General features: G+C 42.3%; 1 pseudogene; it reads left to right on the top strand.

The window, feature by feature from the left end:
• The first annotated feature begins 386,769 nt into the window (after positions 1-386,769).
• On the top strand, positions 386,770-390,834 carry LOC115471342 (annotated as a pseudogene).
• Positions 390,835-576,716: the final 185,882 nt, after the last annotated feature.

Genomic DNA, 576,716 nt, shown 5'->3' with positions numbered 1-576,716 from the left:
ACTCTTTCGATATGATTGAGTTATAAAGCTCCCAGACTTATACTGTATATTAATGTCCAAAAATTTAATCTCCTCACACCTATAATTGATGCAAACTGGATATTAGGGTCACATCTTTTAAGATATATGTTAAATTGCATTAATTCCTGATTTCCTCCTTTCCACACAAGGCATTATCAGGCTCATTTTAAAAGAGATAGACGTCCAAAAAGCAACATAAGTCAGCATTTGGATGTTTATCTCACAGAAACATCCAAATCAGTATTATCAAAACCTATTTTTGGATGTCTTTCTCTGAAGTCCGCCAGAAGGACCTCCAAATTTCAAGGGGGTATGCCAGGGGAGTGTTCAAGGCAGGACTTGGGCGTTCCTAAGACATGGACATCTTTCGGCAATAATGGAACAAAGACGTCCAAGACTAAAACGTAGATGTTTTGAGCTAGACCTGTTTTTATAATGAATAGCTGCAGTGGGAATTGAATCCACTTCCTGTGATCAAGGTCTGCTGTACTGACAACTAGGTTACTCCTCTACTCCACACAAGAGGTGCCCCAAATGACCAGATGACCACTGGATGGACTCGGGGATCACGTCCCCTTACTCCCCCAAATCACAAAACATTTTTCCAAACAGCATTTTCAAAAGGAAAAGATAGATTTTTTTTTTTGTAGAAAATGACCTTTCCTGTTCTGGTTTTGGATGTTTTACAAAAAAATGTCCAAATTCAGACATGGATGTCATATCCAAAAATGCTCTTGTGCATTTGACTTGCCCAAGGTCACAAAGAGCAGCAGTGGGAATTGAACCCATGTTGCCAGGATCAAAGCCCACTACAATAACCATTAAGCCACTCCTCCTCTGTTTTAGATGTCTTTTGTTTGAAAATGGACCAAAAAAGAACGTCCAAATCCCAAAACATCCAAATCACAGGACATCCATAGTATTTTCGAACACAAAAGATAGACGTCCATCGTTTTCGAAAATGACCTTCTTTCCTGTTCGGAATTTGGATGTCTTTGTAAAACATCCAAATTCTGATTTAGACATTTCTTTTGAAAATGCCCCTCCATGTCATCTATGAAACATTTCCATATTTTTATATTATCCTTAAATGCTGAATTATTTTCAAATTTCTCTTCAAATTTTGTCATGTACAGGCATGCAACTGTTGGAGCTACAGTAGCTCCCATGGCTACCCCCTTTACCTGCAAAACAAACTTTCATTGAACTTCAAAATAATTTTTAATGATAATGATCCTTGTAATTTGATTAAGAACTTGAATGTGATCTGCTGACAAAGAAAGGGGTTGCAGATGACTATCTATAAGATGTAAGGCTGCTTGCTAGGGAGCATTCATATATATACTTGTTGAATTGGGAATGCTGTGACCTGGATGTCCTAATCCCTACCTGTACATTATTTAAAATGGGGCTTGAAATCTTCTGTCTGTTGGTTTGTTCTGGCATTTTCTGCTGTGCCTCAAATATCTGCTGTGGGTCAGTGGAAATGGAAGCAATAAAATATAGCAAATCATTGTTTGTCAAGACTTAAGCAAGCTAAAACTTGTATTTCCAATCAAAACAGTTATCTCATAGTAGCCTTATGCCCTGTTGTTTGGCCATCAGGTTTGCTGTTGGCTAAACTGTTTCTCACAAACTATACTGGTCTTCACAGGGTTATTTATGGTACTATAATCAGTCTGTCAAGTGTAAAATGTGGAAGTACATATGCGCAATCACAGTGAAGAAACAACACTTGTGTTGGCGTGACTCTCAGTTGGCAATTGGTATGAGATGGGAGGAGAAGGGATAGGAGCGGGGGATTACTCAAAAAAATTCATATCTAAAAATGGGACAGCACACACTATCATATTATTTTGCTGCAGATTTCTGATTGATTCTTGTGTTGGTATTTCAGGTGTGTTTGTGAATAAAATATGACATTAAAAAATGTGGGAGAACTTATCAGCAGTTTTCTCCTGTCAGTTGTTATTCCATGGGACATTTGCAAAGCCATAGTGCAGATACAATTTTTGTGGGCAAGAATCTTGAATTCCTAATTTGTATCAGTTACAAATAGACTACAGACTGTTAATATGTGTTACAACTAGAGACCCCTCCACTGGAATAGTGGTGGGCCAGGCTCTATAGCCTAGGCTGCTAAGAAGCACTGACCAGGCCAGAAAATCTGGTGATGGCTTTGCAGCTGAGTACTTGCTGAAGCAGGGCCCAGCTGACAAGCCTTATCAGGATCTGGGGTAACATCCAGATACAGTTTTAAAGGTTAGATGAAGGATTAAATGACTTGAATAACTAAAACTTAGGTCAAGCAATTGAATTTAAAATGGAGTCCTTTTCATAAAATGGATACCTATTCCTGTATTAGTCAGAGAGTTGTTTACCAAAAAGGATGTTACAGGTATTGAGAAATTGTAAGAGGGGGGAGATTTGGGCATCCGATCTGCGGTTAAGCAAACTGTCAGAAAGTATGGTTCACATATGAAAAAAATGTGTCCCCATTGAATTGAATGGACAGCAGATGGTTTATAAGGTCTGCAAATCTAGGCGGAGTTTGGAATTTTCCCCAACTCTACCCAGAGGGCAGAACTACGGTCGGTCCACCTGAGAATCTGACTGATGAGTGTGCCAGATTGAAGTTCCAATTGGTGAGAATAAAGATTATCTCTATCACTTGCTTTCCTAGTCTGTGCCTCAATTTCTTGATTGTCTATCTGTTTTTTGGAACATTCTTACACAAATAGTGTTTACATAAGTAAGGTGTCTTCTACTCCTCAGTACATTATGTGGGAGAATAGATGGCCAAAGATACATATATATCACAAAAAACGTTCTTCCTTTAAAATATTTAATTTCTTTTATTACAATACATATATCACATAAAACCACTTATGCTGTGTAAGTTCCGGAACTTGCCCAGTCACACCTTTCACTTCACCACCCATTCACATAAACCTTGTGTGGGCACATTTCTATATATCCATAATCTGTCCTGTGCTGGACTCATGATTCCTAAGGGAAATGTTCCTCCTGAAGAAGGAGTGTTCGAAATGCGGTCTCGCATCGAGGAACAAAAGAGAGAAGGTGTGAAGAGTTAGAAGGTGCTTAAAGTCTGGAAACAGTATGTAAATTCCAGGAAGCCCTTGACACACTGCACTGATTCACTCTGCTGAACTAACACTACTCCAAGAAGAGTGCTGGAGAGACTTTGTTGTGAACACTGTGCTCCTGCTTGATGTGATTTAGAAGATTTTTATGATTTAAAAGGACTATAATTTGAACCTTTAAGGACGATATCTAAGACACAAGTGGAAGATTTGAAATTGAGGAAACAACAATTGGGGAGCATGTACACAGATTATGGATATATAGAAATGTGCCCACACAAGGTTTATGTGAATGGGTGGTGAAGTGAAGGGTGTGACTGGGCAAGTTCCGGAACTTACACAGCATAAGTGGTTTTATGTGATATATGTATTGTAATAAAAGAAATTAAATATTTTAAAGGAAGAACATTTTTTGTGATATAGTTTTGGGATCTGTTCTTCTAGTTTAAATATTTATCCCCAGTAATATATATACTGTGCAAAGATACATATAGACACCAGAACTCAGAAAGCCGAGGTCCTGGGTCTCAGATTTAAAATGAGCCTTCTGACACCCCCTCTCCACCTCCGTGTCAAAATGAGTCCTCTGAAACCCACCCTTCATCTCCGTGGGCATGGGTCCCCCGGAGGTCTAGAGAGGGGTAATTAAAACAAGACTTACCCCTCCCCCCCCCCATTTTACATAGCTGAACGGTAATGCCAACACAGCCCATTTCAAGTGAATGGGCTGTGTCGGCATTCCCACATGGCTTTCTAAAAGTGGGAGTTAGGAATGCCAAAGACCAAAGGCCCAGACATGAAGCAATCACCACACTGCCCTCTGTGTTTACATTTGACAGGGTGATTTCTGCAGTCACATGGTGCAGCATATATCTTTGTGATTCTACTATGAGGTGAAAGCTTTTTATGACTGTTTCCATTCATATTTGAGCATTTTGATACTTATTGCTTCCTATTTTTATAGACACTCCATCCATTATTGTTGATGATCTGGACATGAACTGCCATTTTTATTAACTGAACATTTCCTGTACTGGCAAGTGACTGAATAGGATTGGATTCATTGAAATGCTCACTTTTGGTTTTGGTCTGGACTGGTTTCTTCCTTCTCATAACTTATAACCCCCAGGCGGGCACAAGATAATCTAATGTAATCTAATTTAGAATGTTTATTACCAGTTTATGCCCAGGGAGGTCCAAAACGGTTTACAGCAAGAGAACCAAAACAATCGCTGGGACTTGACAACAATGAAACTACGAAATTAAAATGAACAGTTCCCTGAAATCAAACATGTTTATCAGAGTTTTCATAAAGAGGAGTAGGACGGTTCCTTTATAATCAACAAGAGGACCTCCCATGTAGTGTCCACCCAAGTCATGATCCCAAATATCAGTTTTTTGACCAAGGTTAAGACTATGGTATTGCAGAGGTGGCATTAATGATCAGACCAGAAGAATACAATTGAGAAAGCTATTGATATTATTTTTGGCCAGAAATGGCAGAAAGATAATATAAAAGCCTCTTTTTTATTTTTTAAGACTGGAAAATTGGTCTAGATGATGATAGAACTTCTGAAGCAGCTGACTATTAATAGTAGTAATGATAATGACTGTAGCAGACTTGGGGAATGGAATATAAAATACATATCTTTTCATTGACAATTGGAGGAACTTCCATTTCCACACTGAATTAAACAGTATGGCAGATGAGTCACTAAATATACACATATGAACCTACTGCAAGGTTAATAGCACTAAATCATAGATGACTGCAGATTAATATAGATTTCATCTCAAGTTTTTCCTTCTTTATTATTACCCTCCATCCCAAGTTAGGGAACAATGACTGCTCTGGCTTCTTTATACATCACAGATGCTTCACATTGGGGGTTGTACTATAAGCTGGTAACCTGTTTAAATAAATTACTCATGATCTTCAGAATAGAAATAAATCAGAAGGGCCCATTGGATAAGATATCTGATTTACTTCTATTTTGAAGATTACAAGTAACTTACCAGCCGATATTCAAAGAGAGTTAACTGGCTGGAAACAGCCACCAACTGGTTAACTCACTTGGTCGCAGCTATGCGATCATTTTCAGTGGCACAACCGGTCATCCTCACTGAAAATGACCAGTCAGCACCAAACTTAAAGCTGACTATGTTGGGTGCATTCCAGGGGCGGAGTCTGGTTAGGTCCCGATATTCAGACCTAACTGGCCAGGTTTAATGCATAATTAGGACTGCATAAATAGCTGTCCTATCTTTATACGCTAACTTATGGCCGGTTAAGTCTGAATATTAACTTAACTGGTCATGTGTTTTAAAAAATATATATTTAATGCTGAAGCCTTCAGAGGGTCCAGCCTTGACTATCTAGTTTTAGTGCCAGCGGCAGACAAAAAAATACTATCCGCCGCTGACTGAATGAGAGCTGGTTAGTTTTTTTATGTGGACAAGCGACTAGCCTTTAGCACAGCTCCCCAGCATAAGGTGCCTATGGTTAACCTCTTCTAACTCCTTTTCTTGAGACTTGGTCACCAAGAAAGTCCATTCCTGCAATCCATGGACTACCAGTAAATTTCTCAAGATCAGAACATGCAAGCTTATTCCTCAGGATCAAAGTGGTGGTATCAAGAGGAGGTTTGCATGTTCTGATGATCCTGATAGACAGGGCTTAATTTCTAGGGGAACGGTATGAAACAGGGTTCTGCCCCCTTCTTTTCGGATGCCAGAAGCAGAACTGTAGGGGTGTTCCACTCCAGCCTCTCCGTTCTGGCAGCCTGCAGGGAAAAGAAGGAAAGGATAGACTGGAACAGCCTCTGTGCATTCAAACACATCTGTCACCTCGTATTGTTCCTCTCCCTCCTGTTCATCAGGAAACAGGTGAGAAGAGAGTGATCTTGAAGCAGCAACTGTAGAAAGCACAGAATAAGCACAAGTTTGAAACTTGTGAGCAATTTCAATCTTGTATCAATTCAATCTCTTTTCCGAGTCTGTTAGGCAGAGTTTAATTTCTGGCAGAACAAACCAGAGTGACATTATTTCACCTTTTCATGGACCCTAGGAAGCTGAGTAGAACTAAAGGTGTAAATCATTTCTGACTCCGCCCGTGGGAATGCAGCAGAGCTGTTATCAGGTACAGATCATTTCTGGTTGCTAGTCCCCAGCTGAAGTAGAGCAGAGCTGGAAGTGTTGTAACTGCTTATTCTGTAGCAAAGAAAGGAATAACAGGTGCTATAAAACAAAGGAAGAAAAACAGTGACAAGGAATAAAAGATGTAGTTTATTAAAACATCAAAGTACTTCAAGACCAAGACCTGACATGGCCATATTTTGATAAAAAATGTGCATCAGGGGTCAGAAAAGCTGTAGAACAACAAATAAAAATATCATAAATAATACTTAGATATACATAACATTTCAATAAAACAATTCATTATAGTGATCCATTCCTTCAGAAGATTTTTAATCTCACATCCGTTTGCTAGAATATGCTGTCACAGATATAGATAGATATATTTTTCAACTCTCTTCAAAAAACTTTTTTCTAATGCAACTAATTTATCATTCCACATCAATAAATGTTTCTCTTTAACATCCAATATTCACATTTATATCAAGGTGTTTATGCTGAGACAGGAACAGCCATATGACCTTGATTTCTGCACTGTTGAGAAAGCCATGAGGGAGAATGGACAAGGTCAAAGAGACATTATTGAAGACTGAAAACTTGTCAGGCTCTCTCCTTCTGTCAATAGTGGCTATGTTGACTTCTTGACCCTGCTGCTTATCACCCTGGCTTCTCGTGCTTCTCCACCTCAACTTCTGTGCAGGGAGGGGGAGAGTGATTTAAGGGAATGGAGGGAGGGGACAAGACCAAGTGAATGATCTAAGGGGCTGTGGATTTTGTGGAAGAGAGGGAGGAGAGAGAGTGAGTGGGGGAATTGAAGGTTCTATGAGCTCCAACTGAGGGGATCTTAAGAACTGAGCTGTGAGTAAGAAAAGTATGGGGCAGGCTGTGAATAAGGCCATCAGAGACAGGTAAGGAATAAATAAGGGGGATAGATTGGAGGTGTTGCAATTGTGGGAGGAGGGATTGGAGGGGTTGCAATTGGGGGGTGGGGCTGGGGGAAGAAGTGAGGAGAAAACAGGATGCTACTCTCTTCCTTTCCCCCAAAGACGTAATATGCATGTTGCACTTCTGAAGAGGTTGCAATGAGTGGACAATATGACCGATCCCATCTCCCCCACACCATTTCCTAAAAGCAGAGGAAAACTACCTTTGCCTTACTGGCCAAGAACGGAGGAGAGTTTTTGGAGTGGTTAATTTTCTGTTGAGTCAGGGTGGTGCTAGAGAACCACCAGGAACTCGAAGGGGTGAAGTTTGGAGGGTGTAAGATATCTGGACGAATTATGCAATTGATCCAAAATACTTCCATTAAATTAGTCACAGGTTCAAATCAGGTTCAAAAGAATTTGATCATGTCACCCCCACTTCTTAAGGATGCATACTGGCTTCCAGTCACATACAGGATCACTTACAAAATTCTTCTATTGATATTAAAAATTAAACAGGTGCTCTCTTTTTTTTGCCATGGTTCCTGACTCCGTATGTTCCTCAATGCACCCTCCAATCATCTCAGCAACACTTACTGGTTGTACCCTCTTTTTGCAGAATCATTTTTCAGCGCACCTGTAAAAATTACCTTTTTACCCCTCCGAAGGGACACCATCTTGTAGTGGTGGAGGGGCTTCTGTGTTTCAATGTCTCAGAGGGCTATGCTGAAGGGTTACCCATATCAGACAGGCCTCTGAGGAGAAACCAGACAAAGAGTATCCCAAACTGGGAGAGTGGTAAGATGGCGACCTGAAGTTCGTATGCCCAATGGCCCAGCTGCCCTCTGAAGTTTTGTCTTCTTTATGTAAATTTCCTCTCTGCAATTGCAGTTACCTTAACTGAGAGGAAGGGGACAACTGGCGGTCAGCTGCCAATGGCCAGCGTTTTGTCCCCTGAGCAGCAAGTGCAGGACCGCTGCGCGACGAACTGCCCAAAGATGAAAGGGTTGGCGAGTCCTTTGATTAGCGCCAGCGAAGGAGCGTCAACGCTCTTGGACCTGGAAAAAACAACTCCATCGCTCCCGAATTATTCAACCACCATGTCCAAAGGAGTGGAGGAGTGAGTTAGAGGCATATGCTGAAACGGAGGACGTTTACAGCAGAACCCGAATCGGCGGAACCACTCCTAAACACCTAAGAGAAATCAACTTGGAGTTTTTGGCTCCCGTGGAGATTACATTGAATACCATCTGGAAGGCGCTTTGGGACCTAACGGTGGCAGTAAATAATTTTGTTTCAGATATAATTTTATTAGAGTTACATGGACAATTTAACTGAACCCTTTGAGAGTTAAAAATTGGTATAACAAATGATTCTACACGAGCAAAAAGTGGTTATGATTTTGAAAATGATAATAGACCAGAAACTTTGAATAATAAAATGAATATTATTATAGATTAATATCGAGATTATTGTTTTTCCCAGAGGTCCGGGTATGACCCTAAAGTTTTCCTCAGAAATATTTCCTCAATTATTATTTTAAAAGGAGTGAAGCCTGTGAAAACTGGGATTACTTTAATCAGTGGGATTTGAATTAGAGACTAAAGTATATGTATTGTTAAATAACTTCTGATTTTTAAAAGAGAAAGAATGTAATCAGATCTATTATTTCTAACTAATATTTGGCAATAAGGATGTTTTCAATGAAATGATTTGACTATACACTGTATTGGCCTTAAAGAAGCCAACCAGATGATCAATGTGGAATAATTTATTTATTTATTGTGCATTTATATCCCACATTTTCCCACTCATGCAGGCACAATGTGGCTTACAAAAATTAGGCAGATATACAAACAAGCTGAAAGACAGTGCAGGGTGGGGATCAGGAGGGGGTTATCATATTGCGGAGTAACTAGGGGAGTAGCTTTTAGTAAAGAAGTGGGTTTTCAGCAGTTTCTTGAAAAGGCCGTGGTCCACTTGTGCTTTAAGGTGCTGCGGGAGAGCGTTCCAGGATTTAGGGCCCCAGTAGCGGAAGGAAGAGGTGACAATCCTTTTGTACTTGACTCCCTTACAAGTTGGGAAGTGTAGGTGGAGATACGTCCGTGCACCAGGCGTGGCATTCCTGGGAGGAAGGTCGATCAATGGGAGCATGTACTCAGGAGCCAACCCATAGATGATTTTGTGGGTCAAGGAGCAGAGCTTAAAAGTGGAGCCTGAAGCGAAGAGGCTCGGCATGAACATAACGACGTTCTCCTAGAATCAGTCTCGCAGCAGTGTTCTGGACTGTCTGGAACTTAATGAATTAGATGAGTAATATCTGGGGATAATCAGGTTAATACCACTTTTTTTTCTGTTTAATGTTTAATTGATCTCCTTGTCTTGTTTCACTCTCCCTATTTAGTGTTCTGAGGAAGAGAATAGAATTACCTGAATGAAATAATTCCTATATATTACTTTCTCTGTATTTCCGGCAAGTTGTTTTATCATTTGTAAAAATTTAAATGGTTATAAATAAAAAAAATTTTTTAAATACCTTTTTAAAATTTTTGCCGAAAATGGACATGTGGCAAAATGAAAATTGCTGCACGTCCATTTTGGGTCTGAGACCTTACTGCCAGCCATTGACCTAGTGGTAAGGTCTCACATGGTAATGGTCCATGCACGTAAAATGCTGATTACCACCTGCCTGAAATATAAACATATTTTCTAGCGTGTGTAGCGGACACGCATCAAAAATGATTACCACAAGGGCCACGTGGTAGCTGGCAGTAAGTCAAAATTAACACATGTTGGGCTTGCATAGGCGCCTTCGCGGTTTAGTAAAAGGACCCCTAAAGCTGTGCCTGCAGCACTTGTGCAGCAAGCAGATCTTCCTCTGGACCAGACCTCCCTATCTGTCCTTTCCTCTCTTCCAAAGGAGTACCTCTCCAGGCTACCACCATTGGCTCCAAACAGATTTTCACTGTTTCTACTCCCAGACTGGGATTTGTTATTTCCCACCTGGAGCATGCCGCCTTCTGACAATTAATGCTTTACTGGCAGAAACTACCTCTGTGATCAGCTTTAGTTTCTTGAACCCATCCAGGACTCCCCCTCTCCTCCTAGGGCCCCGGCCAGGGGTACACACAACCAAAAACCCTGTGTATTCCCCATCAACAACATTTATTAACTCCCAACTCCTCCCACACTGTCACTCAACCATCAGGAACATTTCTCTCTGTAGCTTACCCAGGAACCCACCCCCGGCTGTATCCTTTACTACCCACAACTCAGAACCCTCCCCTGAGACAACTCTGGAGAGTTCTACATTCTGACTCTTAGTAATCCCCATTATAATGGGGGATTACATTCAGTATTACTGAAACTGGTCTACATTGTGAAGCTATGTTTCTATGTATCTGTGTTTAACCTTAACCTTTCATGCTTAGTTCTTTTATAGGTATCCTGGTTCCTGAACTAATAAATATTGCCATTTTACTTTGGTGTCTTCACTGACTCATAGGTAAATTAAACAAGTTAGCACAAGAATCCAACGAGGAGTTGAAGAGCAAATTGGAGGTAATTAAGCAACATATTGCCCCTAGTACTTGTGACCATCAATGGTTAGAGCATCAACAAGCCATAGATAAATATAAACAGGAGATTAGAAGTAAAAAAAAATAGCAAAGTATAAAAGGAACAAATTGGATTGTACCAAGGGATTATTTTTCCAATCATGGATAGGGGTTGGAACAGAAAAACCAAGAAAGAAACATTTATAAATTATTTGAGTGAGTTGTCAGGCGAAATAACACAAAAAAATGTAGATAGTGAAGTAAAAGGGGTAAGGAATGTTATGGCCCCAGTGGCTACTTTTGAAGTTTTTTTACCCACCAATACACAGACACCATCAACAGCACCATCCAACCTTATAGTGTCAGTCAGACCAAAACAACAGCAAGGGAAGAACTGAATGTGGTTTTCAACCTTTCTTCTAAAATCTTAACTGATGCGCAAAAATCTATTTTAGATTTAGGGCTTTCTTTTGTTCCTGTTCATTTCTATGACCCTTTCCATACTAAAGTATTTTTACAAAATTTCTTTTGTAAATTAAGTTTGAGAGCTTATTTTCGTGAGAAAGGAGTGAATGAGGAGGTTAATGGGTCAGTAACATTTTCAGAGAGAAATAATTTATTACCTACATGGTGCCCAACCGGAGTGATAGATTCTGTAATTGATGCATTCCAGAGATTAGTACTCAGAGATATGATGCAGAGAGAAAATACTTTAAAGAGTATTCATCATAACATTTCCAGAGTTCAAAGAGAGGCTTTGAAAGAAATATAGGAGGATCACACTATTGTTAAAATGAGAGCAGATAATGGGGGAGGGGTAGTAGTCCAGGACAAAAGAGATTATTGTATCAAAGCCAATAGACATTTTTACTGACAATTATCCTCTGACCCCATGGATGAATATTTAACATTAATAAAACAAATATTACAAGGGGCGGTCCAGGAGGGAATCTTCTCAATGCAGGAATATCGAGATTTACTTAAACAAACCTTGGTTATTCCAGAAATTTATTTTGAGTGAGATGATTAAATTTGCAGATGATACAAAACTATTCACGGTTATTAAAACGCATGCAGATTGTGAAATATTGCAGGAAGACTGGGCCATCAAATGGCAGATGAAATTTAATGTGGACAAATGCAAGGTGATGCACATTGCAAAGAATAATTCAAATCATAGTTACCTGATACTAGGGTTCACCTTGGGGGTCAGCATTCAAGAAAAAGATCTAGGTGTCATAAAAGATAATACGCCGAAATGTTCTACTCAGTGTGCGGCGGCGGCAAAAACAGCAAACAGGATGCTAGGAATTAATAGGAAAGGGATGCTGAATAAGACCAAAAAATGCTATCCTGCCTCTGTATTGCTTCATGATGCGACCGCATCTTGAGTATTGCGTTCACTCCTGTTCCCTGTATCTCAAAGATATAGCAGAATTAGAAAAGGTTCAAAGAAGAGCGACCAAAATGATAAAGGGGATGGAACTCCTCTCGTATGTGGAAAGGCTAAAGAGGTTAGGGCTCTTCAGCTTAGAAAAGAGATGGATGAAGGGAGATATGATTGAGGTCTACAAAGTCCTGAGTGGTGTAGAATGAATAGAAGTAGATTTTTTACTCACTCCAAAAATACAAAGACTAGGGGACTCTCAAGGAAGTTACATGGAAATACTTTTAAAACAAATAGGAGGAAACATTTTTTCACTCAATGAATAGTTAAGCTCTGGAACTCTTTGCTGGAGGATGTGGTAACAGTGGTTAGCATACCTGGGTTTAAAAAAGATTTGGACAAGTTCTTGGAAGAAAAGTCCATAGTTTGCTATTGAGACAGACATGGGGAGGCAGCTGCTTGCCCCAGGATTGGTAGCATTGAATGTTGCTTATAATTGGGTTTCTGCCAGGTACTTGTTACCTGGCTTGACCACTGTTTGGAAATGGGATACTGAGCTAGATGGACCATTGTTCTTATGTAATTGGTAATTAAATCTCCAGGCAGATGGATAGTCTCAGGGAGGGGCTCTCTTTTTGAACCACTTTCCTAATATTTGGACTATTATCTCTAACCTTTAGTAGAACGACTTCTAAAGAGATTCTTCTCATATTTTGTAGAGAGGTGTGGTAGCCGTGTTAGTCCACTCTTAAGGTTATCAATAGAAATCAAACAAAATAAAACATGGAAAATAAAATAAGATGATACCTTTTTTATTGGACATAACTTAATACATTTCTTGATTAGCTTTCGAAGGTTGCCCTTCTTCGTCAGATCGGAAATAAGCAAATGTGGTAGCAGATAGTATATATAAGTGAGACATCCAAGCATTACTTTGACAGTCTGACAGGGTGGGAGGGTGGGGGTGGGTAGGAGGTATGCATGGGGACATCATGATGCATTAGCTTTCGAAGGTTGCCCTTCTTCTTCCGATCTGAGGAAGAAGGGCAACCTTCGAAAGCTAATCAAGAAATGTATTAAGTTATGTCCAATAAAAAAGGTATCATCTTATTTTCTTTTCCATGTTTTATTTTGTTTGATTTCTATTGATGATCTCATATTTTGGAAATATTGGAACATACTACTCTCCTAAGAAATCAAAGTTAGTAACAATAGATGTGAATACTCTATATACAAATATACCACAGAGAGTAACGTTAGATATGATTCATCACAAATTGGAGACTATGTCCATTTCAGTACAACAGATAGGTTTGTTGGACAAACTGGCAGAAATGGTTATAAAACAAAATTACTTTATGTCCAGAATAAGTTTTATTTATAAATGAAGGGTGTAGCAATGGGGGGCTACTGTAGCTCCTACAGTGGCCTGCCTGTATATGGGGGAATTTGAGCATACGTATGTATATTAGTCTATTTTCCTCCCTAGAATTGCATTGTGGAAGCACTTTAGAGATGATATCATCCTGATTCAGATAGGGAATGAATCATCCTTGGCAGAATGTTTACAATATTTGAATCAGTGTGAAATTCAGGTAGGAAGTGATGAGTTTGAAACACAAAGTTATCGTAAGAGTACAGACAGAAATACTGTGTTACATGTTAAAAGTTTTCATCCTAAGAAGTTAAGGGAAAGCATACCAGTAGGGCAATTTCTTACAATTAAACGTTTATGTTCACAGAACAATATTTGTTTTTCAACAAGCCAGGGAGATGTGAGACAGATTCCTCAACAGAGGATATCCATCCCAAGTAGTTCATAAGACTTTCAAAAGTGCTAACAATGCTCATAGAGAATGGTTGATTCATGACAATAATTTATCAGGGCAATGGATCATTTGTGTACTCCCTTATTTTTCACAAGTCCACCAAGTTCAATAGATAATTTGCAACCATTGGGGAATTTTATCCCTTCATCCTCAATTCCCTAGGTTTGCCTTCACTAGAGGAAGGAATCTGGGAGAATTGATGAAAATGGATAATTCTAAAAACACCAACTGATTTACAACTGGGACACTAGGCTTGTCAGCATTGTGTTTATTGCAAATTTATTTTAGTTACAACTTCAATTATCATTCCTAATTCAGGTAGGATATTTTATTTAAAGCAGAGCACAGACTGCACCATGCAGCAGGTTATTTATAGTATTACTTGCCCATGTCATAAGTGGTATATTGGACATACTATTAAAAGTATTAAATAAAAACTAGCACAACATTTGAGCAATTTACGGTTGAATAAAAGAGAAGCCCCGTTGGTTAATCATTGGAGGGAAAAGAATCATTCTCCAGATGACTTGCGTTTTGTGTATTACAGCAGATTAAATTGACTAGAGGGGGTAATGTTACTTCAATTTTAATGAGTAAGGAACAGAGATTTATTTTTATGTGGAATACAGTGGTGCTCGGAGGTTTGAACAAGGAAGTAGAGTTGGCACAATTATGGGGAGCCTTATAAATTGATGTCAGTTCCGTTTAGTGAATCAATCGACAGGGGATCGGCCAAGGACAGTAGCACTATCCTGCTGGGGAATTCCTGAAGCCAGTGCATGCTGAATAAGAGATTTGAATATTTAACTGGGAGAGTTTGATATACCTGGTTTAAAAGGTTTTGAAAGGTTAGAAATGTAATGGGCGGTAAGGGATTTGTTTCTGATTTTATTTTACATTTTTCTAGTTTAGTCTCCTTATGATGCTGTTTGAAAGGTGAAACATACAGTCATGCAGAGACTAAGGAATGGGTGAGACTAAATAGAGGCCAGTTAGGTTTGATTGGGAGCAGCCTGTCACTCAAACCGTTTTGAGATAGAGGACTATTAGTTTGGCAACTTACTAGCCTGCAACATCAACAGTGTTCAAACATGAATAGGATAATATAATTGATCAACTTTCATGAGACAAAAAAGATTCAAGCAACAATGATTGGAGTCGACTTATAGAAGATTTAGACTAAAAACATTTAGAGCAGTAGCATTGTGTCTAGAATAGGAACTGGTGTTGTATTTTTCCACGTGATATAATATAATGTGATTACAGTTAGTTAAAGGTTAGAGGAGGCAAGCCTTTTAAAAGTTTGTTATATATGTTCTAAGAATTTTTGAATAAACATATAGAATAAGTTGAATATTGAGATCAATGATTTTAAGGTAGTTCTATGATAATATTTAATTATTGTAACGCTAGTAAGGGCCCTGTTTACTAAGCTGCACTATAGGTGCACTATTGTTTTTAGTGCACGCTAAAAATTAGCATGTACTAATGCTAGAGACAACTGGGAGGGGCATAATCGAATGGGGGCGCCCATCTCTAATGACGGCCCCGTTAAGCGGCGTACCCAACTGTATTATTGAAACAAGATGGCCGGCCATCTTTCGTTTCGATAATATGGTCGGGACGGCCAAATCTCAACATTTGGGCCACCCTTAGAGATCGCCGGCATTAGAGATGGCCGCCATTGGTTTTCGCCGATAATGGAAACTAATGGCGGCCATCTCAAACCCGGCCAAATCTGAGCCATTTGGTCATGGGAGGAGCCAGCATTTGTAGTGGACATGTCCCCCTCACATGCCAGGACACCAACCGGGCACCCTAGGGGGCACTGCAGTGGACGTCACAAATTGATCCCAGGTGCATAGCTCCCTTACCTTACCCCAACCCCCCCAAAACCCACTACCCACAACTGTACAACACTACCATAGCCCTTAAAGGGTAATTGGGCATGTGGGTACATGTAGAAAACTATCATTTTTTTTCTAAGACCAGTATTTTTTAATAGGATATAGACAGGGCGATATTCATGCACATTGTGGCCCCAAAGCTGTAACATTTAAGAGGCTTTCTTTGATTAGATAGGAAGTAAAGTTTGGTTTAATAGTTTACCACGTTAGTGAAATGTGAGGCCCTAAGCTATAGCTTGTCTAGCTTATACGTAAAATCTGGCCCTACATGTGGGTACAGTGGGTTTCGGGTGGGTTTTGGAGGGCTCCCATTTACCACCACAAGTGTAACAGGTAGGGGGGGATGGGCCTGGGTCCGCCTGCCTGAAGTGTACTGCAGTACCCACTAAAATCTGCTCCAGGGACCTACATAGTGCTCTGATGGAGCTGAGTATGACATTTGAGGCTGGCGTAGAGGCTGGCAAAAAATGTATTAAAAATTTGTTTTTGGGTGGGAGGGGGTTGGTGACCACTGGGGGAGTAAGGGGAGGTCATCTCCGATTCCCTCCGGTGGTCATCTGGTCAGTTTGGTCACCTTTTCGAGGCTTGGTCATGAACAAAAAGGGACCAAGCAAATTCGGCCAAATGCTTGTCAGGGCCGGCCTTCTTTTTTCCATTATCCGCCGACGCCGGTCATCTTTTAACCATGCCCCGTCCCACCTTCGGTACACTGCCAACATGCCCCCTTGAACTTTGGCCGGCCCTGCGACGGAAAGCAGTTGAAGCCGGCCAAAATCGGCTTTCGATTATATCGATTTGGCCGGCATTATGAGAAGGCCAGCCATCTCCCAATTTATGTCAGAAGATGGCCGCCCTTCTCCTTCGAAAATAAGCAGGCGGGTCTCTATCATTAGCACATGCTAATTTTAGCGTGCTCTAAAAAACGCTAGCACATCTTAGTAAACAGGGCCTTATGTGATGGCAGATAAAGACCTGAATGGTCCATCGAGCCTGCCCAACAGTCACATTCATTCTCGATTCTAGATTAAATCAACAATGAACGTGATATTATATACTTGTTGATATTATATACTTTGTTGTTTCTGGAACATAGACCGTAGAACTCCACCCGGCTCTGTCCTTGTGTTCCAACTACTGGAGTTGCTGTCTAATCCTATCAGAATCTGTCTTGTCATTTGCGGGATACGAACTGTAAAAGTCTGCCCAGCACATTCCAAATTACTGGAGTTTTTGTTGAAACTCTCTCCAGCTCATCCTAAACTAGATTGCTATATGCGGCACTCAGACCATACAAGCAGCCCAGCACCGGCCTTAGATAATACAGCTAGAGTTGCCATCTAAGCACCACTTGAAATGCAAACACATATGCAACCCTTAATGTTGGAGCAAAACATGGACCCATGTCATCAATGTGTCTTTGTAAGTTAAGTGATTTAAATATATAAATGCAAATAAGGCAAAAAAATGTTCTTGTGAAATACTTTTATAGTGAAACCAGTGACGATTGTGGTGAGTCATTGGGCTAAACTTCCTTATATGAAACAAGTCACCAGCTGAGGTTTCTGAAGATTAGATGCCATCTATAGATTTCCCCCCCCCCCCCCACTGCCTATTCTCCACCCAATTCCAAGTTAGCTGTTAATGTGGATATCCGTGCATGCTAATTGATAAGGTGTCCCATTAATTCTTGATATTGCACCTGTGTTAACTACTAACATGTGTTAACTGCCACCTTAATAGCTAGTAAAATTTAGTAAATAGACCCCAACATTAGAAGACTTACAGCACTGTCTACCCTGTGAATATTAATGGTAATTCTTAAAAAGACTAGAGGGCTCATTTTCAAAAGAGAAAAATGTCCAAAAAGTGTCATAAAGCACCATTTGGATGGATTTCTTCTCAAAACATCCAAATTGGAATTTTCTAAACCTATTTTGCAGACATTTATCTATGCATTTGACTGCAATGCATCACAAGGGAGTGTGTCAGGTGTGTTTTGAAGGCAGGCTTAGGGCGTGCCTAACATTTGACTGTTTTACAGCCATAATGGAATAAAACAAAAATGTCTAGGGTGAAAACTTCAACGTTTTGGTTTAGACCTTTTTTTTATAATGAACATGGCACAAAAAGGTGCCCTAAATGACCAGATGACCACTGGAAGTAATCTGGGATGACCCGCCCTTACTCTCCTAGTGATCACCCCCCAAAAACGTGAATAAAATTGTACTCACTAGCCTCTACGACAGCCCCAGATGTTACAGCCAGGTCCTTTATGGCAGCATGCAAGTCCCTGGAGTAGTGTAGTGGTGGGTACAGTGCACTGTAGACAAGTGGACTCAGGCCCATACCTCCCCCAATCTGTTACATTTCTGGTGGAAACTGTAAGCCATCCAAAACCTCACCAGAAAATCAGTGTATCCACATATAAGTGCCCCTTCATCGCTATTGTAGTAGTGCACAGTTGGGGGTAGTAGGTTTTGGGTGGGTTTTGGAGGGTTAGCAGAACAAGATAAGGGAGCAGCAGTGAGATGTGTATCTTGGAGCGTTTATATGAAGTCCACAGCAGTGGCTCCTAGGGTGTCCCATTGCTCTCCTGGGATGTCTGCGGGAACAGTCTGCTAAAAATGCTGGCTTCTCCTATACCCCAATGGCTTGATTTTTCACTGGTCAATTTTTTTTTGAAAATGGCCTGAAAAAATAAGTGCACAGTGCACAAAACCTTGTTACAAATAATAGTTTTGAAAAAAAAAGATAGATGTTTCAAAAATGGCCAAATTTCCTGTTTGGATTTGGCATGTTTAGCGCAAAATGTTCAAAGTCCAACTTAGATGTTATATTAAAAATGCTCCTCCACGTATATCAATCCTAGTATCATGGATAAATTGTGATGCCAGCTGTTCAATCTGCCCTATTAAATTTTTCTGCACTCTCCCCACACCCAGGGCCAGATTTTACGTATAAGCTAGACAAGCTATAGCTTAGGGCCTCACATTTCACTAACGTGGTAAACTATTAAACCAAACTTTACTTCCTATCTAATCAAAGAAAGCCTCTTAAATGTTACAGCTACCACAATGTGCATAAATATCGTCCTGTCTACATCCTATTAAAAAATACTGGTCTTAGAAAAAAAATGATAGTTTTCTTACATATGCATCCCTTCTTAAATTATGTAGCACTATAGAAATCCATTAACAAGGGTGGTAATATCACTTACTTAGGGGACCAGCGTAGAGTTAGGACATTATAAAAATAACCCTTCTTTTTTTTCTCTTTTTTAAAATTGCATTTCCAAAAATTACATCAAAACAAATTTGAATCAGGATAAAGAGCTTAATAACATAGAAACTACACAAAGGAAAATAAATTCAATAAACAAGTACATTAGCTCTATATAGTCCACAAAAGGAGAGGGAGAAAGAATCAGAATTCTCTGAGAAAGAGGGAAAAAAAGCAACAACAAAGAACAGGTTCTAAACAAAGCAAGTGAACAATCCAATATTATAAATAGCTTAGGGAGTCAAAGATGTCTCAGATCCCATCTGTGGCAGTGCCTTTCCCTTTAAGGAAAATTTGCAATTGGAAAGCATCATAGAAAATATAGATGCTGTTGTCAAAACAAAGTGTACATTTACATGGACATCTTAGCTGAAACTCAGCACCCAAATCCAATACTCTTTGACGAATGGTCACAAACTGCCTCCATCTGGCTTGGGTAGATGTAGCCAGGAAAAATGGAAACTTTAGCCCTATAGAAGTTACTACTACTATACTACTTAACATTTCTAAAGCGCTACTAAGTTCAAGTCTTTAGTTTTAAAGTTGTATTAAAGCTTCCTTATCCTGATTAAAGACAAAAGTCACCAACAAAGTAGATCAAGCACAACCTCTTCTTGTGATTTCTCCAGAATATCAGTCGTTCTGACTATCTGAGGAAACATCCACCATTGAGGATTCTCTGTCAGGAGTAGATTGCTTCTTAGAAATTGGTAGAAAATAAGTCCTATACAAAGGGGGAAGTACCTCAGTAAATAAACACATCTTGAAGGTATTTATAAAATACTTATTTAGGTGACATTATATTAACTAAGGAAAAGTTAATAGACGGATGTTCAGGTAGCTAGTATAGTTCTCAACATTTTCAATTTTCCTTTGAAATATCAAATGGTTTTGTAATAAAGTAGCTTGATAATTTTTAATCTGAGTAACTTGGCACATAAACTCTTCAATCTTCCCACCATATGTTTTTAAAGTTTCTTCAGCCTTCTGAACCTCACAAAATTTATTGGTCACCATTAGGAATGCCAAAGAACATACCTTATAGATGTAATCCAACTCAGCCCAGATAGTATCTCACCTCTGACGGTTTAACCAGGGGAGGAAGCACCAACTCCTCCCCTAAGGCTTCCTTGGTCTCTCCACAGCCCAGTGATAACAATCGTAACATAGTAACATAGTAGATGATGGCAGAAAAAGACTTGCACGGTCCATCCAGTCTGCCCAACAAGACAAACATATGTGTAAATCTTACCTTGATTTGTACCTACCTTATTCAGGGCACAGACCGTACAAGTCTGCGCAGCAGTACTTCCCGCCTCCCAACCACCAGTCTCGCCTCCCATCACCGGCTCTGGCACAGACCGTATAAGTCTGCCCTCCACTATCCTCGCCTCCCAACCACTAACCCCTCTTCCCCCCACCTGCTCTGCCACCCAATTTCGGCTAAGCTTCTGAGGATCCATTCCTTCTGCACAGGATTCCTTTATGCATATCCCACACATGTTTGAATTCCGTTATCATTTTCATCTCCACCACCTCCCGCGGGAGGGCATTCCAAGCATCCACCACCCTCTCTGTGAAAAAATACTTCCTGAGATCTTTCCTGAGGCTGCCCCCCTTCAACCTCATTTCATGTCCTCTCGTTCTACCGCCTTCCCATCTCCGGAAAAGATTTGTTTGCGGATTAATACCTTTCAAATATTTGAACGTCTGTATCATATCACCCCTGTTCCTCCTTTCCTCCAGGGTATACATGTTCAGGTCAGCAAGTCTCTCCCCATACGTCTTGGAACGCAAATCCCATACCATTCTCGTAGCTTTTCTTTGCACCGCTTCCATTTTTTTAACATCCTTCACAAGGTACAGCCTCCAAAACTGAACACAATACTCCAGGTGGGGCCTCACCAACGACTTGTACAGGGGCATCAACACTTCCTTTCTTCTGCTGATCACACCTCTCTCTATACAGCCTAGCAACCTTCTCGCTACAGCCACCGCCTTGTCACACTGTTTCGTCGCCTTCAGATCCTCGGATACATCCTTCTCCCCCTCAGTACCTATCAGACTCTCCCCGCCTAACACATAAGTCTCTCTTGGGTTTCTACTCCCTAAGTGCATCACTTTGCATTTCTTCGCATTGAATTTTAATTGCCAAACCTTAGATCCTTTTTCATGCTTTCCACTCCCTCCCGGGTGTCCACTCTGTTACAGATCTTAGTATCATCCGCAAATAGGCAAACTTTACCTTCTAACCCTACGGCAATGTCACTCACAAATATATTGAACAGAATCGACCCCAGCACCGATCTTTGAGGCACTTCACTACTCACCTTTCCCTCCTCCGAGCAAACTCCATTTACCACCACCCTCTGTTGTCTGTCCGTCAACCAGTTCCTAATCCAGTTCACCACTTCGGGACCTATCTTCAGCCCATCGAGTTTATTTAAGAGCCTCCTGTGGGGAACCGTGTCAAAAGCTTTGCTGAAATCTAGGTAGATTACGTCTATAACATGTCGATGATTTAATTCTCCAGTTACCCAATCAAAGAATTCAATGAGATTCGTTTGGCACGATATCTCTCTGGTAAAACCATGTTGTCTCGGATCTTGCAACTTATTGGCTTCCAGGAAATTCACTATCCTTTCCTTCAGCATGGCTTCCATTACTTTTCCAATAACCGAAGTGAGGCTTACCGGCCTATAGTTTCCAGCTTCTACCCTATCACCACTTTTGTGAAGAGGGTCCACATCCGCCGTTCTCCAATCCCTTGGAACCTCTCCCGTCTCCAAGGATTTATTAAACAAATCTTTAAGAGGACCCGCCAGAACCTCTCTGAGCTCCCTCAATATTCTGGGGTGGATCCCGTCCGGTCCCATGGCTTTGTCCACCTTTAACTTTCCAAGTTGTTGATACACACTCTCTTCTGTGAATGGTGCTCTATCCACTCCATTCTCATTTGTACTTTCACCAGTCCCTCTTGGTCCTTCTCCAGGATTTTCTTCAGTGAAAACAGAACAAAAGTATCTATTTAGCAAATTGGCTTTTTCTTCATCATTATCTACATAGCGTTTCGCTGTATCTTTTAGTCTCACAATTCCCTTTTAAGTCATTCTCCTTTCACTAATATACCTGAAGAAATTTTTGTCTCCCCTCCTTACATTTCTAGCCATTTGTTCTTCTGCTTGCGCCTTCGCCAGATGCATCTCTCTCTTGGCTTCTTTCAGTTTCACCCGGTATTCCTCCCCGTGTTCCTCTTCTTGAGATTTTCTATATTTCTGGAACGCTAACTCTTTAGCCTTTATTTTCTCAGCCACTTTCTTGGAGAACCATATTGGTTTCCTTTTTCTCTTGCTTATATTTACTCTCCTTACATAAAGGTCTGAGGCCCTATTTATTACTTCTTTCAGCCTGGACCACTGTCCTTCCACTTCTTGTACGTCCTCCCAGCCCATCAGCTCCTTCCTCAGGTATTCCCCCATTTTACTAAAGTCAGCACGCTTGAAATCCAGGACTTTGAGTTTAGAGTGGCCGCCCTCCACTTCAGCCGTCATATCAAACCAAACCGTTTGATGGTCACTGCTTCCCAGGTGTGCGCCCACTCGGACATTTGACACACTATCCCCATTTGTGAGCACCAGATCCAGTGTCGCTCCCTCCCTCGTGGGTTCCATCACCATTTGTCTGAGCAGAACTCTTTGGAAAGCATCCACAATCTCTCTACTTCTTTCCGATTTTGCAGACGGAACCTTCCAATCTTCATCCGGCAGATTGAAATCTCCCATCAACAGAACCTCTTTTTTCTTTCCTAATTTTTGAATATCTGTGATCAGATCTTTATCTAGTTCCTCTAATTGTGTCGGGGGTCTGTAGACAACACCCACGTGGACAGAGGTTCTATCCTCTCTTTTTAAGATGATCCATATCGCTTCTTCTTTTCCCCAGGTCCCTGTCATTTCAGTCGCCATGATATCATTCTTTACATACAGAGCTACTCCTCCACCTTTTCGACCCTCTCTATCCTTCCTAAATAGATTATAGCCTGGTATGTTTGCATCCCATTCATGGGAACCATTGAGCCACGTCTCCGTGATTGCAACAACGTCTAAGTCTGCCTCCAACATCAGGGCTTGAAGGTCATGTACTTTATTGCTTAGACTACTCAATATAATATAATATAATATAATGCTGAAGTAGAAGGTGAAGCCTGCTCCCATCAGAGGCTAATAGCAATGGAACCATCCCAGATGCTAACAGCATCTCAGGCATCATCATTCTTTGAAGTGCCGGAGGAACCACTGGGCCAATTGGACTGAGCAATGCTTCACTCTCTAACGCAGGGTTCTTCCTCCCACCCTGCACAACAGAAACGCCCAGAGGAATGTTCTGACAAGTGAACCTGGTTATCTCCGTCTGCTGCAGGGAGCCAACTGAGCTGGGGAGAGCTCAAGGTTTCCCTTTTTGCTTAGACATAAGGAAAAATAAATTCAAGCCAGATGAAGGAAAAACGCAGAGGTTCAGGTGGAGCTCAGTTCAACATGTCCTTGCTCAAGAACGACCCTTCTCAGCTTGAAAAAATGAGCAGCAGCATTTTGTTCAGTAGGTGATGATTATTTATGTTATAACCTGCTGCAAAGCTCAGGCTCTAGTAAGTTGCTTTTCTGGCACTGCTTTCATTCTTATTCTACTTAGAAACATCAGAATTAGAAAATTGATTTCAGCTGTCACTTGGGATTTTCCTTCTGAGCACAGCTGAAATCCCAGCACTTGCTTCTTGACAGTTTCACCCTAGCAAAAAGTCACAACATGAATTTGTGTATGAAGGATAAAGGGTCTAGATATCCAGCACATACTCCATTGAAATAGCTAATAGCTATGCCTACAACCACACAGGCATTATATAGGTGTTCATTTTCAAAGTACATAGACTTACAAAGTTACAAAGGTTACATATATATATCTTCTAAGATGAATGTCTTCAGCGTGAGTAGTTTCCAACCAGGTTAATAATATAGTTGGGAAAATTTGAATGGTAAATTGTAAAACACTGATGCTTATTGTGATTTCTTAAGCTCTAAGTTTTTATTATATTGAGCAACCTAGCATTAAAATATACCATAGGCCTTAAAAATTACAATACCTAAGGCTTCAATTTTAGTTTTAAAACAATATGTTGAACACCATCTCATTTATATATAAACTATCAAAAACAGGGCACTAGGAACTCCAGTAACAGTGGCAAGGGATGAGACATTGAGCTTCACATTTTAAGAGGCACCAAAATTTTGGTGCAAATATTTTTTTCTAGGGGGAGGGGTTGAAGGTTGTTCCATTTTAACACTGAACTATGTATCTAATTTCCCAAAAGAACATTAAAATGACCCAGGATACAACTTTCTTTGCAGTTTCATGGACAGGGCAAAGAACTGTGGAAACAAAAACAAAAACTGAAGCAAAACAAAAAATACATTCAATTTGCTTATGAGCCATCAAATTTTTCATAGGATCCCAGCAACCCTAAGGCTATCACAGACTGTAGATATTGTTGGAAATATTTGCAGTGTCTGTACACTATGGACAATCCACCAATAAACAGTAACAAAACAAAAAATCTTTCTAAATCATTTTCTGTCACAGGAGATTTGGGTGACTGTGTACAAAATAAGTTGTCTACTCAGCTGAGTGACAAAAATCAGAGTGAGATGCTTTAGGCATTTCCCTAATGTTTATTGCACTGTCACCAGGTGGCACACAGCTTTCACTAGTACTTTAGCAACTGCTCCTAAATCAGAGTTAAGTCAGGTTTTTTTTTTTTCCCCAGCTCTGGTGCCAATGTAATTTCTTTGTTTCCTGTGTTAAGGTGGCCTTGGTGAGGGGAAAGACTATTGAAAGGAAGACGAGACACAAATGGGAAGAGAGGGATAGGGAGAGAGATGCAAAAAGACAGAACGTGTCTGGGAAAGTAAAGAGTGACTGAGCCTCAGTTGGAGTGGTGGCAGAGAGTGGCTTGCAGGAGAGGAGCCCACTTTCACAATTTTTTTTTTCAGGAGACTGACGCTGTCTGGCTAGCCTGTGCTTTTTATAATTAAATGGCTCTAACATTAAAATGTAATCAGATTTTCTATTCTGTAATTCTAGTTTTGCATAGGTCATCTAGATAGGAAAAGGGGTGTCTAACCAGCTTATTTTCGAAAGAGAAAGACGCCCATATTTCGACCCAAATCGGGAGATGGGCGTCTTTCTCCCGTGTGCAACCAAATCGGTATAATTTAAAGCCAATTTTGGTCATCTTCAACTGCACTCCGTCACAGGAATGAACAAAGTTGATGGGGGTGTGTCGGAGGCATGGCAAAGGCGGGACTTGGGCATGGTTATCGGCCGAGGAGAGATGGGCGTCTTTAGCTGATAATCGAAACAAGAAGGGCTTTTTGGACGAGAATTTGGTCCACTTTATTTGGACCCTTTTTTTCAGGTCCAAGTCCCAAAAAAGTGCCCTAACTGACCAGATGACCACCAGAGGGAATCGGGGATCACCTCCCCTGACTCCCCCAGTGGTCACTAACCTCCTCCCGAGTGGTGTAGAATGAGTAGAAGTCAAAAGAACCTCACATTAACCAAAATCATGGCAGCATTCCATGCTACAAATCCCAGGACAAGCAGGATACGTGGCTAGATGGACCACTGGTCTGACCTTGTATTGGTACTCATGTTCTTATATTAACATTGCTGGCCATATTAATGTGCTGTGATGGAAAACGGGTTCTTTTGTTGTTTGTTTAGACACATTAAGCACATTTGATTTCTGAGCGTATAAAATTAGTTTATAAAAATGGTAAAATAAGGCTTAATTAATTTTGCATGAAAGTTTAGATGTAGGCATTAAATAAATAAATAAAATAAGTAAGTAAGTAAGTAACAACAATAAAATGCTCCCTAGATCATAGATGTATCGGATTATTTTTTAGGTCCACCAAGAACATGCGTGGAACACACCATCTTAAATTTGTGTGTGCTATGGAAATGCAGCTGAAAGCAGTCTCTTTTGTCAGATTGCTACTTACAGTGTAAACCAGCTTTTTTGCACATAGTAGTGTTACCTAACCCCTTTAAAATGGTCCTCTATGTATGCAAGATTTATGATAAAGTGAGAGCCCCTTCATAAATGAAAATACTGGTAGCAGATCACTTCTTTTGTCTAATTGAATCCTAAAATTTATAGGCTGATGCTCCCTGAAAAACAGGACACAGATCACTTCTTTTGTCTAATTGAATCCTAAAATTTATAAGCTGATGCTCTCTGAGAAACAGGACTAGCCATTTTGGGAGTCAGATGTGGATTTAAAATACCAGAACAATCTCTGCTCAGTTTGTCCCTCATGATCTGGCACCATCTGGTAGCCCTCCTAGAATCCAAGCATAAGGACTGAATAAGCACGGATTATCCATATCTGGCTTGATTTCCCTAATTAAACTCTCATTCCAAGCAACAGTTCAGCTGGGGCAATACATTTTTTTCAGTCAAATTCAAGTGCTCTGACTTCTGCAGAATATTTTGTCGTGTTTTCATAAAAAGAAAAAAAAAGGAAACATTACCAACTGGATCAGTGATCTGCTGGAGGGAGCTCTTGGAAGCCACCTTATTAAATTATTTTATGAAAGCAAAGAGCATCTCATTCACAGGAGCCAAGCTGGCAAGATCTCATTGAAAGTTAATTGGCAATACATCACTGCACTGGATTTTTAGATGTGGTATATTTTTACATCCAAGTTCTGTGAAGAGTGTCCAAATGTATTGTTTTCCAGTGCTGGTACAGCTGCTAGAAGTCTGGCCTATTTGGGTTAAGATCCATCTATTCTTGGCCTTTTGTCTGAGCCTGAGATCTTCTATACTGGGGGAGGGGGGAGGGGAAAAAGAGGGGAATAATTCATTGACATAGGAAACAGATAGGATACCAAAATGGTTTTGAAAATTGGGAGAATTAAACCTAGAAAAAAAATACTAAAAGTCCTCAGCATTTTCCACATCCTTCCCCATCTGCATGTGTTATAATCATTTATAGATAACTGATTGAACTTTTTTGCACATTATGAACCTACAGGGATGATGGAAATGCATAAAAGATTGGGTAGGTACAAAAAGCATTTTTTCACTTAAGCTTTCAACTATAATGAAAGATCATTTGCAAAAATAAGTGTGCCATGCTGTTTCCAGAAATGTTTACAGAGGTTTAAATTTTATTTTAAGCAAATGTATCTGCAATTTTGTGTTAGCAGAATGAATGATAAAACTTTTATTTTATTTTCACTTCATTTTTAATATTTTGGGTTTTTCTTCTCATTTTCTTTTTTCCTTCCCTTTCAATTTCATTTTTCTCATTCTAGCATGTGATAAATAGCTTTGGTGTACCATAAAACCATTTGGGAGTAATTTTATAAAGGTTGCACAATGTGTACATATGTGCTCATATAAGATGAGATGATATATGCAAAATGGCATAGAAGAGAGGCATGTTCTGGGTGGGAAATGGACTTGTACTGCGTGGAGACAAGTAAATAGACACATGCTGCATATTTTATAGTATAAATGCATACCTATGTCATTAAACATGGGTGCATGCATTTACACCTGCTATAAATCACTCCTAACATTAGAGCATCTTGTCTTTTGAGACCTGGTGCTGGAGATTTGCTTGTGAATTAGGTAAATTAAATGGCAATTCTATAAACTGGGCGCTAACATTTACATGCCCATTGTCCCCCAGATTCTATACATGGCAAGTAGAGTTCCATGCGCAAATCGGCATGCGTAGCCGATTTGTGTATGGAACTTAATTGGATAACAAGCCAGTCAGTGCTGATAGTTGGATGCTAACAAGCAATTATCGGTACTAATTGGCACTAATTAGGATTTATGCACATAGCTTGCTAAGCATATTCTATAAAGCAATGTGCATAAATCGCACCATGCAGATCTCAAAAGTGGGCGTGGCCACAGGAGGGGCATGGCGGGTCATGTGCATTCCTAAAATTTATGCGCAGTGTTATAAAATATTCCCAATCTGCACCTAAACTAGTCATGCACTTTTGCAGCAGGTTTTAGTTTGCATACATGGCTGTGGCTAAATTTAGTCACAGGAACAGGGGTTACAAGTATTCTATAAACCATGCATATCTTTAGGTGAAGTTTATAGAATAACGCTAAGCATGTTTTTTGATTTTATAGGTGTTATATATAAAATCTATTGCAGTATGTGTAAATACATAGAAATTTATTATATACACACATAAATGCACATTTACAAGCGTATATACCTGTATTCCACCAAAGCGCTCCTCTTTAAATCTGAAACTATCTTTCATTGCACATATTTACAAGAGGGCATACACATGGTTGGGACATAGATAGGGCTCCTACTTAAACGCATAACCCTGGATTCTATATAGATTGCCCAACGTTGGGTGGCAGAATTTGTGTGTGGGCAAATTAATTGTTTCAATTGGTGATAACAATTAATTATCACTGTTAACAGCGACTTAATTGAACCTATTTAGGGGCTGTGCGTGGATCTCCCCTGTGTGTGTTTCTCTAACAACCATGCCCAACCGTTCCCATGCGCATTTAAAGAGTGCGTGCTCATGGAAGGGGCATGGACGGGTAAGGGGAGTTCTAAGAAGTTAGGCACATCCATGCCTAATTCTGGGTGTGGGAATTACCCCAGCTTCTGTGAGGCATATATCCTGTGCCCAAACTTAGATGTGACTTGCATGCTGAGCCCCTATTCTATAAAAGTCGAGTACTCTTTACATAATAAGGGCTCAGCACAGATCTTTTTGGCACCTAACTTTCAGCGCTATCCCCCGGATTCTATATAGCGCGCCTAGAGTTCCACACTGTTCTGCGAATAAGTCAAGGCATATTCTATAACTATGTGCATAGATTAATTGTTTTAACAAGCTGTTAATCCTTAACAGTGCTTAACAAGCAATAACGAGCACTAATTGTCAAAAATTAGAATTTACACGCGCACATTGCTAAGAGTATTCTGTAATGTACTGCACCTAAATTCTAACACATGCAGGAAAGAAAAGGCATGCTTAGGGGTGTGGAAATGGGCTATTCATGGGCATTCCAAAATCTACGCTCATTGTTATAAAATATGGGCAAGTGTGCATAAATCTACGCACAGGGATTTACACCAGCTTCTTTTCATTGGTGTAAATGGATGCGTGTAGATTTAGTCACATGAACTATGCCTAAGTGTTTTCTAAATACCATGCATAGGTTTACGTGCGGTATTTAGAATACACTTAGGCATAATTACCTAACGTGTGTTAAATTTAGGTGCCAACCCCCAGATTGTATATATGGCACCTAGATTCTGCGCGGAGATATGTGCGTAACTCAATTGGCTTAACAAGGTAATCAGCATTTTTAACAGCACTTAACAAGCAATAATGAGCACTAATTGGCAATAATCACAATTTATGCGTGGAAATCGCTAAGCGTATTCTATAAAGAACTGCACCTAAATTGCAAAGCGCACAGTTCAGAATAAACGCATATGGCTTAAAAGGGGCATGCTTATGGGTGTATTTATGGGCATTTCATGGGCATTCCAAAAATTTACACACGTAATTACAGAATATGGGTCAGTGCGCCTAAATGTATGCGCAATATTAACACAGGGTATCTGTATTCCAATATAGCCATACTCCTTGCTACTACACACTATCCAGCTTATAATCGAAAGACAAAAACGCCTATATTGCGACCTAAATCGGGAGATAGGCGTTTATCTCCCAAAAACGATTAAATCAATATAATGGAAACCAAAGTTTCAGTGCATCCATGTCACTCCTACGTTTACTTAAAAACGCCCAAATAAGGGGCGTGTCGGGGGCGTGATAGGGGCGCTGATACGACGTGGTCGTGTACAACGTATAACGGATAGCGAAATGGCTCTGGTTGAGCGCGAAGACGGGCGTAATATGTTGGACCCGAAATAAAAGCGACCAGAGCAAGGGGGAAATTGTCTTTAGACCCATTACCGATTGTGTGTAGTTGGAGAGTGGCAAGATCGTTGGTGGAAGAGCTGAATTGGTGGTTGCAGAGAGAAAGCCGAGCGTGCTGAGTACCTGTGACGTTCGTCTGTGTGCCCTGCCTCTTTTGTGACTTACCCTTTGACCTTTCCCTACTCCTACTCCTTTGCTCCATCGCCCCCTTCCCCTCCCCCTATCCCTCCCCATTCACTGTTCCCACGTGTATACTCTATTCCCTGACCTCCGTTTGTCTCTGTGTTCTTGTACTGTTTGGCGAGTGAGTGGCCAGAGGGCGTGGTGGCTGGAAGTGAGAGATCTGTGTGTGTTGGTGTTTGACTACTAGTCCTAATTCTTGCACTGGTGGTGGAGATATGGATGCACTTAATGCACTTGTGGCATGCATGCTACACGAAGAGGCCACCCACCGCAGGAGGTATTCACGGCCCCGAGTGTTTAGGCCCCGCACCACCTTCCTACAACTCACTGACCAGCAGTGTCTAACAAGGTTCAGGTTTGATAGGGCCACCATTCTTCAGCTGTGTGAGCAGCTGAAACCTCTCCTTCAGCCCCAGACACGTAGGAATAACCCCATCCCTGCCCACCTCAAAATCACTTCCTCTCTCTTTGTCCTGGCCACTGGGAGTTTTCAATCAGTATTAGCTGCTAACACAGGGCTCACCCAGGCTTCTATTTCACATTGTCTCACCCAGTTCCTGGATGCCTTTCTAACTCACACCTCACACTACATCACTTTCCCCACCACCCCCCAGGCCCTGCACAACAACATGGCTGCCTTCTATGCTCTTGCTAGATTCCCCTCGGTCATCGGTGTGATAGACTGCACACACGTAGCCCTCAGACCCCCCCGGCCACACAAAGCCACTTACAGAAATAGGAAGGCATTTCATTCTATGAACATGCAAGTTGTATGTGATGCCCAGGGGGAGATATTAGATGTGTGTGCAAGGTACCCCGGGTCCACCCACGATGCCTACATCCTACAGCATTCGGGCATCTTTCGCAGGTTCGAGCGAGGGGAGTTTATTCGTGGATGGCTACTAGGTAAGTGCAACCTGCATGTACCCATACTATACCTCCTCCACTGGGCAACCCTCCGCCCTGGCTTCTTCCACCTCACTCCACAACCCACTATCCAAATCCCCCCTCCCCCCCCCCCCCCCCGTTCCTGCTCCAAGCAATACACACTCATCTATCTCATTCTGCTTTTCTCCAAAGGTGACCGAGGCTACCCGCAGAGGACATGGCTCATGACCCCCCTGATCCACCCACAACCAGGGGCAGAAGAAACCTACAACAGGAGACATCGCAGCACCCGGGGGATCATTGAGCGGACCTTTGGTTTGTTGAAAAAACGGTTCCGCTGTCTGGACCGGTCTGGAGGAGAGCTGCTCTACAGTCCAGAAAAGGTGGCCAAGATCTTTGTAGCGTGCTGCATGTTGCACAATTTGGCCCAGCGCAGAGGACAGCCTCTCCCAGAGGAGCCACAGCCACCACCAGAAGAGGCCCAGATGAGCAGGAAGAGGAGCCCCCTCCACCCCCAGCCCACAGAGCAGAGCTCAATGCTTACCAGCTTGGCGTAAGAGCAAGACAAAGACTCATTGAAACAAGTTTTAGGTGAAAGTAAGTGTACATTTATTGATTTATATTAATTGCATGTGTTCCTGTGCTCACCCCCACCACCACCACCCCCCTCCCACCCCCACCACCCCCCTCCCACCAACCCTCACCCTACAGCATGTGCCATCACTTTCCCCTTCCCTTCCCCCGTCCCCTCCTACCCCTCCCACGGCCTTCCTTTGCAGCTGGTGCTGCACGGGAAGTCTGTTCAGACTCTTCAGAGGTGCTGCTCCCAGTGTCCTCCTCCGTATCCCCACAGCAGCCTGTGGCTTCGGCTGCACTGTGGAAATCCGGCCACCTTGTTGGCTGTAGGCTGGCCACACGACCCAGAATGGGAGCAGGTTTGGTGGGTGCTGCAGGAGTGGGTGCGGAGGAGGATGATCGCAACGCCCACCTCTTAGCTGGTGGTTGGTGGTCAGTGGAGGAGGAAGTTAATGGCAGGCCCTGCTCCAGCAGCACGGCTGGAGTAGGTGCTGTGACCTGAGGGCGCAGGCATTCGATGTTCTGCTCCAGCCATTTGAGTTGCTGGAGCACCTTCTGGTGGGCTAGGTGTTGTGTGTGAAGCACCTCCTGGTGGCCTTCACGTTGTGCCTGGAGGAGTTCCTGGTGGGCTTGCTGCTATGCCTCCAGTGTTTGCCGCTGCAGGTCTAGTTTCTGCTGCTGGTACTCCTCCAAGCGCACGTTGTGGCATAGCAACTCTGTGGCCAGCCGCAGGAGTTGCCTCCTTTGGCTGGATGGCCTCTGGCGAGGAGCTGGCCCCCTATATGCATCCTCCTCCTCCTCACCAAAGTCATCCAGTGCTGGAGGTGCGGCCTCTGCTGGTGGTGCTGGTGGACGATGAGCCTGTACTGCAGGTTCTGCTGCTGCAGGTGGTGGAGGCAGAGGCTGGACTGGTGCAGGTGGAGGAGGCAGAGGCTGGACGGCTGGTGCAGGTGGTGGAGGCAGAGGCTGGATGGCTGGTTCTGCAGGGGGTGGAGGCAGAGGCTGGACTGCTGGTGCTGCAGGTGGTGGAGGCAGAGGCTGGACTGCTGGTGCTGCAGGGGGTGGAGGCAGAGGCTGGACTGCTGGTGTAGGGCGTTGGCCTTGCAGGCCACTAGGGCCAGCCTCCTCTGAGTCATCACCTGTATAGCACAAGAGTGAGAAACTGTGTTGGTGCAAATAACCCACTTTTGTCTTTCAGCATTCATATACATTGGCATGTCCCCCAACCTGATGACTCAGCAAAGAGATGGTGAGGAGGAATGGAATTGACACCGGTGCGAAAGAGAAAGCCCCACAGGCAGCTGGGTAGAGTTGGTGGATGATCAGCCAAGAGAAGGAAACCGCTCACAACGTTTTGGACAAGCTGTTTGTTGTATAATTGTTACCTTGAAGAACATTTCAGCATGTGTTGTGTTACTACTGATTTGCTAGACTGCATAGAACTGCTTTATGACCCCCATTACAGGCACCTTCAGTTGAATGCATGTGGCCCACACTCACTAGAGCACAGAGGTGACAGAAGGAAATAGGCACAGTTTGGTGATGGGAAAATAGGAGGGAGTAGTAGGGAAGGAAGGCCCCCAAAGTTGTGCCACAGAAGTAACCTACACACACCCATAGGAGTCAACTGAAAAGTATTATTGGGGGTGCTAAGCCCAGTGCACAAAACTCCTCCCTGCACAGCTACATGATCTTTTCCTCAGTATTGGGGGTGCTCAAACACCCACAGCACCCACCGAGTCTGCTCCTATAACACACATGAACACTACCAGTACTCAAATAGAGCTTACAATTAAATTAAGATGCGCACACAGGACAAGTAGGAGGAAAGCCAATGACAATGGTAGGGATAGGGAGTAAGGGTACAGAGCAAGTGAGTAGGGGTTAGCAGGTCACAACACCATCATAAAGGTGGCCTGTTATTGTACATAAAGACAGCCAGAGACACTCCCCCCCCCACCTCCCTTCTCCTGCCCCCCACTCCTCACCTCCCTCCCCCTGGCCCCAACTTCTATAACACAAGTGTACTGCAGCACAACAGATACCCCAACTTCATAATGAAAAACCTACCTGAGTCCTCAGGCTGGGCCGAGGTGTCGAGGGAGCCAATCCCGTGGATGCCCTCCTGGGGTAGGAGGGAGTGAACCATCAGCTCCGTGGGGGTGAGGTTGGCTGTGTCATGTCCTGGGGGATTGGTCCCCGCCTTCCTCCTGACTTCCCTCCTCAGCTTCCGCCACTTTCGCTTACAGTCCTCCATGTCTCTCCCACAATGGTACACAGCATTCAGGCTGTCTTGTACTGCCTCCCATTCCCGCTGCTTCATGGTTGCAGTCAGCCTCTGCCCTGTGGGAGCAAACAGATTCCGGTGCCGTTGTTGTATCTCCTGCACCAGGAGCTCCACTTCACCGTCGGTAAAGTTACCCTTCCGGGTTGGGGGCTGACACGGCGGCATTGTACCAATGGGGTTTTCGAAAATACGGAGTGGGCATTTATATAGTTGCCAAGAACACCCATTGACACGGGGGAATTGGCGTGTCTGATATGGGCGTTTTTTTTTCAATTATACACATAATTCCTAAGCGTGCCCAGCTCAGATAGCGATTTGGAGCACATGATTTCGATTATGGGTAGATAATTATGGGCGTCCCCACCTGCCTTCCCTTTCTTCATTGCCATCTAACCCGCCATTTCCTGCACTGGGACCTTGCCGGTTGTTCTTAAGAATCGTTTACAGGGTTTTACCCTCACTTATAATAAGGTTTGTGTTTGGCAATGTATGTTTGGGTACACCTGTGTATTTGGGGTGGGGGTGGGTGGGATTATTGCTGGCCATCAGCCACCACGCCTTCCGTTTCCACTCTTCAACATCCCGTGAGGCTCCCTTATTTTCTCCCATTCTCTCTGCCTGCTTGTAACAGGCAGTCTGTGGGGCCGACGAAATTCCTATACTCGCCCCAAATCAAGCACCTCTCGGTAAGGGACATTTCAATGAGAGAGATGTGCAGCTAATGTTCCAGATGATAAAAGGCGCACTACACAGTCTTGAAACAGACGTTCATGGTAAGCTCTCATTTGTCTGCCACCTCTTCTCTTTGTGCTCATAGTCAAGGAGTGTGCATTCACTGTATGTAATCTGGAGTCAACTCTTAGCCAGCACTCTTTTCACCAGGTTCCTGTGCACTGTACTGTGGGGTTGGCAGGTCCTCAGTGGTGTGGGCCAGCTGTTAGAGCTGCTGTATTGGTTCCCGGTTGGTTCCATCTTCCTTGTTTATGTGGTGAACCCCAGTCCCCATTTATACAGTGCCCACCCATTCTGAAGCTGCATAGGAGGGGGAGGGGGAATGATATATGCAATGGATGTGTTTAGCACATTATGGAACACCTTCCTAAATTCCTCCATAGGTAGGGAACAAGAACATTTTGTCACAATTCGTAGCCTGGAAAATATGCTCAAGGTGGCTACAGGTACTGCCACTGAGGCCTTAAGACGTGGTGGTGAGGGAGAGGGTTTTGTGTACAGGTCGCAACCCAAAGTACCTGCAGGTGGGTACAGCCTGGTGGCTGCTGTGGCCTAGTGGTTAGAGCACCAGCCTTATAATCACAAGGTTGCTAGTTTAATTCCCACCTAAGGCAAGTCACTTTACTGTTGGTTGGCTCAGGGACAAACTTTGAGACAGATCCGGAATACCTGAATGTAACATACCTTGATCTACTACTGGAGAAAGTGTGATCACAGCTGCAAATAATGAGCACCATTTTTATTTGTGGCCTTCTGTAACACAAGTATTACATTGCAACTGTGATGAAGTAACCATCCATCTAATGGGTTTCCCATTGTTTCCCCTTTTCACCTCAGCACTATATACCATAACTGATGTATTGAATGTGAAAATATGAGCCAGCTGTTTGTAGGTCCTTCTTGCCCCCCCCCCCCCCCCCACCAATGTGGCTTGTGGGTAAGGATGTCTGGCCATCAGACAGCTAACACTGTGTATGTGCTACCTGGGGTTATGTGGACATGTCTACTTGGGAGATCACACGTGCTACACAATTAATCTCTTATTGATGGCACTCTGTGTTGTGGGTCAGTATGGTGGAGGGGACGGAGGGAAAGAGGCTGGCGGGCCATTTGTGTTCATGAACACTAATATCCATCCAGCCTCCCCGGCCCACCTCCCCTGCACATATGGCCATGCAGGTTGGAATGAACAGGTGGCCTTCTGTATGGCCAACATTCTCACACATACATCAATTTTCTCATTCACACTGCACATTTCATGCTATGCATATTGCTGCCTGCTTCCTCTCAACTCAACAGCACCATTTGCTTATATGTAATGCACAAGGGAGACAAACACACAGACACCCTGATAGTTAAAGTGTAACAAAAACATTTATTTCCCCCCCACCCCCACCCCTACAAAACAACCCCGAACAATGCTTTCCTCCCCCCCACAACTCCCCACACCTCACCAATTCCCTCCCCCCCTCCACACAGAACCCCACCAATTCCCTCCGCACACACACAGAACCCCAACAATTCCCTCCCCCCCACACAGAACCCCAAAAATTCCCTCCCCCCACACACAGAACACCAACAATTCCCTCCCCCCTCCCCACACCCCCAACAATCCCCCCCCCATTTAAGTCAAGGGCGGGCACGCCCTCTGAGTAAGGCCCTCTGTAGCAGGGCAATGAGTAGCCCCAGCAGTACCCTTAGTGGGCCCTGGAGCTGCTCACTGCCCTGCCATAGGGCTCGGACCTCCTGCAGCAGCTGGTGCTGGCCATCTACCAGCTGCTGCTGGCCATCTACCAGCTGCTGCAGGAGGCGCATCATGGTACCTGCACCTAGGGCTGCTGGAGGTGGCCCAGGGGCTGGAGCTGGTCCAGGGGACGGAGCAGACCCAGGGGAAGGCGGTGGGGCAGGTGATTGAGCTCCCGCAGGGGATGAGGATGGCCGAGGGGAGGGAGAGGGCTCTGCTGGTGTTACAGGTGGGGAGGGGGCCTCCATATAGTCCTCATCTATGACGAGGACCCCCTCCTCCGAGCCCACCGACTCCTCCTCCTCCGCCTCCTGTGCTGGGGCTGCCGCCTCCTCCTCCTCCTCCTCCTCCTCCTCCATGTGGCTTCCCTGCCCTGGATTCTGCTCCTGCTCCTCCTCCTCCTCCTCCTGCAGGTGGTGGCCCTCCTCATCAGCACGCTCGGCTTGCTGCTGGTGGAGCCCTGTGTATGTAAAAGGAGTGTGATTGAGATCAGCACATACAACATGGCTTGCATAGTGCAGTAGCTGGGTGGCCTGAGATGAGGGATGGGCCACGGTGTGGTAAGGCGTGGCCTATGCCCATGGGGAATGAGCTGCATCAGATGACATGACAAAGAACCCTGGAACCTCCTCTGACACACACCACACAGGACATGTTGCCATACTACATTCATTGCTGACCAGCATGTTTGCATTGTGAGATGCGACAAGGGGTTGATGGGCAGTTGTTGTTGTTTTTATTGGTGGGGGGGACAGTGGGAAGGGTGTTGAGCACAAAACTTTTATGTGAGTTAGGCCATGACATCCACTAAAAGTAGGGCCTCAGGCAGGTCTACCAGGACACACTAATCAGCCACCCCAGAAAGGGGAATAGTAAAGTGAGGCATATCATCTCATTCATCTCAGGGGGATGGTCGGAAGTTGCAGCCACACTCATGGGAGGACCCCTGCAACCTGCATCCTTGATCTGGGACAGATATGTTATTACTAGTTGGCTATTAGCCACATGGGAATTGATATTGTACAGCACATTGGCATTATTCAAGACGTGTGTTTACAAATCTGTACAGGTGTCCTGTTTTTGAATACTTACGCCGAACCCTGAGGTGCCGTCGCACCGCCCGGATGAGCTCAGGCCTCTCACGCCGCACACGGCGGAATCGCCTCCTCAGGGACTCAAGGTCCCGGTGCACTCCGAAGCGTCTGTAAGATATAAGTTTGTAGAGCAGGGGTCAGGAGGGGATGGTCCTTTTTGTCCTCTGCACACATTGATTTGTTATTCAAATAGCAGAGGGTCAACAGTATTTGGGGGGGGGGGGGGGAACCACCTCCATTGGTACTGAATCATAGGAGCCACCTTTTTACCATTTTGCGGGGTGCAACCCCCAGTGGATATTACCCCTCCCTCCATACATACAAGGCATTTATTTTATATTGGGGGTGCTCAAGCACCCACAGCAGCCACCGAGTTGGTTCCTATGCAGATGATGCCATAGAGGTGGCCATGAGGCCAGAAAGTACCGTTTGTATGCATTATAATGTATGCTTGTAAAACTACTTTATATGTCTTATCATTACCATGTTATAAAGTATGGTATACGTTTAATTGGTAAAAACAAAAAAGGAGGTAAAAAAGGAGGTAAAAACCCTCACGAAACCGTGGGAAATGGAACAAAAAGTGAGGAGAATGGATGAGGATACCAACAATTGTATATTTATTCACTTAAAAAGGTTAAAAATATATCAGTGTACATAAAAATGACCCGACACGGCCGTGTTCCGGCGCAATGGCCTGCCTCAGGGGTCTTTGTAACCTCAGAAGATGTAACATGGAATGTGTACTCCAAAGGAAATAACGAGACACAATCCTCTCTGGTCTCCTCTCTTCAGAACAATATATATGAAATATATATCAAAAAGCAAAACAGGCTTCTAATACTCCTCTCTGAAGAGATGTCTATAATTGTGAAAATATTGGCTATCTCTTCAGAGAGGAGTATTAGAAGCCTGTTTTGCTTTTTGATATATATTTCATATATATTGTTCTGAAGAGAGGAGACCAGAGAGGATTGTGTCTCGTTATTTCCTTTGGAGTACACATTCCATGTTACATCTTCTGAGGTTACAAAGACCCCTGAGGCAGGCCATTGCGCCGAAACACGGCCGTGTCGGGTCATTTTTATGTACACTGATATATTTTTAACCTTTTTAAGTGAATAAATATACAATTGTTGGTATCCTCATCCATTCTCCTCACTTTTTGTTCCATTTCATACGTTTAATTGGTATCATGTTTCCACTATTCGGATGTGTTGTAAGCCACATAGAAGCTGCAAAGAGGGATTGGAAATGTGGCCTTCACTGGCAAGATATACATAAATAACGAAGTACATTCTTGTAGGGATGTGGGAATGGTCGTCCTTTCAATAACATACATTTTATTAGTGATTGTGCATATTCCTATATTACTCATTATCCTTGCATGTCCACTCCAGTTACTGGTGGTAACATTGATGACGGAGCTGTTATATGTGTAGGTACAGGAGGGGGGGGGGGGGTGGACCATAACCTTACCTTTCAAGCCTGTCTCTAATGCGGGACCAGGCTCGCATGGCCTGGAGCCTGGGGGGCAGGTGGTGGTGCTGGACGAAGAGCCTGTGCCGGTGCCTTAGGCACAGGCGCACCAGCAGCAGGCTCTCCTCCTGGCTGAAGTTCAGCTCTCATCGCTGCGCCATTTTTCCACGTGTTGGAAAACAAGTGCCTTATATAGACGACCTTACGTGAGGGATGTCGTTTCATGCACAGCTCCATATATGGATGACCATCCCATATATGGCCCTATCAGCACATGGACGCCGTCGTAAGCATAGACGTCTTTGACGTGCACATGCTTGGTTATGTGTGCGGAACGTGCCTTATATAGATGAGTATGATGCACCCCACCCGACCCTTTTCACATATACACAATATGCATATAGCTGCATGTTCAGTAGGTGTACAGTGCATGCAGGTCCGGACATGCAGATGGGCACATATGAGGAAAATATGGGTGCAGCAGCATGATTTTTCTGTAGTTGACGCATATACGCGTTCCTCATATTTTCCCGTACCTGGATGGCCAGAACAACATGTACTGTACTTGCGGTACACCTATGTACATTATTTTACACACTTTCTGATTTGGTCGTTTGCACCTGCAATAATCGACCGTGTTAGGGCGCCCAATTTAGTCACGCTTATGCGCTCCTCATTTGATTGTTTTCCTACAGGGATAATCGATTATCGAAAAACGCACATACTATTTTTTGATTTTACATGTCTAATTTTGGACGGTTTCTTACGAACGTCCTAATTCGTACTTGGACGTTCTTTCCATTATGCCCCTCCACATCATTCACAGCTATGAACAATTGTAAACCTTTATTTTTATCAAATATACAAAAAGTATCTTTTATTTCAATTATTGAAAACTATAAAATCTCATCTTTGCCCTCTCTCTACCCTCTCTGTATCTCCATGTGTCTACTTGGTCTTTCCTGCCTATGTATTTCTCTACCTACTGTTACTGTCTTCCTGCCTGCCTGTCCACTCTGTCAGTGTGTTTCTAGGTGTACCTGGCCCTCTCTGTGTCTGTGTGCCTCTGGGTATGACTGTGGCTGTGTTTCTGCATATGGCTATGTTGATGGTGGTGGATCTGATGTTCGTAGTGCAAAAGAGGTTCCTATGTTTTCTAGCAAGGAGGAAGGAAAAGCAGTAAAGGGGAAAGAGATACCCTCTGCAAAGGATCTGGTGGATCTGTGACCATTAGGGATGGGCAGTCAGAAACTTTTTTTGTGTTGTTTTTTTTGTCATTTACAGAAATGTTCATTTTATTCAATTTTGATTGACCATTTTGTCATCACAGAAGCAAAGTCATCGAGCGTGTACTCTTTTGGAGTATGAACTATTTCTGCATGCACAATGGTTCACGCATGTGCAATGGTTCAAATGGGAGTGCTTTTGAGAAAAGTACACACTTTCCTCCCCTATGAGGAAAGGCTAAAATAGCAGGGCTGCTCAGCTTATAAAAGAGATTGCTGAGGAGAGATATGATAAACGTGACTGGAGTGGAACGGGTAAACGTGAATCGATTGTTTACTTTTTCCAAAAGTTCAAGGACTAGGGCATATAAAATGAAATTTAAAGTAAATTGGAGAAATCATTTCTTCGCTCATCATATAATTAATTTCTGGAATTCATTGCTAAAGAATGTGGTAAAAGCCATTAGTGTAGCCGAGTTTAAAAAAAGTTTGGACAAGTTCCTGGAAGAAAACCCCATAAACTATTGTTAATGTGGATTTGGAAAAAATCCACTGGTTATAACTGGGATAAAATGCATGGAATTTATTTGTTCTTTTGAGCTCCTGCCAAGACTGAAGATCGATCATTTCCAATATTCTATTTCCAACAGTGGTCATTCTAGGTTACAGGACTTGTAACCTAGAATGACCACTGTTAGAAATAGAATATTGGGACTGATCGATCTTCAGTATGTTCCATTATGGCAATAATTATGTACTTATATACAAATTATTTGCCAATTGAAAGTCTGTGTGACGCCTACCAACTTGACTTCAGTTGTGCAGTTTGAAATGATGAGTAGAATATCGATAGGCAGCCGTAAAATTTTTATTTTGTGTTATTTACCATGTCATTTATGGGAATTTTCAATTTATTAGGGTTTTCTCTTGGTCATTTTGTTGTTACGGGAGAAATGCTATTAAAAGTGTACACTCTTTACAAAGAGGGTGTACTATTTGCAAAGAGGGTGCACTCTTTTCTGATAGCATGCACATGCATGATGGTTCCATATGTGTGATAGCAGCTTGCATATGTGTGCACTATTGAGATGCAGGGGTCCTTTTACTATGGTGCACTTAAAAATGGCTTGCATTAGTGTAGGTGTGGTTTTTGGGTGTGCACCAATCCATTTTTCAGCGTACCTGTAAAAAAAAGGCATGCATCCGATACGCACATCAAAAAATAAAAATAATTTTTTGGATGCGCATATCAGACATGCACCAAAAATGAAATTACTGCACGAGCCACATGGTAGCCGGTCAGTAACTCCATTTTTGGCATGCATTGGGTGTACGTAGATGCTTCCGCAGCTTAGGAAAAGGGCCCCACAGTGTGCACTCATTGCAAATAGTACACGTTATTTACAGAGTTTGTTTCTGCTCATTTTTGTTTGTTAATACAAACAATGACATTGGATATGGTATTTTGACAGTTCTCATGTTGTTGAAAATGATAGCCCATTCCTAAGATCAGACTGAACTTTTGTGGTTCTCTTTATCAGGTTTCTGCTATCTCCAGCCTCTTGAAGACCTCATTTGATATACAATATGGTAGCACTATTACTAACATGATAAAAGAAACAAGACCAGATTAGTCCAATAATATGAAAACTGCATTGCTTGCTTGTGTATGTAGATTCAGTATAAAACCATTTACCAAGATGTATCAAGACTGTCAAAGTCTTATGAGCTCTAATTCAGATGTCTACAGTCCTCACAAAACAGATTATTACAGCTGCCCTATTTATTGAAGTTTATCTTCTACTCAACAATCTGTTTTTAGGTATAGAGGTCCTATTTTATGGAATGTGTTGTGCTATGATTTGAGTGAAGAGACAAACTATTTGCATTTTTGTAACAAGTTGAAATGTTCCTAGGAAACTAGGTTCAACTCCCATTGCAGCTCCTTGCGACTCTGAGCAAGTCAGCCCCTCGATTGCCCAAGGTACAAATAAGTACCTGTATGTAAGTCCCATTCCCTTCCCTCACTTTTTTGTTTTTAGCAGATTTATGATCTTGATGTGTAGTTTTTCCTGTCTGGCATCATTAAAAAAAATGTCCATACAGGTGTACCTGCAAAACAGATGTGACTCTCCCAAAAAGTGTTTCTGCTATAGGCAGAAGGCGGAAGGGTTTCTGGGGGTCACTAAGACAACAGGGGTTGGGATTGCCTGCCTGGTGGGTGGACATGGGAAGGGCCAGCCTTAGTGGGCAGAGCCAGAATGTAATTTAAAAAAAAAAGTTCACTTTGTGAAAATGTGGCCTTTGGTCAGGGCTGGCATTAGGGGGTGGCAAACAGAGCAATTGCCCTGGATCCCCATAATATAGGGGGCCCCAAACCTGCCTCAAGCTAAACAAGGCATAGGCTGAAGGCCAGCTTTTGGGCCTCCTCCCTGGTTTCTGCCCTGGGCCCCTGAATGTTTAACACCAGCCCTGCCTATAGTTGTCTCTCCCCCCCCCCCCCCCCCCGAGACCATTCAGCAATGTTGCTCACAAGTATATTGAATAGACTCAGCCCCAGCACCAATCCACTTTTCTTTCCTCTGAGTGAATTCCATTCATTACCACCCTCTGATATCTGTCAGTAAACAAGTTTCTAATCTAGTTCACCACCTTGAGTCCTAACTTAAGTCCATCAAGTTTATTATTATTGTTACATTTATACCCTAAGCTTTCCCACTCATGGCAGGCTCAATGCGGCTTACATGGGGCAATGGAGGGTTAAGTGACTTGCCCAGAGTCACAAGGAGCTGCCTGTGCAGGGAATCGAACTCAGTTCCTCAGGACCAAAGTCCACCACCCTAACCACTAGGCCACTCCTCCAATGCAAGTTTATTCAAGAACCTCTTATGAGGAACCATGCCAAGGTATCTGCTGCCACCTTTAGTGCTAACACACCAGTTCTATGGCTGACTTAAGCAATCATGTCAAAATGTTAAGCGTGTGTATACCTGGTTAGGCTAGCATTCTATGAGTTCCTTTATAGAATAAATTCCTACCAGGTAGGTGCCAAATTTTAGTCATCCTGCTCTAGAATTGCCCTCCGTATTTTTGAAGCTTCTTCTTTTAGTTTTTTATACTGTTTCTGAAAAATCTTGTATGTTCTTAATGAGCAAAAATATTTAGATGCTATATGCATGCAGCCAATATGAATATACTTCAATATGTAATACAGAAGAAAGAGACTACAAATACACATTGAATAACACTGCAGAGAATGGTGAGCGCTGGAGAACCCCTAACAAAAAGGAGTTATTGGCCCCAATATTGAGACAGCGGGAGTTAGACTGGCTAACTCCTGCTGTCGCCGCCAAACCTGGAAATTCAATGTCGTGGCCATATCCAGTCACCAGCATAAAACTTCTGGGGTTTGTTTTTTGGCTTTCTTAATTCTAATAGGGGAGATATATATATATATATATATATATATATATATATATATATATATATATATATATATATATATATATATAAAATAGGAGGATTTGAAACTCTGTGTCTTTAAGGTTAGGATGTTAGCTCTTCACTGTTTGGTATTTAGCCTGCCGTTCTGTGCTGCAATTTATGAGCTGGAAGCTTAGAGGTGAGGCTGGGATTCCCTGCCTGGACGTTAGTCACGTTGGTGAGTAGCTGCTATAATGTATATCTACATGGATTGTATTCATTTGAAAAGTGATTGTTAGTTGCCTATGTTATTGTGTTTTTTCTGTTTGCTGATATGTTATAGGTGATAAGGGGTGGTTCCCCCTGAGGAAGAGCTACGAAATGAGGTCTCGCATTGGGGAACTTTGGAGTATACCAATATGTGGGTTTAATTTACCCATCCCTGGAAACCTCCCACTTACCTGAAGCATTCTTTGGCTGCCTTTAATTTAAAGGTTTGACTGTGTGTAGGAAGATCACAGAAGATTTGTGTGACTCTGCAATTCCCAGTGTTTCTCTGTGTTTTTTTTATCACAGGGATAAGAACAGTGGCTTTATATTGCAGTGGAGTTTTTTTCTTTCTTCATTTGAGAACTTGTTGGATACAAAGATTAGCAATGTTCAATATCTGTTACAATTATTAAGAACTGGGTTTTGTGTGCCCTTGTGTTTTTTTAGGGTTCACTGACTGATCTTTGTTGAGATTGTGCTCTGATGATACACAGAGACTGAAGAAACTGCAATTTAGGGGTTATGTTCAATGTTCTTTGTGGGATTTACATATGTGATCAGGATATAAGTCTGGTGTGGATGGCAGTGTGAGTGAGTTGCAGGGATACTATTTGGTAATTTTTTTAATGCACTGGTTTGTTTTCACTAATAAAGATTTTGTAATTTATATAGAAGAGGAGTACTGTTTGTTGTTAGTGTTTGTTTTTTGGCACCACAAACATAGCTAGTTAAGTCGATATTCATCAGCTGACCAGCTAGGTTCTAGCGGCCAAAGATAGACCTGCTATATACGCAGGTTTATCTGGTCAATAAACTTAACTGGTCAGCTGTTGAAAACCAGCGGTAACTGGCTATCCAGCTTATTTTCGAAAGAGAAAAACGCCTATAGTGCGACCTAAATCGGGAGATAGACATGTCTCGCAAAGGCGCCCAAATCGGTATAATCAAAAGCCGATTTTGGGCGTTTCCAACTGCACTCCGTCGCGGGAACGAATAAAGTTGACGGGGGCGTGTCGGAGGCATGGTGGAGGCAGAACTGGGGCGTGGTTATCAGCCGAGGAGAGATGGGCGTCTTTAGCTGATAATCGAAAAAAAAGGCGTTTTTACCGCGATTTTGGGTCACTTTTTTTGAACCCTTTTTTTTTCACGAACAAGTCCCCAAAAATTGCTCCAACTGTCCAGATGACCACTGGAGGGAATCGGGGATGACCTCCCTGGACTCCCCCAGTGGTCACTAACCCCCTCCCACCAAAAAAATCCCACTTTAAAAACTTTTTTCCCAGCCTGTATGCCAGCCTCAAATGCCGTACCCACCTCCATGACAGCAGAATGTGTTTGATCCTGTCACAGCCTTTCCCTGGGTCAGATGTGGCTCTCGGGTGCAGTACAGGGTCACATCAGCATTGCATTGTGGTGGGTGTAGGGTATTGGGCTCCGTGATTTCATTAGCTTGTGTTACAGTCTCATGATGTTGGTAGTTGGTAGGATCTTCTCCCATGGTGCTTTTCCCCCTGCCTACTGGGTCAGAGTGTGCCCTGTTGTGTTTCCTGTTGTAGTCCATGCGGTAGTGGCCATTTTTGTAAGCCAGTTTTAGTTCCCTTTCCTGTGTTAGCCACGTTAGAGAATTTAGTTCTTACCTTGAATGTGGCTGAAAGAGGGCATTGTACAGCATTCTGTCAGCTCTGACTTACTGCTCATCTCAGTACCAGGGAGACTCGGTGCCAGTGGGGCACAACCTCTGATCTGCAGTTAACTGTGAGTAAGGGCGGTTATTCCAATAAAGGACATTTTCGGAGAGATTAGTCTTCAGGTGTCAACTGGTGTGCCAATGTTATATAGCAGCAACCAGTCCTAGAGGCCTGCATGTATGCAGGTCCCTGGAGCACTTTTAGTGGGCACCGCAGTGCACTTCAGCCAGGTGGCCCCAGGCCCATCCCCCCCACCTGTAACACTTGTGCTGGTAAATGGGAGGCCTCCAAAACCCACTATACCTACATGTAGGTGCCCCCTTCACCCCTAAGAGCTATGGTAGTGTTGTACATTTATGGTAGTGGGTTTTGGGGGAGGGGGGTTGGGAGCTCAGCACCCGTGGTAAGGGAGCTATGCATGTGGGAGCGTTTTCTGAAGTCCACCGCACTGACCTAGGGTGCCCAGTTGGTGTCCTGGCATATCAGGGGGGCCAGTGTACTACCAATCCTGGCCCCTCCCACGACCAAATGTCTCGGATTAGGACGTTTTTGAGCTGGGCGTTTTTAGTTTCCATTATCGCTAAAAAAAACAAACACCCAGCTCAAAAACATCCATTTTTTTGAAAATTCGGTTCGGCCCGCCCCTTCACGGACCCATTCTTGGAGATAAACACCCATGGAGATAGGCATTTCCGTTCGATTATGCCCCTCCACGTCACATAACATAGCTGGTGACTGGGCTAGCCGCTGACCAGGATATTCAACTGGAGATAGCCAGTTATCTCCCGCTGAATATCTGTGGATAGCTGGCTTGAGGGTATTTAACCAGTCAGTTGTCATTCCTGGTCAGTTAAATACTTTTGACAATCAGGCGGATTGTATTTATATATCACTGTAAACTGTTGTGATGCTTGGTGATAGGTAGCATGTATAGTTTAATAAATTAAATCAATAGGTCCAGGATTCCATTCCCAGATTTGTCTTAGGAGTGATCCCCCAGATTCTATATACGACACCTGAAAATCCATGTGGAAACTGAAGCATATTCTATAACAATGCGCATACAATTGGTTAACTAGCTAATCAGTGCTGTTAATTGGATGTTAGGCAATTATCAATATATACCAATATATACCAGTAGTAACATCACGAGACATGCCACTTGCTGTTAAGACCTGGCAAGGATTCCTACGGGAATCAAATTAATGCTATCAAAAGCAAATCTACATAATGGATCCAGGTCATTCAGGGAAGGTTGAGCTAGTTCCAGTTTTATTCTCATTGCCTGCAGTAGGAAATGTTTCAGGTTGCCCCAATGACATGCAGCTGTCTGGTATGTATAGCTCATCATTTTTTATTATATTTTTTAAATTCAAGCTATAGGAGCAGCTACAGTTAAAAGCAAGCAAATTGTTAAGGGCTGCAGGGTTCCCTAGTCCAAACACAACTGATGAAATTTTTCAGAGGCACAATGTACATTTGTACCCTATCAAATAGAGACTGGAAAGTGCCACCTTAAAACAATTCCATATACCATTTTAAGGAAGTACAGTAATGTGTGCATATAGCCAAGGTGAACCAAAATAACTCTACCAGGTAATAGATTCAAAGCTGGCTTGTGCATGAGTGGAAAACAAAATGTGCTGCAAAACTGAATAAGACATCTAATAGGATGGGTAGAACATGTCTTGATGTCAGAAAAAGAGATGCCATACTCTGTACTGGCTGAAAACAAAAACCCTCATTAGGCTAAGGAATTCCCCCAGAAATTAATACGACACAGATGTGCTAGCCTTGTTCGTAGATGTTAGGGTCCAATCATCCCCAGATGGGTCTTTGAGGGTAAATCTATTGGCTACTGTTAGGAGCAGCTGGCACTCATGCCCTTTATGTAAAGCCTGAAGATACATAAAAACCATAGTTGCTACTAAACTATCCTGCTTATTTTTGAAGGAGAAGGGTGGCCATCTTCCGACACAAATCGGGAGATGGCCGGCCTTCTCCTAAAGCCGGCCAAATCGGTATAATCGAAAGCCGATTTTGGCCAGCTTCAACTGCTTTCCATCACAGGGCCGGCCAATGTTCAAGGGGGCGTGTCGGCAGTGTACTGAAGGCGGGACGGGGGCGTGGTTACGAGATGGCCAGCCTCGGCCGATAATGGAAAAAAGAAGGCCGGCCCTGACAAGCATTTGGCTGGCTTTACTTGGTCCCTTTTTGTTCACGACCCAGCTTCGAAAAGGTGCCTGAACTGACCAGATGACCACTGGTTGGTGTCCTGGCATGTGAGTGGGACCAGTCCACTACAAATGCTGGCTCCTCCCACGACCAAATGCCTTGGATTTGGCCGGTTTTGAGATGGCCGCCATTAGTTTCCATTATCAGCGAAAATCAATGGCGGCCATATCTAAGGACGGCGATCTCTAAGGGCGGCTCAAATGTTGAGATTTGGCCGGCCTCGACCGTATTATTGAAACGAAAGATGGACGGCCATCTTGTTCCAATAATACGGTCGGGTACAGATGGCTGCCCTTATAGATGGCCTGCCCCGTTCAATTATGCCCCTCCATGTTAAACTTCTTTCCCACTATGGTAGGAATTAGTTTATTTGGCTTCTTATCACCAATGCCCCTTGCACCTTAATATCAATGGAGCCCTGTCCTTTAATAAACTGAGACAATACAAGAAGATTCCTACTTCAGAAACAGTGCCTTCAGTACAGATAACACATTGCCACAGGCTTCTACAACTTCAGTGCAATCCAATACAACAATTGTACTATAGGCATTCACTTTGAGCAGCATAGATGCATCCCCTCCTCAACAAGCTACTATAGATCCTACAGACCACTGATTGATACAGTTATCTATCAAGTTTTAAGTATCATCTTACTGAGCAAGATGGTTGCTCAAAAATGGCTCACAGAGTTAACAAAATAATAGCAGGCAGAATACAAGATGCATCAATAAGCCAGCCCAACAGCCCAAACTTCAGCACTAAGACAAGTGAGAAATAAAAGAATGCTCTATAACTTATATAAAGGCCTAGAAACATTAATGATCATCAGAAACTTCATCATTAAGACAAGCGAGGAACAAATCAATGTTCTAAGATTTACATAAAAGCCTAAAAACCTCAACAATTATCTGGAAACAACAATGTTTTCAGATTCATCTGAAACGCTAATAAATTGCCTTCATTCTTCATCTCAATAGGTAATCCCTTCCATTTCTCTAGTACTATTATGCTAAACAATTTAGAGCACCAGGAACCTTTAAGCATTCTATCCATTCCAAGGATAAGTAATTTACCTTGCAGAGATCTGAGGGCACTTCTGGGAGTATAAAATATTAGTTTGTTCCTCAAATAAACTGGCCTATGGGTGTGAAGTGCTTCAAACACTAATACCAAGAGTTTAAACAGAATGAAGTATTGCACAATAAAGCAGAACAACAGCCAAGGACTCAGGTTTACCTTTTGTCTGTGTCTTTGTGTCCTATAACTCCTCAGGTGCACGAAAAAAGCAAAACCTTTGCCCTGGGAGAGCATCCACACAGGACACGCCCCCTTGAACATTGGCCGGCCCTGTGATGGAAAGCAGTTGAAGCTGGCCAAAATCGGCTTTCGATTATACCGATTTGGCCGGCTTTAGGAGAAGGCCGGCCATCTCTCGATTTGTGTCGGAAGATGGCCACCCTTCTCCTTCAAAAATAAGCAGGATAGTCTAGTAGCAACTATGGTTTTTATGTATCTTCAGGCTTTACATAAAGGGCATGAGTGCCAGCTGCTCCTAACAGTAGCCAATAGATTTACCCTCAAAGACCCATCTGGGGATGATTGGACCCTAACATCTACGAACACGGCTAGCACATCTGTGTCGTATTAATTTCTGGGGGCATTCCTTAGCCTAATGAGGGTTTTTGTTTTCAGCCAGTACAGAGTATGACATCTCTTTTTCTGACATCAAGACATGTTCTACCCATCCTATTAGATGTCTTATTCAGTTTTGCAGCACATTTTGTTTTCCACTCATGCACAAGCCAGCTTTGAATCTATTACCTGGTAGAGTTATTTTGGTTCACATTGGCTATATGCACACATTACTATACTTCCTTAAAATGGTATATGGAATTGTTTTAAGGTGGCACTTTCCAGTCTCTATTTGATAGGGTACAAATGTACATTGTGCCTCTGAAAAATTTCATCAGTTGTGTTTGGACTAGGGAACCCTGCAGCCCTTAACAATTTGCTTGCTTTTAACTGTAGCTGCTCCTATAGCTTGAATTTAAAAAAAATATAATAAAAAATGATGAGCTATACATACCAGACAGCTGCATGTCATTGGGGCAACCTGAAACATTTCCTACTGCAGGCAATGAGAATAAAACTGGAACTAGCTCAACCTTCCCTGAATGACCTGGATCCATTATGTAGATTTGCTTTTGATAGCATTAATTTGATTCCCGTAGCAATCCTTGCCAGGTCATAACAGCAAGTAGCATGTCTCGTGATGTTACTACTGGTATATATTGGTAAGAATCAATATAAAGCCTGACTCTCCATTTCTGTATCACAAACTCCATATTCCCCAAATATGGAGCTATCCCCCCTTATAACTTGCCATTCAAAAACATATTCAATTTTTGATTATCATCTCAGTCCTTCCACTGCCAGACAATTTATTTCAAGCAGATATGTTTTTATAGGAAACTTACCAAACCATGACAGCCCTAACCCACCTATGAAAATACAGTGCTATAAATATTACACTGGGACCTAGAGCACCAATATACCTGCTACTGGGAAACTGAAACAAGCTGGACTGTTACAGATTCCTACACAGACACCATATGCTAGCAGTACGTGGACAGACCCTCACCTATTGCAGAATAGGGGAGTGCAAGAAACATGCAGACAAAAAAACAGAACTCCCCAGGAAAGCCAGACTCTATAAACAATACAATACTGGTAAAAGAGATACAGAAATGCATTTTTTCATGTACTCTAAATATAAAAATAGAAAAGTTGTACATTTCCCAAAACAGACACATTCCAATCCTTAAAAAGCATTAAATAAAAATATGTTCTTTCTTTTCTACCTTTGCTGTTTGGGCACTTTTCTAAATGCATTGGTTCCAGTCTGTTCCACTTTTTGTGCCAGTCTTCTAAATTCTTTTCCAGGTTTGCCTTTCCATTTTTCTCTCTCCTCTTCTCCTTCTTCCTTCTCTATATCTGTCTAACACTAATCTTTCCTCTTTATGTTTCTTTTTCACTTTTCTCTGTACTCACCTGCTCAGCCCTTATCTACCCTCCACTGCTTCTCATCCTTTCACCAGCCCCAGCTCCAGCTTTAGATCCATCTCTGTCTCTCCTTCCTCTCTTCATCTCCAGGCCATTCTCTCTCTTAACTTTTACCACATCTCCTATTGTCTCTTTCAATATCTTTTTAATCATTTCCGCTCTCGCTCATCCTCTTCAGTGACCCATCTCTTTCCTCTCTTATACCCTTCCACAGCACCTCCATCCTTTTTCAGTGCATCTCAGGTTATTCATATCATGTCTCAGCCTCTTCCCACACTTTATCCCTTTCCTCTTACCTCCAATTCATACCCTCATCGATACTCCCAGCCCATTTATTCACCTCCATTCACACCTATCCCCCCCAAATTCCTATCAGTCTTCTATCCCTAACAACCCCTCACTACTATCCCCTCCAAATTCCAACTCAGTCTCTCCCATCCATAATTCTCTGCTCTGCCCCAACCCTCTCCCACTCAATCAAGCAAGTTCCTGTTTTTCAAAGACCCACCCATCTTCTATTCTCCTTCATCCCTTCCCTGAGTCCCATCCAGTTTTAGCTCCCCTTCTCCTTTCTCTCCTTCTCTCCACCCTTGCAGCTCAGCATTTCTTCCCTTTCTCTCTCCTTCTTCCAACCCCCAGCCTCTTTATCCCATCTTTCTTTCTCCCCTGCCCCATATTCCTGCACCTCCACCTCTCTTCCATCCATCCCTTCATCCCTCCCTTTTTCAGCATCACTCTCTCTCTATCTCTCTCCCTCCAATCCCAGGTTCCATATCTCCCCCTTTCTCTCAATCCTATTCACCTTAAAACTTGTGTTTTCCTCCACAGGTCACCAGCAGCAGTATCAAGTCACGTATACTACCCACGGCCTGCCTTGTCACCTTCTCTTTGCGGCTGCATCCCACCCTGAGGGTGGCACCCTCTCTGGTGCAAATTCCTGTTTCCACATGGAAGGGTCACAACAGCATAGGGAAGCCTCCAAGACTGGCCACAGTTAGTGGATTGACTTGCTACTACTGCCAGTGACCTGTGAGGAAAAAAGTAAGTTTTAAGATAGATGTGGGAAGGGAACGGATGCTGGATTATGGACACAGCACAGGGGAGTAGAGAGAGAAATGCTGGTCTATGGGAGGGCATGATCTGAATGCCTGTGAATAGGGGTGCTAGGCTGCAGGAGCCATTTCTGGTTGGGGGTGACAAAAGGGTGCCAAGCAAATAGATTGGATAAAATGAGAAACTGCACTGGGATTGGATAGATAGGAAGTACTGTGATTGGATAAAATGAGACACAGCACTGGGATTGAATGGATAGGGAAGAAGCATTGTGATTGGTTAAAATGAGAACCTGCATTGTGACTAGATAAAATGAGAAACTGTACTGTTGGATGGATAGGAAGGAAGTACTAGTCTGTGATTGGATAAAATGAAAAACTGCACTGGAGACATTTCTTTTCTTTTCTTTGTTATTGATTTAGGAATCAGTTACTGTTTAAATAAGCTGGAATGACTAGTATAGTAATGAGGGAATTGAATAAGAAACTGAGGTTGAAAAGTGATAAACCGGATGAGAAAAATGTTTTAGTGAACTGTAAATTCTGTGTACAGTATGAGATCAGTAGCAATTTCACTTCAAGCACCAACTTCATCAAACATCTCAAGATGAGTGTTGTAGGCTACTGATACATCGATTGTCCACTTGTTAGTGTCTCATTTTCATATAATTTTTATTCATATGAGGCTGGTTTGGAAGGTTAAAATGTAGCTGCAGCACATATTTATTTTATTTGAAACATGTATAACCCACACCATCTAATATTCTGGGTGGTTTACAAGAATGGCATTCATAATACAATCTGCATAATGACTAAATCAAACACTCTAGTAATTCATCAACTGTTGTAATTTGCTGAAATGCTGATGTGATTTATAACTATCTCACAAATGACTTAAAAATCTGTCTAATCCTGTTGCAATTCAGTTATTTTGTGAAAATTAAAGTAAAAATAAAATTAAAAATCACAATCTCTCCCTTAATAGCATTCCTTCATTTATGCATTATCCCCTGGATTCTATATAGTGCGACTTAAGTTGCACACTAATCCAGTTGTATTCTGCATTTGCACGTGCAACTTAATTAGTTAACAAGCCAATCAGCACCAATAATTGCCACTTAACAATTATTGACACTAATTGGCATTAATTAGAATTTACACGCAGAAATAAGTGTATTCTAATGTGGTGCATGTAAATTCTAAGTCTCTTAGTTGAAAACGGGGTGTGGCTATGGGCGTGGAATAGGTGGGTCTTGTGCATTTCTAAAATCTAAACACGTGGTTATAGAACACAACCAGTTTGTGTGTAATTTAGGCATCAGCATTTACACCACGTTTTACTTGGCATAACTGCTTGTGACTAAATTTAGATGCTCGGACAGGCGCTTGGCATATTCTATAAACTGCGCAGAAATTTAGGCCTATTCTATAATATGCCTAGGCATATTTAGTTTCGGCGCTGATTTTTTTAGGTGTGATATATAGAATCTAGTCCTATATTATCTTCAGTGAGACTAAAGATGTTTAGTCTAAGTTCCCTAAATTAACTTATATGCAAAACATTGCTTTAAAACAGTAACAACATTTTAGTCATCATGCAAGGTTCAAAGCCATGCAGTTAATAATGGCAACAAAGAATGGCAAGAAGTGGAGTGGAGAAGGGTGATCAATCCAAGCAACCAGAGCCACCAATGAAAAAATGTATCCAAGTTTCATTCAAGAGCTCTCTGCCCAGACAAGGAACTATTTTATAGAAACAGTTTGATCATGAAATCTTGTTGATGATTGCAGAAGACATGATGTTGCTGTAACAGTTGAGTGAAGTGATGTATGCCTCCAACTTCCAAGAAAACACGTTGTAACACAAAACTTAAACAAGAACTTGCTTATTACAAAATTACAGCGGGCGGGATATGTTTCTATAATAGCAGATCTTTAGAGCAGCCACAAGTGCAGTTTTCTTGGAATGACCATTCATTACATAAGTAAAGAGACACTACTGCATCATTCCCATGCTTTGGCTATTCCCACACTGGGGAGAAGATTACTCAAGTAATGAGTTAACCGTTTGCACATAACAACTAAGATAATCTGCTACGTTACTGCATCTTTATATACATTGTAATGAATATTTTAATTTAAACTCCATGTCCTTATTTTATCCATTTACCTCTATCTACCTGACCCTTTTAATTTTTGTATTTGTTTAATACCTGCCGTACTTGACAACCACCATGACGGTATTTTGTAAGCCACATTGAGCCTGCTAATATGTGGGAAAATACGGGATACAAATGTTACAAATAAATAAACAATGCAGTAAATATAATAAACGCCTTCAGTCTTCTGAATGATGTTTGCACTGGTGGCAGTGAAGAGAAGGGCAGTTTATGCTCAACAGAGTTCAATAGCCAGTCACTTTCTGAGTCAGAGGTGGTCGAAGTTACTGATGCAGTCGAGGATGCATCATGCCCTGATGACATTGACTCCAACTGGATTCACATGCACAAGAGATGGGCCAGTCACACACTCAATTTTGTAGCAGCTGTTATCAGCCGTGAAGCTTTGTGCTAGAAGCGAATGTTTAACAGGGCCATGGGGAAAGTACAGGTTCTTAGCAATGCAGTCAATTGAAGTACCAAACATGCAGATGTTGTTGAAGAGGTGGCTGGATTTACCTTCCTCAATCCATCCTGCACAAGGTGGATTTAGATTACTTAGGGGCTCATTTTCAAAGCACTTAGACTTACTAAGTTCCATGGGTTACACGTAACTGTAAGTCTAAGTGCTTTGAAAATACACCTCTTAGCCATCAGTTGACTAGTTACAATTGGAATGGAGAAGACAAGAGAATTTCAAAAACAACAACAACAAAAATGATTAGAATTGATGACTGATACTAAGATGGTGTTCTTGAGGAACCATGTTAGTGTCATGAAGTCATTGTCATCCGCAACCGATATTCTGCAAACTGAAAATGACTGCTATATTCTATATGTAATCTGAACGATAATAGGAATTTAGTCAAAATTTCAGGGATTGGCTGATGATTTAAACCTGGATAAGACAATGCAGCCATTAATCACAGCTCTGACAAAAGGAATTGCTTCAAGTATTTGAAGATGATGACTACCATATTACGACAATGCTTGTTCTGAAGTTCAAGTTGAGATATTTACCAGAACAAAAATGGTATGAGTAGACACAGCTGTTCATTTATGCTGTGGATGCAACAGAAACTGAAGTCAGAGCTAGTGGCATAGTGCCACTTTCACTTGTGCTGGAGTTTCAGTCATCCTCCAAGGAAAAGACTGCTACTGGAGGTGAAGACTTCTTTGATTTTCTGTCCATTGCAAAGAGCAGCCTTCTAGTAGCTGAATCTGGAACAAAGGAAGAGGTTGAGCATTAACTGGAATGTTCAGAAACTAAAGCTTTTATCAAGTTCAATGCTACACTTCCCAGCAGTGCAGCAGTAGAACAGTTATTTATTTGCCCAGGACAAATTTTTGTGCCACAGCGATGCGCTCTTAGTGACGATAACTTTGAGAAACTGTTTTTTCTGCACTATAAACTGAAGTGACATTTTGAGAATTCTGAGACTTTAAACATAAAACAGAGTAATTATAAAGTATTTAGCATTGGTTAATTAGTGATTTGCTGAGAATTTATCAACTGTTTTTAAACATGAAACACATTTCTTCCTAAGTGCAATTGATTTTAAGAAAAATTAAAATGCCATTGAAGTAGTTGTCTCATGTACTTAAACTACTACAAGAAAAATGTAGTTAACCAGGTAGTTAAAGTAACTATTGTAATATTAAACTCATTTTAAGTAGTCGGCGCCCAGCACTGCTGGCAGGGCAACGTTTTGGGGTGGCGCTTGCCACCCTATAGTGATGTCTGTGCCTCATATTAAGTATGCTTACTTTATTATTATTTTTTTTTGTCTATTAGATTGTAAGCTCTTTGAGCAGGGACTGTCTTTCTTCTATGTTTGTGCAGCGCTGCGTACGCCTTGTAGCGCTATAGAAATTCTAAATAGTAGTAGTAGTAGTAGCAGTATGGTACCTGCCTAATGTGTCTCTTTTTTTTGAATCCACGGCCTATTTCCAGTGTTAATATCTGTGACAGTTCTGTTCATCTCTAAGGGCCCTGTTTACTAAGGTGCGCTAGCATTTGCGCACGCTAAAAATGCTAGCATGCCCCTACCATGGCTCAGTAAACAGGGCCCTAAGGTTTTTCAATATATACTGCACATTGATACATTCCAAACTTTACAGTGAGGAACTGCAAAGGATTATTGAAATATTTTAAAGTTCCAATATGTGGGTATTTGTAATAATGAAATGTTCTTATCTTTCCTTCTAAACTCACTTTTCCCCTTCTCTCTTTTTCTGTCATTGTGGATGGCACTCTCATCTTTGTGTTTCTCCGGGCCTATAACCTCAAGGTTATCTTCAATGCCTCTCTTCTCTTTTCTACACATATACAAAACATTATACACAGCATATTACTACTTCCTGTTTAACATGGCTAAAATCCATCCCTTTCTTTCTAAACATACTGACAAAATGCTGATCTACTCTCTTATCACTTTAATAAATGTTGCAGGTAATTCTACAAAGAGAACCTGATAAAGATGTGCATTCATTAAATTTAGCACATGCAAAATCGATCTAACATGCATCAACCTACAAATCAATGTGCCTAAAGTTCATTTACATACATTTAAACATTCTAAGCTGCATTAATTAAAGTGAATGTGTAAAACAAAGCAAAACTTTTTGCCTTGTGCACTTCCCTAGAACTAGACTAGACTATAAACCTCATAGTAAAGATGTTTTGTAGTTTGAAAGGGTAAGATAAACCATGCTATACCTAAATAACATGTGAGCAAGCAAACAAGACTATATACAGGGAATCAGAGTGTAACCGAGGAAGAGGAAATGCCTTCTTTGCAATTCGTGCTTCACTGGCCAACAATTTTAAAGGGCCATTTGAATTATAAATATATTCTCTTTAATATTTAAACTTTGTGGTTAGCATTGCTTTTAAAATGCTGTGTCATTTAGAGTTATATCTGGATATTCTGTATCAGGTGGTATCTGGAGATACCGGGTATAGATTGCCTCTGGAAGATATCCAGGTACTGCTGGTATTCAGCATCAGTACACAGATTACTATTACTGCTGTCCTAACTTACATATATAGCTATCTGTGTACCAGAGCAGAATATTGGTAATAACCAGATAACTTCTAGGTCCACCCCTGGACTACACTGGCACCACCTGAATGGTGTTAAGGTGGTCAGAGATGATTTTTAGTGATATTATGGGAATAATTTTCAAAAGGTTGCCTACAGTTAAGTGCTAGGAAGATGCACACTAAGTACAGCTTCTATGATGTCAGTAGCATGTGTTTATAGAGGTTCTAGGTCAGTTCCCACCTGGACAGTTCCGACCCACCAATTCCCATCTGAACAATTCCCACTGAACCAATTTCCACCACACCAGGGAGGACAATTCCCACCCATAACCTAAAAAATGTAAAACACACAAGCACAATTACTACCTAACCAATTCCCACCGCTTAACGATCATGAAGCATCACAATCTGAAATTTATCTCCTTCCCTTTCCCCTTTCAGATTGGTTCCCCCCCCCCCCCCAAAAACAAAACAAAACAAAACAAAACAAAAACATTACCTTCAGTCCTGATATTCACATTGCACTAAAGAGCCCGGGAAGTCTATCCTGAGGGAAAAGAAACAGGAGCTGATTATGATGATGCCTCTAGCATTAGTAGTTGGGCTGATAGCATGTTGAATTGCCAGAGAATCATCTAATAGAAACATCTGCCAATGTTGAAGAAAGGTGATCCACTGCTGAAAATAAATTGTTATTAATTTAGTTTTGGGGAAACTCATCTACAATGGCAAAAAGCTCTTTAGCAGGACCGGTACTCTTAAGAACCCAGTAAAAAAAAATAACTTGTTTTGCAGGCTTCATCTCACTAAGGTAATGACTAAGTCTTTATTTAAATAATCACAAAGAAATTGCTGACTTATACTTCCTCCAAAGATGTTTGTCCCTTCTGGCCTGCCTTTTAAGGAGGCCCAAATCTTGATGATAGCAAGCCTGTCTGCAGGGCTCTAAAAAAGGTATATTTTCTTAATGGGGCAATTTTGTCAAGAAAGTGAGTGAGAGTAGTATCCTAACAGTTCACCTGCACAGCTACAGACCATGAGAAATAATCTGGAGGAAAATGACACTGGAAACAAAAATATCTATCTTAAAGTTTCTAAGGTTTCTTATCCAGCAGGTATAATCAAACTTGATTTGATGGACCCCAGGAAACTGAAAAAAGGCTGTCACAATATAGTGATCAGATCAAGGAAGTGTTCTAGCTGAGAGAAAAGAGAAAGTTTAAGAAAAACATGTTATTGTACAAATAAGATTGAGTGGCTCCAAAAACACATTGAACTAAATCCATGGTCATCCCTAAATAAAATAAAATTAATATCTATAGCAGAGCATAGTGTGCATTGAAATCTCCAAAAATACAAAGATTTGAGTATTGAGAAGTATCTTCAATGATCAATGACAAACAGAAAAAGATATGGGACAATATAAAAGCAAAATACAAAGAGGACTAGGAGAATTTATTTAGCACATAATATGTGGATGCAAGAAATTTTCCCTAACAGGGATTTGTGCTTTATAAAGCAATATAGAGTGGAGGAGTAGCCTAGTGGTTAGCAGCACAGGTCTTGAAATCCAGAGGTGACCAGTTCAAATCCCACCGCTGCTCCTTGTGATCTTGGGCAAGTCACTTAACCCTCCATTGCCTCTGGTACAAACTTAGATTGTGAGCTCTCCTAGGACAGAAAAATATCCAATGTACCTGAATGTAACTCGCCTTGAGCTACTACTGAAAAAGGTGCGAGCAAAATCCAAATAAATAAATGCAACACTTCCATACTCCTCCTGAGGGGGTCATTGCTTGGAAAAAAAAAGCCAAGAGAAAAGCCTTGTGCTATGTACATTAGCTCCCCACCCTTAAGCCAAGTTTCTGTGTTTTATTAATTGTGTCTATGAAATGTACATTGTTTATGAATTGCTTTTTCTTTCTATATGTATTTATGAATTGAATTTTTAATTTTCAGCACCATTTTTGATAAGTCATGAAGGTGGAAACAGAGAACTCTTGATAAAAACATGCACAGCCTGTGTCTTATTTTACACTACCATGGCAGTATTTATAAATATATTGAAAAATCAATCCTTCTCCACTCTCCACCAAGACATCTAAACTCTGCCATAAACATACAAGAGATAAATGTCGATGTCCCAAAATGACATGTGAATCATAGAATTTCAGAATTTTCACAAAGGGCACCTATGATGCAGAAAACACTGCACACAAGCAAATACTTGCATGTCCTATCCCTGGATGAGTTGTAAATGGCGCCTATGAGATCCCCTCGGCATAGAAGCTAGTGTGTAGCACCTGCATGGAAAGACGTCGAGGGGCTTCCTGTAGCAGCACAAAGCATGTAGCACTATATGTATATGTTCCTGATGTACACCACATAGGACTAGTGGATAGTGCGGTTTAGAAATGTTTCAAATCAATCAATCAATCAATAAATATTGCAGCACTGTATGTGGAGTGCTATATATATATATTGCACTATATGTATAGAGCCAGATTTTATATATGGAGCTTAAAAAAACCCGCATAGAAAACATTTCCACCTAAGCGTGTTCTATAGGCTGTGTCTAGATTTAGGCATGGTACGTAGAATACGCTTACTCGATATCCTGTTGCCTAAAACTATGTGCATCCATTTACACCAATGAAAACATGGTGTAAATCCCAGCGCATACATTTAGGCGCAGAGGGCCATATTCTCTAGCAATGTATGTAAATTATGGGATGCCCATGAAATGCCCATTTTCCCACCCATAGCCACCCTCTTTTTGCCTGTGCACATTAAAATTTAGACACAGTGAGTTAAAGAATACGTTTAGGGAGCTGTACACATAAATTCTAATTGCCAATTATTGCTCATTATTGCTTAAGTGCTGTTAATATCGCTGATTGGCTTATTAAGCCAATTAAGTTATGCATGTTGTTATAGAATATGCTTGAATTTTGGCATGAATGCTAGGCATGCTATATAGAAGTGCTATACATACTGTCCTGTTTGCAGTGGACAACATAGAGCTTCGCACACTAGGTACACCACCTCTCCCAGAAACAATATGGCTAGCCCTGTGTCTCAGGGACACTGCATCCAATATAAACAGCACCCTCTACAGAGCTCTCATGTGCATGTGGAAGATGGAAGCCAGGACTGAAAGGAATTTTTCCAGGAAGGAAAGTGAGAACAAGTACAGATTCTTCTAGATCAGAATGCAATGGTTTAAAATATCTTCACCGGAATGGGTATTTTGCAATAAACATGTGCATGACGGGAGACTGATCCACGATGGCATTGGGGTAGGACGTGGAGTTTCTGTCTCCGGAGATTTCTTTACTTAGTTCCGTTATTTTCCTTAAAATTATGCCTAAAAGGAAAGGGAACGTGCGAGGAGGTTTCTCCTTACCCCCCACAGACCTTACTCGACGGCAACCTCCGATTACAGACTTTACAGTCCCTGTTACACCTATGGGCATTCCGCAGACCAAAGTGGAGAGGAGCCTCAGTCAGCAGAGTGAGATATCACTTAGCCCACGAAGTCCGCGTTTGCCTCGTGAGGCAGGAAGCGACGCGGGAGGAAGTCCTGCCCAACAGCTTGGTATCGAAGCTGAGGAGTCGGGGAAGGAGAACTCCTCCAGCGCTGCGCTGCCCCAGGCGGGAATTTCCCGCGAAGAACTGAGCCAAACATCCACACCCAAAAGAAGCAGTAGCATGGGTAACATCCTGGTAGAAGCCGACTCGAACCAGCACTGCAACTCCTACCCTTGGAGAAGCCAGCAAAGGTGACGTTGGAGTCTTTGTGGGGGGGGGGGGGGGGGTGATGGAATCGTTGCATAAGATTTGTCTTACCTTTTTCTCTAGTTCAAATGCAAATGCTTTGAGGATAGACTCTCTTCAGACTGAAATGACTTCCCAAGCAAAGAATTTGAAACAATGTGAGGCCTCACTGTCTCAGTTAAAAGAACAAGAAAATAAGCTGCTCCAAAATGCAGACCTGGTGCATAGGAAGATTGAGAATCTGGAGAATGGGGTTAGAAATTTGAACTTGAGGTTTTTGAATTTTCGCTATGTTAAATATACCCCATTGAGAGATTTGTTTCATAAATTTCTGAAGGAAGTATTTAATTATTCTGAGGTTAACTTTCCCCCAAAACAAAAACTTTATTTGTTGCCTGTTCGCAATACCGAGGAGAAAGATAATATACCTGTGGAAAGTGCAGTGGAAACATTGAATGTATCGGCTTTACTTGAGCAATCACAAGAAGAGGTTGAATTTAGATCTACCTTGCTGATATCTTTTGTCTTCCTCATGGATAAAGAAGCTATCTTGAGACAATATTTAAGACAAATTTCCTCTGTGATATTTATGGGGGAAAGAATTCAAATATTTCCGGATGTATCTAGATCTACACAGGAGTGGAGGAAAAAATTCTTGATGATGAGACCAGAGACGATACAATTGGGGGCTAAATTTCAGCTTAGATTTCCCTGTAAATGTGTAGTTTATTTTGAAAATAAGACATATCATGTTTTCGATTCTTTACAACTTCGCTCTTTTTTAAATGCAAGGTTACCTAAGCCTCCATAGGTCTCCACGACGGACTTTAATTTATTTAAGTTGTAACAAACCCGACGTCTCTCTTGTTTCTGAAAATGTTTTCTTTTTGTTTAATATCCTTATCCTCTTGTAAGGTTTAAACCAGTCTCCCTGTACTTTGAGGACTATGATTTAATAATAGTTTCCTATGGGGGAGATCCCTTAATTAAGTTTATTACTACTGAAGTTATATTGTGTATGTTTCTTGACAAAGCTTTGCTTTGGAATGTATTAAAAATTGCATAAATAAAAAAAAAACATGTGCATGACATCAAGAAGTTGAGGAGCTTGTTGTAAAATGGCAGGCATAAAGGTTTTGGAGCCTTAAAATTTTATAGCTGCCATCTATTTCAGAAACATAGACATTGAAGTATTTCTTCACGGAGAGGGTGGTGGATGCTTGGAATGCCCTCCCGCGGGAGGTGGTGGAGATGAAAACGGTAAAGGAATTCAAACATGCGTGGGATAAACATAAAGGAATCCTGTGCAGAAGGAAGGGATCCTCAGGAGCTTAGCCTAGAATGGTTGGCAGAGCTGGTGGTTGGGAGGCGGGGCTAGTGCTGGGCAGACTTATACGGTCTGTGCCAGAGCTGGTGGTGGGAGGCAGGGATAGTTCTGGGCAGACTTATACGGTCTGTGCCAGAGCTGGTGGTGGGAGGCGGGGTTGGTGGTTGGGAGGCGGGGATAGGGCTGGACAGACTTATACGGTCTGTGCCCTGAAGAGGACAGTACAAATAAAAAAGTAGCACATATGAATTTATCTTCTTGGGCAGACTGTATGGACCGTGCAGGTCTTTTTCTGCCGTCATCTACTATATTACTATGTATTGATTATCGACACCTTCACCCTTCCCACTTTGACATCTTTCTAATGCATATAAAAACATGCAACTTTTTTACAATCTCTGACAGTTGTGGCATTGGGACTGCTTTTATGGCTCCCAAGCAGCAGCTTTTGTCCCACAAGGGAAAATTTTACCTCTGAGGAGGTGTAGATGCTGGTCTAGGAGGTGAAGAAACATCGAAATAACTGTTTGGTGTGGCTGATCAACGGCTCAGCACTTACACCAAACAAAAGGCATGAGTTGGGATCAGCTACCAGATGAACCACAGGGGCGCGGTGGACCTTAAGCATATGTGATGTGAACTCCACTCAAATGCGAAGGCAAAGGCTGGTGGCAGCTTCAAATCCAGCAATGAAGCTCTGATTACCATAGACCAAACAGGTGATCTGGACCCTGGACAAAGAGGCTTGTGGATCATAGGGAACCTGGACACATCTCGGCAGCCAGAGCTAGTGGTAAGTGTCATCTGACATACTTTGCAGCAAAGGCATCCAGCCACCTGTCCCTTCAGCTCTGATCATTATGGACTAAATTCAGTAAATGGTGCCCAAATTTGGGTGCCAAAAAAAATGTGCCCTGAGCGCTAATATATAAATGGCGCGCTGAGTTGTACACATAGCAAAAACTGGACAATGGTGTAAATCCTCATGCCTAAATTAAGCACGGATCCCCCAACTTCTATAATAGTGCACACATCTTTAGTGAATGCCCATGACCTGCCCGTACCCGTCCCATCACCATGCCCCCTTTTCAGTTGCACTTTAAGGGATTTGCATAAGCATTTTTTTAAAATAGCGCTTAGCAAGATGCATGTGAAAATCCAAATTGTTTACAATTAACACCAATAATTGTTAGCACCCAATTATGGGCACTAATAGGCTCGTTACTCAATTAAATTGCAAGTGAGAAATGGGTGCATGGTGAAATTTGCACATGCAATTTTAAGCGCCATTTATAGAATTTCCCTGTGTATACCTGTGTCTGCCCAGTGCGGGGAGTCATGAACATGGGACCTTTTTCTTGCATCCCAGAAAATATGCAGGGAGGAGATGAGGGTATGGGCTGACAGTGTTATCTAACAGATAGCGGTACTACCATCACCCTACAGAGTTTCAGCAGGTGCCCTCACATCAACAAGCAATCAGGGCCACCAAGAGATTGTGCCGGGCCCGGGACAAGGCCGCTCCTGGGCCCCCGGCCCCGCCCCCTGGGCCCCGCCCCCCACTGCCACCCCCCAGGTTGTCATCGCCCCTCCCCCGAGGGGGGCCCGGCGCCACAGTCCCACCCGCCTCCGCCACCGGGCCGGGCCCCTTCCACCCAAACCCCCACCAGCAGAAGTGCTGTCTTCTGACTCCGGCGTGTGCAGCCCACACAGACGCGCTCCTCTCAGCTGATCTTCGCTGTACTCTGCAGGGCTTCTGTGCGTCTGACATCCTGCACGTCAGACGCACAGACGCACAGAAGCCCTGCAGAGTACAGCGAAGATCAGCTGAGAGGAGCGCATCTGTGTGGGCCGTGCACGCTGGAGTCAGAACAGAAGACAGCACTTCTGCTGGCGGGGGTTCGGGTGGAAGGGGCCTGGTGGTGGTGGTGGCGGGTGGGACTGCGGCGCCGGGCCCCCTTGGAGGCCCAGGCCCTGGGAATTTTGTCCCCCCTGTCCCCCCCTCTCGGCGGCCCTGCAAGCAATGTGAAAGCCATCCGTCCACTGACAAGCTAGGGCTACTGTGATTCCATACAGAGCACAGCTTATTATTAATATGCAAGCAATGATGCCTGGACAGGGTCCTTGTTTATAGCCCAGCATCTGAGCATTTAAGATACTCATGGAGGGCAATGAGAGCGTTGGGGGCCAGGTAGAGCAGGTGCTGTGCATGACAGAAGGATGTAGTGGTTCAAGGGAACGGCCATGTGCACAATTGGGAGGCATTATTTAAGGTTCATCTGATGTCAGTAGGTGACTATGGGCCAAGGTATCCTTCATGTGCCACATGTTGCCTTTTCTGCTCTTATCTACAGCTGAAGGCCAGGAAGTAGATGCAGAGGCTAGGACGTGCTCAAAGGATCTGTGGTGACACAGAATGCTATGCTGCTAGATGAAAGCACCCAGGAATGTGTGGTGGAAGCTATTGGGAGCCTGAACACAAGGGACACACAGTGCTTGGAGCCACCTATCGCAAGGAGAAGCAGTTGGAAGACATTGATTTGCTGGTGCCATCCCCACTCAAGAATGCTGAGTCTGCAGCTGAGGATGGTGCATGCTGACAGGTCCCATCAACATCCAGCCAGACACTGGCAGGAACTCTTGATGTGTGCTCATCATCTCATGGTACAAAACCGTGCGATCATGCAGAAGAAGGAGCACACCTGGCTCTACAGGAATGTATGATCGACGTGATGGAGCGTCAGATGGCACAGGTCACAGAGCAGATGCAGCAGAACCAGGAAATGATTGGTGTTATGCAGCACTGACCTCTTAGATGGAAGCACTAAGAGGGAGGTGGTAACATATGACAACCATCCAGACCCAACACTGTGACCACCAGTCATACCCCACCACCAGCCCTAAACCATGGGTCCAGGGAAGTGTCAGGGGAATAGGAGCAAATTAAATACCTGGTGCAATTAAATCCAAATAGGCTCAATTCAATAACACCGTGCAGCAAAGTTAACAACATCATCCAACGAGGTTCCCCATTTCGACTCGTTCAGGGACCCAAAGTGATGTTTACCAGATGGTGGGCAGCTGATTTATAAGCAATGTCGAATATACAGTGGCTTGCATATCTCTCTCTTTTAATTCAAATACTCCTTCCAAGAGTATAGGGACCTTGTTTGTTTCAGGCTTTATTTGTATATTCTGTTCTTCAAGGTCAATAAAGGCCTTGATCATTGTCTCTAATTTCCTTTCTACATTAGTTTTCTGGGTTCTCAGACAGGAATTCAGAGTAACAACTCTTTCTTCTCTGACAACTGTTGGATGCTAGTAGTCTGTGTTTCTTTACTTTGCTTCAAATCACTAGGTTGCTCACTCATAGAGGGTAAGGCAGTCAAAAGAAACCAGCATGCTGATTTCAAACATTCCTTTTTCCCCGTGAGGGATAAATATTGTTCATATTTCCCCTCTACATCTCTAAATGACTCGCATCCATCTGTGAATGATTCTATGTAAGGATTCCTACCCAATGATTCAAAAATATTCTGGAAAGCACTGTGTTTTTGGCATACAGAATTCCCTTCCTGCTTCTGAGACTTACTGTGCTTTGATCTGAACCACAACATTGCTCTCTTTACCTCGTGTGTGTTTTAAGCTTCACGTTTTCTGTTTGCTGCCCTGCATCAGGTTCAAGGGACAAATCAATACTTCTGTAAATACAGCACTAAAAGGTTATATTCAGAACAGACTCTCTCAAAATTAACTCTTTTCATTGCCTGCGTTTCTCTATCACAGGATGGAGCGTACTGCAGGATGTGCTGCAAATCCCAATATACTAAAAAAAAAACCTATATTTTTCTCAAAGGGGGCGTATCTTGGGGGGGGGGCAGAGAGTGAGCTTGAAAGTGCAAGTTGCGGAAAGTTGCCCTCGGGAAGAATGGTTTCACGCGTTTAAGTTTCCACATTGAGTGGAACATTTTCTTGCTATTCTCATTTAAGACAGAGCCCACAAACCAAAATGAATGATTTGAGACTGTTTTTAGAAGATCCTTCAGGTGTTTTTATTCTATGACCAAACTATAAAACCAGTTCCTTTGTTTCAGTGCATGTATTTCATATATGTGGGCACTGAAATTTAGGTCAGTGGTGAAATGCTGCAATGTTTAACACTGTTGTAAATTTGTATAAAGTGAAAAAACAGCTCAGCAAAATTAATAGTGTGCAAAAATGGTCAAATGCTGTAACACCTCATGTAAAGCAAAAACAAGCAGAGACAGAGCTACTTGTGAAATCTCACATTCTATGCAGCTTTTCAGTCCTTTGTGAATAATATAAACTCACTCAGCTCCACCAATCAGCCAAACAGCAAGGATTCCATTCTTGCAAAGAATGTTGCCATAGGCACAGAGCAGGTGAAGCCTTTTTGAAAACTTGCTGCCTTGTGTGTTCTTAATCAATAGATCAAACTGAAACCTTACTAAGCAAAGGCTCACTGCTGAATGCATTGGGATACCTAATTCTGTTTCTCCAGCTCTTAACATTTCAAAACTGAGCCTAACATACGTTTTTTTTCCTGTTAAATTAATGTTTGCTTATGAATCTTCTAATTACTAGGAATCATTTTTGATAGTAACAATATGTAACATTGAATAGGTTACCATATGCTATATAACACCAGGTGCTGTTTTTTTTGTGGTTGAACTAAGCACAAAACATGAATAAATAATAAAAGTTCTTGCATCTTCTCAATAGCTCATGTCTCATTATATTCTCCCCAAAATGAAATGTCATTAACTTTGTCACTTATTTTGGGATCCTTTCACTAAGCTGCAGTATGCATTGCTGCACGCTTACTATAGCTTAAAAGGACTTACCATGGGATGCGTGGAGGCATCCTGTGGTAAGTTCCTAATCTGTGTGTGCTACTTGTGTGCTAAAAAATACTTTAATTTTTTTTCAGAGGGGCATGTCTGAGTGTGGAGAGTGGGCATTTTTGTGCTAATCAGTTAGTACATCTACATTACTGCGTGTTAACTGATTAGCACAAAATGGGTGGCAGTAAATGCTCATGAACTAAATTCTTTTAATGGCCATTTGCTAATGGCAACATTAGTGCATGGCTATTAATTCCAAAAATTGAAAATCGGCCATTTTATTGGTATGGTAAAAATCCACGTGGGAAAGACCCATGTAAGGGCGCGCTATGGTCACTTTTTACTGCAGCTTAGAAAAATGACCCCTTTATCATTTAAACTCTCATGAATTACCAATAAATTGAGTGTGAAATATAAAACTAGCCCACAAGATTATCTTGTCAGTGGATCAGTGTGTGTTTCCTTCTAATAACTCTTGAACCATTCTTGGTTTATGGTTTATTAAGCTTAATATATTGCTTTTCATATAAAATGGCAAAGAGGTGTACAAAATTAAAAACATTTAATAAAAGAGAGGAAAGGAGCTACAATTTCAATAGGACAGAGAAACATAATATAAAAGCAGAAGATATAATATAAAAGAAGACAAATAGGTAATAATAATAAAACAAAATTTAGACTATAAGTCAAAAGCACAAGAAAAGAGATACGTTTTCAGAGCACACTTGAATTTAGGAAAGGAGAACTCAAGATGCAAGTGTTTTGGAAATGAATTCCAGAGGGATAGTGCCTGACAGAACACGGCTGACTCAAGACGAGCTAGGGGATACGTAAATGTCGATCATCAAGAGAACGAAGGATGCATGTAGGAATATAAGGAATGATAAGACTTTGAAATACTCATTTAGAGCCCCTGTTCCTAAGGTGCACTAGGAAATTGGCTTAGCATGTTTTTTTTTTTTTTATTGAATTTTCCTTACATTTATGTAAAAAGCATAAATTGGAATTAAAGAAATATACATTCTATTTGAAATAATAACAGGCAAAATGTCAATTATATTAGTCCACATTAAATGATCCAAGAACTAGGAACTTAAAGTTAACAAGGCTGAAACAATTTTTTTTATCACAGCCTAATTACAAGAGGAAGGGCAAGAATCCAAATCGGGGCAGCCGATAAAGCGTACAATTCAAAGTTAACAACACATTACTCTTTACTAACTATAAATTCCATAAGTTTTCCTGGTTCAAAAAAAATATAATTTGTGGATTCTAAAGAAATATAACATTTACAAGGAAATTTAAGTATAAAGGTTCCACCTAATTGGAGGAGCCTTGCTTTCAATAGTAAAAATTATTTTCTTCTTTTTTGTGTCTCTCGAGAGAGATCAGGAAAGACTTGAATTTTTGAGCCAAGAAAAGGTGTAGAGATATGACGAAAAAAAAGTCTAAATATATTATTTCGGTCCAATTCTAATGCAAAAGACACTAACAACGTTGTCCTTTCCGTGATAACTTCCATAGAATTCTCCAAAAATTGTGTTAAATTTAAATCGGTCTGGGGAGGTTGTAAATTAGAAGCTCCAGCACCAGAAATGTATATTACTCTAGTCAAAGGGGGAAAAGCTTCTGGGGGAAGCCCCAGAACTTCAACAAAATATCTTTTTAACATTTCTTTAGCTGGAGTCAAAGGAGACTTAGGAAAGTTCAAAAAACGAAGGTTGTTCCTCCTCAATTGGTTCTCCATATAGTCAATTTTCTTCCTTTGAATGTTATTATCTTTAATAACAGCCAACATAGAGTTTTTAGTGGAAATTACCTCGGTTTCAAGGACATCAATCCTAGTCGTCTGTTCAGAAATCTTACCCAAAAGTTCAGAATGAGCCTGAGAAAGTTTCCTCACATCTCCTCGGAAATTTTCAGCTACTTGTAGTAACGTGCTGTTCAAGCCCTGAATCGCCTCCCAAATGGAGTCCATTGTCACAATCGCTGGTCTTTTAATCTCCCCGATACAAACGGAGGGCTCGTTCTGGTATCGCTCGGGCTGTGAGGCTTGTGGCATCAAACCCGTTTGCGGTGATGTTTCCAACGGAGACGAGGTCGCTATGGGGTCTCCACTGCTAACCGCAGGGGCTACACTTCCGGAAGCTCCCGCGAGTTGCCTCTCCATAGCCAACAGATCCCCTCCGGGTCTCGGGGGTGTTGCCGACAGAGGGGGACTTAACGTCACTCCCTCAACGCTGAGGTCCGAAGTCTCCGTCGGACCCCTCGAAGCGCCAATTTGTGTTCTCTGTACCAGCAGTCCTGATTCCTCCAGCGTCGTCTGTCTGGTGGAAAGGGCTTTAACCAAGCCTGTGGAGCCAGGTACGCTGGTTTTGCCCTTTCTCTTCCCCATAACTATAAAAGAAATTCTCACTCGCAATTTGATGTTAGAGAGTCAGGAACTGCTGTTCAGACGTCCTTCCTCTGGCTTAGCATGTTTTAACGGGGAACTGTCCCCCATGGTAAGCTCATTTGTAGCATGTACCTAAAACAGGGCTTTTTCTTTTTGCAGGTCTCATGATAATTCTTCCATCATTGCATGAGACCTACAAAAATATTAACGCAGGAGTACTTACCGCTTCCTATTTAGGAGGTGCTATGTGCTCCCATATTGAGTCAGCCATTCCCAACCCATGACACACCCCCTTCTGAAAAAATTGTAAAAAATAATGCTTTGTTGTTTTTTGCAGTAAGCCTTTCCCCCATGTCAAGCATTCATTAGTGCTTAACGTGATTTAGTGAAAAGGCCCCTAAGATTTCAAATTCTGAGTTGACTGAACCAAATATTGACAGCCTCAGTGCTGCTGAGTGAACTACCTGTACAACTACCTGTACTGCTAGGGGGTGCCATAGTACTGGGTGGTAAGGGATAATCCAATTGGGGAGGAGGGGTTAACCATAAATGCTGGTGTCTGATCATATTATTAGATTCGGATGAATTCTACTGCTAAACCATTCAGGGAATAAGGTTAGAACAGCCAAACATATTGATTTTCAACTAAACAAAGGTTTTGTGTCATGCTTTCAGTGCCTGCTGAAGTGTACAGATATTTCTCAGGGGCTGCTGGAGTGTGTGCACGAGAAGGGAGAATACAGATTCTTAAACTCAGTGGACTGAAGCATATCCTGAATACAAAGCATATCAAGCTATGTTTTTCACTGTTTAGCATGGAATAATCCACAAACAAATCAAAACTGCTCAGTTTAATAGAAAGAAATGTTAACTATGGCCCTATTTGCATTTGATATGTGCATAAACAAGCACTTAAACTTTTAACTTGCTAAATGACTAAGTTCCCATTTTACAATGCTTGGATATACATGTTTCAAACCCAAGAGTGTGCAAATTGCATAGGGGTATGGTCCGGGTGTATTTCGGGCAGGACAAGGGTGTGGCATGTTCATAGACGTTTAGTCCCCATTTCAGAAAGGAACTGAATGTCTGTGTCCTAAAAGAACAAAGTCAGGTCCTGGCTGTGTGGAGACTCATGCATTGGCACCTTCTGTATAGAGGGAGAGCGGTCCTCCCAGTGCTGATGCTTCTCGGGGCTTGGGGACCAGTGAAGTCCTCAGTGCCCTGGAGCTCCTGGCACTATGCATGGAGGTGGGTTGATGCTGATACTTCTTTCGATGCCTGGTATTGATGCTCCCTAGTGCTGAAGAGGATGAAGTCTAGTGATGTATAGACAATAGGAGATGGTGGGGAGATACAATGACCCTGAGTCAGGTCCGATCAGTCCCAGGGGGTCTGCATAGTGGTTGACCTCGAGGCAGGTGGAGACCCACTTGGTGCACGGTCACTTCCAGTGTACAAGGGTTTTGTCATGTGGACTGATGCACCCAATGCCAATGCAACACCGGATGTTAATGTCGACACTGAAAACACAGATGCTGACACCGACATCGAGGCTTCGGACCAGGCTCCAAAAATCTTGTCTCTCTGAGTGTCTCTGGCAAACTGTGTTCTTTTCTTCATATGAAGACAGAAAATTCAGTTTGCAGGGGTATGATCAGGCCCCAAACACTGCAGACACCAAAAATGGGTGTCTTTGCCAGAGATGGTCCTGTTGCACCAAGTGCAGCGCTTGAAGCCACTGGGAACCTTTGATGAAATGAAAGGAAAAACAGCCGTGGACAAATCAAATGACTCAATGGTACTAAAAATGGCAAAGCAACAAGAAAAGAAAGAGGGAAAAACCCAACTAGAGCTCAGGCCTAAATACAGCCTAGTGAGCATAGTAAAATATAGAAAACTTTAAAAAGAGGCATAAGGAAGGCACAAAAAATAATGCCGAACCAGCTGTGAGGAGTGGGAATAAATGTGTCCTTTCCTCACTGTGGAAAAAAGAGAACTGCTGGTCCCATGCTCTCATGGCGGGCAGGAAGGCACTCACACATGCATGGTGGAGCAATGCAGACCCGCATTACCTACATGTCCTCAGAGAAAAGTATGTACAGCCCCCTAATCACAAAGCTTGACCCAAACACAAGCCCCTTTTGATCACAACCCTCACCCCGAACACAAGTTCCCCTCTGAACACAAACACTTCCCGAATTACAAGGCCCCTTGAACACAAGTCCTCTCAATTATGATCCCACTCCAATCACAACCCTCTGATCACAAGCTCCACCCCAATCACAAGATCCCCCTTAAACTGAAGCTCCCTGATCACAAGACCTTCCCTGAGTACAAGCTCCACCTTGATCACAACTCCCACAATTACAAATCCCCCCCAATCAGATCACCCCCCAAAAAAAGAATGCCATCTCCCATCCCCTGGGGCCTACCAGCCTGTTCTTGGTGCTTTAGTCCTAGGCAGGAGTGATCCCCAGTTGCTCCTGCCCTTGCTGGGTTATTTTTCTAACTATAATGTGACATGTGACTACCTCTAGGGGGTAGAGGTGCCATTTTGAAGGACAAAACTGACCTGGGCAGCAGTAGAAGCTGACTACTGCCACCCAGTATCAATGAGCCACCACTGACAGACCCTCAGATGATTCCTTGGGGGGGAAGTTTCAGGGGTGGAAGGAGGGCAGGGGTGTGGCTAAAGTTTAGAGGGCAGGGTTCTTGAAGGATTCCAGAGTTACATTGTGATATGGGTGGGGGATCTGAGTCACACATTGTGATGTTGGAGAGGGGATTGTGGGAGTATCAGACATTTGGGTTGTGATGCATAGACAGTAGGAGATGGCAGGGAGGTGCACCACCATGGGATCTGGCTGTACCATTTATTTATCTAGGTCTTGTCCCATCCATTGCTTACAGTGGCTCATAGTACATGTGCCTGCATTATTTGCCACTGCATGTAACACATTGTCTGTGCAGGGGGTGTGCTAAATACAGGGCAGATGCTGGGTACACCCCCTGAATTTACCACAAGAGCTTTGTACTCCCTGTGCTAATGTTTCGGCTACTACCATGTGAAAAGTGCAAAACCTTAAGTAAAAGGGCTCTTATGTGCAAATGCAGTGGGCATTATAAAGTGCATGCTTCAAAATGAATGCCAAAATTGAAGAACTAAATACACACTAGGTTTAATACACATTTTAAATTAGAAGCTTTTTAAAAATGGTAAAAATGGTAACAAGGGAGTCACACCCTGTCCACTGAGCCAGAGACCTCAAGTGGATCAGAGTCACTCTGGTTCGGGGGTCCTGGATCACAGTCTTCTTGAACCATGGATACCTTTTGGGGAATAGAGGAGAAGCCTAATGGGGAGGGCAGTGGGTTGCAAACCAGAATAATGAGGGTCAATTATCATTGAGCTCCTTTTCACCCCAGGCGAGTCACTTAACTCTCCATTTCTCCAAGTACAAAAACTTAAATTGTGAGCCCACTCTGGACAGAGAAAGTACCTGTACATATGTAAACCACTTTGGTTGTACTAGAGAGAGGCTGTATATCAAATGTTTACCCTTACCTCAGCCAAGGTGTAGCTTGGGGAGCCCTGGTCTTATAATGGTTTTCAAAAAATTCCATTTACTTCCATTGAAGGTTGGAATTAACCATCAGTGCTAAGAACAGAAGTAAAACAGTATTTTAAGTAATTTCATATGCAGATCTTTTCTATTGATGTTCATGGTAAGTTTGCTAATCTTTAAGTGCTTTTATAGCATACATTTTTTCCAGCACTAAAATCCACATGAACAGCTAAAATGGAATGGGAACAGAATAGGCAGAGAATAGGCAAGGGTCGCTCCCTACAGTTAATGTGGATTAAGTTATTGCATGTTAATTGATAAACTTTGCAGATAATGTGGCATCTGCAATGTGTTGCCTGAAGTGCAGTTAATGAGCAGAAAAGAACTTTTCTGTGTTAATAGAAGGAGAAGATGCTGGGAACTCCTGCAAGAGTTACTATAGAGGTTTTGTAGTTACTATGCAGCAACATACTGTACTTCAGTAAATAGGACCTTAAGGAAGCAATTCTATAAACTGGTGCCTCCATTTAGGTGGACCGATGTTGAGCACCAGGTGTCAATTCAATAACAGCATCTGTGCGCCAAGATGCCCTTATAGAATACTAACTTAAGTTGGCATGGGTACACCTACGTTTAGGCGCAATCATCTATACCATGTCAATGGCAGGTGTACATGGGCGCACCTACATGCTCCAAGTGACTTGAGTAACTGATAGCAGGCTGTAAGTTACATGTAGTACAAATAGAGGAAGAGAACCCAACCCTATGAAATCTAACAGATGATAACCACAAAACGTAGGGTAGTACAATTGCCTCCTAGGAGGAGCCAACAAGATGGATCTAGTTGATGCCAGAGGAAAGTCTTTATTAAAGCACAAATCTTAATTGCAGACTTGACACGGACCCATGTTTCAGTGTAAAGCCTGCCTCAGGAATCACAAACAGCTATATACAAAATAAAAAACATATATCAATAAGCAAATGTAAAAAAACAAATCATATACAAATAAAAAGATCATTAAAACACAATCAAGAAAATAAATAAACACTAAGTTAAACAACAAATAAAATGCAAATAAACTAAGACTAGTGGTGGATACATAAAGAAGTATTTAAAAATAACATGTGTGCATAGATAAACATCTTTATATATAATGCTACACACTATCCCACTCCACTTTTACAAAGCCGCACAGCAGTGCCAACAAAGCCCATTCAGTTTGAATGGGCTGTGTCAGCATTACCGCATCAGCAGCTGCTAGCGTGGCTTTGTAAAAGGGGTGTGTGTGTGTAAAAGAATAAGTAACAACTGATGTACAGAGAAATCCATACATAAAAAAGGGAATGGCTTTACTCAAAAACACAGCTATAAGTTACGTGTGCCACTTGAAGACACCCATGGCCTTCCCATGCTCTGCCCACATATACATCCCTTGCAATTATACACTACAGCACTTAGGTGCTACCTTATAAAATAGAGCCTAGTGCATATTCGCATGTAACTACCAATTACTGGCACTTATAATTCATGTAAGTGGTGGTACCTATAGGTGGCAAATTATAGAAATACCTCTGACATGTTGCAAATTCAATACACAATACTATCACAGATTCTAGAAGTAAAAGCAATTGTTTTATATTATTTACTGAGTGGGCCTGTTACAAAGGCGTACTAGCATTTTTAGCGCACACTAAATGCTAGAGACGCCCATATATTCTTATGGGTGTCTCTAGTGATTAGCATGCGCTAATCATTAGTGCATGCTAAAAACGCTACCGTGCCCTTTGAAAAAGACCCCTCAGTGAGGTACACAATCCTGCAATCTAGAGTAAATATAATTATTTATACATGTATATTTAAGGACCCGGCTGGACAATTAAAAGCTTATCTAATCAGCTACTTTAGATACTCTGGTAGATACTGTAGGTAAAAAAAGGGAGAAAGGGTGAGACAGCTAGATTGATTAAAACTGAACTACACTCAGAAGGCTTACCCCTGAAGTTCTGCCTTATCCTTTTCCAATGGTGAGTAGAATACTTTTTATGAAACATAGCGGAGCTGATGAAAGGCAAAGGGAAGGTGAATGAATAGCCAGAGGCACTGTTTCGGTGAAAAGTACAGGGAGGTCTTCAAGCTAGAGTGGGCATAGCAATATTAATGCACTATTTTTTTCTTTTAATTTTGTGAAAGTTGGGTTTCCTGAGAAGGAAAATGCTGTTCTCATAACTGAATGCAGTTGTTTTTAGCTCTACTATAGTATTATCAAAGCTTATTGGTAGTTTTGTGGTAGCTATTAACACACTATCATAAAAACTGCTAGAAATCATTTTTATAGGAGTGATATTGGATTTGCTATTAATTTTTTTTTTTTAATTTTCTGGCATCACCTTGTCCAAAAGCTAAGTGTTATCTAACAATGAACTGCTTTCATAAAGCTTATTGCTTCTTCTTTAATGCCCATTAATAACTAGCCTCAATTATTGATTTATCAAGCTTCCCCATCATTTTAGCTGGAAATGTAGACACAGAGAATATAATGAAAGATCATTTGTTTCTGGCATGTTAGCATAGCTTTTCTCCATTGGAGGGAAGATAGTTGTTCTGATCGTTGGAATCTCCTATGAATCTGTCCATATTTTTGTATCTCATTTTATTTTTATTGTCTGGTTTTATTATATTGTTTTTCTGTATTATGTAGTTTTGTGTTTGTGTGCTTTGTAGACCAATTCAAATGGTTGTTAAGTACATAAGTATTGCTACACTGGGACACACCAAAGGCCCATCAAGCCCAGTATCTTGTTTCCAACAGTGGCCAATCCAGGCCACAAATACCTGGCAAGATCCCAAAAAAGTTCAATACATTTTATGCTGCTTATCCCAGAAATAAGCAGTGGATTTTCCCCAAGTCATTTTAATAATGGTCTATAGACCCTACAGTGCTAGCAAAAATGAAATACTAGCATAAATTAGGAAAACTAACAAAATTTGCAAGTGGATAATACATAGTAACTTGTAACATAGTAGATGACGGCAGAGAAAGACCTGTACGGTCCATCCAGTCTGCCCAACAAGATAAACTCATGTGCTACTTTATATTATTTATTTTATTTATTTGTAACATTTATACCCCACGCTTTCCCACTCATTAGCAGGTTCAATGCGGCTTATAAATCCTACAGGTTAAACAAAGTAGCATAAAATGGATGCAGCTGTAATACAGTAAGTAAAGAGGAGGTTGTTTAAATAGTAATGCAGATTAAATAAAGTAATATAAAATGCATGTAGATGTAAAATAGTAAATTGAAAAGTGATCGTAAGATGTGGATAGGTGAGATGGGCAAGGAAGGAGGATGGTAGAGATAGGGAGTGGAAGATGGGTGTGTAATGGGGTTATCATATTGTTTATAACGGGGGAGTGAAAGGGAGGGAAGAAGAGGGATGCACTAGAATGTATAGGGAGGTGTAGGAAGAGGAGTGGGGCATAATCGAATGCGAATGCCCATCTCCATGGGCGTCTATGTCCGAGAACGGGTACGTGAAGGGGCAGGACAGACCGTATTTTCAAAAAAAATGGGCACCCATCTTTTTTTTCGATAATACAGTTTGTATCAGGCAAATGCATCGGTTGTGTGCGGATTTGAGCTGGGTGGTTTCATTTTTCAGCAATAATGGAAACCGAAGGCGCCCAGTTCAAAACCATTTGGTAGTGGGAGGGGCCAGGATTCGTAGTGCACTGGTCCCCCTCACATGCCAGGACACCAACTGGGCACCCTAGGGGGCACTTGTAACAATTAAAAAAAAAAGTAAAATACCTCCCAAGTCCATATCTCCCTTCCTTTGGGAGCTGAGCCCCTCAAATCCCCCCCCAAACCCACTGCCCACAACTCTACACCATTACCATAGCCCTTATGGCTGAAGGGGGGGCACCTAGATGTGGGTACAGTGGGTTTTGGGGGCGGTTTGGAGGGCTCCCATTTACCACCACAAGTGTAACAGGTAGGGGGGATGGGCCTGGGTCCACCTGGGTGGCAAAAAAAGTTTTTAAAGTTGCTTTTTTTTTGGTGGGAGGGAGTTAGTGGCCACTGGGGGAGTCAGGGGAGGTCATCCCCGATTCCCTCCGGTGGTCATCTGGGCAGTAGGGCGCTTTTTGGGGACTTCTTCATGAGAAAAAGGGTCCAGAAAAAGTGACCCAACTTCTCGTTAAAAACGCTTTTCTTTTTTCCATTATCGGCTGAGGGTGCCCATCTCTGCTCAGCCGATAAACACGCCCCAGTCCCACCTTCACCACGCCTCTGACATGCCCCTGTCAACTTTGTTTGTTCCCGTGACAGATTGCAGTTGGAAGCGCCCAAAATTGGCTTTTGATTATACCAATTTGGGCGCCCACCGGAGAAAGGCGCCCATCTCCCGATTTGGGTCGAAATATGGGTGCCCATCACTTTCGAAAATAAGGCGGGGAGTGTACTAGAAGAATAATATGGGGACATATTCCAAATATAGTCTTCGTTGTTTGATCTAGGTAGTACAAATGGACTCGCAGATTAAGTCTTTATTGTAGGCTTGCTTGAAGAGGTAAGTTTTTAGCAGCTTCTGAAAAGGTAGATGGTCAGTGACTAAACGGATGGACCTTGGTAAGGCATTCCAGAGTTGGCTGCCCAAGACTGAGAAGTTGGATGCATAATATGCTTTGTACTTAAGTCCTTTGCAATTAGGGAGATGGAGATTGAGATAAGTTCGAGAAGATTTTGAACCATTTCTTGCTGGAAATATATGTATATCTGACCTTGATTTGTCCTTACCATTTTCAGGGCACAGACTGTAGAAGTCTAGCCCCGCCTCCCAACCACTGGTGCTGCCACCCAAACAAAGTCAGTTTTTACTGACATTCACCTATGAACTCCTGGAACACTGACATTTAAACAAGAAAGAAATATCACTTTCCCAACAGAGAGTTGCACGGGGACAGAAATTTCATCCGTCCCGGCCTGTCCCCACTGGAATCTAACCCATCCCCGCAAGTAATCTCCTCCATCCCCGCCTGTACCTGTAGAAAAATAACCCAACTTGTGGTAAAATAACCCAACTTAATAGTAGCCCATTTTGACAACTTCCCCTCTCAATGCTTATAGGGATTTCAATGCTATCAACTATATCCATTCATTTTTTTTAGTGCTATTATAATTGCTAAACTAGCTTAGAAAAAAAGGATAGGTAGGTTGGCCTGGCACTACACTTCTGCAGGAACCCTGCAGGGCCTGCAACCATCCCTGCTGAAGTCCCGTGGACCTAGAAGGGATCCCTGCTAACCCCATTCCTGTGCAGCTCTCTATTTCCCAACAACAAAGGAGAAGAGTAGTTTTAAACCTTCAAAACCAGATAGAAGAGAAGCAAGCTTCTATCACTGGGAATCTGCAACCACTTTAAACTCCACAACATTCAGGGTCTGACTTCAATTTCTTTTCTCTTGCATAATGGGGATTTCAATTACTCCAGGATTGACTGGATAAATGTCTCATGAGGACATACTAGGGAGGTAAAGTAACTAAGAGGCATTTTTTTCTTTTTTTTTTGCAGGTCATGTGCTAATGTTCCCATTAACTTGCAGCACCTGAAAAAAAACAATGCAGGAGCACTTACCCTCCTAATTAATCTACTTATTGTAGAATAAGTGCTCCCACATTAACTCAATGTTAGCCAGTTAGCACACACTAATCCTAAGATGCTAGCTGAATAACACAGGAACACTCCTCACTCAGCCAATGACCCATCCTTCAAAAATATATGTTTTTAATAATTAATGTGTGCTTAGTGTACACAAACAGGGAAGTTATCACAAAATATTTAAGCTGTTTTGTGGTAAGCCTTTTCTTGCATGCCAACTGCACATTAGGGCTTTACACCCTTTAGTAAAAGTCATAAAGGACCATTTCATGGATCAGCTGGTCCTGGAACTGAGCATAGGAAATATTATTCTAGATCTACTCTACTACAATGCAGGACCTGCTATATTATGTGTCAGGACACTTGGCAATAGTGATCTTAATACACTAAACATTAAAGCAAACAACATAGTAGTATTTAACTTTGAAAGGAAAGACTGGCACAATGAGGAAATTATATAATTTTTTCTAACTAACCCCAAAAAGAAATGGCAAATTGGATTTAACTTAATCTAACCCTCTCTCTGTTACAACATGGACAGTAAAAACACAGCACTCTCTCACTCTCATAAGTGTTTTTTTTTTAAATTTTATTTATTAATTTTTCACAATTTTTACAAGCATTACAACTTGGGTAGGAAAAACAGTTAGGAAAAATATCAAATTAAGCAAATCCAAGAAATTATTATAAACTTGTTTTAGACCACCAAAATAGGGGCTAAGAGCCGTTAACTTAGGAAGAAGTATTTTAACAAAAACAAATCACTAGATGCAATAAAGCAATAGCAGATTATTATAACCCCCCAAAATCATAATCACAATTCCCAATATCAAAATCTTGAAGCAGAGCATAACGGTTTAAGTTCAACAAGCATTGTTATATTTTTTTCTGAGAAATAAATTGTTTTAAATGTTCGGGCAAAAAGAAAACATATTTCACCCCCAGATATTTTACGTTGCATTTGCATGGATAGTTCAAGTGGAACGAGGCTCCTAAAGACAAAGTTTCTGCTCGAAGTGTTAAGAAGTCTTTCCTCCTAGTTTGGGTTAATTTAGTAACATCTGGAAATACCCAGATTTTCCCTCCATAGAATAGATTTTGTATATTCTTCAAGGCCATCTTCCTAACAAGTTCTAAATCTTGGGAAAATACAAATGAGACCAACAAAGTTTGTCGCTCAGTTACGTCAGACAATGAGGTTTCCAGCAATTCTGAAACATTTAGTTCCGGTTGATCCAGCCTTTGCCCAGCTTTCTTTGTAGGAAGATAATACATTTTATTTACTGGAGGCACGTTTTCCAGGGAAAATTTTAAGTTTTCCACCAAATACCTTTTAAAGGTTTCCAGTGGTGTAGATATTGAAGTCCGTGGAAAATTCAAAAAACGTAAATTAAGCCTCCTATTATAGTTTTCAAAGTATTCCAACTTGTTATGAATCAGCATATTATCTTGTATTAATTTAACTGAGGTTTCCTTCAATTTAGAATTTTCATTTGAAAAAATCTTAATCTTTTCAGAAACCTCTTCTTTCATAGAGGAAAATGCATTAGTTAATTCCTTTACATTACTCACTAACGGTTCAATTTTGCTCGTTGATATCATCACCGTCTGCAGAGTTTCCCAAATTGCTTCAAGTGTCACCGCAGGCGAGGAGATCTGAGGTGTTCCTAGTCTCTGTGCCTTACTCTCAGCCATCGTTGTTTTAGAGGCCTCGGTTGTGACATCGAGGTGGGGACCCAGGTGTAGCTCTTTTCTCCCGTCTTCGCGGTATAGAGCTATACCTCCATCATCGAGCACAGCCGGTTGCGGTGGTGGTGGGCGCGCCGGGGGGGATAACAAGATGTCCTGCGCCAAGAGCTCGGCTCTTCCTCGGGCTACAAGTTCAGCGGGGCTTCCTGGCGTCATTACAGGGGTTCTCGCGAGGAATCCCTCAATGGTAGGCTGTGTTGGAGTAGAAGTTAAAACCGGCTGGGCTCCGGTTTTCACAAGACCCTTCCTCTTGGTATGTGGCATCGCAGCAAACTTGGAGGTAAGAGTTTTAGTAAGAAAATACTCCAGGAGGAATGGGTTTAAACACAGCGTTACCAGAGGTTCACCCACGGTTCGATGTTGCTGCCGCCATCTTGCTCCGCCCCTCCACTCTCATAAGTGTTTAACTCAGCTGATATATAAAATGTCAATCACATAATATATTCTTTTCTTTTCTTGGCAAAGTTACCTGTACTATTTTTTTTAAATATATATGTTTAAACTCAAATAGTACAGAAAGATAACAAGTTAAGAATTTCATCATTTAATTATATTCACTGCTTGATCAGAGTTTTACAGGAATTAAACTGTAACACCTCCCTGATCTCTTTTTCAGCAGAGGTTTTTTTTTTTTTTTAATAGAGTCTCTGCCAATTTTCTTTATGTTTTAAACAGAGTACTTCTGAGACAGGCTTCACCTGTTATATCTATTCAAAATCAAATAACTCACAAAAGCTTTCATTTATAAAAGTTACCAGCAAGTTCTTCTCACACACATCCTTGAGCTCAGAAAGACCCGTGGAGCTCAAGTTTTTACACTAGCCATTCACTACACAATACCTTTACAGGTTACTAAATTGCTATATATTTTGAACTTTAAAATGTACAGTGACCATTCACTAATTCCATTCACGTCCTTTCAGTAAGCAGACATCCACCCAACTATGAATTACAACAGTTTAGAATCTCAATTTTTTTCCTCAGTGACTCCTCAAGCTGCCCTCGAGCCTCACGCAAATCCACAGCTAAAATCATAAAAATGTATCATTTTTATATTCACAGCTTTACATATTTAAATACAATATCTTCTTGGACTAAATTATTTATTTTCTTTCTCCACATTACATTTATGAAACATATTGTCACATTAGTACATGGCATGTGATTACAGCACGGCTCCATGTTGCAAGTCCAAATGACAAACTCGTGTCCATGCTGCTCCTTTCTCTCCTCCAAACTCTTTCATCAGAGTGCAAACACACGCACCCAAACCTACCTACCAACTCCAAACTGGTCCACAAAACATCCAGTGACTCTCCCACAGTTGTCCCGAACACATCTGCAGCATTTCTCGTCCACCGGAACTGGCCCAGCACTCCAAATTTGGCCAGTTCCTATGCAAGTCTCACGCCTGACCTCTAACATCTCTGAGCAAGCGTAGGCTGATGTGACCATGTCTCTCACTGATGTGATGACATCATACTGCAATGCGGTCCCGCATTCCCCACAATGTCGGCATCCCATTTCAGGCCCAAAATCTCTCAACATCCATGCATGCCCGCCAAACCGGGCATGCCCATAGCAATCCGGACCCCTCCCCCAGCAACCATGACCATGCAGCCCCACGCTGTCCACGTCAACACCCTAAAACAAGCCACTTTCAGCACTGTCACCTGGCAGCCAATGCTAGACCCACCACTGCTCCAACTTCCCTGCTGCCAGCAGAATCCACCGCTGTGCAACCTGGACTCACTGCCAACCGGCAAGTAAACTTATTTTAATTTTAACCCTTACGGTTACACTATGGAGCTTTGAGATTAGGCATTGAGGGATATGCTGCTAGTGGATACTTGGAGGAGGGGATGTTGGAGAAAGGAGATTGGGATTTGAGTCCATCACTATTTTTAATATTTCTTCTCATAGGATGCACCTTGGTATGACCACTAGGCTACTAGAGCGTTATTATACACATGGGGAAAGGAGGGGTTTACATGAAATTGGCCCCTTTAAAAGATGGCAGGCCTGACATGGGACTCATCTTCCTATGCTGCTGCAACCAGGAACACACCCCGTTTCTAGTCATGGTAATGCATGGTAAATTGCCATAGGATTTGCTAACCTGTGATTCCCACAGTAATTTCTGAGTTCTAAACTTGTGCTTTTTTTAAAAAAAACCACAGTTTAGTATAAAGGGGCCAGAGTAAACAATGGCAATTGTTTATGCATGCTAGCAGCTTTGAATATTTCCTTACCATTTGACTGACCTACATCTTTCTCATTTTCAATACAGTGTGCATGCAGTACTATTTCCATAATGATATAAAGAAGAAGTCTATCTTTATTTAATCTACTTATTGTAAAGCTATCTCCCTTCACAAATTGAGGAAAAGGTGGTTTTGTATTTCTTATTTGTGTGCAGATGGGAAAGTTGTACCTTATCTGTGATTTTATGATGCTGTTTGTAAACTCTAGGGATAGTGATGTTAATTCCACTTCATAGCACTCCTGAATAATCGCTTATGTGACTTTGTGCAATGTTGACATACATTGTTCAGAAATTAGATTTTTTTTATTAGGTGAGACTCTTGTTTGACTTATCACATAGGTTTTGATCACTTAACCTGCTCACCCAATTACCAGTTTTATATTTATTTTTACATTTCTGGTCCACCTTTCAAAAATAAATACGAGGTGATTACAACAAAAGTTCATAAAAAACATACAACAATATAACAGTTTCCTTCAATTGTGTTCTTAAATGCCCCATAATGGTCAATATTAAAATGATGAGTAGTTAATAAAAACACTGCCAAGGGGGTACGATAAACATATAACCTGACGGGATTTGTCCGACAGCCAGTAAGCATGGGCTGTAGGAGGCTGGATATTTGGGCTACCGCCATGCTAGAACTGTTCTAGCATGGCTGTAGCCCAAATATCTGTTAGCTATAGTATTTAGATAGCTGTCTATTTAATTCTGTCATCACAGCCTGTGTCTGCTTAGCAGATTACAAGTATATTAATGTAAACCCCCTAGGGGTGGAGCAGGTAATTACAATAAGTAAAGAAAAACATATGTAGAAACTAGTAAAAAAAAGCCCGTTTCTGTAGGCAAGGAAATGGGCCTTAGGCAGGCAATTTCCCCCCCTCCGTGCTACGGCCCCCTTGAACCCTCTCTTCCGCGAACCTGTCGTTTCCCCCCGTTCCGGCAAAAACTGCCCCCCCGCCGCTGCTGCTGCCGTTGTTGTGCTACCTGTTCTTACTGCCGAAGTGTTGTTCTTTCCTTCCCATTGGTTCTTCAATCATCTTGTCGGGACGTTCCTCTGCGTGCATCTGACGTCAGACGCAAGCATGCGTCTGACGTCAGACGCACGGAGTTAAACTTTCTGAGAAGATGATTGATAAACCCACCTGAAGGGCAGAACAACACTTCGGCTGTCAGCACAGGTAGTGCACAACAGCGGTGGGGGGGGGGGGGGGGGGGGGGTGCGGTTTTCGGTATTCCAGTGGGGGGGATCGACAGGTTCACGGAAGGGGGTGGGTTTCGAGGGGGCCGTAGCATGGGGGGTGACAGCTGATTCCGAGGCAGTAGGAGGAGTAGGGAAACACGCTGCGCGTGTTTCCCTACTCCTCTCCTTGCCTTGGAATCAGCTGTTTTGACGTCATTGACGTCCGTGCGTGTCTGCCTCGCAGACCACCTGCAGCCAGGGAGCCACGGTCCCAAGCATAGAACGTTGGAGGTGAGATTTATTATATAGGATGTCACAGTTTCAAATAGGGTTCCCAAATAAACTCCACGCAACCAAGGGAATTGACAAGAAAAATATCAAATATTGTATTAAATGGTAAAATAAATAGAAACATTTGGATATCTTCCTAAATGTTGGTACCAATTGTTAAAGATTGCTAGTATTAAATAAAGATAGTGCAAGGTGTTAAATACTTTGTGATAAGTTACAAAGGCAATAAGATGTTCAAAATTACAATTACAGTTACCAAGACCCCGACCCCACTTCTGCAATAACACAAACCATTCCAAACATGTTCACAACCCCAATTATTTTACTCAGATCTTATATATATATATATATATATATATATATATATATTTATTTTTTCAATTTGTGTGCACACAATAACTTTACGGGTGTATCAAATCTTCGCTAACATCGCTGTTTTCTTGCGTTGGGTACCTTAGTCTTTTCCACATCCACGTCTCCTCGGATGGTGAGGTCAGCTCACAGGCTCAAGAACTCCTGGATACCTACTTCTCTGACTCACATAACTCAGAAAAATGAAAACCCTGACTCCCTGTGCTCGGTGGGTGTGTGACCTAACATCAATCAGTATTTTCTTTGGCAAGGGACCTTGTGGGTTAACTAAATTCAAATAAAAAGATAAGCAAGGGAAATTCTTATCTAGCCCTCCCAATACATGACCCCTTTTCTTTTATTTTGTTATACACCTTCTACTCAATCTGATGGACTGCTAAACTAAACCTCCTAAAGGCAGGCCCTTAACTACAGGCACTCACAGGGCTTGAGGCTTAGGCTGGGTAGCTCCTTCCCCAGGGCAGGCTCGCTTAGGTGTGGACACTCGAACCAGCAGGCTTCTGTGCTGGATCCTCCTGAGGCAGATACTCACGCTGGCAGACAATCTAAAAAAAGTTCCTTTGGAGTCTGGGCACTCAGTGTGTGTGTGTGTGTACGTATGTGTGGGGTCTCTCTGTCTCTCTCTCTTTGTGGGGATTCTTCCCTTTCCAGATAGGCCTCTTCTTTACAGGACAGGCAGTCACACGGCCGGCTTTCTCCTCTCTGGACAGGCAAGCACACACACGGAGGGATGCACTGGGTGGACTTCTCTGGGATTCAGGGCCCTTGCCATGGTGCTCTCTATTCAGCTCTGCACTGCTCCCAACATGTCTCAGCTTCCCAGTGTGGTCCCTCTTCCTCCTTTGCTTCTCTCTCTGCCTGAAAAATGGCCTCTGTGGCTACTGCTACAGCTTCTCTTCTTGGCCCCAGCTCGCCTGTTCCCCTGCAGCTCAGCTCCTCTTTTGCCCCGGCTCGCTCTAGACCCCCTTCTCCTCCTCCTCTGTTCCTGTCTGCTTTGGTGCCCGGCCCCTTATAGGACTCATCAGTTCTCTCTCTTCATCTGGGGCTTGTCAGTGGGTCCTTCTCTTCTAGCCTGCAGCTCACTCCTGCTTGGGTTTGATCTTCTTCTCCTCCAGCCGGCAGCTGCCTCTTCTTTGCCTGGGCTTGCCTTTCTCTGCCCCTGCTTGCAGCACACTCCTGCCTAGATCAGATCTTCTCCTCTCAGAGCATGCTTGCAGCCTCCTTTCTTTGACTGAGCTTGCCTTTCTCCTACCCAGGTTGCCTCTGGGCTTGCTATTCTTTTTCTGCTGTTCCACCCTTCCTGTCCCTTGGATTGTCTTGAAATTCACACCAATCTATGGGTCAGGCTGCCTCCTGCCACCTAATTGGTCCAAATTCATGCCTTTTACCAGATCCTGGCTCCTATTGGCCACCTTCCACACTGCCCCTCAGACTTGCCTCACATGCCCCTCTTGCTCCCAGCTTTCTCTGGGGCCTCAGACAGCCAATCAGGAGCCTTATAACATACTTCACTGCACATCCCCCCACAGTTACAAACTCATAAAATTTAAACACAACTCTAGCATCTATGTTCTTAGTTTTATAACAGTGCTGGAGCATTTTAAACATTTTAACTAAAAGGTGTCAGTGCTGTTTCTGGGCTGCCCTGAGACCTTTGTACTTCCCTGTCCTCTGCAAGGTGCCCCCCTCTCAGGGAAAGGGGGGCAAGGTAAAGGCTTCTTTTTAGCTATATTTACATTAACTACAGCAGTCAATGTTATTTTTAAATGCCAGCTACTTTGGCTGAAATAAGTCTAGAAAGCACCTGTGCTGGCATCCATTTTAAGCTGTTTTCTCCTCGTTTGTGCTTATTACAAAGGGGAAGAAGACAGGACAGAAATGTACCTACCTGCGAGTGCAAGGTTCTGTTCTTGAGCTGATTTAGATCATCCTCAAGGTTGCTGGCATCACGACTCATGAATCTGCTACAATGCCTATGGAGGCCCTGACATTTAATGAGGCAGGCCTTAGTGCAGAGCGGGTGTCTTTGAACCCGGAAGATAAACTGGTTCCACTGAGATCGGGAAGCCATTTGTTGGCTTCCGTACTGTTTGCAAAGGGGCAGGAGAAGTTAGTCAGCCTCATCAAGTAAGGAGCCAGTGGGTGGAATGCCCCATTCCCCCACCCGACTTGACTGGGGGAGAGGTCATTAGGGATCAAGGTTTGACACTGCAACAACTTTTGGCACTGCTGGGTTGGTTCAGCATGGCACTGCCCTTGGTAGATTATAGAAATCAGCAGTAGTTGACTGTGATGCCATATGGGAAACCATCAAGATGCTGGACTTGTCCCTATTTGCAAATTGTGAAGGAATTTCTGGAGAAGTCTGGGGATATCCACGCCAATACCATGGGACATTCAGAGAGGAAAAGACTTCAGATACTCGATAGCCACTGCAATTTTATTAGCAGTGGGTATCACGCTGCTCAGTGTTTACTATTGAAATAACTTTTCTGATATAAACCTGCTGGCGAGCATCGTCATGAGTCACAAAAATCTCTCAAACTGTATCTTTTTATAAATATTTTTTGTTTTTTTTCTAACAATGTCTTAAATGCTTATACAAATCTCAAGACACTTATCTGCTGGCAACTTGGGCTAACGGGTGACGCCCAACAGCGAGCCCCTGTTTCGCTGATACTTATTAAGGAGCAAGACCCATAGCCACATGAAATGCCCTGCAAGCAGAAAAACAAAGAAAATCTTAGTAAACTTTATAGAGAGTTTAAGAAAGCTCGTGGAACAGCATTTAACGTTTTGTTCTCCTACCTGATTGTAGGACCAACTCCGTGTCTTTCATGAAGTTCTATGTGCTAAAATGGCGGCTGGTTTTTAAACTGACGCTAACCCTATCTCCCAATCATATGTCTGCTGTAAATTTAAAGGGCTGACATGTTTTAATCATACTCTTCTGCCCTCTAGGGGTCTCTTAACTCATCTGATCCCTTTAAACCAATTCATAAAAAGGCTTTCCATTCCACACGATTATAAAGACCGTCTGAAACTAAAGATTTAAGTTTATATATCCAGCGCTGCTCTTTTTGAACCAGTCTCCGATCTCTGTCTCCTCCACATATTGATGCAGGAATGTGATCTATTGCCATGCATTTGTAATCTTCAAACTTGTGATATTTTTCAATACTGTGGGAAACTAAGGGAGCTTCTAGACGTGAGTGTTTCAAGTTATGCTTGTGATCACTGAGTCTTTGTTTCAATGGCCGTGTGGTCTTCCCCACTTATAACTTTGAACAAGTGCATCATAATATGTATACAACATGCGTGGTGTCGCAATCTGTATCAAATCTTAATTGATATTCTCTTGCGTCCACTGGGTTTACAAAGGACTGTACTATTAGCATAAAGGAACAAAATGTACATTTTTTGCATTCCTGGTGCCTTTAGGGAATACCTCCTCTGCTAGTGGTTAAATGCAAGAGACAAGAACATACAATTCATGAGGAACCATTCAACAACACAAATAAATTTTCTAGATGTGTTAGTTATTCAAGAGCATAACTCATTCACCACTTTGGTCTATACTAAACCTACAGACCACATCACCTTGCTGCATTATAGAAGCAATCATCCCAAGAAGATGAAAGTTTATCCTTCTCCCAATTGCTTAGATACCGCAGGATCTGCAGTAGTAAAACCATCTTTAAAAATCAAGTGAACAAAATGCTACAGAAGTTTCAGGATAGAGGATACCCAGAATATGTGGTCAAAAGAGCCCTCACCCAAGCTAAATATAATCATCGCAGTCAGCTTTTACAGCCTAGCAACAATACATCAGATGAAGACGGCAATCTACAAACGTGCGTTTTACGATACACTCAGGGTATCAATAAAGTTGTACAAGTAATTAAAAAACACTGGAAAAGATCAACCAATGAGCATCAAGAGAATGGAGACTACGTGTATCTGTGTAAGGGATTATGAAAGATGACAAGTATAATGGAGAACCAGAATGAAGAACTTTATGGGTAATACATAAGATTTTAAACTGAGAGCAAAAAGTAATGGGCAACCAATGTCATTTTTAAAATAATGGAGTGATATGATCATAATGGCTTGAAAGAAAGCGAGAGAAGCTTAATTTTGGAGTGTTTGTAAATGATGTATGTAAAACTGGGGAATACCACTCTAAACAGAATTACAGTAGTCAATTGTGATTTTATGGAAATTGATATACTGCCTTTCTGTGGTATTTTACAACTACATTCAAAGTGGTTTACATATATACAGGTACTTATTTTGTATCTGGGGCATTAGAGGGTTAAGTGACTTGCCCACAGTCACAAGTAGCTACAGTGGGAATTGAACCCAGTTCTCCAGGGTCAAAGTCTGTTGCACTAACCACTAGGCTACTCCTCCACTCCATGATATAAGCATGATCAAGTTTGTGTAATGAAGAAATACCTAAGAGCTTGCAAGCAGAACGTAAACAGCGTAACAAGTAAAATCCTAATTTAAGAACCTGATGAGTGACCTGCATGTCAAAATGTAATCAAGAATCAATCATTATACTCAGATAATGAAAAGAATCAACAGCTATCATATGTAAATCAAAAGGGATTGGTGTAATGGTAGGTTTAGAATGAAAACCTGTGATCATGTAGTTGTTTTTTGCGGACTCAAAACCAATTTATGTGGTGCACCCCCGCCTCCCACCACCGGCTCTGGCACAGACCGTATAAGTCTGCCCAGCACTATCCCCGCCTCCCAACCACCAGTCCCGCCTCCCACCACCGGCTCTGGCACAGACCGTATAAGTCTGCTCAGCACTATTCCCGCCTCCCAAACACCAGCCCCGCCTCCCACCACTGGCTCTGCCACCCAATCTCGGCTAAGCTCCTGAAGATCCATTCCTTCTGAACAGGATTCCTTTATGTTTATCCCACGCATGTTTGAATTCCGTTACCATTTTCATTTCCACCACCTCCCATGGGAGGGCATTCCAAGCATCCACTACTCTCTCCATTTCATGTCCTCTCGTTCTACCGCCTTCCCATCTCCTGAAAAGGTTCGTTTGAGGATTAATACCTTTCAAATATTTGAACGTCTGTATCATATCACCCCTGTTTCTCCTTTCCTCCAGAGTATACATGTTCAGGTCAGCAAGTCTCTCATACGTCTTGTAATGCAAATCCCATACCATTCTCGTAGCTTTTCTTTGCACCACTTCAAATAATATTTGCTTTGTAAGAATAATGTTTACTTTGTAAGAAGAGCCCCCTATATTTTTTCTATAAGTTCCCTGACACTCTTCAATGAGGGCTATCCTAGTTTTTCAGAATAGTCAGATCTTTATTTCACATCCAGGATCCCAAAGAGATGTCCCCTCCTAGGTCTTGTTCTAGTCAAATTCAAGGCTTGTTAGGATGTGTATACCAATCAAATATAACTTTTAGTTGGGCCACTATAAAATATTGTCTGAAACCTGAGACTTGGAGACCTACTACTACTACTACTTGACATTTCTAAAGTGCTACTAGGGTTACACAGCGCTGTACAATTTAACATAGAAGGACAGTCCCTGCTCTAAGGAGCTTACAATCTAAAGGACAAATGTACAGTCAGTCAAATAGGGGCAGTCTAGATTTCCTGAAAGGTATAAAGGTTAGGTGCTGAAAGCAACATTGAAGAGGTGGGCTTTGAGCAAGGATTTGAAGATGCGTAGGGAGGGGGCTTGGCGTAAGGGCTCAGGAAGTTTATTCCAAGCATAGGGTGAGGCGAGGAAGAATGAGCGGAGCCTGGAGTTGGCGGTGGTGGAGAAGGGTACTGAGAGGAGGGATTTGTCCTGTGAGCGGAGGTTACGGGCGGGAACGTAAGGGGAAATGAGGGTAGAGAGGTAATGAGGGGCTGCAGACTGAGTGCATTTGTAGGTAAGAAGGAGAAGTTTGAACTGTTTGCGGTATCTGATTGGAAGCCAGTGAAGTGACCTGAGAAGACCTCCCTCCTCATTTTTTATGCACTAAATAGTTAAGAGCTAGTTGTGTTTTTCTCCTATTCCAGAAAAATTATATGGCCAATATGTCTATGGTCTTAAAGAGTTGAGTAGGCAAGTCAATGGAGAGTGTTTGAAACAAATATAGTAGTTTAGACAAACCCATCATTTAAAAGAATCTCAAATGCCCCATCCATGAGATCTGCAATTTAGTCCTCCAATCTAAATCCCTAATCACTTTACGTAAAAGGAGAACATAGCACAATATAACTCCTTCTCATTAGGTACCAATTGTATTCCCAAATGCTTTATACAACCCTTAGCCCATCTAAAAAGAAACTGCCTTTGTAGCTCTTGTGTCTCTTGTGCATGCACAGAGATGTTCAAGATTTCATACTTAGTCATTTTAGCCTTGAATCCAGAAACTTCCCTAAAGCGCTTTAATTCAAATATGACAGCCAATAGAGTATTGATGAAATTTTATCATTTTTCACAGACACATCACAGACAAAGAAATCTTGTAACTTATCTTCTGGATTTCAATACCTTTAATATTTGGACGTCCCCACACTTTCTGTGCTAGTGGTTCTAAGGGCTGACACCCTTGTCTTGTACCCCTATATAAGTTAAATTCTTTAGAATATTTTCCATAAAGCAACCCAGGGATTCCCTGTAAAGTTTCCTAATCCATTACATCCATCTAGGGCCCAACCCGAATTTCACAAGCACTTGGAGCATTTATTGCCAAAATACCCTATCAAATGCCTTTTTGGCATCCACTGATAGTATTGAGGATGGATGAGACGAAGTATGTATCTAACGTTATCTGCTGCTATCCGGCCAGGTACAAAACATGCTTGGTTCAGATGTACCAACTCCACTGTTTACAAAGCTGCATGGCATTGCTGACATAGACCATCCAAAGTGAATGGGCTGTGTCAGCAGTACCGCACCACCAGCCACTACTGTATCTTCTTTGTAAACAAGGGCCCAAGCGTGGAAAAACCTTCAAAAATCTATTTGCTAGAATCTTAGTGAACAGCTTAAAATCTACCACCAAAAATGAAATGGTTCTATATGACTCACATGCTGATGGGTCTTCCCCCTCCTTTGGCAATATAGAAAATTCCTAATAACTGAAGTGAGCAAGGTAACACTCCCTGAACTATTATGCAGTTGAATAAAGTAAGCAATGGAGTCACTAAATATTCTTGAAACAATTTATAGCCACCTACTCCCTGGACTTACCTTTTTTGAATTCTTTAATAGCCAAAAGTAGCTCCCCAGTTTGAATAGGTTCCTCTTACTGTTGCCTCTCCAGTGGGGATAACTTAGGCAGAAGAATATTACTAAGATATTCTGTGATTGCTTGAGTGGATGCCCGTGTTTTGAGTGTATATAGGTTCCTGTAAAATTCAACAAACCTTTTGATAATTTCTAAAGGTTTAGTCAGTTCCTTTGTTTATCGCATATTTTTAAGATATTATTTCTGGTCTATTAGATCTTTAATCTACAAGCCATTAAACATGATCCCTTGCTACTTGACTCAAAGAAAGTCTGTTTCAATTGATTTAAGTATTGGTGGATTAATTCTATTTGGGTGGCCTGTAACTGATTCCAAGATCTACTAAAACAGAGTAAAAACTTTTCCCCCTAGGCATTGTTGATGTTTCAATTCCAATTCCCTAATCTCCCCTCTAAAGTGCTCTTCAACTACCTGTCTTCCTTTTTTCTTATAGAATACTATAGAGATTAGTTTACCTCGTACTTCTACTACTATAAAACATTTCTAGAACACATCAGGAGTGTGTAATCTGGGGTCATTAAAGTTGAGGTATTCATTGATCCATGATTTTATTTGTTCCACCATAGCAGGGTCATCTAAGATGTTGCCATTCAATTTCCAAAATTGTCTATGCTTCCCTCCCCTCCAACACTGTACCCATACCAGCACATAAACTGCCCATGTGATATCATCAGTTTCTGTTCACGTAGAGTGAAATATCAAATCTGCATCCACAAATATAAGATCAGTCCTAGAGTAGGAGTCCTGTGGTTGAGAATAAATTGTGTAGCTTCTGCTGTGGGAGTGGGAAAAAATCGCCAAACATCTATTAAATTAAAGATTTGTGACATTCTGACTTGGATGTCCTTTCTAAAATGCCATTTCATGTTTGCTATGATTTATGCTAATTTATATTTTTCATATGTATATGTGTATGTGACTTTATTAAATGTGTAATGTTGTAAGCTGTGCAGGATTGTAGATGTTGCAGGATATAAATATTTTAAATAAATAAATTCAGACTTTTCAATTATTATTCATTCTTTTTTCACAGGCTACTTTAACACATATTTGTATCTTGATACCTGGGCAAGCTCCACCAAATGTTTTTTTCCCCATTTACAGTAGCTTCTAGAATGTTCTTGATTCTTGTTTATAAAGGATTTACTATACTGCCTTTAATGTCACCACACCAAAGCAGGTTTACAATCTAAAACTAAAAGAAAGGAACATCATAAACAAAAAAGGACAGAGAAATGGATAGGAAAGAGAATTAGAATATATAACTATCTGTCAAACAAGAAAAGAGAAAGAGGAGAGATGGGCAGTTTGAACTGAAGAAGCCAACCAAAGCCTACTCAGCTGATGGGAAGGCACAGGCAAATAAGTGAGCATGTGTGGGGGTGAGGTGAGGTGGTGTGGCAGCGTCCCATGAAAAGCGCTATTGACTGCTATGCTACCTGTGAAAGGCCTTTTCTGCTGGTAAGGCTTGAGGATACCAATAAGCTTTGGTTCTTGGGGATTATGATGGGGGAGGGGAAAGGAGAGCATGGTGGGGATGGAGGCAGAGAGCAGGGGGGCCTGGAAAACTGTATGCCCCCCCCCCCTTTGGGCTCAGGCTTCCTTCCCCCAAATTTAAGGCCTGGCTAAGTGACTGGTAGGAAGAGATTAAAGTAACTCAGTAGAGGAAAGCAGATGAAAGAGGAATAATAGGGAACTATGAAGGAGGACAGATGGGGCAGAACACCTGTATGCAGTGCTTTCCCCCAGATTCTATATTGCATGCCTAGAGATCCATGCTGAAATCCAGGTGGATTCTATAACAACACACATAACTTAATTGGCTTAACAAGCTAATTAGCATTGCTAACAGCACTTAACAAGCAATAATGAGCACTAATTGGCAATAATTAGAATTTACATACACAACTCGCTAAGTGTATTCTGTAACACACTACGTCTAACTTCTAACGTGCATAGACAAAAAGGGGTGTGGTTATAAGCAGGGATATGGGCATTTTGTGGGTGTTCCAAAATTTACGTGTGTAGTTATAGAATATGGCCCTCTGTGCCTAAATCTACACGCCGGGATTTATGCCCAGTTTTCATTGGTGTAAATGGAGGCATGTAGTTTTAGGCGCTGTGATACCAACTAAGCATATTCTATATACTGTGCCTAAATCTAGGCACCGCTTATATAATATGCTTAGGCGTAAATGTTTTCTGTATGGATTTTTAAAGCACCACTTATAGAATCCCCCCTTTAAGTATAAGGGTAAGGATCTTATTTTGAAAGTGGTGCTATATAGGAGACCTGATCACATTTGTGAACATAATAGAGAATCCTAATTGCGGTGTTCTGGACTGCCTGCATGAGTGTAATTGAAGGAAGATGGGCTGATTGTCTACAGGTTGTCCATACAGTAAGATATTGCTATTCTGGAGATCCCATTTAAGGGTCTTTGGTTAAGGAGTGCAGGCAACTGCAGGCATTAGATGGATGAGTTTGTGTTGAAGTTCTTTTTTGCAGAGCACTAAAGGAGTCAGCCTCTGAAGAGGTTCCATTGATGCCCTGTCTAGCAGTGGAGCTTGACTTGCCTGGTATGGTTCATAAAGGACATAAGAGGGGATTTTTTGAAAAGAGATATAATAGAAAAAGAAAAAAAAAAGAGAGAGAAAATCTGCCCGGTTTTTCATGCATGATTCCATACTGTAGGTGTTTGAGGAGAATTGTTCTGATACAAAGAGAATGAGTAGCTGATTTATCCAGAAGTGAGTACCCAAGTGTGAAGACTGTCTCTCTGTAATATTATGATGAACAATGACTGTACTATGTTTATGTTCTACTGCCCTTTTGTAAACTTGACTTTTCCACTCCAGTAACTGGTTCTTGGAACAAATCTGAACCATTTGTTTTCTTCACTGTTCACGTTAATATTCTTTCTTTTATCTTGGAATATCCCATACTACATATAGATCTAGATATGGGTTTAAATTGGTCAGTAGGAAACGTATGATTTTATTCTCTCCTTTTAGAAAAATCCAATGCTGAATAGAATTTTATTCACACAGATTTATCTAATATTTTCCACAGTTTTATATTTAACATCTCAAAAAAGCCAATCCATGCTCGTTCAAATTCGATGCCACATCTAGTATTTTGCAATAGTCTAAATACATTGCCCCCCTATAGGGGCAGATTCTATATATGGAGACTTAAAAATGGTGCACCTTAGCGTATTCTATGAATTTCACCTAAAGTTAGGTGCAGTTTATAGAATACACCTAGCAGCCATTCCTGAGACTAAATCTCGGCATGTCCATTTTCACCAACTAAAACCTTGTGTAAATACCAGTGCTTAATTTAGGCACGGAGTATATTCTATAACACTGTGCATAAATTTTAAGAATGCCCACATCCCACCCATGCTCCTCACATAGCCACGCTCCCTTTTCAGATCTGTGCGTTAGAATTTACACGCATCACTTTATAGAATACACTTAGCAAGTTATGCTTGTAAATTCTCATTACTGCCAATTAGTGTCAATAATTGCTTGTTAGTGTCCAATTATCAGCACTGAATGGCTCATTGCTCAATTAAGTTATGCGTGCAAATTTGGTTGCACATCCAAATTTGTGCAGGTAACTCTAGTCTCCATATAGAGAATCTGGGGGATAATTTGTTTTCATTAAATTACTATATTCTATATCTTAATATGAAAGAAGAAATATGCATCTCAAGAAAATAAAATGGGTTATGTGTGAAGAGTCATAATATTTTTATGAGTCAATCTTCAAATGCAGCGATCACTATTTAAAAAATAACTGCCGGCTATGACATTTAAATCTATGCTGTATGTTCAGCACCACTAACCAGCTTATAATCGAAAGTAATCGCCGGCTATTTCCCGACACAAATCGGGATATGGCCGGCGATTTTGCAAAAGCAGCGAAAAGCGTATAATCGAAAGCTACATTTGTGATAGCTTCGCCGCTTTCCCTTCGCCTCACTGGCGAAAGTTCAAAGGGGCGTGTTGGCGGCGAAGCGAAGGCGGGACATAGGCAGGCTTGGGCGTGGCTACCAGATGGCCGGCTTTCATGGATAATGGAAAAAAAAACCCGGCGATAAGCAGTATTTCGCCGGGTTTACTTGGTCCTTTTATTTTCACGACCAAGCCTCAAAAAGGTGCCCCAACTGACCAGATGACCACCAGAGGGAATGGGGGATGACCTCCCCTTATTCCCCCAGTGGTCGCCAACCCTCTCCCACACTAAAATTATTAAAATACAAACCTTTTTTGCCAGCCTGTATGCCAGCCTCAAATGTCATACCCAGCACCCTGACAGCAGTATGCAGGTCCCTGGAACAGTTGTTGTTGGTTGCAGTGGACTGCAGAAAGGCAGAGCCAGGCCCATCCCCCCCCCTACCTGTTCCACTTGTGGTGGGTAATGTTGAGCCCTTCCAAACCCCCCAAAACCCACTGTACCCACATGTAGGTGCCCCCCTTCAGCCCTTAGGGCTAGGGTAATGGTGCACACTTGTGGGCAGTGGGTTTTGGGGGGAATTTGGGGGACTCAGCATACAAGGGAAGGGTGCTATGCACCTGGAAGCTAATTTGGTTGTTTATAAAAGATGTTTGAAGTGACCCCTAGGGTGCCCGGTTGGTGTCCTGGCATGTGAGTGGGACCATTGCACTACAAATGCTGGCTCCTCCCATGGCCAAATGCCTTGGATTTCGCCGGGTTTGAGATTGCCGGCAGTTTTTTCCATTATCGCGGAAAAACAAAACTGGCGATCTCAAACCCGGTGAAATCCAAGGCATTTCGCTGGCCCACAGCGTATTATCGAAAAAAAGATGGCCGGCCATCTTTTTTGAAAATACGGTTCAGGCCAGCGGTTGCGCCGGCTCCAAAATAGATCGCCGGCGATGTTCGATTATTCTCCTCTAAGTGGATAGTGAGTGGCACTGAATATGTGTGGAGGGTGGTGACCACCTCCAGCTATATAGATAGCGGGAATATTCAGCTGTTGCACAGTACATATGGCTATGTGGATTAAAGTACATTAGCCTTTCTGCTGTGGTAAATTAACTCGCATAGCTATATGGATTGTGTCTAAATACTGTCAGGTATTAGTTCAGTTAGGTGTATGCTTATGATTCACCCTCTCTCCACCTTTGACCTATGCAGAGAGTACCACCAGTTGAAGCTTTTCTCTCTCTCTCTCTCTCTCTCTCTCACTCACACACACACACACATACTCACATTATAGCAGGTGTACTTTCAGGTGTGATTTTATCTTATAAGAGCCCATTTAGCATGAAAATCAGTGTTTTACATATTATGCATGCATAAAGGCATTGCAGTTGCTGGTCATATTTTTAGGGAGGTAGTTATGAAGGTGTGGTAAAAGTCAGGCGTTTGCTGCACCTTAATTTCCCATGCAAAACATTAATCTGCGCTATCTCAGTACTGCAGGTTAGTGATTCCTGTGGTACATGTATAATGCAGCTTGCTATCAACCTTGCAAGCTACGCTAGTCATACTACCCATGAGTATCAGGTGCTAAGCCTCAACCAATGCTTCCATGCTGAATCTTAAAAGGTCCGGGCATTAGCTTGCCATCTACCCCCAATACCCCTTCAGTGGCCACATCTTGCTGTGCTGAAGCCTACCATATCACATACCCTCCCTCAAAGTGCACTCATCTTCTCCCAAGCCCCCAACTCCTGTAGGCTTCCCTGGGCCTACCTTTACAAACCCGTCGGGTCTAGTGGATATGGGGCAGGGGAGAACTCAACTCACTAATACCCCTGCTGACACTGGGTTCAAAATGGTGCTGTGACCCCTAGCAGTGGTCTTGCAGTACTACTGCCACGGGTCAAGCAGCTATATGAGAACCTTATACAGCAGCTTGACCCCTGGTGGTAATACTATGAAACTACCACTAGGGGTTGCCAGCACCATTTTGAACCCAGTGCCAGCAAAAGCATAAGCATCTGTAGATTGCTTTTAGTTTGCTTTATTTTTTCAGGAATAATGCAGTTTGTGGTGTTCAATGCAAGGTGCATTATGCGATTTACATAGCAATGAGGTATTTTGCAAGCATTTGCATGATTATAGGTATCCCATGGTAAGTCAAATTAACGTGCTGTACAGTAATATAACACACATTATTGCTGTTTCATGAGTGTTAAATAGCAAATAATGTGTTTTATGATGGTAACAAATAATAATCCCCCCTCCCTTAGTTGTGCTAGATAAATGGACTGCACTACTAGATACAGAAATAAAATTAAGTGCCAAAATTCATACATAATTGTACATGTTGGCCACCACCACTGGATGTCAGACTGTTTAAAGAAGGAAAACTTATGTACCTTAGGCCTGATACTTTCCCCCAGATACCTATCATAGTCCCACATTAGACATGTGCATTCTTTAACATGCATTCAGTTCATTTAGGTGCTTGAAAAAAGTTTGTGTTTGCAAATTTCTTTAGCGTATCTATTAATTAACATGTGCACAATTGATTTGCATGTTTAAGTTGTAGCAATGAATACATTTTAAATGAACGTGAAAAGAAAATTGAGAAAATCTTGAATATACAAAAGTGAGCTGAATATTTTTTGGCTGTGCTTATCCTTAGGGCCCAGAGGATCTGGAAGGCCCAGTGCTTCTCCCCCCCCCCCCCCCCCCCCACACACACTACAGCCCTCCGAACCTCAGTGGGCTCTCCTTGGGTCTACTTTGGATGACCCTGGTGGTCTAGTAGCCTCCTCAGGGGTAGAAAGAACCCCACTCTTTCATGCCCACTGTGCTGCTCTGTCTGGTACTGATGCTGTTGAGACTGCTGAGACCTGTGAGACTGCTGCAGGAAGTCTCGACAGTAAGAAAAAGTGGCAGTGCCGGATAGAGGGATAGAGCAACAGCAGTGGGAAGGAAAGAATGAAGTTCTTGTCTGTCCACCAAAGAGGCCACTAGACCACCAGGGCCCTACACGATAAGCTCAAGGGGCTACAGTATACAGGGGGGTGCTGGAAACAAAGGTGGGGGCAGCAGTGGAGGCCTAGGTGGGGGCCCAATGACCTCTTTTGCCAGGGGGCCCGGATCACTGCCAGTCCGCCCCGTCCCACTTACTTTTAATCACATTTTTTAAAGATGAGTAGAACTAAAAATAGCTTCTTTCCTCTAAAAATCTAGGTTATCACAGACTGAAGCCTTGCCATTATTTAATTCTACCTATTCTATTTATTTATTTTTTTTAAAAATCATCTTAGTTTCATCAAATAAAAAAAGTACTTCTGATTCAGCATTGGACCCAGAATCTTGAAGACAACCAAAGCAACAACTCTGTACAATAAACCCTTCCTCTAAACTCTCCCCCTCCCGCGATGGACTCTGCATGAAACAATCAATCAAAATAAACAGTCAGGCATTGAGCAAAGGACTGTGAGCAAGCACAGTAAGAGAAGACAAAAAGGTTTCCCACAGTGAACAAAATCTCTTCCCTGCTACAGAATTCAAATAGGAGAATTTCCGCTGTTCCAAAGATGCTTGCAGTATCATCAGAAATCTCCACTGCTGAATAGTCAGCTACTCTGCCAATAGCCAGTGCAGGATCCCTTTTTTGCCCAGTAGTATTGCTTTCTTAAGAAACTCTATATAACCCTTTGGGGCTGAGCTTGAACAAGAAATTTGATCCAACAGCATAAGAGAAAAAGGGCACCAAGCCCAGTGCTACAAATTTGAAAACTGCATTTCCACTGCCTGCTAAAATCCAAGTACAACGTGGCAGGCCCAGAATATATGGCCCAGGGTCGCAGAATGCTGTGCGCACTTAAGACAAGTGGAGGGGCATAATCGAATGCAAACGCCCATCTCCATGGGCGTCTATGTCCGAGAACGGGTATGTGAAGGGGTGGGACAGACCGTATTTTCGAAAAAAATGGGCGTCCATCTTTCATTTCGAAAATACGGTTTGTACAGACCAAAATGCCATGGATTTAGTTGTTTGTGAGCTGGGCGTTTGGTTTTTTTTAGCGATAATGGTAAATAAAAACGCCCAGCTCAGAAATGTCCTAATCCAAGCCATTTGGTCATGGGAGGGGCCAGGATTCGTAGTACACTCACCCCCCTGACATGCCAGGACACCAACTGGGCACCCTAGAGGTCAATGCGGTGGACTTTAGAAAAAGCTCCCACATGCATAGCTCCCTTACCACGGGTGCTGAGCCCCCAACCCCCTCCCCCAAAACCCACTACCCACAAATGTACAACACTAACATAGCTCTTAGGGGTGAAGGGGGCACCTACATGTGGGTACAGTGGGTTTTGGAGGCCTCCCATTTACCAGCACAAGTGTTACAGGTAGGGGGGATGGGCCTGGGTCCGCTTGCCTGAAGTGCACTGCGGTACCCACTAAAAGTGCTCCAGGGACCTGCATACACGCAGGCCTCTAGGACTTCTTGCTGCTGTAGAACCTTGGCACACCAGTTGACACCTGAAGACTAATGTCTCCAAAAACGTCCTTTATTGGAATAAGCATGTTTACTCACAGTTAACTGCAGATCAGAGGTTGTGCCCCACTGGCAAAGAGTCTCCCTGGTACTGAGATTAGCAGTAGGTCTGAGCTGGCAGAATGCTGTACAATGCCCTCTTTCAGCAACATTCAAGGGAAGAACTAAGTTCTGTAACGTGGTTAACACACGAAAGGGATCTAAAACTAGCTTACAAAAATGGACACTACTTCATGGACTACCGGAAACAAAACAGGGCACACTCTGACCCAGTAAGCAGAGAGAAAAGCACCATGGGAGTAGAGCCTACCAACTACCAACATTGTGAGCATTTGCCACAAGCTAGTGGAATCACGAAGCCCAATACCCTACACCCACCACAATGCATTGCTGATGTGACTCTGCAGTGCGCATAACAGAAAAAGTGTCACACTCACCCGAGAGCCACATCAGAACCAGGGAAAGGCTGTCAGAGGATAGAACACATTCTGCTGTCATCATAGGCGGTCGGTGGCCCAACTGTTTGGGGAGGCTAAAGGGGGCGGGGCTAGGGGTGAGGCCAGGGGTGGAGCTTAAATCCATAATTGTCTGATAACACACAGAAAAAATAAATAAATAAAAATAAAAGTCACAATTAAAACCCTTTATTAAATTTAGATATTAGATATTGTAAAGAGTATGTAGAAAGGGCTAGGGAACAAAGAGGGAAAAAGAGAAGAAGGAACTACAACTCCCAACATGCCCCAAAGGAACCCTGGGATAGGCAAGAGTACCCCCGTTACCGGCAGGCTTGTCCCAAGAAAGACCTCGAAATGAGAAACTACGACTCCCAGCAGGCCCCAAGGGAACCCGCGGATAGGAGAGAGTACGTGCATCCCTGGGAGTCACCAGAAGAGGGCCACAGGGGAGGGAGTAAACCCAATTCTCCAACCTGGGTGGGGAGATGGTGGAAAAGGGGGTGGAGAAAGAAAAGACACCAGAGAATCTTAATGAAGGAAAGGGGCAGCAGCTGGAAAGGGGGCGGGGTGCAGAGAATATGGATTGGGCTCCTGAGGAGGGGGAGGAAGTAGAGGGGCCTTGCCCGATGGAGCTGACTGAACCTGAGAACGCCTTGGAAGAGCCGATGGACTGTGCAGCTCTGGCTCAACGAAGGCCAGAGGAACAGCGGGGCCAAACCGGGTCAGCGGGAGGAGGTCAGGAGAGAGAGGGCCTGACCAAGAGAGTGGGACCCTAGGCTTTGAGCCCGTGCAGAGCCATTGTGTCTAGAGAGAGAGAGAGAGAGAGAAAAGAACTGTTGTTTATTTTTTTTTTTCAAGCTAAAGAAAGACTGAACGGGGGGGACATTGATACTGGGTTTTTTTTTTGTGCACCCTCTACGGGGACTGAGAGGAGCCCAGGGGGAGTTAGTATAACTCGTGGGGGGGTCACGGGTCTGGAGCTAACCCCTGGGAGCCCGGAGCTGGCCGTGATTCTCATTGTTTTTTTGGGGGGTTTTGAACCTCAGACTTGGTGCTTTGGGGGATCCCAGGGCTACTTACATTTGAAGCTTAAAAAGATAAGAAGCTGGTTGCTGTGTTTTTTTTTACCCCTCTCCAGTTGGAAAGAGGGAGAGGGGAAGTAGCTGCTGAAGCCTGGACTGTGTAACTGACCGGCTTGAAAAGAGGGAGAGGGGAAGTAGCTGCTGAAGCCTGGACTGTGTAACTGACCGACTTCAGAAGAGGGGAAGGGCTTTATGCCATAAGAGGAATATAAAGGCTGAAAGACGGACGGATTAACCTCCTCGGCAATAAAAAGCTGTCCTGTGGATTATTTTTGTGGTTTGGGAGCTGTACCGGACGAGAGAAGGAGGAGCTAACTTACAATTGGTGGCAGTGGTGGGATCAAGTTGCTGACCTGTCGCTCGAGGAGGCCCAGACAAACCAGAAAGAAAATCCCGACGGAGGGACCAACGCGGAGAAAAGCGCAGACCCGTCTTGGGTTCTGGTAAGCAGGGCCAAGATTGGGGGAGGGGATAGAGGGAAAACCTAAGTGGTGAAATCGCACTTGGAGTTTGTCTTCTGCTTTCCTTTCCTCAGGAGTAGCTGTTCCGGCGCAAGTATGGATCCCAAGGAGATCTTCGCCTGGATGACTATGCAGTTCCAGAAGCAGCAAGAACTGGCGGCGAAGATGGTGGAGGAGTCCTTGACTGCCGCCCGAGATCAACAACAACCGGTGTTGAATCTGCTCCAGGACTTTTTTCAGAGGGGAAGCAGTACCCCTGGGGAGTTTGGAACCAGAATGGCCGGACAGGGGACCGGAGGAAACGGTTGCGGTAGGACCTATATCCATGAATGCACTTACCTGGGGGAAGTTATCTGAGCAGGATAATGTGGATGATTTCCTGACCGCATTTGAGAGGGTGGCAGCGGCCGCAGGATGGCCCCAAGAGCAGTGGGCCATGCGATTAGTGCCTTCACTATCAGGGGAGGCTCTGGCCGCCTTTAGAGACTTGCCTACTGGGGACACTGCCAACTATGGGAGGTTAAAAGAGGCCATCAAGGACCGATATGGACTAAGTACCCAGGCTTATAGGCGAAAGTTTAGGTCCACGAGATGGGAAAAGGGGGAAACACCTAAGGCGGTGGCCAATAGACTGATGGACTTAGTAAAAAAATGGTTGGAACCCGAGCACCACACCACTGCCGAGATTCTGCAAGAACTGGTAGTGGAGCAATTCCTGCATAGCCTACCCAGGGAGATTAGGGCAGGGCTGGTCCAAAGGGGCTGTAGGACGGTAGAGGGCGTGGTAGCGGGGTTGGAATGGTACCTGGAAGCCCAACATTGGGGGGGACACGACCTGGAGGGTGGAAAGGCCCGGCCTCAGGAGAGCTGGGGTCCCAAGGTTTCCTTCCGCAAGAATGATCCCCAGGGAGGGCAGGCCGGTTCAAGTGGGGGGGGGGGGGGGGGGGGGGGGTAAAAAGCCAGTAGGGCCAGAAGGCCAGGGTAAAAAGGCTACCTCTTATGAGGGAAGACTATGTTATCAGTGTGGAAAACCAGGGCACTTCAAGAGCGATTGCCTAGGTCGGGAGGGGTGGATCTCCCAGGTTGCCCAGGGGTTCAGGCCACGTTATACAGCCAAGGTGGAGGTGGAGGGTTTGCCTATTCTGGCCATGTTAGACTCGGGGGCCGACCAGTCCATGATCTCTAGGCGGTTATGGGAGCAACTAAGAAAGAGGAGGACACGGGGTAAGGATACCTATGAAGGAGCAGTGGCCATTCAGTGTATACATGGCGCCAGTACGCGGTATACCCTCCATAGAGTTAATTTGAAGGGGCCCACAGGAGAGATAGAGATAGCCATGGCTGTTCTACCCAGGTTGCCACAGGAGATGATTTTAGGAAGGGATTGGCCGCCGTTTACAGACTGTATTAGTAAAAAAAAAGTGTTGGTAACTACCCGCTCCCAGGCCCGACAGAACCCCGAGGCGGAGGAAGAGGGAATAGGAGGGATTTTCCCTTTTCAGGGAGAGGTCTTAGGGGAGCCGGGAAAAGAGAGAAAGGGTAAAGCTTTGAGGAAAAAGGAGCAGAGGGGTAGACGGGAGGCATTGGAGCAGGTACAAAGAGAAAGTTACCTGCCGGTAGCCCCGAAAGAATTGAAAGAACAGTTCCTACAGTTTCATAGGGAGCAGGCCGCTGACCCCACTTTAGAATATGCCTGGGAGAGGGCCCGCCAGGAGGGGGGCATTGAGGCTCCGGGTTTCATGGTAGAAGGGGACATATTGTATCGTAGGGTGCCAAACTGGGAGAACGCTGAAGGAGGGAGACAGTTAGTAGTTCCTCAAACTTTTCGTCCACTAGTGGTAAGGCTGGCTCATGATCATCCTTTGGGGGGGCATAAGGGTTCTCAGGCGACCCTAACTCAGATATTGGCGCGGTTTTATTGGCCAGGAGTTTATGGGGAGGTGGAGAAGTATTGCAAATCTTGCCCAAATTGTCAGAAGGTGGCAGAGCATCGCCCACCCAAGGCTCCTCTAAGGCCACTCCCTAGGGTGGAACAACCGGGGAGGAGAATAGCCATGGATATTATTGGCCCAGTAACAAAATCTCCGAGGGGCTTCCTCTATGTGTTAGTGATAATGGATATGGCCACTAGGTACCCCTGGGCCATACCTTTAAGGAGCATATCCGCGAGGGGCATTGCCCGGGAACTGATAAAAATTTTTTGTGAGGTGGGGTTCCCCCAAGAGGTTTTGACAGATAGGGGATCCAACTTCATGTCAAGCACCTTAAGGCAAGTGTGGGAGGCTTTTGGGGTACAGCATATCCGTACCGCGGCCTACCATCCGCAAACAAATGGGATGGTGGAACGTTTTAATAGAACCTTAAAGGGGATGTTAAAAAAAGCGCTAGGCGAAGATAGGACGGGTTGGGACCAGCTGTTACCCTTCGTGCTATATGCATATAGGGAGAAGGTGCAGGACTCATTAGGAGTTTCCCCTTTCGAGCTAATGTTTGGCCGGAGGCCCAGGGGAATATTAGATATCATACAGGAACATTGGGTACCTCCGGAAACGTCAGATCAGTCCGTGGTAGAATATCTACAGGATCTGAGAACCCGATTGGATAAGTTACAGGAGTATTCCCAGGAGAGGCTGGAACAGAGCCAGGCTCATCAAAAGGAATATTATGATAAAGGTACGCGGGAACGGGAGTTTGTAGCAGGAGATAGGGTCCTTATCCTGGTCTATGAAGATCCGCATAAGTTTGCCTCTAGGTGGAAGGGTCCCTGGGTGGTGAAGAAGAGACTAGGGCCGCTCACGTATGAAGTGGCGAACCAGAAGGGTCGTGTCCAAACCTTCCATGTGAACCTCATGAAACCCTGGGTAGCAAGGGTAGACTTTCAAACTCGGGTGGAAGAAAAGGAGGGAGAGGAGTTGGGGGCCGCAAATAAGAGATATTTTCAAGCCCGGAGAGCCAGGGATTAATCCCCAGTTGCCCCAGGCACAAAAAAAGTAGATCGAAAGGCTCCTAAAAGGGTTTGACGATGTGTTGACGGCGTGTCCGGGGAATACTCACCTGGTGGAGCATGACATTAGGACCGAAAGGGGTAAAGTAGTTCGGCAAAGGCCATATAGGCTGTCCCCCATGAAAAAGAGAGAGGTTATTAAACAGGTGCAGGAAATGTTAGATTTCGGGGTGATTGAGGAGTCAACTAGCCCCTGGTCAAGCCCCGTGGTATTAGTGCCAAAGCCCGAGGGGGAGTGGAGATTTTGCATAGATTTCCGCCAGCTTAATACCATTTCTCAAGCAGATGCCTATCCTATGCCCTACATTGAGGAGCTGGTGGATAGGCTAGGATCCGCACAATATCTTACTACCCTGGACTTGACAAAAGGGTACTGGCAGATTCCACTTACCCCAGGGGCTCAAGCTAAGACGGCTTTTAGTACTCCCATGGGTCTGTACCAGTTTAAAAGATTACCCTTTGGCCTTAATTCAGCGGCTGCGAGCTGTCAGAGGTTGCTGGACAGGGTTCTCCGACCTCATCAGGCATATGCCGCAGCGTATATGGATGATGTAGTAATACATAGTGGGGATTGGAATACCCATTTAAAACAGGTGGAGGCGGTTCTGCAGGCTTTTAGGGATGCAGGACTTACCTTGAACCCCAAAAAGTGTTATTTTGCTCAGTACCGGGTGAAGTATTTGGGATATAATGTGGGCCGGGGAGAGGTGCGTCCCTTATTAAATAAGGTCAGGGGCATCCAAGAGTTTCCCCGACCAAACACAAAGAAACAATTACGTAGATTCCTGGGTATGGTAGGGTATTACCGCAGGTTCATCCCGCAGTTTTCCTCAATGGCCACGGCTCTTACTGACATGTTGAGAGGGAAAAAGCCGGACCGATTGAGGTGGGGAGGGGAGGAGTTGAGGGCATTTGAACGGATGCAGAGCGCCCTGTGCCAGGAACCTGTGTTGAAGGCGGTAGATTTCGAGAAACCCTTTGTCCTTCAAACAGATGCTTCGGGGAGGGGGTTAGGGGCAGTTCTGTCCCAAGAGCATGAAGGGGAAGAACATCCGGTGCTCTATTTAAGCCGGAAGCTCCTTCCTCATGAGGAGCATTACTCCACCATAGAGAAGGAGTGTTTGGCCATACGATGGGCAGTGCAAGAGTGTAGTGTCTATTTAGAAGGGAGAAAATTTAAGCTGGTTACTGATCATGCTCCATTGAAATGGCTAAATATGATGAAGAATAATAATGGGAGATTAATGCGATGGTACTTAGCTTTGCAGCCGTTCCAATATTCTGTGGAGCAACGTCCGGGTCGATGTTTAGAAAATGTGGATGCCCTGTCCCGGGTGGAGGAGGAGAAGGAGGAAGAAGGGGGAGAGGGAAGCTTAAGGGGGGGGGGTATGTAAAGAGTATGTAGAAAGGGCTAGGGAACAAAGAGGGAAAAAGAGAGGAAGGAACTACAACTCCCAACATGCCCCAAAGGAACCCTGGGATAGGCAAGAGTACCCCCGTTACCGGCAGGCTTGTCCCAAGAAAGACCTCGAAATGAGAAACTACGACTCCCAGCAGGCCCCAAGGGAACCCGCGGATAGGAGAGAGTACGTGCATCCCTGGGAGTCACCAGAAGAGGGCCGCAGGGGAGGGAGTAAACCCAATTCTCCAACCTGGGTGGGGAGATGGTGGAAAAAGGGGGTGGAGAAAGAAAAGACACCAGAGAATCTTAATGAAGGAAAGGGGCAGCAGCTGGAAAGGGGGCGGGGTGCAGAGAATATGGATTGGGCTCCTGAGGAGGGGGAGGAAGTAGAGGGGCCTTGCCCGATGGAGCTGACTGAACCTGAGAACGCCTTGGAAGAGCCGATGGACTGTGCAGCTCTGGCTCAACGAAGGCCAGAGGAACAGCGGGGCCAAACCGGGTCAGCGGGAGGAGGTCAGGAAAGAGAGGGCCTGACCAAGAGGGTGGGACCCTAGGCTTTGAGCCCGCGCAGAGCCATTGTGTCTAGAGAGAGAGAGAGAGAGAAAAGAACTGTTGTTTATTTTTTTTTTTTCAAGCTAAAGAAAGACTGAACGGGGGGGACATTGATACTGGGTTTTTTTTTGTGCACCCTCTACGGGGACTGAGAGGAGCCCAGGGGGAGTTAGTATAACTCGTGGGGGGGTCACGGGTCTGGAACTAACCCCTGGGAGCCCGGAGCTGGCCGTGATTCTCATTGTTTTTTTGGGGGGTTTTGAACCTCAGACTTGGTGCTTTGGGGGATCCCAGGGCTACTTACATTTGAAGCTTAAAAAGATAAGAAGCTGGTTGCTGTGTTTTTTTTTTACCCCTCTCCAGTTGGAAAGAGGGAGAGGGGAAGTAGCTGCTGAAGCCTGGACTGTGTAACTGACCGGCTTGAAAAGAGGGAGAGGGGAAGTAGCTGCTGAAGCCTGGACTGTGTAACTGACCGGCTTGGAAAGAGGGAGAGGGGAAGTAGCTGCTGAAGCCTGGACTGTGTAACTGACCGACTTGAGAAGAGGGGAAGGGCTTTATGCCATAAGAGGAATATAAAGGCTGAAAGACGGACGGATTAACCTCCTCGGCAATAAAAAGCTGTCCTGTGGATTATTTTTGTGGTTTGGGAGCTGTACCGGACGAGAGAAGGAGGAGCAAACTTACAATTGGTGGCAGTGGTGGGATCAAGTTGCTGACCTGTCGCTCGAGGAGGCCCAGACAAACCAGAAAGAAAATCCCGACGGAGGGACCAACGCGGAGAAAAGCGCAGACCCGTCTTGGGTTCTGGTAAGCAGGGCCAAGATTGGGGGAGGGGATAGAGGGAAAACCTAAGTGGTGAAATCGCACTTGGAGTTTGTCTTCTGCTTTCCTTTCCTCAGGAGTAGCTGTTCCGGCGCAAGTATGGAACCCAAGGAGATCTTCGCCTGGATGACTATGCAGTTCCAGAAGCAGCAAGAACTGGCGGCGAAGATGGTGGAAGAGTCCTTGACTGCCGCCCGAGATCAACAACAACCGGTGTTGAATCTGCTCCAGGACTTTTTTCAGAGGGGAAGCAGTACCCCTGGGGAGTTTGGAACCAGAATGGCCGGACAGGGGACCGGAGGAAACGGTGCGGTAGGACCTATATCCATGAATGCACTTACCTGGGGGAAGTTATCTGAGCAGGATAATGTGGATGATTTCCTGACCGCATTTGAGAGGGTGGCAGCGGCCGCAGGATGGCCCCAAGAGCAGTGGGCCATGCGATTAGTGCCTTCACTATCAGGGGAGGCTCTGGCCGCCTTTAGAGACTTGCCTACTGGGGACACTGCCAACTATGGGAGGTTAAAAGAGGCCATCAAGGACCGATATGGACTAAGTACCCAGGCTTATAGGCGAAAGTTTAGGTCCACGAGATGGGAAAAGGGGGAAACACTTAAGGCGGTGGCCAATAGACTGATGGACTTAGTAAAAAAATGGTTGGAACCCGAGCACCACACCACTGCCGAGATTCTGCAAGAACTGGTAGTGGAGCAATTCCTGCAGGGCCTACCCAGGGAGATTAGGGCAGGGCTGGTCCAAAGGGGCTGTAGGACGGTAGAGGGCGTGGTAGCGGGGTTGGAATGGTACCTGGAAGCCCAACATTGGGGGGGACACGACCTGGAGGGTGGAAAGGCCCGGCCTCAGGAGAGCTGGGGTCCCAAGGTTTCCTTCCGCAAGAATGATCCCCAGGGAGGGCAGGCCGGTTCAAGTGGGGCGGGGGGGGGGGGGGGGGGGGTAAAAAGCCAGTAGGGCCAGAAGGCCAGGGTAAAAAGGCTACCTCTTATGAGGGAAGACTATGTTATCAGTGTGGAAAACCAGGGCACTTCAAGAGCGATTGCCTAGGTCGGGAGGGGTGGATCTCCCAGGTTGCCCAGGGGTTCAGGCCACGTTATACAGCCAAGGTGGAGGGTTTGCCTAATCTGGCCATGTTAGACTCGGGGGCCGACCAGTCCATGATCTCTAGGCGGTTATGGGAGCAACTAAGAAAGAGGAGGACACGGGGTAAGGATACCTATGAAGGAGCAGTGGCCATTCAGTGTATACATGGCGCCAGTACGCGGTATACCCTCCATAGAGTTAATTTGAAGGGGCCCACAGGAGAGATAGAGATAGCCATGGCTGTTCTACCCAGGTTGCCACAGGAGATGATTTTAGGAAGGGATTGGCCGCCGTTTACAGACTGTATTAGTAAAAAAAAAGTGTTGGTAACTACCCGCTCCCAGGCCCGACAGGACCCCGAGGCGAAGGAAGAGGGAATAGGAGGGATTTTCCCTTTTCAGGGAGAGGTCTTAGGGGAGCCGGGAAAAGAGAGAAAGGGTAAAGCTTTGAGGAAAAAGGAGCAGAGGGGTAGACGGGAGGCATTGGAGCAGGTACAAAGAGAAAGTTACCTGCCGGTAGCCCCGAAAGAATTGAAAGAACAGTTCCCACAGTTTCATAGGGAGCAGGCCGCTGACCCCACTTTAGAATATGCCTGGGAGAGGGCCCGCCAGGAGGGGGGCATTGAGGCTCCGGGTTTCATGGTAGAAGGGGACATATTGTATCGTAGGGTGCCAAACTGGGAGAACGCTGAAGGAGGGAGACAGTTAGTAGTTCCTCAAACTTTTCGTCCACTAGTGGTAAGGCTGGCTCATGATCATCCTTTGGGGGGGCATAAGGGTTCTCAGGCGACCCTAACTCAGATATTGGCGCGGTTTTATTGGCCAGGAGTTTATGGGGAGGTGGAGAAGTATTGCAAATCTTGCCCAAATTGTCAGAAGGTGGCAGAGCATCGCCCACCCAAGGCTCCTCTAAGGCCACTCCCTAGGGTGGAACAACCGGGGAGGAGAATAGCCATGGATATTATTGGCCCAGTAACAAAATCTCCGAGGGGCTTCCTCTATGTGTTAGTGATAATGGATATGGCCACTAGGTACCCCTGGGCCATACCTTTAAGGAGCATATCCGCGAGGGGCATTGCCCGGGAACTGATAAAAATTTTTTGTGAGGTGGGGTTCCCCCAAGAGGTTTTGACAGATAGGGGATCCAACTTCATGTCAAGCACCTTAAGGCAAGTGTGGGAGGCTTTTGGGGTACAGCATATCCGTACCGCGGCCTACCATCCGCAAACAAATGGGATGGTGGAACGTTTTAATAGAACCTTAAAGGGGATGTTAAAAAAGCGCTAGGCGAAGATAGGACGGGTTGGGACCAGCTGTTACCCTTCGTGCTATATGCATATAGGGAGAAGGTGCAGGACTCATTAGGAGTTTCCCCTTTCGAGCTAATGTTTGGCCGGAGGCCCAGGGGAATATTAGATATCATACAGGAACATTGGGTACCTCCGGAAACGTCAGATCAGTCCGTGGTAGAATATCTACAGGATCTGAGAACCCGATTGGATAAGTTACAGGAGTATTCCCAGGAGAGGCTGGAACAGAGCCAGGCTCATCAAAAGGAATATTATGATAAAGGTATGCGGGAACGGGAGTTTGTAGCAGGAGATAGGGTCCTTATCCTGGTCTATGAAGATCCGCATAAGTTTGCCTCTAGGTGGAAGGGTCCCTGGGTGGTGAAGAAGAGACTAGGGCCGCTCACGTATGAAGTGGCGAACCAGAAGGGTCGTGTCCAAACCTTCCATGTGAACCTCATGAAACCCTGGGTAGCAAGGGTAGACTTTCAAACTCGGGTGGAAGAAAAGGAGGGAGAGGAGTTGGGGCCGCAAATAAGAGATATTTTCAAGCCCGGAGAGCCAGGGATTAATCCCCAGTTGCCCCAGGCACAAAAAAAGTAGATCGAAAGGCTCCTAAAAGGGTTTGACGATGTGTTGACGGCGTGTCCGGGGAATACTCACCTGGTGGAGCATGACATTAGGACCGAAAGGGGTAAAGTAGTTCGGCAAAGGCCATATAGGCTGTCCCCCATGAAAAAGAGAGAGGTTATTAAACAGGTGCAGGAAATGTTAGATTTCGGGGTGATTGAGGAGTCAACTAGCCCCTGGTCAAGCCCCGTGGTATTAGTGCCAAAGCCCGAGGGGGAGTGGAGATTTTGCATAGATTTCCACCAGCTTAATACCATGCCTATCCTATGCCCTACATTGAGGAGCTGGTGGATAGGCTAGGATCCGCACAATATCTTACTACCCTGGACTTGACAAAAGGGTACTGGCAGATTCCACTTACCCCAGGGGCTCAAGCTAAGACGGCTTTTAGTACTCCCATGGGTCTGTACCAGTTTAAAAGATTACCCTTTGGCCTTAATTCAGCGGCTGCGAGCTGTCAGAGGTTGCTGGACAGGGTTCTCCGACCTCATCAGGCATATGCCGCAGCGTATATGGATGATGTAGTAATACATAGTGGGGATTGGAATACCCATTTAAAACAGGTGGAGGCGGTTCTGCAGGCTTTTAGGGATGCAGGACTTACCTTGAACCCCCAAAAGTGTTATTTTGCTCAGTACCGGGTGAAGTATTTGGGATATAATGTGGGCCGGGGAGAGGTGCGTCCCTTATTAAATAAGGTCAGGGGCATCCAAGAGTTTCCCCGACCAAACACAAAGAAACAATTACGTAGATTCCTGGGTATGGTAGGGTATTACCGCAGGTTCATCCCGCAGTTTTCCTCAATGGCCACGGCTCTTACTGACATGTTGAGAGGGAAAAAGCCGGACCGATTGAGGTGGGGAGGGGAGGAGTTGAGGGCATTTGAACGGATGCAGAGCGCCCTGTGCCAGGAACCTGTGTTGAAGGCGGTAGATTTCGAGAAACCCTTTGTCCTTCAAACAGATGCTTCGGGGAGGGGGTTAGGGGCAGTTCTGTCCCAAGAGCATGAAGGGGAAGAACATCCGGTGCTCTATTTAAGCCGGAAGCTCCTTCCTCATGAGGAGCATTACTCCACCATAGAGAAGGAGTGTTTGGCCATATGATGGGCAGTGCAAGAGTGTAGTGTCTATTTAGAAGGGAGAAAATTTAAGCTGGTTACTGATCATGCTCCATTGAAATGGCTAAATATGATGAAGAATAATAATGGGAGATTAATGCGATGGTACTTAGCTTTGCAGCCGTTCCAATATTCTGTGGAGCAACGTCCGGGTCGATGTTTAGAAAATGTGGATGCCCTGTCCCGGGTGGAGGAGGAGAAGGAGGAAGAAGGGGGAGAGGGAAGCTTAAGGGGGGGGGGGTATGTAAAGAGTATGTAGAAAGGGCTAGGGAACAAAGAGGGAAAAAGAGAGGAAGGAACTACAACTCCCAACATGCCCCAAAGGAACCCTGGGATAGGCAAGAGTACCCCCGTTACCGGCAGGCTTGTCCCAAGAAAGACCTCGAAATGAGAAACTACGACTCCCAGCAGGCCCCAAGGGAACCCGCGGATAGGAGAGAGTACATGCATCCCTGGGAGTCACCAGAAGAGGGCCGCAGGGGAGGGAGTAAACCCAATTCTCCAACCTGGGTGGGGAGATGGTGGAAAAAGGGGGTGGAGAAAGAAAAGACACCAGAGAATCTTAATGAAGGAAAGGGGCAGCAGCTGGAAAGGGGGCGGGGTGCAGAGAATATGGATTGGGCTCCTGAGGAGGGGGAGGAAGTATAGGGGCCTTGCCCGATGGAGCTGACTGAACCTGAGAACGCCTTGGAAGAGCCGATGGACTGTGCAGCTCTGGCTCAACGAAGGCCAGAGGAACAGCGGGGCCAAACCGGGTCAGCGGGAGGAGGTCAGGAGAGAGAGGGCCTGACCAAGAGGGTGGGACCCTAGGCTTTGAGCCCGCGCAGAGCCATTGTGTCTAGAGAGAGAGAGAGAGAGAAAAGAACTGTTGTTTATTTTTTTTTTTCAAGCTAAAGAAAGACTGAACGGGGGGGACATTGATACTGGGTTTTTTTTTGTGCACCCTCTACGGGGACTGAGAGGAGCCCAGGGGGAGTTAGTCACGGGTCTGGAGCTAACCCCTGGGAGCCCGGAGCTGGCCGTGATTCTCATTGTTTTTTTGGGGGGTTTTGAACCTCGGACTTGGTGCTTTGGGGGATCCCAGGGCTACTTACATTTGAAGCTTAAAAAGATAAGAAGCTGGTTGCTGTGTTTTTTTTTTACCCCTCTCCAGTTGGAAAGAGGGAGAGGGGAAGTAGCTGCTGAAGCCTGGACTGTGTAACTGACCGGCTTGAAAAGAGGGAGAGGGGAAGTAGCTGCTGAAGCCTGGACTGTGTAACTGACCGACTTGAGAAGAGGGGAAGGGCTTTATGCCATAAGAAGAATATAAAGGCTGAAAGACGGAGGGATTAACCTCCTCGGCAATAAAAAGCTGTCCTGTGGATTATTTTTGTGGTTTGGGAGCTGTACCGGACGAGAGAAGGAGGAGCAAACTTACAATATGTATCATATGTCAAAGAATAAAGTGGTTGCTCAAAGCATATTCTAAGCACAATCGCTCAACTGCAAAACACTATGCACAACTTTGTGCAAAACCACACTCAGAACCTTACTGTACCATAAATATTACACTGGGCAGAACCTAATACACCAATATATCACCCATACGGAAAATGCAGACCGTCAACAATATGAAACAAGGGATCATATCATCACAATTCTCATGTAGAGCCACAAAACACCCTAATTAATGTGGGATAAAATGCCATACATAAGTAAATAAATATAAACTTTTAATGTTGAGCACCTGATTCTCAAATGGACATATTCCAAACACTATAATGAAAATAAAATGATATTTTCTACCTTTGTTGTCTGGTGACTTTTTCTGATCATGCTGGTCCAGTATCCGATTCTGCTGCTATTTGTCCTCAGTGCAGGTCAGGAAGTCATCCTCGTTAAATATCTCCCTGGCAACCCAGGACACCTCCAGCCAACCCCCCCCCCCCCCCCTCTCTCCCAGCAGTAAGGTAAACAAACCATAAACCAATTTCTACAACTGATTCACAAGGCTAGAGAGCTTTCACTGCAGCTCCTGCTGTGAGAATGGAGGTAAATCAACAATTTAAACCCCTCAGAGCACAGCAGGGGAGGCTTAGCTTTTCCAAGCCTCTTATACCGGGCGCCTATGGCTGTCATAGAGGTGGGTATGGCATTTGAGGCTGGCATACAGGCTGGGAAAAAAGTTTGTAAAGTGGGTTTTTTTTGGTGGGAGGGGGTTAGTGACCACTCGGGGAGTCAGGGGAGGTGATCCCCGATTCCCTCCGGTGTTCTTCTGGTTAGTTGGGGCACTTATTTGGGACTTGGACCTGAAAAAAAAGGGTCCAAATAAAGCGGACCAAATTCTCGTCATAAACACCCTTCTTGTTTCGATTATCAGCTAAAGACGCCCATCTCTCCTCGGCCAATAACCACGCCCCAGTCCCGCCTTCACCATGCCGCCGACAAGCCCCGTCCACTTTGTTCATTCCTGCGACGGAGTGCAGTTGAAGACGACCAAAATCGGCTTTCGATTATACCGATTTGTTCGCCCACGGGAGAAAGACGCCCATCTCCCGATTTGGGTCGAAATATGGGCATCTTTCTCTTTCGAAAATAAGCTGGATAGTGACATAATTGCCAATAGAAGAATAACATGTTATCCTCTAAGCCATATTCCTCACATAAATCCTGAAAGGGCTTTATTAAACCTTCATCAGACACAACATGGAGTAAATACCATACCCCTTGACAGGCCCATCACTCAAACCTAACACCAGTGGCGTAGGAAGGGGGGGGGGCGGTGGGGCAGTCCACCCCGGGTGCACACCGCTGGGGGGGTGTCGTCTCCGTTGGTTCCTTGCTCCCTCTGCCCCGGAACAGGTTATTTCCTGTTACGGGGCAGAGAGAGCAAGGAACCAATGGATCCAACGCAGCTCCCAGCGATGTGGGCTCGGGGGCGGATCGGTCCTTCCGCCTGCCCCTCGCTGCCAAAGTAAGTTACAATACGCTCCGGGGGGGAGGGTGCGCGCAGTGCTGCACCCGGGGGGGGTGCGTGGTGGCGACCCGCCCCGTGTGCCAGCCGCCCCCGCTATGGCACTGCCTAACACCCATCATTCCTGGAAGAAAGGCTGCATTCCCACTTATCGACAATATTGGGATAACATGAGAGTCCTAACCCAATGCACCAATGCAATGCCAGACCACCAGTAAAGGACCGTAAAATAGACAGCAAGCATAATTAGGGGCCAGGGCCGAAGTTGTAACCAGTAGCTAAAATGCCAAGGATCTCCCAAGTGAACTTCAGCACTAGTTACCGAAAAATGAGAGGTCCCACAATACCTATCTGATATATACCACATCCCGCAAGGTAGAGAAAATAAATTAAGATTTAATAAGCCTAGGCCCCCTTTACTTTTTGGTAACATCAGGATCGATAACGGCAGGTATGCTTATTTACCCTACCATAAATATTTACTCAAAGCCCTGGATAAAAACTTGGCATGATGATAATACAAGTGAAAAGGAAGCATTTGAATAACATAAAGCCATTTTGGCACCAGCATCATATTAAAGAGAGCTATGTGCCCTATCTGTGATACAGGAAAATGCTGCTATAAGTGAACCTTCTGAGGGGTCAGGTCTAGCAATAGCTGGATAATCAGGGAATATAACTGAGAAAGGTCACATGGAATATGCAAGCCAAGATAGGTTAAAGATACAGGAGCCCAGGTCAGGGGAAAATATCCCGCCCAATGTCATTGAAAAATTGCCTGTAGAGGGAGGACCAAAGATTTCTGATTGTTAAGAGACAATCCTGAAAAATAACTGAACTCATCCACAGTAGCCATACTGAGGATGAGAAAGAGTGACAAGCATATCATCTGCATAAGCTAGGACCTTTAATGAAGCCAAACCCAAACAGAGGCCCTAAATATCCGGATCCAACTGTATCGTATGCAGGAGGGGATCTAGGTAAAAAGCAAACCACAAAAGCGTACCATGTTCAATCTCAAATGGCTCTACATGAACACCACTAACCAAAACCTGAGCCCATAATCCTGAGTATAATGTGGAAATAACCTGAAAGAACTAACCAGCAACGCCTACATAACATAAAGTATGAAATAAGTTAAGACCAATTCTCTTGATCGAAAGCCTTTTCAGCATCAAGTCCTACCAAATTAACCAACTCACTCTCTGAATGTGCTCTTGACATGGCCAGCAAAACCATACAAACGTTCACCACCGAGTGTCTGTTGGATAGAAACTGAACCTGATGGTCTCCTATTAATGAATGTCTTCCTGAACAAGGTCTTTATTCACAATGGCACAACTGACCCGACACGTGACGTGTTTCGGCCGTGAGGCCTGCGTCAGGGGTCAAGTGTGGTCTGAAGTCAAATAGCCTTGTGGATTAGATGAAAAACCAACACTGAAACTGAAGGGCCGAGGAGACACACTGCTGTAGTCACCAGGCAGATCTCAGCTCCACACGCTTCTTACATACAAAGGCTCTGCACCCGTCCCTAATCCTAACATGGCACCGACCCCATGTTAGGATGATGGAAGACACTCATTGTGAGAGGACTTTTTGTTGGATCCACTGTTTGTTTTACCCTATTGGTTTTCCTGTGGAGAGCTCACCTTCTGTGGGTGTTTGCTCCTATTAATGAAGACAGCACAAGCGCCATCCTGGTAGCAAGAATGCAAGCCAACAGTTTGATATCAACATTCAATAATGTTATTGGTCTATAAGAAGTGCGATGCATACCAGGCTTACTGGGTTTAGGTATAAGGGATATAAGATCTTCATTAGCATGCAAAGGAAAAGATCCACACTCAATACAACCCTCATAATAGGCATGCAAGGGGTCAACTAAGGAGTTAAAAACACTAAAGACACAAACTAGGAAACTTGAAAGAGCATGGCGCAAATTGAGATCCAATTGTACACTTAACTTGTGGAAATCTAGTTGATGGAAATATAAATACGCTATAAAACAAGCAAAGCGGTCATACTTTTCGGAAAAACTTGCGTCAGCTGGCAAGGATGCCAAAAAACTCTGACTCTTGAATTCATTCCTTGATACAAGCAGAATTGTGTCCTCGCAAACAGACTGTCCCTCTGCAAACAAACTTGCTACATATTTTCAGGAGAAAACCCAATTGTTACAAAAATCACTATTCAGCAGTACTGCTGTTGTCGAGGACTTTCTCATAACACTGGACTCACCCCCAGACCTATGCCCAGCAGACCACAGCTGGACCGCCTTTTGCAGTGTATCTGATATTTGCCCTGGTCATCTGTTAAAATCTGCTCCAGAATGCGTTATCGTTGATTTTACCACCTATCTAAACTTCATGCTCGAACAGGGTCTTTTCCTTTATGAGCATAGAAGCATTCTTCTCACTCCAATTCCCAAGAACCCAAAAATAAATGTTAATGTCATTTCAAATTATCGGCCAGTAGCATCCGTCCCATTACTTATTAAAGCAATGGAAAGTCTGGTCAACATTCAGCTAACTGACTACATGAAGAATTTTGACATTCTACATTGTTCACAATCGGGGTTCCGTCAGCAGTACAGTACCGAAACAGTACTGGTTACCTTTCTGTCTAATTTCAAAAGAGAAATGTGCACTGGGAATAAAATCTTATTACTCCAATTTGACATGTCCAGCGCATTCGACATGGTGGATCATGAGCTTCTAGTCTACCTGCTGGACACATTCGGTATAAGTGGGAATGTGCTAAACTGGATCAAGGGTTTCCTATCCTCCCATACCTACAAAGTCAAAGCTAATTCCATCATCTCTGCACCTTGGAAAGCCTATTGTGGGATACCTCAAGGCTCACCCCTTTCTCTGACCCTTTTCAATGTTATGCTGATTCCGTTAGCAAAAGAATTATCTATGTTTGGCCTTAACCCATTCATTTATGCGGACGATGTGACCATATACATCCCTTTCAAGTGAACACTAGCCGAAATCTCCGATAAAATAGATGCCAGTTTTTCCATCATGGATTCCTGGGCAAAGGTGTTTCTGTTTAAACTTAATCAAGACAAAACACAATGTCTTATCCTTTCGTCCCAGCACAATAAAGTAGTTCAAAGTACACTCATCAATTTGGACCACAAACATTCGATCTTCAGTAGCCTGAGAATCCTTGGAGTTGTGTTCGATAACCATTTACACCTGGACAATCAAGTGCAAATCATCACAGAAAGAATGTTCCACACAGTGTGGAGGCTGAAGCATATCAGGCATTTCTTAGCAAGGGAGCTTTTCTGTACCCTTGTTCACTGGCTGGTCCTATCTCATATAGACTACTGTAGCGGGATATATGCTGGTTGCCGGGATTATATTCTGAAAAGGCTTCAGACAGCTCAAAACACGGCTGCAAGATTAATACTGGGGAAATCGTGCTTTGTTCCCACTCAACCACTACGCTTTCAACTACACTGGCTCCCTGTAAGAGAACTTATTACATTTAAAATCTGCTCACTTACACACAATATTATTTATGGAGAAGCCCCTGAATATATGCTCAATCTAATCGATCTACCATCTAGAAATGCCCCGAGAACTGCTAGGACCTACCTCAATCTACATTATCTCACCTGCAGGAATGTAAAATACCAGACCCTTTACACTTCGTCCTTACCTTACATCAGTCCAAAATCATGGAATGTTCTGCCAAAACAACTTAAAGAGCTCATCGATCACCAGCTGTTCAAGAAGTCCCTAAAAACTTTCTTACTCGACAAGGCTTATTCCACTGGCAACTCCAATGTTTAACCTCTCTCACTTGTTGGCGATTCACCCCTGACATTTACCCCGTGCCATCCCATGTTCCTTCCCCTCCTGACTCATTCCGAATCTGTGCCATCTATGTATTGTATTGTATCCTCTTGATTTAATGTAAGCCACATTGCGCCTGCTCATGTGGGAAAATGTGGGGTAAAAATGCACCAAATAAATAAATAAACTAAAAAAGGACTAACATCTTAAAATATTCTGGCAAAAACCATCTGGTCCCAGAGCCGTGTGAGAGCAAAACTATTTAATACTCAGCTATATTTTCTTAGCTTGCAATGGTGCCAGCAAATGATCTTGATCTGAAGGGAACAAGGATAATATTCTTGAATCTTCTAAGTAGTCCCCAATCGAGAAACCAACCTGTTCCAGGGCACCTTATAAAATGCTCTAAAATAGTCATAGAATTGAGTCTCGACTCCGATGAGTGTGAGAGGATCTGACCATTAGCTGTATGCAAACTAGTAATATAGTGCAAACCTTGACACTGCTTGGTAACAACCTGGGTGATTCCTGAAATGATGTTAGCAATATTTGCGGTAAAAAAGCATTTTACGTGTGTGTTTGCGAATAAGCGCATTAAGCGTTGATTGAGTGGCTAGCAAGCGTTGATTGAGTGACTTTCCGGAAGGATGGCGTATAGTCGTCCTCTTTAATAGTGCCAGCTTTCTCTCTATCCTGGGCCAGACACCACTTTCGAGTGGCAATGTAGGCAATGATGTCACCCCATAGAACCACTTTGGTGGTTTCCCAAAACAGGAGAGGGTCACCCTGAAGCTGCTCATTATAGCTAAAAAAAATCCTGCCATTTCTCAGATAAGTAGGATTGAAAATCTCTTATCCCACAAATAGGCAGGAAATCTCCATCCACAGAGAAAGGGACCACTAACCTCAATGTCAAGTTTAAGCCAAACAAGAGAGTGATCAGACACCTTCATCGGCCCTATCTCCGCCTCCTGTACTTGTGGGAACAGAGACTGGGACAACAGGATATAATCTATTCGAGACCAGGTGTGATGCACTCTACAAAAATGTGAGTAGTCCCTCTCCGTCAAGTGAAGCAGCCGCCAGGGGTCCACCAACCCAACTGTAGAACACAAATTCCCCAGGCCTCACTCTGTTCCACAGTCGCTGGACTGCCACCAGATCTGTCCATTTGATAATCCAATGTATGATTAAGACCTCTAGCTGCAATCATAGGAATGGATAGATGACAGTCCCCAAGCTTTGACAACTCTATAAAATACTCATGGTCATAATCATTCAGAGAATATACTACTGCTGCAGTATCGATGTGTACAATGCCTTGATATCTAATGTGACATCGATTCCGCAGGACCAAGCTTTACGGGCAGTTCACAATACCCTAGAAACTAGACTGAAACCTGAGGACGTTCCGACTGACTTTCTAATGAACCTTGCGAGGACTAAAATTGACATTGCTACCTCCCGCTTAAAGGAGTTGGAATGGGGGCGGCATTTGCTCCCTCGGTTGTGAACCTCTTTATGGCACAGTTTGAAGAGCAATGGTTGAAGCATTCTCCTTACTGGGGGAGCATCTTATTCTGGAAGAGGTTTATTGATGACATTTTCAAGCTATGGACTGGGCATACGGGAAGCCTAAGTGATTTTGTGGCGTGGTTAAACCAATGTAATCTGGCTATTCAGTTCACCTGTAACCATTCCACTTTGAACATACAATTTTTGGATATGGACATCCTTTTGATGAATCATGAGTTCAAGATTCATGTCTATAAAAAAAAGCACAGACAGAAACACATTGTTACAGTATAGGAGCTGCCACCCTAGGGCACTTAAGAACAGTTTACCTTATTCTCAGTTTCTTAGATTTTGCAGGATTTGTGACAATGACAGGACCTTCATAGACCAGGCTAAGGCATTGGGCTCCTCATTGTTGGAAAGAGGTTACCCGATGGGAGTAGTGAAGAAGGCTTTTTGAAGAGCAAAATATAAAGACAGGGAACTGCTTTTATCACACGAAAGAGATAAAGATCAATAAGATGAGGATGAAGTGGACACTTTAAGTACATAAGTACATAAGTATTGCAATACTGGGAAAGACCAAAGATCCATCGAGCCCAGCATCCTGTTTCCAACAGTGGCCAATCCAGGTCACAAATACCTGGCAAGATCCCAAAAATGTACAAAACATTTTATACTGCTTATCCCAGAAATAGTGGATTTTCCCCAAGTCCATTTAATAAGTCTATGGACTTTTCCTTTAGGAAGCCGTCCAAACCTTTTTTAAACTCCGCTAAGCTAACCGCCTTTATCACATTCTCTGGCAACGAATTCCAGAGTTTAATTACACGTTGAGTGAAGAAAGATTTTCTCTGATTCGTTTTAAATTTACTACATTGTAGCTTCATCGCATGCCCCCTAGTCCTAGTATTTTTGGAAAGCGTGAGCAGATGCTTCACATCTACCCGTTCAACTCCATTCATTATTTTATAGACCTCTATCATATCTCCCCTCAGCTGCCTTTTCTCCAAGCTGAAGAGCCCTAGCCACTTTAGCATTTCCTCATAGGGAAGTTGTGCCATCCCTTTTATCATTTTTGTCGCCCTTCTCTGCACCTTTTCTAATTTCACTATCCTGCTTATAATTGAAATAGAAAAACGCCTATATTGTGACCCAAATTGGGAGATAGACGTTTATCTCACAAAAGCGAATAAAGCTGTATAATTGAAAGCCGAATTTGGACGTTTTCAACTGCACTCCGTCGCGGATGTGGACAAAGTTGATGGGGGCGTGTCGAAGGCGTGGTGAAGGCGGAACTGGGGCGTGGTTATCTGCCAATCAGAGATGGGCGGCTTTCGCCGATAATGGAAAAAAAATATGCGTTTTTAGCGAGAATGTAGGGCACTTTTCCTGGACCCTGTTTTTCCACGAATAAGGCCCCAAAAAGTGCCCTAAATGACCAGATGACCACTGGAGGGAATCAGGGATGACCTACCCTGACTCCCCCAGTGGTCACAAACCCCCTCCCACCACAAAATATGCCGTTTCACAACTGTTTATTTTCACCCTCAAATGTCATACCCACCTCCCTGGCAGCAGTATGCAGGTCACTGGAGCAGTTATTAGGGGGTGCAGTGGACTTCAGGCAGGTGGACCCAGGCCCATCCCTCCCCTACCTGTTACAATTGTGCTGCTTAATGCTTATTAGTCATCCAACCCCCCAAACCCACTGTACCCACATGTAGGTGCCCTCCTTCACCCCTTAGGGCTATAGTAATGGTGTAGACTTGTGGGCAGTGGGTTTTGAGGGGGATTTGGGGGGCTCAACACATAAGGGAAGGGTGCTATGCTCCTGGGAGCTCTTTTACCTTTTTTTTTGTTTTTGTAAAAGTGTCTCCTAGGGTGCCCGGTTGGTGTCCTGGCATGTGAGGGGGACCAGTGCACTACGAATCCTGGCCCCTCCCACGAACAAATGCCTTGGATTTATTCGTTTTTGAGCTGGGCGCTTTCATTTTCCATTATCGCTGAAAAACAAAAACGCCCAGCTCACATATTGTCGAATAAAACATGGACGTCTATTTTTTTCGAAAATACGGTTCGGTCCGCCCCTTCACGGACCCGTTCTCGGAGATAAACGCCCATGGAGATAGACGTTTTCGTTCGATTATGCCCCTCTATATCTTTTTTGAGATGCGGCGACCAGAATTGAACACAATATTCAAGGTGTGGTCACACCATGGAGCAATACAAAGGCATTATAACATCCTCATTTTTGTTTTCCATTCCTTTCCTAATAATACCTAACATTCTATTTGCTTTCTTAGCTGCAGCAGCACACTGAGCAGAAGGTTTCAACGTATCATCAACGACAACACCTAGAGGATGTTATAATGCCGTTGTATCGCTCCATGGTGCGACCGCACCTTGAGTATTGTGTTCAATTCTGGTTGCCGCATCTCAAGAAAGATATAGTGGAATTGGAAAAGGTGCAGCGAAGGGCGACTAAAATGATAGCGGGGATGGGACGACTTCCCTATGAAGAAAGACTAAGGAGGCTAGGGCTATTCAGCTTGGAGAAGAGATGGCTGAGAGGAGACATGATAGAGGTATATAAAATAATGAGTGGAGTGGAACAGGTGGATGCGAAGCGTCTGTTCACGCTTTCCAAAAATACTAGGACTAGGGGGCATGCGATTAAACTACAGTGTAGTAAATTTAAAACAAATCGGAGAAAATGTTTCTTCACCCTACGTGTAATTAAACTCTGGAATTCATTGCCGGAAAATGTGGTGAAGGCGGTTAGCTTAGCAGAGTTTAAAAAGGGGTTGGATGGTTTCCTAAAGGACAAGTCCATAAACCGCTACTAAATGGACTTGGAAAAATCCAAAATCCCAGGAATAATATGTATAGAATGTTTGTACGTTTGGGAAGCTTGCCAGGTGCCCTTGGCCTGGATTGGCTGCTGTTGTGGACAAGATGCTGGGCTCGATGGACCCTTGGTCTTTTCCCAGTATGGCATTACTTATGTACTTATGTACTAGATCCCTTTCTTGGTCCGTGAACTTTATCTTACCACAACATCACATTGTATTTGTTCACACCAGAATCAGCAAACGCCTTCCGGTACTATGTAAGCCACATTGAGCCTACAAATAGGTGGGAAAATGTGGGATAAAAATGTAATAAATAAATAAATAAACCTTGCATGACATAGCTATAATTTTGATTCCTCTTTTGTCCTCAGATATTTGAAGGGAGGGGAAGAGGTGGCAAGGATACTCAGGCGCAACTGGGACATTATACAGACCCACAAACTGTTTAGCCAGCACCAGTTATGTATAGCTTTTCCCAGAAACCGTAATTTAAAAGAACTTTTGAGCCCAGCGGATTTGTCTGTCAGGAGACACCCGAGGGACGTGACTGGTAGACATATGAAATGTGGTAGATGTAGAACGTGTGGCATTATGGATGAATGTGAGGAGTTTGTGAATCCTGTAGATCACAAGCAATATTGCTTCAAATCACACACCAATTGTCCGGCACTCTTTCAATGATCTCCGTTGTTTTGCCATACAGCAGGTTGGACCCTCTTCTCGCAGAGGTGGTCATGATCGTAGATTGACACAATGTGAGCAGCGCTGGATACAGGCCCTGCAATCCTTGGCACCACAGGGATTAAACTCCTCAGTGGAGCTGACGAATTTGGTTTATGTTGAAAGACCTTTGACTCCGTTTTTGTCTTTTTCAGTAACGTCTTGATTCCTCCCTTAAAAAAGCTGGTGGAGCAAAACGGGTCCCCATCGGGAGTCATTTGAAGAGACGTTTGACAAGTATAAGTTAAGCTAAGTCACATCACTTTTGTTATGCATATAATGTTACCATAATCGGAGTACAACAAGAGGTATTTTAGGTCTATTTATTTATTTATTGCATTTGTATCCCACATTTTCCCACCTATTTGCGGGTTCAGTGTGGCTTACAATACATTGTGAGTGGTGGAAATACAATTTGTTACAACTCGATTATGGAATACATTGTGAGGAGTTGTGCGAAAACAAAATCAGAGTATTGTTAAGGGAATAGAACAGTGGAGAAGAACAATGGAACAATGGAAAGAAACAACGGGAAACTGATAGGGCAACTAATATGATGATCAGAGGATAAAAAATACACTTTCCTCACCCATCCTTGTCACAGCTTCAAATGCTCAAGATCAGTGAGTTTTGTTTCCTGCAAGTAAGTTATGTCTTCTGCATTGTGATGCTTTAGCAAAGTTAAAATTATCGGTTATCCCCAAAACGTCCCAAGAAACAATTTTCAACCGTCTATTACTCATACATCCCCGCTATCACCGAAGTATGGCTCAGTACTGTCAGTGTCAATCCTCCAGGGTCCCAGCCTCCACCTAAAAGGACAACATAGCAAACAAAATCATAACCCATGCAATGCAAAGGTAACCCACAACCAGTATGTTACAAAAATAGCAGAAATACAAAGCCTTTGCAAACAAACCATCCCTCATACAGATTTGTACCCAACCCCACCCATTCCCACCCAACCCAACCTACTTCCCCCCTCTCCCCCAACCCCCCCCCCCCCCCCAAACAACAGAACTGTCACACCTGGAGTAGCCAGGTAAGGCAACAGGCACGTATTAGATGCATAACAGGGCCTCAACCTACAAATTATAACCATCACAGGCCACCCTCATTCTCATATCATACAAAAAACATAACAAAGTTAAGAGACTACTAAACTTAACTATACCAAGGCTCATCAAGGTCCGTCTAAGTCAATCAGTGTCTTCAGCAAGTAGGACAATAGTGTTAAGAAAATCTCGAGCACTGTCTGTATCCAGAACTTTCCACTGACCCTCATTACAGACTTTGAGGATTGCTGGATACAGAAAGAGAAAGCAGAATTTCTTCTCAGTCAGTGCAGTACAGAGTAGATAAAAGTGCTTATGTCGCTCAGATAAAGCAGGGAAATAATCCTGGAATAAGTTCACTGCTTGTCCTCCATATTGCAACACTGATCTTTTAGCCTTGTATTGTCGCAAGATTTCAACTTTATGAATATAATTTTGCTTCACAATGATCACACACGGATGTAGGTCTTGAGATGCCAGTGGACGCGTGGGACCTAGATCCTCCAACATCGGGAATTCAGCTGCCAGCCACTTCTCCAATGCTGAGATTACATGAGGCTCCCCTAGCATCTCTGGAATACCTAGTATAAGGAGGTTCCCGAGGCAAGATCTGTTTTCCAGATCCTCCAATTTGTCAGCGTGTTGATGCAGCTGCTCTTTCAATGCTGCAAGATCTATAGTGCCTACCTGGAACTAGTCCTCTAAAACCAAGACTCTCTGTTCCAGCTCAACTATGCGGGATCACATTTCTGAAAGTAAGTTCTTCACATGCAACGTCTGAGAAGATAGTGTTTCAGACCATGGACCAAGAGCCAACGCCATTGCTTTAGTGAGATCCGCCAGCACAGACTCTGAACTGTGAAACCGCAGTATGTAATGGCTCCACCATTTTATCCTCCTGGGGCTTGGTTTGGCCGTGATCTTGCCAAGAATGTTTTGATACCATATCTCCATGAGAGTACAGTAACAATTTGTCCATGCAACTCTTCTATGTAGTTACAACACAAGGGAACGACAGGTAATTCTGATTCCCAAAAATAAAGCTATTTTTAAGAGGTTGGGACCCCAGAGCTGAACTGACTCACATCTATCCGCTCACACTGCATCACATGACCCTCTCCATTCTATTTATTTATATATATGTAGTACTTCATGTCTTTCATCTGAGGCAGTGAGTCTTAACCCAGTCCTTGGGGCACACCTAGCCAGTCAGGTTTTCAAGGGTACCAACAAAGATATGCATGAGATAAATTTGCATGCACTACCTCCATTGTATGCAAATCTACCTCATGCATATTCATTGTGAGTACCCTGAAAATCTTACTGGCTGGGTGTGTCCCGAGTACTGGTTTGAGGACCCCTGATCTGAGGTGATTATGGGTGTTCTCTGTGTAGACTTTGCTAGATTTTTAAGACTGTGCTCTTACATTTACATCTGCTCTTGGGATGCACAATTTTTTCTGGATTAAAACACTTGCATACACCTGAATTTTCAAAGGTATTGACATGAATGAAAACACTATCCCCAGAAATGCTGCTGCTTGCTTCCGTTAAAAATACATGCATTCAGGCCGCATGCTCACACATATACCAGCATTATTGTGTAAATATTTATTTCTGTGGGCTAACCACATGGAAATTGTTTTCAAAATCACTTTGTTGGAGCAATGTTCTGACTGTCCACAATCTATGCCTGTTTATTGGTCTCACAATCTGTTTTATGCTGGTAGTACAAAACTGCTGTTGACAAGATTGCAGGCTGTACAAAACACATGGCGGCTAGGTTGATTTTTTTCAGCCCATCATTTTGATAGAGTTACAACTCTATTGAAATCTCTACATTGGCTTTCTATTGAGGCATATATAGAGCTTACGATCTACACCTTGCCTTATAGAATATTGTCTGGTCTAGCTCCATCTTTTATAAGCTGTATTATATTTTCTTCAGAGAAGGAAATTCACAAATCTGCCAGAAATTCTTGTACTGATTCTTTTTCCTAATCCAAAACCTTATTGTTTAAAAAAAGCTTACTATGCTACTCTATCAAGTAGTACATATTTTGATTTCTGTACGATTGCCATAAGGAAAATAGGTTCATATCTATTTTATTTACATTTGTACCCTATACTTTCCCACTCATGGCAGGCTCAATGGGGCTTATATATACAGGTACTTATTTGTACCCGGGGCAATGGAAGGTTAAGTGACTTGCCCAGAGTCTCAGGGAGCTGTGTCTGAAGTGGGAATTGAACTCAGTTCCTCGGTTCCCCAGGACCAGAGTCCACCACCTAACCACTAGGCCACTCCTCTGTTCTGCACTAGCATTTAGAAAATATTTAAAGACCTATATTTTCAGAAAATACTTAAACCCAGATGTTTAATTTTGTGCTATTTTGGAACGTTATAAGGTGCTTTGTACGTCCCGATGTTTCTTCGATGTCTTACATTGTTATCCGCATTGAACCTTGCAATATATGTGGACTATAAGATTATATTGCATTGTATTGTATTTTCCTATCATGCCCAAAACATGCCCCGGGAATGTCTCCTCAAAATGCAGAAGAGGGAGAGAAAGGGAAATATTGCAAACCACCTTGAGGTGGACTACTACTAGAAGGGGGAGAGGGTAGCTTTCCTAGAGATGTTGTTAGGGGGTACAGTTTTATTGGGGGGGGGGGGGGAGGAGAGAAAAGTATGTCAATTGTTTACAATATTTCAAGTATGTGCACTTTTCTTTGATTTTATTTTCAAGAAATAAACTAAAAGAAAAGTTTGTACATGGTAGAACAACATACAAACATTTAGCTCTATTGAGAGAGGGCATTTTTCAAACCATTAATTGCATAAAGTACTATTTACCTGCAAAAATGGCTTTGAAAATGGTCCTCTCTTTGTTGTAGTATTCAGGCTTGTTCTTCCTCTTGCTCTTATTTTTCTTGTTTAGCTCTTTAACCCTGGGTAGCTCTAGGGCTCCAGGCTGATATCTTCTGCATGGTTAGTTTTCTCTGCATCTGTGGTGGGCAGCATCACTGCAATCACATTCATCATCTTCAAGAGCTGTTCTCGATATGAAGTTTGGCAATTTTGGAGCACCAGTTCTCTTTGTGCTCAGTTTCCCACATTTCTAGACCTTAGTCACTGTTTTGTGTCATCTTCCCTCATTACTTTCTGCTTTCTCTTTCTGTTTTGCTCTCCATCACACTCTCCAATAGTGCATTAGCTAATTGGCCTTAGAAGTGTCTGAGTGCATGCCCAGCAAATCTCATTTCCCTGTCTCACATTAGGAACAGTTGAAATCAGTTTTGCCAGTGTTAGAACTAGCATTTTGAAATACAAAGTATGCTTTCCCTCATAGTTGTACTAATATTTAAAATTGCTTTACAGCCACTGGTACAGGCTGTGCCAAACAGGCATATTAAGAATTGTAAAAAAAAACAAATAGCCACTATTATAACAGAGTGGGAACCAGCTTCAGTGCAGCAGATTTATTGAATTATATAAAGCTGGAGCATGGTGACTCACACATGACTAGCATCCCTGTCTTACAAACAATTCAGAAATGGCCATATTATAAAGAGCTTCGACTGTATCCTTTGTTAAAATTGGCAGTGGTAAGCTCATATTTTTTGACAGTGTGTGTATACTTATTGGTACAGGCAGTATTATAATTTGAAACATCTAATGTAGACTTTTCAAATTGTACATACATTCAGCAGCACTATATGTTTAGGCAGTGCTGCTGAACATGGGTATAAGCAGGGGTGTGCTGGTAAATTTTAATAACGGGGTCTCTCTTCAGGCATAGCTAGCCCTGCAATTTTGGGTGGGGGGGCAGAGGTGGACTGGCGGGGGCAACACATGCCTCTCTCTCACTCCCCCTGTTGCGGGCACGCTAGGCATACCTTTGCTGGCAGGGATGCCGAGCCCCACCAGCCAATAAATAGACTGCCAACACTCCCCGCTGCTTGTTTCGGGCTCTGAGCAGCATGCTGGGACTTTTCTTGCAAGCACAAGAAGTTCCAGCTTGCTGCTCAGAGCTGGAAACAAGGAGTGGGGAGCAGCAGCACTCTATTTACTTGGCTGGCAGGGCTCAGCATCCCCACAAGCATAGTAAAAGAGAGTTCAGGAAGAGGAACAAGCCCACATTTTGGAAGCCAGTTGTAAAAGTAGCCATGTGGGGGGTCCTACTTTAACAACCAACTCCTAAAATTCTTAAAAACTTAAGAAATGGCTCTCGCAAGCCCGTGAGAGTCTGCTCCAGCACACCACTGGAGTTGATATTCAAAGCGATTTAACTAGCCAGAAATGGCTCCTGGCCAGCTAAGTTACTTGTTTAGGGCTATCTGCTGATATTCAGAAGCACTTAACTGGTTAATATTGCTGAATATCATCAGAGATGGTTAATCTCAAAGCTAGCTATTTTGTGGGCAGTCTATGCGCAGAGTTGGCACTTTTGCGGTTATGTGATGATATTTTGCACGTACCCCTAATTCTATAAAAGTTGCCAAAACTTATGCATGCAAATTTGGGCACGTGCTCAATTTACATGTGTAATTTAATTGAATAATGAACTAATTAGTGCCAATATTTGGCTTTTTAATAAACAATTATTGGAACTAATTAGATTTAATTGGTATTTATGTGTGTAAATTTAGATGCAAGATCCATGCCTAAAAATTATGTGCAATCTGAAAAAGGAGGTGTGGAAATGGAAGGGTCATGGGTGTAATTGGGGAATTCCTAAAATTAATGCATGTTATAGAATAATGGGGATATGCACCTGTAGGCACGTACATTTGCATCATGTTTCAACTGGTGAAAATGGCAGTGCCTAAAGTTAGACATGATTCCTGAAGCTTAGTAAAAGGACCCTTGAATATCTGAGAATAATGCCACCGCATGCAGTGGTATTCCTTGGTTGGCTGACACCCGGGGTGGATCGCCATTGCGCACCCCCCCTTTGGTGCATCACCTCAAGACACCCCCCAGGGGGCATTGCCTCTTATCTCCTGGGGTGCTGGGTGCAGCCGCGTGGCTGTCAGCTCTTCCTGTTCCCTGCTTCCTCAGCCCCAGAACAGGAAGTAACATCAGGGGAAGCAGGGAGCCGACAGCTGTGGGCATTTGGGGTGGACTGCCCTCACTGCCTCACCCTCAGTACGTTGCTGACTGGATGCTAAAAAAACTCATTCCACCACTGGCTGAATACTGACCCCAGAATGTCCAAAGTAGCCCTTTCATTTGATACCTGATTTTCCTATGGCATAACTGGATATGAGAAGCTTTATTTTACATAGAATGTAGAGATTGGAACTGAGATGTCCAGATTGGTATGTGTTAGTATTTCTTTTTTTTTTTTTTTTTAATAAAGATCTACTGACGTGGATCTTTTTGTAAAATACCTACAGAAGTGCACATGTATTTGCTGGCATGTGCACAGGAGGAGCCAGTTTACAAAGCTATTAGTTGGCAAATTTGTACCAGTGGCGTAGCCATGGGTGGACTCCTTGGGGATCCCTTCCAGCTCAGGTATTTATTGAATTTTGTGTCGGGGGGGGGGGGGGCGGCGGCAGGAGAAATAGTGTATACTAACTCAATTTGGGCTCAGCCTCAGACCCACCCAAACCGGCACATCTGGTTACACCACTGCTTTGCATGTATACGTGTAACTTGATAAGAAACAATTTATATGTGTAAGTGTTGGCAATTAACACATGTATGTCAGCCATCATACAAATCTATAAATGTAAATGCTGCTAATTACCTATACAGCTCACAGGCCTTCTTTATTTTCAATTTGGATGGGGAAATAAATAATGGGGAATTAAGGAGGACACCTCTCCTAATCAATCCCTGAACAAATAACAATATTTTGGCTTGTATCAAGTTACTTCAAGATATTGAATTTTGAAGCACTAACAGTTTGATTTTACTGAATTGGGAATATTTTTGTGGACTGTGACATTGCTGTTATAGACTGTGGTTAGGTCTTAAGAGATCAATTTATGAGATTATCTTTGGTGTATCAGATTCCCTCACTTCATCTTTTCAGTTTGATAGTGGATTTTAAATGTAACTGTTTATAACAGTATGAGTAAACGTTTTGCACATTCTATAAATATATTACCAGTAAACAACATTTTTGAGTTCTAAACATTTATGCACACAATTAGCATGGAAATGTTAGCACTCACTTTGTAAATTACCCATCGCCCTAATTCTATAAAAGTTGCCAAAAATTGAGAGCACAAATTTGGGCTCATGCCCAATTTGTGTTCACAATTTAATTACATATCAAGCTAATTAGCACCAATAATTGGCTATTTACCAAGCAATTATTGGTACTAATGAGATTTAATTAGATTTTACACATGTAAATTTAGGCATGGGATCTGTATCTAAATTTTACCCGTGTGTAAAAAAAGGGGATGTGGAAATAGGAGGGTCCTGGGAAAAACGGGGGGGGGGGGGGGGGGGGGGGGGGGTCCTAGCATCATCGCATGTTGTTATAGAATAAGGGGCGGATACACATCCAGTTGAGGTGCATACATTTGCACCATATTTCAGTTGATTCAAATGACATAAACGCTATTCTATAAACCATGCCTAACTTTAAGCATGGCTTATAGAACAGCACTTGTTTTGGTGCCAATTTTTTGGTGCCATATATAGCATTCACCCCTATATCTGCTTGTACACTATGATTTTGTTTATTATGTTTGTTTTACTATCATCATGCTGACCAAGATCCTGCAATACCAAATGTTTATCTATTAACATTCCTTCACTACTCATGATATATTGTAAGCCACTTTGAGCCTGCAAAAAGGTGGGGTAAGGTGGGATACAAATGCAATAAATAATAATAATAATATTTGTCCAGCTGACCCCACTCCCTTTTTACATATCTAGATGATAGATCTAGCTGACCACCACCACCTTTTTGGGTATATAGTTCTAGATGTACAATGTAATAAACAGGGCCCAATAGTCAAAGTTTTTTAGATAGAAGCACCTGCTAACTGGATAAGTGCTGCTGACCGGCACCATCTGTTGATTTTCAGTAGTTCTATCCAGACAGTGCCAGTGAAAATCATTACAGACCACCCTAGTGCTATCTGGATGTTGCTGGGGTGGCACGGTAATTGAGTATGAGTGGGGTCAAAAGTTATTCAGTTAGAAGTGATCTTCAAATCACTATGCAAATAACTGCTTGAATAAGGACAGGACAGAAAAATTGCTGCCCTAACTTTATCTAAGTATTTCTTCGGGCAGTGCTTTGTATATTGCTGCTATCTGGATAATGGTGGCACGCTGCCAGATCTGTCTGCATATTTAGTCGTGCTCCCTATACAGATAGTGGCATGGGATTTTATTTAAATGCAGAGACTGGTGTTTAAGAAACTGGCCACCTATATTGAACCACGTATGTTAAGAATTTTACATATAGTGGCCCTGAATTTAAAAAAAAAAAGAACACTTAGGGGGCATTTCTATAAAGTGCTGCCTGGAAGCAGGCACCATCAAATTGACAGGTGGCTATGAGAGCATCAGTGGGCCATGGGCCTGTCTCTCAGTTAGTTGTATAATTTATTGAATACTATAAACCATATGCAACTAAGCACATCAACTTACACCTGCCATAGACATAGCATAAGAGGGCGTGCCTACACAGGGGCATTCCAATGCCAACCTTACATTAGTATTCCATAATAGAATCTCGATGCGAAGATGCTATTATAGAATTAGCACTAAGTGTATGGCATTGGGTGCCAATTTAAAGAATTTCCTTTCTATGTATTTGACATTGGTGGTGAACGCATAAGGGCTTTTAAATATCACTCTCATTATACAGTATCCTCGGGATTCTATATAGCACGACTTAAGTTGTGCACGTAAATCATGTTGTATTCAGGATTTGTATGTAACTTAATTAGTTAACAAGCCAATCAGTGATGATAACTGCAACTTAAAAATTATTGACACTCATTGGCATTCATTAGAATTTATGCACAGAACCATGTAAGCGTATTTTATAATGTGATGCATGTAACTTCTAAGATGCACAGATGAAAAAGGAGTGTGGTCATGGGCATGGAATGGGTGGGTCATTGGTATTTCTATGTTCACTAGGAAAAAAGGCCCGTTTCTGAAACCAATGAAATGGGCGTGAGCAAGGTTTTCCTTGAAGTGTGTATGTTTGAGAGGGTGTGTGTGAGAGTGACTGTGTGTGTGTGTGAGAGAGAGAGAGAGAGTGAATGTGCGAGTGTGTGTGTGACAGAGAGAGAGTGAGAAAGGGTGCGAGTATGTCTGTGAGAGAGAGAGTGTGTGTGTGAGAATGAGAGTGTGTGCCATGGGCACCCCCTCCCTCCCTCCCTCCGAGTTCCAGGGTCATCCGTCCCCTCCCTCCCTCCGAGTTCCAGGGTTGTCCCCTCCCTTCCTTCCCTCTGAGTTCCAGGGTCAGGGCCGTGCCAACACAGTAAGCAGGGTAATCACCGCAGAGGGGTGCCGACCTCTGGAGGACACCGCCACGGTGCTTGCCCTACCTTTTTCCTGAGGTCAGCTCACTTGCAAAATGTTTTACCTGAAGCTGTGATTCTCCTCTCTCCCCTGCCCTCCCCTCTTCGACCGCAGTGCTCACTGAGGCAGGCAGGCTCTGCTGAAGTTGTTTGAAAGAATACAACCAGTGCTATATATGTTGTCACGCTCAGCCGCCAGATCCGCACCACTCTTTCTCAGTCTCTTCCTTTCTTTACCAAGCACGCCCTTCTCTTCCGAGTCGACAGTCTGCAATCAGGGTCTCCGGACAACGGGCAAATCACCAGAAGTGCTTTATTATCTCCTGAGTACATTTACTCTGCTTTAAGGCTTCACAGGCCTTTCCCTCTCCTCAGTGTAGCTCCACTTTTAAACACAGTTCATTGGAGCCCTGCTTGCAATATAGTTCAGCTTGGGCCTGCTTTCCACACAGTTCACTTTGGCCCTGCTTTCAATATGGTTTTCCCAAGCACTGCTTCTAATCCAGTACTTAGTAGCACTGCTCTTTCCCACAGTTAATGAGCACTGCTCACAATTCAGTTCAGTTAGCAATGTTTTCCTCCTCAATTCAGTTTTAGCACTGCTTTCAAACACAGTTTAGTTTAGCATTGCCTTCAAACACAGTTCATCTTAGAAATGAAATTAAACAGTTCAATTCAATGGCAATATGGTCTAAGTCACTTTCTCACTCTTAGACCTAATGACCCACCACCCTCATTTGTCAGCACAAGACCACCTGACATCCACCCACCGGGTCAATTCACCAATGCTTCATTCACTCTCTCCAGTTCAGTTCATAACTCACTTTAAGAGCCCTCCACCAGCACTTCAATTTCCTCCTCATTCTCCCCTCCTTTTTCCTCCTCCAGTTCCATTCTCTCCTCCCCTTCCTCCCGGTCCAGGGGCTCCTCCCTTCCCCCATCTGATTCCATCTCCCAATCACACCCCGGCTCCTCCCTCTCTTGCATAGATTCTTCTCCCTTCACCTGATCTGTCGGCTGGTGCTGCACTGCCTTCTGGGGCTTGTAGTTTCTTAGCTCCTGGCTTCTCTGACGTTGCCCTGCCTTCTGGGCTTTGTAGTTCCTTGGTTCTGAATCTCTCTGGTGCTGCACTGCCTTCTGGGGCTTGTAGTTTCTTTGCTCTTCACAATGTCTTTGGTGTGGGAGGAACTCCTCATTCAGGGTGAGCTTCAATAACATTCAAATTAAAGAGAACAGCCAGGTTTGGAGGGAGGTGTACAAGTGAGACTAGGGAGAAATAAAAACTAAATAGTGTAATTGTTAAAATCTGTAAGTGGTTCAAAGTTTTGGGTTTTTTTTTTCTGAGCATATACACCGAGAGGAGGGCATGACTGCAATGATGTGTGCATAATTATCAGGTAATCGGATAGCTACAGCTAAAAGCCATTTCATTGACTGGTGGTTCCAACAGTAGTTTCAAAAGAGGAAGTTTAGCTGACGTGTAATGTCGAAGAGCTGGTAAGTGAAAATCTGATTGTTTTTTTTGGTGTTTGTTTTTATATAAAACATTCTCCTTGGATTGGATAGGAAGAGTCTGTGATATGTGAAAATATATTTTGCTTTAATGAAATTGCTAAACTTTAGAGTCAGAGACTTATCAATGATAAGAAAAAGAAAGTCACCAGACAACAAAGGTAGAGAAAAATCATTTTATTTTCATTTTAGTGTTTGGAATATGTCCACTTTGAGAATTTACATCTGCTATCTTATTTTGCAATGTATAGCAATTTGTTTCTAAGAATATTGCTGACAATTCCTTTCAGTGTGGCAAGTGGTGAGCGATCATTTTCACGGTTAAAAATAATAAAATCTAGTAAAAAATGCCCGTTTCAAAAGGGAAGGAAACGGGCGCTAGCAAGGCCATCCCCCACCCTCGCTGTTCCAGACTCTGCCGTCCCTCCGTTTTCACCCCCCCTTTCCGTGACCCAGTCGACACCCCTTACGGCAAAAAACATCCCCCGCTGCCGTCCACTACCTGTGCTGACGGGGGACCCCAACCCCCATCAGCCGAAGTCCTGTGCTGGCCTTCGAGGCGTTGCTTCTTCAATGATTTTGTGTACAAGTTGCTCTGCGTGCATCTGACGTCAGATGCAAGCAGAGGAACTTAAACCGAAGATCATTGAAGAAGCAACGGCGTGAAGGCCAGCACAGGACTTCGGCTGATGGGGGTTGGGGTCCCCCGTCAGCACAGGTACTGGACGGCGGCGGAGGATGGTTTTCGCCGAGAAGGGGGGTCGACTGGGTCACGGAAGGGGGTGCAGTGGGCTGTAACACAGGGGGAGGAGTAGGGAAACACGCTCCGCCATGGAATAGTAGGAAGGAGATATGTTGCTGAAGCAGATTTAGGAGCTTCCTTCATAAGGTAACTAGGTCAAGGATCTAGTATGCATTGTGAGGTTGAATATTTTAGGAGGTAATGTTTTACTGTGTCATGGGTTGGTAGTTGGAAAGAAGACCAGATTCTGTTTGGTGGCTATACCTGTATGTGTGTTTGACTGTTTTTCGTAAATATCTTGATGGCTGACTTTTAATTTGAGAACTCCGCCTCTGATTTTAACTATTTTTGTTCAAAAAAATTAGGGAGGAAGGGGAGGGGAGGGCAGGGCAGGGCAGAGGAGAATTGATGGACATGGATGGGAGGACAGTAGAGGAGAGAATCGCGGAACATTGAGGGGAGGGAGGAAGGGAAGGGGAGGGCAGAGGAGAATTGATGGGCATGGATGGGATGGGAGGACAGTAGAGGAGAGAATCGTGGGAAAAGGATGGGATCGCAGGGAAGAGGAGAATTGCTGGACATGGAAGGGAGGGAAGAATCGTTGGACATGGAGAGGAGGGCAGGGGAGAGAGAAAAAAAAGCTTACATGACAGCCTTCCTAGGGCCCGTTTCATTGTTGAGGAAACAGGCATGGTTCCACTAGTTTTGTTATATTATTGAGTTTTTGCAATTTTGATCTATTCTTATATGTTTTAATGGCAGTTTTCCAAGTTAATTTATTTTCATTTGACTTGTCTTTAGCCCATTTTCTTTCCAGTTTTCTACATCTCCTTTTCAAAGTAAGGATAGATTGATTAAACCAAGGTGAAATTTTCTGGGTTGGTTTGGAAGTTGACTTGAGGGGAGCTATGTTATTTAAGACATTTTCACATAGGTCATCCCATTTAATCATGAAGTTGTTATTGTCTGCTGGAGGAAGAGCAGGATTGTTCAAGACGTTAGACCAGAAAGTTGTGGTATTTATTTTTCCTCTAGTTTTGTGAGGAGTGGTACTTTTATTTTTTATTGATTTTGTATTTTCCCTCCAATAGAGGGAGAACTCAAGTTTACTGTGATCTGACCAGGAAGTTTGAGTCCAAGTATGGTTACTTAGATGAAAGTTGTTGTTTGCAAATTTATAGCTAATAGGTCAAGTAAGTGACCTTTATTGTGAGAGGTATGGCTGAATGGTTTATATCCCATGTTTTCCCAAACAAACTTGGGTTCAATATACCTTATAATTGAAAATACAGTGAGATAGAATTCAGTAACATCATAGGAGCAAGTAGATGAATATGTCTGAAACTTTTAACCAGTGCTTTTTTTGTAGAAAAAAAGGTGCCAGTACTCATTATGGGCGGGGTCACCACATATGGCTCCACCCCTATGATAGCCACACCCATATTAGCCACACCTCTTATACCAGCTATGGCACATATAAACATACATCATTGAAAATATTATACTAGTATAGGAGAAAAAAATAACGTGATTTTTTTTCATTAGAAATAATTTCTGTAAGCTGTTACAGCTCCAGTATACCCATTGCAAAGTAAGACAGCAGATGTAAGTTCTCAAATTGGACATATTTTAAACACTAAAATGAAAATAAAAAGATTTTTTCTACCTTTGTTGTCTGGTGAATGTTTTTCTTTCCATATTGGTCCCAGACTCTGATTCTGTTGCTCTCTATCTGTTCCCTTAACTCCGTTTCCAGGGCTTCCTTTCCATTTATTTCTTTACTTTCCGCCTTTCTTCTTCATTTCTTGTCCTACATCCGTAAGTAAAAGCTGGGTCCTCCGCAGACTTCACCGTCCAGTGGATCCAGCTTCTGCCTATTTTCTTCATTTATGTGCAGATTTTCTCCTCTCTTCCTTTCCCCTCATCTCATCTCTCACTCTTCCCTTCCCTCCATCCATGTCCAGCATTTCTTCTCTCTCCCTTCCCTCTCCTCCATCCATGTCCTGCAACACTCCTCTCACCTGCCCCCCTCCATTCACCCATGTCCAGCAATTCCCTTGGCTCCCCTGCCCCCCCTCCAGCCATCCATACCCACCCAGTGATTCCCTTGGCTCCCCTGCCCCCCCTCCAGCCATCCATACCCACCCCGCAATTCCCTTCGCTCCCCTGCCCCCCCCCTCCAGCCATCCATACCCACCCAGCGATTCCCTTGGCTCCCCTGTCCCCCCTCCAGCCATCTATACCCACCCCGCAATTCCCTTTGCTCCCCTGTCCCCCCTCCAGCCATCCATACCCACCCCGTGATTCCCTTCACTCCTAGGCCCCCCTCCAGCCATCCATACCCATCCCGTGATTCCCTTGGCTCCCCTGCCCCCCCTCCAGCCATCTATACCCACCCAGCAATTCCCTTGGATCCCCTGCCCCCCCAGCCATCCATACCCACCCAGCAATTCACTTGGCTCCCCTGTCCCCCCCTCCAGCCATCTATACCCACCCAGCGATGCCCTTCACTCCCCTGCCCCCCCTCCAGCCATCCATACCCACCCTGTGATTCTCTTTGCTCCCCTGTCCCCCCCTCCAGCCCTCCATACCCACCCAGCGATTTCCTTGGCTCCCCTGCTCCCCCTCCAGCCATCCATACCCATCCTGTGATTCCCTTGGCTCCCCTGTCCCCTCCAGCCATCCATACCCACCCCGTGATTCCCTTGGCTCCCCTGTCCCCCTCCAGCCATCCATACTCATCCTGCGATTCCCTTCGCTCCCCTGCCCCCCAGCCATCCATCCCCACTCCGCGATTCCCTTCGCTCCCCTGCCCCCACCCAGCCATCCATCCCCACCCCGTGATTCCCTTTGCTCCCCTACCCGGCATCTATACCCACTCTGCGATTCTCCTTGATCCCATGCCTCCGTCACAGCTGCCGTAGTGAAAGGCCGTCAGCCTTCCCTTCATTTCCTGTCAGTGTCCCGCCTTCTTCTGACGTCATTGCGCGAGGGCGGGGCACGACAGGAAATGAAGGGAAGGCTGACAGCCTTTCACTATGGCAGCTGCGACGGAGGCAGGGGAGAATCGCAGAATGGGTATGGATGCCGGGCAGGGGAGCGAAGGGAATAGCGGGGTGGGGATGGATGGCTGGTGGGGGGGACAGGGGAGTGAAGGGAATCACGGGATGGCTGGACGGGGGGCAGGGGAGCGAAGGAAATCACGGGATGGGCATGGATGGCTGGAGGTGGAGCGGATGGGGGGGGGGCAAAAAAAAAGTGCCGGTACACCGTACCGTTGCATACCGGCACAAAAAAAGCACTGCTTTTAACAAAGTTGAGATTAGTATATATATATAGACAGTTATTCAAACATTATCACATGCACACACCAGAGCAGGCATCCATAAACACACTGCAAAAGTAAACAATATCTTCCAAAATTCTAGACAGCAGATGCACAGATCAGTAAAACCCAAAGCAATCCAAAATAAGTAAAGCTAGAAACAACACAGTTTATATCTAATTGTTCACCCACCCTTAGGTTTTGCCTTTGGGTTTAAAAAACAATACCATGTGCATGTAAGGTCTGGATAAACAAATTTAAACCATGAAAGTTTTAAGCAATTGCCCCATATGTAATACTTGGTAGCAATAATGAAACAGTGATGGAATATTCATATAGCAGGCAGGCAACAGATTTATTTTCCACTGAAAATAATTAACTTTGTATGATCTTGGCAGGTAATAGTGTGCTATTGATAGTTTGTATTTTGGTGGTGTATTGCTGGCCTGCATATTAAAATTGCACTTGCAAATATTTTTCTGTCACAGCTTTAAATACCAAAAGCACATGATTTCCTACTGGATCTTAAAGGCACACAGGAATCTCATTTAATATTCAGGTTTACCAGTCAGGAAGTCATAGAGCATCAGCAAACTGTCAATGCAAACTATAAACCCCTGAAATTCAGTTTTTTTGAACTGAGTCTAACATAGACTTGCCGTGACTGGACTCCTTCAAAAACATTATGTAAGACCGTACAGTTTGTAAAATGTACTTCCTATTAGCTATGTTTGCAATGGAGCCTTGGAACCTCAACATTTCAAATTTTGTGAAGTAAACACATAAAAAAGCAATTAAAGATGCAAATAAATTTAACAGGATTCATCTATATACAAACACACAGCCAGAAGACAAAAAAAAAAAAAAGCAAAGCAAAGCAAAAAAACAAAAACAAAACAAAACCCAAAAACAAACAAACATGCCATTTATATCCAAACAGACTTTCAGAAGAAATAAATATGTATAACAGAACTGGAAAATGTTGGTACTTTTAGATTGACTCTGGATAGAACTTCTGCATGAAAGTAGCTCTTCCCTCATTATTCAATACCTTTCTTTTAAATAGTAGTAGAAATAAAAAATATCAGGTTTATTTTTATAATATACCACACTGCATTCCACAAAACAAAAGGAACATACCATCTTTCTCTTTTGATTTACGCACAAGAAAAAAAGATTTTTAAATGTGCCTAGGTCTCAGCCTAATTAAAGTTAAAAAAAACCCTTTGTACTTAAAAATAAAAACTCAAGGATGAGCACCTAATACTCATACATGATGTCTGTCTTGGTAGCCTTTCACTAGGTAAAAAAATTATAATAAAATCTCAGCACCAATACAATGCCTTCTAGGGTGCTAGAATGTCCCTACAACCAGCCCCTCCAAATGGCACAATGATTACGATTTAGAACTTATTACTACTCTAACTGATAAAAGGTTATTCCGTTGTGCTAGTTCCTCTGTGTATGTTGTGATAAACACAGTGACCGCCCTACCCTGAGGAGACTGCCAGAGGGTGTTCTCCACCTGAGAACCTGGGATATGCCCATTATGGTCACTAGAGGGAGCCAAAGGGGATATACCAATGTAGTGACCTGAAGGGACAGCTAGGGGGTGCTCGTGGTATAGGACCTGTCCTTCCCTGAAGAGACCACCAGGAGGAAATCTCAGAGTAGAAGCTAGAAAGTTGAAGAGAGTTCTGGGTCTGGACTTTTCTGGAAGTAGGGGGGAGAGGCCTATAGAGGTGGGGTGGATTATTGGCCACCCTATATAAAGCACCCTCTAAGCCAAGGAGGAAGGAGATGGGGCGAGAGAAGAGCCTGGAAAGCCTGCTGGTGAAGGAGTACCAGGAAGATGGAAGAGAGAGAGAAGGAAACTCTAAAAGTCTAGGAAGGTACTAACCAGACCAGGTTATTGATGGACTTGGGAGACAGGCCATGTTGTTGAGGGACTTGTGACTTATGTAAAATGAACTAACAGCTGTGGGGTGGAGGATAGGACTGTAAGCTCAATGTGAGTGAAGAAAGTCCTATCCAGGGGTGGAGGCTGTTAGACCTGAGACCCAGGTTCCCCACAGTAGATGGGCTCAGTGGGAGAACTTGTGCTAGATGACTAACAGCTGGAAAGAAGTGGGTTCCACAAGACTGCAGTATAGTTCAACAAATTGAATTTGCATTTTGATGACTGTATCATTTGCATATATGTGAAGTCTGGAGAATCATAGTTGAAGTTCCAGGAGATGCGAGGGGTCACGGCCCGTGAATCAGACGGGTGACCGGGGCACACTGAACTGAACAGGAGAAGATTTCCAGCTGAAGGAAGGCATGCCTGAGCAGTCACCCTGAGTAAGGCAGGAGCCCTAGATATAGAGGTGGGTGCTTGCAAGTGACTGTGAGAAGACCAGACAGAGTCCAGCTCAGGAGCCTGGGGCCACTGAGGCCGGGTAGAGAGCAGGAAGGGCACGTGTCTTTACAGACTGTCTTGAAGCCAAGTGCTAGGGAGCCTTAAGAGGGCTTAGTTGAAAAATACCCTGAGGAGAAGAAGATAAAGGAAACCCCTTTTGTTTTGAACTGTTTGTTTCTGTGCTGTGCTTGCTGGAGTTACCCTGAAGGGTGGAGGGAGGGAAGATAAAGGAAACCCCCTTGTTTTGGAACTGCTTGCTGTTTTTGCTGGAGTTAACAGGAATTTACCACAAGTTGTTTTGAACTGCTTTGGTTGGAACTGCCTGTGGCTGAGCAGTTTGCCTGGCCAAGTGCAATACATAGCTTGGCTTAGGAGCCAAGGGAACTCCAAGGAGACTGGCAAGTGAGACCCCGGCCAGCAGAGGGCTGCATCGCAGAATCACCCAGTGGCCGGGAGCTTCACAATGTCCATATACTGTACAAGCTGGCATGTTTCTAAATATAACTGAGATAAAATAACAATGACAACGTAGATGCAGCAGCTGATAGTTTGTTTCAGGTATACTAATATCGCAGCTGCATGGGGGAGATGGCTTCTGTCTTGTGACTTCAGGCCATCTCCTGTTTTATTAAACCTACCAGGTACACACAGCTGCTTGCAGGGTTGCATAACACAGGTCTGGCTATATCCAAACCTCAAGGACAGCATTCTTGTAAAGCTTAGCCTACCTTAGCCAGGTTCTGGTTAAGTTACACATAAGCAGGGGAGACCTACACTAGGGCGGCTTCTTTCCTCCCAGGGCCTCTGTTCTGTCAAAGGGCTTTTACTTCCTGCTCACTGTTGAGTCCTTCCCTCCTGGCCAGTCAGCCTAAAATCCCCACGCCTACATCGGCTATGCTTCAGCCCCTGATATGACAGGTTTAACGACACCTGCCATAAGGTGGCTAAACTGCAACCTCAGTGAGGGAGTGGAGTGTTCTTAGGGGCACCTACTGCTATATCACTCACTCCCTCACAGTCACTTTTGAGTGGAAGTGACATCAGGTGAGAAGTAATGTCACTACCAGTCCATTAGACCTCCATGGATCCCCAGCTTTGCTCCAAACTTTCACAGTCACCCTTCCCCCCCCCCCCCCCCCCCCCCATCTCATGAGACATCAATTTGGAACAGATCCTCAACTTCAGTCTACAACACTGAAAAGCTATAGTGAGCATATTTTGCCTGCATATTGTGCAAAGGTTTCATAAGTTGCAAGAAAGGAAAACATATTGTGAGTAACTAGCAGGCCCCACTTAAAAATCAGTTTTTAATGATATTATACTCTATTTGTAGATAGAAGATGCATTATCATCTGTACGGATGTTATATTAACTCAGAGTTATGGGAAACTTCAATATCAATGAGGCATAGAAGACAAAAGGATACCCAAAGTCAATATCTCTATAGCTATATCATATTGATCATTCATTTGATTTAAAGTACAAGACATATAAATATATTAGCAAAAAAAGAAAGAGACATACGAGTAGTGTATTAGGTCAACTCTGGACTCAGTTATAGAGGAGAAAGGGGAAGATAATGCATATCACTTATTTCTTATGTAGAATCAGATTGCTTTGATTATATAATTTATCTTCCCAGAGGATGCATATTATTCATTTTTATCTCCTTTACACTTCTACCCTTTTTGTGCAACTGCTCTTTGACACACTGGTTTGATCACATTTCTTTAAGACTATTTCAGGATAATAAAAGCTATCTTTTTTTTCCAGATGATGCATAAGTAGCTTTATTAGAAAATAAGGGTTCAGCTATATTGAGTTTAGTTTAGTTTATGTGAGCCTTTGCTATACCACTTTTTGTTTGGGAACTTCAAAGCAGTTTACAAAATGTATAATATATAAAGGAGCAAAATAATGATAAAAAAACCATAAACAATATACATTGTAGAAACGTCCTAGTTAAGGTTAAGTTAGGAAGAACAAAGAGGGGAGAAGAGCATGCCAATCTCCCAGGCCCAATGCATCTCCACAAGACTTTGGGTCCTGTTTACTAAGCCACACTATAGGCGCACTACTGTTTTTAGTGCATGTTAAAAATTAGCATGCGCTAACATTAGAGACACCCATAGGGAATATGGGTGTCTCTAATGTTAGTGCACGCTAAAAATGCTAGCGCACCTTAGTAAACAAGGCCCTTGATGTAAGATCAGGTCTTCATATGCTGCTTAAATTTAGTGTATGATGATTCTGTTATAAAAGTTACTATTCAGTATGTAGTGCATATACCTATAGTAACTAAAATCAATGTTAACTGGCTTTGCAAACCATTAAAAGTTAAACAACAAAATTGATATAGGTTTGCTCTCTGTATGCTTAAGGTGTACAGTAAAGCTGCTTCACAAAAGTTAAGTATTTTTTTCAAAACTGGACTTTTTAAAGGAAAAGTGCAAAAAAGTGAAAGAACAAAAGGTATAACTATGATATAAAGATTAGAAAGGATGGTATAGTAGTAGCCCTGTTAAAACTGAAGTCTTTCCTGCTAATTCTATATTTAGTGCATACAGAGAGCAAACCTATATCGATTTTGGTGCATATACCTAAGCAATATGTATTGTGATCCCCCCAAGGAGGTCTCACTAGGGGGGGGGGGGAGTGGTGCAACATTCATTCCCTGTGTCTCTCAAGACCCATGGAAAGCCAGGCAGGTTTCCAGAAGGAGTGGTAATTATTTTAAATCCCCTAAAGAAAGCAGTTCTTTCCCGTACAAGGGACTAGTCCATAAGTTAGAGAATTATAAATATCCCTACCTGGAAAAAGCATGAAACCTGCTTGCTTCTAGGGGAAAATGGATACTCTCCCAATTCATTGGAGGGGGGGGGGGGGAGAATTAACAAGTGGCCATCTGTTTCCTACATGTAGTGGAAGCTCAGAGGTAGGCAAGCAATGCGTTCTGGAGAATATAGTTAGGTGGTGAGGCACCAATGAGAAACAGGTAGGGAGGAGGAGCTCAGGACTCACATGGCTCCTAGCACAACCAGGGAGAGGAGAGAGAGAAGGAGAAAGAAGAAAGGCGAAAGCAACTTTGAACTCCCTCAGAGTGGCCAGCTGGAGCAAACGGCTACCAAACCCAGGTCAATGAGGACCCCAAAGTAGGTGCTAGGCCATGAATAAGATATAGGTTTTCATTCCCAGGGCAAGGCGGTCCCTGAAAATGGAGTATGGTGAAACATGGAATAAGTTACAGAAATTGGTGAAGCCAGGAATTTTGCCAAGCCTAGTTTGAAGGCAGGACTTGGAGCACGAGAAAGTATGAGTTGGAAGCAGTGTTTGGTTAAAGCTATATGGGAAAATTCTGTTAAGCTTAAACCACAGGGCAAGCCCTGTTCTGATCAGAAGTAGTACCAGCCTGGACAATAATAGAGGCTGTTTATTATGATAAAATTGGTCTGTAAACAAGGTCTGAAACCTGAGATTCTGAAGAAAGCAAACTGTGAGAATTGCCAGGTTTTCCTTGCAGCTCTGGTTAGAGGCAGCAGAAGCTACAGCCAGGACTAGTTGACACAGCTGTGTACAAGGGGGTTGGGGAACCTACTGGAGTTTGTGGGACTTGTGCTGTACTCTAATGGAAAGCTTAGGTTTGATACCTTCAATCCTGAACAACAGAAAATCCTGGAGTGGAAGAAAGATTATTCTCTCTGGAATGATGATGTTTAGAGTTTTATTTAATTGATGGTTTTATTTTGGTAATCCTTGGGATTGTGTATTAATGCCCCGAGAGCTATGTAAGTCCTGCATGTGGAAGCCGTTGTAACCCCAGATGAAAAGCTTTTTATTTGTTGCTACTTGCTGAAAATTTAAGTTGGATGTAAATGAAGACAGATGAGAAATGTTTTAGTAAGCCTTAGGAGACAGGGACAGTTTTGCTTTTTTACTTCTGATTTCTGGTTTAGATTGTAAGCTCCTTTGAGCAGGGACTGTACTTTGTTAAATTGTACAGCGCTGTGTAACCCTGGCAGTGCTTTAGAAATGTTAAATAGTACCATGTTTTCCCGAAAATAGGACATCCTCCAAAAGTAAGACCTAGTAGAGGTCTTGCTGCAATTTGAAAATATAAGGCCTCCCCCGAAAATAAGGCCTAGCAGAATGGTGTACAATGCCCTCTTCCAGCCACATTCAAGGTAAGAACTAAGTTCTGTATCGTGGCTAACACGTGAAAGGGATCTAAAACTGTTTTACAAAAATGGCCACTACCTCATGGACTACCGGAAACAAAATAGGGCATACTCTAACCCAGTAAGCAGGGGGAAAAGCACCATGGGAGTAGAGCCTACCAACTACCAACATCGTGAGCATTTAACACAAGCTACTGGAATCACGGAGCCCAATACCCTACACCCACCACAATGCATTGCTGATGTGACTCTACAGTGCGCATAACAGAAAAGGTGTCACACTCACCCGAGAGCCACATCAGAACCAGGGAAAGGCTGTCACAGGATAGAACACATTCTGCTGTCATGGAGGTGGGTACGGCATTTGATGCTGGTATAGAGGCTGGAAAAAGAGTTATTAAAGTGGGGTTTTTTTTGGTGGGAGGGGGTTAGTGACCACTGGAGGAGTCTGGGGAGGTCATCCCCGATTCCCTCCAGTGGTCATCTGGTCAGTTGGGGCACTTTTTTGGGACTTCGTGAAAAAAAAGGGTCCACAAAAAGTGACCCAAAATCGCAGTAAAACGCCTTTTTCCCGATTATCAGCTAAAGACGCCCATCTCTCCTCGGCCGATAACCACACCCCAGTTCCACCTTCACCATGCATCCGACACGCCTCCATCAACTTTACCCATTTCCACGACGGATTGCAGTTGGAAACACCCAAAATCAGCTTTTGATTATACCGATTTGGGCGCCCATGGGAGAAAGATGCCCATCTCCCGATTTGGGTCGCAATATAGGCGTTTTTCTCTTTCGATTATAAGCAGGTCTGTCAGCCTACCCACCAGGAGGAGGTTATAGTACGTAGTGCAAAGGGCTAACTTGTTGTTGTTGGGAATATTTTAGGTAAGACATTGTTTGGATTTATATTATAGGTAAATTCAGGTACAGTAGATGTTTCCTAGATATTTCCTTGTCCTAGAATGTAAGTTGGTATCTGTGGCAATGGAAGGTAAAGTGACTTGCCAAAGCTTATTAAAAAAAAAATGTGTGAGCAAAGTGGGATTTGAACCCTGACTTCCATGGTTTATAGACTGTCACTTAAACTAGAAGGCTACTCCTTCACTTATAAAATCCAGGAAGATGGCCTATTAGATATCTTTCATTGACATCTACTGGTCAAGAAAAGAACAAGCCCAAAACATTTACTGGAGCATTATGATTTTATATGGTGTAGCAGGAATGGGCATTCTGATTTATATATGTTTTAATTGAGATTCTATCAGGCCTATCCTAGCCTTGACAAACTGTCACTGTTGTACTATAATTGCTTTAGGGGATAAAGGAAAAGGAAGAAAGAGAGAAGAATGGGTGCTGCGTCACACCTCTTGGTATGTGCCTGTATCATGGGTTTAGTTTGGGGGGGGGGGGTGAGGGACGATTGCCCCACCCCAAATGCTCATGCACTGGGCGCCACTCTCATCTCCCTTTTCACATGCCCCAGCATTAATCTCGCTCTCTCCTCTGTCTTTCAGTCCAGCACTGTGGTTCCTCTCCCTTCAAACCTGTGGCTCCTTCCCACTGTGGCAGCCCTGAGCTCTAAAAAGAGAGAGCTGCCAGTACAGAGCCTCGTGCTACAGAACTCCCAGTCAGGCTCTGCCAGAACCTCCCCCATGGCAACGGGAAGTGTATCACAGGGAAAGTTCCGGCAGAGCCTGGCTGTGAGTGCTGCAGCACGTGGCTCTGTACCAGTAGCTCTCTATTTTTCTTTTTAGAGCTCAGAACTGTTGCAGTGGGATGGAGCCTCTGGTTTGAAAGGGGGTGAGTGACCATGGGAGGTGGGGGAGCCAGAATGGACAGTGCTGGACAGGAAGGGAGGAGAGAGGGATTTATGCTGGGACAGGTAAGGAAGGGGAGGGAGAAGATAAAAACAAGCTGGACCATTTGGGGTGGGAAAAGGGAGATGCTGGACAGTAGGGAAAAGAGAATAGGGAGATCAGGGCCAATATGAGACTATCCAGTGTGGCACTGGCTCAGAGTATCCAAATTTAAGGGCACCAAAAGCCTGCCTCAATGGATTGCCCCTCAACAGCTGCAAGTCCATGTCCCCCCCCCTTCTTCTCCTTTTCCTTGGCTGCCCTATTAATGGGACACCCCAGACAAGGCAGTTCCTGATTTTTCCAAGAAACAGGAAGTGCCTAGTTTCAAACCTGCTGAGCAGCCAAGGAAGAGGACCAGGCAGAAACACAATTGGGGAAGGCTGGTAGGAGGGAGCTGAGGTGTGGAAACTGGAGACAGGTGGTGGGTCTGGGAGAAGGGGTCTGGAGACTTGTTGGTGCTAGGGACTTGGAAGAGGGGGCTGGGGGCTAATGCATGGGCTGGGCATTGGGAGAAAGGAGCTGGGGACCTGGAGGATGGGGCTGGGGGCTAAAGCTGAGATTGGGGATTGGAAAAAGGGTGCTGGTGGTTGATGCTGGAACTGGAGGCAGTGGGACTTTATATACCTCCATTCTGAGTTTACAATCAAAATGATTTACATATTATATACAGGTACTTGTTTTGTACCTGGGGCAATGGAGTGTTTAGTGACTTGCTCGGAGTCACAAGGAGATGTAGTGGGAATTGAACCCAGTTCCCCAGGCCACTACACTAACCACTAGACTACTTGCATGTGCAGGAAGAGGATGCTAAGGGAGGAAAGAAATAGGTATGATGGAAAAGACAGGGGTAATGAATACCTAGGAAATGGGCAGCAGAGACTCGGACTTGGGTATAAAATCGTCTGGGTGGAAGACCAAAATAAGACAGACTTAAGATATGGTTGAATTTTGGGCATGTAATTGGAGACTTGGGGCTTGCCTAGGATTGTGAATGGAGATTAGGGATTAGGTGGAGGGACAGTGGGAATTAGGTAATTGGGTGAGGGTATGAGACTGAGTGCATAAAAATGGGGCAGAAGGACTGTAGGGGTTGGGAGGATGCTGAAAGGGACAGAGGGCTACCAAAAGGGTGAGAATAAACAAAGGAAGGGGACTGATCTTTAAAAGAAGTGAGAGAGGATAGAAATGTAGGAAGTAAAAGGGGAGAACAGGAGTCTGGATGAGGGTAATCCATAGGAAAGGGATTAGGAGTAGAAAGGGTTTGGGTGACGGGGAAGTAATTGTGACTAGTAAGGGGGAAGGTACATAAGGTTGGGGTGGGTGGAAATGGGGAACTAGAAAGTTGGTGAAAGGTGAGGAGAGATAAGGGGCTAGGGAAGGAATGAGACAGGTGGGAAATTGGAAGACTAATTAAGTAATAATAGGAAATAGGTACAAAGTAAAAGATGGAGACTGCAGACTGGAGGGGGGACAAAGAGGACTGAAATCTAGCTATAGATCAGCGTTTTTCAACTGAGAGGAATACAGCAGAGGGAGAACCTTGGGATGGTCAGAGAAAGGCCTGTTCTAATACCTGCTGGTAAATGCACAGTTTGAAGAATTGTGACGGAGAGGGGTAGGAGGAGGAAGGTAGGAAAATATATTAGACCCACAGAAGAGGGAAAGACAGGCTGTTCATATATGGAAGGGAAGAGAAAAGGGGAGGACAGGCTGTCCATATAGGGAAAGGAAAAGGAAAGGTAAGACAAGATAGATTTGAGGAGGAAGTAGAGAAATCGAAGAAAGCTGAACATGAAAGATCAGTACCAAATAGACATAGGGTAGGAGGTGAGAAAAGAAGTTGCAATTAGAAAGGAGGAAAGCAGAACCAAAGATTGGGAACAAGATGATTGGAATAATAAAGTCATCAGACTACAAAGATAGGAAAATTTATTTTATTTTCAGTTTAGTGATTTAATTTTGTCAGTGTTGAGAATTTATTTATGGCATTTCTATCCCACATTAGCCCAAGTGGAACTCAGGTTCAATGTGGCTTACAATATAAACACACCCATCCTGTTAGACTATCAATGAAATGAAATGCTTTGATGTACCCAGGCATACATCCTACCCACCCCACCTTTCTAGACTGTCATTGAAATGTTTTGAAGCTTCACTTATATATACTATCAGCTAACACATTTGCTTATTTCCGATCTGACGAAGAAGGGCAACTTTCGAAAGCTAATCAAGAAATGTATTAAGTTATGTCCAATAAAAAAGGTATCATCTTATTTTCTTTTCCATGTTTTACTTTGTTTGATTTCTATTGATAAAATATAAACATAAAAGCAAAAAAATAAGAGTTACATTTAAATCATCATAAAAATGTTATATAAGAAGTAATGAGGGCAAATTCAGTGGGATGTGAAGAACAAGTGAAATATAAGGAACTAAACATTCAGCACGTTTTTCTAACATTGTTGAAGACTGAGCTAAAAAAGTAAGTTACCAATAAATTCTGAAATAACCCATAATCATTAGTATATCTAATTTGTTTAGGAAGAGAATTCCAGACTTTGGTGCATTGATAAGAAAAGTTAGCATTGTGGATTGTTTTGTAAGATACATTCCTGCAACTGGAGAAATATAAAATGAGATATTCTCTGGATGACACGGAAGCATTGCATGAAGGTAAATCAATGAGTTCAATAATATAGGTCAGTGATATAACAAATACAATTTGATGGACTGATGCACATAGCTTGAATGAAATTCTGCTCTTTATAGGTAACCAGTGTAAACTATGAAGGAGTAGGGTAGCTTTAGCAAAGTGCGGTGATTTACCAATTAGATAGGCAGCCTTGTGTTGAACAGTTTGTAATTTTTTTTTAAGAAGGCCACATTTAATTCTAGCATAGATGGAATTACAATAGTCAATTTTTGTTAGAACAAGAGATTGGGTTAAGGCACGGAAGATTGACCTTGTGAAAAAGGATCGCAATCTCTTTAGATTCCAAAGCGTATGGAAGAAAATAGAGAATACATTTGAGACTTGACTTTCTAAGGATAAAAACTGATCAATTGTAACCCCTAAGATTTTCATTAAGGATACAAGAGGATAGGTTATATTATCAATTGTAAAATCTTTGAGAATAGTCGGATAAAAAGGATTTATTATTAAAAATTTAGTTTTCTCAGTATTACGTTTCAATTTAAAATTAGAAGCCCAGGATTCAGTTAATGTGACAACTAATCTGATTTAGTTAATGATATAAAGAGTTTTGGAAAATGGGATGTAAATAGTGATGTCATCAGCATAAATAAAAGTAGAAAGACCGTTGCTCTCAAGTAGATTACCAAGAGGCATCTACTTGAGAGCAATGGTCTCTCAAGTAGATTACCAAGATGAATCATCATGATCTTAAATAAGATGGGAGACAGGGTAGAACCCTGTGGTACTCCACAACTAGAAAGCCAGGTTGAAGAGAGAGTACCTAATTGCTTAACTTGATCTAGATTTCAAAAATCCTGAGAACCTATCATGACTAGCACCACAAATACCATAGTGATGAAGGATATTTAAGAGAATATTGTGGTAGACCGTATCAAATGTGCTGGAGATATCAAATTAGAGAACTATAATTTTATTACTAATACGAGCTCCCATCTGAAGCTGGCAAAGAGAGTGGTAAGAACAGTTTTGCTGCTGTAGGAAGGTCTAAATCCGCATTGCAATTTGTGCAGAATGGAATGGAGTTGGAGATATTCCATTAGTTGTTGCTAGACCAGTCGTTCCATGACCTTGATAAATAATGGGATTGAGGCTATAGGTCTGCATTTGGAAACATTGCATAGACTTGTTTTGGAATTTGTAGGGCTAGGAGTTGGGGTAATATTGCCGCTACTTAGAGGAAATAGACCCTGGGTTAACATTAAAGTAAGATAGGAGTATAGATAATCTAAAAACAGTGTGGGGGTTGACCTAAGCAGATAGTTGGGACAAATGTTAAGCAGACATTGTGATTTAGCATATTTGCATAATAACTGATGATCCACTGAAAAAGAATGAAATGCAGACCAAATTCTGTCATCTTACATGTTGATTCAGGAAATGCTCAGTTGAAGAGGGGGAGCTATATAGTTCCAGTCTGATTTTAATTATTTTTTTGTTTGAAATAGTTTGCCAATTGATCTACTAAAGGTAGGGATTCATTAATTTTAGAAACAGATTCAGTGTTAACTAAGTTGGCTTTATTTTGCACTATAAAGGAGGACATGCATTTTTCTTGGGTGTTGCATGATATATAGAGTCCTGTATCTTTACTTTCAGTTTTTGTCTGCATGCTTTTTGTGGTTCCTTATTTTGTATTGGGTGAGAGTCATGTTCTGCATCTGCAGCTGAGGTAAAGGATTCTGCTGGCATGTGCTGGTATGGTATGATCTCAATTTGGAGGGTTTTGTGTTACTTCACAAAGTGTCTGTTAGGTGGGAAGAGATGCTGGGGGAGGGAAAGGGAGGGTAAGCATAGGTAGAAGAATGGGGTGGGTCACAGGGACCATGGCCCTACCATTTTTTTGTCCCATATATCATCAACACCAGGGGGAGTGCAAGGGGGCAGGGACAGAGCTTGGCTTGTTTGGACGTTCCGCTGCCCAAGATAAAGAGTTGGGTGATGGAAAAGAGAAAGGTATAGAAAAGGGAAGAGGTGAGAAGCATGCTAGGAAGAGAAAGGGAAAGAAGAGAGAGCTATGTATACTGGGGAATTGGAAGGTGAGAGATGGAAGAGATATGGGGGGGAGGATGTGAGGAGTGAGAAGGAAACAGAAAGAAGGAAGAGAAAATGGAGAAAAGAGATAGAGGAAAGGCAGGGTGAGAAGGGGGAAAGAGAGAGATGGAAGGGAAAGAAGAATTTCTGAGAAGGGTGGGAAGGAAAGATGTGAGAAGGGACAGGAGAAGAAAGAAGGAAAGTGGAAGAGGCGGTGTAAAGGAGAGAAGTAAGAAGGGAGGGTGGAGGAAGAGATGAGGAAAGGAGTTGAATGGAATGGAGAGTTGCGGAGGAAGAATGTGTGTGTTGAAAAGTGAGGAGGGAAGAGAGGTAAATGGAAGATTATAGGGGAATAAAGGGAACACAAGGAAAAGGTGAAAACAAAGAACAAGGAGAGGAGGGAGTAAGCTAATCAATGCCTAATTGAGGGGAAGGGGGAGAAAAATCTCTCTCTGCCACCAATCTGAACTCTATCCCTTGTCCCCCACCCCAAACAAAGTAGTCAAACTACACCTATGGCCTGAGTCATATAATCCCAAGCACAAAGGAGATTTCTGATGAATAAGAGAAACTAAAATGTCTGCAACTTGAGAAAAGTTATTTTATAGTCATGTTTTCAATATATTGACTAAAAAAATTAGGTTAAGAAATACTTTATTTTCAGCTGTGTTTGAAAGATTCAAGGAGATGAAATACTAGCTCAAGGTCAGAATGTAATATGAATACAAAGTCCAAGATATATCCAGAATCATAATCCTCTTCCTTCACCTTCAGTAACTGTGAGTAGTGTAGTGACAATTACAAAGTAATTCTATAAAGGCACTAACATTTAGATATGAAGAACGTGTGTAAATGACCAATTTACCAAAGATCATGCCAAACAAATCTGATTGAATTCTTTGACTGAGTGACAGAGAATTGGATCAAAGATATGTGCTAGATGTAATCTACTTGGATTTCAGCAAAGCCTTTTGACACTGTTCCTTATCGAAGACTCGTGAATAAACTTGACAGGCTGAAGTTAGGACCCAAAGTGGTGAACTGGATAAGAAACTGGTTGACACCAGCAATGGGTGGTGGTTAATGGAATTCATTTGGAGGAAGGAAAGGTAAGTAGTGGAGTACCTGATAGATTCATGCTGGGGCTCATTCTGTTCAATATATTTGTGAGCAACATTGTCGAAGGGTTAAAAGGTAAGGTTAGCCTTTTTGCGGATGATACCAAGATCTGTAATGGAGTGGAAACCATGAAAAAGGATCTGCAAAAAATAAAAGAATGGTGTAATGTTTGGCAATTAAAATTTAATGCAAAAAAGTGTAGAGTGATGCATGTGGAGAGTAGTAATTTAAGGGAGCTGCATATCCTAAGAGGTGAGAGGCTGATATGCACATACAGGGAGAGGGACCTTGGGGTGATAGTGTCAGAGGATCTGAATGTGATGAAATGGTGTGACAAGGTGGTGGCTTTGGCCAAAAGGATGCTAGGCTGCATAGAGAGGCATAACCAGCAAAAGAAAGGAAGTGTAAATGCCCTGTACAAGTCGTTGGTGAGGCTCCACCTGGAGTATTGTGTTCAGTTTTGGAGGCTGCATCTTTAAGGGTGTAAAAAGAATTGAAGCAGTCCAGAGGAAGGCAGTAAAAATAGTATGGGGCTTGCTCCAAAAGACATATGAGAAGAGACAGGAAGACCTGAATATGTATATCCTAGAGGAATGAAGGGACAGGGAGATACAATATAGGCATTTAAATACTTGAAAGGTATTAATGTACAAACAAATCTTATCCAGAGAAGGGAAAATGGCAAAACTAGAGCACATGAATTGAGGTTGCAGGGTGGTAGACTTAGGAGTAATGTCAGGAAGTTCCTTTCCATGGAGAGGGTGGTCGATGCCTGAAATGCCCTCCGAAGGGAGGTGATAGAGACAAAAATGGTGATGGAATTCAAAAAGACGTGGGATGAACACAGAGAATCTCTAATTTAGAAAATGGATGGAATAAAAAAACCAAAGCTTAAATGGCTGCATATTTGTGAATATGTTGAGTGGCACTTACATGGTGACTCTGGATGTAGAGATCTGAGGCCAGTGATGGGCAGACTTGTATGGTCTGTGACCCGTATATGACAATCTGGTTTAGGATGGGCTGGAAAGGGCTTCGTCAGCAACTTCAGTAGCTGGAACATGAGGACAGTGCCTAGTAGACTTTTATGGTCTGTGTCCTGCAAGTGACCAAGACAGATTGATAGGCTGGAGTGGGCTTCTACGATCTATGTCCCAGAAATGCCGAAGAAAGACTATGATAATGTATTTTATATCACATTTATTGCTGGTTTAATCATGAATTGATGAGTGTGACTATTGGGCAGACTAGATGAACCATTCAGGTCTTTATCTGTCATCATTTACTATGCTACTATACTGGCATATACACGTGTATATGTGCACATACACATGTGAACACCAATTAAGCACTATTTTAGAAGATGATAAATTTTTCCTGCTATGTTATATTCTATAAAGGAATGTTGGCAACTAACTAATTTTCTTTGTAGAATTGTCTCCTGGTAGATGTCTTCTTAGTGCCTAAAAATAGGTGACCCTTTTAAGAACTGCCCTCATAATGTATGTAATTGTTTTTCAGCATATCAGTTAAAATTTAACAGTTTTATTATAATCCCTTAAACTATGCTCTCTATGCTCGTAAGTTCCATCAACAGGCAAAATGCACGTGAGTACAGTTTATAAAACTAAATGAGTTTAGTCTAAACTTGAAGTGAAACCCATTTGGACACCTTACAGATCAAGCAGATTGGTTTTCCTCTTGAGTAGTTAGAACAGAGTAGCGTTCTCACAGTCATCTTCAGGAAACCCCTACATTATTTAAGAACCAGGTTGATATGGAAGGGCATTTTCAATATGACGTCTAAATCTGACTTTTGACATTTTCCACAAAATGTCCAAAAATCGAGCAGTGAACATGACCATTTTTGAATCGGCAAAATGTCTTATTTTTTTTTTAAAATAGCTATTTCCTAGACAATATTGTGCTCAGTGTGTCTTTTTGGAAAAAAAAAAAGATGTCCAAGTTAAAAACGCATAAAATTAAGCCTTTGGGATATAGCAGGAGCCAGCATTCTTAGTAGACTGGCCACACAGACATCCCAGCAGAGCAGTGGGGGCACCCTAGGGGGCACTGCAGTGGATTTCACATAAAAGCTCCCAGGTACTCATCTCACTATTATCCTCTTATTTGTATGGTGAGCCCTCTGAAATCCATCAAAAACCTACTATACTCAACTGTACACCACTAGTGTAACAGTTAGACTGGGTTCGAGGCCTGGATCTCCTTCTTTACAATGCACCGCACTGACCATTAGGCTACTCAAGGGTTCTGCTTGCTGCTCCACTAGGACTGGCCATAACATCTTAAACTGTCAGAGGCTGATTTGCACTGGTTCATTCACATCTTTAGGGAGTGGGAGGGGATCAGTGACCATTGGGAGAGTAAGGGGTCACTAGGAGAATCTTTTTGTGACTTACTCAAAACAGGTCTACACCAAAACATCTCAACTGTAGCCCTGGATTTTTTTTTTGCTTCATTGTGGCCAAAAAAACATTCAGATCTTAGGAACACCCAAATCCTGCTCCCAACACACCCTCTTGTGATTTGTATGAACTGCATAGCAAAATATTTAGAAAACAGGTTTCAAAAATAGCAATTTGAACATTTTGGGAAAGAAAATATCTATATGCTGCTTTCTGCCACTTTTTAAATGTTTTTTTTTTTCTCATTTGAAGATGAGCCTCATAGTCAGATATCGCTCATGCATATTAGAAATACCCTAAAAGCAAGATTGCCAAGGGGATCCCAAGAACTGGTTGCAGAACTACAATCTTATTCAATAGCAGAAATAACACTTGGTACTATGGTCATTTCTTTAGTAAGGAAAATGTGCCAGTGATGAGTCTGCTCTCTGCAGAGTTTACAGATCTAGCTAGAACTAAATGGAGCTAGAACTAACTGGATAGTGCCATTGAAAATGCCTGGTTAGTGTCCAAACTGAAACCAACTATTTTGGGGATGTTCCAGGGGCAGAGTCGACACTTGGCCAGTTAAGTGCTGATTTTCAGCACTTAACTGGCTAAGATAAACGCATAAGTAGGAGAACATAAAACTCAATCCTATGTTTATATAGTTTTTCATAGCTGGTTAAATGCTAAATATTGCACTTAACCAGCTATGTTTTTGCCAGCTCCGCATACCTGGAAATTCAGTGCCGGCAGTGGTCAGCAAAACACTGATCACTGCTGGCTGTATTTTGGGCCCCAAGTGTCTAGCTGAAGCCAATACAAGTGTGACTAGCAAAGTTGCCCTGTTATTGCGCTCCACAATAAGAGGGTAATTCTATAAATAGGTGCCTTGAATGTGCCTATTTGGAGACTATTCTTTATATAATACCAGAGTAATGGTTACATTTGTGCTGAGTGGTGTGGGAGTGGAGGAGTAGCCTAGTGGTTAGTGCAGTACACTTTGAGCCTGGCGAACAGGGTTCAGTTCCCACTGCAGTTCCTTGTGACTCTGGGCAAGTCACTTAACCCTCCATTGTCCCAGGTACAAATAAGTGTCTGTATAGAATATGTAAACCACTTTGAATGTCGTTGGAAAAACCACAGAAAAGCAGTATATTAAGTCCCATTCCCTTTCCCTTATATTTTAGGCATGAATACTTATACCAGCCATAGAGCTGGTATAAATACCAGTGCCTAGACTGTTAAAGAATATGTGTAGATTACAGTATTTTATGTGTGCTGAAATGTGAACCCCACCCAAACTCTTCCCATGTAAACACTCATCTGCATAGTATGTGCCATGGTGTATACTTATAGAATAGTATGTAGTTGGAAACTGTGGAGGCTGGTGTAAGTAGGGATGTGAATGGGGAGGGGGCGGGCGGGGGTTGGAGCTTGGAGCCTGACATTTTGAGGATGGGATTTACAGCTGCCCTACAGTACACACTTAGTCATGTCTCAGAGGGGGTGTAAATGCCAATATCCAGATTAACCACTGCAGAAATAGTGAATACACATATGTATTGTTGTTCTGCCCAGACCAATCCTTCTCCTCCCTCTCTGCATGCCCTTTTGCTATCTGGATGTGCTCAGCTTCCCTATGTCTGAATGGTCCCTGTTCTGAAATGGCATTTAAATGGCTTGGGCCTCTCCAGGTGTTTAAATGCTGCCATTTTGACATGGGGATGCTTCTAAAATAAGCACTGTATTGTTGGTGCTGTACAAGTTGATCATCATTTTATAGAATATGTCTGTAAATTCCTGGCTCTACTGCAATTAATCCATATTGAGTCTCCATCTCTCTGACTAGTACCTTGCTTTGGGCTACCTTGTATCTTTGCTGTCCTGATCCCAATAAATGTATTGTTTATAGTTCAGATGTACATCAATGAAAACACACTATGGTTCTCCTGCCTACTCTTGTTAGATTTTTGTTTCCCTTACCCCACCCCTTCAGGCCATCTTTGCTATAGCTTTGAACCACAAACAAATGGAATCCTGTACACTCTCTTGTGGATGGTTCTTTGTAGTCCTTTCTTATCTGCTGGATTCCCTCTCTCTCTTCCAGGTGGGGAGGCTTTCAACTCATGGATAGAGACTTCCTGTCTCTTCTGCTGTGTGAAGGCTCTGACTTAAATTTCCTGCTTCAGCTACTGGAAGGAGAGGAGCCTTCACTTTCTCTACTGTCATGGCTTCACATATAGGACTTCATTGATTGGAGGACTTTTGAAGGTTTATGAGAAATGTAGTTCTTACTTAGCTCTATATCACTGTTAGGTTTTTTTCTTGGTTACTGTGTTTATTACCTCTTATTTGAACAGGGAGTAGTTTGCTGTGCTCATGGGGGCCCTGCCTCATCACAAATAAATTGCTTTGTATAGTCACTTCTATGTCAAGTCATCCTAAGATATGAAGGATGGGAAAGGGACTGAAGCTTTAAAGCAGAAATAACCATATGATATTTGTGAAACCATTATTTGTCATTGAGGTCCAATGCTATTGATAAGACAATAAAACAAGATAAAGTATAAAGAGGATGGGACACATTTAGTTTAAAAATTATGTACACATGCATATTTCCTAACTCTTGCACAGAATTCTGTTTTTTCTCCTGTTGATAGTACTGTCAGCAAAAGCAGCTTTTGGGTACTTTTAAGTAATGCAGTCTTTTGAACTGGATACATTTAAGTAAAGCACCGTAGTGAGTGAATGTGGGTATACTTTATTTCATTTTTTTTTTTACTTCTTGCTCTTAGTAGGAATATAACTGTATTCTCCACTCAGTTCCAAATCTTGGGAGAATGACAGTATATTTGAAAATCATAATGAGACATACAAATTATTATAAAGCTGATCATGTATTTTGAAATTCAAAGCAGGATTTTTAACATGTAAAGAGATTTTCCTAAGAAATACGGGACCACTGAGTCATATTTTGAAGTGGAGGAGTAACCTAATGGATAGAGCAGTGTGGGCTGGCAGCCAGAAGGCCACAATTCAAATTCTACAGCAGCTCTTTTTGTGGCCTTGGGCAAGTCACTTAACCCTCCATGCGTCAGAAGAAGGCAATGGCAAATCACTCCTGTAACATGCCAAGAAAACCACAAGGAGGGATCCTGCGTTTTGTTGCCAGGAGTCAAGCTTGACTTAAGGGCACATCTGGAAGTCTATTTTAATACATGGGATGCAATTATTTTTATTTGAAGACACTTTCAGAAATTGTTCCACATATTTAGGCGCATTCAGATCATTTTTAGTACATTTTAGCTGAACAGTGAGTGCTTGAACGGTTTATAGGGTAAGTTTATAACAGGTTGCCTAAAGGGAATTCTATAAATAGCACTCAAATTTTGGTGCAAGAAAATATCTGCACTAAACGCTATTCTATAAAGGGCATAGACCCTTTACAGAATAGTGCTTAGAGCAGATTCTCGCTCCCAGCTCTAGATGCCGGACTTAAGCCAACTGAAACCTGCTGTAAATCCTGGTGCAAAAGTTGGATGCATATTCCCCATATTCTATAATACTGCACCAACCCTTCGTAACAACCCTGACTAGTCCATGCCCCTCCCTTGGCCACACCCCCTTCTAGGTTGCACACTATAGGCTCAGCATTATACAATAGTGCATAGTCAGATGCATGCACAAATCGTAATTGGTGCCAATTAAGGTCAATAATTGGTTGTTAGCCTCCAATTATTATTCTTTAATGGTTCATTATCCAATTAAGTTGCACATGCATCTAGGATTGATGCCCAAATTTGGGTGCCATATAAAGAGTCCAGGGGTATGAGTAGAAGACGGCACCAAATTATAGCCTATTTTCTAAGATGCATAAGTGTCTGTGTCTTTAAAATGCCAGCAGAAATTGCACCTAAATTAAAGCCAAGTGCCTTCATACTTGCATAGTAGCAGGTGTAAATCTTTCTATGTAAAGAATACACATATAGGACATCCCAAGCTCTGCCCGAAATCCACCTCTGAACATTCTTACAAGTTATGTAAAGTTATGCTCATCGCGTGTGATTTTAAGCAGACAGTAATGTAATAAGCAACATTTATGTATGTATCAATGGTGCACACATGAAGAAAAAAACATCTCATATCCACACATCTCAATATCACAAGGGCCAGCAGTTCATATCTTCAGCTTTGTTTTTTCTTTCCTTTTTTTTCTTCCTTTAATTCAGCATGGCCAAATATTTCATCGCAAAGCAAAAGACAAATCCCAGTGCAATTACAAGAAGCAATAAAATCTGTATCAGTTCTGTTTTAGTGAACTGTACTACTTAAGTTGGGTCCCAAGACATTAGTATGCTTTCCACTCCTTCAACTAAAGTGAACAGGATTGTGCACCATAGCGGAAGTCATTAGTTAATTGTATGCTGACTTGCCACTTTGACATGCTGTATTTAGGATATTCTGGAAGAAAAATAAATGGATGTTTCAGAAGTTGCCAGATTAAAGAAGCCTATACTGACCTGGAAACAATGAAAGAAAGGAGACTTTTTCAGTGCTATTTACCATTTCAATGTCAGTTGTCTGCTTCAAATTTACTTTATGCTAGTGGTGAAAAATAGTTTAAGTGATAGATGAAAAATTGCTTAAGGAATAAATAAAAAAAAACATTTGGGGGACTATTTTGAAGAGAAAGAAGTTGCTGAACAATAGGCATGCTGTTCTATCTATCACCTTGCTTTTCTTATATGGAAAGGCAAAGGTTGCTATAAAGGGGCCGTTTTACTAAACTACTGTTTATTGTACTAAAACAGGGCCTTTGTGTTCAAAATGCCACTCTAGCTGCCTAACTTAAGAGTGGGCTGGGTCTGGGTGTGATGGGTGGGAGGAGGTGTGGCCAGCTGTGACAGTTAGTGCATGGGTCTTTACCATGTACTAACTGTACGAACCACCGCCGATAGCACAGCTGAGCTTACCACCATCTTTTGCAATTCAGACGATTTTTAGCATTTTTTTAAAGCACAGTGAGCTCTGGGAGCTCATTATCAGTGATCTTTTGGCTTTGTAAGTACTTTGTGACAGGTGAGGGGTTTATGCCCCAAGATTTATGTACATTTTGCTCCTGATGCAAGCATTTTGCCGACTCATGGTGGGCATTTTATTTGAAATCTGGACGATAAATGCTCACACCTCTTAATTGAAAAAGGTTGCTCTTTTAATGAAGTACTTATTCTTGAATGGCTACTGGCTTGCTTGGCTATTCGTTCCTTAATTGAGAACCCTACTTGTGATTTACATGCACAAAACCCAATTTGTATATGGCACGTGGGTATGGTTAGGGTGAAAGTAAGGCAGAAATTAAAAACTACACAGGTATTTCCCAATTCAAAAGAGGAATGCACATGTATGAGTATAATTAAAGAGATCAAGCTGGGATTTACTGCTGATCCTGGGTATGTGTAGGTTTTGTAAAGTGCTTATTTTCGGTAGTGCTTTCCAGGAGGGATTATAGGAGGTCTCCCTCTTAATCCTCCTGTGTTTTCTCCCCTTCAAAACTGACAGTGCAGAAAGGATGTGGCTTCTGTATTTAATTAAGAGCATTTAGATATATTGTTTCCTGTGGCTTCAGCGTAACCGCACACCTCAATGTTTACGTTTTAGAGAACTTCTGAATCAGTCTCTAGCGTTGCTTGTTTTATTCCAGCATAAATTTCACACTGATCCTAGTTTTGGACTCTTGATGAAGGCATAGGCAGAAACATGGACCATGTTGAGTCCATTGCTAGGTGAAGCTTTGTTACTTCTACAATTCCAGAAATAACATGTATAGAATGTTTGTACCTGCCAGGTCCCTTGGCCTGGATTGGTCGCTGTCATGGACAGGGTGCTGGGCTCGATGGATCCTTGGTCTTTTCCCAGTGTGGCATTACTTATGTACTCTATGTGCTGTTTATATGAATAAAGGATTTGTCTTGTTAACCTGATTCATCGTATTGGTCATTCCCACCCTTCCTTTTTTACTCTGTTTCCAAAATGGCAGTCATGAAAGTCTAAGTGTTGGCACTTGAATGCCTATGTTCAGAGATACCCTTTTATACATTTAAATGCCAGCACTTAGACATAAAAGTTGTCTAGTTGCCTCTGTTGATGTTTTAGACATAATAATAATAAATATAGAGAGAGGATGAAAGAGACTGTAAATCACATGAAATCACTTCCAAAAACATAAGCTCAGCTACTTCAGACATTGAATTAAACCGCAAGAGAGCACTCTCACTGTGAGAGGAAAAAGCCTCAGGACCCCTCCTCCACATTTTCACTTTTAAAAGTGGCAGGATCTTCTGCGGTAAAACTTTCACCTCATTGCCATACATTTGCAGTCGTGTAAAAACTCCAAAGTTCTATATTTGCAGTCTTGAAAATACTCCAAAGTTCTGTAGTCCTAAAAGGATGAAAGCAACTTAGTTTTGATTCAACAGTGTACTCAATGTTCAGCTGCTGCCCCTGCCTACTGTGGCCAGAGTTTCACAACATGCTGTGTCAAGACATTCTATTTATGGCGCATAAAAATATGTGCTGAAATCGGTGACGACTAAACATATTCTATAATCGGCTTCTAGATTTAGGCGCCGATTATAGAATAAGCTTAGGTGATATCTCAGAGCCTATAACTATGTTCATCCATTTACACCAAGGAAAACATGGCATAAACCCCAGTGTGTAGATTTACACACACTGGGCCATATTCTATAACTACAAGTGCAAATTTCAGAGTGCCCACAAAATGCCCATTTCCCCACCCATAACCACACCCATTTTGCCTGTGCATGTTAGAAGTTTGGTGCACTTCATTGCAAAATATGCTTAGTGAGTTCTGTGCATAAATTCTAATTAGTGCTCATTATTACTTGAGTGCTGCTGTCAGTCTTCATTAGCTTGTTAAGTTACATGCATTTTTATAGAATCTGCACCGATTTCAGCGTGGATCTCTAGGCGCGTTCTATAGAATCTGGGGATAAGCCGTTAAGGTGCTATTAGCACACACTAACAGGCTAAAGCAGAATGCATTAAAGCAGTGGTTCCCAAACCTGATCCTGGAGGCACCCCAGCCAGTCAGGTTTTTGGGATATCCACAATGAATATTCATGAGAGAGATTTGCATGCAAGTCTGCAGTTACCCGCATAATTGCTAGTATTCTATGATTTTAACATGCAAATGATGCTTATATTTAGGTGCTAAAGTTAGAATGAGGGGGGATGTGTATAAACTGTGACTTCACCCAGGCTGTACCCCTGAACACATTTATACCTGTGCTGCATACAAGTACTTTGCTCTTGTCATCATGAATACTTTTACACCTAGAGTAATTTTATAAGAAATATTGGGGTCAATATTTAAAGCAATTGAACTGGCCAGAAATGGTTCCTGGCTGGTTAAATTGCTTGTGCGGAACTGTCTGCTGATATTCTGCAGCACTTAACTGGAAGTGATGATGCCCCTGTATTAGACTCTGGTGAGACCTCATTTAGAATATTGTGTTCAATTCTGGAGTCTGCACATTCAAAACGATATAAACAGATTGCAGTCAGTCCAAGGTGGCTACTAAAATGGTCAGTGGTTTTCATCATAACACATATGGGGACAGACTTAAAAGATCCCAATATGTATACTTTGGAAGAAAGACAGAGAGGATAGATATGACAGAGACATTTAAATATTTATGCAGCAAAAATGCACAGGAGGCGAGTCTTTAATTTGAAAGGAAGCTCTGGAACAAGGGGGCATAGGATGAAGGTGAAAGGGAATAGACTCAGAAGTAACCTGAGGAAATACTTCACGGAAAGGGTGGTGAATTTGTGGAATGGCCTCCTGATGCAGTGGTGGAGATGAAAACTGTATCTGAATTCAAGAGAGCTTGGGACAAGTATATAGGATCTCTAAAGGAGTAATAGGGAGAACAGATGATATGGATGGACAGACTGAATAGGCCTATGACCTTTATCTGCCTACATTTTTCTCTGTTTCTATACTAAATATCACCACAGACCACTAAACTGAAAGCTGGATATTTTGTGGGTGGTTTGGGGGCAGAATCGGTACATACGTGGTTAAGTGCCATTATTCAGCACTTAACCTCCTAAGTTATGTGGCTTATATGGACTGCATAAAATTCAGTATTATGCGGTACCGCTTAAGCTGTGCTGAATATGACATTTAACTATATAAGAGATAGTTGGGCTCTCAAACCCAGATATTCAATGCTGGTGCCCGGACATGGCCTGGCATTAAATATTAGGAATTACGCCAGTGGCAGCTAAAAATGAATGCTCACTGCTGGCTGAATATCTACCCCATTGTATACCTGTGTTCTTTCATATAAACATGACAAAGGCTAAGAAAATTATGGTTTAACATGTGATACCTTCATTATTGTATGTTATTTGACACAGGCCTATTGAATAAATGTACCCTGCAGCAGATAATCCACAATGACGACATTGGTGCACACTAACCTTTAATAACTGACCCCCTATGGTTTTTATCTGCACACTAAAAATAGTGTAATGTGTATCAACCTTAATATGCATGTTTGTATGACAATAGCACTGACATTATCATCTGTATACATGGTGTGGCATGATTCTGATTCCTGCTATTTTCTGGGGGTTCAGTAAAGCCAGTGGCATAGCTATGGGTGGGTGTAGCCTGTGCCTACCCATTCTTGGCTCAGGCTTACCCAGTGGTGGCACTCCACATCAACATCTCTCCTCCTCTGTGGCATCCCAGCATCTGCCTGCCTGTCGCTGAACCCATCCCTCCCTGGTATACCTTACAGGTATCCCTGGTGCCTGCAGTGATTCAATTATTGCTGCCTGCATTGGTCCTGCAGGCTCTCATCGTCTGAGTCTCGTCCTCCCTTTCATCATTTCCTGTCTAGCTGGACCTGGCTGAACCGATGGAAGCCTCTGGTGCTGACGCAGGCAGCAATAATTGAATCACTGCAGGTGCCGGGGACACCTGTATGGTACACCAGGGAGGGACAGGGTTCAGTGACTGGTGGTCAGATGCCGGGACACCGCGGCAGAGGAGAAATGTTGATGTGGGGTAGGTGAAAAAAAAATCTATAATTTTTTAATTTCTTGGGGGGGGGGGGGGGGGGGGGGGGGCATCCAAAATACTGGATCTGGCTATGCCACTGATAAAACGAAAATAAAATGAGTTTTTCTACCTTTGTTGTATTAACTTTATTTTTCTGATCATGTTGGTCCCAGTCTCTGATTCTGCTGCTCTCTATCTGTTCTCTTAACTCTATTTCCAGGGCTTCCTTTCCATTTATTTCTTTACTTTCCTCTTTTCTTTTTCATTTCTTGCCCTACATCCATAGATAAAAGCTAGGTCCTTGGGGAACTTGACTGGAGAAGGTATAGAGTGGATCCAGCTTTTGCCTATTTTCTCCATCTATGTGCAGTTTTTCTCCTCTTTTCCCTTTCCCTCATCTACATTCAGTATGCATCTCCTTCCTCTTTCTTCCCTCTCCTCTATCCATGTCCAGCATTTTTCCTCTCCCCCCTCCATCCATGTCCAGAATTTCTCCTCTCTTCCCTCCATCCATGTGCATCTCCTCCTCTGTCCTCCCACCCCTCCATCCACGTCCAGAATTTCTCCGCTCTCCCCTCCCCTCCATCCATGTGCATCTCCTTCCTGTCTTCCCTCTCCTCCATCCTTGTCTAGCATTTCTCCTGCCCTCCCCTCCATCCATCCATGTTAGCAACTCTCCTCTTTTCCCTGCCGTCTCCTCCATCCATATCCAGCAGTTCTCCTCTCTACTCTCCCCTCCCCTCCCTTCCATGTCCAGCGATTCTCCTCTGCCCTCCCCTCCCATTCATGTCCAGTGACTTGCCCCAGCCCCTACCTGCCCACCCTCTTCTCCCACAACAGCCCTCCGTTCCTTCCTACTGCCCTGTGTTTAAAGCTTTTTACGTCAGAGGAGGGCGGGCACAGAAAGAAGGAGATAGATGTTGGTGGAGGCAGAAGCGATTGACGATCCGTTGTTTCATCCCATGCAGTGCCTTCACACACAGGTGAGAGGTGCTGCACGGCCGGTAAAGCGGAGGGGGGTCCGTTGGAGGGGGGGAATGGCGGCAGCGTACTCAGGGGGCGGGGCAAGGGGCGGAGGATGGCGGGAGGCGGAGCAGTATTGGGAAAAGAAGATCGAGACAGGAAGGGAGGGGGGCCCGGCGCTGCAAAAGTTTAGATTTTTTTCAGTTTTTAATTTAGTAAAGGGCGGAAGCGGGGAACAGCGGCAATCTCGGGGGGGGGGGGGGGCAAGGCCATCCATACAGGATGCTCCTGATGAGCGCCTTTGCCCCCTTCCGATCCTTTTTTGATGTTTGGAAAGCTTTTATATTTTATGCAGGGGAAAGCGGGGAGCCAATGTTTGTGGTGTTTTTATTTTTTTTTTCTCACTTTCTGTTTAAAGATGCCAGCTTTGATTTTTATGGTGCAGGGGCAGAGGGGAGATGACAGCTCAGGCCTTTACGACTGCTCTGACCATACATTTAATATGTCGCGGTAAATAATTCGGTGTGATCGTCGGTAGTGTTAGTGCATCCCGAATCACCCACATTACAATGCTAGTTACTCTTTTGTATTCCGATTTCATTAGCTGCTTGCTTAGTTGGAAAAAGGCCTTTAATGCATGCAATGGTTAGGAATTTCCTTTGTTAAAAGGTTGTTAGAGGGTCGTTAAGGTTTAGTGCATCTGGCCCAATGTCCATGAATAAACTCTTCATGGAATTTTTGGATCATTGCTCAGGTTTCCTGCTGTCATTACTTGGTCTTGGAGACCAAGCAAGTTTTACTTCAAAGCTGTCAATGTTGCTTTCAGTTAAAGTAAAAGGGTGCACAAGTTTTATTTTTATAGAAGAAGAATGGCTGGAGATCTGAATGAAAACTGTATACTGCTTTTATGGTGTTCTTTAATTTCTATGTATAATGTTGAATCATCCCTAGGCAGTGGTTTCATAATAACTCCACCATCACATTTCTATCATGCTCTATTTATAGTCGAACAGATTAGTTAAATTAGTTTGCCTATCTATATAAAAGCTAATGGGTTCAGCATGCATGACCGACTCATAATTATTATAGTTTTTCTCAAGTAAAAATATTTTACAGTATAACTAATTGTCTGGGAGTCCTAGGGGTAATTTGTTCCACATATTAGGTAATTTCAGTATCAGTATCTGTGGACCAGACAGTGATGTCATATAAAGTACCTCCCACTGATATTTTTTTAAATTAATCTGCATTGTATTCATTACAAAATACTTGTAAGGGCAAATTCAAGTTCTCACTTTCTGGATCCGCCAGTAGATTATTTAAAAATCTTAGGGCCTAATATTCAGCGCTATTATAACCAGCAAGTAACTGTTTCTGGCTGGTTAAATAGCACTTAGCTGGCTAGGCACTAATATTCAGTGTGAGATACCTAGTTATTCCCACTGAATGTTAGCACTTAGCTCATACCCTTGGATTTTATCTAGCGCAACTAGCGATCCTTGCTAAAATCCAAGTGGATTCTATAATGGCGTGTGTAACTTTTAATTGGCTTAAGAATCTAATTAAAAGGGAATGGGAATAGATATACTGCCTTTCTGCGGTTTACATAGTATACACAGGTACTTATTTGTACCTGGGGCAATGGAGGATTAAATGACTTGCCCAGAGTCACAAGGAGCTGCAGTGGGAATTGAATTGGAGTGGAGGAGTGGCCTAGTGGTTAGGGTGGTGGACTCTGGGGAAACTGGGGAACTGAGTTTGATTCCCACTTCAGGCACGGGCAGCTCCTTGTGACTCTGGGCAAGTCACTTAATCCTCCATTGCCCCAGGTACAAATAAGTACCTGTATATGTAAGCCGCATGTTCTGTATTTGGTGAGGGTCTGTTGGTGTGACAGTAATGGCAGGTTGGGAAATTGGAGGGAAGGCAGGGAGGAGAGGGGATCAGGGAGGGGGCCCTAGCATGTCTAACACCAGTTCTGACCCTTGCTGTATAGCTGGTAGGGATCCCAAGCCTCCCCAGCTGAGGACTTCCTCCAAAGACGGCCATAACTTCCTTCTACCAAGCTCTGCAGTCAGTGACAGCATGCTTGAGTCACCGACAGCTAAGCACGCATAGGGTGCTGGCATCAGTGGCTTACGGATGTTGCTACTGCCTGTCAAGTTTGGTAAAAGGGAGTTCTGGCCACCTTCAGAGAAAGTCTTCAGCTGACAGAGTTTGAGGATCCTTATCAGCTAATGTATTTATATGTTGCGGTAGGGCAGGGCAGAGAAAATATTGTGCCCACCCACTTTGGGCTCAGGCCCATTCAAAATTGGCTGTCTGGCTACGCCACTGATTGGAAGTGCTACTGTGTTGGAGAGAGGATTGGAAGGTTTACTTTGCCAGGGGAAGGGGACTGGAAGTATAAAAGAGGGGGTTGGAGCTCTGAGGTGGGGGAAGGAGGATTGCTTCCTCATCTATGGTGCAGTTTTTTTTTCTGGGCTTGCACCATGTTATATGCAGTGCTTAATAGCATGGCACTGCATGTAATGTGGAGCCTGTGCTGTGCTACAATCCTAATTAGATTGTAAGCTCTGTCGAGCAGGGACTGTCTCTTCATGTTCAAATGTACAGTACTGCGTACGTCTAGTAGCGCTTTAGAAATGATAAGTAGTAGTAGTAGTAGTAGCTTCACTTGGCTCCTTCTGTGGTACATGCAGGGCAGGTGCAGAACACGCCCCTGCATTTATTGCACGGGATTTGTAATTACTGCATATTAATTTTTGTGTTAAACATGTGGTAAGTGCTAAATAGTAAAAGGGCCCCTAAGTTTGGTGGTTAACCTATGGTAACAGGGTTGGGCTAGTAAATGAGCCCTACCCATGGGGGGAAAAACCCTTTTCTTTAGGGTCTGTGCTTTAGAGAACAATTTTTCCACTCATCTCTGCAATAGCAGAAGTTTCACAGTTAATTACTTCCATAGTTAAATGGATCCCTTGGGCAAAGATTTGTTTAGAAGAGAAAATTCCCTTTGACTAATTTACACAATTACTCACATATTCTTGTATTGATCCTATTCCAAATCTAATCTAATTAGTCTCTTTGCAATTAGATTAAAAAGATTTTAAAGAAATGGCATCGCGGAACACCATATTTAGCATGCAATAATATTGGTAAGGATTAACAAAATGATTACTGACATAAAAAAAGTATATTCTTACTAACATAATCTCATTCAGACCCATTTCTTATTTCAGTTTGTTATTGATTTCCTTTTAATTTAGCTTATAAATAGGATGGTTATTTTTAGTACTTTTATTTAGTCTCAATCTACACTGGCTACCAGTAAAAGAACGAATTGCTTTCAAGATCTGCAGATTAACACATAAAATAATTTACGGATTAGCTCTGGATTATATGACTCCTTTAATAGATCTACCACCATGAAATGCCATAAAAACAGCTCGCTCCTATCTCCAACTACATTACCCAACTTGTAGGGGTGTCAAATACAAGCTTTTTGCCTCGTTTTTCCACTACTCCAGTCCGAAGAATTGAAATGCTTTGCCTTTGTACTTAAAATCGCAAGCTGATCACCATCTTTTCAAGAAGTTGCTGAAAACGTTCCTATTCGAAAAAACATACTCCATCAGTAACTCTGCTGTTTAGTCATTATTACTGTTGTTAGCGTTACATCCTTATTCTTCAATTGCATTCATGTATTGTACTTTTCTTCTTTTTATAATTCATGTAAGCCACATTGCGCCTGCATTTGTGGGAAAATGTGGGGTAGAAATGAACCATAAATAAATAAATACTTAGTTTATGCATATCCTATGGTAGTTCAAAGTAAATTAAATTCAGGTAAAGTAGTTACTTCCCTGTCTCTAGGGGGCTTACAATCTAAAGGGGGAAATTCTATAAATTGGTGCCTCAGTTTAGGCACCCCAATGCCATGCATTTAGCGTCAATTCTGTAATAGTATCTTGGCACCAGGATTGTTACTGAATACTAATGTAAGGTCTGCATTGGCGTGCCTATGTGTTAGTGTGCCCTCTTATGTCATGCCAAAGCATAAATTAGTGCACCTAAGCATGCCTAGTAATACATATGGTTTATAATAATCTATAAACTACATACATGCCTGGAAGATATGCCCATGGCCCACACACATGAATGCCCTCCTTGTAGTTAGGTGCTACCTTATAGAATAGTGCCTAGTGCACATAGGTGCCTACTTGACAGTTAATGGCACCTTTGACACGCCTAAGTGGTATGCACCGCTAGGTGCCACTTTATTGAACTGACTCCTTGTTTGTATCAATGGAGGGTTAAGTGACTGCCCAAAGCCACAAGAAATGTCTAGGATTTGAACCATGGTGTCTCTGGTTCAGATAAATTATATATTAACAACTAGGCTATGCCTCCAATCTCACACTAGATACAAAATATAGTGCACGTTTTCAAGAAATGTTTCCAAATTTTGGCCATTGTCAGTTTTTTTCATACACTTGCTTTAATAGGTATTTTTAAAATGCATGCTATAACATTTTAACATGAAGTAAACAATTTAATGAGTATTTTTTTTTTGTTACATTTGTACCCCACGCTTTCCCACTCCTGACAGGCTCAATGCGGCTTACATATTGTATACAGGTACTTATTTGTACCTGGGGCAATGGAGGGTTAAGTGACTTGCCCAGAGTCACAAGGAGCTGCCTGTGCCTGAAGTGGGAATCGAACTCAGTTCCTCAGTTCTCCAGAACCAAAGTCCACCACCCTAACCACTAGTTAGAATGTAAAGAAACAAACTTTATTAACTAGTCTCCATACCCTTTTCCCAATAGTTTCTAAAACTTGAACCACAGCATAAAGCATTAACAGATAGTCTCTAGAAGACACAGCATGGCCTAGTTCAGTCTTTATTCCCACTCAAAATCCCCAACTCCCACACATCTCTTCATTTATAGTCTTAACTAATAGTCAATTATTCTAATTAGGATAACTAGAGGTGAGTTTTCATTAGCGTTTTAATTGCATTTAATTACTTTCTGAGAAGGAAACACTAAAGCAAAATCACACAATATACCATATAATCTTAAGGTTCTTTATATTAATCTAATGTCCTTAGTACTGTAAGAAGTTTAAACAGCACATACTAAAGCAATGCATGTTTATCCACTCCTACCCTAGCTAAGTTAATGTTCAAGCACCTTTCTGACCTCATTTGCAACTTTCTTTAAACTAGTCCATTATTTTCTTACTCCTGTTGTTCTATCAATATGTTATCTTTGTTTACACGCTACGCTGTCTATTAAAATGTTTTATTGTGTATTGTGTTGACATTGAAGGGCATAATGTTAGCAACCCACCTATGCCTGTGAATGATGCAAATAAAACAGGAAACTGGGAAGCCAGATGCTGACAGTCGTGGCGTCTTCTCAGTTACCAGCTCACAAGCATGAGGAATTGAAACTAAATTCAGGATTTTACCCCTTTTTTGTGGACAACAAAACACAATTTCTCAATTAAAATGTAAAACAATTTAATAGGTTTATTTAAAACATGCTTCAATTGTATAGTCAACTACTGTAACATTAAAGAACTCCGAAAACCTAACCATAACTTTTATGTTGCTTGAAACAATGTAGTTTCAGTGTCCTTATGTCACCTCTCTATCTCCCTGCAGGAGCTCTTGCTTTATACAGGAAGAATATCAGATAAGTATTAAAAGTTTCTTTCCTAAATTTCTCAACCAAAATAGACAGTTTCTTTTCGCTCTTTCAAATCTTAAGTGTAAGATTTCCCCTTAAAAAAAAATTGATTCTTTACGTCTTTTTCTTTCTTTCTTTTTCAGATACCACGGATCAGGAGTCTCATCGGGTAAGTATTTGTAAGAATTGTTTTTTTTTTCACAGAATAAGCATCACTTAACTGTCGTAGAAAATTTTGTGTTGTTTCCTCTGAAAATCTGTCTTGCGTAGGGGCCCTGGATACTTCTTCCGTCGTCCAGTTCTTGCAGCTCGTCTTCACCCTAAACCTCTCTCTTAAAAACTTAAATGGGAATAAAACCCTCACTCCCTAAACTCATATGAATTTTCCCTATCCTTGATAACTTTAAATTTAGGGCAATCAAACTGTGGCCGGTTTCACTAAAATAAAATAAAATTAATTTTCCCTATTACCTTTTAACCTATGCTAATTTACTGCTTCCCTATCTATAAAGGAGGCGCACCGAAATTTTCAGGAACCTACGCATCTTCATACAAACGCAAACCTTTCTCACTTGTTTCCCCCTCTTCCTGACAGGTTAACACCCCATTCACGCTTCCTCATTTCTTTAGAACACCCCTTTCAGACACTTTTGTTAATTATTCACAAACTCCTTAATTTTATCCTTTTTCATTCACACCTTTTTCTATTTCCTCCCTTTCTCAATTTTATTATTTAAATTTTCCTTCAACTCCTTTCCTTTTTCTCACAAACTCTGCCAGCACTCCCAACACACAACCTCTTGCTTCGCTGTCTTCAGCCTCCTCTGACCACAGCCAGCGCACCGTCTCCTAGGTAACGGAACCCCAGCGTAGAATTCCGCTCCCCCTCAGCCAATCAGACCCACTGTCAGAATTCCATTTTTTTCCAGTAGCAAATGGAATTCTGAGAAGCCAACTGTATCCCCATTTTACTTTTATTTTTCCCATAGACTATAATGGGAAATTACTAAAAATTAAAATTTAACCTCAACATTTCCATCAAAATGTCCCAAATTTACACCCAACATCATGCACTACCCCTATTCCTGACCCATAAACTTACTTTTCAAATTTAACCATTTTTAATACCTGTACCACAATATTTGCCTCTAAAACCTTCCAAAAATCCCAAATTTATTTTAAACTCACCTTAAAAATTCCCTTACCTTCCCCTCTACCTGCTACATCGAATTCAAATTGTTAACCCTTTCCTAACCCTTTTTAAATCAACGTCCGCCCAAAACCCCTATTTAAAAATTAAAACTTTAAAAACTAAATTACCATAAAAATCCTAAAAAATGTCCCGAACCAAAAACCAAATTCAAATCCGACCTATCCCTGATTTTTAAAAAATAAAAACCCCGATTTTCACTATTTAAAAATTAAATAAATAAAATTTCGGGTTAGAAAACCCCTTACCATGGAAAAGATTTTCCCTTTACTCAAAGACTGCCATTGGTTCCGGTCCCGGATGTCTGGAAACAAAACCGGAATCAAAAACAAAAAAAACCTCCGAAGCCTGGCCCAAAATTTAGGCCCCGGCTTCGGCCTACTAGGGAAAATCCGCGTTGCTGGTTCGTACATGAGGCGCGCTGCCTCATGCATGCGCGTGCACGTCTTCTTTCACGCCGGCCATCTTCTTTTCATCTTCTTCCCGGATCATCGCAGCGCTGCCTCCTTGCTGCTTCTGCAGCACTGCCTCCCAACACAAGCGGCCCAACAGGGCCCGAAGATACCGGGAATGCCCGGTTCGTGGCTACATGTCCGGGGACGTCTCAATCGTCCCCGGACCTACAAAACGAAGACGCTGCTTCCTGCAGCGCGCTTTCCTGGCCCCAACTCGGGCCCGAATCCTCCTGCCGGTCTCCCATGCACTTCTTCACTCCCGGGGACCTGTTCAATTGCCCCCGGGAGCCCACACAATGAAAACGCGGCGCTTCCACAGTGCCTTTCGGACCCGACGACCAGCTTTTCCCTCCCCCGGGAGCCCGAACCTCGGAGGCCCCAGACCGGACCCCGGGTAAGTTTTTTTTTTTTTTTTTTTTTAGTTTTTTTTTCCCACCATTTAACCCTCTGTTACAATAATTGAAAGATCGTCCAAGTACAAATTAGGACGTTCTTACGAAACCATCCAAAATTAGACATGTATAATCGAAAAATAGTATGGGCGTTTTTCGATAATAGATTATCCCTGTAGCAAAACAATCAAATGAGGAGCGCATAAGCGTGACTAAATTGGGCGCCCTAACACGTTCGATTATTGCAGGTGCAAACGACCAAATCAGAAAGTGTGTAAAAATGTACATAGGTGTACCGCAAGTACAGTACATGTTGTTCTGGCCATCCAGGTACGGGAAAATATGAGGATCGCTTATACGCGTCAACTACAGAAAAATCATGCTGCTCCACCCATATATTCCTCATATGTGCCCATCTGCATGTCCGGACCTGCATGCACTGTACACCTACTGAACATGCAGCTATATGCATATTGTGTATATGTGAAAAGGGTCGGGTGCTTCATACTCATCTATATAAGGCACGTTCCGCATGCATAACAACCAGGCATGTGCACGTCAAAGACGTCTATGCTTACGACGGCGTCCATGTGCTGATAGTGCCATATATGGGATGGTTATCCATATATGGAGCTGTGCATGAAACGACGTCCCTCACGCAAGGACGTCTATATAAGGCACTTGTTTTCCAACACGTGGAAAAATGGCGCAGCGACGTGAGCCGAACTTCAGCCAGGAGGAGAGCCTGCTGCTGGTGCGCCTGTGCCTAAGGCACCGGCACAGGCTCTTCGTGCAGCATCACCACCTGCCCCCCAGGCTCCAGGCCATGCGAGCCTGGTCCCGCATTAGGGACAGGCTTGAAAGGTAAGGTTATGGTCCACCCCCCCTCCTGTACCTACACATATAACAGCTCTGTCATCAATGTTACCACCAGAAACTGGAGTGTGCATGCAAGGATAATGAGTAATATAGGAACATGCACAATCACTAATAAAATGTATGTTCTTGAAAGGACGACCATTCCCACATCCCTAAAAGAATGTATTTCGTTATTTATGTATATCTTGCCTGTGAACCCCACATTTTCCCACCCCTCTTTGCAGCCTCCATGTGGCTTACAACACATCCGAATAGTGGAAACATGATACCAATTAAACGTATACCATACTTTATAACATGGTAATGATAACACATATAAAGTAGTTTTACAAGCATAAATTATAATGCATACAAACGGTACTTTCTGGCCTCATGGCCACCTCTATGGCATCATCTGCATAGGAACCAACTCGGTGGTGCTGTGGGTGCTTGAGCACCCCCAATATAAAATAAATGCCTTGTATGTATGGAGGGAGGGGTGATCTCCACTGGGGGTTGCACCCCCCCAAAATGGTAAAAAGGTGGCTCCTATGATTCACTACCAATGGAGGTGGTCCCCCCCCCCCCCCCCAACACTGTTGACCCTCTCCCTCTGCTATTTGAATAACAAATCAATGTGTGCAGAGGACAAAAAGGACCATCCCCTGAACCCTGCTCTACAAACTTATATCTTACAGACGCTTCGGAGTGCACCGGGACCTTGAGTCCCTGAGGAGGCGGTTCCGCCGTGTGAGGCGGGAGAGGCCCGAGCTCATCTGGGCGGTGCGACGGCACCTCAGGGCTCGGCGTAAGTATTCAAAAACAGGACACCTGTACAGATTTGTACATACACTTCTTGAATAATGCCAATGTGCTGTACAATATCAATTCCCATGTGGCTAATAGCCAACTAGTAAGTAATAACATATCTGTCCCAGATCAAGGATGCAGGTTGCAGGGGTCCTCCTATGAGTGTGGCTGCAACTTCCAACTACCATCCCCCCGAGATGAATGAGATGACATGCCTCACTTTACTATTCCCCTTTCTGGGGTGGCTGAATAGTGTGTCCTGGTAGACCTGCCTGAGGCCCTACTTTTAGTGGATGTCATGGCCTAACTCACATAAAAGTTTTGTGCTTAACTCCCTTCCCACTGCCCCCCCCCCCCCACCAATAAAACCAACAACAACTGCCCATCAACCCCTCGTCGCATCTCACAATGCAAACATGCTGGTCAGCAATGAATGTGGTATGGCAACATGTCCTGTGTGGTGTGTGTCAGAGGAGGTTCCAGGGTTCTTTGTCATGTCATCTGATGCATCTCATTCCCCATGGGCATAGGCCACGCCTTACCACACCGTGGTTTTCCCCCGCCTCAGGCCACCCAGCTACTGCACTATGCAAGCCATGTTGTATGTGCTGATCTCAATCACACTCCTTTTACATACACAGGGCTCCACCAGCAGCAAGCCGAGCGCGCTGACGAGGAGGGCCACCACCTGCAGGAGGAGGAGGAGCCAGGCCAGGAAAGCCACCTGGAGGAGGAGGAGGAGGAAGAGGAGCAGGATCCAGGCCAGGAGGCCCACCTGGAGGAGGAGCAGGAGCAGGATCCAGGCCAGGAGGCCCACCTGGAGGAGGAGGAGGAGGCAGCGGCGGCAGCACAGGAGGCGGAGGAGGAGGCGGAGTTGTCGGGCTCGGAGGAGGGGGTCCTCGTAATAGATGAGGACTATATGGAGGCCCCCTCTCCACCTGTACCACCAGCAGAGCCCTCTTCCTCCCCTCGGCCAACCCCATCCCCTGCGGCAGCTCCATCACCTGCCCCACCGCCTTCCCCTGTGTCTGCTCCATCCCCTGGGCCTGCTCCAACCCCTGGGCCACCTCCAGCCCGTGGGCCACCTCCAGCAGCCCTAGGCGCAGGTGCCATGATGCGCCTCCTGCAGCAGCTGGTAGATGGCCAGCAGCAGCTGGTAGATGGCCAGCACCAGCTGCTGCAGGAGGTCCGAGCCCTACGGCAGGGCAATGAGCAGCTCCAGGGCCCACTAAGGGTACTGCTGGGGCTGCTCATTGCCCTGCTACAGAGGGCCTTACTCAGAGGGCGTGCCCGCCCTTGACTTAAATTGGGGAGGGGATTGTTGGGGGTGTGGGGAGGGGGGGAGGAAATTGTTGGGGTTCTGTGTGTGGGGGGAGGGAATTGTTGGGGTTTTGTGTGGAGGGGGGAGGGAATTGTTGGGGTTCTGTGTGGAGGGGGAGGGAATTGTTGGGGTTGTGGGGGGGAGGAGGGCATTGTTTGGGGTTGTTTTGTAGGGGTGGGGGGAAATAAATGTTTTTGTTACACTTTAACTATCAGGGTGTCTGTGTGTTTGTCTCCCTTGTGCATTACATATAAGCAAATGGTGCTGTTGAGTTGAGAGGAAGGAGGCAGCAATATGCATAGCATGAAATGTGCAGTGTGAATGAGAAAGTTGATGTATGTGTGAGAATGTTGGCCATACAGAAGGCCACCTGTTCATTCCAACCTGCATGACCATATGTGCAGGGGGAGTGGGCTGGGGAGGCTGGATGGATATTAGTGTTCATGAACACAAATGGCCCGCCAGCCTCTCTCCCTCCCTTCCCTCCACCATACTGACCCACAACACAGAGTGCCATCAATAAGAGATTAATTGTGTAGCACGTGTGATCTGCCAAGTAGACACTTCCACATAACCCCAGGTAGCACATACACAGTGTTTGTTGTCTGATGCCCAGACATCCTTACCCACAAGCCACATTGGTGGGGGGGCCCAAGAAGGACCTACAAACAGCTGGCTCATATTTTCACATTCAATACATCAGCTATGGTATATAGTGCTGAGGAGAAAAGGGGAAATAATGGGAAACCCATTAGATGGATGGTTACTTCATCACAGTTGCAATGTAATACTTGTGTTACAGAAGGGCACAAATAAAAATGGTGCTTATTATTTGCAGCTGTGATCACACTTTCTCCAGTAGTAGATCAAGGTGTGTTACATTCAGGTATTCTGGGTCTGTTTCAAAGTTTGTCCCTGAGCCAACCGACAGTAAAGTGACTTACCTTAGGTGCAAATAGAACTGGCAACCTTGTGATTATATGGCTGGTGCTCTAACCACTAGGCCACAGCAGCCACCAGGCTGTACCCACCTGCAGGTACTTTGGGTTGCGACCTGTACACAGAACCCTCTCCCTCACCACCACGTCAAGGCCTCAGTGGCAGTACCTGTAGCCACCTTGAGCATATTTTCCAGGCTACCAATTATTAAAAATGTTCTTGTTCCCTACCTATGGAGGAATTTAGGAAGGTGTTCCATAATGTGCTAAACACATCCATTGCATATATCATTCCCCCTCCCCCTCCTATGCAGCTTCAGAATGGGTGGGCACTGTATAAATGGGGACTGGGGTTCACCACATAAACAAGGAAGATGGAACCTACCGGGAACCAATACAGCAGCTCCAACAACTGGCCTACACCACTGAGGACCCGCCAACCCCACAGTACAGTGCACAGGAACCTGGTGAAAAGAGTGCTGGCTAAGAGTTGACTCCAGATTACATACAGTGAATGCACACTCCTTGACTATGAGCACAAAGAGAAGAGGTGGCAGACAAATGAGAGCTTACCATGAACGTCTGTTTCAAGACTGTGTAGTGCACCTTTTATCTTCTGGAACATTAGCTGCACATCTCCCGCATTGAAATGACCCTTATCGAGGGGTGCTTGATTTGGGACGAGTGTAGCAATTTTGTCGCCCCCACACACTGCCTGCTACAAGCAGGCAGAGAGAATGAGAGAAAGTAAGGGAGCCTCACGGGATGTGGAAGAGTGGAAACGGAAGGTGTGGTGGCTGAGGGCCAGCAATAATCCCACCCCCCCCACCCCAAATACACAGGTGTACCCAAGCATACATTGCCAAACACAAACCTTATTATAAGTGAGGGTAAAACCCTGTAAACGATTCTTAAGAACAACCGGCAAGGTTCCAGTGCAGGAAATGGCGGGTTAAATGCCAATGAAGAAAGGGAAGGCAGGTGGGGACGCCCATAATTATCTACCCATAATCGAAATCATGTGCTCCAAATCGCTATCTGAGCTGGGCATGCTTAGGAATAATGTGTATAATTGAAAAAAAAATGCCCATATCAGACACGCCTATTCCCCCGTCTCAATGGGCGTTCTTGGCGACTATATAAACGCCCACTCCGTATTTTCGAAAACCCCATTGGTACAATGCCGCCGCGTCAGCCCCCAACCCAGAAGGGCAATTTTTCCGACGGTGAAGTGGAGCTCCTGGTGCAGGAGATACAACAACGGAATCTGTTTGCTCCCACAGGGCAGAGGCTGGCTGCAACCACGAAGCAGCGGGAATGGGAGGCAATATGGGACAGCCTGAATGCTGTGTACCATTGTGGGAGAGATGTTGAGGACTGTAAGAGAAAGTGGCGGAAGCTGAGGAGGGATGTCAGGAGGAAGGCAGGGGCGAATCCCCCAGGACATGACACAGCCAACCTCACCCCCATGGAGCTGATGGTTCACTCCCTCCTACCCCAGGAGGGTATCCACGGGATTGGCTCCCTCGACACCTCGGCCCAGCCTGAGGACTCAGGTAGGTTTTTCATTATGAAGTTGGGGTATCTGTTGTGCTGCAGTACACTTGTGTTATAGAAGTTGGGGCCAGGGGGAGGGAGGTGAGGAGTGGGGGGCAGGAGGAGGGAGGTGGGGGGGAGTGTCTCTGGCTGTCTTTATGTACAATAACAGGCCACCTTTATGATGGTGTTGTGACCTGCTAACCCCTACTCACTTGCTCTGTACCCTTACTCCCTATCCCTACCGTTGTCATTGGCTTTCCTCTTACTTGTCCTGTGTGCGCATCTTAATTTAATTGTAAGCTCTATTTGAGTAGTGGTAGTGTTCATGTGTGCTATAGGAGCAGACTCGGTGGGTGCTGTGGGTGTTTGAGCACCCCCAATATTGAGGAAAGATCATGTAGCTGTCCAGGGAGAAGTTTTGTGCACTGGGCTTAGCACCCCCAATAATACTTTACAGTTGGCTCCTATGGGTGTGTGTAGGTTACTACTGTGGCACAACTTTGGGGGCCTTTCTTCCCTACTACTCCCTTCTATTTTCCCATCACCAAACTGTGCCTATTTCCTTCTGTCACCTCTGTGCTCTAGTGAGTGTGGGCCACATGCATTCAACTGAAGGAGCCTGTAATGGGGGTCATAAAGCAGTTCTACGCAGTCTAGCAAGTCAGTAGTAACACAACACATGCTGAAATGTTCTTCAATTTAACAATTATACAACAAACAGCTTGTCCACAAAGTTGTGAGTGGTGTCCATCTTTTGGCTGATCGTCCACCACCTCTACCCAGCCACAGGTGTCAATTCCATTCCTCCTCACCATCACTTTGCTGGGTCATCAGGTTGGGGGCCATGCCAATGTATATGAATGCTGAAAGACAAAAGTGGGTTATTTGCACCAACACAGTTCCTCACTCTTGTGCTATACAGGTGATGACTCAGACGAGGCTGGTCCTAGTGGCCTGCAAGGCCAACGCCCTACACCAGCAGGACTGCCTCAACCTCCACCGCCTGTAGCAGCAGTCCAGCCTCTACATCCAAAACCTGCAGCACCAGCAGTCCAGCCTCTGCCTCCACCCCCTGCAGCACCAGCAGTCCAGCCTCTGCCTCCACCACCTGCAGCAGCAGAACCTGCAGTACAGGCTCATCCTCCACCAGCACCACCAGCAGAGGCCGCACCTCCAGCACCGGATGACTTTGGTGAGGAGGAGGATGCATATAGGGGGCCAGGTCCTCGCCAGAGGCCATCCAGCCAAAGGAGGCAACTCCTGCGGTTGGCTACAGAGTTGCTACGCCACAACGTGCGCTTGGAGGAGTACCGGCAGCAGAAACTAGACCTGCAGCGGCAAGCACTGGAGGCACAGCAGCAAGCCCACCAGGAACTCCTCCAGGCACAACGCGAAGGCCACCAGGAGGTGCTCCAGGCACAACACCTAGCCCACCAGGAGGTGGTCCAGCAACTCAAAAGGCTGCAGCAGAGCATCGAACGCCTGCGCCCTCAGGTCACAGCACCTACTCCAGCCGTGCTGCTGGAGCAGGGCCTGCCATCCACTTCCTCCTCCACTGACCACCAACCACCAGCTAAGAGGTGGGCGTTGCGATCGTCCATCTCCGCACCCACTCCTGCAGCACCCACCAAACCAACTCCCATTCTGGGTCCTGTGGCCAGCCTACAGCCAACAAGGTGGCCAGATTTCCACAGCGCAGCCGAAGCCGCAGGCTGCTGTGGGGATACGGAGGAGGACACTGGGAGCAGCACCTCAGAAGAGTGTGAACAGACTTCCCGTGCAGCACCAGCTGCAAAGGAAGGCCGTGGGAGGGGTAGGAGGGGACGGGGGAAGGGAAGGGGAAAGTGATGGCACATGCTGTAGGGTGAGGGTTGGTGGGAGGGGGTGGTTGGGGTGGGGGTGAACACAGGAACACATGCAATTAATATAAATAAATGTACACTTACTTTCACCGAAAACTTGTTTCAATGAGTCTTTGTCTTGCTCTTACACCAAGCTGGTAAGCATTTAGCTCTGCTCTGTGGGCTGGGGGTGGAGGGGGCTCCTCCTCCTGCTCATCTGGGGCCTCTTCTGGTGGTGGCTGTGGCTCCTCTGGGAGAGGCTGTCCTCTGCGCTGGGCCAAATTGTGCAACATGCAGCACGCCACAAAGATCTTGGCCACCTTTTCTGGACTGTAGAGCAGCTCTCCTCCAGACCGGTCCAGACAGCGGAACCGGTTTTTCAACAAACCAAAGGTCCGCTCAATGATCCCCCGGGTGCTGCGATGTCTCCTGTTGTAGGTTTCTTCTGCTCCTGGTTGTGGGTGGATCAGGGGGGTCATGAGCCATGTCCTCTGCGGGTAGCCTCGGTCACCTTTGGAGAAAAGCAGAATGAAATAGATGAGTGTGTATTGCTTGGAGCAGGTACAGGGGGGGGGGGGGGATTTGGATAGTGGGTTGTGGAGTGAGGTGGAGGAAGCCAGGGCGGAGGGTTGCCCAGTGGAGGAGGTATAGTATGGGTACATGCATGTTGCAGTTACCTAGTACCCATCCACCAATGAACTCCCCTCGCTCAAACCTGCGGAAGATGCCCGAGTACTGTAGGATGTAGGCATCGTGGGTGGACCCGGGGTACCTGGCACAAATGTCTAATATCTCCCCCTGGGCATCACATACAACTTGCATGCTCATAGAATGAAATGCCTTCCTATTTCTGTTGAGGGCTACGTGTGTGCAGTCTATCACACCGATGACCGAGGGGAATCTAGCAAGAGCATAGAGGGCAGCCATGTTGTTGTGCAGGTCCTGGGGGGTGGTGGGGAAAGTGATGTAGTGTGAGTTAGAAAGGCATCCAGGAACTGGGTGAGACAGTGTGAAATAGAAGCCTGGGTGAGCCCTGTGTTAGCAGCTAATACTGATTGAAAACTCCCAGTGGCCAGGACAGAGAGAGAGGAAGTGATTTCGAGGTGGCCAGGGATGGGGTTATTGCAACGTGTCTGGGGCTGAAGGAGGGATTTCAGCTGCTCACATAGCTGAAGAATGGTGGCCCTATCAAACCTGAACCTTGTTAGACACTGCTGGTCAGTGAGTTGTAGGAAGGTGGTGTGGGGCCTAAACACTCGGGGCCATGAATACCTCCTGCGGTGGGTGGCCTCTTCCTGTAGCATGCATGCCACAAGTGCTTTAACTGCATCCATATCCCCACCACCAGTGCAAGTATTAGTACTAGTAGTCAAACACCAACACACACAGATCTCTCACTTCCAGCCACTACGCCCTCTGGCCACTCACTCGCCAAACAGTACAAGAACACAGAGACAATCGGAGGTCAGGGAACAGAGTATACACGTGGGAACAGTGAATGGGGAGGGATAGGGGTAGGGGAAGGGGAAGGGGCAATGGAGCAAAGGAGTAGGAGTAGGGAAAGGTCAAAGGGTAAGACACAAAAGAGGCAGGGCACACAGACGAACGTAACAGGTACTCAACACGCTCGGCTTTCTCTCTGCAACCACCAATTCAGCTCTTCCACCAACTATCTCGCCACTCTCCAACTACACACAATCGCTAATGGGTCTAAAGACGATTTCCCCCTTGCTCTGGTCGCTTTTATTTCGGATCCAACATATTACGCCTGTGTTCCTGCCCAACCAGTGCCATTTCGCTATCCGTTATACGTTGTAGACAACCACGTCATATCACCGCCCCTAACACACCCCTGACACGCCGCTTATTTGGGCGTTTTTAAGTGAACGTAGGAGTGACATGGACGCACTGAAACTTTTGTTTCCATTATATTGATTTAATCGTTTTTGGGAGATAAACGTCTATCTCCCGATTTAGGTCACAATATAGGCGTTTTTGTCTTTCGATTATAAGCTGGATTGTAATCTAGCATACTATGCCATACTTTGTATTGTTGTTTGAATATTTTTACTGCTGTAATTGTCTATTGCTTATGTTTGACTTATTCTTGCTCTAGACTGCTTTGAGTGAATTCCTGCAAAAAGGTGGTAAATAAATAAACAAATATGAAATCAATTTAGCTAACACTACATGTTTTAAGATCACTAACTAACCTAGGGGGGAAGTTATCAACATTGCCTACCGTTAAGATGAGTTATTTTACCACAAAGTCATGCTATTTCCTAGTTCCTAATATCTGGAATTAACAGTAAAATAACCTGTCTTAACAATAGCCCATGTTGACAACTTCCCCCCAGAGTATGCACTATCAAATACCTACCTCTAATCCTTTCCTATGTGTATAGTGTATTGGTAGTGTGTGCTACCCTCTTATTGATGTAAGGAGCATAATGGAATGAGGACAATAAAGAATGTCCCAAAACCATTAGATTAGAATCTGCCTTTGTGTACCTAAAACAAGATGAACATTTATTATTTTTAATGGTAGTTTCCTTAGCAATTAAGTTCATGAAACCTACCAAAACTCATTACCCCATCCCCTCTAACATCATCAAAAGGTTCCAAGAAGCCCTGGCTCCTTTCCTCTTATCTTACCTCTCTGGTGGCTATGGCCCATCAGCTTGGTAAGAAGCTATCATTAGGCCACAATTTAAGGACTTTGCCAATTTGGCAACTGACTGTAATAATTATTGTCCTCTAGCCAATCTCCCATTTGTAGCTAACTTAGTCGAGTTACAGGTCCATGCCTAACTACTTGACTTTGAGAGCACTCGTATCCTCCAACCCCATCAAAAAGGCTTCAGGCTGCTCACATCACTGTACAGAAACAACCCTTTTGGGTTTCACCACTTATATTCACAACCATTTACGTTTGGCCAAATCATTTCTACTTCTACTAATTTCTATGTAGCATTCGATATGGTTGACCACTCCCTTCTGTTGTGGTGGCTCAGGTAGGACTGAGAGATACTGCTCTCACCAGGTTCTCTTCTTATGTCTTCAACCACTCCTATACTGTCCATCTTTCTGACTCTTCCTCAATGCCATTCTCTCTGTCTTCTGGGGTTCCTCAATCCTGTCCCCTACCCCTTTTAACATATTCCTATAACTGTTGCTCACACTTCTCCAATCTCTCAATTTTACTTTGTCTATGCAGACAATATAAAGGTCTTCAGTCTTATTTACCTGTGCAAATAAGCATACTTCTCCGAGGACAAGCAGGCTGCTTGTTCTCACTGATGGGTGACGTCCACGGCAGCCCCTCCAATCCGGAATCTTCACTAGCATAGTCTTTGCTAGCCCTCGCGCGCCGATGCGCACTGCGCATGCGCGGCCGTCTTCCCGCCCGAAACCGGCTCGTGCCGGCCAGTCTTCTTTTGTCCGTGCTCGGTATGGTCGTGTTTCGCCGTTCGCGCCCCTAAAGTTGACCTCGCGCATCTCCTTTTTTGGTTTCGCTACAAAAAAAAAAAAAAAACATTTGGAAGAGGACCTTTCCGGTCTTGTTCCCTTCCCGCTACTTCCAGTTTTTGCCCCGGTAAGTTTTCTTTCGTCTTCGGGGTAGGCTTTTTTTTCAGGCCTCGGGTCGATTTTTTCTTCCCTCGTTTTTGGTGCCTACCGCAATTACGAGTTTCGATTTCGCCGGCGAGATTTTTCCGCCCATGTCATCGAAGTCTCCCAGCGGCTTCAAGAAGTGCACCCAGTGCGCCGGGGTAATCTTGCTCACTGACAGGCACGCGTCGTGTCTTCAGTGTCTGGGGGCTGGGCACCGCCCGCAGGCCTGTAGTCTCTGCGCCCTTTTACAAAAGCGGACTCAGGTAGCAAGATTGGCCCAGTGGAACGTTTTGTTCTCGGGCTCTTCATCGGCATCGGCACCGGGGGTATCGAGTGCATCGACGTCTCCAGCGTCCAGACCTTCATCCTCGGCCGCCAGTGCATCGAGGCATCGACCCTCTGCATCGGCGCTGAGACATCGGACAGCTGCGTCGACGTCAGTGGTACCGGGACCTCGTCTGCTGATGTCGTCGGACGGTGGTGCTTCGTCTGGAGTGCAGGTGAGGGCTGTCCATTCCCCTGCTGGTGGCGGTGAGCCTTCGGGTGGGTCTCCCCCTACCCTGAGGGCTCCTGCGGTACAGCCCCCCGAGACCGACCTTCTTCGGCCTCGGCCCCGAGAAGCGACGGCTGGATTCTACGTCCTCCTCGTCGGTGCCGGGAAGCGCCGGTGACGTGCTTCATCCCAAGAAGTCGAAGAAGTATCGACACCGGTCCCCTTCCCGTGTCGGCACCGAGAGCTCTGGGTCGCCGAAGGAGTCGGCACCCAGCAGGCATCGGCACCGAGAGGACCGCTCACACTCTATTCAGGAGGTGTCGATGCGCTCCACTCTGGACAGCCCGGAACAGCCTCCACGCCCGGAACAGACTCTGACATCGACACCTGCATCGGCTTCCACGTCTTTCTCCACAGCCGCTCTGCACGAGAGTCTCTGGGCCGTTCTCCCAGAGATTCTGGGAGAGCTGTTGCGCCCTTCCCCTCCGGTACTGGGGGTGCTTGCGCCACCGGTACCGTCGAGTGCGGCGCCGGCTGGCCCCTTGCCCGGGGTGAGGTCTCCGTCATCGGTGCCGCTTGCAGTACCGACTGCGGTCGCCTCCCAGGAAGGCTCCTCGACTACGTCAGAGGAGGAAGCTTCGCCGGTGCGGGCGCGGGAGTTTACGTCTCGACGCTCCCACCGTGGCCGGGGTTCCACGGAGTCGAGCCGGGCACGGCTTCAGACACAGTTTTGTGAACTTGTGTCTGATACCGATGGTGAGGCCTCGTGGGAGGAAGAGGAAGACATCAGATATTTCTCTGACGAGGAGTCTGATGGTCTTCCCTCTGATCCCACTCCCTCTCCTGAAAGGCAGCTTTCTCCTCCCGAGAGCCTGTCTTTCACTTCCTTTGTCCGGGAGATGTCTACGGCCATCCTCTTCCCGGTGGTTGTGGAGGACGAGCCCAGGGCTGAAATGTTTGAGCTCCTGGACTATCCTTCTCCACCTAAGGAAGCGTCCACAGTACCCATGCATCATGTCCTCAAAAAGACATTGCTGGAGAACTGGACCAAGCCATTAACTAACCCCCATATTCCCAAGAAGATCGAGTCCCAGTACCGAATCCATGGGGACCCAGAGCTGATGCGCACTCAGTTGCCTTACGACTCTGGAGTTGTGGATTTGGCCCTAAAGAAGGCTAAGAGTTCTAGGGAGCATGCTTCGGCGCCCCCGGGCAAGGACTCTAGAACCTTAGACTCCTTTGGGAGGAAGGCCTACCATTCCTCTATGCTCGTGGCCAAAATTCAGTCTTACCAGCTCTACACGAGCATACACATGCGGAACAATGTGCGGCAGTTGGCGGGCTTGGTGGACAAGCTCCCCCCTGAGCAAGCCAAGCCTTTTCAGGAGGTGGTCAGGCAGCTGAAGGCGTGCAGAAAATTCCTGGCCAGAGGAGTGTATGACACCTTTGATGTTGCGTCCAGGGCCGCTGCTCAAGGGGTGGTGATGCGCAGACTCTCATGGCTGCGTGCCTCCGACCTGGAGAATAGACTCCAGCAGCGGATTGCGGACTCGCCTTGCCGTGCGGATAACATTTTTGGAGAAAAAGTCGAGCAGGTGGTAGAGCAGCTCCACCAGCGGGATACCGCTTTCGACAAGTTCTCCCGCTGGCAGCCTTCAGCTTCTACCTCTACAGGTAGATGATTTTTTTGGGGAAGGAGGACTGTTCCCTACTCTTCTGGTAAGCGTAGGTACAATCCTCCTTCTTGACAGCCTGCGGCCCAGGCTAAGCCCCAGCGCACTCGCTCTCGTCAGCAGTGTGCGCCTCAGCAAGGCCCCTCGGCTCCCCAGCAAAAGCAAGGGACGAGCTTTTGACTGGCTCCAGCAGGGCATAGCCGACATCCAAATGTCAGTGCCGGGCAACCTGCCAGTCGGAGGGAGGTTGAAAGTTTTTCACCAAAGGTGGCCTCTCATAACCTCCGATCAGTGGGTTCTCCAAATAATCCGGCAAGGATAGACCCTCAATTTGGCCTCAAAACCTCCAAATTGTCCACTGGGAGCTCAGTCTTACAGCTTCCAGCACAAGCATGTACTTGCAGAGGAACTCTCCGCCCTTCTCAGCGCCAATGCGGTCGAGCCTGTGCCATCCGGGCAAGAAGGGCTGGGATTCTATTCCAGGTACTTCCTTGTGGAAAAGAAAACAGGGGGGATGCGTCCCATCCTAGACCTAAGGGCCCTGAACAAATAACTGGTCAAGGAAAAGTTCAGGATGCTTTCCTTGGGCACCCTTCTCCCCATGATTCAGGAAAACAATTGGCTATGCTCTCTGGACTTGAAGGACGCCTACACACACATCCCGATACTGCCAGCTCACAGACAGTATCTGCGATTTCAGCTGGGCACACGTCACTTCCAGTACTGTGTGCTACCCTTTGGGCTCGCCTCTGCGCCCAGAGTGTTCATGAAGTGCTTGGCTGTAGTAGCAGCGGCACTTCGCAGACTGGGGGTACACGTGTTCCCATATCTCGACGATTGGCTGGTGAAGAACACATCTGAGGCAGGAGCTCTACAGTCCATGCAGATGACTATTCGCCTCCTGGAGCTACTGGGGTTTGTGATAAATTATCCAAAGTCCCACCTACTCCCAGTGCAGAAACTCGAATTCATAGGAGCTCTGCTGGATTCCCGGACGGCTCGTGCCTATCTCCCAGAGGCGAGAGCCAACAACTTGTTGTCCCTTGTCTCGCGGGTGCGAGCGTCCCAGCAGATCACAGCTCGGCAGATGTTGAGATTGCTGGGCCACATGGCCTCCACAGTTCATGTGACTCCCATGGCCCGCCTTCACATGAGATCTGCCAAATGGACCCTAGCTTCCCAGTGTTTTCAGGCTGCTGGGAATCTAGAAGACGTGATCCACCTGTCCACGAGTTTTCTCAAATCCCTGTATTGGTGGATGATTTGTTTCAATTTGACTCTGGGACGTCCTTTCCAAATTCCTCAGCCACAAAAAGTGCTGACTACGGATGCGTCTCTCCTGGGGTGGGGAGCTCATGTCGATGGGCTTCACACCCAAGGAAGCTGGTCCCTCCAGGAACGCGATCTGCAGATCAATCTCCTGGAGTTACGAGCGGTCTGGAACGCTCTGAAGGCTTTCAGAGATCGGCTGTCCCACCAAATTATCCAAATTCAGACAGACAACCAGGTTGCCATGTATTACATCAACAAGCAGGGGGGCACCGGATCTCGCCCCCTGTGTCAGGAAGCCGTCAGCATGTGGCTCTGGGCTCGCCATCACAGCATGGTGCTCCAAGCCACATATCTGGCAGGCGTAAACAACAGTCTGGCCGACAGGTTGAGCAGGATTATGCAACCTCACGAGTGGTTGCTCAATTCCCTTGTAGTGCGACAGATCTTCCAGGTGTGGGGCACCCCCTTGGTAGATCTCTTCGCATCTCGAGACAACCACAAAGTCCCTCAGTTCTGTTCCAGGCTTCAGGCCAGCGGCAGACTGGCATCGGATGCCTTCCTCCTGGATTGGGGGGAGGGTCTGCTGTATGCTTATCCTCCCATACCTCTGGTTGGGAAGACTTTGTTGAAACTCAAGCAAGACCGAGGCACCATGATTCTGATTGCTCCCTTTTGGCCGCGTCAGATATGGTTCCCTCTTCTTCTGGAGTTGTCCTCCGAAGAACCGTGGAGATTGGAGTGCTTTCCGACCCTCATCACACAGGATGAAGGGGCACTTCTGCATCCCAACCTCCGGTCCCTGGCTCTCACGGCCTGGATGTTGAGAGCGTAGACTTTGCCTCTTTGGGTCTGTCAGAGGGTGTCTCCCGCATCTTGCTTGCTTCCAGGAAAGATTCCACTAAGAGGAGTTACTTCTTTCTATGGAGGAGGTTTGTCGTCTGGTGTGACAGCAAGGCCCTAGATCCTCGCTCTTGTCCTACACAGACCCTGCTTGAATACCTTCTGCACTTGTCTGAGTCTGGTCTCAAGACCAACTCTGTAAGGGTTCACCTTAGTGCAATCAGTGCATACCATTACCATGTGGAAGGTAAGCCGATCTCAGGACAGCCTTTAGTTGTTCGCTTCATGAGAGGTTTGCTTTTGTCAAAGCCCCCTGTCAAACCTCCAACAGTGTCACGGGATCTCAATGTCGTTCTCACCCAGCTGATGAAACCTCCTTTTGAGCCACTGAACTCCTGCCATCTGAAGTACTTGACCTGGAAGGTCATTTTCTTGGTGGCAGTTACTTCAGCTCGTAGAGTCAGTGAGCTTCAGGCCCTGGTAGCCAAGGCTCCTTACACCAAATTTCATCATAACAGATTAGTCCTCCGCACTCACTCTAAGTTCCTGCTGAAGGTTGTGTCGGAGTTCCATCTGAACCAGTCAATTGTCTTGCCAACATTCTTTCCCCGTCCTCATTCCTGCCCTGCTGAACGTCAGCTGCACACATTGGACTGCAAGAGAGCATTGACCTTCTATCTGGAGCGGACACAGCCCAACAGAGAGTCCGCCCAATTGTTTGTTTCTTTTGATCCCAACAGGAGGGGAGTGGCTGTGGGGAAACGCACCATATCCAATTGGCTAGCAGATTGCATTTCCTTCACTTACGCCCAGGCTGGGCTGGCTCTTGAGGGTCATGTCACGGCTCATAATGTTAGAGCCATGGCAGCGTCGGTAGCCCACTTGAAGTCAGCCACTATTGAAGAGATTTGCAAAGCTGCGACGTGGTCATCTGTCCACACATTCACATCTCATTACTGCCTGCAGCAGGATACCTGTCGCGACAGTCGGTTCGGGCAGTCAGTGCTTCAGAATCTGTTCGGGGTTTAGGATCCAACTCCACCCCCCTAGGCCCATGTTTTTTCTGTTCCAGGCTGCACTCTCAGTTAGTTGGATAAGATGTTAGGTCAATCTCAGTTATGTCCTCGCCGTTGCGAGGCCCAATTGACCATGGTTATTGTTTTGAGTGAGCCTGGGGGCTAGGGATACCCCATCAGTGAGAACAAGCAGCCTGCTTGTTTTCGGAGAAAGCTATTGCTACATACCTGTAGAAGGTATTCTCCGAGGACAGCAGGCTGATTGTTCTCACAAACCCGCTCGCCTCCCCTTTGGAGTTGTGTCCTCCCTTCTCTTTGTCTTGCTACATATGAGACTGGCCGGCACGAGCCGGTTTCGGGCGGGAAGACAGCCGCGCATGCGCGGTGCGCATCGGCGCGCGAGGGCTAGCAAAGACTTTGCTAGTGAAGATTCCGGATTGGAGGGGCTGCCGTGGATGTCACCCATCAGTGAGAACAATCAGCCTGCTGTCCTCGGAGAATACCTTCTACAGGTATGTAGCATTCGCTTTAGAGGCTAGCCACCATAAGGTCTTGCTTGGCAGAGTTCGTTATCAATCCTGACAAATTGTAAGTCATGCTTTTTACTGCTCGTTTTAAGACATTAGCTGCCTCTATTCTTCTGGACTCTGTTCCCATCCTGCTAGTTGATAACATGAAGGTGTTAGGCATCCTTATTGCCAGTTTCCTTATATTTGCCCCTCAAATATCCTCTGTAGTCCGATGTTCATTTTATAAACTCAGGATGCTTTGCTCCATACGCCCTCTTCATCCTCCTGCACTAACATACCCAAATACTCCCTGATCATCACGCAACTTGACTACTGTAATGTGCTCTACATGGGAATTAGAACTCAAATGTTTACAGTTTGTTCAAAACACTGCCATCAAACTGATTACTGGGTGATTTCAAGATCACCTTACACCCCTTCTGAAGGGTGCCCATTGGGTGCCACTCGCTCATTGAATCAATTTTAAACTCCTGCTCCTAGTATGCAAAATTTGCTTTTGTGGTGAACCTTACTACCTTTTTTGCTAACTGGCCACCTAATGCCCCTCCAGGACTTTGAGATCTGCTCAACAAAATCAGCTCATTGTTCCTTCTTTCCATGAGATTCCCTGTGATGCCATTTGGTGCTCCATTGTTTCAGTTCAAGCTCCTACCCTCTGGAATCACCTATTGTCCGAGCCCCAGACTCCCTCCTGTGTCCCAATTTAAATCTAATATCAAAGCTTTTCTTTTCAATGATGCTTATGGCTGATTATGGACCGCTGGGTAATGTACTAGATGACTCAGTTTCCCTCCTGTGTTTTCCATCCCCTTATTTTCTTTCATGATATTGTAGTTCCTCCCCTCTCTGCCGTTGTTGCAAGTATTTATTTATTTATTACATTTGTACCCCACGTTTTTTCCGCTCATCGCAGGCTCAGTGTGGCTTACATAGTAACAAGAGAATACAAATCTGTAGTATCAGAATCAACAAAGAAGGTATATGATGGGACAAATGAACAAGGTATGGTGTGTGTTTCCCTTTCTTTCTTCTTATTTTAGTCTATAAACCACTCAGATACTCGTTTGATGGATGGGATAGAAAATTCCTTAAATAAACTTGAAACTTAAGCTTGAAATTTGTGTTCTATAAAAGGTGCTTATGCAGGCATGTACTTTAAAGGCTTCCATCTGCCGCGTTCCACCAGACAGGAAACAGGCGATGACATCAGTGAGGTTGGGACATGGCAAATGGAAGCCTGCAGGGCCAGCACAAGTAGCAAAAATGAATTGCTGCTGTCATCAAGGATGCTTGTACTGACAATGGGGAGGGACGGGGTTCAAAGATAGGAGCGCAGATGCTGGGACACCATGGAGGAGAGGGAGAAGATGTGGGGTAGGTGAAAAAAAATCTGTGTTCTTAAAAACTATATCTGGGAAGATATTTGTTGTATGTTTTGTGTGTGTGTGTATTTGCTGGGGGGGGGGGGGGGGGGAGGAATGGCACATGGACATGGAAGGGCCCATCCACTTTAACTTTGGGCCCATCCAAAGTACCAAGTCTGGTTATGCCTCTGGTTTTGTTGTCTTCTCTATGCTTTGTTTTATTGCTGTTCATAGTTGCTGTGTACTTTTCAGGTCCTGGATTCCTCATAAGATTATCTCTACAAGATGCCTAGTCATCTTGAGATAGGTCACCCTGAAGTTCCAGAACCTTTGTCCCAGCATGATTAGGTCATGTCTGAGCCAGATACTGAACCACATGGTATAGTGATAAATAGAATCTACATTTTCTACTACTGTGAGACTTTTCAACTTGCTGTTATAGGAGAACTTCTGCAGTGCATCCAAGACTTCACTCCTTAATGGTAATGCAACAAGTAGGTTACTACTACTACTACTATTTAGCATTTCTATAGCACTACAAGGTGTACGCAGCGCTGCACAAACATAGAAGAAAGACAGTCCCTGCTCAAAGAGCTTACAATCTAATAGAGTTTCTGTCAGATTGTGGTTTCCTATGCTGGTACCTTCTTTTTGTATGTCATGCATGTAATATTTTTCATCACACTTAAATCCACCTTTCATTCCCCGGAACTGGATGGAGGTTTATATAGTAATTCCAAATAGCCAGAAGCCTTCTTTGTTTTCCTACCCTACAGTTATCATAATTTTTTGCTTCTCTCCCTGTATTTGATTGGTTACTGCTGTGCATGTGCTAGAAAGAACTTCCCCTCTCCCTTCTACAGTATATTCTGCCTCTTTTTTGAAAACATTATACCTGTGATGGTTCCATTCCATTCCTGATTTCTAATACACAAAGTCAATGATTACAACCTGTATATTCAAGTCAAAACTCTGCTTTGGTAGTCTCCAGGGCATGGTCTTGTTAGAAAGCCTTTTGAGGATTTGTACATATAACTCTCCATCTCCAATAGGCCTTGTCGTACTCTCTCTAAATTTCCTATTGTTCCCTACCTATCCAGTATTTCCTTTCATCACTGTTCATCATTTGTAGGGTCCTCAACCTTTTCAGCTCATTATAGTAAATTACCTGCATAAAGTACTTTATGTGACATCATCAGAACAAGTGGAAAAGCTGCATAAATGGAGCTTTCCCATGATACTCTTTGGTTCAAGCACGTCTTTCATTATAGCATTCTGGGAAATGCTCCATTGTCAGACAGCCCCTTGGAGAATCACACAAGGACTCTCAAGCTCAAAGGCAGGGATCAGACAGACTTGAAATATAATTCATATTAGTGATATCCACTTCTCTTAAGCATGGTATAATTCCATCAAGGTGCCTGGAGTGAGTGGATGTAAAGTCTAGAGAGTAGCAAATGCTGAGAAAATACGCTGAATTCACCCGTTAGTCAAGAAATTTGTAGCACCAGTATCAGAAGGAGAAAGCAGAGGAACTATAAGTGGATGATGACATATATTAACTTCTTTGGAACTTAATTATAGAACAAAATCCATAGATTATGTAATTGGAAACACCACATGTAATCTCTCATACATAAGTAAATTCCATAACTGAAGATCCAAGTCAGTGGAGATTTGTAGACAAATTGTCAAAAACACACGAGAGATTATTTTATCTGGAAACAAGTGATTTCTGGTTTTGTCAAAGAAATGTTTAAAAAATGTGTTTTAATTCTGTTCTCAAACCTGCGTTGATTGTAGAAAACATATAATCATATGAACAAGCTAAAGGTCTTCCTTTTAATAGGGAAAAAAATTATGTTACAGCATTGGCCACTGTAATAAATGATAAAGTTGTCTGCTGATGGATTTGTAAGACAAGAAGTTATTTATATGTATATATTACACTTTAAGGAGAATTTCTGACAGTTTAATATATATGGGCACGCTAATTCAGTGGGATTGCGATCCCTTAAGGATTTGCTAATATATGGCAATTGAAATTCTATAGAGATTAATGTAAAATAATGAATCTTGAAATAAAGGCATAAAAGGGCAAAGTACTATATCTGCTAAATGGAAAACTAATGCAAAAACTGACCAGATAAGAGGTTTGGAAATAACAGAAGAAAGGCAGACAAAAAAAATCCCATGGAACTTTTATCCAAATGGATGCATTTAGTGAAACAATTTAAAGACAGTTCTGTTTGCATGATTTAGTTAGAATTGTTTCAAATTTTCAAATAAACAGGGTTCCAAATACATTTCTACCAATCTGACCAAGTAAGAATTAAAATAATGAATGTTAAAAGAGGGTCAAGTATTAGGGATTTGCCTTTGTTTGAATAAAAATAGGAAATCAAGGACATTTTATAATATATATACAGTGGTGGAAATAAGTATTTGATCCCTTGCTGATTTTGTAAGTTTGCCCACTGACAAAGACATGAGCAGCCCATAATTGAAGGGTAGGTTATTGGTAACAGTGAGAGATAGCACATCACAAATTAAATCCGGAAAATCACATTGTGGAAAGTATATGAATTTATTTGCATTCTGCAGAGGGAAATAAGTATTTAATCCCTCTGGCAAACAAGACCTAATACTTGGTGGCAAAACCCTTGTTGGCAAGCACAGCGGTCAGACGTCTTCTGTAGTTGATGATGAGGTTTGCACACATGTCAGGAGGAATTTTGGTCCACTCCTCTTTGCAGATCATCTCTAAATCATTAAGAGTTCTGGGCTGTCGCTTGGCAACTCGCAGCTTCAGCTCCCTCCATAAGTTTTCAATGGGATTAAGGTCTGGTGACTGGCTAGGCCACTCCATGACCCTAATGTGCTTCTTCCTGAGCCACTCCTTTGTTGCCTTGGCTGTATGTTTTGGGTCATTGTCGTGCTGGAAGACCCAGCCACGACCCATTTTTAAGGCCCTGGCGGAGGGAAGGAGGTTGTCACTCAGAATTGTACGGTACATGGCCCCATCCATTCTCCCATTGATGCGGTGAAGTAGTCCTGTGCCCTTAGCAGAGAAACACCCCCAAAACATAACATTTCCACCTCCATGCTTGACAGTGGGGACGGTGTTCTTTGGGTCATAGGCAGCATTTCTCTTCCTCCAAACACGGCGAGTTGAGTTCATGCCAAAGAGCTCAATTTTTGTCTCATCTGACCACAGCACCTTCTCCCAATCACTCTCGGCATCATCCAGGTGTTCACTGGCAAACTTCAGACGGGCCGTCACATGTGCCTTCCGGAGCAGGGGGACCTTGCGGGCACTGCAGGATTGCAATCCGTTATGTCGTAATGTGTTACCAATGGTTTTCGTGGTGACAGTGGTCCCAGCTGCCTTGAGATCATTGACAAGTTCCCCCCTTGTAGTTGTAGGCTGATTTCTAACCTTCCTCATGATCAAGGATACCCCACGAGGTGAGATTTTGCGTGGAGCCCCAGATCTTTGTCGATTGACAGTCATTTTGTACTTCTTCCATTTTCTTACTATGGCACCAACAGTTGTCTCCTTCTCGCCCAGCGTCTTACTGATGGTTTTGTAGCCCATTCCAGCCTTGTGCAGGTGTATGATCTTGTCCCTGACATCCTTAGACAGCTCCTTGCTCTTGGCCATTTTGTAGAGGTTAGAGTCTGACTGATTCACTGAGTCTGTGGACAGGTGTCTTTCATACAGGTGACCATTGCCGACAGCTGTCTGTCATGCAGGTAACGAGTTGATTTGGAGCATCTACCTGGCCTGTAGGGGCCAGATCTCTTACTGGTTGGTGGGGGATCAAATACTTATTTCCCTCTGCAGAATGCAAATAAATTCATATACTTTCCACAATGTGATTTTCCGGATTTAATTTGTGATGTGCTATCTCTCACTGTTACCAATAACCTACCCTTCAATTATGGGCTGCTCATGTCTTTGTCAGTGGGCAAACTTACAAAATCAGCAAGGGATCAAATACTTATTTCCACCACTGTATCCCTTTAGTTGGAAAACAAAACAAAAATGTATTCATTCCTTGTGCTTTATTTTTGAAAAGTCAGACCCAACCTATTGCCACCACCAAATTATGCAGACAAAATTACTAAAAAGCCCCCTGAGTCCTCTCCCCAGCTTACCTGCAATTATAGGGTCCTCAGGGGGTAGAAACAATGAGAATGTTATAATGCCTTTGTGTCACTCCATGATGCAACAGCACCTCAAATATGTTCAGAGAAGGAGTGAGTTCTGTGGTAGCAGCTAGAAGCATTTTTTAAGCGGGAGAGTAAGTCTGTGATGGTAGCAGTAGCAAGTGTTAGCAGAATCTTTAATAGGCTCAGTGATGCATGTGACTTTCAAGAACAGCACAAGATATTGACATGGCAGCACCACTTTAAGGGGAAAATAATACAACAAACAATACAATTGATGCTTTATATGCTGCAGGTATCAACATATGTATCAGTGTGGCTCACAATCACTAAGGGGCCCTTTTATAAAGATGCAGTTAGGGTTACCATGGCAATGGCATGTGGCAAATCAGCCCTACTGCTGGGCTATTGCAGGACAGTTAGTTCTGGTGTGTGCCATGCACCATTTCTGGTGCTCAGAATTTTTATTTTTTTTTTGGCCTGGAGATAATTGAGTTACTGCTGGATTAGTGCAGAAGCCCTTACTGCCTCAGCGTGTGGAGAATCCACACACTGATGCCACCACAGGGCCCCTTTTTACTGCAATATGGTAATGGAACCCCTAAGTGAGGGCCATTCTCCTGAACTACAACTTAAGATATTAAGATATTTGATGTTTAGAATACTACCTAAAGCTTAGCTTTTTCAGACATTTATTGCAAAGTAATTGTAATTAGCTAAGATATTAGCTAATTACAATTATTTTGCAATAAATGTCTGGAAAAGCCAAGTTTTAGGTAGTATTCTAAACATCAAATAATTGGATTGATGGCAGATTTTTAAAGGAAGCACATTCCACCACTTAGATACTTTATAAGTAAAAGTCAGTTCCAATACAGTTTTGTAAACCACCTTATAAGGGGAAGGGAATCGGAACATCAGCTATTGTCAAGACTCAACAACATATTTTTTTTCATAAGTAATAATTAATGCAGTCAAATATTGAGGGAGGGGCATACCATAAAGAACTAAATGAGCCAAACAACACAATTTAAAAGTAGAACAGGCTTCCATTGGCAACCAATGAAGATTACATAACAATGGAGTGACACTCTCAAACTTAGATTTCCTGCAAGTCATCCTTACTGCAGTATTTTGCAATGTGTGTAGCTTTCGATGGATAGCTACACTACAGCCAGTATAAATGACATTGCAATAATCTAAGTGTTCCATCAACATTGTCTGGGTAATCAGTTGACAAGCCTTAGAATCAAAACAAAATCGTAGTCATCTTAATTTCCATAGGAAGTTAAATATTAGTCAGTGCAATTGTTTTCACAGTTCTTTTGATTACACTGATGGAAGAATACATTTATTTTATTTTATTTGTTACATTCGTATCCCACATTTTCCCACCTATTTGTAGGCTCAATGTGGCTTACATGGTACCAAAGAGGTGTTTGCAGACTCTGGTGTAAACAAATAGAAAGTGATATTGTGGTAAGATACATTTCATGTGGCACCTGCCACATTAGGGAATCGTACAACAGAAGAGTTGTGTTATGTCCATTACATACTTTAGTTTTGTTGTGTTGCAGAGATCAGGCATTTATGTTGGATTGGTAGGGTATGCCTTTTTTAAACAGGTTAGTTTTTAGTTTCTTTCTGGAAGTTTAGGTGGTCATGGGTAGTTTTCAAGGCTTTTGGTAATATGTTCGACAGTTGTGTGCTTATGTAGGAGAAACTGGATGCGTAAGTTGATTTGTATTTGAGTCCTTTGCTGCTTGGGTAGTGCAGATTTAGGTACGTTTAACATTCCTTGTTAAAATGTTCATGACAACTTTAAGAACACTTTCTGAGTCCATGACCTGCATATGTATGTGCTGCTGATACTAATGGATGGTGGCTATGAATGTGAAGAGAGGGCTGTGAGGATATGGCAGAGTTTGGGGGATTTGAGTGTGTGTGTGTGTGTGTCTTTAGAGGGACATCATAGGATATTCCATTTTACTGTGCATACTCTCTGCTCTGCTGCACCTGACAGAATGATTCCTACCTGAACTGCATGTTCTCCCTATTTCCCATGTTCTCCTACTTGATCTGCCAACTCCCTTCCTGAAACCCCTATTGCTGTTTCTCCTTAACCCACTCCTATATCCTCCCACCAATCATCCCCCAAGTCCTCATTTCTTTACTCAACCCTTTAATCTCTCTCAATTCTCTCATTCCATAAATTGCTTACTCCCATTGTCTCTCTTTCTCTCTCTTCTCCTCCTTCACCTCTATGCTCTTTCCCCTCCACTCACCCATGCTTTACTCTTCACCTCCAAATCACTCACCCAAGCTCTCTACTACCCCTCTCACCCTTACTGTTTCTCTCCTAGGACTGCCAATAATACAGCTGCTACTGCAGTCAAATTGGAGAGAGAGGCTGATGGGACCTGTCAATCCCTGCCAGTACGTCCCCTTATGGCTATGTATCTACAGCTGCTCTGTGTCTACACAGTGAATTTGTTTGAAACTCATGACTGACGCTTTCTGCCTGCTGATCTTGCATATCATGAAATTAGCAGATAGCAAGTGCTGCCCACCTGCTTTCAAAGATGCTGGCTATGCTGGCACAGATAGTCATGGCAGCATGACAGACTCCAATGGCCCCTCCTCTGCCCTTCTGCTCAGAGCTGCTAACAGGTGCATGTTGGCACTCTTCAAGAGACAGTGCTAACAACTCCACTGCCAAAGGGTATACTTATTCTTCATTTTGGAAACAAAAGCAGTTGTTATTTATCTGAAATAGGATGATACAAAACATGCATATGATATTTTTTCAAGTAATTATAAAACACACACACACACACAAATACGATTATCTATAATTTTCTCTTGCTGAAGGTCATTCATAATCCATATATCTGTTCTCATGGAACAAAACACAATGACTAAATTTAAAGAGGTAGATGCCTTTTCAGTATTTGACCAACAAGAGTGCCTAAAATGAGAAAAAGACTGATCTGTTGTAGAGCTGAGTTGCAGACGCAGTTGTTAACGTAAGTCGAAGAGGACGTGGTGAAAACAAAAAGGCCAGATGATAGGCAGCTGTGGAGAAATGAGGTTGCTGCTGATCACATAAACATGCTAGATGCAAATAGTGTTTTTTCCACAGCTCTCATCAAGGCTAACAAAAAAAAACATAGTGACATGTTCCAAATAGTAAGAAGGTTACTAGGCTCTGGCCAGATAGCTAAGCAGGATCAGTTTTCTCATACAGATGTTGATAATATAGCTAGAGTTTTTATACAGAAGGCTGAAAATCTTAAAGAAAGGACTAGATGGCAGCCCTTGAGATTGGTCTGTGTCCCTGGTTGAGGGTAATCAGGGTCAGCAAGGTGAAGGCATTAGGTTAAATGATATTCCTTTGTTAAATTATTTCTCCCTCACACTCTGGACAAGTTGAGAATTTTATTTAGGACTTTGAATAGTTTCTTCTGTGCTCTTAGATCCTCAGCGTTGATTTCTGGAGTTCAAATAGGGTCACAGGAGATTAAGGTTTCTGCATATGCGGATGATATTATGCTTTTTCTAAAGAATCCTGACTGTTCTCTTGTTCACTTCTTTAAACTAGTGGAAGTCTATTCAGCCTTTTCAGGTTATAAAATTAATATTCAGAAAACTGAGATCATACCACTTAATATGCATGCTACTCCAAGTATTGCAGTCCCTTATGGGTTGAATTGGTTATCCAAAGATATAAAGTACTTGGGTATTCAGTTAAACTCATAATTTGAAGAAACCATTGACAGTAATGCCGTCAACATCCTTGGTATAGTGCAATCTCTTCTCAAATCTTGGTCTCCACTTCATCTCTCCTGGTGGGGTCGTTTAGATACTATTAAGATGATGATTGCTCCTAAAATTAACTTTATTCTTAGCATGATCCCTGCTCTATTTACCAAACATATTTATAAACAGGTGGACAAACTTCTTAGTCAATTTTTTATGGGCAAATAAGACTCTGAAAATTGCGCTTGCCACACTCAAACATTTGAAGGGCAAAGCAGGGGTCTCTTTTCTGGATTTTTTTACATATCATAAATAGTTTATTTTACAACAAGCAACACTGAATATACTCCAGTTTGGTTACAAATTGAGTGGGATCTTTGGAAACCATTTTGTCTCAATCAACATGTACCTTCCACTATATTAGATACCTTACAAAATAATATTATAATTTCTTCTTCCTTTATCTGTCTTTTACAATTAGACAAACTAATGGACATTCCGTATGCTCACAATATTTATTCACTGGTTTGGAATAATCCAACAATTTTAATACAAATCTATTCTTTGGAAGGAATGGATGAATAAAGGAATTTGGTCCCTTGATCAGATCTTGCTTGATAATAAATTGAATTTTTTCTCAATGCTACAAACACAATTTGGTTTGTCTCAACAATATCGGTGGTTACAGTTACAACACTTTATGGTGTTTAACCGTTATCCCAGTTCATTATGTACTATCCAACCTTCCATATATCAATTTATCATCACAATTCACCAAAAAGGGCATGTGGCATCTCAACTTTATTCATTTCTAATTCCATTAACTTTAAAGGAAAAGATCGGTCTGCATTCAGTATGGGAATCTGATTTACAATGTTCATTTACTGACCATCAATGGCATACGTTTTGGGCTAAAACAAGCAAACCCATTGCTTCATCAACCTTCCTTCAATCTCTCTTTATTCTGCATCACAGAGTCTTATGGACTCCTCAAAAAATGAAGGTTGCAGGTTTGTTGAAAGATAATTTATTTATTTATTTATTGCATTTGTATCCCACATTTTCCCACCTCTTTGCGGGCTCAGTGTGGCTTACAATAAGATATGAATAGTAGAGATACATTTGTAACAACTTGGATATGGAATACATTGTGCAGAGTTGTGTGAGACATTCGATTATCATTAGGAATATAACAATGGGACATCAACATAGAAACATTGGGAGGAGACAGTGGGACAATTGGTTACAGGATGAGGGATCTGAAGTGGATGTATGTTGCATTGATGAACAGTGAGTATGGACTCTATGTGTTTTGGTTCTTTCTGTAAGTTTGTTCAAACAGGTACGTCTTCAGTAGTTTTCGGAAGGAAGCTTGTTCGTTAATCATTCTTAGGTTGCGTGGTAGTGTATTCCAGGCCTGTGTGCTCATGTGGGAAAAGGTTGACGCGTGTAGCGTCTTGTATTTCAGGCCCTTGCAAGTGGGGAAGTGGAGGTTGAGGTATGTTCGGGATGACCTTTTAGCTTTTCTGGGTGGTAGGTCTATTAAATCAGACATGTACGCTGGGGCTTCGCCGTAGATGATCTTATGGACTAGTGTGCAAACTTTGAAAGTAACGCGTTCCTTAAGTGGAAGCCAATGTAATTTCTCACGTAGTGGTTTCGCCCTTTCGTATCTTGGTTTCCGAGGATGAGCCTGGCTGCTGTGTTCTGGGCTGTTTGAAGTTGGTCATGTTGGTCATGCAAGGAACATCAAGGGACTCTTCTCCATTTACTCTTTGAATGCTATAATACTATCAAAGTATGACAAATTCTCTCCTCTCTATTTAATTTCACTGAAATTCTAACTCCTTCAAAGATAATATTTGGGTCAATAACATTGGATCACTCTTTGGATAGGTGTGACTCTGAACTTTTTGACACGTTGATAGCAATAACTCTCAAATATATATTATCCAACTGTAAGAATAACAACTTAATATGCATTTTTGATGAAATGTTTTACAAATTCATAAATATTGTACGGCCAAGGTTGGTCATTTCCAGATGTCTCATCATAAAGTTTGGTTAACATTGCAGCAATATTTGGAATCAAATTCTACTAGTTAGCCATCTGAGCACAATATTATGATTCCCATTTTCCCCCTTTCTTACCTTTCTTAATTTCCCCCTCTGTCCCTAGTCTTTCCTTTTAAGTTATCATTTCTTTTTATACAACTTCCATTTTTGTATACCTGTTGTATACTTACTTCGAATTTTTGAACTTTGACAGTAATCTAGTTATATGTTTGTTCTCATATGGTTCTTCTAATTGAATGGAAGTTTATTATATTCTGTATTGTATTTGGATGGATGTTATATTTAAAATTAATAAAAAATAATGGAACATGAATAGTTTCTTCTGTATGTTGGATCCAGTTTTAGTCACCTTAATGAACTCCTGCTGTATTAGAGTTGGGTCCTTGATTTGATTAATGGTTCCCTGTGTTAGGGGGTATACTGTCTCATTTAAAAGAGGCAGTAGTCAACTCTTGTTTGAAAAAGGATGGATTAGATCTTAGCAAAATTAATCAGGAAGTAAGTGGTATACCAAACTGGCAGTTAATTGGAAGATAATGGGCTGTTGATCCAGCACAGGTAGGGCCTGTATAGGAAGTGGTATGGAAATTCTGTTATTGGGTTTATTTGACTGAATCTATTTTCATTTGGACAAGGATGTTCTAGTGTTACTGGTATCCAAGGTAAGGGAGGTAAGCACCTGGGAGCAATTTTTGAAGTCCACTGCAGTGCCGCCTAGGATACTCGGTTGGTGTCCTGGCATGTCAGGGGGACAAGTGCACTACAAATGCTGACCCCTCCCATGACCAAATGCCTTGGATTTGGCCGGATTTGAGATGGCCGGCCTTGGTTTCCATTATCGGCGAAAACCGAGACTGGCCATCTCAAACCCGGCCATCTCTGTCATTTGGCCGGCCCGAACCATATTATCGAAACAAAAGATTGCCGGCCATCTTTTTAGATAATACGGTTCGGGACTGCTGTTTGCGGCGCCGGCCATATAGATGGCTGGCACCGTTCGATTATGTCCCTCTGTGGGACCCTTTTATTAAAGCTTAGAATACATTAACGGAACTAGCATGCACCAAATGCTAAGAAGCCTCTATTTATAAAATGGACTTCTTAGCTTTTAGTGTACACTAATTCTGTTAGCATATGGTAAGCTTTAGTAAAAGGGCCCCTTAGTTATAAAGCATAATGTTCAGGTTTGTTTGTATGTCAGTGATATACAACTGATTTTGCCTTTAGAGAATGTTAAAAATTGGGCTGTGGAAGGCTGAATTTATGCCTGAGTGAGGTGAAAGTTACTCCAGACCAAGAAGTTAGCACTGAATACCAATTCCATTTCTTTAGGAATGGGTATTATTGGACAAGGAGACCTGAGTATGTTACCAAAACAGACCATTTTATATCTTGGGTTAATCATATAAATCAGTAGGTGACACTGGGGCCTGAAGGTATAGAGTGGAAGCCTATCCTGACCATTACTAGAAGGGTATTTGCCAAACTAAAATGCATTTGAAAATTGAAGCCATTTTTGGAGTCTTCTGTATTATGTATTGTGGTTCAATCATTATAAATAAGTGCTTTTGATTATTGTAATGTTTTGTACATTGGTTTACTGTCAAAATATAATAAACTTCAGATGGTTCAGAATGCCTTGGCTTAGTTATTAGGCAACATAAATGGGAAAGTGCAAGTGCATGCCCTGTGTTACATCAATTGCTTTGGCTTCCAGTGGGGGAAAGATGTTTTGTTTTTGACTTGTAAGGTGTTACTGATGCACAAGACAACTTATTTGAAGGACAGATTGGTGTCTTCTGTCACTCATTCATCTTTGAGATCACAGCATGGAAACTTGTTTGTTTGTTCCCAAGACTAATACATTTAAAAAAGCTTCCTGGTAATCAAGCCTTTAGTGTTATATGCCTATAGTGAAAGTCTTTTATGCTTAAGTGGAAAGGTTTACCAGATTCAGTGAGAAAGGAGGATAATTTTACTGTTCTTTCATAGGAATCTGAAAATGTTGCTCTTCAGCCAATATTTTATTTGATATTTTATTTTTTGTTTTAATGCTTTTTGAAAGTTATAATTTGTTTGTTGAGGGGGATTGTGGGGAGGCTTTTCTTTTACTAAAGCTTAGCTTGAGTTATCTGCAGCAGGGCCCATTTTATTCCTAGGGGCCCTGCTGCAGATAACTCGAGCTAAACTTTAGTAAAAGACTCCCTAAATGAGTTCATGTGAAATGGTTTTCAGTAAGATGGTATACAAAACCTATATTATTATTATTATTAGCATTTGTATAGCGCTACCAGACACACGCAGTGCTGAACACCTGACACAAAGAGACAGTCCCTGCTCAAAAGAGCTTACAATCTAAATAATAAATAAAGTAACCTGTAAGTAGAGAGAGACAGAGATATCCCAGAAACCAAAGAAGATACAAAGCAGGTTAGACTGTAAATACAAAATACTTTATTAAAAAAATAATATTAAAAAGGACCAACCAGGGCCATGTTTCGGCTACTGCCTGTATCAAGGGTCTAGAAACATAATAAAATTAAATAAAACCACTGTCTATCTAGCATTCACGCAACAACACAAGAACTGCTCATTTAGGGATCCTTTTACTAAGCAGCGGCAAAAGGGGACCTGCTCAGCGTGTGCTTTTGATGCACGCAGTGGGTCAAAGGCTGGTTTTTTGGGATTTTTTTTAAAGAAAAGGCCATACGGCAAGTGAAGCACTTGCTACTTGGCCATTTTGGGGTGGACCACTTATCATTGATATAGCGGTAAGTGCTCCTGCGCTAATCTGGTGGTAACCGGGCAGTACACGGCACTGTCCGATTACCACTGGGTAAACACTGGTGCTACAAAAATAAAAATATTTTTATATCACTGGAAATGGTGCACACTGGGGATGGGAACTACTGCTTGGCTGCTGCGGTAGCCCAGTGGTACAGTGCAATCCGTTTAAGTGCAAGGGTCTGGGACCAAAGAAATACATGCAGTTAACCGGAGCGTGCACTTAACCGTTGTGACCCAAAGAAGCTTGACATCTGATAAACATACGTACAGTACTGTTTATTATACGTTCAGTATACAGTCTCAGTTAACTGACGCTAGGCTTACTTAAAGTAATCAGTCATAGTCCTCAGTACACTCTTGTGTCTGTGTGTTCCATAGACTACGTCTGCCAGACGGTAAAAACTGTCATAGCACTGACATCCAATGGCCTCCAGATAGGCCCGCATGGTGTTAACTCTCCAGCGCTCTTGACAGGAGGTTGTTTAATTTCATCAGCATGTGCCTCGCTGCTCATTTTATCATCTGTTTCATCATCAGCGTACATCTGGACATCAGTGCTGTCGTCAGCTGTTTGTAGATCGTAATCAACAGCTACGCAGTAATGAAACTCCTCTTCAGTAACAGGCTGGGATGTCAATAGCTTGTTCATCTGATGCGTTTGCAACAGCTGCATCTGTTTCATCCCTCTCCACATCCCTAACAAAGCTTACCCGCTTGTAGCAGTTCACAATGGTTGCCTGTGTAACATGATTCCAGGCTTCTTTCTGCATATGTAGGGAATCCAACAGTGATAGATAATGAGCCAGTTCGACAGCACGTTTATCCTTGGCAGTCTGGTCATCCATAACGCTCATCAGACGACATATCACAAGAGCCCGATAATGTTGTTAGAAATTGGCTATTATGCCCTGATCCATAGGTTAGATCAGAGAGGTAGTGTTTGGTGGCAGGAAGACCACCTTGATGTTAGACAGCCTGACATCATCACTGTGTGCAGCACAATTATCACAAAGCAACAAAATCTGACGCTTTTGTGCCCGCATTCTAGTGTCTAACTTCTTTAGCCACTGCTTCCAAATTTCCCCAGTCATCCATGAATTTGCATTAGCCTCGTATGACACAGGAAGTCGCTTAATAGTCTTGAAGCAACGGAGCTGTTTGCTCTTTCCAATGATGAGTGGTTCCAACTTCTCACTCCCATCCATATTGCAGCAAAGGAGGATCGTCAGTCGGTCCTTCGACGTTTTACCTTTTGCAGTTTCAGCTTGCTTGAATGCAAGTGTTCCATGAGGAATCCCTCGCCAGTGGAGGCCATTTTCATCAGCATTGAAAATGTCATGAGGTGCGAACTCGTTCAAGATGGTAGGAAGAACTGAAACCCAATTTTCAGCACCAAAGTCATCAGCGTCTTGTTTTTCACCATGCTTTTTCTTGAATTTTATGTTGTTCCTCTCCTTCCATCTTTCCAACCATCCAACAGTGGCTTTGAATTCAGTTAGTCCAAGATTTTCAGCTAGCTGATTAGCTTTCTCCATAAGCAGTGGACCACTGACAGGAAACTGTCTGATCCTCAGGTTTTCCCGCCCGTTTACGTTTCCGGTGTGGATTTGTATTGTTTTGCCAGTCTTCCAGAAGCTGATCTTTCTGCTTCAAGATATGTGAAATTTGACTGGGATTGACACCATATTCTTTACCAATAGATACTTGACTTTGTTTTCTAATTTTTAAGAACTTCTATTCGTTCAGCCAGTGTTAAAGTCTTACAGTTGCGTGATGACGACGATGACTCCAGTGTACACTCTAACAGCATTCTTTCGCTTCTTCTGCCTGTAGCAGTTAACCAACGAGATTTCATATTTATCGCCCCTTTGTCACGCGCCAATCGGCTTCCATATTCCATGCGTGCGTTTATGCGGAGTCGTTCCTGCAGAGGAGAGGTCTTAAACCATGCATATAAGCAAATCTTGCACTTATCAGTGGTGTGCTACAACAAAGTTTGTCCCCATAGAAATTGATGGCACCAAAAATGGGACCAAAGTACGGCATGCAGTTAAACAGAGCATGCGCTTATTCAATGTGCACTTAAATGGAGTGCACTGTACTTCTGGTTTAGCAAATAGTAAGCCTGCGTTGGTCTTACTGCTGCTTAGTAAAAGTCCCCTTTAGACTTCTAAAACACTCTAGAAGTGATACTTTTGTAGTATCCAACTCTAACCAAGCCATACTGAAATGTCAGTTTCGCTGCCCAAATCATCCTTGCACAAAATCCCAACTGATCAACTTTATTTTTGAATACAGTGGGATTTTGTGCTGGGTTGATTTTTGACAGTGAAATTGATGCTGTATATAGAGCAGTTAGGAGATATGTAGAGAATTTTTAATGCCCCTGAAATGCAGCACCTGGAGTAAGCTCGGGTTTACTTAACTGTACTTCCTTACTACTACTACTACTTAACATTTCTAGAGCGCTACTAGGGTTACGCAGCGCTGTACAAAATAAACAAAGAAGGACAGTCCCTGCTCAAAGGAGCTTACAATCCTTCACTGTGTCACCTTAAGGATACAGAAATAGCTTGCCTAAGTAGCAGGGTGGGGCTCAGAAAGCATGGAAGTTACAAATCCAGAGTGGTAACATAACAGGGAAGCCCCGAGAAAGGAGTAAATGATCCTCCAAGGGTGTTATAAGTTGGAGTTACAGTGTCTGAAGACAGGCCTCAGGGAAGGCAGGAGCCACTTTCTGCCTATGCCTCCACAATCTTTGTACAAGATTGCTAATGTAGGGAATTTTTCCTTTGGCCTGAGGAAATTGTAATTATTGAGGCTAGGCCAGAGCCAGGCTTGAGTTTGAGTAATTGTGAAGATAAACTAGTGCACACCGAGATTGTGGGGCCTTGTCTGGGACAAGGGCTGCAGGAAGATTGCATGAATTTAAAGAGACTAGGATTTCTTGTGAAGGGAACAGGCTTCTCTTTCCTTTTTTAATATGAATAAAGTGTTTTGTTTTAACTGAAACCTTCTGAGTGTCTGTATCTGTGAAGGCTCCATGCCTAGCTGCCAACTATACTATCACACTACCATGCTACATCCCATGAAAATCTTTGCCACCTCTTTTAAAAATTTACTATTTATCAATGTGCAAAAAAAATGAATCAACAATCTGCGGAAGTACAGACTATGGAATGCACTGGATGTGACAATAATGTTGCAAATGTCTAATACTGAAGTGGATCCTATATATTTTATCATGTTTTTGACAACATACTGCCCATCCCACACCCTCTGATCATTGCAGCAGCACCTTTTAGTTATCCCATATTTTAGACAGAAGAAATATGACACTGCCTGCCATTTTATCTTTTCTGTCACTGGCCCCACTCTATGGAATACATTGCCTCCTCATTTATGACTGTAGACCTCTCTAATAAATTCAAAGCCGATCTAAAAAACCTCTCTCTTCAAAGATGCTTATTCCTAACCCATGCACTTCTTCCAGCGATGACCTGCAGGGAATGCCTGATTAGATCCTTAACCTCTTCTTTCTTCCTCCTTCCCCTCTGTACCGTTACAGATGATAATTCTTTCTCTTCGTTCCCCTCCCTATCTGTTATCCCGTCACTCTCTGTCTTTTCCCTCTTACTCCTCTATTTTTAGAATTGTAAACTGCTCAGATAGCTTGTGTGATGTGCGGGATAGCATGCACTTTATAAACTTGGAAACTTTAGGAATTTACCTTTACCTGCTGACCATGTCTGTTTTCTCTGGATGTTTTATAGATGGAACAAGAAGCCTTTCTTGAAATGTGTTAGGACTTTTCCTGATGTAACTAAAGAACCTAAAGAGAAGGAAATGGTTTCTTTGCGTAGACCAGGAGTGTTTCAGCTGGGTACCTTTTTGTTTTTGCAAGTTTAAATTACAAGGTCAAGTAATATATTCATACAGAAAAAGCACAATGACAAGAAAAAGAAAAAATATCCAAGCCTTCATATTCTAAAGTCTAAAGTTCATAGGAGGTGAACAAGCTCACCATAGTCCAAGAAACAATTACTGTTGCTACCTTACCAAAAACAATGCAGAAATTTCTAAGTAGAGACTTGAAGACCTTTTGCTAGCAATACATTTGGTCAATTGGAAAACCTCAAAAAAAGATATGTTTGAGTGACTGATATAGATACTTGATGACACATTTATTGTGGAATTTTAAAAAGAACAGTGCCCCCAGTTGTAAAACCTCAGATCTCAAGAAAAGAAATTGCCCTCTATATTTTTGAGTATCCCTAAAAACATCTGGAGATACATTCATCTGTCTAAAAAATAACCAGCAATCATTCCCAGTCAGCAAATAAAGCAAAAGTCACTAGTATGGAAGCTGGTACACAATCTAATGAAAATAATCTCTACAGTAACACTATCAATAGAAATCAAACAAAATAAAACATGGAAAAGAAAATAAGATGATACCTTTTTTTATTGGACATAACTTAATACATTTCTTGATTAGCTTTCGAAGGTTGCCCTTCTTCGTCATATCGGCAATAAGCAAATGTGCTAGCTGACAGTGTATATAAGTGAAAACATTCAAGCATTACTATGACAGTCTGACAGGGTGGGAGGATGGGGGTGGGTCGGAGGTATGCATGGGGACATCAAAGCATATCATTGATATTCTAACAGGATGGGTGTGGATAGGTGAGGGGTGGGGTGATCAACAGAGACATACAGCTTTATGGTTTATAATGGGCTAGGAACCCCAGATCCTTGTTAAGTCCTTTCTGTTGGGTGTTAAAATATTCAATCTTTCTGACTTCAAAGGTCTTACGTTCTTGTATGGTTTTAAAGTTACCTTTCAGTATTCTCACTGTGAAATCACTGGTACAGTGTCCTGGTTCTGTGAAGTGCTGTCCCATCGGGGTGGGGCCCTACTGGCTGTATTGTTCATGTGATGTCTATGTAAATTGAATCTTGTCTTAAGCATCTGGCCTGTTTCTCCAATATAGCATCCTTCGTTACATTTTTTACACTGAGTGATATATACCACATTGGAAGATGAGCAAGTGAAAGATCCCTTTATGTTGAATATCTTTCCTTTGTGGATAACTGTGGGGTCCTGTGAAATATTTTGGCATAGTTTGCAACTGGATAAATTACAGGGACGTGTGCCCTTCTGTTCCTTTTCAGTCTGTGATGGAAGTTTACTTCTGATTAGCTTGTGTTTTAAGTTGGGTGGCTGCCTGAAGGCCAGTACTGGTGGGGATGGGAATATCTCTTTCAGTAATTCATCCTCCTGGAGTATAGGTTGTAGATCTCTTATGATTTTCCTCAGTTTTTCCAGCTCTGGATTGTATGTCACTACAAGGGGGATTCTGTCTGTGGATTTTTTCTCCTTGTACTGTAGCAGATTCTCCCTGGGTGTTTTGAGGGAGGAGGCAATATTCTTGGAGATTATTTTGGGGTTGTAGCCTTTCTGTTTGAAGGGTGCAGTCAGGCTTTTAAGGTGTCTGTCTCTGTCCCCTGGGTCAGAGCAGATACGGTGGTATCTTGTGGCTTGGCTGTAAATGATGGATCTTTTTGTATGTGAAGGATGGAAGCTGGAGTTTTGTATGTGAAGGATGTGAAGCTTCCGTCCAACATAAAGGGATCTTTCACTTGCTCATCTTCCAATGTGGTATATATCATTCAGTGTAAAAAATGTAATGAAGGATGCTATATTGGAGAAACAGGCCAGATGCTTAAGACAAGATTCAATTTACATAGACATCACATGAACAATACAGCCAGTAGGGCCCCCACCCCGGTGGGACAGCACTTCACAGAACCAGGACACTGTACCAGTGATTTCACAGTGAGAATACTGAAAGGTAACTTTAAAACCATACAAGAACGTAAGACCTTTGAAGTCAGAATGATTGAATATTTTAACACCCAACAGAAAGGACTTAACAAGGATCTGGGGTTCCTAGCCCATTATAAACCATAAAGCTGTATGTCTCTGTTGATCACCCCACCCCTCACCTATCCACACCCATCCTGTTAGAATATCAATGATATGCTTTGATGTCCCCATGCATACCTCCGACCTCCGAATCTGATCTCAGGAGTTGGTCCAATCTCAAAAGAGGACCCAGAGGAAAGGCCTGATTTCAGGGTGAGGGGGTCTAGAGGGGTGTTGGGCCATGTTGGGTGTGGGAGGGAAGAGAACTACTGGAAGCTATGTGGGTGCCAGCTGCACCTGGCTCTTCTCTACCTCCACCTCTGGAACATCTGCTCACTTTAAAACTGGCTGATTAGTGCCAATTAATTGTCACTGAATATCAGTGTCCAGCCTACAGAACACAATTTAAATGGGTAGGAACCTCTCTTGCCCACTTAAAACCCTTTACTGAGCAGTGATTTTTCTCTTTAACAGAGATTATTTTGGTTTTAATTTCCAAAAGCTCCTTTTGAATCTTCTCCAACTTAACTCTTTACTTTTCCAAGATTTATTTTAAATTTGTTATTTATAGAATTTAATTATATATTCAATAGGGCTGCACATCAATTAAACATTTTAATTGCAAGATTAATTGTGATTATAATTTTTAATCACACATTAATTGCATAGCGACCCCTCACATTTCTTCCTGTAAAGTGAAAACTATAGACAGCAGATGTCAATTCTCAAACCTATATAACAAACCCGAATTCAATGAAGATAATTTTTGACATATTTTAATATACATTATCTTTCTTAATATTGTACATTAGAGAGACAAAGCTAATAAACTATATATAAAGAAAGAGAAACTGTGTGTATATTGGGACTCTCAGTATGTAAAACACTGCATACAATCAATTAAGTGGAATCACTACAATCCGCATAGGCCTATGTTTGTCTAGCCTTAACTGCATAGGTTTTCATGCTGTTGTTGTACACCATCACAGAGCCTCCAATGTGTGTAATAGTGAAATGAAGTGCTAATCTAAATGCCATTAAAAAGTGATAGTCTCTCCAGTGCAAATTTCAATGTCGCTTAAATGAGGTTCAAAATGGGGGTCACCATTTTGAAGGGTTCAGTCCACAGATTTGTTTAGTTTTAGCAGATTGTGCCTAAGGGGTTCCTATGGAAGGGCATTGACTCTGAAATAGGACTCTGTTGGACTCAGACTGGCTACAAAGATAGGTTTTGTTCTTTCCTGTTTCTTAGTTTACCTTCTGCCATGCAGTTTTGACTGAGGGAGTATTGCTTGTGGACTTTTGAACCCCATTTAAGTGATACCTAGCTGTCAAGAAGGTACTTTGAAAATTGATTTTAGTACAGTTTTATTCATTCAGAATAGCCACCTCACCTAAACGATGACATTTGGTTCAACTATCACAATATTTTCTTCAGTGTGAGCTGATGGGACCCTGCTGCTTCCTGACTGGCAATTAGTTGAGCCAGTTTCTTGCAATTTCTTCAAAACATGTTCTACACTTACTCTCTTCTGGAAACATTTGCACCAAGAACCATAACCTTTCTCCATATACAGTTTTTCAAAAATAAGGATCAGATCTTCCTGACTGAAAACCATGGTAACAGTTATGTTTAAAGCAAAATGGTATCTGCTCATATCATGATGATAATTGCTAGGTGGTGGCAACATCATTTAGATGAGGTTGCCAGTGTAGGTTTATTACAAATTTATTCAGGATGATATGTCCCCAATTTTATTGAAAGTGGTCTAGTTTTGACAGAATTATGCAGAAAACAAGCTTTGTATAGTTTTTATTTTTATTTTGGAACACACTGTAGAATTTAAGGTCTTTTTTACTTTTTCTTTTAATGATGATTTATACAGTCTTAATTTGATTGGATTTATAGGAGACAATTCTATAACAGGTTGCCAAACTTTAGGTGCCAAATTTGCACGGGTTGTGAACCTGTTCTATAAAAATACAAGTGTAAGTATTTTTATAGAATACATGCGTAAACTGGCATTGGTGTTTTTAAAAATGGAGGCATGTATATTTATATCAGATCTATGACTAGTGTAAATGGGCACTCCTAAATATGATTGTTTATCTGAATATTTTACTGCTGTAATTTATTGCTTGTTTTGATTTATTCTTACTATACATCACCTTAAGTAAATTCCTTCAGAAAGGTGGTAAATAAATCCTAATAATTAAATAATAAATAAAATTATATTTATGGCATAATTTATATTATTCTGTAAGCTGGCCATGTAAATACTGGCCATGCCTATGACACACCCATGCCCTTCCCCTGTGAACACCCCTTGCAATTACACACTCAGCCATTTTAGCACATATTTCCATAATAGCGGTTAGGTATGCTTCTGCGATTTCTGCACATAAGTGAACATTTAAGTGCACAAATGACACTTAAGTGTAGGTAAAATACAAACATCATTTGTGGATCATGGGTCTAATATTCAGACCATGGTTGGCATTGAGCCTGTATATTCAATGCTGGGCCTCTTCCAGTGACTGACATTGAATATCTGGTTAATTTTGGGCCGGTTTAAACATGACCAGCTAAGCCGATATTCATTTCTGGCTGTTTACGTTTAAACTGGCCAATGATATACCTGATATTTTGGTGGCCTAATTTGACTGCAAAACTTAGCCAGTGATGCACTGAATATTAGTGGCTTGCCAGTTATATCACACAATATAACTGGTTATGCGCTAAATGCTAGCAGACAATGTTCAACGGGAGATAAACGGCTGTCACCTGCTGAATATTGATGGATAGCCTTTTAAGTGCCATTTAAGTGTCCAGGAGTTGTTCTTGGCTGGTTAAATGGATTTAAATATTAGGCGGCAAGACTATATCAGCAATTATCAAACTGAATAGCAATCAATTCAGTTGCCTACAGAAAAACACAAACGTGTCATAAAAACAAAAGGAAATGATGGCTCAACATAGTCACTCAACCGTCAATGGCATAAGTGTTGCTGTTTATCAGTTCATCATCGCCATCCATTCCCAAAACCCATCTTAAACTGCAATAAATGTGCACACGTATCTTATAAGGGAGCTCTTCTCTTCCTTCTCAAATGAAGATATCACTGTCTACCTTTTTTTTTTTTAGCCCTTTTACTAATGTTTAGCAGGTGCTAATGGAATTATTGTGTGCTAAATGCTAAGAAGCTCATCGGCATAAAGTGGGTTTCTTATTATTTAATGTGCACTAATTCCATTAGTACAAGCTAAGCTTTAATAAAAGGGGCCGTAAGTGATTTTAAATTCCAAATCCTAAAGTATCACAATAGATCACAGTTCACATTTCTTTACAAATAAACTTTCATACTCCACAATTCATCATGTTTCAACTTGACCACGATGAGCTTCAGGGAGCACTAAACAAAAGGAGACCCGCAAAACCATTGAATACATGGTGGCTGATATCTGAATCAGGCCCTGAGTGAGGTAGTAATTCTGCTTATTTCACTTGCCTTATAAACCAATTCAAAGAGCCAAAAATTTGAGGTTTAGAATTCAGCTCCTTAATTGACTTCTCTTGTATGTGCAATTCAACAAAGTTTGGCACTTACTCATGTCAATTGTGAAAGTTAGCACTTAAATATGTAACACCCTGAGTGAAGCTGCTCTTTTTTTGCACCTCTATTCCTGCTGTACAAGCTGGCAAAATACTTGTGTACTCCTGCACATCCTTATACATATTCTACAAAAGGCTTCATGTTTAGCAAGTTATTTGTAAGACACATGAGGAGATTCTGAATATTTCAACTTAGATCAGTGGTTGCCAAATCTGGCCCTAGAGGCACCCCAGATAGTCAGGTTTTCAGGATATCCACAATGAATATTCATAGAGAAATTTGGGTGCAGTGGAGGCAGTGCATGGAATTCTCTCTCATGAATGTTAATTGTGGATGTCCTGAAAACCTGACTGGCAGGGGTGCCTCCAGGACAAGGTTTGGCAGCCACTGACTTAGATGTCACTTTTCTGACCTAGTTCTCCCATGTAAAATGGATTTGTGGACCATCTAAATTTGAAAACTATGCTCTGAACATATCCTAAGTAGGACCCATTTTTGTCTGGCTAAATCTTTATAAATGGATATTCCATGTGCAAGTTTAGCCAAGTAATATGTGGAGGATAAGGAGAAGAGAGGAGGGACGGAGGGGGGAAGTGTTTGAGCTATATTTAGCCAATTAGATTTATTCAATGAGATGCCAGTTTAAAGCTATCAATCTCTATGGATTACACCAGAAATGCTTAACTAAAAATTGAAAATATCTTGTAAATTCAGAAGTTAGAATTATATGTGAGATATATATGTGAACATACCCAACCACGTTCTCCCCTCCCCACAAACACACATATTGAATACTTTTTTCTGTATTTTTATTACTATATTATTTTATCTGGATGTTATTTTGTGTAAATTGGAAATACAGTGTTGAGGTACCATTATGTTTTAATATTCTCTTCATCTAAAAATTTCCAAGAATTCTTTATAATCATAAGAAATAAAAATCAGTATGTTATTACAACAGGTGCTAAAGAAGGTAATAACGAGAGGAAAGGTCATGGATTAAGGCCAAAGCAAAAAGATTGTATTTCAGATATTCTTTCTAATGGGAGATGAAATCCAGAAAGGCAGAAAGAGACATAGAGGGGTGGTCCAGACTCCTGCACCAGAGGAGCTCAGTTTTCACTTGCTAACAACGGCAATCTTTGTTTCATAAAGTCCTATTAATGAACATAGGACCATATGTATTTCAGTAGCACAAACAGACATGGGTTACAATGAGCAAGATTTACAGCACGATAAACAACACAGCTACAGTAGGTCACACAATTATCTGTGCCCTCTTGTATCTGCTAAGAGAAGAGAGTGGCAAAAAAAAAAAAGCATATATAGCGAAAGAAGTGCAGGTATATAACCAGAAAATAGAGATACTATGGGGGTAATTCTATAACTTGGTACCTGAATATAGGTGTCAGAATGGTACAACTCTAGCACCAATTTTATCACGGCATCTGCGTATGCTTAAGCTGTTATAGAATACTATTGTAAAGCTAGGTTGATGACTGGCATACACTGGTGCACCGAAATACACCCTGCAAAGTATTCTGATAGAATTCTATAAGATGTGCGTGTTACTTGAAGACACACCATGGTCCACTAATGTTCCATCCATGTGTACACCTCCCTTGTAGTTATACACTATGGAAAAAATTCTATAAATAGCACAGTTTATAGAACAGTGCTTAAGCCCAGGGATTGTGCATACATTTAGGTGCAGTCATTTGTACCAATGAAAACATGGTACATATAGGCACAGAGCCCCATTATTCTATAATTATGTATGTACTAAAAGTCTCACACCGATCTGCCCTCCTATTTCCACACCCCCTTGTCCGACTCACACATAAAATTTAGGCGTGTACTTGTTAATAAAATCTACCTAGTGCCAATAATTGTTTGTTAAAAAGCCCATTATTGGTGCAAATCAGCACATTATTCAATTACAATGCACATGCAAATTTGGGCATGGGTTCATATTTGCGCATGCAGTTTTAGCGCATTTTATAGAATTAGGAGGCATAGCACTTAGGCACTACCTTATAGAATAGCATCTAGTTCACATTAAGCACAGAACTGCAAATTATTACTGCCTCTGACATTTAAGTAGTGTGTAGTCTAGGTGCTAATTTATAGAATTGCCCTGTATGCATGGAATTGTATCAATTTTGAAACAATCAGAGAATCCTTTCACACAAATTCCAAAACTTGTATTTTACAGTTTTCTGGATACCTTAGATATCTTTTCACTGTTAAAAGAAAGCATTCTGGATAGTGTCCGCTTTCTGGATACCTCTCTTGCATGCATTGGATTCCTGGCCCCCTCTTGTCGGAGGTTGCTAGTGCTGGACCATAGAAGGTGAAAATGGAAGCAATAATTACATGTGGGAGTAAAGCACAGGCCACATTAGTGTTAGAGTTTACCCAAGTAGAATTTTCAGCTAATCCAATATCTGTTAAGACATGAGCGGTCTGTGAAATATTGCAGGAAGACCTTAGGAAATTGGAAGACTGGGCATCCAAATGGCAGATGAAATTCAATGTGGCCGAATGCAAGGTGATGCACAATGGAAAGAATAATCTGAATCATAGTTACCTGATGCAAGAGTCCACATTGGGGTTCAGCACTCAAGAAAAAGATCTAGCTGTCATTGTAGATAATATGCTGAAATCTTCTGCTCAGTGTGTGGTGAAAGCCAAAAAAGCAAACAGGATGCTAGGAATTATTAGGAAAGGGATGGTGAATAATATTGAAAATACTATAATGCCTCTGTATCACTCCATAGTGGAACTGCACCTTGAGTATTGCATTCAATTCTGGTCACCGTATTTCAAAAAAGATATAGTGGAATGAAGAGCGACCAAAATGATAAAGGGTATGGAACTCCTCTCATATGAGAAAAGGCTAAAAAGGTTAGGGCTCTTCATCTTGAAAAGAGATGGATGAGGGGAGATATGATTGAGGTCTACAAAATCCTGAGTGATGCAAAAGAAGTAGAAGTAAATCAATTTTTTATGTTCCAAAAGTACAAAGACTAGGGGACACTCAAGGATGTTACAATAAAATACTTTTAAAACAAATAGGAGGATATATTTTTTTTCACTAAACAAGTAGTTAAGCTCTTAAGCTCTTTCCCGAGAATGTGGTAACAGCATTCTGTGTATCTGGGTTTAAAAAAGGTTTGGACAAGTTCCTGGAGGAAAAGTCCATAGTTTGCTATTGAGACGGACATGGGGAAGCCACTGCTTGCCCCAGGATTTGAAGCATGAATGTTGCTACTAATTGGGGTTTCTGCTAGGTACTTGTGACCTGGCTTGGCCACTGTTTGGAAACAGAATACTGGGCTAGATGGACCATTGGTCTGACACAGTATGGCTACCTCTTATGCTCTTATGTTCCCATCTCCCCCAGTCTAGTCTCTCTCTCTCTCTCTCTCTTTTTCTTCCCTCTGCTCCTCCCGGTCCAGCCACTCTAACATAGTAACACAGTAGATGACGGCAGAAAAAGACCTGCATGGTCCACCCAGTCTGCCCAACAAGATAAACTCACATGTGCCATTTTTTGTGTATACCTTACCTTGATTTGTACCTGTCTTTTTCAGGGCACAGACCGTATAAGTCTGCCCAGCACTATCCCCGACTCCCAACCACCAGCCCCGCCTCCCACCACCGGCTCTGGCACAGACCGTATAAGTCTACCCAGCACTATCCCCACCTCCCGACCACTGGCCCTGTTTTCATGACTGCATTTGTTGGCAACTCACCGTGCATTTGGAGGACCAGTGGGATGAGGTGAGCAGCTTCAGAGACAGCGAAGGAATGTAAATGTGGTGGTAGTGGGGGGGGGGGGGGTGGTTCAACTGCAGGCAACCCCTACCAATGAGTGGCATTTTTCCAGGCTTACTCAATGATAGGTATGCCCCTGAACAAATAGGAATTCGGGTACTTATGGCATTACATGGTAAGCACAAAACTTTGCAGCACTTTAATAAAAAGACACCTTAATAAAATAGACTTGAACTTTGCAATGCATAAACCTCTTTCTGATTGCTAGTATAGCCTCTTCAAGTGTTTCAGCAGTACACAGATAAACATTGATATACTGGGACAGACTGAAGGTCTATGAAGCCTGGTATCTTGTTTCCAGCAATGTCCAGTCCAGGTTCCAAGTGCCTGCAGGGTTCAAAGAGTAATAGATTCCATGATGCTTATCCCAGGAATAAGCCGTGGATTTTCAGTTTACCCTAATAACTGTTTGTGGATTTTTCTTCTAGGAACTTGTTCAAACTCTTCTTAAACCCCACTATGCCAATGGGCTTTACCATATTCTCTGGCAAAAAACATATTTTTTTCAATTATTGTTAAATGTACTACTTAGTAACTTCATTGTGTGCCCCCTAGACATTATGCTTTTGGAAAGAGTAAACAAGTGATTCATTTCTACCCAGTCCATTCCACTCATTTTATAGACCTCTATCAGCCATCTCTTCTCTAAGCTAAAGAGCCCTAACCTTTTTAGCCTTTCCTCATACAGGAGTCATTCCATCCTCTCTAACATTTTGGTTGCCTTTCTCTATACATTTTCTAACTCAGCTATATCTGGTTTTTGTGGCACTGTGACCAGAATTGTAAAAAAATGTTCGAGGCGTGGTCATACCATGGAGCAGTATAGAAGTGCTATGATCTCCTTTGTTTTATTCTCCATTACTTTCCTTTATTAAATTGTTTTAAACATTTTAACATTATATATTGCATAAGAAAACAAAGAATAACAATGGCCACATTAATGAAAATACACAATGGCCACATTAATGAGCTAATAGGCTTTAGGGCTCATTTTCGAAAGAGAAGGACGCTCATCTTTCGACATAAATCAGAAGATGGGTGTCCTCACAGGGTTGTCCAAATCGGTATAATCGAAAGCTGATTTTGGACGTCCCCAACTGCTTTCTGTTGTAGGGACGGCCAAAGTTCAAGGGGGCGTATCGGAGGTGTAGTAAAGGTGGGATATGGGCGTGCCTAACACTTGGATGTCCTCGACCCATAATCGAAAGAAACAAGGACGTCCCTGACAAACACTTGGATGACTTTACCTGGTCGTGTTTTTCTTACGACCAAGGCACAAAAAGGTGCCCATAAATGACCAGATGAGCACCGGAGAGAATTGGGGATGACCTCCCCTTACTTCTCCAGTGGTCACTAACCCCCTCCCACCCTCAAAACATATCTTTAAAAATATTTTGTGCCAGCCTCTATGCTAGCCTCAGATGTCATACTCAGGTCCATGACAGCAGTATGCAGGTCCCTGGAGCGGTTTTAGTGGGAGCAGGCCCATCCCCCCTACCTGTTACATTTGTGGAGGAAACAGCGAGCCCTCCAAAACCCACCAGAAACCCACTGTACCCACATCTAGGTGACTCCTTCACCCGTAAGGGTTATGGTAGTGATGTACAGTTGTGGGTAGTGGGTTTTTTTTTTGGGGGGGGGGGTTGGGGGGGCTCATCACACAAGGTATGGGAGCTATATACCTGGGATCAATTTATAAAGTCCACTGCAGTGCCCTCTAGGGTGCCCAGTTGGTATCCTGACATGTCAGCGGGACCAGTACACTAGAAATGCTCGCTCCTTCCATGACCAAATGGCTTGCATTTGGTCATTTCTGAGATGAACGCCCTTTGTTTCGATTATCACCGAAAATCAGAAATGACCAAATTTAAGGATTTGGACGTTCCTGACGGTATTTTTGAAATGAAATATGGACATCAATCTTGGTTCGAAAATACGGGTTTCCCCGCCCCTATATCGGGACATTTTGCGAGAACGTCCATATCAAAACATGGACATCCATTTTGAAAATGCCCCTCCACAACAACTAACAATTGCCAATTATTGGTGTTAATTGGCTCTAATTTGCGGTTAACTTCCTACAGTTAGGCATGAGCATTTACACCAGCCATTTGGCTGGCGTAAGTGCTTGCACCTATTAATTGGTGTGGAACTGTAGACTAAAGCTAGCAATCTGCAATGGCAGTTCAATGCAGAACTGCCGTTAAAGAACTTGTGTTTGGCATACATCATCCCAGTGCCTATATTTCGGCAACCTTTTGAGAATTTATCCATAGGGCTTCTAAGCTTCAGAGTACTAACTATTCCCACCTTGGTCTTCCCTTTACACTTTCCCATAATAAATACAGTAGCTTGAGAGGACAAATGAGCTCTTCTGGATCTTCCAGGGCTACCAAGGGGCCTGGTGTGCCCCTTTGGGCAGTCTCTCCAGCCACACACTACAGTACCTGTGCTGCTTTTCAAGATCTTATGGTGGCAACAGATAATGCCAGATGTCGCTATTGCCCACCTCCACACTTCTGGATCACTCTCATACAGGAAGGACTTGGCAAGGTATGTGCCGCTGTTACCAGTACCTGCGCTGCTCTTAAAGATCTTCTGGCGGTGGCAGATGATGTCAAATGCAACTGCTACATCTTCTAGATTGCTCTCAGACAGGAAGGTCCTGGCAAGATATGCTTTCCTTTTCCTCTACTCCATTCCTTTCCTTATAATTCCTAACATTTTATTTGCTATCTTGGCCACTGCTGCACACTGAGCAAAGGATTTCAACGTATTATCAATGATGACTCCTAAATCCTTTTCCTGTTTTTCTGTTACTTGACAGCATATACTGAGCTATCCCTTCAGTAATAAGGGCAAGAGGACTCCAGGTACAACAGTGGCACAAAAGACTTGCAAAATTTTCATGTGAGAACTCATTAACTGAAATGGAGTTGTCACGAATTAACTTTGGACCATATCTGAATATAACTTAATTATTTTTACTCTTCCTGCATGCATGCTAACCCCGGTTCTATAACTATCTATATTTGAAACACAGGTTTCCTATTTTAACAATTGTTTCTCCTTTTTTTGTACTATGAAAAAAAGTCTATTGAAAGTAAAGCACACAGGGTGCCTGTGTTCAAAAGAGCATTACCAAGGGCGCGATATGAGGCAAGTCTTTTTGAAAATGAAGCCTGTGGTGCTTATTAACAATCATTTTGTTCTTTCTATGTTATTTCTTGTATCCTCTGCTATTAAAAAGTAGCAATTTGTCTTATATTTTGTCTTTTTCTTTTTTTTATAAAGGTAACCAAGAATGACAGTTTGCACTTTCTTTGTTTCTTTGTGAAATGCATTATTTCTCTCCCTTATTCATAATATGTGGAGGTCAGCATGGACTGAGATGTTTGAAGCTGGATAACGAAATGTTAATCTTTGTTAGCTAATTTCACAATCCATGAAAATTGAATTCAGAACTCACACCTCTGTTTTCTTTCTATAAAAATGTCTTTATTCCCCAACACCACTAAATATTTAAACATGTACAGAGATGTATAGAAATTAGAGAGCCCTGCCTTGACCAGTAGCAGAACACGTCAGCCAATTTTCAATGCAACAAAATCTAACAACAAAAAAGCCATAGGTGCTGTGGGTGTTTGAGCACCTCCACGATTGAGAAAATGCCTTTACTTTTTCCAAGTATAAGTAATTTGTGATAGGTTCAGCAGCCCCAAACATTGAAAAGTTGATTCCTATGACAATAACATTTTATTCCTAAAGCCTGTCAGAGCAGGAGTAGAGGAGGATCGCTCCCACCCCGTCTAACTAGCCCACCTGGAATGGATTGTGGGTAAGTCCCAGGGGTTATTGGGTAGTCCTAGTGGGGGAGGGGGAGGATAGGTGGGCAAGGGTTGGCTTGAGGAACTGTGGGAGGAGCTTTGGATCAGGGAAGGAGCTTAGGGTATTATATCAGGGGGATGGGGCTATTAGATATGGTGATTGTCCCTCACGGATCTGATACCATCAATCTTGTGGAGGGGACTGAATCTTTGGGGAGGCTGAGCTTGAAGTGGATGGATTGGTAATAGCGGGGTGTTATGGAAGTGTTAGGGATCAGACAATGGGGGAGGGGGGTTAGATAGAGGTAGAGATGTCAGGGGGTACGCCACTGTGGCATTTCTATTTTTATTTTTGAGTGGGCCTGCTTTGTATTACATGCAGTGGCAGAGAGCACAGGAGCATCCGTAATATCTGCCACTACATGTAACATAGTGCCCTGCAGTAAATGGCTGCCCTGCGCGGTAAATGCAATGCATGTGGAGGTCAGCATGGATTAAGATGTTTAAAGCATTTTCTAAACAGTTTTCTTTTTTTTTTTTTTTTTTACTTACAGTGCATTAGATTTTTCATATTAGTAAAAGGGCTCCTAAGTGATAATTAGAGCTGTACCAAATAGCATATTTTACTATTTGGCTGAATATGAATACTGAATAATGAGCATTGAGCTTTAATACAGCAAATAATAAAAGAAAAAATATGAAATCAGAGATCAAGTGTTTATTTCAGGAGACTTTAGCACAGTAGAGCCCCAAGATTGTTTGTATTCAAATTTAAATCACTATTTGGCTGAATACGAATAATGTATGCAGGGCGCACTATTCAGGGCCGAATCAAATCGAATACAAATATTCAATAGAGCCCTAGTGATAATTGAGAAAAAGGCAAACTTATCTCTTATGTGCCTTAGTAACCTAATTTAGCTGCAGAGTATCTAGAAATAAACCAAGGATTGGCACCTGTCCAGAGAATTTGATTAGCCTGTTATGCCCAATGGCCTAGGTTTTGCTTTGAAGTTGTTTGGTGACATAACCAGAAGTGAAAAGTATCTTCCTCTGAAGGTTAAAACATTTCCCTTTATCTGGAGGGGATGGTTTCCTATTTTGTTAGTTGTTCTCCCTGGAGAGGTTGGGCAAGTAGGGCTAAAAATATTACTTTCAATATCCCCTCTGAAAAGAATGAATCCCTGTCTGACCCCACAGAAAAAGACTTTTTCAAAATTACCGCATGGAGTGCATGCATAAAGTTAGATTGTGACAACAAGGTGTGCACTTTTATGTAATCCATGTGTAAACGTGTTCAAGGGTGGAGTTTTGAAAAAATACATATATAAGTTATAAAATACATACTTATGTACATACTTCAGTTCTATGCATTTACACCATTTCCCATGCAGGTGTAAATGTATGTAGCTCAGTTTTAGCTGTGATTTCTGCAGGTTTTATGAGGCTATTTTGTAAAGACACGTGGAGGTGTATTTTCAAAGCACTTGGACTTACAAAGTTCTAAAGGTTACTATGGAGCTCATTTTCAAAATCTGCATTTGGACGTTTTCCTCACAAAAACGTCTAAATTGGTATTTTAAAAACCAAATTTTAGCTGTTTTTCTATAAAGTCCATCAGACGTGTGTTCAAATCACAAGGGAGCATGTCAGGGGCATGTTAAGGGCGTGATCTGGGTATTCCTAACACTTGGACGTTTTTCAGCCATTATGGGACAAAACAAAACCGTCTAAGATGTTTTCAGCTAGACCTGTTTTTATAACGAATAAGGCACAAAAGGTGCCCTAAATGACCAGATGACCACTGGATGGAATTAGGGATGACCTCTCCTTACTCCCCCAGTGGTCACTAACCCCTCCCACTCCCAAAAAAGGTGATTTAAAACATTACTTGTCAGCATCTATACCAGCCTCAAATGTTATACTCAGGTCCATTGGAACAGCATGCAGGTCCCTGGAGTAGTCTAGTGGTGGGTGCAGTGCACTGCAGACAGGTGGACCCAGGCCTATAACTCCCCCTACCTGTTACACTTGTGGAGGAAACAGCCCTCCAAAATTCACCAGAAACCAATGGTACCCACATATAGGTGCCTCCTTCACCCGTAAGTGCTATGGTAGTGGTGTACAGTTGAGGGTAGTGGGTTTTAGGGAGGCTCAGCAGACAAGGTAAAGGAGCAATGGGAGCATTTTATTAAGTCCACTGCAATGCCCCCTAGGGTGCCCTATTGCTTTCCTGGGATGTCAGGGGGACCAGTCTACTAAAAATGCTGGCTCCTCCTACATCCCAATGGCTTGATTTTGTGTGTTTTGTACTTGGATTTTTTTTTTTCAAAAATGGACCAAAAAAACCCCCAAACCTCCAAATCACAAAATCTTGTTCAAAACAGTATTTAAAAAAAAAATAGACATTTTTCTTTTTTGAAAATTACCTTCTTTCCTATTCAGATTTTGGACATTTTTTGCAAAATGTCCAAAGTCAGACTTATTGAAAATGCCTCTTCATGTAACTTTGTAAGTCTAAGTGCTTTGAAAATATGCCTCATTGGGTCCCCTTTACTAAACCATGCTAGTGACTCTTGTGTGGCAAATGCAATGAAGTCCATTTGAATTGAATGGGATGCATCACATTTGCCGTGCCAGGAATCACTAGTGCAGTGTAGTAAAAGGGGCCAATAGACACTCATTCTTTATAAAATATCATCAGAATAGGTGCCTATTTGACCTTCCAATCTAGGTGACCTGTTAAAAATTAACCTCAATATGCGTTGATATTTGAACAGGATATTTAAATTCTGTCTCGCTGTGCCTATATTTAAAAACAAGTACAACCTTTTTGTGTATCCCCTTAAATTTTTTTCAAAATGACCATAAAGTGCTCCTTTTTAGCAAAGCTACTTGTCTGATAATACTGTGGCCTACATCAAGGGATAGAACTGATGTTGCCATTTGGATGCTATTTTTTTAATAGACAAAATCTCTGCAAAATATTCTGAGTGCAATACTGTGACCTTGGCAGCAGGCATGGGCCTTCGCAAAACACAGCTAGACTGTGGATAAAAAGTGAACCTAAGTTTCTTTTATTGCACAATCATAAAGGAAACATCCAGCAACCCATTTCTCTACAGGTTGATAATTCGGTAGTTCTCCAACAAACAAAAACAAAGACCTGATTCTTATCAGGTCACAGGCATTTCACAGTGTGCATAGGAAAACAGCTTAAAATCAACAGTGACAAACAAGGCAAGGTAGTGCTCCTGCCAAGATACAAAGGTTCAGAGTTTTCCTACCTTGGGGAATCTTCTATCTTTCACAGATGTGGTAGATGCATAACTGGTAGGTAGTTCCTTATTTCCTTAGGCCTCCCTGGCTTGTCTCCCTTCTGTGGTTTTAACTGCCTTGAGTACACCACACCCTTTCTGCTGGCATTTCAGGTTCTTGCCTTTAATGTGGCTCTGTGAGGAAGTGTTGTTATGGGGAGTATTCCTATACAGTCCATCACACTGAGTAAATGGTTAGCAGTTTCAGGATCATATTTCAATTTTAGTATAACAAGATTAGAAAGGTGTACTTCATGGAGTAAACAGTTTCTAAAGATTTTCTTATATTATGTGCATGTCTGTCTATATCTGCTCTATATCCAATCTTTTCTTCCCAACCCTGCTCTAGTTCCTTCTTCCTCATTGTATCCTTCCAGCATTGGGAAATTGTGTACCCTTTCAAGTATACCTTTCTAGTCTTCTTATGCCTCACTGCCTCATTGCCCCACCGAAAGCTCCCTTGATTTCAGTCATCCCCCTTTCTTACAGCAATCCCAAATTATGTACATATATGCAACTCTTCCAGTCCATCACCCATGCCTTTGGGCTATATAATCCAAGGCTGTGCTGATAGTGTTGGCTGTCACCAGAAACTCATCCAGGATCAGTCCTTCCTGTCTATCTCCTCTTCCAGCATTGCACCTTACTGGGCTGCACTCTCTGACCTTGAACAGGCTGTTCTCTGTTCCTGCTCATGAGCTGGGCTCCCCTTGCCCACCCAGAACATTCCTCTCCAACAGTAACTGCCTTTGGCTAACAATAACTACCCGTTAATTCAGCCTTAGGTTATCTGGCCTTTCCAGGATACCCCCTCTCCTCCTAGGGAACTGGCAGGGGTGAGGGTGACCAAAGACCTTGTGCTTAAGCAAACAGGAACTATTACCTTCAAACTTCACCTCCACTGTCAATCATTTACTAGAAATATTTCCCTCTGCAACTTATTCCATACACACACCCTCTGGGCTGGATCTCAGTCCACCCACAACTCAGATGACTTCCCACTACTCCAGAGCCCTTCCCTCAGAGACACTGGAGCATTCTCTCAGATGACTCTAGTAATCTCCATTATAATGGTAGAATCAGTTGATTACAAATACCACATAACCTTGGGATATAGGTTAAAACTCAGGAATGGCCAAAAGGTCTCCCTGCTGGACATGGATAACTTGGCAGCTTTGTAGATGGACAAATGTTCAGAAACAGAGATGTACCTATGGTATTAATGATAAGGAACAGTAAAAAAAAAGTGAGGTGGTCTTCTTGCAGGAGGACTGTAGTGGTATTGCATTCATCGCTGGAAGATTGTTGCTGGGGGGATAAGATTGTAGATGATTTAAAAAAAATGTAAAAAAAGAAAAGTACAGGAGAGTGATTCTAGTAAGATACAGTGTTATTGATTTAACCTTGGAGCAAGATAAAGTTTGCAATAAAAGACAAAAAAAATTTTCTAGTGATAGGAGAATGGTTTAAAACTGCTGGGAGAATAAATACTCCCAAAGTCCCTTAAACAAGGCAAAGGCGAACAAGGATGGTCGAAGATAAAAATCACAAAGATTTGAACAAGTTATTGTGATGGGAAAAAAATAGTCTGTCCTCCCGAACAGATGTTTAATCCTTCAAGAAAGGAAAGAAGTCTTTTCTAGGGAATTAGTGCTAAGATGTTAGCTGCTTGATTGTCTTAATTTTTTCTTAGATCATTGACTTTTAGCCAGTTAGCTTCTTTGTGAAGTGGTACATACTGTCTGTATTTCTTGCTGGCATGCTGAAACTTTTTAATCTTATTTATGCTACAAACCAGCTGGAATCTCCTTCTGTGACTATATCACTTGATGCAAGGAAGGCTTTTGAGAAATAGGATAGTGTTTGCTCAGAATCTTGGAATAATACATATTTTTTTACAAGTCTATTGATTGTGTCAGCATCCTTCATACTGCTTTGCAGTGCTTGATCTGGAACAGCAATTTTCTCTACAAAATACAAAGCATAATTGTTGTCTTTTCCCCTTTATTCTAGTACATAAGTACATAAGTACATAAGTAGTGCCATGCTGGGAAAGACCAAAGGTCCATCTAGCCCAGCATCCTGTCACCGACAGTGGCCAATCCAGGTCAAGGGCACCTGGCACGCTCCCCAAACGTAAAAACATTCCAGACAAGTTATACCTAAAAATGCGGAATTTTTCCAAGTCCATTTAATAGCGGTCTATGGACTTGTCCTTTAGGAATCTATCTAACCCCTTTTTAAACTCCATCAAGCTAACCGCCCGTACCACGTTCTCCGGCAACGAATTCCAGAGTCTAATTACACGTTGGGTGAAGAAAAATTTTCTCCGATTCGTTTTAAATTTACCACACTGTAGCTTCAACTCATGCCCTCTAGTCCTAGTATTTTTGGATAGCGTGAACAGTCGCTTCACATCCACCCGATCCATTCCACTCATTATTTTATACACTTCTATCATATCTCCCCTCAGCCGTCTCTTCTCCAAGCTGAAAAGCCCTAGCCTTCTCAGCCTCTCTTCGTAGGAAAGTCGTCCCATCCCCACTATCATTTTCGTCGCCCTTCGCTGTACCTTTTCCAATTCTACTATATCTTTTTTGAGATACGGAGACCAGTACTGAACACAATACTCCAGGTGCGGTCGCACCATGGAGCGATACAACGGCATTATAACATCCGCACACCTGGACTCCATACCCTTCCTAATAACACCCAACATTCTATTCGCTTTCCTAGCCGCAGCAGCACACTGAGCAGAAGGTTTCAGCGTATCATCGACGACGACACCCAGATCCCTTTCTTGATCCGTAACTCCTAACGCGGAACCTTGCAAGATGTAGCTATAATTCGGGTTCCTCTTACCCACATGCATCACTTTGCACTTGTCAACATTGAACTTCATCTGCCACTTGCACGCCCATTCTCCCAGTCTCGCAAGGTCCTCCTGTAATCGTTCACATTCCTCCTGCGACTTGACGACCCTGAATAATTTTGTGTCATCGGCAAATTTAATTACCTCACTAGTTATTCCCATCTCTAGGTCATTTATAAATACATTAAAAAGCAACGGACCCAGCACAGACCCCTGCGGGACCCCACTAACTACCCTCCTCCACTGAGAATACTGGCCACGCAATCCTACTCTCTGCTTCCTATCTTTCAACCAGTTCTTAATCCATAATAATACCCTACCTCCGATTCCATGACTCTGCAATTTCTTCAGGAGTCTTTCGTGCGGCACTTTGTCAAACGCCTTCTGAAAATCCAGATATACAATATCAACCGGCTCCCCATTGTCCACATGTTTGCTTACCCCCTCAAAAAAATGCATTAGATTGGTGAGGCAAGACTTCCCTTCACTAAATCCGTGCTGACTTTGTCTCATCAGTCCATGTTTTTGTATATGCTCTGCAATTTTATTCTTAATAATAGCCTCCACCATCTTGCCCGGCACCGACGTCAGACTCACCGGTCTATAATTTCCCGGATCTCCTCTGGAACCCTTCTTAAAAATCGGAGTAACATTGGCTACCCTCCAGTCTTCCGGTACTACACTCGATTTTAGGGACAGATTGCATATTTCTAACAGTAGCTCCGCAAGTTCATTTTTTAGTTCTATTAATACTCTGGGATGAATACCATCAGGTCCCGGTGATTTACTACTCTTCAGCTTGCTGAACTGACCCATTACATCCTCCAAGTTTTAACTAGCTGCTTAGGCACTGAAGTCAATAGGGCTTATTTTCAAAAGAGAAGGGCGCCCATCTTTCGACACAAATCGGGAGATGGGTGTCCTTCTCCCAGGGTCGCCCAAATCGGCATAATCAAAAGCCGATGTTGGGTGCCCTCAACTGCTTTCCGTCATGGGGACGACCAAAGTTCGTGGGGGTGTGACGGAGGCGTAGTGAAGGCGGGACTGGGACGTGCTTAACACATGGGCGTCCTCGGCCGATAATGGAAAAAAGAAGGGTCTCCCTGATGAGCACTTGGCCGACTTTACTTGGTCCTTTTTTGTTTATGACCAAGCCACAAAAGTGTGCCCTAAATGACCGGATGACAACCGGAGGAAATCGGGGATGACCTCCTCTTACTCCCCCAGTGGTCACTAACCCCCTCCCACCCTAAAAAAAAAATTAAATATTTTTTACAGCCTCTTTGCCAGCCTCAAATATCATACCCAGCTCCGTCACAGCAGTATGCAGGTCCCTGGAGCAGTTTTAGTGGGTACTGCAGTGCACTTCAGGCATGCGGACCCAGGCCCATCCCCCCACCGGTTAAGCTTGTGGTGGTATATGTGAGCCCTCCAAAACCCACCAGAAACCCACTGTACTCACATGTAGGTGCCCCCCTTCATCCTCAAGGGCTATGGTAGTGGTGTACAGTTGTGGGGAGTGGGTTTTGGGGGGCTCAGCACACAAGGTAAGGGAGCTATGCACCTGGGAGCTTTTTCTGAAGTCCACTGCAGTGCCCCCTAGGGTGCCCGGTTGGTGTCTTGACATATCAGGGAGACCAGTGCACTACGAATGCTGGCTCCTCCCATGACCAAAGGGCTTGGATTTAGTCGTTTCTGAGATGGGCGTCCTCGGTTTCCATTATCGCCGAAAATCGAGGACGACCATCTCTAAGGTTGACCTAAATGTGGAGGTTTAGGCTTCCCTGACCGTATTATCGAAATGAAAGATGGCCACCCATCTTGTTTTGATAATACGGGTTTCCCCGCCCCTTCGCGGAGACGTCCTGTGAGGACGCCTTCAGGAAAACTTGGGCGCCCCATTTGAATATGCCCCTCCACGTGATTGGTTTCTAATACTACAAATTATATTTTAAGCTGCCATGTTGTATTATCCTATTACAATAAACCAAGGGCCCTGTTTACTAAGGTGTGCTAGTGTTTTTAGTGTATGCTAAAATTAGCACACACTAAACGCTAGAGATACCCATATATTCTTATGGGTGTCTCTGGCATTAGTGTGTGCTAATTTTTAGCACATGCTAAAAACGCCAGTGCCTACAGCACAGCTTAGTAAACAGGGCCCCTAATTCTGTGCCTTGAAGCTTTTGCCCCGTCCTTCACGGTAAGGTTAACTGGAAGAAACCTAGCATTCTCGGTTAATTTCTGAGATGTAAAAATATTTTCTTACAGGGTATCACATGTTTAAAGACATGGTGGCAGAAGTAGAATTTATAAAGTTAAAAGATAACTTGGCTTCTTCCAAGTCTGAAAAAAGGATGCTTAGGTCTCTCTGTGTTCCGCAATCTTTTCTAAAAGAGCATAATGCCATCAAAGAAGCATTCTTATTTGGCAACATGCACAACCAGAAAAACCATTTTATAAAAAAACACAAAGAATGCATCACTGATGGGTTTGCATATGTGAACATTGCTGAATGCACATGTAGGTGGCAATTTTACTATATATGTGTAAGTGGTGCCACTTTCAGGTAGCCTTTAGAAATTTGCATATCCGTACTGAATGGATTTAGGAGCTGTTCTCTAAAACTCAAGTTTTTTACAAATTGAGGGAGTCTTTTACTAAGGTGCACTCATGTTTTTAGCGCATGCTAAATGTTAGAGACACCAATGCATTCCTGTGGGCATCTCTAACATTTAGCGAGCACCCAATTTTAGTGAACGCTAAAAACGCGAGCGTGCCTTAGTAAAAGACCCCCTGAGATATTTTCAAATGCCACAGAAACACAATTTCCCCTCAAGCTCTCCTCCAGAGCCCAGGTTCAAAGATGAAGTATGCTTAGAGTTAGGTGTAACTTGATAGGAAAGGGATTGGGAGGGATTTGTGAAAATATACATGCAAAGAACAGGTGCAATGTAAGAAAAATTTACTGAAACATCTACAAGAGAATTATTTGCATAGTTATCCTCTCTCTCTAAGCTGAGTGGGAGTAATCCAACTGCATTGCTGCCGGGGGGGGGGGGGGGGGGGGGATGCTTCAATATTGTGCTTTCAATTGTTATTATTAATTTGGATTTTGCTTACACCTTTTTTAGTAGTAGCTCAAGGTGAGTTACATTCAGGTACACTGGGTATTTCTCTGTCCCTGGAGGGCTCACAATCTAATTTTGTACCTGAAGCAATGAAGGGTTAAGTGACTTGCCCAAGATCACAAGGAGCAGCAATGAGATTTGAACCAGATATGTCTGAATGTCATGGCTGGTGCTCTAACCACTAGGCTACTCCTCCACTTCAGGGACAGGTATATTCCAGAGCTTGCCTGTCCTTCACTATTGATACTGAAACAGCACCCGTCACTGGCACAATTGCAAATGGAGGACTCCCACTCACCTTAGAGGAAACAATGGTTATTATGTATGTATGTGACCATTCCTATGGGTAAAATCATATTTGTTTTGCATAGAAATAGGAAATTATATACATAGAATTTTGCACATGGTTCCTGTGTACACATTTCTATGCCCTGTGCAGAGGAATCTTGGGGCCAGGTATTTTACTGAATAAGGACTTGTGAACATAGTTCATAAAATACATGCTGAAGTAGGTACACTAAGCTAGGAGATTTGTGTATGCCTCAGAGCAAGAGTAACGTTTTCCAGGAGCTTGGGTTATTTTATAAAGGCAGATATATACCTAAGTTCCATTTATAAAACAGGCATAGTGTGTGCATTTCTGCTGCACAAGGTAGGCTTCCTGTTATCTAATTAGTCTATGAGGATAATTTTGTAAGATTGCCTGTATGTGAAGAGCAAGTAGGCACTTCTTTTGGGCCTATTTTCTAAAGGCACAAGGACATCTCTTTCTCTTTATAAAATACCACATATATTTATGCCAGCTTGAGAGCAGATGACATTCACACTAGCATATATTTTATAAAATAAGCACCTGTGCTAAACTCCACCCACAAGCAGGCGTACAACAAATTCCCTGTACAAGTATGCATTTATATACAGTGTAAGTTTATAAGCAGAACTTTCCCCCCTAATTCTATAAAAGTTACCAAACATTTCATGCGCATATTTGGGCACATGCTCAATTTGCATGTGTAATTTAATTGGATAATGAGCTAATTATTACCCATAATTGGTATTTAATAAGCAATTATTGGCACTAATTAGATTTAATTGACATTTATGCATGTAAATTTAGGCACGGTCTGAAAAAGGGGGTGCGGAAATGGAAGAGTCATATGCTTAACAGGGGCATTCCTAAAAGTAATGCGCATTATTATAGAATAATGGGGATATGCGCTTAATTTAGGCACCTACATTTGCATCACATTTCAGTTGGTGCAAATAGCTATTCCTAAAATTAGGTGTGATTCCTGGGTGTAAGTGCTATTCTATAAACTGTGCCTAACTTTAAGCATGGCTTATAGAATAACACTTTTTTTTTAGCCATATATAGAATCTAGCCCTTGGTGCACATATACTGGCATATATACACAAAAAGTCCTTTTGTAAAATTATTCCCATGTGCCTATGGGAAAAAACTCTACTAAATCTGGTCCCAAATGGTAGAAAACCCTTAGTATATTGCTCCATACATATCATACTTAATAAACATTTTTTCCATTGCCAAAAACAGGAGAAAGTCCCTCTTGAACAATGTCATTGGGTTTCTTATAACAAGGGATAATATGTGCTGAACTGTTTGCCAAGAAAAGTTGAATTTGGGGCCAGATTTTGAGAAGTCAATTATCTCTCTATAAGAGATTATTGGGGATGTCCGGAGTAGTAGTAGTTGGATGGTGAGGAGCTGAGGTGCTCACTGTTTTCTGCATGGCTTCTGTCCCCTTGAGAGGTAGAAAGAGAGTGAGTGAGAGAGTGAGAGAGTGAGAGAGAGAGAGAGAGAGAGAGAGAGAGAGAGAGAAAAGCTTCTCCTGTATTTTTTTTCACACTTCAATAAGCTATTGTGGGTTTATCTGATGTGAGTCGAAAAGGCAATTGGACAAAAGTTTTAAAAGGTCATTTACAATAATTCTACTATGGCTACTGCTGGTATCTTGGAATCTGTACTTTTTCTTTGGCTTGTTAAATACCAAACCAGTAACAAGCCTCAGAGGAACAAACAAATACAAATATTTGTTTCTAGCTTTTCCTACTCTGAAATATAAACATTTTAGTACTGTAATCTTTCATGTCTTTAAACTCCTGCACCTGAAAAAGCGCTGGTGATGACATTGTTATTCTGTCAAATAGCATCAACATATTTTAGGTAAGAATAGTGTCTTTCAGTCTCTGGGCCCTTTAAACTTTTGCTCAAATTGTCAAGCTAAGTTCTACTTTTTATTGCTAGCCTAAGCTGGTGGTTTCAGTTAAGAATATAAGAACATAAGCTTTGCTATACTGGGACAGACCAAAGGTCGATCAAGCCCAGAATCCTGTTTACAACAGTGACCAATCCTGGTTACAAGTACCTCACAAGATCCAAAAACAGTACAAATCATTTTATACTGCTTATCCTAGAAATAAGCAGCTGATTTTCCCCAAGGCTATCTTAATAATGGCTTATGGACTTTTCTTTTAGGAAGTTATCCAAACCTTATTAAAAACTCACTAAGATAACTGCTTTTACTACATTCTCTGGCAACAAATTCCAAAGTTTAATTACACGTTGAGTGAAAAAATATTTTCTCTGATTTGTTTTAAATGTTCAGCTTTGCACCTTGATCGCATGCCCCCTATTTCTAGTATTTTTGGAAAGAGTAAAAAAACGATTCACGTCTACCCGTTCCACTCCACTCATTATTTTATAGACCTGTATCATACAGTATCTCCCCTTAGCTGTCTTTTCTCCAGGCTGAAAAGCCCTATTCACTTTAGCCTTTGCTCATAGGGAACTTGTACCATTCCCTTTACCATTTCCGTTGCCCTTCTCTGTACCTTTTCCAATTCCACTATATCTTCTTTGAGATGCAGAGACCAGAATTGCAGAGAGTATTCAAGGTGTGGTCGCACCATGGAGCAATACAAAGGCATTATAACATTCTCATTTTTGTTTTCCATTCCTTTCCTAATAATACCTATCATCCTATTTGCTTTCTTAGCTATCACTGCACATTGAGGAGAGGGTTTCAACATATCATCAACAATGACACCTAGATCCCTTTCCTGGTTAGTGATTCTTAATGTGGAACCTTGCATCATGTAGCTACAGTTTGGGTTCCTTTTTCCCACGTGCATCACTTTGTACTTGCTCACATTAAATGTCATCTGCCATTTGGATGCCAAGTCTCGTAAGGTCCTTTTGTAATTTTTCATAATCCTCTTGCAATTTAACAACTTTGAATAGCTTTGTCATCAGCTAATTTAATTACCTCACTAGTTATGTTACAAGAAATGATTTATTTTGGGGAAAATAGCTCTAGAGCAACTCGCCACTGTTTATAATTTAAGATCAGGTGCTGTATTTATAAGTTTTAGGATATTAATTTCTCCACCAATCACTAAAGGTGATAATTGCAATAAATTAAATATATATAGCTTCAATATACTCAGAACACAAAGAGACCGTATTTTTAGCTTCAAAAAGGTTGATTTAATATACAATTGCACACGAGAGGTAGGTTTTAAGAAATCTTTACAGGTAATCTGTGCTTAAAATAGAACAAAGTAGCAGGTAGGTTAACTTACAAGTCCTTGTTACAAGTATGCTGTGGTCCAGCTGATTGATGAGCACATGTTTCAGGAGCAAGGCATCAGCAGACCCCAAAGAGAGCAGCAGGTCCCAAGAGGAGGCAGGTTCCAAGAGGAGGAGGCAGGTTTCAAGAGAGCGAGCTGGGCTGTTTCCAGGCCTTTATAATGTTAGCAGAGAAGCATGGTGTGTGCATGTCCTGGATATTTTGCAAGGCATTATGGTTAATGCAGTCTGTTCACATGACCACATTATAAGTCCTTCTTTCTGCAGATGTCCTGGCGTCCATTTGTCTGATAGATGATGGGAGGGGCAGGTATACCTTTGACAAGCAAATGTCCTGTTTATGGTTTCCCTCTCTGAGTTCTTTGTTTTCAATGGGGTATTCAGGTGCCCACCTTAGTCCATCTTTTGTTAGGTGGGAGGGCAGAGGAAGCTCTTTTGTCTTTGTTAAGTGCTTGTAATTAACTATCCCTGCTCTCAGAAGTTCCCAGAAAAAGGAATGGAGAGAGGGGCTTGAAATGAAACTATTTTCTATTTAAAAGCTGCACAAATATATTGGTGTATATATATGTATCTGATCCAACACAACATCATGCTACACATTTAATTCTGATGATTGGCTTATACCATAACAGTTATTCCTATCTCTAGATCATTTATAAATATGTTAAAAAGCAGCGGTCTCAACACAGACCCCTGGGGAACCCCACTATCTACCCTTTTCCATTGAGAATACTGACCATTTAACCCTAGACTCTGTTTTCTACTACTAGGGTTACGCAGCGCTGTACAGTTTAACAAAGAAGAACAGTCCCTGCTCAAAGGAGCTTACAATCTAAAGGACGAAATGTCAAGTTGGGGCAGTCTAGATTTCTTGAATAGTGGTATAGTGGTTAGGTGCCAAAGGCGACATTGACGAGGTGGGCTTTGAGTAAGGATTTGAAGATGGGCAGGGAGGGGGCCTGGCGAATGGGCTCAGGGAGTTTATTCTAAGCATGGGGTGAGGCGAGGCAGAAAGGGCGGTTTTAATCCACAATAGGACATTACCTCCTATCCCATGACTTTCTAATTTCCTCAGGAGTTTTTCATGAGGTAATTTGTTAAATGCCTTATGAAAATTAAGATACCGGCTCACCTTTATCCACATGTCTATTCACCCCTTCAAAGAAATGTAATAGAATGGTGAGGTAAGATTTCCCTTGACTAAATCCATGTTGGCTTTGTCTCATTAATCCATGCTTATGTATATGCTCTGTAGTTTTGTTCTTTATAATGGTGTCTACAATTTTGCCCAGCTTATCGGTCTATAATTTCCTGGATCACTTCTAGAACCCTTTTTAAAAATTGGCATTACATTGGTCACTGTCCAATCTTCCGGTACTTTGCTTGATTTTAAAGATACATTACATTTTACTAACAATTCATTGGAGAGGCAAAAATCTTGTCAAAATCTTTCCAAGAGTTCTCTGTTTCACTTGAATGCTACTTCAGGGGGGTGACATTGGATTTTCACTCACAATGGCTTTCAAAAAGCGTTTGAAGATTGTATTTAAGCAAGCGAATTGAAGGACAAGCAGTGTTCTAATGTTTGTGTGACAGAGAGGTAAGTTTTTGACTTGTTGCAATTTCAAAGATTCAAGCTTATTATGAGGATTATGGATATTTTTTTAACTGAATTGTGAGATTTTAAAGAATGGAGTTTTTTGTGATCGATGATTAACGTGAGCCTATACGCAAGCAGCTGAGACTGCACATAAGCTCTTTTTTCTGAGATCTTTTTCTGCACTTTGGTTTTTCTGTATTACCCAATCTGTTAAGTAGGTGTAACTAGGAGTGTCGGGGAGGAGGAAACTGCTCAGAGTGGCTGGTACAACTGTAAAGAAAAGCATGGGGGGAGGGGAGGAGTAACTTATACGGAACAAAAGGTACAACCCTAACCATTTTATTGGACAGATGAGGTGGCCATGTCAGCCTTAATCTGTCACTATCTACTATGTTTCAATGTTACTACATACCTGCCAATACCAAGATTATTATTCCAACGGTGAGTAAAAACGTGGACCCTAAAATGATGCTTGAAACTTGAAGCTCAGAATTCACTCTATTTATATCAGAATATGCGCCTGGAATTTGACATTTTCAAAAGTAGGTTTAGAACTTTGCCTATAAAGCTGCATCATATGATATTTGCCCAAAAAAACAATTCATTGAGAATATAAATTGCAAGCCAGCAACAGAATGGTTGAATCTTATAAAGAGCCATCATCTTTTCAATGTGTTCATGAAACAATACATCCCAGATGACTGGAAAACCTATCTGGAGCATGTAATTTGCAACCTGTGTGTGTATGGTGGTGGTGGTGGTGGTGGGGGGTGGGGGTGGGAATGAAAGAATGTAGTAAGCAATTTTTTTTGTTACAAATAAAGAGCATCCTAAAATTGTTTTTTTGTATGATTTACAGATACATGGGTGTTGTTAAAGACAGGTGTTGCAATGTAAGAGAACTCCCATGCCAGGAATTATTAAAGGATAATTCCTTGAGAGGCTCATAGACACGGGCTATAAAAGGAAATAAAAGACAATGCCTAGAGAACCTTCTGTGCTATTTGTGTATTGATTCAGTACCTGATCTTATATATTGCTTCACAAATTGTCTGAGCATACTAGTTACTACATAATGTAAATTCATTAGTGTTGTCATCAAGGTGGTGCTAAAAATCGCTTAAGACTTCAACAGTCCTGTCATATGAAGCCATGCAGTTTAAAAAAGATAACATGATCTATTACCTAATTGCTGCAGAGGAAAACGACTCATTGTTTTATTGAAAAGCAGCTTAATACAATTTGGACAAGAACAGCTAATACTACATTCTCTTTGAATAGGGCCTTTTTCTTCACCATGGTTATTCAACTACCAGTGTTTTCCAGGGGCAAGCATAGATCAAACTCACCAGGCCCTGTTCACTAAGGGGTTAATTTTCATGTAGCCCCAAAGTGCCTAAGTTTAGCTGATAATCTATGCCTGGAATTTTGTACAGGTCATCCAAAGTTGGGCGCAGATCACAGGTCTGCATACATGTGAGGGGCATAATCGAACGCGAACGCCCATCTCCATGGACGCCCATCTCCGTGGTCGGCCATACGAAAGGGCGGGACAAACCGCATTTTCGGAAAAAGATGGGTGCCCATCTTTTTTTCGATAGTACGGATTGTGCGGGGCAAATGCCTAGGAATTGGGCGTTTTTGAGCTGGGCGTTATCGGTTTTCAACGATAATGGAATCCGAAGGCGCCCATCTCAAAAACGAACAAATCCAAGGCATTGGGTCACGGGAGGGGCCAGGATCCGTAGTGCACTGGTCCCCCTCACATGCCAGGACAGCAACTGGGCACCCTAGGGGGCACTTTTACAAATTACAAAAGAACATTAAAAGAGCTCCCAGGTGCATAGCACCCTTCCCTTTTGTGCTGAGCCCCCCAAATCCCCTCCAACACCCACTGCCCACAAGTCTACACCATTACCATAGCCCTAAGGGGTGAAGGGGGGCACCTACATGTGGGTACAGTGGGTTTTGGGTTTTGTTGGAGGGCTCAGCATTAAGCACCACAAGTGTAACAGGTGGGGGGGGGGGGGATGGGCCTGGGTCCACCTGCCTGAAGTGCTCTGCACACACTAACAACTGCTCCAGGGACCTTCATACTGCTGTGATGGAGCTGGGTATGACATTTGAGGCTGGCATAAAGGCTGGAAAAAAAAGTTTTGAAAGTTCTTTTTTTTGTGGTGGGAGGGGGTTAGTGACCACTGGGGGAGTCAGGGGAGGTCATCCCCGATTCCCTCTGGTGGTCATCTGGTCATTTAGGGCACTTTTTTGGGAAAAAAAGGGTCCAAAAAAGTGCCCTAAATTCTCGCTACTGGCGCCCATTTGTTTTCGATTATCGGCCAAAGGTGCCCATCTCTCCTCGGCCGATAACCACGCCCCAGTTCCTTCTTCACCATGCCTCTGACACGCCCCTGTCAACTTTGGCCATTTCCGCAACGGAGTGCAGTTGAAGGTGCCCAAAATTGGCTTCCGATTATACCGATTTGGGCGCCTTTGCGAGATGGCTGCCCATCTCCCGATTTGGGTTGAAATATGGGCGCCCATCATTTTCGAAAATAAGCTGGATAGTAACATAGTAAATGACGGCAGACAAAGACCTGAATGGTCCATCCAGTCTGCCCAACAAGATAAACTCATGGTATGCAATACTTTATATGTATACCCGAGTTTGATTTGTCGTTGCCTTTCTCAAGGCAGAGAATGTAAATGTTTGAGCAGCACTGTTCTTATACTAAAGTTCTGAAGCTAACATTAAAGCCCCTTAAAATGTGCACTCCTGCCCATCCATATCTATTCAGTTACGATCAGGGCGTAGACCGTAGAAGTCTGACCAGCACCGGTTTTGCTTTCCAAGTACCGGTGTGGCAACCCAATCTCCACTAAGATTCCGTAGATCCATTCCTTCTAAACAGGATTCCTTTGTGTTTATCCCACGCATGTTTGAATTCCATTACTATTTTCATCTCCACCAACTCCCGTGGGAGCGCATTCCGCATTCCATGTATCTAATACCCTTTCTGTGAAAAAAATACTTCCTGAGATTACTCCTGAGTCTGCCCCCCTTCAACCTCAATTCATGTCCTCTAGTTCTACCACCTTCCCGTCTCCGAAAAAGGTTTGTTTGCAGATTAATACCTTTCAAATATTTGAACGTCTCTATCATATCACCCCTGTTTTTCCTTTCCTCCAAGGTATACATGTTCAGGTCAGGAAGTCTCTCCTCGTACGGTTTGCAACGCAAATCCCATACCATTTTTGTAGCTTTTCTTTGCACCGCTTCCAATCTTTTTTCATCTTTAGCAAGATACTGTCACGATTGTAGTTGTGACCCCTCTCAGACTCACCTTATTTCCGGCGGTCAGCTTCTGAGCTGGCTTCTGTCTGTTCTTCCTGAGTTAGTTCTGTCTCTGTCTCTGTGTGCTGGCTGCTTCCAGCATGGCTCTGATTACTCCACTATACTGCACCTGTGTTTGTAAAGCCTCTCTGTGCTTCAGTATGCTTTCTGCCTGTGTCTTAGTTTATGTTCCTCTTGCATTCTGGTGGCCAGAACCGGTGGCTGCCATAGACTTTCCAGACTTTCTTTCTGCTCCGGTCTGGTCCAGATATTCCAGCCCTCCAGACTTGGTTTGAAGTTTGGCAGCTAGCCTCACCCGTAGCTACCTCATGATTCCTGCAGCTGAGTTTCAGCTACTGATGGGTTTATTACCACCTGGAACCTTCTGAGTTTGCCTTTGCATCATCTAAGGTCCCTGGTTTGTTGGTGCTTTGTTGCACTTCTGCCTAGTCTGGTTTCTTGTTTAGTTCCTTGTCTGTTTCTAGTTATCTGTGTGTAGTTTAGCTTAGGTTTATTTGCTTACTTCCCTAGTCTTGTTTCTGGTCTATATTCCTAGTCTAGTTTCTGTTTGTCTATGTCTCTTGCTTAGTGGCTGCTCTGCAGCTTTCAGTCCTGTCTCTTGTCTGTCAGTATTTGTACCCAGTTTTAGTGGCTGCTCTGCAGCTTTCAGTCCTGTCTCTTGTCTGTCAGTATTTGTACCCTGTTTTAGTGGCTGCTCTGCAGCTTTCAGTTTTGTCGGTCTGTCAGTATTTGTACCTTGTTTTAGTGGCAGTTCCTGTCCTTTAGCTTGTCCATTTCCTGCTTTGTGTAGTATTGTCTGTCTGTGAGTCCTAGCCCAGTTTCCTGCCTTGCTGCCCATGTATATTCCTTTCCCTCTGACCCTCAGTCCCTGTTTAGCCTAGTTGGTATCCAGTGCCTGCCCTGTCCGGTAAGTTCTGCTGGCCGCCTGCACCCAGGGGCTCAACTCCTGGGGAAGGACGGTCGAGCGCAGGTGAAGTCTAGCTGTTTCTGTCAGAATTCTGCCTTGTCTCTGGTGTGGGGTGGTTTTGCCTGCCACTGCTGCTCCATGGCAGTGGCCCAAGGGCTCACAAACCTTGTTTCTCCATTGAAAGCCTGACAGATACGGCCTCCAAAACTGAACACAATGCTCCAAGTATTATGTTAAATGGCACTTTATTTTTTTTATTTATTTATTTATTTGTAGCATTTGTATCCCACATTTTCTCACCTATTTGCAGGCTCAATGTGGCTTACATTTGCCGTAATGGCGATTGCCATTCCGGACTACAAATATGCACATGGTTTTGCAATCAAGTGCGTACAAACATGGTAGAGGAATACATTGTGATCTTGTGTAGGTGTCTGCATTATGTAATTGCTCAGGTGAGGACATTAGGGTGAGAGTATTAATGTATGGCGGTGAGGTTAGTCGGCCTTTTGTGGTTGCATAGTAGACGATATTAGATTAGAAGTGGTACTATTTGTTCATTAAGGTCATTGAGTTTGCTCGGTCACATGATTGGGTCGGGTCAATCTTAATCTTCATTCTTATTGTTTGGTAATTAAGACGGTTGTTTGTTGTATGCCTTCTTGAATAAGTCAGTTTTCAGTAGTTTTCGAAAGATGGTTACCTCTTGCGTTATCTTTATGGTCTTCGGAAGCGCATTCCATAGCTGCGTGCAAATGTAGAAGCTGGTTGCGTAAGTAGACTTGTATTTTAATCCTTTGCATGTGGGGTAGTGGAGGTTGAGGAACGTGCATGCTGATCTTTTTGCGTTCCTAGCAGGCAGGTCTATAAGGTCTGTCATATAGGCCGGAGCATCCCCGTGTATAATTTTGTGGACCATGGTACATACTTTGAATGCAATTTGTTCTTTTAGAGGGAGCCAGTGTAGTTTTTTCTCTTAGGGGTTTGGCGCTTTTGTATTTTACTTTCCCGAATATGAGTCTAGCTGCTGTATTTTGGGCAGTTTGCAACTTCTTAATGATTTGTTCTTTACAACCTGCGTAAATTGCGTTACAATAGTCTAAGTTGCTCAGCACCATTGATTGTACTAGGCTGCGGAATATGTCCATTGGGAAGTAAGGTTTGATTCTTTTAAGTTTCCACATGGCGAAAAACATTTTCTTTGTTGTATTTTTCGCATGGTCTTCTAGTGTGAGATTACGGTCGATCATAACTCCCAGAATTTTCAGGCTGTCAGAGACTGGGAGAGTATAGTTTAGAGTATTTATAGTATTGTTTTTATTTGAGTTGTATTGTGAAGATAAGATGAGGCATTGTGTATTTTCTGCGTTTAGTTTCAATTGAAATGCATCCGCCCATGAATTCATTATTTGAAAGCTATGTTGGATTTCTTTTGTAATTTCTGTTAGGTCATGCTTGAATGGGATATATATCATGACATTATCTGCATAGATGTATGGGTTAAGGCCTTGGTTGGATAACGATTTAGCTAGAGGTGTCATCATTAGGTTGAATAAGGTTGGTGACAACGGTGATCCTTGTGGAACTCCACATTCTGGTGTCCATGGTATTGACATTTTTGATTTTGAGATCACTTGGTAGGTTCTAGCTTCTAGGAATCCTTAGAACCATTTTAGTATGTTTCCTCCAATCCCAAAGTAGTCTAGGATGTTCGAGAGTATTTGGTGGCTAACCATGTCAAACGCGCTGGACATGTCGAATTGAAGGAGCAGCACACTGTGTCCAGTTGCTATTAGTTGTTTGAATTTGGTTATGAGGGTAGTTATCACTGTTTCTTAACTTAACTGGCTGTCCAGCAATATTCAGCAGGATATTGCCAGTTAGTGCTTAGCAGATAACCGGTTATATCGCACCATATAACCAGTTATCTGTTAATATTCAGTGCATTGACGGCTAAGTTTGACAGCCAAATTTGGATGCTGAAATAGCAAGCCTATCTTTGTCCAGTTTCAAATGAACTGACCAATACTGAACATCGACTTGGCCGGTTAAGTTGAAACAGGCCAAAAACAAATGCACAGATATTCAATGTCGATCACTGGAAATGGCCGAGTATTGAATATCTGGGTTCAGTGCCGACCTGGGCCCCTAGTTTTCAGTAGTAAGAAGGCATGTAAATGGTGGCTTTCTAGTCATTTACACTTATAAGTGGGGTACTTATATGCATAAGACTAACTGAAAATTATGCACTATGCTTTGATGGTTTCAGGAAGCCAAAAGGCAAACAGTCCACAATGGCCAGATTGGCAAGAAAAAGTGAAAACAATTGACAACAGACTGTTGGCAGAGGAAGAGAAATATTTTTGCAAGCTCTGGTGCAAGTTTTTATGGTTCACCATCTGGTATTTTAGGCCCCTGATGCAGCCCAGAAGGGTGAAACTTAGCTACGTCTGGCACAGTTTTCACCCCTCCACTGTTCAATAAAATTGCTTCTTTGGACCGTATTTTGGACTATTTAATCTTTTTTTAGTTGTCTCACCTTTTTCTTCCATACTTTGATGGCACATACTTTGCTGGTGGGCTTGCGTATGGGCAGAGTATCGGTGGTGTGCACATGTAGTTGTGCAATTATAGAATGCTATAAATTATGCATATTCATGCATAGTCATACATAAATCTAGGCTCAGGTGATTGCACCAGCTATAGGACTGGTGTAAGTGGTAATGACTAGATGTAAGCATGTTCTTTTACTTTTGTGCTAGTATAGAAAAGTAAACACTTACTTTTCTTTATGGAATAGGCTTAAAATAGGTGCCATAACCAGTGCCTATAGAGGCTCATAGAGGGTAATTTTGCAACAGGCCAACCAGGTTGAAAGGACAAGAAAGCATCTTTATTAACATAGTAAAATAGTAAATGATGACATAAAGACCTGTACGGTCCATCCAGTCTGCCCAACAAGATAAACTCTTAGTATAAGATATGATGAGATACTACATACTTATATTCGATCTTGATTTGTCCTTGCCATTTTTGGGGCACAGACCATAGAAGTCTGGCCGGCACTGGCCTTGTTCTCCAGTTACTAGAGCTGAATCTGTTCAGCCACGATCAGAGCACAGACTGTAGAAGTCTGCCCAACACTGGCTTTTCTTCCCAATTACTAGTGTTGCCATCTAATCACCGCTAAGCTTGTTTGGTTCCATGTCTTCTATATAGGATTCCTATGTAATTCCCTATCTCTTATTGGTCTTGTTTCTCTGTCCTAATTAGATTGTAAGCTCTGTCGAGCAGGAACTATCTCTTCATGTTCAAATGTACAGCGCTGTGTACATCTAGTAGTGCTATAGAAATGATAAGTAGTAGTAGTATGTGCTTATCCTGTGCACTGTTGATTTCCATTACCATTTTCATCTCCACCATTTTCCACGGGAGAGCATTCCATGTATCTACCACTCTCCATGAAAAATTACTTCCTGATATTATTCCCCCACCCCTCGCAACCTCAATTCGTGTCCTCTAGTTCTACCACCTTCCTGTCTCTGGAAAAGGTTTGTTTGTAAATTAATACCTTTCAAATATTTGAATATCTGTATCATATCACCCCTGTCTCTCCTTTTCTCCAGGGTGTACATGTTGAGGTCCTCAAGTCTCTCCTCATATGTCTTGCAATACAAACCCCATTCAATTTTCATCAAAGATATGTAGGCATCTATGGCCCTTATTTTAGAAGCCCTATTTGTGATTTAGATGTATAAATTCCGGCATTTACACAGGTATGTCAAATAAACATTGAACACTCCATTTTAGAAAACCAAAATTTACATATGTAAGTCTTCAATATGTGTATTTGGCAAGAGAGAATACCAGGGAGGAACTAGGTCAGGGCCAAACACTACATGTGCATTCCCCACCATCATCAACACATAGGTTTTGTAAAAAATGTAGCAGCACTCTACAGGAGGGATTAGGGGATGTTGCTCCCTCAATTCCTGGGGAACTGGGTTCGATTCCCACTGCAGCTCCTTGTGACTGTGGGCAAGTCACTTAACCCTCCATTGCCCCAGGTACAAAATAAGTACCTGTATATATGTAAACCACTTTGAATGTAGTTGCAAAATACCACAGAAAGGCGGTATATCAAGTCCCAATTCCGTCCCCTTCCCTTCTCAAAGTTTATTTTCTCCCCAATTTGATTATGTCAAATGATCGCAGTGCTGTATTTAAATGGGAACATTTAGAGGCATACATAGTAACATGGGCTACGATTAAGACATGTGACTTGATTACTAACTTGTGTTATTTTAGCACAGATCCCATTTTATGCAATGAGATCTAATTACTAATAACTGGGATTAGCTGTAAAATAACACATCTTAACAGTAGCCCACGTTGATGACTTCACCCATTAGATGTGTAGTTCCAAAATGGCACACATACATATCTAAATGTTGGAACTAATATGGCTAGCTTCTGAAATATCAACTTGCATATCTAGTGGTGGGCACTGAGATATGTATGTTGCATATTTGCCTCTGTTTAAGTTTTAGACATTGACAGTTGTGAAATGGTTGCTTCTGCAGCACGTAACTGTTATTTACACATGCATTCCTGCATGTATTTTAGAAAAGGCCCTATGTTGGCAGATCCTTTTCTGAAATGCTACTGGGGCTGAGTTGTGATGAATGTGCATATTTTATGAAATACAGAAGTGCATACGTAGAGTACATGCATACATTTATATTTTTGACAAGGTGTAAATGTGGGCTTTTGGAGCTGGATCTGGAAGCTTATTTCATAAAGACAGATAACAACCTTTATAAAATAAATTTATCAATAGAAATCAAACAAAATAAAACATGGAAAAGAAAATAAGATGATACCTTTTTTATTGGACATAACTTAATACATTTCTTGATTAGCTTTCGAAGGTTGCCCTTCTTCGTCAGATTTCCGATTTTCTTTTCCATGTTTTATTTTGTTTGATTTCTATTGATAACCTTAAGAGTGGACTAACATGGCTACCACACCTCTCTATTTAAAATAAACTTAAAAACACCTTATTGGACTCCTCATAGGCATCCTGTTAAAAAGTCTGGCCTATTCCCCTAATTCTATAAAAGTCACCAAAAAATAGGTATGCAAATTTGGGTGCATGCCCAATTTGCATATGCAATTTAATTGAATAACAAGCTAATTAGCGCCAATAGTTTACTTTTTAACAAGCAAAAATGTACATGTGATCTGAAAAATGCGGTGCAGAAATGGGAGGGTCATGGGCATAACAGAACTGGACAGGCCCCACCACTCAGTTGGGACAACAAATCAATAGCATGCAATTAATTTGTCCTCAGTTGTTCTAACACCTATACAAATTCAGGTATTAAATTATGGATTGTCATTTCTTCCATCCACTTTTCATAATAAGTGCAATGCCCGAGTGGAATAAGCTAGGATATTCCAGAATTTACAAGTCAGATTGCATTTTTTCAACAGAGTGATCAGAATTCTTCTCCTTCGGGAGGTTCTGTTAACTCATTGGCATGTACAAAATCTTAGTAGGTTCCTCCTGGACTCATTGACCCATACATAGCTACTCTCAAATCTCTAGTGTTATGGGATCTGGAGCAACTGGAAAGTCAGGTGGTTCATCGTAATAGTAAAACATTTGTTAATGTTTCAAAAACAGAACGAGAGACAGTACAACAATTGGCTTCAAATACCTCTATTATTATACGTCCAACAGATAAAGGAGGTGCTATTGTAGTCCAGGACACAAATCAGTATATGGGAGAAGTATTATGCCAATTAACCAACACAGAGTATTATACCCCCTATTATATCCCCTTGGAGGCAGACCCCACCTCATCTATGGTGCAAGAAGTTACTTCTATTGTTACCACTGCTTTGTCTGATGGAGTTTTGCCAAAACCAGAAGCTAGATATTTAATGATTAAACATCCTAAGATACTGGTGTTTTATACAGTGCCTAAAGTTCACAAGGATTAAAAAAAAACCTTTGAGACATGGCATTTGAGTCCTTATCTCATTTTTTGGATCTTCAACTTCAACCGTTTGTAGTTATTAGCAAGATCATATACTAAGGATACATTTCACTTTTTGTGAGATATTGTACAAAATATTACTTCAGATATGTTGTTTGTTATATTGGATATTGAATAATCATATTCTAATGTACCTCAGGTTTCAGCTTTGGACATTGTTCATAGAGTTTTGCAAAAAAGAGCTAATGGAGCACACATTTCTACTTCATTTTTTATGCAATTAGCAGAAATGGTGAAGCTGAACAATAATTTTATGCTTGATTCTTGGTTTTATTTACAAAAATACAGGCAGTAGCTATGGGTACAGCTGTTGTCCCTAGTATAGCTAACCTGTATGTTAGCAAGTTTGAAGAGCTATATTTATATTCATCAAATTGGTTTCTGGCACTGTTTTATTGATGATATTTTCTTTATTTGGGCATCTTCCAGAGAACAGTTGGATTTGTTCTTAACAATGGTTAAATTCTTTGGACCAGTATTTAAAATTCACTATGCAATGTGTTTTGATATCTTTGTCTTTTTTGGATACTCAAATTTACAAAGAAGGTGATAGTATTGGAGTAACTGTGTTTCGAAAAATGACTGACCAGCCACCAGCCCTGGCCAGCCACCAGCTCTGGCACATGAAAAACTCTTTACCAGTGTGTCATATGCCTCTGCCAACTGTTGTACTTGGGTTGGACCATAAGAATGGTAAAAGTTTGTTTGACTGAACACAAGAGCCAGTTAAAAAATCATGTTCCAGTGGCTCCTCTGGTATCTTACTGTGACCAATTTCAACATCAGTTCCAATGGTAGAATATACATCATGCTCCCCATCCTATCAGAGGTAGTGATTTGGAAGCGATCTTGGCTAGGAAAGAACAGTTTTGGATTTTTGAGCTCAATACAGTCACACCATGGGGGTTTAATGACTTTATCGCACAAAACTCTGTTATTTAAGTACAACTGTCCATTGTGAGCTTTTATTCCAGCTGAGAAACTGTGTTTTGGTATTTGCTCATTGTTTATAGAGTGTTCATGTTTGTAAATTTTTTTGAAGATCATGTGATATTTTTGGGAGGGTTGTTGGGCTTTTTAACTTATCATTCATTCATTAGTTAATGCTTGTTCCTCTTGGGACTTTTAGTTTGAAGTATGTTAGTAGGTTCTTTACCTTCGGATGTGTCTGTATGTCAGTGACATCATTTCCTGCCAATGGAATGTTCTAAAAGTTTGTTCAAATGTCATACACAATATTGGAGATGTTGGCACACTAAATTGTTTCCGTTTTAGATTGTGGTAGAGTGAATCCATTGAGGCAGATTGAACCTGAGTCCCTGAAGTAGAGTTTATCGACACCCCCTGGTGTCAGGTGTAAGGAGGGACACTGCCGGTGGAGGTAACTGGAGCATAGGGAAGCTCTGGTGAATTGAAGCAGAAGAGCCATTTTGCAATGGCTGTTGGCTGGGGTAGATTCACTCGACTGCCCTGAGATAAGTGCTGCTTTCTTATTTTTCACGCAGATGGTGATTAGTGAAATATTAAGTAAAATGTGTGTGCATTTAGATATTATGGGGAACATGTTGCTGGAAAGACTGTAGTTTTGGAAGGTTTGGTAGCATTGAGTATATGATAGACAGGAATTATTGTATTTAGATAGGATACATTATATTTGAATTGCAATATTCATATTTAATACATTTAGATCATAGAGTCACAGGGTGTGCTTCATATTGAGAAATTAATATTTGTGGGATATGCAATGATTGAGAAACTTATCCACCCTCTAGGGTGTTAGCATATGAAAGTGGACATCCCTGCTTGAGTGAGTTATAACTCTGAGAATCCCCCTTAACAATTAAAAATTAAAATGTCAATAATTTTCACTATATTTCAATTGCATATATTAAGTATGCTTTTTAAAGAGGTTTATGCTCCTTATATGCAGTCTTGATTGTTCTGTCAAGTTTTTGCATGCTAAGGAATTTTATTTTACATACACTAATAATATATAATAATTTTGGGAGTATTACCCTGGATTTGTTTTGGTATTAGTGACTTGTGTACCAGTGGTTTATATTGGGATTTTTTGTATTATTATAGTAAGAATATTAGCAAATCAACCTACTAGATTATTTGACATACCACCTACCTCTGATTCAAATACAGTATTAGGGTACATAGAACTGTAGGGAAGATTTTTTAAGTTGTATTGTATTTAAAATAATACAACAAAAATCATAATTCAGTGGAAAATATCTAGACTTGAAGACTGATTTTGCATGTGATTTAAACAAAGGTGATATGTAGGTTTGCCAGCTGGCTCCAGATTTTTGGGTCAGGCTGATCCAGTTCTGGTTTTACCCCACTGCATGCATTAACTTCAGAGGAAATTCAATAGGGAAATCATAACTCCAAGACTCTGTAACATGTACATTATGAGTCAATTTGATATGATGTTTATTTCCTTCTCTATTTTATTCCTTGCCTTTTCTTCCAGAACTGGTTCTATGCACGAGCATCTGTTTTTTTGTACATGGACCCACTTTTCAGCCCTACTTTTCACTTCACTGGCTCCCTATCCATTTTCGCATCCTGTTCAAACTTCTTCTACTAACCTATAAATGTACTCACTCTGCTGCTCCCCAGTATCTCTCCACACTCTTCCTTTCCTACACCTCTTCCCGTGCACTCCACTCCATGGATAAATCCTTCTTATCTATTCCCTTCTCCACTACTGCCAACTCCAGACTTTGCGCCTTCTGTCTCGCTGCACCCTACGCCTGGAATAAACTTCCTGAGCCCCTACATCTTGCCCCATCCTTGGCCACCTTTAAATCTAGACTGAAAGCCCACCTCTTTAACATTGCTTTTGACTTGTAACCACTTGTAACCACTCGCCTCCACCTACCCTCCTCTCCTCTGTCCTGTACACATTAATTGATTTTATTTGCTTACTTTATTTTTTGTCTATTAGATTGTAAGCTCTTTGAGCAGGGACTGTCTTTCTTCTATGTTCGTGCAGTGCTGCATATGCCTTGTAGCGCTATAGAAATGCTAAATAGTAGTAGTAATAGTAGTAACAGTCTTATACAAACATTTATGCAAATGAGGCCTACAATGAGCAATATGACCCCAAATCTTCTGCATTCTGCTCCTACCCTAGTTAGTGCTAGATGCGATTGCAGGACTCTCGTTCTCTACCATTATTTTGTTTTTTTAGTGGAGAGAAGGAATGTGGATCTTGGCTTTGGCTGCATCTACATTTCTGGGAAGACAGTGGAAAGGTTATTATGCCTAGGGAGTCAATGATGGAGTTCTTTGTCAGGCAGAGATCATTTTTCATTTGAACATCTTACTGACAATGCCTTTGTGGGTTCTGTATATAGCATACGTCTGTCATTTGGCTTTTAATTTTGGAGAAGAAGGTAAAGAAATGAGCATGAGTTTTATTATACTCTATAGTAGTTCAATGAATGTATGACAGCGCTCAGTTTTACCATGGGTTGCCTCTGGAAACCTGCTGAAGAACTACGGTGCCAGGGATTGCTGGTATTCTGTTTATATACCACCTCAATTTGCAACCTTTATTAGAGCAGCCCTCAGAAATGTGTCCTAAATGGTCATCTGTGCAAAACATTGTATTAGTATTAGCATTTAAATATAATTTTCTTTCTGTTCTGTAAAATGCTGTAAATTGTGAGTAATAAATAATTCACTGCAAGCTCCTTGAAGAGTTCATCAATAAAAGTGTATCACATGACTATTGACTGATAGCTTTCATAATGTTAAGCCTTGAGTATGGGTATGCAGGCTCTTCTCTTGCTCCCATAGATCACAGTCACTTGTTGAGATGCTCTTCTGATGATATCTCTGCCCTGTGGATAAAGAACATTTAGTTAACTGAGAATAATGCTAGCTTTAGCATGACTCAAGCTGACAATCTTTTTGATTCAAGATCTCCTGAACCAAGAGCTTTGCTGAATCCAGGTCTCAGCTACTGTATTTGACTTTTGTCATCTCTGATAGACCTCTTTTTCTTAGATTTATTTTTGCCCACATTGTAGGTCCTCTCTCCTTATCCTTTCATGCTCATCTCTCATCAAAGAACTTATAAATAGACTGTGGTATTTTCCTTTTCATGTTCTATAAAGTGCTCTCCTCTACAACAGAAGTATCTTCAAGGGTGACTGATTTGTGTAATGAATATTAAACAAGTATACTTTTCATACATTTGAACTAAGAATAAAATAGTTTGCATATTGTAGTTAGTCTGAAAATCAGACATGGTCATAGTTCTCTAAGGTTTGCAAATTCCTAATATAGACAGCATTAATAATTTATGGTGCCCACCTGCTCCATTGAAATCTTTGCAACCTTAGTGTCACAGCTTCAAATTGCCTATATGTTGTTGGGCATTGGCAAATATGCCAGCAACCCCCTGGAGTCAAGAGACCAGAAGTTAGCTGTTTTCTAAACTATAAACAATGCTACCGTTTGTCATCTTTTTGAATGAAATGGAGCTGTAAATGTATATCTTAATGTATCAATGGATTTCTTCTGTGCTTTCGATAAAGGGAACCATTTTAGAATACAGATCACTGTTTATATAATCAATTAAATGTCAATACACTTCTAAAATAAAATGATCAATGTGACAATCATGAAACATTTAGCTATTCATTAATGACCTATGTAATAAAATAGGTTGTGAATGTTGAGTCCAATATTCCAAATATCGATGTTCTGAATTCTAAGAGTTAGGTGTCTAGATCTGGTTTGTTTAAAATTATCCTGGGTTCAGGAGGAGATTCTATATAGGGTGCCTAAAAAACCAGCGCTGAAATCAGTTCTGACTAAGCATATTCTATAATCAGTGCATAGATTTAAGTGTCGGCTATAGAATACGCTCGGTTCATATTTCAGCGCCTAAATCTACACGCACCTATTTACACCAATGAAAACTTGGTGTAAATCCCTGTGCGTAGATGTAGGTGCCAGGGGCGTAGCCAGACTTCAGCGGGAGGGGGGCCCAGAGCCCGAGGTGAAGGGGCACATTTTAGCCCCCCCGGCGCCGCTGACCCCCCCCCCCCACCATTGCTGACCCCCCACCGCCACCACCACCACCAACAACTTTGACCTCCCCTGCTGACAACCCTCTCGACCCCCCTCCTCACCATCGCCTAAGTGCAGGACGTCAAACTCAGGAACAGAACTAAGGAAGAAGAGGACCTCGGCTGACAGAGGTTGGGGTCCCCAGCCAACAAAGGTAGGCGATGGCGGGTTGGCGGCAGGAGGGGGGTCAAGAGGGTCATCAGCAGGGGGTCCAGGGCCAAATCTATGGGGGCCCAGGCCCCCATTGCCCCACATAGCTATGCCCCTGGTAGGTGTACTAGGCCATATTCTATAACTAGGTGAGCAAATTTTGGAATGCCCATAAAATGCCCATTTCCCTGCTTATAACCACACCCCTTTTTGCTTATGCGCATTAGAAGTTCAGTGCACATCAAGTTCAGTGACAAACCTTCCACAAACAAGAAGCTAGTATTTGAATAAAAATATTGTGTTCTCGCTTATTCAGCATCAGTTTATTGTTGTATTCCCAATGCACACTAAACACTATAGCTGAAATAAATGTTTAATTTGTAAACCTTTAACTTTGGACTGCAGGAAGCTAACTGCTTTATGAAGGCTCATAACACTTTCAGATAGCACATGGATGACCATAAGAATGTATTTACAGATGTGCAACTCTGATTTTTCCACTTTCAGTTTATTAATTGACCCTCTGTGAGCTGTTCCAAAACATTATTTGATCCAGGTTTTTTTTTTTTATAGATATTTGATTAAATGACCAGAGGTAGTACACCAACCCAATAAGATAAGAAAACCCACTTCGATAATCACCCTAATCACTCCCTCCCTTCTTCTTTCTTCCCTTACTTAATCTCTGCACAAAACTAAATGTATCTGTTATCCTGTAATGACAATGTTACAAAACTATGTAAGCCACATTGAGCCTGCAGATAGGTGGGGGAATGTGGGATACAAATGCAATAAATAATAATAATAAATAATACAGCTAGTACATGGGAAAATTGTTTAATATAAGCCTTTAGCCACTTTTTTAAAACTAAAATTGTCTCTTGATTACGGGAAGCCCCCCTAAAAAAACAAAGCAAAACAAATAAACAAAAAAAGCATCCCAAAGCAGGCTACTAATCCTTTAAATGCCATTTGGGGCCCTGTTTACTAAGCCACACTAAAGACATGCTAATCATTAGCATGTGCTAAATTCGGAAGTCGCTCATAGGAACATATAGGTGACTAGCGTTTAGCGCATTCTAAAAAACGCTGGCACACCTTAGTAAACAGGGCCCTTGGATTAAAATGCTAGAGTGAACGTTATTTTTGGTTAATGTAAAATCACTGTGGTGTGCCATAGAATATATCACTGCATTACACAGTGGTAATTACAAATTATCCATACTTTGGAAAAATGATTGAAATGAGCATGCAGTTCTGGATAGTGTCTACCATAAAACCAGAATCTATTATGCTATAGCTATTACAGCGGCTTATTTATAAAATTGCTGAAAATGTTTTATCTACACATTTTATCAGTTTTAACTCATGTGAAAAATCTATGACCTGTTCTACATTTCCTACAGTTAAGAGTCCCAGATTACTATATAATATTACTACTGGCTTTTTAAATATTTGTGTACTGTGAAACCTTGATGGACTATGCATGGAAGAAACTATCCATACATGCAAAAAAAAGAAACCTCCCCCAAAACAAACAACAAATAGATTAATTTTCAAAGGATCTGTTGGTTAACAAGACCTGCTATCTGGATAAGTGCTGCTGACTGGGATTTTCCATGGCTTCATCGGGATTGTGCCTCTGAATATCTTTACAGGCTGCATCAGCACTATCCCTCTAGTTCTATAAATTTAATTGCCAAATGAGTCAATTAGCATGGATAACTGGGCACTAATAATCAATTATCGGTGCTAATTAGCATTAATTTAAATTTATGCATGTATCTTTAGAGAACAGTATCTACTACTACTACTTATTTCTATAGTGCTACTAGACGTATGCACGCTGTACACTGGACATGAAGAGACAGTCCCTGCTCAACAGATCTTGCAATCTATTTAGGACAAACAGGACAAATAAGGGATAAGGGAATTACTAAGGTGAGAATGATAAATCATGGGTACTGAACAAGTGAGTAAGGGTTAAGTGTTAAAAGCAGCATCAAAAAGATGGGCTTTTAGCCTAGATTTGAAGACAGTCAGAGAATTCGCCGAGTCCGTGGGTGAGTCCGGATTGGCCGCCACGCTCCCCGGCAAGAACTGCCCGGGACCATATCGGGTGAGAGCACCGTGTGACCCGGGTGAGTCAGAGCGAGCTCACCCGCGGCCTCGTGGTGCGCACCCGACCTCGTGGCGCGTCCCGACCCAGCGATCCAAGAGGCCTCCATACCACCGCGGCACTCCCGGTCCCGGTGGCCCGACGCCCACACTGCACGTCCTCCCGCGGCCTGCCCTCATTCGCGGTGCCGAGTGCTCAGAGATAGGGCAGTTGTGGCAGAGCACCGTGTGGAAGTCTGCCCAGCTGCTCCAGCCTGCCCCAGTCCACCCTCCCCAGCTTCTCCCTGCTTGCTTGCTCCAGTCCAGCTTTCCCCCTGCTGTTTCCAGTTCATCTGCCCCAGCATGTTCCAGTTTGTTCCAGTCCTCCTATACATCTGATCCCACCTTGTTCCAGTCCGCTGATCCAGCTTTCCCCCTGCGTGTTCCAGTCTATCGACTCCAGTGTGTTCCTGTCCGCAGACCCAGCTTTCCACCTGCGTGTTCCAGTCCATCGACTCCAGTGTGTTCCTGTCTGCAGACCCAGCTTTCCCCTGCGTGTACCAGTCCATCGACTCCAGTGTGTTCCTGTCCGCAGACCCAGCTTTTTTCCTGCGTGTTCCAGTCCATCGACTCCAGTGTGTTCCAGTGTGCTCCAGTGTGTTCCAGTCCCTGTTCCAGACCATTCCAGTGTGCTCCAGTGTGTTCCAGTCCCCGTTCCAGACCGCCTGATCCAGCTTCTCCCTGCCTGCTCCAATCCATCTGCTCCAGCATCTCCCAGCTCGTTTCAGTCCTCCTAATCCCAGCCTGTTCCAGTCCGCCGATCTAGCCTACCCCCAGCTTGTTCCAGCCCGTGTGGTCCAGTGTAGTCCGCCTGATCCAGACTCTACAATCCATCTGCTCCAGCGTGCTCCAGCGTATTCCAGTCCTCCTGTTCCCGGCTTGCTCCAGTCCGCCGATCCAGCTTACCCCCTGCTTGTTCCAGTCCACCAGCTCCAGTGTGTTTCAGCCTGCTCCAGTCCGTCTATTCCAACTTGTTCCAGTTCATCTGCTCCAACCTTCCCCAGCATGTTCCAACTTGTTGTTCCAGCTTGTTCCAGCCTGCCCCAGCTTGTTCCAGTTCGTCCATCCCAGCCTACCCAGCTTGCTCCATCCGTTCCTGCATGACCCGCTTGTGCCAGTCCGTCTGTTCCAGCGTGTTCCAATCCATCCATCTCAGCGTATCCTGTTACTCTGTCGTCTTCTGGTCCTGCTCATCACAGTCCATCTGTTCCTGTCCGTCTGCTCATCCTGACACAGTCCATCTGTTCCTGCTTGTTCCAGCTTGTTCCAGCTTGCTCCTGTCCATCTACCCCAGCTTGTTCCTGACCGCCTGTTCCAGCTGCTACCCGCCTGCCTGTTAACACATCGAGTAGCCTGCCTGCTTGCGAGCCTCTCAGCCATTGACTTACCTACTCGCCAGTCCAAAACCCAGCTTTCCAGCTCTATCTATCTGCTTATCACCTCAGTCACCTCAGTCACTACATAGTCACCTGCCACACCTCAGTCAGTACTTATGGCCCCTGTCCATAGGCGGTCGGTGGCTCAACTGTTTGGGGAGGCTAAAGGGGCGGGGTTAGGGGTGGAGCCAGGGTTGGAGCTTAAATCTATAATTGGATCCAAAAAGGGGGCACAGCCATGGGTGGGGCATGGACGGATCAGGGGCATTCCTGGAATTTGAGTGCAGTGTTTCAGTTGGTGTAAATCCTCATGACCAAAATTGGGTACAGATCCCAGCACCAAGCGCTAGTCAATAAATGTCATCCAACTTTAAGCACTATTTAAAGAATAGTGATTAGTGCTAATTTTTATCAATGTCCATTTTATGGCACCATATACAGAATTTAGTCCTATGTGGATAGTGTCAGGAGAGAGAGTGGGCAGAGCTGGGGCAGTCCTGGAATTTGTATGGCTATTGGCAATATTTAATAAGTTATCCAGATTATTTATCTGGATAGCTTAGTACAGACAGAAGGCTGTCCTAAATTATCTGGATAGTAGATTGAATATTGCCGTTATCCAGGTAAGTTCTGGCCACTACCCAGATATATTTTGACTGCTGCATCTGGCATTTAAAAAAAAATCCCTTACTGTAGTGGCTGAATATTGACATGAAAAATTTGGTTCTTTAACCCTATATACTGCTTATTGAGGAATAAATGAACACGCGTCATTTGGGGATTTTAGGTACACAGGTTAGGTATTGCAGGAATCAGTGGCATAGCCACAGGTAGGCCTGGGTGGGCCAGGGCCCACCCACTTAGGGCTCAGGCCCACCTGACAGTAGCACACGTTTAGCGGTAGCTGGCGGGGATCCCAAGCTCCGCCAGCTGAAGACATCCTCATGATAGTAATTAAAACGCTGCTCTTCACGATACTGGCACTTGTGCATGCTCAGTTTTCAGCGCATGCCTACTGCAGACTGCCAAGGTGGAAAGAAGCTTTTTCCCACCAGCTCAGATATTTTTCTGGTGGCGGTTGGAAAGAACACTTGGTGCCCACCCATTTCTTGCCTATGCCCACCCAAAATCTGTTGTCTGGCTACGCCCCTGGCAGGAATAGTTACAGACTTGTATGCATTCAGTTGCTAACACTTCTATGTCCCTACCTTATCCCTTCTTCACACATTCTTCCTTCTCTGCCCTCTGATTGCACCTACCTCTCTGGGGATGGCTGCCTGCCTTTTAAATGTGCGCCACAGTCACTGCCATGCCTTTCTCTGGCCAGGCTTGGGGAAAAGCATTCTAACTTTGGGTAGGAAAAGCCTGTCCAGCAGGAGGATGTCTTGGTGCCAAACTAGGGCAACTTGATTACAGCCGCCATTTTGGAAGTGCTTTCATATCTGCAATGTCAACACAAGCATCGTGTAAATATTGGTGTGTACTTTGTAGTGCACAGGCAACAGCATGCTATGACAGTTGGTGGTTTGATGCAGGTTGGTGCACAACCTTGCACCAAGGTATGCACCTACTCTGTAAAGAGTGTTGACATTTGTGCGACCTTTATAGTATACTTGGTATGTTTTGGCAGACCTTTCCCCTCAGGGTACTAGGTACCCTATGTAGAACTGACTTCTATGTGTTTAATCACAAAGCATCTTATTTCTGTACCTACATTTGTAATGTAAATCATCATAATTATTATTTTATATGCTTTTTCTAATTAGTAAGATCTTATTGCTCTGTTGAAGGCATTTTTGGCAGACATTAGAGCTCCTTATACATGTGCACCCTGAAACGTCACTCACTGAGTAGCTGATCAATAAAGGCAAAACCGTAAAGAGTTTTCTGAAAACAAAAGAACAATTAGAATCGAGCAAAGAGCAACAAAATAGGAACTCTGTGGCTATTTGTTAGAGTTATAATGGCTTTACTCCAGACTTCTAGTCTTTCATAATTCTAATTTAATTCCTCGGCTCCATTTTTGCTTATTTTTTATTTCACTTCATTAAAATGGAATCTATCTGTTGGGAAAGATATGGCGGGAATGACTGCAATCAATCCAACAACTGAGGTCATGATGTTAATGAAATATTTCGTGAACTAGTTGGCAGCTTGAGTAAGAGAGTAGCACAAGTCCCTTTTGCATGCAAGGTGAGGTATTAGAACAGTGACATGCCTATTCCAAATGTCCTTTTCATTATTAGTTAGAGATAAGGCTAATATTTACAGGGAGTACATCAGATGTGTGAAAACATTAATGTTTGTGCACCTCTTCCATCTGTGCCTGTTAAGTCCCTGTAGTGCAGGCTTGAGATATGAGCACTATATTACAGCCAAAATATTTCAACCCTCCATAAATCTCATTACCAAAGGAATTAAATGCAGTGCAGCAAGTGATTTCTCTGTGCCTAGCACTAAAATTATAATTTTATTTTTCTCTTCCCTGGGACTCTACTGGGATCAGGCTTTAAAGCATTAATTATTATCACAGCATTGTTTCTCTTTTATAGGGGTATTATAATAATCAACTGCTCTTTCTAATAGCTCTTTGGCTCTTCTCTGAGTGCCATTGAAAAGGACTTTTGGGACATGTGGTTGTGTCAAATGATTTGGAATGAACCAGGCTAAATAACAGTATCATACAATATAGGATTGGTGGGTAACACTTAATAAAGAAACAAAGATATATGTTCTTTAATTCCTGAATAATGTTTTTTTAAATTATGTGGTCAGAAAGATTATAAGTTCACCAATTTAAATAGTTACTTAGCTGTAGGTGTTTAAATTTTAGCATTGTTTGTTTTGGCTTTGCTTGGTGCTTTATTTTTTTTTTTTATTTCTGAAATTTTAACATAACATATCAAATATAATACTTCGATAGAAATAGAGCTGAGACCAAACTTGGGGATCTTTTATCAAGTGATGGTAAAAGGGGCCATGCAGTGGCATCGGTGCACAGGTTTGGTGTGTGCCAAGACCCCCTTTTACTGCCACAGGTAAAAAGGTTTTTTAAAAAAGGAAAGAAATGGCTGTGCGGTAAGTTAAACACTTGCCGCGCAGCCATTTCCTGGGGGAGCCTTTACTGCCTCCTATTTAAGAGGCGGTAAAAGCTCCCTCAGTAACCCAGCAGTAACCAGGCAGTGTGTGGCACAGCCCGATTACTGCTGGACATGCCCCCAGCACTAGAAAATACAAAAATATTTTCTAGTGCTGGGAATTGCATGTGGTGAGGGTTGGAACTACCGCCAGGCTCCCGTGGGAGCTGATGGTATAGCCAAATTGACACATGGCAAGCCTGTGGTAGGCTTGCAAAGCTTTCGTTAAATGGCCCCTTAATCATTACTACTACTACTACTACTATAAATCATTTCTATAGCGCTACTAGTCATACGCAGCGCTTCACATCAAAAGAAATAGCTTCTAGGAAAACACATCTCAAAAACTCCTTGTAGTCCAAAATAAAAATGAGGATTCTAAGAATATTTAAAGGAGAATCTGAGGAAAATAGAATCAAAAGAAAAAAATTAGATGCAAGAAAACCTCACATACATCTCAGCAAAGCCCAATACAATAGAAATAGCCTTTTAAGTAGTGGCAACAACAGAAGTCACTCCAACTTCTCCAGCTGCTAGTCTCTTAGGGCCCTGTTTACTAAGAGCACCTTAGTAAACAGGGCCCTTAATGACCAAAAGGGCAGAGAAGGAACAAAGAAAACATATTTTTGGGAGTCAAGTCTGAACACACAATTACAGGGATATTTAAGGAAAGAAGGAACTCCAAGTTGATGAACTCCCAGTTGTAACAGCAAAATTTGTTTACGTTTTTCTGACTTTCTCTAGAAACATCCGGAAAAATCCAAATGTTTCTATTATAAAACAATTTTTATCTGTGTTTAAAGTAAATTCTTAACAACCAGTCTCTAAATGTAGACAAAGCCAAGGTCACCATTAGTGTCGAGGTCAAAGGGGTCTGTTTACTAAGCCGCGCTAATGGCACGCTAGCATTTGTAGCGCACGCTAATGCTTAGCACAAACTGGAGACTGGGACAAACTTGTCTGGTTGTTTTGGTTTTTTTTCAAATCAACAAAGGTAGAAAGGAGAACTTTATTCTTAATTCAGTAAATGGAAAATGTCAGTTTTACAGTAAATTCTTTATAGCTTGAAAAGAGCAGGGTGCTGTCTCCATTTCTTTCTTTAGTGTTGCACTGCCTGCAGAGTGTGGCTTCTTGGGGGTTTAATTTTAATTTTTGTCTACGTATCCATATTTTAAGTTTGTGGTCATTTATTTTGTACCTGGTCTGTTTGTGACTGAGGCCAGGTAGTCTGTTTGCATGGAATTTCTATTTAAGCCTCTGTAATAATTAAGCTTGTTCAGTTTGCCAATAGGCGTGTGGAGGGGCTTTTTCAATATAACATGTAAGTTGGACTTGCACTAAATGTCCCAAATCCGAATAGAAAACATGACCATTTTTGAAACTGCAAAACATCTTTTTTTTCCCCCCAAAATACTGTTTGCAACAAGATTTTGTGCTTTGTGCATTTATTTTTCCAGGCCATTAAAAACAATACAAGTAAAAAATGTAGAAAATCAAGCCATTGGGATATAGAAGGGGCAAGTGCATTTTTTTATTTTGTTTTTTTTTAGCAGACTGGTCCCCCAGAATTCCTAGGAGAGCAATGGGGCACCCTAGGGGCACTGCAGTGAACTTCATATAAATACTCCCAGGTACACATCTCCCTGATGCGCCTTTATCTTGTCTGCTGAGCCCTCTAAAACCAACCCAAAACCCACTATTCCCAACTGTATACCGCTACAATAGCCCTTATGGGTAAAGGGGGGCACGTATAAGTGGGTACATTGGGTTTCTGGTGAGTTTTGGAGGGCTCACAGTTTCTACCACAAGTGTAATGGGTAGGAGGAGGTATGGGCCTGGGTTCACCTGTATACAGTGCACTGCATCCACCACTGTACTACTCTAGGGACCTGCATGCTGCTCTAATGAACCTGGCTATAACATCCGAGGCTGTCATAGAGGCTGGTGTATACTATTTTTATTTACATTTTTTTTAGTGGTGAGAGGGGGCTCAGTGACCACTGAGGGAATAAGTGTGTGTGGGAGGGGGTGAGAGGGTCATCCCGTCATCCCTGATTCCCTCCAGTGATCATCTGGATATTTAGGGCACTTTTGTGCCTTATTCGTTATAAAAACAGGTCTAGATCAAAATATGGACGTTTTCACCCTAGATGTTTTTGTTTTATTCCATTATGGCTGTAAAACATCCAAATGTTAGGCATGCCCTAAGCCCACCCTAATCCTGCCTTTGAAATGCCCCTGACACACTCCTTTGTGATTTGGACACACTGCAGATGCATAAACATCTGCAAAACAGGTTTCAAAAATACTGAATTGGACATTTTGAGAAGAAATCCGTCCAAATGCTTTATGACACTTTTTGAATGTTTTTTTCTTTCAAAAATGAGCCCCATTGATGTTCTAGGTCCGACTGCAATATTTGTGTTGCTATATCCTAGGTAGGGTTCTTGTTGTGTTGTTTCTGTAAGTTAGTGGTGTTATGGTAAAGTAGTTTAGCTCTATAGGTCCTGAGTGATTTTTGTAGGCTTTTGGGCTAATTTTCAAAACACACAAACGTCTAAAAAGTGGCTACTACTACTACTACTATTTAGCATTTCTATAGCTCTACAAAGCATACGCAGCGCTGCACAAACATAGAAGAAAGACAGTCCCTGCTCAAAGAGCAGCATTTGGACGTTTTTCTCACAAAAACATCCAAATCAGTATTTTAGAAACCTATTTTTAGACGTTTTTCTTTTAAGTCCATTAGAAGTGTGTCCAAATCTCAAGGATGCGTATCAGCGGCGTGTTCAGGGCGGGACATGGGCGTTTCTCAGACTTAGACATTTTTCAGCCATAATGGAAGAAAACAAAAACGTCCAGGACTAAAACTAAGACGTTTTGAGCTAGAACTGTTATTATAACGTATAAGGCACAAAAAGGTGCCCTAAATAACCAGATGACCACTGGAGGGAATCAAGGATGACCTCACCATATTCCCCCAGTGGTCACTAACCCCCTCCCACACCCCCTAAAATATGATTAAAGACATAACTTGCCAGCCTCAGGTGTTATATTCAGGTCCATTAGAGCAGTATGCAGGTCCTTGGAGTAGTCTAGTGGTGGTTACAGCCCACTGTGGACAGATGGACCCAGGCTTCTACCTACCCCTACCTGTGGAGGAAAATGTGAGCCCTCCAAAACTCACCAGAAACCCACTGTACCCAAATATAGGTGCTCCCTTGACCTCTAAGGGCTATGGTAGTGGTGTACAGTTGGGGTAGTGGATTTTTGGGGGCTCAGCCAAGGTTGCCAGATGGGCGGTTTTCCACGATCCGCTGCGGGAAATTTCTGACTGCTGCGGGTTGCGGTTTTTTGGGCTGCTTATTTTTCCCGGGCGTTTTTTTTCTGCGCTGGCGCTGCAGTTTGGGGGGTGTGATTAGTGGCAGGGGCATGGTTAGTGACATTGGGGGCGTGGTTAATGACATCAGGGGCGGGGCTTGTGATGGCAGGGGTGGGGCTGCTGACGGCGGGGGTGGGGGTGGTGATGGCGGGGTGGGGTTGATGACGGCGGGGGCGGGGGGGTGAAATTTTAGGCGGGTTTTGACACTGGTTAATTGGCAACACTGGGCTCAGCAGAAAAGGTAAGGGAGCAATAGTCAGATGTGTACCTGGGAGCATTTTATGAAGTTACTACTACTACTACTACTTAACATTTCTAGAGCGCTACTAGGGTTACGCAGCGCTGTACAAATTAACAAATAAGGACAGTCCCTGCTCAGAAGAAGTTCATTGTAGTGCCCACTAGGGTGCCCTATTGCTTTCCTGGGATGTCAAGGGGGCCAGTGTACTAAAAATGCTAGCTCCTTCTACATCCCAATGGCTTGATTTTGTGCGTTTAGCACTTGGAAGATTTTTTTTCAAAAATGGACCAAAAAGTAAAACGCCCAAATCACAAAACCTTCTATTTTCAAAAACAAAAGCTAGCCATTTTTCTTTTTTGAAAATGACCTTCTTTGCTATTCAGATTTTGGACGTTTTTTTGCAAAATGTCCAAAGTCAGACTTAGACGTCATATAGAAAATGCCCCTCTTTGTATTACATGGACTTCACAGTATTTCTGTTTTTACTGAAATTACACCAAAATCAACTTTTTTATGGCAAGTTCCTGGGGAAATACCCTTTTTCTGCTTGGCATCCATTCTTAGAGGAGGCGCTATGGGAGTTTCTGTGGATGCAAAATATATGTTTAAATTAACAGGTTGATAGTCCAATGGGCAGTGTTATGGGTTGGTATTTTTTATATTAGATTTCTTAGGCTACATATTTAAACTGCTACTTCAAAAATATTTACCTGTTTTATTAATACAGCTTATTAAGGTGTTTACAGTGGTTAGAAAGCAAGGTTGAAGGATTTATGCAAGTCTGATAATTATTTTGCAGGATACTGTGATGTGTGTTGAGATGTTCACTAGACTCAAATCTACTATAATGACAAAGTTTAAGGTATGGGATAATGTAAATTTATTTTAAAACGTCGGTGTTTCCAAAGGGTTCCTTTTACAAAGCTGTGGTAGTGACTCTTGCGCGGCAAATGTGATGGAGCTCATAGGAATTGAGGGCCCCTTTGCGGTGGTAAGCCCAACATGGGCTTACCGCTCACTAAACAGAAAGTACCAACGGGCTACCGCAGCAGCCCAGCAGTACTTCCCACCCCTAGCGTGCCATCATATCTGGAGCTATAAATATATATTTTTGTAGCGCCAGAGTGTACACGGCTATTTCCTGCAGGAAAGAAAGACTTCCCTTTTACCTACTGCGGTAAAAGGGAGCCTCAGCGCACATGAAAAACATGCACCGATACCATCGTAGGCCCCCTTTTGCCGCAGCCTGGTAAAAGGGGCCCTGAATGGGCTTTGTCGTATTTGCTGACTGGGAATCACTACTGTGGCTTTATAAAAGGAGCCCCAAATTTCTATAAGTATGTATGAGGCTTATGTTTGGTGCAGGATAGACTATTTACTTAGAAATCTGTCATCAAGTTCACGCTAAGGCATTATTTAGGAGTATTCCTAGCACTATTCACACTATATGCCTAGTGCCCCCTCATGTGTGTACGCCTTGTAGCGCTATAGAAATGCTAAATAGTAGTAGTAGTTAAGTGTAGGCCCCCCAGAAATGTCAAGTTTGGCTATGACAGTGGTCAGAAGTGACTGATTGTACAACACTTTTGGTGTCTTTTTATTTTGAAGAGGACCTTGATGTTGCAATTAGATTGTTTTTCCGTAATTCTCAAAAACAGTTTTGTGGTCAGAAGGAATGAATATATCTGGATGTGACTAAGACAATTCAGGACAGATGGAAATTATTCTTGGCTCTGAGGGAAGATACCCGTGCTCTGGGTGCTTTCTTTTTGTTGGCATACTCATGTAAATGTATAGTATGATATTTGGGTTTAAAATATATTCTTTTTTGATCCACAATGTTTGAAGGCCTTCATAGATATGAAGAAAATCTCCAGGGAGTATGTATAATGTACTGTTTAGTGTTTATAGATATATAGTGATGTTTATTTCAGTTAGGGCTTCTGCTTGATTTTTTTCTTTCATAAATAGATCTCCTTGTCTTTTCAGTCCACGCCCCCCCTTCTTTAGTGGTCTAAAGAGGAGTTATGTATTTTTTATTGTTTTCTTTTGTTATCTATATATCTCTGTGTTTCTAGAGCAAGTGTGTACTTGTATCAAGTTTTCAATATTGATAAATAAATAAAAATTATGGCTGGCTTAAGTGCTCGTAGCTAAACACATACATGCGTATATACCCAGTTACACTAGTGTTCAAGTTTAATAGTTCTTGATATTCAACCCAATGGAAAGAGTAGGGTGAGATGACTTGGGTTGCTGACCTCCAAGCCTGTTGCCAAGTGGCAGCTCAGGAGCTGAATGCATCTTTGAAGAGGAAGGTCTTAAGATTGATTTTAAATCTAGTGTGTGCAGTGGTGTTCCTAGCTTGCTTACCACTCAGGGCAGGTCAGCACTGTGCCCCTCTGAGATGCATCAAACCTCCACCCTCCCAGGGGTGTTGCACCCCTACTCACTCCCCAGGCACATCACCCCCACCACCCTTCCTCCTATCAAGGGGGTGCATGGAGCAGTCACGTAGCTGTCAGCTATTCCAGTCCCCTGCACCAGAACAGGAAGTAATATCAGAGGGGGCAGGGGACCAGCAGAGCCACCAGTTACGTGGCTGATCTGTGCATCCCCTAGCTGCCTGCACCAGGGTGGACCACCCCCACTGCCTCACCTTTGGTATGCTACTGAGTGTGTGATATCTCAAGATGAAGGGCTGCGGTAATGCAATCCTGTTCTTATACTGAAAATTTGCGAGCGAATGAAGTCATAGCAAATATGATAGAGTGAAGGGACAACAAGCAAATCTCAGTTTGATGAGCAGACGGACCTGGTTGGAGTATATGGTGTTAAAAGTAGGATCCAAATGGGCTCCTTCTAGGCACCTAAATATCGGTTCCCCTTTGTAGCATTGTCCTCCATGAGTCAGCAGAGCATACTTGACCAATTTGTGTGTATTCTAAGGCAATTTTATAACAGGGTGACAACATTTAGACATCTAATTTCCGTGGGTAGTGAGCCTATTCTATAAGAATACAAATACACATAAGTGTTCTTACATAATACTAGTGTAAACTGGTATCAGTATGTGAGAATTTGGTCACGTGCTTTTAGAAGAATCCAGTGGCCTGCAGAAATGTTAGGGCACATCAATGAGGCATTTATATATGTAAATTACTGTATTCTGTAAGTTGTGCCTGTAAATTTTGGCCCTGTCTATGCCCTACCCATGCCCCTCCCCCTACAATCATCCTTCTAACAATTACAGTCTAAGCTATTTTAGCACGTAATTATAAAATAGTGCATGCTAATGCCATTTATGGCAGAGGTGTACACTTACCTGCATTGATGGCAGTATTCTATAAATTTCAGAATGAAAATGACACTTACATTATAGAATGAGGAGAAACGAGGGTAATTTTATAAAATCACATCTAAATAGTGTGCATTTTTATATGCTTATTTTATAAAGTCAATTACATGCCTATTTAATTGAATACTAGTGTAGATGTGAAAGAACTTGCATGGATGCTGAAGCCAGCATTTATACTAGCTTGAGGGATGGTGTAAAAGTTAATGTGTACTTTTTGCGAGTATTTATGCAAATTTTGAATTTTATAATCTCTTCCCCCCAATATTCAGCTGGCATCAGGCTGCGGGGTGACTGCCTGACACTGGTGGTCAGACCAAATATTCAGTGCTGAGCTGCATCTGGTGACCGGCATTGAATATTCGGCTTCATTTTTAACCATGGCAACTTAATTGGTTAAGCCGATATTCAGCTTTGCATTGTAGTTATAATATTTTTACTGCTGTAATTGTCTGTCGCTTAGGTTTGACTTATTTTTGCTGTACACCTCCTTTAGTGAATTCCTTCAAAAAGGCAGTAAATTAATCCTAATAAATAAATTAATTAAAAAAATGTTGATTGTACATATTTTAAATATTTATGATTCTAAAATGGATGTTCCTGTTGGACACAACCGGCTATAAATGTCCATTTCACCATGTATTTTGGAATGGGTTTTACGTTGGCAGATGCTGTTTTTTAAAATACTAGCGGAATTAGACATCCAGAGTTGGACCTCTCATTTCCAATTCATATGCCCTTTCTAAAATGTCACTCAATATAAACGACCCCATAATATCTGTATTTGAAGTAATATATAGATAAGGCAGTTATGCATTCTCCAACTGGCAGTGAATACAAAACATTTACATCAGACGTGGATGCTATTCAAAAATACCTGGAAACCCAGGCCCAGTGGCATTCCGACCCTAGCTGACACCCGGGTGCAGCGCGACCCCCCCCCGCCCCCGGCGAAATGACACCTCTTCCCCCCCCCCGGCGAAATGACACCCCCCCGGGTGCATGCCTCTGGGGGGGGGGGGTGCTGCGGCGTGCGCCTGTTGCCCTGTCTCCGAGAAAGTTCGCAATTCGCATGTGTTCACTGCTCCCTCTGAGTCTGCCCTGGAACAGGAAGTAACCTGTTCCGGGGCAGATTCAGAGGTAGCAGTGAACACATGCGAATTGCGAACTTTCTCGGGCTGAGACAGGGCAACAGTCGCGTGCCGCGGCACCCCCCCCAGCGGCGTGCACCCGGGGCGGACCGCCCTCTCCGCCTCCCCCCCCTTGGCACACTACTGCCCAGGCCAGTTACGTATATTCCATGTATTAAAAAAGGAGGAAGGGAGGCCAAACAACAGTTTTTAACTGGAATTTTCTAGCCAAGTTTTATGAAAATTGTAGGCAGTTATCAGCAGCACAGGCAATGAGTCACCAAGAAAAAGTTTCATGAAGAGTAGCATGAACACCTCATGGCATTACAGAGTGAAAGTGACCAAACAGGAGCAGGGGCACCTCATGGCTTACTGACAGTGGCAAAGTGGCCAAACAGTAGTGTGAACACTTCAAGAAAAACAGTAATATGAACAGTCCAATGTACCATTAGAAGGGTAGGGCACGAGGATCCATGGCATGTATGGCAAAACTGTTAGATCAGTATTGCTCCATGGTGCGACCACACCTTGAGTATTATGTGTAATTCTGGTTGCCATATCTTAAGTGATAAAGCAGAATTAGAAAAGATTCAAAGAAAGGCAACCAAAATGATTAAGGGATTGGAACTCCTCTCATATGAGGAAAGGCTTAAAAGGTTAGGACTTTTCAGCTTGCAAAAGAGATGGCTGAGGGGTATGTGTGTGTGTGTGTGGGGGAATATGATAGAGGTCTACAAAATACTTAGTAGTATAGAATGAAGAAACATAAAATTGATTTTTACTCTTTTGAAAAGTACAAAGACTAGAGAACACTCAAGGAAATTCATGGTACTACTTTTAAATTGAACAAGAGGAAATATTTTTTCACTCAACGAATAGTTAAGCTCTGGAACTCATTGCTAGAGAATGTGGTATTAGCGGTTAGTTTATCTGGGTTTAAAAAAAGGCTTGGACAAATTTATGAGGGCCACAGAAGGAAACACAGCAAATGGTGGTAGATAAAGATCATGGGGACAATTCTATAACTAGATGCCACAATTTAGGTGACAAATTTGCATGGACTGTGAGCGTATTCTATAATGGCAATTATGTGTATAAATTCTATTATAGAATACTAGTGTAAGTTGGCACTAATGTGCCTACATTTAGATATGCTAACTTACACCATATAATAGCAGGCGTAAATGTGCACAACTAAATGTAGCACTTACATATCTAACTTACAGTATTCTGTAAGTTGTGTGCTTAAGTGGGAGTCACACCCATTACTTTTCCATGCTCTCTCCTCCTACCACACAAATGTTGCCTTGGATTTATGTGCAAAGGCAACTGTGTTCTAAAGTTATAGAATACCACTGAGTACACCTAGCACTTATATGTTTAACTATGATAGCTTTGTGGATAAATGAGGACAGTCAGATTAAGGTAAATATTTATAAAGGTACTCTTATTAAATATGACTGTTGTAATAGCGACAGAACTACCAACAAATTGTGATGAGGAAAAGGCCTCGAGAAACCCCGTGACACTATCCTGCTTATAATCGAACGAAAAAAACGCCCAAGAGCCGACCTAAATCGGGAGATGGACGTTAATCTCACAAAAATGAGTAAATCCATATAATCGAAAGCAATGTTTCAGTGCGTCCGTGTCGCTCGTACGTGGACGTAAAAACGCCCAAATAAGAGGCGTGTCGGGGGCGTGTTAGGGGCGGTGATACGACGTGGACGGGTACAACGTATAACGAATAGCGAAATGGCTCTGGTTGAGCGGGAAGATGGGCGTAATATGATGGACCCGAAATAAAAGCGACCAGAGCAAGGGGGAAAGCGTCTTGAGACCCATTAGCGATTGTGTGTAGTTGGAGAGTGGCGATATTGTTGGTGGAAGAGCGGAAGTGGTGGTTGCAGAGAGAAAGCCGAGCGTGTTGAGTACCTGTGACCGTCGTCTGTGTGCCCTGCCTCTTTTTGTGTCATACCCTTTCACCGTTCCTTACTCCTACTCCTTTGCTCCATCGCCCCCTTCCCCTCCCCCTATCCCTCCCCATTCACTCTTCCCACGTGTATACTCTATTCCCTGACCTCCGTTTGTCTCTGTGTGCCTGTACTGTTTGGCGAGTGAGTGGCCAGAGGGCGTGGTGGCTGGAAGTGACAGATCTGTGTGTGTTGCTGTTTGTTTGACTACTAGTCCTAATACTTGCACTGGTGGTGGGGATATGGATGCACTTAATGCACTTGTGGCATGCATGCTACACGAAGAGGCCACCCACCGCAGGAGGTATTCACGGCCCGAGTGTTTAGGCCCCGCACCACCTTCCTACAACTCACTGACCAGCAGTGTCTAACAAGGTTCAGGTTTGATAGGGCCACCATTCGTCAGCTGTGTGAGCAGCTGACACCCCTCCTTCAGCCCCAGACACGTAGGAATAACCCCATCCCTGCCCACCTCAAAATCACTTCCGCTCTCTCTGTCCTGGCCACTGGCAGTTTTCAATCCGTATTAGCTGCTAACACAGGCCTCACCCAGGCTTCTATTTCACACTGTCTCACCCAGTTCCTGGATGCCTTCATAACTCACACCTCACACTACATCACTTTCCCCACCACCCCCCAGGCCCTGCACAACAACATGGCCGCCTTCTATGCTGTTGCTAGATTCCCCTCGGTCATCGGTGTGATAGACTGCACACACGTAGCCCTCAGACCCCCCCGGGCACACGAAGCCACCTACAGAAATAGGAAGGCATTTCATTCTATGAACATGCAAGTTGTATGTGATGCCCAGGGGGAGATATTAGACGTGTGTGCCAGGTACCCCCGGCTCCAGCCACGATGCCTACATCCTACAGCACTCGGGCATCTTCCGCAGGTTCGAGCGAGGGGAGTTCATTGGTGGATGGCTACTAGGTAAGTGCAACATGCATGTACCACCCATACTAGACCTCCTCCACTGGGCAACCCTCCGCCCTGGCTTCCTCCACCACAACCCACTATCCAAATCCCCCCGCCCCCCCTGTACCTGCTCCAAGCGATACACACTCATCTATCTCATTCTGCTTTTCTGCAAAGGTGACCGAGGCTACCCGCAGAGGACATGGCTCATGACCCCCCTGATCCACCCACAACCAGGGGCAGAAGAAACCTACAACAGGAAACATCGCAGCACCCGGGGGATCATTGAGCGCACCTTTGGTTTATTGAAAAACCGCTTCCGCTGTCTGGACCGGTCTGGAGGAGAGCTGCTCTACTGTCCAGAAAAGGTGGCCAAGATCTTTGTGGCGTGCTGTATGTTACACAATTTGGCCCAGCGCAGAGGACAGCCTCTCCCAGAGGAGCCACAGCCACCACCAGAAGAGGCCCCAGATGAGCTGGAAGAGGAGCCCCCTCCACCCCCAGCCCACAGAGCAGAGCTCAATGCCTACCAGCTTGGCGTAAGAGCAAGACAAAGACTCATTGAAACAAGTTTTAGGTGAATGTAAGTGAACATTTATTTTGTACATACAGTGCATATGTGTTTGGTCAACCCCACCACCACCACCACCACCACCACCCCCCTCCCACACCCACCCCCCTCCCACCAACCCTCACCCTACAGCATGTCCCATCATTTTCCCCTTCCCTTCCCCCGTCCCCTCCTACCCCTCCCACGCCCTTCCTTTGCAGCTGGTGCTGCATGGGAAGACTCTTCTGAGCTGCTGCTCCCAGTGTCCTCCTCCCTATCCCCACGGCAGCCTGCGGCTTCGGCTGCACCGTGGAAATCGGGCCACCTTCTTGCTTCTAGTGGTCTGGCCACAGGACCCAGAATGGGAGCAGAATTCGCGGGTGCTGCAGGAGTGGGTGCGGAGGCTGAGGAGCGCAATGCCCACCTCTTAGCTGGTGGTTGCTGGTGGTCAGTGGAGGAGGATGTTGATGGCAGGGGCTGCTCCAGCAGCACGGGGGCTGGAGTAGGCGCGGTGCCCTGAGGGCGCAGGTGTTGGATGCTCTGCTCCAGCCGTCTCAGTTGCTGGAGCACCTCCTGGTGGCCTTCACGGTGCGCCTGGAGGAGTTCCTGGTGTGCTCGCTGCTGTGCCTCCAGTGCTTGGCGCTGCAGCTCCAGTTTCTGCTGGCGGTACTCCTCCAAGCGCACGTTGTGGCGGAGTAGCTCCGTGGCCAGCCGCAGGAGTTGCCTCCTTTGGCCGGATGGCCTCTGGCGGGGAGCTGGGCCCTCCTCCTCCTCAACAAAGTCCTCCGGTGCTGGAGGTGCGGCCTCTGCTGGTGCAGGTGGTGGTGGTGGTGGCAGAGGCTGGACAGCTGGTGCAGGTGGTGGTGGTGGTGGCAGAGGCTGGACAGCTGGTGGTGGTAGAGGCTGGACAGCTGGTGCAGGTGGTGGTGGATGCGGAGGATGCACAGCTGGTGCAGGTGGTAGAGGCTGGACAGCTGGTGCAGGTGGTGGTGGATGCGGAGGATGCACAGCTGGTGCAGGTGGTGGAGGCTGGACTGCTGGTGCTGCAGGCTGTGGAGGTTCAGGCTGGACGGATGGTGTAGGGCGTTGGCCTTGCAGGCCACTAGGGCCAGCCTCCTCTGAGTCTTCACCTGTATAGCACAAGAGTGAGGAATAGTGTTGGTGCAAATAACCCACTTTTGTCTTTCAGCATTCATATACATTGGTATGTCCCCCAACCTGATGACCCAGCAAAGAGATGGTGAGGAGGAATGGAATTGACACGGGTACGAAAGAGAGAGGCCCGCAGGCAGCTGGGTAGAGGTGGTGGATGAGCAGCCAAGAGAAGGACACCACTCACAACGTTGTGCACAAGCTGTTAGTTGTATAATTGTTAAATTGAACAACATTGCAGCATGTGTTGTGTTACTACTGACTTGCTAAACTGCATAGAACTGCTTTATGACCCCCATTACAGGCTCCTTCAGTTGAATGCATGTGGCCCACACTCAGTAGAGCACAGAGGTCACAGGAGGAACTAGGCACAGTTTGGTAATGGGAAAATAGGAGGGAGTAGTAGGGAAGGACGGCCCCCAGAGTTCTGCCACAGTAGTAACCTACACACACCCATAGGAGCCAACTGGAAAGTAGTATTGGGGGTGCTAAGCCCAGTGACCAACACTCCTCCCTGCACAGCTACATGATCTTTCCTCAATATTGGGGGTGCTCACACACACACACAGCACCCACCCTGTCTGCTTGCTCCTATAACACACATGACCACTACCACTACTCAAATAGAGCTTACAATTAATTCTATAAATATGGGCACACAGGACAAGTAAGAGGAAACCCAATGACAATGGTAGGGATAGGGAGTAAGGGTAGAGAGCTAGTGAGTAGGGGTTACCAGGTCAAAACAGCATCATAAAGGTGGCCTGTTAATATACATAAAGACAGCCAGAGATACTCCCCCCCCCCACCTATCTCCCTCCCTCCTCCTGCCCTCCACTCCTCACCTCCCTCCCCCTGACCCCAACTTCTATAACACAAGTGTACTGCAGCACAACAGATACCCCAACTGCATAATGAAACACCTACCTGAGTCCTCAGCCTGGCCCGAGGTGTCCATGGAGCCAATCCCGTGGATGCCCTCCTGGGGTAGGAGGGAGTACACCATCAGCTCCATGGGTGTAAGGTTGGCAGTGTCATTGCCTGGGGGATTGGCCCCCGCCTTCCTCCGAACATCCCTCCTCAGCTTCCGCCACTTCCTCTTGCAGTCCTCCACGTCTCTCCCAGCATGGAAGACAGCATTCAGGCTGTCCCGTACTGCCTCCCATTCCCGCTGCTTTACTGTTGCTGCCAGCCTCTGCCCTGTGGGAGCAAACAGACTCCGGTGCCGCTGTACAATTTCTTGCACCAGGAGCTCCACCTCTGCCTCGAGAAAATTACCCTTCCGGGTCGGCGGCATGCGTGGTGGCATTGTACCAATGGGATTTTCGAAAATACAGAGTGGGCGTTTATATGGGCGCCAAGAACGCCCATTGAGACGGGGGAATAGGCGATTCTGATATGGGCGTTTCTTTTTCCATTATACACATAATTCCTAAGCGTGCCCAGCTCAGATAGCGATTAGGAACACATGGTTTCGATTATGAGTAGTAAAGTATGGGCGTCTCCACCTGCCTTCCCTTTCTTCATTGCCATTTTACCTGCCATTTCCTGCACTGAGACCTTGCCGGTTGTTCATAATAATCATTTAGAGGGTTTTACCCTCACTTAGCATGCTTGGGTACACCTGTGTATTTAGGGGGGGGGGGGAATTATTGTTGGCCCTCAGCCACCACGCCTTCCGTTTCCTCTCTTCCACATCGCCTGATGCTCCCTTCCTTTCTCCCATTCTCTCTGCCTGGTTGTAGCAGGCAGTGTGTGGGGGCCACGAATTTGCTACACTCACCCCAAATCATGCACCCCTCGGTAACGGTCATTTCAATCAGGGAGATGTGCAGCTAATGTTCCAGAAGATAAAAGGCGCACTACACAGTCTTGAAACAGACGTTCATGGTAAGCTCTCATTTGTCTGCCACCTCTTCTCTTTGTGCTCATAGTCAAGGAGTGTGCATTCACTGTATGTATGTAGTCTGGAGTCAGATGTTAGGTAGCTCTGTTTTCACCAGGTTCCTGTGCACTGTACTGTGGGGTTGGCAGGTCCTCAGTGGTGTGGGCCAGCTGTTGGAGGTGCTGTATTGGTTCCCGGTAGGTTCCATCTTCCTTGTTTATGTGGTGTACCCCAGTCCCCATTTATGAAGTGGCCACCCATTCTCAAGGTCCATAGGCGGGGGAGGGGAGAATGATTAATGCAATGGATGTGTATAGCACATTATGGAACACCTTCCTAAATTGCTCCATAGGTAGTAGGGTAGGGAACATGCACATTACATTGTTTTTAATCGGTAGCCTGGACAAAATGATCGAGGTGGCTACAGGTAGTGCCACTGAGGCCTATGACGTGGTGGTGAGGGAGAGGGGTGTGTGTACAGGTACCAACCCAAAGTAACTGGTGGTGGCTAAAGCCTGGTGGCTGCTGTGGCCTAGTGGTTAGAGCACCAGCCTTATAATCATAAGGTTGCTGGTTCAAATCCCACCTAAGGCAAGTCACTTCAGGGACAAAGTTTGACACAAACCCAGAATACTTGAATGTAACACACCTTGATCAACTACTGGAGAAAGTGTGATCACACCTGCAAATAATGAGCACCATTTTTATTTGTGCCCTTCCCTAACACAAGTATTACATTGCAACTGTGATGAAGTAACCATCCATCTATTGGGTTTCCCATTGTTTCCCTTTTGCTCCTCAGCATTATATACCATAGCTGATGTATTCAATGTGAAAATATGAGCCAGCTGTTTGTAGGTCCTTCTTGGGCCCCCCCCCCCCCCCCACCCCACCAATGTGGCTTGTGGGTAAGGATATGTGTCCATCAGACAGCAAACACTGTGTATGTGGTACCTGGAGTTATGTGGAAGTGTGTACCTGGCAGATCACACGTGGTACAATATTCATCTCTTATTGATGGCACTCTGTATTGTGGGTCAGTATGGTGGAGGGGAGGGAGGAAGGGAGAGAGAGATGCTGGCTGGCCATTTTTATTCATGAACACAAATATCCAGCCAGCCTCCCCGGCCCAACCCCCCTGCACATATATAGCCATGCAGGTTGGAATGAACAGGTGGCGTTCTGTCTGGCCAACATTCTCAGACATACATCACCTTCTCATTCACACAGCACATTTAATGCTATGCATATTGCTGCCTCCTTCCTCTCAACTCAACAGCACCATTTGGTGATATGTAATGCACAAGGGAGACAAACACACACACACACACACCCTGATAGTTATATTATAACAAACATTTATTTCCCCCCCCCACCCCCACCCCTACAAAATAACCCCAACAATGCCCTCCTCCCCCCCACAACTCCCCACAGACCCCAACAATTCCCTCCCCCACCCCCCACAGAACCCCCAACATTTCCCTCCCCCCACACACACAACCCCAACAATTCCCTCCCTCCCCCCACACACACAACCCCAACATTTCCCTCCCTCCCTCCCCCCACACACACAACCCCAACAGGCCCCCCCTATTTAAATTAAGGGCGGCCACGCCCTCTTAGTAAGGCCCTCTGTAGCAGGGCAATGAACAGCCCCAGCAGTACCCTTAGTGGGCCCTGGAGCTGCTCATTGCCCTGCCGTAGGGCTGTCACCTCCTGCAGCAGCTGTTGCTGGCCAACTAGAAGTTGCTGCTGGCCAACTATAAGTTGGTGCTGGCCATCTACCAGCTGCTGCAGGAGGCGCACTACCGTAGGACATGTGGGCATACCAAATTCATTGCTGACCAGCATGTTTGCATTGTGAGATGCAACGAGGGGTTGATGGGCAGTTGTTGTAGGAGTTATTGGGGGGGGGGCAGTGGGAAGGGTGTTGAGCACAATTCTTTTATGTGATTTAGGCCATAACATGCAGTAAAAGTAGGGCCTCAGGCACCTGTACCAGGACACAGTAATCAGCCACCACAATAAGGGGAATAGTAAAGTGTGGCATATCATCTCATTCATCTCGGGGGGATGGTCGGACGTTGCAAGCACGCTCATGGGAGAACCCCTGCAACCTGCATCCTTGATCTGGGACAGATATGGTATTACTAGGTGGCTATTAGGCACATGGGAAGTGATATTGTACAACACATTTGCTTTATTCATGAAATGTATGTAGTAATGTGTACAGGTGTCCTGTTTTTGAATACTTACGGCGAGCCCTGAGGTGCCTTCGCACCGCCCGGATGAGGTCGGGCCTCTCCCGCCTTACCCGGCGGAACCGCCTCCTTAGGGACTCGAGGTCCCGGTGGACTCCAAAGCGTCTGTAAGATATAAGTTTGTAGAGCAGGGGTCAGGGGTGTTGGTCCTTTTTGTCCTCTGCACACATTCATTTGCTATTCACATACCAGAGAGAGAGGGTCTACAGTGTTGGGGGGGGGGGCACCTCCATTGGTAGTAAATCATAGGAGCCACCTTTTTACCATTTTGGGGGGTGGAACCCCCAGTGGAGATGACCCCTCCCTCCATACATATTTGATATTGGGGGTGGGGTGGTGAAGCACCCACAGCAGCCACCGAATTGGTTCCTATGCAGATGATGCCAGAGAGGTGGGCATGAGGCCAGACAGTACCGTTTGTATACATTATAATGTATGCTTGTTAAACTACTTTATATGTGTTATCATGACCATGTTATAAAGTATGGTATAGGTTTCATTGGTCTCATGCTTCCACTATTCGGAGGCGTTGTAACCCACTGGCTGCAAAGAGGGGTTGGAAAATGTGGCCTTCACATAACTAACGAAATTTTCACATAACACTAATAGCATAGTCACGATACTAACCTAACGAAATACATTCTTGTAGGGATGTGGGAATGGTGGTCGTTTAAATAACATACAAATTATTAGTGATTGTGCATGTTCCTATATTACTCATGATCCTTGCATGGACACTCCAGTTACTGGTGGTAACATTGATGACGGAGCTGTTATATGTGTAGGTACAGGAGGGGAGGGGGGTTGGGCCATAACCTTACCTTTCTAATCATTCCCGGATGCGGGACCAGGCTCGCATGGCCTGCAGCCTGGGGGGCAGGTGGTGGTGCTGTATGAAGAGGATGTGGCGGTGCCTTACGCACAGCCTGACGAGGAGCAAACTCTCCTCCTCGCCAAAATTGGGCTCTCGCCTTTGTGCCATTTTTCCACGTGTTGGAAAAGAAGTGCCTTATATAGACGACCTTGCGTGAGGGACGTCGTTTCATGCACAGCTCCATATATGGATGACCATTCCATATATGGCCCCTATCAGCACGTGGACGCCCTCGTAAGCATAGACGTCTTTGACGTGCACATGCCTGCAGGAGTGTGAAACGTGCCTTATATAGATGAGTATGACGCACCCCACCCGACCCTTTTCACATATACACAATATGCATTTACTGCATGTTCAGTAGGTGTACAGTGCATGCAGATCCGGACATTCAGATGGGCACATATGATGAAAGTATGGGTGGAGCAGCATGATATGTCTGTAGTTGACACATATATGCGTTCCTCATATATTTCTGTACCCGGATGGCCTGAACAACATGTACTGTACTTGCGATACACCTTTGTACATTATTTTACACACCACGTGATTTGGTCATTTGCACCTGCAATAATCGACCATCTTAGGGCGCCCAATTTAGTCATGCTTCTGCGCTCGTCATTTGATTGTTTTCTTACAGGGATAATCGATTATCGAAAAACGCCCACACTATTTTTCCATTATACAGGTCTATTTTTGGACGTTATCGTAAGAACGCCCTAATTCGTACTTGGACGATCTTTCCATTTTGCCCCTCCATGAAAACTAAAGGTCACTCGGGGTTGGGCTTTCTCATCATTAGGTAATGAGGACAGTGCCAGACAACCTTCTATAGTCTGTGTTCCATATGTGACAAGACAGAATGGGATAGACTGGAGAGGGCTTTGAGAACACCAATAGTTGGAATGTAAGGACAATGCCAGACAGACTTCTATGTTCTATGTCCTAGAAATGGCAAAGAAAGATCAGGATCATGCATTTTATACCATATTCATTGTTGGTTTAATCATGAATTGATAATGAGTGTGGCTGTAGGGTAGACAGGATAGATCATTCAGGTCTTTATTTTGCCATCATCTACTAGGTTGCAATGGTGCTTACCCTCCAAGCATATAGATGCCCCAAAATGCAAAAATGGACATCCATATGCTTGAAACATCCAAATCCTGATTTTGCAAAGGCAGGTTTTGAACACACAACACTGTGATACGTCCAAATAGCAAGGGGGAGTATTGTGGGTGTGTTTTAGACAGGACTAGGGAGGGCCCAAAATCAGGATTTCCAACAGTTAATATCAAAGGGAAGGGAAAGTCGAAGTCTAAAAAGAAGGACATCTTTAGTTAGACCTGTTTCAATCAAGGATTCAAAAAGATGCTCTGATTGAGCAGCTGGCCACTGGAGGGATTAAGCATGACACTTCCTTAATCCTCCAGTGGTTACTGTAACCTTCCCTCTACCCTGAAAGTAAGAATGGAAAGAAATACCAGGCTCTGTGATAACTTCAAGTATTATGGGCATTCTGAAAAGAGCAGCATGCAGATCTGAGTAACTAGTGGTCAGTGAAATGAACTGTAAACCAAGGGACCTAGGTTCAAATGCCACTGTAACACTTTTAAATGTATTTTTTTTAATTTTGTGCCCTCCAGGAACAGAAAAACACCTACTGTACCTAAATATATAAGCCATCTTGCAAGCCTGAAGGCTTTTGAAGTGGTAAACATTCAGGTGCAGTATTCTCTGTTCAAAGGAGACTCACAATTACAAAACTTAAACTAGGATTTGAACCTGGGTCCCATGGTTTACAGTCCACTGCACCAACTACTAGGCTGCCCCTCTGCTCTGCATGGACATCTATGTGACCATTTTCTAAGAATGCTGCCATACAGATATCCAAGTCCCTTGTTTTTCTCTGATCATAATTTGGATGTTCCTATTTGTAAAATCATGTTCGAAAATATATGTAAGATGGATGTCCATTTGGGATGTTCTGATGTGTATGTCCCTTTTCTGACTTGGATATCCTTTTGAAAATGCTCCATGTTACTATGATAGAATTCTTCATCTTACGTGCAAAGTTGTTGCTTAATGTTAGATGATCTGTTATAGAATGAAGGGACATATGGATTATGAAGTCTGCCCATCCATGCCAATATGAAGTTCTACAATCCTTTCTTGTTCTTAAGAGAGCCTCTCTGTTTGTTCCATGCTTTCTTGAATTCAGATACAGTACTTATCTGTACTACCTCTGCTGGGTAATACATGAAGAATAAATAAATAAATATGAGGGTCTTTTACTAAAGATTAGCTTGAGCTATCTGAAGCAGGGCCCATTTTATTTCTATGGGCCTTGCTGCAGATAACTCAAGCTAATCTTTAGTAAAATACCCCTATCTCTATATAATAAAAGGCACCTCCAACGTTCTGAAGCCTCAAGCCGGAAATTGAGGCGCCAGAGATATCCGGTTTGCCCTGAGTGTCTGGCCTGCCCTCGCGTCATAACGTCATGACGTCGAGGGTGGCGCTATGACAATCGGCCAAACGCCACCTTCCTGACCCTCTGTGGATATTTCCCACCTCCGGAGGACTAACATCACCCGCACAACGTCGGAGAGAGGCAGGCGGGGACGCAAGCATCGGCGACACGCGATCTCACTCCCCTTGCCCCTCGGCAGCCATTTCCCAACTTCGCAGGACTCCCATCGCCCCGCACAAACTCGGAGACACGGAGGGAGCGACGCAGGCAGCCAGCCTGAACGTCGGACACATGTAGGGAGCCAGCCTGCCTGCCTGCCTGAACGTGCCAGGAAGGGAGACAGCTTCAGTCGGAGGGAGCACCACGACCCTGAAAGGCACTGGAAGGGGGGGCACTCAAACCTCAACCTGCGAGGAGGGAAGGGGAAGGGCAAGAAGGGGGGAGGGGGAAAAACACCGGCAGGCGGAGGGACCACCATCCTGAAAGCCCAAGGGAGGCGGGGCCAACACCCTGTAGCTGGGATTCCCTCTCACACACACACTCACATTCTCGCACAAACACGCCACACACACTCTCACTCTGTCACACTCACACATTCACTCTCTCTCACACACTCACTCTCACACACACTCTCTCAAACATACACACCACGATACAGAAAAACGCCGCCACAGGGCCCACGATCCTGCAGGCCGGGGGGGGGGGGGCATAACCCTGAGGCTGGGAGGGGGGAGGGGCATGAGAAGGATATGGGAAAAGGAAACACAGGGGGGGAGTGGGAAGGATGCCAACACACGCAGGGGGGACACCTGTGGCACACTCTCTGTCTCCAACACACACTCTCACTCAGTCTCTCTCACTCTCTCACACACACACAGTCGCAAATTCACTCTGTCTCTCACACACTCACTGTCAAACATACACACTTCCTTGAAAACCTTGCTAGCGCCCGTTTCATTCCTCTCAGAAACAGGCCTGTTTTACTAGTATAATTAATAAGCAATAAGAAGTCAATGATCAATAAATTACAGCTAAAATGAATTATAATAACATATATCAAAGATACATAAAACCATAAAATTGTACATTAAACCTCAGAACCTGACATGGCCATGTTTCATCATACTCACTACAGGAGGGGTACAAGTAATGAATGCATATATATGATATAAACAGAGAGTTGACAAGGAATTGATTCAAAATTCTTTATTGCAAGATTTTCCTCCATTTTTCCTTTTCCTCCATTTTTTCCTTTTTCCGTTTTTCTCTTTTCCAGCTGCCCTGTATTTGGGGATTTATTTGGGATGACGCAAGTCTAGATGCCTTTTTATTAATTATTAAAATGATCAAAACCCTAAAAGGTCATGAAAAGATACTTTCAACAGGCTGATCTCCATGAGGGCAGTTTTTGAAGTATCTATTTGAACCCCATGTGTCAGTGAACAGAACACTAGATTAAACCAACTCACTATTTTTCAACAGTGTATGACGATCTTTAACATTAAATAGTAATCATTTTTTTAGAGTAATTGAAAAAGGGAGATCAACTAAAGTAACAAAGGGAACCAATTGCTAGGAAGTTGTGGAAAGTGTGAAACCAGTTGCAGGAAGTTCCAGTGTTATCTGTAAAGATGCCCATTACTCTCCATGTAGCCATGTAGTACATAGTTTTTTTTACATATAAATTGATCACCAAACTGATAAGCAAATATTTCCCAGAGAAGAATAGCCATAGCAAATTTTAACTACAGTCTATTTTAGCAATTTACCTCATGAAACATATCAGAGAGATCCTTCATCATAAAATGAAACACAAATTTTTAAATACATAAAGAGAATCTCATCTGAACATAAGGGCAATCATGTTTAAAAACATTCTTCAATGTTGAAAACTATAATTATAGTTCTACATGCAGTAGAACATATTTTGCTTACAATTCAAGTGATGTGTCTAATGAATAATTAAATGTTTCCCAATAGGATAGCCTTTCTGTGTTCTCCAGTGAAGCATTTTTCTTGTGTCCTCATATTGTACCCGACAGCATCTATGTTTTAGACTTTATTGGGAACAGACAACCGACACGGCTGTGTTTCGGCTCGAAGGCCTTCCTCAGGGGTCTGTTATATCTCTGATGTTATAGCAGAGGTGCTTAACAACAAGAGTATAATCAAAGTCCTGGCGATATCCACAATTTGACAGAAGTGCTGAGTTGTAGTGGCTGTTCAGCCGGCAAAAGTTGGTGAGGCGAGTGCTCTTGATGTTAAGCACCTCTGCTATAACATCAGAGATACACCAGGCCTCTGAGGCAGACCTTCGGGCTGAAACACAGTCGTATTGGGTCGTCTTTTACCTGTTCCCAATAAAAAAAAACTATTTTATATCCTCCTTAGATCTACCTCACTGTTTTAATTACTAGCTCACGGTTACGTGAGGTTTACTCCTCCTTTTTGTTTGCTTAGCATCTATGTTTTAGAAACATATGTCTGATACATGAGGAAATCCTTTTCTTTCTAACAACACTGCAGAGCATACTGGTTACATCTTTTGTGCATAAGCCACACTGCAGAGTTCCTGTGAGCAGAGATGCTGTGAGCACATTCTACTTCCAAAAGATTAGCACTGTATAATGTAAAGGTTAAAATTTATACACTAATATTAATTATAGAACAAAATATCCTGTTAGCTAAAGGCATACCATCTCTTTGATTTACTATGCATTCTCCACTAGATTCTGTATTATATTTCCAGGGATAATATGTTCCATATTGAATTTGACCTCCGAGTCCCTTGCTTACAGTAGAAAAGTAGTAGAAAGAGGGAATGGGCCATTCTTGAATAACATGAGTGAGAAGTTGCTAGCTATCTAGGCAGACAAATTGGCCTATTGAGCTAAAAAAAAAAGTATGGGAATGTTAGCTGAAATTACATTACTTAAAATGATTTTTGCTAACCTGCTTTAATAATTCATGAGCTGCTTGCCACAATTTGAGTGCTGCACAGCTCATTTTAATAATCTTGGTGTTAGGCTACATTCATTTCATGCTCATGTTAATGCACTCTGATTCCACAGATTCAAACATTCTTTAAAAATTGTCTCTATCACACTCATATATTGAAAAGACGAGTCTGACCACAGTGCTCCATGCCATGTTAACGTCATGACTGGACTACTGCAATGCCATGTACACTGGCCAAACCAAAAAGAGCTTGCATCAGCCTCAATTAATTCAGACTGCTGCAGCCCAACTGAAGCAGCGTGACCACCTCACACCCTTCCTGTAAAAACTACACTTGCTACCAGTACCTTATAGCGCTAAATTATCCTGCCTTTATATCACTCCATAGTGTGACCACACCTCGAATACTGAGTGAAATTTTGGTCACCACATCTCAAAAAAATGTAGCAGAATTTTAAAAGGTACAGTGAAGGGTGATGAAAATGATAATGGGGATGGGACAACCTCCCTATGAGGAAAGGCTAAAATGGCTAGGGCTCTTCATCGTGGAGAAAAGACAGCTGAGGGAGATATGATAGAGGTCTATAACATACTGAGTGGAGTGGAATAGGTACACATGAATTGCTTGTTTACTCTTTCCAAAAATACTAGGATGGGGGGGGGGGGGGTATGCAATGAAACTACTAAGTAGTAAATTTAAAAGAAACTGTAGAAAATATTTCTTCACACTGTCAGGCTTATTTTTGAAAGAGAAGGGTGCTCATCTTTCGACACAAATTGGAAGATGGGCATCCTTCTCCCAGGGTCGCCCAAATCGGCATAATCGAAAGCTAATTTTGGGCATCCTCAACTGCTTTCCATCGCGGGGATGACCAAAGTTCATGGGGCGTGTCGGAAGCATAGTGAAGGCGGGACTGGGGTGTGCTTAACACATGGGCGTCCTTGACCGATAATGGAAAAAAGAAGGGTGTCCCTGATGAGCACTTGGGCGACTTTACTTGGTCAATTTTTTTTACGACCAAGCCTCAAAAAGGTGCCCGAACTGACCAGATGACCACCAGAGGGAATCGGGGATGACGTCCCCTTACTCCCCCAGAGGTCACCAATCCCCTCCCACCCTCAAAAAGGTTTTTAAAATATTTTTTGCCAGCCTCTATGCTAGCCTCATTTGTCACACCCAGCTCCATCACAGCAGTATGCAGGTTCCTGGAGCAGGTTTAGTGGGTACTACAGTGCACTTCAGGCAGGCGGACCCAGGCCCATCCCCCCCTACCTGTTACACTTGTGGTGGTAAATGTGAGCCCTTCAAAACCCACCAGAAACCCACTGTACCCACATCTATGTGCCCCCCTTCACCCCTTAGGGCTATGGTAGTGGTATACAGTTGTGGGGAGTGGGTTTTGGGGGGGGAGGTTGGGGGGCTCAGCACACAAGGTAAGGGAGCTATGTACCTGGTAGCAATTTATGAAGTCCACTGCAGTGCCCCCTAGGGTGCTCGGTTGGTGTCCTGGCATGTCAGGGGCACCAGTGCACTACGAATGCTAGCTCCTCCCATGACCAAATGGCTTGGATTTGAACGTTTCTGAGATGGACGTCCTAGGTTTCCATTATGGCCAAAAATCGTGGATGACCATCTCTAAGGACGACCAACTCTAAGGTCGACCTAAATTTCACGATTTGGGCATCCCCGACCATATTATCAAAACGAAAGATTGACGCCCATCTTGTTTTGATAATATGGGCTTTCCCGCCCCTTCGCCAGGACGTCCTGCAAGGATGTCCTCAGGAAAACTTGGGCACCCCTTTCGATTATGCCCCCCATGTGTAATTAAACTCTGGAATTCATTGCCAGAGAATGTGGTAAAAGCAATTAGCTTAGCAGGATTTAAAAAAAGAAAAGTCTATTAGCCATTATGAAGATAGGCTTGGGCAAATCCACTGCATATTTCTTGGATAAGCAGCATAAAACCTGTTTTACTGTTATGGGATCCTGTCAGTAATTGTGACCTGGATTGGCCACTTTTTGAAATAGGAATCTGGGCTTGATGGACCTTTGGTCTGTCCCAGTATGGCAACGCTTATGTTCCTATGGTTTTCAAGATTCTCAGACAAAATGGGCCAGAGCACTTAAAAATAAGTTAGCTTTTTACACACCTTTGAGACCTCTAAGGTCCTGTCAAGGAGTATCACTATCTGTACCTTCATCAAAAGAAATTGTTCGATGTGATACCTGACAGCAAGCCTTCTTATGAGTGAACCCCACACTCTGGAACTTACTCACAGAGGGGCTACGTCTAACTCTGCTTTGATTAAAGAACTTTTACTTCACTCCTTTGGCTGGTTTTGGTTTGTGGCATCCTCTGCTATTGCTTTGTGCTCTGTGACTTTATGTAGGATATCTACCTGTTTGTGTGTTTTGCTAGTTTTCTGCACATCTTGTAACTTAGACCAGATCATCATATCTTGCTTAACTGTACAAAGATTTTGCCTTGAGTTTAGCCACCCATGTATTTATCCCAATTGTACTATCCATCTATATATCTGCACTTTACCTCTCAGCAACATAGAAAAACAATTCGCATCATATCTATTCTATTTGAATGATCTAATGTGTTGCTTATTGGGTGTTTTATTGGTATTATGCTGACATTGTATTATATCTATGCTATTTGAATATTCTTCCATGCTGTCTATTATGGTATTAATTGTATTGTACAGACATCATATTTCCAAGCTTACCTCAATTATTGCATTTATGTTTATATTTGGCCATTTTACTATTGTTATATTAACAAAATTGCAAGTTTTATGATAAACTGAATCGGCTGTACACCGCCTTGGGTGAATCTATTCATAAAGGCAGTTAATAAATCCCAATAAATAAATTAAATAAATTAAACAAAAGTGCACTAATTATCATATGTATTTAACATATGTTGTTGCTATTAGCAAGTGTTAACCATAACACAGTTTAGAACACAGACATCTGAGAACAATGAATGAAATTATCCAAAAACCTTGTCAAGACAGTTCCTGTATATGTAGTATCAGAAATATATTTTCTAATGCTAGTTCATCTAGGTTATTTCTATAATTATTATTTGATGAGCAAAGACAACAAACCAGTAATCCCATCAATCAAAATAAATTTATTGAAGCTTTCTTTTTGGAAAAAAGAAAAATATTTTCCCCTTTGAGCAAAATACCTAATGGTCAAAACACCAGGAATAATTCAATCACAGTAGCACCTTAACCCATATTTTGTTCTTACACTGTCCTGAGCCCACAGATGGTGACATGCCCAGGATTATTCTTGTGTTTCTAGTCTTTGTTGATGCATTTGTTATTGAATGGTAAAATAAATCCAGAGAATCTCAAAATTCAAAATCTAGGTATTCAGTTCATGCATGGAAATCAAAAATATTAACACAGAGCTGGCAGATTCCGAGATAAAATAACAGCTTTGGACATTTTGTCTTTTTCACTGTTTAAAAGAAGTAAGCTATAAAACAAAAACAAATTCATATATTCAAATATCGCCAGTTTGGACAGCTTCAATAACATGTGGTCAATCTTTCAAACAAGATATGACTGGTTAATATAACAGTGGGTAGAGGACTGAAAGACTATTTTTCCTATCAGGTACACTAAAACAGTCAGAGGTGGTTGGTTGATTGGTTTATCCTTCTTAGCACTTAGCCATTAACCTGTCTTATAGTTGTTCATTAAACTGTACAGCACTTGATTTAAAATACTTTACACAAATGCACTAATAATGTATCACTATCAATAACAATATATAGAACATTGTATTGTTTTAGAGTTTTATTTTAAATTCAGATAAGGATTTAATATACCAATGTATGCAGATTAATCAAGTTTAACTATACAGGTCTTGAAACATGCAGACATTAAAATATACACAGCGAAACATAATCTCCATCTGTCTGAGACTGCTGTCTCCATCTGCAGCAGAAAAAGCATTTTGCCTTTCTCTTTATCATCACCTCATGCAACATTAAGCAATACAACACCTGCTATCACACTGGAGGTGATCTTAGCAGGGCTGTGCATGATTTACACGTCTAAAAAGTTAATTTAGTAAAGAAAGAAGCAAGGAATGCCACTACTCATATGTACATATCCATTATTTGCACAATTTTGATGGAGGCGTGTTTTGATTTGGGTAGCTTTTTAAAATATACATGTATGTTTTATAAATTTTTTCTGTCAGCATTTACACCTGATTGGCATTACATGCAACTTATGATTTTAAGGTTTTACATAAATAAAAGCTACTTAGCTTTATTAGCAGTTTTAGTCAAGCATAAACTGACCCAGGGGTCACGTAATGATTGGGTAGTGAACGAACACCCACAAGAGGAGCTCCTGAATGGATCCTTAGTTATTCTTTATTTAATACCCCTTTGTGGCACAAAACCCATGTAGAAACTCTGGAGCAGTCTTCAGCTTTCCTCACTTTTCATTTTACTACTTTGGTGCAAGACGATAGAGGCTAGCATGGCGGGAAAGATGCCACGGACCGTGAAAGAATGAATCGCTCATTGGAAAACAAAATGGCGCCAGACCCATCGATACCCATGGTCATGCTGCAGGAGGAAACGGTTCGGGAACTTATCCAAAGTGTTGCTGCCATCCTCGAAGACAAGCTATCAAAGCTCCAATCATCAGTAGATGATATTAAAACCTGCTTGGAATCCCAAGGAGTTTGCCTGCAACAAGTAGAAGACCATGTGGCCCATGCAGAGGACTGGCTGGCCTCAGCTGAGAATCGGTTGCGGGTACTTGAGGAGGAAAATAAGACCCTTACCAACCGTCTTGAAGATCAAGAAAACAGAGCCAGTGAAATAACATCAGATTAGTGGGCATTCCGGAGTCAGTTAAAGACAGCGAACTCCCCGCTCTAGTAGGAAAATGACTCCTGGAGCAGCTGGGGTTCTTGGCCATGGCCCTCCCTATCAAGATTAAGCAAGCATATCATCTGGGAGGTACGGTACTACCAGAGGTTCGCTCACATACGGTGATAGCCCGGGTCCTGAACTTCGCAGACAAAGCTCACATTATGGCACTCTACAGGCAAAAAGGGGATTTATGCTATCAGGGTACACACCTGTGGATTTTTCAGGATTACTCTGATTTGGTGGCAGGAAAATGAAGAGCGTTGCCCCCTTACTGCATGACCCTTTTCAAACGAGGCTCACTGCAATACCCGGCAAAAGTTAGTCTACATTATTAAAACAAACAGCTCTTTTTTGAGGAACCAAAGAAATTGCAGGGCTTTATAGAGTTGCTTCCACCTGTGAAATAAAAAGAGGTTCATGACTATGTTCGACATCTGCACGGTAACTTTTACCCTATTTGACTGTTTAATCTTTGATCATGATATCTACACAAGGCTGTTTTTCTTAATGAAGGACTAAGTGATTGGCCTAACATGCAGGTTGACTGAGTAATGTAGCCATTGTGAATGGACATGGAGTCCGAGGGCCTGGTTATTCCTACTGGCTGCTTCGTGGCCCACCTTCTGCAACTATATCTGAATGGTTCTTTTTGTTCATGATACTTGCATGAGATTGTTGTCTTTCTTCATGAGGGATTGAGACATTAGACTTTCACGCAGGTTGAGTAATACGGCAATTGCGGGTGGATGCAGAGCCCGAGGTCCTGACTTTACATGCAGGTTGCCTCATGGCTCATCCACTGCACCAAGCTAAGAGCACAATAATCCTCTTTAGACACACTGTTTGTTATCTAAATGCCTTTGTTCTGCTGTTTTTCTTAATAACTGCTTGCTGTTTGGGGGTTATACTGGTGTGTTGTTACAATAGTTCGATGGAACGAGAGGGGGCTCCTCTCTATGTAGATACTTGGGGAAATATGGTTGCTTCTATTGGGGGAGCTTTATTGTCATTAGTGCTGGTGGGTTTGTTAGTTGGGGGGGGAGTGGAGGAGAATTGTACCCTATGATCTTTGTTGAAGTGTGGATTTTGTATGGCTGATTGGGAATGTGTGAATGTGTATGAGCGATATGCGGGTGCGTACAAGGGTTGTCGCTGGACGGGCGGTTGTTGGTGGAGAGTTAATTATGGGCCTAAGTTGCAATTCTTTCTACCCCAAAATGGAGATCTAGTTCTTGTGTTGCTGGGGGGGGGGGGGGGGTCGAGGCTGGGAGGCTCCCTGGTTTTTGGCAATAGCAGGGGCTTTTATATATCTTTACTAGCCGTTAAGCCCGTTAAAACGGGCGAGATTTCCAGCAACCCTCTTCGCCGCCGCTCCCTCCCCCCTCCGTGCTGCTGCTGCCTGCAGCGCTTCCACACAGAGGTGAGAGGCACTGTCAGGTCAGTGCAGGGGGCCCGATACCGAGGGGGGCAGGAGCAGCGGCGGGGATGGGGGGAGGTTGGTGCGTGCGATGTTCGTTTCCAGATGGCAGCGTCCGACAGTCCGACTCCGTTTCCCTCTCTGTTCCGCCCTCTGACGTCATCATGTCTTGACGCGAGGGCGGGACAGAGAGGGAAGTCTCGACTGTGCATTTGCAGGTGAGTCGATCACTTGCCATTTATATGTTTGATTGTTTCTCTTTGCTAGTATGACCGACTTAAAAATCACTACGTGGAATGTGGGAGGAATTAATTCGCCCATTAAAAGAACAAAATTCTTACAATATTTACAAAGAACCAATGTAGACATTGCATTCTTGCAGAAGACACATCTTACCACAGGGGAAAACGTTAAGCTCAAGCAAGGATGGGTGGGGACCCTGGGATATTCCTCTTTCTCAGGGAAACAGCGAGGAGTGGCCACTCTACTTCACAAGCAACTTGCTTTTGACCTGCACAACATGATTACAGACCCTTTGGGATGTTACCTGCTATTATTGGGGGAGCTTCAGGGGAAAAAATCTTACTTCGCAATGTTTACGCTCCAAACATCCCTGACCCCATTTTCTTTGCTCGGCTAGTGTCTCTTGTTGCAGAACACACCAATTACACTCCACTTATAGCTGAAGATTTTAACAATGTCATCGACCCTTTGGTGGACGCTAAACCAGCATGGATTGTATCCCAGCGGTCGAGTTGTGGTCACGGAGGCCTGGGAGCTCTCCTAGAGGAACTAGACTTGATAGACATGTGGAGAATATTGCATCCATTGGAGGCTGATTTCACCTATTACTCTGGAGCCCATGGGTCGTACTCTCGGATAGATTATATATTTATACCGGTCACAAACACTTATCGCCTCTTGCGGGAAGACATTAACACCCCCACTTTCACAGATCACTCTACAGTAGACTGTCACTTGTATTGGGGGAACACGAAAATAACAAGAAGCAACATAAGGAGTGTCAAAGTAAATGCAAGGCGCAGATAAAGAAGGCCAAGAGGGATTACGAAAAAAAGATAGCATTAGAGGCAAAAAAGCATAGTAAAATTTTTTTTTCGATATATTAAAAGCAGGGAGCCGGCAAAAGAATCGGTTGGGCCGCTGGATGACCGAGGGGTAAAAGGGGCGATCAAGGAAGACAAAGACGTAGCGGAGAGATTGAATAAATTCTTTGCTTCGGTCTTCACCGAGGAAGATTTGGGTGGGATACCGGTGTCGGAAATGATATTTCAAGCGGACGAGTCGGAGAAACTTACTGACTTCACGGTAAACCTGGAGAACATAATGGGGCAGTTCAGCAAACTGAAGAGTAGCAAATCTCCTGGACCGGATGGTATTCATTCTAGAGTACTGATAGAACTGAAAAATGAGCTTGCGGAGCTACTGCTAGTGATGCAATTTATCCTTAAAATTGAGCATGGTACCGGAAGATTGGAGGGTGGCCAATGTAACACCCATTTTTAAAAAAGGTTCCAGGGGAGATCCGGGAAATTATAGACCGGTGAGGCTGATGTCGGTGCCGGGCAAAATGGTAGAGGCTATTATTAAAAACAAAATTACAGAGCACTTCCGAGGACATGGATTACTGAGACCGAGTCAGCACGGCTTTTGTGTGGGGAAATCTTGCCTGACCAATTTACTTCAATTCTTTGAAGGAGTAAACGAACATGTGGACAAAGGGGAGCCGGTTGATATTGTGTATCTGGATTTTCAAAAGGCGTTTGACAAGGTACCTCATGAAAGGCTACAGAAAAAATTGGAGGGTCATGGGATAGGAGGAAATGTCCTATTGTGGATTAAAAACTGGTTGAAGGATAGGAAACAGAGAGTGGGGTTAAATGGACAGTATTCACAATGGAGAAGGGTGGTTAGTGGGGTTCCTCAGGGGTCTGTGCTAGGACCGCTGCTTTTTAATATATTTATAAATGATTTAGAGATGGGAGTAACTAACGAGGTAATTAAATTTGATGATGACACAAAGTTATTCAAAGTCGTTAACTCGTAACAGGATTGTGACCAATTACAGAAGGACCTTACGAGACTGGGAGACTGGGCGGCTAAATGGCAGATGATGTTTAATGTGAGCAAATGCAAGGTGATGCATGTGGGAAAAAAGAACTCAAATTATAGCTACGTCATGCAAGGTTCCACGTTAGGAGTTACGGACCAAGAAAGGGATCTGGGTGTCGTCGTCGATAATACGCTGAAACCTTCTGCTCAGTGTGCTGCTGCGGCTCGGAAAGCGAATAGAATGTTGGCTATTATTAGGAAAGGTATGGAAAACAGGTGTGAGGATGTTATAATGCCGTTATATAGCTCCATGGTGCGACCGCACCTTGAGTATTGTGTTCAATTCTGGTCGCCGCATCTCAAGAAAGATATAGTGGAATTGGAAAAGGTGCAGCAAAGGGCGACTAAAATGATAGTGGGGATGAGATGACTTCCCTATGAAAAAGACTTAGGAGGCTAGGGCTTTTCAGCTTGAAGAAGAGACGGCTGAGGGGAGACATGATAGAGGTATATAAAATAATGAGTGGAGTGGAACAGGTGGATGTGAAGCGTCTGTTCACGCTTTCCAAAAATACTAGGACTAGGGGGCATGCGATGAAACTACAGTATAGTAAATTTAAAACAAATCGAAGAAATTTTTCTTCACCCAACGCGTAATTTAAGCTCTGGAATTTGTTGCCAGAGAATGTGGTAAAGGCAATTAGCTTGGCAGAGTTTAAAATGGGGTTAGACGGTTTCCTAAAGGACAAGTCCATAAACCACTACTAAATGGACTTGGGAAAAATCCAAAATTCCGGGACTAACATGTATAGAATGTTTGTACGTTTGGGAAGCTTGCCAGGTGCCCTTGGCCTGGATTGACCACTGTCGTGGACAGGATGCTGGGCTCCAGGGCCGGTCTTAAGGCGAGGCGACTGAGGTGGCCGCATAGGGCCTCGCGCTCAGGGGGGCCCCGCGCAGCGCGCCTCAGGTCGCCCCGCCCCGACCGCCTGAGCACCACTCTCCCTCCCTCCCAAGTTCAACAACGCGCGACGGCGACGTGGTGGGGGCGGTCTGCCCCAGATGTCAGCGGGTTGGGGGGGTGCTCCGAGTCCGCTTCCGGCGCTGTTCATCCTGTCCTGCCTTTAAAAACCCAATTTGAAGCGCTGGAGTAACAGGCAGCAGCGCCTTGCGTCTGCCCTTCTACTAAAAATCTCTTCGACGACGTCATTGGGCCTTCCCACATTGAGTCCCGCCCTCCTCTGAGGTAACTTCCAATTACCGCGAGGGTGGGCGGGACTCATTGTGGGAAGGCCCAATGACATTGTCGAAGAGATTTTTAGTAGCAGGGCAGATGGGAGGCGCTCCTGCCTGTTACTCCAGCGCTTCAAATTGTTTTTTTTTTTTAAAGGCAGTGAGGGTGGTGGGCCTGGGCGGCAGGAGAATGGAGCTGGTAGGTGGGGAGGGACTCAGATGGGAGAAGGGTGTGGGGCTGTCAGGTGGGAGAAGGGTGGGATGGGGAGGGGGTTCTCAAATGGGAAGGAGACTGGGAGGGGGTTCATGGATGGGAGAAGCAGAAGGGGGTGGGGAGGGGGTTCTTGGATGGGAGAGACTGGGGAGGGTGTTCTCGGATGGGAGAAGGGGATGGGTGGGGAGAGGACTGGGGTTCTTGAATGGGAGAAGGGGACTGAGGTGGGGAGGGGGTTCAAGGATGGGAGAAGGGGATGGGGAGGGGGTTCTTGGATGCTTGAAGGGGATGGGTGGGGAGGGGATTGGGGTTCTTGGATGGGAGAGACTGGGGAGGGGGTTCTCGGATGGGAGAAGGGGACGGGTGGGGAGGAGACTGGGGTTCTTGGATGGGAGAAGGGGACTGAGGTGGGGAGGGGGTTCTCGGATGGGAGAAGGGGACGGGTGGGGAGGAGACTGGGGTTCTTGGATGGGAGAAGGGGACTGAGGTGGAGAGGGGGTTCTTGGATGGTTGAAGGGGACGGGTGGGGAGGGGACTGGGGTTCTTGGATGGGAGAAGGGGACTGGGTCTGAGAAGGGGCAATGTGGGAAAATGGGGGCCATGCCTGGGGCTGGTGGGAAAATGGGGTATGCGTGGGTCAGGTGGGAGAATGGTTCTGAAAAGGGGGGCCCTAATACAAGGCATGTGGGTGAAGGGGGCTGGAACTGGGGGCTGAAAAGGAGGTTAGGTGGGATAAGAGGCTGGAGACTGAAAAGGGGCAGGGGATGAAACTGGGGACTGGGGGCTGAAAAGGGGACAGGGAGAAGTGGCTGGGGGGCTGAAGCTCGGAACTGGTGGGAGAAAAGGGCTGGGGCTGAAATGGGGGACTGGTGGGATAGTGGGGCTGGAACTGGGGGCTGAAAAAAAGGGGCGGAGAGAGGGGCAGATCCTGGATGGGGGAGCAAGAGGGAGGGCAAACCCTGGATGGATGGGAGAGGGAGGGCAAATGGTGGATTGAAGGAGCAGAGAGAAAGGGCAGACAGTGGATGGAAGGGATAGAAAGGGCAGACAGTGAATGGATGGGGGAGAGAGAGAGGGCAGACAGGGGCAGATGGTGGATGGAAGGGGCAGAGAGAGGGCAGATGTGGATGGAAGGGGCAGGAAGAGAGGGCAGACATTGGATGGAGGGAACAGCAGAGAGGGCAGACACTGGATGGCAGGGAGAGACCGAAGACAGATGCTGGATGGAAGGAAGACAGTGAAAAGAAGATGAGGAAAGCAGAAACCAGAGACAAAAAACTGTAAATAAAATATATATTTAAATTTTTTTGCTTTAGGATAAAGTAGTATTGTAGATATGTTAATAAATGTTTATAATAGAACATGCAAACAAGGTAATCTTTTTATTGGACTAATTTTAATACATTTTGGCTAACTTTCGGAGAACAAAACCCCCTTCCTCAGGTCAGGATAGGATACTGTAACAGTACTATACTGTATTGACCTGAGGAAGGATGTTTTGGCCTCTGAAAGTTAAATATATTAGTTCAATAAAATGGTATTTTATGTTCTATATTTGTTTTATTTCTATTTGTTAATTTGTAAAGTGGTGATTGGTATTTGTTAGTTTTTTTCAAATTTACATCTGCTGTCTTTATATTTTGCACAGTACTGGAGGACATTTTCTGTTTCTGTGGTGTTGCATTGTATGCAGAGTCTGGCATCTTGGGGTTTCATTTTATTTTTTGTCTAAATAGAAAGTTTATGATTACTTATTCTATAGTGGATTAGGATGTATCTGTGTTTGTGAAAAAGACATGGCTTTCAGTTGGCACTGACTGCAGGATCGACAAGCCCTGGAGCTGGGGGCCTTGGAGCTCGGAGGGAGGGGTGGCGGGCCCTAGAGCTAGGGTGGGGCAGGGCTAGGGTGGGGCCCCATCAAATTGGTCTGCATAGGGCCCCACACTTGCTAAGACCGGCCCTGCTGGGCTCGATGGACCCTTGGTCTTTTCCCAGTGTGGCATTACTTATGTACTTATGTACTTACGACATCAGATAAATGGTGGCGTATGAATCCAGCCCTGTACTGTGATAAAGAATTTTGTGATTATGTGCAACAAGCTTGGGATGCTTATGAGCTTCAGAATAACACAGTAGATGTTGATGCTGGCATTTTTTGGGAAGCTATCAAGGCAGTACTTCAGTGCCAAATCCTTGCATACACTGTCTCAACTTGAAAAGGTGCAACACAGAAATTTTAATGCTACATAAAGAGTTACAACAACAACAAAAGCAACATAGCCAGCAGCCCAATGCAGCCATCCAGGCCAAGCTTCTGGAGGTCAAGAAATCCCTTAATGATCTATTATTCCAGGGAGCCCAGGCCAATATTACCGATTTATAAATACCAGCTTCATAAATGGGGAAATAAAACGGGGAAATTACTGGCCCACCTGTTAAAACCAAAACACTCGAAATCCTACATCGCGAAAATAAAAGATCAGGGGGGCCAGGCTCACACACAGGTACCAAATATTCTAAACGCCTTCCATCATTCTATAAGGACTTATAAGCCCATGGCCCGTATGATGAACACAATAGAGATGCTTTCTTCCGTTCTCTGCCTCTCCCTCAGATATCTTTGGAACAACTGGCCTACCTTAACAAAGATATTGAAGCGGCAGAGGTACTACTGTCCATTAAAATTTTCAAACTGGCTAAAACAACGGGACCAGATGGCCTGGGAGCAGAGTATTATAAAATCCTACAGACAAAGATATGCGGACCACTGGCATGCATGGGCATGGGGGCTGTTCGAAAGAGGCAATTTGGATTACATCAAAATCATGCTTACGTAGTCGTGCTCCCTAAGCCAGGGAGGGACAGAGAACTATTGGGCTCCTACAGACCTATCTCCCTATTAAACCAAGACCAAAAATTACTCACCACTGTGCTGGCGGCTAGACTTAATCGCATTTTACCTGATCTTATTCATGAGGACCAAGTCAGTTTTGTGCCTGGTTGCTACTCCTCTACCAATTTACTTAAAGTATTAGAGACACTTAGCTTCAGAGGAGGTTGTAGTGGCCATTCTTGATGTAGAAAAAGCTTTCGATAAGATAACGTGGAACTACTTATTTTGGGTGCTCCCCCGGTATGGAATTCAGGGCACGTTTATAAATTGGATTTGCACCATCTATAGCTGTCCCACAGCGCAGGTTCTAGTAAATGGCCAAAGATCATTGCACTTTGATTTGCACCAGAGTACCAGACAGGACTGCTCCTTGTCACCGCTACTTTTTCTGTTGTCGTTAGAGCCTCTGGTGGCCAGACTCAGGACTTCTAGAGAGATTCAGGGAGTGTCAGTTGGAGGTAGAGAACTCAGAATCGGTATGTATGTAGATGACATGCTTTTCTATGTTAGCAATGCCAGGCAGAACATGCCTAAAATTATACAAATTGTTGAACAATTTGGAAGCTTTTCTGGGTTAAAAATTAATTATGATAAGTCAGAGGCTTTAGCTATGAATAATACATACCCTCCAGATTATTGGGGTGATTTTCCTCTGGGTTGGGCCCATGATATAATTAAGTATTTAGGAATACATAGGACTGGACTCGTAGCTGATGTACCACAAAAATATCACTCAGAAAGTAGAACTTATTAAGGATCTTTGTCAACGATGGAAAGACCTCCCACTATCCCTTCTTGGGAGGGTAGCGGTTGTGAAGATGGTACTTTTCCCAAAAGTTCTATATGTACACCAAACCCTGCCCATTTGGATCAAGCCCTTAGAGGAGCACCAATATAAAAGTATCATCCGCCAATTTATCTGGTGTGCTCGTGGAGCATGCATCAGCTATGCCAAATTAATTTTGCCCAGGTATGGGGGTGGCTTGCGACTGCCGGACTTCCGCATGTACAATGTTGCAGCCATATTGAGATGAGTTCATGAGGGAATGGGACTACCACCTAAATTTGCACCCCCAGATTTCATGGAGGGGTGGTGCCACCCCTTTGCTTTCATTAATATCATGCATGGGTGGACTCCGGGAGTGGGTGTGCCAGCGCTCCCACCTTTCTTTCGCATAATGCGTCGGGCCTGGAGATGGTGGCGGATCAGGACAGGGTGGGGGTGCAAGGGCATCACTATTCCTGCAGTTTGTGGGGAACCAGGGATTCCTCCCCGGGATAGATTCTGCGAGATTGCGTGAGTGGCAGTCCAAGGGATGTTTGGCGGTGGGAGACTTCTTACAGGTAAATGGGGTTGAATGCCATCCTTCGATCAGGTGAAGTCCTTATGGGTCCTGCCCAACTCTAATTTTTTACAATATATGCAGCCTAGGCACTACTGTACCTATCTCATGCAATTACAACATACATCCCTAACATGGACAGAATCAGAGCGCTTGTGGGAATTTCACACAAGACCAATACCCTGTCTAAATGGTATAGATTGCTTTGTGACCAGACAGACTCAGGTTACCTTGATCAATTAGCGAGGGACTGGACTAATGAGTTGGGGGAGAATGTTTCTCCAGAAGCCCTTTGCTCTCTTTTCTCAAAACTGTGGTCGGGGGTTCCCCAGACTGATCTCCAAGAAACCTAATTCAAGCTACTGCACAGGTCATATATTACTAAAGCAAGGGAAAAGAAACTGGGGATGTGGCAAGATGACTCCTATGGGAAATGTGGGAGGAGGGTGGGTACATGGCTTCATAGCTTCCTAGAATGTCCCACCTTAGCTGCTATCTGGAGGAGTACTATGAATGCTCTGGAGATTGTTGTGGGACCCATCACCTGGGATTATACTTTTCTCATGCTGGTGTGGGATTCGAATCTAAGGGAGCAAGGGATAAGACCTATGGGTATAACATTCTTACACTTAGCCATTTTAATGGTATTTCATGTTATTCTATGCCACTGGGTGGATGTCAACCCTCTCAGCTATGCAGAGTGGCAGCATAGAATGCATGAGCTAGGCACCTACGAGTTCAAGGATGCTTATCCAAGACATACCCCTGAATGGGAATACTATAAAACACTGTGGCTTTCATTCCATGCCCTACCCGGGATACCCTAGGGCCTTAAGGACTGGGCATCTGTGCTGCCCCAGCATTTAATCCTATGTTTGGCTTGATGTTAATACTGCTTGTGGGAGTGAATATAAGGAGATGATTGTGATTAGGTAAGAGAGTGGAAGGATGTTTGTTGCAACGGGTATGAGTGTGGGGGGGGGGGGGGTACAAATACATTTAAAAACAAGAAAACTCTGGAGGGTTCTGAGGGATGAGAATTCTGTTTTACTGAGTTCAGGGGTTGTCGAGGGAGTAGAAGTGCGGTTCTGCAATACATATGCTATTCCCTTTGCTTTCTTATACTATGTTTTTATGTAACCATACGCCTGCTATATTTGTTGGCATATAGTTTTTGTATGTCCCTCTTCCCTCAATAAAGACATTTACAAAAAAAAGCAGAAACAGACCCACACCGAGCTGAAGGTAATTGAGGACCAGAACCTGAAGCAGATTCCCGAAACATGGACCATGTTGGTGTGGGTCTGTTTATAACTAAAGCTTCTAATAAAGCTAAGTAGCTTTTATTTATATAAAAACTTAAAACCAAAAAAAGGTTTCTAAGAAATTGTTAAAGCTGGAAGACAGATGATGACAATAGTGAGCCACTGGCCAGTGTCTCAGTGTGAAACGAGTCCCTGCTGAGGTCTGTCAGGTAATGTCCGCAACTTTAATACCTTTGACACTATTTAACAGGCTAATGCTGGGATTTACATGTTTTGGACTATTTGCCCCCACTGTGTAATTTCAAACTATTCAAATTCATTTTACACCCTATACAAAAAGCTTCTCCAAGAGTAAATCCTCTCTTATATGTGGAAAAGGGACTTTTCCACATTTTTATGGTTGTAATATATGTATGCATGATGCATGCTATCAATAATGCATATATTTATATATGTTTTGCACATATGTGATCCCTTTGGGGGAGGGGGCCAAGTTGCAATGTGTCTGCATGTTTATATATAGGACATCTATTTTTACGTGTTTATCAATTTTAAAGATATAAGTTTATTTTTCAGTTAATTTTAATGCCTCAATATTAATCCATGATGCTAATTTACCTTCAGTATTGTATGCATTTCTGGTCACCTTATATTAACAAAAGATATAGAGGAATAAGAGAGAAGAGTATCCAAAATGATAAAAGAGCTGGAACAACTGTCCTATGAAGAAATATTAAACAGGTAAGGCTTTTCATCTTAAAGAGCATCTAATCTCATCTCATCTAATCTAATACAATTCTTAGGGCTATAGACCCGTTGGTGTTTTTAACTTGTGTAAATGGTTTACACGCGTTAAACACTTACGCCCATAAAAATGTATAGGCATGTTAGCGTTTAACGTGCCTTAAATTTACAGGCCCATTAAAACACTAATGCACCTTAGTAAACATACCCCTTATGTTATCAGTTCAATGGGGCTTACATGGAAAGAAACTGGGTATGCACAGGAAAATACAAATGGAGCCCTCTCATACTTATACATTAAAAAATCCTAAATAGAAAATATCAATTGACAACCTATTACAAATATCCTTCAAATAACCTGGTTTTCAGCTATTTTCAAAAGAAAAAATAATGATTTAGATATCTACAATGCATAGGCAAATCATTACACATTTTTGTTGCTGTAAAGAGAAAAGAAGGCTGATAAAACTTTTTAAATCTGACTCCTTCAAATGACAGCAAGTGCAAAATCAAAAAGTCTCTATGCTGTTATAGGTTGGAAAGATAGTCAATGACAACATATATTTAAGGAGCCAAACCATAAAAGATCTTAAAAACAGTTGCACAAACTTTAAAACAAATCTTAGCCTGAATGGGCAACCAATGAGCCTTAACCACTAAAGGGGTGACTGTCGAATTTACTAGCAGAATAGATCAGCCTAACTGTCGTATTCTCCAGTATTTGAAGTTTCCTTAAAAGTACACTTGCACGTCTGACATATAACAAATTACAATAATCCAGCTGACTTAATATCAGAGCCTGCACTATCAGTTTAAATTGGACACATTCAAAATAATGCCTAATCCTTCTTAGAGGATTGAATGGGGATATGATAGAGGTCTATCTAAGGGCTTCTTTTACAAAGCAGCACTACCGATTACCATGCGCCGAATACGAAGAAGTTCATGGCAATTGAATGGGTTTCTTTGCATTCAGTGAGCAGCTAACTGGTAGCACCACTTTGTAAAAGGAGCTCTAAGTGGGATGGAACTGGTGAATAAGGAATGTTTATTAACCTTTTCTAAAAGAACTATTACTAGGGAATACATTTATTTATTTGCAAATAGTTTTATTGATTTTGTTGTACAAGTTACCAACATTACATCCTTGCCAAGAGAAAAAAAAACTTTGAAAAGAGCAACAGTTAAATCACAAACAACCTTTAAATATAAACAAACCAGTTATATAAGATTAATTAATTTTGTTAAAATGATCAACCACATACCTAATAGACCAATTATCCCCCACTAAACACACATATCAAAATCAACGAAAACGCAATATAAAAAGAGAGGAAAGACCCCCCATCTTCCACTCCCACATTATTAAATGGTAGTGATTGAAAGCACAATCAACATAAAGCAAATGGTGGCATCAACAAAAAAAAAAGAGAGGGTGGAAAGAAATGGGTTTACCAACCCCTAAGAAGAATGAAGATATTAAATTTAAAAGAACACAAAACTTCATTATCTCCCTAACATTTAAAAAAGAAAGTAGGGACCCCATATGTCCATAAACCCCTGAATTCTATAAAAATTTCATGCACAAATTTGGGTGCACCCAAGATACGAATCAATTTAATTACATAAAACAATGCCAATAATTGGCTTTTTAACAAGCAATTAACAGTCATCACCCTCTAAGAAATGCCTCATCCTAGGTTACCAAAACTCACACAGAATAGTCTATGTCCCAAACATTTTATCTCATGTGCAGGATACCAGTTAATACCTGGGAAAAATCAGATTAGCTGCTTCTCACAACCATATGAATAGTCTTATTCTTTCGCACAGGCGAAATGGTGTGGAGCAAATCCTCATATATTTCCCCTTATTGCTTTTAGAAATCCTCTTATAAAATATTGTTCTCAAAGGCTATGCAAATATATGTAAAGCATCGTTTTTACTTTTTATAAGCATTCACTTATTTGTAAGGCAGCAATCTAACAGTAACAGGGAACCCCCACCGACATGGCCAAGTTTCGCATAGTGCTTTATCAAGGAAGAGGCTCTCTTAACATCCTACTTATAACCCTGTCTACCAGAAAATGGCCGCATGAGCATCCTAGGTTAAACATTATATATGTTATAACTGTTCATATTAAGTCACTTTGGGGTCCTTTTACTAAGCCATGGCAAAAGTAGCCTGCGGTAGTGTGGGCGTGGGTGTTTGGCGCGTGCTGGGCTACTTTTTACCGCATCTGGGAGAAAGGGATTTTTTCAATGAGACGGGAAAAGGGCCTGCGGTAAAATTGAAACCAGCGTGCACCTATGTATGACCTGAGCCCTTACCACCACCCATTGATCTAGCAGTAAGGGCTCATGTGATACATGCATGGTGACCGGTCAGCACATGCCAGCTGCTGATTATTGCTGGAAGTGCCATGCATGGTAGGAAATTAAAACAATAATTTATCCTGGCGGTATGGTCACACTCCCAATCCAAAATTACTGCCATGGGGGCACGCTAGCCTGCTGGTAGTCTCATTTTGGCGCATACTGCATGTCCGTAGAGCTTACTGCACCATTGTAAAAGGGCCCCTGTAATAGCTCTATGATGTATTTTACAATCTGTTTATGATTCTAAACATGTTACCATTTTACTTTTTTCAGTGCCAATTTTTTTGGCACCATATATAGACTGTAGCCCACAATATACTAATTTTCGTCCTCAACGCCAAGTAAAAATTTCCATGCTGACTGCATCCTAGGGGGGGGGGGGGAAGTTATCAATATGAGCTACCATTAAGATGTATTATTTTACTGTTAATTCTAGTTATTAATAACTAGGGGGTCCTTTCACAGATTGGTGGAAAGCCCAATGCGTGCACCTGGTTACCACTAGGTTAGCGTGAGAGCCTTTATCGCCACCTCATGGGTAGTGGTAAGGGCTCCCCACCACTTGGCTATGCAGTAAGAGTTATCTCACCATGTGGCCATTTTTTCAACTTTTACGGGCTGCGGAAGAAATGGCCCTGGTGCATGGGAAAAACAGCCCCCATTGCTATAGCAGGGTCCTTTTCCCCACAGCTTGGTAAAACTCTTTTACTAAAGTGTGTTGGGGTTCATTCATTGAAACATTGGATTGTCATGCGTGGCAAGTCCAAAACTAACACGCCAAGCCAAGCATTAAAGATGCTGGTAAGACGCTGGACCAATGTGCTGTTACCATAGATACACTTACACTTTCTATTTAGGAGGAGGTAGGTACCTCCGTTTTAACAATGCATCAGTCAGTGTGTGGCAGTTTCAGTTCATTAACTGCAGGTAGCACTTCATGCCATGCTTCACCCAATAATGCCTTCTAACCAAAACTCTATTAATACACAACTTAATATACTATAATGGAGTTTTTCTGCAAAGGCAGGTTAACATATCCTTGTGTTAGTTGTTACAGCACACTAAAACACACATTAATAGCTAACAAAACTTACTAAAAGGAACCTAGGTCTCATTGCATAAACGGGACCTGTCCTAAAATAGCAAGAGCTAGTGGTAAAATCACACTCCATAATCTTTTTAGCTACTCCCATTTGTTTGGTGGGCCTATTCTTTTCCTAAACTCTTCAACCATGCATTTTTCTTTAATAGAAGACCTTGAATTAAAGTATTGTTTTCTTGCAGTTAGTTTCAAATGACCACCTGGCCCTAAAAGAAATTATGAGATATTTAAAAGAATATCTTTCCTCACAACAACAGCAAGGGTACTTTACACCATTGGATGTGTGGTCAGCTCAACAATAATGATCAAAAGAGTGCAATCTTTCCAAGAGAGGTGAAATATTAGGATTCCATTTGTGTATTTGTTGTGGAGTAACTTATGTCCTCAATAGAATCTTTTAAGTAGAGTGTTGTCCTGGATGGGAAAATTGTGCTTTTAAATGTATATTTCCAAACAGTTGCATACATTTTCCATATTTTGTCATCCTACCATCCTTTTATATATTTATATATGTATGATTCTGACTTAAAACTGTTTTGGATAATGTTATACATAAAGGTAGCAGGATGAATGCCACTGCCTTAAAGGAAACAGAGGAATGTTCTAGGTCTATACTCCAGAAAAGTATAATTCAAAGGTAATTAGGGATGGGCTAATCTGGGTAGCATGAGTCCTAAACATTTGGAGGGAAGTGTAGAGAGATGCTAGAGGCCTTTCTCTTTGGGAATTTAGGTATGGAGAAAGTGTGGAGAGTGGAGTTTCTGCTTTGGAGCCAAAGAAAAAGCTTGGTCCTCTTTCCCCTGTGGCCTAAAGAAGAAGGGAAGGTTAGGGAGTGAGCCCTTTTCCCCCAAGAAAATAGGAGGTAAACCATTTCAGCCAAACACTCCAAATCACAGGGTGCCAGAGGAGTAAGGAATAGCAATCAGAAGGAGAGATCCTTTGTTATTTCTTACTCCTTCTGAAGAAGAAGGAAGAAGAGTGAGCAGAGGACTGTGTTAGTCTGGAAGGATGACTTGATTTGTGAGAGAAAGTACAACCCAATTCCTGAGTGCATCCTGTTACACACACAATTACTCTTTGCTTTGCTGTAAGCTGAAGAGTCCCTAAAGGAGAGTGAATAACATTTCCATAGAAAAGGAGAGGCAAGAATGGTCCATTGAGGTCCACAACCACTTACAGGAACCTGAGAAGAACACAGAGGCTAAGGAAAGAACAGAACCCAAGAAGCATTGCACAGGAGAGATGTCAGAGAGAGAGAGAGAGAGGGGGGGGGGGGGAACCCACAAATTGTAAGACTGAAACCCTTTGCCTTCATTTAACCCACGTCTCCTAGAGCATATGTTGCCATTATCTTGTGTGTTTCTGATAGTATGGGAAGAGCCCATTAAATTAGTATTTTTTTAAAGTCTTGTTGGTCTTTTCTTAGTGTGGATTGCTTGTTCCTGCACAGTGACTATTAAGTCACCCACCAAGGACTCCATATCAGTGTTCTGTGTGCTTGGGTAGTGGAGAAAACTACTGTTTCTATCACCTCCAGGGTTGTCCACAGCTCTACCATTGAAGGACAGGCTACATAAACATAAGACTAAGGGGCATATTTATTAAATTCAGTAAAGTTTCACACTTATGAATTAGATATGAAACAATACACAGTCCCCCAAATTTGCGACTAGTGCACAAATTTGCATATGCAAGTTATAGAATAAGGTCAGTTGCACACATAATTTAATAATGGGCTGATAATTGGTGTTAATGAGCAATAATATTCTATTATTGGCCTTAATTGGCCAATTACCAGATACACACATGTCTACATTTTGTGGCTACTTTATGAGTTGCATGCTCAAATTCCAGAACATGCAACTTCAAGGGCAGTGTGGACTTGAGAGGGGCATGGGTAGGTCAGAGGCATGTCAGGCAGTTTTGTGCACATATTATAAAATATCAGTATTTATGCACAGTTCTGAGAATATAATAAAACTAAGCCATATGACATAATTAGGGTAATTTTATGATATGCCTCCTAGATTGGGATGGGAATTAAGAATTTAGGGTCCCTTTTACTAAGCAGTGGTAAAAAGTGGCCTGCGGTAGTGTAGGCGCGTGTATTGGGCGTCTGCCAGGTCAGTTTTTACTGCATCTACAAAAAAGGGCTTTTTTTTAATGGGATGGGTAAAGGGCCTGTGGTAAAAATGAAACTAGTGAGTGCCCAAAACTGGCCTGAGCCTTTTATGCCACCCATTGATCTAGCGGTAAAGGCTCACACACTACATGCACGGTGGCTGGCTGGCGCGCGCTAAGTGCTGATTACCGCCAGAACTGGCACGCATAGGAGGAAATAAATAAATAATTCATCCACATGTTATGGGTGCATACCAAGTCTGAAATTACCACCAGGAGGGTGCGCTGGCCTGGCAGTAGTCTCATTTGGGTGTGTGCTGCATGTGCATAGAACCTACCTCGGCTTAGTAAATGGGCCCCTTATTTTTGGCCTACTTTATAAAGACAGAAGGACACTTATATATCCTTATAAGACTGTCTCATAAAAGCTACAGAACTCACAGCCTCGATGAAGTTATATATACATGTCAGTTGGAGCCCCACTGAAAATTTACCCACAATCATGCCCACACCTTTAATGCCTTTGTTTATAAAAGCCTTTATAAGATTACCCCTAAGTGGGGTGTAAATGCAGGTGCCTTGTTATAGACTTGTCTTTTTTATGTTCTTATGTTCAGACCATGTAACTACTTTTATATCTATGGGAAAAGACCTCAACGAATCAGACCCTAGGTACTCTTTATATGCTACCAGTTTCTATGTTTTAGAAGAGGAAGCTACCTTATTACAGAACGGTATGTGAAGTGATAGTTGTCATCAGTGTAAAAAGTTTATAGCAAATTACATTCCTCTTCTACACCAGACATCTTATTAAAAACCCTTTTGTTCTTTTGAGCATCTTCTAGTCAAGGCGATCTGTATTAAAAGGTGCATTAGATCAGATTTGTCAAGAATACATGCTATTTCTCATGGGGAGAAACAAAATCTACTCCCACTTTTTTATTCGGAATGCTGTTAGCAACTTGCTGAAGATTTACTATGTTATACTGGCAGGTACTGCTTCACTACTTTGTTTATATTGATGACCTCTTCCTATAATATATGAATGCAATTAAGGTCTGTTTTCATTGAGCAGTTAAATTTGATGGTCCAACAGTATCTTTCAGTCTGCCTTTTGGAGCAGAAGGATGCACTGTGTATGCAATCCTTTCCACTTTATATTTCTATTTGTATTTCAAAGGCACAGGTGTGGTTGACAAATGAAGACATTGACTGAGATCAGCAACCGACAATGTGTGACTGCAAATCTTTATCAGTCTCAGTTATAAGCTTCAAAAACTCTTTAGTCAAAATGTTTTCTCCATCATTGTATCAGACATTTAGACTATATATTTCTGGATGGATTTTCAATGCCAGTTATCTAGCAAGATCTTTTTATTCGAAAATGTAGACACTTCAAGCTGCTAAAGCTAGTTGCCTAGTGTTGGAAATGGTATGCATGCAAACAAATATTTGTGTTTTCACCTCATTTTCTTTTTATTTACCTTCAATAGTAAGCCTGCACTAGTCAGCATTGTTTTAACCACTGGACGCTTTGTGCTTTTTACACCTGAATATTCAGCACTGTGGCCAATAAGTGGATGCAATGGATGGGAAGCCATTTTGGTGTTCATGCCTCCCTTGTACACCTGCTTATCTGGGTACCAGTAATATTCAGACTAGTACCTGGATAGCTACTTGGATAAAGATAGGACTATCCAGGTAAGTGCCGTTGAAAATTTGGGTCTGATCTAGTGAGTGAGACTTGCAGTATCCAGGCAGGAGCAGCTCCTACTCAGATAAGTCCTGTTAAATATTGGCCCCATAATACATTTCATGCCATTTAAAAATATATGTTGTTTCAGCTTCTTATCTCAGTTTTTTTTCAATGTGCATGATTTGCAAATAGTACATATAAAATGATAGAAATGCCAAAAATGAAATGTACTTTTGTTCTGTTATGATTCAGAAATGGCATAAATTGACCGCTATTTTTTTTTTACATTGCCTATGTTGTTTGTTTAGTTTATTTATGTGCTCAACTGCCTTTCTGTAAAATACAGCAAATCATTATATGATAAAAACAATGGGAAGGATAGAATTAATTGTGCAGAAGAACAGAGAATTTAGGCTGGGAATAAAGATATAGAATTAAGAATTCATGCAGTAGAATTAGAGGAGGATGTAAGGAGATAACAGAAATCAGTGAGATGAAAGTCCAGAGTCCAGTAGCCAAATATTTACCCCATTAGGCTTGTTGCAAAGGCCTGAATAAAGAACTTCATTATCAGTCCTGCTTTAAATTTTAGAAAAGGTGACTCAGTTTGGAAGGGCATTCCACAGTAATGAGGCCAAGTAGGTGAAGGCAGTGTACCAGCTAGTCTCTAGTCAAATTCAGTATTATGGGAAACCATCAGGAATATTTTTTGAGAGGAATGAAGAGTTTGTGGTGGAATAAATGGGGTAAGTTACACAGGGCTTCTTTTATAAAGCCACGCTACTGATTCCAGTGCAGCAAATGAGAAGAAGCCCATAGGAATTGAATGGGCTTCCTCTCATTTGCCGCACCCAGAACTGGTAATGCGGCTTTGTAAAAGAGGTCCACAGAAAGGTAATTAGAAGCACCAAAGAATAATTCTATGTGGGTGAAGATAAGAATCTTAAATTCAATCCTATAGGATATTCAGAGCCACTTATGGATGAACAAGAAGGAACTATGTATGAACTGTGATAGGGAGAGGATAAAAATTATTCTATAAACATAGGAAGGGGAGGATGTAGAAAGAAGATAAACAAGTTATACTTTGCTGACTTGGAAATGCGAACACTTGCAGGATCAAAGGGCATATCAATTTTGAATAAAAGAGAACACAAAAGGTGTGGTTTTAGAAATAATTTGAATTTATTCAAGGGTAATTCAAAGCAAAGTTCAGAAGGAACTGAATTCCAAAGGGTCAGTGCAATGACATCAAAACATGATGTTCTAGCTGCATGGGAATGAACTTTGAGATGAAGCAGGGACAACCATAAGATCTGCTGTGAAGACCAAAGAGTATAAATAGAGGAATATGGGATAAGAGATCTGTACAGAAATAAACACAGCCCAGAATGAGAGATCTACTGAACCAGTGTCGAAGTTTTGAAAATTAATTGGTAGTAAACTGGGAGCTAGTGTTTTTATACTAACATAGGTGTTAGAATGCTGTCAAACCTCTTTGCTCCATGCCTCAATTTGACTGCTGTATTCTAATTGAGGTCATGTTAGTTGATATTGGGGAATACCATGTATAAGTGAATTGTGATAATCTAAATTGGTTATGACTAAGGAATGAATCAACAAATGGATGGAGGCAATATAAAAAAAAGATTGAGCTCAATAGATTTGTTGAAGAACAAATAGGGACTTGACTACAGATGAAATGTACTGACTCTAAGAATTTAGTTTGTTCGTTGTAAAGTCGAGAGGTGTGGTAGCCGTGTTAGTCCACTCTTAAAGGTTATCAATAGAAATCAAACAAAATAAAACATGGAAAAGAAAATAAGATGATACCTTTTTTATTGGACATAACTTAATACATTTCTTGATTAGCTTCGAAGGTTGCCCATCTTCGTCAGATCGGAAATAAGCAAATGTGTTAGTTGATAGTACCTATAAGTGAAGCTTCAAAGCATTTCAATGACAGTCTAGCAAGGTGGGGGTGGGTAGGATGTATGCATAGGTACATCAAAGCATTTCATTTCATTGATAGTCTAACAGGATGGGTGTGGGTAGTTGAGAGGAGAGTGATAAACAGAGAAATACAACTTTATGGTTTATAATGGGCTAGAAAACCCAGATCCTTGTTAAGTCCTGTCTGTTGGGTGTCAAAATATTCAATCATTCTGACTTCAAAGGTCTTACGTTCCTGTATTGTTTTAAAGTTACCTTTCAGGATTCTTACTGTGAAATCACTGGTGCAGTGTCCTGGTCCTGTAAAGTGTTGGCCCACAGGGGTGGGAATCTGACTGGTACCAGCTTTCTTCATGTTGTGTCTATGTAAATTGAATCTTGTCTTAAGCATCTGGCCTGTTTCTCCAATATAGCATCCTTCGTTACATTTTTTTACACTGAATGATATATACCACATTGGAAGATGAGCATGTGAAAGATTCCTTTATGTTGAATGTTTTTCCTTTGTGAATGACTGTGGGGTCCTGTGAAATGTTTTGGCATAGCTTGCAGCTGGATCTGTTACAGGGAAACGTGCCCTTTTCTTTTTCAGTGTGTGTTGAGAGTTTACTTCTGATTAGCTTGTGTTTTAAGTTGGGTGGCTGTCGGAAGGCCAGCACTGGTGGGGATGGGAATATCTCTTTCAGTAATTCATCCTCCTGGAGTAGGGGCTGTAGGTCTCTTATGATTTTCCTCAGTTTCTCCAGCTACTCACACCCATCCTGTTAGACTATCAATGAAATGAAATGCTTTGATGTACCCATGCATACATCCTACCCACCCCCACCTTGCTAGACTGTCATTGAAATGCTTTGAAGCTTCACTTATATATACTATCAACTAACACATTTGCTTATTTTCGATCTGACGAAGAAGGGCAACCTTCGAAAGCTAATCAAGAAATGTATTAAGTTATGTCCAATAAAAAAGGTATCATCTTATTCAAGATGGTAGGAAGAACTGAAACAACCCAATTTTCAGCACCAAAGTCATCAGCATCTTGTTTCTCACCATGCTGTTTCTTCAATTTTATGCTGTTCCTCTCTTTCCATCTTTCCAACCATCCAACAGTGGCTTTGAATTCAGTCAGTCCAAGACTTTCTGCTACCTGGTTAGCTTTCTCCATAAACAGTGGACCACTGACAGGAAACTGTCTGCTCCTGACTCGAGAAAACCACCGAAGAAGAGCATCTTCTACCTCCTCAGCTTTTTCCGCCCGTTTTTGTTTCTGTTGTGGATTTGTATTGTTTTGCCAGTCTTCCAGAAGCTGGCTTTTCTGCTTCAAGACACATGAAATTTGACTGGGATTGACACCATATTCTTTAGCAATAGATGCTTGACTTTCTTTGTTTTCTAATTTTTTAAGAACTTCTATTCGTTCAGCCAGTGTTAAAGTCTTACAGTTCCGCCGCGACGACGACGACCCCGGTGTGTGCTTTAACAACATTCTTTTGCTTATTCTGCCTGTGCCAGTTAAAGAGGCAGTAAATTTGAAATCTTGTTGGTTGTCACATGCCAATCGGCTTCCATATTCCATGTGCGCGCTTATGTGGCGTCTTTCCTGCAGAGGAGCGGTCTTGAACCATGCATATAAGTGAATCTTGCACTTATCAGTGGTGCGCTAAACCAAAGTTTGTCCCCATAGAAATTGATGGTGTCAAAAACGGGACTGAAGTACAGCATGCAGTTAAACAGAGCATGCTCTTATCGGACGTGCACTTAAATGGAGTGCACTGTATATATATATAAACAATTCACCACTGGATTTTGTACAAGCTCAGAGGCATACACATCTTTTTAAAAAGTGCTCATTTGGGTCAGGGCTTTACATTAGGGATTAATGGAGCAATTCTTTTTAATCACCTTTTCCCTTTTTTTATTTATATTTCCAAATGAAAAATAAAACAAAAAAAATTGCAGCTTTACTAGTTAATTAGAGACTCTTACATGTATAGGTTTACAAAGAGGGGGATAATTGAATGGGGACGACCATCTCTAAGGGCGCCCATCTCTAAGGACGGTGCCGTGAAGGGGCGGGGCATCCCATATTATCGAAACAAGATGGGTGGCCATCTTTTGTTTCGATATTACGGTCGGAGAAGCCCAAATCTCCACATTTAACTCGACCTAAGAGATGGTCGACCTTAGAGATGGGCGACCTCTGTTTTCGCTGATAATGGAAACCGAGGATGCCCATCTCAAAAATGACCAAGTCCAAGGCTTTTGGTCGTGGGAGGAGCCAGCATTCATAGTGCACTGGTCTCCCTCACATGCCAGGACACCAACCGGGCACCGTAGGGGGCACTGCAGTGGACTTCACAAATTGCTCCCAGGTGCATAGCTCCCTTACCTTGGGTGCTGAGCCCCACAACCCCCCCCCCCCCCACAACCCACTCCACACAACTGTACACCACTACCATAGCCCTTAGGGATGAAGGGGGGCACCTACATGTGGGCACAGTGGATTTTGGAGGGCTCACATTTACCACCACAAGTGTAACAGGTGGGGGGGGGGGGTGGGCCTGGGTCTGCCTGCCTGAAGTGCACTGCACCCACTAAAAACTGCTCCAGGGACCTGCATACTGCTGTGATGGAGCTGGGTATGACATCTGAGGCTGGCAAAAAATGTTTTTTAATTTTTTTTGAGTGGGAGGGGGTTGGTGACCACTGGGGGGGAGTAAAGGAGGTCATCCCCGATTCCCTCATGTGGTCATCTAGTCAGTTCGGGCACCTTTTTGAGGCTTGGTCGTGAAAAAAACCGGACCAAGTAAAGCCGGCCAAAAGCTCATCAGGGATGCCCTTCTTTTTTCCATTATCGGCTGAGGACGCCCATCTCTTAAGCACACCCCCATCCCGCTTTCGATACGCTGCCGACATGCCCCCAGGAACTTTGGTCGTCCCCGCGACGGAATGCAGTTGAGGGCGCCCAAAATCGGCTCTCGATTATGCCAATTTGGGTGACCCTGAGAGAAGGACGCCCATCTCCTGATTTGTGTCAAAAGATGGGCGCCCTTCTCTTTTGAAAATGCTCCTGAAAATGACCTTACTGTGGTGGTAATTCTATATGAAGCTGCTTAGATTTAAGTGGTAGGTCTGCATGTAAATGGTGGTATTCTACTCATTTACATATATAAGTGGCCTCTTGTAGAATTCTGAGAAGTGGAAAAACACACACCATGATTTGATGCTAATGGGAAGAGGATGAGCAGAGCATTCAAATACATGCGTAAAATAAAGCATTTTATACTTCATGCATTTTCTACCTAATATCTAGGTGTGAGCACACACGTGATCATACCGTAAATGTATTCGTGCTTTCTGCCACTTGTGCTAGCATTCTATAAAGAAAAGAAGGTGTCTACTTTTCTATATAGAATAGGATTGAAACAGGCTCATGCTTACCTCTCCTCCTATGTGCCATATTATAGAATTACCTTCTTGTAATAGTGTGAGCAAAGGTAAGGCATGGAGTCGCCACAGACACAGTCAAGCTGCAGTGTTAAAAGGAAAGAAAAACTCTTTTAATGGCTTGTTTAAACAGATATACACAGAAGCTTGCTTTCTTTACAGGCCTGGAAACTCATCTTAAGCTCATTTCCAACCATCCCAACCATCAAAGGAACTGGCTCCTGCTAGACTGCAAAAAGTCACAGTGTGCACAGGAGTACCAACTTGGAGTTCAATATTAAACACGAAAATGCCTGACTCTTGCCAGGCCACAAAGTCACAAATGGGGCAGTGTTGCAATGTGATTGTTTCCTACCTTGACCAACCTTCTAGTCCATCACACAAGTCATGAAGGTATATTCTGGAGGGCTGTTTCTTCCAGCTCTGGGCGTCCAGGCTTGTCTCTGCTCCGAGTTTATATCTCCCTTGGCTGAACCACAACCACTCTGTTCATCACTCTTAACTCTTAGTGTGGCTCTGTGAGGGAGTGTGTTTAAGGGGATCAGCAGTTTCTTATACACTCTATCACACTTCTATACTATAAATATACTATAAAATGCTGGTATTTCTACATGGAAGCTTCCAAATTGATGCTGCTCTGTCTGAACATGGGTATATTTACAAAATGGCTGCTCCTGTATGTCCTTATAAGTATTGTATGAAAAATATAGGGGAATTGAGCATGTCCCAATCTGGACATATCAATTCCTATCATGACCTATGTAAAATGGATCTCGTAGGAATGTGTACCTTGCACTTCCCTCCCATGCACAAGCTGAGAAAGCAGGATTGAAGGTAAGAATATCTAACTTCACAGCTATCCTCGGTGCTAAATTGCACTTATTTTAGGAGCATGATTATGTGTGGGAGTATATAAAGACAGGCTGAGAAAGCTCTCTCTGGGATATTAACTGGAAAAAAGCCAGGATGGAAAGGAGTTAAAACTATTTTTCACAGTCTGGAAACATTCTGTATCTACTGTAAGATGTACTTAACATTGTGCTTATAAGTTGCGTTCAATGATCGATGAATATTCATCCAGTGGTGCTGAGCTTATTTTTAAACATTGGCCATCACCAGCTAATTTAGACTTGGATATTCAATGCTGGACTATATCTGGGCACTGGCACTAAATATCTGGGTCTGACTGGACTGCTGCTGGCCGCTCAAACATCCCAGTGGATATTCAGCCGGGACCAGAATAAGTATCTTATGTGGATCTCAGCCGAATATTAACTGGGATCCGCATAAGTGCCTCTATTTTTTTTCTCCCAACCACCCCCCCCCCTAAGACCAGGCCATCCCTGAGACAAGATCTCTCCTGAGATAAGGTCCCTCCTTGGGGCCTACCTACATCCCTGGTGGTCCAGTGAGGGTATCCTGGACAGGATCAATCCCTACTCAATCCAGCCCTTAGTGACTCCATTGGCTAAAATGGTTGCTGCAAATTCTAGCTTCTCCTGTCTGCTTAAATCACTTTGAATATCAACCAGTATGTTTGCAAAACACTACTGCATCATTTAAATCTAAACAAAACCAGAAGTAATGGAAGTCAACATACTAAATCACAAATGAACTGCCACTAAAAAAAAAAATTGTAGCAAAATCCAACTTTAGCTAGCTAAACATTTTTGATAAAGGAGGAAGAAGCCTCAGAAATTTCTCTGACACTTCAATTCTTCTAGTGTCTTCTCATTCAATCATTGGCAAAAAAACTTCCTTATAAATATTTATGCAATATTTTGTTTCCTCTCTTAGAAAACTGTTAGAATTCTACAAAAAGGACTTAGCTGTTAATATCTATCATGAGTTCATAGTTCCTCTTAACGTTGAACAAAGTTTTGCAGGTCAATCACTACTGTCTTGGGAATTACAAATAATGGACCATTTGTCAAAACTTCAGTATTCTAGTATGTCTGAGAAATGCTACAAAAATGGCATCTTGGCATTTTATATGGCTCCCCACCTCTCAATTGAATTTCTGGGCATAATGCTGACAGTGGTCAGCAAAATGCAGAGTGCTGCAGGCTGAATATTGACCTCTAAGTCTTTTGTACCTGAGGCAATAGAGAGTTAAGTGATTTTCCCCAAATCATAAGGAGCTGCAAAGGGAATTGAACCCAGTTCACCAGCTTCTCAGCTCATTGTACTAACCATTAGTCTATTTCCTCAGAGAGAACAGTTATGCACAAAAGTGAATCTTCACAGAACGGAGTCAAATATCTTCTGAGTCAGTTGTATAATTTTATTGTACTATGGAAAGCAAATCTACTAACCAAATTCATGTTTATATTGTCATAGTTAAAAATACATCAAAAACCATCAAGAGTCTTCAAAAACGGGACACAGTTCCTTTAAATATAAAAGCCAATCTTCCAATATGGACCCGACATGGGCCATGTTTCGGTGCACAGCGACTGCCTCAGGGGTCAAATGTACTCAGATATAAAATGAGTGCTGTGTGCAGTAACCAAGCTTCTTCCTTATGAAATAAATAAGAGTTCAATCCACTTGATAAAGTGGTCACTCGACATGTTAAGAACAACAAGGTCCCTTTGTTCTTTAATAAAAGAGACAAACAACCTGTGTCCTGTTTTTGAGGGCTCTTTGTGTTTTTTGCTGTACTTTGGACTTTGTTGTACTTTGTACCCTCTTTGTGTTGTTATATTGTGATAGTATACATATCATCAAGGGGAAAAAAAGGGGCAGAAAGGGATTCAAGGGAAAAAAAACTGTCAATCATAGCCAGGCGAACGAAAGGAAAAAAAGATGACTAAGATGAGAGAGAATACAAATCCCTGAAAGCCTAGGTCTATGGGAGCATGGGAGCAAGGGAAAAGTCAGGAGTCTGGGGAAAAAGCAGCTGGGGTACAAAGTTCTCTTTCATTCCAGTGGAGCCTAAATGAATCTGAGCTGAGGATTCAGTGATCTACAAATAAAACCCGAAGTTATCGGAATTGCTAAAAGAACTCTATGAATTAAAAAGCATGGCTGTTGTCTGTTGAATGAAGCTTGTGAAGAAACATGACAGCTAAGAATATTATTGTAGAAATTCAAACAATGGTGACTGAGTGATTAGTGAGGCTTGAGAACAGAGATACCAGGCTTATAGGGCAGCTACAACTCAAGTGGAACCTCCCACAATATTCGCCCACTTACTTGGATAGGAATGTCCCAGAAAGAGGAAGACAGGCGACATTATTTGGAAAAGCTAAGAGAAGCTGATTGAGTACTCATGAAAGTAAAGATACAAATGGAATAAAAAATGGCCAATACAGTAAAATGGGGGAACAAGACATATTTTTAGATATGTTTTGCAAATAGCATATTAATGACATTGTGATGATGTCATACCCTGTCTATATATATAGGTCAGCATTTTTTGCCAGTTGGGATGAGCCTGGATGCTTTCCTGACTGGGAATTACCATTTGGCATGCAACTATGAATTAAGTAAAGACTTTTTTTGTTTTCTATTTAAAGTTATTATAAATTTTCTAATTTTTTTATAGTAAAAAATTTGTTGCTCAATCATTTAGTGAACTGCATTTATACATGTATTTTTTAGATATATTTTCTCCTGAAGAAGCATTGTTGCAAAACTTGGACTGGGTTAAGGAAATGGAATGATCTTTGGCATTTTTGAATTTTTTCTTCATTTGCACATTTGTATACAATGAAAGTACTGTGAGAGTCTTAATGGAAGTAGAACTGGGACAGCTTTGGAATGCCACTACCAGTGGTCAGCTTTCAATTGGACACTTGAAATGGACATTGTTAAGGTAAGTATATTATTATTTTTTTGAATCATTCATCACTGACATTTAAACTCTTAGTATATGTATATGTGAGATCTGGAATTGGTGGTGTGCTATGATGGTTCCTTAAGCACAGCCTCTCTGTGGGTGACTGTACTATTTGATCCAAGCATGTTAATACACATATTTTATTAGTTGAATTCTTATTATATTTTATTTATGTGTTTATTATACATTAATCTGTACCATTGAAAGGATTTGCAAAAATATTGAACAGAAAAGGCCCCAGGACACTGAGCAAATTCAATTTACCATCAACTACTTCTCAACCCTCTCCTTGTGGCATACCTAGGGTTTTAGGATTACCACAATGAATATGCATGAGAGAGATTTCCATATAGCTGGGATGAATTATATGAAGATCTCTCCCTGTCATATTCATTGTGGTGATCCTGACTGGAAAGTTGTGCCTCGAGAGGAGGGTTGAAAAGCAGTTATTTAGACACAGAAATATATACCATCTAAATGGCTTCTCCAATTCTAGTACCAGAAACATAGTCTATGTTGTGGATTTGCCCAGTAATTTGTTAGATATAGGGAAAACAAAAAGAAAGTTGTGCACTAGACTATTGGAGCGCAAAGGTTTCAGCAGAAGGGGCTTTATGGAAGCTTCCATGGTAGAATTCAAAAGAACATTATCTTTTGATATGTTCATGTCATAGACAGCAGTGTAGGCATTCTTTAAATGATTTAAAAAGCAGAGATCCTAGAGGTATACATAAGTTCTGAGTTAGATCAGTTTGTTCCACTGTCACATGGGCAAGGGAAATGGGCTCTTAGTAAGGAGGCATGCAAATTAGGGGTGGTCTTGGATTATACACTGTTATTAAAGGCCCATAATTGTAATCTGGCTGGGGCCACATTCTTTAAATTGACTGTTCTACCTAGGTTACAGATGTACTTCTCCAGGATGATTTCCGATTGGTTGTCCAGGCCTTGGTGTTCCCAAACCTCAACTACTTTAATGTAGATTTTATGGAACTCCCGAAATAATCAGGTTGTTGGTATCATGACTTTATCTCCCAAACTATAAACCCTATACTGATAATCAATAATTTATCAGGTGAAAACCTTGATTTTGTGGCTCATGATGAAGCCCATTCTTTTCTTAAGTAACTAGTGAAGGTAATATGTTCCTGTTTTATATTTATTAGGCAACAATTTCCTGGACATCTGGGCATTTCCTTAGATAAGGACCATATTCAACATGATTTAACTGGACAGAAGTGGCTCTTGGCCGGCTAAATTGCCTGTTTGGGGCTAACTGGTCATTTTAAGTGGCACTTAGCCAGTTTGTGCTGCTGAAAATAATTGGTTAGTGCCAAACTGAAAACCAGCTATTTGGGGAGCATTCTGGGGATGGAGTCAACTTTTGGCCGGTTAAGTGCTGATATTCAGAACTTAAGTGGCCATGTTAACCACATCAATAGGATCACTAAAACCAGTCTTTTCTTTATGCGGTAACCCATAGCCGGTTAAGAGCTGAATATTGCACTTAACTGGCTATGTGTTAGCCAACTCCGCAAACCTAGAAATTCAGTGCTGGTGTCTGGACATCACCTGGCATTTAGGGGCCCTTCTACAAAGGTGCGGTAGGCTCTTCATGTCTGCAGCACATGCCAAAAAAAGACTACCGCCAGGCTAGTTCACCCCCTGGCAGTAATTGTGGAGTTGGCACACGCCCATACCGCTGGGATGAATTATTATTTTATTTCCTACTGCGCACAGCATTTCTGGCATTAATCAGCAGTTGGTGTGTGCCAAACGGTCACCGTGCATGTAGCTTGCCACTAGATCAATGGGTGGCATTAAGGGCTCAGGCCATAAATAGGCACTTGCTGATTTCAATTTTACCACAGGCCCTTTTCCTGGCCCATTGAAAAAAGACCCTTTTTCCCAGACGCGGTAAAAACTGGCCCAGTGTGTGCCAAAAACACACGCCCACTTTTACCGCAGGCCACTTTTTGCCACAGCTTAGTAAAATGATCCCTGACTTTCTGGGTTTAATGCAGGCAGCAGTCAGTAAAATGCTGATCACCGTCAGCTGAATATCGACCCCCCCCCCCCACCCACACTACTATTTTCTTTAGAATTTGGTCAAGGATAGATCTTGTTACATTTAGTAGTGCCAGTATATTTAATACAGTTCAGTGGCTTATAGGGACATGCTTTTGTTAAGATTGCATTTGGTTTGTTAGCACACTTTTAAAAATGTAGTGCATGCAAAATTAATAAAATTAATTTGCAAATCACATAAATTAGATCCTATTATTCCCTTAATGATTGAACATTATTAGCTGTCAGCTGTCCAGAGAATCAAATGTAAAATATTTGTTCTGCCCATTAGGGCATTAATCACAAGCTATCTGAGATATTTAGCAGGTCTTCTCCAATTATATATTTTTCAGTTGGGGTCTGAGGTCAACCCAGCTGAATTTACTCTCTATTTTGCCATCAAAGTGAATTTGCTTGGAAATCAACCAATGTACTGAGTCTAGTTATATGGGGCCTTATTTATGGAATAGCATTCCTTTGTCACTAAGACATAACTGCACAAATACTTCCTTTAAGGCAGATCTAAAAACCTGAGTGTTGAGGCAGGCGCATGGGTTGTAGCTGAGCATAGACATGAAAGAACCAGGCACACCAGTTAAAGGGGGGCCGCCAACAACCGGGCTGAAGGCCAGCGAAGACAGAAGTGTGGGGGAGGGTACAGGGAGGGCCAGCTAGAGAGCAGAGGTAGTAGTGGGAGGGGAAACAAGATGTAGCAAGGGGAGGGGCAGGAAAGAAGGGGAGGAGCAAGGGAGGAGGAGAGAGGAATTCGAACTGCACAGGGAGTCCTTTTGAATTTGGAGGCAGGAGAAGAGCAATATAACTCTCCCTTCCCCAACACTCAAATGGTTCTTTAAATTAAATTGTAACCCCTACCCTCACCATGTTTTTTTGTATTTTTGCTTCTCCATCAATTAAAATGTAAATCACTTTGATGGTTCTCCAAAGGCAGCATTTAAAAAGAAAAATAAATCATGAATCATAAACGCTAATTTAATACATTAAGCCAATTTGCATGTGTTTAAAAGTTTTAATGCTCTTTAAAAACTTTATTAAACTAATTGAGGGAAGCATACAAAAAAATGATCTGAAAGTTGGGAAAAAGGCTAAACATAAATCATAATTGTTGCACTCTACATATCCCCATTAGCTGAAGAGGTTTATGATGTAACTCTTGGTTTTTAATTGGGGGGAGGGATGTGTGCTATGTAGGTTTGTACAATCATGTTTTGTCCCTTTTACTAAGCCACATTAAGCAGATAGCATGGGTTTTACCATGCAGTAGACTTTAGCATGGACCTGCGCTGACATCTACAAAGCATTAAAACCAGCCAGTGTGAGAAAAATCTTGCACTAGATGCATAATATGGGTTTGCGCAGTGAGTGGACATGACAGGGCTGGACAAAAGAGCCGTTGTTCCAAGTACACTCAAAGCAAACAAACCTATGAGCTGCTGCATCCACGTTGTCATTCTTTATTGTTGGTAGCATTTTTATTTAATCTCCCTTATATTTTCAAACATGCCAGCTTGTACAGCATACGGATGTACAGAGAGGAAGTATAATAAAGGAATAAGTTATCATAGGTAGAGTAGTAATTTGTTATAAATCGTAATCAGTGTTTCAATTGTAGGGGCTGGATATAGGGACTCCCTAGCCCGTGTTGTATTCCTGCAGTAATGCTTTTCTCTTGTTTTGTGGAATGCAGTGGTATATTATAAAAATTCACTTAATATTGTTTATTACTACTATTTATAAGAGAGATATTGAATAATGTATATAGATACGTCCTGGGAATAATAATGGCTAAGGGAAAGCAGCAGTAAAAGAGTTGGAGCTGAGTGACAGGAACAAATCTGGTGGAGGGGAAATGAGTCAGCATGAGTTCAGTAAAAGTTTTTATTGTGCCATGTTGGACGATGAACTGTTTTTTTTCCTGTTCTGTATGAAGCTTATCAACCAATATGTTGTGCTTTGAATAAAGATGATTAAAACAAAAAAAAAATAAGTTTTGGATGTTATTGAATTCTTTTATTCTGTCTCACTGTATTTCCAGTTTTGGCACAGTCTAAGTCATCACAAGGACAAAATATAAGAAAACCAATAGACTGCATTAGGGGCTTAGAAACCATTTAGTTATGTATAAACAAATGAGAGATCTGCATGAAAGGAAATATTTATTTTTAATATTTTGGCTTATGAAAACCACTTGTCCCTGAAACTTGCTCAAAACAGAATAATTCATTTACAAAAGAGATGAGGTGATGATGTGATTCCATGTGCCCCAATGAAAGGTGAATTTCATTTTACTTCCAATCTTTATAGCATCAGGCTTCCCAAGGCAGATTACAACAACAGTTAAAAAGGAACACATCAGTAAACCAGGATATCCTCACTGAAATTTGGGCATACATTGCTGTATTGCAGTGCAGAAAAATGAGCACATAATACAGCCTTTATTAATGCTGTTTCCACCAGCTACAATAATTTTTGAAGTTGTTTTAGTGATATTGTTTTTTATTTCTGATATTTATATCTACATATGGGAAGCTTTCAAATAAATTAAAAAGCTGTCAAGTAAACAAAAAAATATTTTGCCCTCAACAGGGGCGTAGCCAGACCTGACATTTTTGGGGGAGGGGCAGACAACATGGGGGGGGGGGGGGGTACTAGGCATATAGGCGTGAGTAGTGCTTGGTATACTCCTAAATAATGCCTTAGAGTACGCTTGATAACAGATTTGTAAGTAAACACTCTGCCCTGCATCAACATAAACCAAGTGCACACTTATGGAAACCTTGGAAACACTGACATTTTTAAATGAAATTGCATTATCCCATAACTTAAAGCTTTGTTGAAGTCCCTGGAGTTCCTGACAGTGTTCCTTCCACCCCCTTCTCCTTACAAAGGAGCAGACAAATAAAGGATTGTCTGCCAAATTAATTTGTGAAGTAACACTAAATCCTGCAAAGAAGCTTCTTAGAGCCTATGTAGCAAGCTTGACAGCATCAATTCTGAACATACAAATATCAGTAACTGTACCTTTTAAAAAGGCTCCTGTCCATGCCTATCCAGAGAATATTGTCCCAAAGACTGTGCTCCTCACTTTTACAGGTCCAAACCCTCCTGGCCTGACCTCCATCCAAGGTGACCTTTGTATTGGCTCACCCTAGTCCTGGGATGGACACTCCCTGGCTCCTATCACAAGTTCCTGGACTAGGTCTCTCCACTGCCCACCTGTATCTCTTCTCTGTCATACTGTGGTTTTGCTGAGCCACAACTTTTCTTTACAGCCAATGGTCTGCTTCTCTTAAAAATGGGATTCTCCTTTATCCCTCCAGGTCATTGGCAGGGGACCATCAGGATATCAAAGATACCTGCAGGTAACCAAAGACCTCCCTAAAGGGAAAATATTTAACTTTATCTCCTTCCAACTCCTCCAACCTTGTCATTCTTCCTTTCATTGCACTTTGCATTTTATTTCCAAACCACTCCTCTTGGGCTGGGCTTCCTCCCACCCAGGGATCTCTCAGTCACTGCCCCCAGTGACTCTCCACAGGGACTTACTCTATTTAGTAATCCCAAATTTAACAGGGGATTGCACTGGGTATGCTAGTCATCTATAATGGAATATTCAATAATGGTTATGCTGATGCTGGGTTATGCTAGTATTCTATAATGGAATTTGGGCATGCATCATCAGGATACTTAAAAAGAGGCACTCACTTATAGACCTGTCCTTAAACCCTCAGCTCTCTTAATTTCAGACTTTAGTGGAAAAGTTCATTCTACAAGGATCTGTGTGAAAGGTACATGACAAAAATCTCATAATACTGCTGACACATGAAGATCAAGAACAATCGGTGAATCAATTTCCCCAAAGTATACCTAGGTTTTCATTTATCCTTCTATCATGACTGACTGCTGAGAAATGAAAACCCTGCTGCTCTGCCCTTGACCTATTGCATAATCCAATCTCTTCACTCGCTAAAATCATTTGCCTGACATGTGGCAATCCATTATTCTGCTAAATTTGTTCCAGATCATTAAAAAGTTTAATATTTTGGAACAAAGAGAATGAATTACCAAGGATGCTGAAGACAAACAAGCTGTACCCAAATACAGTAGGAAAGTACTGTGCCTTCCTATATTTCTAAAAGTTAACTCCTGTGGGTCAAAGTGAATTCTTCTTGACTACAATACAATAACAGACCCACAATACTCAATGACAGTTAGGGGATAATTTTGTAAATATATGCATGAAAAAAAGAGTACATGCATAGTTTTCTGTATGTGGTCTCTACTGGGTTTTTAAAGCAAAAATGCATGTGTATTTCTGCTTCCATTTGTGTTTGGCCTTTGGGGTGTACAATTTTTCTGGGTTAAATTATGCCCAAACTTTTGAAAATGGAAAAGTATATGCAGAAGTCCAAAACCAAGTAATACTCCTGACTGGTATCTGGGTATGAGCATTGAATAACCAGTTTTATTTTAACCACAACACTTGGCAGTTTTCTTTACCATTGACTGCTACATTGAAGGTTCAGCCCTTCCTTTTTTCCACTTCTGTTCTAAATGGTTTTACATCCTATGAGATCTTGAGGCCCTGGTTTTGGGCCATCCAGAGCACCCAGGCTGACTAGCTGCTGCAGAAATGTCAAAGGCAGGTGGCACTTTCTGGTCCAACCTATCTCATGAATCATGACTTTTCCAAGAATAGAGTGCGCTTACTTACACACATTTAATGTCTTGTGCACCGGTGCCCCCATTCACAGGCTTCAAAAATTGATCAGTCTGTAAGATGCCAGCATTGCAGTGACACCAGATTAACCAGGCTACCCCTAGTTAAGTGTCATGTATGTTTGGCAGTGCTGCTAGATTAGAAGGCCACCACAAAAAATGCATGTCACACCATACAGCTACGGTACTGACCTCTTCAAAGGGGAAAGGGAGCATATAATGTTGCGCCAGAAACAGCCACATAAATGATGAAGTGCAGTCTTGGCTCCTCCAGTCACTGACAGCACATTGGCAGGGATCAGAAGCTATAATACAATGCCTGATCGTGGTTACATATCTGCTCTACTATAACCAATAACATTATTTCTCCAGAGAGTTTATTATATATCACTTATCTTTATTCAATACCAATATTACTTAAACATGTGCCTGTAAACCACTTAACCATTCACTCATGCTCAACTATTTATCACCCATACTCCACTTTCACTCAATGCACTGTGACCTTGCTTCCTTCACATCCTGTTCCTTAAAGAAATACATACTATCTTGTGTCTTAATTAACACATATTAAAGGACATAAAAATGTTTAAATCAGTCCAATACTCCTTCTGTAGAAGTGCAATGTAAGCAGTACAGGACTCAGGAATCGAGTTCTGCATAGGTCACGAGGAGAGGCATAATCGAAAGGGGCGCCCAAGTTTTCCTGAGGACGTCCTGGCAAAGGGGTGGGGAAACCCATATTATAGAAACAAGATGGGCGTCCATCTTTCGTTTCGATAATACGGTCGTGGACGCCCCAAATCGTGAAATTTAGGTCGACCTTAGAGATGGTCATCCCCGATTTTGGCAATAATGGAAACCGAGGACGCCCATCTCAGAAATGACCAAATCCAAGCCATTTGGTCGTGGAAGGAGCCAGCATTCATAGTGCACTGGTCCCCCTCACATGCCAACATACCAACCGGGCACCCTAGGGGCACTGCAGTGGACTTCACAAATTGCTCCCAGGTGCATAGCTCCCTTACCTTGTGTGCTGTGCCCCCCACCCCCCCCAACCCACTCCCCACAACTGTACACCACTACCATAGCCCTTACAGGTGAAGGGGGCACCTACATGTGGGTACAGTGGGTTTCTAGTGGGTTTTGAAGGGCTCAGATTTACCACCACAAGTGTAACAGGTAGGGGGGGATGGGCCTGGGTCCGTCTGCCTGAAGTGCACTGCACCCACTAAAACTGCTCCAGGGACCTGCACACTGTTGCAATGGACCTGAGTATGATATTCAGGCTGGCAAAATTATTTTAAAAAACTTTTTTGAGGGTGGGAGGGGGTTAGTGACCACTGGGGGAGTAAGGGGAGGTGATCCCCAATTCCCTTCAGTGGTCATCTGGTCATTTAGGGCACATTTTTGAGGCTTGGTTGTAAGAAAAAAAGGACCGGGTAAAGTCATCCAAGTGTTCGTCAGGGACACCCTTCTTTTTTCCATTATTGGTCAAGGATGATCATGTGTTAGGCACGCCCCAGTCCCGCCTTCGCTACTCCTCCGACATGTCCCCATGAACTTTGGTTGTCCCCGCGACGGAAAGCAGTTGAGAATGCCCAAAATCAGCTTTTTATTATGCCGATTTGGGCGACCCTGTGAGGACGCCGATCTTGCGATTTGTGTCGAAAGATGGGCGTCCTTCTCTTTTGAAAATAAGCCTGCAAGTAATTTTCATTTTCATCATTCACCACTCTAAAATCAGATTTCAAGCCACTGAATTGTTCTCCTTATTCTCCTTGTATTTCGATATCTTTATCAGGAGGAACAACATACCTCTAAATAAAGGCACATATTTAACACAATCACATTTCACCTCACTACCGCCATCAATCTTACTTATACAAAAAGTTGAACTATAGGCTTGCTTACCGGAGGGATCACGTCCAAATCCTGCCCCCTTTACTTCCGGCCAACCGACTGAACTGCCCTCATCAGATCACTTCCACCTTTTAAATAGGGAATACCGCCCCCTCATTACACTCCTACCATTGCTGCCAAATCCCACATTACCATTCAATATCAAGATTAAGCCCATTCGGGGCCATGGTTCGCCATGTAAATATAAATCTCTGCTCTTGAATCTCAATACTTCACTGATGTCACCACCGTGGCTCAAAGTGACTTGCTTTAATACGGTAAATTTAAAATCCTCAATTAGATGATTAGCATCCTTCCAATGAGCCACTAACGGGGCTTCCATATGCCCATGTCTAATACTACTGAGATGTTCTGCAATACGCTGTTTCAATTTGCGTCATGTCTGCCAAATGTAGTATAACTTGTACGGACATATGATACAGTACACCACCTGATGTGCCTCACAAGTGGTGTTGCCATATAGAAGGTATATTTTTGCTGTACCTGGGATTACAACATTATCAGTATTCAATGAATACCCACAATATACACAATGACCACAAGGGGAATGTCTCCCACCATATCTATTATTTTGAGGCCGCTTTAACAACTCCCCCATGTTAGTATTACGTTTATATGCTACCTTCGGCTGCTCTTGCAGTGCTCCATGGTAAGTTAATACATTCCAATGTTTATGAACTATTTTGGCTATATTCGTGGCCTGAAAAGAATATGGAATAACACATATAGGAGGATTATTATCTGAATCTTTTCTTGGTAAAAACAGCTACTCCGTATGGGCATACAAAGCTTATTTGTACGACCTTCTGACTACTTTAGGAGGATATCCACGTGCTATAAATCTTCTTATCATTTCTTTAGCTTGACATTTATATTCATTTACTGTGGAGCACAAGCCTCGAAGATTCATAAACTGCCCTAGTGGGACACCCTTCCTAAGGGCCCCAGGATGATGACTCGAGTAATGCAGCATAGTATTTCTATCTGTGCCTTTTCTATAAATGGTAGTCAGGAAACCCACGATCCACCGTTTTTATAACTTAATATCTAAAAACTGAATTTCCAATTCCTGTATATTGACATTAAATTTTATAGGGGGATCACATTTATTAATATAATCAATGAATGTCTGGAGCTGTTCTTTGGTACACCTCCATAACATAATAATGTCGTTGATAAAGCGTTTCCACATAATAATCCGGTCATTGTGTATAGAGGAATAAGCATACCTATTTTCAAAAATAGACATATGCAGTCAAGAGTTTGACTTGCTCATTTGCTGAGTGGAGTAAGGACTGACACAGAACACGGGAGAGCTGAACTGCTTACATTGGACTTCTACAGAAGGAGTATTGGACTGATTTAAACTTTTTTAAATATCCTTTAATATATGTTAATTAAGACACAAGAGAGTATGTATTTCTTTAAGGAACAGGATGTGAAGAAAGCAAAGTCACAGTGTATTGCGTGAAAGTGGAGTATGGGTGATGAATAGTTGAACATGAGTGAATGGTTAAGTGGTTTACAGGCACATGTTTAAGTAATATTGGTATTGAATAAAGATAATTAAGTGATATACAGTAAACTCTCTGGAGAAATAATGTTATTGGTTATAGTAGAGTATTTCTCGAGATAGGAATCGTGTCCCCCAGGTGTAGAAACTACATATCTGCTGCCACATACCTGCATCCATGAGCAAGAGAAGTTGAGAAGTCTTCATTGGCTTCCAATAGAAGCTTGTTGTCAATTTAAGCTTTGTACTTTAGTTCATAACGTATTATATGGACATTCCCCAGATTATATGATTAAACATTTGGTGGCTAGGTCTACTGATCATTCTTTGTGACTGAAAGACCACTGTGTGATATGATATCCTATGCTTAAGGGAGTGAAATTTAAATCTATTCACTCAATGGTGTTTATTTATTGAGCATCCCAATGTTGGATTTTGATCCCATCAGAACTGAGATTGATTTCATGTTACCTGACATTTTGTAAATTATTTTAAGCCTAAATATTTGATGATTTTTAACAATGTTGATACAATGTTATTGTCATTTTATGTTGTACATTTCCTAGTGATGGCCAAGTAGTTTTATTTTGTAATCTGCACTGATCCAAGAATAGTTTGTAGTGGAATATAAATTTCTTTGTAATTGTAATTGAGTATGTGCCTGTCCATAGTATCTGCACATAGAAACCATGCCCTTAAATCACCAATTGCCAGGAATCCATTAGGCCACACACGAATGCACTGAGAAAGCCACACAAAGTCCGTCTTACCATAATCACTGCAGTTGAGCCTGATGTGGACCTACTGCCACAGCAACATATGAAGTGTGCAACTAATTGGAGCTAGGTGGCCGACTTCAACCTGTCACTGTAAAGGCTCTGGAACCAAAAAAGTTGCTCCACCTTAGAGTCACTATACATATCTATCCCAAACCGCTCTCCCCCACAACAGTGGAATGCACCTATGTCCAAACATCATGTCCTATATATTGTGTCCATGCCCAGACCACACTTCTATATAGCCCTGGATACCTGTTGCTACCACATACTATAAATTCACAAAAGAATAAAATCTAATGACAAGCCTATCGTGTGCCACCCCTCTGTAGATCCCTGCCTTTCAGTTCTGTGGTAGTCAAATTGGCTAACATTTATGCTTTCATTTCTTCAGCAATGAGGGAGCAGCAGGACACCTCCATCATGGAGGAAAAGGAGGATGTAAGGTCCAGTTCACTGGAGAAGGAGAAATTAAAGTAAGTAAATTAATGAAGAGCTTACTAAGCAGCTGGTTGGTGGTGATCTGGTCACTCTCAAACGTTTAATACATTACAAAAAGTGACAGGATGTATGCATCCAGACAGGATCCAGGGAATCTGTGGAAAACAGTTGTTATTTTGTCCTGGGAGTAGCAGACCACGTGCAGTTTGAAGGAATGAAAGACCCTTCTTTTGCTGTAGGTCCCCTCTCTCTCTTCTGAGAGACTGAAGGGTATATATGTACAGTCTGTTATACCCAGGACAGATAGGAAATGGGCCATTGCTGCTTGTTCTACACATTGTGAGGGAAGGCTATATAGTCAGATATGTGAGCAAGAAAGGCCCTGAGAGATTGTGTGATGCACTTTGAGGAGGCAGACTGGCTGAGTCCTGCCATGACATCCATACACTGGAAACTGCCAGTGGCCAAAAGGCTAGGCCTGTGGTGACCTTTAAGGGATTACCCCCTCTGTGTGGTAGAGCAGAGGAGACAGAGATGGTGGATGACAGCCTTATTAAAGTGGAACCAGATGAAGCACTGGACATTTGTGAGGGCTAAGGACTGGGTCCTGGGTCTATATATATCGTGGGATAGGGATTCTTCCTTGTAGCCTTCTTCTCTTCCTTGTGTGCCTCAGCTGGTATAGCTGAACAGCAATTCAATGATGTCACTCATGACTCCTAGCTCCCACCCAGAAAAGGAGTACAGGACGGGTAATGGACACTCCACCACAGGAACTGGTTCTTGAAAGATACTTTATTCAATGCTTGTACAATAGGACCCAACACACTCTTTGTTTTGGCGTGATAAAAATGCAGGGGAAATAGGCGTTTTTATCACACCAAAACACTGACCGTGTTGGGTCCTATTGTTCAAGCATTGAATAAAGTATCTTTCAAGACCAGTTCCTGTGGTGGCATGTCCATTACTCGTCCTCTACTACTTTTTTGATTGGGACTCTCTATATGGAGGTTGTTTCCTGGTTTTCTGGGGTTCCTGGTTCTTAGCTCCCACCACCAGCACTCTAGCAGCCACAGACACAGAGACCTAAACACAGTCACTCATACACATAGGGATGTTGCAGGGGGTGTAGGCGTGGTTCATTATTGGAATAAAAGACTGTGCAAGAGAATAAAGGATAGTCAAAGACACAACTACATGGAGAGAGTTGACAATCAGGCCAATAACTCCTAATTACATTACATTTAAAGCAACAAGTCCCAAAAGACAAGTGAAACTGGTGTTTGTATGTAATATATAGCAGCTATAAATATCAACATTTATATATCCCACCCTGCATATCAGTGTGCTTTGAGAAATTGGTTCTACACATGTAGAGCTCTGCACTGTCCATACCATAACCCCAACATGCTTGTTTTCTATATGGGGATATCTATATGTAGCCTGTGTAAACATGTGCAAATTGTGGTCTTTCCAAATAGCAGTTTACACATAGAAATGCTGGCATTTCCACATGTACATTGTGAATAAGCCTTCTAAAATAATCATTTATATTTATTGGCCTTGTATAGGAATAATAAACTGCAGTACTCCTCTGCAAATAGGTTTCTATGACTTTAACACAAAGTTGTCAAATGGCATTCTGAATGCATACTAATAAATAAAATTTTAATATTGTAAGCTGAAAAACTGTTTCAATATGTAAAAACATGAATTTAATAAACAGGATAGTTGTTTTTTCTAACATACTGAAATATGTTTTCCATTAAATATTCAAAGAGGATCTTTTTTGTCTAGGAATTAAGCCTAGGTTTCTTTTCAAGTGTGTAGCTAGCAATACATGGAGGGGTATAATCGATAGGTGTGCCCAAGTTTTCCTGAGGACGTCCTCACAGGACGTCCCGGCGAAGAGGTGGGGAAACCCATATAATCAAAACAAGACGGGTGTCCATATTGCATTTTGATAATACAGTCAGGACCGCCCAAATCTTGACATTTAGGTCATCCCTAGAGATGGTCGTCCTTAGACTTGGTCATTTCTGATTTTTGGCGATAAAGGAAACTAAGGACGCCCATCTCAGAAACGACCAAATGCAAGCCCTTTGGTCATGGGAGGAGCCACCATTCATAGTGCACTGGCCCCCCTGACATGCCAGGACAACAACTGGGCACCCTAGGGGGCACTGCAGTGGACTTCAGAAAAAGCTCTCAGGTGCATAGCTCCCTTACCTTGTGTGCTGAGCCCCCCAACCCCCCCCAAAAAAATAAAACCCACTCCCCACAACTGTACACCACTACCATAGCCCTTACGGGTGAAGGGGGGCACCTACATGTGGGTACAGTGGGTTTATAGTGGGTTTTGCAGGGCTTACATTTACCACTACAAATGTAACAGGTAGGAGGGGGATGGGCCTGGGTCCGCCTGCCTCAAGTGCACTGCACCCACTAAAACTACTCCAGGGACCAGCATACTGCTGCAATGGGCCTGAGTATGACATTTGAGGCTGGCACAAAATATTTTAAACTATTTTTTTGAGGGTGGGAGGAGGTTAGTGACCACTGGGGGAGTAAGGGGAGGTCATCCCGATTCCCTCCGGTGGTCATCTGGTCAGTTCGGGCACCTTCTCGTGGCTTGGTCATAACAAAAATAGGACCAAGTAAAGTTGTCCAAGTGCTCCTCAGGGACACTCTTTTTTTTCCATTATGGGTCGAGGACGCCCAAGTCCCGCCTTCGCTACACTTCTGACATGCCCCCGTGAACTTTGGTCGTCCCCGCGATGGTAAGCAGTTGGGGATGCCCAAAATTGGCTTTTGATTATGCCAACTTTGGCGACCCTGGGAGAAGGACACCCATCTTCCGATTTTATCGAAAGATGGGCGTCCTTCTCTTTCAAAAATAAGCCTGATAATGAGATATTTTTAATTATCTAAAATGACAATTTTAAAAAGTCATTTTTTATACAGTTATGAGCAGTACTAATATCTTTGCTTTACCCCATTTGTTAAAGATATGCATAAATATGGTAATTAGGTAGCTCATTTGAATGTGTGCAAGAATATAAATATCAGTTTTTGTTTGTTGTAAGCAATTGATATATGTTACATATTTGCAGTAAATCTTTAATGCAATGTTCTTCTTACTGTGCAACTGCCTCTGCTGAAAAACGAAAAAGATCTGCTGACATGTGTACAAACATCCATTAGAAATGTTTTTGTTACTGCACTTGCTGTGTTCAAGCATTTAACAACAGTTTATTATTTGCATATTCTTGTGCGTGAGCATAGTATGTAGAGCAGTGGTCTTAAATAAGTTTTACTTTGAGGCTACTATTGGATCCAAATGAGCTGGAGGAGAGCTGCCAAACATCTTCCCATGTGAGACCGCAACACTTCTGACCAATGTGTGCCAATGATATCTACCCCACCAGCCCACCTTCAAAATTTTCCACTGAGGGTAGCCTCAAGGAGCTGGATGTTTCCAAACGCATTGAGGAATGCCTTGTAGTTCAACATGTGGCTCATCCCCCTATCCACTTCCTCCTTTCTCTTGTAAGCTTGGGTAGAAAAGCAGAACAGAAAAAAAGCAGAATGATGATGGGGGCCACCCCAGAGGTCTCTAGGGGCCACCATTGGTCCCCTGGGGCTTGCATTGAAGAGCACTGATATAGAGAGTGGTTTTCAGATTGCTTGTTTTAGGACAAACACTCTGAGTGTTTCGTAACTACCAACCTGAACCAAATCTCTAGGTACACCTACATTTTCCCCTTGAAACTTACCTGTAGAAATTTAGACCAGATTTTTATTCAGGTATATTTCATATGGAAACTAATAGGCCCAATATTCAGCCGGCAGTAGGCAGCGTGCTTGCTGTCCGCCAGGGGTGTGGCTATGTGGGGCCACGGGGTATGGGCCCCTGTAGATTTGGCACTGGCCCGCCATGCCGCCAACCCCTTTGTTGTATGTACAGGACGTCAGACTCACAGAAACAGAAGCCTGCCCTTGCAAATCAGAAACGCGGCCACGCTGGAGAAGAGGACTTCGGCTGGCGGGGGTTGGGGACCCCTGCCAGCAAAGGTACCTGACGGCGGCGGTGGGGGAGGGTTAGCGGGAGCGGGAAGAGGGGGTCAAAAGGGTTGGCGTGGGGGGAGGGGTCAAAGGTGAAGGTGGTGGGAGGGGTAAAAAATGGCAGGGGGGGGTTAATTAACGCCAGGCCCCCTCCCTACCCATCTTCAAATCATTGCTCAAAGCCCACCTCTTCAATGTCACTTTCGGCACCTAATCACAACACCTCTACTCAGGAAATCTAGACTACCCCAACTTGACATTTCATCCTTTAGATTGTAAGCTCTTCTGAGCAGGGACCGTCCTTAGTTATTAATTTGTACAGCGCTGCGTAACCCTAGTAGCGCTCTAGAAATGTTAAGTAGTAGTAGTAGTAGTAGAAGTAGTAGTAGTAGTAGTAGTAAAATGGCGGGGGGGGGGCATCGGCGCTAGGGCGGGCTAAAATGTGCCCCCTCACCTTGGGCTCTGGACCCCCCTCCCGCCAAAGTCTGGCTACGCCCCTGCTGTCCGCTGCCGGTGTTAAACCTGGATATTCAATTCCAGGCCATATCTGGGTTTATTTTGACCATTAAAAAGTTAACTGGCTATGCCGATATTCAGCGCTAATCAGTTAACATTTTAGCGGTCAAAAATAGGCCTGCTATTTAAGCAGCCTATTTTGACAGTTCAACATAGCTGGCTTAGTGCTGAATATCCATCCCTAACCAACTATGCTGCACAATATAGCCGATTAGTGGCTAGTCACAAACCGGGATATTCAGTGTTAAATAACTGGTTATCTCTTGCTGAATATCCATGGATAGGCGCCTTTACGCTATTTAACCAGCCAAGAGCCATTTCTGGACAGTTAAATAGTCTTGAATATCGGGAGGAATGTGCATAGATTTGAAAGAACAGGCTGGGGGTAATTATCTACAGATCACCTAAAGTTAGGCACCAGGATGATGCACACTAAACGTAAATTCTGTAGTCACAATTATGCATGTAATTGGCATTATAGAATACTAACGTAAGTCTGTATTTACATGCCTAACTTTATGCATGAGCACTTATGCTGGCTCGATGGCTGGTGTAAATGCTGACGCCCAACTGCTGTCTGCATAACTCATAGTATTCTCTAAATTGTGTCTATAAGTGTTAGACATGCCCCTGACCTGCCCATGCTCCTCCTAGGTCATATTCTGTTGCAGTTGTACACAATGGATTTTGTACGCTCAATTTGTAGAATACTGACTAAGGGAGCTTTGTAACTGTAACTCAAAAAATTATTTGTTACTAGTAATACATTTATAGAACATATAAACTTTTATTCATATTGCTATAAACCTTGCATTTAAAATCCACTCTCAAACTAAGGCGATGAAATGAAGGAATCTGGTGAACTAAAGATAATCCTATTAATCAATCCCTGAAACCTAACCATAGTCTGTAACATCAGATGTTACAGTCCACAAATATGTTCTTAAATCTGTAAAGATCAAGCTTTTAATGCTTCTAAAGTCAGTGTCTTAAAGCATGCCAAAATATTATCATTTGTTCAGGGATATCCAGAAGCAAACCTCCTTGATCAGTGCTATATGAAAAAGGCCTGTAAGGGAATTCACCCTCCTCTTTCACAATCTAAAGATTTCTCCAAATCTTCTTTTATCAGCAATAAAATCCACAGGTCAAAATCTGACATCTATGTAGATCCATATTTTGCCACCTGGCTTCCTCAGGAGGAACAGAGTTCACCTTGGACAGATTAGGGGCCCCAGCCTGATCAACTTTAAATGCTACCCCCCCTGCAAATTAGCTCCAATTAATACCAAATATAACCAATTATTGGTTATTAAAGCCAATTAGAAGGTAATTTAACAAGCTATATGCATAACTGGCACTACTCTATAACTTGTGCATGCAACTTTGCATGCAAACCTCCAAATTCTATAAATGGCACTCAAAATTGCATGCACAAATTTGGGCATGTGCCCAATTTGCACATACAATTTAATTGAGTAATGAGGCAATTAGCACCAATAAATGGGCACTAACAATTATTGGTGCTAGTTGACAACAATTTGAAATAACAAGTGCATCTTGCTAGGCGCTATTCTATAAAGATGCGTGTGTAAAGTTTTTTTAGTGCACAACTGAAAAACGGGTGTGGCTATGGGAGGGCATGAATGGGTCAGTGGTGTTCACTTAAAATGCATGCACGATTATAGAATACAGGAGATCTATACCTAATTTAGGCTCAAGAATTTTCAGTTGGTGTAAATCTTCATGTCCAAAATTGGGTGCGGATACCGGTGCTAAGCGCTATTCTATAAATGGTACACAACTTGGAGTACCATTTTTAGAATAGCACCAATATTTAGGCACCATTTACTGAATCCAGCTCTAAGTGTCAAATTGTGCATGCAAGTTTGGAGACTGAGGGAATCCATGTGTATTATTATTTTGCAGTCCTGCACAAAACCAACAATAGGAATGTCTCTCTTGAAAATGATTATATTAAGGGAGGGAAATTTTCAGGCAGCCAGTTTACACACATAAATCATTAGTTATCTGTATAACTTGGAGGTTGGAGGGGGCCCAGTACCCCCCTATTTAGAGGCTCTGTTACAAATATAGATAGGCATATATTCATGAATATAAAATATCATCATAAAAACATCCCACATAAGGCTTATTCTATAAAGGTTATGCTCTTAAATTATGGGCATAATCTATGCTCCTAAATTTATGCTCCTAATTTAGGGCCGATTATGCTCATAGATTTAGCATACATTTGGGAGCATAATTTACGCTCGTAAATTTATTAGCATAATTTATGCTTATAAATTCAGGAGTGTAAATTTAGGAGCATAACTTTTATAAAATAAGGCCCATAGGGAGAGATTCTATATATGGTGACTAAAAAAAATCAGCGCTAAACTCAGTGTCGACTCAGAGTATTCCACAATCGGTACCTAGATTTAGGTGCCCATTATAGAATACGCTTAGTTGATATTTCAGCACCTAAATCTACACACATCCATTTACACCAATGAAAAAGTGGCATACATCCTAGCACTTAGATGTAGGCTCACTGGGCCATATTCTGTAACAAGGCATGTAAATTTCAGAACACCCATGAAATGCTCATTTGCTTGCCGATAACCATGCCTGTGTGCGAAGTTTGGCACACATCATTACAGAATACGCTTAGTGACTTCTGCACCTAAATTCTAATCAGTGCCAATTAGTGCTTATTATTGCTTGTTAAGTGCTGTTATCAGCACTCATTAGCTTGTTAAGCTTGATAAGTTAGGAGCATTGTTAAAGAATCTGTGCCAATTTTGGTACAAATCTCTAGGTGTGCTATATAAAATCTGAGGAATAATGGCTAAAATGACCTGTTAGTGCATGGTATTTAGAATGGGCTAGCTGGGTATCACATCCATGCCCATTCTCTGCCCCTATATGCTTCCTCCAGGAAAGTAATACAAAAAAATTATTACTGTACACTTAGCATGTGCAAAACTCTTTTTTTTGCAATGACCATTTTTGCACAGGTTAAGCATGCATTAGGGCTTAACACATCTAAGTAGACATACCCCCTCTATGTTATTAAAAGATGGCATCAGGTTTTCATGAGTATGTAAAAAGCTTCTTATTGTGATAGGACATGCAGCAGTTAATAAAGAGAATTTACTTGGCTGTGAATGACTCATCTTCTGAAGATCTTGGAGAAGAATACTTCAGCCTAAAACCTTACAACATTGATTTCCAAAGCTAATCCTTGTAGTACCTTCATAAACCCAATTCTTATTTAACCAAACTATGTGTAATAACATATGCCAATAACTCTTGCACATTCATTGCAGATATCCTGAAAACATGAACACCTTGGGGGCCATGAAGACGTTATTGGATTACTAATATAAGCTATCATGTAGAGGTTATGACATGCTAAGAAAAAACCTCTCTGTCTCATTCCTTCTGATTTCTGGGTTTTAGAGGCAGGGATACATATTAGTGAAAAATGATTCCAGGCAGTGAGTGATAAAGACTTGAACAAATGTAAGACATGGTTAGTTAAGAGTTCTGTACAAATAACATTTTGAATTCTTGAATCTGTCCTTCCTCCCAATGACTGGAATATTGACCCCCATTGTATATCTCTAATAGAAACAGAGTAAATGATGGCTTTTAAAGACTAGTCTGTGCAGTTGAGATTTACCCATTTTGAGTACAGATGTATATAAATTCCCAAATTAAATAGGGGTGTATTTTTTCATTTTTGTTGTATTTTCTGATTTGTTTTCTTCTTTGCTTTTGTTTTGAATTTAAGACAAAATATGTAAGCAACAAATAAACACAAAGAAAAAAGTTGAAGTCCCACCACCCACCAGAAAAAAAAATCACTCCAAGGCTCTTTTTCTTATCTCCTTCTATCCCTCTTAACCTAATGTAAAATCTTCAGGGGATGACAGTGATGCTTGGTTGCTCCTGCCACACCATGTGTTGCAGTTATGCTATTACAGTGGATCTGGCAGACTGAGAATGGCACCATTCTGAACTTATGCCATACAAAATGGAGACATCCTCAGTTTGCTGGCACCATTTGTAATAGCAAGACTGGGGTAGGAGAGGCTGGAGGGAACTGGGGAGAAAAACCCAAGAGTGCTTTCTTTGCAATGATCTAAAAATGAATTAAAATGTATTCAATTATGTTCAGTTTCGTTTTATTGTTAAAGTGTCTCATTTCATTATAAACAAATGCACGTGTCTAATATGTAACCCGACACCAACTTCCTACTTCTCTATATTCCTACTTCTGGGGACCATTTACCAAGCTGCGGGAAAAGGGCCCTTTGTTAGTGGCAGGGGCTGTTTTTCCTGTGCGCCAGGGCTGTTTTTCCCACAGCCGGCAACAAACAAAAAAAATGGCCATGCAGAGAGATAACTCATACCGCGTGGCCAGGCGGCGGGGAGTTCTTACTGCCACCCATTGAGATGGCGATAAGGGCTTCCATGCTAACCCGGTGGTAACCAGGAAGCGTGCAGCGATGCCCGGTTACTGCCAGGTTATTACCGTGCAAGCCATTTCTCGGGGGTTTATTTCCCCCCAGAAATGGCTAACGCTTGGGGCCAGGTGGCAATGATGAAAACACCCTCTAAATGAAAGAGAGATCTATAGAAAACGTCTCAACCCTAATTCTGCATTTAAACCTCCAGGTTCCATTGTTTTAAGTCAAATATAAATCTTTGTTCTTGTAATAAAAGTTTCTCTACATCTCCCCTAATACAAGAGGGACAAATCTGTTTGATGATAAAAAACTTTAAATCTTGAACAGTATGATTAAACTTATACCAGTGGGTGACTATTGGAGCAGACCCGATTTTGCCATTGATACATTGCACGAATTACAGCTGGTAGAAAATATGAGAAAAAAAATCTTTATCAGTGACTGGATGTTGGAAAGATCTCAAGGAAATGCAATGCATATAAACAGAACATCTCCCACAAGGGAAGTGGCCTGTCAAAACTGGTAAATCATAGCTGAGATCAGGTATTGCTGAGGGAACTAAACGCTCACATACATTTTTATTTCTTGAAAATGACACAATCAAGTTTTTTTCTGAAACATTCATATGTCCCCAAAATATGCTAATTGTTCCTGATGATTTTGCGCATCTGTGAAGAAAACTGTGAGAACTTAAGTGAGCACACAAACTTTGGACAGATGTTATGTGTCTTGACACATAAGAGATCATCTTTAAGTTGTGTTCTTGCTTTGTTCATACTGTTGCTCACATAGTCTGGAGGATATCCTCTGTTGGTGAAACAACGAGACATGATCTCTGCTTGTGTGTCGTATTCTTCAAGATCTGTGCATAATCTGCATAAACGTCAAAACTGTGAATATGGAAGATTAGGCTTTAAACTACGGTTATGGAAACTGGTAAAATGTAAAAAAGTATTTCTATCAGTTGGTTTACGATAAATTGTGGTTATCAATTTATATCTTATCTTTTTGATGAGGATATCTTTGATGTGTATGCTGCTAAATTGCCTTAATTGATGTTTTAGACATTGGCATATTTAACATAGCTGCTTCCACTGCACATAGCCAGTACATACATGTGCATTCCTGCAGGCATTTTAGAAAAAGGCTCTATGTTGGCAAGTCCTTTTCTAAAATACTACCAGAATTGCACATGTCCTGACCTGGGTGTCTCAATCCTGACTTCTGAATTCTGTCTAAAATAGAACTACCTGTGTTCAGTGATCCTTTTAGAAAATACCCAGGGGTTTTTGAATACATTGACCTAATTATCTGCTTTCCAACCTAGACTCTCTAAATATATAGTATTATCCTCAATACACGTAGGTAACATGAAAGCTCCTGGAAAATATAATGGACCTTTAACATAAAATGACATAAAATTTTCCTGTTGCTACTCATCTGCTTTTCTTGATTTGTTTAAAAATGTTTTAGGCAAGGGATCTGTAAGCATGGACTTCAGTGTATATATTGTTTCTTTACTTATAGGGACAATGTTATGAAGCTTTTTTTAAGTATGTAAAGCCTGCTTTCCATGCAGATAAGGGTTTTTATAAAATGTCATGAAAACATAAATGCTTAAAATCTAGGCTCAAGAGAAGTGTGCACGTATCTTTGAGGGTATAGTTTGGGAGGCATACAAGTGTTATTTCATTGTGTGAGTGTATTTTATAAAATATGTGTACAAGCATACATTTATATCTTTTTTGGAGCAGGTATAAATTTGTGTGTCAGCATTGGCATGCTATTAGATCTGGTTCTGGAAGCGAGAAAATGGTATGGGGTTTGCAACAAAAGACATATGAGAAGATACTTGAGAACCTGAATATGTAGGGGTTCTCAACCCAATCCTCAGGATACATATAGCCAGTCTGGTTTTCTTGATATCCCCAATCAATATGCATGAGCTAGATTTGTTTGCGCAACCATCATTATCTGCAAATCTATCTCATGCATATTCATTGTAGATATCCTAAAAACCTGACTGGCTGGGTGTGTTTCAAGGACTGGGTTGAGAACCCCTGCCCCAGAGGAAAGGAGGGATAGGGGAGATATGATACAGATGTTAAAATACCTGAAAGGTATCAACATACAAATGTTTTCCTGAGACAGTAAAGTGGTAAAGGACAAAAATTGAAATTATAGTATGGTACACTTAGAAGTAATGTCATTCAATACTTTTTCATAGAGAGGGTGGTGGATGCCTGTAATGCCTTCCCAGGAGGGGTGGTAGAGATGAAATTGGTGACGGACTTCAGAAGCACATTGGAATAAACACAGAGGATTCTTAAATGGTAAAAGAAATCAAAACTAAACGTGTTGGTAGAGTAGTAAGGCAAGGACTGGGAAGACTTCTATGGTCTGTGTCCCAAATATGCAAAACAGGACAGACTTTTATGGTCTGTGATCAGATTATGGAAATCAAATTTGGATGGGCTGGAATGAACTTTGACGGCAAGTCCAGCGATTGGGAAATAGGACCAGGGATGGGCAGACTTCTGTGGTCTATGAACCAAAAATAGCTAAGAAAGATATAGAACAAGTGTGTGCTATGAGAGTATCTCATGTTTTAGTAGAACGGGTAGACGCTTTAGAGTTCATAGCGAGTAAAATGTTGTTAGTTTACATTGCTGAATCGCTGATTAAATCAATTATTGACAATAAATGTGACATGTTGCATCAAAGTTTGCTTGTTTTTTTAAACCCACTCTTTCATGATTTTGTGATTGCCCTATTGGTGATGCAGTGTTTGATCATGACAGAGTGTAACCTGAACAAAGTGGCAGGTGCAGCTCTGTCCACCTTTTTGGGCAGCATAGATGGACCAGGCAGGTCTTTATCTGCCATCATATACTATGTAACTATGTATGCATATAAGCCTATTTTATAAAGGCACTTAGGCAAAAAAAAGTATTTGCTTGTGCATGTACATTCATAACTTATAAAATACACAAGTAGGTTGCAACTGCAGTTCCATTACACCCAAACTATTATTTGCTCCTAGGAACATCTACTCATCTATGCATATTTGTGATCAAGCAATTTTATATAAGCATTTTCCTCCCCCCCCCCTTGTAAAATAGGCTATACATATTGAAACAACTTTATAAAATTACCTCCATGCCCCACAATGGACAAATTAGTACTATTAATACAAATAAAGAAAACCCATAAGATCAATTATGGGTGGATAATATTGGCATTGCTGAAGTAGCGCCTATATATATTTTGTTATGGTGAAGGGATAAAAGAAAAATGGGTGGTGGTGGGGGAGATATATATACTTGATAAGATAATTTACGTATTTTGCAATGGGAATCTTATAAAGACTTAGGAATTAAAAATTAAAATTCATGAAATTTTGATGTAATTAAATTAACCAAATTAATTAGCAAAAAGGGGTAAACAAAATAAGAAGGGATTACTGGGAAGAGATGTTGAGGTTTAGTAAGACATTCAAATTATAGCAGAAAGAATGGTGACTTCAAAGGGTATGTAATTATTTTTTTTGAAGGTTGGGGGTGGAGCAAAAGAGCACGAGAACGTCAGAAAAATTGGCGGGCTCCGGGCTGAGGAGAATTGATGGGCAGCAAGGAGAAAAGCTAGTTGAGGGAACTGATGCAAGAAATTTCATTCCACCCAATCCCTCCCAAAATGTAGAAGAATGAGGGTTGGGATTGGGATCTTGGGTAATTTTGTAGTGGGGATAGCGATGTTTAGGGTCGTTAAAAGGGGCAGCTGCAGTAATTTAAATGAGAATTTTTTTAAGTAGCCTTCATTTAAGGACAATGAACTTACTGGCTATATGGATTTTGTAATCTGCTTGTGTGCAAAACCACCAGAAGCAGAAGTTAGGCCTTGATGTCACCGCAGGACTCACTTTACAAGGTGGTTCATGGAGTATTAAAAACATTTGATGGAATAAATATGTGCAGCTAGGTCAGCACCAACTAGTTTTATAAAAGGTAATAAGAAAAGTGAAGGTTGCATTGAAATATTGATAATAACATTTTTATTTGTGTTGGTTATGAAGTTTTGATTGGTTAATAAAGTTGCGGCCAAAATTATCTTTCCAATTTATAAGGTTGTCATAGTGTTCTTTGCTCATGCGTGTGTCAGGAATGGATGCGATGCAAGTGCCAATATTATGTGCTTTAGTATGGCATATTTTCTGCTTTGGAAGATTATTTCTATAATAAACCTTTGTGCTTTATTAATTACAAGGAAACATATTTCTTTGATAATTTGTGTAGGGACTTCCATAAAATGTAATTACTAACATTTTGCAAGATTTGCATTTTATTAGGAAATTGAACCATTAAATATGATATATTTAGTAAATACTAATTATATTAGTTATTGGTCTTTAGTATTTGAAACAGACTCTCTCACCAATTACTTTTGTCACTTTAACTGGTTGTGCAAGACCCTTATCTATTATCTGGTACTAGTATCTACTCTTCTTGTTCTTTACATTGATGAAAACAGGTACAAGTTAGGGCAGAATAAAGTAATCTTGATGGCAAAACACATTCCTGTTGCCATTTCAGACCCCCATGATGTTGGTTCAACCCACTATTATTGATTTGTAGAAAATTAGCATCATCTTAAGTAGACTTTTGTAACAATGCTGCTGTTTCAGGAAAATGTTTCAAACACAGAAATATGCCATTGCTATTAAAATCTATATTGACATTTCTCATGTTTTAGAATATAAAATACAATTGTGGTTTTAGATTTGTGTTTTGAAGCTTGCTAGTGACCAGGAATGATATAATTGGCAGTTCACAAGTCTGTATTCATTTGGACAGCTTCAAATTGTTGAAGCAGAGTGCACTAATATATCTTGTTGGGTTCATGTGTGTGCTGATTTTTGTCTCTTTAACTAGCTAACAGGTCATTCCACATTACCATGAGGTCACATCTAAAGAAGGATGAAGTGATTTAGAAAGTACCTATCCTTTCCCTAACAAACTCTTGAAATATGCACTTGTCACATTTGATGATTGGGTTACTATGGTATGTTAAGATTTAATAGGACTAGAAATTATTATATCCTATGGAAATAAATGGCTACCATTTAACAATATATCCACATAATATTTGATAATGCTGGTTTGCCCAGCACTGTACAAGATTATAAGGTTCCTGCCTAAAATAATTTACAGTGTAAATCTGAATGTGGATAGGCTATGCAACTAGATTCATAGCTCTGAACTACCTAATAAACTATTGACAATTATAGTTCGAATTCTTTAATTATGACTTTTATTTTAGAAGCTCTATTTGTGTTTTGGACATTTGAAAACCGGAATTTCGACATCCATGTTATATTGAAGTCCAAATCTCACTTTTATAAAGCTGGGATTTAGACATCTAAATCTGCAGTCCATCCTTATGGCAAGAGAGCATGGTCTGAGCATGTTTTAGGTGGGATTAGGGAAAGGCCCAAATATTGATGTCCAATTCTGATTTCAGAAGGGGAAGGGACATCTATGTTCAAAAAGGTGGCTGTTTGTATTTAGACTGGTACCTAGCACATCCAGGTTCCAGAAAGATACTCTTGTTAAAAATAAAAATCCCACAAAGCTGAAGTGGGATTTGAACCAAGGTCTGATAGTTCACAGCCTACAGCTCTAACCATAGGCTACTCCTCCACCCCACATGGTGGTCTATGTGGCCATTTAATAATGTGGATATTCCTAGGCTGCCACAACGTTGTCCAAGTACCTGGAAGAAACCCAATTAGTAGCAACATTCCATGCTTCCCCCATGTCCACCTCAATGCCCTTTCTCAAATGCCATTTCATATAGCAAAATGCTGCATAGCCTAGGGAATTGTCAATCAATACAACAGACTACATCTTTGATGAAATCACATGGAACATGATTTTATGCAACCTGATGTTTGCCAGTGAGAAGAAGCACAAGAAAATTAAGTTACACTAAATCAGACCAAGGTACATTGACCATAATCTGGGTCACAAGTAGCTGTCAAATTCCAAAAAGTAGATATATTTCTCATAGCTAATTTCTAGGGATGAAGACTACCTAGCTAATAATTTTTATGAACTTTTCCTTCAGGAGCCTGTGCAAATCATTTTTGAATCTTACAATGTTAGTCGCCTTGACTACATTCTCTGGCAACAGATTCCTCAAGGTAATTGTGCACTGCATGAAAAAATACTTTCTACAATTTGCTATCAATCTGATGGTTGTTAGTTTCATAGAGTGTCCTGTTGTAGAGTGGCATGGAGTGTCCACTGTTCAACTGTTCCATCCCACTCATGATTTTGTTCTATTTCACTCATGATTGTTTAAATTTCTATCATATTCTGTTATCTCTTATATAACCTAAAAAGCCTTTTTAGCTTTTCTTAATAAGGTGGGTGCTCCTTCCCCTTTATCATTTTTTTGTTAACCTTGTATAGGCGCAATACAGGTAACGCTCTTTTCGGGTGTTATTGGGGTACCCGACACTTTAGTATAAATTTGGAAATAAATAGGTGTGAGAATTTATACAAAGTAAAATCTGGTATAAATTCTTGCACCTAAATTATGTGTGGACCTCCCTTAGTCTATAAAACTGTGTGTAAATTCTAGGAATGCCCCTGATCTACCCATCCCTTCCCATGACTGCACCCACTTTTAGATCTGCATATAAAATTACGCATGGATCCTGGTGCTTAAAGATATGTGCCAAATTGCAATTAATGCCAATTAGCACTGATAATTGATTATTAGCACCAAATTAGTGGTAATTGGCTTGTTAATTAAATTGTGGCATATAAATTGGATATGCACCATATAAAGAATTAGGGCATTTATGCTTAATGCTAGTAACATCTGTGTTTACATCAGAAAAAGATGTTTTATTTTTTTTTTACTCTTGATAAAAGTAATTTGTAAATATCACTCAGGTTCCATAGTGCTTTATGCTAATTTAGTTTATATTTCCTTTAACTGGCTTAGAATCAGTTGAGAGGCTAGTAATTTGTTTGGTCCCAACTAAGAAAGGTGATGAGTCTGAGGTAAAATGAGCCACAACTACAAAATCTGGTACCCGGTAGGACTATTACTTGTCTCAGGAAGAGGGCTAGATGACATTGTCTTGCATAATGTTAAGGTAGATCATCTGGAGAAATATGACAGCCAACTCAGATGCAATTCGGAAGTACAATGTAGCATGAAGCACTTAATATATTGTTGGAAGGCCTGAACAATTGCATATGCTGGAACAACATATAACTTGTAAGGTATCCAAGAGGGAGATGAATAATCTGATCTTGTGGCTTTGATTGAATTACTTTTCCCAGAGTTGTTGGAACTTCCATTTACACAACCTTCAAGGTGGAAAAGGGGGAAGTGATCAGGGTGGGCTACCATTAACACATGCTTATTTACCATTAACCTTAGTTATTAGTAACTAGATCTCATTGTATAAAATTGGACCTGTGGTTTAGCAGAAGGGCCCCTTAGTGTGCAGTACCTGGACAAAGTTAGGGGTCCTTTTACAAAGGCACGCTGAAACATGGCTTGCAGTAGTGTATGTGTGGGTTTTGGGTGTGCAACAGTCCATTCCTTAACGCGCCTGTAAAAAAGGTCTTTTAAAATTTTTGCTGAAAATGGACGTGCGGCAGAATGAAAATTGCTGCAAGTCTATTTTAGGTCTGAGACCATACCGCCAGCCATTGAACTAGTGGTAAAGACTCACACGGTATGCAGGCGGTAATGACCTTCGCGTGCCAAATGCCACTTGGTGCGTGTCCTTTATACGTGCCCAAAAATAAAAAAATATTTTTCAGACATGCATATCAAACGCACACCAAAAATGAAATTACCACAAGAGCCAGCAATAGTCGGGTGGTAACTCCATTTTGACGTGCGTTGGGTGTGCACAGATGCTTACACGGCTTAGTAAAAGAACCCCTTGATACAGGAGCACTTACTGCCTTCTATTTAGGATGTGCTAAGTGCTCCCACATTAACCTTAACAGTGGCCCAGATTGAGAACTATGGGGCCCTTCTGCTAAACCACATTAGGCCCTTAATGAGTGTTTAGCATAGGAAAACAGGCTACCACAAAATACATTCAAGTATTTTGTGGTATTTTCTTGTTTCCACATTGTTAATCTGTTTATGAGCCCTTGAGCCCAGGCCGAGGCCTAGGAAGAATCTTGGCCAAGGCCTAGGGTAGACCAAACAGGCGCTACGCACAACCCCAGCCACCAAGTCCCTCACACACAGGCAAGCAACTAGCACCACCAGAAAAAGGAAGATAGACCACTCAGGTGGGCCACATGGCCAAACAGGAACTGAGTCATACACTGGGAAGAGAGAAAGAACAACGAGGGTTCCTCCAAGGGACCGGAGCATAAGCAAGCTAGAGACACCAGGGAAAGGCGACAGACAGAAGTTACTATAGGAATACACAAGGCTATGCCACAAGGCAGTCAATGCTAAAGGAAACCACTCAAAGGAACACTCTAGGCTTTACCATACAGCATACAAAGGTAAGGGGAAGACACCTATAGGAATACACAAGGCTGTGCCACACAGAGCACAAGGGTAAAGGGAATCCACACACAAGAATGCACAAGGCTGTGCCACACAGAGCACAAGGATAAAGGGAATCCACACACAAGAATGCACAAGGTAGGCCCCACAGCACACAAGGGTAAAGGGAAGCTGCTTATAGGAATACACAAGGCTGTGCCACACAGCGCACAAGGGTAAAGGAAAGCAAACAAACAGAGAAAGTTGCCTTAACATACGCAGATCAGACAAGGAGCAATGCTCACCATAATCAGGAGACAGACTCTACAAACAAAGGGGGAAAAACATGCTAAAGGGAAGGCTGCTTCTGGGACACCAAACAGCAGGAAGCAGGGCAAACACAACAGACAAAGGTAAGGTAAACAAAGGAAAACTTAAGCAAATGAACAGGAGCAATTACAAAGACAGGGAGGTTGCCAACAGAGGCAGGACTACAGAAGGCAAATACTAAGTTCAGCACATAAAGGGTTACACTGAGGAAAGGGAAACTAAAACAAACAAACTGGAATGATGCAAGGGACAAGCTTACCACAGACAACACTACACCAGCAAGCAGAGAACAGACTCCGGTGCAGGGGAGTGAAACAATGAAGCTCACGCTGGGAACACCCAGTAAACACAGAAACTACAAGCTACGAGGAGAATATACAGCACAGACTGAGAGAAAGGGGAACAGGCTTCAGCTGACAGGAATCAAACGCTAAAGCGTGGCCTGTAGGGAGAGGTAAGCTTAAATAGATCAGGCTTCTGACGTCTGCTGCTTCAGATGTCAGCTCAACCCCTGACAGGCCAATCAGAAGCGAGTCCCAAACATTCCCTGGCTTGTCTAGCAGATAATAACACACGTGCTAACTGCAGGTTAATTATTTTTTCAAAACTTTGAGATGGAGTGTTATGGGTAGAGAAAGGGTGTGAAAGCATTTAACATCTAGTGTATTTGGATTACTGAATGCTAACTGGTTAATATAAGGTTAATGTGGGAGCATTTAGCACCTCGTAAAATAGAAGGCAGTAAATGTTCCTGCATTAACATTTTCAAGTACCATGCACTAATGTGAACATTAACGCATGATGACCTGAAAGTCAAAAAATAGAAAATGTTCTAAAAAATAAAGTGCTGGGTGAATATTAACAGTATATGGATGTTGAAATTCTGACATAAAAAGCATAACTGAACCCACTCAATGCCCATTTATGTGTCATATTCCATATAGTGTTATATGACCAGCTATATAGAGCCAGTGTCCACACCTCAAAGAAGATTAAAGAGCAGAAACTGCTACTAAGAATGACAACTGTTTTACCTTATGGAAGAACAACAGCTATAGTTCTTATAAATGCTTTTACTGGGTCATGGAGAGATGACAATGTCAAAATGTAAAATAGGTTCTTTACGCTACAAACATGAACATATTTTAATGGGCAAATTATTTCTATATATTACCCTAGTGTATATTATAACTATCAATGCCAGTCAGTATCTCATGGAAACAGCGATATGCTAATATAATTGCCACATATTCAGCAGGCCCTCCCTCTTTTCAGTGTAGGCTGGTAATCCTCTAGAAACTTCCTAGGCACCAAATTACATTACATCACATTATAATCTGTTCTTACTATTCCGCTAATATCCAATGAGTTCAAAACAGGTCACAAAAAAGAAAAATTAGATAAAACACCTAGGACCATGCAAACAAAACAAAACAAAGCCTCTGCACATCAGTTTAGAAGTGACATTCACAAATAAGAGTAGTTTTGATCATTTTCCTAAATAGCATAAAATTATGCTCAAGCTTTAGCTGCCTGATACAGAAAAGAGGGAATTAAAAAGTTTCTTTGATCTTATCCCTTTAGGATCTGGAAAACATAGTTGGTTCAATGATCATGAACAATGTTTGCGGAAATCAAGTAAATGAATCATATTGACAGGAGCTAGTCCTTGTCAAATCTTCAAAATCATGCAGTATAATTTAAACAACACTCTGATCTCTATAGACAATTAATGAAGGGTCACGATCAGATTTCCTACTTAAGTAAATCAGTCTTACTGCAACATTCTGCACTGTCTGCTTTTATTTCTTTTCTTTTAAACAGGGCCTTTGTAATCCTGTATACATAATGTTGCAGTAATCATGCTCTCAACCTCAGGAAAAAAGTGTCACTTTTTTATTAGAAAATCTCTTGGTTCCTTCTAATCAATTAAAAGCATTTAGACAATAAACATAACCAAATATTCCTCATGTCAGCTTCCAAGGCTGGAAAGTTAATCTTAGAATTCTCTATATTACTTAGTCTGAACAATAAAAACATAATAAACAGCAATAAACATTTTAGCTAATTGCTGTAGCATGAATGTGCTAACCAGATTTCAAGCTTTCCTCTCCATTAACCTTCCCTCTGGGTTTAAATGTTACCTTTTGTGTAGTCTGGTTTACTATGCATTTGATAATACCTTTTTAGTTTACCTAAAGGGCCTGGATATTATTGCTTAGTATAATTGAGTACTATGTCACTGTATATTTTCTAGATTTTATGTATGTATTTTTGTAAGCTGCCTTGGATAAAGGTGGGTTAAAAATAATAAATCCAAATCCACCAGAACCTTGTTTCTTATTTACAACCTCTGGAAATGAGCATGGCCACTGCTGAATTTATTTAGATTTTGCTCACACCTTTTTCAACAATAGCTCAAGGTGAGTTATATTCAGGTACACTGGCTATTTCTCTGTCCCAGGAGGGCTCACAATCTAAGTTTCTATCTGAGGCAATGAAGAATTAAGTGACTTGCCCAAGATTACAAGGAGTAGTAGTGGGATTTGAACTGGCCACCTCTGGATTGCAAGACTAGTGCTTTAACCACTAGGCCATTCCACCATGCTCAATTTATGTCCTATCCCACCCATACTCTACCTAGTTCCCCTCCCATAGCACAAAATGCACTTAACACATGAATTATTGCACTGATAAATCAGCATAGACACAGTGCACTTGTTTGGTAGCAATTAGTGCATGCTAATTTGTGCATAACACACTTTAGTAAAAAGTCTCCATAATACAAACATTGATGATAAATGGATATTGAAATTCTGGTATAAAAAGTGTAACTACACTCATACAGCCTAATTCTATATATGGTACTTAAAATGGTATGCAGAAATTTGTGCACGTGCCCAATTTTCTGGTGAAATTTAATTGAACAGACCAATTAGTGCTAATAATCAATCAGCACTAATTGGCATCAATTAAAATTTGCATGCACATTTTCAGGTACTAGGATCCATGTGTAAATTTTATGCCTGGATCCAAAAAGGGGGCATGGGTGGATCAGGAGCATTCCTGGATTTATTTGCATTGTTGTAGAATAAAGGAAATCTGTGTGCAATTTAGGCACAAGAATTTGCACCAGGCTTTCTTGGTGTACATCATTGCACCTAAAATTGGGTGCAGATCCCAGTGCCAAATGCTATTCTATAAACAGCACCCAACTCAGAGTTCCATTTATAAAATAACACTTAGCATGACATTTTATTGGTGCCATATATTGAATATTGGTGCCATATATTGAATTTTGGCCATAATGTCCACAGGACTCACTGAACCATCAGTCACTGTCATAGTCCTTAACAAGGTTTAACCCCACTCTCTAAGGACTCTGTGTAAGCTTCTGCTGGCTTTTCCCTTGCATAAGAACAGACTTTCTAAAGGCTTCCTCTGCCCTGTATCTTCTCTGCAACACTCTAGGCATTAGCGTCCTGTAAGCCCACCTTCCTCTCCATGCAAACAGAACATTTTTAAAGATACACTTAGTTCCCAACCTTCTTCAGGCTGTACCTTACTTTCTTACTGCCTTTGTCCCTGTGTACCTTTTCCAAGCCCTCCTCCCTTAGTATACGCAGAATACCTCCAAAGGGGAGATTACTTGCCAGCTTTTCCTGGCTCAAGGGAGACAGCCTGCTTCCTGGAGCCGGCTTCTCCTTAAGTCTCCCCTTCTACCTGCAGGCTGCTTTACATCTCCCAGGGCTGCTGCCTCTGTGCCGCAAGCTGTCTAATATACTACTTGCTTTGTATTCAGGGTCAGCCATGCCCTTCTCTCTCGCGCTCTCTCTCTCTCTCTCTGGAGGCCAGCTAATGACTAATTTGTCTACTTGCAAGGAAAAGTCCCTGCTACAACAAGCCAAATGATGTTTTTTATCTGCATTCCTCAAGCTGCATTTAGCTAGCTTCCTGGGTTTGATTTCCAGTCTGCCCTTCCTCCCAGAACTTCTGCTTGTTCCAGCAACATGTATTTTCTGGGACCCTGACAGCATGAATTCCTAGGTAAGGATAATTTTTCTTGTTTTCCTTTGCTATGGAATAGGGAAAATGGGTAAAAAACAAAAAAAAAATGACTTTCTGAAATCAGTTTTACACTTGTTTCTAAAATAAGGATCCTAGATGGTCTTTTACTGACAATTAGCACATATTATCTTCAGTAGGACTCATAGGAATAAAATTATCCCTGCTGCACATAATATGCACTAACCTTTAATAAAAGACCTCCATAGTACCTTTGGATTTTTCCATCATGAGACATTTCTTAGGAAATTAAAGAGTCATAGGATTAAAACAAAAGCTATGGCCTATTGTGGATTGAAAACTGGCTAAAAGACAAGAAACAGAATAAAACTAAATTATCAGTTATCCAATTGAAAAAGCATCACTAGAGGTCCATAAAGGATATGTTCTGGAAGAATTGGAATATACTGCACTGAATGAAGAATTATACATAATAGGTATCTCTGAGACCTGGTGGAAGGAGGATAACCAGTGGGGCACTGTCATACCGGGGTACAAATTATATCGTAGTGATAGGGTGGACCGGATTGGGGGAGGAGTAGCACTGTATGTTAAAGAGAGCCTTGGGTCAAATGGATTGGAAATTCTGCGGGAAATGAAAGATCTCTTGGAATAATTGTGGATCAAGATTCCAAGTGTAAAGGGGAAAAGGACGGGTTATAGGGGTGTACTACCGACCGCTCAACCAGGATGAGCAGACGGACACAGCTATGTTAAAGGAAATTAGTGAGGCTAATAAAATAGGCAACACAATAATAATGGGTGAATGGGTGCCGACGAGTGGCAGTTTAATGCGGTGAAGTATGAAGATGGAAGAAAGCTGTCTGTACTAAAGTTTTGGCCCTTGAAACAGCCTATTGGTGGTGAAACAGGGTCTCCTGTTGGGCTTCGTGACCGCTGTATGCTGTTGGAGACAGTTTGGATTGACAGCTTTAAGAACATTTAAGCTAAGTAACATTTGATTCACCGAACGTATTTAATTAGTACAAGCCTTTACCATTGAGTATTGTGGAAGGTGTATGTGCATGTATTGCATGAATAAGAAGAGTGGAGTTTTTTTTGTGAAGACTAGTGATTGAAGAACAGGAGTACTCGAAAATTGAAAGGTGTTTCCTACATAAGGAGTATTCTCCAAAGTTTTCTGAAGTCTTTTTTTCTCCACATTTCATGTACACTAGTGAATATACACCTCCAATACTCGGGTGTATCTTAGTAGAATTTCATTGTTATAAGAGTTGAATTTAATTACCCCCATATAGACTAGGTTAATGTAACATCAGGGCACGCTAGGGAGGTAAACTTCCTTGATGAAATAAAGGACAGCTTTATGGAGCAGCTGGTACAGGAGCCGATGAGAGAAGGAAAAATTCTAGACTTAGTCATTTGTGGAGCGCATGATCTGTTACGGGAGGTAACGGTCCGGGGGCCGCTTGACAACACTGATCATTACATGATCGACTTTGAAATTTCCTTTCAAAAAGGTAAACATAGGAAGTCAAATGTTAGCGTTTAACTTTAAAAAAGGAAGCTATGATAAAATGAGAATGGTAGAAAAAAACTTAGATGAGCGACTAAGAAACCTACAACAGGCGTGAATGCTATTCAAAAACACCATCCTGGAGGCCCAGGCCAAACATATTCCATGTATCAGAAAAGGAGGACGGAAAACCAAACGACAGCTGGCATGGTTAAAAAGTGAGGTAAAGGAGGCTATTGGAGCTAAAAAGAATCCTTCAAAAATGGAAGAAGGAACCGAATGAAGAAAATAAGAAGCGGCATAAGGAATGCCAAGTCAGATGCAAAGCGCTGAAAAGAAAGGCAAAGAGGGATTTTGAAAGAAAGATAGCGTTAGAGGCGAAAACTGATAGTAAAATTTTTTTTAGATACATTACAAGCAGGAAACCGGCAAAAGAATCGGTTGGCCCGCTGGATGACGGGGGTGTAAAAGGGGGTGATCAAGGAAGACAAAGAAATAGCAGAAAAACTAAATGAGTTCTTTGCTTCGGTCTTCACCAAGGAAGATTTGGGTGGGATACATATCTTTTTAATTTTAGATTTATACCCCTGTAACCATGTAAAAACTGTGGTTCCTGATGAAGCCATGTGGGTGAAACTATTTGGGCCCCGTTGAACAAATGAAAGTTAACAGTTGGATTGTGGGGTTACCAAGCTAGCCTTGAAAAAGCTGACTTTATTCATGCTAAGCTTGGAATGTTTAATTTTTCATTTTTGATTATGTTTTTCAAATCATTAGTTTTGTTGTGAATAGTTTTGTTTGAAAACAGGTGGGATATTATACCCTATGAATGAGACAAGATCACAGGCACAAAAAATCTCATGTAGATATCAGTGTCCTGGTGTTCGGACCTTGGCAAAGACCTTGGTTTCTGAGGGTATTTCCCACTAGTTAGCTATTGCTGTGCAGTCTCTTTTTATATGACCCTTTGAGATTGTGATTGGCTGTTTTTCAGTTTTTTTGTTTGATAAAGTCCCTCATGAAAGACTACAGAGGAAATTAGAGGGACATAAGATCAGAGGTAGTGCCTTACTGTGGATTAAAAACTGGTTGAAAGATAGGAAACAGAGAGTAGGATTAAAAGGTCAATATTCGCAATGGAGAAGGGTAGTTAGCGGGGTCCTTCAGGGATCTGTGCTGGGACCTCTGCTTTTTAACATATTCATAAATGACCTAGAGATGGGGGTAACTAGTGAGGTAATCAAATTTGCCGATGACACAAAGTTATTCAAAGTCGTCAAATCGCAGGAAGATTGTGAAAAACTACAAGAGGACCTTACGAGACTGGGAGACTGGGCGTCTAAATGGCAGATGACATTTAATGTGAACAAGTGCAAAGTGATGCATGTGGGAAAGAGGAACCCAAAATATAACTATGTCATGCAAGGTTCAGCGTTGGGAGTCACGGACCAAGAAAGGGATCTAGGTGTCTTCATTGATGATACGTTGAAAACTTCTGCTCAATGTGCTGCTGCGGCTAGGAAAGCAAATAGAATGTTGGGTATCATTAGGAAAGGGATTGAACACATAAATAAGGATATTATTCTGTCATTGTATCGCTCCATGGTGCGACCGCACCTCGAGTACTGTGTTCAATTCTGGTCGCCGCATCTCAAAAAAGATATAGTAGAATTGGAAAAGGTGCAGAGAAGGGCGACAAAGATGATACAGGGGATGGGACGACTTCCCTATGAGGAAAGGCTGAAGAGGCTGGGGTTCTTCAGCTTGGAGAAGAGGCAGCTGAGGGGAGATATGATAGAGGTCTATAAGATGAGTGGAATGGAACGGGTCGATGTGGAGCGTCTGTTTACACTTTCCAAAAATACTAGGACAAGGGGGCATGCAATGAAGCTGCAGTGTGGTAAATTTAAAACGAATCGGAGGAAATGTTTCTTCACTCAACGCATAGTTAAATTCTGGAATTTGCTGCCGGAAAAAGTGGTAAAGGCGGTTAACTTAGCGGACTTCAAAAAAAGGTTGGATGGCTTCCTAGAGGAAAAGGCCATAGAATGATATTGAATGGACGAGGGAATAATACACTATTTCTAGGAGGGGCAGGACAAATTGCTTGTTCTTTTGGCCACTGTTGGTGACAGGGTGCTGGGCTCGATGGACTCTTGGTCTGTCCCAGCGTGGCAATGCTTATGTACTTATGTAGTGTGCCACAGCTGCTAAAAAGCAAATAGAATATTCAAAAGGGGATGGAGAATAAAACTAAGAATACCACGGCAATAAATATATTACCAGGGGTCTCTCTCAGCCAATCACAGGCAGAGGTCTCTCTCAGCCATTCACAGACAGCTAAATGCACTGTGATTGGCTGAGAGAGACCCCTGTCTGTGATTGGCTGAGAGAGACCTGAAGCGGCAAAATCAAAAGGGTGGGACATCCAAGTAAGTGGAGCTGTGGCCAAGTGGTTAGTACTGGTCTTGTAATACAGAGGTGGCTAGTTCAAATCCCACTGGTGTTACTGAGAAAGCCAAGCAAAAATAGTTTTGATTTAGGACGTCCCTGACGAGCACTTAGATTTTTTATTTATATTTGTTTTGGGTGGGAGGGGATTGGTGACCACTGGGGGAGTAAGGGGAGGTCATCCCTGATTCCCTCGGATGGTCATTTGGTCAGTTGGGGCTCCTTTTTGAAGTTTGGTCATGAAAAAAATGGATCAAGTAAAGCCGGCGAAATGCTCCTCAAGCCTGGCTTTTTTTTCCATTATCGGGCGAAGCCGGCCATCTCGTGAGCATGCCCCCGGACCACCCCAGCCCACCTTCACTACCCTACCAACACGCCCCCTTGAAATTTCACTGGCTCCGCGACGGAAAGCAGTTGAAGGCAGCCAAAATCGCCTTTCGATTATACCAATTTGGCCGGTTTCAGGAGATCGCCGGCCATCTTCCGATTTGTGTCGTTAGATGGCCGGCGATCACTTTTGAAAATGAGCTGGTTGGTGGTCCTTATATAATTGCCTCTTTTGGAGGGCAATTCTGTGAAGAGGTGGCTATTTTTAGATACCAAGAAGGTATCTATTTGCAGCCTATTCTATAAAGGAAACTTGGCACCTACTTTTCTTTATAGAATTCTATGAAACAGGTCAAAGGCATGCCTATATTTTAGGTGTGACTACTCACACTAGTCGTAGAGCTGGTACAAATTCTCACACTTTAAATTGCTAAAACATGTATAAATTATAATGTTCTATAACTATGCATCCCACCCATGCTCCACTCAGACTCTGCTTATGTATATGTCCACTTTCAAAACTATGCGCCATTGCATAGAATAGATTATAGATGGAATAGTTGCATGTATACATGGTGAAAAATGTCCAAGGGGTGTCTGAGAGTACTCTGGTTCCTTGCATCTAAACATTCCTTCAATGCTTTAATTGAGACCAATCCAAGGCCATAAACCAAGCCAATCTAGGTTTTCTAGGTTTTCATTTTTCCTTTTCTCTGGCTCCAGAAATCAAAACAAAAGCTTCAAAATGACATACGTTTATACTCCACAAAATTCTATATGCTGAAGATAGTACTTATCATTAGTCCAAGTTGCTTCCTTACCAATAGGAGGAAATATTTTTTTCACTCGGGGTGTCTTTTACTAAAGCTTAGTACGAGTTATCTGCCACGGGGCCCATTTTACTCCTATGGGCCCTGCAGCAGCAAACTCGAGCTAAGCTTTAGTAAAAGACACCCTCAATGAATAATTTTCTGGAACTCATTGCTGGAGGATATGGTAGCAGCAGTTAGCATACCTGGGTCTAAAAAAAGGTTTGGACAGTTTCCACAGCAATGTGAACCGCCCACAGTTGCTTATCTAAATAGCACTATTAATTTCTTTCAAGAGCTTTCTATTTCCATGGCCACTTTAATTTCTTAGCTTGACTCTTCTTTCTCAATATATTTCCTGTCCCCCATTTTCCTAGGAAGATCCCACTTTTTCCTTAGGTCTCCCTCATCTGGCTTAGCAGTGTCTGTTTGAACCTGTAGAGGGAGTGGCTGCTCTCCCAGCTTCTCCTTGGTAGCATGATGTGTTTTGCCAGCCAAGCGAATTGGGCCTTCTTTTTGCCCCTCCACCTGCCTGTCATAGGATGTAGGTCTGCTCTCAGCAAAGGGGTAGGCGACACAATCCTCCCTTCCAGAGTCCATGCAAGCTTTTCCTTTAACCTGGAAATTTTAAACCTTGCTGGCCTGTTGCTAGGGGCTTTGCAGCTGGGAACCTGCTCTTTAGAGAGGGCTTCTGAGACTTCCTCATTACAATGGATTTGCAGACATACCTGCATAAATGCAAGTATTCTACTCATTTATGTGCATTTGTGGTGCTTTCTTCATAGAATTATCTCTTTAATGTTTAATGAGAAAACCACTTACTTCTAATTGTCCAAACCTTGGTCCAGATGCCAGCAGTATAAATTATGAAGCTATGGTAGGAAAAATAATAGCAATTATCTCTTTTATACTACTGATCTTAGTTTTTAATTTGATTTGAAATACACCTCATGCTACAATCCTCTTTTAATTCACTCACTAGGGGTGTGTAAAGAAAGCCATATTGATCTGTTCTCAGGTCATTTTGGCTGATTTCTAGACATATTTTTGGTTCATTTCAGAAATTAAATGATGTAATATTAGACTTTCATTTATTAAACAAATGCAATTCAACTTTATGCACATTCTTTTGTAGGTTTTATGCATGCAAGGTCAATATAGTGTACATTCTTTCTGAGCATAAATATTTCCAAACCAAAATCACAAACTGAATGTGTATTCTTACCACTCATAAATGAGTTAACATTTTGTTTTAGACAACTTTGGAGTAGTGGTCAAAGACTGCCTTTCGGCCCTCAAGTTCTTTGAACTTAATCTTTTGAGGCATAAATAATTAAACTGTACACCTTACCTTACTGATGATAATGTGACTGAAATGCAACAAGACATTTACTAAGTTTGGTTTCAAATATCTATTCTGAGTTATCATTTAGAATCAACAGTGAACAAAACAACTTGGTCTGAGTAACAAAGAATCACAGTTAAAGTATAGATACCAGAATTCAGGTTCTTCCATTTTCACTGATACTTACATGAACATCAGCAGCTTCCAGATCACATTTCTCGATATTATATACACTATTTCATCTCATGGGAACAGACAAAACAGTATTTTTCAGCTAGTTAGCCATCACAAATTTCAAAGCTATTGTTGATAGAAAATCTGGCAAATAGTCATCATCTTTATATAATTCAGGTTGAATGGTGGATTTCGATATAAATATTTCAAATGTGAGAGCATCTGTAATATTGAGAACTGTAGTAATTCTATGCCATATAGCAGACCAATTTTCACTTAAGTTGGGATAGAGGCGCATAATTGAAAGGAACGCACAAGTTTTGCTGAGGACATCCTCGCAAAACATCCTGATGGAGGGGCAAGGAAACCCGTATTATCGAAACAAGATAGATGTCCATCTTTCATTTCGATAATATGGTCGGGGACGCCCAAATCGTGAAATTTAGGTCGTCCTTAGAGATGGTCATCCCTAGACTTGGTCGTTTCTGATTTTTGGTGATAATGGAAACCAAGGACACCCATCTCAGAAACGACCAAATGCAAGCCCTTTGCTCATGGGATGTGCCAGCATTTGTAGTGCACTGGTCCCCCTGACATGCCAGGACACCAACCGGGCACCCTAGGGGACACTTCAGTAATTGCTCCCAGATACATAGCACAATTACCTTCTGTGCTGAGCCCCCCAACCCCCGCAAAACCCACTACCCACAACTGTACACCACTACTTTAGCCCTAAGGGGTGAAGGAGGGCACCTACATGTGGGTACAGTGGGTTTCGGGTGGGTTTTGGAGGGCTCACATTTACCACCACAAGTGTAACAAGTAGGGGGGGATGGGCCTGGGTCCGCCTGCCTGAAATGCACTGCACCCACTAAAACTGCTCCAGGGACCTACATACTGCTGTGATGGACCTGAGTATCAAATTTTGAGGCTGGCATAGAGGCTGGCAATCAATATTTTTAAAGATTTCATTTGAGGGTGGGAGGGGGTTAGTGACCACTAGGAGAGTAAGGACCAGGTAAAGTCATTCAAGTGCTCATCAGGAATGCCCTTTTTTTCCATTATGGGTCGAGGACATCCATGTGTTAGGCATGCCCAAGTCCTGCCTTTGCTACGCCTCCGACACGCCCCCGTGAACTTTGGTCATCACCGCAACAGAAAGCAGTTGAGGACGCCCAAATCTGCTTTCGATTATACCGATTTGGGCGACCCTGTGAGAAGGACGCCCATCTTGCGATTTGTGTCAAAAGATGGCGCCCTCCTCTTTCGAAAATAAGCCTGCATGTATGTCAGAAGCTTGTCTAATTGTATGGACTAAAGGTTCTAAAGTAATGTAAAATATTGATGGAGAGATAGGACAACCTTGTCTAGTACCTCTTGTGAAATGAACTAGTATGATAACACAGAGTTTGCCATATTTCTTGCCTTAAGGGTCCTGTATCGCATCAGCATCACATATATGTAAACTTTGATGATGCCAAACCATTTCAAAAACTTGAAATAAATAGCCCAACTCAATATTATCAGATGATTTTTCAGCATCCAAGGAGAGAGCTACCAAAAAGATATCTTGTTATTGAGCTATGTATTTAATGTCACAAAATGTTCTGGCATTGTCCCCTATGCATCTACCCTTAATGAAGCCTTGCTGATCATGTTAATAGTTGACATTACTAAGTCTGTCTTCTGAAACCTTTGCATAGGTCTTTGCTTCCACATTAATTAGTGATATAGGCTGATAATTGGCCAGAGGACAGATCTTTACCTGGTTTACTAAAGACCACTATTTTTGCTTCCTCATATGTTTGCAGTGAGGTTCTACCATTAAATATTTATCATATAAGAATTTTAAGTTGAGAGTTTTAGCTTCTGCATATCTAGTTGAATTAATTGGAACCCCACAATCTAGTAGACCATCTCAATTATACAACCGTAATTTACTACGGTTTTCCAACTCCTCTTATTGACTTACAAGTGCATTCACTCTACAGGTCCTCAATACCTCTCAAGGTAAAAAAGTGATCATGAAGCCCTTTGTCTATAGTCTAGGAGTTTTCCTAGACACCAACTTGTCAATGCAAAAATATATCGACCATGTGATTTCAACTTCCTTCTTTCAACTCCGCGTTCTGTGCAAGTTGAAAGGTATGGTCACACCATATGACTTTCGGACAATTGTACAGAGCTTGAGACTGACAAAAACTGATTACTGTAACTCTCTATTTCTGGGTATACCTCATACCAAATCTAAGATCTACAGATCATCCAAAATGCAGCTGCACGATTGATCACCGAAATATCAAAGTCCGAACACATCACTCCAACACAATCTCTCCCTACACTCCTCCCTGGGAACTCCGTTCATTGGGTAAATCTCTCTTATCTGTACCCTTCTCCTCCACTTCCAACTCCAGACTCCATTTCTTTTATCTTTTTGCCACATACGCCTGGAATAGACTTCCTGAGTCAGTACGTCAAGCTCAATCTCTGGCCATCTTTGAGTCTAGGTTAAAAGCCCACCTTTTTGAAGCTTGTTTTAATTTCTAACTCCTATTCTCTTGCTCAGTACCCATCTCTGTTTTACCATTCCTACCTTAAGTAATTCCCTTATCCCTTATTTGTCCTGTTTGTCTGTCATGATTAGATTGTAAGCTCTGTCGAGTAGGGACTGCTTCTTTCATGTTTAGTGCACAGCGCTGTGTATGTCTAGTAGTGCTATAGAAATGATTAGTAGTAGGAGGAGGAGATGGTATATATGCAAATGGAGAGAATGTGCTGCTGTTGCCATGGACATATTCTTGATATGGGGACCAGCACCACCATTGCACATTTTGCATAATGTGTTTCTGATTGGTGGAGACATTTATTTTAAAAAAATCTATGATTTTTGCAGTACATCTTTCTAAATATTTTTTTGTGTGTATTTTCGAAGTTCAGAATACACTTATTTATTTATTTCTTCCATTATGGATTTGAGTTTTTAAACATTTTCCGGTAAACGTTTATTTCGCCATTTGAATATCATATCGAAAATGCCCCTCCCAATCTTCTATTTTTGCACAGAAAGCAATTTTAAGTTTTAAATCAAAATGACCCTATTGGTCATTCTAGGTAGGGAAATATATTGGTAGTTCTAGTGTTAAATTCTTTCACATCTGCATTGTGACATTAATCTATTGTCTCCATTGAGGCAAGGGGTGATGGTGTCAAGCTTTTTGATGAGTTCCAATTCAGCAGTTTTAACACAGTTTCCTTTTTAAGTTCCTTTATAGGAGTAATGCAAACTTAGAGACCCTTTTCCTAAGCCGCGTATGCACCTAGGTGCATCCAACGCGTTCAAAAATGGACTTACAGCCCTACTATCATGTGGCTCTAGCGGTAATTTCATTTTTGGCACACGTCCGCTACTTGCGTCTGAAAAATAATTTTATTTTCGAACACGTATAGTGGATGCACGTAAAGTGGCATCTGACCCAAGTTGGTCCTTAATGCCCAAATTCTTTACCACTAGGTCTATGGCTGGCAGTAAGGTCAGAGACCCAAAATGGATGCGTGGCAATTTTGATTTTGCCGCACGTCCATTTTCGGAGAAAATGGCCTTTTTTACAGGCGCGCTGAAAAATGATTTTGCGCACAGCCAAAACCCATGCCTACACTACCTCAAGCCACGCATCCGTTTTGTAAAAGGACCCCTTATAGTCTGCTAGAGAATGTCCTGGAAGGTTGAAATGTTGCCATTTCTAATATCAGATTGGTGTGAATATGGGGACAGACATTATGGTGCAGCTGTTTTTTAAGCAACATTTTATGAATTCAAAAATGTTATTATTTATTTTTTACTTAGACAATGTGCACTGCTCTCCTGAATAGTTCTTTGTACAACCACTGAAAAAAATGACCTTGATGAAAACCTTCAGCTATAATACAGATTCCTGTTTAATAGCATTAAAGTACTATTGTATATATAATTTTTCATTCAAAATATTGTGTCAAGGCAGGAGAAGACTTCCACTAGACATTTTCTAGTTAATTTAGTCCAGTTTTCTTATGTAACTTCTTTCAATGCTATACTGTGTTTTCTGCCACTTTACGGTAAATTGCGGAAGTCTCCAGCCCACCCATGATTAACTAAAAATAAGCTATATTGGGCCTACTCTTCCCCAGCTCACTTGGGGATTTTCTCAGCTTTGAAACAGATGCCATTACACAAAATAATTTGTCTGTAAAATGGAAACTCCTTAATTAGTATGTTTATTAGTATGTTCCACATAACCTATTTCTTATTTTTTTCCTGTTTCCATGTACTCAGATTCCCTCCCTTTCTCCATAGCACAGTACTTTTATAGAAGGGCAAATAGACTATGGATTTTTCCTCCAGGAACTAGTCCAAACTTTTTAAAACCCAGATATGCTAACCGGTGTTACCACATCCTCCGGCAACAAGTTCCAGAGCTTAACTATTTGTTGAGTGAAAAAAATATTTCCTCCTATTTGTTTTAAAAGTATTTCCATATAATTTCATTGTGTCCCATGGTCTTTGTACTTTTTGAATGAGTGAAAATTGATTCACTTTTGCCCATTCTACTCCACTTATGATTTTGTAGACCTAATCATATTCCTTCTCAGCTGTCTCTTTTCCAAGCTAAAGAGGCCTAACCTCTTTAGCCTTTCCTCATATGGGATGAGTTCCATCCCCTTTATCATTTTGGTTGCTCTTCTTTGAACCTTTTCTAATTCCACTATATGTTTTTTGAGAGATACGATGACCAGAATTAAATGCAATACTCAATGTGAGCTCATTTTGCATCCCTTTCCTTATAATTCCTAGCATTCTGTTTGCTTTTTTGGCTGCCGCCACACGCTGGGCAGAAGATTTCAGCGTATTGTCTACAATGACACTAGATCTTTTTCTTGAGTCCTGACTACTAATGTGGACCCCAACATCAGGTCACAACTTTGAATAGTTTTGTATCATCTGCAAAATTAACCACCTCACTCATCGTTCCGATTTCCAGACATTTTGAAAATAGTACTTGTCTTACGTTGTATCACCATTTTTGAGGCAAATCATAACCACCAATGTTTTGCCCCTTAAAGCTACATCAGAGTTTATTCCAAAACATAGAGCAAATAATATTTAAAAACTTAAAGTGTGATATTTGAGGAAGAAAATAAATCTTTCTAGAATCACGTATCTCCTATTCTTTCACTGGCTTCTTGGACATCTTGAACATATCAAGTTGCTCCAAACATGAAATTTGTAGTTAAAAAGATGCTGACTATGGTCATACAGGTATTTTATTAACTAACCAGTCATGAATAAACCGATAGGATAACTGTAAAGAATTAATCATTATCCAAAAACAGTTACCTAAAATAAAGTTTTGCTATTAAATTGACACATTCAAACTATCAGGTTATAAAGACCTTAACTTAAAATTACACTTTTCTTCTTTACAACCTAACATTAAATCACAATCTTCTCCACATGATGATAATAGGACTGAGTCAAAAATTCAACACATTAATGAGTCAAAGGTATGTGAATGGGCTTTGTTATTTGAAGCAACTATGATGTTGTTTGAAGGCACAAATTATTTTACCCACATATAATTTATTGCAAGGACAATTGATAATATATGTACATTTTATGGTCTGCTGGTTGGTGAATTGTTTACATTCAGTGGTGATCTTGCACGTCTGTCAATGCCCATTTTATAATGCAATTAAAGGGGAACCCCATCCAAACTATAACAGATTTCCACTTTCATCTTGTGTATGCAACCTGGAACTACCACCACCCAAACACAGGTGCCGGCAGTAGTTCCACCCCCAGCGTGTGTCATTTTCAGCACTAGCAGAACATTTAAAAAATATTTCCTTGGAGGGTTATTCGCTGGTAATCAGGCAGCATTGTGTGCAGTCTGGTTACCGCTAGATTAGCAGAGGAGTCCTTACCTCTACCTCAATGGGTGGTGGTATGTGTTCCTCCCCAAATAGGTGCACGGCAAGTGCAAACTTAACACATGGCCATTTCTTTTTTCAGCCTTTTTACCCGCTATGGTAAAAGGGGCTCTGGCAAGCAGCAAAAACAGCTGCCACTACTAACGTAGGGCGTAGGGCATCTTTTACCATAGCTTATTAAAAGGGCCCCTTTATGACTTAGATCTAAAATACTCATGTAAGATAAAAACATTCCAGAGCCTCAGGATGATTTGATTGATCTTCAATGACAACTGAGAATATCTGAGGACAGAAGTTAATACTATTTTGTTTGTATTTAATATATTGGTAGTAAGTAACAAATTCCTTTGGTTAAAAGTCTCTTAAAAGGGAAATCTGCATCTTTAACATTTTACTCACATTCAAGCAGTCTATGATGAAGTGTGTTACTTTGTTTAGTAAGCTCTTCTTTTTTAAAGTAAATTCATTTTTATCTTAAAAATTTGGAATACGGTAAATGTCTTTGTGTTAAAGGTAACTGCATATTTGTAAATTTTAATAAATTATTTCTATCACTAGGGGCCCTGTTTACTAAGCTGCCCTAGCATTTTTAGCATGCACTAAACATTAGAGGTCAACTTATTTTCCATAAGACAACAATCTATCTATCATGTATGTAACAGTTTTAAAGAATATTTCCAATAAATAGACAACGTAGAGGGGCATAATCGAAAGGGGTGCCCAGGTTTTTCTGAGGACGTCTTCACAGGACGTCCCGGCGAAGGGGCAGGGAAACCCATATTATCGAAACAAGATAGGCGTCCATCTTTCATTTTGATAATATGGTTGGGGACGCCCAAATCGTGAAATTTAGGTCAACCTTAGAGATGGATGGTCGTCCTTAGAGATGGTCGTCCACGATTTTCGGCGATAATGGAAACCAAGGATGCCCATCTCAGAAACGACCAAACGACCAAATTGAAGCCATTTGGTCATGGGAGGAGCCAGCATTCGTAGTGCACTGGTCCCCCTGACATGCCAAGACACCAACCGGGCACCCTAGGGGGCACTGCAGTGGACTTCAGAAATTGCTCCCAGGTGCATAGCTCCCTTACTTTGTGTGCTGAGCCCCCAACCCCCCCAACCCACTCCCCACAACTGTACACCACTACCATAGCCCTAAGGGGTGAAGGGGGGCACCTAAATGTGGGTACAGTGGGTTTCTGGTGGGTTTTGAAGGGCTCACATTTACCACCACAAGTGTAGCAGGAAGGGGGGGATGGGCCTGGGTCTGCCTGCCTGAAGTGCACTGCACCCACTAAAACTTCTCCAGGGACCTGCATACTGCTGTCATGGAGCTGGGTGTGATATTTGAGGCTGGCATAGAGGCTGGAAAAAATATTTGTAATTTTTTTTGAGGGTGGGTGGGGGTTAGTGACCACTGGGGGAGTAAGGGGAGGTTATCCCCGATTTCCTCCGGTGGTCATCTGGTCATTTAGGGCACCTTTTTGAGGCTTGGTCGAAAGAAAAAACGGACCATGTAAAATCATCCAATTGTTCATCAGGGACACCCTTTTTTTTTCCATTATCGGTCGAGGACGCCCATGTGTTAGGCAGGCCCCAGTCCCGCCTTCGCTATGTCTCCGGCATGCCCCCGTGAACTTTGGTTGTCCCCGCGATGGAAAGCAGTTGAGGACACCCAAAATCGGCTTTTGATTATGCCGATTTGGGCGACCCTGTGAGAAGGACGCCCATCTTGCGATTTGTGTCGAAAGATGCGCGTCCTTCTCTTTCGAAAATAAGCTTGATAGTGTCCAATTCCTTTCAAATTTGGCTATAAAGATTTAGGGGCCATTATTCAAAGTGATTTAAGCGGGCAGGAGTCTCTCCTGCCCGCTTAAATCACCTGTCGCTGCCCAAACGTGGATATTCAGCAGCAGTAAAGCAGGAGGTGGTGCTGAATATCACCTATGACCGGCCCCCCAAAAAGAGGGCCGATTAGGGCTATCCAAGGGGTGGCACTGGGGAGGAGCCAGGACTTATGTGGGCACTGGCAATATTCAGTTGAGCCCTGCATAAGGTAAGCAGGTGAAGATAGGACAGCTCAAAAGCTGTCCTAAATTCACCCGCTTATCTTTAAGCGGGCCCCAGCTGAATATCGGAGCAGGACTCACATAAAATAAAGTGTATTTTCTCCCTCCTGCAGCGGCATGGCTCACAACAACATCACCCCCCCCCCCCCAGTCAGCTTCACTAGGCCCGGCACCCCTGAATATCTCTGGTCCACCCACCCTTCTAACAAAACCCCATCCCACCCCCATCTCCAGGTCAGGATAAGACTCTTCCCTGGGGTGGTCCAGTGGGGTGTCAGGGGCAGGAGAAAATTACCCTTGCTCCTGCCCCTAGTGGCAGCTTCCTGAAAATCACGGCAGCCATTTTCAGGAAACTGCTGCTAGGTGCAGGTGCAAAGGGGTTTCACTCCTGCCCCCAATGCCCCGATGGACCACCAGAGAGGTGGGGCTTTTGTTGGGGGTTGGGCTGATTGGAGCTACTCTTGGGGAGCATTATGCAGTGGAGCTTCCTGGGGAGGCAATGTCGTCGGGAGGGAGAAAATACACTGCCTTGGGAGGGAGAAAATACACTTTTTTATGCAAGTCCCGGCCTGATATTCAGTCGTGGCCCATATAACTTTCTTATGTGGGTTTTTAGCTGAATATTATCTGGGCCCACATAAGCTCTAACAGCTTGCCTGCCCCAAATTATGCCCCGATAGTTAGTTCCAGTGCCTGGACATGGCCTGGCACTGAATATTGGGGCCTAATTTAGCCGACGACTATCAGCATTTAAAAAAAACGCTGACTGCTGCTGGCTGAATATTGGGGGGTTAATTTTTAGAAAACCTTTCCTTTCTAAAAGAGTAGAGGAGTGGCCTAGTGGTTAGAACACTGGTCTTGACTTGCAGAGATGCCCAATTTGATTCCCACTGCTGCTCCTTGTGATCTTGGATAAGTCACGTGGAGGGGCATAATCGAACGAAAACGTCTATCTCCATGGGCGTTTATCTCCGAGAACGGGTCCATGAAGGGGCGGTCCGAACCGTATTTTCGCAAAAAATAGACGTCCATGTTTTATTCGACAATTTGTGAGCTGGGCGTTTTTGTTTTTCAGCGATAATGGAAAATGAAAGCGCCCAGATCAAAAATGAATAAATCCAAGGCATTTGTTCATGGGAGGGGCCAGGATTCATAGTGCACTGGTCCCCCTCACATGCCAGGACACCAACCGGGCAACCTAGGGGGCACTTTTACAAAAAAAAAAAAAAAAAGGTAAAAGAGCTCCCAGGTGCATAGCACCCTTCCCTTGTGTGTTGAGCCCCCCCAAATCCCCCTCAAAACCCACTGCCCACAAGTCTACACCATTACTATAGCCCTAAGGGGTGAAGGGGGGCACCTACATGTGGGTACAGTGGGTTTGGGGGGGTTGGATGACTAATAAGCATTAAGCAGCACAATTGTAATAGGTAGGGGGGGATGGGCCTGGGTCCACCTGCCTGAAGTCCACTGCACCCCCTAACAACTGCTCCAGGGACCTGCATACTGCTGCCAGGGAGTTGGGTATGACATTTCATGGTGAAAATAAAAAGTTGTGAAACATCGTTTTTTTGTGGTGGGAGGGGGTTAGTGACCACTGGGAGAGTCAGGGGAGGTCATCCCCGATTCCCTCTGGGGGTAATCTGGTCATTTAGGGCACTTTTGGGGGCCTTATTCGTGAAAAAACAGGGTCCAGGAAAAGCACCCTAAATTCTAGCATCAAACGCATACTTTTTTTCCATTATCGGCGAAAGGCGCCCATCTCTGTTCGGGTGATAACCATGCCCCAGTCCCGCCTTCACCACACCTCCGACACGCCCCCCCGTCAACTTTGTACGCTTCCGCGATGGAGTGCAGTTGAAAACGTTCAAGTTCGGCTTTCGATTATACCGCATTATTCGTTTTTATGAGATAAACGTCCATCTCCCGATTTAGGTCGGAACTTGGGCGTTTTTCTTGTTCGATTATAAGCAGGTTAGTGCCTCTTTTATTAAGGCACACTAGCATATTTAGTGTGCCCTAAATGTTAGCATGCACTGAAAAAGCTAGTGCGGCTTAGTAAAAGACCCCCTTAACCCTCCATTGCCTCAGGTATTGTGAGCCACCCTGCAACAGGGAAATACCCAGTGTACCTGAATATAAGTCACCTTGAGCTACTACTGAAAAAGATGTGGCCAAAATCCAAATAAATAAATAAATAATGCTCCTCACTGAGACAGGTCTATTATTTACTGTACTTCTAATTAGCCTCAGAAATAAAAGGATAATTATGTATACCTAACTAAAATATCTTGTTAGTCAAATAACATCTACACCATAAATCGTATTCAATTTCTCACATTTACACACAAACTATTTTAGTTATCTTATATTAAGCATCCTTTTGAGAGAAATGGCCATACAGACATTCTTGCAGATCAGAGGGCCAGCCTAGTTGTCAGTGCAGTGGACTTTAAATGATGGCACCCAGGTACAATTCCCACCACAATCCTTTATTGTGTATTGTGAGCTTTCCAGGGACAAAATAAAACCTACTGTATCTAACTGTACACCATTATAATCAACTTCCACCCTATATTTAGGTACAGTAGGTAATTTGGTTGGTTTGGAGGGCTCACAATTTCCATCAGAAAATGTGTTTGGTAGAGTGGGATTCAGACCTGAATACCCTTGTTCACTCTCTACTGCACTGACCACTAGGGTACTCCTGGGAGCTGCTTGCTGCTCTGTTGGATACGCTGTCATACATCCTTGTATGCCCTTTCAGTTTCACTTTTGAAGGGGGTGGGAGGAGGAAAGCAGGAGGATTAGGGGGGGGGGGTGTCATGCCTTAATCCCTGCAGTAGTCAGCTGGTCAATCAGAGCACAGTTTTGTTACATGGTCGTGATTGAAACAGGTTTAAATGAAAACATTCTTCTTTTTTGACTTGGATGTGTCTTCCTGTTCCATTATTGCTGTAAGACATCCTATTTTTGGGCCCACCCTAGTCCCACCCACAATATGTCCACAACATACCCTCTTGCTGTTTTTACAAATTCAGTGGAAAATGTCCAAATTCTGCATTTTTGAAAATTGTGATTTTGACATTTTCGGCAGATGGAGGTATTTTTGGCCATTTTGAGATGTTTATCTGCTTTGAAAATGAGTTCCACAGTGTATCTGGATTTTCAGAAAACATTTGATAACGTATCTTATAAGAGAATCTTGAGAAAATTAAAAAGTCATGGAATAGGATTCAATGTCCTATTGTGGATGGAGACCTGGTTAAAAAGTAGAAAGGATAGAGTAGGGTTAAATGATCAAGGGGCCCTTTTACTAAGCCGTGTAAGTGCCAACATGCGCCAAACATTGTCAGTTCCGAGTTACCACCCAGCTACTGCATGGCCCAGGTGGTAATTTCATTTTTTATGTGCATCAGAAAATATTTTTATTTTCTGGCTTGCGGGCGGTAATCGGCATTTGAATGCGCGTTGACCAATACAGCCCGATTAACGTGTGAGACCTTACTGCTAAGTCAAAGGCTGGTGGTAAGGTCTCAAACCCAAAATGGACGCGCAACAATTTTCATTTTGCCATACGTCCATTTTCGGCTCACCAAAAGGCATTTTTTTATAGCTGCGCTGAAAAATGATTTGGCATGCGGCCAAAGCACACACCTACACTACTGCAGGCCATTTTTCAGTGCACCTTAGTAAAAGGACCCCCAGTATTCTTAGTGGAGAAGGGTGAATAGTGGGATTCCCAAGGGATCTATGCTGATACTGCTGCTTTTTAACATAGTATTTATAAATGACGTAGAAATGGGAATAAAGAGTGAAATGATCAAATTTGCTGATGATACAATACAAAGTTATTCAAAGACAGAATTTAAGAAAACTTGGGTCAGGCATGTGCAATCTCCTAGAAAAAGGAGAAGTTAGTGGTCACTGATGATGGGCAGACTGAATGGACCATTTGGCCCTTACCTGCCGTCATATTTCTATGTTAAATCACAAGAAGATGTGGGATATTGCAAAAAGGTCTTATGTGACTGATGATGATGCTTGATCTAAGAACTGCAACCCAAACTATAACTACATGATGCAGGGGTTCCACATTAGGAGTCACCATCCAGGAAAAGGATCTAGGTATCATTATAGATGATACGTTGAAATCCGCTGCTCTGTATGCAGTGGCAGCCAAGAAAGCAAATAAAATGTTAGGAATTATTAGGAATGTAATGGAAAATAAAACAGAGAATATCATGTCTTTATATCACCTCAAATATTGTATATAGTACTGATCATTGCATCTGAAAAAAAGGTATAGCTGAATTAGAAAAGATACAAAGAAGGGCCAACAAAATGTTAAAGGAGATGGAATGACTCCTCTATGTGGAAAAAAATGGTTGAAGGGAGATATGATAAAGGTCCATAAAATAATGAGTGGAATGGAACAGGTAGACATGAATCTCTTGTTTACTCCTTCTAAAAGTACAAGGACTAGGGGGCATATAATGAAATTAACTATGGAGTGCATGTAAAACAAATAGGAGAAAATATATATTTTTTCACTCAGTGTATAATTAAGCTCTGGAATTCGTCATTACAGAATGTAGTACAAGCCATTAGCCTAGCAGTGTTTAAAACAGGTTTAGATAAGTTCCTGGAAGAAAAGTCCTTAAACCACTTTTAAGGTGGACTTGAGGAAATCCACTGCTTATTCCTGGAATAAGCAGCACGGAAGGTATTATTCTTTTGGGATCCTGTCAGGTACTTGTGACCTGAATAGGCCACTGCTGGAAACTGAATACTTGACTTGATGTTTGTTTGTTTATTTATTTATTTATTTATAGCATTTAAACCCCGCTCTTTCCCACTTGATAGGTTCAGTGCGGCTTACAACATATGGGTACAAGTATCACAGAGATATCATAATGTATGGGTACAAAGTATCATAGAGGTAATACAATATATGGGTAAAAAGTATCACAAAGATAATACAATTGTATAGAGAAGGACAAGATGATAAGAGGTGGGGAAGGGTTAAGGCATGTTTAATGTTAGTGGTGTGGATTTTGATCGTTCCGCGATGCGTATTTACTTATATAACTGGGACATCTAGGTTGGAACATTCACAGTACTTCACAAAGGCTCTGTTGAATGAGGAGTCTTGTAAATTACAAGTAGGGGTGCTGGCAAATACCTACATATTTGCCAGCGCATACATCAGGATAATCAATTTTACAAAAAAGCCAATGCAAAAAAAAAACCAAAGGTTCTGAAAAAGAGAAGCAACAATCTACTACTTATCATTTCTATAATGCTACTAGCAATACACAGTACTATACTCAAAGTCAAATAAGGACAAACAGGGACAAATAAGGCAAACAGGATAAATAAGGGATTAGGGAGTTTCATTTATTATGGGAATGATTAACACAACATGTGCACTGAACTGGTGAATAAGGGATTAAGATTACAAAGCAGCCTCAAAAAGGCATATACAGGTATTCACTGGCACTTACACTGTGCTGGATTTCAGAAGACCACACATACAAGAGGAGCCAGTTAAGAAGCAGTGTGAAATAATACCTTTTAGCAGCATTTTTCAGATAGTGTTAGACACCACTGAGGTAAGTACAGTTGCTCTCTCAATCACTAGTGGAGACCTCAGGTCCAAATAACCAGATAGCTGAGATGCATGGTTTAGGTGTAAATACTGATGGAGTTTTAAAAAATTAATTAAAAAAATAATTTAAAACAAATATATACTTAATGCTATTATAAAATGGGAAATATATGCACAGTTTTTGAACTGCCCAAACCACACTAGAACACCCCTTCTTAAAACCTATGCATCCAGTAGCTTCTAGACGTGTAAACCTTAGCATTGTAAAATCGGTGTTTACATGTGTCCATTTATATGTTTAAATGCAACTATTTACAAGTGTCCATTATTTTCTCTGCACTCATTTTATTCTTATAGATCCTGGGGCAGATAATGCATGATAACAGTTTAAATGCACACTAACTGTTAGTACATGACCTGCTGGTGGGTCCTTTTACTAAGCTGTGTTAAGCATCTAAAGCAGGTTTTACTGCACTGTAGATATTAACATAGTCCAGGGATTCTCACACAGTCCTTGGGACACACCTAGCCAGTCAGGTTTTTAGGATATCCTAATGAATATTCATGAGATAAATTAGCAAGCCCTATCTCCATTGTATGCAAATTTATCTCATGAATATTCATTGTGGGTGTCCTGAAAACTTGACTGATTAGGTGTGTCTCGAGGACTGGGTTGAGAATCCTTGCTAATGTCTACTGTGCTAGTATAGCAGCTAGCATAATTAAAAAAAACTAAGAAAACAAAACAAAACAGAAAAAAAAACTATGCTAGCTGCCTCACTCGGGAATTTGCAGGAGCTGGACATGACATGGGAAGGTCAGAAGAGTGGCTGACTGTGATAACTAGTTTATGGGTCAATACCATGTGACAGCTGTCAGAACTGTCTATAGCGTGGCTGCATTTATTGTCACCTTGGGAGAAGCATGGCCACAGCCCAAATGCCAATGTTATTTCTCCTACTCCAATCCTTTTCCTACCCCCTGATCAAAGACCACTGTGATCCCTCTACTAAGCCTCTCCCATATAGTACAAGAAACTCTCACCTGTCCCAAACCCAACTATCTTCCCACCCCCAGATTTCCACCATCCCACCTTTGGGACTTACCTAAATCAAGGTCCAGTGGCAACGAGCAAGTACAATTACCCTCTGCTTCCTTTCTGCCCAGATGCAGTGGAAGCGTTATGTATTTACCACAAATACCTTCTACTTGCTACTCATTAATTTTTGCTGATAACATGTAATAAGTGCAAAAAACTTTAGTATAAAGGTCCTTAGGTGTTTCTTTTTACATACAAACTCTATCTGATTTCTGGAATCAGCACTACATAAAGCAAATGCACCAAGAGGAAGGAGCATTACTTTTAATCTCGTTGTCAGTTGGACCAGACGTGGTGAAGTTTGTAATTTTCCAAATAGTGAAAGGGAATGGGAAAATGACCAGGCTGACCAGGAACAAACGAGAAGATGTCTAAAGATGATAGAATATTTATTGGTGAAGACTTGACACAGCACTGTGTTTCAGCGGTAAACCTGCTCTAGGAGTCTAATATTAAAAACAATAAACAATAGTAAAATTAACAATCAAAAAATGTACAATGAAAAATGTATGTGCTAGAAATAGAAATACAAAACATGTATATGTTTAAATAGTCAAGTAAAATGTATACAATAAAACAAATTATATAAAAAAATGTGGACAAAAGTAAACCAATTATATAAAAATGTACATATATACATAAAACAACAAATGATGTAACTGTACGCATATTAACAATTTTGACTGTAGACATATTTAAAAAATAATATATATAATATATAAATAGAATAAGAAACAACCATATGCAAATGAATAATATAAGAGGCTGACCTTTGTAATTTTCCACCAGCTGGTAATTTAGCACCTGACGTAGCTATTTCAAGGCGAAACATGGCCATGTCAGACACAGATGTATAAATCTCTGGGAGCCTTTGGACTTTAAATGAAGACTGTTTATCTTCTTATTATATCCGCCTTTTGCTTTTATCCTCCATGTTGGATTTGGTGGAACGTTTATCTTGTTGTTTTCTCTTTCAAGATAGTGGGACCACATAATGGATTCTGTATATGGCAGAAAAATTGGGCGCTTTAATACATGAGCACTGAGCGCTATTCTATAAATGCCATTCTGAGTTGGGCATCATTTATGAAACAGCGCACAGTGTTGGGTTCAGCACCCAACTTTTGACACGAGGATTTACATCAACTGAAACCTGTTGTAAATACTTACACATAAATTACAGAAATCTCCCGTATTCTATAACAGTGCACACATCTTTAGTGGACAACCCTGTCCCGCCCATGCTCCTCCCATGGCCATCAATTGCATGCTAAAAACTTTACGTGCACATCTTTATAGAATAGTGCATACATCCAAATTGTTGCCAATTAGCTCACATAATTGATTGACAGTGCCCAATTATTGGTGCTAATTGGTTCATTACTCAATTACATTGTACGTGCAACTTAGGTACATGTCCAAATTTATGCACACAATTTTGAGCGACATATATAGAATCTGTGGGAATATGTGACTGCCAGTTTGCAAATTTTCCTTACTCAGACACTCTGTATAAGCTTGTTTAAATGGCACCCTTGTGTTAATTCAGACAAATAGGTAAAAGTGGACTTAACACTAACTCCCATTTGTCTTAATTCTTTAATTAAAAAAAAATGGGGCAGTGATGAGATTTAGCTCATTAATCAGTTGAACTGTACAATTAAGCTTTTTAACACACGAAAATAGTGTTCTACAGTATTTTAGAGTATGTCCTGTCAGCATACTAACTGATTACCCTAATAAAATGAGACACAAGCTTCAGGCTTTCAAGTATTTCATGTAATTTACCAGTAGTATATACTCAAACCATTCAGATTTTCAGTCTGTATATTAAGCTATTTTTCTGGGATTCTGTAATTAACTACCATGTTCAAAATTATTGCATAATCAAAATAAGATAAGAATAAATATGTAAGACTAATTCAGTGGATTTGGGATGTTTTTCTAGGTCAACTTAAAGTATAATCAGAGACCTTGTTCATTGTTATGGCATTCATGAAATGGGACTCTTTTAATTAGGGCAGTGGATTAATCGCGTTAACTATTGAAATTTATGCATTCATTTGTGGCATGAATATAATTTTTTTAATCGTAAATGAACTGCACTACTCTGTCTCTTCCCTTCTGGTATCACTGCACTTGCCTAAGTTGTGGACATCATCTGCAATGCAAGCAGACTTCCTCCACCAGCTCTGAGAGCGTTCCTGCAGCTGGATCCCATCTTCTCTGATGCAACTTCCTGTTTCTGTGGCTGCAAGAAGGCTCTTAATGTTGGTGGAGGAAGCTTATATTGCAGTTGCTGCCTGTGACCTAGGCTAGTACAGTGATGACAGACCAGTTAACTCAACATTAAAAATTTTAATGGTGAGATTAATCACCCCAGCAGTTATTGCAGTGTCCTTGCACTTACTGCGCATTAAATATTGCATTTAAAGTGAAATTTTATAACTGGATACTAACAGTAATGTGCCACTTAAATGCATAAATGTGCAGAAAACTGGCACTATTACGCACAATAACAAGGGGATGTTCACATGGAAGAAGCATGTGAGGGGCATAAGTGGGGCTGTCTGCTTATTCATTGTTGAATGTCATGAGGACCAGGGTCTCAAGCATTCACCCTTGATATCCTCTTAGTCCTCTCATTCATGATCCTTAGCCTTTGATCCTTAATATCTGGTTGTTGGGCTGTCTGTTACACCACAACTTCTAGTCAACTTTTGTTATGTTTCCTATTGGTCAATATAACTAATTTTATTTCCTTGAATTGAGTTTTGCTCCTCTACTATTGTGGAGTAAATATGGTTAGAAGTAGGGAATTTATTTTCTTTAAATTGTTTTCTTTTCCTTTTATTTGGAATTGGGGTCCTCTTCCTGTTTTCTGCTATGTTTCTCTGAATTGTTCTTAAAATTGCAAGAAAGAAAGAAAGAAAGAAAGAAAGAAAGAAAGAAATTGGACAGTCTTTCAACTTGACTCCTTTGGTAAAGCTCAGAATCTAATCAAGACTGAGCAGTCTAGATGGGTCTTAAAGGCTCTTATAGACTAGAATGATACATTTAAAAAAAATTAAAAAAAAATCAGCAATCATTCGTTTGTGAAAGAAACATATTTGGAAAGACAGTGCTTATTAATTACTGAGCTTGACAGGGTCTTATTGGTGAGTTACATTTCTTTCTCATTTAAAAATCATCTTGTGTGTCATGAGCTGACTTTGAGGCCAGGGTATATTGCTTAGGCTATATTGAGTATCTGTAGCAATCTTCTTTTTCCAAGTTGATTCTAACATTTCGGTTTGATTAGAGTTCAAAGAAATGATATGATTGCCGTTTACAAATATAGTATTCAAAAGGTCAACCTGTAAATCAGTCAGACAATGCGCTCTCTGTTTTCTCATTGTATGTCAATTGTAAATGCTTTTGAAAAAGGGACTGATATGTTTGCACTGCATACCCTGGCAGAGACAAGAACGTCAATTGGAGTTAGAAAAACCACAATTTTGCTTAATTTTCAGAAAACATTACTGCACTGTTAGGGTAGAACCTTAAAGTATTTGGCAAGTCAGGTTGCACATTCAAACCCAGCTTTAGAAAAGTCCATGTTATGGAAGACATATAGAATGCATATGTGCATCGTGATGTCTTCTATAAGTGTCAAAGCAGTAACAAAAGGTGACTCCACTATATTTAATATGAGCAAAAAGATAGAAAGATATATCTTCAGTATATTTATTTAAAATATTTATGTACCATTCCATCTAAAAATTTCCTATTACTATGGCACACATATGAAATAAAAATAATATTAAAAAGAAAATAAAATAACTATTAAGCTAATAGTCTATAGTTCATTCAGAACTGTGACACTGAGTTCCCCTGAGGGTACACCAGTGGTATTAGTTTGATGTATCTTAGAGTGCAAGAAAATCCTGGGCCTAATATTCAAAGGATTTATGTTCCTATTTTGGGGAGTTATACTCAAAAATTACCCTATTTGAAAATTTACTAAGGCTGAATGCCGAAGTTGTTGCTCAAAATTTCACTAATGCCTAAATTTAGGAGCATAAAAAGTGTATGGCAACATGGACAGATTTAATTAGGTGGTCAGCACTGATTTTAAGCACTAGCGCATTCATTCTATATTCTTGTGCACACATTTTTGCACTTAGCAAGCAAAATTGCACACATAATTTATAGTATAATCCTGCTTATAATCGAAAGAGAAAAACGCCCAAGAGCCGACCTAAATCGGGAGATGGACGTTAATCTCACAAAAACGAGTAAATCCATATAATCGAAAGCAATGTTTCAGTGCGTCCGTGTCGCTCGTACGTGGACGTAAAAACGCCCAAATAAGAGGCGTGTCGGGGGCGTGTTAGGGGCGGTGATACGACGTGGACGGGTACAACGTATAACGAATAGCGAAATGGCTCTGGTTGAGCGGGAAGATGGGCGTAATATGATGGACCCGAAATAAAAGCGACCAGAGCAAGGGGGAAAGCGTCTTTAGACTCATTAGCGATTGTGTGTAGTTGGAGAGTGGCGATATTGTTGGTGGAAGAGCTGAAGTGGTGGTTGCAGAGAGAAAGCCGAGCGTGTTCAGTACCTGTGACGGTCGTCTGTGTGCCCTGCCTCTTTTTGTGTCTTACCCTTTCACCGTTCCTTACTCCTACTCCTTTGCTCTATCGCCCCTTCCCCTCCCCCTCCCCCTCCCCCTCCCCATTCACTCTTCCCACGTGTATACTGTATTCCCTGACCTCCGTTTGTCTCTGTGTGCCTGTACTGTTTGGCGAGTGAGTGGCCAGAGGGGCGTGGTGGCTGGAAGTGACAGATCTGTGTGTGTTGCTTTTTGACTACTAGTCCTAATACTTGCACTGGTGGTGGGGATATGGATGCACTTAATGCACTTGTGGCATTCATGCTACACGAAGAGGCCACCCACCGCAGGAGGTATTCACGGCCCCGAGTGTTTAGGCCCCGCACCACCTTCCTACAACTCACTGACCAGCAGTGTCTAACAAGGTTCAGGTTTGATAGGGCCACCATTCGTCAGCTGTGTGAGCAGCTGAAACCCCTCCTTCAGCCCCAGACACGTAGGAATAACCCCATCCCTGCCCACCTCAAAATCACTTCCGCTCTCTCTGTCCTGGCCACTGGCAGTTTTCAATCCGTATTAGCTGCTAACACAGGCCTCACCCAGGCTTCTATTTCACACTGTCTCACCCAGTTCCTGGATGCCTTCATAACTCACACCTCACACTACATCACTTTCCCCACCACCCCCCAGGCTCTGCACAACAACATGGCCGCCTTCTATGCTGTTGCTAGATTCCCCTCGGTCATCGGTGTGATAGACTGCACACACATAGCCCTCAGACCCCCCCGGGCACACGAAGCCACCTACAGAAATAGGAAGGCATTTCATTCTATGAACATGCAAGTTGTATGTGATGCCCAGGGGGAGATATTAGACGTGTGTGCCAGGTACCCCGGCTCCAGCCACGATGCCTACATCCTACAGCACTCGGGCATCTTCCGCAGGTTCGAGCAAGGGGAGTTCACTGGTGGATGGCTACTAGGTAAGTGCAACATGCATGTACCACCCATACTAGACCTCCTCCACTGGGCAACCCTCCGCCCTGGCTTCCTCCACCACAACCCACTATCCAAATCCCCCCCGCCCCCCCTGTACCTGCTCCAAGCGATACACACTCATCTATCTCATTCTGCTTTTCTGCAAAGGTGACCGAGGCTACCCGCAGAGGACATGGCTTATGACCCCCCTGATCCACCCACAACCAGGGCCAGAAGAAACCTACAACAGGAAACATCGCAGCACCCGGGGGATCATTGAGCGCACCTTTGGTTTATTGAAAAACCGCTTCCGCTGTCTGGACCGGTCTGGAGGAGAGCTGCTCTACAGTCCAGAAAAGGTGGCCAAGATCTTTGTGGCGTGCTGTATGTTACACAATTTGGCCCAGCGCAGAGGACAGCCTCTCCCAGAGGAGCCACAGCCACCACCAGAAGAGGCCCCAGATGAGCTGGAAGAGGAGCCCCCTCCACCCCCAGCCCACAGAGCAGAGCTCAATGCCTACCAGCTTGGTGTAAGAGCAAGACAAAGACTCATTGAAACAAGTTTTAGGTGAATGTAAGTGAGCATTTATTATTTACATACAGTGCATATGTGTTTGGTCAACCCCACCACCACCACCACCACCCCCCTCCCTCCCACACCCACCCCCCTCCCACCAACCCTCACCCTACAGCATGTCCCATCATTTTCCCCTTCCCTTCCCCCGTCCCCTCCTACCCCTCCCACGCCCTTCCTTTGCAGCTGGTGCTGCACGGGAAGTCTCTTCCCCCTCTTCGGAGCTGCTGCTCCCAGTGTCCTCCTCCCTATCCCCACGGCAGCCTGCGGCTTCGGCTGCACCGTGGAAATCGGGCCACCTTCTTGGTTGTAGTGGTCTGGCCACAGGACCCAGAATGGGAGCAGCAGGAGTGGGTGCAGAGGCTGAGGAGCGCAATGCCCACCTCTTAGCTGGTGGTGGTTGCTGGTGGTCAGTGGAGGAGGAGGTTGATGGCAGGGGCTGCTCCAGCAGCACGGGGGCTGAAGTAGGCGCGGTGCCCTGAGGGTGCAGGTGTTGGATGCTCTGCTCCAGCCGTCTCAGTTGCTGGAGCACCTCCTGGTGGCCTTCACGTTGCGCCTGGAGGAGTTCTTGGTGTGCTCGCTGCTGTGCCTCCAGTGCTTGGCGCTGCAGCTCCAGTTTCTGCTGGCGGTACTCCTCCAAGCGCACGTTGTGGCGGAGTAGTTCCGTGGCCAGCCGCAGGAGTTGCCTCCTTTGGGCGGATGGCCTCTGGCGGGGAGCTGGGCCCTCCTCCTCCTCACCAAAGTCCTCCGGTGCTGGAGGTGCGGCCTCTGCTGGTGCAGGTGGTGGTGGTGGTGGTGGCAGAGCCTGGACAGCTGGTGCAGGTGGTGGTGGTGGTGGTGGTGGCAGAGGCTGGACAGCCGGTGCAGGTGGTGGTGGTGGTGCTGGCAGAGGCTGGACAGCCGGTGCAGGTGGTGGTGGTGCTGGCAGAGGCTGGACAGCCGGTGCAGGTGGTGGTGGTGGTGCTGGCAGAGGCTGGACAGCTGGTGGTGGTAGAGGCTGGACAGCTGGTGCAGGTGGTGGTGGACGCGGAGGATGCACAGCTGGTGCAGGTGGTGGCGGCTGGACTGCTGGTGCTGCAGGCTGTGGAGGTTGAGGCTGGACAGATGGTGTAGGGCGTTGGCCTTGCAGGCCACTAGGGCCAGCCTCCTCTGAGTCTTCACCTGTATAGCACAAGAGTGAGGAATAGTGTTGGTGCAAATAACCCACTTTTGTCTTTCAGCATTCATATACATTGGTATGTCCCCCAACCTGATGACCCAGCAAAGAGATGGTGAGGAGAAATGGAATTGACACGGGTACGAAAGAGAGAGGCCCGCAGGCAGCTGGGTAGAGGTGGTGGATGAGCAGCCAAGAGAAGGACACCACTCACAACGTTGTGCACAAGCTGTTAGTTGTATAATTGTTAAATTGAACAACATTGCAGCATGTGTTGTGTTACTACTGACTTGCTAAACTGCATAGAACTGCTTTATGACCCCCATTACAGGCTCCTTCAGTTGAATGCATGTGGCCCACACTCAGTAGAGCACAGAGGTCACAGGAGGAACTAGGCACAGTTTGGTAATGGGAAAATAGGAGGGAGTAGTAGGGAAGGACGGCCCCCAGAGTTCTGCCACAGTAGTAACCTACACACACCCATAGGAGCCAACTGGAAAGTAGTATTGGGGGTGCTAAGCCCAGTGACCAACACTCCTCCCTGCACAGCTACATGATCTTTCCTCAATATTGGGGGTGCTCTCACACACACACAGCACCCACCCTGTCTGCTTGCTCCTATAACACACATGACCACTACCACTACTCAAATAGAGCTTACAATTAATTCTATAAATATGGGCACACAGGACAAGTAAGAGGAAACCCAATGACAACGGTAGGGATAGGGAGTAAGGGTAGAGAGCTAGTGAGTAGGGGTTACCAGGTCACAACAGCATCATAAAGGTGGCCTGTTAATATACAGAAAGACAGCCAGAGATACTCCCCCCCCATCCCCACCCACACCCACACCCACCTCCCTCCTCCTGCCCCCCACTCCTCACCTCCCTCCCCCTGACCCCAACTTCTATAACACAAGTGTACTGCAGCACAACAGATACCCCAACTGCATAATGAAACACCTACCTGAGTCCTCAGCCTGGCCCGAGGTGTCCATGGAGCCAATCCCGTGGATGCCCTCCTGGGGTAGGAGGGAGTACACCATCAGCTCCATTGGTGTAAGATTGGCAGTGTCATTGCCTGGGGGATTGGCCCCTGCCTTCCTGCGAACATCCCTCCTCAGCTTCCGCCACTTCCTCTTGCAGTCCTCCACGTCTCTCCCAGCATGGAAGACAGCATTCAGGCTGTCCCGTACTGCCTCCCATTCCCGCTGCTTTACTGTTGCTGCCAGCCTCTGCCCTGTGGGAGCAAACAGACTCCGGTGCCGCTGTACAATTTCTTGTACCAGGAGCTCCACCTCTGCCTCGAGAAAATTACCCTTCCGGGTCGGCGGCATGCGTGGTGGCATTGTACCAATGGTGTTTTCGAAAATACGGAGTGGGCGTTTATATAGGCGCCAAGAACGCCCATTGAGACGGGGGAATAGGCGTTTCTGATTTGGGCGCTACTTTTTCAATTATACACATAATTCCTAAGCGTGCCCAGCTCAGATAGCGATTAGGAACACATGCTTTCGATTATGAGTAGATAAGTATGGGCGTCTCCACCTGCCTTCCCTTTCTTCATTGCCATTTTACCTGCCATTTCCTGCACTGAGACCTTGCCGGTTGTTCGTAATAATCATTTACAGGGTTTTACCCTCACTTAGCATGCTTGGGTACACCTGTGTATTTAGGGGGGGGGGGGGGAATAATTGTTGGCCCTCAGCCACCACGCCTTCCGTTTCCTGTCTTCCACATCGCCTGATGCTCCCTTCCTTTCTCCCATTCTCTCTGCCTGGTTGTAGCAGGCAGTGTGTGGGGGCCACGAATTTGCTACACTCACCCCAAATCAAGCACCCCTCGGTAAGGGTCATTTCAATCAGGGAGATGTGCAGCTAATGTTCCAGAAGATAAAAGGCGCACTACACAGTCTTGAAACAGACGTTCATGGTAAGCTCTCGTTTGTCTGCCACCTCTTCTCTTTGTGCTCATAGTCAAGGAGTGTGCATTCACTGTATGTATGTAGTCTGGAGTCAGATGTTAGGTAGCTCTGTTTTCACCAGGTTCCTGTGCACTGTACTGTGGGGTTGGCAGGTCCTCAGTGGTGTGGGCCAGCTGTTGGAGGTGCTGTATTGGTTCCCGGTAGCTTCCATCTTCCTTGTTTATGTGGTGTACCCCAGTCCCCATTTATGAAGTGGCCACCCATTCTCAAGGTCCATAGGCGGGGGAGGGGAGAATGATTAATGCAATGGATGTGTATAGCACTTTATGCAACACCTTCCTAAATTGCTCCATAGGTAGTAGGGTAGGGAACATGCACATTACATTGTTTTTAATCGGTAGCCTGGACAAAATGATCGAGGTGGCTACAGGTAGTGCCACTGAGGCCTATGACGTGGTGGTGAGGGAAAGGGGTGTGTGTACAGGTACCAACCCAAAGTAACTGGTGGTGGATAAAGCCTGGTGGCTGCTGTGGCCTAGTGGTTAGAGCACCAGCCTTATAATCATAAGGTTGCTGGTTCAAATCCCACCTAAGGCAAGTCACTTCAGAGACAAAGTTGGACACAAACCCAGAATACTTGAATGTAACACACCTTGGTTCACTACTGGAGAAAGTGTGATCACACCTGCAAATAATGAGCACCATTGTTATTTGTGCCCTTCCCTAACACAAGTATTACATTGCAACTGTGATGAAGTAACCATCCATCTATTGGGTTTCCCATTGTTTCCCTTTTGCTCCTCAGCATTATATACCATAGCTGATGTATTCAATGTGAAAATATGAGCCAGCTGTTTGTAGGTCCTTCTTGGGCCCCCCCCCCCCCACCCCACCAATGTGGCTTGTGGGTAAAGATATGTGTCCATCAGACAGCAAACACTGTGTATGTGGTACCTGGAGTTATGTGGAAGTGTGTACCTGGCAGATCACACGTGGTACACTATTAATCTCTTATTGATGGCACTCTGTAATGTGGGTCAGTATGGTGGAGGGGAGGGAGGGAGGAAGGGAGAGAGAGATGCTGGCTGGCCATTTTTATTAATGAACACAAATATCCATCCAGCCTCCCCGGCCCAACCCCCCTGCACATATGGGCCATGCAGGTTGGAATGAACAGGTGGCGTTCTGTCTGGCCAACATTCTCAGACATACATCACCTTCTCATTCACACAGCACATTTAATGCTATGCATATTGCTGCCTCCTTCCTCTCAACTCAACAGCACCATTTGGTGATATGTAATGCACAAGGGAGACAAACACACACACACACACACCCTGATAGTTATATTATAACAAAAATTTATTTGCCCCCCATCCCCACCCCCACCCCTACAAAATAACCCCAACAATGCCCTCCTCCCCCCCACAACTCCCCACACACCCCAACAATTCCCTCCCCCACCCCCCACAGAACCCCCAACATTTCCCTCCCCCCACACACACAACCCCAACAATTCCCTCCCTCCCTCCCCCCACACACACAACACCAACAGGCCCCCCTATTTAAATTAAGGGCGGCCACGCCCTCTTAGTAAGGCCCTCTGTAGCAGGGCAATGAGCAGCCCCAGCAGTACCCTTAGTGGGCCCTGGAGCTGCTCATTGCCCTGCCGTAGGGCTGTCACCTCCTGCAGCAGCTGGTGCTGGCCAACTATAATCTGCTGCTGGCCATCTACCAGCTGCTGCAGGAGGCGCACTACAGTCGCTGGCCCAAAGGCTGGAGGTGGGCCAGGGGACATGGATGATGGCCCAGGGGATGGAGGTGGGCCAGGGGACACAGAAGCTGGCCCAGGGGATGGAGGTGGGCCAGGGGACACAGAAGCTGGCCCAGGGGATGGAGGTGGGCCAGGGGACACAGAAGCTGGCCCAGGGGATGGAGGTGGGCCAGGCGATGGTACTGCAGGTGGGGAGGGGTCCTCATGCAGGTCTATAATGAGGACTCCCTCCTCCGAGTCCTCCTCCTCCTCTTCTTGCTGGTGGCCCGCCTCCTGGCCTGGCTCCTGCTCCTCCTCTTCCTCCATGTGCCCCTCCTCCTGCTCTTCCTGCTCCTCCTCCTCCTCCTGCTCCTCCTCCTCCTCCTCCTCCTCCTGGAGGTGGTGGCCCTCCTCATCTTCCCGCTCGGCTTCCTGCTGGTGGAGCCCTGTGTATGTAAAAGGAGTGTGATTGAGATCAGTGCATACAACATGGCTTGCATAGTGCAGTAGCTGGGTGGCGTGAGGCAGGGGATGGGGCAGGGTGTGGTAAGGCGTAGCCTATGCCCATGGGGAATGAGCTGCATCAGATGACATGACACAGAACCCTGGACCCTCCTCTGATACACACCACGCAGGACATGTTGCCATACCAAATTCATTGCTGACCAGCATGTTTGCATTGTGAGATGCAACGAGGGGTTGATGGGCAGTTGTTGTAGGAGTTATTGGGGGGGGGGGGCAGTGGGAAGGGTGTTGAGCACAATTCTTTTATGTGAGTTAGGCCATAACATGCAGTAAAAGTAGGGCCTCAGGCAACTGTACCAGGACACACTAATCAGCCACCACAGTAAGGGGAATAGTAAAGTGTGGCATATCATCTCATTCATCTCGGGGGGGATGGTCGGACGTTGCAAGCACGCTCATGGGAGAACCCCTGCAACCTGCATCCTTGATCTGGGACAGATATGGTATTACTAGGTGGCTATTAGGCACATGGGAAGTGATATTGTACAACACATTTGCTTTATTCATGAAATGTATGTAGTAATCTGTACAGGTGTCCTGTTTTTGAATACTTACGGCGAGCCCTGAGGTGCCTTCGCACCGCCCGAATGACGTCGGGCCTCTCCCGCCTCACCCTGCGGAACCGCCTCCGCAGGGACTCGAGGTCCCGGTGGACTCCAAAGCGTCTGTAAGATATAAGTTTGGAGAGCAGGGGTCAGGGGTGTTGGTCCTTTTGTCCCCTGCACACATTCATTTGCTATTCACATACCAGAGAGAGAGGGTCTACAGTGTTGGGGGGGGGGGGGCACCTCCATTGGTAGTGAATCATAGGAGCCACCTTTTTTCCATTTTGGGGGGTGGAACCCCCAGTGGAGATGACCCCTCCCTCCATACATATTTGATATTGGGGGGTGGGGTGGTGAAGCACCCACAGCAGCCACCGAGTTGGTTCCTATGCAGATGATGCCAGAGAGGTGGCCATGAGGCCAGACAGTACCGTTTGTATACATTATAATGTATGCTTGTTAAACTACTTTATATGTGTTATCATGACCATGTTATAAAGTATGGTATAGGTTTCATTGGTCTCATGCTTCCACTATTCAGAGGCTCCAAAGAGGGGTTGGAAAATGTGGCCTTCACATAACTAACGAAATTGTCACATAACACTAATAGAATAGTCACATACCTAACCTAACGAAATACATTCTTGTAGGGATGTGGGAATGGTGGTCGTTTCAATAACATACAAATTATTGGTGATTGTGCATGTTCCTATATTACTCATGATCCTTGCATGGACACTCCAGTTACTGCTGGTAACATTGATGACGGAGCTGTTATATGTGTAGGTACAGGAGGGGAGGGGGGTTGGGCCATAACCTTACCTCTCTAATCTTTCCCGGATGCGGGACCAGGCTCGCATGGCCTGCAGCCTGGGGGGCAGGTGGTGGTGCTGGATGAAAAGGCGATGGCGGTGCCTTAGGCAGAGCCGGACAAGCAGCAGGCTCTCCTCTTCTCCAAAATTTGGCTCCCTGCGTTGTGCCATTTTTCCACGTGTTGGAAAAGAAGTGCCTTATATAGACGACCTTGCGTGAGGGACGTCGTTTCATGCACAGCTCCATATATGGATGACCATTCCATATATGGCCCCTATCAGCACGTGGACGCCCTCGTAAGCATAGACGTCTTTGACGTGCACATGCCTGCAGGAGTGTGAAACGTGCCTTCTATAGATGAGTATGACGCACCCCACCCGACCCTTTTCACATATACACAATATACATTTACTGCATGTTCAGTAGGTGTACAGTGCATGCAGATCCGCACATTTAGATGGGCACATATGATGAATGTATGGGTGGAGCAGCATGATATGTCTGTAGTTGACACATATATGCGTTCGTCATATATTTCCGTACCTGGATGGCCTGAACAACATGTACTGTACTTGCGATACACCTATGTACATTATTTTACACACCACGTGATTTGGTCGTTTGCACCTGCAATAGTCGACCGTGTTAGGGCGCCCAATTTAGTCACGCTTATGCGCTCGTCATTTGATTGTTTTCTTACAGGGATAATCGATTGTCGAAAAACGCCCACACTATTTTTCCATTATACAGGTCTATTTTTGGACGTTATCGTAAGAACGCCCTAATTCGTACTTGGACGATCTTTCCATTTTGCCCCTCAATGCCAGTTATGCATGTAAGTTAATTGGAAAATTAGGAACTAACTGGAACTAACAACAAATAATCACTGAGAATTGGAGTTAATTGTTGCTAGTTGATACTAATTTGCAGCTATGTGCATAACTGCTCTTAGGGGCCCTTTTACTAAAGTGTGCTAAAATATGGGCTTAACGTGTTTTAGCATGGGAGTTTTCAATGTACTAAGTGGGGAATTCTATGTATGGCGCCTTAAAAATCAACACTGAAAAACCACGTGGTTAATATGATTTTATAGACTATGACTAAAGTAATGGTGTGTAGTTTATAGAATATGCTCATGCACCATTCTTGCAACTAAACTTTAGGCACACCCATTTAGGCCACCTAAAACCAGGCCTAAATACCCATTTAGGCCACCTAAATACCATGACTAAATATTCTATAATAGGGTGTATAATTTTTTGAAATGCCTACAACCAATCCATTGCACGCTTATGGCCACACCCCCTTTTCAACTGTGAACATTAGAATGTATGTGACCGCGTTGTAGAATACACCTAGAAAGTTGTGCACATTAATTCTAGTTAAAACTGATTAGTGCCATTAATTGGTTAAGTACCAATTATTGGTGCTGATTGACTTGTTAATGAATTAAGTTGTGCGCTCAATTTGTCCATGCTAGAAATTCAATGCTAGAGCCTGGACATGACCTGACATTGAATTTCTGGGCATAACACCAGTGGCAGTTAGCAAAATGCTAGCGCCACCAGTTGAATATTGACCCCTAAGATTATAAAATACTGTCATTTATGCACGCAACTGCAACTATTAGTTGTGATCATTTATACAAGCCATTGACATAGTGTAAGCAGCCACGCCTAAATATTTGCATGTAAATGTCAACTTATTCTAGTATTCTATAGCGGCAAATTACATGCATAATTGCTGATATAGAAGTTGCATTTAGGGGACTGTTCTATAAAGGTTATGGACCTTATTTTATAAAGGTTATTCTCATAAATTTATGCTCCTAAAATTTATGCGCATAATTTATGCTCCTAAATTAGGAGCATAATCTATTTTGAAGCATAGAGTATGCTCGTAATTTAGGAGCATAAATTTTAGGTGTATAAATTTAGGAGCATAACCTTTATAGAATAAGGCCCTTAGGGTCCTTTTACCAAGCTGTGGGAAAAAGGGCCCTGCACTAGTGGCAGGGACTGTTATTCCTGTGTGCCAGGCCCTTTTTACTGCAGCAGGTAAAAAGACCCCAGACACACACATAGCCACGCAGTAAGAGAGCTCTTACCGCATGGCCATATGGCAAGGAGCCCTTGCCACCACCCATTGAGGTGGCGATAAGGGCTCTTGCGCTAACCTGGCAGTAACCAGGCAGCATGTGGTGATGCCTGATTTCCACCAGGTTACCACCACGCAAGCCATTTATGTTTTTTTTTTCTTTTTCCCCTAGAAATGGCACATGCTCAGGGTGGGAAAACCACTGCTGCCCGCGTTGGGCTGGCGGTAGTCCCGGAAGAGTGAGTGATAAGCTTGCATTGGGCTTACCACCGCTCTGTAAAAGGGTCCCTTTGTGTGCAATATCCTAGTGCCTAAATTTTGACGACTTTCTCAGAATTGACCTCTAGGATCGTAAATTTTGGTACACGAATAGAAAGCTTAAATTTATAAGCATAACTTTTAAGCTCCTAAATTAAGATGAATTTTCAGTTGAAAACCTGGGGGGTGGGGGTCAATATTCAAAGCGATTTAAACAGCCAGAAGAGGATCCTAGCTCTTTAATGGCTTGTGCCAGGCAATCAGGGATATTCAGTGACATTTAATCAGATAGTGCCACTGAATATCCCCGCTAACTGTCCATGCCAATACTCACCAGTTTATAGGTGGTCTGGAACAGAGTTGGAGTGGAGCATAAACAGCTGATTAGTGGTGATTTTCAATCCACAAACTGGTTAATTCACTGCACACAGTAAGAACAGAAAAAAAGCTATCCTAAATTTATGTGGCAAGTTAACTGGGCATTGGTCTGAACATCATCAGGTGCCTGATTAACTTCCAGGTCGGCGGTTATACCTGGATATTCAGTTCCAGAAGCACAAGGACATATGCTAAATGTACAAGGAGAACCTGAAAAGAGAGTAAAAAGAATGCAGAGGAAAGCAGAAACTTGAGTCTGGGACCAACATGGTTAGAAAAAAAATGACCAGACAACAAAGGTAGAAAAAAGAATTTTATTTTCAATTTATTGATCAGAATATGTCAGTTTTTGTAATGCATATATGCTAGAACTGGTGTTAGACATGGCTTGGGCCCACATAAAAAACCTTACTCATTGGCCTTCAGTCTCCAACATAGTGGTGGTAAATCTCCAACTTTGGGATGGGCCGTCCTTTGCGTCTGTCAAATCTCCTGCACCTATGCAGCTAGTGTCCCTTCATTGGCAGAACCTGGGGCCTCAGGCAGAGCTGCGTCCTCAGCTATTGTGGGGGATGGTGGCTTGGCTGCATGTGGAATAGGAGATTCCAGCTGCTAGGGGGCCTGGACCTCTTTACTGTCTGATATTAATACCACCTCCTGATCTTCATAATGTGCACTGCCATAAAGGGGACGTGGCCATGGGCGGGATGTGGGTTTTCCAAAAATCTATGTGCACAGTTATAGAATATACCTGGTCTGCGCCTAATTTAGGAGCCAGTATTTACACCAAAAGAGGTGGCCAAGGGGAGATATGATTGAGTTCTACAAAATCCTGAGTGGGGTAGAACAAGTAGAAGTGAATCGATTTTTTTTTTTACTCTTTCAAAATGTAGGAATACTAGGGGACACTCAATGAAGTTACATATAAACACTTTTAAAACAAATAGGAGGAAATATTTTTTCTCTCAAAGAATAGTTAAGATCTGGAACTCTTTGCTGGCGGATGTAGTAACAGCAGTTAGCATATCTGGGTTTAAAAAAGGATTGGACAAGTTCATGGAGGAAAAGTCCATAGTCTGCTATTGAGACAGACATGGAGAAGCCACTGCTTGCCCTGGGATTGGTAGCATAGAATGTTCTACTATTTGGGTTTCTGCCAGGTACTTGTGACCTGGATTGGCCACTGTTGGAAATAGGATATTGGGCTAGATGGCGCAAATGGATGTGCCTAGAGTTAGGCGCAGTCATGGCTGCTAGGCATATTCTATAAACCATGCCTAAATCTAGGCATGGTTTACAGAATATGCCTAGGTGGAAACATTTTCAGCACTGATTTTTAATGAGAGATATATAGAATCTAGTCCAATGTGCATAAAAATATCAGCTTTGAACTCAGTGTTAAACCACCAAGAAAAGGCCTGGTCCCTGCCAGGCTATAAATAGTCCCGATGTTGTAATAAGAACTTATCCTACCTTGGCTAGTCTTCCTAGTCTTCCGAAAATCTATGTGCATGATTATAGAATGCACCTGATCCATGCCTAACGTAAGCGTCAAATATAGAATCTAGTCTCTAATGCAGAAATTATTATTGCAGACATTGTATGGACTGAGAATGAATAGGCACTGTGACTTGCAGTTAGCGCAGAAGTCAGTATGAACTCTTATTTCAGGAGGAAATAGCGATTAATAAGAACAATATTGACATTGACATTATTGTGATTTAACTGATAATATGACAGATGATGCAATGCAGTTAGCTACACCTTCAATGATCATTCCTCTGTATGAACTACATAAAAGTCTTCTCCAAAGTCCTGGGAATGCCCCCAATGGTGAATACAGAGGTTTTGCATCCAATATGCCTTAACTTTGGTTGTTAGGTGAAAAGCTTTACCACAGGTTAATAAATAGGCCTATGCATTATAGTAGTTTAGCAGTACAACTAATTAACATGGTTTGCAAATATAGGGCTTCTTTTACTAAGCCGTACTAGCGATTTCTGCACGGTAAATGAGAGGAAACCCATAGGAATTGAATGGACTTTCTCTCATTTGCCATGCAGGGAATCACTAGCGCGCCTTAGTAAAAGAGGCCCATAGTTCTGATACTGGCAAAACACAGATATTGACTGTTTATTTAGCTAAATGATCTGGGCTGCTTGTTTAGAGTATTTTTTAATTGTTCACTTGCCATTTTACCTTTTTTTTTGTTAGAAATCTAACAAATTTCTAGCAAAACTGCAATCTCCAGCACTGCTATAAATCCCAAGGAGTAATGGATTATATTTGAACTGAATATGATAGGTACTAGACAAATAAACAGTCTACAGCACGTGACTATAACTTTCAAAACTTTACTACTCTTATTAATTTGGATTAGAATCTACTGTGTGAAATTTGTAGGTGTGTGACTGTTTATGCTCAGCAATAAGGCCAAGATGCATCAACCAAATGTAAAAGAAAGTAAAACGTAAAAGTTCTTACCAAATTTGAAAAAACGAAGAATGCACTAAAAAACACCTCAGAAATGTTCGGTGCGGTATTCAAAAGTCGGATTCATGAATACCTTCGGTAAAGTGTCGGTACGTAAAAAAAAAAGTGCCTATGGACGTCCGTTATGGACGTCCTTTAAGGACGGCCTTCGCCCCCCCCCGCCCGAGGTCGCCGCTGCTCCCCGCTCCCTCCTGCATTAAAAAAATCGTGATTTTAGGCAGCCCCGGCGCCCCTCCCTTCCATCCTTCCTTCCTTCCTCTCTCTCTTTCTAAACAGCTCCAGCCATCCTCCGCCCGTGCCCCGCCCCCGCCCCCCCTGAGGTCATTACCGCTGCTACCCCTCTCCACCGGGCCCCCCCTCTGTCTTACCGGGCCCTCGCAATGCCTCTCACCTCTGTGTGAAGGCGCTGCAACGGCAAGAACAGCTGATTCTCTTCGCTGAAGAGTCTTCGGACGTCCCTCCTTTCGTCCAGGGCCCACCCTCAACTGACGTAGGTTACTTACGTCAGACGAGGGCGGGCCCTGGATGAAAGGAGAGACATCTGAAGGATCTTCAACGAAGAGGATCAGCTGTTCTTGCTGTCGCAGCGCCTTCACACAGAGGTGAGAGGCGCTGCGAGGGCCTGGTAAGATGGAGGGGGGAGCAGCAGCGATGACCTCAGGGGGGGCGGTGGGGGCGGGGCATGGGGCAGAGGATGGCGGGAGCTATTTAGAAAGAGAGGAAGGAAGGAAGGAAGGGAGGGAGGGGGCCGGGGCTGCCTAAAATCACGATTTTTTAATGCAGGGGGGGAGCGGGGAGCAGCGGCGACCTCGGGCGGGGGGCAAGGACGCCCATAAGGACGTGTTATGACGTGTCTGTATGCCAGCTCCGGCCTTACCGACAGCTCTGACCACACGTTAAATATATAGGGGTAAATGAGTCGGTGCAATCGTTGGTATGGTTAGTGCATCCCGAATCGTCCACATTACAATGGTAGTTACTTGTTTGTATTCTATTTTCGTTACCTGCTACCGCTGTCGGAAAAAAACTGTTTAGTGCATGCCACGGTTTACTACTTGTTCGTTAATGGCTTGTTATTGGCTTGTTAAAGTTTAGTGCATCTGGCCCTAAATCCTTATAGAAAAGAAAATAATTTTCCCAAACTGTGCTGAATATCTTTTCAAAAGCATGACATCAATACCTTGAATGGAATAAATCCAGTTGTCTAGTCCTTAATATGACTCAGGAATTTTGTAGCATAAATGCTATTTTCTGATTAAAATCTACATTTTAGTAGATTTCTGTGGCTTTGTACTGTGCTTTTCAGGGAGTTCAATTTGTTAATTTCAATGCATTTAGGTTTCTTTATTCTTTTTATGTATTTTCCTTCTCAAGGAATAATCATCTAGCACTACACACCCTTATACTTTTAGATTATCTGAATCCCTGTACTTTCTGTTGTATCTGTCCTGATGCATGAAATGGTGATCACACTTTTGATGTTGACAACTGTAATTTTATTTTTTAGTTCTTTCAGCTGCTCCAACAGAGACACTCTAAGTCTTTTAACCTATCATCTTGATGCAAATTAAAGCTTCCTGAAATGTAATGTGCTGACAAAGTGCAAAAGTTGACAGCTGTGTCTCTGACTCTACAAATTCTAATACTGTATCTTAAAACAGTGGTTGGTTCATTCCCACAGAAACATGCTGGCCTGATTCTTGATTGTGTCTTATTCTGAGCAACTCATATTTTGTGTGTCTTATGTTATCATTCAAGAACAATTAACACTGGACATTGCATGTCTTTTTGGTAACATATGCAGAGAGGGGTGATGAACTCATTTTTAGAGCAAATTTTACAATGCTGCACTGCCAAAACATTTTGCAGCATTGGCATCAGTTCATGGAGTTGTTACTGTGATTGTACATAGTTCACAATGAGTTAGTCAAGTGTCTTACTCTTTATTGGCTCACCAATGAATACTACAATGATTACATTATTTCCTGTCTTGTGCTGCATAAAGGTTCCCTTTTGCTTATTGGATTTAGGTTTTGGAACTTTTCACACAAAAAACTAACCACCTATTCTGAAGGGTCTATCCATCTGTCTGTGTGTATATCAATCTGTATGCAATTGTTTATGCATTTGCAAACAGATGCACACAGTAGTGAAAAAGGAAAGGAAGAACAGCCACCAAGAAAGTGCAAGAACTGAGTAGCAGACAAAATGGCACAATGGTGAGGATCCCGAGCTCAGGCATCAGAAAAGGAGGAAATGCTGGCTCAAGCCACAAGAGAAAAAGCAAGGAACTGGGGAGCTCAAACTCTGCCACTGGAAGAATGGGGGTGTCAGCCCTGGGTGTAAAATAGGCAGCATAGTGGCAGGGAGGCCAAACTCTTCCACGAAAGAAGAGAAGATACTGGCCCAGGCCAGTATAGAAGCAGTATGGTGGTAGGGAGCTAATGACTTGGAGATGGAGAACTAGCAGGAAGATGGGAGCCCAAACCCTATCCACCAGGAGAGGGGTAGCTGCTGCCTTCAGCTTCAGAGGATAAGCCATAAAGTTTGGGAAGCAGGTAGCATGGGCTGTGAGAGGGGGTAAACATGGGTTCTGTGAGGGCTGTATGCTCACAGGGAGTGCAGCATACTATGAGAGTGGGTGGGTGCAGTAAGAGTCTCAACAGAAACAACGCACGTTCTTAGAATCTGTGGAGCTGTAGATCAGCCTGAAGAACTATGACCCTCAGAAAGACAAACATTTCTCTGGCACAGACAGGCTGAAGTCAGCCCCATGCCCAAAGTTCTTAGTCTGTGTACTGGGAGATCAGCAGCATTGTGATGAGGCAAAAGCAGTTGACATCCTCATAGGTATATATTGAGGATCTAAGGAAACTCAATAAAAACAAAAAAAAATGGTGAAAAAAATGACCAAGAAGTATGATGCCTGTTTGGCTTCATGGACGCTAATCAAGCAAATCCCTCATATCCTGGGACCTGACCTGAACAATGCTGGCAAACTCCCTTCTCTCCACAATGTGAATATGGTGGTCAATTTTGATGGGACGAAGTCTGCAATCAAATTTCAAATGAAAAAGGTGCCATGTCTGGCTGTGGCTGTTGGCCATGTGAAGATGACAGAGGATGAGCTGGTGTACAACATTCCCTTGGCCATTAACATCCTAGTGTCTCTGCTGAAGAAGAACTGGCAAAATGTGTGGGCACTGTATATTAAGAGCACCATGGGGGAACCTCAGGCCTGTATTAATCTCTCTGCAGTTGCTACAGGCCACAATAAAAATGGATCTCTCTCTCTATATATATGAAAAAAAGTGTGGGGGAAGGGGAAGGTCTGAGTTTAGTGGAATGGGCCATGAGGGTTTGACTGTTCTATGTCCACAAGAGAGTGCATGGAAGAGGTAGGGGGTTGAGTGGAAGGGACAGAAAAAAGTGGGAGAGAACATGGGAGAGGAGGAAATTCAAGAAGGGGAAGAAGAATAAACATCTTCTCTCAACACTCACTTTACCCTCACACAGTCCTTAGTTCCCTAGACAAATGCCAAACAACCTCATAAGCATCCCCACTCTTGTTACCCTAATCTCCTCTTACTACTACTACTACTACTACTATTTAGCATTTCTATAGCGCTGCAAGGCGTACGCAGCGCTGCACAAACATAGAAGAAAGACAGTCCCTGCTCAAAGAGCTTACAATCTAATAGACAAAAAAAAAAGTAATCAAATCAAATCAATTAATGTGTACAGGAAGGGGGAGAGGAGGGTAGGTGGAGGCGATTGGTTACGAGTCAAAAGCAATGTTAAATAGGTGGGCTTTCAGTCTAGATTTAAAGGTGGCCAAGGATGGGGCAAGACGTAGGGGCTCAGGAAGTTTACTCCAGGCGTAGGGTGCAGCGAGACAGAAGGCACGAAGTCTGGAGTTGGCAGTAGTGGAGAAGTGAACAGATAAGAAGGATTTATCCATGGAGCGGAGTGCACGGGAAGGGGTGTAGGGAAGGACGAGTGTGGAGAGATACTGGGGAGCAGCAGAGTGAGTACATTTCTTATACTACACATTCACACATACAAACATGTACAGACTTCCCAAAGACACAAAGGAGTTTTGTCCAGCTAAAATTAGAAGAGAATTGTCAGACTATTTAGATGCATATTGTACTTCAGTGTCAGCTGAACAATTGGTTATTTTTCTGAGAAAATCTAAGAAAAAACTACAAGATTTCTTCTTTCCTGCTTTGGATCCATCTTATCTAGCTGTCATTCAGAACTTAGAACTTGAAAATCAAGCTAGGCATAATTTCTTAGGAAGCAGATGGCAGGCTTTCAATCCATTGAAAAATATTGCCTTCAAAATGTTATTGAACAGGATAAATATGTGAGCATTAGACCTTATTTCCTCTAAGTTCCTTACACATTTTCTTCATCCACTTTATCATTGTATCTTAGCAATGATTAACAATAGTCTTAATTTGAGGCTTTTTCCTAGTCAATGGAAAACAGCAGTAGTAAGACCTATTTTGGAAAAATATTTTCTAGATTTAGTTTTCCCAGAACTTATAAACCACTTTCTAATTTAATGTTTGTTTCTAGAGTTGTAGAAAGATCTGTATTTACACAATTGCCACTACTAACCATTTCTATAGCACTACTAGATGTATGCAGTGCTGTACACATTATATGCAGGTACTTTCTCTGTCCCTAGAGGGCCTACAATCTATGTTTTTGTACCTGGGGCAATGGAGGGGTAAGTGACTTGCTCAAGGTCACAAGTACCTGTGGTGGGAATTAAACCCAGGTCATCAGGATCAAAGCCTGCTGCACTAACCATTAGGCCACTCCTCCACACGATTAAATATTTCATAGATAAGTGATTTTTTTTTTACCCAGAACAATTTGGATTTAGAAAATTGCATAGTACAGAGATAGGGAAGGGTGGCCCTCATAGTCTCTTTAGTCTTGTCTGCTGCCTTTGAGTACGTAGATCATAATTTGTTAATTAAAAAACATTGGTATTCATGGACAGGTATACAACTGGTTTAAGTAATTCCCTACAGATTGTCCATTCTATGTTTTACACAGCGTTCAGTGCTATCTCCACTTGTATATCTTAGAAACATAGAAATATGTAATCAGATAAAGACTATATGGCCAATCCAGTCTGCCCATCCATGCCAACTACTCTCCCTATAACTCCCTTAGTATATATAGTGAGATCTTTAATTCTGTCCTCACATGCTTTATGATGAAGACTGTTGACCATTCTAATAGCCACCATCTGGACCATCTCCATCCTCCATCTTTTTCAAGGTGCGGTCTCCAGAACTGTACACAATATTCTAAATGAGGTCTCAGCAGAGTCTTCTACAGGGGCATCATCACCTCTTTTTTCCTACAAGCCATTCCTCTCCCTATACACTCAATCATCTTTCTAGCTTTCAAGCTTTTCTACCTATTTGGCCACCTTAAGATCATCACATATGATCACACCCAAGTTCTGCTTCTCTTTCATGCACAAATGTTCTTCACCCATAAACTGTACCGTTCCCTCAGGTTTTTGTAGGCCAAATGCATGACCTTGCATTTTTTAGCATGAAATCTAAGCTGCCAAATTCAAGACCATTCCTCTAGCTTCGCTAAGTCCTTCCTTATGCTATCCACACCATCAGGAATGTCTACTCTATTGCAGATTTTGGTATCATCCACAAAGAGGCAAACCTTACCAGACAGCCCTTCAGCAATATCGCTTACAAAAATGTTAAAAAGAAGCGGCTCAAGAACTGAACCTTGCAGTACACCACTGTAACATCCTTTTTCTCAGAATGAGGTCCAAATACCACTACCCTCTGTCACCTTTCACTCAAACAGTTCCTAACCCAGTCTGTCACGTTAGGGCCCTAAAATCAAAATACACAACATCTAGTGCTCTCCCTTGATCCAACTCTCTGATCATCTAGTCAAAGAAATTAATCAGATTTGTCTGAGAAGACCTGTCTCTTTTGAAACTATATTGCCTCCGGTCCTGTAATCCATTGGATTCCAAAACTTTACCATTCTCTGTTTTATAAGTGTTTTCATAAAATTACTTACATCAGAAGTCAGATTTACCGGCCTGTAGTTCCCAATCTCTTCTTTACTTCCGCTTTTGTGAAGAGGGACCACAACTGCTCTTCTTCAGTTCTCTGGGACCACTCCCGACTCAGAAGCATTAAAGAGGTCAGCCTGCAGAGCCACTAGAACTTCTGCTGGAACTTCCTCTGGCACTTTTAACACAAGACTTGGACATTATAGCCCATTTCTTTGTGACTGACATAAAACTTATCACATATGTAGACTCTGAACAACCAGATATTTTTGCTTTCAATGATGGACTTGATAAGATTGCATGTTCCCTATTGTCCTCATCTTCTTTGTCTTATTACTAGTCATTGTTAACTGTTGTTCTGGTTGTCATTTTATTTTCTGCTCACCAGATCTTTTGTTGTCCCTTTTTCAAAATGTCTTTTCTCTCTTTCAAGTGTGCTTTCCTGTCATAGTATGGTGTTCCTTTATTTGGTTTTTAAATTTGATTTTAACCACTATACACCACTCTGTTATTTCCTAAACCATGCACCATCTTGGTTAACTAAGCATTGACTAAAATTCAAGCCTACAAAATTCTATTACTTTTGATAATAAGTTGTCATTTAAGTCATATATTCCTTCAGTTATTTATTTATTTATTAGGATTTATTTACCGCCTTTTTGTAGGAATTCACTCAAGGCGGTGTATAATAAGAATAAATCATACATGAGCAATAGACAATTCAGCAGTAAAAATATTCAAATAACAATACAAAGTATGGCATAGTACACTACTTACAATGTTAATTGACAGTGAAGGGTATAATGTCAACACAATATGCAATTGATTGTTTTAATTGACAGTGTAGGGTAAAAGCAAAGATGGAACATATAGATAGGTAAGAGAGTAAGAGGATTTAGAAAGTAAGGTGACTAATTTAAAGAAAGTTGCACATGAGTTCAGAGAGATGGTTAAATATTATCTCAGCTAGGGTAGGAGTGGATAAACATGTCCTGTTGCAGTATGTGCAGCCCAGGTCACTCATTGTGTGTGTGAGTGAGACTAACAAGTTAGTTACTTCTTCCATTAAAGGCCTGGTCGAAGAGCCAAGCTTTCACCTGCTTCCTGACGTAGAGATAGCTTTGTGTTAAGTGGAGCCTTTCAGGGAGTGTATTCCAGAGTGTGAAGGCTACTCTGAGAAGGCTCACTTGCGGGTATTTTGGTTTTCTTCATCTTATTTTGGCTTTCTTCATCTTATCTGGTCAGTGTACCCTTTTGTTGATCAACCATCACTTTATGAACTAGTCCATGCTTAGTAAACTTGACTATGGATGTTTTATACACTATCAATATATTGTATAAAACATAAGGTACTGAATTTGGCTCACAGAGCTTTCTTTACAGGATTGCCTCATTATTTATCTCAGTTATTGATTCCATATTGTCGTAGTAGGACATTGTGATCACAATCACAGAATCAACTAGTAATTCCTCTTATAGCCTGTACTAGAGTGGATTCTATAAGAAATTTGGCTTTTTTTGGCCCCCACATTATAAAAATATCATGCCACATGAACTTTGAACTGAGGCACAACTGGGAACATTTTAAACATTTCAAATGATCATTTGTGGATTCTTTTGAGGTTCAAACAATCTAGATTGCTATTAACCTCCAGATTCTATAAGGTGTGATTTGAGTTGCACATACAAATCAGGTCGAATTCTGATTAGAACGTGCAACCTAATTATTTTATTTATTTATTTGTATTTATTAACCGCCTTTATGAAGAGATTCACCTAAGGCGGTAACATGCATATCAGTGCTGATAATTGCCACTTAACAAGCAATTATTGACATTGGCATTAATTAGAATTTACACAAACAACTTTCTAAGCATATTCTGTAAAGTGATGCGTAGAAATTCTAAGATGTGATTGGAAAAAAGGGGTGTGATCATGGGTGTGGAATAGGCGTGTATTGGGCATTTCTAAAAACTATGTGTCCATTTAGAGAATACACCCACTCCGCGCCTAACTTAGTTGTAGGCCTCCTTTGAGTAATGCACTAGTAGAGTTCGGCACCAGGCCTTATAAAATAGTGCACAGGCAGATGCAATTGTTAATTTTAATGAATGCCAATTAACTTCAATAATTGGTTGTTAGCACCAAATTATTGTTAGTTAAGGGCTCATTACTCAAATTAAATTGCGTGTGCATCTTAGGCGTGCATATGAATTTGGGCACGCATTGAATCCAGGGGTATGCCTGCTCAGGAGCAGATATGATTGTTAGTATGTTAATTGCTGAAGTTTGTGCTTAAATTTAGATATTTTATAATCTCCACCTAGACCATGCATTTGGCAGCGTCTACATTAAAAAGTACATGTGTGCAAGCTAATGTGCATGCTTACACTCTTGCACTATTTTAAATGAGTCATTTTATGTGTGCATATTGCCACATACACATAAACATAATTGATCAAATTATACCCATAGTTGTCAAATCAGTTGGAAGTTATTAAAATTATAGTGTGTGAGGAGAATTTACAAAACAAGTATGTCCAGTACTAGAAAGAAATTCCTCTGGATGTGTGGTGGAATTTCTTGCTTCGTGTTTTTACCAATAAGAAGGTGAAAAGAATAACCAGTAACTATTTCGAAAGTCCTATGAAAATATATCATTTAGAACAGTGAACACAGTAGGGATAGGGGGAAATAGTTGCAGATTTCAAAACATTATGCAGTGTGAACTATTAATAAAACATAGACTCTGGCAGCTGATCTACTGATTCACGTCAGGTGGTAGTGGAAACCCCTATGTGCTACTCCACTGAATTCAATGGAATTGCAATGTGTTTCATATTAAAATGACAGATGCACAAAAATCTACATAACTATAATGATCTCTGAAATGGGTGCTGAGGCGAGATTTAGAGCTTCAGCAATATAGTTAGAAATGCTTGAAAGCACAAATTAATGTCTTAGAGATTGATAGGCTGGACATCAAAAAAAGACCCAGAATTTGTGTGTGTGTGTGTGTGTGTGTGGGGGGGGGGGGGGGGGTTCTGGCAATAGCAGCTTTAAATATGCTATATCAAATATATACAAATAAATAAATAAATAGGGGCACTATTGCACAAATGGGTGCAATATTGAATAGTGCAAGCTGTTTGCACATTAGGGTGCATTATTTGTGCAATATTGTGCACTATTGATGATATTGTCCCTGAAGAAAAGAAAAAAATAAAGCAACAAAAACCAGACAATATGAAAAACTCTGTAAATGACATTGGAAACTAAACAAAACAAAAATTTTGGTCCTGCACATCCCTAGTAGTCATATGCTGCTGTAAGTGAAATATGTATAAAAGCATCATGCTGCTGTCTAAACAGTTCTGTAGTACAGCACAGTCAATAGGTATTAGCCATAATCCCCCAGATTCTATATAGTGTGCCTATAGATCCATGCCAAAATCAGCATGGATTCTATAACAATGCACATAACGTAACAAGCTAATGAGCACTGATAACAGCACCTAACAGCAATAATGAGCATTAATTGTCACTGAATAGAATTTAGGTGCACAACTCACTAAGCATATTCTGTAACATGTGCAAGCAAAAAGGGGCGTGATTATGAGCATGGAAATGAGCATTTTGTTGGCATTCCAAAATTTAGGCACCTAGTTATAGAATATGGCCTGTTGCACCTAAATCTATGTGCAGGGATTTACACCACATTTTCACTGGTGTAAATGGATGTGCATGGATTTATGCACTGAAATATGAACTAAGCATATTTTTTTGTTACATTTGTACCCTGTGCTTTCCCACTCATGGCAGGCTCAATGTGGCTTACATGGGGCAATGGATGGTTGAGTGACTTGCCCAGAGTCACAAGGAACTGCCTGTGCCTAAAGTGGGAATTGAACGCAGTTACTTAGTTCCCCAGGACCAAAGTCCATCACCCTAACCACTAGGCCACTCCTCCACTCCATTCTATAGTCAATGCCTAAATCTAGGCACCGATTATAGAATACACTTAGTCAGAACTGATTTCAGCACCAGTTTTTAGGCTAGAAAGGGCAACAAGAATGCCGTATAGACTAGAGTCAAAACTCATAATGTGATACCAAAATGTACAAAGACTCTAGAGGACAAAACTTCAAAAGAAGTGCTTTTAAGTGGAGAAAAACCCTCAAAAACCTAAGGCAAACTGCCACAGGTTTAGAGCGGGGTTACTGACAACAGAAGTAACACTCGCCCGGTTCTATCACTGGTTATAAAAAAACTCCACGTAATAAAGCAGCTGGGTAATTTTTTACACTTCAGCTGAACACATTTAACTACCTTTTAAATGAACATAATGATTTTGCTCTTACAAAAACATACTGTCAAGTCCGATTCTTAAATGCTGAAATATCAACTGATAAGTCTACAGCATCAAAAAAATGAAAGCTTGATAACATGAATAAATCACTCCTGTCTTAGCGTTCAACGGGGGCCACCACCGTTTCACCCCGGCATCAAGGCTTCATCAGGAACAAAGCACTATAACATGATGCTGAAAATCTAAAAGAACATTTAAGTTAGAAATTAAACTGAGCAGGAAAGAATCAAAAATAAATAAAAAGAAGCACAAATACAGTCATGCATGAATCCGCTTACTGCTAAACGGAGCACCAAAAGATTCAAAATGGCGTCTCATCGTCATCAATAGACCACCTGGTATAAGTGGAGGGGCATAATCGAACAAAAATGTCTATCTCCATGGGCGTTTATCTCCGAGAACGGGTCCGTGAAGGGGCGGACCGAACCATATTTTTGAAAAAAATAGACGTCCATGTTTTATTCGACAATTTGTGAGCTGGGTGTTTTTGCTTTTCAGCGATAATGGAAAATGAAAGCGCCCAGCTCAAAAATGAATAAATCCAAGGCATTTGTTCGTGGGAGGGGCCAGGATTCGTAGTGCACTGGTCCCCCTCACATGCCAGGACACCAACCGGGCACCCTAGGGGGCACTTTTACAAAAACAAAAAAAAAAGGTAAAAGCTCCCAGGTGCATAGCACCCTTCCCTTGTGTGTTGAGCCCCCCAAACCCCCCTCAAAACCCACTGCCCACAAGTCTACACCATTACTATAGCCCAAAGGGGTGAAGGGGGGCACCTACATGTGGGTACCGTGGTTTTGGGGGGTTGGACGACTAAGCATTAAGCAGCACAATTGTAACAGGTAGGGGGGGATGGGCCTGGGTCCACCTGCCTGAAGTCTACTGCACCCCCTAACAACTGCTCCAGGGACCTGCATACTGCTGCCAGGGAGGTGGGTATGACATTTGAGGGTGAAAATAAAAAGTTGTGAAACATCATTTTTTGTGGTGGGAGGGAGTTAGTGACCACTGGGGGAGTCAGGGGAGGTCATCCCCGATTCCCTCTGGTGGTAATCTGGTCATTTAGGGCACTTTTGGGGGCCTTATTCGTGAAAAAACAGGGTCCAGGAAAAGTGCCCTAAATTCTAGCTACAAACGCATACTTTTTTTCCATTATCGGCGAAAGGCGCCCATCTCTGTTTGGGTGATAGCCACGCCCCAGACCCGCCTTCACCACGCCTCCGACATGCCCCCGTCAACTTTGTACGCTTCCGCGATGAAGTGCAGTTGAAAACGTCCAAGTTCGGCTTTCGATTATACCGTGTTATTCGTTTTTATGAGATAAACATCCATCTCCCGATTTAGGTCGGAACTTGGGTGTTTTTCTCGTTCGATTATAAGCAGGATAAGGTCCTCAATTTAACTTGCTATCAAAGTCTGCTGATTGGCTAATAAAAAATGTGCCAATCAATGGATTTGTTAAGACCATTAGGTTCCAATGAATTTAAGTCAAAGATCCACTGAGCCTCTCTTCTCTGTAGTCTTAACTTGCGGTTACCACCTCTGCTAGAGGGATCGATTCTGTCAATAGCATAGCACTGTAGATCTTCAAACTTGTGATTTTTCACAATGCAATGCTCCACCAATGGCTCTTTTACAGCTTGTCTACGGGTGTTTGATCTATGTTCCAAAATTCTAACTTTTAATGCTCTGGTGGTCATTCTCTTGTAAGATTTCAAACAGGGACAGCTGATTATGTAAACAACTTAATCTGACATGCAGTTCGTAAAATGACGTAAAACATGAAATTTATTTGTCTTCGGATTGAAAATCTGTTTGACTTGCTTAGTGATAGAACAAATCTGACAGATGCCACATTTAAGGTGGCCATGAACTTGTTTAACATTTTGTTTTCTCACAATTCTGAGGTCTGCTGGACTGATCAATTCATTCATATTGTTGCACCTTGAGTACGCAATCCATAAGTCAACGTTCTTAAAAGCAGGAATATATTGTATGATTTCCCCTCTATTTCTAATTAATCTGGCTAAATGGGGACTGGTCTCATTGTATCTCATGACCATGGTGAACATTTTCTCATCAGTTTTATCTTTGGTAGTGGTAGACAGAAGTAACTCTCTATTATTAAATTTGGCTCTGCGATAAGCCTTTTTAAGTACCTTTCTGGAATAGCCTCTTTCTGCCAAATCACTCATTAAATTCCTAGCTTGTTGTTTAAAGGTGGAAAAATCTGTACAAACACGTCTCAATCTTAACATTTGGGAGAAAGGAAGGCTGTTCCTCAATTGCACTGGATGACAACTGGAGTTATGCAAAAATGTATTTCTGTCTGTACTTTTCTTATACACCTTAGTGACAAAATGATCTTGAACAATTTTCACTTCTACATCTAAATAGTGAATACATTCAAAAGAGTGTTGTTCTGTAAATTGAATGTCACTATTACAACTGTTAAGCCACGTCATGAAATTATTCAACTCTAACATTGAACCGTCCCAAAGCATAAAAATGTCATTGATGTATCCCCCACCATGTAATGATGACATCCGAAAATGGGGACTGCTCAATCCACTCCTTTTCAAATTCAGACATATAGAGGTTTACGATGGAAGGAGCAAATGTTGCCCCCATCGCTACCCCACTGATCTGGAAATAGAATTTGTTGTTAAACGTGAAATAGTTCTCTTTCATGGCAATTCTTGCAAGAGTTAATAGAAACTCAGTCGGTATCTAATGTGATCTCTCTCTATTATCTAATATATTTTGTACAGTTTGCAAAGCATCTTCCTAAATCCATCTGGAAACCCTCTACTCCATTAGCTCCAGCTTTAGTTACTTTTAAAACCATGATTCTACAAGATTTGGAAACTTTAAAAATACAGAACAAACGATTGTTCTATAGACAATTCAATTTATCGAAACAAGAAATGACTTTATGGATTTCCTTTTGTTTATTGCTTATTGTGATTCGTCTCAGGTTCTTGGCCTCTCCTTCCTAGTTAGCTTGGATTGCATACTTGGAGGCTGAAAATGGTTGCATTTCGGGTTTGCAATTACCATGAATCTACTCTAATGGTATATCTCACATTGGTCTCACAGTACAAACACCAAACACCTAATTATGGGCCATGTAATTGCCAGCTGATTGCATATTCCTCTGGTTTCATGTGACCACATTCAAACATTTTGCTATGTCTTTGTGCAAAGCAACACCACATTTATCCTTGTTTGACTAATCTCCAGACTCGTTCTCTGTTTGAATTTAAGCTACTGAAAACATCCATCAATTTCCCTATATAATGAACCTCATTTTAAGTATGCTGGCATAGACACAGAATGGGAGAACAACACCTTTTGAAAATCAAGCCTCCTATATTCAGTTTAATCACTTTTCTAGTCTATCTTCTTATAATGTGCAGATGGAATAGAAAGCATATACATTAGCCTCTCTTATGTTCAGTATAAAGTCATAAATACCAGCATGTGTTAAATTATATAAAGCATTTTTTGATCAACTCTGAGTGGCATTAAAGCCATGGAATGAAAATGTTTGATTGTTTATATTACTATAGCTATGTGATACAAGGTTCCACATTAGGAGTCATCGCCCAATAAAAGGATCTAGTTGAAATCCTCTGCTCAGTGTGCAGTGGTGGCTAAGAAAGCAAATGTTAGGAATTTTTGAGAAAGGAATGGAAATTAAAAATGAAGAATGTTATAATGCCTTTGTATCACTCCATGGTACGACCCCACCTTGAATACTGTGTATAGTTACAGCGGAATTAGAAAAGGGGATGGGACAACTTTTCAGCTTGGAGAAGAGATGTCTGAGGGGAAATATGATAGAGATCTATAAAATACTGAGTGGAGTGGAACGGGTAGATGTGAATTACATGTTTACTCTTTCCAAAAATACTAGGACTAGGAGGCATGCAATGAAACTACTAAATAGTAAATTTAAAACAAACTATAGAAAATATTTCTTCACTCAAAGAGTAATTAAACTCTGGAATTTGTTGCCAGAGAATGTGGTAAAAGGAGTTAGCTGAGCAGGATTTTAAAAATGTTTGGATAATTTCCTAAAAGAAAAATCAATAAGCCATTATTAAGATGGACTTAGGAAAATCCACTGCCTATTTCTAGTATAAGTAGCATAAAATCAGTTTTCCTCTTGGGATCTTGCCAGGCACTTGTGACCTGGATTGGCCAAATGTTGGAAACAGGCAGGGGTGTGCTGGTAAAGTTTTAACAACGGGCTCTCTCTCTGGACATAGCCGGCCCTGAAATTTGGGGGGAGGGGGGAATACATGCCTCTCTCTCCCCTCCCTTGTGCGGGCACGCTAGGCATACCTTTGCCGAGCCCCACCAGCCAATAAATGGACTGCCACCATTCTCTACTGCTTGTTTCTGGCTCTGAGCAGCATGATGGAACCCTCTTGCGCTTGCATGAAAAGTCCCAGCCTGATGCTCAGAGTCAGAAACAAGGAGCAGGGAGCAGCAGCAGTCTATTTACTTGGCTGGTGGTGTCAGCATCACTGCCAGCAAAGTAAAAGAGAATTCAGGAGGGGGCCCAAGCCTACATTTTGGGAGTCAGTTGTTAGAATAGCCATGGGGAGGCCTACTTTAACAACCGGCTCCCAAAATTCTTAAAAACTTAACAAACGGCTCTCACGAGCCCATGAGAGCCTGCTCCAGCACACCACTGGAAACAGGATACTAGGCTTGATGGACCTTCAGTCTGTCCCAGTATGGCAACGCTTATGTTGTTATGTTCTAATGTCTTTTAACATTGCATTCTAGATACCTTTTGCATGAAGGAAATGGTTTTGCAAAGATAAAGGAAACTGGGCAATCTGTGTATAAGAGAGGAATTTTAAAAATAATTTCTGTATATCAAGCCCTGTGAAAATATGCATTTATAAAATCATGGACCTTATTTACTAGACTGCACTAAGGTTTTGCAGTTACAGTCTGGCAATTGCCAAAATTAAAGTGTGCTAACTGAAAACCCTCAGCAAGAACTGTTACGGGGGGTTCCAGCAATTTACCATGGAATTAATGCAGAAAACATGTTTCTACTACATGCTCACTGTATGGCAGAGGATACTTGAAGCAGTAAGATACATCACTTGTTTTTTGTTTGTTTGTTTTACTAAAGATTAGTTCAATTTATCTGCAGCAGTGCCCATTTTATTCCTATTGGCCCTGCTGTAGATAACTCAAGCTAATCTTTAGTAAAAGACCCCCTTGGTGTGCTAACTGCTGTGTGTTACCTGCTACATTAAAAGTTAATACATGATAACCTTGCATTAATTACACTCCCTACCTGTTCCACGCTTCCTTCCATGTTAAATTTTTAATTTAAAAAATTGCCAAACTCTGTTCAAATGCTGTTAATTGTTAGCATGTGGAAATTTCCACATTAAATAGCTAGAGGGCCCTATCACTAAAGAGCATTATGCCCTTAATACACGGTTAGTGCGCAAACTGGATACTATAGAAATGCATTAGAGTGTTTTACAATATTTTGCTTGTTTGCATGTCCTAACCCACATATTATTAATTGTTTAAAAATATTTTTAGAAGGGCGAATTGCATGGGCAGAGAATGAATGTGGAAGTATTATCCAGCTAGCACACTACTTGGGTAACACAGTTTTAACGCAGGAGCACTTAGAGGGTCTTTTACTAAGGCACACTCACGTTTTTGGCATGCGCTAAAATTGTGGGCATGCTAAATGTTAGAGACACCAATGCATTCCTATGGGCGTAAGTAAGTAAGTCGATTAGGTGATACTCCCCCTTGACAAAGCAGAGCGAAAGAGGCACCTGTCGGGGTATAAGAGCTCACCAATCTGCACAGATAAGTGCTGTGTGCTTAGTATATATATTATGAAAGTAGTAATGGAGTTATAATTGCAAGCATGTCTATGAATTAAATATAAAAGATAAAGGTAGGTGGGGGATGAGTCTATGATTAAAAACGTACACGAGCAAAGATTCACTGTTGAGTGAAATGAACTAGCCGTGTCAATATATGAGACTCTACCTCACATAGAAAACTCACAAAGCTAACTCGTTTGAAATTCTCTGCTATTGTGCATTGGTTTTGAGTATTTACAAAGAGAGCAGAGGTTGGCCTAAGAGGTTTGGCAGTTTCATTTTAGGTAGGCAGGGCAATGTGGAAAAAGCAGATGGTGAAGGTGGGTGAGGGAGGAATTTTCCCATCTTCCCACCCTTCCCTGTTTTTATGTGTGTGGGGGGGGGGGGGGGGGGAGGGTCCGACTGTAGAATTTGGGCTACTCATGAGGTTATTTGTGGGGTGTAGTTTCTTATGTAGACAATTGGGGGGCAGGGTGATGGGGGTGGTTGCTATTTGTTTTTGGGGCAGAAAGAAGTGCATTAAAAGGAAGATGTTAGATTCAGATATGGCAAGGGAAAAGGGCAAAAAGAAGGTATAAGGGTGAATATAGCATACAAGCTTGTGTGTCACTGCCACAAGTTGAGGTGTGACCCACAGCAGATGATGCTGTACATTATATAGAAATAAGTAGTAGTAGTAGTATTATGTTGCTATGGATTTTCAGAGGGGGCTAGTTCACTCTGACTAGCCGTACTGTGTGGGGAAAGACTGCACTGAGAAAGGATAGGTTGAGGTTTTTTTTTTTTTTTTTTTGTTAAATGACTATCTTAAATAATAAAGCTGTGCCTGATTATTTGCAACATGTTAAAAAAAAGTTGGTTGTGAATTATTTTTGTGTTTGTGTGTATGTGTGTGTGAGAATGACAAAAGATCAATGTTAATGTTGATGTTATGCATATTAGCGTGTGGAAAATGCAAAATGACTTGGAAAATACTTTAATGTGTTTTGTAGTAAGCATGTTCCTGCATGCTAAGCACACTTTAAGTCTTAATGCCCTTTAGTAAATGGGCCCCCAAAGTGATATAGAGGCCAATGTACATAAAAACACGCACAATGTTTTCTAAATAGCAGTTAGCATACACAACACCTAAATAGTGCATTTCTTAACATTTATTCTACTTTTTTTGCCTGTACCGCCTCCTGTTCATTCCTTCTCAGTGTTACCTTAGATCTGTATACTAAGGGGTTTTAAATTCCCAAAGTAAAAGAAAGAAGCAAATTACAAAACATAGATTACCGGAACAGGACACCATGTTGATTTTTCTGTTTTCATTTCAAATGAAAACACATTCCTAGTTATTTTCCTATACACATTTTAATTTAAGTAACTGTGTTCTTCCATTGTCAAAAGTTACTGTACTGTTTTACTAGTGAAAGTGTCCTTGGAAAAATGTAATTCTCTGATAACTTTATCTTGTGAAAAACATTGTACTCCCTAATGAGAATTTCCTTATATGCTTGTCTGAAGAAGAAAGTGTCTCTGCCTGCAGCTCCCACAGTAGATGGGCTTGCACTTGCTGTCAAAGTTTGTTCGGTATTTGACAAGACTTCAAAGAAGGAGAGAGAGAGAGAGAGATTTTTTATAACATTCAGCTTTCTTATTCTTTTACTTGGTTGTGGGGGAAGAATGGCATTATACTTGAAATATGTATTTGGGTTATGAGATGAACAAACTTTTCATGGTACCCATTGTAATAAGACAATTGTCAGTGCACCAGGTGGTCGGTGGGAGAGGTACTACCTCTGATGTCAAAGCAGCTTGCATTTAGGTGTGGGGGTGAATCACTCATCAATGACATGGATTCACTGAAGCCCATTTCCACCACTGTAAGGGCAGTAGTTGTATGAGATACTGGCAGCCTCAACATGGCAACTGTGCTGCTCCCCAGTATCTCTCCACACTCGTCCTTCCCTACACCCCTTCCCGTGCACTCCGCTCCATGGATAAATCCTTCTTATCTGTTCCCTTCTCCACTACTGCCATCTCCAGACTTCGCGCCTTCTGTCTCGCTGCACCCTACGCCTGGAATAAACTTCCTGAGCCCCTACGTCTTGCCCCATCCTTGGCCACCTTTAAATCTAGACTGAAAGCCCACCTCTTTAACATTGCTTTTGACTCGTAACCACTTGTAACCACTCGCCTCCACCTACCCTCCTCTCTTCCTTCCCGTTCACATTAATTGATTTGATTTGCTTACTTTATTTATTTTTTGTCTATTAGATTGTAAGCTCTTTGAGCAGGGACTGTCTTTCTTCTATGTTTGTGCAGCGCTGCGTATGCCTTGTAGTGCTATAGAAATGCTAAATAGTAGTAGTAGTAGTAGTAGCACCCAAGGCAGGTCTTGCTCACCTATTCCACTGAGGGCCTGGTTACAATTGTTTCTTTCATGACCTTATACTAACTGGGCAAATATTATCCTTACAAGAGCAACCAGCTTTCCATTTTCTTCTTTTATCTTATGATCAAACGGTTTCCCCATTCAGACACGTGTGTATGCAATCAAGTAAAAATGCACAGCCTATCTAAGGTGTGTAAGTTGACTATCTCTGAATATAATTACAGTTTCTCTCATTATACCAAATATAATATTAGGAGGCCACTTTATAATGCAGGAAACTGAGGGCCCAATATTCAAAGTCATTTAGCTGGCCGTTGACCGGTTAAATCACTTGGTTGTGGATAGCAACTAATATTCAGTGGAAATTAACTAGCTATATTGGGGGTGTTGCAGGGGCGGAGTCAGCACTTGGCTGCTTAAGTACTGATATTCAGCATTTAAGTGGCCAGGTTCACTCCTTAAATGGGACCACATAAAATTGTGACTTATTTCTGTACAGTAACCCATAAGTGATGAATATCGACTTAGGCAGCTGTGACTTAATCGGCTTAAAAGTAACAAGATATTCAAAGCTGAAGCCTGCACAAGTCCTGGCTTTGAATATCTGGGAATAATGCCATCTGCGTTGAGCAAAGCACTTGCTGCCCGATGGCTGAATATTGACCCCTGAATATTTAAAACATCCTAGTATAGGAAAAGTGTTAAAAAATGGAAATTGACATAATTATCATCTAATGGTAAATATTTATTTTTCTATTATATTTCACTGGATAATCATATCCTCTTTTAACTATTACTTTTCCCCTCACAAATTACATTAATATGAAATGATTCATTTTCTTAATACAATAGAAATAAGCCACATAAATGTATCATTATAAACATACATACATAGATTCACACATATAGTTATACAAATTTAGGAACATAAGAACATAACAATAGCCATACTGGGTCAGACCAATGGCCCATCTAGCTCAGTATCTTGTTTCCAGTGGCCAATCCAGGTGGCCAATCCAGTGGCCAATCCAGGTCACAAGTACCTGGCAGAAACCCAATTAGTAGCAACATTCCATGCTACTGATACAGGGGCAAGCAGTGGCTTTCCTCATGTCCATCTCAATAACAGACTATGGACTTTTCCTCCAGGATCTTGTCCCAGACCTTTTTTTTTTAACCCAGATACACTAACTGCTATTACCGTATCCTCAGCAGTGAGTTCCAGAGCTTAACTATTATTTGAATGAAAAAATATTTCCTCCCATTTGAATTAAAAGTATTTCCATGTAATATAATTGAGTGTCCTTTCGTCTTTGTACTTTTTGAAAGAGTGAAAAATTGCTTCACTTTTACCCATTCTACACCACTCAGGGTTTTATAGACCTCAATCATATCGCCCCTCAGCCATCTCTTTTTCAAGCTGAAGAGCCCTAACCTCTTTAGCCTTTCCTCATACAGGAGGAGTTCCATCCCCTTTATCATTTTGGTCACTCTTCTTTGAACCTTTTCTAATTCCATTACATCTTTTTTCAGATACAGTAACCAGAATTGAATGCAATACTCAAGGTGAGGTCGCACCATGGAACTATACAGAGGTATTATAATATTCTTGGGCTTATTTTGCATCCTTTCCTAATAATTCCTACATCCTGTTTGCTTTTTTACATATGTTGTAGAGTGATTTTAGGCCCCAGCAGACCAGATTCAACAGTACTGAATGTTACACCAATTCTGAATGAATGAGTTTCAAATTATTTTTAAAGAAATTCTTCCATGCGCGTCCTCACTTCAGCACTGCTGTGAATTGAAACCTACTACAGAATGGAATGAGTTAGGAATTAATGTCTACTTTGGCCATGCAATCAGGTCCAGGACCTTACGGAACATGTTTAATTCTCCCTTGATCAACTGTTCAAACTGGAACTGCAGAATCCTCAACAAGAACCTGCTATGATAGCCTGGCACTACTTCTCTTTTAGCAGTGGGCTTACCACCGCTTTGTAAAAGGGTCCCTGAGTGTAGCAGGATACCTCCATATCCAGCAGATGGGAGATCATGGTACAGTGGTGCAGTGCCACCAGCCTACCATGGTGATAGGCAGGGGTTTTTTTTTGAAGGGGTATTTGAGGGTACTGAGTACCGGCACCTTTTCCATTGTTTGCTAAAATTGAGCCATGGTCCCCAAGTTTTAATGAAAGAGTTCAGGCTCTACCCACAAATTCTGCCTTGTCATAGATTCTGTGACTGGTGGCCTGGCATTTGAGTACCAGCACCTTTTTTGTTTGAAAAAACACGCTGGTTATAGGTAAGACTCTAGTCCTGAACTTCTAGCACTCACTAGAATATTGACATTCCTAAGTAAGCACCATTGACATTCCAGCATGCACCATTTCTGGTGTTAAAAAATATATTTTATTTTTGTAGTGTTGATGTGTACCCGGCGGTAATCGGGCAGTGCCGCACACTGCCCAGTTACTGCCAGGGTAGCGAGGGACCCCTTACCAGCACTTCAGTGGGTGGCAGTAAGTAATCCTACCTGAATTGGGCGTGCGGCAAGTGCCAACTTGCCGCACACCCATTTCTTTAAACAAAACCCTGCCTTTTACCTGCTGCGGTAAAAGGGGGCCTCGGCACATGTTAAAATGCCAGTACAGGCCCCCTTTTGCTGAAACTTTGTAAAAGGACCCCTCAGTTTTCTGAATACCCAGCATAGTGCTGTGACTATAGAAGCACTGCTTCCTGATGGTGGATAACCTATAAATTCAAGTAACTTCTACTTTACTGCATTTTTGACAGATCAATAATACACATTTTTGCACTATGTAGCAATATGTTTTAAATATGGATATAAAGATTATGATGACCTGCAAAAATCTGTCTTTTCCATTCTAGTGATGACATTTATTTTGCAGAAGTTGTTTTGAAATGGGAAATTGTAGAAGAAACGTATTACATTACAAGGTTATTCAGATGATTGTTCAAAACTGTTCTTTTTATATCTTAATGACTTCTTTTAGTGCAATGTACTTCTTTTCAAAAGAAATAAAGATCTAGTTAATTGTGCTGGTTTTTCACTATTAAGCTCTTATGAGTATCCTCAAAAAAGTTCATACCTCAGTAATTTACTTAAGACATTTGTTATAAATAAGAGTGAAAACACATAAAGACTGTAAAAATATAAGTACAATCTATAAAATTATCCTTTTAAACAACAAAAGAACAGCCATGTTACATACTCCAGCTCCCTCCTAATAGCATAATGGCTTCACAGTCTCTCTAATAGTGCCATGGTTTTTTTGAAACTGTCTTCTCTATTTAATGTAAAACAGCAGTCAAAAAAGCATATACAGTACACTGCAATAAATGATTTAGAAAGGAACAGGGAATAAAAAACAAATGGATATCATAATGCCTATATATCAGTCTGTGATAACACCACACCTTATTTCAGTGGTTCCCAAACCTGTCATGGGGGAGCCCCAGCCAATCAGGTTTTCAGGATATCTGCAATAAATATTCATGAGTTAGATTTGCATATGTTGCCTCCATTGTGAATATTCATTGTGGCTATCCTGGAGACCTGACTGGCTGGGGTTTCCCCAGACAACACGCAAGAGTGGAAGACTACAAACCACAATGGTTTGGCGTCTTCTACTCTTGTGTGTTGTCTGTGCTCCTTTGTGGAAGTCTTTTTGCCTCATGATTGGGGTTCCCCAAGGACAGGTTTGGGAATGCCTGCCTTATTTATTTAACATTTCTATTCCACCTCAGTATTGTATGCAATTCTGACTACCTCATCTCAGAAAATGTATAGAGCTCCTTTACAAAGCTGTGGTAGTGTCTACCGTAAACTGAATGCGACAAAGCCCATAGGAACGGAATGGGCTAAAAACTGCATATGGTGTGCCGTTAATCACTAGCACGGCTGCAAAAGGAGCCCATAGAGAGACATTTTTGAAAGAATGCCCAAGTCAGAATTGGGACATCTGCTCATTATGTCCAACAAAAACATCCATCTCACAGCCATTTTTGAACAGGAAAAGCATTGGGATTTACTGTTTGAAAATACTTGAGAAGGACATTCTTGCTCTGAAAACGTCCAAAATGAAACATCCAAAAATGAATGCCAAAAAAGAAAGCACAGAAATGTCTGTCTAGCATCATTTGTACAATAATGGCCACATAGACATCCCTGCAAATCAGAGGGGCAGTCTAGTGGACAGTGCAGTGGACTTTAAGAAAAGGCACCCAGGTACAAATCCCACCTTAACTGCTTTATTATGTATTGTGAGCCCTCCAAGCTAAGGATGAAACCTACTATACCTAACTATACACCACTACAATAGCCTTCATGCCTGTAGGTGTCTCTTATGTGTATGAGTGATGCTTTGTTGGATATGCCGATAATACCTGATGTTGTCATAGCACCTGGTATCCCCTTTCAGTTTCATTCCTTAAGGGGGTGGGAGGGGGACAGCATCAACTAGGGGATTATAGAGGGGTTATGCCTTCATTCCTCCATAGTCAGCTGCTCAATCAGGGTACCTTTTGGTACCCTGAACATAATCGAAACAGGTCTACATAAAAATGTCCTTCTTTTCTGCCTTGTACATTTCTTCCCATTCCATTATTGCTAAAAGATGTTCTAATTTTGGTCCCACCCTAATCCTGCCCAAAATATGCCTCCAACACACCCCCTTGCTATTTGCATGAACTCAGTTGAAAACATCCAAACTCTGCTTTTTTGAAAATCATGATTTGGACGTTTTAGGCAGAAGGACTTTTTTTGGACATTTTGAGATGCCCATCTGTTTCAAACATGAGCACCATAATGAAACTAGGACTGTTTCATCCACATATGTTATATTATGCTGTATTTTGCTTCTATGATTTAAAAACTTCTTCGGTCTCCTGTTAGGATCTTGAACAAAATAGAAATAGCTAGGTTTAAAAGCAGTTTGAAGAAGTTCCTGGAAAATAAAAGTCCATAAATTCTAGCCAGGCATATGTATAAAAGCCACTGCTTATAGCTGGAAGTGAGTAGCTAAGAATGGATGTACCCCGTTAGTAAACAGAGGGTTAGTCTTTGGGCTCTGCCAGATACTTCCTAGCAGTGGTGTGCTGGAACGGGCTCTCACGGGCTCGCGAGAGCCGTTTGTTAAGTTTTTAAGAATTTTGGGAGCCGGTTATTAAAGTAGGCCTCCCCATGGCTTCTTTAACAACTGACTCCCAAAATGTGGGCTTGGGCCCCCACCTGAATTCTCTTTTAATTTGCTGGCAGTGATGCTGGCCCCACCAGCCAAGTAAATAGACTGCTGCTGCTCCCTGCTCCTTGTTTCTGACTCTGAGCATCAGGCTGGGACTTTTCATGCAAGCGCAAGAAGGTTCCATCATGCTGCTCAGAGCCAGAAACAAGCGGCAGAGAATGGTGGCAGTCCATTTATTGACTGGTGGGACTCGGCAAAGGTATGCCTAGCGTGCCCGCACAAGGGAGGGGAGAGAGAGGCATGTATTCCCCCCCCCCCCAAATTTCAGGGCCGGCTATGCCTGGAGAGAGAGCCCATTGTTAAAAATTTACCAGCACACCCCTGCTTCCTAGTGACCCTGATAAGCCATCATCAGAAATAGGATTCTAGGCTTAGTGGACCCAGCATAGCAGATTTTAGATTCTTTAACAGACAATAGCAAATAGGTCGGAGTTCTTTCATAGGAAAAAATATCCTCATGAATGCATCTAGAATTCCATAAATTATTACAACAATGATGATTTATTACTTATGTAAGGACCTCTCTTGCTGTTGTGTGTCAGACATGCAAATGTGAAAGCCAGGGCCAGCCCAAGGCAAGATGCCACCTGAGATAGAGCTAACATGCCGCCCCCAGGGCCGAGATGCCACCACCCCTCCAGGCATATGTATAAAAGCCACTGCTTATAGCTGGAAGTGAGTAGCTAAGAATGGATGTACCCCCTTAGTAAACAGAGGGGTTAGTCTTTGGGCTCTGCCAGATACTTCCTAGTGACCCTGATAGGCCATCATCAGAAATAGGATTCTAGGCTCAGTGGACCCAGCATAGCAGATTTTAGATTCTTTAACAGAAAATAGCAAATAGGTCGGAGTCCTTTCGTAGGAAAAAATATCCTCATGAATGCATCTAGAATTCCATAAATTATTACAACAACGATGATTTATTACCTATGTAAGGACCTCTCTAGCTGTTGAGTGTCAGACATGCAAATTTGAAAGCCAGGGCCAGCCCAAGGCAAGATGCCGCCTGAGATAGAGCTAACATGCCGCCCCCAGGGCCGAGATGCCACCACCCCTCCAGGCCAAGATACCCCCCACCCCCAGGGTGTTTTACCTTGTCATGTTGATATTCCAAATCCGGCAGCAGCAGCAATTCCCATAAGCTGCCCTGCAGTCGCTGGCACCTGCTTCTTCCCTTTACTGCGGCTGCCTGAGCCTCTGACGAAACAGGAAGTTACTTCAGAGATGTGGCCGCAGTAAAGGGAAGAGGTGGGTGCAGACGGCGGCAAGACAGCATATGTGAATCACTGCCGGGTTTGGAAAGTCACCGTGATGAGGTAAAATGCCGCAAAGCCACTCCTTGAGATGTTGCTCCTGTAGAGAGGCGCCTGGGGCTCCCACCTCAGGTGGCCTAAAGGCCAGGCTGCCCCTGGTGAAAGCCAAGTAATAATAATCAGTGGAAAATACAAAAAATATTTATCCTACTTTTTAAAAACTTTTGGGGGGTCCTTTCACTAAGCTGCGGTAAGCACTAATGTGTGTTTACTGCAGGTTAAAAACCACTACCGTGGGTGTCCTGCAGTAGTTTTGGCATCTGCATGCGCTTTCCACACACTAAAATATACTTTTTATTTTTTAGCACTAGGGATGTGTTTGAGGACGGAGACTAGGTGTGCCCAGTGCTAATCAGTTAGTGCAGCTACATCAACATCACCACATGCTAAGCAATTAGTGCATGGTTAGTGCGGGAGCCCTTTCTATCCAGAAAATAGGTGTCAATAAGGGCTCATGTGCTAATGGCCACATGCTAATGGAGAAATTAGCATGTTAATGAAGAAATGAGCATGTGGCCATTAATAGACGCAATGGAAAGTGGGGCTATTTTGTGGCCATGCTAACAGTGGCCTCAACACCCAAGAAAGCCCCGCAGTAGGGTAGCACAGGGAACTTTTTAGCACAGCTTAGTAAAAGCCCCTTTGTCTATATCTATCTATTTCTTTGCTTTTTTTGGTAATCAATAGAAATAAAACAAAATAAAACATGGAAAAGAAAATAAGATGATACCTTTTTTATTGGACATAATACATTTCTTGATTAGCTTTTGAAGCTAAACAAAAAATATATAAAGTTATGTCCAAAAAAAGGTATCATCTTATTTTCTTTTCCATGTTTTATTCCTATTGATTACCTTTAAAAGTGGACTAACACGGCTACCACATCTCTTTGCTTTTTTGAAACTTTTTTCATATATGGGTTAGAAATCTCTCTCTCTCTCTCTCTCTCTCTCTCTCTCTCTATATATATATATATATATATATTCTTAATAACCCATACATGCAACATTTTTCAAAGAAGCAGAGCATTCAAAATACAATCATTCATAGCTCTCTGCAATGCATTCGGTATATTTTTCTGTCACCTCAACATATAAATCTTTTAAAAATCAACTTATCTGAAAAAGTTTCACTACTTCTGAAGATCTTCACCAGTAAACACAAGAAGACCAGATACTGTGGAGGTTCACCTAAAAATACGAACTGTCCGGTTCATATCTGGGTAGTTGGCAGCATTATCAGGGCCTGGGTTTACTCTGATTCTTTGAATATTTTTTTCAATGATGTAAAACCTTCAGTTCTGTGTTAACTTTGTTTGAGGTTAGAATCTCTATGAAAATGTTTTATTTAAGTCTGAAATATTAGAATGAAAGACAGCTGTAACACAACATGGAGGGCAGGGGATTAATCACTGGTTTGCAGTATTTCAACATTCTGAGTTGTAAGAGCAGGGTTTCCCACTGCTTCTTCTCTTCTGTTTTTGTGTTGCAGGTAGGTTCACTGTGTTATAGCAAATGGAAAAAATGAAACCAGTATGCAGTTCACGTGGAGCTCAGACTCCAGGAGAATGTAGAAAGACTTCTCAGCTGCAGGGGCAGGATATCCCATTGCCTCTCCTCTTCTGTCTTTGTGTTGCACATGAATCCTGTGGTTGCATAGTATAGTGGTTGTCTTCTCAACCAGCATGTCCTGTCTTCTCTGGCCCCCTGTAGATGTGTGTCAGTAAGTTGAAGCAGTAAGCTGACTGAATAGAGAATTATCTGGACATCTACTTGATAAGTACTGAGAAGGCAATCCTAAGAAAGCATGAAATAACGCTTTGCTTTGGATTGTACATCAATGAATTGTAAAATAGTTTGAATATTGACAAACATCTGCACCAAAGGATTGAAGCAGTCTACTAAATCACCAAAGCCCATATGAGCTAATCCTGCCACTGCATAGTTTGGGGTTAATTTTATAACAGCATGGTGAAGGGTGCTAATGGCAGCTTATATATAATTTTTGATGAGTTCATGTCTAAAATCATTCCTGACTGTCTTTAATATTGAATGCTATGACAAAATGTTGGTACAATGATATTGATTGTAATGTTAAATTAGGTACCTATTGGCCTTAAGTACCAAAAATAGCCCTTAAGTAGTGTTAATTGTTGCTAATTGGCACTAATTTGTAGTTGTGCGCATATCCGCACTTAGGCATTTTTCTATAAACTTACTAAGGTGCGCTGAAAAGTATAGACCTGTGTATTGGATGCACACAGGTTGATTTTTCAGTGCACTTGCAAAAAAGACCTTTTTTGGGCCAAAAATGGATGTGCGGCAAAATGAAAATTGGCACACGTTCATTTTGGTCCTGAGACCTTACTGCCACCCATTGACTTAGCGCTAGGGTCTCATGCATTAACTGGGCAGTAATCGTCAGTGCACATACAATGACTACCGCCTAGTTAGCGCTGCACAATGGACAATTTCCGGTGCGCCTACTTGACGCACTTACAAAATGAAATTACCACCCAGACCACATGGTAGCCAGGTGGTAGTTCCAAATTGGCGTGTGTTGGGTGAGCGTAGGCACCTACGCGGCTTAGTAAAACGGCCCTTATTGCCTACATGCAATACCCCCAAATTCTATATATGGTGCCTTAAGTTGTGTGTGCTAATTTGACTGTACGGCCAAATTGTATGCAAAATTTAATTGATTAACAAGCCAATTAGTGCTGATAACTCGTGCTTAACAACCAATGAGCAGCATTAATTGGTTTTAATTAGAATTTACACTCACAACTTTCTAGGCGTATTCTACAACATGGTGCATACAAATTCTAATGCACACAGTTGAAAAGGGGGCATTACCATGGGCATGGAATGGGCAGGTTGTGGGCATTTCAGAAAACTATGTGCACTATTATGGAATACACCTGATTTGTGCCTAACTTGGGTGAAAGTATTTAGGCCTGGTTTTAGGTGGCCTAAATGGGTGTGCCTAAATATTAGTTGCAAGAATGGTACAAAGCTATATACAATGCCTAACTTTGTGTGTAGTTTATAGAATCACGCTAACCGTATGGTTTTTTAGTGCTGATTTTTAAGGCTCCATTATAAAATTTGGTCCATGGTGCGCAACTACAAAGGAGGCGTGCACATGGGCGAGTCAGGGGCATGTCTTACAGATGCACATGTAAATTATAGAGTACTATCACTTACTACTACTTATCATTTCTATAGCACTACTAGACATACACAGCGCTGTACACTTGAACATGAAGAGACAGTCCCTGCTCAACAGAGCTTACAATCTAATTAGGACAAACAACAGGACAAATAACAGATAAGAGAATATTAAAGTGAGGATGATAAAATAAGGGTTCTGAACAAGTGAATAAGGGTTAGGAGTTAAAAGCAGCATCAAAAAGGTGGGCTTTTAGCTTAGATTTGAAGACGGCCAGAGATGGAGCTTGACGTACCGGCTCAGGAAGTCTATTCCAGGCATAAGGTGCAGCAAGATAAAAGGAACAGAGTCTGGAGTTAGCGGTGCAGGAGAAGGGTACAGACAAGAGAGGTTTACCCAGTGAACGGAGTTCCTGGGGAGGAGTGTAGGGAGAGATGAGAGTGGAGAGGTACTGAGGACCTGCAGAGTGAATGCACTTATAAGTCAATAAGAAGAGTTTGAACTGTATGCAGAAATGGATTGGGAGCCAGTGAAGTGACTTGAGGAGAGGGCTAATATGAGCATAACGACACTGGTGGAATATTAGTCGTGCAGCAGAATTTTGAACAGATTGAAGAGGAGAGAGATGGCTACAGGGGCATAGCCAGACAACAGATTTTGGGTGGGCCTAGGCAAGAAGTGGGTGGGCACCAAGTGTTCTCCACACCACCACTACCAAAAAAATATCTAAGCTGGCAGGAAAACACTTCTTTCCACCTTGGCAGTCTGCAGAAGCCATGCGCTGAAAATTGAGCATGCGCAGGTTCCAGTATCATTGAGAGTAGCGTTTTTGTTACCATTAGGCGGAAGTCTTCAGCTGACGGAGCTTTGGATCCCCACCAGCTACCGCTAAATGTGTGCTACTGTTGGGCGGGCCTGAGCCCTAAGTGGGTGGGCCCTGGCTATGCCACTGGATGGCTAAGTGGGAGACCTGTGAGAAGCAAGTTGCAATAGTCTAAGCGAGAGGTGATAAGATTATGGATGATAAAAGTACGCTGGGAGAGATAAGAAGAAAACCAGGAAAGAACAGAGCCCTGAAATCCAAGTGAGGACAACGTTATCAAGGAGTAGGCTTACATATGCAACTGCAAACTTTATGTGTGACCATGTCCCCAGCCTTTGACATGCCATAAGTACTCATGCCTAAAATTAGGCACACGCATGTCGACATATGCTCTATTTTATAATAGCAATTTTTTGCACAATTGTCATTATAGAAATGGCACTTTGCAACCATATTTTTTGCACCTAATTTTTGGCACACTTTCATGAAAATACTTTAGTAATAGGGTCCCTAAATAAAAGTCAAACAAGCACGCACAAGTGTTTTGCCATGCAATTATAAGATGTGCTGAGAATAAATAGGAAATCTTAAACAATCTGGGGTTTGCATTTGTAATTTCCAGACAAGATTTTTCTTCTGTGTTTCCTTTTTTTTTATTTTTGTGCAGAGCTAGAGGAAGAAAGCAGAATGGGGAACAGCAGGTAAAAGGAATGAAGTCTGTGACAGAGAGAATGATGGAGGCAGAAACCACAGACAATGCTGGGATGGCACAAAGATGGAAAACTATCAGTATCACATTTAATTTAATTAGTGTGTCTGTTCAGGTTTCTTTCCCTTTTTCAGAGATTTCAATTAATTTTTTGCAGATTTATTCAAAGCTTGACCTAATTTGTGCTAGTAACAGTACAAGAACAACAAGAAATATCTCAGTTAACTGCAGTCTGCAGGGCTTATTTTATTTATCTATTTTTGATTTCTTCAGTGCAGATTTGCACTTACAGTAGAAACAAATCCACAAATATTTTTTCACTTACGTTTTTCAGCAATTCCCAGTGGTCTCTGTTCCCTACATTTTTCTGTTTTCTTAATAGAATAGTGGCTGAAAATGGCAAATACTAACCCAATTGCATCATCCAGTTTCTGTTCATATATGTCTACTGAAATCACAAAAATTATTGTATACAATTTCTATTGAGCAGCTGAACCCAAAAAAACAATTGTATAACAATTTTGAAAATGGTGTGGCAGGTACAAAGGTCCATTGGTACTCTTACTTACAGATCTCAAAAGGGAACATAAAGATTCAAATTTCCGTTGAAAACTGCCCATGGGACACTATCCACAGTATTTGCTTTGTGGGGTTTGTTTCAGCAAAAGAATACATGGTTTTGATAATGCAAAATTTCATATGTGTCAAAGTGAAGGAGGATTTAATTATTTGCCTTTGTAAAACCAAGCTCAAGTAAACTACATTTCAGCTACAAAAGGAATTTGCCATCCCACAGCATTTACATTCTAAGAAGCCCTTTCGCTATACATGGTAAAATTTGTAGTTACCGTAGTTTAACGTGGGAATATACTACACATAGCTGCAAATTGTACACAGCACCCAGTGGGGTGTAACCAGCATTTTCTAATACTGGTTCTGCATTAAAATGAGTAAACACATTCCTGCCAATATTCAGCTGTCGCTGGCTGGCGTTTTTTTCTAAACGTTGACAGTCACCGGCTAGATTAACCCCAGATATTCAGTGCCAGGTAATGTCTGGGCACCGGCACTGAATATTGGGGTCAGATTTGGCTGATGCTGGGCATCAGAACTTATGCAGGACCTGGCCTATATTCAGTGCAAAGTACTGCGGCCTACCACAAGAGGTCGTGGCAGCCATTTTCATAGGGAAGCCTCAAGAGGCAGGAGTGGGTGGCCTTTGCTCCTACCCCAGTGCAGTGGGATTTGAATCCCCATCTTGCTGCTCTATGCATTAGATGATTCCTCAGCTCCTTTATGCCATAGACATGCATTTATATTGCAAAATATGAACTATATGCATACTTTGCAGGCTGTTCAAACCAAAACGAGAACATAGCCCTTTGAAAACAGTGCATTCTGCAGACCTGTACCTGTACTAACTACTTAGACACAGGCCATTTACACATGTAAACCCATATACTTGTGTCATTGGCAGTCAAGCCTCCTAAAATGATCTATAGCTCAGAAATTAAAGTTCTGGAATGACTATTAAAAATGTATTAAACAGGATACCCAAGTTCTCTAGGTTAAATTGAATACTAGTCAAATTGAAGCAATAAGAGTATGAATTAAGTATGAATTAGGTACACCCATCCATAGTACAATGAAACTGCTTGAAAGATTACCGGCAGCTTTGGGAATATAAATTTGGCACACATGAATGAACACACTAATGTGGACATCAAAATGCACATCACCATTGCTAAACACATTCTCACAGAGGCAGAGGAGTATTCCTTGTAAAGATACTTGAATCATCTTAAGAAAGAATCAGATATATGCTACCAAGAGGCTAGCAATATAGAACATGTGATGCACAGATCATGCAATATATATTGGTCTATCTGTTCCTGAAATACATATTCATTGTGAATGATTTTATGAGGTCTCCCCATAACATAGGCACTTACATGTTTGCACCTTCCAATTTCCATGCATTGCCAATAAACCAGCCAACACGTTAATTTTCAACAACTGCTCACAGCTTTTATTTATAATAACATCAACCATTACAATTTCAATGTTTTATTCTTCATAAGCAAATAAATATAAACTCTTCAAGCTAAAGACAATATTGTCAGTCGGTAATGAACTAGCAATTAACATTTAACTAATGATATTTATACTCCATGTTTCTATTTCTGTTGATGGCTCTCATTCTCCCTGTCTCCTAAGCTTGAAACCTTGGGGTCATCTTTGACACTTCTCTCTCCTTCTCTGCTCATATCCAGCAGATCGCCAAGACCTGTCGTTTCTTTCTTTACAAGATCCGTAAAATCCGCCCCTTTCTTTCCGAGCACTCTACCAAAACCCTCATCCACACCCTTGTCACCTCTCGTTTAAACTACTGCAATCTGCTTCTTGCTAGCCTCCCACTTAGTCACCTCTCCCCTCTCCAATCGGTTCAAAACTCTGCTGCCCATCTCGTCTTCCGCCAGGGTCACTTTACTCATACTCAGTGGTGTGCTGGAGCCGGCTCGCTCCGGCTCGCAAGAGCCGCTTGTTAAATTTTGACAGCTCTTGGGAGCCGGTTGTTGTTCTGGGCGAGCCGGCTCCATTGCAGGAGATAAGCATGGTAGGAGGGTGCCATGCTTACCTCCCCTCCCACTCCCAAACATGCCCAGCGATTGCCCTTCGCCCCCACCGTCCCCTCCCGCTCCCATCCATCTTTTTAAAATACCTCCTCGCCATTGAAGCGCTGCGTTAAAGCCCTGCTGCCCAAGCTTTTCCTCCCTGTTTGGGAGCGGGAGGGGAGGGAGAAAAATTGCTGGACATGAGATGGGAAGGGAGGGCAGGGGAGGGAGGAAAATCACTGGACATGGATGGGAGGGCAGGGGAGGGAGGAGAATCGCTGGACATGGATAGGAGTGGGAGGGAAGGGCAGGGGAGGGAGGAGAATCGCTGGGCATGGATGGGAGTGGGAGGGAAGGGCAGGGGAGGGAGGAGAATCGCTGGGCATGGTTGGGAGGGGAGGGCAGGGGAGGGAGGAGAATCGCTGGACATGGATGGGAGCGGGAGGGAAGGGAGGAGAATTGCTGGGCATGGATGGGTAGAGGAGGACAGGGGAGAGAGGAGAGTTTCAGGACATGAATGGAGAAGAGGAAAGGGAGACAGAAGAAATGCTGGACATGGAGGGAAGATAGAGGAAGGAGATTAGATGAGGGAAAAGGAAGTGAGGAGAGAAACTGCACATGGATGGAGAAAATAGGCAGAAGCTGGATCCACTGTACAGTCAAGTCTGCGGAGGACCAGAAATGAAGAAGAAAGGAGGAAAGAAAAGAAATAAATGGAAAGGAAGCCCTGGAAACGGAGTCAAGGGAACAGATAGAGAGCAGCAGAATCAGATACTGGGCCAGCATGATCAGAGAAACAAAGTCACCAGACAACAAAGGTAGAAAAAAATTTTTTATTTTCATTATAGTGTTTGGAATTTGTCCACTTTGAGAATCAGGTGCTGAACGTTAAAAGTTTATATTTATTTACTTATTTATGGCATTTTATCCCATATTAAACATGAATTAGATTGGAACCTGAGATCATTTAATTGTTTTTTCCTGGAGAGAGTAATGTATTGCCCCCCTCCGGCTATAGCCAGCTCTGCAATTTGGGGGGGGGGGGTGCAGAGGTGGATGGGGGGGCACAGTGGTGGACGGGGGGCGCTGAGGTGGACCGGGGAGAGAGCCTGTTGTTAAAAATTTACCAGCACACCACTGCTCATACTACCCCTCTCCTCAAGTCGCTTCACTGGCTTCCTATCCGTTTTCGCATCCTGTTCAAACTTCTTCTACTAACCTATAAATGTACTCACTCTGCTGCTCCCCAGTATCTCTCCATACTCGTCCTTCCCTACACCCCTTCCCGTGCACTCCGTTCCATGGATAAATCCTTCTTATCTGTTCCCTTCTCCACTACTGCCAACTCCAGACTTCGCGCCTTCTGTCTCGCTGCACCCTACGCCTGGAATAAACTTCCTGAGCCCCTACGTCTTGCCCCATCCATGGCCACCTTTAAATCTAGACTGAAAGCCCACCTCTTTAACATTGCTTTTGACTCGTAACCACTTGTAACCACTCACCTCCACCTACCCTCCTCTCCTCCTTCCTGTACACATTAATTGATTTGATTTGCTTACTTTATTTTTTGTCTATTAGATTGTAAGCTCTTTGAGCAGGGACTGTCTTTCTTCTATGTTTGTGCAGCGCTGCGTACGCCTTCTAGAGCTATAGAAATGCTAAATAGTAGTAGTAGTAGTAGGATGTTGGTGACACAAGACCCTGATTTGTTCCCTCCACCCTCAGTCCACCATGGAAGTAGTTACTCCTATGCACAAAGAATGTATCCTGTAGCACTGCAGATCCAAACCACAGAACTGGACACATCTCTTAAAAACCGCTCTGAGTTTTTTAGTCCTGGATGGATCCAAGATGGCCGCACGCATTTAGGAGAGTGGTAGTCCTCGTTTCTTCTTAACAGTAATATGCCGAAAAGAAGAGGAAAGGTAGCAGGTCAGGCTTCCCCAACACCTACCTCCCTACCTTCTGGTCCAATTGACAGTTTTTTGAGGATGCCAGTGCAAGGGAGAATGCTCAGGAGTGGTTCCGTAGGAGACGCCGGCATAGTGGAGAAGCTTTTGGCGTCTCCCGGACTTGATGTCACGCTGAGCCCCGAAGCAAGAGCTCCGCCTCCGCAACCAGTTCAGACAAGTTCCCCCTCTGAAGCAGCGAGCAGACAGATGCCAAACAGCGGATATGATCTGGCTTCATGTAAAGCCCACACTGAACAACCTCAAAGGGATCCGGAGGAACTTTCATTGCCCCTGGAAGGAAGGAAGTCGATAATTTCTGGTGCGGGACAAGTAGAAACAAGTAATGGGCAGAAAACAGACTTATTAGATATGCCTTTACCGATTTTAGAGAAACCCTCTGTAGTGACTCTTGATTCCTTGTGGGACTTGGTCTCTCAAATGGTTCAGTCACAATTTCAACAAGAATTAACTCAAAAAGTTAATAATATTGAAAAGAAAGTAGATAAAATTGATATTGAAACTAAATTATGTTCTGAAAAGGTAGATAAGGCAGAAGAAAAGGTTTTGAAAGTAGAGAACACTCAGACTGTTATTTTGAAAGATATTATACATTTCAAGAATAAAATGGAAAGCTATGAGAATCATATGCGAAGATACAAGTTAAGATTCATGAATTTTCCAAAACTTAAATTGATGAAGCCTTTGGAAATGATGCATCGTTATTTCAAAGAAGTTTTGGAGATACTAGAAGTAAACCTCCCACCTCTTACTCAAGTTTATTATGTGCCGTCTAGAATAGAAGATCAATTACAGCAACAACAGGATTCTTTGAATGTTACAGATCTTATAGAAACATCTGATACGGAACAAGCAACTGCTGCAACTTTGGTAGCTATAGTTGCTTTATTGCCAGACAAACAATGGTTGTTTAAAATGTTCTTTAAACATAAAGATAAAATGTTCTTGGGACTTAAGATATCGCTATTTCCAGATGTTTCAAAAGAAACACAAAGAAAACGCAAACAATTTTTGATACTGAAGCCAGAAGTATTGAGACTAGGAGCCACTTTTTATATTCGTTTTCCTTGTAAATGCATAATATGTTATAATTCTCTTAAATATGTTTTCATAGACCCAACACAATGAACATCATTTGTAATATGTAAAAGACTTGAAGGAGTGAAATAGAATTAACCTTGCTAGAATGTGTCCTGGATGTTAAATTTCCTTAATTTTTTCCTTTTTTTTTACTCCTCCTATAACTTAGATCTCTCCCTTTAAAGTGGACTTGAGTGTAGATTTATGTGGATTATTGTATTAATTATGTTTTTTTTTTATTATATGTGAAAACACTTTCCAATCAAGTGTAACTCCTTGATAAAATTGTAAATTGTATTTAAAAAAACGCTTTGAACTGGAAGTTTAATAATGGTGAGCCATCAGAGAAAACCACAGCAGAAACAGGTTGCACCAACAAAAAGGAATGGATACACTTTCAAGGATATGTGGCCAGATCCGGAGCTTAATGCAAAGTTACCCAAGATCCTTTACCCAATTAGTCTCATTTAGAATGATGGATGCACAACCACACCTGGGAACCATCAAACTGTACATCACTTTTCAGGAGTTCTGAAGTCCCTCAATCTGTTTTGTGAGCCACCAGCAACTCACTCATATGGAGAACCCCATAAAATGCAAAGGAGAAAGCCACTTGAAACAGCTGAGCTTCATATTGAGATGTACCATCAAACTCCACCTTCACTGTTAATCATAAACTAGAACCATTTCTATCAGCAACTTATTGCATGCCACACTCCCCTTGGGCTGGGCTTCCGTCCCACCCAGGAACATGGCACATTCTCCTCCCAGTGACTCCAGGGAAGAACCACACCACTCAGTAACCCCTATAGTTACTGTGATTCTATACATGGTGCCTTAATTTCTGCGTGGAAATCAAACTGTATTCTATAACAATGTGTGTAACTTAATTGTTTAACAAACTAATCATTTCTGTTAATTGGATGTTAAGCAATTATCAGCACTAATTGGCATTAAGATTTATGCATACAACTCTCTAAGCGTATTCAATAAATTCTAAGTTACATAGTTGAAAAGGGGGTGTGGTCATGGGCAGGACATGGGCATTTCTAAAATCTGTACACTTTGTTATAGAATATATCAACTCTGTGCCTAATTTATGTGTCAGAATTTATGCCAAGCATGGCTTAAATGGTTGTGACTATATCTGGTCATGTGAAGAGGCACTAGGCGTTATTCTATATACCGAGCCAAAATTTAAGCCTATTCTATAAAATGTAGCTTACTTTACAGAATACACCTAGGCGTATTTTTTTTCCCCATGGAATTTTCAGATGCTATATATAGAATGTAGCCGATAATGAGGGATTACACACATATTAATGCAATTATTTTTTATTCACTTGTTAATGTTATTTTCTAATGTAGTGATACCAGGTGATAACAAGCAGCTTGCATTTTATTTCAAAATAACAATTATGAATTCTACCTTATATCCATTCTAATAAACTAAACATTTTCTGAATCCAAACTTAAACAATGAATAGTAAGAAAGTGGTATGCTAAATTTAATGCTAATGAAGTTTGTGCTTCTTATATGAATCATTCTCCTACTTTTTATGACAGTTTAATCATATATATATTTTTTAACTGAAGCTATACTCATTACAGAAAGAATCACAATAATTCATGTCAAAGTCAGCTTAGACATCAGCAAAACTTTTATAATTATAGTAATCCAATATTTAAAAGTAAAAACGATCCTCAGTTTTTAAATGTCATCCTGCAGATTAGGCTTGGTGAATGGAGTTTTGCAAAAGCAGTTGAAACTAACACATTTTCAAAATTTACTTATTATCAGGCTTATTTTCGAAAGAGAAGGGTGCCCATCTTCTGACACAAATCGGGAGATGGGCGTCCTTCTCTCAGGGTCGCCCAAATCGGCATAATTAAAAGCCGATTTTCGGCATCCTCAACTGCTTCCCATCGCGGGGACGACCAAAGTTCACAGGGCGTGTCAGCACCATAGCGAAGGCGGGACTGGGGCGTGATTAGGAGATGGGCATCCTCGGCTGATAAATGAAAAAAGAAGGGCGTCCCTGATGAGCACTTGGCCAACTTTACTTGGTCCATTTTTTCTTGTGACCAAGCCGTGAAAAGGTGCCCGAACTGACCAGATGACCACCGGAGGGAATCGGGGATGACCTCCCCTGACTCCCCCAGTGGTCACCAACCCCCTCCCACACTAGAAAAAAACTTAAAAAATGTTTTTTGCCAGCCTCAAATGTCATACCCAGCTCCATGACAGCAGTATGCAGCTCCCTGGAGCAGTTTTAGTGAGTGCAGTGCACTTCAGCCAGGCGGACCCAGGCCCATCCCCCCTACCTGTTACACTTGTGCTGGTAAATGAGAGCCCTCCAAAACCCACCCGAAACCCACTGTACCCACATGTAGGTGCCCCCCTTCGCCCCTTAGGGCTATGGTAGTGGTGTACAGTTGTGGGGAGTGGGGTTTGGGGGGCTCAGCACCCAAGGTAAGGGAGCTATGCACCTGGGAGCAATTTGTGAAGTCCACTGCAGTGCCCTCTAGGTGCCCGGCTGGTGTTCTGGCATGTGAGGGGGACCAGTGCACTATGAATTCTGGCTCCTCCCATGACCAAAGGGCTTGGATTTGGTCGTTTTTTAGATGGGCGTCCTCGGTTTCCATTATGGCCGAAAACCGGGGACAACCATCATTAAGGTCGACCATCTCAACATTTAGGTCGACCATCTCTAAGGTTGACCTAAATGTTGAGATTTGGGCATCCCCGACCATATTATCGAAACGAAAGATGGACACCCATCTTGTTTCAATAATACGGGTTTCCCTTCTCCTTTGCCGGGACGTCCTTAGAGATGGGCGCCCTTAGAGATGGTCATCCCCATTCTATTATGCCCCTCATTGACTCCCAAGGTGGTGGATATAGTTCCCAAATGCTTTCATTTGTTGTACACAGTAAATCTAATTTACTTCATCCAGGGCTTATGCAAATATCTTAGGTAACTTAGATAAACCTTCAAATCTTGTGCCTTTCTAAATTAAATTTCAGGCTTCATGTCCACTCTGAGATTTTGGTAATTAAACTCAATAATCATAATTACTTAATACTACCTTCCTTAGAACAATCTTTTAATAATGTGTAATCAGGGTCTGATTTAAGATTTTGGCACCTATAAACAGGACCGCAGCAGATCCCACAAAACAAGAGTCAGGGGTGGGTATCAGAGATCCCAAAAGATTGGAAAGAACCAGAAGAGGTGCAGAAGAATGCTACACTGCCACAATCATATCCCTTTGAGCAACACATTTACCTGCACTAAAGTAAGCAGAATAAGGCTCCTCTTTGGCTTAGGTATATGGTACCTTTAAAATCTAGAGATAAGTCAGAACAGAGATCCCTGTAGGGATTGAAGAGTCAAGATAAGTGCTGCTATATTTGAAGGTTCCTTGATGGTTATTATGTTTCAGTGATTGAAGATTTACTGAGACTTTGAGTTTGAAATTGTGATCAGTATAATATATTGCAGAAGAAGTTGTTTGGCGATCGTAAGGTTTAATGACACATATTCACCAGGATGGACACTGTTAGTACAAATGGGAGTTTTTGACCTACAACATAACAAAACATAACAATAAAACATAACAATAAAATTTATATTACGCTGTATACCTTCCAGTTCAATGCGGATCACATTAAAGAGACTGGACATTTCCAGGAAATACATAAATAATATTAAGACAGACTAATTACACCTTATAAATCAGGTATGATTCAATACAAATTTCTTAAATAGGTTTTTATCTGTTTCTTGAACTGCCTATAATTGGACATTGAAGATAATATGCTTTGAACATATTTGTCCAGGCAAGCAGCCTGATAAGAAAAGAGAGTGTCTAGAAGTTTAGTTCTTTTCTTTGAGTATTGTATTGATGGATAAGTAAATAAAGCCAATGATCTAATAATTCTGGATTTTTATAATAGAACAAAATGATGCATAAGATATAAAGGAGCAAGACTGTATAATACCTTATAAAGAAAACAATAAAATGTAAGCCATAATATAGCCTGTATAGGTAGCTAGTGTAACTTTCTATAATATTGAAAAACTGAATTATACTTTGATAACGAATAGATGAGACATAACACCACATTTTGAACAGTCTGTAATTTCTTTAAGATTTGTTTAGATGCTCCTAAATAGATGACATTACAATAGTCTAAGGAACTCAAGATCAAAGATTGTACTATGAGTTGAAAGTGTTCTTGATCAAAGTATTTTCTTAAACATTATAAATTTTGCATCTGCAAAAATGATCTTTGTGTTAGTTTAGTAATCTGTGAATCTAAAGACAACCTATTGTCCAACTGAATCCCCAGTATTCGTATAGAAGAAGATAAGTGATATAAATTCTGATTGATCATCACAGAATTTCATTTTCCTCTCTAGAATGACAAACAGAAATGTAGTTTTTGCTGAATTCAATTTTAACTTATGTTGTTTCATCCAAGAATCCAAAGTATTTAGAATCTCGTGAAGTAAGTCTAATTGAAAGGAAACTGAAGAGAGGATAGGAACCAAAATTGTTATATCATCCACATAGCTATACAGATAAACACCCAACTTGTCCAGGACATATCCTAGAGAGTACATGTGGATGTTAAAAAGTATGGGGGAGAGTGGGGAACCTGAGGAACACCACTGGTGTTCTTCCATTTATTTGAAAGTTTACCTTCTAACTTAAATCCATAAGAATAGTCTTTTAAGAATCCAGAGAATCAGTTGTATACATTTCCAGCAACTCCTATACTATCAAGTATCTTCAAAAGGATGTTGTGATCAACCAGATCAAATGCACAGAGCTTTTCTACTTTCAGAAAGAAATTTTTGGATGCTATCAAAAAGGGAACCAATAACCGTTTTGACCTAAACTCTGACTGAGAATAGTTCAGTACATTGTGATATTCCAAGTAGTCAGTAAGCTGCAAAGCTACCACCCCCTCCATAAGTTTACAAAGCAGAGGAATAGAAGCAACTGGTCTATAATTAGTTAACAGGTGACTGGGTTTCTTAATATCCTTAATAATGGGATTAATAATAATTTCTACCAAATGAGAAGGAAAGATTCCAAAGTTTAAAGAAGATTGTAGCCACTCAAACAATAACAATTTAAATTTGCTGGATGCCAATTTAAAAATATATGGTGGACACGAATCTAAGCTACAAAATTTTGTTATGTATTTTCAAAATACATTTTCTACCGTACCCCAAGATACAGGAGAAAAATCTTTCCATATTTTATCCACTGGGAAAGAATAACAATTCTAAAATCAAGAAATTCTGTATTGGGTAGCTATTATCAAAAAGGTTTCTTATTGTACTGATCTTATCTCTAAAATATTCTAAACAACTGTTAGAGTGGTACATGATTCAGTATTAGTAAGACTGTGAAGAATATTAAAGATCATCTTAGAGTCTACTAGATGTCAGTAATCAGTTTTGAGTAATAGTCTTTTATTTTTAGTTTCAGAATTATCTTATATTCCTTATTGGCTATTCTCCTTAGCATTTTATTTTCCTTTGAAGGAGATTTATGCCATCTTCTTTCTAGTTTTCTACATTTACACTTCAGTTCTAATATCTCAGAATCAAACCATCTATCTGAAGGTCTAAATATTTTCCCTTAGTTTTCAATGTAGCTAGAGTGTCTACTAATTCCTTACTAAGTCTTTGCCATTCTCAGGCAAAATTCAAAGGTTCTAAGGATAGTTATCATCAAATTTGTTTCCAGAATGCAATAGGATTAATGTTTCCCCTTGAAATCTTTGATCTCTTAATTTTAGACCATTTGTCAATTTGTTTCCAATAAATATTAAATTGATATAATAAATGGTCAGACCAAAGTACTTCTTTCCAATAACCTTCAGAACAGTAAATGTCCTCACCAGCTTTAAAACCTGGGGATGCAACTAGATCCAATTGGTGCCCTTTAATGTGAGTGATTCTAGGGGTCAATATGATAATTCAGAGCTCTTAAATAAGAGAGAAAATCTAATTTTTTTCATTATCTGCCTCCTCTAAATGCAAATTCACATTACCCATCAACAAGTTATACTTAGAATTAAATGAATTCTACTTAGAATTAAATGAATTCTTAAAAACAGAATTATTAAATAAATTGCTGACCCTTGACCATTTGCCTGGTGCTATATAACACAATATGCAGGTGAGATTATTTACTAAGGAATTATCCTTCAGCTGATAGGCTAACATTTCAAGATCAGAGGAAATACAAGAATCCAAACTATTTACTTCTAAAAAATCCTTAAAAATTAAAGCAGTGCCTTCACCTCTTTTCTTGTCTCTGCATGTTACCTTGATTTTATACCCTGGGGGGCAAAATTCTTTGATTAAAGGATCTGTTACAGATGTAAACCAAGTCTGGTAACATGATACATCCTAATTACCTACAGATCTAGTATTAATATATGCACAAGGAATAGGTATATATGCCAAAGTATGAGTTTGAAGTATATCTGTTTCAAACTAGACAGAGTTCTCTGATATTAACAGTTAGAAGGTCACCAACCTATTTGACTGTCGATATTATGTGGCAGGTAATCTGACAATCTATCAAATACCTATGGTTTGTAATATATAATTTTGACTTTCTATAATCATTATAGTAAAAACTGGGATTAGCATTACAAAACTTAACACCTTGCCCCCCTACCAAAAGCAACAAAATTGTAAACCATATGAACCATTCCATGATGTAATCTTGCTATATCAGCAATACACACAAGTAAATTAAAATATTGTTAAAACGATCTGTAAAAAAACACTACAAAATTACCTTATTATAAAAAAGTTGTTTCTAACCAGGTACTCCATGAAGGTGTGCACTAATGTGCGTACCTTCAGCTTGCATCTTAGGTGTTGTGCTGTGTGGCGGGGTGCTGCTAGCTGCTGCTGTTTTAAACTTCCTGCGACATCTGATGATGGGTTAGAGGGTGGAGCTTGCTCCTACGCCCAGCACCAAATGACAGGAGAGTGTAGTGGGCAGAGCGTGCTCCTATGCCACATTGGAGATAGACTAAGTAGCAGTCCTAGAAAGTCAATAGTTAGCGCATAGTGCAGAACCAGTTTCTACACTACTTGTGAACTCTTGTACTTGACCAGAAAATAGGACTTATATGTGCAATGATTCATTTGCCTGTTGGCATTACAGCTAATATGCTGGCCATATGAGGTCTCTTCTCCCATAATGAGAATATTGTTATCATAAATTGTGAAAATCCACTCTTTTGTTATTTTGTGGTTTGCACTGATGGACAATAAAGACATCAAGACTCATGTGCTGAAACCTAGTTTCCCTTACTATTTCAGTACAATTGACTCTCTTTCATCTCTGATTTTATACTCTTTCTCCCACAGCTTAGGACTCCCCATACTCATTCCATACTTTCCTGAATTCTGATGCAGGTTTTGTTTCAGCATCTACACTTTCAATCTATTCTATTTTATATATCCACGACTCCACTACCCTGTCTATTAAAAAACATTTCTTTGTGTTTCTCTTGTACCTACTCCCTTGAAGCCTCTCATCATCACCAACTGTTGTTGTAGAACATCCTTTATATTGAAACATGTTTGCCTTCGGCATTTATCCTTTTGAGGTAGTTGATTATCTCTATCATATTTCTCCTTTCCTCTAAGATATACACATAGAGATTCTTACGTCTTACATCCTCTGACTTATAGGGTAATGCTATAAAGATTGTTTTAACATTTATGCATGTTACCCATTAGAATAATGGCATATGCATGCATATTTGTGCATAGATAAGCATAAATAACAAAATTCCATTTTTGTGTTATTCTGTAAATAAGTACCCACCTTACATAGGAACCCTTTTACAAAGCAGCGGTAAGCCCAACGTGGGCTTACTGCATGCCAATCTGGAGCTATTGCCAGCCCAACGCAGGCATCAGCAGCAGTTCCAGTCCCAGCATGTGCCATTTCCCGTGCTGGGGAAAATAGGATTGTAATTTTTTTTTTTTTTATAAGAATTTAATTTTACAAGCACTAAAATAACTTGCCAGAAATACAAATAAAATAATACAAGAATTATTTCAATCAGGTAATTATAAACTCTTCCTTAGACCACAAAATAGGGAGAGTGAAACAAGACAAGGAGATCAATTGAACAACAGTAAACAAAGAAAACGTGGTATTAAACCTGATTATCCCCAGTTATTTATTATCTGAATCATTATTCCACATTGATCACCTGGTTCGCTTCTTCAAACCCAAAGCGGTGTATAGTCAATTTATTTCATTGGAAACATACTTATTGTCCAATATTAGTGGAAATAATACAACTGATTTCATTTTTTCTCTTTTAAAACCAGAAAGGACTGTAATTTTTAGCACAGTGCAAACCCGGTGGTAATTGGGCAGTGCTGCATGCTACCCAGTTACCGCCAGATTAGTACAGGATCCCTTATCAGCGCCTCAACTGGTGGCAGTAAGTGCTCCCCCTCGTATGGCGATACGGTAAGAGCAATCTCATCACATGGCAATGGCTATTTTCAGGCATTTTTACCTGATGTGGTAAAAAGGGTCACAACGCAAGGCAAAAAAAAGCTCCGCCGCTACCGCAGAGCCATTTTTACCATAGGTTGGTTAAAGGACCCCATAGCATGTATTTAACAGGTAGGCAAACATATAGATGAAATATGGGTACATGGGTAGGACTCACATTTATACAAGTAGTTTATAAACTTGCACCTAAATTATAGGTGAATATTTCCACTGTTATGCTAGTATTCCTATGTCCTTTATAAAAAAGGCTCCCACCAGGTACTCTATAGATGCCTAGGTATAGAATTACTCCCATATTGCAAACCGAGGGTCCTGTTTCACTCCTTATGGATTTAATAAGATGACTATCATGTATTACTGGAAAACTGTGGAGGTTTGTATGCAAAATCAACATGGACATATGATTGATCAGCCTAATAAATTCAGTTGAATATAAAACATTGAATTATTGTTTTCCAGTTGGAAAATGAACTTAAGAAAAACAGTCAGTCAATCTCTTGCCATTTTCTGAAGTGCATAGGCAAAGATGACATGGAATAAATACATATTTGAAAAAAATAGAAAATCAGTTTTGCTTTTGTTGTAGGTTCACTAGTGTATTATTTTCCAACTAACTGCTGTCAAGTTCAAAAATTGTACAATACATTTCCAAGATAGAAAGAAAACCATACTTAGCTGAAAAGTGGTCCTTTATGACTTTTAAAAGGATTTCTGCTTTTCAGTCACATTTTATAAAGTCAAATAAATCTCCCAAACCATCCCTCTGCTGGCATTATCACTGAGTGTTGCTCTTTTGGAGCTACTTCATATTTCTGTTTCATTTCTATATCAACTTATGATATAAAGGACATTGTTCAATACAGATCTTTTTCTCCAATACAACAAAATATCAAATAATTCTTTGAATAATGTCCCAAAACTCTTCTTACCAACCCTCTCAACAGTTTGTTCCATTAACAGTTGCTCTCTTGTTGAAATTCTTCAGCATCTGATTAATTTCAGTAAAAAAAAAGAAAGAAGGCAACTCATGGACATGCCGTCTGCATCTGTCTTTTAGCTTTTTCTTTACATTTTTGACAACCTGTGAGAAACAAGTGCTTGAAAAACCTGGTGTGCTACAAAATGTCATTGCTGAGTTTAATCATGCTAATCCTTTCTGCTTTTCTCTCTTCATATATAGTTTTAAGCAGTTAAAAAAATATATATATACAGTGCACTCCATTTAAGTGCATGTTGGATAAGCACATGCTCTGCTTAACTGCATGCCGTACTTTGGTCCTGTTTTTGGCACCATCAATTTCTATGGGGACAAACTTCGGTTTAGCGCACCACTGATAAGTGCAAGATTTGCTTATATGCATGGTTTAAGACCTCTCCTCTGCAGGAAAGACTCTGCATAAGCGCGTGCACGGAATATGGAAGCCGATTGACGTGTGACAACCAACGAGATTTCAAATTTACCACCCCTTTAACTGCCACAAGCAGAATAAGCGAAAGAATGTTGTTAGAGTGTACACTGGAGTCGTCGTCGTCACGCAACATAGGTGGGAAAATGTGGGATACAAATATAATAAATAAAAAAAACCTGTAAGACTTTAACATTGGCTGAACGAATAGAAGTTCTTAAAAAATTAGAAAAACAAACAAATCAAGGATCCATTGCTAAAGAATATGGTGTCAATCCCAGTCAAATTTCATGTATCTTGAAGCAGAAAGACCAGCTTCTCGAAGACTGGCAAAACAATACAAATCCACACCGGAAACAAAAATGGGCGGGAAAAGCTGAGGAGGTAGAAGATGCTCTTCTTCGGTGGTTTTCTCAAGTCAGGAGCAGACAGTTTCCTGTCAGTAGTCCACTGCTTATGGAGAAAGCTAATCAGCTAGCTGAAAGTCTTGGACTAACTGAATTCAAAGCCACTGTTGGATGGTTGTAAAGATGGAAAGAGAGGAACAACATAAAATTTAAGAAACAGCATGGTGAAAAACAAGACGCTGATGACTTTGGTGCTGAAAATTGGGTTGGTTCAGTTCTTCCTACCATCTTGAATGAGTTTGCACCTCGTGACATTTTTAATGCTGACGAAAACGGTCTGTACTGGTGAGCGATTCCTGATGGAACACTTGCATTCAAACAAGCCGAAAATACAGGCGGTAAAACGTTGAAGGACAGACTGATGATCCTCCATTGCTGTAATATGGATGGGAGAGAGAAGTTGGAACCACTTGTCATTGCAAAGAGCAAACAGCCCCGTTGCTTCAAGAATGTTAAGTGACTTCCTGTGTCATACAAGGCTAATGCAAATTCATGGATGACTGGAGAAATTTGGAGGCAGTGGCTAATGAAATTTGACACTAGAATGCGGGCACAAAAGCGTCAGATTTTGTTGCTTTGTGATAATTGTGCTGAACACAGTGATGATGTCAGACTGTCGAACGTCAAAGTGGTCTTCCTGCCACCAAACACTGCCTCTCTGATCCAACCTCTGGATCAGGGCATAATAGCCAATTTCAAACAACATTATCGGGCTCTTGTGCTACGTCGTCTGATGAGCGTTATGGATGACCAGACTGCCAAGGATAAACGTGCTGTTGAACTGGCTCGTAATCTATCACTGTTGGATTCCATACATACTGTATGCAGAAAGAAGCCTGGAATCTTGTTACACAGGCAACCATTGTGAACTGCTACAAGCGGGCAAGCTTTGTTAAGGATGTGGAGAGGGACGAAACAGATGCAGCTGTTGCAAATGCGTCAGATGAACAGGGTATTAACATCCCGGCCTATGTTACTGAAGAGGAGTTTCATCACTACATAGCTGTTGATTATGATCTACAAACAGCTGATAACAGCATTGATGTCCAGATATGCGCCTACACGCAGGCAACGGCTGATGATGAAACAGATGATGAAATGAAAAGCGAGGCACATGCTGACGAAATTCAACAACCTCCTGTCACTTTTGCAAGAGCGCTGGAGAGTCTCAACACCGTGCGGGCCTATCTGGAGGCCACTGGATGTGCAAGTGCAAGGGTCTGGGACCAAAGAAATACATGCAGTTAACCAGACTGTGCACTTAACCGTTGTGAGGCAAAGAAGCTTGACATCTGATAAACATATGTACAGTACTCAGTGGCGTTCCTAGGGGGGCTGACACCCGGGGCGGATCGCCGGTGCGCCCCGCCTCCCCAGGTGCAGCGCAACCCCCCCAGCGAAAGGACCCACCCCGGCGAAAGAACCCCCCCAGGGTGCACGCTGCTCGGGGGGGGGGGGGGTGCCACGCGCCTGCCGCTTCATTCGTTTCCATGCTCCCTCTGCCCTGGAACAGGAAGTAACCTGTTCCGGGGCAGAGGGAGCACAGAACACACATAGCGGACAGGCGCACGGCACCCCTGCAGCGGCGTGCACCCGGAGCGGACCGTAGCCACCACCCCCCCCCCCCCGGTACACCACTGACAGTACTGTTTATTATATGTACAGTATACAGTCTCCGTTAAGTGACGTTATACAGTCTCCGTTAACTGACATTAGGCTTACTTGAGGTAATCAGTCATAGTCCTCTGTACACTCTTGTGTCTATGAGTTCCATAGACTACGTCTGCCAGACAGTAAAAACTAAGTACATACTTAATGCCACACTGGGAAAAGACCAAGGGTCCATCGAGCCCAGCATCCTGTCCACGACAACGGCCAATCCAGGCCAAGAGCACCTGGCAAGCTTCCCAAACGTACAAACATTCTATACATGTTATTCACGGAATTGTGGATTTTTCCAAAGTCCATTTAGTAGCGGTTTATGGACTTGTCCTTTAGGAAACCGTCTAACCCCCTTTTAAACTCTGCCAAGCTAACCGCCTTCACCATGTTCTCCGGCAACGAATTCCAGAGTTTAATTACGTGTTGGGTGAAGAAAGATTTTCTCCGATTTGTTTTAAATTTACTACACTGTAGTTTCATCGTATGCCCCCTAGTCCTAGTATTTTTGGAAAGCTTGAACAGACGCTTCACGTCCACCTGTTCCACTCCACTCATTATTTTATATACCTCTATCATGTCTCCCCTTAGCCGTCTCTTCTCCAAGCTGAAAAGCCCTGGCCTCCTTAGTCTTTCTTCATAGGGAAGTCGTCCCATCCCCACTATCATTTTCATCGCCCTTCACTGCACCTTTTCCAATTCCATTATATCTTTCTTGAGATGCGGCGACCAGAATTGAACACAATACTCAAGGTGCGGTCGCATCATGGAGCGATATAACGGCATTATAACATCCTCACACCTGTTTTCCATACCTTTCCTAATAATACCCAACATTCTATTCACTTTCCGAGTCGCAGCATCACACTGAGCAGAAGGTTTCAGTGTATTATTGATGACGACAGCCAGATCCCTTTCTTGGTCTGTAACTCCTAATGTGGAACCTTGCATGAGGTAGCTATAATTCGGGTTCTTTTTTCCCACATGCATCACCTTGCACTTGCTCACATTAAACGTCATCTGCCATTTAGCCGCCCAGTCTCCCAGTCTCGTAAGGTCCTTCTGTAATTTTTCACAATCCTGTCACGAGTTAACGACTTTGAATAACTTTGTGTCATCAGCAAATTTAATTACCTCTCTAGTTACTCCCATCTCTAAATCATTTATAAATATATTAAAAAGCAGCGGTCCTAGCACAGACCCCTGAGGAACCCCACTAACTACCCTTCTCCATTGTGAATACTGCCCATTTAACCCCATTCTCTGTTTCCTATCCTTCAACCAGTTTTTAATCCACAATAGGACTTTTCCTCCTATCCCATGACCCTCCAATTTCCTCTGTAGCCTTTCATGAGGTACTTTGTCAAACGCCTTTTGAAAATCCAGATACACAATATCAACTGGCTCCCCTTTGTCCACATGTTTGTTTACTCCTTCAAAGAATTGAAGTAAATTGGTCAGGCAAGATTTCCCCACACAAAATCCGTGTTGACTCGGTCTCAGTAATCCATGTCCTCGGATGTGCTCTGTAATTTTGTTTTTAATAATAGCCTCTACCATTTTCCCCGGCACCAACGTCAGACTCACCGATCTATAATTTCCCGGATCTACCCTGGAACCTTTTTAAAAATGGGCGTTACATTGGCCACCCTCCAATCTTCCGGTACTACGCTCGATTTTAAGGATAAATTGCATATCATAGCACTGACATCCAGTGGCTTCCAGATAGGCCCGCACGGTGTTGAGACTCTCCAGTGCTCTTGCAAAAGTGACAAGAGGTTTTGAATTTCGTCAGCATGTTGTAAGCGGGCCCGTTGCTCCAGTATGGGGGAGGTAGCTGCCTCCCCTGAATAGCCAGAACTTCACAAAACTGCCACCAGGAAATACTTCAAAAACATTCCTTTATTTTCCAGATTCATAAACAAAACTTCCCTCCAGAGTAGAGACTTGCTTCTCAGGCAGGGCTGTTCTGCCTTGCTTAGTACATCAACCAATTACACAAAGACTTTGCCCCCTTCCCGGAGGGGAATGCAATAATCCTTTCGAAATCCCTGCTTTTTTGGTCCCAGTCAGTAGCAAACAAATAGTACTTGTCCCACAAGCAGGATTTCCCCTCAAGACAGTGTTAATCACCAAGCAGCCTTTACTTTCAGGAGGTTCAATACTTTTGGGACTTCCTTCCAACTAAGGTATTTTAGCCTGCTTCAGTTCTTTAGGGACCTGTCTTGCCCAAGGATTTTCAGCCTGCACTGCTCCTCTCCTCCTGAACTGAACCCCTCTTCCCACCAGGCAGCCCTTCTTCATAAACAAGCCTTCCAACTTCAGAGGTTCTCATAATAATCAGGTTTCAAAACAGGTTAGTAATTCCCCCACCACTCAGGGTTTCTCTTAAAGAAAACCAGGCTTCTCTACTTAAGCAGGGTTTAAACCAAAATAAATTCCCAAAACCATGTAGGTTTCCAAACCTTCAGGGGCTGCCTTCCTCAGCTCTCAAGCTCCCATTCCGTTCTGCTTTCTTCCCCTGCTCAGGCTGATTAATTCTCTCTTCCATCCAATCCTCCTCCTGCTTCTCAGCCCACCCCTTCCTATTACAGGTGGGCAGCATGATATACAGATTGCTGGTCCCGGGAACTGGCTCCTTCATTCACCCTCCCTCTTGTGGTCAGAGACGGTATATGGCCAGCTTGCCTATCCCCTGGGATCTCACTGCTAGGACTGGAAATGCATTCTGGGATATGTAGTTCATGGTTCTGCTGCTTCACTCTATATATCGGGGATGTAGCCTTGTCACAATGTGCCTCTCTGTTCATTTCATCAACTGTTTCATCATCAGCCGTTGCGTGCGTGTAGGCGCATATCTGGACTTCATTGCTGTTGTCAGCTGTTTGTAGATCGTAATCAACAGTAGTGAGTAAACACGGTGACTGGCTTAAGTTAAAGGCCCACTGTCTTGTTTCTACTGGGGTACTTTGTTGATTCTGGGAGGGGTGGCTGGGATGGTTATTTTTATTCTATTTAATGCCCAAATTCTGGGTTATGAGTCTACGGCCCTGAAAGGAGCCACAAAGTTTAGTTTCACCCAGGGAAACCAATGTCCTTGTACTGGCTAATGAAAAAAAATTTGATTATTGTAAAAATATAAGCTTAAGTTGGCATTGGCATTCCTATGTTTATGTGCACCTTCAAGCCATGTCGATGGCAAGCGTATGTCCGTGCCTAAGGTTGCCAGGTGACACATGTAATTTATAGGATGCTATAAACCATGTGCATTATACCCATGGCCCACCCTTGCTCCACCCACCTATACATTCCTGTTGCAGTTAAGCAGTATAGCACTTATAGAGTAGTATCTACTGCACATAAGCGCCTACCAATTAATAGCATCTTTGACATGTGTAAGTAGTGCGTTCTTCTAGACCAGCGGCTCTCATTCAAGTCCTCAGGATAAACCAAGCCAGTCTGGTTTTCAAGATAATCATGATGAATATGCATGAAATAAATTTGCATACAGTGTATGCAGATTTATTTCATGCACATCATGGTAGGTATCCTGAAAACCTGACTGACTGGGTGTGTCCCAAGGACTGGATTTAGAACCTCTGGTCTAGACACCAGTTTATAAAATTGTCTTCAATATTCTTCATTTATATATGAGACCTCTGAAAATTAGTAACTGGTCCCAGCAGGTACTGTTAATTGGATAAATACTTTGAAATATTTGGCCAATTTTTTTATACCCAGCTACTTAAAGTTGGAACTTAGGGGCATAATTACTAAAGCACTTTACAAATGCCCATTAGTTTCTAGTAGTAAACACGTTATTTACTGAAAGGTGGTAAGTCCTGAAGTAAATATTCATCCAGTTTAAAAGCAGTAAATTAGTGAAGAAGGAACAAAGTGGCCCTTTTACTATAACACACTAGAATATGGGTTTAATGAATAGTAATGCGAGATTTTATAGCATACTAAACCCAGATTTAATGCAGCACTTTTGGGGAATTTGTAGAATATATTTTATTGCAGTGCCTGTATAGAGATAATGTGGGAACAAATCCCACCTTCTATTTAGGAGGTGCTAAGTTCTCCCACGTTAACTCTGCATTAACCAGTTAGCATGTCTTAAGTATAACATGCTATCAGACTTATTTTCAAAAGAGAAGGACTCCCATCTTTTGACACAAATCGGAAGATGGGCATCCTTCTCACAGGGTGGTCCAAATCGGTATAATCGAAAGCCGATTTTGGACATCTCCAACTGCTTTCCATCGCAGGGATGGACAAAGTTCAAGGGGGCATGTTGGAGGCATAGCGAAGGTGGGACTTTGGCGTGCCTAACACATGGACGTCCTCGACCCATAATGGAAAAGGAAGGGCGTCCCTGATGAGCACTTGGACGACTCTACCTGGTCCTGTTTCTCTTACGACCAAGGCACAAAAATGTGCCCGAACTGACCAGATGACCACCGGAGAGAATCATAGATGGCCTCCCATTACTCCCCCAGTGGTCACTAACCCCCTCCTACCCTCAACAAAATCTTTAAAAATATTTTGTGCCAGCCTCAAATGTCATACTCAGGTCCATCACAGCAGTATGCAGGTCCCTGGAGCAGTTTTAGTGGGTGCAGTGCACTTCAGGCAGGCGGACCCAGGCCCATCCCCCCTACCTGTTACACTTGTAGTGGTAAATGTGAGCCCTCTAAAACCCACCACAAACCCACTGTACCTTCATCCGTAAGGGCTATGGTAGTGGTGTACAGTGGGTTTTGGGGGGCTCAGCACACAAGGTAAGTGAGCTATGTACCTAGGAGCAATTTATGAAGTCCACTGCCGTGCCCCCTAGGTTGCCCGGTTGGTGTCCTGGCCTGTCAGGTTGACTAGTGCACCACGAATGGTGGCTCCTCCCATGAACAAAGGGCTTGCATTTGGTCGTTTCTGAGATGGGCATCCATGGTTTCCATTGTCGCCGAAAATCAGAAACGACCAAGTCTAGGGACGACCATCTTTAAGGACAACCTAAATTTCAAGATTTGGGCATCCCCGACCGTATTATCGAAATGAAAGATGGACATCCATCTTGTTTTGATAATACAAGTTTCCCCGCCCCTCCATTGGGACGTTTTGTGAGGACATCCTCAGCAAAATTTGAGCGTCACTTTCGATTATGCCCCTCTATGTGGTTAAAACTTCCATGTCTACTCTTTGCTTATAAAATGCCCCCTCCCAAACATGTTTTTCAAAACTTAGTAATGCACTGGTCAGTGTGTGCAGACAAGCAAAATACTGCAAAATGCTTTAATGCATTTTTGCAGTAGTCTATTTGCTCATGCCAGAAACATGTACAGGGGTCTTTTACTATAGCTTTGCTCAAGTTATCTGCAGCAGGGCCTATATGAATAAAATGGGACCTGATGCAGATAACTCTAGCTAACCTTTAGTAAAAGACCCCCTCAGTGCACATCCACAACAGGGCCATACTAGATAGATAGATAGATAGATAGATAGATAGATAGATAGATAGATAGATAGATAGATAGATAGATAGATAGATAGATAGATAGATTTAGTTTTGGAGGAAAATTTATCATAAAATAATCTGGATTTATGCTGTAGTAATCCTATTTGTAATATTTTTATTCCAAGTAACCTTCTGGAGAAGGCTATCAGCCTTATTTTCGAAAGTGATGGGCGCCCATATTTCGACCCAAATCGGGAGATGGGCGCCTTTCTCCAGTGGGCGCCCAAATCGGTATAATCGAAAGCCGATTTTGGGTGCCTTCAACTGCAATCTGTCACGGGAATGAACAAAGTTGATGGGGGCATGTCAGAGGCGTGGTGAAGGCGGGACTGGGGCGTGTTTATCTGCCGAGCAGAGATGGGCGCCGTCGGCTGATAATGGAAAAAAGAAAAGCGTTTTTAGCTAGAAGTTGGGTCACGTTTTCTGGACCCTTTTTTTCTCATGAGCAAGCCCCCCAAAAGTGCCCCAACTGCCCAGATGACCACTGGAGGGAATCGTGGATGACCTCCCCTGACTCCCTCAATGGTCACTAACCCCCTCCCACCAAAAAAAATGAACTTTAAAAACTTTTTTTGCCAGCCTGTATGCCAGCCTCAAATGTCATACCCAGCTCCATCACAGCAGTATGCAGGTCCCTGGAGCAGTTGTTAGTGGGTGCAGTGGACTTCACCAAGGTGGACCCAGGCACATCCCCCCTACCTGTTCCACTTGTGGTGGTAAATGGGAGCCCTCCAAACCACCCCCAAAACCCACTGTACCCACATCTAGGTGTCCCCCTTCAGCCATAAGGGCTATGGTAATGGTGTAGATTTGTGGGCAGTGGGTATTGGGGGGATTTGAGGGGCTCAGCACCCAAAGGAAGGGAGCTATGGACTTGGGAGGTATTTTACTTTTTATTTTAAAATGTTACAAGTGCCCCTTAGGGTGCCCAGTTGGTGTCCTGGCACGTGAGGGGGACCAGTGCACTATGAATCCTGGTCCCTCCCACGACCCAATGCCTTGGATTTGTTCGTTTTTCTGCTGGGCGCCTTCGGTTTCCATTATCACTGAAAAACAAAACCAGCTAGCTCAAATCTGCACACATCCGATGCATTTGCCCGGCACAAACCGTATTATCGAAAAAAAAGATGGGGGTCCATTTCTTTCAAAAATACGGTCTGCCCCACCCCTTCATGTACCCGTTCTCGGACATAGATGCCCATGGAGATGGGCGTTCGCGTTCGATTATGCCCCTCTACATCATGTAGAAATATTTAAAAATGTTTACAATCTGATAATTTGAATTATATGTGCTATATAGTGATTCTAATTTGATTTTCTATGATAGGATCCTATAAAACTGGTTTTAAAATGGTCTTCTTTAGCTAATAACTCCAAGATGGTTATCACTGTACTAATGTCCAGGCTCAGCACTTCTGTTTGGAAGATGAATTTCTTCTACCAAGTCTTTTATCTCCAGATCACATTGCCTTGAACTTCTGACATTTTTACATTACGTTGAAAACAGTAATTAGCTTTGTGTAGTAATTCTGTATTTCATCTTTCAATGGTCTGTTCTTTGTCTCATGCTATGTTTTAGAGGTCTTACATATCACATTTTCCCTGCGAAAAGCAAAGGGGTTTGGTTTTTTTTTTTTGCCTTGAATGCCTGAAGTCTTTTTTCCTTCTTCTTTTATGTGCCATATATATATATATATATATATATATATATATATATATATATATATATATATATATATATATATATATATATCTCTGACAGTTGTGGTGATAATGGCACCAAATTGAGCTGTTTAGAATTAGAATTACAGGAGGAGATTATTGGAAATAATGATTTCATGATGTAATTCAGCTAAGCTGCTACTTTCTGAGCCTGTGAAAATGTGCCAGTAGGGAGGAGATATCTAAAATGATGTTTAAAGGAGCTTAACAATACTAAAGTTACCTTTCTTATATTGAGGCCTACTCACTAAAGGTTAGCATATACATAAAAGTGTGTGGCATGCATTAAAACCCTAGAGCCCAATATTCAGTCAGCAGCAATCAGCAATTTGCTGGTGTTTTCCCGGAAATTCAATGTAAGGTCATGTCTGAGCTCTGGCTGGTGAAAACATGGCGAGTTAAGTACAATATTCGGCACTTAACTAGCTATGGCGAACTGTATAAAGATAGGACTGACTTTTATGCAGTCCTATTTATTCAGTTACCTTGACCAGTTAAGTGCTGAATATCGGGTCCACATAGATGGAATATGATATTTATCCTTTTGGTTTATCTCATGTACCAACATAATTTTACAATCCATTTTCCATACAATTGTATTTGAATAGGTTTTTTAGAAAATTCTGGTTATGACTACATTTTTGAGATACTGGCCATAATGATATGGATGGATCTCAAAGGTTTCTTCAAAAATATCATATTCCATATACATGGACAACCCCCCCCCCCCCCCCCAATTGATGAGGTGTTAGCCACTTTTCAGCACTGGGTATTGAAAGATTAGAACTTATGGAATAGAATATCCTAAATATCACTGTAATTTAACTTGGTATCAGCAAATAGCTTTAAAGCAATTAGAGCACTATGATACTGTAGTGATAAGGTTGTGTGTGTGTGTGTGTGTGTGTGTGTGTGTGTGTGAGCGGGGGGGGGGGGGGGGGGGTTAGTTATCCAGGATAAAAGCCAGTATGTAGAGGAGGCAGTCAAGCAGTTATCTAATGTCATTTTATACACAATCATCACATGACCCTACAACAGAATATCAGCAGATGGTTTTAACATTGCTATCAACAACTAATCAAATGGGTGTTATTTATAGTAAGGAATTTAAATATTTGTACAAACAGAATCCTGTGATTCCTATCATTTATTTTCTACCTAAAGTCTATCCATAAACCACCAGGTAGACCAATTGTGTCAGTCGCCAATTGTGAAATCCTATCACAGTTTTTGGATTTTTTGTTAGGGATTCTGGATATTTTCTCCAATTATTAGATCAATTAAGAGTACCGCCGGTTCAGGCTGTTACTTTGATGACTTTAGATGTAAATGATTTATATACCAATATGCCCCAGAGGGCAGCCTTGAATATGATTAAAGATTATGTACAAATGCTCATGTTATCTGACCATCAGGCACAATTACTGTATGATATGGTGGAACTGATTATTACGAACTATTATTTTGTGTTTGAGAAAATGTTTTTCTCCAAATCAAGGGAGTAGCCATGGGTGCAACTATAGCACCAACGGTGGCTTGTTTATACATGGCATGATATGAAGAAAAAATTGTTTATAATTCTCAGTTTTCTAAGTATATTATTCTATGGAAGTGATTCATAGATGCCATATTGCTCATCTGGGATGGTGATATGAAAACATTACAATCGTTTTTACAGTATTGAATACAGTATTTAGATGGGTGTGATGAACATGTATCTTTTACATCACATATCACATATTGGTAGCCGTGTGTTAATTGTTTTGATATTCACATCCAATTTGACCAGGGAGAATTTATAACTCAATCATACCATAACTCAATCATACCATAAGGAGACTGACAGGAATGCTGTCCTTCATTATCGAAGTCATCATCCTATTAAGCTAAAAGACAGCATTCCTGCTGGACAGTTTATCTGAATTTGTAGGTTATGTACTCAGCAAGGTACTTTCATTCAACAGGCACAAGGGTTGAAAAACAATTTATTCAGTGAGGTTACTCCTCTAAGGTTGTGTGGAAGGCATATAAAAGAGCTTATAATGCACATAGTTTAACAGGTAGGGGGGGATGGGCCTGGGTACGCCTGCCTGAAGTGCACTGCAGTACGCACTAAAACTGCTCCAGGGACCTGCATACTGCTGTGATGGAGCTGGGTATGATATTTGAGGCTGGCATAGAGGCTGGAAAAAATATTTGAATTTTTATTTTTTAGGGTGGGAGGGGGTTAGTGACCACTGGGGGAGTAGTGGGAGGTCATCCCCAATTCCCTCTGGTGGTCATCTGGCCATTTAGGGCACATTTTTGTGGCTTGGTCATAAAAAAAGGACCAAGTAAAGTCAGCCAAGTGTTAGTCAGGGACGCCCTTCTTTTTTCCATTATCGGCCAAGGGCACCTATGTGTTAAGCACGCCCCAGTCCCGCCTTCACTATGCTTCCTTCATGCCCCGTGAACTTTGTTCGTCCCCGCGATGGAAAGCAGTTGAGGATGCCCAAAATTGGCTTTTGATTATCCCGATTTGGGCGACCCTGGGAGAAGGACGCCCATCTTCCAATTTGTGTTGAAAGATGGGCACCCTTCTCTCTCAAAAACTAAGCCTGAAAGAGTGCCTCACTAAGTGGAACAGACCTGTCAAAATCTATGAATCAGAAGTTGAGAATATCTGGTTTAACTAAACTTACTTTTCTTCCACAGTAGTGCAAAATCCTAATGATTAGCATAATGACTTAAAGACAATAGAATTAAATCTCAAAGTATACATGTGAATCAGGACAATGGTTCTTTTTGTCATTAATAACTGTAAACTCTTTCATGGAACTTTGTTGACTTCTCTAAGACATTCTTCTTATACAACAAAAAGATAATTATTTCTGAAGTTAAGGTGAAACTATTTAATTGGAATGGTGGTAACTTAAAAGTGTGGACACAGAGGGACCCAACTCATTGTGCTGAGAAATCTTGTCTGAGCTAAAAAGGTTAATGTTGAGCACCACAGTAATTTTTAGTTTACTTGAAGTGGCTGATATGAAGAAATTCAGTAAAATATTTCTCTAAGGATAACCCTGCCTTGTGTTGGCATTGTAAGCTTTTCTGAGTGAATTTAAAGGCAGCAATCTCTATGTGTGTTTAAATGCTCAGAAGTTGCAATGTGTGTCATGGAAAGGATTCGTAATTGGGAGTTTTAAGGGGCATGGTTGTCAATATTATTGGGAAAGAAGGACCTGAAGGAGGTGGTGCCCTGGGAATTTTCAAATCCACTGCAATAGAAGAAAGTGGAAAAGAAAACATTTGAAATCAAAGGTCAGCACAACAATTTTAAAGTATATACTTGCCTTTTTACCACATGAGATATATGTAGCCTTTACAAATTTAGAAGACATATTAAATAGTTATATCATATGTGCAGTATACTTCAGATGACTTAGGTCTAAAGATAGCAACAGTGTTAAACAGGAAAGCTGAAAGAAATGAACATGGGAAAAGGGGTCAGAAACCACAGTTCTTTGGGAAACCCTACTAAACAGAAACAGAAGAGCTAATGGTAATTTATAGACTACAAATATTTCACAAAGAGGAATGAAGAGAAAAATAACTTCATATACATTGCGCACATTAATTAATTATATCATCCAGGAGCAGCTTCTATTATTCTAAATCTTTCACAACACTAATATTATTATTTTTTTGTGATGCTATAACCATTGATCCATGGGGTAATTAAAAAAAAAAAAAAAAAGCTATAAAAAAGAGCATAAAAATCTATTATCTATAATGTCATTTGTTTATAACATTTAAAAATCAACACCATATTCTCACTACTCATAGACTCTTTTCTTTCAGCCCAAGCACTGATTTTAAAAATGGCATCTTGGTGCCAGTTCTTAAACATTGCCCTAACCAACCAGAGAGCAATAGTCTTCAGACATATCTAATTGGCTTAAGAATACAAATTTTAGAAAAAGTTTTAAATGAATAGGGCTTCATATAAATTTGTGAAGTTATTTTTTTCCTAGCGCCATTTATAGGCTAGCAGATTTATTGAGGCATAAGCTTTCAAGGATACCAGTTCACTTTGACAGATGTCCATGAGGCTGACTCTGTTTGTTATTGCGAATTTACTGGCATAAATGTGTGCGGGTTCATTATAACTGTGATTTCTGCAGGATCTGTGCTAGTGTTTTATAAAATAGGCCTAAAACAGGCTCCCACTAGGCCTCTCCTCCTAGGTGATTTATTATAAAATAACTCTCCAAGCCTTGTAAAAGCTCCTACTTATAAATACTGGCAGAGTCCCCAGTGTTGCCACACTTTTTAGTCTCATGTATTTATTTGTAATAGCTGTTCCTGCTATGGCTGTTGCCAAATACGTGTGTTTTTCTCATGGCATTGTATGTATTTTACAAAATGTTCCATGAGCCTTTTTAAAATATACACAGCACATTATGAATATCTTGATTTGAATGTCCCTTTCATTTCTAGACAATCTATGCAAAATTGGGCTTCTGTCTTTTGCCTTTAACATGCCACTTGTGCCAATTTTTGCTAATGTAGACTAACATGGGTAGCACTCTGAAAAGTCCTAGTAAACAGCTGCATGTATCCTAATTCTTGAAAATATCTGTACTACCATTGAGGCAGATTTTAGAACATATGTGGAGAGAGGAATTCACACATCTAGGCCAGGATGTGTAGACTTTCCACAGTATTTTACATGAGACTCTGTCTAATGTATAGCCTCATGTAATATACGTACAGTAAAGGAGGGCTTTGGGCTGCATAATGTGCAGCTCAAAGTAACATGGCAGCAGCTGCTTTGTCCTATCACCAGAACCAGCAGTATTCCTCTCCCCCACTTGCTCTGATGCAAGGGGACTTGACACTGTTTACCTAGTGGTGCAGGGTCATCTGATAGGCGATGGTATAGAAATTGGGCAGAGCTAGATCCTGCAAAATTAGAAAAAAAGAAAATCTTTTTTCACATTATGGCCCTCTGTTGCTGCTCTTCTTGATTGCCCCCCCCCCCCAAAAAAAAAACGTATTTTGATCTTTTGTTATATTTGGTAGTTAGGCAGCATCTGATTATTAGTTTAGCCATTATTGTTACACATTTGCAATCTATCTTACTGTTGTAGCTGTGGGGCAAGGGGGTCCTCCAAGCTCATGAAGCGTTATTGGGAGCAGGCATACTGAAGAGTGCATGGTTACTTGTCTCAAAGAAGGACAGTGTGTTGATTAATAATGATGGAAATTGAAACGGACATGGGATAGAGTAATGGTTCCCAAACCTGGTCCTGGAGGCACCCGAGCCAATCATGCTTTCAGGATATCCACAATGAATATTCATGAGACAGATTTGCATGGAGTGGAGGCAGTGCATGTAAATCTCTCTCACTAATATTCATCATGGATATCCTGAAAACGTGACTGGCTGGGGTGCCTCCAGGACTAGGTTTGTGAACCACTGAGATAAAGTTACACTGTGTTTGAAAGCTGTCACGAGACTAGCTAGTCAACAACATGGCAGGTCATTGTACACCTAAAGAGGACACAATGCATCAACTAGGCAGATGGTGGGGAGAATGCACAGAAGGCTGTGTGGAATATGGCTTGGGGGGTCTGTACTTTCCCACATACTTGTGTTGAAGATATTTATTGTTTGAACATGTGTTATGGGAAGGATATGCTTATGCTGCTGCACATGTCCCTCTCTCCATGTGCTGCAGGGGCAGAGATTTTGAAAACCTGCATGTGGGGATAGAAAGGTCAAAGTTCCTCACATATACATGGGAGCAGTTATGGAAGTGTTGCACATTCAGGAATAGAAGGTAATTTTCTGTCCGTGGAGGGCTCACAATTTAATTATGCTGACTGTGATTCTGAAAATTAAAGGGGCAGGAGGTGCCTTACAGTATACAGATAAAATGTTTCAGGATCTTTTTGTTCAGTTTTATAAAAAGTTGTATAGTAGGGAAGAGTGCACTGATGAGATAGCTATAAAAGATTATCTTTCTCAAGTGGCCTTACCATGTCTTACTAGAGAAGAATGGGCTCCCCTAGATATGCTGTTTTATGTGGGCAATAAAAGGCTTGAAGGGGGGCTTGAAGGGGGGTTTCCATGGAGGATCTTTGGCTGAAAGTTGGTGGAATTGAAACCTGGGTCCCTTAGTTCTCAGGGTTTTACACTAACCATTAGGCTATTCCTCAACTCTGCATGGAGATCTATTAAGAAGTTAATTTTAAAAAGTCTTAGTACCATGGACATTCAAAGTTCCTAAAGCTGCCATATCCCTTGTCAGTTTCACATTCAGGGGAAAGAGGAGGACAGCAATGAAATAGGGAATTAAGGAGGTGACGTGCCTTACTCTGAACAGCTGTCCACTGGAGGGATTATCTTTCTGTAACCTGGATGTGCTGAGGCGACTTGAGGCCACTGCTATAGCCATTAGCCTACTCCATTACTCTGTATGGACATCAAAAAGGTCATTTTATAATGTGGACATTTCTACAAAGATGTCGATGTCTTCTGTGTTGCCCCATTCAAAATTTGGACATATCAGTTTGTAAAAAGGATGTTCATGCTGGACATCACTGGGACACAGGCATCCATTTCTCATCTTTTTGTTGGCAGATCTTGTTCTAAAATACATAAGAAATAGATGCACATATGTGACGTACAGATTTGGATGTCACTCTTCTGAGCTGGTGTTCTTTCCAAACTGCTGCTCTACATGTAGCAGTCTCCTTCAAAAAAGATGAAACATTTGGCTTTTCTCATGAATATAAGATATTCAGGATTTTGTGGTGGAATGGTTTATGCTTTATCTAATTATTTCTTTTGCCCATTTATTCCAATATTAGAATTAACAGTAGTGTTAGATGACACATGGATAATTTCACAGTAGCTATAGCTTAAAACGACTGTGAATGAAACTGGAAGAGAGTTAATAAGAGGAAGAAACTGAAAGATATGTAATAGGGCTGCCAGGTTTATGTAAATTTGATTTGAACCTCAAGATCTGGTTCAGTGACAAATAATCCTCCTGTCGCCAGCCCTATGACCAATTACTGCTCTTCTTTCTAACGATTTTAGGTTAATTGGATACTACTACAGGTCAAGAATAAAAAGGCGTATTATGCACAGTTAACAGTGAGTGAAGAAGTAATTTCAGAGTGGTAAAAGTAACTACACATTGCTGTCAGATCCATTTCCCCTTTTACTAAGCAATTTGTAATCAAGTGAAATCATTTTCACTATTACATCTGTCTGGTTATCTCTTCTTTTCTAGCCAATATGTGGACAATTACAAGCAAGTATACTTTAGGATCTATGCAGTCTTTTACAGACATAGAATATTGTTTCCTGTCTTCATGCAATATTTATTTACAATTTGGAAACTATATATAAAACATAAGACAAACTGCCTTCAACTATCATTGAATGCAAACTGATTCTAGTGGTTTTGGATGCTGGAGCAAGACCCTAAGTATCTGAGCTATAGTTTAAAATAAGGCCATGTCTTAGTTTTTTGTAGTGGACGTTTTACATAGATTTCCATAGACTAAAAACACAGTAACGTACCCCCTGATATTCAAAAGCATTTAACAGGCCAGTATCTGCACCTGGCCAGGTAAATGACTCATAAATGACTATTCTGTGATTATTAGTGAGGGATAGCCAGCTATCTCCGACTGAATATCACTAGTTAGCGGCTATCAGATAGCTGGTTATATCGGGCGGTATAACTGGCTATACGCTGATATTCAGGCACAGTTTAGCGGCTATATTTGGCCATGTGAATGTACGGGATATCTTTGGCCAGTTTGAACATAACCAGATAAATCTGAATATCGACGCAGCTGGTTATGTTCAAGACGGCCAACAATAAATTGGATATTCAATGCCTGTCCCTGGAAATGACCCGGCATTGAATATCTGGGTTTAGCACTGACTGTGTCAGTTAGCCGGGCTAAATACCGCAGTCTGAATATCGGCCCCAACGTATAAGTCAGAATATGGAGACTTATAGATACTCAATGGCTTTTAGGGGATTGCTTTGATACAGCCTTGAGTGGAGAAACATAGTCTATGATGGACAAATTTCTCCTGGGTTAAACCTTTAAACCAGACTCGGAAAAGATGAGAACAGCTATATTTATTATCATGGAAATATAAGCATAGACATGTTGAGACATTAAGATTGAAGCAAATTTGGTAAGATTTCTAAAGATTTCTAAAAATATTTATTTACCTAGTGACCAACGATGAGGTGGGGGCATAAGACTTGCCAATGAAAAACATTGTATGATATTGACAAGTGGCACCGCTGAGGTCTGAGGTGAAGTCAACAGCAATAAGAAACATAATAGATATTGGAGTGTGATTGTGGAGGTTTCTTAAAACTTTTTGCCTATAAAGATTTGAGGCAGATAAATACCTGCACAGTAACATAGTAACATAGTAGATGACAGCAGATAAAGACCTGCATGGTCACTCCAGTCTGCTCAACAGTCACACAAATTGGGCAAGTGGCACTTCAGCACTTTCCTTTCAGTCCAGACCATACACAGTATATATTCACACTTGACCAGTTATCCGATAAAGAGTGGAATTTATTGTGGCTGCAGCATTCTACAATTTATATCTATGAATTATTCACAATAACAAGCAATTTCCAATCATGTATACTTTTTACCGTAACAAACAATCAAATATATGACTCGATTTCTATTTAGAGCATTTAAGGCAAGTGGCCTAGCCTTTTTGAGTCACACAGTTCTCTCTCTTTCTGCCATAATCACGCTGTAGTTTATTGCTCCCCTCAAAGGACGGCGCCCCCCTGCCATGCTTATCCCGCTTACTGTATTGGCACAGCCCTGCTAGCATGGGACAACAACCACATGACCTTTTTTTGCTTTGGTCTGAAACATAGTGCTGTGTACTCTTTCAGGCTAGGACCCACTGCCTGTGGAATGCTGTGACAAGTCCCTACCTCCTTGATATGGGGCAGGTGGGGTGGGAGAGCTGGGAGAGCAGCAGGCTAAAATGGTGAGTGCACTTTGCAGGCACTGCTCTTTTTCCTCCCAGTGGTCACCTCTTTCCCCACCTCCCAGACTTCCTGTCATGTTACCTGCCTCTCTATAGGTCCTCTATTCTTTAGTGCCTCCCCCTTACTTATCCCTTTCCTAATTTGCCTGTGCTTACAGCTCTTCTATACTTCCCATCACCCTCCACCCTCCCCGTCCCCATACCTCCTATTCCTGCTGTGCTGGGCCACCGCCCGTTTGTCCTTGTGACCGCCTAATGCTGGGTCACTGTCCTTTCATTATCAAATCATTACTGAACCAACAATATAATTGTATTATTAAAACATTTCCCCCTGAATTCTATAAATGGTGACTAAAGTTGTGCACACAAATTAGTACACGTAGCCAATTTGTGCGTGCAATTACTTAACAACCAATTATTGGTGTTAATTGGTCTTAATTAGGATTAACACGCAGAACATATTCTATATGTTCTGCGTTTTAATAATACAATTATATTGTTGGTTCAGTAATGATTTGATAATGAAAGGACAGTATACTTGAAAGGTATTAATCCGCAAAAAAATCTTTTCCGGAGATGGGAAGGCGGTGGAACGAGAGGACATGAAATGAGATTGAAGGGGGGCAGACTCAAAAAAGATGTCAGGAAGTATTTTTCAAGGAGAGAGTGGTGGATGCTTGGAATGCTCTCCCGCGGGAGGTGGTGGAGATGAAAACGGTAACAGAATTCAAACATGCGTGGGATATGCATAAAGGAATCCTGTGCAGTAGGAATGGATCCTCAGAAGCTTAGCCGAAATTGGGTGGCGGAGCAGGTGGGGGAAGAGAGGTTGGTGGTTGGGAGGCGAGGATAGTGGAGGGCAGACTTATACGGTCTGTGCCAGAGCCGGTGATGGGAGGCGGGACTGGTGGTTGGGAGGCGGGAAATACTGCTGGGCAGACTTGTACGGTCTGTGCCCTGAAAAAGGCAGGTACAAATCAAGGTAAGGTATACACATATGAGTTTATCTTGTTGGGCAGACTGGATGGACCATGCAGGTCTTTCTCTGCCGTCATCTACTATGTTACTATAACAATCCGCCTGCACATTTTTTGGTGCGTGGCTAGGAGTGTTTCAGACGCATTCCAAAATATATGCTTATAAATACAGAGTTCAGCTGAACCATGTCTAATTTAGGAACTGGCATTTACACCAGCTTTTAGCAGTTAGGCACAGTTTATGCCCTAAGCACTTTCTATAGAGAATAGCGCTCAGCATGTTAAATTTTTGGCACCAGTTTTTAGGCACCACATAGAATTTACCCCTTTCCCCTGGATTCTATAAATGGCGATTAAAGTTGTACACAGAAATTTGCATGTGTAACTGATTTGCACACGTAACTTAATTGCTTAACAAGCCAATCAGGGCCAATAATTGGCTGCTAACAACCAATTAGCATTATTTGGCCTTAATTACGATTTATGTTCATATTCTACAACAATCTGTACATAAATCCTAACTTGTTCACATTTTTGGGGACATGGCTAGGTGAATTCCAAAATTTTACATATGTAGATACCTAATTTAGGTGCTAGCATTTACACCAGCTTTTAGCAGGCATAATTGCCAACTCCTAAAGTTAGGCACAGTTTCTTCCCTAAGCGCTACACTATAAAGGACGTGTTCCCTTTATGGAATAGCACTCAACGTGTAAAATTTTCAGTGCTGATTTTTAGGCGCCATTTATAGAAGTTATCTCTTTATTCGCTAAGTTCCACTTTATGATGTCTTCCCTTCCTCCACTGAAATATAGAATACTTGCTCTCATAGCATACTATATGAATGTGGTATATAAATACGTATACTTGATCCTGATCCATCCTTGCCATTTTCAGGGCTCAGACCATTAAAAAATCTGTCTGCACTGGCACTACTTCCCAACTACTGGTGTTGCTGTCAATACCCACTCCAGCCCATCCTGATCTGTCTTTCCATATACGGGACACAGACAATGGATGTTTGTCTGGCATTGACCTCTCGTTCCAACTACTGGACTTACCATTGAAGCCCTCTCCAGCACATACTAATCTGTCTTGTCATATATGGGACACAGACCATAGTTGTCTGTCCGGCACTGGTCTCACTTCCCAACTGCTGGAGTTGTAAGAGTAAGATATTACTTCACACACACACACACACACTATTCAAAGTATTGTGTCTCATGTTACATACAGTGTGCATGATCATTTATTTCACCTATGAATGATTGGATCATCAACTCACAACTTCTAGTTTTTCTGTGCATGACAGTCTCATTCATACTTTATGAAACTTGAACAGCTGTTGCATAGACTTACTGAAGTGAAATACAAGCAATAGGAGTCAGACATGTGAAGCACAAGGCTGGAAAGAAGCCACCAGATGTGGGCCCCATGAACCTCAAGCCTGTGAAGAACATGGTACACAGACCTATTCCTGGAGTATCATCCCCCTCCCCTGCTGGTCAGGCAGGCAGCCATAAATGGGTGCCTCCACGACATTCACAGTTGCACATATCTCCACAGTTCCATAACATCAGTTTTTAAATAATAAATAGGTAAATGGCATGAAAACAGTTAGTATCACAGTCCACTGTTGTTCTCTGCATTCTTGCTGACCAGTGCCTGCGCTCTATCTTATCCAGCAGCCAGGTCCTACAAAAAGCAAGGAGTCCTTTGTTAGCAGATAGATATGGCAGACCAGGTCTCAGGTCAGCTCCCTAGCAGAAGGGGAAGGATAGGATCAGAGGTCTCTGATAACCTGGAGTCAGTGGGAAAAGGGGAATCCAGCTGGTTCATAGCTTTGAGAATTCAGATACATGGGTGTGTGCTTTACCACTTAAAGCAAACAGTATGTGATCCCTTAAAGCTTGCATTTCTATTCATTTATGTATTGCACTTGATGTCCCAAGTATGGCATAAAGCTCTTAGGAAACTGAAACTGATGGAACTTAGTGGTTTTTAAGCTGCTGACAGCAGCAGGCTGAATTAACCCCTGTTATTCAATGCTAGGCCACGTCTGGACTCCAGCATTTAATATCCAGGTATCTGTAATCATCAGAAAGTCGGGTACCGGCTGATATTGAGACTGGTGCCTTGGTAAGCCTGGAAGATAAAGTTAGGAGACCCTTTTTGCTGTCTTAACTTTATCTGCTTACATAACTGGTTAGTGGACTGAATATCACTGCTAACCAGTCAAGTGCAGACTCAACCCAACCTCTGCGCCATATCACACCCCTCCATGAACCAGACAGTGCATTGGCAGTCAGAGTGGATATTAGCTGGAAGTGCTACTGAATATCCGAGAATGACCAGCTCAGCAGGATTTAACTGGGCAGGAGCCTCTCCTGCCCAGTTAAATCCTTTTGAAAATTGGGCCCTTAATTTTTATGGAAAATTGTTTCTGATTATTTTAAATCGAGGGATAGATAAATCAGTGGAATAAAATAAAACCCAATAATAAGATGGCATAAATTAGGGAAATCTTATTGTAACAAGTGAAATACATATGAAAACACCATCAAAAGATATGCAGTTTTTTTTACAGAAAATGAAAATTATGATCAACAGACATACAAAACTATTATAAATACCAAAAAGGCTGTTTTGAAATTTATCTCAGATCATTTTTTTTGTGAGCAATATTTATTAAAAAATGAATAGACATCTAACAAATACTGTACTTGCCAAAACTGAAGTAGAATACAACAGTTTCTATTTGTGTGGGTTTCAAGTTTATTTATTTCTTGATATACCACCCAAGAGTGCACTATCTAGGTGGTTTACAATAAGTACTAATCATAATAAAATATAGGAAGGAGCTACAAATTTGATAAGAAAGAGATAGGAAGGAAGTGAAAGGAGAGGAGAAGGAGATAAAAAAAAGAATGCGGGAAAGAAAAAGAGCATAGTACAAAGTTAAAGTGTTGCATCAGTGGTGGCCTGGTACCCACCCTCAAAAAGGGACCTGCCCTTGGGACTAATCATTCCGATATGTGTCCCAAAATTAAAAGGTTTTCAATTCCATTTTAAAAGTAGAATGAGAGGTTTGTAATCTTAGTAAATGTGGTAAAGAATTCCACAGTGTCGGGGCTGCGACACTAAAGAGACAATCTTGAATAGTCTGTAAAGGTAGTACTTGAAAGGAAGGGGTCGTCAGTCGATTTTGTTGGGAGAACTGAAAGGGACTGAGAAGGAGTGCAGGAGATCAAAAAACAGGAGAGATATAATGGTTGTGCTGAATAATTTTATGGGTAAGAATTAGGATCTTGTAGGTTATTCTATGAGCAACTGGTAGCCACTATTCCAGTCGTAAGAGGGAGTAACATGGTCATATTTGTGAGAATTAGTGATTACTTTAACTGCCAGATTTTGCACAATCTATAGTAGTCGAATGTCAGATATACATATTCCATTAAGGAGGAAATTACAAAAGTTGAGTTTACTGGTAACAAATGCATGAATTAATACTTGTAGGGCTCCTTGAGTGAACAAATGTCAGCCAGAGTAAAGCATGCAAATTTTATAGAAATAAGAATGAACAATGTTAGAGATTTGTGGTCTGAAAGTCAAATGCTGATCCAGAATGACTCCTAAGACTTTGACAGTAGATTGAGGAACAACTATGGATCCTGCAATGCTAACTGGAACTATAGATTTGGGATTATCTTTCCAAGAAAATATTACTCCTTGTGTTTTGCCAGGATTGAGTTTTAGTTTGTGTAATGATAGCCAATCCGCTATTTGGTCATTTATTATTTAATATTGTAATATCGTGGATTGAGTTATGATTGAACATGCTGAGAATTTGTATGTCGTCTGTGTAGATATAAGGAGTCAGGTCAAGTGATTGGATTAGGGTCAGTAATGGAGACATAAAGACATTGAAAAGTGTAGGAGCAAGTATTGCTTCCTGTGGTACTCCACAGGACAGTGTATATGAATAAGAGTGTGTTTCCTGACAGAGAAAAGTGTTTGTCTGTTTATTGAGATACAATAAGAACCAGTCGTGAACAGTTTCAGTGATATCTAATTTGTGCAGGCAATGAAGTAAGATCCCATTGTCGATTGAATCAAAAGCTGATGAGAGGTCTAGTGACAGAAGAAACACAGTCTTACCTTGGGACAGATGATAAGGATTACTTGTCTACAAATACTCATCCTGCACTTCCTGTTTTCCTTTATCTAAATGTTGTTTTTGTCTATGTGTGGGGGGGAGGGACAGCAGAGTTTGATGCATCATCAGTCACGTGGTCTAACTGCTCCTGGGTGAATTAATAACTATTTTCTGACCAGCTTATATCAAGTTCAGAGATCCCAGGGCATATTGTACAATGTCAGTAACGCCATAGTCCTCAGCTATTCTGGAGTCCCATTGTAAAGTAGTTTGGCACTTCAGTTTGGTGGCAGAATTACATTATTACAGCAGTGCAGAAAGAATAATGATGGCTGTGAATTGCTTCACTAGTGTGATCAAGGCAGCCTAGGGTTCTGCTATTGGCAGATCACTTGAACTTTGTCTTGTGATTCATGGACACTGACAAACCTCTTCACTTTTCCAATAGTCCCATAATGCATTTTCAGCAACTGTTATTATCTATGTGTCTTGTATTATGCTTCTGGCATGATATACTTGAATCAAGTACTGTAATTATACTTGAGAGAGAAAGCACAAGTATTAATGATTATACGTTAGATTGTTATTACAGAATGGTTGGTCTAATAGTATTGATTGATGCAATGTTTTTAGAAATCAAAGAAAACCCTTCTCCTTTAAAGTACATCATTTCAGGGCAAACACTTTTAAACTTACATTAAGCAAATTATATTTGAGAATCCAATACTGGAGTTGAGTAGTAGTTTCAGATGTGTACCCTGGTGTGCATGATCCTGAATTGCACTGAACAATCAGTAAAACAGATTGCGTGCCCCTTGAAAACTTTGTAAAATATCCTTAGTGTGTTCTGTATGCATAACTCATTTCATTGTACTGTTTTTGACATATAAAATGAGTAGATAGAATACAGTCTAAATATTGCAGGAATGAAACTATATTTTAGAAGGACCATTTCTCTATTAATTCTAACATTAGATTCTAACTTTGAGCAAAAGACAATCTATTTGTGGTGTTAATCTCTAAAGATTTCCTTTATGTGGCATGGGTAGAAGTAAAGTAATCATGATTTGTAGTAAGGTTTAAAATGTGTACTATGTACTATGGTTACCATATTCGGTCATCGATTGTAATAAGTTTACAAAGTGGAAGTCTTTGAAATATGCCTTAGAAACTCATAGATCTTATCTGCCACCTTAATATAACTTCTCTTATTGTCATTACATATTTTATTTTATAAACACCATCATATTATATTAGTAATATCTCTCAATATATAATTTAGATTATAAGCCCATTAGGGACAGTGCAAAGTACCTGTAATAGAAATTGTAAACCACGTAGTTGCCTCAGGGATCACTTGTGGTATATTAACTGCTGAAAATAAATAAAAATAAATAAAAAAAACTTACATTATGCTAATTTTACTTGTAAAATTTAAATCCCAGATTATTACTTTAGTATTAAACAACTGCAGAAAAACGTACATTTTGTCATGTCAAAATCCATACCATGGTTTAAGTAGTAAAATATGTGATTAGGAAGTCAATGAGACTAATTTCCAGAATGTAATTTTAATAAAACTGAGGATTAATGTCAGTACTAATGGGAACTGGTCTGGTCTGATTTATGTTGGAGAAGGTATCCATTCTTGAAACACATTAATTATCTTGTTCATTTGGGATCTCTAAATTGCATTAGAGTTTGTGAGCTTTTCAAAAGTTTTCCATTAAAATTTAATCTTATTAGATAAAATCATGCCTTGGCTTCTCCTTTTTGTGTAAGAAACCATTTTTAGTTTCTGTTTTCTAAGTTGCTCTCATGCTTATTCATCCTACTCAGTTAGGGACCCTTTTAATAAGGTATGGTAAAAAATGGCCTTAACGTGACCTCGTGTAGGTTTTTCCCACACGCTAAGGCCATTTTTATTGCACATGTAAAATAACTGATTTTCCATTTTTTTTGTATTAAAGGCCATGCACTAATATTGCCATTAGTGCATGACCATTAATAAAAATTACCGCATGAACACTAACCACCACCCATTTTGTAGGCAGTATGGGTTCATGAGGTAATCCCGCACTAACCAGTTAGCATGCGGTACTGTAGATGTGCTAACTGGTTAGCACAGGAACTCCCCTGACATGCCCCTCCCCCCAAAAGTTATTAACATTTTTAGTGCATAGATTAGTGTGCACTTAAATAGCACTTACCGTAGGATGCCTGAGTGCATCCCATGGTATGCCATTTTAAGCTGCATTATGCAAGCAATACCATTTAATGCAGCTTAGTAAAAGGGTCCCTTAGTCTTCCTTTACCACTGTTTAATTGCTTCTAGAACATAATACTCATGTAGCAGATGTCCTTTGTCCCCACGTGTAGTTGGATTTTCTAAAGGCATTTGACAAAATACCTCATGAAAGACTCCAGAGGAAATTGGAGAGCCATGAGATAGGAGGTAGTGTTCTATTGTGGATTAAAAACTGGTTAAAAAATAGAAAACAGAGAGTAAGGTTAAATGGTCAGTATTTTCAATAGAGAAGGGTAGATAGTGGGGTTCCCCAGAGATCTGTGCTGGGACCATTGCTTTTTAACATATTTATAAATGATCTAGAGATGAGAGTAATTAAATTTGCTGATGACATAAGGTTATTCAAAGCTATTAAATCCTAAGAGGATTGTGAAAAATTACAAGAGGACCTTACGAGACTGGGAGATGGGGCATCCAAATGGCAGATGACGTTTAATGTGAGCAAGTGCAAAGTGACACATGTGGGAAAGAGGAACCTGAACTATAGCTATGTAATACAAGGTTCCATATACAATACAAATACTCCAGTTACAAATACTCCAGTTACAAATACTACTAATACCACCAACACTACCCACACTCCCCCGAACACCGTCCACATAAACCCAACATGAACACTAATAAATTACTGATAATAATCTATCTCATTCCTATAATCCACTACGCATGGACCACCCCTAACTTCTACAGCAATCCAACTACAACACACCAACTATATATACAACCTACTAATAACTCACCAAACCAAAAAAAACAATAACCAATCAAAAGGCAACGTCTCCACCTACGAACACCACCAACAGAAGGAGAAGAAAACCAACAACAACAAATCCAACCACCGAGAAAACAGACAATTAATAAAAATAAACACATCTAACCTCCCCACAGAACCATACCGCTCAATCCGAATAGGATACATCAACGCAAGATCAGCGGTAAGCAATTCCGTAGACATACTAGACTGGACTACCACAGAAAAACTAGACCTTCTATTCATCACGGAAACATGGTTTCATGGCCCCACAGACCCCGCCATCAAAAATACATGCCCACCAGATTATAAAATCACCCACTGGACAAGAAATGGAAAAAGAGGTGGCGGAATAGCCATAATTTACAAATCCGAGTTCACCATCAGAACTACTGGTGAATCCACCTCACCACAACTCGAAATCACCTCGATAAGAATCAATCACCCGAACCTACAAGGACACCTCAATACAATTTTATTCTACAGACCACCAGGAAAATGGAAAGACTCCCAATCGCAACTCATGGACTTCATCTCGAACACATGTGTCTCGGCCTCCAATATCTTCATTATAGGAGACATCAACCTACATCTTGAAGACGACACTTCAAAAAACACACTAGAATGTAAATAATTCCTGAAACTCTGGGACTTACACGCTCCAAACACCCAACCAACACACCCAATACAACACACGAAAAAGGACACACACTAGACATCATCACACACAAATTCGACCTAGACTCAACTATCCTACTTACAGACACAAGATGGATACCCACACCATGGACAGACCACTATAAAGCACATGTCTCCCTCCTCTGGCGAAAAACACACAGAAATGCAGTCAACAAAAACGAACGAACAACATACACTACGAGAGGAAAAATAGACCCTACAACATTCTGGCAACAGGTCTACCAAAATGAATGGCCAGCAAACACAGACACTGTACAATTCCTCCAAGAATGGGATAACATATGTAAAACAATATTAGACACAATTGCCCCAATCCAAACCAGAACATCGCACAGGAAAAAATCAAATCCATGGTTCACCGAAGAGCTGAAAGAACTCAAAACGCAAGTCAGAAAACTAGAACGCGCTTGGAACAAAAAGAAAGATGAACCCACACTGAATGCATGGAAATCACTTCGGAGGAAATACAAATACACCATAAAAAAGACGAAAAGACTACACTATAAAACTATAATTGGACCAAACTACAAAGACACGCACAAACTCTTCCACCTTGTAAATAAGCTGCTAGACACCACACCTGTTACAAACAATAACAAAGAAATACCAGGGGTCGACGACCTCGCAAAATACTTCAAAGAGAAAATCATACAACTACGACTTAAAATACCTACCAGCCCAACCGAATACACCACATTCCTGAACTACCTAGACCTGGAAGACGGAACATACCCAGCAGACAGGATCTGGACCGAATTCAAAGTACTGTCAGAAGACCTTATCCTTAAAATGCTTAATAGATTCGCCAAATCCCAATGCAAACTAGACATCTGCCCAAGCAACCTCATGAAATCAGCTCCTCAACAATTCATACTAGACTTAACGAACCACCTGAATTTCATGCTACAAAACGGACTTTTCCCAAAGGAAAAAGGAAAAATCTTACTCACCCCAATACCCAAAGATACAAAGAAAAACGCTAGTGAAATAACTAACTACAGACCAGTTGCATCCATACCACTAATAACCAAAATAACAGAAGGAGTGGTAACCAAACAACTCACAAGTTATCTCGACAAGTTCTCAATACTGCATGACGCCCAATCAGGATTCCGTTCGAATCACAGCACAGAGACAGTACTAACTACCCTACTGACCAAATTTAAGCAACGGATCGCAACAGGCTCTAATATACTCCTCCTACAATTTGATATGTCAAGTGCCTTTGACATGGTTGACCACGGAATTCTATTACACATTCTTGAATATTTCGGCATCGGAGGCAATGTCCTAAATTGGTACAAGGGGTTCTTAACCTCACGCTCATACCAAGTCACATCAAATTCAACCACATCTACTGCATGGACACCTGAGTGCGGAGTACCTCAAGGATCTCCCCTTTCACCAACAATTTTCAACCTACTGATGACCCCACTAGCAAAACTTCTATCAAACCATAACCTTAACCCTTACATATATGCCGATGATGTAACGATATATATTCCTTTTAAACAAAACATCAATGAAATCTCCAACGAAATCAACCAAAGTCTACACATCATGAACACCTGGGCAGATGCATTCCGACTGAAATTGAACGCAGAAAAAACTCAATGCCTCATACTAACCTCCCAATACAACACAACAAAATTTACCGCCATCAACACAGCTAAACTAAACTTGCCAATTTCTGAAAATTTAAAAATCCTTGGAGTCACAATCGACCGCCACCTTACACTTGAGACTCACGCGAACAACACAACAAAAAAGATGTTCTTCTCCATGTGGAAGCTGAAAAGAATAAAACCATTCTTTCCAAGATCTGTCTTCCGCAACCTGGTACAATCACTCGTATTAAGCCATCTGGATTACTGCAACTCATTATACGCAGGCTGCAAAGAACAAATAATGAGAAAACTTCAGACAGCCCAGAATACAGCAGCCAGACTCATCTTCGGAAAACCAAAATACGAAAGCGCAGCACCATTATGTGAGAAACTACACTGGCTCCCACTCAGGGAACGTGTCACCTTTAAAGTATGCACGTTAGTGCACAAAATCATTCACGGTGAAGCCCCTGCATACATGTCTGACTTGGTAGACTTGCCACCCAGAAATGCCAAAAAATCATCCAGAACTTTCCTCAACCTCCACTTCTCAAAGTGCAAAGGCATAAATTATAAAGTACTACATGCATCAACCTTCACCTACAAGAGCACGCAACTCTGGAACGCACTGCCACGCGGCCTGAGAGCGGTCTATGAGTTGACAGACTTCCGCAAGCGATTAAAGACCTATCTCTTTGAAAAAACATACCGCAAGGATTAAAACATATAAATCCCATATACATCATAATAATGCCTCAAGACATTACCTCACGTACTCCACTTCCCCGTACTCTCTCCCACTCAACAATCTACCCACTGATAAAAACTGTCTACCCATCACTCTCTTGCTATTATTCGATCACCGTAGTAATTCCCCAACGTCATATCCTATAGTTTCTATGCCCCAAAGGTGATAGATATAACTCTGTCTTCCTTAACTATTCACAATGTAACCATAATCGTAATGTAACAAACTGTATTTCTATTATTTACAATGTATTGTAAGCCACACTGAGCCCGCAAATAGGTGGGAAAATGTGGGATACAAATGCAACAAAATAAATAAAAAATAAATATTAGGAGTCACCAACCAAGAGAGGGATCTAGGTGTCATCGTTGATGATAATATGTTGAACCCTCTGCTCAGTGTGTGATAGCAGCTAAGAAAGCAAATAGAATGTAGGTATTATTGGGAAAGGAATGGTAAACAAAAATGAGGACATTATGATGCCTTTGTATCGCACCATGGTGCGACTGCACCTCGAATATTGTGTGCAGTTCTAGTCACGGCATTTCAAAAAAGATATAGTGGAATTAGAAAAGGTACAGAGAAGGGCAACAAAAATGATAAAAGAGTTGGGATGACTTCCCTATGAGGAAAGGCTAAAGTGGCTAGAGCTCTTCATCTTGGAGAAGAGACGGCTGAGGGGAGATATGATAGAGGTCTATAAAATAATGAGTGGAGTGGAACAGGTAGACGTGAAACGCTTGTTTACTCTTTCCAAAATACTAGGACTAGGGGGCATGCAATGAAGCTACAAAGAGTAAATTTAAAATGAATCTGAGAAAATATTTCTTCATTCAACGTGTAATTAAACTCTGGAATTCGTTGCCAGAGAATGTAGTAAATGCAGTTGGCTTAGTGGAGTTTAAAAAAGGTTTGGATAGCTTCCTAAAGGAAAAGTGAATAAGCTATTATTAAAATAACTTGGGGAAAATTAACTGCTTATTTTTATGATAAGCAGCATAAAATGTATGGTACTGTTTTGGGATCTTGCCAGGTATTTGTGACCTGGATTGGCAATACTTATGTATGGAGTTCTAAAAGGTCTTGTGGGTTCCAAATACTTCCTTTAGTCAGATTACCAATTTCAGCTCTGCACCACTCTTCAGTAGTTCCTGAACCTATTTGATAAAATCACATATTCTTGCTGTATAGTCTATACAATAGACAAATCAGTCACATGGAAAAGTTTACACTCTATTATAAAGGACCCATATTTGGTCAAATGCTGGAGATAAAGGAATTCATTTTTAAAACAAGAAAGCATATGCTGTTGTGATTGCCTCTTTGTATTATCTCTCATTATTTAATAAAGACTTCTTTAATTTCAAGAAAGCATCCCAAATAATCATAATGTGGCAGAAGGATGTTTTTCTCTCAGAAACATCTAAGTTGCGATTTTTGACACCCTAATTTTAGATGTTTTGCTCGACAGTTCATCCACATTTCAAGGGGCCGTGTTTGGGGTGTGTTTTGGGTGGAACATGGACAGCAGCAAAAGACAGACATTTTTCTGTAATAATGGAACAAAATGAAACATCTTGGGAGAAAATTTAGACATTTTTGGCTAGAGTTGTATCAATCATGACTAAGTGACCAGAAGGTGCCATAAATGACCAAAATGACCACTGGAGAGAGATTAAGGTATAGCCTTCTTACTCCACCAGTGGTCACTGACCCCTTCCCAGCCTCCTAAAATGTGACAATGACAGTAAATACCAGGCTCTATGACAGCTTCAGATATGATGGCCATTCCTATTTAACTATTAAGCAGCTCCCAGGCGAAGCCTTGGGATCAGTGCAGTGGACTGTAGAGAAGGGGACCCAGTCCTATAACCTACTCAAACTAGTACACTTGTGGTGTAATGTGCGAGTCTTCAAAAAACATAGATATAGGAAATACCTGCAGGCATATGGGCTATTGTACTGGTGTACAGTTAGGTAAAGTAGGTTTAAGGCAGGTTTTGGAGAGCTCACCATACAATATAAGGGGGTAACAGTGAGATGTGTACATGGGACCTTTTATGTGAAGTCTACTGCAGTGTCCTCTAGGCTGTCCCACTGCTCTGCCAATCTACTAAGAATGTTGGTCCCCCCATACTTCCCTGTGGCTTGTATTTGTGCATTTTTCCCTTGGACATTTTTTTCTAATGGTCCTAAATGATGCACTGAGCACAAAAACATCTAGAAAATGGCCATTTTGAAAAAAATGTTTTTCTGGTTTGAAAATGGCCATATTCACTACTGGAGTTTTGGACATTTTTTTGAAAAATGTTCAAAATCAGATTTAGTCCTCACATCGAAAATGCTCTTCCACTTGTTTTTAAAACATCCATGTGTTATTAAAACATGGTGGACAGAATAAGGTACACATTTTGGTTGTTCTTGGGTATTTCCCGTGGTGATATTCATGTAAGTAGGATCACTGAAAATATATAAATAAGAAGGATACATTATCTATTTAACTTTATACATGGTTTTTGGGTGGTCTCAGTTAGACAGATAACTTATCTGGAGAGTGACTGAATAACCTTGCTCCTTGTGTTGGTTTTTGCCTCACCTCTGGAATACCCTATTCAATCTTTCCTTTAGGGTATGCAGCTGTCCTCATCTAGCCTTCCTTTCATGGAAGATAGCACAGCAATGTTGCAGTTTCAATCACAAGGGGGAGGTTGATCCCCTGGGATCCCACAGAACTTGCCTGGCCCCCAAGAGAGAAACTGTGATATTGCTGAACCATCCCATGGGTAGAGGAAGGTAATTTCTTTGAGCAAGTGGCAATAAAAAGGTAATAGTGATATTGCTATACCATCAAGACAAAGAAGCCAAATAGAAAACTAATACTACCACTCAATTGCAAAAGCAAAATCTCAAAGATCTGGTAGAAATGAAGTACCAAGATGATCCAAGATGATGAAAAAAACAGTACCTTTATTGATTGCTATATATTCAACCTTGATCCAGGAACAATAACCTATTGAATGAAATGTTGAAAGGGGGTTCTATCAAACCCCTACCTTTTATGGGGAGATCTGTCTTTATAAATTCTCAAGTCATGTGTGCATAAAAATCTCCCCACAAAATCTGCTGTTTGGGTGCATGCATCAAGCTGGTCTGCAATTAATGAAAAAAAAAAATGGCCCCTGGTACGGTCACAGTGAGCACAGTGCCAGGGATTAAAATAAGAAAATTTTCATACCAGGCCACACCACAGGACCATCAAGTTTAGTATCTGTTTTCTAACAGTGGCCAATACATTTCATAAGTACCCTGCAGAACTTTAAGAATAGTATACACAGGGAAAAGCTGTAGCTTTTTCAAGACTCCCTAGCTAATCATAATTTTTATTTATCTAGATTTATCTTGCACCTTTCTTGATAGTAGCTCAAGGTGAGTTACATTTCAGGTACACTAGTATTTCCATGTCCCTGGAAGGCTTACAATCTAAAGGGATCTTTTATTAAAGTGTGATAAAAATCAGCTGGCGCTAAACGCTGAGGTGCCCAGTATATTCCAATGGGCGTCTCAGCATTTAGCACCAGCTAAAAACGCTAACACACCTTAGTAAAAGACCCCTTATGTTTCTATCTGAGGCTATGGAGTATTAAATGACTTGCCCAAGATCACAAGGAGTTTCAGGGGTATTTGAGCTTTCTTCCAGGAACTTGTCTAATCTCTTTTAAAACCCAGCTATGTTCATTGCTTTCACTATATTTTCTGGTAACACATTTCACAGCTTAACTATGCAAAGCCATAGTCTGATCATCCTTTGCCACATATTAAAGAGGCTGACGGAACTAATGCAAATCATTCTCCCACCACCTGAAGACCCTCATCATCATCACCCCATCCTGATGCTCCCCATTTTCAACTGAAGAACCATCACCTTCCTATGGGCCTCCTGGTCTACCTTAGAAATCCCTAGGATTTAGGAGGTATGGGTAGGTGCAATCCCCTTCCTTCAAACTTTCACATTCTGGAACTCTCCACTTCAGGAAGATTTATGAATATGGTTCCTTAAGGAGTATGTAGGTAGGATCTCTTTTGTTGCAGTTGAGCAAGATGGTTCTGAAATGCTGAAATCTAAGAAGAAGTTCTAACCAAGTACTTTGGAAGCTATTGTCATCTTTTATAAATATTTGAACAGTTCAATTGTTTTTTCAAATCTGTCAAGTGTAGGGTGTAAATAGACTGTTTTGATACTTTACTTTCAGTGCAGGCTGCTTATCCTTAGTTTAAATGCATGGTTATATGACTAAGGCTAGAGAAGGAAGAGCTGCCCTATACAGATACAGCTGAATATCCCAATACCTCAATCTGTTAAAGAATCCAGAGCCATGTTAGGAAATGTGATTTAAGCAGGGGCTACATATTCTTTTTCAACTATTGGCCCATCTGTTAGGGCTAGATTTATTAAGGAGCCCTTTTAACTAACCTGCGCGAAGCAGCTAATGTGGGTTTTACTGTGTGTTAAATGGTAATGCAGATTTGAGCTAATGTTTAGCATATGTTAAGACAGATCACATGGTAAGAATGCTGAGTTATCTGCTTAATGTGCCAATGGGCAGGATTCAGGCGGGATCATGGTGGAGTAGGGAGTGGTCTTCCCTGAGGCTACTGCACTGGCGAGTACTGCATACTAGCTGTCATACCTGCCAATAGCACGGGAGCAAAAGCATTTTAAAGGATGACGACCCAAGTCACAGCAGAAGGGGATTGCTGCTGCCTAACATCACTGGAGAACATTGGAATGAATCCTGAATGAATCCCAGAGGGGGGTCTGGGGTAGGGGGTGGGTAGGTATTGTAGGGCCAGGTGTATTGGTCAGGCGGGGTATAGACATCAGGGGCAGTATTTGATTGGTGGAGGTGAATTTGATTAGTCATGTTGGGGGCATGGGGGAATTGAAATGGGGAGAGAAGATGGATGCAGGTCAGATTTCAAGGGAGGGGGTTGAAGAGTGGGGAATGCTGGAGAGGTGCATCACCGCACGAATAGCCTTCTTGCATTATTTACTTATTTTCTACTCCTCAGCTTCCTTCTGTGTTGCATGTTGTGCCTACTCTATCTGCCACTGCCTGTATGGTGGCTGCACTAAATTCTGGGCATGAGCCCTGTATTTACTGCAGCAGCTTTGCTCTTCCTGTGCTATAGTTTTTCCTATTACCATACTTTAGTAAAAAGGACCCTAACCAGCTTATTTTCGAAAGAGAAAAACGCCTATAGTGCAACCTAAATCGGGAGATAGACGTTTGTCTCGCAAAGGCGCCCAAATTGGTATAATCGAAAGCCGATTTTGGGCGTTTCCAACTGCACTCCGTTGCGGAAACAAATAAAGTTGATGGGGGCGTGTCAGAGGTGTGGTGGAGGCGGAACTGGGGCGTGGTTATCAGCCGAGGAGAGATGGGCGTCTTTAGCTGATAATCGAAAAAAAAAAAAGGCATTTTTACCGTGATTTTGGGTCACTTTTTTGGACCCTTTTTTTTCACGAACAAGTCCCATAAAAGTGCCCCAACTGCCCAGATGACCACTGGAGGGAATCGGGGATGACCTCCCCGGACTCCCCCAGTGGTCACTAACCCCCTCCCACCAAAAAAAACCCCACTTTAAAAATTTTTTTCCCAGTCTGTATACCAGCCTCAAATGCCGTACCCACCACCATGATAGCAGAATGTGTTTGATCCTGTCACAGCCTTTCCCTGGGTCAGATGTGGCTCTCGGGTGCAGTACAGGGTCACATCAGCATTGCATTGTGGTGGATGTAGGGTATTGGGCTCCGTGATTTCATTAGCTTGTGTTACAGTCTCACAATGTTGGTAGTTGGTAGGCTCTTCTCCCATGGTGCTTTTCCCCCTGCCTACTAGGTCAGAGTGTGCCCTGTTGTATTTCCTGTTGTAGTCCATGCAGTGGTGGTCATTTTTGTAAGCCAGTTTTAGTTCCCTTTCTTGAGTTAGCCACGTTAGACAACTTAGTTGTTCCCTTGAATGTGGCTGAATGAGGGCATTGTACAGCATTCTGCCAGTTCTGACCTACTGCTCATCTCAGTACCAGGGAGACTTGTTGCCAGTGGGGCACAACCTCTGATCTGCAGTTAACTGTGAGTAAAGGCGGTTATTCCAATAAAGGACATTTTCGAAGAGATTAGTCTTCAGGTGTCAACTGGTGTGCCAAGGTTATATAGCAGCAACCAGTCCTAGAGGCCTGCGTGTATGCAGGTCCCTGGAGCACTTTTAGTGGGTACCGCAGTGCACTTCAGCCAGGTGGCCCCAGGCCCATCCCCCCCCACCTTTAACACTTGTGCTGGTAAATGGGAGGCCTCCAAAACCCACTGTACCCACATGTAGATGCCCCCTTCACCCCTAACAGCTATGGTAGTGTTGTACAATTGTGGGTTTTGGGGGAGGGGGGTTGGGTGTTCAGCACCCTTGGTAAGGGAGCTATGCATGTGAGAGCTTTTTCTGAAGTCCACCGCACTGACATAGGGTGCCCAGTTGGTGTCCTGGCATATCAGGGGGGCGAGTGTACTACGAATCGTGGCCCCTCCCATGACCAAATGGCTCGGATTAGGACATTTTTGAGCTGGGCATTTTTAGTTTCCATTATCGCTAAAAAAAACCAAACGCCCAGCTCAAAAACGTCCATTTTTTCGAAAATACGGTTCGGCCCGCCCCTTCACGGACCCGTTCTCGGAGATAAACGCCCATGGAGAAAGGTGTTTCCGTTCGATTATGCCCCTCCACGTGCGCTACATATTAGCATATACTGTGTTAATACATGTTATTATTAAATAGGCTCTATTGTATGTAATTGAAGTTGTGATAAATAACAAGTGTTAAGTTGCATCTAATGAATTAACATACTTAAGTAAATATAGTTTTTACCTGTGTTGGCATATAGAATATGACCTATGGCATATTAGGTAAGAAATTTACTAGTAGAATTTAACCCTAATGTTTATTTCCAAGGCATTTGCTACTACTATTGCATTTATCATTTTGTACTACAATGTAATGTTCTAGATTTCTATCCTATTGGTTTATCGTATAAGTGAAGAAAGGAGTCACACATCAATATCATAATTCTCCACAGGAATGCTTTAGAAATCAAGGGGCCAGGGCTAACTAATACTTCTGAGTGCTAGCAATTTGAGGATCTGGAGTTCTAACTGTACTCCCTAATGCCGTAGTGAGAAGCTGACTAAATTGCATTTTAAAAGTTCACTCATAATCCTTACAAAGAAAGGCAGCCATATTATTAAACTAATATTTCAGTATCATCATTATTAAAAGCTTATTGAGGATCAAACAGGTTAAATATTAAGTCCTTGAAGCAATAAAAATTCTTATTTCACTTAATATTATGCTAATTAACTTTAATACATAAATGACTTCCCTTACAACAGATTTCTGTATTTCTTATTTCTTTCTCTGAGGCCCTTTTACAAAGTGGCAGTAGAACAACCGTGTATGTAGCGTACACCAAATTGACTCGACCACCAGGTTAGCGCGCCCATCCAGTAGTAATTTCAAAGTTGGCACGTGTTGTTTCCCGGAGGCAGCACGGCCACATTGGTACGCGCTGCATGAGTACTGAATGTTTGGCACGTGAGCCCTAACACTAGGTCAATGGGTGGCAGTAAGGGCTCGGGCAGTAAATAGCAGCATGCTACTTTTAATTTTAGCGCACGACCATTTATTGCCCCCAATAAAAAAAAGCTTTTTCCCCAGCTGCAGTTAAAAATGGCCTAGCACCCACCAAAAAAATACACCCTCACTACTGCAGGCCACTTTTTACCACTGCTTAGTAAAAGGACCCCTTTGTTTTTTGTTTTCTTTGTCAAGTGAGGATTTAGTTTTTGTCTTTATTATTTGGCTATGCTGACATTGTTTCATAAAGCAGGAGGTGGCATAAAAGAACGTAGAGAAATGCTTCAACGTAAATATTTGTAATGGGTCCCCCCAAGACTTAGGGCATCTTTTATCAGGCCACGCTAGTGCATCCTGAACTGCAATGCCGACTGACCCCATTCAAAGTGAATGGGCTTTGTCAGCATTACTGCACTGGGAGCCTCTAGTGCGGCTTGATAAAAGCGGCCCTTAGTTTCCAAATATTTGTTTTTTTTATTTTGAAATGCATTATTTATTTATTTGTTACATTTGTATCCCACATTTTCCCACCTATTTGCAGGCTCAATGTGGCTTACATAGCGCCGTGGGGCGAAAGCCTCCTCCGGTGAAGAAACAAATATAGAGTGATGTGATTTTAAATGAAATAGATACGTACAGACACATTAGGGAAACTATAATGAAATAGTTTAAATTACTTGGCTGGAGGATTGGGAGGGAGGGGAAAATTAGAGTGTATTATATTAAATGTCACAAGGAGATCCAAGATGTCTGAACTGACTGCCATGCTGCAATAGAGCTCCGGATACTTGGCCTATTTAAATGTTTTCCACATTGGATTTTTACCTGAATTATTTCCATGCCTAAGTGTCAGAGAATGGTGAAGTACCTCCCACCCACCTCGACCTCTGTGGCAGCTTTGGGTCAACGTACCATTCAGGAGTTTACGAGCAGTCCCCAGCCCTTACAGGGCATTCCCATTGCAGAGGGTGGATTGGAGAGCTCCTCTTTGCTGGGCAGTGACACTTCATTGAGCTCACTCTCCCAATCCACTGTCGGCAATCCATAGTGAGACTCTTGTTCATCAACATGAACCTGATCACAGTCGGGTTCCTGCCAAGGGGGGAGAGCACAGTTGCTAGATGGATGCAGAGCTGTGAGTGAGGAGGAAGGGCAGATTCCTTAGCCAGCAGGAGGAAGCAGATATACCAATGGATCTGATTTCTGTGCTCCCTCTGGTAAGACCATCCAAAATAACTCTAGATGATATCTGGTCTGTGGTGGCTTCAGGTGCAAAAGAGTAGGGGTGGACCAAAAAATCTCTCCAGCTGATGGTGAGCTGAAGATAAAGTTTATTCAACTCACCATTGGCTGGAGAGGTTAAACATGATGAAGATGTTCAAACTGCTTTGGTGTTGGATAAATCTATCATTACTGTAAAAACTGAAAAACAGCCTAACATAATCCAACAAGTTGTGTAGAATAAATCTAAGAAAATTAAAATGGGAAAAAATGGGAAATGCCCTCAGAAACCAAGGCTCCCGCCAAGGTCTGATCAACAAGTGACTGAGGGGCATAATTGAATGAAAATGTCTATCTCCATGGGCGTTTATCTCCGAGAACGCGTCCGTGAAGGGGCGGACCGAACCGTATTTTCGAAAAAAAATAGACGTCCATGTTTTATTCGACAATTTGTGAGCTGGGCGTTTTTGTTTTTCAGCGATAATGGAAAATGAAAGCGCCCAGCTCAAAAATGAATAAATCCAAGGCATTTGTTCGTAGGAGGGGCCAGGAGTCATAGTGCACTGGTCCCCCTCACATGCCAGGACACCAACCGGGCACCGTAGGGGGCACTTTTACAAAAAAAAAAAAAAAAAAAAAAAGGTAAAAGAGCTCCCAGGTGCATAGCACCCTTCCCTTGTGTGTTGATTCCCTCAAAACCCACTGCCCACAAGTCTACACCATTACTATAGCCCTAAGGGTTGAAGGGGGGCACCTACATGTGGGTACAGTGGGTTTGGGGGGGTTGGACGACTAAGCATTAAGCAGCACAATTGTAACAGGTAGGGGGGGATGGGCCTGGGTCCACCTGCCTGAAGTCCACTGCACCCCCTAACAACTGCTCCAGGGACCTGCATACTGCTGCCAGGGAGGAGGGTATGACATTTGAGGGTGAAAATAAAAAGTTGTGAAACATCATTTTTTTGTGGTGGGAGGGGGTTAGTGACCACTGGGGGAGTCAGGAGAGGTCATCCCCGATTCCCTCTGGTGGTAATCTGGTCATTTAGGGCACTTTTGGGGGCCTTATTTGTGAAAAAACAGGGTCCAGGAAAAGTGCCCTAAATTCTAGCTACAAATGCATACTTTTTGTCCATTATCGGCGAAAGGCGCCCATCTCTCCTCGGCCGATAACCACGCCCCAGTTCCACCTTCGTCACGCCTCTGACACACCCCCGTCAACTTTGTACGCCTCCACGATGGAGTGTAGTTGAAAACGTCCAAAATCGGCTTTCCATTATACCGATTTATTCGTTTTTGTGAGATAAACGTCTATCTCCCGATTTGGGTCGAAATCTAGGCGTTTTTCTCTTTTAATTATAAGGTGGATAATTATCTAGAAAATATTTTATGTCCGTGATCTGATTTCTTTCATGGGGCATATATTCCCTATATTCCCTATTTTTCTCATTTGAACTGCCAGTAATTAAATATTGTCCTCAGAATAACTGAGTCACAAACGATTCAAAAACATTACAAGCAAAGCATAGTCTTTTGAACTTAGCTCAATAAATGCTGGCTTGACTACCCCACAGCACAACTGCTGATTTTCAACCGGGCCCGATTTGTTGCTAATGTTGCCTTTCAGTCTTATGCAAAATCTCAAGTTGTGGACCCCAAATCCTGTGCTTTGATGCAGAAAGTAGATTCCTTGGAAGAAGATTTGAACAATGTTAAAGATGTTGAAGATGTTCAAACTGCTTTGGTGTTGGATAAATCTATTATTCATAGAAAAATAGAGACTTTGTCAAAATGTTGCTAGACAACTAAATATTAGAATTTTGAATTTTCCTCGAGCGTTCTCAGTGTCACCAAAAAATTTATTTTAGAGATATTTAAGAGAGACCCTGAGGTTTCCAGAAGGTTCTTTACCACCTTTGAACAAGATTTACCATGACCTAATGGAAAAGCAGGAGAAAAGAACTGAGGCAGCTTTAGAATTAACTTTGGATATAAGTGGTTTGTTAGAAACATCAGGAGGTTTTGTTACTAAGAGGTCTACCTTGGTTGTATCTTTTGTCTTTGCACAGGATAAGGAAGCTGTTAAGCATTTATATTTTTGCACCCAAAATTTGGAATTTCTTGGCTCTAAACAGTGTATTTTCTCTGCTATCTGTAAAACTACTGAGGAAAGAAGGAAGCAGTTTCTTGCCTTGAGGCAGGAAACTTTTGCTCTGAGTGCAAATGTTTTTCTTTGCTTTCCATGTCAATATAATCCAACTGAGAGAAGCCTTTTTTATTTTGTTTTGCTTTTATTGAAACAGCACAATAAATTTCTTTTTATATAGAGATATACAGTTACATCTTTGGGATCTGATTAAGTAACCTGATGAAGGTGGAGTAAATAGTTTGTCTGGGGTTACCCATCAGTTGTAATTTAATTAGCTTCTTTTTTTTTTTTTGCTTTTAATTTGACTGCTCTTTGAGTGCTTTCTTTTCATGGTTCTCCTTATTGATGACTATGGGCTCCTTTTACAAAGGCTTCTTCGCATTCAGCACATGCAAATCAGTAGCACCACTTCGTAAAAGGAGCCCACGTTTCCCTTTTTCATTTTTATTATGATAGAGAAATTTTTTATATTTCTCTTTCCTTTTTCTTGTAATGATTGTCCTTATATGGGAAATTTCAATGTATTATCTTGATTTTTTTTTTTTTTGGTTAAAGTATATAAATAAAGAATTAAACAAAATTCACAAAACTCAACCAGGTTCAAGTGAAAATGTGTCACTACCTTAATATTATTTTGTAAGGTTGCAATTTTTAGGGATGTGCAGTGAATAGAATTTTGCTTGGTTTGTTGTCGGATCAGTTTTTATTTCGGTTCATTTGTGTTCAGGGCACTGGAACTCATGCAGTAGCGTCTAAGCTTTTTCCAACAGTAAGCCACATCATCAGAACTCCATATGTGTATGGGCTGACTGAAGTTTTTATAGTGGACCATATGATTAAATCAATATATGTGTGGGCCAAATGAATATTTTAGCCTGATATAACATGATTTATGCTTATCAAAATTTGTGAATCTTTTTTGAAATTGTGACTTCATATTGACCAAATAGCTCTATAATGCTTCAGATTCATGTGTATTTGCTAATTAGGTAAAACATTCTTTTGCAAAAAAAAACCCATCACATCCACATCCTCATGTTTAGGGGGCTGCATTTGACCCATGGACCACATGCTGGACCCCCAAGGTAAAATTAATTTTCTCCATTTGTTTAATTAAAGTAAATGGGCGAAGCAATTCTTGACTCTAACAAGGGGGTTTTGCATCCACGTTTTATGAAACTTGCTTGAAACTTGCTAGTTGGCTTTAACAGCAGAGACAAATGTCAAAAGTAGAATGAGCACCCCATGGCATTAAAAGAGGGGGGGAAAAGACATTTGCAGTGGTATGAACAGCCCAAGCTATCATGAAAGGTGCAAACAGGCACGGACAATGGTATCAGCACACCAAAACACTAAGGTTTACAAAGCCCTGCTAGCAATTAGCAGTGCACCAAATGTGACAAAGCCCATTGTAAAAGCATCCATAAAACTAGGTCAAAAAAGCACATACATTTCATCATCTCAAAACACTGGCCCAGTCAGATGCATCAACCAAACGTTAAAAAATAAGAAACGTAAAAGTGCTTAACGATTTTTAAAAAACGAGGAATGCACTACAAAAACACTCCAGAAATGTTCGGATCGGTATTGCAAAGTAGGATGTATCACTGAATCGTTAAACCCATTGTTAATCAGCACCTAAAGCATGCGCAGAGCAGCCAAGCGTTATGCTGGCTGCTCTGCGCATGCCACAAAGGCCCAGCTGTCAAAACAAAAAAAAAACCCCCACAAACAGGTGTTTTTCGGGAGGGGGCAAAGGCGCTCGTCATGACATAGTTTACCTACGTCAGAGGAGGGCGGGCCCAGGAAGAAAGAAGGGACGTCTGAGGAGGCCTTCTGAATCGCCGATCAGCTGTTCTTGCCCGTGCAGCAGATGTGACAGGCGCTGCACGGGCCGGTAAGGCAAAGGGGAGGGGGTCGTTGGAGGGGGGAGCGGCAGCCATGACCAAAGGGGGGTGGCGGGGGCGGGGCACGGGACCGGAGCATGGCAGGAGGCAGAGCTAGTGTGGGAGAATACACAGGAAGAGCGGAGGGCCGGCCCGGGGCTGCTAAAATTGGAGATTTTTTTTGTGGGGGGGGGGGGGGGAAGCGGAGAGCAGCGGGGGGGGGGGGGCAAGGCGTCCATACAGGACGCTCATGATGAGCGCCCTTGCCCCCTCCCGATCCTTTTTTTTTTGTTTGTTTCTTTTTTGATGCTGAGGGAGAGGGGAGCAGCGGCGACCTGGGGCGTCAATAAAGGACGCCCCTGACGCGTTTTCGCCCCCCCCAGTTATTTTTTTTATGGATTTTGTAAACTTCTAGCAGACAGACAGCCCTAACGAGAGGTACAGACTCTCGTTAGATTTCACAGTGTTTCCTGCGTTAAACGAATCGGAAAAGGTTAGTACATGTCATTTCAATGGGATTTGTAGAAGAATTGCTCATCTGCATTCAGTTTTCGTTAGCTGCTACTGTCGTTGGAAAATAGGCTTTAGTGCATGGAAAGGATAGGAAATTCTGCCTTAAGGGCTCATTTAACGATGAAAAACGTTTAGTGCATCTGGGCCTGAGAAAGGGCTCAAAGCAGCACTAACAGTGGCAAGAATACTGAGACTCCATGAGAAAGGCAAAAGCATCTTCAGGAAAGCATGAACATCCCAAGACCATCATTGGAGGGTCACAGGCCATTTTTGAAGGGGATCATTTGAAGCTAACGTTCTGGCTTTTATAAGTGATCTGCTTGATATTCTTAAACAGATATATTTCAGTTATATTTTTAAAAAATATTCCTAGAGGTAGATATTCAGCCAGCGATGGTGAACAATTTTTTTTAGCCATTGCTAGCATTATCCCTGGATACTCAATGCTGGGCCATGTCCAGGTACCAGCATTGAATACCTGGGTTTATGCAACCAGCTATCTTTTTTATGGCTAAGTGTGATATTCAGCAATTAACCACCTAAACCAGTGTTTCCCAGGTCCGGTCCTGGAGTACCCCTTGCCAGTCAGATTATCATGATATCCACAATGAATATGCATGAAAGAGATTTGCATATAATGGAGGCAGTGTGCACAAATCAAGTTCATGCATATTCATTGTGGATATCCTGAAAACCTGACTTGCAAGGAGTACTCCAGGACTGGACTTGAGAAACACTGGCCTAAACGGCACTGCATAAAGATAGGACTGTGTTTTATGAGGTCTGATTTGGCTACTTAATTTAGGGGTCCTTTTATTAAGTGGCATAAGCAACATAAGCTCCATATATTCCTATGGGTGTCTCTAGCTTTAGCATGGGCTAAAAATGCTAGCGAGCCTATAGCACATCATAATAAACAGGGCCCTAAATATTGGTGCTTCTTTATAGAATTTTTAGTCTGACCCATCAATGTCTAGGCCAAGCCCCCTTTATATTTATTTTTGCTGAAGCATACATGTATAATTAGCACCTGTTCTAAAAAGGCTATTTTTATGTTTCTGCTGGATTCTACTTGTAAATCAGCTTTTTAGATGTGTAAATGGTGCCTAACACTTTAAAAATCACCTCTTCTGGCAAGAGCAGACTGAGAATGGTAGAGCAGCACCAACAATGTGAAGAACAACAAAAGACCATGTGAGAGTAGAAAAGAGAACCAAGAAAAGTGGACAGCTCAGGGGACCATGAGAGGGCAAACTGGGCAGCAGTGCCTTGATTAAGCACTTCCAAAACATAGCAGAACACTGATGGCAAAAAAAAAAAAAAGGTACACAGCTGTAAAAATGCCTTTTTTCTATTTTCATTTCTGGCCTTGTGCTAATGTTGCCATTCTATTTTTTGAAAGTTACTGCAGCAACACTTACCTCTACCTATTCTGGAATGGAATTCAAACATGCGTGCGATAAACACAAACACAGCTAAGTGTTATGCGTGGCTGCTCTGGCCATGCCAAAGACGGCTTCATACATGCAGACAAGCTGTGTGTATAATAGCCATCTACAACCTTAAATAAATTGCTGTCTACAACCTTAAAAAAAACACAAGTCCAGGTGAAAATGTCCAAGTGCTCATCAGGGACATCTTTTTTTTTTTTTGAGTATGGGTGAAGGATGTCCAAGTGTTAGGTGCCTTCACTATGCCTCTATCCATGCAATGGGCAGTTGAAGATGTCCAAAATGTGGATGTTTCTGTGAGAAGGATGTCTGTGCCTTTGATACCCCCTTTATTTATTTAGATTACAAGTAGCAGCAGTGGGATTTGAACCTACCACCTCTGGACTGCAAGACCAATGCTCTAACCACTAGGCCACTCCTCCACTCATGCCACTCCCTTCAGATTTGGCCACCCTGTGGGGGGGAGGGGGAGTTTAGGCCCTCCAAAATGTTTGAAAGAAGGACGTCCATGCCTTCGCTATGCCTCCGCTGACACACACACACACACATCCCCCCCCCCCCCCCCCCCCATGGACCTGCATACTTCTGTGATGGACCTGAGTATGATAGTTGAGGCTGGCAAAAAAAAAGTTTTTAAAATTGTTTTTTTTCAGGGTGGGAGAGGGTTAGTCACTACAGGGGGCGTCAGGGGAGGTCATCCCCGATTTCCTTTGGTGGTCATCTGGTCAGTTCGGGCACCTTTTTGAGTCTTGGTCGTAAGAAAAAATGGACCAAGAAAAGTCGGCCAAGTGCTCATCAGGGACGCCCTTCTTTTTTCCATTATCGCTCGAGGACGCCCATCTGTTAGGCACGCCCCAGTCCCGCCTTTGCTACGCCTCCGACATGCCCCCGGGAACTTTGGTCATCCCCGTGATGGGAAGCAGTTTGGGATGCCCAAAATCGGCTTTCGATTATGCCGATTTGGGCGACCCTGAGAGAAGGACGCCCATCTCCCGATTTGTGTCGAAAGATAGGCGCCCTTCTCTTTCAAAAATAAGCCTGATAGTAAATGAGACACAAAACATGCAAGTGCATTTAAAGGAACTCGTTGCTATTTATATAGTATACCATAACTTGCAGTATACATCTGGTGCACACTGCAAGTTATGGTATACAATATAATTAGTAATAGTAATAGTATTGTCTGTAAAATAACCCCAGCTGATGGCCTGATGCTTCTGGACCATCTCTTAAAAGGTCCAGCAACCTGAAAAAAAATTGTAGTCTCCCACAACCCCCTTAACCTAAAACCCCTATCGTGGACCCCTTAATCAAGACCCCATAACAGTGCACCCAGACCCCTACCTAAAAGGCCCTCCCCAAATTGCTCAAAACATACAGAATCTGAATAGCGAATATAGCAATTTTTGAAACAGCAAAATATCTTTTTTTTTTTTAATTGCCACTTGCTAGATGTTTTTGTACTGTGTACATTTATCTTTTTGGTCCATTTTGAAAAAAAAAAGTCAAAGTGAAAATGCACAAAATCAAACCATTGGTATGTAGGGGGAGCCAGCATTCTTAGTAGACTGGCCATACAGACATCCCAGCAGAGTAGTGAGGTACCCTACAGGGCACTGTAGTGGATTTAACATAAAAGCTCCCAGGTACACATCTCAATGTTACCCCCTTATATTGTATAGTAAACCCTCCGAAACCCACCAAAAACCTACTGTACCCAACTACAATATAACTTATGGCTGCAGGTATCCTATATGTGGATACAGTAGGTTTTGGAGGGTGTTGTGAGGCTGACACTTTCCACCACGTATAACAGAATGGATTATGGGCCTTGGTTCCCTTCTCCTGAGTGAACTGCACCGACCCATTAGGCTATTCCAGGGACCTGATTGCTGCTGTACTAGGACTGATCATAACATCTAAAGCTGCCATAGAAACTGGTATATACTGGGGGTTAGGAGAGGGACAGTGGGGGGGGGGGGTCATTCCTTTATTCTTAAAGTGGTCATCTGGTCATTTAGGGCACTATTTTTCTGGCATAGTTGTTATTAAAACAGGTCTAGCTCAAAACATCTTAGTTTTAATCCTGGATGTTTTAGTTGTGTTCTTTTATGGCAGAAAAACCTCCAAGTGTTAGGAATTCCCAATCCCGCCCTTAATATCTCCCCTTGTGATTTAGACTCACTGCAGATGAACTGCATAGATAAACATCTGCAAAATAGGTTTAGAAAATAACATTTTGGCAAGCAAAATGTATAAATGTTGCTTTATGCCACTTTTTGTTTTTCTCTATTGAGAATGAGCCCCATAGTAACTTATATAACTTTGTTAGTCTATGTGCTTTGAAAATGAGCTTCCACATTTATAGGTGGCAGACTTTAGATATAACCTGGATCTGAGTAAGACTATCCTGGACCAGAGATAAAAAAAAAAAAAAACCTTACAGATATGCTAGAAGGCTTTGGTCTTACATCTATTACCTTACGATACCCATGTAAATGTAAACATTTGCTTTGCTTTGAAGATATAAAGTTCAAAATTTTAAGCCATCCCATCTAAACCTTTTTTTTGTGAATCTCAAAAGGTGTTGAAGGAAGGAGCTGTGACAACTGACCATGGTGAAGGAAGCCATCTGGGTTTAGTTTATTGTCCACATATGATTAAGATCTGTCCAAGTTTTGTTTTTTTTACCTTTTTTCCTTGGTTATACATTCCTTGATTTTCTCAGGGGTCCCACTTCTGTCCAGTCTTGTACTTAAAGTGTTTTGTAAATGCAAATTTAAAAAAATTGAAATTATCAATTCATGTGAATAGTTTTCAAATGCAAATCTAGACTACAGTTGATTTGAGCTTTAGCGCAGGCTATTAAGATTAAATTATGTGTTAAACTGCTTTTCAGTTTCTATTTAAGCAGAGAAGCCAATACATTAAGGTACACTAACATTAGTCATTAGTGCAGGTTAATTAGCTGATGCTAAAGGCTTATTTAATGATATGCAAATGAGTTTTGTATTAAATTATTAGTGCAGGAAAAACTTAGCTAAATCATTCCTAACTTTACATTTTCAAATCAAGCTTGAGAAAACACTATTTTAAAACTGGGGTTCACTTCCATTTTACACTATGTCATTGTCAAGCACTATATAAATAAAATATAGATGTGCCAGCTAAACCCAAATGGGGGAGGGGGAGGGTCCCTTTACTAAAGTGAGATAATGGCTTTTAGCATGTGCTGGTGATTATCATGCGCTAAATGATAAGATGCCCATTATATTTCTATGGGTGTCTTATCATTTAGCACACTAATTGTTCATGCATGCTAAATCTGTAAGGGGGTCTTTTACTAAGCTGTGGTAGTGTTTTTAGCTCATGGTAGAAATCAGCTGGCAGTAAATGCCAAGATGCCCATAGGAATATAATGGGCATCTCGGCGTTTACTGCCAGTTGATTTCTACTGTGAGCTAAAAACATTACTCCCTTAGTGCACCTGAGCAAAAGGACCCCAAAGAGTTTTAAGTCATTGGATTTAGTTGAATTCCAGAGGAAAAATATGTTGCTTTTTTACATGTTGTGGATTTAATATAAAGCCATGAAGATCCTTTGCAGATTTTGTCAGTAACAATCCTATTTCGTTATAAAAAGTTTAAAATATTAAACATAGAGCTAGAGAGCAAAAATATATTAGAAACTGCACATCTGTGAATGCTCTTGCTATATAGTAATGAATAGAGGCCTTTTTAACCATTAAATTCAATTTAAACAAGTGAAAGCTCAAGAGTCCAGGGTGCCTACAGAGATGGTCTACCTTTTAATGCTCTCATCATCATGGGTTTCATAGAAGCTTCAGAAACTAACCACAGTGTAAAAATCTCCTAAATGAAGAAAAAACACTGTAGCAAAAAAAAAAAAAAAACAACAACAACAACAACGGAGGAGTGTATTTAATATAGAAAAAAAATCCCATATCCATAACTATAAATTTCAAAAAACGGGAACAATCTAACAATAAGTCAAGAACGGGTGCATCACATGTGAGTAAAAGGAAACTGTCACTTAGCTCTTCCATTGGACCGAAGTCCAACTTCTTTCATAATCAGACCCAGGAGAGCACCGGCTTCAACCTTTTACTAAAAGGCAGTAAGCCCACCATGGGCTAACCACATGCCAAACTGGCCCAACGTAGGTGCTAGTGGTAGTTCCACCCCCTGCATGTGGCATTTCTGGCACTAGTGGAAATATTCAAAAAATATTTCCACAGGAGGTTACCTGGTGGTAATCGAGCAATGCCACTCACTACCTAGTTACAGATGGGTTAGCGCAGGAGCCCTTACCATCACCTCGATGGGTGGTGGTAAGTGCTCTCTCCCTACATGGCCACACGGTAAGAGCAGTCTTATTGCATGGCCATGTCTTTTTTCAGCCTTTTTACCCTCTGTGGTAAAAAGTGCCTCAGCACGTGGCAGGGCCCTTTTTACCACAGCTTAGTAAAAGGGCCCCTTGATGGTTCCAGTTAAGTGTTCTGATGCTGTGTACTGAGAGTGCTAATTCTACACTTTATTTATTTATTGTTACATTTCTATCCCACATTTTCCCACCTATTTGCAGGCTCAATGTGGCTTACATAGTACCATGAAGGCATATGCAAAGTCCGGTAGAGGAACAAATACAAGGTGATGTTGTGGTCACTAAGGTAGATAAGTTTCAGGTACAATTAGGGTCGAAGATAGGGAAGGTTATAAAGGATCCGGTACGATCTTTGGTGTTGCTGTGTTGCAGAGTTTGGGCCTTTATGTTGGGTCGATGAGGTATGCCTTATTGAACAGGTTGGTTTTTAGTGATTTCCTGAAGTTTAGATGGTCGTAGATTGTTTTCACAGCTTTTGGCAGAGCGTTCCATAGTCGTGTGCTTATATAGGAGAAGCTGGATGCATAGGTTGCTTTGTATTTGAGTCCTTTGCAGTTTGGGTAGTGGAGGTTTAGATATGTTCGTGATGATCCGGTTCTGTTTCTTGTTGGTAGATCAATGAGGTCCGTCATGTATCCTGGGACTTCACTGTAGATAATCTTGTGGACCAGGGTGCAGATTTTGATGGTGATATATTCTTTGATCGGTAGCCAGTGCAGTTTTTCTCTGAGGGGTTTGGCACTATCATATCGTGATTTACCGAATATCAGCCTGGCTGCTGTGTTTTGGGCGGTCTGGAGTTTCTTTATGAGTTGTTCTTTACATCCCGCATAGATTCCGTGGCAGTAGTCTACATGGCTTAGAACCATTGATTGTATTAGGTTACGGAAAATTTCCCTCGGGAAGAAAGGTTTTGCATGTTTAAGTTTCCACTTAATGACATCATGTGCGCCAAGATGCTGTTATAGAAATGGGCACGCCTAAGTGCATCATGCAATGTGTGTAACTTATAGTATTCTAGAAGTTACTTAGTACCTAAGCTGGAAACCCGTGATCCTCCCATTCTGCACACACATGTACACTTTAAAGCACTAAGGGCTCCTTCTACTAAGATGCACTAAATAGTGACCTTAGTGTGCCTTTGCATGGATCTTTCTAGTGTATTAAGGCCACTTTTAGTGCAGCTGGAAAATGGCCAATTTTCTATTTTTTGAATTAATGGCCTTGCACTAATTTTGTCATTAGCACATGGCCATTAACAAAAATTAGCGCGTGAATACTTACACCTATTTTGTAGCCGATAAGCCAGTAATGCAGATGTACTAACTGATTATTGCAGAAACACCCACTCTCCATTCCCAAACCTGTCCCCTTTGTGAAAAAATAAAACATATTTTTTAGTGTGTGGCTTGTGTGCGCACCTTGGAAAATTACATCTCAGTGCATCCTGTGGTAAGTCCTTTTAAGCTATGGTAAGCACATGCTAGTGCTTAACACAGCTTAGTTAAAAGGACTCCTAAGGCACTTATGTGCTGCTTTGTAGAATAGCAGGTAGTACACTTACCTGAATAAGTGGACTTTAGCTTCGATGAATACCTTGAAAACATTATTTATAGAATTGCATTTGAACAAGTATTTAAGGCAACAGTTGATTACAGTGTTATTTTTGAATAGTGGTAAAAACCACTGTGGGTGCAAACTACTTATAAGAGAAAAAATGAAGGACCCTGTTTACTAAGTACGCTATTTGAGCTAGTGTTCTATAAAGAAAAGTAGTAGCCTAGTGGTTAGTGCAGTGGACTTTGATCCTGGGGAACTGAGTTTAATTCCCACTGCATCTCCTTGTGACTCTGGGCAAGTCACTTAACCCTCCATTGCTCCTAGTACAAAATAGGTACCTGAACATATGTAAACCACTTTGAATGTAGTTGCAAAAACCTCAGAAAGGTGGTATATCAAGTCCCATTCCCCCCCCCCCCCCTTATAGAATAGACTTAAACAGGTGCCATAACAAGTGTTGATAGTAGGAACTTTATTATAGAATTAACCTCCTTATGTGTCTTTTAACACACACTAGCAGTATGGTGCTGCGTTAACAGTTAATGCATCTAATTGCTGCTTTAGTTTAGCTTAGGGCCTCTTTTATCGAGCCACGCAAGTGGCTCCCTTGTGGCAATGCCGACGGAGCCCATTCAAAGTAAGTGGACTTTGTCGGCATTACCGCACCGGGATCCACTAGCACAGCTTGATAAGATGCCCTTAGTTTCTTCATATACTGCACTGCAAGCTATATAGCATAATAGAACAGTTTACAACAATACATATTACAGTAGGGAGGAAAAGAAATACAATAATCAAACAAAAAGGTTCAAAGGAAAGAGGATGATCAAGATGGAAAGGGAATGGAACCTCACTGGCAAGAGTGACTCTAGACTGAACCCAAGATGCTATAACGTTCCAGATGTCAAAGTAAATGTAAGTTATAAATGTATCTCGGCTCACTTCACTGCACAACCTGGGTTGAAGGAGATTCCAGTAATGAGGACCTAGATATGAAAAACAAGACTGCCTCATACATTCAAGATGATGTGACAAAGCCGACGGCAGAACTAATTGATTCATATAGTTTGACTGCGTTATTTATGAAGAAAGAGGCAGAACTAAGCATGTCGGACAAATGTAATGGTAAACCTGAGCGGTATGACTTATGTACAAGCAAGAGGATTTTGTATTGAATGTTGTGACTCACAGGCAAACAAGGGAATGTTTGAAGTGCTGGCTTATGTGCTTATACGGTTTATATCCTATAAGACGTGCTGTTGCATTTTGAATAAGTTGCAAACAGTGGATACTGTATTTGGGAATTCCATGATATAATGAATTGCAATAATCAAGTTTGCTTATTATCAAGCTGAAAGCAAGGGTCCTAACAGGAAGAGGTACCGAAGCAGGATTTTAGAGAGCATATCTGATGGAAGGCAAAATACAGTGATTTATTAATAGCAGAGATTTGGAGCTAAAAAGTAAGATGGTAATTTATCATGAAAACAAGTGCTGTAATACAATCATGAAAAGTGAATAGGATTATCATGCAGCATAGCAAAACGTTGGAGACAACGGAGGGCACCAAGAACCCACATGGCCTTGCATTTAGAGGGACTGAGAACAATTTTATGATGGGAAAGTCACAGAGCTATATTAGCAGGAATAGTATTCAGGATTTCCAATTAGTGGGCATGGAATAGGTGGTAACTATGCCTTGTAGTTAATATAGAGGTCATTACTGTGTGTTAAAATGCCAGTGTGAGAGATAACTGGGTCAGTTAGCTACACCTGATGTTTGATTGTGTTTGCTGTGTTTCCTATTTTTTCTTATTGTTAGGGTGTGACTGGCTCAGATGCTTAGAGTCCCTTGGGTTCCCTGACCAAACAACTCCAACCTGATCCACTGCTTTTCCAGCTTTAATCAGACATTCCACCACAGAAGACAGATTGAGCTTCACCAGATGTAGTTACTCAACAGTATCCAGTCTTGCTTCTCTCCAAATCCTGCAGCCTGATCTTCTATCACCCTTCTCAGATGCTACAGGATGGCTAAGTTCACAGAGGGTATGAACTCCCCCCCCCCCCCCCATAAGAAAAAAAAGAAACTATAGGAAAAAGAAATGCAGTCAGGCTTTCAGCCCTACTGCCTCTAGGGTCCAGCTGAGAAACTCTATGCCCCTCCCCCCCAAAGTTGAAAGGGGTCCTGCTTATTTTACAGTTTAAAATCAGTTCAGACTCAGTTCATCAAAAAGAAAAAAAAAAAATAAAACACTTCTAGCACTCGGCTCGCTAGTGCTTAGCACGGCTCAGGACAGCCTCCTCCCATTCAGCATTTCTAATACACACTCCTTCCCCCAGCTGTCAGGGTTGTCAATCAAACATTAATGCAAGCAGTTCAATCTAACAAAACTGGGTAGCACCATGGATCTATTAATGACTTAGCTCTACTTTCATGCCATACTCTACCATGTCCTGGGATTGCTCATGGTTCTACTGGGCACCGGCTTCTATCAAGTCCATTAGTTCAGCCACCTCCTCATCTTTAGCCACCTCTCTTTCTTTCTCCATGGGCTTTGGAACTTCCTTTTCTTGCCCCAGAGGTGCCCGCCCTCCTACTTCCTGTTTCCATGATGCCTTGGCCCTCCAACCCCTACCTGGGGACTCCACTCTCCTTACCTGGACTGTCCTAGGCCTGGGTGGCCTCTCCAGTTCCCCCTTCTGGTAGATGCCTGCATTTGGAAGAGACTCATCCCCCACCTCACCACATGCTTGTGTGCTATCCTGTTTTTGTTTTAATTGTGATCTGTCGAGATCTCTTTTCTGTAATTGGTATGGTGGAATATAAGACAAATAAATAGGAGGTGTGTCAAGATGGCGACAGGATATGTTGCAGTGATTGAGCATTCCTGATGAATTTGAGCTTTACTTTGTTTTATTTTTCTTCCCACACAATGCCCTATAATAATAAGAAGGGGACAGTTAAAACTGTTCTTCCACCTGCAGTGGCGCCATCCCTGTTCCTGCCTATGCTCCAGGGGCGTAGCCACGGGTGGGCCTGGGTGGGCCTAGGCCCACCCAGTTGGGGTTCAGGCCCACCCAGCAGTGGAGAGCTTCAATTTCGGCAGTGGAGGGAGCAGGCTGAGGTCCGATCCTGCTTCTGCCTCCCTCTCTCCCACAGCGCTTCACAGACGCTGCCTACCTACCGCCGCCACGATCTAGCATCTTCCTCCCATCTCAGCACTGCAGCAGCAGAGCAGCGGTAGCAATTCATGCTGCCTCCTGCTTCGTTCTAACCCGGAAGCGTCTCCTCTGCTGCGTCCCGCCCCCATTATTACAACTTCCTGTTTCTTCTGGGGCAGGATGCAGGCGCGCGGCAGAGGAGACACTTCCGGGTTAGAATGAAGCAGGAGGCAGCATGAATTGCTACCGCTGCTCTGCTGCTGCAGTGCTGAGACGGGAGGAAGATGCTAGATCATGTCGGCAGTAGGTAGGCAGCGTCTGTGAAGCGCTGTGGGAGAGAGGGAGGCAGAAGCAGGATCGGACCTCAGCCTGCTAAGGGTGGTGCTGTGCCCCATTAAAGAGATGGAGAGTTGGGGGAGGTCTCCTTAAGATAGATGCTGCATGGGGGGGGGGCATGAGGTGGAGAGGGGCAAGAGAGAGAGAGAGAATTGTGGGACATAGGGTAGAGAGGGGTAAGAAAGGAAAAAAATCTTGCATTGGGAGGGGAGAGGGACAAGAGAGGGAGAAATGTTGGACATAGGGGGGTAGTGGGGAAGGAGAAATGGTAAATGTTGGACTTGGACAGGGGGTGGTGAGGAGGAGAAGATAGATGGTGAAAAATTGGACATGATGGTGGAGGGCAGGAAGAGATGTTGAATGGGGCACAAGGGGGGGAGAGGCAGAAATGTTGGGCATGGCAGTGGAAGGGAGGAAGAGAGAAAATGCTGCATGGGGGGAGGGGGAAGAGACGTGTTGGACCCATGGCACAAGAGAGGGAGAAATGGTAGAAAGTGGGAGAGAGGGAGATATATTGGACCTGGCGGTGAATGAGAGGGAGAGAGAAACACAGGAGCTGGAGAGGGGAGAAAGGAGGAGATGTTGGATTCAGGAGCAGAAGGGTGATAGAGAGGTGCCGGACAGTGGGAGTGAGGGAAGAGAGAGGGAGAAATGTTGGAACATGAGGGAGAGAGCAGGAGGGAAGAGAGAAGGGGCAGAGAGATGTAAGGCTGCAAGAGTGGGGTGGGGAGAAAGAGGGAGCAGATGCTGGGCTAGAAGGGTGGAGGGAAGGAAGATGGGGGAACCATGTGGGAGAGGCCAGGAGGGAGAGGAAGAGGGTGGCAAGGAAATAAATAGTGATTACAGAGGATAGAAATATGGTAATGAAAGGGAATGGAGGGCTGAGGAAGGAGTGAGATGGGGAAATGGAAAAGCTAGTGGGTGAGAGAAAAAGATGAAAATCTGATAGGTAGCTGTAAACTAAAAAGGAGGAGAACAGTGAGAGGGTGAAATTTGAGTTGACAGCAAGGCAGAAAGAAGAAAAAAGAGAGGAAAGAGCTAAAAATAAGAAGTCAATATGTCAGAAGCAGGTGTAGTGAAGGTAAAAGAAGACAAATGGACAGCAGCCGCTCGAAAGAGAATTAGAAGACGACAGACAGGAAAGCAGAAAAGAAACTGCAACCAACATGATGGAAAAATACAATGTCCAGACCACAAAGGTAGAAAAAAGCAATGTATTTTGAATGTTTTAAATGGAATATGTTGGCTTTGGGAAATCTACATAGCAAATGTGTTTGTATCGTGTTCAGGAGAAAGGAAATGCATTTCTGTTTTTATTTCTCCAGTGTTTAAGTACATGCTAAGTTTAACTTTTTGGGGTTCCGAGTTCAATTTTTGTCTAAATATTATTTTTTCTGATACGTGATCCCTTGTTCTGTATTTGGTGAGGGTCTGTTGGTGTGACAGTAATGGCAGGTTGGGAAATCGGAGGGCAGGCAGGGAGGAGAGGGGATCAGGGAGGGGGCCCTAGCATGTCTAACACCAGTTCTGACCCTTGCTGTATAGCTGGTAGGGATCCCAAGCCTCCCCAGCTGAGGTCTTCCTCCAAAGACGGCCAGAACTTCCTTCTACCAAGCTCTGCAGTCGGTGACAGCATGCTTGAGTCACCGACAGCTAAGCACGCATAGGGTGCTGGCATCAGTGGCTTACTGATGTTGCTGCTGCCTGCTAAGTTTGGTAAAAGGGAGTTCTGGCCACCTTGACAGAAAATCTTCAGCTGATAGAGCTTCAGGATCCTTATTAGCTAATGTATTTATATTTTGCAGTAGGGCAGGGCAGAGAAAATATTGTGCCCACCCACTTTGGGCTCAGGCCCATCCAAAATTGGCTGTCTGGCTACGCCACTGCTATGCTCCAACATTCATTGGAATGCTATCTTGCAAAATCCCAACCAGGAAGCTGGTTGGGAGCCCTTCTTTGCGGTGAAAGGAAGACGAGCCTCCGCCCTTTTGGGGCAAGACACTTCATTGTCCCTCCCAGTGGCTAACCCACTTCCTCGTCCAGCAGCAGTGTGTGTTGAGGGTGTGAAGCAGCAGAAGTTGCTGTTGCAGGGGCCAGAGGTAGCGAGGCTTCACCTCTGGTACACATAACTGAGCAGAAGAGCTATGAGGCAGCTGAGAAACATGTTGCTCCCAAAGTGGTGACGTTGGAAACTCTTTGCATGGCCAAACAGAGTTGGACATTACTTTGGGGAAGACTGCTTCAGATACAGCTTCATGTGTGAGTAAAGTCGACAACTGTCTCAAACGGTGGATAAAGTGAGTAAGGAAAGTTTTGATCAAATTCAACAAATGCAACTTGAGGTGAATAATTTTAAAGTTGCTATTTCTAATGTTCTTATGAATCAGAAGTTTATTCATAGGAAGATTGAGCAATTGAAAAATGTTAATAGGAGACTGAACCTAAGAGTATTACATTTTCCAAAGATACTGGGTGTGACCCTGTGGATATTTTAAAAAGTTTCTTCTTGAGAAATGGAAGAGTTTCTTCTGAAGCCATTCCCCCCTTTGAATAAGGTGTATTATGTGCCTGTTTTGTTCACGAATACTACAGAGGTTCAAGCCTTGGAAGACCAAATAGTTGGGACTCAGGTTCAGTGTCTAGTTGGAGAAAATGATTTGAATAACATTTCTGCTATTTTGGAGGCCTCCTTTTCAGACATGAATGATCGTATTAACTTTACTGATAATTTTGTTTTCAAACAGAACCTAAATTCTATAATGAGATTGCATTTTTGAAATTCTGGGTCTTTGTTTTGTGGCCAGCACATTTGGTTTTACCCTGATGTGACAATATCAGTGAATGAGAGAAGAAAATAATTTTTGGTTATGAGGGAATAAACAAAAAACTTTAGGGGCCTCCTTTTTTGTTAGCTTACCCCTATAAGTGTGTTGTGAAACATATGGGTCTGAAGTATGTATTTTTTATACATTACTACTACTACTACTACTATTTAGCATTTCTATAGCGCTACAAGGTGTACGCAGCGCTGCACAAACATACAAGAAAGACAGTCCCTGCTCAAAGAACATTTAAGATCTTTTTTGGACCTAAAGAATTTATCCAGCGGTAAATCATCATGATTAGCTTTGTAATATGTATGGTGGAATTAGTCTTGGTTAGGCCTTTTCCTTAAATTGTATTACTTCTTGTTCTCCTTTAACTTTCTTTCACTACCCCCTCTACTTTTCCTAAGTTGTGGTCTAAGGAAGATGTTTGGATTTCGTAGTTTAAATTTTGTTCTTATTTTTTAGTTTCTTCATTGTATGCCTTATTCATGAGAAATCCTCTTTGTATTTCTAGAACGAGTGGTTTGACATATGATGTATTGTTGAAAATTATAAATTAAAAAAAAGACAAATAACTTCCATTCTGCATTGTTGCTCATCCTTTTAATGGTTAACATGCTTTAGCAATAATTTCTTCTTGTTAACTGCCTAGCTGCCTTTCCCAAAATAATGAAAACTCCTCCAACAGTTAACACTGATGTTTTGAAGATGCCACAGGCAGAGGCAGATTTTGATGTCAGGGGGAGCAGACATTTGTAGTAGGCTGTTTACAGTAGCAGGTCACAATAACATCATTTTTTAAAGTTGAATATTTATTGCCATTTTAGAATTATGTAGGGGGAAAGTCAATCTGTCTCTTGCATAAGAACTGCTTTACAAATGAAAAAATGATATTCCGCTTAACAACAAGCGGTACAGGATATTATGGAGCAGAAACTTCTGTCAAGCCCAACAAATGATATCAGCATGGTATCTTTCATTTAAAGTAAGATTTGAATGTCCATCATAGATTTTAAAAAGCCCAAAACATTAAACAATTAGTAAAATGTTCATATAAATATTTGTGTACAAATAAGTGCAAGCAGTCAAAAGAAAATTTCAGAATATCAACATAAATATAGCCCTTCTCCCATTCATATGGCAATACTAGAGAGTGCAAAATCTGCCCAATGCTGTCAGCATATTGCTAATACTGCATCAGAAACTGCTTTTCAGATCAATTCAACAACATCAATCTTGTGCACTAAACTCTCAAAAGATGCTTCGGATTTCATGCCATTGCCTAAAACAGGTAAACTCTACCTTTGATTTGAAACAACCTGGCAGAAATCCTGCCTCTGTGACTTGACTGCAACAAAATGAAGACATGCATGTAGCCATAGCCCTATGAGCACCACTGGCGCATCTGTCGTTGTTCTTCCTCCGTCCACTTCCCCAAAACAGGAAATTGCATCATGGGGGGTGGATGAGGGAAATTGGCAGAGGTGGCATTGGTGCGCATAGGGCTATGGCCCGGCACAGGGTTTCATTTTGTTCCCCCTGTGCCCCCCCCCCCCCCAGCTATGCCTCTGGCCGCAAATCTACTTCAAAACCTGTGCACATTAGTAAATAGGATCCTTAATGAATATAGAGCAGAAGCAAATAGTTAAGCCCCTTATACTTGTATTTATTCATTTGTTTATGTACCTGTTCACCATTCATGTCTTTTGTAACTGTGTAATCTGACAGACAAGTTACAAACACTCTCTACAATGTTTGACATATTTTTAAAAGATTCAAGTCAACAAACCAGTTTTATTATTAGGATTTATTCACCACCTTTTTGAAGGAATTCACTCAAGGCGGTGTACAATAAGAATAAATCAAACATGAGCAATAGACAATTACAGCAGTAAAATATTCAAATAACAATACAAAGTATGGCATAGCATAAGTTGTAGGTGATCCTTTTTATTGAACTTACAGTACATTTTTGGCTACTAAAATAAAAACAGATCACCTACAACTTGTTTATTGACCAGCATTTCTACAGCTGTATCTCGATTAACATAGCAACCAAACTGTCCCATTGTTAGAAACTCTATTTTCATTACTGTTGCAGTTAAGATTAAGTTAGGACAGCCTTTTGCTGTTCTGACTTTATCTGACACTTACTCAGTTAGCAGGCCAAATATTTCAACTAATCCGGTAAATCTTGTCAACGCCATGATTCCATCCATGAATTGCCTCAGATATGACCCACTCACCTCAAGTTAACTGTGCAGGACCCTCTCCTGTCTGATTAAATCATTCTGAATATCTACCCCACAGTGTATTGATGTCTGGTATAAAATTTGTGAAGAATTACAGTTCTCCTTACTCATCCTCACAGCAATGACTCATGAAAACAGAAAGTAGCTTTATTTATTTATTTTTACTAATTGATTTTTCTTAATGAGACACAGTAGTGAATTGCCAAGAGAAAAGAATGGTGTGGATGTTTGGTTTACAGTTGGAATATGCATGCATGGAAATAATGATAGCAGCAGCAAGTGTGTCAGTTCCTTTGCAATTTTTGCTCCTGAAGTAGGGTGAAATGACAGCTATTTAAACAAACAGAATGACTTGATACATGGCAATCTGTGCATAATGCTTAGATGATAGGGATGATCTCTCATGTCCATTCCAGGTCCTCCCCTTGAACAAATTCTGCACCAGCCTACATATGTATCTACTAACTTTTATTTATGAATATGACACTCAGGCATATGTGGATGGGGCATTTTCAAAGGGACATCCAAGTTAGAATAGGGACGTCCATGTCACATGCATTTTTGAACAGGATACAACCTTTTTGAAAATATGTGAGATGAACATTCATGTGCTAGAAATGTCCAACATGAACATTCATTTACAAACTTAAACATTCAAATTATGAATGAGGGAAAACATTGGACATGCAGGGCCGGTCTTAGGCCAAGGCAACCGAGGCGGCCGCATAGGGCCTTGCGCTTAAGGGGGCCCCGCGCATCGTGCCTCAGTCAGCCTCCTCCGCTCCGGTATTTAAATTTACCTCGATCCGACAGCAGCTGCACACTGTCAGTGAAAGTGCTGTCTGAGTGACGTCTCTCCACGAGCCTTCCTTTCACTTGTTTGTTCCCCCTGTGTCCCGCCCTCGCAAGGAAATGACGTCAGAAGAAGGCGGGGCATTGAGGGAACAAACGAGCGAAGGGAAGGCTCGTGGAGAGACGTCACTCAGACAGTGCTTTTACTGACGGTGTGTAGCTGCTGTCGGAACGAGGTAAATTTAAATACTAAAGATGTTGTTCATCTCATTCTCAGGAAAATGACTGTCTGCAAGGCCTATTAAAAATGAGATCTGAGGGGGGGGGGTTAACAAAAGACCCCTGACTGCATTATTTCCCAACACATTTACCATTCAAGTAGATGAAACAGCTTTAAAAAAAAAGAAGGCAGTGCAGAGGAGCTAATGGGAAACTGCCTCAATATTAGGTATATTATGGAAGGGATTACCCGAAGACCTGGCTCCCACCAGCAGGGAGCAACCAGAAGAAAGACAGGCGGGCAGCAGGGAGTGAATGAAATCTCTGTAAGTGCCTCAAGGAATTAGTGCAGATGAAGAACAGAGGAGACTGCCCCCGGCCCTTGATTAAAGGGGCCATGTTTGCTGTGCTTTGGGGGTGACATGCTGAGCCAGGCTGATCTCCCTTGGCAAAACTTGCCGGAGGAAAAGCTTACACCGGCTAAATGAAAATGTCATCCCCCAAGGGGCCAAGGAACAACTAGAGGAAGAGGGCGGGCAGGTGGACATGAGAGCGGGAGGACGGGGAGAGAGGAGAGCATTGATCGATGGATGGACATGGAGGGGAGGGAGGAGAATTGCTGGATATGGATAGATGGAGGAGGGAAGGGGGGGAGAGAGGAACAAGGATGGACATGGATGGGAGGACAGGGCCCAGGGAGAGAGGATTTACAGATGGTAGACAGAACACATAAGGACACAAGAGAATGGCGGACATGGTGAGAGAAAAAATATCAAATAGAAAGTAGACACTGGGACCAAAGAGAATAGAAAAACTAAATGATCAGAAAACAAAGGTAGAAAAAAGTATTTTATTCAGAATTTATTAATTGGAATATGTCTGCTTTTGGAAATGTGCATCTGTGATATTTTGCATGTAAGTTTCAATTTTTCTAGTATTGCTACATGCTGAGTCTGACTTCTTGAAGTAACTTTCCAGTTCAGTATTTTGCCTTCATATCTGTTGTGTCATGTGTTTTTCATGTGTGATCAAGGTGCAGTATCCTGCTAGCGTGTAGTATTTGGAGCCCTTTTTGTTTCATTTTTTTTTCACGAGGTAGTGTATTGGTGTTTTAGAGCCTGGTGTAATTATAGTTCTGCCTTTCCACGCATAAGGTTGTACCTCGTCCTGTCCTTGGAATTAGTGCTGTTATGGTTTGGTAAGGTTATGAGTGTGTTTTTGCACAAGTTTGTGTATAGTGTTTTGCAGTGGAGAGATTGTGTGTCCGCACCTCTGACTCCCCGGGGTTATGAGAATTGGAACTACTAATTGTAGTGGACTTGAACTGAATAATTTCTGGGGAGGGGAGGTTTCATGATAGCATTGTGCTTATTATTTCAATCAGTTTTTTTATACAAGTTTAGCTTTGTTTGTCTTTATTTGAAATTTCATAAATAAAAAAAAATTCTAAAAATGGAATAATCTTATCAATGGGGTGGAGCTAGGGTAGGGGCGGAGCTAGGGTGGGGTGGGGCTACAGTGGGGGCATGGCTACAGTGGGGCCCCACCAAATTGGTCTGCATAGGGCCCCGCACTTGCTAAGACCGGCCCTGTGGACATGGACATCTGTATAGCAGCATTCTTAGAAAATGGCCACACAAAGCAGAGAGTCAGCCTATTGGTTAGTGTGGTGGATTGTAAACCAAGGAACCTAGGTTCAAATCTCACTCTAACTCTTATTTTTTTTTTTTAATTTTGAGCCCTCCAGGAATAGAAAAATATCTCCTGTACCTGAATGCACACCAGTTCAATAGCTGTCAGGCTTGAAGGTGGCTTATATATTTAGATAGAGTAGATATGTTTCTGTTTCTAGAGGACTCACAATTAAAAAAAAAAGAATTGAAGTAGGATTTGAACCTGGATCCCTTGGTTTACAAAGTAGCCACTAGGCTACACCTCAGACATGCTTCCTACAGTGTTAAGAATGCCTATAATATCTTGTGAGAGAGTGGATGATTTAGGGAAGAACACTCCCTCACTATTGATGTGGTTCAGCCACATTGCAGTAGGTGGTGCTAATCTTCCAAGGCAGAAAAGGTGAAGCTGAGGCTGAGCCAAAGGGGTGGGGCTCAGGCCAGGAGGGTGTTTAATTCCCTGTGCCAGAACAGTTCAGGGAGGCCCCGATACAGAGGTTTCCAGGAGGGAGCTCCATGAGAGGACTCCACTTTAAGCGAAGCTGCAGTACTGTAGGAGAGGATCAGGGAAGCAGTGTGATTCAAGCTTAGCCCTCCAGAGAGTATGCGGGAAGACTATTAAGGTAGGAGGGAATCTTGAATTCTATGCAGAAAGTACTTGTTTTGATGCATGTCCAGAGAGAGCCCAGGAAGAGGTTAATGGACATTGTTGAGCTAGGCTGGGAGCCAGCCCTAGAGAGAGAGAGAGTGCTGACAGTGATATCTGAGGAATCAAAGAGAAAGCAGAGACTGTAATTGTGCTGGACTAAAACCTGCGAAGTTACAGGGGTGCACATGCACATGTTGAGTGAAACAATTAAATATGTTCCCTTTTTTTCTTGCAACTCTGTGTGTCTAACTGAGTTTGTGCCCAATTCAAGCCACACCCTTGACCACATTACCTGAAATTATCTTAGAGCTTGGTATCCCACTTTCAGGGCAGAGGGAGGGGGACAGCAACCAATGAGGGATTAAGGAGGTGTCATGCCTTAATCCCTCCAGTGGACAGCTGCTCAATCAGAGCACCTTTCTGTAATCTGGACATTCTTGAAACAGGTCTAAATAAGGACGCCATTTTTAGACATGGACCTTTCTTTCCCTTTGATATTAGCTGTTGGACGTCCACATTTCAGGCCTTCTCAAGTCCTGCCCACACACACCCAGAATGTGACCCCTTGCTATTTGAACATACTGCAATGTTGGACATCACTATTCTGCCTTCACAAAATTGGAATTTGGATGTTTCAAGCACATGGACATCCATGTTGGCCTTTGGAGACATCTATATACTTTTGTCTCTTTATATTGAATTAGCCAGAATATAAGGCTAATTCAAATTACATATGCCATCTAGCAGTTGATCCAATGGTGATCAATTGGAAGTGACATCATTTTTTGTTCTCCTGAATATTTTTAAAAATAGAACTGCTGACTAAAAACCCTCCTACCCCATATTTGTTTCTTAAAGACCTATCCATCTTGTGCACTTGAATTTCTCCTACGTGTCCATAAAAATCTTGCCACAGTGATATTTGGATTTTTTTTGCACACCACTGTGATCTTACAGGCTAAGAAGTATATCAAATTCTGAATAAATTAAACTAAACTAAACTATGGGCTACCTGGTTTCCTTATCAATTTACCAGACAAATCTGTATATAAACATTACAATAATCAAATGAACAAATAATAATCACTTGTACCACTACCCTAAATAAATCCTCACTCAAAATCTGCTGCATCTTTAGATTGTTATAAACTTGTCTTATCCCCTTCTTAACCGAGCACTCACCAATACCATTATTTTCCACACTAATCTACTCAAGACAAAACATGTATGTAGTTCTCTCATACATGTGGCCAGCACATCCCATTGTCCACCACCACCCCATCAGCAGGCAAAATAAGCTGAATATCAACCACATAAGCATAAAACCTTGCCACCGTTTAATTCTTTAAAGTTTGATGTAAGCCACACTGAACCCACACTTGTTTGGGATAAGGTAAGGTAAAAACGCTATCAATAAATAAAATGAAAATCCAAAATGCTTCACCATTACGCCATTTTTGCTGTGTTAAGGGCACGTTAACACCTAAAATAACTTAGTATAAGGACCTCTTCATTTGCTTAGTTATCTGGGTACCAGTCGGAATATCGACCAGCATCCGGATGACTGCAAGTGGCTGCACGTGATCTTGATGCTGAATGCTGGTGTCCAGATTAGTTCCAGCATTGAATATCCAGGTCTAATTCAGCCTACAGTTATATAGTAACATACTAAGGGCTCTGTTTACTAAGGTGTTTTAGTGTTTTTAGCACGCCTACACTTGGCGTGCTCACTAACTGTGTAGGCACCTATAGGGATATTGTAGGCATGGTTAACGCGTGCACATGGTTAACGTGTGTTAAAAACATTAATGCGCCTATAACGCTGCGTAGTATACAGGGCCCTAAAATAGTAAGTGATGGCACATAAAGACCTGAATGGTCCATCCAGTCTGGCCAACAGTCACATTCATTAACAGTTCTAGAATAAATCAACAATGAATGTGACATTATATAATTGATCATGGTCTAGTTGTCAACACCTTTAAAATTGATGACAGCTACAGGCTAAATATCAGGGATAAGTGTCAGGATTAGGACATTTATCACAGAATATGTAGGTGAGGAGAAATCATGAAATAGAGAGAAGCATGAAAACAAAGGTTTCATGGTCACACAACACGACCAAGACAAGTTGCTAGATACATTTATCAAGCTGTGCCAGGCTCAATAGGTCTCTCCAAAAGATTAAAAAAAGAGAGGCAATTGCACCACAAGAAATGCAGACAAAAAAAAAAGTGCACACAAAGGTCTATAAATTTGTTGGGTAGGTGTGCTTTTTGATATATGTATAGTCGCTAATCACTTAGGGGTTCTTCCTGTGGTAACAAATATAGTAAATAGTAACATAGTGGATGACGACAGAGAAAGACCTGTACGGTCCATCCAGTCTGCCCAAGATAAACTCATATGTGCTACTTTATGTGTATACCTGACCTTGATTTGCATCTGCCATTTTCAGGGCACAGACTGGAGAAGTCTGCCCCGCCTCTCACCACCGGCTCTGCCACCCAATCTCCGCTAAGTTTCTAAGGATCCATTCCTTCTGAACAGGATTCCTTTATGTTTATCTGACACATTTTTGAATTCTGTTACCATTTTCATCTCCACCACCTCTCGCGGGAGGGCATTCCAAGTATCCGCTACTTCGTGAAAATATACTTCCTGACATTTTTCTTGAGTCTGCCCCCTTTCAATCTCATTTCATATCCTCTAGTTCTACCGCCTTCCCATTTACGGAAAAGGTTCGTTTGCGGATTAATACTTTTCAAATATTTGAACGTCTGTATCATATCACCCCTGTTTCTCCTTTCCTCCAGTGTATACATGTTCAGGTCAGCAAGTCTCTCCTCATACGTCTTGTAACACAAATCCCATACCATTTTTGTAGCTTTTCTTTACACCGCTTCAATTCTTTTTACATCCTTAGCAAGATACGGCCTCAAAAACTGAACACAATGCTCTAGGTGGGGCCTCACCAATGACTTATACAGGGGCATCAACACCTCCTTTCTTCTGGTGGTCACACCTCTCTCTATACAGCCTAGCAACCTTCTAAGTACATAAGTACATAAGTAATGCCACACTGGGAAAAGACCAAGGGTCCATCGAGCCCAGCATCCTGTCCATGACCGGCCAATCCAGGCACCTGTCAAGCTTCCCAAATGTACAAACATTCTATACATGTTATTCCTGGAATTGTGGATTTTTCCCAAGTCCATTTAGTAGCGGTTTATGGACTTGTCCTTTAGGCAACTGTCTAACCCCTTTTTTAAACTCTGCCAAGCTAACCGCCTTCACCACGTTCTCCGGCAACGAATTCCAGAGTTTAATTACACATTGGGTGAAGAAACATTTTCTCCGATTTGTTTTAAATTTACTACACTGTAGTTTCATCGCATGCCCCCTAGTCCTAGTATTTTTGGAAAGCGTGAACAGACGCTTCACATCCACCTGTTCCACTCCACTCATTATTTTATATACCTCTATCATGTCTCCCCTCAGCCGTCTCTTCTCCAAGCTGAAAAGCCCTAGCCTCCTTAGTCTTTCTTCATAGGGAAGTCGTCCCATCTCCGCTATCATTTTAGTCGCCCTTCGCTGCACCTTTTCCAATTCCACTATATCTTTCTTGAGATGCGGCGACCAGAATTGAACACAATACTGAAGGTGCTGTTTTCCATACCTTTCCTAATAATACCCAACATTCTATTCGCTTTCCGAGCCGCAGCAGCACACTGAGCAGAAGGTTTATGTGTATTATCGACGACGACACCCAGATCCCTGTCTTGGTCCGTAACTCCTAACGTGGAACCTTGCATGACGTAGCTATAATTCAGGTTCTTTTTTCCCACATGCATCACCTTGCACTTGCTAAAAAAAACGTTCAAGTGCAAAACACACAAAATCAAGCCATTGGAATGTAGAAGGAGCCAGCATTTCTAGCAGACTGGACCCCCAAATATACCAGGAAAGCAATATGGCACCTAGGGGGCACTGCAGTGGACTTCATAAAATGCTCCCAGGTACACATCTCACCACTGCTCCCTTATCTTGTCTGCTGAGCCTGCCAAAACCCACTCAAAACCCACTACCTCCAAATGTACACCACCTTACGGGTGAAGGGGACACCTACATGTGGGTACAGTGGGTTTCTGGTGAGTTTTGGAGGGCTCACAGTTTCCTCCACAAGTGTAACAGGTAGGGGGAAGTATGGGTCTGGGTCCACCTGTCTGTAGTGGACCCAGGCCCACCACTAGACTACTCCAGGGACCTGCATGCTGTTCTAATGGAACTGAGTATAACATCTGAGGCTGGCAAGTAATGTTTTAAATCACCTTTATGGGGGGTGGGGGGTGGGACAGGGTTAGTGACCACTGAGAGAGTAAGAAGAGGTCATCCCTGATTCCCTCCAGTGGTCATCTGGTCATTTAAGGCACCATGTTGTGCCTTATTAGTTATAAAAACAGGTCTAGCTCAAAACATCTTAGTTTTTGTCCTGGACGGTTTTATTTTGCCCCATTATAGCTGAAGAATGTCCAAGTGTTAGGAACGCCCAGATCCCACCCTTAACATGCCCCTGAGAAGCCCCCTTTTGACTTGAATGCACTTCTGGTGGACTTCATAGAAAAACATCTAAAAATTGATTTTGAAAATACCAATTTGTACATTTTTGTGAGAATAACGTCCAAATGCAGATTTATGCCAGTTTTTGTACGTTTTTCTCTTTTGAAAAGGAGCTCCATAGTAACGTAGTAGATGACAGCAGATAAAAAAATCTGTATGGTTCATCGAGTCTGCCCAACAAGGTAAACTCATTACATATGGTATGTGATACTTAATATGTATACCTGATCTTGATTTGTCCTTGCTATTTTCAGGGCATAGACCATAGACGTCTGTCCAGCATTGTCCTTGCTCTAACATTTCTGAAGTTGTCGAAGCCCCTGAAAAGCTCCATTCCAGCCCACCCAAGTCCATTCAGTCATGATCAGGGCATAGACTGTAGAAGTCTCCCCAGCACTTTCCTTGTTCTCCAACTTCTAAAGCTGAAACTGTCCAGCCATGATCAAAGCACAGACCAGAGAAGTCTGCCCAGTACTGGCTTTGTTTTCCAATTACTGGTCTTGCTACCTAATCTTTGCTAAGCTGATTTGGATCCATTCCTTCTAAACAGGATTCCTTTTATGACTTGTTTATCCCATGTATTTTTGAATTCCGTTACCATTTGCATCTTCACCACCTCTCATGGGAGGGTAATCCAGTGTCCTACCACCCTCTCAGTGAAAAAATACTTCCTGACATTATTCCTGATTCGGCCCCCTCAATTCATGCCCTCTAGTTCTACCACCCTCCCACAGAAGGTCTTTTCCTTAGAGTTTTGAACCTATGTGGCCAGGCTAAGGATAGGCCTGGGTTAGAGAAAAACTGTCCTTAATCTGTTGGAGTTGGGCAAGAAGCTAACCCTGGGAGGACTCTTCACTGACTTTATAAGCACAAGGCAGCCTACTTATGCATTAAACAGGTTTCAGTATATTTTGATTTAAGAAATAGGAGTTATTTTTTTTAATTCCATACCTAGTCTGGTGGTTCTGGGAGGGCTCAGTGCTCAACCCTCACTTGCACTATCACACCCATATTAACAGTAAAATAATCCATCTTAACCCTCCTAAGTGTTTTATACAGGTCCCAGCTGAATATCGGCTAGGAACTGCACAAGAGCCAGTGACCAGTACATGTCCAGTCATAACCAGATATTCAAAGCAGTGCCTGGACATTGCTTGGCACTGAATATCCAGGTTAATTTAGCTGGCAACTATCAGCACTTTAAAAAAAAAAAAAAAAAACACTGATCACTGCTAGATGAATATTTATTGGAGAAAAAATATATTTACGTAGCCAATGTTTGTCCACTGCTATTCAAATACCTATATGGTTATATAATAAACAGAAGTAGGAATTTTCTAATCACATGATTTAAGCCATGTAGGAACCAGTACATCTTATGATGCCTTCACCACTCTTTTCTCCAATTGCAAACTATTTGGAGGGAGGCAGTCATAGACCAGGCCCAGCTCCAGATTCTCCTTGGCAGTCATGGAACTGACCAGGCTGTTTCTCAACTGTTGATTTTTGCAGCAGAGTGTACCCTTTGGCGGAGAAACAGAAGGAGAAAGCTTTTAGCCCACACATTGTACTGTTTTACACATCCCAATAAACCTTGGTTGCTTGCCAGCTGTTTCAATGGCAGGTGAGTGCTTCATTTTTTAAACTTCTGACATATTTCCAGATTACTCCTGACAAAATGGAGTGAAAAGGTAATAGTCCCTTGGTTTGGAATGGAAAGATGACGACTGTTGCTCAGGTGATTGAATCCAAAACCTGTTATCTGTCTCAGTAGGCAAGAGGGGAAGTGGGAACAAATGACAGAGGAATAAAGAATCTCTCTCCTTTATTAGACTAGATGACAATAGCCTATGCTTTATTTTCATCTCCTCTTCAGTTGAAGGCACTCGATTGTTTTAACATCCCATGATTGTATTGAGTTGATCCTGCCATAAGATTCATTCTGCCTGGTAACTTTTGATTATATAGTAAGGCATTGCCTATTTCTATGATTTCTTCATTTTATTTTTTTATATTTTTAATGTACAGAACTGAGGGGATGTAGGGTACATTCCTTAACACTTCAAAGAGAGATATTTAGACATCTCTTCTTAGAGATGATGTGTCAGTTTGCACTGTGAAAAGGATAGAAAAAGGAACTACAGTATCTCACACAATGTCTATGTTTTAGGTGTTGATTACATTTGCATTTTCATTTAGTCAGGGATGGAAATGTTGTAGGAAAAGCTTGTGCCCATTAATTTGCTCAATAGCAGGCACAGTATGTTACAATGATTCCTACCTTCTTTGAGGTAGGTTCTATTTAATGTTGCTTATGACTAGTTCTGGTGTGTTCTAACAATTCTTATATCCAGTCACAAACTTTCTGTATATTTCTTTATTCCACGATGAGCAAATATCAATGCGATAGGTTAGGAACATAAGTATAGCCATACTGGGTCATACCAGTGGTCCATCTAGCCCAGTATCCTGCTTCCAGCAGTGGCCAATTCAGGTCACAAGTAACTGACAGAATCCCAAATAGTAGCAATATTTATGCTACTGATCCCAGGGACAAGCAGTGGCTTTTCCCAAGTCGATCTCAGTAGCAGACTATGGACTTTTTCTCCAGGTAGTTGTCCAAACCTTTTTTTTTTTTTAAACCTCCAAATACATTAACCACAGAGATTACATCCTCTGGCAATGAGTTCCAGAGTTTAACTATTTGTTGAGTGAAAAAATATTTCCTGCTTTTCATTTTAAAGGTAGTACTAGATGCACTAAAAAGAGGTTCTTTCATAATTTTAGGGCCCACACATTAAAAAAGAAATTTTATAAACTAAGTGGCAACATTTACCTGCATGTTATATGCTTAAATGTTTGGAATACTAGCAAATACAAATGTATTTACATAGTATTCCACCTAAGCATTATTTTGTAAATATGCAACTATCTTGCATAGCACTAGTTGCAGGGGGAATGCACACAAGGGAGGATCATGGGTAGGATATAGGCAGGACTCCCACTTACACACGTAACTTACAAAATACTGTTGCATGGTAGTTGCAAATGAAAGCTTATGATGCCAGGTTTTCACACTGTTTTCCAATCTAATTGTAAGTCCAAAGAAGAAACAGCAGGGAACTAAGAATTAAAAAGAAAAGAAAAAGAAGTAGAAAGGAGAATCCAAGATTGTACTGGAGGCGTGAGATACTTATGTCAGATTCACATGCACGTTTTTTTCTCTGGTTTTTAAAATATGTATTGTTGGGGCACTAGTGAGCTGCAAAGGATGGTGGCAACTTGATTCCAGGGCTCATCCTACCAGCATCTAAATGTGATGTACGTGGTCAGAGGAAAGCAGCTCTACTTGCCTAATTGCAGGACCATCAATACATTACAGGGACTTGCTGGCTCTGTGCGATGTCCCTAAAGGCCAGTAGAGTGCCTGAGTGAGAAAGCAGCAGGATGTTTGTCTTAAGGTACTGCTGAGTAGACTGCCAATCCAGGATAACAGTTTAGCATTGAGGGTTGCATAAAGAAGGCATAACAGTAGAAGCACAATGGCACAGCTCATCTGGGACCTTCGTATTTGGCTGAAGCTATGATACATGGAGGAATTGCAATGCGGCTGAATGCATGCGGAAAGAGGGGTAACGAGAATGAACATTTTTATTTAAGGCCCTACATTTCTGACAAGTCCTGGGTGAGTTCCTCCTTTGCACTGTGGGCACCTATGCACATAGACCCTCTGTTGTGAATCAAGGAGAGAAAGGCAGATGCAGGGCAGAGTGGCTTGAAAACATTGAGACTGAAGCCAAAGATTGATCAAACTAGTACCGCTATTTCTGGATATACTGTATGCCATGAGCTCTTAGTGGCAAATCATATAGTGATGTGATAAGAAGCTAGCCTAAGCTTATTCTACCCAATAGTCAAAGTGATTTCAGCGGGTAGGTGAAACTCCAGCCTGCTTAAATCACCTGTGGCTACCTAACCCCCAGTATTCAGTGGCACTAAAGGGGGCAGTGCCACTGAATGTCATCTCTGACTACCCATGTTAAAGTGGCTAAATAGGAGGCGGTAAGGGATCCTGCAATAAATGGACGCACAGCAAGTTCTTAAGTACCGCACGGCCATTTGCTGCCTCCTTTTACAATATTCCTTTTACCCGCTGTGGTAAAAGGTGTCCTTAGCGCACAGCATTCCCACTTGCCAGTGCTACTGCAGACCACCTTTTACTGCCGCTTGGTAAAAGGGCCCCTATGTAGAACTATTTTAACTATTTGTTATTTGCTCTTGTTTTCCGGGCAAACACTTGATTTATTTTTTCTCCTCTCCTTTATTAAAAGCAAGGATGCTACTTTTACAGTCATAATTATCTGCTATTTTACAGGCCATTCTTTGAGGTCACTGTTTTTGTATTAATTTGCATATGAAGAGCCAAGGCTGTTCCTGAACAGATTTCCAATGAAGATCAAGACAGGAAATAGATATTGAAAAATCCTAATATCAAAATTATTATAGAAACATAATGGAAACCAAAAACAAAAATTAAGAAACCACATAAAAACAAACAAACAAAAAAGCCCCAAACATCAAATGTTCTATTTTGTTCTAATACCTTACTGAAATATTTATGTTTAAACAATTTTATTGAACAAACAAAGGCAATGCAACAAAAGTAACAGCTGTTTTGGATAAATGAGACAGATCATCAAAGTAATCAACATGCTGTACAACCTGACAAACAAGAATACCCACTCTCTCCCCCCTACCCTTCCAACCCGATTCACAAATGTTACCAAAGCTGCCACTGAGGGTCTGTACTCTTATGACCCTCAGTACCAAAATCCTAAACAAAATAGAAACACCCCACCCCTCCCCCTTATGAAGAAAAACAAAACAATATACACAGACAATAGCTGGACAAAACACATGCTTATAAAGTATTAATGATCAAGCCTTGACCCTGTGGGTTAAGAGTTTGCAAGTAAGGCTTCCAGACTAACAAAAATGGCTTTTTATGTTTAGGTGATCCCTTTGCATCTCTAGCTTCCCAGGTGACCAATAAATGGAATTAGTTTCTCCAATGCCAAAAATTTGGAGGTTCATGAGAAATCCAATATTGAGAATGCATTAACACGCCACCAAACACATCTTGCAAAATAACACAGTGTAGCCCTTGTGCCAACCTCTGTAAGTCACCAACTTATCCAATAAGAACTGTTCTACTGTACCCGATACCCCACCCGAAATGAAATATTTAATACATAAGAAAGAAAAATACTGTTGTATGCATCTCATAGATCTAAACTGAATACTGAACAAACAAGCATAAATAATTTGTCTTTTTCATCTTACATTTGTCTAAACATTAAACATAAAAATAATGTACCACTGTGTATTTCCACAAAGTTGTATTCCATCCAAATATTGGCCATCTGCTTCCACCCACTAATTTAATAAATTGCAGCTATTTTACCACAGAAAAAAAGGGCTTCCTGAGTTACTCATAGGCCAATTTCTGCACAGTTTGGAGGGGCGAAAAAAAAATAAAGCAGAGGAATAAATCTCTGCAATGCAGAGACAAATACATCCCACACTGGTCAATACTGTACGCATTGGCTTCTTTTGTTCCTTTTTTTTTTGCAGTATAATTTAAAAAATGGCACAAAACAAATACCATACTGTTCAAACAAATTGGTAGAGCAAAAGAGCAACACTAGCATAATGTGAGAAAAACCTTTGCTTAATATGTCTGGGAAAAATCAAAAATCATTATAAAGAGGAGAAAAGAACCTCAGAAATATTTGTTTTTCTAGAGTTAAAAACTCACAGCAGTACTCATTTCAGTCTCTTGTCCTCAAAAACTCCTTTTTCCCTCAGTAGTATTAAAGAATCTTTTAAATTTTGATATACTCCTTTTAAAAAGATCCGCTGTCATTGTTCAATGTTATTTTTCACAAATGTATTCTGAATCTCTTTCTTTAATAGAAACATAGAAACATGACGGCAGATAAGGGCCAAATGGCCCATCCTGTCTGCCCTTCCACAGTAACAACTAACTCCTTTTCCTAAAGATCCTTCACTTCTTATGTTCACTGTATCTGAAGGAACCACCCCTGAAGCAGCATGAGTTCAAGGTTACCAAATCAAAAACTATAATTCCTAAAGGGGTCCTTTTACCAAGCTGCGCTAAAAAGTGGCCAGCACTGGTGCCAGCACATGGGTTTTCCACATTCTGTGGCCACTTTTAGTGTGGCAATTAAATGGCTGCCATGTCACAGTTTTTGTAATGGCCACGTGCTAATTTCTCCATTAGCATGTGGCCATTATTGCAGGAGCCCTTACCGCCACTTATTTAGGAGGGGATAAGGGCTATTGTGTTACTCCTGCGTTAATCGGTTAGCACATGGTAATGTGCCCACACTACCTGATTAGCGCAGGTATGCCTACTCCATGCCCATGGGCACACCTCCCATGCTAGAAAATAAAACATATTTTCCAGTGCAGGATTAGTGCACATTGAGCAGTAAGGGGTCCTTTTACAAAGCCGCAGTAAAAAGTGGCCTGCGGTGGTGTGGGTGCATCTTTTTGGCACGCGATGGGCCACATTTTTTTAATGGGCCGGGAAATTGTTGTGCGCAAAAATTAAAACTAGCGTGCGCCTATTTATGGCCTAAGCCCTTACTGCCAGTCACTGACCTAACAGTAAGGACTCACATATACCTGCGTAGTAACTATGCAGTGCACGCTGGGAAGAATAATCTCTATCTGGCATTGATCTTCTTCAACTGGGTGCTGATTTAGCATTTGCTTATTGAGATCCAGGATAATTAGCATAAGATTATCATTATACAAGACAGGGACCTTCAATTTGACAGCCTGAGAATAGCTAAGGCCTGCTAGTGATATAATGCCTTGAAGACCACTAGCCTGGGGTATCGTGCACTTTGCATTCTTTCAGAAGGAGCCCTGTGAGCCTGCTGTAGCTTGAATGGCCTCTCACAATTTAAGCCCAGCAGACATGACAAGAGGTCTTCAAGATATTCAATTACAATAACTAATTCAACTCCCTCCAGTAGCCCTAGCATCTGAAAATTAGTTTGCCAACTCTGGTTGTTGAGATCTTTGATTTCCCATTGTAGCATTGAGATGGATTTTGCAATGCAATTTGCCAACTTAGGGCTCCTTTTACTAAGCAGTAGTAAACGCAATGTGGGCTTAACACTTGCTATATAAGAAGTATCGGTGGGCTTCCATAGTTGCCCTGCGGTACTTCCCACCCCTAGTGCGCTGTCATTTCCGGCGCTATAAAAATGTATTTTTTTTTGTAGCACTGGAGTGTACCCAGCAGTAATCGGGCAGTGCTGGGTGCTGACCGGTTACTGCTGGGTTAGCGCAGGAGCCCTTACTGCCACCTCAATGGGTGGAGGTAAGGGATCTCCCCAAAATAGCCACGCGGCAAGTGCTTTACTTACTACATGGCCATTACAACTGTGGTAAAAGGTGGCCCTTAAGTTGCTCTTTATCATTGCTCACTGTAAGAGTTGACAACTGTTGTTTCATAGCGATAGTTGTTCTTTAAGTTCTGAGATGGTTTATTTATTGTCCTTAGTGAGATAATTAACCTATAAGAGTTAAGGTATGCATTATTATGTCTTATTTGTTTCACATCATTTTGCAGGGATATGGAGGTTCCTTTTTACAGCATTTTACTCCCTGGCTGGAGGTCATGGTAAACAAAATTTGCTGTGAAAAATTAATAGGTGACGGATTGATTCAGAAATAAATAGCAGGGGTATGGGAGAATAAAGCTTTAAACAGTTTTCTTTCGCAGTGCTCACTAGCACCCCTTGTGCAGGTTAGAAAATAGGACCCTTGGAGGCAATACTATAAACTGGTACCAATATATAGGCGTTAAATAGAGTAAGCTTAGCACTAATTCTATAATAGCACTTAGGTGAGGCTAAGCCATTATAGAATCCTAGAACAAAGCTGCTTTGGCGAGCCAAAATTTAGGTGTGCTCACTTTTGACAGGTCAATGGCTGCTGGTGTAAGTCGGCATGCCTAAATGCACCATACAATGCATGCAAATGATAGTATTCTATAAGTTGTGACACACCCTTGGCCCACCCATGCTCAACCCATATGGATATCTCCTCATAGTTATGTGCTAAGGGTAGATTCTATATATCACGCCTCGATTTCTGCGCAGAAATCAAAGCATATTCTATAAAATATGCTTTAATTTAGGTGTATGCTACAGAATACACCGAGTGTTGCTATGCATAACTAAATTTAGTCACGGTCAATTACACCAACTAAAACCTGGTATAAATCTCAATGTGCAACATGCATAGATTTTAGAAATGCCCATGATCTGCCCATTCCACTCCCATAACTATGCCCACTTTTCAACTTAGAATTTGCGCACACTACTTTACAGAATACGCTTAGTAGGTTGTGTACATATATCTTAATGCCAATTAGTGCTGATAATTGCTAATTGACATCCAATTAACAGTGCTGATTAGCTAGTTAGCCAATTAAGTTACGTACATTGTTATAGAGTACATTTCAATTTCCGTTCAGAAATTAAGACGCCATATATAGAATCCTGGGGTAAGTTTGTTTGTTACATTTGTACCCCATGCTTTCCCACTCATGGCAGGCTCAATGCGGCTTACAGGGGGCAATGGAGGGTTAAGTGACTTGCCCAGAGTCACAAGGAGCTGCCTGTGCCTGAAGTGGGAATCAAACTCAGTTCCTCAGTTCCCCAGAACCAAAGTCCACCACCCTAACCACTAGGCCACTCCTCCACTCCACTCCACTACTCCTCCAAGTGACTTGCTGTATACTTTATAGAAGAGTGCCTAGCACTTACATGTCTAAATGCCAATTATTGGTATCTGATGCACATAAGTGCTAGCATTCCATAAACTGGTGCATCTCAACCCAGTCCTTGGGGCACACCCTAGTCAGGTTGTCAGGATATCCACAATGAATATGCATAAGATAGATTTGCATACCAAGGAAGCAGTGCATACAAAGCTATCTCATGCAGATTCATTGAGGATCTCCTGAAAACCAGACTAGAGTTGTGTGTCTAGAATAGAAACTAGCAAGTTCTAGGTGCCAAGTTATGGGATGGGCTGTGTGTTTTCTAACCATATTTTCAAGGCTCAGCACACTGATATCCTAACATTATTCAAATATCTGAAAACACTTTTGGAAGCTTAGAAACTCCTCAGATCAGCAGAGATAGTATTGGTGTTATTTAACAGCTTACAAAACAAAATTGTCCTCAATGCCAGTGCTAAAGGACTTATACAATAGAAGTACTTTCAGTAAGCGCCAAGTGGTAAAACCATTTAAAAGATCCATGCCTCTTCATTCTGAATTTTCTTCACCTCTGTATTTGTAGATACTGAGGAAGTATAAAGCTCTTATCCTTGACTGCTATCAATTTATGGGGCAGTTCTTCTTCCAACTAAGAAAACAAATTGCAACCTAATTATATTTCTACATTTACATGAATGTGAAAATATTTGTCCATTGCATTTCTATATAATTTCCAGATACTTGACATATGTTAGAATATCAAAGTACTGAGCCTTGAAAATACAGCTAGTAAACGCATATATAATTCATTTTCATTTGGTTTCAGCAAAACAGACATACTAAAGGACGTTTTTGCGATGCTGCAGTAGATCTTCAGCGGCATTGGCATATGCCAATCTGGCACTACTTTTTACCCACCTTGGGAGCCAGCAGTAGTGCCACTCCCACCACACACCATTTCCAGCATGGTGGAAATTATTTTTGTTGTGTGCCGGGGGCTTATCTGCCGGGTTAGCGTGCGAGCCCTTACCGTCTCCAAAATAGGTGGCGGTAAGGGTTTCTTCTGGAAATGGCCATGTGGCAAGTGTGCACTTACCACAAAGTCCTTTCCTTTCTTTTGCCTTTTACCCACTATGGTAAAAGGGCCTCGGAGCATGGCAAATCCATGCATCGACTCTACCACAGGGACTCTTTTACCACAACTTGGTCAAAGGGGCCCTAAGATTTATCTCCTAGTCTATAATTGAATAATCAAAAGAGAGATAATTTGCTGAGTTAATGGCAATAATTATTCCACTAGGTCATTGAAAGAAATAGTTGTTTTTTTTTTTAAATGAATACTTAAATGTATATGGTAAATGAAATTAAATACCTATGTACTATATAGACTCTTCGGCATAAAGAGTTAAATTATAATACATTTCTGTTTTCCATTTTAATTTTTGTTCTTAGTTTGACAGGATGTTCTGAAGCTTACAGACACAGAAGAAATCTGTACTTCTGCATATATTTACAGAAGTACTCTCTGACAGGTGCTCGTTCCCTGCAGATACTTAATGTAAATCACCATATTTCATGTATTTGCATTTTCTTTCCCCCAAAGCTGAGGTCTTTTAAAGATGGAGAAGTAGGGCATTAGGAAAAATACTAGATACCAAGCAATTATCTCTGGTCTAGAAAATTAAAATGACTCTGGGTGGTGCATAATTTTTTGCATACCTGCTTCCCGGTTAAGCAGAATTTAAAATTTTCTTCCCATTTTTTTTGTTTGCATTTAAATTCTTTATACTGGCAGTATTAAGTTGAAATACAAGAATTAAACTAAATTCCAAATCTCCTAAGCAAAACAAAATTAAAAAAAAAAATAAACATAGATTATGACTTCTCAAAAAGACCACCCAAATGGGAAGAATCCTTACAAAATAAATCCCCATACCAACAATGTGAGAAGAGAAATTTAAAAAAAAGTAAGAAAGCAAAGCAAATTATTAAACAGAGCCTATTCATAAATATCCAATAATCTATGAATCATATTTCTAAATAGCTTGCTAGTATTGCAAACCCCCAATTCACTTGGATCTTGAACAGCAGCATTCCTTTTTTTTTATTCTTGCAGAATTACCTTAATTTTGAGGGCTCATAAAGAACATACGTAGGAGAAGCCCTTTTTCCCGCAGCTTAGTAAAAGGACCCTATAGTAACCTTTGGAACTTTGCAAGTGTAAGTGCTTTGAAAATGAGCACCATAGTGTATCAAGATTTTCAGAAAGCTTATGGCAAAGCCCCCCATGAGACATTCCTGATACGTTTAAAAAGCCATGGCATGGGAGGCAATGTTCTGTTATTGATTGGGAACTGGTTAATTGATAGAAAGCAGAGGTTAGGGTTAAATGGTCATTTCTCTCAATGGAGGAAGGTGAATAGTGGAGTGCCCCAGGGTTCTGTACTGGTGCCATTTAACATATTTATACATGATCTGGAAATGGGAATGATGGGTGAAATGATTAAAATTGCAGATAACACAAAACTATTCAAAGTTGTTAAAACACATGTGGACTGTGAAAAATTGCCGGAAGACCTTAGGAAATTGGAAAACTGGGCATCCACATGGCAGATTAAATTTAATGTGGATAAATGCATAGTGATGCACATTGGGAAGAATAATCCAAATCATAATTACTTGATGCTAGGTTCCACTTTAGGAGTCATCACCCAAGGAAAAGATCTAGGTGTCATCGTAGACAATATGCTGAAGTCTTTTTAGTGGGCAGTGGCAGCCAAAAAAAGAAACAAAATGCTAAGAATTATTAGGAAATGGATATAAATATGACAGAAAATATTATAGTGCCTCTGTGTTGCTCTATGAATAAGGGGTTGGAACTCCTCTCAGTTTAGGGTTCTTTAGCTTGGAAAAGAGACAGCTGAGGGAGGATATGATAGAGGTCTACAAAATCCTGAGTGGAATAGAACAGGTAAAAATACAAAGACTAGTGGACACACCATCAAGTTACATAGTAATACTTTAAAACAAATATAAGAATATATTTTTTTCACCCTATGCATAGTTAAACTCTGGGATTTAAGCTGAATATAGATTTTATGAGGTTCTTCTTACTTGGGGATTTTAATCTTCACTTAGAAATAATCTCCAACCCTCAGATTATGAAGTATTTTTGACCCTTTAAAAGCTAATGGTTTATAGCAAATGTTCAATGCTCCTACACATGTTAAAGGTCACAGTTAGATTTACTATCATCTACTATAACTTTTAAGGCAAATGCCACTCTGTCATTTAATGCTGTTATGACAGTTCCATGGTCTGACCATTCTTTTTTAGGCTTCACTCTGGTTTGGAGAGAAATATCTAAGGCGAAATCCACTTCCCAGTACTTTCTGATATAGGGATAAGGTCCCTCCAGTCAAATTCTGGAATAAAGCAGCTTGGCATCTCCTAGTACATAAGTACATAAGTAGTGCCATACTGGGAAAGACCAAAGGTCCATCTAGCCCAGCATCCTGTCACCGACAGTGGCCAATCCAGGTCAAGGGCACCTGGCACGCTCCCCAAACGTAAAAACATTCCAGACAAGTTATACCTAAAAATGAGGAATTTTTCCAGTCCATTTAATAGCGGTCTATGGACTTGTCCTTTAGGAATCTATCTAACCCCTTTTTAAACTCCGTCAAGCTAACCGCCCGTACCACGTTCTCCGGCAATGAATTCCAGAGTCTAATTACACGTTGGGTGAAGAAAAATTTTCTCCGATTCGTTTTAAATTTACCACACTGTAGCTTCAACTCATGCCCTCTAGTCCTAGTATTTTTGGATAGCGTGAACAGTCGCTTCACATCCACCCGATCCATTCCACTCATTATTTTATACACTTCTATCATATCTCCCCTCAGCCGTCTCTTCTCCAAGCTGAAAAGCCCTAGCCTTCTCAGCCTCTCTTCATAGGAAAGTCGTCCCATCCCCACTATCATTTTCGTCGCCCTTCGCTGTACCTTTTCCAATTCTACTATATCTTTTTTGAGATACGGAGACCAGTACTGAACACAATACTCCAGGTGCGGTCGCACCATGGAGCGATACAACGGCATTATAACATCCGCACACCTGGACTCCATACCCTTCTTAATAACACCCAACATTCTATTCGCTTTCCTAGCCGCAGCAGCACACTGAGCAGAAGGTTTCAGCGTATCATCGACGACGACACCCAGATCCCTTTCTTGATCCGTAACTCCTAACGCGGAACCTTGCAAGACGTAGCTATAATTCGGGTTCCTCTTACCCACATGCATCACTTTGCACTTGTCAACATTGAACTTCATCTGCCACTTGCACGCCCATTCTCCCAGTCTCGCAAGGTCCTCCTGTAATCGTTCACATTCCTCCTGCGACTTGACGACCCTGAATAATTTTGTGTCATCGGCGAATTTAATTACCTCACTAGTTATTCCCATCTCTAGGTCATTTCTGCCTCTTTTTCAGAGTTCTTGAAGGTTGGAACTCTAGACTTTTGATAAGCTAGCCCTTATTAAACATAAGTGAAAGTTCATAGAAAATTAGATCAATGGTTTGACCAGAAACTTTTGCTTTTTAAAATGTTCCATTAGAAGATTAGAGCAATTATGGAGGCACTCCCCAAGTATACCTGCTGAACTAAGATCCATGAATATGTCTCTATTAACACAAAAGAAGAAGAATTAGTATTCTGGAATGACAATACCATAACAGGACTCTGTAAGCCACATTGAGCCTGCAAATAGGTGGGAAAATGTGGGATACAAATGCAATAAATAAATAAATAAATTCTAAGATAGTTGGGAATGATAAACCAGATGTTAAGAAACTATTTTCACTATTTGATCAGTTAACTAATGTAAATTATCTGATAAGCATCTCAGATTTTGTCTTTCCTCCTGCCTCAGACTTAGCTACTTACTTTCAAGCTAAGATTCAGGCAATTAGAAACCTGTTCAATTTATCCAATTTTTATTGTGTATCAACATACTACTCCTCTAGTACTGTTTTAGTAGACAAAATCTGGTTACAATTCAATGCATAAGAATTTAAAATCAACTAAACATCCTATATTGTCTATCCAATATCAATTAGTTAGCTTGTGAAACCAGCTTCTATTTTCCTTGCAGTCTTGTACTTATTACTTTCAGTTCAGAAAATATTTAAAAGCTTTTCTATTTTGTAAGGCAGATCTGTCCAATGTTTAATATGTATTAGTAGTATATTTCAATTATTTGTAGTTCCTGGATAGATTGGTCCAGCTCTCGATTGCTGTAATCCGCCCTTGAACTGAACAGGTATAGGTGGAATGCAAGAACTAGTGAAACATAACAGGATGTAATATCAGTAGTTATCATATCTGGGTTTAAAAAGGTTTGAACAAGTTCATGGAGGAAAAGTCCATAATCTGCTTTTAAGATAAACATGGGGAAAACCACTATTTATCCCCAGGATTGGTAGCAAGGTACTTGTGTCTTGGATTTTTCTCTGTTGGAAAGCAGGATACCGGGCTAGATGGACCATTAGTCTAACCCAGTATGGCTATTCCTATATTAAGCCCATTCCTATATATAACCCATTAAGCCTATATTCAAACCTCCTACTCAGTGTACAGCAGCAGCCAAAAGAACAAACAGAATGTTGATAATTATTAGCAAAGGAATAGAAAACAAAACAAAGAATATGAACATGCTTCTGTATCGCTCCATGGTGTGACCTCACTATGAATATTGTGTGCAATTCCGGTCACTGCATTTTTCAAAAAAGATACAGCTGAAATTGAAGAGGTACAAAGAAGGGTGACCAACATGTCTAAACGGATAGAACAACTGTCATATGAGGGATTAGGACTCCAGCTTGCAGAAGAGAAGACTGAAGTGGGGTCTAGATATTGAGCTCCATTGTCTACTAAGATGTTTTTCACCTCCTGACGCAGCTTCAGCGAAACAAGATGAGTTCCTTATTGGGGGTGTCAAAGCTTTGAAAGTTAGGGACATTGTAAAATGATAGCAGTTGCAGTGCAAAATTTTGGCGCCAGAGCAGTACTGGCACAATGCAGCACAGCTGGAGAATTCAGTTGTCAAGTTCCCTATAAGCTTTAATATTTTTTTGAGAAACACAAATTAAATTAGGACATAAGGGGAGTTTGTGTTTAACAGAAGATTTTGAAAAATAGTTTTGGATTTTTAAGAGACTGTACTGTTTTTTTCTGCAGTGTTTATTTTTTATCCTGTATTGGGAATTGGAAGTTGTTTCCCACCATGGTTTTTCAGTCAGCCTCAAGCCCATAATAGAAACACCATTGAGGTTTAATTAAAAAGTCTACAACTTTCCTCGGGGTAGTTGAGGCTTTGTTCTTTAAATGTTAACCCTTTACCAGATTGTCTGTTTCCAAAATCAATAGAACAAATGTCATTTTACAGTGTTGGTCAGTAACATATAGTAACATAGTAGATGACGGCAGAAAAAGACTTGCATGGTCCATCCAGTCTGCCCAACAAGATAAACTCATATGTGCTACTTTTTGTGTATACCTTACCTTGATTTGTACCTGTCCTTTTCAGCACTATCCCCGCCTCCCAACTACCAGCCCCGCTTCCCACCACCGGTTCTGGCACAGACCGTATAAGTCTGCCCAGCACTATCCCCGCCTCCCAACCACCAGTCCCGCCTCCCACCACCGGCTCTGGCACAGACCGTATAAGTCTGCCCAGTACTTCAATTCTTTTTACATCCTTCGCAAGGTACGGCCTCCAAAGCTGAACACAATATTCTAGGTGGGGCCTCACCAGCGACTTATACAGGGGCATCAACACCCCCTTTCTTCTGCTGGTCACACCTCTCTCTATACAGCCTAACAACCTTCTAGCTACGGCCACCGCCTTGTCACACTGTTTTGTCGCCTTCAGATCCTCAGATACTATCACCCCAAGATCCCTCTCCCCGTCCGTTCCTATCAGACTCTCCCCGCCTAACACATACATCTCCCGAGGATTTCTATTCCCTAAGTACATCACTTTGCATTTCTTCGCATTGAATTTTAATTGCCAAACCTTAGATCATTCTTCTAGCTTCCTCAGATCCTTTTTCATGTTTTCCACTCCCTCCTGGGCGTCCACTCTGTTACAGATCTTAGTATCATCCGCAAATAGGCAAACTTTACCTTCTAACCCTTCGGCAATGTCACTCACAAATATATTGAACAGAAATTAATTAAGCTGTAAAAGAAATACACTATGACATATCTGTGCATACTTTGCCAACAGACATATACAGGGTTGGAGTTTGAGAATCACTACCATGGCATAGTAAAAAGAGTCCAAAATGTCTCTTATAAAATTATCCCACATATAAAAATATGCACTTTCACATGAACACAAGTATTTTTATGTGACACTGGTGTACGAATGTTCAGGGGTGGATTTTGAGCAGAAAATGGGTGGAGTCATGATTTATGTACCTTGTTTATAAAGTACGTACATACATAAGTTCTTTACTGTGGGGGTCTTTTACAAAGCCACGGTAGCGTTTTTAGCTCATGGTAGAAATCAGCTGGCGGTAGATGCCAAGATGCCCATTATATTACTATGGGTGTCTCAGTGTTTACTGCAAGCTGATTTCTATCCTAGCTAAAAACGCTGTCATGGCTTAGTAAAAGACCTCCTGTATGTGTAAACAGTTGTTCATGCTGTGCAGGTATAAATGTACATAGATTCACTTTTTTTCATCAGTTTTGGAGGATTTGAATAATATTTTATAAAGACACATAGAGGGGCATAATTGAACGTGAATGCCCATCTCCATGGGCGTCTATGTCCAAGAACGGGTATGTGAAGGGGCGGGACAGACTGTATTTTTGAAAAAATGGGCGTCTATCTTTTTTTTCGATAATACGGTTTGTACCGGGCAAATGCATCGAATTTGTGCGGATTTGAGCTGGGCGGTTTCGTTTTTCAGCGATAATGGAAACCGAAGGCGCCCAGCTCAAAAACAAACAAATCCAAGGCATTTGGTCGTGGGAGGGGCCAGGATTCGTAGTGCACTGGTCCCCCTCACATGCCAGGACACCAACTGGGCACCCTAGGGGGCACTTGTAACAATTAAAAAAAAAAGCAAAATACCTCCAAAGTCCATAGCTCCCATCCCTTGAGTGCTGAGCCCCCCAAATCCCCCCCAAAACCCACTGCCCACAACTCTACACCATTACCATAGCACGTATGACTGAAGGGGGGCACCTAGATGTGGGTACAGTGGGTTTGGGGGCGGTATGCAGCGCTCCCATTTACCACCACAAGTGTAACAGGTAGGGGGGATGGGCCTGGGTCCACCTGGCTGTCGTCCACTGCACCCACTAACAACTGCTCCAGGGACCTGCATATTGCTGTGATGGAGCTGGGTATGGCATCTGAGGCTGGCATTCAGGCTGGAAAAAAAGTTGTTAAAGTTGTTTATTTTTGGTGGGAGGGAGTTAGTGACCACTGGGGGAGTCAGGGGTGGTCATCCCCGATTCTCTCCGGTGGTCATCTGGTCATTTAGGGCACTTTTTGGAGACTTGTTTGTGAAAAAAAAGGTGACCCAAATTCGCGCTAAAAACGCCTTTCTTTTTTCCATTATCGACCAAAGGCGCCCATCTCTCCTAGGCCGATAAACACGCCCCAGTCCCACCTTCACCACGCCTCCAACACACCCCAGTCAACTTTGCCCGTTTCTGTGACAGATTGCAGTTGAAGACGCCCAAAATCAGCTTTTGATTATACCGATTTGGGCACCTTTGCAAGATGGGCGCCCATCTCCTGATTTGAGTCGAAATATGGGCGCCCATCACTTTCGAAAATAAGGCTGATAAGCACCCATGTATCTGAGAAAGGGGGCTTACTTTAACATTTTCCTCCTCATGAATATTCTAATGTGAGTGTCACCTCAGGAACAGTAATACAACTTCCCTCAACTGTTAGGCATGTTATGAAGTAATATAAAAGCTTACCAAAAAACATGCTCAGAACTTTATTCATGGAGGGGGGGGGGGGGGGAATTCTGTGCAACTATACAACACAGAGTTTATGTAGAATTCCCCACTGGTACAGAATATGCACAATTCTGCTCTTGCAGAAAAAAGTTAGAGTGTATCATAGGGATGGGGGGGCAGAATAAGGTGAGAGTGTGTCATGGGGATAGGAGAGTCAGCAGAGAAAGCTGAGATTGTGCCATCAGAGTGGGGTTTGAGTGGGGGCAAAGCAAGCTGAGAGTGTGCTAACAGTGTGAGGGGTATCGAGCTAAGCTTGAGGGTGTGCTGTGGGGAAGGGAAGGAAGAGATACAGTGATAGCTGGGGAGGGGAGGAGAAAGAACGTAGGGTGATGGTGTGTGCCTGGGGTAGGTAGAATGAGTTAGGGTGTGTGCCTTGGAAGAGGGAGAATGAGAAGTAGGGATGTGTGCCTGGGGAGAGAGAAAATGAGAGGTTCTTCTTTCCATTTTTTGTCTCTCCACAATTCCTTTTCTATATGTGACACTGATCTTTATCTTTAATTTCTTTCTATGCTTTTTATCCACTTATATGGTAATTAGAGTTAGGGGTGTAGCAACAGGTGGACCTTTTCTCTTTCAGCTCAGGCCCATCCAGCAGCTGCACACCTTTGGTGTAGCTGGTGGGGATCCCTAAGCCCCACCAGCTCAAGATATATTAAGCCCACCATAATTCCCCTTAGCCAACCTTGGCAGTCAGTAACAATGTTCCTAGGCTGCTGACACTGGCACCCCACACATGCTCAGATCTTTCATATGCTGAGTTCATGCATGAGAACTAAACATGCACAGGGTGCCAGCAGCAGTGGCTGGGAGAGCTGCCACGAACTACCGCAGTTGTCCAGTGGGAGTTATGGCGTGTTTCAGATGCCTTCAGCTGATGGGGCTTGGTTAATCGCAACCAGCTAAGTTGATTGGGGGGGGGGGGGGAGTAGAATGGAGGGATAAGGGGCAGAGAGGAAATGCTTCATGCCCACCCATTTAATATATTGGGCCACACAAAAATTGTCATCTGGCTATGTCACTGTACTGTTTAGAGTTCATTTCCAGAACCCTGAACTCTCCAGAACTCTCACTTTCCAGAACTCTTTTGTTCTCATTTACATAGCAGCTTCCCATTACACTCTTATTTTCTACCCAGCCCTCATAATTACCCCTTTGCCTTGCTTTCCTAGCCTCTCTTTCATTCACTTTCGTACCCATTTCCATTCTTTCTATGCACCCCTCCACAGTCCTAATATACGTTTCTCTGTCTCTTATGCTTCTCATTACCCCTCCCCAGTCCTAATATACTTTTCTCTGCCTTTATCCTTAGCTCTTTTCATGTCACTCGTCCCTTCTTGAACTTCTAGTTCCTTTCTTCTGTTTCTTATCCTCAAATCAGTCTTGTATTCTCCCTTTAAATTCTTCTAATTTTCTATGTTTATAAACTGGATGGAAATTCTCATTGTTGAAAGCACAGGTGTCAGTCTGGAGGAATAACTCTGTGAATTGCTTTGAGAGAGATCCTCAACTACCAAGAGATGCAGTCTGAGAAGACCAAGAAAATGTGGCAGAAAGATAGAAATATTTCCCAACATTTTGGGTGCCACGGGCTTGATCAAAAATAATTTTCAAATACACCTGGTTAAGTTGTCTATAAATGTTACATCTTATGAACTCCAGAGAGAAGATCTCTTTGGGATGATACAAGTTTTACAGCAAGCCTTAGCAGTTAATTTGAAAGACTCAGATCATACTCCACATGCCCTGGCTTAAGAATGAGGTTCATTCTTATCTTTGTATGCATCAAACTAACCAATTTGGAGAAACTTCCCCATATAAATTATTTACCAAACTATGTTGGAAAAGAGATTGAGTATCAGGAGTGGCTAGTCTCTAAGCATGAAGCCAATGGCATGAATTTGGAATGTGAAACTTATAGCAAAGAAAGATTTGGATCAAAAGGAATGATGCTGGCCAGAGGTCAGGTCTGGGGAAAGTGTTAATTGTTTTCTAATGGATGATGTTTTGATGTGAAAAAAGTGTATGAAATGATTAATTATCATAATGACAAATTAGAAGATATCAATTATCGGAGAGAGCTGGAAAGCCTGAAAATGATGCGAAAGAATAGTTTAAGATGGTTCTTATGCAAATGGGCAAGGAGAATTAAGCCATTTTCACAAGATCAAATCAAATCAACATAGACCTTATATACCACCAAAGCCCCCTTCCAGGGTTCAGCGCGGTTTACTCCATGTATAATAAAACAAAAAAATAAAACATTTCATTAAACAATTAAAAACCATCATAAGTACATAAGTAGTGCCATACTGGGAAAGACCAAAGGTCCATCTAGCCCAGTATCCTGTCACCGACAGTGGCCAATCCAGGTCAAGGGCACCTGGCACGCTCCCCAAACGTAAAAACATTCCAGACAAGTTATACCTAAAAATGCGGAATTTTTCCAAGTCCATTTAATAGCGGTCTATGGACTTGTCCTTTAGGAATCTATCTAACCCCTTTTTAAACTCCGTCAAGCTAACCGCCCGTACCACGTTCTCCGGCAACGAATTCCAGAGTCTAATTACACGTTGGGTGAAGAAAAATTTTCTCCGATTTGTTTTAAATTTACCACACTGTAGCTTCAACTCATGCCCTCTAGTCCTAGTATTTTTGGATAGCGTGAACAGTCGCTTCACATCCACCCGATCCATTCCACTCATTATTTTATACACTTCTATCATATCTCCCCTCAGCCGTCTCTTCTCCAAGCTGAAAAGCCCTAGCCTTCTCAGCCTCTCTTCATAGGAAAGTCGTCCCATCCCCACTATCATTTTCGTCGCCCTTCGCTGTACCTTTTCCAATTCTACTATATCTTTTTTGAGATACGGAGACCAGTACTGAACACAATACTCCAGGTGCGGTCGCACCATGGAGCGATACAACGGCATTATAACATCCGCACACCTGGACTCCATACCCTTCCTAATAACACCCAACATTCTATTCGCTTTCCTAGCCGCAGCAGCACACTGAGCAGAAGGTTTCAGCGTATCATCGACGACGACACCCAGATCCCTTTCTTGATCCGTAACTCCTAACGCGGAACCTTGCAAGACGTAGCTATAATTCGGGTTCCTCTTACCCACATGCATCACTTTGCACTTGTCAACATTGAACTTCATCTGCCACTTGCACGCCCATTCTCCCAGTCTCGCAAGGTCCTCCTGTAATCGTTCACATTCCTCCTGCGACTTGACGACCCTGAATAATTTTGTGTCATCGGCGAATTTAATTACCTCACTAGTTATTCCCATCTCTAGGTCATTTATAAATACATTAAAAAGCAACGGACCCAGCACAGACCCCTGCGGGACCCCACTAACTACCCTCCTCCACTGAGAATACTGGCCACGCAATCCTACTCTCTGCTTCCTATCTTTCAACCAGTTCTTAATCCATAATAATACCCTACCTCCGATTCCATGACTCTGCAATTTCTTCAGGAGTCTTTCGTGCGGCACTTTGTCAAACGCCTTCTGAAAATCCAGATATACAATATCAACCAGCTCCCCATTGTCCACATGTTTGCTTACCCCCTCAAAAAAATGCATCATTTTTTCAGAAACAAAAAACATTTTTAACCTCTTTCTAAAAGTAAAATAATTATTGTCTTACCTAATAGCAAGAGGTAGAGAATTCCACAAAGAAACTCCTAAAATGGAAAATAATGAATTAAGGGCCCTGTTTACTAAGTTGCACTAGCATTTTTAGCGTGTGCTAAAAATTAGCGTGTGTTAACCATGTAGATGCCCCTAACCGTGTAGATGCCCAAAGGAATATTATGGGCATCTACATTGTTAGCATGCGCTAATGCTTAGCACACTCTAAAAATGCTAGTGCACCTCTAGCACGGCTTAGTAAACAGGGCCCTAAGTATCTTCTGAAGCTGAACTCTCTTATAAAAATGTGGACGTAAAACCAGCTGTTCTCGCTATCAATCACATTGACCCATACATAATGATACAATATTAATCAACAATTCAGGTGTAAAGCCATATAGAATTTGAAAAACAAACAAGCAGCTTTAAAGTTTACTCATTCAGCTATAGGAAGCCAATGCAATTTGATGAGATATTATGAAATACTGCTGTGTTTTGTATTAACTGCAATTTCTTCTGGTATTTTTTCATGAAACCAAAAAATAAAACATTGCAATAGTCTAAATGTGACAGGACTAATATTTTAACCAACAATGCAAAAGCTTGCTGATTAAAAACTGTTCTGACTAATCCTAACTGCCTCATTTTAAACAGAGTTTTGTTCCATAACTGATAAATATTTATTTATTTGTTACAGAAAAGAAAAAGACAAAGAGGAATCAAGAAACACCCCTAATACTCTCGCTTCGGATTCCACTACATAAACCTTTATCATCAAGCAGTGTTACCGATGAAGGGGTATCAACACCCTGATTCCTAAACCACATTCAACCTCAATTTGTTCATTAAAGCCCAATTCTGAATTGCATTCATCTGTAACTGTTACAGATGCAATCATATCTTGGTGAGATGATGGTACAGGTGGTAAAAGCATAATATCATCAGCATAAGATAATATAAGTTCACCCAGACCCAACTGTATGTTACCAAGGGAAGACATAAAAAAGTTGAAGAAAATAGGAGAAAGCGGGGATCCCTAAGGGAGCCCCGCAACCCAGAAACCTATAGTTAGAGAGTTGTTTATTTTGTTTTACAGAGTAACGTCTATTAAATAGGAATTCCTTGAACCATTTAAATACAGTGACAACAATTCCTGTCTGATTTAGCCAGTCCAACAATAGTAAATGATCCACCGCATCAAACGCTGCCAAAATATTGAACTGAAGCAGTATTACCTGATTACCTTTACATAAATACTGTTTAACATATGTAGTTAAAAAAAGCAAAAGAGTCTCTGTACTATGTGCAGTTCTAAAACCAAATTGTGACCATTGTAAAATAGAATTGTTTTCCAAACGAAGGTTTCCAACATCTTAGTAAAAAGATTTGTAGATGCAAAAATCTCATTGAAGAGCATGAAATCAGTAGTGTTTCCACATTTTGGCCACTTTCTTTGCACCTGGCAGGATTGTCTCCTAAGCAAAGAGAAGCCAGGATGATACCAGGCATTAGAGCCTCAAGTTGAATGAGGACCTCCTTAGGGGCCACAGTATTATGTGTACTGTCCAACAGTTAGCGTGACCCTCAAAGGATAGATTGGTAGAATTTGAAAACAGTCATTGATAGCTCCAAGTCAAGGTTTTTTGAGTTAAGAAAGATAAGATCCTTTCCAAGGAGAGAGAAGTCAGCACACCCTGATTGATCATATTAAAAAAGAATAAGTGAATGATCAGAATAGGAGAGATGAAGACTGCCAAAATGTATTCACATTCTCATCCAAATTCAAAACTCTATTGTAAATCATTTTATTATGAATTATTCTGACTCATAACAAGGCTCTATAGATTCATAGTGCAGATAGAGCAGTTGGAAATATCTGGTGATATACTAAGGCAGGGAGCGAGGATGCAGCTATAATATACTGTACTATGGAAAATGAATGGGAAAAGAAGGGGTTAAAACAAATTCAGGAATCTGGTCATGTCCTATCCCTTCTATGTATAAACTACATTCTATAATGCATCTAATGATAGCTCTAAAGTTGTACTTTGAGAACTCAAATTATTCTTTGCAAGCTGTTTAGTTCTTCTCCATTGGATGGTTTCCAAGAAAGTCTGGCTAATACAGTAATGAGTGAAATGAGGTTAGAAGCAATTTATGGTAAATCCAATGTTGCTGACATTATGGTTAAAGATTCTAAATGGACAGAGTCATTTTAAAGAAACAAGGTTAGATAAGTTCAAAAAAATATAAGCTACCTATCAAGTTCAGCCTGTTTAATTACCTTAGGCTTACTCTAAGACCTTTTTTCTCATTTTGTGTATTTGGAGAAAGAAATATTAGTAAATCAGGCCATAATCATAGACATTGTTATGTTGCAATTTAAAAACAACAAAAATAGGGTCAGCATGTTGGCAGAGGGGCCTGGGATTGATTCCTGACACAGGTCTTGACTGGTGCAGGGGGCGCTGAGAAGGAACAGTGGTGTATAGCCCCAGCAAAGCTCTGTTTCTACAATGCCTGAACTAAAATAAATGAGGAAGACTTTTATTCTATGCATTTATTAACAAACTTATATCCCTCAATCCCAGCCCAAAGGACTGTCCAAAGTGGCTTACAGAATGAAATCAAAATTTATGGGCCCTTTTACTAAACAGTGCTAAAAAGTGGCCTATATTATCCCCTGCGTGGGTTTTTCCTGTGTGTTAAAATCATTTTCAGTGCTGCCTTTCTATTTCAGAATTAAAGGCCATCTGCTAATCTTCCAATTAGTATGTGGCATTAATTAATATGTGAGCACTTACCGACACCTATTTTGTAGGTGCTAAGGGCTCATGTGTTAACCATGTACTAATCGTTAGCATATGGCAATGTTGCTGTGCAAACCGATTTGCACAGATACACCTACTCTCCTCCACCAGACCTACCCCAGCATGGGTAGCATGTGCACATTCAAAAACTACCGCAGGGGTCTGAGCAGGCCCAGAGGTAGTGCATTTTGTACTGCAGCTTAGTTAAAGGACCCCTTAAGAAAATTATCATCTGTTTGTGAAAACTCATCAGGTTTGTTTCAAGATAAATTTCAGCAGGTAATTTATTACCTTGAGGGCTATAAAAAACATTTTAATCAAAAGAGGAGAAACCCTATACATAACCTGGAAAATAGAGAAATCCATTGTTTTAATGAAACAACAGCTGTGTGGTCAGACAAGAAAGTGACCAACTACAGCTGAACCAGGCCCATTAACTGACAATTAGAGATGGGCAGTCAGAAAATGGTTGCCATGTTGTTTCCGGGAATGTTCACTTTATTCATTTGTTTGGTCATTGTTTTGTCATGGGATCAAAGGTCATACTACATGCAAAGAGGGCTCAATGGATCTACTCTTTGAAAATAGTGTGCACTACTATCACCAAATGATAAAATATGATTTTTTTTGGTGGTTTTTTGCTACTCATTTTCATTTGATAATGATATACAAAGACATAGCTAATGTTGTTGACCTATCCATATTCTTTCAAACAAATGCCCATCCCTAGTGATAAGATAGAATGGTTCAACATATCAAAAGTAGAGGAAAAATCCAATGAAACAAGCAGGACTGTATCCTCCTAATGCACATAGTGTAAAATCTGGTCTTGGATCACAATCAACACAGCCTCTACGTTGGAAACATAAGAACATAAGAATAGCTATGTTAAGTCAGACTAAGGTCCATGGAGCCCAACATCCTGCACCTGATAGCAGCAGGTCCAGGTCACAGATAACTGGCAACTCCCAAAAGATAGATCTGTTTCTCATAGGCATTTCCAGGGATGAACAGTGACTTTCCCACTTGGCTAATGCTATGAGCCTTTTCTCCAAGAACTTATCCAAATCTCTTTTGAACCCTGGTATGTTATTCACCTTGACTATACCCTCCAGCAACATTGCAACATATTAAAAAAAAATACTTAATTCAAACAAATGTTTGAATTATAATGAGAAAAACACCCAGAGTCAGATATAACTGAACAATGCCTAGCAGATAAGAGGTGATTCATCACCAGAATAAATAATTTTATAGATATGGAATTAGACGAAATCAGAGGAACGTGCATAAAGAAGAATTTCAAGAACATGTGTCACATAACCGTCAGTCTGAAATAATGAAATAGCTGCAGAGCAAGCTGAAGTCAGAGAAGTCATTCACAACCAACCCTAGGCACTCTCTCAGCCAACAGCACAATGAGCACATGATCACCAGATGACTCAAAAACATAAGGAACTGAAATAGAAGAAACTAGAAAGCATGAGAGAACAAAAATAATGTCAAACACTTCCTGCTCTGAAATGTGTTGCCAAACAGATCTGGTATAAGCAAAGAAAGACCTGAATGAAGTGACTGAATCCAGTGGTGTAGTCAGACATCCAATTTTGGGTGAGCCTGAGTCTCAAGTGGGTGGGCCAGAGAACCTTACCTCGAATCTCTCCTCCCCTTCCCTACAGGAAATCTGGTTTCTTAACCTCCTCTTGCCATGTACATTTTAAACACTTCAATTCTTGGCCAGAGGTGAGCAGCGACTCAAACACATGGTTTGCACCAGCCCCAGAGCCTTCCCTCTGATTCAACTTCCTATTTCCACATAGGTAAAACCATGCCAGAGGGAAGGCTCTGGGGCCAGCGTGAGCAGTGTGTGTATGAGTTGCTGCTCACTGCCAGTAAAGAACTGAAGTGTTTAAAAAGTTCACTGGGGACAGGGAGGTGATAGATGTTGGATCATCTGCGGGAGAGGGAAGACAGAAATGATGGGAATGTTCAGCTGACAGGGATTGGGGATCCCCACCAGCTACACCACAAGTGCTCCACTGCCGGGCAGGCCTGAGCCTACATAAGCCCATGGGTTGAATCTGTATAATCAACAACTTTAGAACAAATCAATTAGCTCATATATATTAAAGCAGGGGTAATCATAGAAGAACTGAGATATCAAGTAAAAAAACCTGCTAAGACTGCAGTGCATCATCAAGGTGGAATATTCAACTCGACAATAAGAACAAGACGAGAAGATCAGAATCAAGCAAACTGAAAGACATGAAAGAAAAGAAGCTGAAAAATAAGAAAACTAAGGTCAACTGAGAAGATCAGTGAAGCTTTGGGAATTACAAAGCAGAAAGTAACAGCAAGATTGAAAAAATAAAACCTGCTAGATATGAGGCTAGAATCATCAAGTATAGGCAGAACAAACTGTTCCAGTCACAGAGGCACTTCTACCAGAACATTAGTAGAGAAATTAACAGAAACTATGAACAGTCTGACAAAGAACAAACAGTTCAGTTTTGGAAGACCCCCTGTGTGATAAAAAAAGATTAATACAAGAAAGCTAACTGCATGGTTAAAAGAAGTGGAAACTGAAGTGGTTGGGAAAACCTATGGAAGAACTAGTAATAACATATGGAGGGGCATTTTTGAAATGATGTATAAATCTGACTTTGGACATGTTGCTGAAAATGTTCAAAAATCAAGTGGTGAACATGTACATTTTTGAACTTCAAAAACGTCTACATTTTTGTTTCAAAAATGGTTATTTCCTATACTTTTTTTTTTTTTTACATATTTTGTGCTTAGTGTGTCCATCTTTTTGGACCACTTTTGAAAAAAAAAGTCAAAGTGAAAAATGCACAAAATCAACCCATTGGGATGTAGGAGGAGCCAGCATTCTTAGTAGACTGATCACACAGACATCCCAGCAGAGCAGTGGGGCACCCTAGGGACTTTGAAAAAAAGATTGTGTTGGAGGCAAAAACACATAGTAAAAATGTTTTTAGGTATATTAAAAGCAAGAAACAGGCAAAAGAACTGGTTGGACCGCTAGATGATCAAGGGATAAAAGGGATAATCAGGGAAGACAAAGCCATATCAGACAGATTAAATGAATTCTTTGCTTCAGTCTTCAACGAGGAAGATTTGGGAGAGATATCGGTGCCAGAAATGATATTCAAAGCTGACAAGTCAGAGAAACTGAATGAAATCTCTATAAACCTGGAGGATGTAAATTGAAGAGTAGCAAATCTCCTGGACTGGTTGGTATTCAACCCAGAGTAATGATAGAATTGAAAAATGAACTTGCAGAACCATTGTTAGTAATATGTAATTTATCTTTTAAATCGAGTATGGTACCGGAAGATTGTAGGGTAGCCAATGTAACACCAATTTTTTTTAATCGTTCCAGAGGAGATCCGGGAAATTATAGACCAGTAAGCCTGATGTCTGTGCTGGGTAAAATGGTAGAGACTATTATAAAGAACAAAATTACAGAGCATACTCAAAAGCATGGATTAATAAGATAAAGTCAACATGGATTTGGTGAAGGGAAATCTTGCCTCACCAATCTATTACGTTACTTTGAAGAGGTGAACAAACGTGGATAAAGGTGAACTGGTCGATATTGTGTATCTGGATTTTCAGAACGCATTTGACAAAATACCTCAAGAAAGTCTCCAGAAGAAATTGGAGAGTCATGGGATAGGAAGTAGTGTCCTATTGTGGATTAAAAACTGGTTAAAAGAAAACAGAGAGTAGGGTTAAATGGTCAGTATTCTCAATGGAGAAGGGTAGATAGTGGGGGTTCCTCAGGGGTCTGTACTGGGACTGCTGCTTTGTAACACATTTATAAATGATCTAGAGATGGGAGTAACTAGTGAGGTAATTAAATTTGCTGATGACAGTTATTCAAAGTTGTTAAATCGCAAGAGGACCTTGCGAGACTGGAAGACTGAGCATCTAAATGACAGATGATGTTTAATGTGAGCAAGTGCAAAGTGATGCATGTGGGAAAGATGAACTCAAATTATAGTTATGTAATGCAAGGTTCCATGTTAGGAGTCACAGACCAGTAAAGGGATCTAGGTGTCATCGTTGATGATATGTTGAAACCCTCTGCTCAGTGTACTGCGGCGACTAAGAAAGCAAATAGAATGTTAGGTATTATTAAGAAAGGAATGGGAAACAAAAATGAGGACATTATAATGCCTTTGCATCACTCCATGGTATGACTGCACCTCAAATATTGTGTGCAATTCTAGTCACCACATCTCAAAAAAGATATAATGGAATTAGAAAAGGTACAGGAAAGGACAAAAAAAATGATAAAGGGGATGGGATGACTTCCCTATGATGAAAGGCTGAAGCGGCTAGGGCTCTTCAACTTGGAGAAAAGATGGCTGAGGGGAGATATGATAGAGGTCTATAAAATAATGAGTGGAGTGGAACAGGTAGACTTGAATCGCTTGTTTACTCTTTCCAAAAATGGTAGAACAAGGGGGCACGCAATGAAGCTAGAAAATAGTAAATTTAAAACAAATCAGAGAAAATTTTTCTTCACTCAATATGTAACTAAACTCTGGAATTCCTTGCCAGAGAATGTGGTAAAGGTGGTTAGCTTAGCGGGGTTTAAAAAGGTTTGGATGGCTTCCTAAATGAAAAGTCTATAGACTATTATTAAAATGGACTTGGGGAAAATCCACTGCTTATTTCTAGGATAAGTAGCATAAAATGTATTGTACTTTTTGGGGATCTTGCCAGGTACTTGTGACCTGGATTGGCCACTGTTGGAAACAGAATGCTGGGCTTGATGGACTTCCTGTCTGTCCCAGTATGGCAATACGTATGTACTTATATAATTATAAAAGGTCCTATAGTAGCCCTTATAGCTGCAGGTGTCACCTCTATGTAGGTATAGTAGGGTTTTTGGGGGGCTGACACTTTCCACCACAAGAGAAACAGTGAGAGTGGTTTATGGGCCTAGGTTCCCATCTCCACAGGGCACTGTACTGACCACTAGGCTACTCCAGGGACCTGCTTGCTACTCTAATAGCAATGGCCATAACATCTAAAGCTGTCATAGAAGCTAGTATGTACTGTTGCATTCACATCTTTGGGAGTGGGTGAGGGTGGGAGGGGGGTCAGTGACCACTATGGGAGTAAGAGGAAGTCATTCCTTTATTCCTTCAGTGGTTATCTGGTCACTTAAGGCACTTTTTTGTGGATTAGTTGTTATTGAAACAGGTCTAGACCAAAACATCTAATTTTTAGCCCTGTATGTTTTTGTTTTCTGCCATTATGGCAGAAAAATGTCAAAGTATTAAGAATGTCTGAATCCTACCATTAATATACCCCCAACATGTTCTCTTCTGATTTAGATGCACTGCAGATGAACAGCATAGAAAAACATCTAAAAAATGGGATTTGCAAATGGAGATTTGGATGTTTTTGCAAGAAAAACATCCATCTGCTGGTTTATGCCACTTTTTGGATGCTTTTCTCTTTCAAAAAGGAGAAATTTGTAGAGAAAGGCTACCCTATGAAAATGAGTAAACAGGCTCAAAAAAGAGCACAGTTTAATGACCGTGATTGGTTATTGAGCCTAAGAAATAAAAATAAGGAGCCAAAAATAAAACTGTATTTTGAAGTACACTAAGCAATCAGAAAAAGTGTTGTTGATTATTAAAAAACATTGTAGGATATTGCAGACCCATGAAGCCTTTAAAGACAATGGTTAATGGTATCTTATGCTAGGAACATTAATATACAAGATACAGTATTTAAATCAGATGTATGGACAAAATGGGAGACTAGGAGGGGCAACCATAGTAAATGTGGAAGGTGCGCCATATGCCCTAATATAATTGAGGGTTCAACACTAATATGGCAGCAAGGCCAACAGAAAATTGAAGTGAAGGAAAACACAGATTCTGAATCCACAAATGTCATTTATGCATGCAGATGTCCCTGTAGTAAAATCTACATTGGTCACACTTCTCAAAAATTCAAAATGAGAATAATAAAACATAAACATGGCGTAACAAATAAAAAATTGGAAGCACCGATGGCACAACATTGAGGATCATTGGGGGGAGGGTTGGTTGGGAAGGGTGAGTATGGATGGAGGTCTCTGTTGGTTTTGAGGACCATCAGGACCTGCATAAGTGATGGCAGCTAGCACAGTTCCGGTCATACCTGGATATTTGATACCAGTGCCTGAACATGGCCCTGCTTTGAATATCCGGGTCTAATTTAGCTGGTGACAGTCAATGTTTAAAAATCACTCACCACTACTGGCTGAATATTGACTGGAAAGAATACAAACAGGACATAAAATAGACACATCTGGTGACAGGACTGGCTGATGATATTAATGTCTTCCGACATCTTCAATAAGAAGTCAAAATTCAGATAAAATATAGCTGTCATCACTTCTTAATAGACAATCTGCAACGATGGGCTGTAGAAGAGACAGGAGATTATACAACTAATCATAGAGCAGGGGAATGGGAGCTGTGGTCAATATGAGTCTGCTCAGGTGTTTTCAGTTACACTCTCTAAATTTGACCTGCAATGAAAAATGCTGCTACTGGGGCTCTGGCTTTCCTGTCGTGTATATAAAAGAGTAGATACAGTTGTAGAACTACTGAGGTATTGCTCAAATTCATACATATCTAAGGCAGCCTAAATGAACAACTAAGGGGGATTAAAAATGATAAAATTATAAAAGTAAACAAAATTCCTTCTATGGACTCAGTCTAGTCCTTGAGGGTCCTTCAACTAGCTAAGTTTTCAGGATAGTCATAATGACTATGAATGATATATATCTGCATATAGTGGAGGCAGCGCACAAGTCTATATCTCAAGCATAGTCATTGAAAATATCCTAAAATTCAGACTGGTTTGAGAATACTGAAGAGTTGAGAACCATTGCTATATTGAGAGTTGCAAGGCTGTAGGAAGGACCTTTCAGAGTTACTTTGGCTATACATGGGAACAAATATATTCAGATATCAGGGCTAGGATGGAAAATAAATGAGCCCAATATTCAGCCAATGGCAATCAGCATTTTGCTGACTACTGATGGTATTATCCCAGAAAATTTAATGTCAGGACATGTTCAGGCTCTGTCATTGAATTTTCAGGTTTCTGGAGCCAGCTAATGAATAGCTGGTTAAGTGTGATATTCAGCACTTAACCCAGCGGTCCCAAACCTGGTCTGGGAGGCACCCCAGCCAGTCAGGTTTTCAGGCTATCCACAATGAATAGGTCCAAGAAAACAAAGGGGCAGACGATCTGCAAACTCCAAAGTGGAAACTGTACAAAGCAGATCGTAGATAAACCAAAGAGATATTTTATTAATATGATAAAAGTAAAATATGCATACAATAGTCCGTATACATAGAATAGCCCGACACAGGCCGTGTTTCGCCCAACTGGGCTGCTTCAGGGGCTAAAAAAATAATAATAAATAAATAATAAATAACAAATCTGAACATCTAAATAAAAATCATATAACAGTAATATTGTAAAAGGATATCATAAAAATTATATAAATTTATAAAGACAACATTAAAATACAGTCAAAGGTAAACTTGTATTATTGAGAGCCAAATATTAATGAAGCTATGACATTAAAATGTATAATATCAAAATCCCACAGTATTCAAATTTGACTGCAATATATATATATACATATTACACATATATATTACAGAAATCCAGAAACATGTTGTACAAACATCTAGAGAGGACACATGGAAAATACATAGAGATAATTCTGATTATGAACACAGAAGTTCACTAGACACCAGACAGCCATCTTCAATAATATGTTGTAAAAGACACCCACCTAAAAAATGGTTCTTCACTACCAAGCAAAGGATATGCTTGGTGAAAGCAACTACAGATACAAAAGAAATAAAAATAATTAAAAAGAAATAAAAAGAAAAAATATGGGAAACATATGGTAAAAAGATATCATGAAAAAATTATATGGTTATGGACCGTTTCAGAATAGGCTTTTTTACTACGTTCGTTTTTTACTTAGTATAGAGGGGCATAATTGAATGAAAACGCCTATCTCCATGGGCGTTTATCTCCAAGAACGGGTCCGTGAAGGGGCGGACCGAACCGTATTTTGGGAAAAAATAGACGCCCATGTTTTATTCAACAATGTGTGAGCTGGGCGTTTTTGTTTTTCAGCGATAATGGAAAATGAAAGCGCCCAGCTCAAAAACGAATAAATCCAAGGCATTTGTTCGTGGGAGGGGCCAGGATTCGTAGTGCACTGGTCCCCCTCACATGCCAGGACATCAACCGGGCACCCTAGGGGGCACTTTTACAAAAACAAACAAAAAGGTAAAAGAGCTCCCAGGTGCATAGCACCCTTCCCTTGTGTGTTGAGCCCCCCAAATCCCCCTCAAAACCCACTGCCCACAAGTCTACACCATTACTATAGCCCTAAGGGGTGAAGGGGGGCACCTACATGTGGGTACAGTGGGTTTGGGGGGGTTGGACGACTAATAAGCATTAAGCAGCACAATTGTAACAGGTAGGGGGGGATGGGCCTGGGTCCACCTGCCTGAAGTCCACTGCACCCCCTAACAACTGCTCCAGTGACCTGCATACTGCTGTCAGGGAGCTGGGTATGACATTTGAGGGTGAAAATAAAAAGTTGAGAAACTTCATTTTTTGTGGTGGGAGGGGGTTAGTGACCACTGGGGGAGTCAGGGGAGGTCATCCCTGATTCCCTCCAGTGGTCATGTGGTCATTTAGGGCACTTTTTGGGGCCTTATTCGTGAAAAAACAGGGTCCAGGAAAAGTGTCCTAAATTCTAGCTAAAAACGCATACTTTTTTCCCATTATCAGTGAAATGCGCCCATCTCTGTTCGGCAGATAACCACGCCCCAGTTCTGCCTTCGCCACACCTCTGACACGCCCCCATCAACTTGGTCCGCATCCGCGATGGATTGCAGTTGAAAACGTCCAAAAATCGGCTTTCGATTATACCGCTTTATTCGGTTTTGTGAGATAAACGTCCATCTCCCGATTTAGGTCGGAACTTGGGCGTTTTTCTCATTCGATTATAAGCAGGATAGTCATTATATTCTCCGATAGTAGACGCTGTGATACAACCATAGAGGACTACGGCTTGGGATATATTTTCTTCCTTTCCATTCAAGTAGGTAGACCTATGTCCAATGATATAGCCTTTCATGTCATTCCTCTGGAGGAGTTGTTGTCCGTTTTTCATCAGATTTTCTTCCTCACATTTAAGTTTTACTTATATATAAATATAATTTTATGCAGGTCCATAACCTTTCATTTTTGTATCTCTGGATGCGCCGTTTTTTTCAGGATATTGTCCATACACGTGAGTCTTTTTATATATATATATATATATATATATAATTTTTTCATGATATCTTTTTACCATATGTTTCCCATATTTTTTCTTTTTATTTCTTTTGTATCTGTAGTTGCTTTCACCAAGCATATCCTTTGCTTGGTAGTGAAGAACCATTTTTTAGGTGGGTGTCTTTTACAATATATTATTGAAGATGGCTGTCTGGTGTCTAGTGAACTTCTGTGTTCATAATCAGAATTATCTCTATGTATTTTCCATGTGTCCTCTCTAGATGTTTGTACAACATGTTTCTGGATTTCTGTAATATATATGTGTAATATGTATATATATGTTGCAGTCAAATTTGAATACTGTGGGATTTTGATATTATACATTTTAATGTCATAGCTTCATTAATATTTGGCTCTCAATAATACAAGTTTACCTTTGACTGTATTTTAATGTTGTCTTTATAAATTTATATAATTTTTATGATATCCTTTTACAATATTACTGTTATATGATTTTTATTTAGATGTTCAGATTTGTTATTTATTATTTATTTATTATTATTTTTTTAGCCCCTGAAGCAGCCCAGTTGGGCGAAACACGGCCTGTGTCGGGCTATTCTATGTATACGGACTATTGTATGCATATTTTACTTTTATCATATTAATAAAATATCTCTTTGGTTTATCTACGATCTGCTTTGTACAGTATCCACAATGAATATTCATGAAAGAGATTTACATGTAATGGAGGCAGTGCATGAAAATCTCTCTCATGAATATTCATTGTGGATAGCCTGAAAACCTGACTGACTGGGGTGCCTCCAAGACCAGGTTTGGGAATCAGTGACTTAACCTGTTATGGGTTACCACAAAAACAGAAGGCTAACTTTTTTGTGGTCCTATTTATGCAGTTACCCTGACTGTTTAAGTGCTGAATATCAGCACTTAACCAGCCAAGTGTTGACTCCGCCCTCATAATTCCCCAAACTACTTGGTTTTCAGTTCGGCAATAACCAGTTATTTTCAACTTACCGCCATTAAGTTCTGCTGAAAATTAGTGATTAGCCCCAAACAGGCAATTTAACTGGCCAGGAACCATTTGTGACCAGTTAAATCACTTTGAATATTGACCCTGAAGTATAATTATGTGCATGGAAATGGACAGAGACTGTTAATGAAGAATCCATGTCAAATCTGCAACCTGTCTTACCGGAATTCCTTTATTTATGAACAGTGCTGATTGTTTTTTTTTGTACACCTAAATGGATTTTCTCTATGATGTACTGTATTGAAAAATGATTAAACATTAATAGTCAATATTTATCAAATCCTGAAAATGCCAGTGCATTTGCCCTCCAGAGCTTTAAATCAGTGGTGGAACAGTGTGAGAGGGGAAGGAATCAACTCCAGAGTCTGTTAAGATTGCTTTGCACTCTTCTTAGTTTGTTTCTCTTATTCCTAAATTAGGCTTCATACTGTAGCCACTGGAGGGTTCTTCAATGGAAAAATAGCAGTATTGTGATTCTTTCAAATGTAGGCTAAGCCCCTTAGGTTCACATTAATAGCAAGGTAGTGGTAGCGAAACACAAACTCTTAATGCTTGGCTATCACAGCCCTGCTATTAATGTGCACCCAAGGAGCTTAGAAGCTATTGTGAAAGAATCACAACAAAAGGTAGAGGTTTTTTTTCCCCTTTTTACATTGAAGAACCCCTCTGGTATGTACGCAGTATTATTTAAAAATAAGAGGAACATCAGCTAAAAGGAAAGTGCTGCAGACTGAAGACAGACTGTGTGTATAAAAATGAATACAAGTGATCTATTTTATTGCTTTACATCTTTTGAATAAGAATGTTAAGGTTTAATGCATCGTGGCTTTGTTCTTCATACACTCTGTTTATTCTGGAGAGGGTGGAAGAAACCCTCCAAAGGACACACTTTAAGCATGGATCCACTACCTCTTTTTGGCAACAACTGAAATGAAGGCTTATCAACTATTGCCCTCTTTTTTCCTACTCTGTTTCGATTGGCTTTACTGTCTGTATTTTGCTTGCTTTTTAGAGCCCTAGAGGAGTCAAAGCATGCTGTTTACAAGCTTTTATTCAATGAGATGTTTTCGTAGAGAGTTGAGCTGTATCAGTTTGCCCTTGGCAAAAATAAGATTTTCTTTCTGTTCTTAGTCTCTTCTTTGTTGTAGGATTGAGCTGACTGGGAGGCCGATGTATAACTTCTCCCTGAAAATAATTCTAGTTATATTAATCTAGGTTAGCTTGTTGTCCATACCAGAATTAGTTTTAAAATTCTCAAACTTCAGGCTTTGAAAGGGTGAACCCTTCAATGTATCTGGGTAGACTTGGTACCTCCATGGATTCTACCAGCTATCTCAAATTGCATTCGATTTGTAAAATACCTTTCAGATAAACATGCTCAAGCTGGTGAAGAACTTTAAAATAAGAATACAAAATGAAGTAACAAAAAAAATGCAGTACCAAGTATGAAATCATAACATAGGCACTTTCACCACTTCCTCGTAGTAATAACTAGCACCTGAACAGAAATAACCACATAGACAAACTTCCTCTTCTTTTTGGCACAACATTGGCGGCAGCTTTATTCAACAAACTACAAATAACAATAAGTCTTTAGAATGACACCACACCATTTGCCTGAGTGGCCTTCTTACCCTTCTACCCTTTTCATACAATCAGCTAGTCAGTGTGGCCTAGCTAACATGAATGACAAACATGAATTGTTTTCCCAACTTCACTTTCTTCCCGGTAACACCAGGCCTTGCCTCAACCTGTGGCAGTGTTGCATATTAGCAGAACTTCCCATTTCCCCATTTAAATACTGCTCAGGATTCAAAAACTCCTTTTCTTTGCCAGTTGCAGCCTCACCTCTTCTCCCCCACTCCCCAACATCCACCAAAAAATGGCTATCTAAAAGAAAAAAGATTCTTCCCAACACTTACTTCCCAATCCCCACATCATACAAACCTGCAGCTAGAGGGAGGAAATGGCAGGAAAATTTCCCTACCTCACCCACACTTCACCCTTCTCACTACACCAGTCACCCAAATACCTGAGTCCATCAAAAACCCCTTTTACCATTCCCTCTGTTCATTCTTAGACCCTCCCTCCCCCTCATCTACTCAGTTCCAGAAGCTGGCTCATCCTGTATCTCTTCCCTGCAGCCCACACACCATTCTCTCATCTGCAAGCCTTGGACGTTGGCTAGACAATGTTCTGTTCTTGAATCTTGTCAGGTGCTTGTGATCTGGACTGGTCACTGTTGGAAACAGGATACTGGGATTGATGGACCTTCAGTCTGTCCCAGTTTGGCAACACTTATATTCTTATGTTAACCCATCCTCAGTCAAAACTGAAGGCTCCCAAAATAAAATATATAATAATAATACAGTTGTGACAAATAATCACAAATGCACGATAAGCATTCTAATATAATAAAACTTAAAATGAGTTAAATCAAATAGAAAATTTTAATTCATTTAGGGGCTCTTTTACTATGCTGCGTAAGCATTTACGCATGCCCAACGTGTGCCAAAATGGAGTTACCACCGAGCTACCATGTGGCTCTTGCGGCAATTTCATTTTTGGCATGTGTTCGATACGCATGGCTGAAAAATAATTTTTATTTTCGGACGCGCATATCAGACGCGCACTAAGTGGCATTTGACGTGCATATGTCATTACTGTCCGGTTACTGTGTGAGACTTTACTGCTAGGTCAGTTGCTGGTGGTAAGGTCTCAGACCTAAAATGGACACGCGGCAATTTTTATTTTGCTGCACATCCATTTTCGGCAAAAATTAAAAAAGACATTTTTTGCAGGTGTGCTGAAAAATGATTCTGCGCGCACCCAAAACATGCGCCTACACTACCGCAGGCCATTTTTCAATGCACCTTAGTAAAAAGGACTCCTTACTGTTTTAACCACTACCGCTTTTTCCAGGAGTGTATTTCACATATCCATAATCCACTGCATGAGAAGTAGTGCCATTTGTTGAGCCTTCACATTCAACTTGTGGAATTGCATGAAAATCCCTAATGAAAAATAGAGTAAGCAAGTTGTAAAAAAAAAAAAAAAAAAAATGTGGCGATGCAAACTGAGTTTACTTCCAGAATATGCTGAGTGAAGTACTGTGATGGGAAAAAGTAGAGAATGATCCTCTATACTGAAGGGCTGAAAAGAATTGGGGCATGCTGAAGAAATTGAGAAGATGTTTTTTATCCGAATATCAGACTTGTCAGAGTTCCTAGAATAGAAAGTGTGTATTGCACATATTCAAACATACACCCATGCTTATAATTAGATTAGGAAACAAAGCCAACCTCTTCTGGAGAGACATTGATTATAGCAGAATGCTTTCCTACCTTTCTAATAGTCACTCAATCTATTTTTATTTGCTAGATCCAAGCTGCAGCATCTGGTGCTACATTTCAGTGGGATTTAATGTTGTTAAACAGCTACTTCAAAGATTGCTCATACAATGGTGACTGATACTGGTATTTGTTTCCATTCCTCTGAAGAATAAATTAATTAGATATTTTCTCACAAATCAACATTAGTTTGGCAAACAGTTTCTGTAGCACTTTAAAGTTTCCCTTCTGATGTTGGTTATCTGAGCCTGTTGTTTTAAGCCTGAACTTATGGAAACTGAAAGAAACCAAAACCGATTATTAATTTTCTTCTTTAACATATCCCAGTTTCCCAATGAGTTCTATGTAATCAAATTTTCTTTAAAGTTCAGGTGATGGTTATGGATAGAAAAATTATAAAGAAATTTTCTACGTTTTTCAACTTTAAAAAAAAAAACAACGTGTGATCTGTTTATTCACTAAGAGGTAACTATTCAGCAGTTTTTAATTTAGTAGTTAGAGTAAGACATTGGGGGCACGGCTTAGTAAACAGGGCCCTAAGTTATCTACATCTCATATTATAACAGGATTCAGTAATAATATAAATGCAGGGAAGATCACTAGGAAAAGAGACAGTGGGGATTCTCCAACAGGGAAAGGATTTACCTCTGGAACCCAAAGTGACTTTCCACACTAGTAGGCAAATGATCAAAAGCCCCGCGCTGTTCCAAACAGTGCTCTAAAAATAGCGCTGGAACAGCATGGGGCTTTACTGCCCCTATGATCAGAGATAATTGCATACAAATTTAAGTAAGTAATTCTCTCTGGTCATAGGGTAGAAGTGCGGGAGGATTGTGCCTCAGCATGCGCTCAGGCAAAATCCTCCCGCACTTGACAGGCATATCCTTCTGACCCAACATAAATGACTGATTCCTGCGACACAACATGACTACATAAGTACATAAGTACATAAGTAGTGCCATACTGGGAAAGACCAAAGGTCCATCTAGCCCAGCATCCTGTCACCGACAGTGGCCAATCCAGGTCAAGGGCACCTGGCACGCTCCCCAAATGTAAAAACATTCCAGACAAGTTATACCTAAAAATGCGGAATTTTTCCAAGTCCATTTAATAGCGGTCTATGGACTTGTCCTTTAGGAATCTATCTAACCCCTTTTTAAACTCCGTCAAGCTAACCGCCCGTACCACGTTCTCCGGCAACGAATTCCAGAGTCTAATTACACGTTGGGTGAAGAAAAATTTTCTCCGATTCGTTTTAAATTTACCACACTGTAGCTTCAACTCATGCCCTCTAGTCCTAGTATTTTTGGATAGCGTGAACAGTCGCTTCACATCCACCCGATCCATTAGTACATAAGTACATAAGTAGTGCCATACTGGGAAAGACCAAAGGTCCATCTAGCCCAGCATCCTGTCACCGACAGTGGCCAATCCAGGTCAAGGGCACCTGGCACGCTCCCCAAACGTAAAAACATTCCAGACAAGTTATACCTAAAAATGCGGAATTTTTCCAAGTCCATTTAATAGCGGTCTATGGACTTGTCCTTTAGGAATCTATCTAACCCCTTTTTAAACTCCGTCAAGCTAACCGCCCGTACCACGTTCTCCGGCAACGAATTCCAGAGTCTAATTACACGTTGGGTGAAGAAAACTTTTCTCCGATTCGTTTTAAATTTACCACACTGTAGCTTCAACTCATGCCCTCTAGTCCTATTATTTTTGGATAGCGTGAACAGTCGCTTCACATCCACCCGATCCATTCCACTCATTATTTTATACACTTCTATCATATCTCCCCTCAGCCGTCTCTTCTCCAAGCTGAAAAGCCCTAGCCTTCTCAGCCTCTCTTCGTAGGAAAGTCGTCCCATCCCCACTATCATTTTCGTCGCCCTTCGCTGTACCTTTTCCAATTCTACTATATCTTTTTTGAGATACGGAGACCAGTACTGAATACAATACTCCAGGTGCGGTCGCACCATGGAGCGATACAACGGCATTATAACATCCGCACACCTGGACTCCATACCCTTCCTAATAACACCCAACATTCTATTCGCTTTCCTAGCCGCAGCAGCACACTGAGCAGAAGGTTTCAGCGTATCATCGACGACGACACCCAGATCCCATTCTCCCAGTCTCGCAAGGTCCTCCTGTAATCGTTCACATTCCTCCTGCGACTTGACGACCCTGAATAATTTTGTGTCATCGGCGAATTTAATTACCTCACTAGTTATTCCCATCTCTAGGTCATTTATAAATACATTAAAAAGCAACGGACCCAGCACAGACCCCTGCGGGACCCCACTAACTACCCTCCTCCACTGAGAATACTGGCCACGCAATCCTACTCTCTGCTTCCTATCTTTCAACCAGTTCTTAATCCATAATAATACCCTACCTCCGATTCCATGACTCTGCTAAACGAATATTCTATGTGGCTATACCACATGATCTTATTCTACCTCAACATAACTCTGTAATTGTTTTGCCCCAGAGCCTGTAAACACCTCTCTAGTGCTATGTAAGCCACATTGAGCCTGCAAATAGGTGGGGAAATGTGGGATACAAATGTAACAAATAATAATAATAATAATCCTCTCACACTTGTTTGACAGGTCTGGGCTGTCAAAAGACCAGACCTGTCAAACATAGAACTGGAGGTCCATGGGGCCACCAGACCCCCAACTACCCCCACCCTGAGCCAAGTGAAATGGGGGTTGGAGGTCAGGCGGACCTCTGATGCCCCTGACCTCCCTGACACACGTTCGTGGGGCTGGAGATCTGGGGGGTCTCCATCCCTCCTAACCCACCCAGCATTCCTCAGATATCCCTGTTGGCCCAGTGGGCCACGGGTCAATCCCCCCCATCTGGTGGTCTAGCGGCCCTTCCCCACACCCTACCTTCAGTTGGAGGAGGGAGGTGGCCTCTCTTTTCTTCCATCGGTGCCGCCTCGAAAATGTTTCTCCCTTATATGGCGTGAAGCCCCACCCAGCGCATCCCATGATTCACTGGGCAGGGCTGGGCACTGCCATTTTTGAGGCAGCGCTGATGGAAGAGGAGGGAGGTAGGGGGAGTGGGGAAGGGCCGCTAGACCACCAGGTTGCGGGGTATTGACCCACGGCCTACTCGGCCACCAGGGACATCTGAGGGATGCTGGGTGGGTGGGGGGTTAAGGGGGCTGGAGAATCACTGGTTCTCCAGCCCCATCTGAACCTGTATCAGGGGGGGTCAGGGGGACTGGAATTTAACCGGACCTCCAGCCCTATGTCGCTGGGGGGGGGGGGGTCGATATTCCTGTAGGGGGGCTGCTGCACTGGGGGGAATGGGGGCCTGCTAGCATGCAAATGAATGCTGGACAGGGCTCACCATTCCTCCCCAATGGTCTGCAAACCCTAACACCAGCTCCGAGATGTCATAGGGCTTGCCACGGCCAGCGCACCAATCTTTGGCACGCTGGTCACTGATCATTCGGGATAAATAGGTTTAGCCTGCATTTGCATGCTACTTGCGCTAAGAGCCCTGTTTTGCATGCATTTGCATGCTAATTGTGTTCAAAGCCTGCGGGCTCTGATCACGGGGCAATAGTAAACACAGGTGCTAGTAAGGTGCTAACAGCCTCTAGTACCTGCGTTTACTTCTGATCATCGGCCTACAGATTAGGTGTTCCAAACAAAAGTCTTTATTGGCACACAAACTTAGCACTTTAACGGTATAGACACCTTTCTGTGTATTCCACAAAATGCTCATTTTAATACTGATAAGTTATTTGTAATACATTTGCATAGGTAGCTGCTAAAGTGAATGATAAAAGGGACGTAGAACCTCTTTGTACATTAGACGCTAAATAATGTTTTCTTTAGACCGACTACAACTGACCTACAGCAAACATTTAAAGCATGGTAAGCTTTGTGCATTGAGCCCTTAGAGCTGGGTTGTCTTCCTCAGGAATGAGAGGTTTACTTCCTTGACTTGGGGATACTCTCCTTTCTGGATGATAAAACTAGAATTGATATCATTGTGTAAAGCCAAGTGTACCACTATAGAGGCAGATTGTGTGGCCATCTGCTGTCCACTGCAGCTCAGAGACAGCAGCCTAATTTCCTCGCTCTCCAAGTTCCTCTCCATCTCTACCCAGAATCTTCTTTAGGTTTCTTTATGAAACACTAGAATTAAACCATTGAGAGCACTCCTATGGGGAATGTCTTGGCTATTCCTTTACTCCATTATATATAGATGTACTGCCATAGAATTACCCCCCCTCACCTCAAAGAAATATATACACTGATGGAAATAAATTATTGGCTTGATTAATTTCATGAGCAGGTGATTTGCTCACTTATGATAAGAGACCTTAGAATTCTGATCATACTTCCATTGTAGGGCCAGATACAGTAAGCTGTCTTCAGTGAAACTACAGTTTTTTTATTTTATGTTTAAAGATCATTAAAGACTACATGACAGCATGAAAAAAGGAAAATATTTTCAGACTCTCTAAGAAGTGGCCCAGAGGGCATCCAATTAAAACATTCACTCTAGCAGTCTGATCATTATTTGTTATGTTTACGAGTAATAGTTAAGTTGCCTTTTACTTAGAAGAAATGTGCTACAGACTTCCTTTCTAGTCTGGATAAGTGATCATTTATTATAAATAACTGTCTAGTATATGGTACTGGATGCATATGTTAGTCAGTTATCACTGACCTAATGCTTCTCTATTTCACTTCAGACTAGGGTATAGTGACAGCAGACCTATATTTTTAAAACACTGCTAAGCTCTGGAAATAATGTAGATGAACTAAGCCATGCCTCTGGTATGCAAATTGTGCCTTTAATCATTTTGCATAGACATTTAACAATGTGCTTTCAGGCAGGGTCAGCATCAGAGGGTGGTAAACAGGGCAACTGCCTTAGGCCTCCATAACATAGGGGGCCCCAAACCTGCCTCAAGCTAAAGAAGGCAAAGGGTGAAGGCCAGCTTTTGGGCCCCATATCTGGTTTCTGCCCTGGGCCTCTGAATGTCCAACACCAGCCCTGCATTCAGGGCCGTGCCTAGGGTCTCTGGCGCCCCCCTGCAGACTATCAGTTGGCGGTGGTGGCCCCCCCCCCCTGTGAAAATGATCGCTCACCACTTGCCACACTGACAGGAATTGTCAGCAATATTCTTAGAAACAAACTGCTATACATTGCAAAATAAGATAGCAGATGTAAATTCTCAAAGTGGACATATTCCAAACACTAAAATGAAAATAAAATGATTTTTTTTCTACCTTTGTTGTCTGGTGACTTTCTTTTTCTGATCATGCTGGCCCAGTATCTGATTCTGCTGCTATCTGTCCTCTTAACTCCGTTTCCAGGGCTTCCTTTCCATTTATTTCTTTCCTTTCCTCCTTTCTTCTTCATTTCTGGTCCTCAGCTTCTGCCTATTTTCTTCATCCATGTGCAGTTTTTCTCCTCTCTTCCTTTTCCCTCATTTCATCTCCTTCATCTCTCTTCCCTCCCGTCTATGTCCAGCAATTTCTCCTCTCTCCCTGAGCCCTGCCCTGCAATCCATATTCATCCTTGCCCATCTGTCCTCTGCCCCCTCCATTCATCCCTATCCAGCAATTTCCCTCTCTCCCTGAGCCCTGCCCTGCAATCCATATTCATCCATGCCCATCTGCCCCCTCATTCATCCCTATCCAGCAATTCCCCTCTCTCCCTGAGCCCTGCCCTCCCAATCCATGCCCATCCATGCTCCTCTGTCCCCTGTCCCCTCCATTCATCCCTATCCAGCAATTCCCCTCTCTCCCTGAGCCCTGCCCTCCCAATCCATGCCCATCCATGCTCCTCTGTCCCCTGCCCCTCCATTCATCCCTTTCCAGCAATTCCCCTCTCTCCCTGAGCCCTGCCCTCCCATCCATGCTCCTCTGTGCCCTCCATTCATCCCTAATTCCCTATCCAGCAATTTCCCTCTCTCCCTGAGCCCTGCCCCTCCCATCCATGCTCCTCTGTCACCCTCCATTAATCCCTATCCAGCAATTCCCCTCTCTCCCTTCCATGACCCCCCCACCTCGCATCCATGCTCCTCTCTCCTCTGTCCTCCCGCTCCCATCATGTCCCAGTTGGCCTGGCCCGCCCTCTTCTCCCCTCCCCCTTCGCATCCATGCTCGTCTCTCCCCTGCCCTCCCGCTCCCATTGTTCAACTACTGCCCGCCCTCTTCTCTCCCACCAACATCCCTTTTCTTGTTTTTTCTTTTTAAATTTACCTCCGTGGCGATCCAGCAGCGCAGCGTCAGTGAAGGAGGTGGCGCTCGCCTCCCGACGTCTCTAGCCTTCCCTTCGCTGTGTTCCGCCTTCTTCTGATGTCATTTCCTTGACGTCAGAAGAAGGCGGAACACAGCGAAGGGAAGGCTAGAGACGTCGGGAGGCGAGCGCCGCCTCCTTCACTGACGCTGCGCTGCTGGACCACCATGGAGGTAAATTTAAAAACAAAAAAAAAAGAAAAGGGATGTTGGGGGAGAGAAGAGGGCGGGCAGTACTTGAACAATGGGAGCGGAGGGCAAGCGAGGTGAGCATGGTGCGGCAGCGCCCCCCAGAGGGTGGCGCCTCCCTGCCATGCTTACCTCGCTTTCCGTGTTGGCACGGCCCTGCCTGCATTCAGGGAGCAACTCTATGAGAAGCTGACTTGTAGGTAGCTAGAAGATGCTTAAATTGTGGCATTCTAGTCATTTATGCATTCAAATAGCTTTTTATAGAATACTGACTATTGGAAAATGATGCACCATGATTTGATGATGTGTACTTTGACAGTGGGCATTCATATGGGCAGAATTGGGTGGAGCATACAGGTACATGCATAACTCATAGAATACTATATACACATTGTAGCACACAACTGGGGCTGGTGTAAGTGCTCATGTCTGAAATATAAACATATTTTCAGCCACTTGTGCTAGTATTCTATAAAGAAAAGTAGAGCCTACTTTTCTTTATAGGATTAAAAGAGGCATCATAACCAATGCTTTTGGTAGATAACCTGTTATAGAATTATCCTTAAAAAAAAGCACTAGGGGTCCCCAGGACTGAGACACCAAGCAGAAATTTATTTCTTGTTAGACCTGACACAGGCTGTGTTTTGGCATCTATGCCTGTGTCAGAGGTCAGTGTGATGATTCTTCAAGAAGATTAAAAGCTATCCAAAATAAAATGGTCCAGTTAATCGATAAGATGATCAAATGTGTCTGAGGTCCACCAACATTTTCACACTTTGTGCTTTGGTTTCCCTCTCTCTTTGTTCTCTTATAGAATTACCCTTCATATGCCAGAGACATCCTAAGGAAGAATCTAAGAAAATCAAATCTTATTCTGCTTCACTGAATTACGGACACTTTTTCCAAGCACTAATGTGTGCTTACCGCAGATTAAAATGGCATACCATGAGGTGCATTGAGGCTTCCTACGTTAAGGTGCACATGTGCACACTACCCAAGTGGTAAGAAATAAATGTTATTTTTTTGATTGAAGGGGGCGTGTCTGTGGTGGAGAGAGGGCGGGTCTGCGCTAATCAGTTGAGTAGCCACATTGCCGCACATTAACTGATTAGCACACGATTACCATGTTGGCCCTTACCACCTTCAAAATTGGTGCAGTAATGGCTCGAGCACTAATTGTTGTTAATGGCCACATGCTAATGGCAACATTAGACCATTAATTCAGAAAATGGGAAATTGGCCATTTTCCAGTTGTGCTAGAAATGGCCTTAGCACGCGGGAAGACCCGCGTAAAGGCACGTAAAGGCCACTTTTAGCCACAGCTTTATAAAAGGGCCCCTTAGTGTTTAATGTAATATATAAATTGTTGCAGCTTGTTGGTCACAGGCAGCTTCTACTAATTATCATGGTGCAGTACAAGGTATGTTTTTACTGAACCTTGATTTCCCATAGGAGTCAGCAACCTGTTGTATATTAGTACCGCAGGTTGCAGACTCCTATAGTAAATTAGTAACTACCTGCAAGCCACCTTTCAAGCAGCATTATTCCAGTTGTCCATATAAAGAAACTTGACCTCTAGCAATAGTAGCACAAGACTATCAGTAGAAATGTCATTTTGGAGATGGCAGTGCAGGACCAACTGCAGATTGGTCCTGCACTTAGACCACTGGACCACCAAGAACGGGGCTTTTAGGTCCTCATTGATGGAAGGATGTGGGATTGGATTGGGGTGTGGGAGTTTGATCAGGATAAAGGGCCTGGAGCAGGGGTGGGAGCATGATGGGGGTGGTCTGGATCAGGAAAATGGATATGTGATCGCAGAGTAGGAAACACATGCACTACAGATCATCCATTGAGAGGATGGGAGGGGGGGGGGAGTATTAAAACAAAGTTTCAGTTCTTCCTCATGATTTCTAATGTTATAGTAATTTTCATGACCATTTGTATCCATTGCTCTCAGCATAGTTGATCAATTAGAACAAGTTTTGTCTGCTGACATTCTTACCTTCACTAATGGTGCTTGAAATAAAGGCATTTTCTTCAAATGTGAATAGGCTGAATACGTTAAAAATGTTGATGGATATAAAATTGTAGGTTAGCAGTGGAATTCATTCAATATCCAGCAAGCACCTAAACCTTTCGGGTGAAAGCTGAATAGAATGAAGACATGTATGATTTGTGTACTATACTGTTTTACTTGAAGAGCAGCATATATGTAAGACTGAGATTATTAGTAATGAAGAAAACAACATGGATAGACTTTGATTGTACATAGAAAGCAGTTAATGAATGGAAACAGTGGGTGAAAGTATCAATTCTGCTCAATGCACAATTTGATCCTACTAGATATACCTACTGTCCAACCTCACACAAGTAGTTTTACCAGCTGACATGAATATATGAAAGAAGCTATTGAAATTCAACATAAAAACTAATAGAAGAGCAAGGTATTTTGCATTCTTAATATCATGATTAAAATTTAGCTCATGCTTTTTCAGTAGCAGCTCAGTGTGAGTTGTATTCAGGTACAATAGATATTTCCCTGCTCCTGGAGGGCTTGCAATATAAGGGGCCCTTTTACTGAGCTGTATTAAAAGGAGCCACACACTACGATTAGTGTGTGGGTTTCCCTGCTCTGCGTCCTCTTTTAGCGCAATTCTAAAATGGCTGCATTTCCATTTTCCCCATTAATGATCAGGCGCTAAATTCTAAATTAGCACATGAGCCCTTACCGACACCTACTTAGTAGGTAGAAAGGGCTCATGCACTAATTGGTTGGCATGCGACAATGTAGCTGCACTAACTGTTTAGTGCTGGGCACGTCTATTCTTCTCCCCCCCCCCCCAAATATGCCCCCAGTGCTAAAAAATACAAAGGTGCCCTTTTACAAAATGGAGGTAAGCTCAACGCAGGCTTCCCCTCCCGCCTCTTCTTCCCTTGCTCACACCTCTTCTACTCCCTTTACCCCTGTCCTTCTCTACCTACCTATCACTTTTATTATTCTGCTATACTTAACTTCTATTTTCTTTCTCAATATCCTGTAATCCCTATTACTATGTAAGCCGCATTGAACCTACTTTGTGTGGGAAAGCGCAGGGCATAAATGTAATAATAAATAAATAAGTACAGAGCTACCATAGTAGCCCAGTGGTAGCTCCCACCCCTAGCATGCCATCATATCCAGCACTACAAAAATATTTTCATTTTTATAGTGCCAGTGTGTACCCGGCAGTAATCGGGTAGTGTCATGTGCTGCCTGATAACCGCTGGGTTAGCGCAGGAGCCCTTACCGTCACCTCAATGGGTGGCAGTAAGGGCTCCCCCTGAAATGGCCGTGTGGCAAGTGCTTCACTTGCTACACGGCCATTTCCTGAAGAAAAGAAAGACCTACCTTTAACCCGCTGTGGTAAAAGGGGGCCTCGGCGCATCAAAAACACACACCAATGCCAGTGGAGGCCCCCTTTTGCCACAGCTTGGTAAGAAGGGCCCAAAGTATTTTTAGCACCAGAGAGGCATGTGCAGATGCCTGATCTACTTCAGGGCACCTGAGCGTGCCCCATGGTAGTGCATTTTGGCACAGGGGAATCATATAGTAGTGCTTACCGTCGCTTAAGAAAATGAGCCCTAAGTTTGCACCTGAGACATTAGGAGGAAGATTACTAAAAAAATACACATTTAAAAGTTTAATAATATAAATGAGCAGGAAAGATCTAAGAGTCAACTGAAAATTAAAAATCTGATGAGTGATTTAGTACATTTTTCCTTTACTAGTGCATTAATTGAAAACAAGTTGTTAATCTATTTCATTTCGTAAAAACCAATTATCATGAAACTTACAGGAATTTAAAATAGCTCAAATTATGCAAAATAAAGTGCATGCATTAGAAGTGTAAAATCCAATAAAATATGATTAAAATCTCTTGATGTTATGTAAATTAATGTGGAATTCAGTGTACAATAGGTGTTAGTCTACAATATATCAAACTTTTTATGGTAAATTATCAGAAAAAAATATATCCTGTTTTTTTATAATTATGGCCTTTGTCCTTATTTGAAATGATTCTATCTTTATTAAGTAATAAATTCTTTAAGGATTCTCTACTGTTCCCTTTCGTATATTTATTGTGTACATTATCCTTGAGGCTACAGCAATAGGATAAGTACATTAAATAAAATCTCTGGGGTCGATATTCAAATTATTTAAATGGCCAGGAGATGTTCCTGGCTGTTTAAATCACTTGTCCAGGGCTATTCAGGCATATTCAGTGGCACTTAACTGGATAGTGCCACTGAATATGCCTGGTTAGTGTCTAAGCTGAAACTGGCTACTTTGTGGGAAGCCTGAAGGTGGAGTTGACACATACACAGTTAAATGCTGACATTCAGTACTTAACCACATAAGGTAACTGTATAAATGGGACCACATAAAACAGCTCCCTATCCTTCTTATTTTCGAAAGAGAAAAACGCCTATAGTGCGACCTAAATCGGGAGATAGACGTTTATCTCGCAAAGGCGCCCAAATCGGTATAATCAAAAGCCGATTTTGGGGGCATGGGCGTGTCGAAGGCGTGGTGGAGGCGGAACTGGGGTGTGGTTATCAGCCGGGGAGAGATGGGCGTCTTTAGCTGATAATTGAAACAAAAAAAAGGCGTTTTTACCGCGATTTTGGGTCACTTTTTTTGGACCCTTTTTTTTCACGAACAAGTCCCAAAAAAGTGCTCCAACTGCCCAGTTGATCACTGGAGGGAATCGGGGATGACCTCCCCGGACTCCCCCAGTGGTAACTAACCCCCTCCCACCAAAAAAAAAACACTTTACAAACTTTTTTCCAGCCTGTATGCCAGCTTCAAATGCCGTACCCACCTCCATGACAGCAGAATGTGTTCGAGCTTGTCACAGCCTTTCCCTTGGTCAGATGTGGCTCTCGGGTGCAGTACAGGGTCACATCAGCATTGCATTGTGGTGGGTGTAGGGTATTGGGCTCCGTGATTTCATTAGCTTGTGTTACAGTCTCACAATGTTGGTAGTTGGTAGGCTCTTCTCCCATGGTGCTTTTCCCCCTGCCTACTGGGTCAGAGTGTGCCCTGTTGTGTTTCCTGTTGTAGTCCATGCGGAAGTGGCCATTTTTGTAAGCCAGTTTTAGTTCCGTTTCCTGTGTTAGCCACGTTAGAGAACTTAGTTCTTACCTTGAATGTGGCTGAAAGAGGGCATTGTACAGCATTCTGCCAGCTCTGACCTACTGCTAATCTCAGTAACAGGGAGACTCGTTGCCAGTGGGGCACAACCTCTGATCAGCAGTTAACTGTGAGTAAGCATGCTTATTCCAATAAAGGACGTTTTCGGAGAGATTAGTCTTCAGGTGTCAACTGGTGTGCCAATGTTATACAGCAGCAACCAGTCCTAGAGGCCTGCGTGTATGCAGGTCCCTGGAGCACTTTTAGTGGGTACCGCAGTGCACTTCAGCCAGGTGGCCCCAGGCCCATCCCCCCACCTGTAACACTTGTGCTGGTAAATGGGAGGCCTCCAAAACCCACTGTACCCATATGTAGGTGCCCCCTTCACCCCTAAGAGCTATGGTAGTGTTGTACATTTGTGGGTAGTGGGTTTTGGGGGAGGGGGGTTGGGAGCTCAGCACCCGTGGTAAGGGAGCTATGCATGTAGGAGCTCTTTCTGAAGTCCACCGCACTGACCTAGGGTGCCCAGTTGGTGTTCTGGCATATCAGGGGGGGGGGGGCGAGTGTACTATGAATCGTGGCCCCTCCCACGACCAAATGGCTCGGATTAGGTGCTTGACGATACATTTGAACTTTATTCACGATTATTATATAAATATATATCAGTTTGATAACATCAATAGTTGTGATGGACTCCAGTTTCAAGTTCATTATAGTCTTTCTATACCACACTATTGGGGTACCTTCATGGCGGCTTACAATCTAAAAATTGTGAGGAATATGCAACAAGATAAAAATAAAAAATAGACATGACTATTAGGGAAGGGGAAAAAATACAATAATTGATAGAACAGAGCAAGGGACAAGAGAGAATGCTCCAAGTGCCATCCAAGGCACCTCCCATATACCTGCTAGGGAGAACGGAAACATATGCATCCTTAAAAAGGTATGTTTTAAGGCCAGTTTTAAATTGATCAACTGATGTCTGGAGATGAAGTGATACAGGAAGTGAATACCACAGATAGTGTCCGTGTACTGTAAAAATAACATGCCTAGTGTGCTCATGCATTATTTCACAATGATTTGGATGCACTGCATATGAAATGCATAGAAAAACGTCTTAAAATGGGTTTTGAAAGTAGTGATTAAGTTGTTTTGGTAAAAAAAAAAAAAGTCCATCTGCAATTTTTTGTGCTTCTTTTTGGATGTTTTTCTGTTTCAAAAATGAGCCCCGTAAGGTCACAGACTTAGTTTAAAACAATCAAATCACATGTTAAATCAAACATAAAAATACAAAATTCAAATATAAGTACAACTGCCTCTACACTAGTCCTGAGGAACATGGTGACTACTTTATGTTTATTGGAGCCATTGATAAGTGGTGGCAGAGTTCAGATGTGGCAAATACCTTTTGGTTGAGGGAGCCAAACAAACCAATCTCTACCCCAAGCTCCCTACCTGCAGATGCCATATGAGGTAAAAAGGTAGTCAATCCATGGCCCAATGGCCTACTTTCCATGGTATATTGAATATTTAACCTAAGTTTTATTCAACATTTCAACTGGCAGTGGCCAGTGTATTATCTGCAAAACCAGAATGGATAATTCACATTTTCTTCCATCCCAGTGAAGACAGTAAGGTCATAGTAAAGTCTTACTATTCAGATTTTATTTTTCCATCTATTAGTTTTTCTTTCTCATCTCATTTCTCAATTGTTTATATCATACTCTTCTTTGTTCTTTGACTCTCCTACACTGACTTCTTGATCTCTTCACCTCATCTTTCTGTTTTAAAACATGTTTTACGTGGAGGGGCATTTTTGATATGACATCTAAGTCATGCTTTATTACTTATTCACTCTGGTCCCATCAGCTCATTCACTCAGGAACCACACAACACTCAGAGGATTAAAAGAACTGGAACATTTATTAACTCTTAACCAGTGGCGTAGCAGGGGGGGCTGCCACCCGGGACGGGGCGGTTCGTTGTTGCACCCCCCCCCCCGGGTGCAGCACGATGACATCCCCCCCTCGGCGCATTGACAGCCCCCGACCAGCTCCTGCACCCTACCTTTAAAAAGAATATCGGAATCCGAGGTGAGGCGCAGCGCCTCGCACCTGCCCTACACTTAAAAGAAATGTGGACCGTCGGGCCTTCCCTCGCTCTATCTGTCCCACCCTTGCAGAAATAGGAAGTTGCGTTAGCAGAGGGAGGGACAAATAGAGCGAGGGAAGGCCCGACGGTCCACATTTCTTTTATGTGCAGGGCAGGAGCGAGGCGCTGCGCCTCGCCTCGGATTCCGATATTCTTTTTAAAGGTAGGGTGTGGGAGCTGGTCGCTGGGGGGGGTTGGTCAGTGGGGGGGGGGGGTGTCGATGCACTGAGGGGGGGAGCTGGCAGGGAGCACCCCCCCCTGAGCTGATACCCGGGGCGGACCGCCCCTCCCGCCCCCCCCCCCCTTGCTACACCACTGCTCTTAAATGATGATTTCAACTGTATTGGTCTTCATACAGTTCAATTATAGTTCATATTGCTTTCCAGGTGATCATAAGCAATACACAAGTTCTGGGTTAACACAAGTGCTTAACCCTCATGCCTGTCCAGCAGCTCAATTAGAAACCAGAGCGGATTTCACACTCCCAATGTACTTCAATACCATCCGGGCCAGGCTTCCAATAACTGTATACTCCCTTCAAGCTGCCACCATGAAAGTCTTGCTATCAACCAAGGGTAGACTGCAATTCCACCTGAGCCCCGGTTATGGCCGGATTCCCCAATCCGCTGAGTTCGGACTCCTCAATTAGTTGATACAATACAACAGCTTACTGTCCAGGTAATCTATCCAATGGTTACAATGCTACAGGACTTCCCCTTTTTTTGCAATGGGTTGTGTGGCAGGGGAACCAACAATAACGCCAAACTCAATCCACCGAGTTCGGACTCCTAAATTAGTTGATACAATACAACAGCTTACTGTCAAGGTAATCTATCCATTGGTTACAATGCTACAGGACTTCCCCTTTTTTGCAATGGGTAGTGTGGCAGGGAAACCAACAGTAACACCAAGCTCCCACACCCAGAGCTGGTTATATTATCTAGAGGCAGAACCAGAACAAAATACTTCCTTACAGGCTTCCCTTATATATCCTCTGAGTTCCTCCTGGGTCCTCCAATCACTCCCCTAATGACCTGCTACCCAGGGGCCCACTCTATTATGTTCTTAAACAAACCAAGGATTACATAAGGTTAATCCAAAATGTTTTAAAAATAAAGAGTATTTATCAAAAGAGTGGAGAAAAAGACTTCAGTGTTATAAAATTCCTGAGATGTACAATAGATCAGGAAAAAAAATCACCATCGTGAGTCCTGAAAAAGTCCACAAAATATGTTTCTCCAGATAGTAATGTCTAAATGTCACAGCAAGAATTACTCAAAAGTGACTTGCAATCCAGAGTCCAAATGTAAATAACCATACTCCATAAATATACTTATCTGGTAAGTTTCAACAGCCAGCAGCCCTTTTAATAGCACTGCTGTGCAATAAACTTTACAACTTGAGAACATCTTCAGTCTTTTCAACCAGCTCAAACAGAAGCCAAGTGTAAACCAGATATATAGCAAGGGGTGTCCTCTTTCTCTCTTTGCCTGGACCATCAGCAAGGGCTTGTAAGAAACCCGCTAATTTGGAGTTGCTTCCATTAAGATAAAGAGGGTTATAAATATTTTAAATAATAAATAAATAAATAAATAAATATCTGAGAGCATGTCCTATCAATTGAAGGATGAGGCAGGGCTCCACCATTCCCCTACACAGAACTCAGTCACACCATTATATGAGATGGTCCCACTGGTAGGCAGTGGCATTAGGCTGGAGAACCATAGCTCTGCCCTCAGAGATCCAGGAGACAATTGAAACTACTAGGGGTCTGATGCTTTTAGACCTGAGGTAGTACTGCTACTACTAATCATTTCTATAGTGCTACTAGATGTATGCAGTGCTGTACACATTATATGGATGTACTTTCTCTGTCCCTAGAGGGCTCATAATCTAAGTTTATTGTACCTGGGGCAATGGAAGGTTAAGTGACTTGTCCAAGGTCACAAGAAGCTGCCATGGGAATTGAACCCAGGTTGCCAGGATCAAAGTCTGCTGCTCTAACCATTAGGCTACTTCTCCAGGGTGAGGCCCTAAGACCTGTTGAAGGAAGTTGTAAAGGGGATCATATATGAATGCTAAGTTACATTTTATAACAGCAATGCGTTAAGGGCTTCTTTTACAAAGTGGTGCTACTGAGTAGTGTGCGCTTAATGCGAAGAAGCCCATGGGAATTGAATGCCTTTTTTTCACATCCAGTGAGCCGCTAATCAGTACTGCAGCTTTGTAAAAGGAGCCCTAACTTATCTTAAAGGTAGAACAAATAATAGTGGCCCTTTTACTAAAGGATGTTAAATCCTTAACACAGGCAAACAGACTACCGGAACACATGTTAAAAGCATTTTGTGGTATTTTGCCTGTTTTAATATGCTAAATGTATATTAACTATTTTTTAAAATTATATTTTTAGAGGGGACATGTCAAGTGTTCCTGCGCTATCTAGCTAGTGCGGTCTGATTAGTGTGTGCTACCTGGATAAATAGGAGATAAGTGCTCCCATGTTAATTTTTTGTAGGACTTGTGTGATAATGGCTTGCAAAAAAAAAAATAAAAAAAACTGCCTGATTAAACCTGGGCTCACTGTGTGAAAAAGTCCCACATTAGAATGCACTAAACAGCTAATTTTCAAAGCACTTAGACTTCCAAAGTTCCACATGTTACTATGGGACTCATTTTCAAAAGAGAAAAATGTCCAAAAAGTGTCATAAAGCACTATTTGGATGGATTTCTTTTCAAAACGTCTGAACCTGTTTTACAAATGTGTATCTATGCATTTCGTTTGCAGTGCATCCAAATCACAAGGGGAGATGTGGGGTTTGTTTTGAAGGTGTGGTTAGGGTGGGCTTAGTGCGTGCTTAACACTAGACCTCTTTTTCTAATGAATAAGACACAAAAAGGTGTCCTAAATGACCAGATGACCACTGGAGGGATTCAGGGATAATCCTCCTTTACTTCCCCAGTGGTCACTGACCCCTCCCACCCCCCAGAAATGTGAATAAAAATAGTATTCACCAGCATTTATGACTGCCTCAGATGTTATAGCCAGGTCCATTAGAGTTGCATGCAGGTCCCTGGAGTAGTGTAATGGTGAATGCAGTGCACTGTAGACAGGTGGATCCAGGCCCATACTTCCCCCTACCTATTACACTTGTGGTGGAAACTGTGAGCCCACAAAAAGTTCACCAGAAACCATACATCATGAAAAGTTCAGAAATGGAAAACAATAATATTAACCTCTCTCACAATATGCTAATGTATCAACCTAAGCATTTATTGCACTTCTGTATTATGTACTAGACTTCTACAAATCTAAATTTTGTAACCGCCTTTTTAGCAATATGTAAACCACAAATGCAATAAACAAGTATATAAATAAATTAATAAATAAGGGCTATTATAGTAGTGTACAGTTGGGGGTAGTGGTTCTGGGTGTGTTTTGGAGGGCTCTGCAGACAAGATAGGGGTGTACCTGGGAGCATTTATATGAGGTCCATAGTATTGCCCCTGGGGTGCTGCATTGCTCTCTTAGGATGTCTGGGGGACAAGTCTGCTTAAAATGCTGGACTCTCCTATATCCCAATGGCTTGATTTTCTACGTTTTTCACTTGAGCATCTTTTTTGTAAAGTGGCCTGAAAAGATAACTGCATAGGGCACAAATCCTTGTTACAAATAGCATAAAAAAAAAAAAGAAGACAGACATTTTGCTTTTTCAAAAACGGTTACATTTGCTATTCGGTTTTGTGACGTTTAGCGCAAAATGTCCAAAGTCCAATTTAGATGTCATATCAGAAATGCCTCTATATGTAGCTTTGTAAGTCTTAGTGTTTTGAAAATATGCCTCTTTGCCAACATTTTACCACACGTTAGTAAGAGAGCTCCTAATTAAGGGAGTCTTTTACTTTGGTGCGGTAGCTTTTTTAGCTCGCGTTAAAAATCAGCTGCCACTATTTAGCACAAGCTGATTTTTAGCGTGAGCTAAAAATACTGGTGTATCTTAGTAAAAAGATACCCTAAGTACTTCAGATGAAAATTTTTAAAAATTCAGCCTGCAAAATGTTGTGTTATGAAGAAGCTGGTAGGTAATCAATTTTAAGAAAAGCAATTAAAATATCATTCACAAACATAAACAGTAGTATAATGTTATATCTGTACTGTGATATCAAGGCCAAGTTATTACTCACTTAAGCCTCTTGAGGTTTGGTGTTTACTGACAAATGTTAACGATGACTACAGCTTCATTATCTCACACATTATCACTCCAGACTTTTAATGACCTAGACAGACCTAAATTACACTTTCTGCAGAAATGGAAAGATAAAGCTATCTAGAGACCTCTATGAGGGGTCTTCCCTGATTTGTGGAAAGTGTTTTGGGGATGTTTTGATATAATATATCCTCAGATTCAATGTTTGTTCTTTCCCAGAAATTTATGGTATCTCCAGTATCTAATTACCTTTCCTTTCATGTTACTTCCTGGATTATGTTTGGTCACAGAAATACTGTATGTGCATGAGCATTTGTGTGGGTGTGTGTGGGTGGGTGTGTGTGTTAGTAGGGGAATGGGGGCAGATGCAGTTACAATGAAATTACTTAATAGAATACTGTACTACGATTCCATCATTGATAAAGGAGCTCTATTCTACTGGGTGAGTAAGGAAAGCAGACTCACAGTAATGGTACAATAAAACCAGATGCTTCTACACATTATCTATCTGTCTATAGGCAGACATCTGTAGATAGATATATAAACAGACAGATATAACTGTTTTAATGGCATTTGTGTATGCTAATGGGTGTCTCAGCTTCTACCGCCAGCTGATTTCTACCGCAGGCTAAAAATGCTACTGTGGCGTAGTAAAAGACCCCCCCCCCCCCCCCAAATGAGCAGGAATCCCTCTATAGTAAAATCTGTAAACCAAAGAATCTTAAATTGCAACCTCATCTCTTCAGGCTACCAATGACATTTCTGCACTGCACTAACCAGACAGGGAAACATTGTACTGTTCCTGCTGGTTTCATGTTAAGCCCCTGACACAGCCCTTGAGAGAGCGAAACACGGCCTTGTTGGGTGGTTAGAGGAAAGTTATATGCTGATTTTATGTATCTGCATTGAATAAATTGTGTTTTATTTCACCCCATGGGTCTGCTTTTCTTTTCTGCTGTTCTGGATCTTGCAGACCGCTTGCCTGTGTACTTTTTGGAAACTTAGGGGCCCATTTACTAAGATACGTAAGCGTCTACATGCATCCAATGCATGCCAAAATGGACTTACCGCACAGCTACTGTGTGGCTCTTGCGATAATTTCATTTTTGGTGCACATCTGATACGCGCATCCCAAAAAATAGTTTTTATTTTTGGACACGAGTACCGGACATGTGCCAACTGGCACTTGAGGCGCATAGGTCATTACCGCTCGGTTACTGCATGAGTCTTTGCCGCTAGGTCAATGTCTGGCGGTAAGGTCACAGACCCCAAATGGATGCGCAACAATTTTGATTTTGCCGCACATCCATTTTTGGCAAAAATTTAAAAAGCCCTTTTTTACAGGCACACTGAAAAATGGATCGGCACACGCCCAAAACCCGCACCTACACTACCATAAGCCATTTTTCAGCACACCTTAGCAAAAGGACCCCTTAATTACAGTCCTTTTCTTTTTTTTCTGGATTTAATTTCAAATAATTTTGACATTTCATGCCACAGTCATCGCCAAGCATTGATTCAATTGTTGCATGCTCAACTGCTTATCCTGAGACATGTTAATTAACAACTAGATCTTATTCTTAGGTGGTGATTCCTAACTCAGAAGCCACCATTTTGTACCCCATAGTAAGAATTACTTTTCCTTATGTGCATCATTTTGCACTTGTCCACATTAAGGGCCCTGTTTACTAATAAGTGCTAGCATTTTTAGCATGCACTAATGCACAAGACACCCATAGGAATATATGAGTGTTTCTAGCATTAGCACACGCTAATTTTTAGCGTGTGCTAAAAACACTAGCTCACCTTAGTAAACAGGGACCTAAATTTAATCTGCCTCATCTCCTAGTCTTATGAGATACTTTTGCAAATCCTTATAATCCTTTGTTGTTTTAACAAGTTTGAATAATTGTGTGTTATTCAGAGAGCAGAAATAATTGGAAGCATGTTGAGGCATATTAAAACTTTAACTGGAATATGCTAATATCCAGTACTATGTAGTTAAAATTAATGGGTTAAGTCTGGTTGAAAAATTGCTGTCCTAAAGTTAACCAATTAAGGAGTCATCTTGCGAAGAACTAACTCTGTGCTAAATAATTTTTAGTATTTTTTGAAGGGGTTGTGTCAGGGGCAGAGAGTGGGCATTCTTCCACTAACCAGTTAGTGCATCTATATTACTGCATGCTAACTGCTTAATGCGTGGATAAGGCTGGCGTCCTTACTGCCTACAAAATAGGAAGTGGTAAGTGCTGCCACAGTAATTTTTCAAATAGATCACAGTCATTAATGGAAAAAAAAATAGAAAATCAGGGTTTTTACGGCTGCAGGAAAAATGGCCTTAGCACATGGGAATGACCTGCATAAGGATGCACTAAGGCCATTTTTTTTTACTTCAGTTTTGTAAAAGGACACATGGGTTGTCTGACTAAATTTATAACTGTTACTATTAGTCTTTTGACTTAACTGATTTTATTCCTAAACAGTTATCTTATACCAGATTCCCTCCATTGAGTATCACACTTTTTCTCCCTGGGCTAATTTTGACTTTTCATTTTTAATATATAGCATTGTATATATATATATATAAATGTCAGTGACAGCTATAAGAAAAATTAATTAAAGCTATAAGACATACTTTGGCATTATTGAAGAATATAACTAAGAAGGATTAGCTCCTTCATGATTTGGAAAGACATCCAGGACCACAGTTTTTCAATATAGATTAGTGGATCACATAATCCCTGGGCACATCGGATGCTACCTAGGTGATTACCCCAGCAGTAAGCAGTTTGAGTGTTCAAGATGTGCTTCACTTAGGGGTCTATTTACTAAGTTGAATGATCCGTTAACATGGCAGTTAATGTCCAATAACAGTTAATGCAGATGCTACATTAGCAATGAAACCATTGCTAATTTACATTAACAGCGAATGTGAAATGGGGCAAGAATGGGGTGGAGACTTCACCTTTCAGTTAATCCAGAGGTGGTTACGGTGTATTAACTGCATGTGGCACAATTAGGGCTCCTTTTACTAAGCGGTGGTAAGCCCAATGCGAGCTTACCACTCGCTATACAGGAAGTACCACTGGGCTACCATAGCAGCCTTGCAGTACTTCCCACCCCTAGCGCGTCGTCATTTCCAGCGCTACAAAAATAAATTTTTGTAGCGCTGGAGTGTACCCAGTGAACCCAGTGGTAATTGGGCGGTGCCGCGCGCTGCTCAGTTACCGCAAGGTTACATAGTAACATAGTAGATGACGGCAGAAAAAGACCTGCATGGTCCATCCAGTCTGCCCATGACAAACTCATATGTGTATACCTTACTTTGAATTTGTACCTGTCCTTTTCAGGGCACAGACCATATAAGTCTGCCCAGCAGTATTTCCCGCCTCCCAACCACCAGTCCCGCCTCCCATCACCGGCTCTGTTACAGACCGTATAAGTCTGCCCTCCCCTATCCTCGCCTCCCAACCACCACCCCCTCTTCCCCCCAACTGCTCCGCCACCCAATTTCAGCTAAGCTTCTGAGGATCCATTCCTTCTGCACAGGATTCCTTTATGCTTATCCCACGCATGTTTGAATTCCGTTACCGTTTTCATTTCCACCACCTCCCGCGGGAGGGCATTCCAAGTTAGTTGCTGTTGAGACTTGGAAGGAGGAGGAAGTGCTGCCAGAGGCTCTGCAGGCTTCCAGGGGGAAGGGAGTGAGGCCTAGCTCCTTCCCCAGAAATGAGGAAGGTCCCTGGGGAGCAGTCCTCAGGAAAGCCCCAGGCCAGGGGGTCTCCTGGGGCCAGGGACCAGAAGGCCAGGAGAAGTAGTTCCCTCTCTGGCAGGACTCCAGAGAGGAGGGAAAGGAGCCCTGTGGATCGAAGAGTGCAGGCTTCCATGGGAGGAACCCAGACCGGTACCCCCCTCACAGTGGCACGCCATCTAGCAGGTGAGGGGGGGAGAGAGCTGGGGGAGGCCCCAGAGAACAGCAGATCGGAGGAGAGAGCAGAGGTAATGGAGATCTGCCGGGAGGCCCTACCGGTGTCAGAGGAGGAGGACAGTGACTCCTCAGAGGAGGAAGATTTCACAGACTATAGTCAGGATCCAGAGGACCCGACCAGTGGCCTGATTCAAATGGTGAGAAAAATAAAAAGCACAGAAAAAGAGGTGGTAGAGTTGGGGAAACGGGTTAAAATGGCAAAAGCCCTGTGCAAACTAGCCCCAGTGGAGCACCGCAAGACTTATACAAAGGAGGTAACCCGTTTACTCAAGCTTCTTCAAAAGAAAGAACATTTGCTGGGGGCATTGAAAAAGGGCCCTGGGAACCCTCTGAGAGAAGTTTACATCAACAGAGAAAGAATGGCCTTGGGGGGAAAAGCCCTGACAACCTTCAAAAAGTCACAACAGCAAACAGAGAAGGAGAGTAGGAGCTCAGACCTTGGGCCCCAGAACACCCAGGGGCCAAAGGAGCTTCCTGGGCCCAGTACCCAAAAGACTTTACAGTATATGCAGTACCTTGCTAGTCAGTCTCTGGCAGCTTCTGAAGCAAGCAGGACTGGAGGTGGGGCTGGAGAGGCATGCTCGTTAAGGGAACCTGAGGTTGGAAAAACTGAACAGGAAAAAAGTTTTAAAACCCAGACTTTTCATCTTGTAGAAACAGGGGCTGGAAGTTCAGGAGAGCGACTCTTTTCTACATCAGTGGAAGCAGAACTGAAAAACTTACTTGAGCAAGAAGCAAGAGGTCAGCAGAGGCAGTTGCAGCCACAGGTTTTGTGCCCATTGCCTGCAGCAGGAGTTGAGAGCAGCAAACAAACACTGACTCCATTGCAGCTGGGGAGGCCCCGCCCACGCAGCACTGAGGGGCTGGAGGTCACGGCCAGGCAGGCTGCAGCACTGCCAAAGACTGAGAATGGTGAGGTTTTAGCAGAGGAAAACCTGGTGACAGAGAGTGCTGCAGCTGGACAAACAGCAGGTGAAAAGGAGGGGTTCTCGATAAAGAAAGCACTGGAGGATCAGGAGTGTTTGCAACAAACCAGCCTGGCAGCAGAGGCTCCAGCCAATCGGGCTGTGGGAGCAGGAAAGACTGCAGAACAGCTACAAAGGCTGGCAGGGGAAATAGCTGCAGCGCCAGAAGATTCCCCATGTGTGAGAGGGCAGGCACTTCTGGAGTGTGGGAAGCCTCATCCGCTTGGCGAAACAGCGGGGCTGGAGGATCCGAAGGAGCAGAACGTTGGAGGAAAAAGGGACCCGGTCCAGAGAGCAGGTTTTGGGCGGGAGGGAGGGGTGCTTGCCTTGCCATGCGCACCAGAAGTAAACTTAACTGGTGGTACTAGGGATTCTGATTCCGGCCAGGCAGCGGGGTGGTTGGCTCTGGGGGGAGGGGTTGATTCGACGGGAGGGGGGCAGGGGCACTGGGAGGGGACCAGTTATATAGGGGAACCTGCTCTCAAAGTTCCTATCGATAGGGAGACAGGCAGGGTTTCTGTTGCAGGAGGCATTGAACTGATGGACACTGTGACTACAGGGGATACGAGTGCTCGGGGGGTGAGGGGTGCAGGGGACCAAGGTTTGCTGGTTGAAGGGGTACAAGGCATGTTGGGGGGAGGGATAGGGAGGGAGGGGAGGGAGGCTGAGAAACGGGGAAGGCAAGAGAAGGAGGATATGGTGCATCAGGAGCGGGGGGGTCCCCGCGCTGCAGAAGGGGGGGGACGGTGGGGTGGGGGTCCGTCCTTTGCGGCGGTGGTGGGTGGAGGAGGTGGCCGCAGGGGAACTAGGGGGGTAGGGGGCAGCGGGGAAGGATGGGGAGGGGGGTGGGGGGGAGGCCAGGTTCCCAAAAGGAGGAATGTGGTACAATTGAGATGGGTGGGGGAGGGGGGGATGCCAAGCAGGGATGCGGTCCTGAGATTGGTCCTTGGTCTAGGATTCCTCCCAGAGGACCTCTATGCCTGTATTCATCCGGTGAATATACCAGAATACGATGTCAGCTTTCTAACCCAGCGAGGCATGGAGGTCTTCTGGGAGAGATACGAAGGGGTACGGGGGAGAGGGGACTGGAAGAACTACCGGGCCGTACCGATCAGCAGACCCGACCTGGTGCAAGTAACCCTTCTTGTTCGAAATGAGTCTCTATCAGGGGCGGACCTGGCCTTCTGGCTACAACGGTACGCAGAATTGCGTACCCCCTTGTCCAAACTCCCGGACCCCAGTAGGGTGTGGGCTGGAGGTTGGGGTGCGCAGGTTAGGCTGAGGCAGGCAGGGCATGTCACCCAGCACATTCCCTCCTCGGCGTTCATCGGCAGGGATCGGATTCTCTGCTTTTATAAGGGGCAGCCACGGCAGTGTCACAAGTGCGGGTCGTTTAGACATTTTAGTATGTCATGCCCGGTTGTGCAGTGTGGAAAGTGCGGGTCTAAGGAGCATCCCACGGAGTCCTGTATGTCTATTCGGTGCAACTTGTGTGGGGGTCTGGGGCATGCATTTCGAGCCTGCCCTTGGGCCTCCCATAATGGGGGTGAGGAGGAGATAGATAGGGATGGTTCAGGTCAGGGGGAGGGGGGAGGGGAAGCAGACCATGATCAGGTTCCCGGGGCGGGAGGGAAAGGGTCCAGGGAAGGACAGGGACAGGTAGAGGGGGGGGGCTTGGGGGAGGGTCGGAAGCGGCAGGAAGGGGAGGATGAGGGCTGGACGCGGGTGTCCAAGAAACAGCGGAGAGGAAGGGTGGGAAGGGGGGTGGGAATGGGGATAGAAGTAGGGAATAGATTCAGGGGTTTGGAAGAGGAGGGAGGGGTTGAGGAACTGGCTGGTGAGGAGGTAGAGGATGGGGGTAGCCGGCAGGACGGGTTGGGAGGTAGGGGAGAAGGAGTGAAGGGAACAGCGGGTAAGAGGAAAGAGAAACGGGAGGGGAGGGTTTTGAGGGACAAAGAGGGGGGAAGGGTAGGGGGGGAGGTGGGTGGATCGGGGGAGGTGACGGCTGATGCAGGGAGGGCGGGAGAGGAAAGGAAGGTAAGAAAGGATGTAGTAATGCAGGCCCGTGAGGGGAGGGAGGAAGGGTCGGAGGCGGGATTGATGGGAAGGGTGGAAGAAGAGGAGGTAGTAGGGGTGGAAGAGGGAGGAGAGGAGGGGGGCAGGTCGCTTGATGATCCCCAGGGAGGGAGGGAGGTGGGTGAAGACAAAAAGAAGATAGGGAGGAAGAAAGCAAGGGTGGGGGAAGGGATGTTTAAGCTAGGGGTCCGGGATTGGGCGGAGGAGGAAGAAGAGGGTGGAGGGGAAGGGACCACGGATGATGGTGTGGAGAGAAGGGAAGGCAGCCAGGAAGGCGGGGGGTGTGGTAGCGAGGACTGATGGCGGGACTGCTATTGGTGTTCGCCACACTTAATGTGGCTAGTGTCGCCTCCCAGAGGGCAAGAAGCTTGGCATTTGATGGCCTCTCTGCTGTGGAGGCGGACTGTTTCCTCCTCCAGGAGACCCGGTTGCAGACGCTAGAGGACATCCGGCGGGCAAAGAGGGCCTGGAGATGGGGACCCTCTATTTGGGGTCTGGCCGGGGAGAGGTATGGGGGGATAGGCGTCCTCTTTAAAACCAATAAAGTAGAGATTCAGAGGGTGGTGGAGCTGGGTATTGGTAGGTGTTTGGTGTTGGACGTAATATTGCGGGGGGTGGCCTTGCGGGTGATTAATGTGTATGGACCGCAAAGCAAACAGGGAAGGTCTGCACTGTTCAACAAAATTAAGCCTTACCTATACACTTCAAGGCAGTTGGTGTGGGGAGGAGACTTCAACACTATCTTACGGAAAGAGGATAGTGGGGGGCGGGCACCACAAGTACGTTATGATGGGGTTCGACTAGCGGGGATTATGAAAGGAGCAGGGCTGGTGGATGTACATATTGCACTTGGTGGTGGGAATCAGGGTTTCACCTTTTCACGGGGCACCTGTAGGAGCAGAATTGACCGGTTTCTAGTTCGGGAAGGGGCATGTAGGCAGGCACCTAGGGTGGTGGAAGTAGATTTCTCTGACCACAGGATGGTGATGATAGAGTTGGGGGGAGGGGGGGCGTGCAAGCTAGGGAAAGGGTTGTGGAGATTGAATCTCAAATGGTTGAAGGAGGGGGTGTTGCACCAGGAGTACCTGGAATTCCTAGCAGACCAGGTGTCCATTCAGGGTGTCTTCCCTTCCCTCAGGGACTGGTGGGAAGTACTGAAACACCGCACCAGAGGGTTTTTTCTCCGTCAGGCAAGGCGGGAGGGAAGGGAGGCCACCCGGTTGGGGATCGCCCTGAGAAAGCGACGGGATAATCTAATTTCCCGGGGGGGGAGGAGGGAGGATATTGAGGTACTGCAGCAGGAGGTTGAAAGAGTACAGTACAACCGCTACTCTTCCCTCGTCTACGAGCGGGACTTCGGGAAGCTGCTTGGTCCGGACCCGTATGACTGCTGCAAGGAACGAAGGGAGAGGAGGGTGGTGGTGGGGTTTAGGGATGAGGGGGGGGTGCTCCAAGAATCCAGGGAAGGTATTTTGCGGGTGGTGGGGACGCATTTTGGGCGGGTTTTCTCGGACCTACAGTTGGGGACAGAGGCCATGGGAAGATATATTGAGGGGACCCCGGGGGTGGGTAACTGGGGGCCCCATCTTCAGGTCTTAACGCAGCCGTGGACGCTGGGTGAGGTGGAGGAGGCCATTGGGGCCTTGCGGCGCAGAACAGCGCCGGGGCCGGATGGACTTCCGGCGGAGTTTTACCAACGGTTCAGGGACCAGCTGGCGCCGCTCTTGCTGGAACTCTGGGAGGAGGCGCGAACAGGAGGATCCTTGCCAGAGTCTATGGGAGGATCAGCATTGGTCCTCCTTAGCAAAGGCAAGGATCCTCAAGACGTGGCGAACTGGCGACCAATAGCACTATTGAACAGCGACCGGAAGATCTTCGCCCACATGCTTCATGCTCGCATGAGGAAGGTCTCCGGTGAAGTGCTAGCAGTCCCGCAGAGGTGTGGGGTCCCAGGAAGGGGGGTGCTGGAGGCAGTAGCCTGGGTGAGGGAGGGCTTGGAACATAGCCGGGTGGGAGATGGTAGGTTGGTCGTGGCCTTGGACCAGGACAAGGCTTTCGACCGAGTGCAGTGGGAGTTCTTGTGGAAGGTCCTGGATCACTATGGCTTCCCGGGGGAGTGGATCGCACAACTGCAACTGTTGTATGCTGGGGCGCGATTTTTTCCCCTGGTGAATGGATGGAGGGGGGCGGAGGTGGGGGTCACGGCAGGGGTACGGCAGGGGTGCCCATTGAGCCCCCTGCTGTACGCTTTTGCCATAGATCCCCTGGTGCGGAGGCTGGGAGGGGGGGGGGAGGGAGGGCTCAGAGGGGTAGAGGTTGGCAAAGGGAACGTATTGAGAGTCATCGCTTATGCAGACGATGTCACCGTTTGGGTGGCAGACCAGAGGGAGGGGAGGATGCTGCGGGAGACCCTTGAAGAATATTCCAAGGCATCGGGGTCACGGGTAAACCTGGGTAAGTGTACTAGCTTGTGGGTGGGTCCAGAGGAACGGCGATTTAACCTAGGGGGCGGGTTTCCTGCAGGGATTGAAAGAATGCGGGTGTTGGGAGTGTATTTTGGGGGGGGGGATTACGGGCGGGAGAGTTGGGAGCAAAAGATATCGGAGGCAAGGGAAAAGGTGGATCGTTGGAAGGGGGTGGCGGATGTCCATGGCAGACAGGGTCCGGTTGTTGAAGACCCAGATAGTCCCCATGTTTCTCTTCTTGAGTTACATCTGCCTTTTGCCGGAATGCTGTTTCACTTCATTGTACAGCGTGTTTTTTCAACTTTTGTGGGGCAACAGGATGAACCCGGTAAAACGCAATATTACTTACCGGTCACGGGAGGAAGGGGGGGTGGGGATGGTAAACCCTGTCCTGCTATTCTCCTCCCTGTTCATCCAGTTTAACCTTGGGCGGGGGGGAGGGCCGGAGGCCCCAGGGTGGGCACAAAGTGTTGTGCAGTGGTGGGAGGGATTTTGGGGCCCTTGGTGGGGAGGGGGGAAGGTGGGGAGGTTGCGGAAGGGTTTCCCGGAGGGGGTAGGCTACTACAAATCCTTAGTAAAGCTGGTCCGGTTGTGGGACATTACATGGGAGGAAATAAGGGCGGGGCAGAGGGAGAGCTGGGTGGAGCGGGTTCGCTCCCAGCATTTCTCATCTCCCCTGACTCTTAGGGATGCTCCAGGGCCCGTGCTGAGGCAGGGCCTGCGCTTTATTTCATCTAGACGACTCCCGAACAAGTACAGGGACATTGCCTGGCTGTCCCTTCACGGTAAATTATATGTTAGGGCAAATATGCACCGAAGCATGCAGGACCGAAACTGCCCGAGGGGGGAGTGTGCTGGTCAGCTGGAGACGATGGACCACTTCCTTATGGTGTGTCCATTCTCCAGAGCAGTTTGTGGAAGAGTGGCCGCCTTGTTGGCCATCCCCAGCTTCACGTCCTACACCTATGCAGACTGGGTGTACGGGAGGCAGCAGGGGACGGGGCGGCTGGAGCCAGGTACCGCCTTCCTCATATCAGTCATTATCAGGTACTGCCTGTGGGTGGCTCGATGCGGGGTGTCTATGCGCCAGGAGTGCAGGTCGGCTGAGCAGGTTTCCTGGGACATTGTCCGAGCCGTCCAGGAATTGGCACGCTGGGAAAAGGTGGAGGGGGGGGGTACATAATTTTGGGGTTTGGTGGAAGCATGTCCGCTTGAAGTTGATTTGAATGTATGGTGTGGGGGGGATTTGGGGGGGACGGGTTTTATCGGGTTTGTATTTTTTGTATAAAAGTGTAGTGGGGCTGGTTTTACAACGGCATGATGTAATGTCTTGAATATTGGTTTTTTCCGTTTTATTTAATAAAGGAATTCTCCAAGCGTCCACCACCCTCTCCGTGAAAAAATACTTCCTGACATCTTTCCTGAGTCTGCCCCCCTTCAATCTCATTTCATGTCCTCTCGTTCTACCGCCTTCCCATCTCCGGAAAAGATTCGTTTGCGGATTAATACCTTTCAAATATTTGAACGTCTGTATCATATCACCCCTGTTCCTCCTTTCCTCCAGGGTGTACATGTTCAGGTCAGCAAGCCTCTCTTCATATGTCTTGGAACGTAAATCCCATACCATCCTCGTAGCTTTTCTTTGCACCGCTTCCATTTTTTTAACATCCTTCGCAAGATACGGCCTCCAAAACTGAACACAATACTCCAGGTGGGGCCTCACCAACGACTTATACAGGGGCATTAAAACCTCCTTTCTTCTGCTGGTCACTCCTCTCTCTATACAGCCTAGCAATCTTCTAGCTACTGCCACCACCTTGTCGCACTGTTTCGTCGCCTTCAGGTCCTCAGATACTATCACCACAAGATCCCTCTCCCCGTCCGTGCCTATCAGACTCTTCCCGCCTAACACATACGTCTCCCTTGGATTTCTACTCCCTAAGTGCATCACTTTGCATTTCTTCGCATTGAATTTTAATTGCCAAACGTTAGACCATTCTTCTAGCTTCTTCAGATCTTTTTTCATGTTTTCCACACCCTCCGGGGTGTCCACTCTGTTGGAAATCTTGGTGTCATCCGCAAAAAGGCAAACTTTACCTTGTAACCCTTCGGCAATGTCACTCACAAATATATTGAACAGAATCGGCCCCAGCACCGATCCCTGAGGCACTCCACTACTCACCTTTCCCTCCTCTGAGCGAACTCCATTCACCACCACCCTCTGGCGTCTGTCCGTCAACCAGTTCCTAATCCAGTTCACCACTTCGGGTCCTATTTTCAGGCCGTCTAGTTTATTTAAGAGCCTCCTGTGGGGAACTGTGTCGAAAGCCTTGCTGAAATCTAAGTAGATGACGTCCATAGCACGTCCTTGATTTAATTCTCCTGTCACCCAGTCAAAGAATTCAATGAGATTCGTTTGGCACGATTTCCCTTTGGTGAAACCATGTTGTCTCGGATCTTGCAACTTATTGGCTTAATGCAGGAGCCCTTACCACTACCTAAATGAGTGGAAGTAAGGGCTCCCACCCAAAATAGCAGCGCGGCAAGTGCTTTACTTGCTGCCTGGCCATTTCCTGTAGGAAAGCAAGACTTCCCTTTTACCAGTACTTCAGATAAAAATTTTTTTTAAAATTCAGCCTGCAAAGCTGACAATTTTAAGAAAAACAATTAAAATATCACTTACAAAAATAAACAGTATTATAATGGTATATCTGTACTGTGATATGAAGGCCAAGTTATTACTCAGTTAAGCTTCCCGTGGCTAGGTGTTTACTGACCAATGTTAACCATGACTACAGCTTCATTATCTCACACTTTACCACTCCTGATGCTCCCGGGCCACTGGAGTAATGCTACTTTAGAGGTGGCACAAGCAGTGTTCATTTGCCATGGAAGTCAGCAGTCTGTGGAACTGTTATCCTGCAGGTTGCTGAATCCCATGGTAAATCAAGGTACAGTAAAAGCTTGTCTTTTACTGCACTTTGAAAACGCCTCCCCCCTCTAGTTGAAAAACTGTTGAGTATATTTTCATGATAATCTGGTAAGTTGGAAAAGACTGAAATGTTTCCCTGAAGTATATAAATCTCACTGTAATATCAATCATTTGTTGTGAGTGCATGATATCTCTCACTACTCATAATCCTTTCTTTTCTTTTCCACTTATCTGTTCATGTATAACTTAGATTTAAGAAATTAAATGCTATTGTTCTGGCTGAGGCATAGTATAAAGTACTTGTATTTTGGCAATCTAATTGACTTGTGAAAAAAAAAGTTGTCAGCATAGACCTAGAATACCTTGACTTGGAACATGAATATTTGACACCTAGTTTATATTGTAATATCAGCTAAGGAAATAATACAGATTTTATTATAAATCAAGCGTTCCAATTTCAGCTTGCTTTCCTATGATGCCAATATATTAAACTGAATTCATATGTTATTGCTGCATGTTTAGGTTGCATTCATACCTCATATTAAATGACATGCTAATAAGTTTTGCATGAATTAACAGTTAGCATGTTTACATATTAGCATAGACAGAACAAAAACAACTACATTTCACTAAAGTATGTAGCTATATATTTTGGTGTTAACAGATCTGTGTTCACATTTACAAATTTTAATGTACAATTTTTATTTTTGCATTAATAGAAAATTAGTTATTAGGAAATCTTATCATTAGCTTAAGTTTTGCATTAGACTCATCACAAGTTAATTAATATGTTAGAAACACTATGTGGAGGCAATTTTTTAAAATTATTTTTGCATTTAAAACACAAATTTACTTGTGTAAAAATTACATTGTGCTTAAAAGGAGGCATGGTACAAACTTGTAAGTGATTTTAGAGAAGGAATGTCCAGGGGAGAAGTTTGGGAAGACTATGAACCAGTGGTGTAGCCAGACTGCCAATTTTGGGTGGGCCTGAACCCAAAGTGGGTGGGCACAAAATTTTCTCTCTACCCCCCTCCCCCAGCAAAATGTAGTCACACTCAGATACATTTGTCACACAGGGTAAAGTGCTGCTTTTCAGTGCATCAGATTTCAGACAATTTATTTAATAGCCTAACATCCTTTTCAGTGAGCTTTCAGAGGCCAAAACCTCCTGCCTCAGGTCAGTATAATGCTGTTACGGTATCCTCTCCTGACCTAAGGAAGGAAGTATTGGTCTCTGAAACTTTATTAACACCATATTTCTTTATCCTAAATTAAAAATACAATTATTTTCTTTACCTTTGTTGTATGGCCATTTACTTTTTCTCATTGTGTTGCTCCCAGTCTCTAGATTCTGCTTTCCTTCGTTTTCGCTTAACTCTTCTGCCAGGGTTTCCTGGCCATTTGTCATTTTTCTCTCCTTTTTCTTTGCTTTCTTCAGTATTTTTCTGTCTCTCTCTGTCTCTCTCTCTCTCTCTCTGTCCAGATTTAATTCATTCTTACTATCCATTCTTTAATTTCCTTCATCTACTTATGGCTTTTCATCTTTTTCTCACCCTTGTTCTCCCCATGCCCCTTCCTCTTATTCTCCAGTCTTTCACTACTCTCCTTTTCCATCCAGCAGCTCTCTTCTTTCTCTCCCCATCCTTCCAGTGTCTCCCCTCTCTCTCCCCATCCTTCCAGTAGTCTCCCCTCTTTCTTTCTGCATCCTTCCATCCAGTGTCACCTCTTTCTCCCTACCCTTCCATCCAGCGTCTTCCCTCTTTCTCTCCCCATCCTTCCACCCATCTACCCTCTCTCCTGATCCTTCCATCTAATGTCTCTCTCTCCCTCCTTCTAACCAGTGTCTATCTCTCTACCCTTTTCTGTTCAGTGTCCCTTCTCTCTCCACATCCTTCCAGTCTCTCCCCTTTCTCTCTGCATCCTTTCATCCATCTCCCCTCTTTCTCTCCCCATCCTTCCATCCAGTGTCTCTCTCCCTATCAATCCGTTTTCCCTCTTTCTCTGCCATCCTTCCATCCGTTTTCCCTCTTTCTCTGCCATCCTTCCGTCTGTTTTCCCTCTTTCTCTCCCCATCCTTCTGTCTGTATTCCCTCTTTCTCTCCCCATCCTTCCATTTTCCCTCTTTCTCTGCCATCCTTCTGTCTGTTTTCCCTCTTTCTCTGCCATCCTTCCGTCTGTTTTCCCACTTTCTTTCTCGATCCTTCCGTTTTCCCTCTTTCTCTGCCATCCTCTTGTTTTCCCTCTTTCTCCCCAGTCCCCATCCTGCCATCCATTTTCCCTCTTTCTCGCCCCATCCTTCTGTTTTCCCTCTTTCTACCCAGTCCCCATCCTGCCATCTGTTTTCCCTCTTTCTCGCCCCATCCTTCTGTTTTCCCTCTTTCTACCCAGTCCCCATCCTGCCATCTGTTTTCCCTCTTTCTCGCCCCATCCTTCTGTTTTCCCTCTTTCTACCCAGTCCCCATCCTGCCATCCATTTTCCCTCTTTCTCTCCCCATTCTTCCATTTTCCTTCTTTCTCCCCAGTCCCCATCCTGCCATCCATTTTCCCTCTTTCTCTCCCCATCCTTCTGTTTTCCCTCTTTCTCCCCATTCCCCATCATGCCATCCATTTTCCCTCTTCCGATTCAGGCCCACCCGATTCAGGCCCGCCAGCCCCAGCTACAAAAAGAAGAAGCGCTCAGCTGATTGAGCTGAGCGCCGCCACCAACACTAAAGACGAGAAAAAATATTTAAAAAAAAAGTGCGGCACCGCAGGCAACCTCGAAGCATTGGCTGCTGGCTCTGCAGGCTCCTCCCGTCTCTTACGTCACTGCCCCTGCTTCGCTCCAGGGGCAGTGACGTAAGAGACGGGAGGAGCCTGCAGAGCCAGCAGCCAATGCTTCGAGGCTGCCTACGGTGCCGCACTTTTTTTTTTTTTTTTACATTTTTTCTCGTTGTTAATGTTGGCGGCGGCTCTCAGCTCAGTCAGCTGAGCGCTTCTTTTTGTAGCGCCGGCCCTGCTGCTCAACAGGAAAAGCAGCAGTGGCCGGCAATGGGAGCAATGGGAGTGGGCGGGCCCGAGCTGAAATTGGGTGGGCCTGGGCCCACCCAGGCCCACACGTAGCTATGCCCCTGCTATGAACATTATGTGCCGGATTCTATATATGTAGCGTTGAGGCGTGCACGTAGATTTGTGTGTGCACTTAATCTACGTGTGCGCCTCAATTGTTTAATAAGCGACTTAGTCATGATAAATGGCCGATAACGACCACTTATCATCACTAATTGGATTTAATTGAAATTTACTTGCGTGCTTTGCAAGGCGTATTCTATAAAGCAGTGTGTGTAAATTCTCATACCCCCGGCAAACAGGGCGCATGATGATGGCAGGAGTGTGGGGATGCCAGGCCTATCAATCACATCTACACGTGCAGTTATAGAATTTGGGCCAGCACGTGTAGTTGTAGGTGCATGTATTTACACTAGATTTTCACAGGCGTAAATGGACGTACCTGAATATAGGCATGTCCACCCTGCACTAGGCATAAGTCTATACACTGCCCCTATATTTAGGCATGTCTAATAGAATGCACCAAGGTGTCTCTATTGGACATACCTAGATTCCAGGTGCCATATATAGAATCTAGTCCTATATTTTTACAAAATGTGCATATATGCATCCACTTGATTTGCTAACAAATAGGTGTGTGTGTATCTTAAGTACATAAGTAATGCCACACTGGGAAAAGACCAAGGGTCCATCGAGCCCAGCATCCTGTCCACGACAGCGGACAATCCAGGCCAAGGGCACCTTCATATCTAGGTGCCTTTAAAAAAAAATACCCTCATGAAGGGTTATTTTATAACAGAACTGCTGGTTTAAGAGATCAAGTAGGTGCTATTTCATAAAGACATGTGGAGGGGCATTTTTAAAAGAATGTCCAAGTCAGAATGTCCCAAATGGACGTCCATCTCACATGTATTTTTGAAAAGGAAATATGTCAAGATTTCCTGTTTGAAAATACATGAGATGGGCATCCATACACTGGAAATGTACAGCATGAACATCCATTTTACAAACTGGAACGTCCAAAGTATGAAAAGGGATAACAAGGGACATGGATTCTGTATGGAAGCATTCTTTAAAAATGGCCACACAGACATCCATGTACAGCAGAGGGGCAGCCTAGTGGTTAGTATAGTAGACTGTAAACCAAGGGACCCAGGTTTAAATCCCAATTTAACTCTTATTTTATAATTTTGAGCCCTCCAGGAACAGCAACATACCTAGGGTTACCATATGGCTCCAGAAAAAGGAGGACGGATTGAGCCAGCCGGGTTTTACTTCCATTGCTTGAAAGCAATGGAAGTAAAACCCGGCTGGCTCAATCCATCCTCCTTTTTCTGGAGCCATATGGTAACCCTAAACATACCTACTGTACCTGAATGTACACCACTTCTATAGCCTTTAGGCTTCCAGGTGGCTTATATATTTAGGTACAGTAGATATTTTTCTGTTTCTGGAGAGCTCACACTTACAAAAACAAAAAAAGAAAAACTAGCTGGTCTGAGATTTGAACCTAGATCCCTTGGTTCCCAGGCCCTTGCACTAAACACTAGAAGACCGATATTCAAAGCAAGTTAACCAGCTGGGAATGGCCACTGACTGGTTAACTCACTTGTTTTTAGCTATTTGATCATGTTCAGCAGCACAACCAGTTAGTGCCACTGAAAATGACTGGTTTACACCGAATTTCAATTCAGCTATATCAGGGGCATTCCAGGGACATTTTTTCCCCAATATTCAGATGTAACTGGCCAGGTTTAGTGGATAATAAACTGTCCTAATTTATACGCTAACCCATGCCCGGTTAAGTATAACTGGTTATGTGCTATCTGGATTAAAAAACAAAACAAAACAATGCAGAAGCCCAGACATGGCACGGCATTGAATATTTGGTTTTACCACTGGTGGTGGACAAAGAAACGCTGTCCACAACCGGCTGACTATCGGAGGGTAGGTTAATCCTCAGACTTGCTTCCTGCTTTGTTATACCTGAAGCTGACACATAGCCTGGTATCCCCTTTCAGTTTCATTTTCAGGGGAGAGGGAAAAAACCTAAGAATTGCCATACTGGGACAGACTGAGGGACCATCAAGCCCAGCATCCTATTTCCAACAGTGGCCAATCCAAGTTACAAGTACCTCGCAAGATCCCAAAACAGTACAATATATTTTATGCTGCTTAGCCTAGAAATAAGCAGTGGATTTTCATCAAGTCCATCTTAATAATGGCTTATGGACTTTTCTTTTAGGAAGCTATCCAAACCTTTTTTTAAACCTCGCTAAGCTAACTGCTTTTACCACATCTCTGGCAATGAATTCCAGAGTTTAATTACATGTTGAGTAAAGAATTATTTTCTCTGATTTGTTTTAAATTTATTACTTGTAGCTTCATTGCATGCCCCCTAGTCCTGGTATTTTTGGAAAGAGTAAACAAGTGATTCACGTCTACCCATTCCACTCCACTCATTATTTACCTCCCCTCAGCTGTCTTTTCTCCAATCTGAAGAGCTCTAGCCTCTTTAGCCTTTCCTTATAGGGAAGTCGTCCCATCCCCTTTATAATTTTTGTCGCCCTTCTCGGCAGTGGCGTACTGAGAGCAGGGCGGTGGAGGCGGTCCGTCTTGGGTGCACGCTGCAGGAGGGGTGCAAGGAGCAGCCGTGCAGCTAATGGCTCTGCTGGTTCCCTGCTCCCTCTGCTGTTACTTCCTGTTCTTGGGCAAAGGGAGCAGGGAACCAGCAGAGCCGACAACCACACAGCTGCTCCCAGCACCCCAGCAGGTAAGAAAAAGGCATCCGGGGGGGCATGGAGGTGATGCGCTGGGGGGGGGGGCGGTGATGTGCCAAGGGGTGGGGACACTGCACCCAGGGGAGTGTCATGATGCACCTGGGGGGGGGGGGGGGGTGCGCGATGATCTGCCCTGGGTGGCAGCCGACCGAGGAACACCACTGCTTCTTGGTACCTTTTCTAATTTAACTATATCTTTTTTTTTTTTTTGCAGTGACCAGATTTGCACACAATATCCTCACTTTTGTTTTCCATTCCTTTCCTAATAATACTTAACATTCTATTTGCTTTCTTAGCCACCACCGCCACACACTGAGCAGAGGGTTTCAACGTATCATCAACTATGACACCTAGATCCCTTTCCTTGTCGTTGAATCCTAATGTGGAACCTAGCATTACATAGCTATAATTCGGGTTCCTCTTTCCCACAGGTATCACTTTGCACTTGCTGACATTAAACATCATCTGCTATTTGGATGCCCAATATTCCAGTCTTGTAAGGTCCTCTTGTAATTTTTCACAATCCTCTTTCACAAACTTTGAATAACTTTGTGTCATTATCAAATTTAATTACCTCACTACTTACTCCCATCTTTAGATCATTTATAAATATGTTAAAAAGCAGCAGCTCCAGCACAGACCCCTGGGGAACCCTACTATCTACCCTTCTCCATTGAGAATACTGACTATTTAACCCTACTCTCTGTTTTCTATCTTTAACCAGTTTTTAATCCACAATAGGACTCTACCTCCTATCCCATAACTCTCCAATTTCCTCTGGAGTATTTCATGAGATACTTTGTCAAATGCCTTTTGAAAATGCAGATACACAATATCGACTGGCTCACCTTAATCCACATGTTTGTTCACCCCTTCAAAGAAATGTAATAGATTGGTGAGGCAAGATTTCCCTTCACTAAATCCATGTTGACTTTGTCTCATTAATCCATATTTTTGAAAATGCTTTGTAATTTTGTTCTTTATAATAGTCTATATTATTTTGCCCAGCACTGACATCAGGCTCACCGGTTTATAATTTCCCAGATCACCTCTGGAACCTTTTTTAAAAATCAGTGTTTCATTGGCTACCCTTGAATCTTCAGGTACCATGCTTGATTTTAAAGACGAATTACATATTACTAACAATAATTATGCAAGATCATTTTTCAGTTCTATCAGTACTCTGGGATGAATACCATCCAGTCCAGGAGATTTGTTACTCTTCAATTTGTCAAATTGCTCCAGTACATCTTCCAGGTTTATAAAGCTTTCATTCAGTTTCTCTGACTCATCAGCTTTAAATACCATTTCTGGCATTAATATCTCTCCCAAATCTTTCTTGGTGAATGCAGAAGTATAAAATTAATTTAATCTCTCCGCTATGGCTTTGTCTTCCCTGAGCGCCCCTTTTACCACTTGGTCATCTAGCAGTCCAACCGGCTTCTTGCTTTTAATATACCTAAAAAACATTTTATTATGTATTTTTATTTCCAACACAATCTTTGCCTTCCCTATCAGCACTTTGCATTTGGCTTGCTATTCCTTATGCTGTTTCATATTATTTTCAGTCATATCCTTCTTCCATTTTATGAAGGATTTTCTTTTAGCTCGAATAGCTTCCCTCACCTCACTTTTTATGTTTAAAACCTTTTTTTGAAAACACCATAGAATACCAATTACAGTTATCAAATGAACACAAATACAAATTGCCCTCAAACCAACTGAGATCATCATATAACTTTTTCAGTTTTCTCCCCACCCCTCTTCCCCCTCCCACCCCATCTCCGACCTCACAGTACTGTTCCCTCATTCACAATTCAACATTATATTTGACACAGTTTTACATTCTTCCCCCCCCATCCCCTCCCTTCCTCCCAATCCCTCCCCCCATCTGCTCCCGCACACCCATTCTACTCCTCCCTCCTTTATCCCCTTGGACTAGAACTCGTATAATCCAAGAGAACCCTCCACTCCCCTCACTTTTTAAACATGCCATTTGTCGTTTGGTCTTCCTCCTTTTTAAAAAAAATGGAATATATTTGGCCTGGGCTTCCAAGATGGTATTTTTGAACAGCAACTACTTGGGGATTAAGGAAGTGTTATGCCTTAATCCCTCCAGTAGATGGCTGCTTAATCAGACCACCTTTTTATACCTTGGACATGCCTGAAAATGTCTACATAAGGAGTCATTTTTAGATATGAAC

Source organism: Microcaecilia unicolor, chromosome 5 (assembly GCF_901765095.1).
Source record: "Microcaecilia unicolor chromosome 5, aMicUni1.1, whole genome shotgun sequence".
Lineage (NCBI taxonomy): Eukaryota > Metazoa > Chordata > Amphibia > Gymnophiona > Siphonopidae > Microcaecilia > Microcaecilia unicolor.
This window is presented reverse-complemented; position numbering and strand designations above follow the sequence as displayed.